This window comes from Plectropomus leopardus, chromosome 22 (genome assembly GCF_026936395.1).
Source record: "Plectropomus leopardus strain MGB_pleo_1.0 chromosome 22, ASM2693639v1, whole genome shotgun sequence".
Taxonomy (NCBI): domain Eukaryota; kingdom Metazoa; phylum Chordata; class Actinopteri; order Perciformes; family Serranidae; genus Plectropomus; species Plectropomus leopardus.
The window spans coordinates 13555123-14015045 of record NC_142197.1 but is presented as its reverse complement, the minus strand read 5'-3'; the positions used below and the strand labels follow the sequence as shown (position 1 = coordinate 14015045).

Here is a 459923-nt window from a genome sequence, read left to right as displayed (position 1 = left end):
TTGCCTTACTATAGCCTTGCTTTTTCGGTCATTTTTTTCACATGCCAAATTATGGTGTTTTTGGCCCTTTTTGAAACTTTCTTTGCTATGGCATGTCTTGGAAGGCTATTTAAACTAGTTTAATGTGGTTTTCAGCTGTTTTTGGGACATGTCATTTTTTGACATTTTTGCCTTACTATAGCCTTGCTTTTTCGGTCATTTTTTTTCATATGCCAAATTATGCTGTTTTTGTCCCTTTGTGCGTCTTTCTATGCTATAGCTTGTCTTGAAAGGCTTTTAAAACTAGTTTAATGTGGTTTTCAGCTGTTTTTGGGACATGTCATATTTTGATATTTTTGCCTTACTATAGCCTTGCTTTTACTGTCATTTTTTCCACATGCCAAATTATGGTGTTTTTGTCCCTTTTTGCATCTTTCTTTGCTATGGCATGTGTTTTGAAGGCTATTTAAAGTGTTTTAATGTGGTTTCCCCTGTTTTTGGGACATGTCATATTTTGACATTTTTGCCTTACTATAGCCTTGCTTTTTCCGTCATTTTTTTCACATGCCAAATTATGATGTTTTTGGTCCTTTTTGAACCTTTCTATGCTATAGCTTGTCTTGAAAGGCTATTTAAAGTTGTTTAATGTGGTTTTCAGCTGTTTTTGGGACATGTCATATTTTGATATTTTTGCCTTACTATAGCCTTGCTTTTTCTGTCATTTTTTCCACATGCCAAATTATGGTGTTTTTTTCCCTTTTTGCATCTTTCTTTGCTATGACATGTCTTGGAAGGCTATTTAAAGTGCTTTAATGTGGTTTTCCCCTGTTTCTGGGACATGTAATTTTTTGATATTTTTGCCTTACTATAGCCTTGCTTTTTTGGTCATTTTTTCCATATGCCAAATTATGGTGTTTTTGGTCCTTTTTGAACCTTTCTATGCTATAGCTTGTCTTGAAAGGCTATTTAAACTAGTTTAATGTGGTTTTCAGCTGTTTTTGGGACATGTCATATTTTGACATTTTTGCCTTACTATAGCCTTGCTTTTTCAGTCATTTTTTCCACATGCCAAATGATGGTGTTTTTGGCCCTTTTTGCATCTTTCTATGCTATAGCTTGTCTTGAAAGGCTATTTAAACTAGTTTAATGTGGTTTTCAGCTGTTTTTGGGACATGTCATATTTTGACATTTTTGCCTTACTATAGCCTTGCTTTTTCGGTCATTTTTTTCACATGCCAAATTATGATGTTTTTGGTTCTTTTTGAACCTTTCTATGCTATAGCTTGTCTTGAAAGGCTATTTAAACTAGTTTAATGTGCTTTTCAGCTGGTTTTGGGACATGTCATATTTTGACATTTTTGCCTTACTATAGCCTTGCTTTTTCGGTCATTTTTTTTCACATGCCAAATTATGATGTTTTTGGTCCTTTTTGAACCTTTCTTTGCTATGGCATGTCTTGAAAGGCTATTTAAAGTTGTTTAATGTGGTTTTCAGCTGTTTTTGGGACATGTCATATTTTGACATTTTTGCCTTACTATAGCCTTGCTTTTTCGGTCATTTTTTCCACATGCCAATTTATGCTGTTTTTGTCCCTTTGTGCGTCTTTCTATGCTATAGCTTGTCTTGAAAGACTTTTAAAACTAGTTTAATGTGGTTTTCAGCTGTTTTTGGGACATGTCATATTTTGACATTTTTGCCTTACTATAGCCTTGCTTTTTCGGTCATTTTTTACACATGCCAAATTATGGTGTTTTTGTCCCTTTTTGCATCTTTCTTTGCTATGGCATGTCTTTTGAAGGCTATTTAAAGTGTTTTAATGTGGTTTCCCCTGTTTTTGGGACATGTCATATTTTGACATTTTTGCCTTACTATAGCCTTGCTTTTTCAGTCATTTTTTCCACATGCCAAATGATGGTGTTTTTGTCCCTTTTTGCATCTTTCTATGCTATAGCTTGTCTTGAAAGGCTATTTAAACTACTTTAATGTGTTCTTCCCCTGGTTTTGGGACATGTCATATTTTGACATTTTTGCCTTACTATAGCCTTGCTTTATCGGTCATTTTTTTCACATGCCAAATTATGATGTTTTTGGTTCTTTTTGAACCTTTCTATGCTATAGCTTGTCTTGAAAGGCTATTTAAACTATTTTAATGTGGTTTTCAGCTGTTTTTGGGATATGTCATATTTTGACATATTTGCCTTACTATAGCCTTGCTTTTTCTGTCATTTTTTTCACATGCCAAATGATGGGGTTTTTTGGCCGTTTTTGCGTCTTTGTATGCTATAGCTCGTCTTGAAAGGCTTTTAAAACTAGTTTAATGTGGTTTTCCCCTGTTTTTGGGACAGGTCATATTTTGACACTTTTGTCTTACTATAGCCTTGCTTTTTCGGTCATTTGTTACACATGCTAAATTATGGTGTTTTTGTCCCTTTTTGCATCTTTCTATGCTATAGCTTGTCTTGAAAGGCTATTTAAAGTGCTTTAATGTGGTTTTCCCCTGTTTTTGGGACATGTCATATTTTGACATTTTTGCCTTACTATAGCCTTCCATGTCTGGTCATTTTTTTCCACATGCCAAATTATGGTGTTTTTGCCCTCATTGCAACTTTCTATGCTATGGTATGTCTTAGTGAGCTAATTTTCCTACATATCATATCGTGTCATTTTTTTCCCATTGCAAAATTAGGGCATTTTTAGCCCTTTTGCATTTTGCTATGCTATGGCATGTCTTAGAAGGCTATTTAAAGTTGTTTAATTTGCTTTTGAGCTGTTTTTGGGTCATGTCATTTTCTGGCGTTTTTGCCATCCTATATAGCCTTGTCTTTTCTGTCATCTTTTGACATGCCAAATTATGGTGCCTTTGGCCCTCTTTGCAACTTTCTATGCTATAGCGTGTCTTGGAGGCCTATTCAAATTGGTTCAATGTAGTTTTTGGCTGTTATTGGACATGTCATTTTATGACATGTTTGGTCTACTATAGCCTTGCATTTTTTGTCATTTTCATTTTTTTTTCAATTTTTCAGTTTTTCAGACTGCTACAGTATGAAGTTTCATCAACATACTGTATGTGACACTTTTTAATTTTTTAAAGACATGATATGTTGGCATTTTATTTCAAAGTGTTATACTATGCTTTTTTGAAATTGTATTAACCCCTTTTCATTTTTTCAATTCTTCTCAATTCTTTCAATTCTTGCTTTGACATGCTATACAATAACTTTCATTGTTTCATTTTTCAATTCATCATTCACTATGACACCTTTTCATTTTTGACATGCTATACTCTGTCTTAAAATTATTTTTTCAAATACTTTTACTTTTTTAAAACTACAAAATTGCAGAATTTCCATGGAAAAGATTACCAAAAAATTAATGCAGTTGCGGCAGCACATTTAATAAAGTGATAAAACAGAAAAAGGGGGTTTAACTGAGTTAATCTTTTTCAGACAACAAGACATAGCTCATACACTAAAAAGTATAAGCTGAGTGTAACAAAGAAGATCACATTCAGTCACATATTTATATTGGAAAACACAGTATTATGAGAATTTGGGAGGTTACCATGTTTAGATAAGGTGTTCAGTGTTTCCCCTAGAATTTTTTTTCAGGTCTGGTGGTAAAACTGAATATGTATGTTATGTATATGTATATTAAAAACTTAAAACAACGTAACATAGAGAGGATGTCTGAGTAAGCTGCATTTATTTTAAAATAGTTGTACATCATGAGCAATGTGCACATGATTCACTGCAAGACCACAGCATAATTCTCCTTTCCCATCTCTAATTTTGCTCCTTAGCTCAGATGAGAACAAAATGAATTGTGTGTTGGGATTTTTTTCTTTTTGACTGGCGGTACTATGGTCATTTAGCTAACCAGTGACCTTTGTTTTTTCCCCACTGCATTAATTTAAACCTGCAATCCTCCATTCTGGCAGTGAGAGTAAAAAAAACAAACTGTCGACTTGTGCATACCTCCATACAGCTCGCTGTAAGTGACTAAGTAAAGCAAAATAGTATGCATAGGATGTTATATTTTGAAAATTAACAGGATTGGCTGCTGGTGTGTCTGTGACTTCCTGCATTATTTGCTTTGCAGCCTGAAGCAGTGAGGCTCTTCAGTCTGATTGCCATATGGTGGATTAATTGTTTTTAGCATCACACAACCAATGCAAAATGCCCCAATTAGCTAGCAGAGTTTAATCCACGCACTTTAGAAAGTCTAGAAAATAGTTGTGATTGTTGATGATCGTTGGCCTGATCTGAAACATTGTAGGGGAAACACTGGTGTTTGTCTCCTTTCTCACATACAAATTAAACAAACCAAGTTGGTAAGGTGAACCTAACATACACTAATCCATTAGCTTACTCCAAGTCAGTTCATACACACACACACACACACACACACACACACACACACACACATATATATATACACACATGAACTGACAAATAGAGAATTAGTATTAGCTGATTTTGTAGAACATGCAGCTGTAGGGAGCAAATCTTGAGTGTCTGTTATTAGGTTTTGGGTTTTTTCCAGTTAAAAAAGCCGTCTAGTGTGTGATTGACTTGTCAGTGGCTCTGACAATGAGATGAAGAAACAGTCCCCTAATGATTTCCAGTTTCCAAAAATTGAGTGAAATAAGTCCATCATCCATGTGCCTGTCACCTCATTCATTTTTAGTTCCTTGAAGAGTGTTTCTAATTTGGTAAGGGCCTCTGTGAATGTTCGCACTGGTGATGTGCATTAAGAGTTGCTGAACATTATGCAAGCATCACCTTTATCAGCTAAGATCATGTCTAATACTACAAACAAACACATTTTGCCAAAGACCCATTAAGTGCTATAGAAGTGCAAAATGATCTGGAGGCACCTGTTCACATAGTCTCCCAAGCAAAGCAGCTCTCATTGGTGTGTCTGCTTGCCACTTGCGTCATAAGTTTTTACCACACATTGTTTATGGCCATAGCAGGATCTGATGATGTACGTGTTCTGTTTGATGAGTCTCTGTGTGTCAGTAAAGAGATAGTCATGTGTGACTGTGATATGAAACACTATGATTACTAAAAGGAGGAAAAAGAAGAATAAAGAGCACCTGAGGCCACCCCGTCCAACCATCCAGAATGGATGACAGGGTCTGGGGGATGCGGGTTCCATCGCTGATCCCTCGTTGGTGACACAGTTGTCTACTGCCGTCACTTAGGTGGTAGTTTGACACGCTACTTGTAGGAGGAGGGTGCTGTTTCACCTCTTGTTTGTTATCTTGTGTTGTTGTTGTCTTCGGACAGTATGCCAATACTGTCACCCTCAACTTCTCTTCCTGGCAGTCCGTGTTGGTCACCGTAGGAGCAGCAATCCACCTACACTCCTGAAGAGTCCTTAATCCATTGTAATGACTTGAATTGGCTCTGGGCGTTAGCCGACCTCTTTTGCAGGTGAGTGGAGAGCCCCACGAGTTTGGAATGGCTGATATGGACCCAAGTAGACTTTTTCTGTGACTTTTACAGCTGTTTCGGTGGATAGCAGCACCTGGATTGGACCGTGGTACCATCTCTGCTTTGAGTGACACCCCTGGTAGTCTTTAATGAGCACCGGATTGCCTGGCTTCAGGTTATAAAGCACTGCTGTGGCTGCTCAGGGCAGGGCTCCTTCACCTGAGATGCAATGTTGATAGTGTATCAGACAGGTTAACACGATATCACAGCATTTTATCAACACATGAGGTTGTGGTTTGAATAGGATGTCTAATTTGACCTATTTCACTTTGGGGCAGTATCCTGAAAGGAATAATACATTTTGTCTCTATTATGACTTTTTTTGACATGCCATACTATCACATTTATTCGATACACAACACTGTTTTTCTTCTAATAATAATCCGATTTTTTGCTTTTTTTCCCCAGCATACTATATAATTAAATGCAAAAAAAAATCGGCAATCTGTAACATGACTTTTTGCAGTTTTTCCATGTAGTATACTTCTACTGTGTACAGGTGAAATTCTATATTGTGGTAGATTTATATATGTCAAAAAAGCATCAGCATGTAGTGATGACTACTGCAAATCATTTTAAAAAACATCAACAGTTTGGCCTCTCTTCAGTCAAAACAGAAACAAGCACCAAATGCTTGCAATCTGCCTGGACTCCGCTCAGTGCCACATGCAGCTTTACTTAAAGTTTAAATTATAATTCAAGATATAACCTTAAAGAAAAAAAAAACTCACAGGATAAGAACAGGGTGAAGACCTGAACACAAGCTGTATTCAAAGATAAACAAAGCTTCTTCCTGCAATAGAAACGTACACAGTTAAAACAACCAAAGACATAATAGAACATTTGTCAAAAATGAAGCCTATTAATTGTTACAAAAAGTAAAAAAAAAAAAAAAAAATCATAACACAGCCAGAGAATCACATAGTAACTTCCAAAAAATTTTATGAAAACTCATATCTGATGGAATATTTACAGGAAATAATATGCTAAAAAACTCCTCCATATTGCTTATTTTACACAAACTTGTTGCAATTGTTGTTTTTTATTTGATAAACCTGGCAGTTTATCAGTTTTTCTGTATTGCTGTTGTTATTAATAAATATAAGAATATCCATTAAATAGTTTACTCACTGATAGAAATGGGGTCCCCTCAGGAAAAAGGTTTGAACCACTGCTGGAACATAACAGCCATCAAACAAAAACGTTTTAGCCTTGCTAAATTAAACAGCAATTTCGAAAGACATAACATCATTAAATTCGGTACAACATGTTTAAATGAAGCGGTGGATAGTAATGAAGTACATTGACTTAGGTACTGCATTTAATTATTTTTTTTCTTTTCTAAAATTCAGAAGTCCATAACTGTACTCATGCAGCCACAATGTGCCAGTAACCTATCTGACCATTTATTTATAATCAAATACTAATTAATTAATTAATTAGGGTTGTATAACTTATGAATTTAATCTGTATGCATTTTCCCCTGGCCGTCCTTCACACCCTGTAATTTATATACCGCTTTATATTCCTCATAAACTCCACCAGCAGCGTTTGCTCAGCTGCTTAAAAATCGGCGCTCTTATTTTCCCTCTTTCTGACTCATTTGATCGATTTTTCGTCCATCCATTCATCTGGGCTTCTAACGCATCCCGAGCGTGTGCACGAAACGAGGCCATGCAAGCCTGTCTCGAGTCAGCATTGATTATAGTCAGATAGTTTAAAATGGGCATTTTCAGATGAGCTTTGCTCTCTTAATCTACGTTGATGGGAAAAAAAACCCAGTGAGTGATAATATGACTCAGCAACTTCTTACTTGTAGTTGAGTAATATTTGACCAGGAGCATCTATACTTTGACTCAGAAAGACCTAATAGTGTTGGTACTCTGTTTGCGTTTTCATCTTAATGAGCACGGAGCTTGTGTTGTCGCTTTATGCCACTAGATGTCGCTGTCCTCCATCAGTGCGGAGCTGCAGCGGTATGCAGCAGCAGCAGCAGCAGCGGCAGCAGCAGCCCGGTCAGAGGCAGCAGAGTGTCGGGAACTCCAGCAGCTCCGCTCCGTATATTTCCACTGACCCTCCGTTTTAGGGATTCATTCATCCAAGTCAGAGCTGCTCGGTCTGTCCGGACGAGATCTGTCCATCCATCCACCCGTCTGTCCATACAGCTGCATACACAGCTCTCCTTTCATCCAGCTGCTCCCGCATCTGCGAAGGTCAGACGCGTCATTTTTGATCAGCGGACCTGACAACTTTTTGTTTTATTCCTCTCTTCCTGATCGGCGTTTCATCACCGGGGGATTATTACTGCATTCAGCTGTCATTGGTGAGTCTTCCTTGGTGTTTTCATGTGAGGTGCGTCCCCTCCGGACACAGCACTGCAACATCGAGGTGTGATCAAACCTGTGGTCAGGCCAGGAGGTTTCATCTTTACTGACAGAATTAGACCTTTAGGGAAGGTCATGTACGCAGTGTGTCTTTCTCTCATGACACAAAATAGTATTTCTGATATCTGGCGAACACGCTTTGGTATTCATACCACTTTAAATGGGAATAATCTTGCTTTATATTTCAATATGTTGTATGTCTCAGATTACAGTGCTCTGTCATCTAAAAAGTTGGACAGATCTTTCCAGTCAGTCATTTCAGCTGTTAATTGGTACAGATCCAGTTTTCTGTAATACAGTCACGTGGATCTTCACTTCAATCTTCATGAATATGCAGGGTTTATTTCTTACTCTGCTGCTTGATCTTCTCTTATTGAGTTCGAGGACGTAATTGGCATTCAGGAGCAGCTCTGAGTGTTACATAATAGCTCACATCTCAATGGGATTTAGGGTCAGTCGACACATCCGACACGGCTGCCTGCCAAACCGGGGTCCAGGGGGACTCCCAGCAGGGGTCCTGACGGAGGTTGTGGGTGGGATGCCAGCAGAAGTGAGGATGGAGAGAATGACGAGTAGAGAAGATTGCAGAAACTTTAACAGCCTCTGAAACAACAAGTTACAGCGACTCACAGCTGACATGCACATATCAAGATTGAGTGCATCTAGTATAGTGTGTGAAATGACGTGCAATGCTAATGACTCAGTAGTGGGATGTAATCTAGTACATTTGCTGCAATTAAGTGGCATGAAAACGAGCCTATCTGAGAATTGTAATTACAACTTCACTTTACTTTGTACGATTTTACATACAAAATTTATGTTCATCATAATGCATATGATGTTTTCAATGGATTTAGAAATACAATATCATATTTACAATAATACAACATGTCTGAAAGGGCCTTTCTGCCTTAATAATACTTTTACTTTTAATACTTTAACAAAACCTTGTGAAGTTTTGACTGCTGGTAGTGCTATGGCGTATGATGCACAGATTAAATGTGACTACCCTCCCTCGTTGGTATCAGAAATGCTAGTCAGTTAAAGTTGTTATTAAAATTTTATAAGATTGATTGCGTTCACCTAATAAAAACTGGTTTGTAAAAATCAGTTTTATTTTAAATTTGATTTGTGTATAGAAAAAATACTGACAATTTTTAATCTTATATTTTTTCATACATTTTTTAACTGAAGATGAAATTGTTCACAGTATTGACTGTTTTCTTACTTTTGGATTAGTCTTAGTTTAAAAGGCAGGTATGTTGGTTAGGAAAATTCCTATTTTAGTAAGAACAAAAGAGAGTAATCATAACTTTTGTTGGTTATAAAAAGCTCCACTGAGCACTTTTAACTACATGTTGTTTCAAATACTTCTGTTATTTAATTGTATTTAAATGTTGAATACATACGTTTTATAGGTTACTGAGTATATTTTATGCTGGGGTATTTCTACTGTCATTTAAACAAACAGTGTGTAGGATTTAGTGGTAGCTAGTGGTGAGGATTACAAATTGCAACCAGCTAAAACTTCGCCTGTGTGCTGTATGGTTAGGATTCCTTCATTATTCGGGAGTCTTTTACTTTAAGTCGAATTAGGTGCAGATGTCTCCTCATCTCCAAATCAAACAAAATGAACAAAAAAATAAAATCAATTTTATGTTAAAAATCAGTGTTTCTTAGATGCTGCTCTGCACATCTCAGATGAGCTAAGCACCTGCTCATGAGTGCTCTCCTTTCTCATCTGATAACTTAAGATAGAGATGTTCAAGAGGTGTTTACTGGGAGCCTGAATTATCTGCAAAAGTCTCCTCCTCTCCAAAACAAACGGACCCCATAATTTAAACTGATAAAAACACTAAATAAAGCCGTTTTATGTTAATAAAATCTGTGTTTTTCTGACACTGCTTGTTGGATTGGGGCTGCTAACTATGGTGGCCAACGCCAAAGCATAAATAGCCCTATCGAGAGCCAGTATTTGGTTCATCTGGTTTGGTATTGGCTACCATAGCAAAATGGCAGTTTGATTTTGAGGACCCTATGGACAATTTGTAAATAGCTCATATTTTTTCATACATTTTATGTCTGCCTATAAAGACATAAACGGCTCATTCCAAGGTTAACAAAAACACGGCGATTCTTATATACAGATGATTCTACACTAAACAAAGCATTCTTGTTATGTTGTATTTCTGCCAATATATCCTCCTAAATCCCACATACTTGATGTTTATTTAAAATATTTAAATACTTCCATCTCCAGTAAGATGGATAAAATAGCTGGTTTTCTTCCCTCTATCAGTAGAGAAAGACCGAATCTTGTCAGGGCAGGAGTGCCTGAAAAAGTTTGATCAAACAGGAGCAAACTAGTTTCAAAGTGTGCCAGTGCGAGGGCGGTTTTGACAGACACCTGTCACCTCTGAATGAAAAAGCAGCAGTGAGTAGCACACTGGAGCATTCTTCTCCACACTGGTTTCCCTCCAGAGGCAGAGCACCAGTTCACTGTATGCATTTAGATGACAGGCTTGTGGTTTGCAGGCTTTCTATAGCCTGTGGTGCAGCAGGTCTCCTCCCAAGGTTTGGAGCTCAGAGGTCTGTAATCTCCCCGAACCACAGCACCACCACCCAGATTCATTTCTCAGGGTAAAAATGACACAAAAGCCAGCTGGGCACAGAGCGAAAAAAAAATATACACGTGCCCAGTTTGACAGTTTGGATGGGCTCCCTGCAGAGCAGAGGTCTGTGGGTGGAAAAAAGAAGAATTGTGGGTACTAGACAAAGGGCGTTGGGTTTATTATAGATACAGTCAGTTTTTAGACTTAGTTAGGGAGTGGGTGAGAGTTAAGTTGGCCGGGGTAAAAAGCCATTTTTTTAAGACACACCGCTGCATTTAGTAAACTTACCATTACTGTATATCAGTACTCTACAGCCATTAATGCTATAATGTAATAGACTAGCATGTTTTAGTCAATTCCATGAATGTTTAGAGGCAGTATAACAGCGCCAACGTTGCTTCATGCCATTAGGGATTTGCATCCTCAAGAACTATCAGTCTTTAGAGGCTCCCAACTCTTAACCAGTGGCTAAACAATCCAACACTGGATAAAACTTAAGATCCTTTTTGTTTCACTACAAACAGCTGAGATCCCCATCGCCTAACCCACCAGACTCTATTAAAATGAACTGTAATTTATAAAATAGGGGCCAAGTTGAAAAATACCCTCTAACTCTTGATTTTTTTTTAACTTTATTTGACATACAGGATGCTTTGTTTACCCCTCAGTGTAAAAGGATATGACATTGTATAGCCGTCCCCATAAATACTGACTGTATCTATTAGCTCATGCTCTGGAATTACTACTATTAATCTCATGTATTTTAGGATGAAAGGTAAATTTTTTAGCTTTTATTGGTACACATGACCGTTTTACTCCCAGAAACACTAAAGCCATGCAGAAATTATAGTTACAACATGATGAAAACAGATCTGTAGTGTACTGCCAAGTTGGCTTCAGCATGAAAAACTACTTTTTCTTTGCCCGAGTTCTTTTTGTATACATTTCTCTTGTAGTTCCCTCTCAGCACTGCAATATGTCCTCATTCAACAATTTCTATGATATCTTTGAAAAATGCACTACATTTATTTGTATGATATGTAACAAATAAGCCCACCACACATGGTGACGTCATGTGACATACTTAAAATAAAGTTACATAGGTTAGGTTTAGGAAATCAAAGTTATGAAGGTTAGGTATAGAAATGTAAAGCTTCATATTAAACATAACATGATAACATACCTTGTGATTGCAGCCTTTAAGATTACCTGGGTAATACACCAATTTATGGCTCATTATTACGCAGATTATACATTTCTGTGCATTGCCTTTTGATCGATATGTTGATTCTTGCAATGTAGTTTGTATTGTTTGTTTTGAATGTGTTTTCATGGTGGTATGTGTAGGTGGACATACACATTGTTTCATAGACCAGACTGGGTGTCTTGAATTTTTGCAAAAGTCTGATAGAGAGAGAGAGACAAGTAGTCTGGGATAATGATGCGTCACTATGTTAAGTTTAGCAACTGCTTTATCCTCACTGAAGCTGTTTATCTTGTGATTACGCGACGGAGGTGTGCATGCATGTGTGTGTGTGTGTCTGCATAAGAGAGTCAGGATGGTGGGTGGGTGGAGTGGGTGGAGGCCATAAATGGCAAAAATGTGAAGAAGAAGGACTGTGCTGGTGGGGAGACACTCCTGTGATGTGCCTCTTCCTCCTCTCTTACTGGTGTTTCCCCGCTGCTCTGTGGGAGAGCCAGGATACACCGCAGTGCTGTGTGTGTGTGTGTCTATGTGTGTGTATGTGTCCAGTATTATGTGTGAGATGTAAAACAGATAGAAAGCAAGAACATGAAAGCAAGATACAAAGGAGGAATACAGCTGAAAAAGTCTGCTGTAATAAAAAAAGAGCTGTACAAGCTGTTTTTGTGGGTTGCTTCTATTACATTCATATTTGAATTATAATATATACACTGTATTTTCAAAAAATAACTTAAGACATATCCTCCACACTTTTCCTTTTTCCACAAAATTAAGTGCAATGCTAATGACTAATCAATATGTAACAGCTATAGGTTACTACAGTGTTTAGGAGTTTATAGGCTCCATCTCATCAGCAGCAAATTGGCAAAACTTTATGCATGGGTAATGAGAATTGCATAAGATGTGGGTGTGATTTAGGCAGGAACAGATTTAGTTTTGAACCTGTTCACAGTGAAACGGTTATTTCATGTTTTCATTTTGAAAGGACTGGTTGGAAAGGAAAATGTGCTTGTGCCCTTTCTTGCTGAGTGTTACATGAGAATATAAATATGGTTTCATGTCTGTATGCTAGATGTGAAGCTACAACCACATACTATATAATATAATGAACATAGCCAATGCGACATTACCCCTGTGAGGATTTGAGTGAGGCATTTTGGCTGTTGCCATCTTGAATTTTTGGAGCTAAAGTAATTTGGATGAGAGGGTGGAGCCAATCCTAACACTAGCTGATAGCTTGGTTAGCACAGTATAGTTACAGCTATGGTTAACTGTGATAATACTAATAATAATTTTTAATAACAAAAAAAACTGTATTAAAACCTTTAAAACAAAATATACAGCTGAAAAAACATCAAACTTCCTAGAGGATATTTTGGCATAAGCAAATGCTGAACAAGACTTTTACAGACAACCAAAACTTTACTATTAACTTCCATGAACTGAAAACACACTGAAATAGCAACAGCTGCAGCTGCTTTGTGAATCTGGAGTTATGTCATGGTTATGCGGTTATTTCACCATAATAGTGACTTGTCAACATAAATGGATGACACCCACCTGTTACTCCATGCCCTTAATTAGGCTTAACTTTAAGCCTTAATAACTTGGTGAGTTATACAAAAATCAACTCTCTCTATAGTTTTCATGAATGGGGACATTAGCTTCTGAAACCAAAACCGTTTTAAGGCTGTAAACATGTTTATATCTACTGTAAAGTTGGGCATTTTAACATGGGGGTCTCTGGGGATTGACTCGTTCTTGGAGCCAGCCTCAAGGGGCTATTTGAGGAACTGCAGTTTTTTGGCACTTTTGCATTGGCTTAATCGTTTGGCCCAGGAGGCTGCAGCTTGGGTTAGGTTTAGACAAAAAAGCAACCTTGTTAGCGTTGGGAAAAGGTTAAGTTTGGGTTCTAATTACGACTTTAGTATATTAGGAGACCTTATTTGTTATAGTCACAAGAACAGCTATACAGTACATGTATATGTGTGTGTGTTCAAGGCAGTTGGTGAAATGACTGATTCTGTGGTTTTCCTTAGGAGAAAAGTCTTTAAATGTATATGGCACAGTTATTGCTCCTAACTTTTTGACGGCTATTATCAAAGTGGTCCCGGAGAACTTAAAAATTACAGCTTACCAAGCTTTATTTGTGGCCTACACTTTCAAGTTCAACAATTGACACATCTCAGGTGGATAAGACTGCATCACCATCTCATAAATGCCCAAAACACTTTCAACTTAACTGGAGAACAGAACAAAATGTTACTGTTGTCACTGTTAATGCCATTACAACATTACCACAACAAAACGTACTGTTTTGACAGTGCTGTCTGGTTGGTGGAAATGTGGCGTTCACATTAATCATGATAAAAACAATAATATTTAAAGACGCTGACGGCTGCCATGATGGCCCTTGCTGAAAGAGAGAGTGAGACAGAGATGGATGATCGACCTCCACTTGAGCCACACCAAGCGGCACAGAGCCACACCATATATGGGCATGTGTGTGTTGGTATAAAAGGCAAAAGGTTAAACCCTGAGTGTGATTGCTGCAGTGGATGTGGAAGCAAAGCGCTGGAAGTTTGCCACTTCATAACTTCAGCCAGTGTGAAACTGGCGAACATGTCCCTGGCACTGACACACACACACATACACACACACAAAGACATTTTTCAGCTTTTGTTTAAGCACACAGGGTGCACTGAACGTCTGTTTTCAATTTTTTCCAAATTTTCTTGCTACAGATGGTTTAATTCATGACAGCCGCTGATGATAGATCTTTTCTCAAACAGGGCTGGCACTTCAGCACACTATATCTATCTCTCCCTCTCTCTATATATATATATTTACATATATATATATATATATATATATATATATATATATAAAGGTTCTCACAAATGCCAGATATGTTTGAAAGCCAGTTTTCTGTCACCTTTGATCACACTATGAGTGTTTCATTGTTGTGTGCGGTAACACAGTTAAGAATTTTGGATTTACTGTAGCTTTGCATAACCAGCTATCAATCTGTCCCCGCTGATCGAATCAGATTTTTTTTTGTTGTAATGGGTAGTACTTTGACAACAGAAACCAAAACATTAAATGTTAAGACAGTCTGAGCCAATAAAAATCTGGATTCTTAACTTTCTCTCAGAGCCGCTCTGTATCCTGCCAAAACAAGAGCGTGAAAATGTCTCGACTCCACAATGTGAGGTGAAAAGCATTCACCTTGACCACCATCCAATTTTCATTTTATCCAAGTTGGCTTTTAACTTTAAATCCACAAAGACTTCTCTCAACCCACAGACAAGTATAACACTCTACACTTCAGCTGAACCATTAGCACAATGTTTTCATCCAACAACAACAGCACTTCATTGTCTGTTCACCTGCTCTTTGATGCGTTGCGTGCAAAATCTAAGAAAGAGAGGCACATGTGGCACTCTGATGGATGCAGAGTCTGACAGGTTCTCAGGGTTAGTGCTGACAGATTTTGGGGACACTGTATAACATGCTACCTGACAGACTAAAGCTGTAACAAACTCACAGGGAGGTTTCTGTCACAATCTGAAAGTATTCCTCTTTTCTACATCTAGAGTCTTAAAAGATCAGGATGTATAGACTCCTACAGATGTGATTCCTCTCAGCCATCACTTTTAGGGACACAGTGCAAATAAAAAACAACAAGATATACGGCCGCACACCAGTCAAGTTGCAGTTAAAGTTTATATCCATGTCTATGAAAACTTGGATGCTTCTCACACATCTTCCCGTCAGCAGCACAGGAGATCTGTACAATCAGCAGTGTCAAAGTGGACACTCGAGATTAGTGTCATGGCCAGAAAAGTGTTTTTGCAGAACATTATGGTGTCAGAGTTGACCTTTGACCTCTTAAATAAAATATCGTAAAATATCAGTGCTTCATCATTTCACCAATGAGGCATTTGTGTAAAATTGGAGCACATGAATGCATAGATTATCTTATACTCCTTCAGATGCAAGGTAGCTGTGACCTTGACCTTTAAACACCAAATTCTAATCAGCTCATAATTGTGTCCAAGTGGATGTTTGTGTAAAATTTGAAAAGAAAAAAAAAAACAAAAAACCCTCAAGGCGTTCATGAGATATTGTGTGCACGATAATGGCTGGACAACCACTTTCGCTTTCACTAGTGATACTTTTAACAAACCGTAACTCAAAATTCCTGCACAGTATCCCTTTAAGACCTGGTCAAAGCAGAAGATGGCACAATAATATTCATTTGCGCATCTTTGCAAAATATGTGATTCTAGAAGCTTAGAGACGTAGAAGGGACTTGCAGGGCCAGTTAATGAACAACTGTAGCTGGCAATACACCACATAGAGACTGTGCCCAGCCAGGAATTAGTCTGTCACACAGAACTACTTTTACTCTTTGGTTTTTGTATGGATTAAACATGCAAGATTTAAACAACGTATTTAGTAAGCTTTAGACAAGATGGTTGGAGGATTTTAGTACCTTTGGGTCAGAGCCAGGTTCGATGTAAAAAGCTGCAAAACGCATGACAGAATCAAGTGTGTTTTTGTTGAATTCTAGATAATAGTCAATTGACATGGTGCTTTGACTCGTGGTTTGCACTGTTTCAGCTGCGTTTTGAGTCAGGTTGACAGAGGTGATTCTAGTCAGAGTTTTCTGTTGTGAGACTGCAGCACAGTACAGCTCCTGAGGAGATTTTTCTTCTGTAGTATCACAGCAGCATCAGTTCAAATCCATGACAATCTAGCTCCAAACACACTTCCCTATCAGGCTGCTGCCACCACTGAATAAACATTATAAAAACAAGCCAAAGCCTGGTGTGTTTGTTGTTGTATTGTCTCAGTTAGGATTACTGCTAATTGCCAATATTTCAATTGGAAATTAAAGTTGTTGTTTGATTGTTTTTCATTACATTTTGGAAGAGCAGCCAAAAGAAAAACAGTGTTTGAGGCAGCAGTTTAGAATCAAATATCTTTTGAGATAACTTCATAGTGGGTTGCTTTCTCATTAAACAGACCTGTGCTTGGTTGTTTTAACGGGCTGCAGTTGTGTTTTCCTTTTGAATGAGTTCGGCTCTATGCGTGCGTTATTCTACGCTCCCCTGCTCTTTCTGTCTTCTTTTCTCTATCTCCCTGTCACATCTCTCACACAGCTGCATGAAAAAACACAGCGAGGAGGTCAACAACTCAAAAAACAGACTGACACGGCTGTCTCTGTACTACATAGTCAAAGTCAAATCATTTTTTTTCTGTGGCTTTCACACACCACGCTGGTTTCTCTTCCCCACATAAAGGTTCATCTGTTCCACATTACTGTGCACATGTAAATATGCCCAAACATTAATTCATGAACTTGTTTCTCAAGAATATCACCAGAAAAAAAAATAAAAATAAAACATGCTTAGCAGCTGCACATGTTATTTTAGGACTAAAATATAAAAAACATTAGTAAGAATATACTTTTCTCTCATTTCATATAACCACGTATAAGCTATTCAGTACTCTATATTAAAGTATGACAAAACAAAATCGATTAAAATGATGTTCAGGGCAGAGGACTATATATATTACAGAAACATAAATGTAAAAACTACATTTTCTAAGTTTACAAATTGCAGTTTGCTTGAAACTGTTAATTTAAGTAAGTTTATTTTGTTTTAGAACTACTATGCAAAAAATCCTTTACTTGTGTTTACTGAGCTGAGAATCAAACTTAAAGCTGCAATTGGTAGAAATAATCTTGTAATTATTGCTGAAACTGTCACTATATCCCACGCCCAACGCTCAAATAATGACTCCAGTTTAAGGTTTTAAGTTACACCGGGATGTTTTTTTCTAAACATAACCATGGTTATTTGTCTCCTAAACCTACCAAAGTAGGTAACTGAAGTTTATTTTGAAAGACACAATGCAGGTAATGGGTGTAAAGCGACATGCTGCCCCTGAGAGTCCAAAACTGATGCTAGAGGGGTACCTACTGCGTCATAGTTTGACTTTAGGGCCACTGACCAAGCTCTGGTATTGACAAGTTTAGCGTGAAAATGCGCTGTGCATTCAGATGTTTATATAAATTGACAAATTATGTTGTTTGTTATGAACAAGCAGATTGACATGATTGACAGCTGCGTTAGAGACTCATTGGCTATGATTGGTTGTGTTTGTTCAGCCACTGTGGATTCTAGTAAATATCATTAGAAGCACTACAAGGAGAAAAGAAACATCATCATATATGACAAAACGTTAAAAAAGTTACAAACTACAGCTTTAAAAAAGGGGACATCATTTAAGTATACTTTCAATTCTACATATTCAATGCAATGGGAAAACTGTTGAAAAAACTATTTTGCAGGGTTGCTCTGTCCTGATGTAACTGACTGTAAGCCTCGGTCCAGTCACTCATAGCCCGACTTTTCTGTTGATGTGTCCTGCAGCGTGCTGAAGGACACAAAGGAATCACTGTATGACCCACAAATGATGGGAGCTAAAAGTAGAAATACCAGCAGAAAGAAAAATACAGTGTTCAAAATCATACGTCAGTTAAACAATCAAGTTGTTGGCATTAAAGTGTATTTTAGCATGGAAACTACAAGTGCATTGTAACATACACTTGTCTTCTGTGTTTCTATCAGATGCTGTGATGATAAATGGCTGACCTCAGCACCCACTGACTGATTCGCTGATTTTCGCTGGCTGCAGCTGCTGTCATGGCGAAAAGCCCGGAGGTGAAGCTGGCTGTCTTCGGCAGAGCGGGGGTGGGCAAGTCAGGTAATCTGCTTGGTATTTAAAGTATTTAAATAACTTTGGGTGGGCCATAATTAAGTACTTTCATTTATTTCTTTTTTTTTTTTTTACTGTTCATTCAGCCCATATAAATGCCTTTTCAAACAACATTTAAAATGCTTAAATTTGCAGGTTTAATGGTGTTTCACCTCTTTCTGCCTCATTTATGTTGCCGCTGTGCGTCTCAGCGTGACCTCTGCTTTCTAATGTTTTCCTCCAACGTCCTGTCAGTATTTTTACACCCGCCATAATTTCTCCTCGCTCTCAGTTTGTTTATGTTGTCAGCATTATAGTAGGAGGTTGTTTTTGGTCTAGCTTGAATACCTTCACTCCCACAGATAAGCCGGCTGAGTCATTATCATTTGGATTCGGCATTCCTTTGTAAGCTGCGGCAGCACGGCCTCAGCTGGGGCCCTGTATGTTTTCTCCAGTAGCTAACAGAATAACACAGACCATATGTTTCCTGCCGGCAGCAATTCAAGACTGATTGCTTCTGTGTAGCAATCAGCTGTTGGAAAACATGCCTTTGGATCTGCTCCATGCTGAAGGAGGCCATTAAAATGCCTGAGGAGGTCAGCTGAACTACTGTACTGAAAAGTATAATGACTGCAGAGTTCATAACCTTCAGATCAGAGAAGTGTGGTGGTAAAACAAGGCAGTGAGACTGACGGTGACATGCATGTCTCAAACCTTGTTCAGGAAACTGAGACATTGAAGCTCAAATCTATAACTTTCCTTGAAGTAAGAAGTTTCCAAGGCTGCAGACTAACTATTTACAGTAGTGGCACTATTACGCTTAGCTTTTTAAAATTTGGATGCACCCAAAATTTCTTGCCATTTGGCCCGGCATTTATACATGTTTAAGCGTTACCTTTTTTGTCAGTTTCCATACACACTGGTCATTTCTGAACCAGCGTGTGAAGAAACACAGAAGTCACAGTTCAGTGCAAGTTCAGTACAGCAGAAAAAAACAAATGCATGAGGATCTATTTGCTTTCATTTGTTTTAAACAGACAGTAGTGCAGGTGTCAAAGATAGACAAAATCCTCTTTCTGGGGACTGAGGCAGCATTTTTGCTTTTTTTTCACTTGGGTAAATTATTTTCATGATCAAATTAAGGAACATTTCACACATGTCTTTGTTACAGTGTGTCCACACTGAACAAACACTTTCCCAAAAGACGCAACAGGCTGTAAAACTGAAAAAACATATCTTTTGCTATGAAATTGAAAATACTAAATAAAAAGAGTAAAAGATAAAACAGGAGAAAAAGGAGGAGTGTTTCAATTAGCTGGCTATATGTAAAGGTCAGTTGATTCAGTAATTTTTTTTCCATTTCATTCTGCTTTTGTGTCTGAAGGCTGTTTTAAAGCAGTGGCGATAAGGAGGGGGCTCCAGTTTGTTTTTTCCTCGTCCTACCGATTGGCACATCTGGGTGATGTCATCCAAAAAGTGTTTTTTTGATGTGTTTCAATTCATATGGTCTACAATGGTGGAACAAGCCAGTTCACCATCCTCATCTAATAAACAACTATCTCTCTGTTGCTGTTGTAGCTGACTGGGAACCTGCAGGCAGGTCTTCCAGCTCCGGCTTTCATTTACGTTTGCCATAGTGTGACTGACTCGCACTCTAGCCAGCTTGTTGCTGAAAAGGCCAATTCATAATTTCCACGTCTACAAGGGTCCACTTTGGTCTGTGTGACATAAATGTCCACAACCGTGTGGACTGTATGTATACAAAAGAGCGGCAACTGCACATGATCTAATCTCTTGCTTCAGTCCAGTCCAAAACACAGCTGTCAAGGCATTCACTCCAAACCCAGCAGCGGCTTCTAGTTTTACTTTCACCTGATGTCGGCAGTTGGAGGATGTGAACTCCATCCCAGCCCTCCCATACACTGCTGGGGGGTAACGCTGCCCGTCACTTGGACAATGAATAGAATCAAATCCTTGGGACCACAGCTGCCCGCAGATGTTCAGTGCAAAAAGTATGTCTGAGCCTTAAGGCATTACAGCTGCTGTTTCTCACTTGTTGTGCTAACCTCAGCAAATGTGGCTGACGCCACAGGCCTACGGCTAAACATTTCAGTGCAAAATTCCCACCTGTGAACTTTGTTCTGCATTAAATGCATCATTGAAATCAATGTCAAGAGCACCTCAACCAATGAAAATGTTTAGTCACACTTGACCGATTTTAGGTTGCATGTCTGTCTTCACTTAATGAAGGTGGACCTCCCTGACACCTGTCAATCATCTTGACCAGTTGTCACCTGCCCTGATTCTTCACTGCTGCTGTCATTTATTCTTCTCTCCTCAGTTTTTACTGTGACTTTCTGCCCTGTGGCTACAAACGTATGCTCCATTTAGAAAACTGAACTGGTCGATTCGGTTTTTGTTCAAGCTTCGAGCATTGCTGAATATAATCTTCTTTTCAAATAGCACTAAGTGATCGTTATTACATTTAAACGCTTGCAAGAACATTTTTGTCTCGCTGCAAAATATCTTCTATACCCTTTTCACATGGACATGTTTCTCAAGTGGATGGTGCATTCATGCAGCTCTACAGTTGCATGATCCTCTTCATCTAATGGCACACTCTTTAATGCACATAAACGGACATGGTGCAGGTTCTTAGTCATCATTGTCATGCCTGACGTTACATGTAGCCCTGGTGATCCCTTCAACAATAAACAGCTCTTATCCAAACATAGTCTTTCAGTGGAAGCCCACGGATGCTAATGAATCAGCCTTCTCCTCAACATCAGGACTGTGGCTGCACACTCCCACTTCATGCACAAAATGAAAGATAGGAAAAATGTTCTTTGAAGCTTGTGGGGGGTTTCAGTGAGCGCTCTTTTGTGGTTCATAAATTTCTATTTTCAGCACTCCCACTCAAGATTTTGTATGCCTAGTATCTTCACCTTTAGAGAGACTATACTTTAAATAGAGGACCACAGTATAACTTTCCACCTTCCTATCCAGCAGAAGTGTCCTTGAGCAAGATACTTAATTCATGCTAGTTCTTGATCTGACCTTTGCGTGTAGGTGGTGTTAAATATTCCTACTGCAATAAGTAAAGTTTTTTATGACATTTTATAAAAACTGAGCTGGATAATGCCAACCAGTGGTGAAAATCAATTAAATGATTGCTGCCTCTGGTCTTTCAAGCATGGGAATTGGTTGATTTTCTCAGTTTTGTCAGATTATTTTTGGGTCTTGGACTGCTTTTTATAGACTTAAGAATAATTAAAACAAGACAAATGCTTTCAGTTCAGAGTGCTACCCCAAATCTGCTTTTGTTTCTTTTGTTGGTCAAACCAAACGTGTATCCAGCTTGATTTTAGAAAGTCTGGACAAAGAAAAAACAACATGGAATGTGATTTTTGGAAATTGGATCCAAACCACATTTAGGCAGATTAATGATATCAGATTCTAATCAGGTTTACAGACAAATCTCAGTCTGGATGCTCTGGTCGCTCTGACTGGATTTCAAAGTATCTTCTATGCATTACGCAACAATGACATTAAATCCAAAGTAACATAAGTGCTGGGCAGAAGTTCTGCACTGTGATGTGATGTAAATAAAGTAGGTTTTATTAAATTTAGGATTCTGGTGATGTGACTGATGTTTTTTTTTTACAGCTATGAGTCAAACTGTGTATTTCCATGGAAACAGAGATAACAGTGAGAAAAAGCTTTTTGGCTTCAGAGCTAATTGCCCCTCTACATTAATAAATTTTGATTCTATATTTTATTTTGTTGGTGAGAGTAGTATAATTGCAATATTACACTTGAGGGTGTGCTTAAACATAATTTGTGGCAGGACAGTGATGCAGTCAGGACAGAGGTCCGTAAGCATCACTGTAATGTTACCTAATTGGTAACTCCATCCCGATCCATGGTGGTTGGAGGGCGTTGCTGCAGAAACATTGTACCTACCCTCCAGGCTTCCCCAGTGAGTTAGAGGCCTAATTTCAAACAGCCTTCAAAAACCCTTTAGCACTGAAACTATAGTCTTAGTGTTAGGTCTGTTAGCTGGTTCATCACAGCTAACTTAGTAGTGCTAATAGTAGTTAACAATGCTTAAGGGGATTTGTGGCTCAAAATTAAGGCGCTTTCCAACTGTGAAGGAGCCCGGAGGATTGCCACAATGTTACCGTTAAACAGCAGCATCATCCAACAGTGGTGATCGCCTACCTCCCACCCGGAGGGTACAGTGTAGAGTGGCTAACTAACTAATGGAAAGTGTGGGTGGTCAGTGGGCACTATGGAACTTCTGGATCTTCTGTAAAAGTGCTCTGGCAACATGTTTTTGTTGTTTGTTTGTTTGTTTTTGGATTTGTTTTTATTTTGTTGTTTGTTTGAATTTGAAAAAAAAATGGACTTGAATGGAATGCTCTGATGACATCACTGCACTTTATGATGAAAGCGTAGAAGCCAGTGACATCATGATCACTTTGTGATGTAAAGTTCTACAATTCTCAGAGCTTATAAATTCAGGCGAGGTTTTTGGTTCTTCATTTCGATATCGTCAGACTTCGAGAGCACACACAGAGTGGAATTCAGATTTTGCAAAATTTAAGCAAAGATGTTTGTTGTAAACCCTAACATCAACTTGTGGACCACCATGCAGCAAGCTTCCAATAAAAGGAAGTGGGAGGATGTAAATCCAGCCGGGATCAGAAGGGCAGACAACCACAGCCCAGATGAAAAAAGGAGCAGACTGGTCAAGAAATATCCCAAGAGGAGAACCCTTGGTGCACGTCTTCCAAGGGTTCTGAAAGGAAAACCAGCCAAAGTCAAGAGGGTACTGCACAAGATTGTACATCAGGGTCCAGAGAAAATGGATACCTCTCCAAGTATTGCAGTGTCACCAAAACGTTCCACCAGAGTGACTCTACCAGTGAAGGCTGCACGTGCTCGGTCCACCAGAGCAAAGTGGGCTTCGCTGATTAAGGCTGCACTTGAGCCTCCTGAGAAGATGGATACATCCCCGAGCATTCCCATCCCATCTAAATGCTCTGTGGTAGGGGCCAACGTTGCATGGACTGTGCCGATGACAACGCCACCAGCTGCTCCGGAGAGAATGGATACCTCCCCAAGTGTTCCAGTGTCACCAAAACGCTCTATGGCATGGTCCACCAGAGTAACTCTACCAGTGAAGGCTGCACGTGCTCGGTCCACCAGAGCAAAGTGGGTTTCACTGATAAAGGCTGCATCAGAGGCTCCTGAGAAGATGGATACATCCCCGAGCATTCCCATCCCATCTAAATGCTCTGTGGTAGGGGCCAACGTTACCACGGCCATGGCCTCCTTGGACGTCCAGATGAGAAATCTTTCCATCTAAGATTTCCACGCAGAAGACTTCCCCAAAAAAACCCCATACACACGCGCATTAGTTCTTGCACATATGTGAGGACCAATTACATTTTTGGTCCTCACATATAAGCAATTTCTAATGCGCGCCCACACAAACACAAACACAAACACAGATACAAAAACCTGCACACACACCCAGCCGTCCGTGGAGAGGGGACCTCTCTTTGAATTGCCTTTCCCGAGGTTTCTTCCCATGTCCATCGCCTTGTTCTGATGTTCATGGGGAGTTTTTCCTCGTCTTCTTAGAGAGCTCGGGCTGGGCACCTGTTGCTGATCTGGGTCTATCAGGCCCAGTGAAACATCTACAGCAACAATTTCCCCCTAAATTCGACATCTCCAAAAACAAAAAATAAATTCCCTAAAATGATTTCATGTTTATATGTCTGTTACTGAAAAGATACACTTATGTCATGTGTAATATTGAATTTATTTATTCATTTATTTTATTAACAAATCAGGGGACAAGCACTGATGAGTATATTTTGGTTTAAATTTTGCTATTTTGTCTAGAGCTACAGTATATTTTGGTCTTTCAGAGAAAATAATGATGTTTCTATTTTTTATACAGTGCAAAAGGCAGAATGTCTGCAGAGAAAATATGAATGAAAGGGGAGAGAAAGAAAATTTTTTTAAATTGTTTAACGGGATAAACAGGTTATGGTACTGTCAGAAATGTACAAAAAACTCAATTTAAGAAATGGAATCAGGTGGCATCAGCTTCAAATCTGATTCACTTGGTGAAAGGCAATCATCAGCTGACTTTTTGCTTCAAATAATAATCAATATATTGCAATGATTTAAATTAAGTATGTCAATTTTGGTTAGTATTGCTTTTGAAAGTGTAATATTCAATAACTAGCGAGTTATTTTTAGGAAGATAACACATAAGTCAGAAGTGGTGAAATTTAAATGTTTTGGGTGTAAATGTCTTGCCTTTTTTTGTTTTCTGTTGGCTTTGCTGTCAGAGAGACAGCCAGCTAGCCATGTTAGCATGTGGAAACATAGTGACCACTGACCACCCACGGTCTCCATTAATTAGTCTCCACTCTAAGCTGTACCCACTGGTGGATGGTGCTGCTGTGTAACAGAAACATGGTGGCAGCCCTCAAGACTTCTCCAAGGTTGGGAAGGGCCTTAATTTTGAGTCGCAAATCCTCTTAAGCATTGTTAACTACTGTTAGCACTACTAAGTTAGCTGTGGTGACCCAGCTAATGGTGCTAACAGACCTAACACTAAGACTATAGTTTCAGTGCTAAAGGGTTTTTGAATGCTGTTCAAAATTAGGCCTCTAACTCACTGGGGAAGCCTGGGGGTACAATGTTTCTGCAGCAACGCCCTCCCACCGCCATGGATCGGGATGGAGTTACCAATTAAGCAACATTACAGTGATGCTTTTGGACCTCTGTCCTGACTGCATCACTGTCCTGCCACAAATGACGTTTAAGCACACCCTCAAGTATAATATTGCAATTATACTACTCTCACCAACAAAATAGAATATATAATCAAAATATATTCATGTAGAGGAGCAATTAGCTCTGAAGTCAAAAAGCTTTTTCTCACTGTTATCTCCGTTTCCATGGAAATACACAGTCTGACTCATAACTGTAAAAAAACATCAGTCACATTACCAGAATCTTAAATTTTATGAAACCTACTTTACAACTTCAGCAAGCAGGTCTATCTTGAGTAACCACCGAGCAACAAACACATTTTCTAGTTCCTGTTGAGTCTGCCAGCCAATATGTGCAAATGCTTTCTAGATGTTGTTGAGTTTCACAAGCTACATAAATAACCCAGATATAAGCACAAAAATGCTTAGCCTGCTCAGTCTTGTTACGACTGAGAAAGTGAAAGAAAGAAAAGTCATTTTTCCCTAAACAGATGACGCTGCTAGATTCACAAACTCTACCTGAATTTTTAAGCCAAGTTTCAAGTTACATGTATCTTTGTTTGAATGAAAAATTCTAACCATATATCAGATCATTTCTGAGTAAGTTTTACACATAAGTCCTGAAACCCAGAAATGAGTTAGCGTTTTAGCACTCACAATCCCCCTCGTCTTAAAGTCAATAGGTTTTTGGTTAGAAGCCTGAAATAAAAAAAAACAAAACAAACAAACAAACAAACAGAACAGTTACGCTCTATGGAGAACAATTTGTGTCTAAATGTATGCCAACTTTGTCTAATGTACTGTGGAAACACCTTTTCACCTTTCAAACATTTTATTTACAATGGCATAACCTGACTGTGTCATATGGCAGAAAGAGAAAAACAGACCAGAAGGTGAGTCCGTCTCCCCAAAGCGTTTAGACAACCTCACACTGCAGAGTCAGACCATGCCAAATGAATAACTAGTGCTATAGACTGTTAATCACTTGGGATATCCGGCCACACATGCGTACACAGTAAGTCATAGAGAAAACAGAATTAAAGCATAGTGTCAAAATTCTTGAGTCCCACTACAGTGTTTATTCATGTGTGCATTTTAGTCTGTTGTGCCCGTTCTGACAACAAAAAGCTGCAGTTCAGGAGTTATCAGTCTTATGTTTGAGCATTAGACTACACTGACACTCACATTATTTATCTTTTCTTATCGACTGTGCACCAGTATGTGAGTGTCTTAACTGTTACAGTAGAATTATGGCCAATGAGCCACTGCTGTTGCTTTGTGCAGTGACATTTCGTCATTGTGAAGGGCTGATTAGATGCAATGTCCAGTTTTCAGTTTACTTTAGTTTACAATGATCTGAAATTTTTCGTTTTCTCTGGTCTTTCTCTTCTCTTAACCTCTTGCTTTTTTCTCCCTTTTCCTTCACTGTGCAATTCTGTGCCATCAAAACATGTTACCTGTCTAAAGTGTAAGAGCATCTTGTCAAGTTTTGATGCAAAAAAAAAAAAAAAAATCATCGTTGAGTTTTGGTAATAGAGTTACACGAGGAGTTGTTTCAGTCCCAATGAACACGCGTACCAACATGTGATTAGCAACACTTGGACAAAAAAATGTGCTAAGTATGCATGCATACAAGTTAGTTTTCATGTGATGTGAATGTTTTTTATTTTAGTTGAGACTATTTGTGCTTTAGTTTTGATCATTCACATCCAGAAGTTGTTTGTTCCCCTGCTGGGTGGAAAGAATGTGTCCTAACGAGCAGCAGCAGACCTGCTGGATGTTTTGGCATCAGTGGGAATTTGCTGGGCCCTTTGTGATGGTCTGACCTGGACTCCTACAGAGCCATCAGGCCTTAATAAAGAGAGAGGGTATTAACTCAAGATGGTTGTGCAGGCAGTTTGCAGCTTTTTAGTTTATTGACTCAGAGGAGGGAAATAAGATCAATTTGTCCAATTACAGTACCTCCAACTTGGTCCCTGTTAAACACACACACATGTACACACACATATACACATGTTCACACACACAATGAGTTGATCCTTGTATTTACCCCTCAGAGGCCTTTTTCAGTGACTACTTTATTAGCAGTCACTGAAAAAGGCCTCTGAGGAGTAAATACTTGAGTCCATGAGTTTGAGGGGGAGAGCGAGAGAGCATGGGCGGCGGGCAACATGAAAATGCAGCCTGTGGTTCGAGCAAAAGCCCAAGAGCCAGCAAAACTCTACTGAATGACATGTTTTGTGTCATCCAGTTCATTTAAGCATACTACCCACATACAAAAGTGGTTGAAAAACAGTAAAGTTGTTACAGTCTGCTCTGCCTCTCTGCTGCTGCTGTGGGAACCGGCCCTAATTACCTGCAACCTGGTGATACTCCCCTTTGCTCCATTCAATCTACCAAAAGATTAATAATGGTCATCACCAACTACTCACCTGCACTGTTGTGCACACCACCATTACAAAAGTATCCCTTTAAGGCAAGTTTAAGCTAAAAACAAAGCGTAGTTCGTGGAAAGGTAAAACCAGATTGGGGGAGTCTTTTCCACTTTCTGCTAATTTATTAAAGCACAAACAAATAATTACTAATAAAAACTAGCAAATAGAAGATGTTAGTCACTATCTGGCTTCCATCACATGATATGAATCTGTTTCTCGCTGTGAAAACACTGGCGCACATACAGTGAATAGTGTGTTTAGAAAGATGGTTGAATGTTGTTCTTTTGGGAAATTAACTTTATAGAGTGCGACGCGCCGGCTCGTAAAACATCTCGTCGCTCCTCAAACATTCCACCTCCTCCCCTCAGCCTGTCTGACGGCCAGAGAGCAGAACGATAATAAAGTAGCGAGCCAACATGGGTCTGCCTCAGAAATACTACTGTTTACCACCTCGAATGCCAGCGAGGGACCATGACTCAGCCTGATGTACGTGTCAGACTCAAGCATGATGTAAACATCACGTCATTCGGGGGGCAGGCAGGCGAAGCGAAGCCACAAAAACAAACACAACGCTGGACAGGCTGACAGACTACTTTGTTAGACTGAGAAGTAAAAAATCCTAAAAGTCACGTGTCTTTTATCGTTTATGTTGACCATTACTGCAGTTCCTCTGCATTCCATTTATTCCTGATAAATTAAACAAACTGTATAAGAGTCATTCCATGAAAATGGCACAATTTGAGTCCCTCTCACCTCTTCTGGTGTATTTCATCTATTGGGTCACCAAACTTTATATTTCAACAGCTTTACATATACATTGAAATGCATCCTTTAATACAGTGTAAAAAAACTGAACTAAATTTTATCTTTTTATGAGAAATACTACAGTTTTTTCATTTGACACCACCGACTTTGTCATGTCCCTCATGGCCTTGATGAAAGTTTATTTTGAAAATACCAAATAAAACTATTTAAAAAGTCAATAAATTTTGACATCAACCTAAACATCTATTTGTGCTCTTTTGCTGGTAATGTTTATTTTTTTCAAATTTAATTGTTAATTATTCATTAAAATCACAATTATTTCTGTACCTGAGTAACCCCTCAACCCCGTTACACGAATGATCCCACCCCCATAAATACAATGGTGTGATCCAGAATTCCATATACATCAGGAAGTGACATCACTGAAGTCTTTTGGACAACAGGACCACAGAGAAAGGCAAGTTGCTCCCATCTTTTCCTTTATTTTAGTCGTTTATCTTGTGATATTGTGGTCGTCAAACTCAATGACTCAACACCGTAACATGAAAAAAAGATAGAAAACTATTACTTATGAAAAAGTTTTTTGTTATTTCATGAATATATGGTGATTTTGAATTTCATGCATGCCATGTGCTCTCTGTCTGGTATTCACTACATTGAGCAGCGGCCATTTTGTGCAAAAATCTCAACCCCGTCACACTCAACCCCGTTATGTGTTTGATTGTAACGGGGTTGTGAGATTGTGATGGGGTTGAGATTTTAATACTTTGGTTGTTAAGTTATCAAATTATTTAAATTAATTATTATTATATTCAATCAACATTCTTATACTGCATGCATGCTGAATGTGATTTATGTTCCATGTTAAAGATGCGAGTAAGATGGCACCAACAACAGCAGCAGAGAGGCAGAGGAAGTATCGGGAACGCCTTAAAGCTGATCCTGAAAGAAGGGAGAGATACCTGCAGAGTGAGCGTGAGAGATGGAGAAAGAGTGTAGAGGCAGGGAAGCAGAAAGCAATTAATGAACTGAGTAAAAGAGAACAGCGTAAGAAAAGAAAAATGTGGACTCAAGAGCTTGAGCACTCCTCCACAGAGTCCAGATCAGGGAGATCACCCAGAGCAGCCTTCACAGCCAAGATCTTCAAGGTTAGGGCAATGGGTAGTTAACAGTGTTATAGTGAAAATGTCATTTTATGTCATTTTTCACAATGTCATTTTAGAAACAGGGAGGGCAGGAGGAAAAAGGCATAACTTTCCACACCCAAATCAACTTTTATTGTTTTGTTTTGTAGGCAACGTCTGGTGGCTCGGAAAAAGTACAGAAGAGAATATAATAAGCTCAAGAGGCAAATAGCGGAACTCCAGGAAAAACTTGAAAAAGAAAGAAAAATCAATCAATGACCACAGGAACCAAACAAACACTCACAAAGAACAAATTAAAAATGCAGAAGAGGTTCCTGATGGACACGATAGAAAATATCCACAGAAGATTTTTGGCAGAAAACCCAGACCAGATGATATCCTATTCCCTTTTCTGTCAACTTCGCCCCTTTTGGGTTGTGAATCCAACGCTCTCTGAACGTGACACATGCATGTGTAAGTTGCATGAAAATCTCAGCTTTCTGGCAGTGAAGCTCCGTCAGTTGAAACTCATTGAGACTGCCAACACTGAAGAGTTGATAAAGAAGGTTTGCTGCAACTCATCCAGCAAGAGTTGCATGTATGGAGAGTGTGTTCATTGCAAGGACAAAACTGTCCACATCATAAGTGCATACAACAGCACCGCAAACACATCATTTACCCAGTGGGTAACAAAGGAGAAGGAGATAGACAAAAAGGGAGAAAAGGCAACTGTCAAGGTGACAGTCAAGAAATCTGTGGAGGACACACAAGAGGACCTCATTGAGCTCTTCCACAGCTATGTAAAGAAATTTAAAATGCATCACTTTAATATCAAGCAGCAGTATGCCTTCTGCCGTGAGCTGAAGAACAACATGTCAGAAAACTACAGCTGTAAATACAGTTCTCAAGTTCAGGCGGCCCACTTTGGGGCTTCACATCAGTGGGCCACCCTTCATACGGGTGTGTTGTATGTTGGTGGACTCTCAGAGCCTGTGTGCTTTAGCACCATCTGCCCCAGTAGACATAAAGGCCCTCCAGCAATATGGCAGCACCTAAATCCTGTGCTAGATTACCTTCAAGGCCAACATCCACAAGTGTCTGTGCTGCACTTTTTAAGCGACGGACCCTGTACGCAATACAAACAACGAGGAAACTTCTACCTTTTCACTACAGAACTGGACAGAAGAGGATTCAAGGCTGGTTCTCGGAATTTTTTCGAGGCTAGTCATGGAAAAGGAGCACCAGATGGTGTCTGGGGAGCCTTAAAAAGAGCAGCTGACATGATGGTAGCAAAGGGGCATGACATCCCAGATGCAGAAGAGTTATTCAGGGCCTTGTCTGAAACAAACACAAGTGTGAAACTGTTCTTTGTGAAAAGTGAAGATGTTGAGGAAGCGATGGAGAAAATGCCAAAGCAGATACCAGCTGTTCCTGGAACCATGAGAATTCACCAGGTCATTACTGTAGCTCCAGGAGAACTGACGGTTCGTGATGTAAGCTGCATGTGCACAACACGGAAGCAGTTTAACTGCAAGTGCTTCAACACCCATTGTTTCAGTTTTGGCCAGAAGATAGAAACGGCTGTGGGGGGAATCCAGAAAAAGAAATCCAGTGGGAAAGTCCAGAGCTGATTGGTAAATGGTGTATTCTCAGATATGACAATGATTTGTATCCAGGCATCATTCTAAACATACAAACAACACATGTCCAGGTCAAATGCATGCATCGTGTTGGGTCAAACCGATTCTTCTGGTCGCGTCAGGATGATATCCTCTGGTACCTGTTTGATGATGTCCTTGAACTCATTCCACCCCCACAGAATGTAACAAAGCGCCACGTGGAAGTCTTGAAAGAGGTGTGGAACCGACTCACAAGATGAATTCATGACACAAAAGGCACATTCATGCATATATACAGACACACACACTGATGCAGGCACACACATGCAAAAACACCCTGACATGGACACAGACACAGGCGCTGATACAGACAGACACACTGAAATCGTTAACTGTTTGATTATTATTGTTATTAGTTCAACCAGTTCATCAAGTTTAATTGTATGTTATCGGAGCAAGGATGAGGTGACTTACACCTCATGAGGCTCTCTTATGCCTAGACACACACACACCCACCCACCCTCACATACACACACACACACACACACACACACGATGTTACATTTGAGCAATTCACTTTACAATGTTAGTTGTTAATATGCCGTTGTGGTTGTTTTTACTTTAGATTAATAAAACTTAATTCTACTGCAATTTGTATCTGGTGTCCTTCCTGTGGTTACACAATGAGATATAATGCTAATGGAAAGTCCTATACATTGAATTTGAGAGTAAACAACTGTTTATATGTAAAGCTGTAATTGTCCCTTCAACCCCGTTACAATCTTCAACCCTGTTATGCTAGTCTCAACCCCGTCACACCTACATTTTCATAAATTATTTTCTTAAAATGTTGAAAAAATAGTTTAATGTTTGTTGATTTGTGTCTAAAATATTGAGCGCTATCATATGATCATTAATTTTGATTACAATTCTTAGTTAAACTAAATTTTTGATGAAAAATGACAAGATTGCTTTCACTTTTTCAGGATTTAAGAGAGTAAAAATGTGTGATTTTATGACATTTTTCTATTTAAAATTATTAAATTAGTATGGGGGACATCTGATTAATGTGAAAATATTGATTTCTTTAGAAATACATTTTATGATAATATTCAGAGAGCCTCCAAAGTGTCCATAACGGGGTTGAAGAATTACAGTCACCACATCTTGAAATAATGATCAATAATAAAAGAAAACTAATGCCTGAGATGGGAAAATGCATTTTTCTGATAGTTAAATATATCCTTAATGATGTGGGATATACATACAAATAATACATTTTGGTAAAAAATGTGAAAATATCCAAGTCCAATTTTAACCATTCTCATGGAATGACTCATAAGCTGATGTCTCCCTGAAATTAAATCTGAAATAAAGACTGTTTTCATAGTAGACACAAATAAAGATCATAATCCTTCACCATGAAAGCAATCGAAGCACCAGATGAATCTGATATTTTTCCCCTGTTCATCACATTAAAGGTACCAGTCATGTCTCCTGTCTAATCCTTTGCTGCAGGGAAACACATTATGTTCACTTTGACTCTGTGCGACGTATTTGCATTTTTCCTGCTGATGAGTCACTGTCGTGTCACAGCATTTAGAAAGGAACAAGGCATATATAAATATGAAAATAGCTTGCATTAGATTAGTCGAAAGAGTTTCTGGCTGAGGAGCTTACGGTATGTGAGCTAACATACCAATGAAGTTGAGTTTTCTTTATTTCTAAATGCTTTATTTATAATTTACATTTTGTTTAAATACAATCCCTTCTTCTCCTCCACTTACCACCACACTGTGCCGAGACAAATCTGCAAGGCTCTTTAGAGCGGTGTACAGTATGAATGAAAAAGACAAAGCAGCACAGTTGCCAAAGGAAAAATGTTTTTTTAGTGACCTCTTGCTGTATTTCTGCCATGAAAAGCTGTTTTGGTTTTTTTTGCACATTGTTGTATTTCCTACCAAAATATTCCCACGGAAAGCGGTTGTTTTTGAACGTGACGTCATCACATTTCCTGTCAAAATAGTGCCACAAAAAGCAACTTTTTTTAACCCAGATATTGCATTTCCTGCTGGAATATTTCCATGATAAAGCAGCTGTTTTATACAAACATTGCTGTATTTCCTTACGGGACATCTGAGTGTTTTTTTGTATATATATTTCATTTTGCTGCATTTTCTGCTGGGATAATGCCATGAAAAGTTGTTGTTTTTTGGCATGACATGGTTGCGTTTTTTGCCTGGTCAGTGCACAAAAACTGAATGTTTTATATTGCAACATCGCTTTGCTTCCAGCCGGAATAGTGCCACAAAAAAGCGGATGTTTTTTTGCCAAAACATGGCTGCCTTTCCAACCGGGAGCATTAAAACCGGGTATTTTAAGCCAGGTCCAAGTGGCTTTTGTGTCTAAACCTACCCACACTTTAACTGCAGCATTGTTTAAACGTAAAATTTCAAGTTATCTGCTACGTAATAATATACAAATGAAGCATATTTGTGGTTTGCAGAAACATGGGTTGAACAAAAGGAACATCTCAATTATGTAAGGTTAATCATGTAACTATCAATTATTTTCATTCCTAATTAATTTGTCAATTATTTTCTCGATTAATGTATAATTTGTTTGGTCCACTAAATTTCAGAAAATTATGAAAAAAAATGTTGATCACTGTTTCCAAAAGCCCAAGATGATGTCCTAAAATGTCTTGCTTTGTCAACAACCAAATTCTATTCAACTTAATGTTATAAAATAGTAATGAGACCCCAAAATATACTCTGGAATCTGAGAATTTTGACTTTTTGCCTAAAAAATTATTCATACGAGTCAACTGATTTTCAAATTAGTCGGGGATTAATTTCAAATTTGACAACTAATCAAATTATCAATGCCGTTCTCTATGAGATATATCCCTACAGTCACCTCGTTCAGTGTTAGACCTTCACCAAATACCACAAACCACACTCAGGACAGGATATTTCCTCAGGGGGGACAGATCTTTTACAAAGTCAACTAACAGTGACCAAGTCGAGCAGAATTTTTTTTTTTTACCTAATTCTAAATGATATTTTAAATTGTATAATTTTAATATTATACAGACTGTGAAGAAGACAATGTACAAGATAACAGCAGGTCTCTAAATTGTTTTGGCAATATTACATCTTGAGCTCATGTTAATGACTTTGAAAAGGGCCTCCTGCTGAAAGATGGCCCAGCCAATCTTTTACACTCAAATCACTGTTGCAGTGATCATGCTGTTTCCAAAATCAACTTCCTGTGATGCCTGCTGGAGGAAATGAAAGTCCTGGAAGGTAATCAAATAACATCCATCAGGCTCTCCGTACATAGCTCCTCGCTCTGCACCACCACAGCATTAATGGATGCAGCCGCTCAGGGACAGACGCCCATCCTGCTGCACATCTCTGGCCTTTGACAGCAGAGAGAGTCCACAGCTGTGAAGTTGGCTGGCTGTTTGTCTCCGCTGATTACATTCTGCGTGTCGGACACAGTGAGCAGCTGTAAGCTATGACTCATCAAATGCATTATGCTGCGGCACAAGTGCTCTAATCAGCATATCAGAGGTAGATTTTACTCTTTTAGATAAGAGATTCGAAAAGGTTTGAGAGTGGCTTTCAGAGTGAATGCAGTGATGTGAGTATGCAGATCAACAAGTGACTTTTTTGTACTTGAGCATGTTACATAAGACTTTACCTCACTTTAAGGCTTTGTTCTTTTTAATTTTGGTTTTATGTTTAGTTTGTGCTGAGTTCAGACTCAGAGGTCATGGCATCTTGCTTCTGTGTGGGTGAATTCAAGTAGACCTGAGCAACCCAGTCACCAGAATTAATGTTTGTCATTGTTTGTTTCTGCAAACCACGTTAAATTTCTACATTCTTATGTAGTGGATGTGATTTAAACTTTGCTGTTCGAGCAGCAGTGTGGTAGTTAGGTTTAGGCACAAAAATATATAAGATATTTTGGTTTAAAATACCTGCTTTTAGCGCACTATCCTGGCAGTGATGTCTTATTAAGAGAAAATGACTTTTTGCAACACTATCGCCAGTGGAAAAACAGCGACAAATTGCTAAAAAACATACATGTTTGATGGCTGAAAAGACACTAGAAACAGAGCAATGAGTAATTAAAAAATAACCAGTTTTATCATTTGTTAGTCTTTAACAGTGGTTTCAGCTTGACAGCCATTTCTCTGCAATCCACAAATACTTGATGTTTGTTCATATTGTTTCTACCACATTGTTTCACTGTGGTTAACTTGTGGTTAAGTTTTGACTTGGTTGTGGTTAAGAAAAGATCACGATTTGGCTTAAAATATCTTTTTTGTGGTACTATCCTAGTAGGAAATGCGTTGATGTCTCAGTAAGAGATAAATGATGTGTCTGTTTTGTAAAATAAGTAGGTTCAGAGCGATTTCTTATTGCTTAGGATGTTAGTAATCTTTTCGACAGATAGAGAAAAGGAACTGCTTTGGTACAGTATTTTCAGGATGGGGTAGGAAGGAGATTTGTTGGGATTAGGAAAGAGAGGAACCTCCTGAAGCAAGACACAGAAGCTGTAAGTTTTTAATTCCTCACTCAAGTGTTCAGAGTTTTATCCGAGCTGTCTGCAATACAGAAAACTGGAACAGTGAAAGAAACGTCAAGATCATCAACCTCAGACCACAAAGTTTTTGTGCCTTGTTTAGTTTTGCTGTGTTTGAAAGAGATAGTTTTTTGGGGTGTTTTTCAAAACACTTATTTTCTTCTTAGGTGTAAAACTGGGGGACAAAAATTGCTGAATCCCAAATATTTTTTGTCATCTAACACCAGCCTTACACCAAATCGATTTCACTGTCGCAGACTACTTTCCATTGTCGGAATAAAATCATGACTTACAATCACCCTCAGTTAATGCACACTCCCCTGGACTCTACTGTTTGGTTAAACGTGTTCATAAAACTCTGTCTTAACTTGTTCTCGATATTCTAACAAAATCAAATCTTTAATAATAATAATAATGATAATAATAGGTGGATTTATGAACCACCTTTCACGAGACCCATGGATGCTCTATATAGTAGAGTAAACAACATTATCATAAGTTGACGATAATGTTATAGTAAGTGTTCAGTCTTGGCTCATGCAATTACTGAAGTTGTCCAGCAGTAAACTGGGTAGACAGTAAACATGGTGTGTGGCGCTAAAACATGAACAAGTCCCGGTTCTCTTGTACTGTGGAAAAGTAGAGCAACTTAACATAGTTGTAGAGTTAACAAGACTAAGTGTTTAATTCAGAATGTATTTGATCCACCAGCTGCTCTCTATTTTAGTGAGAAATCCTATGAAATTGTTGGTCTCTCTTAACTGCTGTCTTCTCCTACTTAAGTAACTCAACTCACCAGCAGAGGCTGGCAGCAGGTTCAGACAACAAAATCCAAGATGTAACCTTTGTATGCAAATTTAGTTTCCCTTTATTGATTATATTGATGTTGAAATGATCTGAATACTGTAAATAAGTAACAACTTCAGTCTTGTGTTTCTAGAGCTATGCATTATTGTGGCCATGTAAGAAATTCTTAAGATGCCATATTTCGTCAAAAGGCAGTTTGATTTAATATTTTTAACCAGGAGAACGGCGGAAAATAATCTCACAAGGAATCCAGTTGTAGTTTTGCAAATAGTGACCCTGCAAGATCTCCAGTCTTTGCAAAAACGTAGGCTCTTTATCTAAAAACTCACATTGTCTTTAGAGGTGAGAGGGTGTCAGACTTAAGTCTTTAAAAGCGATTTTCAAAGTCCTAAAGTGTGTATGGTTCACATGAGTAATAAAAATAAAGCAATAACAAAAAAAAACACTTATCACACTAAAGCTGCAAAAAACCCAATAATTTTATATTAACAATGACCTGTAATGTGAAAGGGCTTGCTAGTAATGACAAACCCACAGATGTCCAGCTTCCATTGCCCTCATCTCTACTAAGCGTTATTGCACCTTTTGTTTTTTTTGGCTCACAACTTTAATATTTTGTGTAGTCTCACTGCTCTCATTCACTCTGCCTCCAGCCTCAGCAGGCAGCTTTTTGGTGTTTACACCAGCAATTTTTTTGTGAACGTGTTCTTTATATTGACATTTTAAGTTCGGATTTTTGAAAGGTATTCCATAAAATATGTTCAACCCTGTTTTATACTTAAACAGCTGCAGCTACTCAGGACCGGCATAACAGGGGAGCAGTGTCATTTCTTTTATAGTCACCAGTGCATAAAAGAGGAGCTTTGATTTTCCTAATGAAATGTAATCTAAAATGACAGCATCAAGCCTGTTTAAGATAAATAAATATCAGCATGACAAACTGGCAAATGGATGATGAAGCTGATCGGGTTATGTTAAGAGAATTGATTAAATCCCTAATGATACAACTGCATTAGTAATGGATGCTCTCATGTCGCTCAGGTGTATCAGATTATCAGATGTATCACCTCATTTGAATGCTTACAGGCAGCATCTTCCACGTGTTCATTTAGCCGTGAAAATGAGCAGGGAAATAAGAAATCAGGAAATTGCAGTTCTAACATTTTACTCACGCAGCTGAGACAGGTGAGGTAAAGCTGCAGTTTTATGTACAAACACACCTGTATAAATAAGAAATTCATCACAACAACAAATATTTCTGAATTTGCTAAAAGATATTGTTTGCTGCTCACAGGAACTGTTTAAAGAAGTCACAGCGACTGTATTTTTCTATTCCTCCACATTGGTATCAGCCCAAAAAATCCAGTATGAGTTGGTGAAAACGCCTTGATTGGCTCAAATTTAAGTGCACGTATTGTAACAAAACCTGTTCTGTGTTAGTGGAAAAGAGGTGACTCAATTCAGAATTCAATTAGATCTTTGTGTTTCACAGAAATAGAGCAAGTATGACTAGTAAACAAATGCCTAAATGCAATATGTATTTTTCAGCTTCAGTAACAAGCATATTCTCACTATGGAGCAGCACTTTTTGAATGGCAGGTAGACAACATGAGTCCCTCTGTTACTGCAGCCTAACAGCTCTGAGACTTCATTAAACTGCCAGAGGACCTGAATTCCCTCTGCGTGCCCACACTCTGCTCGTCTTTCTCCATCCTCCTCCACTTCCTCCTCTCCTGAACACATCATCCGCTGCCCAGAGCTTCCCTTTGTCCTAAGAAAAGAACAGGGTGTCTCTGCCATTCACCTTATCTGTTTGAGCTCTCTAAAGGCCATCTGCCTGTTTCAGTTTCCAAACCTCCCCCAGTGTTTCTATTCACCTGGCACACACAGGCTTAACTAAAGAAAGGATGTATTTCTGGAGTAGAGTTCCTGGTAGCCAATGTTCTATGCCACTAGTCAGAATAAATATCAGCAAATTAATCAGACCTCCCTTGACACACAAAGATACAGCGGACCCATAAAGGGAAATGACTGTGCCACAGGAAGGTGGGCTACTCAAGTGGTCCTGTTTCTGTCGAATTATTTTTAGTCCAAACCTCCAACTCTTTTCAGCCTCTACTCATTGTCCGTTCTCCATCCGTGTTCTCCGCCACTATCCTCGTCCAGTGTGTGAGTCACCGCTGGTTATTTTCCTCCTAGCTTTTAACAACCTTACTCTCTGGAGATTAGCAGCGCTTTTAAAGTTTCATAATAGATCCATTAAGTATTTCCTTTTTTTTTTTTGCTTCTGAGTGCGTGTTATCAGTAAAGGTTCAGGTTAATGTTTAATATTCAGGGCCACTTTCAGTGATATTTGATTTATTCAACAACGTTCCCTCCCAACTCAAACCCTTCTTTTTCTCCTTAGATCAGTGATGTAACTTTCTACTTTCCTGTTAATCATCTGCAAACTTTAATTTAAAAGTTCTATTCTGCACACATTTATTCACATCTTCTGGGATGTTTAAGATAATTATTTAAGATTCCCTTAAAAACCATTTTGGCATCAGTGAGATATGATTAGACATATAGTCCAGACCTAGTGGCCAATAGGCCATTATTGTAAAAAAAAATGGTTAAAAAAGTGATTTTCTAAGCAATTATGTGGAAATAAAAAAAAAAACGAAGGTAGCATTAGCAGTCTCCAATGATGATGTACAAGTTTTCAGGGTTAACTGTGGCCACAGTGTGAATGAGGCCATGGTATAAAAGCTATAAAACCCTGATTGACAGTCTTCATGGCGAAAAAATGTGCCTCATTTTTCCCAGCTACTTTTTGTACACAGAGCTTCACCTTCGTGTGTGTAATCACAGAGAGGATCTCTCTAAGGTGTGGTTGCCACAGCATCTCCACCCTCATCTGCCGCACAGATGGCTCTCGATGAATAGCGCTGTGGTGCTATTGTTAGAGACTAAATTAAAGGGATGAATGCGGTGTTAGAATCCTCACGCCCTTCCCGCTCTAACCCCACAACTGTGTGCTTCTGCCCTTTTGAATCCTCAGAGATGTGAAATCAAAATCTCTCTAGTGTCCCATTTTATGGAGCCGCAGGGCCCCGAAGAGAAGCACCATCTCTCTCTCTCTGCCATTGTGTGCTCATGGAGCTCGTCCAAAGTGGAGCGCAGGGGAGCTGGTCTGACCTTTACTGTCATTCAAAGTAAACTTGATACACACAGGGACTTGAGTTCAGACAAAAAGACACCCATCTTCATAATGTGAAGGCAGAGTGTATTCAAGCTGAGGTGTATTGAAAAGTTGCAGCATTACATAAGAATGCCTCTCAGAGGGTGAACAAACAACTTTGAGCTTGAAGTGAGTCAGCAATGCAAGAACTGGTTGCATGACAATTATAAGTATTTGGCAAGCTCTGGTGTTTGCTGCTCTCGTGGTTAGCTTCAACTTGTGCTTGGTTTTTGTGTTGTCTTCAGTGTAATTTGTCTGGCATAATTAGCGGTGATCTCCTGGACTGTTCCTCTCCATGGACTATTTACACATAGGGAAGAAATGATCTGGTGTTTCTGTAGCTCTGTAAAAAGCCGAATATTGGTTTTAAATTTCAAAGTGCTGACAGCTAAGCCTCCTGACAAAGCTAATCTATTCTTGTGAGAGAATCTGTCACTATGATTACATTACAAGAGAATTTGATCTTTTTCCATGATGTGTTTAAATTATGTTGTCCTGTGGTCAAAAAGCCATTTCCCAGAAATGAAGCTGCTTGGAAGATAGAAATAATTTCATTAGTTGAGTCAAATCTCAGTGGACATCAGTGTAGTCACTATTGAATAAATGTGAGGACTCGCAATACTGGACTCTGATTAGCTGACAGCAGAGGGTCATCTAAATCAAATGAGCTGAAATCTCAGATGCAGAAAACTAATTTGATTAGACTAATTCAAATAATTTCTTTTGTGTGAAGGCCAGTCATGGACACGGTACAGATGTGATGTACTTCTATGGACTTATGATGGATAGTTTTAAAAAAAAATCAAAGTTGTTGTTGTTGTCTTTTGTATTTCATACATACTTCATCTTTCTTTAATTCTGGCACCCACATTACCAACACTGAGATTCAGTGTGTCGAGCTAGTAGACGTGTGTAGTAGTTGTGTTTGGTAAACTTACTTTTTCCAGATTCCACAATCCCCACTTTTTTTTTTTTTTTTTACCAAATTCCAGGTTTCTCCTTTCTCCTCATTACCAAATTATTTGGTTCTCGAGCAGCTAAATGCCCGACTTTGTTCACCAGCTAGTTGCCAACTTTGTGAATCTGATGTTTGGTGCTGAGCAGGTAGTGCACAATATGTTTATTAGAGCTTTTTTTTTACTAGAACAGAGTCAAAGAAGTGAGACAGTGAGCTAGGCAGCAAATTACGAGCTTTAAAAGCAAAACAATAAGCTGAAATATGCTACAATGCTGCGTAAAGCTGAGAGGAACTGTAGAGTGATTATTTTCTGTGGATCACCTCTATGATAGACGCCTTTCACATTTCATTAAGTAATTATAAATCATAGTTAATATGATTATTTATGATAATAAATAGTGTTTTTAATTACATGTGTGATTAGAAGGCGCTCTGAACTCCTATAACAAGGCTCTGATTATTTTCTACCTCAATCTGTCAACACAATGCAAACATTCTTTCTCTGTATTACCAACACTGCCAGCAGATCTAATTGCATCGCTCACGATTGCAGCAAATCCCTCAGCATTAGAGATTTATAAAGGAAATGATTTAATAGCTCAGGAGAGTAAAACACTGCGCCTGATGGCTTAATTGCAGTTTGATTTATTATGAGAAGGTGGCTCATGGCAGCAAAACCCATCTAGCAGCCAAAATGCCATCTTGTGACGCAGGGAATGTGCTTATTGCACAAGAAATTTGAATGGTACACTGTATGTTAGCCACAGACTGGGGGCTGCTCAATATTCAGAGAGACTGATTCATTTTCTCTGCTAATCACAGCAGCTCTAGTGGTAATTTATTTGGCATATTTTGGACAAGTTGGGATATCAGATAGCAAGTGCTGGATTAAAAGGGGTTCATAGAAAATGAAAGCTGCAAGCAGCGATGAAAGGGTCCTTGCACCCACACGAATGGAGGGGTACTGGTGAACTCCAGCTAAAGTGGTCGTTCATTTCTGTGAAAGTCAGATAATGCATGCAGTGAGTTTGGACCTTGGAGTGAGATATTTCACATGATGTAGTACTTCCAGTGCCCACTAGTCTGAAGGTTTAGCTCAGTTGTTTAGAGGGCTTGCCTGCAGACTATGAGATCATTGGCTTGAACCTCAACAAGGACAGGTGAATTTTACAAGCAAACTATTTTCAGTGTTCTTTTTCCCTCTGTGGTTTGAACAGTTAAGTGTCAGTTGGATTAGCTCTAAAAGTGTTTCAGGATGTGAGATTGACCTTTATCCATGGCAGGTGAGTTTTAAAGACTGCTGTCCAAACAAGAGTATGAAAGACCTTGAAAACAGTTAGCGTCAGGAGGTTTGGCTCAGTGGGTTAGACAGCCAGTAAGTGTCTGGAAAGGTGTGGGGTGGAGCTTTATTTGGGACAGGTGACTTTTAAAGGTTGTTGTCAAAATTTGAAAGGTTAAAGGGAGCTTCAAAAATGGTATATATAACTGAAGTGAGGGGGCCGGTTGGAGTTTCCTAGGTTGGCAGTTAAAGCCTCACAAATGAAGCAGTTATGCAGTAGTACAAAATCAATGGCTGAAATTTAACAGATTATGCCTGAATTGGCAAAAACTATAGATATATAAGACAAGGAAATAAGGAGACTATTGTGTCAAACAAACAAACAAAATACCATACACTTGAATATTAAAACATGTTTGGACTCTCTAATGGCCAAAGCATGTTATAACATCACAGTTTTTAAATTACCTCAGATTTTACTTCTTTTACTGACATTCCTTGATTTTGACACTCGCATCTGCCAGTACTGGTTTTACCTGTTTGGGGACAGCTTCACCTGATTTATCTGCCAAAGCAACATATCGCTCAACTTTACGTGCCTTAATTTTTTCTGCAATATCACAATCAGTGTCTAAACTGTATGAATCTACAGCCAAATTATATTTTATTTATTGGTCGAAAACTCAATCATCCAGGCCAATAATCGACTAAGTTCTTGGAAGGGAAAATTCACTAAATAAAGTCAGAAAAAAATCATCTTAAAATATATATATAACTTTGTCAATAAGAAGCAAGAAACTTCAATAGAAAAGTGCAAGACGTCTCTACTGATAATGATTTTTCTATTCCAAGAAAATATCTGCTCATTCATTGACCTGACCAAAGTATCACTCGTGTTTTTTGACAGACGTCTCTGCCAATACGGAACATTTCCTACCAAGAACATAATCATTTATCAGCCTGGATTGGCTCTGAGGGTTAAGGCGCTTGCTTCATGACTGGCAGGTTGTGAGATCACATCTTGCTTGGCACAGGTGTACTTTGAATACTATTGTCCTAAGCACAGAGCCAAAAGAAAATTCGAAAAGAGCTGAAATGCCAAGAGGTTTGACTCTGAGGGTTAAGGTGCTTGCTTCATAACTCAGAGGTCATGAGATCGAATCTTGCTTGGCACAGGTGTACTTTGAATGCTATTGTTCTAAGTACAGAGGCAAAAGAAAATTCGAAAAGAGCTGAAATGGCAAGAGGACTGGCTCTGAGGGTTAAGGCGCTTGCTTCGTGACTCGAAGGTTGTGAGTTCAAATCTTGCTTGGCACAGGTGTATTTTGAATGTTATTGTTCTAAGTACAGAGGCAAAAGAAAATTCGAAAAGAGCTGAAATGCCGAGAGGATTGGCTCTGAGGGTTAAGGCGCTTGCTTTGTGACTCAGAAGTTGTGAGATCGAATCTTGCTTGGCACAGGTGTACTTTGAATACTATTGTCCTAAGCAGAGAGACAAAAGAAACTTTGAAAAGTGCTTAAGTGCCAGGAGGATTAGCTCTGAGAGTTAAGGCGCTTGCTTCATAACTCGAAGGTCGTGTGATCAAATCTTGCTTGGCACAGGTGTATTTTGAATGCTATTGTTCTAAGTACAGAGGCAAAAGAAAATTCGAAAAGAGCTGAAATGCCAAGAGGACTGGCTCTGAGGGTTAAGGCGCTTGCTTCGTGACTCGAAGGTTGTGAGTTCAAATCTTGCTTGGCACAGGTGTATTTTGAATGCTATTGTTCTAAGTACAGAGGCAAAAGAAAATTCGAAAAGAGCTGAAATGCCAAGAGGTTTGACTCTGAGGATTAAGGTGCTTGCTTCATAACTCAGAGGTCATGAGATCGAATCTTGCTTGGCACAGGTGTACTTTGACTGCTATTGTTCTAAGTACAGAGGCAAAAGAAAATTCGAAAAGAGCTGAAATGGCAAGAGGACTGGCTCTGAGGGTTAAGGCGCTTGCTTCGTGACTCGAAGGTTGTGAGTTCAAATCTTGCTTGGCACAGGTGTATTTTGAATGCTATTGTTCTAAGTACAGAGGCAAAAGAAAATTCGAAAAGAGCTGAAATGCCGAGAGGACTGGCTCTGAGGGTTAAGGCGCTTGCTTCGTGACTTGAAGGTTGTGAGTTCAAATCTTGCTTGGCACAGGTGTACTTTGAATGCTATTGTTCTAAGTACAGAGGCAAAAGAAAATTCGAAAAGAGCTGAAATGCTGAGAGGACTGGCTCTGAGGGTTAAGGCGCTTGCTTCATAACTCGAAGGTCGTGTGATCAAATCTTGCTTGGCACAGGTGTATTTTGAATGCTATTGTTCTAAGTACAGAGGCAAAAGAAAATTCGAAAAGAGCTGAAATGCCAAGAGGACTGGCTCTGAGGGTTAAGGCGCTTGCTTCGTGACTCGAAGGTTGTGAGTTCAAATCTTGCTTGGCACAGGTGTATTTTGAATGCTATTGTTCTAAGTACAGAGGCAAAAGAAAATTCGAAAAGAGCTGAAATGCCGAGAGGACTGGCTCTGAGGGTTAAGGCGCTTGCTTCGTGACTCGAAGGTTGTGAGTTCAAATCTTGCTTGGCACAGGTGTATTTTGAATGCTATTGTTCTAAGTACAGAGGCAAAAGAAAATTCGAAAAGAGCTGAAATGCCAAGAGGACTGGCTCTGAGGGTTAAGGCGCTTGCTTCGTGACTCGAAAGTTGTGAGTTCAAATCTTGCTTGGCACAGGTGTATTTTGAATGCTATTGTTCTAAGTACAGAGGCAAAAGAAAATTCGAAAAGAGCTGAAATGCTGAGAGGACTGGCTCTGAGGGTTAAGGCGCTTGCTTCGTGACTCAGAGGTTGTGAGATCAAATCTTGCTTGGCAGAGGTGTACTTTGAATGCTATTGTCCTAAGCAGAGAGACAAAAGAAACTTTGAAAAGAGCTTAAGTGCCAGGAGGATTAGCTCTGAGAGTTAAGGTGCTTGCTTCATAACTCGAAGGTCATGTGATCAAATCTTACAACCTGTACCAGCTGATATATCCGTCCACTCTGCTGATAGCAGGGTCATGTGGTGTTGAAAAGGAAAATTCAGTATCAGTCAAAAACTTGACCGATATGTGATACTGCAGACATTGGTTTTACCTGTTTCAGGACCACTTCACTTGATTTATTGTCCAAAACAATATTACTCAACTTTAAATGCCTTAATTTGTTCCGCAATATCAAAATCAGTGTCTGTACTGTATGAATCTACAGCCAAATTATTTTTTATGGCAATAATAAAATAAAATATCTGCAGAAAGTTGACAGACGTCGCTGCAAATACTGGTTTTACCTGTATTTATTTATCACCTGATTTATCACCCAAAACAATATAACTCAACTTTACATGCCTTAATTTGTTATACAATATCACAATCAGTGTCTAAACTGTAATAAACTACAGACAAGTGATATTTTATGCAATAAATAAAATAAAAAATATCGGCTTATATATATCTGTCTAAAATCGACAGACGTCGCTGCCGATACTGGTTTTACCTGTTTTGGGACAACTTCACCTGATTTATTACCCAAAACAATATAACTCAACTTTACATGCCTTAATTTGTTCTACAATATCACAATCAGTGTCTAAACTGTAATAAACTACAGACAAGTGATATTTTCTGCAATAAATAAAATAAAAAATATCGGCTTATATATATCTGTCTAAAATCAACAGACGTCGCTGCCGATACTGGTTTTACCTGTTTTGCGACAACTTCGCCTGATTTATCACCCAAAACGATATAACTCAACTTTACATGCCTTAATTTGTTCTACAATATCACAATCAGTGTCTAAACTGTATTAAACTACAGCCAAATCGTTTTAGGACTGCTACCTTTTGTTCAAGACCCAAGGGATGTATCAGACCCTTCTTTTATCTTTCTAGACTCGTGCTAGGCTGGGTTGTACAATGTTCTTGTCTTTCCTACTTTACTACTCTGCCACTTTCCTGACTTTCCTATTCCAGCCCCTTACTTTGTACTTTCTGACCCTTCTACTTAACCTGCTGTGATTCCTGATTCCTATTTTCACCTCTAATACTCTCATCCTCTACCTCCATTTTCTGCCTTCACTCAACTTCCTGTCTCTCAACTTAACTTGTTGTAACTTGACTAACCTTCCTGTCTCTCAACCCAACTTCCTGTTTCTCACCTCAGCTTCCTGTCTCTTGAATGTCCTTTCTGTCTCACAACCCAACTGCCTGTAACTTGACTGACTTTCCTGTCTCTTTACCTAACTTCTTGTCTTTCCCCCAACTTACTGTCTCTTGACTGTCCTTCCTGTCTCTCAACCCAACTCCAAAATTGACCTGTGTCAGATAAGACTTGAACTACCAACCTCAAGGACACTAACTGCCTGCTTAACCAATGGAGCTAAACCTCCAGACACTTTGCATTTTTTCGACGTTCCCTTTAGCTCTGTGCTAAGACAGCAGTCTTCAAAAGTCACTGGTCCTAGATAAGACTTGAACCACCAACCTCAGGCACATTAACCACATGCTTTACCCACTGAGCCAAACTTCTGCACACTTTGTGTGTTTTCGACGTTCCCTTTAGTGCTGAGCTAAGACAGCAGTCTTTAAAAGTCACTAGTCGCAGATAAGACTTGAACCACCAACCTCAAGGACACTAACTGTCTGCTTAACCCACGGAGCTAAACCTCCAGACCCTTTGCACTTTTTCGACGTTCCCTTTAGCTCTGTGCTAAGACAGCAGTCTTCAAAAGTCACTGGTCCTAGATAAGACTTGAACCACCAACCTCAGGCACATTAACCACATGCTTTACCCACTGAGCCAAACTTCTGCACACTTTATGTGTTTTCGACGTTCCCTTTAGCACTGAGCTAAGACAGCAGTCTTTAAAAGTCACTAGTCGCAGATAAGACTTGAACCACCAACCTCAAGGACACTAACTGTCTGCTTAACCCACGGAGCTAAACCTCCAGACACTTTGCATTTTTTCGACGTTCCCTTTAGCTCTGTGCTAAGACAGCAGTCTTCAAAAGTCACTGGTCCTAGATAAGGCTTGAACCACCAACCTCAGGCACATTAACCACCTGCTTTACCCACTGAGCCAAACTTCTGCACACTTTGTGTGTTTTCGACGTTCCCTTTAGCACTGAGCTAAGACAGCAGTCTTTAAAAGTCACTAGTCGCAGATAAGACTTGAACCACCAACCTCAAGGGCACTAACTGCCTGCTAAACCCACTGAGCTAAACCTCCAGACACATTCATTTATTTTTACGTCCCCTTTAGCTCTGTGCTAAAACAGCAGCCTCCAAAAGTCACTGGTCCTAGATAAGACTTGAACTACCAACCCCAAGTATACTAACCACCTGCTTTACCCACTGAGCCAAACCTCTGCACACTTTGCATGTTTTTGACGTTCCCTTTAGCTCTGTATTGGCAGTGTCTGTTGAAAACTTAACTGACATATGAGTCAGGCTGATAATCAAGTTCTTGGCAGGAAAAATTCAGTATTCAGTATATGAAAATTCAAGAGATAATTGTGTCTTTTAAGTGTTCATTTCGAGATACATCATATATGACTTATATCAGCAGAGCACACAGATATATTAGCCAATATTTTATTTCATTCATGCCATAAACTTCAAATGTCACTTGTCCCAGATAAGACTTGAACCACCAACCTCAATTACATTAACCGTCTCATTTAACCACTGAGCCAAAACTCCTCACATCCCATTTAGACCTCCAAAAATCAGATTAATTCGGCAGAAAAATAATAAATCCTTGCATTCCAAGAGGGTCCTCGCATGGTTCGTGCTCTGTGTTGTTCATTTAAAACATGTCATTTATTGTTTATGAATGTAGGCCTAATTATTTATTATCCCACAGCTAATGACTCGTCAAGCATGGCTTAAAACTGAAAGCTGGTCTATTATTCTCAGAGAAACAGTTGTGCTGATTATGCCCCACATCTAATTTAGTTAAATGGTGTATAATAACCAGGAATCTGCAAACCTTAGTCACTAATGAGTTTACAGGCATACAGCAGAAAAGCGATGAGTCATAATTACTGGCCAGTTGTAATATGATTTGGACAACAAGCCAGATGATAGATTTCTTTAAGTATTACTTTGGGAAAAGATATTGTTCCTCGAGGATGCATGTAACTGAAATATTTTCTGATCAGTGGGAAACGATGCATTAAGTTGCATTTTTTTCAATTACCATCTGGGTTGCAAAGATAATCGAAATCCTGAAGCGTAACTGAGCAGTGTGGAAAGCAATCACTCTCAACAAAGGACAGCAAAGCAGGTAGCTGATGGCTCAATTGATCATTTGCTAAGCCCCTTCCCCTGTAGTCACTGTTGCTATGGATGTAGCAATTCTCACATGGCTCTAATAGGATTTATGATTGTAACGGAGGCAAATGCACTACTCACAATTAGTATTTTCTGAAAAAAATAGATCATTTATTTCAGACAGAGGTGGACAACAGCAGGTCTCTCATTTCTAATAGGTACAGATTTTGCCAACTGAGATGAGAACAGTTGTTGGCAGACTTTGTCAGCTGTAGCTAGCCAACTAATGAATGCTAACATTAGCTCTGTGAGTTGGTGGCTGACTTTTAATGCTTATGGCTGATTGAAAGGATAATCTTGTAAAAAGGGTCTTGATAGCTACATATATAACATGATGCTAAAATACTGGCAGTGCAAACTTATCAGGGGTTAAAAAAATGACAAAGATACCAACCCTCTTGGGGGGTCATGCATTTTGGTTTTGGAGGGGTAACAAAACAAACTGTGCTCTGTTCGTGTTGCTAAACTATGATTAAATAATCTCTGGGAGGTTGGGGATCAGCAAACGCTCAGTTTATTCAAAATCTACAAGGACATGCTGCTCAAAAAAATGTTCTTCTGTGTTTTCTAATACCTTAAAATAGCTTGTTACGTGTTTGTTTTTGTCAAAATTTTGTCTGCTGCATCTTACTGTTCAGAACCACAGTTTGGCTCTATAGATAGATTCCCCTGAACTCCAGCTCACACAGAGTGAAATATTTGTTCCTGATTGGTTCAGACAGTGACGCCATGACTCGAGTTAGATGACATGTTTACTGCTGCCTTGTGTGTTATTGTTGCTGCGCTCACTTTAGCCTTCCCACATCCCTTCTTAAAGAGTGCTGATTAGATTTCAGAATAAATATGAATGGAGCCTGATTGGCGAGCTGTAATCTGATCTGGATGGGGCAGAGATGATAACATGTCAGACTTGATCTCATTTATATTTGGCAATAGACAAATGGCACTGTGGGGACTCCCAGAAGTCCCTGTTCTCCAGACATACATACATTTCTATATAGTGAGAAATTCAGTTTATGTCTATCCAGCAGTTCCAGAGAGGCTTGGTGTTGGTGTTTAGGGATGCAGACGGACCCCTGGGAAAAACTGGTGGTGAAAGGAACTCTGGGAAAGCTCTGAGACTGGAAACAGTGACCTGACCTCCTGTTCAGGAAGTGGTTTGGTTGCTTTTGTAGCTAATCTGTTTGCCTGTTTCTAGCATTAGGGCTGTCACTTCTGTGTGTGTGTGTGTGCGTGCGTGCGTGCGTGCGTGCGTGCGTGCGTGCGTGCGTGCGTATGTGAGAACACTCCCATGCAACATTAAAATGCATGTAAATCATGTTTTTCCAATTATCCTTAAGTGACAGTGATTAAATCCAGTAGTACTACATATATATATATGTATATATATATATATATATATATATATATATATATATATGCTGAAGCTCTACAGATGCTCAGGATTAATATTTGAGCTTTGACAAAACTGGCTCAGCAAAGCCGCAGGACCAAAGTGTCCTCATTCTCTCAGTTTCCTTTGAACTGCTGAGTGAATTTGCAGAAAATCATAAATCAATGATCAGTGCACAAAGCCGTGCAATCTCCTCTCAGTATCTCTGGTAGTAAGTGGTGAGGGTATTGATTAGAGAAAAGGGCTGCATACAAAAGTAGTATTTTCACAGTCATTTAAGGTAGTAATGATAAGCCTTAAAATCCCAAATTACTAGACATGCTTTTTTATTCCAAAGGATAAAATGTTGGGCATATTCATGGCATAAATGTAAAGGGGCTCTATGCAAAATTTCAGAGTGTATGAGCTGTCTTGACATGGTTCTAAATATGCTGGTGGCTGTGCCAGCAGCTAGCAGGTAACGGTTATAAATCCATAAACAGCACCAAACAACGATAATAAGGCCTGTCAAACAGACTGACAGTGGACTGTTGGTTAATATTGGGCCTTTGGTGAGGGCCTGTCGGTTTGGTTTTTAAGTGTGTCCTGCACCGTTGGCACTAGTCGGACCTTGTCTGCATAAGTGATGACTATAATGACAAATACAGACTACTGCTGCCTGCTGGTGTGAGTTCTCTAGGTGCAGAACATATGTGCTAGCTGGCCATTGGCAGTAGTCTTCGTGGTGTGTTCAAGTGCAACTTTTTGCTTAAGACAAATGCAACATGAGCTGATGCAACTGTTGGCCTTCGTCAACTCTTGTTCTTTGATGGCCAGCCAGCAGTAACTGCCGTATGAGATGGTGCAAAGTGATGCTGTTGAGCGAGCAAATGCACACATGCACGAACATTCATGCACGGCCAGACCGGCTTACTACAGCAAACCACACAAAAGCTCAGATTACAACACACACACAGGGAGTGTAGCTTAATTCTCTGCTCAGATCACTATTACTCCACTATAACTTCATATAGCAAATCATAATTTGCAGCTTTATTACGGCTCAATATGTCACATACAGAACCTTTAATGATGGAAGATTCTGGTTGAAAAAGGGATAGTTATAACCTTTTTTCCCTCAAGGAAGATTCTGGTTAACATCATATTTCAAAAGTCCTTTACAAGCATCTGGGGGCCATATTAAGTCCAAATTGTAGCTTCTTGTCTGCCAAGATAACAGAGAGCAGCGAGTGTCTGCACTTCTTCTGACAGAAATGCAATAAAACCCCAGAAACAACTCATCTGGTTAATGATTTACCCCTCCTCTGCTCACATAAAACAAGAGAAAAACAGTGTTTTTCTGCCAGCTGAAGAGCAAACTTACAACAAGTCCGGGAACATCATCCAGCAGAGCCGAAAATTACAATCAGTCTAAATCAGAAGCAAGATGGAACTCCATGTACACTTGAAATTGTTCTTCTTGATTATTTTCTGGAGGTCGCTGAGGGTTTTATGTCACCGATGAAATATTCAAATGTCTGGCATTCTTAATATTTCTGAGTTCTCATCAGCATAATAGAGATGAAGTTATTCTTGAATCACTGAGAACATTCAGTCCATATACAGCGCAAACATGGAAAAAAGCATTAAATGTATGTGCGCTAAAATAAACGGGGTGCTTTCCATCAATACTGCCCTAACAAGGGAAAGAGCAGGAACTGCAGACGCAGTGAAGCTGAAACTTTTGGGCCTGGCTGCAAAATTAACCCACAGAAAGGTGTAATATGTGCCTTTTTCTGCTGATTATTTTACACAAAAACCTAAGAACCTAAATCCAGTAATATCTAAAAATGCAGAGACTAGACTCTACAATTGAATACTCCTGGAATGCAAGCACGAAAACACTGTATCCAAAATCAAAATGTTTTTTGTGTATCTCAAGTATGTATCGGAAACAAATGGCACACACTGCAGCATTAATAATCTGAGCTAATTTGCGATGGCTATTTCTTGATGTACCTGTCTCATTAGTTATGTTATTAAAGGGTTTGGCTTTTTGTAGCTATCTCACAGCTGGCTGTTGCATGATTCAGTAATCTTGCAGTAGTTCTCTAGTTTTCTGTCTCCCTGGCTGTTTTAAAGTGCAGTTTCTGCAGCCACAGATACAGACTGCAACAACATTAGGGTAACTGCAGCTTGGCTTGGATTTTCGTTTACTTTACTACAGGATTACTACACTTTCTACAATACTTTTAGTACAGTGAAGAATTTATTTAGAATACATATTGAGTCGCTACTTTTTGCTTGTGTGGTTTTGAATGTTTTTTCCCCTGGATTAAGCACTGGCACTTTTCTGGTTCTGCTGTGTGATTTTTCAGTCAGACCCAGTCTAACCATTTCACATCCAGTCTCATCTGGAGCGCTGGTCAGAATGACATGACCCGCCGTGACGTGAACACAATAGGTACAAAACTTGACTGCGGCTGCACAGCGCTGGGAGAGCTCTACTTGCCAGTAAAGAGGTGTTTTTGTGGCCGAAGCGAACCAAAGAGCTGTGGGTGTCCGTCTGATGGCCGTGGGGAATCAATAGAGACTGTTCAATGAGTAACACAGCGCCGGCTCAGAGCAGGGCCATGGGCGCCGCTAATTGCTCTCGCTTTGTTTGCAATTAGTCCAACATTCTGCTATTAATGTGATTAGGTCACTTTGGACAAAGCTGCTTTTGGCAAACACCTCCCATGGATGATGTGTTTGACGCAAATCTGAAAACTCGGCACTCCTCCATCCATCCACTCACAGAGCCCCTGTGAAGTCTGGCCTGGAGAATTATATAAAATCAGACCAGTTTTTCTCAACTCACAGTTCAGCTGTGGTATTTGTTGAGAAAAATCAAGTTTTTAGGAATGTAAGAGACACAGCAGCCCAGCTCCAGAAGGCAACAGTGTATGGATTTTGTCAGCATGCCAGATAACAGATATTATATGGCAAAAGTCAACATGACAGGAATCCTCTCTATAGGGACTAAGGCAGCATTTTTCCTCCTGGCAACATCAGTAAACTATCTTCATTACTCATGTACAGAACATTTAAACACTTCTAAATTACATTATACTGACATTAAAGCAACAGGTCTCTTTAGATTATAAAACTAAAAAGGCATCTCTCATGCTATGAAAATGAAAATACTAAAATACACTGAATAATAAAATTGAAACTTGTGCATCAGGAGGAGTGTTTAAATTAGTTCCGATCTGGCTATATTTTAACATTCAAGGCAACCAAACACTAATCACCATCAGCCCATCTGTGCGATGCCACTGAATGTGCATTATCGTGTTCAATGTGTTTCCATTCACATAACCTGCTACAATGGAGCAACGCCAGCATTCTGTCCTTGTTGGAGATTAAATTGCCAAATACTAAATGTCTTTACAGAGAAACAGTGCTGGGAGCTGGCACAATCCCTAACATAAAAAAAGGACACGTATCATCAGCAAATGTTGCTCACAGCTAAAGTTTCTGGGTGTGGCTCGCACTTATGAACTTTCATTTCTTATTTCATGCATCTATCCACATACCGTGTATTCTTACAAACCGTTACATCCCTACCTTCAATTAAATGGAGCAGAACTGGTGCTATGAGATTTCCACAGCAGTGGTATGTATATCTGCGACAGGTGCAAAGAGGTTTCTTTTTCCAGCGCTGTTATCAGCTTTCCTCTCACTGCACACAGTCAGTGAATCGCCTGCCTTTGTGATCTGCTCAGCTTGGTGATATGGAGCACATTATTCCCTCTGCAAACCTGTAGTGATCCTGGGCCACAATGTCTATACTGACGCACGTTAACAAAGGCTCCTCTCTTCCATGTGTACATTTCTACCAGTGGCGATGAAAAGCAGGATATACAGTTACCTCTAATGAGGAAAGGACTTCACACCCCATTGGTCGTTCTGTCCACCTGGAATCCAGGCCAGTGCAGCCGAAACAACATGGAATAATGTCAGTGGGAAATTCAGTCAGCAACAAGAGGAGAAAATGTGCCTGGAGAAGAGACGTTCATGTCAGTTCGCCTTCTCAGCAGCATGACAAATTATCTGCTGCTGTTCTGCTTTAAGCGCATTCAGGAAATAATTTAAAGGTACATGATGTACTCTTCCTTCACCTGAAGAACTGAAGAACACATTAAGTGTTTTCCGAAAGAGGAAGAAAATCAAAACAGGCTTTTTCAAAGGAGGAAAAAAGAAATAATGTTACTGCCCGTCTCTCTGTACATGGTGAATTCAGCGGACTAATGCTAATGAAAAGACAATCTGATGTAATATTGTGAAGTAAAAGACATGTTCTGGGTAATAAAAAGACACTAAGGTGAAGCTTTCTATAGCTACTCCCTATGTGCCAATGACAAATTGTACCGTTTGAGCACCAGGCTCTCACACTGCCCCGAGCTCAAAGGCTGGACTTGAGTCCTTTGGGAGCGTAATGAAACGTGGCAGCGACACTCTGGCCGACATAATAGGTTTTCTTCCCGTTCGTTGTCGTGGCTAATTATGAGCGGAAAAAAGGCCCGGCTAAGATGGATGTTTTTTTTCCCCCCAAGTTCAAAGGCAGAGCTGTTTCCCCATTGTCTCTTTGCCCCGAGCAGCAGCTCAGCCAACTTGTCTGAGAACACAGATACACGCCTTGACTCAAGTGGACCACTCAGGCCCATAGGGAGTCACTCAGGCACATGACAGCTCCCGCAGAGAAATGGATCGAAAGCGTGAACACTTGCTTGTTGGTGTGTTTTAGCAAACAACAAAAAGCAAACAAAAAGGGTGCCTTTACTGGTCTGCAAACGTTTTCCCTTTGAGTGAAGCTGTTCAAAACACCGAATAATGAAATACAGTGCTAACAGAACAAGTAAAGACGAGCACAAGCAACACAGAGAGAGTGACGGTGGCTGTAAACAGAGCAAACAGGTGACGAGACGAGACAGAGGACAAATTAGCAGTTGAGTGGTAGTAAATGTACAGTGTGGGTTTGACTTTGTCCATGAACAACCCATCGTAACAAAATGAGCTCCAGTAGCACATCAGGAGAGGACAGAGAATCTCACATTTATTTTTTGGTTCTTTTCAAAAAGGAGATACACATACTTCCATTTAAAAATATGGTTTTCAAGTCTTAATTATGGTGATAAAACATTGGTTCAACCAAAACTAGCCGTTGGATTTTCTTTCCTTTAAGAGTCACTCTGACTGATAAAAATAATTCTGTAATACAGTGATACCATAAAACTGCAATATTTTGAAAGACAGTTATCGCACCAAGAATATCTCATACTGTTGCAACTCTACAGGAGGCGCAGCTCATGCAGGTGATGGAGACAGGACATAGGTATGTCATGTATAGTTCTTTCATGCACTCACATAAGCGCAATGCGAAACCAAAGCTAGCCAGATCAAATATTGGCGAGACGATGTAACAAAATGCGGACCTCGGTTTAGACTTTAAGGTGTGAAAAGGCCCTGTGAAATCTAAGTGTACTTCCCAACAATGTAAAAGGATTCTTTAAGCTTTTTATCACATGCACACAAAATGTATTTTCTCTGGGAAACACGTGAATAAATAGCTACATACTATATGCATGTTTGCTTATTCCTATACGCAAAAAGTGAGTCACTGGCCTGCCATATAGAGTCTCATTGGCATCATGCCTGCCCATTAACCTCACTAAAGGGAGAGACGTAGTATTTATATAAACTGCAACATAAGTGAGGCATACATCTCCTGCAGTGACTTCCAGGGAGGTGTATGCGAGCGCGAGGCTTGGTGTCGTAATAAGATTACACCGTAGTGCTCAGTTGGAAGGTACCAGGGAATGGTAATAGCATAATAAGCAGCAGAGAGGGCTGGGGGTTTGTGTGGTCCCATTGATACCACAAATCAAATGGAAGAGTGGATCCTGGCTTCTAGATGAAACTGCTGCTGGGAAAGACAGCCAAGTACAAAATCATGTATCACAGAGCTGTCACATTTTGATCCGCCCGTGAATATTTTTATGCAGTTCCTACACTTTCCTCAAATGAGTCCATCTTTCAAAAGAGTGTTTACAGGTGCTTTGACTCCGGCAAACAGCAGTTAGTCGCTCCGTGTGTTACAGAGGTAATGGCCTCCTGGTTCTGTCTAAATTAAGGAGAGCAACATTTCCGTGCGGTAGATTACATATTGATGGTAAATCATTAAGAAAGTGAGTCACTGGCCTGCTGGGGATGTTGTTTTGTTTATTTGTGATGACGGCTGATGCTCTAAAGAGCAGGGTAACTATCCCATATAAAAAAAGCAGCTCTTGATGAACATCAAGAGCCGATACGTCATCCTGAAGGTTGTTAAAGCACTGCTTTAATGATCCGAAACTGTTCAAATAGGTATTAGCATTTAGATGAGAAGTGTGTTAAAGTGGTTAGGATGTGTGGCCTCGTGGTGGTTATCCACAGCTGATTAGCTGTTTGAGAAGACACACTGTGAGTGGATTTGGATATTAGCAGGAGCATCTGATATATAATCAGCAACGTTAATAAGGGACGGTCATGCACTTCCAGTCGATTTTTCGTGTAGTGAAATCCACACTCAGTCGATAGAGTAATTGGCCTGGCCGATAACTGGGGCTGATATTTGGCATTTTGTCAATTATCTGTATCAGCATTTTATTTTAATGATCGCTGATAAAATTAATTAATTAATTAATTAAAAAGTGTAAAGAAAAGTCAGCATGGGAGGAACTTTTACTGTATAAAACCTCAGGGAGCTATTTTAATTTATTCATTTTTTATTTAAAATTTCACTTGATTTTCTAAAAAAAGAAGAAAAAAAGATGCTAGGAACTTATTGTATACAATGTGGAGCATTTCAGTTTTGACTAAAAATTTGCTAAAGGCGTTTAAACAAAGTTTTGCATTGGAGTTTGCTTTATACCAAATTCCAAATATTGACAAAAATATTTTTGTTTTATTGTAAATATCTGTTCCAAATATCGTTCTCATTAACTAATAATAATCCATATGGGTATATGCCCTAAAACAACAACTGACTTTTTATTGTGCTGTTTTCATATTTTGATCATATTATTTGTTTTTCTTTGCAGCTTTGGTGGTGAGATTTCTGACTAGACGCTTCATCTGGGAATATGACCCAACACTCGGTAAGACCAGATATTTGTTTCTATTACTATTATTACTTTTACTGCTGGTACTACCATTACAACTTTTGCTTTCCTTTTTTCTGCGACTAAAAAAAAATCCATATCAGTTGAAGATAGCCCTTTATGGAAAAAGAAGCTGTTATCTTAAAGCCACCAGCCTCCATAGACAAAAACAGTAATTTTATGTCACAGAACACTGGAGTTGCTGGTCTGACGCTGCCTCAGTCAGTTAATGTGTAAGTTGAAAATACTCCAATTATACGGTGCACTTAAACTGATTTTGACTTTTTTAGGTGACTACAATAGATTTTGTTGGGGCACCCATCCACAACAGTACATTATTTCATCTGGGCCGTTAGAATTAATTAAACAAAGATTGGTCAGTTACCTCTGAAATTGACAAAGGAATTAAACAAGTTTGCCACTTATCTCAGGATTTATATAACCAAAATAGATTGTTGTAGTTAGTGCGACATTGGTCAATTCTCTAATGAGTTTTTGCTATACCAATAGGTGAAAAATAAGCATTAGGATAAAAAGAAATATTTGTGAGCAATTAAATCATTAACAATGTTGTGAATTCAATGCATTTTGTTCATTCCAAAAGCACAAGTCAAAGTGATGCATTTAGGTTGAATGCAGACGAGGTTTTTGTCTGCCCTCATGACAGCACAATTAAATTGACCTTTTTATATACCGATGCAGATTGAGCCAGTTCCCTACACTGTAATTATGGGGCAGACAAGACATCACATCTCCTCTGTAATATGCTTTTCATTTCCTGGCTGTATACAACAGGTCAGAGTCTCTGGGCTGCTCACATGGTTGCTCTCTTCAATACCATCTCTATTTTTAGTGATGTAAGGTGCGGCATCTCAGCAGAGTGCAATTACCATACTCGCGAGCACATTCTCTCTTTTTTTTTTTTTTAAATCAATCACCTCTTCATGTAACGACATAATGATTGCAGTCTCATAGCCATTACACTCTCTGCCTCACAACATATGGCTGGCAGGTTGTTCAGATAGCTCCAAGGACAACAAAACGGGAACACTTATTTTCAGGTACTGAATGACTTGTTTTTGTTCACAACAGATGTAACTTTAGGGTATGACAGAGGTACACAGCTATTAGAAAGAAAGAATCATTTTCTTTCCTCAGAATATAGCTCAGCAGCAGCACTCTAGAAAGCTCTTATTGTAATGTAGTGTATTATTATTGTGTGTACCAAAATCATACAGCACGTGTGCTCTGTTAACTTTGAATAGTTCACATGGTTTAGCATAAAAAAGAAGCGGAGAGCAGAAAAAAGCGATAACTGCCTCGGTTACCACAAGAGCTGGCTTCATGAACAAGAACGCACAGCTTGATGTGCATAATGGGAATAAAAGCACTGTTGGAGGGTGTCTGCAACCAATCAGACTGCCTGGCTGAAATTACCCATGAGGTGTTCAACACATTATTAAAGCGCAATTATGGGCACAGCACACAGGTGGGGTGGATGCGTGCAGAGTGCTGGTCTGAGAAACTCAAGATTACTGCCAAAATGTGGGCTGCACTTCATCTATTTCAATCAGGCTTCCAGCGTCTACAGCTTACCATTCATCTGCATTTATTATCTGCCCATATATTTTGATCATGAGCAAGCTCAGAGGTTCTTCTTTATAATGAGGACCCACCACAGTCCTCAGGCATGCTGGGAAATGTGGCTCTTTCAATGCAGGTTGAGGCAATCATGTGCCATGGATGCTTTTGTAGACACTCATCCCACCCAAAGACCACATCAGGTTTAGCTGATTAGCACGTCTTTATCTGCACTTTGCACACAACTGCCCATCTTTGCTCCAGCATGTCCTGGCTCTGCCGGAGCAGAGGTTGTCTACACCTCTAAATACGAGCACCCACAACACATCAGCTGGCTCAAGCAAAGTGCCGTCTAGACAGCTGAGCCTCTTATTGGAAAACAAAAAAAAACTTGGACATTTATATTGAGGATGACTCTAGTTCAATTTCCGGACCGCCAAGAAGATCCTGAACTCAAAAATGGTGCAAAAATTGTTGAAAAACAGTTGGGCGGCTGACTCAACTGTGTGTAAGTGACCCAAAACAACTCTCCACTCTCCCAAAAATCTCTGACTGTACTGAGTCTACTCGATGTGTGTCTTGGTGTAAACTTTAAAAATGATACTACATAAATAAAGTTCTGTTTTGGATTGCTTGACTGACAAATTGGCATTTCAGACTCTAGTGGCAGGATGAGAGCTTGTCTACATCCAAACACAACCGCAGGCGTGAAATGTTCTGTCAGACACCTGCAGATGACTCCACCGGCCAATACGTCAGCTCTGTGATTCGGGTTGTTTGTTGGACTCATTTCTGGCATGTATCATCAAATTGGCGTTCTGTTTTCCTGCATCATAAAAAAATGTTGCAAAAAGACATGACTATATGCACAACTTTGTTACAAGATGACCACTTGGCTCTTATTTGCTGACATGAGAAACAGTAGCGACTTAAAAGGCAGATGGCCACGATATATTGCATTAGTCATTTGTGTCTCTGTACTTCATCCACTCACAGAATCTAATCTCCTTTGGCACAAAGAAACTAACTTTGCTACTTCTACTGCGGTTTGGCGTCACAATCGCAGCAGTTCTTAATACTGTATCACTTAGTCCGGAGGGAATTTCTGGTATGACCATTTGCAAATAACATACTGTAAAGCATGTGTAAGAGCCAAAGATTTGGGAGCTGTATCAACAAAGTGGATTCTGTTTCCAGTTTTGACACTTAGAGTCTGGCGTGACACTTTCTCTTTCCACCCTCTGCCAAAACAGCCCTCAGGCAGTCAGGGGTTTTGAATTATGAAGGAAGAATTGCTTGCTGCCAAGAAAATTACTGCTTTTGTTTCCCTCCGAGACATTTAGGTGGGATGATGAGGCTGGTTAAATCATCCCGACCCTGCCCCCTGTCACTGTCTTCGGTGACAAATACACAGAGGGGTGGACGTGGACAGATTAGGTGCTGTTTGCAGCTGATGGAGTGATGACTCCTGAAATAGTCTGTCCCAGGGGTCGCCGTGTGAGACTCTGGTTTTTCTCCTTGCAGATGCTCCTCGTGCCTCCAGCTAAAAAGCTATAAATCACCACTCTTCCGCCTCTGGCTCTCTGTGAAATTTCATTTACGTCACAGGATGTAGTTTATCCCCCGGAGAGGTGAGCACACCTGAGACACAGCAAGCTGAGCGTGCTGAGACAGAGGCAACAACAATTCCTGAATCTATTTTAAACTCTTTTTTGATGGAGATCTGACGACATTTGACAGGTTTTTAGTACCACTGGTGGTTTTGAGTTTTTGAAATCAGCACTTGAAAGAATGTTTATACTATTTTTTCATGTTTAACTTGCGCGTTCAAAGGCATCCTCACGTTGTGAACGTAACAGAGTACAATAAGAAATCAAATTGTAGCCTACGTTCTTGACAAGGCAATATTTATCTGCATTCCTTATTTACATGAACACTACGAGTGGTCAGAGGCAGGTGTAGATTTTGTTAGTATCTACTTAAACATCAGAGCCACTAACATATTGATAAGTGACAGAATACTCGTAGATTTACTTCTACAAACCCTGCTCACTGCTCGCATTTCATGAGTGAGACCCTATGTGTTCAATTATTTTTTACCACAGAGTTTCTATCTAGTAGCCCAACATGGCATTTTACATGCTTCAGTCCTTACAGTTGAATCTTTACAAGTTTTTTTAATGTATAATAAGATGTCTTATGCCTTTTTCTCAGTCTGCATACAGTCTACAGATTTGAAAACATGAGCTCAGTTAACTATTAGCTTGCTATACAGCTTTATATTTTTGCAAGGATAATAAAGCACATTGTCTGCTGGTAAAACAGATCAGGCACATTTCTCCAGCAAAGAGAGTGCAGGGCACACAAACATGATATCAAGTGGAAGTAAAACAGAGTGTGCACCAAATGTTTCTTATGTTTTGGAACAAAAACAAGCAATATGATGCCTGAAATACCATGACCAACATGCCAGGTGACAGACAGTTGGAGCACATTGAAACTTTCCTGGTTAAATCATGTGTGTAAAAGATGAACTGCATCAGACGACATCTCTTTCTTTCATTAAAGAAGGTAAAAGTTAGGAGGGGGAGAAAAGTATAATCATTTTCTTAAAGTAAACATGAAAGTCTGCTGTTTTTTTTCTAATATTGATTTCTCCTCTTGTAAAGCTTTCTGATGTTCTCCCTTCACAAAAGAACCCATACAACAAGACATACCAGTGCAGGCAGGTCATAAGTCACAAGCTGAAAGCTATTGTAAGACTTGATTCATAAAGTCAGAAAGCTTTGAGAAAGCGCTGGCTTTCGCCCTCTGGTTCAGATGACGGCAAAATCCGTCAGAATCTCTCTCTTTGCAAGGAGGGTTTCAGAGGCTTCAGTGCACTCTGCTGCAGGTGTTTACACAGATGGGACTTTTACAAGCGGGCAATTTAGGCAGATAACGCCTGTGCTGTTCAAGGTAGAACGAAAGGTCACAGCCACAGTTCAAACTATGCTCCTGCGCCAGGAATAAGGAGCTCTTGTCCTGCTTTTCAAACCATCAGAGGTGAAGCTCAGGTCGACTCTGGCCACTGCAGGAGTCAGCCTTCATAAAGCAACCAGGAAGGTCCAAAGGCCTGCTGAGAAAAACAAAACTGAAGCCTTTGGCTCCAAAATGCAAGATAATGATTTAATGGAAAAGGAACCGAGGAAAATGGTAATGCGATGTCCTTTCTGGACAATGCAGTGTCTGTCTGAGCCAGACAGAAGCATATTTCTCCTTGTTTTGACCTCTATCAGTCAAGAACAACATGGACATATATGACACACAGGTCTCTCAAGGGACATTTTAAAGCCAGATACATTAAGTCTGGCTTTGTCGAGCACAGCAGCAGTACTTGCTGGAAGGAAAAGACAAGAAGGTATTGAGGGCAAAGTTTATATAAATAACGTGAGTGTGCTGTGACCTGGAGGGACTGGGAAGATTAAAACCACTTAACGCCTGACATACATCAATTTAGCAAATTTAGCACTTCATTTACTCAGACACATATCATATCATAAAATATCATTTTAGAAAAATGAAAAAAAGGAGGCGGAATTACATTTGGCATCTAAGTAGTGATGACTTATTGTCTACTCATTCAGAAATCTGCCGTCCTACACAGTGATGTGTAATTTAGTTACTCAAGTGCATAATAATGACTTTGACATTATTCCACACAATGTTAGGAGACTACTTTCAATGGATGAGTCACATTGTATTGAATTTTTCCAAAACTCTTTTTGTGTTTCATTTTACAGAGTCAACATATCGTCACCAAGCCAACATTGACGATGAGGTCGTCACCATGGAGATCCTGGACACTGCAGGACAGGTGAGATAAATGATCTCTGTGTCAAAAATTGCATTTGAAGTCTCAAACCGAAAACACAGAGGACGGAGTTACGATCAACATCTTCAACTCATCTCTGCTCATCATGTACCAAAGGATCATGGCTGCGTACTTCTTGTCAAATACTGTTACTCTACTTTAAGTGCATGACACCATTTAGGCACAAAAAATCATTTTCAGTCATATTTCCAACATCATTCATTAAAGATGTGGGACTTCGTGTGGCAATTGAGCTTGTCTCATTAAGTTATTTGGTGAGTATTCGTTGTTGTTTTTTTATATACTTCTCTAGACTTCGAATTAACATATTTAGGAGTAAAATGTTGAAAAATGTGTACATCCAACAGCAGCAAAATAAAAGGAATACCTAAAATCTTTCCTGATAAATGAGCTCTTTTTCCTCGTTCTTTTCCAGTTTATCTCCAACTAACTGCCTGCTTCATTGTCAGCAAAGTATTTTGTGGTTCACAGTCAAAAGTGAGATTGTTTCGCTTTTTTTCTACTTTGTTTCTAATGCAAATCAGCCTCAGGTATCTCGCTGCCCTTGCTTACAAATTTGAACACTCATTTTGGAAATTGGAAATTGAAACCGTCTGAGTAATTGTGATAGTGGATATGAGACTGAATGGCACTTTAAGATGGTCATTTCCTGCCGTCTGGTAGAAGCATCGCAGGGTCCAGACCATGAGGGAGAGCTTGCGTAAGTCCTCAGGCTGAAGATAAATATGCTGCAGAGCTGCGTAGGTGTTCTGCTGGCGGCTGATTTCCCCTGCGACACTTCAGCCAAGTCATCTCTCTCTCATTATATTGTAGTCTATTTTCAGCTGACATTAGGATGAGGTCTGAATGTTCCCAGACACGGCCTCTCCTGACTCTGTTGTATCAAAGCATTGTGGGAAGCCTTTTAATGATTTGTGGAGGTGGATTCTTCTCGGGAGCTCGTAAATTCCAGGTTCAAAAGTCGGTCAGGTATACAAACGTCAAACTTTGTCGTCTGTCCTCAGGAGGGATGTGGTATTATTTAAGCTTCCGCTGACAATAATTATGAGATCAGGATCTTTGTGCCTCCCTCCAGTCAGGTTACGATTAAAAGTCTGCCACACGACCACTTAAGTCCTGTTATAATAACCGGAGAAACTGTCTCTGCTTCAACCTGATCAAATTACAAGCACATGCCTGAATGTTTACGATCCTCAGACGGCCGCAGAATTTCATTTCTGCGTTAGACAGGTGTGGGAGAGAGCAGAGAGGAACTGGAGACAAATGCTTCTCCATAAAGAAACTAGATGGGCTGCATACGTAAACATGGCTTTAAATTGCCAGAAATGAATATAATGAGTATGTGATGATTTAAATGGACCAGCTGATGGTGATTAAACAAAGATATGCGATATGCTAAACTCTTCTATGGTAAATATGAAGCTACAGCAGCAGCAGCCAGTAAGCTTAGCTGAGCACAAAGACATGAAACAAGGAAACCAGTGAGTTTTAGAGGCACTGGTGGACAGATTTTATTACCTTCAGACAGAGCAAGGCTTTTCAGTCTTGGCTGGCTGCTGGCTTCAGCTTCACACTTAGCATACAGATATGAGAGCTGTATTGATCTTATCATATATTTATCTGCAAGTGAATTTACCAAAATATTGCACCACTCCTTTGAGAATCTTCAAAATTGGAGTTTCAGTTACAGGTTGTAACCAAATTTTTGTTTTTCTTCTCAGGAGGACATCCAGCAGAAAGAGGGCCACATGCGTTGGGGTGACGGATTTGTCATTGTGTACGACATCACAGACCGAGGAAGCTTTGAGGAGGTGGCACCGCTCCGAAGTCTCCTAGAGGAGGTGAAGAAGCCCAAAAATGTGCCTCTGGTCCTTGTGGGCAACAAGTCTGATCTGGACCACGTCCGGCAGGTCGGCACAGAGGAAGGCGAGCGTCTGGCAGCTGAAATGGCGTGCGCCTTCTATGAATGTTCAGCGTGTGCCAACGAGGGGGGCACTGTGGCCGAGGCTTTCCACGAGCTGTGCCGCGAGGTGAGGCGCCGCAAGGCCGTGCAGGGCAAGGCCAGACGCCGAAGCTCCACCACACACGTCAAACAGGCCATAAACAAGATGCTGACCAAGATCAGCAGCTAGGAACGAGCCACGCTGCCGTCTGACGACACAAGAAATGTACATTTTTCTCATGTAAATGTTTGAAGCAATTATTGGCTCTGAAATGGAGGAAATGTGACTGATTTAATGTGGAATGTGTTCTTTGCTTACTTTATGCTCATTTTCCAGCTAAAAGCGCGATATCTCTTATCTCTGGAAGAGGTAAATCATGTTGTCACTTCAGCATGGGAGCCTAAACGGATGATTTCGTCCAAACTTTTAAGCTCATTTGGATCAAAATAATCCTGGATACAAGATGCTTTATGGTGATACATAAATATGGTGATGTTCTCAACTTTTTTATACTCTCCTCCAACTTTTAAAATCAATAAATAAGCCACAGGGCAGATGAAAATGATGCATGCATGCTGTCTTATTTAGCATGCAAAGGCTCCGAGGATTTATCGACGTTGTTCAAATGTAAGATTCATAGTTTCCTCTCTGTGTCGTCTGTAGGGGGATATCGTGACGCCAGCCTGTGTGTCACTGTAATGTTACCAGTTATCAAAGACAAATAAGATCAGAGAAAAACTATTATATAAAATATGTCCACTGTCCATGTCAACCCTTCAAACACCCCCGGAGTTGTCAAACAAACCTTGTAATAAAGTCCACTATGTTCTGTTGACATTAAATGTGCTGCAGTGGACTTCCTGTGTTTGTCCACAAAATATGTACTCAAGGTCTTCTCCTTAAGGAACTAAAGCACAGGTTCACAATGTCGGGCTCTTGAGAGAACATTTTTTTCTCTGAATCTACAGAGGGAAGCAGTCTTCATCCATCCAAACATGTCACTTTCCAGGGACGTTCTTCGTGGCTGTAATTTTAATACTGTAAACTACAATATGTATGATATGGTACAGTATATTGCCTTAAGCAATGCTGTGTCTTAAGTGTGTACAGAACCCAAAGGCATATACAGTGTAACATACTGTAACTGTTGACATGTAATGTTTTTTTTCTTTATGTATGTTAATTGTATGATCAAAACAAAAAATGTGCACTTGTAATTAAAGACTGATATATATATATATATATATACAGTTATATCCCACCAGTTCCTTAAGTGTCAAATCATTTCCATTGTGATCAGTCTGGGTGCCTATGGCCAGACCATCAAATGTCACATTAACATAGTGACAGACTCCACACAGGCGGAGCAGACTGTTCAACATACATCTTCTTAGTGAACCAACAAAAAAAGAGGACAGCAACATAAACTGCGAAGATTTTCAGCCAGTTTCAGGCCACGTTTCTACTAAAAACGGAAAAGTCTTTCCCTTGCATTTTAAAAAAAAATCCATGTGATAACATTGTGAAAACAATCCTTGTGTATACTGATCCACAAAAACAACTGAAAATGCTGTAGTATGTGTGCCAGGCCAGTAGCTAGCAGTTCAACTGTAGTTGCCGTTCTTCTAGAGAGCAATGAGTGCACACAGACAATAAGACGACGGCGAACGTGTGCACGAGACATGACAATCACAATCACTTTGCTGGAGGAGCGTTAAAAAACTCAGTCAAGTCAGCAGCACAAACACAACGCGGTAGTCCGCCATTGTTGTTATTTTCGTCCTCCTACTCGGGCTGTTTGCCTGAAACAAAATGCGTTTAGTGCAGCGGTGACGTCACCATTCTCATAGGATCTGCACATTGCCAGTTTACACAATGACAGAGGGGATTTTTTTTTTTTAATTACACTCTGGAACCCAGTTTCAAAAGTTAGCATTTTCAGGCCCCCAAAGTGCCATTTTTGTGTGAACTAAAAGCCAAACTGCAACAAAAGTTTAACGTTTCATTCAAGAACCATTGCTGTGTAAACGGCCCTTCAGCTGTCATCAGGCACACGAGCGCTGACAATAGTGAAAAGTGTTACTGCTTCATTTAATGGTGCTCTATCAGAGAAAAAATTAAATTTGATGTTTGTTTTTTTTCTGAATTTTTATGTAAGCTGGCGACATACATCACGGCAGACGAGAGACGTAGTTCACAAAGCTGTTTGACAGAAAACCAAATAGTTTTATGACAAACTGCAATTTTCTTGACTAGCAAAATCATCTTTTAAATTGAAAAACATGTTTAATCCATGACACAACTCACATAGGATCCAAAACTTATGTGTCCCTAGCCATTCACTACAATACTTTTTTTTTTTTTTTCCCAAAAATAATGTCCCTCGGGGGACAGCGGAAGCAGGAGGGACTTTGCCTGTCTATTTAAAGTTATGAAACTTAAGACCTCAGTCCTGGTTTGTTAAGCTGGAGGCTACAGCAAGTGCGCTTTAAAAGGTAAACTAAGCAGGATTTTTCTTAAAAACAACATGCAGACTCATACAGAAGTAATCCTTCTCAATCTAGACGTGAGCGTTATTGTCCTCTTATTTTTCTGTTTTTGGTGCATTCGAGGACACAGTGCACATGTGAGGTCTGACTTTATTAAAAAGTAACAACCAGGTCCCAGAGTGTAAGCAGCATGCATCCAAGAGGAAACTACAGTGCGAGTAAAACAAAAACATAATGAGGCAAAGCGTCCTTTCACTTAAGCTGGTGATACTGAATGTAGATAAATGGTTGTTACAAAAATGTACTAAAAATAATATACATAACATAAAAAACTGGGTTTCATTCTCAGAAAATCTTAGGTATTATAACCTCATTTGAAAGTAACTAAAATTATTTCTTACAAGGATTTGACCTTCAAATACTACTTATAGAACTACAGTATTTCCAGCTCCCTTTAATCTTTCCTTTTGTCAAGAAAGTAATAAAATATCTGTTGCAAGTTTGTGCACATGCTGACACACACACACACTCTCTCTCTCTCTCACTCTCTCACACACACACACAAAACTCATCAAAAGTTTCCTTATCACATTACAGTCAATGACAATACTGGGTGGATTCTCGTTAGTGTCGCAGCTCAATATTTCATCAGTCCAGCTGAGCAATATGGATTTCAAAAAATACACCTCCTTTCAATTTTTCAGTTTTGTTACCCTGAGGCCTGAAATTAAAGCCTATTCAATCTAACGTTCTCTCACTTTCCCATTTAGTAGTCAGGAAAATTAAAATCTTTACCCACTTCTGTCACAGCACAGCATTAAAAAAAGGAAACGTCTCGCCAAAGACACACTTTAAATAGACTGCTGACTCAGAGGGAGGACACAGCAGCAGCTTTCTTTAGTTGGGGTGAAGCAGAAAGGAGTGGCCGAGCTATCTGACAGATAATTACAAGACGCAAAAATTCCATAATGACCAGGGAGAGGAGCCACAGTGCTCCTCCTCCTCCTCCTCCTCCTCCTCCTCCTCCTGACCAGTGCAAGACTGTACTGGTCAATTTCATGTTTTTTCCCCCCGATCACTGCAATATGACAATATGAATTCTGATTGTTTAAAGATGCTTTAAAACCAGCTGTGCTCCCCTTCAGCTTAAAAAATCACAGAAACAACATAAAGAAGAGCGGATGTGGTGAGATTGTTGTAGTTTTGCTTCTGACGCTGAGCAGACTGGAGGGCAGCGCGATCAGCTGTAATTACCCTCCAGCTGTTCTGAGTTTTGACCCCTTCGCTCTACCAGTCAAAGGATCACGCTCCAGATTTGATGCAGCAGGTGGCCAATAGTCTCTGCAGAAATCTCTGTGTGTGTGTGTGTGTGTGTGTATGTGTGTGTGTGTGTGTGTGTGTGTGTGCAACTAGGTGGCTGAAGGTCTAGGACACACAATTCTTCACAGCATTAAAGGAAATAACTAGACATAACATTTGTTGAAAACATTTGAGAAAACTAGAATTATCGCCTCACGGTGGTTGCCACGGCCAACCAGTCAAATTACAGTTTACATCCATGTCCGTCATATGTACCAACGGCAGTAGACAATGCTTCACAGATGGATGTTGCTCTAGATATGCTCTACTGAACTTCCTGTCATGCTGTGATGCTCTGAAAGTTGGTGCTAAGAGGGGTCGAGAGTCGGAGGCACTCTTGGAGGCCCACTCATCAACCTCCGTCATGCTGAAGAAAGACAAAAACGTGGCAGCTTTGTGGAAAGGGCAGTGCGATGAGTAAGGGGAATGACGGGGAGACACACAGAGGAATAATCACATGCTGTAGCTCTTCCTGTCAGCAGGACCTCTAGGGGTCACCAAAGCTTAATGGGGGGTCTCGAGGCCTTTAAAGTACAAGTTTTACAAGTTTAATACGAGTAAAAGTATAAGTATACAATTATGATTACAATTACAACAAATACCAGTACAATAAGCGAGTATGAATACAAAGACGGATACAAAGACGAATTAAGACAACGACGAACTACAACAAATACGAGTACAACGAGCGCTCGTGGTCAGCCCAGGCAGAGACAAGACTAAACGCGGACTAACTGACACGAAACATAGAAAGCTGGCTGACACAGTATTTATACTATGCTGTGACGTAGATGGTACGTTTAAATTACTAACATGTCAGGTAGCTGAGTCCTTTTAAGGAATGAGGCATGTGTTTGTGTTGCTAAATTTGCTGGCATTGGTCAAAAGTATTTATGGAGGATGCATGATCATAAAAATTCATATCAACTCTCCACTCTGCTAAAAAACCTCCTCCTGCATTTAAAAAAACTACAGTTAAAACAACCAGAGAGCTAACTGAATAATGGCCAAGAGTTAAAAAGAAGAAAACACTGAATTTGTTAAAAAAAAAAGCAAAGAAGAAGTCAAGTAAATATGTATATTGGTTAAAAATGTAGAATTACATTAAAGATTTGTGTAAAAAGTTCACAAGAAATAATCTGCTCAAATTCATCAAATCCTTCTTTGTACATAAAGCTCCTGTAGTTATTGCATTTGTATGCAGTTAATCTGCTGTTGTTATTTTTACATATTGAATATAAGATGAAATATCCCAAAAATATTTAACTTAGTCAGGGGTTGTCATGTTACTCCATGGTGGAAAAAATGGGTCACCTTTAAGAAAAAAAAATTGGAACCAATAGTTTTGTATTTGTGCAGGGAGCATTTAAAAACATCAAATACAGCTGAGTCACCGACTGCCTCCTGGCTGATTATTTACTCCTAAACAGACATAAACAGCAGCCGTGGATGTGGATGCATTATAAAAACTTTAGGTGCATATACACACAGGGCACCATCACTTACATTTATTGCTTTTTAACACCTTTTCAAGATAAATTGTAACCAAATTTGAGACCGATTTTTGGACAATACACCTTTTTTTTGTTCAAGCATTGCAGGTGAGTATATAGATCTATTGTTTATATGTGGACCTGTGCAGAGGTCGGTTTTAGGGAGGAATACTGTTTTTAGAGCATGTTAGTTAAAGCTACATTTTTCCAACAGGTAAGTGCAAGCATAAAGTAATTGATTTTAAGATTTTAAGATATTTTAGGACTTTTTTTAAAAGGACCTGCAGACACCCTGATATATTTATAGATATGTTCACAGATGTTTGTCGGTGTGTACAATACCAAAAAAATGCATAGTGCTTCCTATGCAAACATTAAAGAGAGAAAAAAAATAAACAAAGCTAAAGACTATTTTTCACTGTTAGCCAGCAATGGGCTTGGGACATCACTACAGCATACTACCGTGATATTTTATGTCACAATACTGTATAGGTACACTCATGCAAAGTATTGATTTTTCATCATTTACTACAAATACAAATCAAACTTTTGGTTGCCTGCTAGAATAATAAAATCAATTGTTTTTGCAGTTCACCTAATACAAGATACTGCAACAAAAACGACTAAAATTAAGATGAACAGACTGATAAATTTATCTTATTAGAAAGAAACAGCTGTTGACAAAGTTTTTTATAAGGTAATTAATCGCAATATATGTTATTGTGATACTCAGCATATCGCAAAACATTTAAAATTGCAATAATATTGTATCACGACTTAAGTGTCATGTTAATATCGTTTCAGGGGGCCTGTGGTGTTTCTATCCAGCAGTTTATCTTCAAGGGTATCTCACAGATATGTACTGTCTGCCGTACGTTTTTACAAACATTTACTGTAATATTTGGAAACACAGCATACAGCCGCTGTGTTAGCTAGCACAACAGGAAAAAAGAAAGATCATAGTGTGTGGCATTTACCTGAATCTTCATGTAAGGCATCCTGTTTGTACTCACAGTTTGGTAAATCACAAAGCTGTCAAACTCATGGATGCATGAGGAAACCCCTCCAGCGGTGCACGGTGCAGAGGAGAAAGACGTCATGACGCTCCGTCACGTTCACGTACAGCGTGGCTCTGCTACTGCAGCCGTTTGTTAGCAGCACCCCGAGCAAACTATTAACAACAAACATCAATATGTTTTTATTTCTAATGGCAAATGTCCACATGAGTTCAATTCATCCAAAGTGATCACACTTACACAGAAACTCGGAGCGAAATGCGTTTTCCGCGTCGTCTCTTCTCGTCCAAGCTAACATTAGTGAGGAAGCAACATCCACGCGCCAAAAGACGCGCATTTACGGATGGAAAATAGCTCCATGTAAGGTTTACCTTCCCGTTTTACCTGGTAACTGAAGAAGCAACTTCTGGTTTTTAAATAAAGTGGCGTTTAATAAGTTAGCACACCCCACCAAACATCTGGTCACTCTGTTTTTAATCTGACGTTAGTCCCGCCCATCACGGAAGTAGTAAATTCAAATAAATCGTGATAGATTCAAGGACTACTCTGAACGGAGGACATTTCTATTACCTCATTTTTCTCACTAAAAAAACGAGAGAAAAAACAAACAAAAGACAATGAAAACAAACAAACAGATATTATTAATAATTTATGCTCATGCCTAAGCATATACACTTGTTTAAAAAAAAAAACTTTTTTCTAGTTTTCTTTCCTGCTTGTTGTCAAATATATTTTATCAAATTGTTCAAGTTGGTTCTTTTGCAGTGCTGGTTGTTTTTCATGTGATAACTGTTGTGTTAGGAGACACGATACCATTGTGAAATATTGACCTTTTCCCAGTTGAGTAGTATTGTTTTCTTGGCAATATAATTATTAACAATAAAAACAAAGACATTATTTATCAGGTCCATGTTCTAAAATGTACAATTGTAAACTACATGCAAACAAAGATAAAACAATTAAGACAACAAAATTAGAGCATTGTTCTACATCTGTAAGTTTTGTTGCTGTTTCCTACCTGTTACTGATTTTTTTTCCTCCCCCTTTCTCCCGAAAATCTGCTAAGATATGCAAACTGTCCTCATAAAAGTTTTCTTCCACATAGAAGTGGACTAATAGATCATGGATGGATTTCTGAATAGGCCTTCTCAGCACAGACACAGGGGGCCCAATGTGTCAAGATATATATAATATAATATATATAAGATGTATATATACATAAAGAGACACAAAATGACCAACTAAGAGTTCATCACAAAGTTTGTGTATCTTGCTGCTGTACAAGAGAGGTAATGTGGGTTTTGCAGATTTTTTCACAATGTCCTTTTGTCTCATAATCCACCCATGTCACCAATCTTAAATCTTTTCTTCATTTCAAGTTTGAATGTTCATTTTTGACTTCGGAAAACATAAAATAATGTAATTTTAATGTCCACTCAGTGGCTGTTCGGGTCACATGATCATCAGCAGCAGTATTTCATAGCATCATGGATTTGAAGGTGTTCAGTTTTCAAAAAAAAAAATAAACTGAGCATGTACGTTGTCTTCTGAACAATGCTGGCATAAAAGTTGAGTTTTGGAGTTCATTCTTGACCACAGAAACATATGTTGACAAAATAATTCTCCCTCATCTGCTGGTTAATGACGAGTTTAAAAGCTCCAGAAGAACCTTGAATGCACCTTAAAGTGAGATGTCAAGAATATATACGAGTTCTGGAAGTGTCTTTTTTCTTCAAACCATTATCCTTTACTGCACATTTAAATAACTCAGCTGTCCTCAAACTGAGAAGTGGCACAATTATAACCCTTCATCTGACTTCCAGTCTCGTGCAGCATCGTGCTGAGCAAGAGGAAAATTTTCTGTAAACACTCTTGGAGAGCTCGTAACTCTCCCTCTGGTGCTGCTATTAACATCTCTGGAGGGAAAGCGATGTCTCTAGAGCGAAAATAATTCCCATATCCTTGCAGAGGCTGATATCCCCATACATCCTGTTTAGATTTGCAATCATGGGGAAAATTAGCTCCAGTGATTTTGACACACTCTGAGTTTGACTGAGTTTATTGTCAGCAAACATAGATGAATCAATCCCAGAAAGTCAATAAAAGTGATTTTAGATGTTTGCATTAACCTTTTCTGTTTTTTTCTGAACTTATCTGGTGGCAGAAACATTGTTGAGACCCTCTTGGTGAAATTTTCCATCATGAGGCAGAGCAGGGGGAAAACAGAGAGGGCAGAGTTTCATAGCAGAGGAAATGAAAGACCTACAGAGAGGGGTAACGTTCCCTCTGTAAACAGGCCGACTCTCCGAGGCTTTTCCCTTCTCTTCAGCTCGATCTCTTACAAACAACATAGCTCTTCCGTGAGTGCGCTGAAGATACAATGACCAGCTGTTTAAATTGAACTTGGAGAGTTTATTTCCAAAGCGCTATATGATATAAGGTATATCCGCTTTAGAGGAGAAAAACATCATCTAAAGTTCATCGTTCAGCGTCTTTTAAATGTTATGTGCCCATATATGAAAGTGACTTCATCTACTTCAGACTATAAAAGCTGGATATTTCACGATATAAAATGCTTTTTGTGAATATTTTCACACAAAGTGACCACTATTTTGGTCAGACAAAAAAATTCAATAAAATATGGCACTTTTCATTTACAAGACAAGATTAAAAAAAAAAACTTTTTGGCACATTATTTTTCTTTTTCCATATTTATGCATTAACATGTTTAACACTTTATTCTTGAGAGAAACATCTAAATTATCATTACCAATGTGCCAATTAATTTACCATCATTATTCATGATCCCCAGAGGATGATTCGGACACTATTTTTATTTATAGATCTGAATTTTTCCAAACAATTTATTAATACTTACCTGGAAAAACTATGAGATTTGAAAAAAGTGTTACTGATGAATCTAAAATCCCCCTAAATACTAACGATGACTCTAGAGCCGGTTAGCCTAGCTTTCAGTATTTATGCTAAGCCAACAATATCCTGGCCAGTGTTGGGGAGTAATGAGTTACACGTAATCAAATTACAGAATGAATGCAATTGTAATCTGCTACACTTATTAAGAACTGATAAGCTGGTCAACAATAAAATGCTTTTTTGCCCAGTTTGTTTGAAAAGTAATCAATAGCAATAAGTCACATTACTTTGATTGGGTATTAAAGTGATTACATTATTTATTACTTTTTTATAATTTGTTAGTTATTACTCTGAAAGTAACCTTCCCAACACTTCTGGGAGTGGTTTTGATCTTCTCATCTAACTCTCAGAAAGACAGAGAAAATGTTTTCTCAAAATGTGGCACTATTCCTTTAACAAACCAATTATTCTATTTTGTACTGGCAGGTTTTATTTAAAGATACTGAATGGTGGCTTCAACTGATTTTCCCACCAACATGAATACTTACTGCTGTGGGATTAATGTAAAGTGCTGTACTGAAGTATACAAACCATTTATGGTTTGAAATGCCAAATATTTCAGTGTACAAGCTGTTCAGCAGCATGGGAAATCTCCAGAATCTAGTATATGCAGAGAGTTGTGTTCTTTAAGAAACCTTTTTTGCTTTTCCCATGGCAGCATCTTGAGATATCTACTAAGAACTGAGTAACATGGAGATGGATGAAATTCACTGACTTTCCCGACACAGTCACAATAAAAGGTGTTAACAGTGAGGATTTCTGGATTATCCCTTTCCATAAAAAAACATACAACTGTTGAGGTTTCATTTCAGACACAACAAATGCATTCATTCCTCTATTGTGTGTAAAAGTTTCCTGTACCACTACAAATATAGCCAAACCAAAGCTTTAATGACAGTTGGGCCATCGGTTGCGGCCGTCGGAGTGAACGAGAGTCAAATAGTTGAGTAATGTAGATCATCGTTTACAACGTGATTTTTCAGTCTTAACGTCTCTATGTGGACATAAACATGGAAACACTGCAGCAGCACAAACACAATAAACTGTGGAAACCAGAGTAGAGGATTTCCATCTCTCTATTTCTCGTCTCAATCCTGTGCTCTATGAAGCATCACAGTTGCCATGACAACCAAGGCCTTTCCTTGTTTTAAAGATACTCACTATGGTGACCAAGGCATTGTTGTACAGTAGGCAGGTCTTGGAGGGTTTCTCTCAAACACACACACACACTCATAACTGTGCTTGTACGGTACACAAGGTAGATCCACATAAACCCACCCACACATTGTGCGAGCGCGCACACACACACACACACACACACACACACACACACACACAGTGGGTAAATGATGTGATAAAACTGCTGGTGCATGCTGAGACCTTCAGGGTCTGATATATAAATTGAGCTGAATACAATAGAGTAAAGGTTAAATATAGAAGTGCCACTCCAGCCATTGAAATCAATGCTGCCTTTCTGAGGGCACACACTCACACACACACACCTATACCTGCAGCACAAAACATCAGCTCTCCTTAGAAAATATGATTCATAGCAATCAGAGGAAACTACAACACTGTATAACAATGACAAAAGCTTTCATCGAAACAAAAAATCTGTAACTTCTGTAGAACTACATTACCCACAATCCTCCCAGCGGAATTGTTTCTGACCTTCAGACAGCACCTTTGACAGGTGCACCACAACAGGGCCAGTGTCTCACAGTGAAGTACATTTTGTTTATTTCTCGCTGTTCAACTTAGAAAAAATGTTCCTTGTTGCTAAGCAACACCTTGTTGTTTCCCTCCTGTTCACATCTACCTGAACAAGTTCAAGACACTCGAAATTCAGATCGTCAGTTGTCTTGATACAGTTCTCAATACTGAAGTGGCTGTTACATAAACAACAGCTAACAATGGTGACAATGCTGACAGGTGCTAGAGGAGCTAGAGCGCTACACTTCAGCAGCGGCGCCGTCCTGATATCAGGGCGCAGTGCAAATAGGCGACACTGAGATAGGCAGTGGGATTCACACCAAGAATCTGAAATTACTTCTATATTCAAGAACTTGGAAATAATAATAATTCTAATAATAATATTAAGTGTAATTGTGTAATTTATTATCATCAAGAGAGAAAACAGCAAGATTTCTTTTGCTGCCATCAGTGTTACAGATTAAATGCTGCACTGGAGAACCGTCTCTCAATCCTCTTTTTTCATTCATAGCTTACCCGGTTAATAGGAACCTACACAGCAGAGGTTAACACCTGACGCCAAGCTGTTCAACAGCCGCAACAAACTCACACAGATCCTCAAACTGCTTGACTCTGTCGCTAAACCCGTAAATAACCGTTGGGTAACGTTAGCCATGTGATGCAAACAGTTGGCCCTGTCGCTTTGAGGCAGACTTTCACTAACTGTTCCCCGTTGTGGAGGTAACACTCCTATCCTACTCCTGTCCATGTAGCCACAACGTATGAGTGAAATCTTTCAGTAATTTTTACATTATTAGTAAAAAAAATATATATATATTGATTTGTGCAACTTTAATATTTGTGTAGCATTCATAATATTTAGGGATGCTCGTCTTGTGTTATGCAAATGCAGTTTTTGTCTTAACTGTCTGATAAGAGTGCATAAACTCTGTAGAACCTAAACAGTAGGACTGCGCTGATATAATATAATGTTTGCTGAATCTATCATCCTGTTTATTCTGTAGGTAAATCAATTTTCTTGTAAAACAACTAACAGCTGACTTCTTGACAGATTTCTGTAACAGATCAGCTGCAGACATCTTTTCCACTGAACTGTGCGCAGATAGTCACAGATATGTTTTTGCTGAAAACATAACAAGGACAAGAGATTAAAGATCATGTCCACAGTCAGGAGGCAGACAGAGGACGAATATGAGGAAGGTTTTGTTTGGGAGGACAACGCCCTCTTCTGGTTCATTAAATTAATTATAGAAGTGCGTAAATACCCTGTATACTTGAGATTTTTTACCAAAACAGAGCTTACAGGTAGGAAGTGAAGAGTAAAGACACAAATTAATATTTTCAGAGTAAATATACACAGAATAAAACAATGTTGTTAGATGGAGAGCGGTGAGCCTGTGTGTTTACAGCGTGCAGGCAGGCAGGGACCTGCGGCAAATCAGAGATTTGACATTCCACCTTAAGAATGCAAGAAATCGTGCTGGCAGCAGATTACCATCGGGCTGCCAGTGGCCTGGTATGCAACACGTGTCTCAGATTGGGAAACAAATGTGAAGCACAGGACAAACTGTGAAGAAGTGTCAGGGGGTTGTAGAGGGTCAGAGGTCTATTGATTTGAACAACGACAAACCTGACAACATACAGGAGGAGAGCTTAATCCATTTTTTAAGGATAACTGAAAGCTGCATGCAGTGAATTCCTAGTGAGCAGGGTAGTAAAGTACAAAGGACTGATATACGGAAAACTGAGGATAAAATTCTGACACAGAAGACATATAATGTAATGTTATGTAATCTGTATTTCATCTCAAAATGAACTGCTGTTGAAAGTAGTCAAGGTGGTCTGCAGTCGGCAACCTTCAGAGACTTTACTCTGCAGGTCGTGACGCTTTTCATCTTAACAACACACTCTTTATTAAACTTGTCATCACTTTGTTTCCTTAGTAAGATTTCTTAGAGAGCAGCTGGAAAAACAAACGCTGTCATAATGAGGCAAACATGGAGGAGAAGATTTAAAGCTGGGGTAGGCAGAAACCTGGAAAAGAACCTGAAAGTACGCTCTCTTGTAAATTTATAGTTTTTATCCTTGCACTATTGTTTTATTAATCTTAGACTATTATTTTACGTCACTGTATTTTTTTGTTGATTCTGCTGCTTTTACATTTTAGTGTCCTATTTTATTGTTGCTTACCAAAACCTCAGTATTTAGTTTTGTTCCCTTTCGCGAACCTCATGTTTTGGGATGACAATAAACCTTTTTGAATCTTGAATCTCTGTCCAAAGTCTCTCCCACCAGACGACCACGGACATATGCACGCTCTTCATACATTAACCCACTGTTTCCCGTATATAGATTTATTTAATCTTATTTCATTGTAGAGTTGCACGTTGTGTACTCATTGTGTATTCACTCAGCCTCTCTTTGCCCTTCTCTCTCTCTGTGTTTAGCAGACCATAAATTAGACAAGAATTAGCTGGCTGGTGGCCAGCAGCTGTGATGAGTCTAACCTGTGTTACAGCAGCAACAGAAAGTTATTTGATCCGGCGGCGAGTCAGGGCTATCCGCTTCTCCGGTGCTGGGGTTTCGTACTAGCTGGATTCGAGTTGCTGCTGCTGACTGCAGATCATCCTCCCAGCTGCTACCTGCTCTCCTCCTGCTGAAGCGGTCTGTAGGTTCAGGCACAAAAACCACTTGGTTATGGTAAAGATCTGCTTAAAATACCCGCTTTTGGTGACACAATCACAGCTGGAGAGCCACTGATATCTTGAAAAAAAACAAAAAAACGCTTTTTGTGAGAGTAAAAAACACTCACATTTGTTGGTTTTCAAGCTGCTGGAAACACAGAAGTGACTTGTTAAACCACATATTTTGTTGTTTGTTCTCAAACAGCGGTCTGCAGCTTGGCAGGGGTCTCATCCCGCAGTACACTACCTGCTCAGCACCAAACAAAGGACAAACATATTTAGTGATCAGCTTAGCTGGTGAACACAGTGAAGTATTTCGCAGCTAAAGAGCCAGAAATTTCCCTCAGGAATTGGACCAAACTAAAAGATTAAATATTGGTCTTATAGTCAACAGGTGGCCCGAAAAATGACTCCAGATAAATGCAGACCTTACTCCATAACTGCTGGATGTTTTTTTTCTTCCCCAAAATGCTAAAAAATAATAAATAAATGAATGCAACTATAAACTTAATGCTGATGAGTCAATGTTGTGAAGCTTGTTCTGTTGCCTGCAAGTACACAAAAACTTCAAACAATTCAGAATTAAAAAAGATTTTAAATAACTATGCTTACTGATAATGACAGAAGGAAAAACACTCCATTAATTCAGTTTTAAACTTCAAGTAACTTTAGCCTTAAAGTGGTGTAAAGTATTTCAAAAAATACAAACATTTTCAGGCACATCCAGACATGAAGTAGTCTCAGAAATATCTGCGTGATGATGCCATATTTTGAAAAGTAATAATGTGTGTGTGCAGTGACATATTCATGACTGAATGTGTTTCATATTACCTCTGGAACATTAGCACCAAACACAATTCATTTAAAAGCTTGACAAGAAGTGGGCAGCAGATGAAAGGCAGCGCTGGCGTCCAGCAGGTTTCTCGCTCTGTGGCCTCGTGTTGCCAGTCGGCTTTTAACACCCCGAGCCTCATGCCAAGAGGAGTAAAATATGGTAGTAATCCAACATGAAGGGATTTTGAGATTATCACCACATATTCTGAAAGTTGCGTGTTTGAGAGACGACTTTTAAAAAGTAGAGTAAGAGCCAGGACTTCTGCTACAATGACCATAAAAGGAGAAAAAACAGTGAAATCCTCTCATGTGGAGCGCAGCGGAGGACTGACAGAAATTGGAACGCACCCCAGGTGTAATAAAAGTTGTTACCTTTAATAACAGAAATCTTGCTTTTCAGACAAAAGAACAAAAATACAGAAAATAATCTTAATACTCATAAATTACAGAAACACATGAGATGCATCACACGTCTCACAAATAAGCAGCCAGACGTAAAGGTCACGTAACTACCAGATTTACACACCTGAGGCACACAAGAGGGGTCGGTTTTCATGCCACATTTACACCAATATACAGCACGTTAATACATTTAAAATACCATACGATACCACCCACCATTCAGCAGAGAGGAAGGGACACAGTGGACTGAAAGATCGGCAAATAAACCCGTGCAATGACTTTATGTCTCATTTACAGACGCCACGTTTAAAGTGGACTTGCAGTATTAGCTGTTCTTTATGGCAAGTCTCTGTGGCTGCATATTCAATTCAGTGTTATGTATCAGTTCAACACACCTAAAGTTGAGCTCCTGACTCAACCATGTCACGGCTGAAAGAAAACGGGATGTTAAACATAGCAGAGTATTGCCTTTTGTCCAAATTATCTGTCATGTTTAAATAAATTGGTGAGAGGAAAGAGAAGATGGGGTGAAGTGATGCACGCACAGGATTTTGTGAAACGAGCACAAAGTCTACACACATTGTTAAAAGACATGGACGCGGCATCTGTGACATCAACAACATGTGGAAGGAAAGTTTTCATTGACGAATTCTGAGTTTTCCCAACTTCAGTCTCAAAAAAGAAAAAAATCCTATCCACACAAGTACTGTCTATCTCTGTCCAAATAAAAACACAAAAACACATTTAAAGCCAAACCAACAGGTGGCGAAATTATACTAAGGCTAAAGCCGCTCAAAGAAGAAAACGTTGGCTAATCAGAAACCTCAAATAAAATTCTTACCGCAACGCTACCTGAAGCATGGACATCCAAAGCGCATTCTGACGCCTCTGTTCCCGATGTAGTGGAAAAATAAATGTACATTTATGTGTAAACATGTAGAAAGTCCTGTTAGCGAGGTTAGAGCCAACACTATTTTAGCTGCATCCGCTATTGCAAGAACTTTTGTTTCATTTGTGATCTCACAACAGCAGTTTACTCTGACATAGTCTTCCCTATCTAACATCAAAACTGAAATCAGACTCTGAGTTTCTCAAAAGATCCATTCTCAGTGACCTTAACTGCAGTTTGCATGTAGACAAAAGGCCAAAACGCAGACCTAACCGCGACCATTCAACAACAGCAACCATGTGTTACAACTGTGTGTCTACATGATATACTAAAGGGCGCCCTGTGCATCACTATCAGCCGCCACAGCAAAACAAAGTGTCGGTATTTGACGACCTGAGAATAAAAACGAGTTGACTAGTTTTATGCATTCTATTGAATTACAGCTCCAATAAGGGGACAGTAAGACCTAAAAGAAGAGGATATATTTGGGGAGAGATTAAGTAACCAAGAAACTCTTACACTGTGCCAGTTGTTATATGGAAAGGATTTATAGTCTCCAGCCGCCTGCCTATATTTAGATGTTGCAGAAACTCCGATCCTCCTCAGGTTGATGTCACAAACACACTGTTGTTTTTCTACAGTCCATGTATCAAACTAATCCTTTCCGGCAGATGGGGCAATTTCTAATCCCCCTTTTCTTGCACTAAAGTGGATTTCTCATTTCACAAAATCCTTTCCAGTACTACAACTCTAGAGTCAGTTTCTGCAGAGCACTGCTGAACTTGAGGTAGTTACTAGTGAACTTCGCAACTCAGTTCGAATCGAGTCAAAGTATCAAATTTGTTACGAAATAAGAGCTGAATAAGAGACTTTATCTGGCAATAAATCAAAAAAAAGCAAATATAAACTAGTGTCAAACTAAAATCACCTGACATCTTGTTATCGATTAGGATCTGACCCAACGAATGGGTACATGTATGGCATCCTAAACTGCATTTTTAAATTGTGGTAAAACTCAGAGAAGTGACATCAATGTTTATCTTTATCCTGACAGAAGTAGCATATAAATGAACTGTGTGGTATCATTTCTCCTCTGAAAATCAAAAACAGTTACTGCCTTTGCAGGAAAGGACAAGCCTCTGAATGTCTCAAAAGTTAACGGACACAGTGATTTAAGTTAACTTGTCAGTTTATCAGTGACGTCACAGCCATTATTGCGCGGCATGTAAGGGATGGTAAATCCTCATAGTTAGGTTATGGCTTATCACACTGCAGTATTACATACTAAGTGGTAGGCATCTTTACATTAAAGACAAAACAATATGATTTAAGCCTCCAAGTGGACTCATAATGAAATGGTAATTTGGTCCATTTTAACACAGTGCCAAAGGCGATGAAACGCTTACAAAAGTGCTCAACGACAAAATATTTAGAGATAAAGCTGACTGCAGATCAGAGTTTTGCTTTTACAAACAATCCTTAGAGAGAGTGGTTGGAGGGAGCTTAAGTATTACAGTGTTATGATGCAATACAATATGGTATATTAATATTCAGATGGCAATAAAGGACAATATCATCTAGCACAGACTTCCTGATGTTTGACAAGGAAACTATAAAAGAAGGGCAGGACATAAAGTCAGTGACAGCATTTGATTTTTTCTTTGGAGCCAGACTTCAAAATATAATCCATCACCTCTTTGTTGTTTCAACTTTGATTTAAAAAATCCCTCCACCAGATTAGAAAACACACATTACATGATGCTGAATGACATTTTAATGTAAATCAGTGCGTGTTTTCCTTGTTATTGGTCTCCTAACAGATTATGGCCCTTTTGACTCTGGTAGAAATGGCATGAAACTTTGTTTTGCAAAATTCAAACACTCTCGCTGACGAAAATAAAGTGACGCTTATTAGTTATGTAAAAGCTGAAATTTTGAAGCAACAAAATAAGGAAATGTTTCATCAGCAGTAACTTAACAGACTCCCATGAGGCCGAAAGCGAAGATGAAACATAAAACAAAGTAGATATCATAAGTGAAGAGAAACTGAACTCCAACTACAGAGATTCAGTAAGAAGCTACAAAAGTACCGTACGTTGAGGCGGTAAGGCGCACTGTGGGCCTGACCCCAGACTCTAATTTTGGGCACACCTGATGTGTTTAAACTGATAACGTAAACACTGATAAGCATGGTTTGACTCTGCTTGGTCAAAATTGTCAACTGGCGGCAAATTGTCAATCAGCTTAACAGCTGTGATTCTGTGGCTCCACCTACTGATGACGATTGCAACCAATCAGATTATTTTCCCTCCAGCTGTCTGTAGAAGTAAAACTGGTATCCCTATCATTGCTTTGTACGGTTGTTGGTACACTGTAGTGTGTATTTTGTCAAGCTGACACAAGTTGAGCTTTTAAAGACAAACAATGCTAGTTTTTCATGTTTCTGCCAGTGAGACTGACAAAGCACCAAATTAGAGCTGAATAAATAAATAAATAAATAAATAAATAAATAAATAAATAAATAAATAAATAAATAATCGCTTCTCCTAAAGTGGCAAGCTTCATCAAAAATAAAAATGTCGCAAAACTTATAATCAACATAATCATTGCAAAAATGGGCATTTCTTTTTTGTGGTAGTATCATTATTATTCAGAATCAGAAATTCACAACTTGAAAACACGCTCACACACACCACTATAAATTTTATACAGCTCCATGCATTTGAATACAATTTAAAATAAAATGGGGGCATTATTGTTGTTATTATTATTATTATTGTTATTACTATTATTATTGGCATAATTATTTTATTATTACTAATATATTTATTATTATGATCTTTATCATTATGAAAGAAACAATACAAACTTTGGAATCATGACAGGTCCATTTTAACTACTGCACATCACTCACAGATACTCAGATGTCCTATTACTGAATTTTAGTTTCGGGCATTTGGACCAAAAAAAAAAAAAAAAAGCCAGGAATATGGATTACAATTTTCATCATCCAAATGAGATAAAAACATATCTAGACTTACTGAGTATGTGTAACTCAGATAGGTTCTAGTATAAAGAGTAATTTACACATAACTAAATTGTGATTGTGCTCCGCATGGAAAGCCAAATATACTGTAAGCCTAATGTGACAAACTGTAGAATTATTTTAAAAAAAAAATAAAAAAATAAGACTGCAAATAATTTTTTTTGTTTTTTTTTTTGGTGGGGGCGGGGGGGTAGATAAATATCTAAAAATTTAAATTTGATTTTTGTCCACTTTTCAGTCCTTAATTTTAAGTGACCATGATTAAACAATTCATTTTCTTTCAAGGCTTCCATCTATTGTACGCACATTTTCTAAAACTCAACCGGCTTAACATTCTGGATGCTGATGCCATTAGTAAACACAGTCTACTGTTTTAATTTGCATCAAATTACAATGTCTTTTTAGGAAGATTCCTAAGAAATTATTAAGAAATAGCAGTCCCCATGAAATAACGTGATGACAATGTTTTTCCCGTCTCCATAGAATAATTGAGATCACAATCTTGTGTTTGTTTTCTGGACTCTACTCACGACATTTACTTAACATTTACATGCAGTTCCAAAGCAGGATGGAAGAGGATGTCTGTTTTGGCTGCTACCACTGCAGATATTGCATCCACACCATTTGACCAAAAACAAAAAATATATGATAAATTATTTTTAGCTGTAGAGAATAAAGAATAAAGATATAAGATGCAATGTTACACCACCAGATCTTTTTCTGTCTCAGTGGAAATTTAAGTACATCAAAATATCACATCCTCACTGTTCGCCTTAAAACACACAGCGGTCGTAGTTATGATACAGATCCCCCACAGAAAATACTATATAGTGCTATTCACAAAGCACAAAACATTAAAAAAAAAAAAAAGAAAGACCTGCAGGGGAAGATCCGGGCTGTGATGGAAGACGACGGCTCTAAGCCAGTACAGCATTTGCACCTTGCTGAAATCACAAGCTCAAAGGTTTGATCGCTGTGTGACTGTTTTCGTGACCCAGTGCAGGGGGGATTATTTTTCATGTTTTTAGTAAAAAGCACTTTGGTAATGTTAGGTAGAGGACGTAAGCCAATATGTGTCTACAGCACATGGACGTCTGAGAAATGCAGCTGCTGGCAAGATGTTTAAAATCGCTGGTGAACCGTGAGGATTCAGTACATTTCTCATGAGGAACAGATTTAGGTACACATATTGCTGTAGACGTCTGCAAACAGTTCGGAAGCTGCGAGTCAAATAAAGTGATTAAAATAAATCTAATTTCATAAATAGATGTATATATAAACGAACCGGACATGACCCAATAATGAACAGTTTCACTGGCTGGACAAACAAATGCAGAATAACGACTATATACCGAGCAGTACGAGATAGATTATGATTATTTACTGTCATTATTTACCACTAGAAAGGCCAAGCTGCCATCAGCCGACTACTGTCCAAAATTCTGTGGGGCGTTTAGGTTTTTATTGATGCTTTTCAATCTTATTCAACTTTAACCAAATAAAATTGCAGCATTGAGATGCCTGAAAATGACCCTGTCCTCTGACATGATCACTGCAGTGCTGTTCTTTAAAAACATAAAGGATTATGGGTATAAGAAGGGTAAAGATTGCCGAAAACAGCTAAATCAATGCTTATATAGACCTATTTCTACATCTGTTCTTAACTGGCAAAGGAAACAGCATAATCATCAAGTTGATTAAAAGTTGTAAAAATCTGAATGGGATTTGGTTTGATTCTGCATCTGCGCTGACACCTCTTCAAAATCTCCTGTAAGGAAGGCAAATATGTCAGCTTTCATAGTTTGACATCTTCACCTCTACACCTTGGCCTTCATCCTAACACCCTAAAATCTGGTCTTGGCCTTTCTAGTGATAGATGAATCATTGATCTAAGGACAGCGGGTTGCACCAGGTGTTCACATACAGTGAGAAGGAAAGAGAAGGAACAGGAAGCTGAGGCTCTGAGGAGGAGAGAGACTCCAGAACAGATTAACCAGTCAGGTTTTTTTCTTTTTTTTTTCCAAACCTGACAACTGACAGACGTAGGAAGCTTCTGGCGAGGCTTTTAGTCGGAGAAGAGGCTGGCGAAGGACTGTCGCAGGCTGCGGATGGTCTCAGCTTTGGCCTCATCGTCGGTCAGGCTTCCTCGTAACGTCTCTGTGAAGGTGTTGGTCAGCGACTGGGATTTGCTGTGCAGTAAAGAGAACAGTAGCTAACAGGAGTCAAACATTTGATGGTTAAAATAGTGAAGTGAAATTCAGGACAACTCACGATTGAAATATTTTTAATTTTGCCACGTGAATGTTTGGGCAAGACACCCCTTCTTCAGCGTGTATATTGGCAATTTAGCAAATTTCAAGCAAGTTTGATTTCTTTCAAAAACACGGGCAGAAGGAAATGAGCAATTAGAGAAGAAATGACCCAAAAATTAGCAAGAAATCAGGAAAAATAAAAGGAAACTTATTTTTTTAAAAAAGGAAATGAACTTGGGAAAGGATGTTCTAAAATTAAAATAATTTTGTAACATAATATGAAGTTGCTCAAACAAATTTTCTCAGCGTTCAAAGGTTTAAATAATTATGAAAGGCGTCTGAAAGCAGCACAAGGGAAAGTGATGTTGCTTCAGGTTTCAAAGGGTTGAAAAAAAAACAACCACCGAAGCTACAACTACTCCTAATGAGGATATTTCATTTGCGTTTTGTTTATGAAGTGAATACGTGTTGTTAAATGTTGTGGTGCTCTTATCTGTAAGATTCTGCGCATTGAAAAGTTTTGGCTCCCCCTGCTGAGATGTTGTGATGGTAGTTGTTACTTATAATTAACACTATTGTGTACTTTGTTTCTAATACTGCCTGCATGCTTGCCGAAACGTCCATGTGGCAAAATTAAAAACTTAAATCAGAGTGCCGTCCAGATCTTTACTTTGTTACTACTTACACTGAGGATCCAGCACCCAGTTTTAAAAAATGGATAATCGTGAGTGAGCATGTTGTGTCTAATGTTATACTTAAAAATGTAAAATCAAACTCATGGTGTCATATTGGTGTGCTATTAGTGGGACCCCAGTGTGGACGTACTTGAGCTGCGGTGACTGTTTCTGGGCTCCAGGCCCGGAGGTGGCAGGGATGGGTCCAGGTTGGAAGGCCTGGCTGGGTGAGGTGGTGGCGGATCGGGCTCGCTGGGGTGAACCGTGTGCCGACTGGGAAGGAGAGGCGGAAGCAGAACGGTGTCCCCCTGCCACAGGTATGCACAATTTTGACAGAAATGAGCTGTTATACTCCATACCATAACACTGCTGTAGCTGGTACGCAGTAATAAACAAACAACACAATAACAAAGTCTCCTACCTCGTCTGGGCTGCGCGGTCTGTGGACGAAAAATGATACAGGGATGTCAGCAAAGTGAATGAGGTTTCAAATGTTTTGCATGTGGCATTCGATGATCCGAAAACAGGTGGACAGCTGAGACACATCCCTGTTTACACCTGTGTCGATCAAGCGTCTCCACTTGTGTTTCATTACTGTTTACATCACTTATGCCAGCTGGTCAAAGGACCCTGCGCAAAGTTACTGGGACACTGGCACTTTTCTTAATAAGGCCATTTTACATGAACTGCGTCCTTATTCATGTTTTCTCTACTGACTCCTAAAAATGTCAGTAGTTGCAACCTTTACTGTCTTTGGTGAAAGTCCTTTTTAAATTTTTTGCTCCCTCATCTCGGTGTCAGCTGCAGTCTGTGAGTATTCTGTGATTTTTAAAAAATTTTTTTTTCCTTTTTGTTATTTTGAGATTTAACAATGCAATATCACAAAAAATGATTATAAAATCATACCTTGTGTATCTTAGCATTTTTAAGACTTGTAAAAAATTGATTTAAGATGTTTTAAGACCAACTAAGGCCTTATTTTTAGATTGATTATTTCAGTGCTTTTAAAGTTGTTTTCAGGATCCGTGGGGACCATAATTTAAGTCTTTTGTTTGTGTTTATCTGTAAAAATCTCAATGCTGCTTGTTCTGAACTTTTTGCTGTTGTGTTTTTGGTCTGTTGTTCTCTTATATGACATCCATCTTGCTGCTGTCTTGGCCACGACACCCTTGAAAATGAGTGTTTGAATCTCAGTGGAACTAATCCTAAATAAAGGTTAAATAAAAATACAATAAATAAATTACATCTACACTCTCACTAGCTGCTTGCTGGCATGCTCACTAGTTACGTTAACAGTTGTGTCAGTACAGCTTGATATATCGCTGTCAGCAGACTTTAATGTTACTTTCTGTAGGGCAACACTTCATCCAACTTGTCGTAAAATAGTCGAGTTATAGAGCATTGGCACGCTGTCATCAAAACAGCCACTTCCTCCTGCATTGATGACGTAGTCCTTGATGGGAATGTATTTGGAAACATTATTGTTTAAACTACAAAATATATGTGGTCAAATGCCTCTGAGACCACGTCAACAGTGATTTAACTGATTAGATCACATCGCATCTTGGTGGTCTTTTAAACTTGTATTTAGCGCTGTCCGCTTTTGATCGGATCACCCAAGATGTATGTTAATACCAGCTGTAAAAAGGGACACAGATATTTGACTTTTTAGCTTATTGGGCTAACATTGGGCCATTAAATGGTTGTTATCAGAGGTGATAAGCGCCATAGATTTACCTTGACAGTGGAAGGCTGAGGTGTGGTAACTCCCAGCAGCACCTGGGCCATCTTGTTGATGACGAGCTCTGTGATCAGCTGTTTATCTTCCTCCACGTGCTCACCAATCAGAGGCATGGAGCTGTCCATCACCTGCAGAGACAGAAAACACCATGAGGACCACAGAACTGAAATGTTACATTGTATCCACTAGATGGCAGCAATTGACCTCTTATCATGAATATCAGCGATAATGCACTCTGTGGTGCTCTGCCAGCAATGATGAGTCATTTCAGAAAGATCACATACACAAAAATGTTCCCCACAGTAGTTGTCATTGTTGAGTTCAAGCAATAAACACTGCTAGCTTTTAACACAATTTATGGCCGGATGCACTGAGCATGACTTTTCTGTTTGTTCCCATGAATAATCATACTTGTCCTGGATCTGTCATTGTACACCCTCCAATAGGGCTGCAACAACCACTGTTAATTCAGCAGTTTTCAATCAGGGGTTGTAAGACCTGCAGGGGTGTAAAATTGATTAAATGAGAGTCGGATCAGAAAAAAGGGTTTTCTATAAGCTTGCTCCCAATCTGTCAGCCCCTCAGCCCTCTCTGATAATAAATCACATGAACTAAAGTAAAAAGAGAAACTTGATATATAGCTTCATTTTAAGGGCAAAAATGTTAAGTGCTCCATTTAATCAATAAGTAAAGTGAAAAGGTACATCTGAACACACAAATCTAATCTTTCAACTGACTGCTATTTCTCTATGCCACCCTCTGTTGGACAAAAATGATCCAAAATTAGAATTTCCAGTAAGCAGCAGATAAAATGTGACTCTGTCTGTAAATATTATGTTGCCCCGGGTATGACTTGGAAGGGCACAGACCGCATCCATTGCCACACACAAATTATTAACCTCAAAGGAAAAAAAAACAAAAAAACAAACTTTCCCACCACTTGAGCTCACATGTACACACACGTGTACCACTGAACCACAGAGCACACCGAGCTCAGAGACCCGTCATCCTCCTCCCCGAAGACCAAAACAAACAGGAGCAGAGGAGTGTGGCTGCTGGCACTGCTGGCTTGGATGCAGATGCCCGGTGTGGTAGATGAAACTGCTGCACCGCGCCCCGGCCACAGGCTGTAAACACAGCGACGGGCATGCACTCATGTGCTGATCCTCTTGTACACATTGTACACCAGGCAGAGCCAGACCATGTGCTGCAGAGAACGTGCAGGGATCCACTTCCAAACAAACACCGCAGCAGCTTATTTCACTGAAAGGGCTTCCCCTTTTTTCTGTTGATGCTATTTCTATTGGTGGCTTCAGGTAAAATAAATTAAAATAATTACTCAGTGAAGAGCAATTCCAGGCAAGATGGCTTGGAAATAAAACACAGTAATCATGGGGTGATGTTTTGTTGGATTGGATTGACTTTTGATTGGACACTACTTATGAAACCTAAAATATCAAGCCAAGATTAGTGTCACCAATTCAGTGTTTGACCAAATTTCTCCCCTTCTGTTCCTGAGATGTGACACCATATGGCCAGAAAGGTGTTTTTGCAAAACATTATACTGTCATCTTTTTATCCTATTAGACATGTGAAATTCAAGTGAAGTTCAAGAGAATGAGATGGCTGTAAGGTCACAGTGACCTTTAACTTGTGACCACCAAGTTCTAATCACCTCATGGTTGTCTCCAACAGGACATCTGTGCCAAATTTGAAGAAATTTCCTCAAGGCATTTTTGAGATATTGCCATCACAAGAATGGGATAGATAAAGGGACAACCCAAAACACAATGACTCAGGCCTTGGCTATTGCTGGCACAAAAACAAGGACTTAACAGAGCCAAGGACCTGTTGTTACTAATGTTACATGCTTAAAAAGCCCATGTATCAAAAAATGCTGCAGTGTTTCCCACCAAAATGAGAGTATATGTGAGGCACATAGTGGTAGCTGACAGTCAGCCTGAATAAACAATGACAAATTTCATGCACAGTTGCATGTATGAGCAAAAAATACAGAAGATCTACAATGCAGTTGAGAAAATGTAGCTCAAAAGGAAAGGGATTTCTGATAGCAAGGTTTGTTGCTGCACACATACACAGCAGACCATTGCACTGCTCCTACACCAGTATTCCTGCCTGCTTCTCCAAACTGGGAGCTTACCAACTGTCATCTATAATAAGTATCATGATACGTTCCTCATACAACCCCACTTAAAAAAAATCTGAACTATCCCTTTGAAGATCTAATGAAATTCGATAATGTTTTGTTCTCCTTTTTATTGTTGCACTCTGGATGAAATTCTCACTCCTTTTGCTACAGTATGTCAAAGGTGTTCATATACTCCACAGTATATGTAGAGTATGTAAAACTTCCATCCAATAAAACATGACACAGATTTTGGTAAGACCCGGCCAAACCATACTTGACCATGTTCAGGTCCTTTTAGTTAAGCCCTTTCTGATGTTAAATCTTTGCCCAACATCCTGTTTCATGTGGAAACACAACAAACCACAAAATGAAATTAAAATCTTTTACATGACCAGATTGTTTCAAGCATTCTTGATCGTAACGAATCCAGAGCAAAATCCAAATTGTGAACTTTTGTGCCAGGATTTTTTCCTGTTTTTGTTTTTTTTTTAGAGAAATTTGAGATCAAACCATTTGGGATCATACTGTTCTACACAGAACCACTACCCATACCAAAAAACTCTTTAAAGCTCTTCCTTTTCTGAGTGTACCCAGCGTCTTGGCTGGGATTTGGCAGTGAGTTGGGGCGGGGCACAGTGTTTTGGCCAGTTGAGTCATTACCACAGGGGACTGAGCAGAGGCCTGGCAAGCGACCGCCAGGCTCCACTTCAAACGGCGTGCGGTGGCAAGCAGAGCCGGGATCCACCCTGCTGATTTATTAGGATACAGAGTCATCGAGCAGAAGACTGGAGCTGCCACTGGCCTTTTCAGCACTGGAACACAGAGGTGTTATTCTGCACTTTTATTGAGCTGCACAGTGTTCTGTCTGGACAATGTACCCCGCTGCATGGGAAAGTTCACAGCACACAACATGTGAAATGTGCTCATTGAAAATTATGGTGCAGTTGCGGTACAGGGATGGGCGCAGGGTGATGTTTTTCTGGAAAAACAGTTTTAGCTTTAAGATAGCAAGGTTTGTATTCTTCTCTCTTGCGAGCCATAGAAATATAATGACAGTTGAATGGACAATCCTATTCAAACCAACACAGCAGGATGGTCAGAGCTGCGGCCAATTTTATGTGTACTGATTTTAACCTAGGATGGCGAAGTCATGACTCACCCTACTGGTGCTTTGATAAGCAAATTCCAAGAAACTTATTTTAAGCACCGTTTACAGGAAATTTCCTTGGATATTTTTGTTTGTTGTTGAGTTTGAGTTTTTTCAAAATATAATTTCCAGGTAATTGTCTTTTTTTTTTGCAAATGTTTGGGCCATTTCCTGTTTTTTGTTAATTGCCTTTCTCCAATGTTTTTTTGAAAGAAATCAAGCCAATTTGCTCAAGTTTCAAAGGGTTGAAAACTGACTTCTGGCAAGTTGCAAACTCACTGAGGTGCGGTTCTGCAGAAATGTCCAAATGAGCAGTAGTAAGCAGCTGTAGAGGTATATTTTGTGCACTATCTTCATTGTGTTGCTGCTAAAGAGGGGTTGAGGATTGCTGGATTTAGTGCTACCTACTGAGCTGAGTGCCAAAGAAATACCAAAAAAATGTACCTCAGTGCAGCAATAAGTGTGTTATTCTTCAGAAGAATTGGAGAGATTTAAAGGTTGACCTGATGATAGCACTATATGGAAAGTGAAGAAACCCCTAGAGTGATTACAAACCACCCTAAGTACCATAATTATGTTGCATCATGTAATTTTATAGCCTGGGAACCAGATGAATCTGCGAGATCATGTTTTATTTGCTCTGGCAGATACGTCTGGTCCCCTGCTGTTCAGACAGATTTAACCAGCTGACCGGGCCCTCTCTGAGCCAATCACAACCATATATCTGATAGAGGACAGGTTGAGATGATATCTCATCTCTCATCACACAATAGGGAGCCTAAACCTATGTTGGAGTGCTTTTTTCAAATTTGGAAAGTCCAACACTCACACACAAACATACTGATGCTCCAATATCAACTCTTATCTCTGCACGCTTTAGTCTGTTTACATTTGTCTGTCGCTCAGTGCTACACCACATTTTTCGTCATTCGGATTGCTAATAGGTCCACCCCATTGTCTCTTGAGGCATTTTGGTCTTCAGCCATTGAAAGGCCTCTTGGAAATCAAAAATGACTAACTCATTTGCAATTTGGTCTGGCAATGTTAAGCTAGTCATTTTATGTCATGTCAATTTTTTCATTGTCATGTTACATTTCATCTTGTCATGATGTAGAATTATTGTCATGTCATTTGGCATTAAGCTCTGCTCTGTCATGGCATGATGTTGTGGGATATCATGTCTTGTCACAGCCTCCTCTCATTGTCTGTAAACATTTTCAGTTATCCGACACAAAGTTTGCATCATTTTAAAACCAGCTGTTGTAAAGTGTTAATGAAGTTCCTCTGAGCAGCTCATTACTTTTCATTAGGGAGAGGTGTCATGGCTGATGTCTTTGTCTGGAACAAAAAACAGATTTCCACTGCGATGTACGGGCAGATCTTCCCTGTCACGGTTAATTAAATTTCATCATGCTGAAGGGTTCGAGAGAGACAGCTAGATAGGGCAGAGGAGGAGGAAGTGTTGCTCGTCACTGAACATTGTTACTCGACTGTGTCACCAGTTTCTCTGTCCAGACAGACCAGCTCTAAGAAACGCATCTCTGGGGAGCTGGTGGATATTTCCTGAGATTGTGCTTTTAAAAAAAGAGGCTTATTTTTTCACTGCTGACTTCACCCACTGTACAGATAGAGAGAGGTGTGATGTCATGGCCTCCAGCTAAAAATGGGCCCATCAGACGTCCCAGACCGGCCTGTTTCCTCAGATTTCAATACATAGGAGACCGCTTTTAAAAACAAAACTGATTACAGATGATACAACTATTTCTCTTCTCTCCTGGGTTCACTCCTTAAAGGAAAATTCCCTCAACATATCATCCTCTCACGTACTATATCGGCTATTTATGTGTGAGGAATTTTGAAGGCAGTCAGTATGTTTACATGTTAAAAAAGGTTTAATTATTGTGTTAGTCCAACTAAAACTAGACTTTTAAAATTAAACACGTTAGTCAGACTGGAATTGTACTAAGCTGAATTTTATGAAGTCAGACCAACACACCCAGATAATGCTGTTGGGGGTCCATTTTCTCTTTCATGTATATGCCTCTATAGGACTTGAACTGGTCCAGGCATCCTGTGCATGCTCCTAGTCGCCACGCCAGGCTTTGACCCACAAGTCAAACAGCAGAAATTCAAAGAAAAACCATTCGATATGCAACCTGTTTGCCACTTGCCAACATGTTTGATATGTGGCGTAATAAGTCAACCGGAAGAAGGTCGCCCTGGTTCTCTCGTCAATTGAAATTTGAGTCATTGCAGACAATAAGCTCTGTTACCATACTTACACGTTTGTTCAGCAAGATAATCTTCACAAATGAACACCACTTTCAGGACTTTTGAAGCCTAGATGTAATCGCCAGAAGTAAAAAGCTAACCTTAGGCTACTAAGAACTACACTACAGTCATGTTGCCACCACTACAAGGCTATAAAGCCTTGTTTTGGTAGCTTGATGTAATGACATTATGTAGTCTTATTTAGCCACTTGTTAGTAACCAACTTTTTAAAGACACATTAAAGCTTCAAAGTTTGCAAGAGGCGTATTTACTGACATACAGTATTTTATGCCATAGAACAAAATGTGAACCACAAACCTTATTTTAGGCTTCTAACCAAAAAATCCTTAAAAAAAAACAACCACTGTAATTAAGACAAGGGAACGTGGTGCTGAAATGCTTACTCATTTCCTGCTTTTAGGACTAATTACCGGGGTTCTCTATAGCAACTAGCTGAAAGGGGGTATACCTCCACCTACCATGACGCCGTCGGACATACTTTCGTTGACCGATTCTCCAGTGCTTGTATACTGGGACAAGGACAGTAGTCCAATTAAATGTCCAATCAAATGGCCTTAATTGTGGCTTAACTGTGTGTGTAGACGTACTGAGTGCAACGATTCCGCTCTCTACTGTTGTCTCAACTTACCTCACCTTTTTCCACTTCAGCTACTCATTTCCTATTTTGCAATGACCCCCCTGTATAAAAAGACTGAACCTGCCAGAGCATTTTAACAGTTCTTTAAGTGCCAGTGGAGAAAATGACAACAATACTGAAAGCAGACTGAGATCCATTTGAGAGAAAGCAAGTCATGCCCCTTAAGAATTTCAAATCTACACCATCTTACTGCTGAATTGTGTTCTCATCTGTTTGCAGGTCTTGCAAAGGTACAAATTGGTCTCTTTGCCTCTTTTGTGATGTTTTTCTTAGATAGTCCATCAATTTTGCCAGAGGATACTTACGTAAGTGGAGACACATAGTTTTTTTTTTTAATGCAGTGGCCAATTTTAAGATATGGCTATTATTTTTTTCTTTTTAACATATCTTCTTTTAGACAACACAGTTAGGAGTTTATTTGAGTTTAGATTTCTGTTCTTGAGATGCATACAAAAAGGGCATATTTATTAAGATAACGCCTTATTTGCGTTTTCAAACATAAATTATTGGTCTGGTGTGTTTCAGTGCATTCTGGTAGTAATTGGTAGGTATTATACCTCTTGAGCAAAAGCCAATGCTGCGGCCTTTTTTCCTTGTTTTCTCTGGCCATGTAGCACCAGTTCAAAAGTAGTTTTGTCCTCCTACTGTATAGACATACCAGTTTTATGAAAAAGACCATCTTTTCAGCAGTGAAGTACTTCTTTTATATAAAAATATCGATTAGAGTAACCTAACATAATATTATGTGATGTGTTATCATAGACCTCTGACTGCAGTCATTTTTAGCATAGGTGTTCCCAGTCAGAGGCGAAACCCCAATCTTGAAGTTACTCTTTGAGGAAAACCTCCACCAAATCTGCTATTTCAGGCCATGCAATAGCCATTTTATTTTCGTACAAACTGGAAACTGCACATGCAGTAGAACACCAAACTTAAAATAGTCAGGCTGTGTTGGTCGTGAGTCAACCACTGACTCCTGATGTTTCCTTTCTCCTGCCTCTGTTTGGTCTACAAACTAATCATTCTTTCAAGGCTCGGATGATCGTGTGCCATCAAGTCTGGCTACACCCTTCCCTGTTGACATTCACCACGATATGAGACATTTTATCAGCAGGGAAGGAGACTGAATTCGAGGTAACTTTTTACACTGGATCGGCATTTTAGCATATGATGCCACTGAAAGCTGGTGAGAGCACGGATGACTGGTGGAGGCTGAATGCTGGTAAACTGCCACAAACATTGCAAATATTTGGAATGGGACATGTTGTCCCTCTAAACTCACCATATATAGCCTCTGTAATAAAAGTAATTTAAAATGAAAATTAAAAATCTAGTAAAGATAGACTCCCTAAAAAAGAAAAATATTAGGTATGTCCTCTTGGTAGCTAATTTCAGCACTATTTTTTCTTTAAAAGGCATTTTAACAAACTGACCTCGATGATATAGTCGTTGCCATCTTTTCCGTGGACGGCCTTCACTGCACAGATGTCTAGGCCGCCAAACATCTCAGCACAGGAGTCCACCCACAGCCGATATCTGGAACACAGTGACACGAATAACTGATAAACAAATAACTGAAGACCCAATAATCTTTGGAAATATCACAAAGGGCAGGCACAACTTTATAGGGCTCACAGTTTTAAATAATTTTGAACTCTTATACTATAAAAACAATACAAAACTTTAGAATTTTAGTCGCATTGTCAGTATTTCTACATAAAAGCTGTCTCATTATGTGTCAGCGCAAAAGGTAGTAAATAGTCTAAACAAATAATCATTTTCCCGCCATGTCTCTGAGTCAGCTCACCTGTCTGTCATTGCAATCTGTTCCAACATGGCAGAGCCTGTGTTAGCCTTCCAGTTCCCAGAGATAGACGTCCTCCTGCAAATCAAAGAAAAACATCAAACAATGAATCAACCAGCCGCCGGTTAACATGCTCCACCAACACTTAGTCACTCACAACTCTTGCTCATGTAGCTGAATAGAAACAAAACTCATGGGAGAAGCTATCGCCAGCCCATCAGTGTTGATGATCGCCGTCCACACCTACATTATGTTTGTGTCAGAACCATTAAAGACGTGCTTTCATGGTGAGGCGAGAGGAAAACAAGATGAGATAAGGCTTGGCTACTCAGTTCCTCTGCTTTTGGTCAGGTCATTGTTTAGATACAGAGACTCAAAAGTTAAGAGGGTGTTGACTCATGTTCTTTCTTGCTACACGCTCAGCTGAATTTACAGAACAAGGTCTCTTGTTCCCACATGGGTGTATGCTTGAAGGAGGAACGAGACCGTAACTTTGCAAGAGTGCAGACATCTCAGAATCAGAGTATTTTCATAGTGTGGTATTAGTGCTTTTAATAAAGTAATACTTCTTCCACCGCTGATTGAATTGCAAAATCATTTATGCTCTTTGACCTTGTTGGCCCCTGCTGTCAAATGTGCGATGCTGGTAGTGTAAAACATCTTACATGTAAGCCTTGTAGTTGTTGCCGATCTTCTGGATGCGGATGTCGTACTTGGACTGGACGTATGGCTCGGTGGTGGCGTAGGTCCCAGCCAGAGCCACCACGCTGGTGATGTCCTGGAAGTCCTGTTGGTTTTCCACTTTGATCTGTGGGAGAGACGCCACTTGTTAGTGAGCGGCTAATTAAAACGTGTGCCGTCAAAGCTGGCAGTGGACCCTGAGATTCCCACAGGGATTTCACACTTGTACACTGGCGGGATAATGAAGGGTCTCTGGGTGGAAACATTGCCATAGGTGGCTTTGAACTACGTCAGCTCACTCCCATCAAGTGATTAGACTGCAGACTGTACACACAGACGGAGAGGAAATGACGCAGTGGGAACCCGTCGACACAGAACATGGCTCTTATGTAAAACTGAACAAGGGATTTTTTACTATAACTTTTAGATAATTAGGTAACAATGAGGTGTTACATAGAAACAGGAAGGAAATAACTAATCGCCACTTAGTGGTAGCTCTGTGAAACTCTCATGTATTTCTATATACACTCTATCTTGTATACAGAAGCTCTCACTGGCCTTATTTTTCCTTGGATTTTTGTGGATAATATTTCTGTAGGATTCATGAGGTGTATTCCAGCAGGTCATGGGAAATGGGGCAACTTCACAGACTAGAATCAGCTCTAATGTATGGAAAACTGTCAGAGCTTAGTGTCCAACATGAAAAAATGATTTAGTCCAGAGCTTCCAATCACTCATCACCACATCTCTCACTGGTATCATCCCAGCTTGACACAGTGGAAGTAGTGAGAACGGATCATGAAAAACAACAAAAACAGATAGAGGAACTAGAAAGCCCTTTTTTTTCCCCCCTGGGGTTTCAACTCATCACTCTGTTCTGTTCTTCTGAGGCTGAGTTTAAGGTCCCATCATCTCTTTTTCATTTTGAAACAAAAACTATCTCCATTTTTAAGTTTTTAAGCAACATTTCAGAAATAATCTCTGGCCATACCATCACGCCATTTAGGTATACTGGGTGTGCATGCAAGTGTATGCACACCCAGCAATTGGAAAGGAGTGTTGTCGTTTTAAAGGGTTGCAACATGCCAGAGTAGTGTGGGCATTGTAGGTGTAAACGTAGCAATAGTTTGAGAATAAAATGGTACCAGTTTGGATGCAGGTCAAGTGAATCTAGTGGGTATGAAGGTCATCAACTCACTCTAAAATTGTATGAACATGTGATTGTAGTTTTCTGTTACTCCACACTAGGCTTCTTTACTTTCTAAGGGTGTACAGCGTGCAATAGCTTTGCCTCAGATGCTAATATACAGAAACTTATGTCAAAAGTAGCATGTAAATTGCATGATTAAAGGTCTGATTTAGTAAAACAATGAATGAAGTACTGTCTCACTGTTCGAGTCAATATGGGGTATAAAATGGAAAATAAAAACTTTCATCTACATGTGATGATTTGTGAGGTCTTAGAAAGCAATTTAATGATGTGTTTACAAGGGTTTAAGTTAAGTGCACTTTCACACACAAACACAGCTGAAAAAGAAATACAAATTGTCTGGGTGGAACAAAGAACTCCTAAAGTGCTTTTAAAAGTGACGCAACCCTCGCCAAAAATTGAACACAAGTGGGAACAGTGGGAAAAAATATAAAACTAGAAAATGCATTTCCTGTGTAACATGCATGTGGATGCTTAAATCAGTTTAAAGCCATGGCTGAAAATGCAGAAATATATTACAAATTGCCAGAAATATCTGAAAAACTGGCAGAAATGAAAGCTGAACTGCTGTAAACTGAAGAGCCTGAAAGATGAACTGGAAGACTGTCAAAGGAAGAAGTTGATCTTAACTGAAAAGGTTAAAAAAATAAATGTTTAATATGAGGCATAAAATGTAGAAAAAAATTGAGAGGCATAAATGTCCTTCAAGAGCATAACATTTCGACATTCAAATGGTTTTTGTAGCTGAAAGTATGCAGAAGTTGCTGTTGACAAAAAAAGGACAGGAGAAATACTACTAATATTAATAATAGCAGTAGTATTCGTAGACATTGAAGTATAAGAAATAGCAGTACAGCTATCACTATTAAGAGTCGTAATAGTATTAGCAGTAGTAGCAGTAGTAGTAGTGATTGCATTAGTAGTAGTACTGGAAGTAGGTGTATTAATAGTAACAATAGTTCCAGTACACAACTACTAGTATTAGCAGTAATGGTAGCAGTAACAGTGGTAGTAGGTGAAGTGGTAGTAGTATTCGCAGTAGAAGGAGAAAAATTTGTTAATAATAAAGATTTGAAGAACAATAGTGCTTTGAAGCATCCACACAAACAAAAACTCAGAGTGACAATGGTACCAAAACAATAAAAGTTGCTTTAAGAGTTTAAAAGAAGGACTGACAGCTTTGATGGTTACTGTGGTCCAGTAAACAGTGTTGTCACTTTGATGGGTGATAAAATGAAAACGCTGGTTGGAAACCACATTAAAAGATGTTCTGCGGCTATTAAACCCATTAGCTTCTCAAATGAGCTCAGAGGGCAGAGTAGCAAGTATCCTTAATTTTCCAAGCTGACAAATTACATGTCGGATAATAGAATTTAAATCAAGAGCCAGTTCTCTAGGAGTCGAAGCCAAGAGTACAGCAGTTAGGCCGACTGATCACACAGCCAGCATCTAATATTTGAGTTTTTACACTTTGATAAATGTGCCTTAAAGTGGCCTTGTACACACAGTTTGTAAATTGTAAATGAACTCATGTTGAGGCTGGATCACAGGGATGTATTTTGATGCTGGGAACCTGTTGTGTTAATGTATTATATATATATATATATCTATATTTTCATGGTTTAGGTTGTAGTAGACAATGTTTTTTCTTATGGAAACAATGAAAAGCATGACTAAAAAAATGAATGGACGTCACCAGTGGGAATACCATCAGGCGGCCAGTTGAGTGGAGAAGTGTGTCCCCTAGCATTCCTGCCAGATCTGGTGGAAATCTAACTTCTGGGATGCTTCTGAAATGCCTTGCATGCGTCTGCTTGGCTGCTTGGTGAACACGTGAACTCTACTCTACTCTACTGATGTAAATATGTGCATTCAGCTGCTAACAGAGTAACTAAAGCACTGCGGCTGATCACTGAACCGTGCTCGTTTACAGCGAGCAGGCAGAAGTTTAAATGACAAAGTGGACTGAATAAAGGGAAGTGACTCACAGATCACATCATGGCTCCAGAGGTAAAACCTGATATCTGGTGGCAGGTCCAGCTCTGAGCTGTAAGCACGCAAATCCATCCAGAGAATTACGCAATTCCTTTGGGAAACTAAACAAACTGCAATGATGCAAACACAAAGTAAAAAGGTGAGCCAGAGAAGGTGAAACACTGGCACAGAGAGGAGGAATAGCGCCTGGTGGAAAAAGTCAGGTCATACTGGTCAGTGTCCAGACTGAATGACATACCAACTAACACACGGAGGCCGACTGGTCTGAAAACACGTAATGGGAAAACTGGGTAAAAAGCTTTGCTCTGCTACTGTTTTGTCAATATTTTTGTGAAATGAAAAAAGGTTGAATGAGTAGCTACATTTAATATGTGCGGCCTATTAATGTGTAATGTGATGTGAGTAAATATTATTCTGTGATCTGGTCATGTTGCTTTGCTTAAAGCAGCCTTAAAAGAAAAAAGAAAAAAAAAATCAAAACATTACTTTAAATTAAAGGAGACCTATTATACAAATTTAAGGTTCATACTTGCATGTTAGATTTCTACTAAAACAAGTTTACATGATAAAATAAATGTTGAAAAAACACTTCATACTGTTTGTGCTGTGTGCTGTGTGTCAATGTATTCACCCTTTGTCTAAAATAATCAGTTTTATCGCATGTCTATTTAAGCTTTCCTCCTGAAAAAGCCCGGTCTGCTCTGATTGGACACTGATTCTGGGTCTTCTTGGCATTTCGAAGCCTTCATGGCAGTCAGGTGAATGACTGTAATGGAGCATAGCGACAACCCCTAACTGGAGCTATATCAATTATATCTCATTGCTGCAAAGACTGTTGTAGACCTATTAGATTGTTTTAGATTGTTTGCCTTTTAGATCTTTGGCATATATGAGTACATTAGCCTCTAACCTTACTGTTGCTTCTCTGACTACTGTCTACATTTTCTACCAGCTGTTCTTTTATTGCGTCCTGTATGAAGGTCGCAAACTTAATTCTGTTGTACAATGACAAAAAAGATATCTATCTAAATTAGTGTTGTAATAATGTGCTTTATGTTGCAATTTAAATTAGAGTTAATGTATTTTGATATAGGAGGTGTTTGGGTGACTAGATGTGGTATCAGAAAGCCAGAAATGCTAATTCATTTTCTTTGATCCACTTACAAAAGCATGACAAGTTTCTGTGAAGAGCAAACAGCAGCAACGACCTAAATCCCACATGTTTCTGTGCGTTCTCATAACTCTGTGAGGTCTGAGGGGTTAAACAAGGTCCCGCTCTACAAGGACCTGCCAAGTTCCCTTTAAGCCTTATGGGAAATTCTATAGCATGTCTGGCTCCTGAACAGGAAACCAAGCCCATCCAGACAGACGGGGGCAAAAGACGTACTTTATAGGAAGTGTCTCCCCCTGTGACAACTGGTGGGAGAGCGAGAGAGTCAAAGAGTCAAAGAGAAGAATAAGTGTGTGAATTTTCTTAATTTTATGGTGTTCGAATTTGTGTAACTCCACACGTTAGTTGGACAGATTGTTGTATACAATAAAAACATCAAAAGCAAAACTACCGACCTTATCAGTGATGTGTCTGTCTGTGTGCTCTACTATCAGATATCCGCTCAGTGAAAGTAAACCAGGAACACACTCCACATCCTGATTATAACTGTGTTTTGGCCACCATGACTGATTTTACAGATCAGCATCAGTCTGTACAAACTAGAACAAACGGGGGGGGGTTAGGTCTGCGATCTCTTGGCTGATCTTTGAACCGCAGACAAGTTTCAAGGATCTCACCTTTCCCATGCCAGCGTGGGCGTGTCCCATCTTGACCACCACAGGGTATGTCGGGGTTGAAACCTGCAGACAAGAACAACATGAGATTATCAGAAGGGTGCTATAATGTTGGCTTTTCCATAAGAGGGTGTGGGGGTGATGGAGGTTGAATAGAAAGTGGGTTACAGTGAGTATCTACTGTAAATACAAAATGCACTTTTTTAAATTTGTGAAGGGGGCTTGTTCAAGCCAAAATGGGTGATAAAAATTTCTTTAGACATGCACAGTGGCATCATCCATTGGCCCAGCCCTAGTATGTACAACAAAGTTGTAAGGCAAAAAAAAAAAAAAAAGAGCTGAAAGATCCTTAAACGTTCAGTAGTTCTTACAGGAACTGCAGATTTAAAAGAAAAGTTGGAAGCTCAGAGATTGTTTTGTCAACCGTTTGGAAAAGGACGTCACACTAAGTAGGGACATTCATAACACTTGGTGTTCTAAATATACAGTAAGACAGATGTGGTGAACGCCACACTGACAGACGACCAACAGCAGAAAACTTTTTCCTTTGCAACTGGATATGGATGTGTACATGAAGTGTCCAGAACCGTGGCCTTGTAAAGAAACACGTTGGCCCTCATGCCATCCTGTTGAATTCAAAGCAGCTCAGTTTAGGAGGCATGAGGTGGAGTCGGAAGAATGTCAGTTTATTACACAAAAGAACGAGGTTCTGGGAAGCTGGGTGGAAGGCACCACAGCTCATTGGGATGGGTTTGGACAAACCCAACAGACCGCAAACATGCTTTTTCTCATCGTTTGCAGAACTGAAGTGGATGAAACATCAACAGATTACTTCAAACCTCCCTGTGGCTTTAACGCCCCCTGATAAATCCACTGATATGACTGTAAATGGGATGTAATCTAAGAGGGACTTTTCCGAATTTTTAAAGCACTTTACTTGTGTCTAATAGCTGTCAGGTTATGTAAGGGGGTCTTGGCTCGGGTTTGCAGTAATTATGATGAGGAATAACTAGTTCTTTCTAAATAACTTTAAATAAACACAGTAACTGAAGATTTTCAGGCACAAGGCCACATTATGTATGGAGATACCCTGTAAGCTCGGACCTGCGAGGAAGAAGGGAACGCCTAAACAGCTGCTATCACTTCATCCAAACTCTCCCCGCCAGTTGACAGGACAGTACATCCTAATGTTGCTGTCAGCTTGTTTTGCGCCGAGACTTGAACAGACATCGAGCTGCTTGAGGGCGTGAGCGGCGCTTCTGTTGACAGGTTTTGACAACACAGGCCTGGCCGACACGCTGCCAAGATAAATTGTACTCTAATTGTGTCCATTATCACTTCACAAGTGCCAGGATACAGGAGGAAGCTGAGACTGTATCAAGAGGTACACTTGGTAAACCACTCTCAAGCGCTGTGTGAAGCTTTTAGTAAAGTGTGGAAAATGCCAGCTGGAAGAATATAGCACATTTTAATGAATTCAGATCTTACATCTGACACAAAGCAAACCCTTTTAAAGATACTGGCAGTCATAGTGACATTTTGTTTTTCTTTTTTCTCTTGCACACTGGATTGAAATAAACAATGAGCAGTTTAAACCCTCTTCTCAGCAAAAGTAACTTACTGCATTTGCATTCAGTAAATGACCTTTGTATATAGTTTAATCATTTTTATGTATTTGGGTGTCAAGCCTTTGATCCATTCCACAAGGGATTTTAAGGCATCATCTTTTTTTTATCATCTTTAAGTCAATTCAAAGCAGAATTTGTGAACAAGTAAAAGTAAAGAAACACAAACGCACTATAAATACAAACAGTAAAACAAAAAAAACCCCAATATTTTAAATTGATAAAATAAAAATAGCAATAACTAGCGGCGGAGTCAACCATTATTACACATGATTTAGATTGCCTTCACTTGTACAGAGAGCTGAAATTTTAAGGATTACAACTTTAAAGGAATTCTTCATCCCCACATCACTTGTATGTATATTACTCACCCTTCGCTCTGTTCAATTTGGAAACATAACTTTGTTTTATTCCCCAATTCATGACTGATGACATTAATATTTAAATACTGTGGCATAGACAATCTCATGCATGAAGGAGTAATGCACCTGCGCTGTTAATGCAAAAGTTATATAAATAGTAAGTTTTAGTGAAAATGCATGTGTTGGTACTGAAAATACCACTTGATAAATGAGACTAGGATTATACTGCATGCGTTGAGTGACAGATGGTAAACAGATGTTTTGATATAGTTGTGCTGTTGTTAAATGTGGGCCCCTGCAACAAGTCAACAAGAATTTTGGATTCTCTGTGGTTGATCTCAGAGATGCACTCACATCTCCCATCAAATGCAGTAATGCTATAACACTAGAAATGAAAGCGATCACACAAGGGTCAGGGGCCACTGATACAAAGCAAAACAACAATGTTTCTAAAGACAAGCATTAAGATATTCTAGACTGGCACAGTCGGTAACCTGGCTACAATCAAAGTGATCACGTTTTTCACTGCTGAAGGCGATACGCAGTGCCTGCTGATGTTTCTGGGTGACTGACTTCAAACAGTCTTTGACTGAAAAGTATTTGCAACTAAATATTAAAAGAATGTTGTAACAATTAAGTATTGCGCCTGGTACTATGACAAACAACTGTACACAGCTTCTTCTGTTAATGTGACTCAAAATTAACTCCATATAAATTTGTCTAAACTTTTATAAATCGAAAGGATTAAGTTGGTTTAATGGTTTACAACAAAATGCCATTTTAATGTCTGTTTATGCTTTACAAACTCTAAACTATATGACTCCAGTCGGAAGTTAAACACTTCACCAGCAGTTACGTGCGTGCATCACATGATGCACGATAAGATGCCTGCGGTTTAGCGAGTATCTGAGAAGAGCACAGTGTGGATGCCTGTTTGAGTGTGGAAGGGGCTGAATCCACCCACTCTGTCTGGACATGTTCCTCACAGTCATTCCCAGCAGTGTGGCAATGACGGCAGACGCTGAACATGTTGGGGAGAGACGACCACATCCTCTGCTTCTGATGAAACGGGAGCATCAGACGGAGACATGTGTTCACTGTTTTTTTTTTTGATGAACTCACAGAACAGGAGTTGCCTCAATACAAGAACATTTGCATTAGTTTTATCACATGTATGCCATAACGTAATCCCTGATACTTTGACACCATGTGAGTCAGACTGTCTGCAGGTTCTTTCTGGCTGTTCCAGGGTCTGCATTTTGGCTGTTTTACAGCCTGGTCACACTTGAAAGTGGCTAAATTTATCATTGAGAAACATTGGGGTCTAGGAGCTTGGTGGCATTGGTACTACTTGCCGGGCAAATTGGTAAATTACTGCATCAAGCGAGCTAACAGCAAACACACTAGCTAGCCATAAACAACAACAACTCTTGATAATTTCCATAATTTCATTCATTAATGGGACACTGAAGGGGTATAAAAGCACTCTGGGTAAGCAAACTTACTAGCTGTTGGTTAGCATGCTGGTTAGCTTGCACCAAGGAGACAATACAGTACATTTATAGTTTATTCAGAGGACGAAGTTGTACTGTAACACTGAACAAAACTAAACCAATTTCTCCTTTATGTAACAGTTCATAATCATGCAGAAGAGGTTTGAATACGTAAACAAGCTAAACTAACAAGATAGTGAATCCACTGATGCCATGTGACTGATTTCACTGTAAAATTTTGAGTCTGAACATGTTGATGGGAATAGGCTTTCCTTTGCAGAAAAGTTCACACAAGCTGTTAATAAATACACTGTCATGTCTTTAACTTACTAAAACATTTAATGATAAAAAAAAGTGACTTATTACTTGTTGTCATGGACTGTGGGTGTCTTTCCAGTCTAATCACTGGTTATGTGCATGCAGCGTGATGGAATTCAACTTTTTGCTCTTTTCTCTTTGGCCTCCTAATTAGATATTTATACAACCTAAGTTTGTTGGTCAGAAAAATCTGTATGATGTTTTAAATTTTTGACTTTTTTAAAATTTATTTTTAATGTAATGTGTTTGATCACTATTTGAGACCTGTATTGTATGACTCTTGCCTTGGTTTTATACTGTAGGTACATTTACAGAATAAATAGGTATTTTTACATTCTTTGTAGATCAGTAAGTGTTATTTGGATACATTAATATTTTTCCTTCAGTTTTTACATTTCTCTATTGGATATTCCAGATATAAAACGAAGAAAAGATCCTGTGTCACTGATGTGAACTGTGACTGAAACCTTTCTATCAGACTTGATGGAAGCTACTTTATGGGAAGAGTCTTTATTTTACAGTGATTGATATTCTTTACGAGATTGTTCAACAAAACAAATTTCCATCCTTAAAAAAACCTTGGTGGCCATTAGTGCGCGTGAGCTTTCAGATGTGGAAAATTGGGTTTCAAACTCTTGCTGTTTCATCCCAGCTGCACGTGTGCCACTCTGCCTTTTGTTCCCAGCAGAAATCTGCAAAAGGCATCCAGTGTGGTAAAGACGTTAAGGAGTCACATGCAAAAAAAGCTAATTATATGGTGGGTGATTTCACCAGTCTAGGTTTCATTTCGTAACACACAGACTCCCTTCATTTACAGTAAATGTGCCAGACGACCAGGCCTGGCACATGATGGAAATACTTCAGGGAAGCCCGTCTGCCCCCACACGTGTCCCCTCCCTCCGGCTGTAAAGCTTGTTGTAAGTGCGTCACATGGGACTGTCGCTCAGGTCAGTGTCTGAGGTAAATCATGCTTCCCTAACTACCAAACACCTCCATGTGACATTCCAATCCCAAAAACACTCATTCGTAGTGGAGCGGAAGTTTGCAGATCCCACAGTGCACATTTAAAATCTAAAGGGCTTCACAAATTCTAACATGGATTTAAAGTTGTTTAAGTGCCAAAACAAAGCATTATCCTAATCCTTACAACAGTTAGGCTGTCACACATGCTATATGTGTGTTTCTTGAGACATATTGCAAATAACCAAAAGCCAAACATAGGCCAGCTATGAATATTTACATTGTATGTTTCTGCAAATCCCAGATTAAGTACATGTGTATGTTGTTATGTGTCAGATATTTTGAATCTTTACGTTTTAACAATTCTGGGTTGCTCAAAATACCCAAGTTCGGGGCAACAAATGGCAATGGGAACGGCATGTGCCGCAAAAAAATTAACACCTACTTTCTGTGGCACTAACACCACTTAAACAGTTGGGTCGCCAAAAAAGCACAAAATGCAGTGGAGAGCAGTGACTGGGCACTAACAAACACCCATGTTTGGCGTCACACTTTGCGATGGAAATTCTGCAATGTGCCGCTAGAAAACTTGCAAAAAATCGCCCATGTTGTTTGCCCAAATGCCGCTGAAAACGCTGTGATTGCTCACTAACCAGTGTCCTTGTTTGTTGGTATGGAACAGTCGTTTCCAGCTTGGCAGCCCTCTCGCCAAGGTGACACACCATCAACCATCCCACCAAGTCCCAATAACAAAGCTCATACACTACAACATATAAGAAACGTTGATCGAACTGATCTGTGCATCCTCAAAAGAATTACAAATATTAACTTTTTAACCAGTACGAATTGCAAAAACACTGACCAAACTAACTTCTTCTGCAATACGCTGACTTACTACAGCTTGACTTAAATATATTTACACTGTCACAAATCAGGGCGGAAACCCATGAAACGTGTGTATTTCAAAAGCAGAGTACCAGCCTTACATTTGATCAGCAACACTGATAGTCCCTTCAAATTAAAGTAATGTTGAGCTACATGGGGTGATAAAAACGGTACTATTTCCAATTAAATTTGCATCTTAAAGAAAAATAATATAAAACTCCAGTGGAGTATTAAACACGATGCCAAGCAAAAATAGGTCACACGCATCTTATCCCATGAAAAGTATAAGAGAGAAGTCCTCCAGTGGCTGAACACTTGAATCATTCTTTGGGGGCACATGCATTATCCAACAAAACACATGGTGCATCCATCCTGGATTTATGTTCTCTTAATTTTTATTATGGCCACTCAAACCTGCCACATCAAGGAGGAGACATGAAGCGCAATGGTTTGGGCAGACACTGAGAGCAGGGGACCCCGACCCGAAATCCTTTTCAAGAGTCTGACCGCAGCAGGACCAAAGACAGCCCGCCCACATCAAACCCTGCCTGCAGATTAAGTGAGCCTCAAGGGACCAATAATGTTTATCATGTAAGTCCCAGCTAAGTTACTCATTGAATTCATACACCTGACAGAAATGGACTCAGTCCTCTTTGAAAGGCTTGCATGTAAAAGCTTCAGTCCTTTTGAATGAGGCCGGAATGTAAGCTTTCACTTTGAACCAAAACACACCGGATAGGTGGGGACACATGTATAATGTGCAGATGAGCTTTCTGAACACATTAAACGGAGGTGTTTGAATCGTTTGAACATTTACGGAGCAATAAAACTGGAGAATCAAGGGTCGGTACTCATATCATGGTTACAAGCATCAGTTATTGTCATCTGTAGACTGTGTGATTGGAGGAAAGAACTTTTATTATTTCAGAGATAGAATCTATTAGATTTCTGCCAACTCCACCAAAAAGTTGCAATAAACATGCATGTCTCACTTTATTACTCTGTGTGTACATCCACAATGATAAGAGGATAAAGAGGCACCTCAGTACTATCAAATGATTAACAGCATCTTTCATCATAATTAAGTTATACTGCATGCCATACATACATGCACATATACAAATCAGTGTTTTCTCTATGATTTTACAGGCATTGCAGGCCTCCAGGGTAACAGGAACCCACACCAGGCCAAAAGATCTTTCTTTTAGAGGCAAATTTCCAAAAATGGTAAACTATTTCCTTAATCAGAGGTTATTTCAATGAACCAACAATCTCCCACATTCCTCATAATACAGGTCGATGTGATGCCTTTAATGAGCAAGATTATCTTGTATGCAATGTTTTAGTATTTTCTTCCAATCAAAAATTACAGATGCTGAGGTGATGATCCTATTTTGTATATAAGATGAACTCGAATGGCTTTTAAGAGACCAAAACACGTGCAGACCGGATTCTTCAGACTTCAAACCTTCACAACAAATTGTACACATGTTCCCAAACCAAGGGTGACATAGGCATGACACATACAGTAGTTCCCGGATACGCCTCCACAACAGACTTTTTACGAGTTGTCATGGTAACCCCGTGGGCTAACATCTGCCCAAACTAGCAGAAGATGCTCATTGTGTTAAAGAGTATACAGTAAAGTCCTTCTAATGGGGCGCAGTAATTATTGTTGTGGAATTTACGCTCATCTGGCTTCCATTAGGGTCCATCCTGGTGTATTTCCATGAGGAAGACAGCTGTCTGGAAAACACAACTTATTCCCGAGGATGAAAGTTTCCAGGGTGGATGCTTCCTGACAAAACTGACGTGCTGATGGAGAAGCGACGGAGACGGTTGGTGGCGTCTTGTGGTGGTCGAACCACCTGCTTCGTCATCACAACTTGCAAAGTGATTGGGAGAGGACGAAATGTGCAGTACTGCACCGCATGTTATCCTCACAGAAGAAAACCTCCACTTTACTCAAGCCAGTCATTACTATACAACAAATATTATACAGTACTATTTCAGTCTATAGCCAGTCACTAAAACTTTATGGCTTAAATGTTTTTATACTATAAAAGGATCTCTGCTTTCTTGGAAAATTAACCAGCAACAATTTGTTTGCATTTCACTCAGATTCAGGTGAAAAAAAACATCTGTACAAAGTATGTTCCCTGTTATAAGTTGAGTCAATGTCAGATCACCATAGCAATAGCTGCAGATCACTAACAATCAGTGTCCAACATGAACGTTTTGATTCACCAGTCAACTATTATTTGAAGGGGGATGTCGTATGCTATAAATCGCTCTTTATGCTGTCTTATTCTGACAAATAATACTCTTATGAGAGAGTTGCTTGTAATATCTCAGTGATCTCACGGGTGGTTAATATTACAGATGGTTAACCAATATCATTTAATAACAGAACACAGCCACTACTTGAGTCCAGTCCATTCACTTTAAATAAACAGAGATCTGTTTGAAAGTCAGTGTTAAGTACATGTCCAGACTGCACTAAAGCAGAGTTATTTCAGTCCAGCTTCTCTGCGGTCGTGCTGTAATAGGGACCTGGACAGGCCTTATTAGTGCTAATCAATTCACTAACCTACATTCCTGCATCAGAAGAAAAGGGACAGACGGGCCTCGGGCGAGCCAATCCTGCAAAAACCATCAACGCTGTGCCACATTCCTCTGAGTCTAAAAGGAAAAGTGATGTTTCTTTCCCATTTTCCAAGGGTTTCTGCAGTATTAGGTCTCGGAAAAGGCTGAGCAGCAATGAGGTGACTGTGTGCCGTTTTGGGTTCCCTGTCCCACGATCCAAGGACTGAATGGAATCATTCACTGAATCCTTTCAGCTTAGTAATGTTGGCAAAAACAATCATGGATCCAAATGTGCATCTGTGAGCAACGTGACTGATCAAAATGTACGCAAACAGGAAAACAGTGGACTTACGAAGTCAAATTTAATTTTTCTGATGCGTCTCATTCTCTCCAACCCATGTCTGTATACATATTCAGACACAGGGAGATCAGAGGTCAGGGTCACACATTGCTGACAGTTCTTGCTCAGTGGCAGTACAACAACTCAGTCGGACTTCTGTTGATACGTGGCTTTCAAGAAAACATCAACTCAACCTTTCCTTGAATAACTCCTTCCTAACTAAATATCCTGTTAGACTCAGTGCTCTAAACATGCAGCGTCATTGTAACACTCACAAAAAGGCAGATGTTATACTCTGGATTTGTTGCTTTACATAACATAACACCATCAAATGCCAGAGTGGTAAGCTGACTGTTCAAACGGATCAACAGAAATGTTGCAATATGGAACCGAAGGTTAAAATCATTTATTCTTTCCAGCGTTTAAATTTTCAATACCAAAGCCATAGTGTAACATTCGTATTATATCCAAATACCTACGCTTGGTCAGTAGCACTCAATGTCAAACTACCCCTCCAGGATCACTTTCGGATGCTCGGGGACAGCTTGTCAATATACACTACATGGGTTGCATCGTTTCAATATGAATTTCTATTTTCACAGGAAATGTACAATTTCAGCTCTTTAAATGCCTACTGTCTCTTTTAAAAACAAATTTAGAATGTAGGTGACATGATTTTAGGTCTACTTCCTTTGGTTTAGGTAACAAAAGCACATGGTTAGGTTTAGAGAAAAAACATGGTTTGAAGTAAATTAATTATGTTTGTTACTCAAGTAATGTCATGTCAAGTGAAAAATGTCTTTACTGTAGAATGTTACACATGCTAGTAAACTACACTGTTATTAAAATAACTCCATTTACTTTTAGTCTAATGTGGGACATGAACATCGGTCTCCCAGGTGAAAGTCCAGAGTTTGTTTGACCCATCCACCTCTGCTCTCACTCACCCAATGCAGTCTTTCTTATTCTTTATACTATGGCAGTTGGCTGAAGCATAAAAAAAGAGAGGAAAAAAGGTCTCACACCGCCACTAAAGGGTGCGATTGTGTGTCAGTATCTGACATCAAGGGCCACAGACCAAACCTCAGGATTTGATGACTTGCGAATGAGACTGGGTTGTTTTATATGTTAAAAAAAGACTTCAAACTGTGGCACACCTCCCCAGGGGCACGAAAGAGAGTTTAAGGGTGTGTGTGAAGAGAGATACATCATGTGAGGCAAAGACACTGCGTGAGCTAAAGGCATGGATGTATTACGGTACTCAAAGACTCATTTTGCTTCCAAAGTCACAGTCATCCCCAGAGTCAAAACTTAGTCCAATCTAAGAACACAGACTTAATACTCATATTTTTAGACTCCCTGTTACCTACGCTTCCCGAGGACATCATTATCTCAGATGTCCGTCTCGAGTAAAAATGTATGAATGTGCCGAGAAATCATGCAAAAAGGATGCTTCTTATAACTCAAGAACTTGACCAGGAATCATGGCGTTTTTTTAATGTTCAGTATCAAAGTAATCAAATGATAATTTAGTGTTTATCAATAGGTACACTGCAAACAGAAACTGCTAATAGCTAATTCAGCATGAGAATATAGAATGTCTTTATTGTCATTGCACAAGTACAACGAAACTGAAATGCAATCCTCACAGTGCAAGAGGATGTCATAAAACTACAAAAGGGTAAAAAGACTATGACATAAATAACTAAAAAAAACTATGATATAAATAATTATAAAGATACATTATACACACACACACACACACACACACACACACATTCACATTCTGCAGGTATTGCACAATCCATATCAGTGTTTGAATTTTGCATTGTTTAGTGCAGTTTTGGCTCTGGCATAAAAAGTGTTCTTGAACCTGTTTGTCCGTGCTTTCAAAGTCCTGTAGCGTCTGCCCGAGGGCAGCAGTTCAAAAAGAGAGTGTTGAGGGTGAGATGGGTCCCTATTAATGGTGCCAAATAAAAATTAAGCCAGAAACTGCAACAGGTGCAAACACAGAAACTGCATTCTAGATTTTGTTTTTAAGCTAAACAGGCATGGCTAAAATAGATAAAATGTGACACACTCAAATGCCACAACATGACAACAACTTTAGGAACATATTAGGAAATGGTTCAAGGTCTCTGTTACTGATAAGACGTGGTGGATGAGGGCATACATGAGGCAAGAGAAGCCAGCAACTTTTTTTTGACAGCAGAGGAAGGAAAGGCGGGCTTCTGCAGATTGAGTGCATACCAGGGCTCAGCCCAAATGTCAGCACTGCCACTGTTTTCAATTAAGACATGGTACATAGGGAGGAGAGCAAAGAAACATCAAGGAGGAAGATGTTTTGGAACAGCTGGATGTGGCAGACCTAGTCTGTATTTAAACCGGCTGTGCAAGCAGCAGGGATGGGTGGTACTCTGTAATATACAACAGCGATATTAAAGCAATCACTGTGGTACACTTATCATAAATAAATAGAAGGGCAATAAGGCTGCACAATCCCCTAAATATATTTCAATAAGAGAAAATCTTCAGGAATTTAGAATCTTCATCTGGATTTGCATCTAAAAACACACGGTGGTAATCATGCTGATTAGCTGATGACAGCCACAATCTGCTGAAACTAATACAAGAACTTTAAACAGACTGTGGCTGCCAAAAGCCATGCTTACATAGATCTTTAAACACATTACACATTTCTTTTTTATTTAATGACTTTTCAATTACTGTTATTGTTGTTGTAGTCGTACATATATTCTGATATTAATTTGCCATCTTTTATGTTGTCATTTCAATTTTTCTGTTTATGTTTGTCCATCAGCTTGGGAACCACTACAGAAACGCAGACAGTACGTCAGTCAGTATGTCACACCAAAAGGCACTGTGCTTGAGATCAAACAGATTTTGGGGGGTATTTGCATTAGTTCAACAAAAGTATCTATTTCTAAAAGAAATGAATGACTCCAGGAGAAGCAAAGGAACAAACACAGTATAGGACTGAGTGTTTGTGATATGACTCGGATAACGGGAGGAGATCCCCTCTGCGAGTTTAACTAAGACGCTGTTATTGTAAGCCATCTAAACACCATTATACATTTTTTAACAGCTAGAAAAATAATTGCATCATGTGACTGTGTTTCCATGCTGTGCATAAATGTTTGTGTAGAGTCTCCTGTCTGGTTAATGGGGGATTCCAGTCATAAAAATAAATGTGGGATGACTTACCTCCTGCTGTGGTTTGTCCAGCAAATCATAGTCAACGATGGTCAACAAAGCCCACACCCTCTGGTCTCAGCCAGAGGAAGGTTTCTGTCTACCACAGACACGCTGAGCCATCCAGAAAAAGAACTTAAAGGGAAAACTTCCAACAACAGTATAAAAAATATAGCTAAAAACAAGTATTGGCAAAGTATGTGGGATCTCTCAATTGAGATCTGAATGGGTTTTTTTTTTGTTTTTTTGTTTTTTTGTTTTTTTGTTTTTTCTTAGCAAATCCGGACACATGATGTCATGTCCAGATATTTATTTAGTATAAAATGTTTTTGTGGTTTCTGGAGCAGAGGTTCCTGGGGAATTAAATTCCTCAAAGGTCCCACAATAAATCAAAGGGGTCACAAGATAATTAACAGAATTAGAAAGAAACAGATTTGCCTATCCAATTTTGCCATGTCACACTACAACTGACAAGCAAGAGGCTCCGGCTGGGCTTATAATTTTGTCAGTGCTCCAAAACCGAGATCAAGTGTCAATCATGCTTTTTTATTATTATTATTTTAGCTGAAGACTGACAGGAAATGTGGGAGAGAGAAAAAAACTAAAGTAACTAAAAAGTAAAAAAATAAAAATTACACCACCAGTACAAATACCAGTATCCTTAAAGTGTTACTGATACAAACAGATTACTTCATTCAATAGTCATAATGTGAATCTAGTGTAGTGAGGTAGAAAATTGACCTGCCAACCCCGTCAAATATACCGCTCTCGACTTGACTCCACTACACAGACTGAATGGGTCGTAACTGCTGCTGCAGGAGTGTGAGCTCCGCCCCAGAGACGGCTGTGAGAATCCACACAGCCCGACACACACAGTGACAGAGCTAACTGTTAGCATCACACAGCTTACTTCTTTATCAGTGTGTTGTTTAAACGCCCTTAGCAACAGCATAATAACACATTTTCTTTTTAGGGTCCATGTTGTTTCCACATGACAACTCATGAACACACTGAAGTCAGAAAAACAACCATTAAAGAAGTGTGTAAATACACCATGGTCTTGCCTGGCAGAGGTCTTGACTTAAGTCTGATTCAGCCGTTTGTCGTTCACTCACTATGAAAAGCAACCTCAGCAGTTCTCTGCAACAACGGCACATACAGGACAGTAAGACTCCCTCAAAAAGATTTCTTTATTCATATTTTCCAAAAACTACTGAAAATAATCACCTGTAGAGCAGAAAGACAGAACCAAAGCGGTAAAAACCGTGGTCCGTAAAACCAAAACAACAAGCTTAAAGATCCTAAAATGCTTAGTGGAACTAAAAGGAAACAGTGTTGAGTGATGATTCTCTGTGTATTTGTTATTATGAATGACACATTTCACTTTAGTCATGGTCTTTTGACACATTGATGATGTAAAACAGTATTAATTAGTGCAGCTTTAAAATATCAATATATTCTGTGGACGAGAAAGGAGGTCTGATTCTGTTTACAGTCCATGCTGCACATAAAGTAGACAAAATAGACCATAATGCAATGCAACAAGGCTAGGTGAGCATTGTGGCATTACTGCAATCATCACTGACTGCTGGATAAATGTATTTTAAAGAGCTTAAATAGAATATGACTTGACAAATATTGCTTGAATAAATCGATAATTTACAGGTCGTGCAGGATTCTTTCAGTTTTTGTGGAAATGTTAAATCCTACACAGTCATTTCTGTGGCATTTTCCACTTCCTGCAGAGACAAAATACTATTCTTAAAATAATAGCTCTTCTTTAAGCATAGGTCAGATGACTCATTCCCAAAACAGTAACTCATTAATTGCCTCCTTCCTGTCAAACATCATGGGTAGATAACACAACTCCCAAATGGTTTGGGAATGCAACTCTACATATGCTGAGACAAGAGGAAACAACTGACAGGGATGACAGCGTGATGTAAATTCTAAATTTAGTCCCTCCACCCTCTCAATGTGTGACGTCAGCACCCTGTGGACCCTGCTGACACCCTTGACCTCTGACCTGCTGGTGAATCACTGGTTCTCCTTCAACCATCTTCCCTAAATTAACTTTCTCTCCCTTCCTCCCACGCACACCTTCCCTCCGCTGCTCAGGTTTCTGGGAAACACTGGTGTTTTACAGTTTTCTGAGCAGAAGATACGCTGGTATGAGTTACTGTGTCTTCCAGATGAACTCTACTCGTAGCAAATTAATGGGGCACGCTGTGACACTCGAAAGGAATAACACACTGGTTTATAGAGGAGCAGTATGGGTAAACACACTTCTCTGCTTGTACTCCTTTTTCAAAACAGTGTAAGTGGTTATCTGAGAGACATGTTTTGCTTTCAGTCTCAAGCCTTCTAGACGACAGTCACTTTGCCAATGATCACCAGTTGATCGAACAGCGTGAACAATAATGTAAACGTCAGATTGCTTTGGTGATTCTGCCTGAGCCCTGAGGAACAGCGCTGGGCTTTGAAGCTATTTCAAATGTTAGGCAAACCATGGAATTACTATTTCTGGGTCCGTTGATGATGCCACGTAGTATTAATTTATCTATTTATTCATTTATTTCCATGCTGTTACAAATTAAGCAATACAATTGGTTTGCTAAAGCTTTTCACTGAAATCAGCTGCATGCTTTTCTGAAAAATAGGCTGACGTGAACAACTGAAATAAGCCAAAACAATAAAGCAATCAACAATAAACAATAAACTTAAGAGTCTAATGACCATTTCAACATCTCTCACATTACTCAAAGTCATTAAACCCATTACTAGACAAATAGATTTTGATAAGAGCAGATTTAAGTCCTCTAAATTATGGTTTATATATATTTTACTGACCTACTTTGCAGGAAAAAAGCTTTAAAAGACTGAAGCGAACAGCAATTTTGTTTTTACTGTGCTCAGCATCGGACCCAATTTAGGCATTCCCTCAACCTTAAGGAATTCCTCAAAGCTATTTCCATGCTGTCACATGTCCGTGTTTATGGGCAGGCCTGGTGTCTCATGCTGTAATACAACATAGTCATTTTGTAGGGTTTCCTGACCGCACGCACACCAAATATGTACAGTAGAATACAACAGGGGACCCTGCGTCTGAGCAGTGAGCGCTGTGGTTGCATTTGGCCCGCCTGAGTAGGAAGTTACTGACAGTTCATCATATTTTATTGCAGGGGGAGTCCCATTGTGAGTGGGATCATGGGTCAGGGACATGTTTGTGTTTCCCTCTCTGATGTTTTAACTCCACATCAGATGACAGATGTGCTGGGGTTGGAAATGTGTGAGCATCTGCTGAAATGTTCAGTGGAGTGAACAGACCGAGCAGCTAATGAAAGTGCCACTAGGTCTTCATAACACTTCCTATTCAACTGAGAGGGTACAGACGAGGACACCACTCAAACAACCGATATCTCAGTGTACCGACAGTTTGTCTGATACTGAGCTTTGAGCTCATTTCCAACAATTCAGCCTCCATTGTCCAGATAAAAGCAACAACGAAAGCTAGGGGTATAAAACAGGCATGTCACGATACCAGAAATCTAGTCCAATACCAGTACCAGTGAATTCCCATAATTCTCCATATCGAATTTGATTCCACAATAAAACCCATGTACTTTAGCATACAGTCTTTTATTTAAAAGATTTTAATGAAATTTAATTAAAATGTTATTATAAATCCCTGACTATTCAACATTTTTTTTGGGCAAGGAAATATATAACAATACAAAGCCTATAGCCGAACAGGCCGAAAACTGCTGCCATGACTTGGGCTTGGGTTGAGTTTTGACAAAAACTGCGTGGGTTCACGTAAGGTCAACCCTGTTGTTTTGGGCCCTATCAAAATTCTATATTCTGCCTGTCAGGTCCAGAAGAAGTGCATTCCCAGTACCTTTGTTAGTGGAGAAAAACTAGTACGGTCACAATTTCAGAATTTAGGCATCGACCTCAGACCAAAGTATTGAATCTCGTAACATCTATCTAATGTCACATTACTTCAAACCAAATAGTACAGGATCATATTATGTAATGTCTCCCTCCTATCCATGATCACATTAAAAAGCACAATGTGAGATATAGATAGTCCGTATTCTATTCATCAGACAACAGGTGTTTCCTCTCTGTCAAATCAGCCACCCAAGAAGTTGGAGAAAGATCTATCGCCAAACCACGAGATCCCAAATCCTCCTCCACCACTCTTTGCAATTACAGTTTTCTTCTGTGAAACGACTTCCACTACCCGTCCTCACAGCACAGAGCTGCAGAGCAAGGGTCATCCTGTCTGTCCCACTTAACTGGAATGGCATGTGGGCTGTGCAACAGGGCTGAGTGAGTAAGGGCTGGACGCTGTCTCTCGGTGACCGCCGCTCCCAGCGGAGCTATCTTTTCAAGTTTCGCCTCTTCCTGTGTCTCTTTAGCGGCTTGTCAGTCGGATGAAAGGTATTTCCTCTGAGTCACCACTCTGTTCTCTTTTGTCAACCCAGATCCACACAGGCCTTAAAGACCTCCACTACACAATGCAGTTGTCTGCTCCCCCGGCGGCAGGCCAGCTTCAAAACATGCCTTTTTCTGTAATTGGACTTTTTCAGGCGAAATGCACTTTGCTCTGCGTTATGCTTACAGTATGTTGGCCTAGTTCAGCGACATCATTTCCAGAGGGTCCTGTTGCATGGATTGTGTCAAAGTTACAAGCTGTGAGGGACACACATAAGCAGAATATTCTGGTGACTCTCTTTCGTTTTATCTTGTCCCATTTCTGACAGTAAAGTTAAACTAGAGCATGCACTTTTGCATAGACGTGGCCCACAATTTTATTGGTGAAGCTACAATTTTCAAACACAGTGACCTTGTTGTTGGGCTGAGACACAGAGGACGGCCTTCAGCTATGTTATTGTGGTCTGAAGTGTCATGTGAGGACAGCTGCAAGGCAAGATTGATCCCACACACATATGGTGAGCAGCTCTGACTATTCAACTGTACACTCTTAAAAAAAAATCACCTTTCTATACTCGCACACGTGATAAATCATTTTTTGATTTTTTTCTGCTCTCCAAGAAATTCCTTGTGATAACAGTTTGCACTTTAGTTTGTTTTTATTTTGAAGCCACTTTCCAACAACCTGCCTCATAAACTTCTGCTTCAGTTTGTAACTTCTAACATTTTCAAGAAAGCCTGTTGACAGAAAGCAGAGATGAGGTCAAACATGTTGCTTTCTGTCCAGATTACAGAGAGCATAAACAAACAGATTGTGGTGCAAGTTCAAGTTCATTTATAGCTCTTTATCAAAGGTGAGTCTACAGATGAATCCAAAAGAGCTCAACTTGTAACCAACAATCAATCCCACAACAAAAACATAACTTACATGTAACTCCTTTGGCTGTGGCCTACTTTCTGCTCTTGTGGATTTATAATGTCATGATGGATTTTTCCCTGTACGGCAGTTAAGCACTGGTGAAAAAAGACAGCTCCAAAAAGATACCATTTATCTTTGATTCCAAGGAACTGATACTAAGATTTGCTGTTTAAGGTGTTAATGTTTAACAGTATGACTGGCTGCTAGACTACACCTACTGAACATCTGGACAGACTTTGTATATTGTAGTCCTGCCAAGAGTTAGATGAGAACATTGATACGACTCTGAAGTCAGTACTGTACATATGAATCTACCGCCAGCAGTTAGTTAGCTCAGACTGACAACAATCACAGAGACAACAGGACTTCAGGAATTCACTTAGAGTTGGGTCTATTTAAGTGCGTATTTAATGGATTCAGTGTGGATGAAGAGCTCTGGTGTTGTGCAATTCTACATGATAGACACTCAGTTTCTGTTGGGACACTGTTATTATGTCCCACTTAGGATTGCCTGCTGACACAAGTGGGACACCTGGTAAAATTCGGTAAAATGGTCCAGTCCGGTGTTTGGCTCGATATCAAACCAGTTTGAACATTTTCACATCAGCCCAACCCCATTCACTGCCAAAGCACAGTCAACCACATAACTCCATCCTCCACATCCTGACTGTAGGGTTAACATTAGCAAGTCAGCTAAGAACACAAAATATGCAAATATGCCTTTTTCAGTTTACAAAATATCAGCCCAATTATAGCCCGACCTAGCTGACTTACAATGTTTTCTCCAATTGAGAACAATAATGGGTATCAGCCTCATAAATCCATCGTTTTATTCCGTGTAGTGCATGCTTGACATTAGATAAAATGCAGTTTTAAGGTACTTCCACACTGGCATCACTTTTCAGATGGGAGATGGAGATAGCCTCTTAAATGTGTCATAGTACACAACAACTGACAACACATCTGGGATGCCTCAGAACATCCCAACAAGGAGACTAGCATGTACTAACATTTTTGCCCTCCATGATCTATTCCCTGTAACTCTGACAAGTAGGAGCACAAAGTGATCGTCAACTTTAAACATGGTGTAGTGAAATTATGTGGAAAATAAAGATGTTGATACTGCAAGTGGAACAGTGAAACAGAAAAAAAGTTTTTTTTGTTTTTCTTCTTCTTTTTAGGCTTTTTAAAACACAAAAAAACTGCATCATACATAAACCTATTTGTTTCCATTGTTGTTCCTGGAAGTTGATGCCCAGCACCCCCTTCCCAATGGTATCACGTGTGTCCTGAAAGTCAGCCAGCCGTGACTGGTTGAGGGCCAATGCATCGTCTGACGTTTTTTGACCAAGTAACGACAAGGTTTAATGACTCTATAATCCCCTAATCTTAAACAATGGCCATCATTACAGAGCAAAATACCATGTAGTCTAAACACAGCATGAGACAACTTTGGAGTAACCAGGAGTCGCATTTCTTCGCTGCAATAAGGAAACACTTAGCTGCAGACCAGTCTGTCAACTGAAAATACAAAAACAAAACTGATATCAACTTTCCATAAAACCCCTGGTCAAACACGCAAACAACCAAATTATTAAAGCAGCAGAGCATTACTGGGCCTAAGTAAACTAATTTCAAATGTACTTCAGTAATGATGACTGCTAACAGGTGGAACTTTCCTTTAAAGCTATTGATACAATAATGTAATCCTTATTAAGTCTGTTTCCGTCTCTTTGCCTGATTCAACTTGTTATCTTTGGGATAGAAGTTAGGAATGCAGGGCTGTTTTACCTCTTTATGTATGACTGAAGTCATATTCCATAAGTGAATCACTCCTTCCTCGCGGCATCCTGTGAGCCTGAGCCCTCCTGTTTCATCGCCTCATTTGGGCAAAGAAAAAATAAATCCACCTGTCATGCATGCCAATCCAGTGTCTAACTAAACTAAAGGAATGTCACAAATCTGTTGGTTCAGACTTCAGGTTGGCGGCTGAAAAAATATCTGACCGTGCATTATCAATGTTTAACAGCAGCCAAGTGCTGCTCTGGCCCTCAGATGAGACGGTACCCCTGATAAAACTTCCACATTTTTGATGTTGAGTTTCCACAGATGGCAGACATCCTGCTGTTCCTAACTGCTGGACTGAAACCAGAAATATGTTGACGTACTGTACCTGAACGCACCTTTAAATTCATAAATTTAAAGTGCAAGCTTATCAATGCCATTATAAAAAAATAAAGTCTATCTCTGGCCATGCAGGTTCTTCAGCCTGTTAATGAAGGCACATTAAGGGTCAGAGTTCCCTGACCTGATAATTCCTGGCTTGGTTATAAAACCTTGAGTGGCGTCAACCTCTCAACATAGCTCCCTCAGTCTCTGCAGATAAGCCTCTGCAGCGCTAACACAACTCCACTCAGGTCTAAGAACACAGTCAGGAGGGAGAGAAAAGACGGTTTAATTGGCTGATTTGACTGATCGTGCTCTGAAGGTAACATGAGTGAATCCCTTTCAGAATAAAATCTGACTAAGTGGGGCTGTGATTGCTGCCTCCAAGACAACGTAAGCAACCACAGGCAACATATCCTCATACAACAGTTTGTATGACACCTAATGAATAAACACCCCATGAATGCTGTCATCGTGTTAGGTATGCTATGTTATGTAGATTAGGTTTAGGTAAGGAGAGTTACTACATTGCTTTTAATGTAAAGTGACATGGGATAAATTTAGGAAAAGAAACATGGTTGGGCATTGTCACGTTATGCCCTTAATGTAAAGTTCCGTAGGTTAGGTTCAGGAAAAAAACCATCATGATGACATACCTAACAATAACTCAGAGTTCACTTGGTTTCACACAGGACATAAACATCAGTCTCCTGGGAGAAAGTCCTGTCTTTGTTTGACCAATCCACTACTCTAACCTGCCTCCTTAAGCTGACTTTTACCCTTTATACTACTTTTTTCTTTACTCTTGTCAGCACATTGGTCATGTAATCAAAGCCTTTATGATTATGTGGGTTATATATGAAATGCTGTCTCATGATTAAATTCAAATTCTGGTGCATTACTTTTCAAAGGTACATGTACAAACAGTACATGAGAACATGCCACAGTGTTGAAGTTTCCTCAGTATCTTTGATAATTAACTAAAAATTTAAACCAAAATCTGCTTCAACACAATGGCACAAAGTGTATCAACTCAAACTGGAGCCTGCCTCCACAGCTATTGTTTCTAACTCTTTAGAGATAAACAGTCATCTGGTTGCCTCTGCAGACTGAAGAAATCTGGCTGCACTCTGCATTTAATAAACTGTAAGAATTACTAATTAAGGGGGCGTCAGGGGGTGGGCAGGATGACTAAGTGAGACTCTGGGTAAGAAGTGAGCAAAAAGAAAATGCTTTTAACAAAATAAAGGAATAAAGCAGCCAATCTTTTACTTTGGTTTTACCAAGAAAAAAAAATGCATGTCTGGGTTTCAAAGTGTATTAGAGCTGACAAGAACTGTCAATTAATTGATCACCAGTGACATCCTGGTACTCCTTTAGAGTCCCTCACACCTAAGTGTACAAGATTAGCCTTTCTGTTCCCCTACAGAGTAAGTTTCTAATGAGAGTAGACTAGTGCAAAGGTGATTCATTCAGCTATAAACTGTCTTTTTCCAAAAGACTTCTCCATTGCCTTCTCACTTGCCTCCCTCAGTGGCCTGAACTGTAAGATACTAGATGAAAACACTTTAGGTAACGACAGCTCCTTTCTAAAACAGTCACAGTTGTTACAGTTGCTGGAAATTGTTAAAGCTGCACTTTTGCTACTGGCTAAATGTCAAATTTCTGAGTCTGGACCAACCAAAAAGAGCCTTTGTCTATGGACCTGGCATAGCTGCACACTCAAGAGTGGCTATGTGATTCTTTAAAGTACCCCTTTACCATTTTTACCATTAAAAATGTATTCAGAGAAACTTTTACCTTAACCAGCCCAGTCACCAGGAGAAGGTATTGGCATTATATGTTTCTGCAAACCACAAATACATTAGATTTGCATGTTTCATACTATCATATCAATGTTTCTAAAGTGATGTAATCTATAAGCTGACTTTGTCATTTGGAGGTGGAGGAAATGGTTGATGGCGTGTAGGCGAGACAGCTGCCAAGCTGCAGACAAGCAACAACAAAACCAGTTGTGTTTAAGCGAGTCATTGCTGTGTGTCCATCAGAGTTTTAGGCTCCAAACGTGGGTGTCTTGTAGAGACCCATCAGTGGGAATACTGCCATGAAAAGAAGTTGTTTTTTACAGACACATCGCTGCTTTTCCGGATGGGATTGTGCCCACCAACCCAAGTCATATTTAAGCCAAAACATGATCTTATCCTAACAATTACCAAGTGATTTTTGTGCCTAAACATAACCACTTTAACCAGTGCATTGTTAAATTTTGAAAAGTTTCAACATACCTTCTACACAATATTGTGAAAATGTTATAAAACAGTAATATCAATTAGGTATAATTAGTAATATTAATCAGGTGTTATAAAATCCAGTAATGCAGAATTAATCGGACACATTATTTCCTTCCCTTGAGACATTTTCCTATAGCCGTTTTACTCACAACCTCCTTGGATGGACATCCCTCACCAGATCACCTCCTTTACTGCCTCATAACTAGTTTGATTATCGATTAATTATTTAAGTCACTAATTTTTTCTTTTTTAAAAAAGCCTACTTATTGGCTGTAAGTCCTCAATTGAGATATCTAAGATAAAGGTCAATTTTACAAAAACTTCTTGCCGGTCATGTGAAACTGTGTGTAACCTATTTTTTACATTCATCGCTTCAATATAAAATGTAATCTTTATCTATGTATTTTTAAGTTCATACAAAAGGTGTATTATGTCCATAGTTAAGAATAATCACATGGAGGCTGGGAGGTAAAGAAAAAAAAAAACAACTGAATTTAAGAGATTAAAACCCTGATATTGTCTGAGATTATTATGTCATTAATTAATAAGAAAAACACATTTTCTGTGATTGAAGTCACTATTTTACATGAAAAAAACTTAACTTTAATGGATCAACGTCATCATACCATACAATCACTTATAATGGTTCTAATAAGCCATTTTAGGTTTACGCTGTTTATATGACATAAGTAAAAATCCTGTTTTCTTAGCACTGCATACATATATAAATATATGTATTACTGTTTTCAGCCAACTTTATTTCTATTTTTCAGTACATCTTTTAGGGTTGTTGTAGCCATAACCATCTCAAAACTATTCTCAAACCTATTTATTTATATTTCTGTTTTTGAAACATAGTGTATCTGTACCTTTTTTTTTTTGGACAGTCTGGGAAAATAAGACGAAGCGGAGTAAAGTTCCAGTATGTCATCGTGTCTGGTGTCTGTAATTCCTAATGGCATCACCGGCCGCTGATTGGCCGCCCCGCCCGCGAGCTGCAGAGGTGGAAAGGGGCGTGAACGGCTCTCCGGCGCGCTATATGTAAGGCTGTGCGCCTCTCCGGGAGTCAGGGGGAAACGCTCAAGCGAGGCGAGAAGCAACAACAAGCAGTGCAGAGAGACTTGGACATTACACACAGACTGCTACTAACAGAGGATCCGGCCGGACTCCATACACTTTAAATCCAGCAGCAGCAGAGGAGTGGGAAAAAAAAGTTTGGAGAAATGCAGTCAGTGTACCAGCACCTGATCAGCCTGCTGTTTGTCTTCAGCAGCCTGCAGGTTAACCAGCTGACGGAGGGCTGCTCGTGCGCTCTGACGCACCCGCAAGACGCCTTCTGCAACTCCGACATAGGTAAGTAACGGATTATATCGCCCTATTTACTGCTGTAAACCAGCCTTTCTTTTCATGTCAACTCCGACACTGAGAGCAGATGTTGAGCTGTCAGTCAGTACAGGAGAAATGACTGATCTGCGATCAGTTCAGCGGATGCGCGTCAGCTAAATTTCTCTTCTGTGAACAGTTAACTTAAGCTGCCGTTTAGATAAACATTTTTCATTCACTACTTTTTGACTCTCCTCAGCACAACTAAGTGTTTTTTTACGATTTCATTGAAATATATTGCATTTTTTGACAGAAATATGTGGTTTTTGGTCAGCAAAGGACATCAGCTTCCTAAAGTAATGGCTGTTACACTAAGTCGGGGCTTCCCTAACATTTCATCTCCCACAGTGATTAAGTTGTGATTTTATCACATCTTTTTGCATGTTTTTTTGGCTCAATTGTTAAGTATGAGTGGTGTGAATTAACACCAGTTGATGAAAGGATCCATGGTCAGCTTAGATGTTTCCAATCCTGCTTATTTATCCACACACTGTGGTATTTCTCTGTCAGGCGGTTGTAACTCAGATATGCCCGGCCTCTGGTACACAAACAGTAGACGAGGGGGGTTTGCATTGCTTGTTTTACTGCCTGGTTATGCTTTCTCTGACTCCCTTGAATAATTTGAACTTGGGATGTGGCTTAGCCTGGAGCACCAGTTCAACCTGACCTCTGTTTTTAGATAACATTGGTAAAGACTCTGGGATTATTTGCTCTGCCCTGTAGTATGAGGGTGCTTTGGGGTCGTTTTGGAGGGTGAAAAGTGTCAGATGGGACAGGAGAATAGCAGATTGCTAGTGGAGACGTACTTTTATCGACTTACAACCTGTCACTTAAAGCCACACATTTGCAAAGGCAAATTCTGGCAGTGTTTTTCAGAGCAGCTGATATTTTGCCTCAATATCATTTGACCCAAAACTGTGAAATCGTCATGTGGCTCTCTACAACCCTGACACATAATCAAACAATAATCTCTCAGTCTAAACTGAGCAAACACACGCGCGCACACTCACACAGACACAGAGACACTGCAGCTATGTGTGTAGCCCAATGTGTTCACCTAGTGTTAACACGCTAAAAGGGAAGTCCTAGTTTCTGCAGCAACGCCCCAACACACACACACACACACACACACACACACACACACACACACACACACACACACTCAGATGTCACTTTTCATGATGCTGCACTTACTATTAGTCACCAGTAGAGGTAAGAATGTTCGACTGGGAATCAATATCACAGGGAAAGGAAATAGACTTTTTATGTTAGATAGACCTACATAATACATAAAAAAAATATATTTTATTTTATTCTGAAATTTCATTCATTATCCACTGAGGTACTTTTGCATCCTCTAAAAGATAAACTAAATCGCCAGAATAAATGTTGGCATTGTACATTTCTGCAAACCACGGATACAATACTTAACATTTGTATATTATTATGCAGCGGATATTTTGTGGATAACTTTACATTTCAGCAACGCACAAAAAACACTTGATAATGGTTAGGAAAAGATCTGGAAATGCAGCAATGTCTCTGTAAAAGAAGATTTTTGTGGCACTATCCCAAGTGGAAACACAGCTATGGCTCACTAAAACCACCCATATTTAATGGCTAAAAGCTGCTGGAAATGCTGTGATGTGAAAAACAACCGGTTTTGTTGTTTGTTGGTCTTAAACAGTGATCTGCAGCTTGGCAAGTGACTCACCGAGGTGCAACGCCAACCACCATCCACTCCACCTCACAATATTAAAGTTAGTTAGTATACAACGAAACATCAGAAAATATACTTATTTGCTTTCGCTGGTTAGAGTGAATTAATACCACTATCATATCTGTAAAGTAAAAATTAAGTTCGAGCTAAACTAGGCTAAAATAATCTAGCTTTTACACTTTAGTTTTAGTACAAATTAAACAGATGAGATATAACATGACAACCGATGAGCTTTGGAGGTGCTGGATTTTTTTTTTTTTTTTTAACTTTGCGGCAGAGCCAGGCTAGCTGTTTCCTTTTGTTTCAAGTCATTATGCTTAGCTAAGCTAACTGGCTGTAACTTCAAAATCAACATATGATCATGGCAAGAAAAAATAACCATTTCCCCAAACTATTAAACTACTCCTTTAATTATGACCTCATATTGTATTAATAGATGAAGATATAAATCCTTAATAACCACAAAAATATATAAAATATACCTCACCCCACTTAACTGATCTTGTATTGGTTTATACCACAGCAATAAGAAATACATCACATTAAAGACATAACATGCCTTTAAAATGCTGTTTCATTAGCCGTGTCCTAGTTAATCAAAACTGTAAATCATCACCGCACTACAAGGCTTTCCTCCTCCAACGGTTCCTCCACATGCAGCCAAGAAAATCAGGCTTCTTTGCCCAAATTCAGAGGAAACAAGCAGTGTATTTTATGTAGGCGTAAGTCACTTCTTTTAGTACTGACGTGGGCGGGAACTCACAATGATGCTTTGGTGAATCCTCAGTAGTCTTAAAGGGAAAGAGGTGCAGGTTTAGCCTAGTAGCCTTTGGAGGACCTATCCTTTATAAAACAATCCCGATTGTATCTTTTAGACCCAAAACGTTCACTCTATGTCTTTTGCTCTTTGGTAACCCTGGTTTGCAGGAGCGTCTTCAGCCAAGTGACCCGGTTGGAGCGAGTGAAAATGCCGCCTCCACAAACACTCATGCAATGCCTTTCACAGTCCTTCAGATCTCCAGATAGCTCATGGTGTTGGCACCCACTGAGTGCAGAATCTGGGACTGACTTCAATGGGCGCAGTGATCAGTTGTGAGCCCCGCAAATCCCATTTCCAAGGTCCCGGCTTTGCCCGAGGTGTGCTTTGAATGCTTGCAGCGCCCTCTTGCACCTAGTTCCTCGGAGAGAAACACTTCTGAAACACCATTTGGATGCAGAGGTCACAGCTTGTAATATTCCTTAATCTGGGTCAGATTTACTTTTTCCTGCATTTCCTTAATTGGAAAGAACAAGGTCCAGACCGTGCCTGAATGGCTTTAAGTGATCCACCTTGGCTTCTATTGTCATTTTTTCCATGTATGGCTCAAAATATACATCCAGGCTTATGTTGAAGCAAAGTATCAGTTCAAAGGTATAATGTTAGCACTGTTAGCATAATGTCAGCATAATGTATAAACAAATACAATGTGATCCTCCAATTTTGATTTATTTTGAATTTAACATCTACTTCTATCGCCTAAAGCTAAAACCTGTACTTCTGCTTGCGTCACCAGTCCCCGTTTAAACACAGAGATGTGGAAAACAAATAGTATGAGGTTGAAATGCTAATGCGGTGAGGGAGAAACCCTGTAATTCTCACCAACAACATCAAAGGCGACAGGCCCGAATCTTCCCAAATTAAGGCCTGTAGTTGAGTTCAAAGCTCTTGTTTTCTTGGCCTCTACCCATAATCACCCGCAGGCAATCCACTGGATGAATCACAATTAGGTTAAAGGGTTGGAAATTGGGTTATTGGAGTCTGTCTCTCTTTATTTGACATATTTGACATACTGAAATATTTCAGCACATGAAGGTGCTCCAAGGGCTCTTTTCCTTCATTTTTGATTAAATGGACCTGGAATGCTCTTGAAGTCTTTTCTTGGCTACCATTTGAGTCGTTTTGTATATTCAGGGAACTTTACAACAATGCGTTTTGTCAGTTTTCCCAGCTAACATACCTAGGCACCAGGCAATGACTGCTGGCTGCTTTCTTGTGCAGAGACCTAGTTGGCTGCTATTAGGCAGCTGGTTTAAAGCACCCCTTTCACAAGGCGAAATGAGCAGCGCTTGTTTTTCCAAAACCCTCTGAAAGCAAGATTAGAGGCCCGCAGTAAACTCTGACCCTGAGATTTAATATCACTCCGTAAGGACGCTAGTTCCCAAGCACCGGGGTGACAGAGCAAACCTTTACATGCTTGCATGGCGAACCAGGTCAGTTGCTGAGGATTAGCGTGATATGTGTTTATGCTCGGTTTGGGGTTGAGGATCAGGCCATTGAGGGAAACGGATCCCGCCCTGCTTTGGGTATTTTGTGCAGCATAGAGCAGCTTTGTGCTGCGTAGCATGTTTAGAGTGATGCATGGCCTGGGGCTTTGTGACGGTGCTCTCCTGGTACCAATACAACTTCCTCCTCCCACTACTAATGAGTAGTTAAATCACTACTCCCTCTGTCCTCATCATGCAGGTCAACAGGTGACAGAGATAACCTGAGCAAAGCCAGGACTCCTGTTATGAGTTGCATTATGTAAGCCTGGATCAGATATCCGTAGTTTTCCCCAAAGTGATCTAAAATACGATGAGATGTCAGAGGTTCTGGATTCCACACAAGCTTGGGATGTTCGTCCCATGAGCCAGGGGTATCAAATGTCCAGTGTGCCCCTCCCTTCTCTGGTGTCCATACAGCCGCTCAGAAGTCCACTGTTTTAAACAGGAGGCCTGCACAGGGGCGATGGACATCGGCCCAGCACACACTCATAATACAGTGAGTGTTGCACCACAAAACAATGATTTATTCTCCTCCAGTTATACTTTTTGTAGAGGGAACATTGAGCAATTTGTCCTTTACTGACCTTGCAACAATTGTAACATATTATTTGTCACCACCTCTATCCATGGTGGCCTGTAACTGTCAAAAAATGACTTTTACAAGCAAGAGCAGAAAGATCCAAAAAGAGAGCAAACTCATTTAGCATCACTGACATTTAAACATCTCACCAGCAAGTCCAAAAGGAAAAGGTGAGAGGCAGACAAGAGAAAGAGACACAGCAAATGAGTGCAAAGATAAAAAGAGAGAGATATGAAAAATAGGCACCAAGGTAGCAACCATGCCCGGATAACAGCAGGCCAAATGACAAGACTTCAGGTGTTGGCTGTGACTATTTTCCAGTGCACTCAATGATACTCACTCGTGGAGATAGGGAGGATGCAATTCACAAGCATGATTGACAGCTGCTCTCTTTTAAAAAATAACTTGTGATTGGCCAAAGTCTCCTGTCACAAGCTAGATATTCTAAAGCCCGAAACAGAGCCAAGCACAGGTGCAGAAGTCTAGTGTTCTCTCAGACCACTTGAATTACAAAACGCTAAGTTTATTATGGGATTTTTGCCAAATGACGCCAAAATTAAACTGCCTACTCCAGCTTTAAGACACCAGTTTGGACTGCTATTATTTTTGAGGTCAGCTAGTGTCACAATTAGATTTAAATGACTAGCTGCCACAGGATTCCCATAGTTTAATCCAAAAGAAATATTTATCACATTGTTGAAAACTAGCAGTCATCAGGTATAAGAGGTAGCGATAAAAAGTCATAGTTCATAGGGTGCCTTTCTATTTGCCAACCACTGAGCACACGTTGCAGGCTTTATGCTCCAGCGTTTCAGTGGATTCAGTTTCAGTGTTTATTTTTGAGCGTGGTAGTGTGTCGTCTTGAGAATTCCTCTTCCTCCCACTCGCCTCCTCAAACTTGGACCACTTTCTGCATACTAAAATCACTGTCACCCGCCCTGTGCCTCGCTTTCTTTCTCTCCCTCTCTCTCTCTCTCACACACACCAGAATGAGTAACCTAACCTTCTTGTCATGCCTGCAGTTTGCCACATTGTACGTAGGCTGAAATAAATGTTTAACTAAATTACATGCTCACCTTAAGATTTAGCATTTGCATACACGCTTGTGTAATCCCCTGCTTTAGGCAAGAGATACTGAGTGAGAAATGGATTCACTTCTTCTTTTTTTCTCAGACCCTTGTTACCTCTCTTATCACGAAAAGCCTCCCACTCTTGAAAATGTATGTCAGATCCTCTGCAGAAGATGAATATTGGTGCGTCACAGCACTGGCCTGTAATTCCTCGTGTTTAGAAAAGTAAGGAGAAGAGACTCTTACATTAAAGTATAGAGAAGCTGATAAGATATTTCAACTATATTAACTACTGGATTACTAACCTTAAATATCTTTATTACACGAATAAAAGGAAGTATTTAACTTTTGGTTTAATTCTAACATTCAGAGTATCTGAATAAGTTCAGGCACAGAAACCACCATATTAACCATTACTAGTATAAAATATGGCTGGGACTATATGCTTATCTCCTAATTTGATAAATATTAGGATTTTAAAATATTGCAATTCAGTGCTACATTTAATTGTGACTGTTGTACTAGACCATAGGAAAAAAAAGTTGTATCATACATTTCTGACTGTAGAGACACAGTATTTCCTAAAACAATTAACACCAAGGCTCAAAGTGGGATGGGTCTCATCTGTGTAAAGGCAGCAACAGAAAGTTTGCCTATCCTTTGGGGAGTTTACACTGGGCTGGTTGAATTCAAGTTGCTATTCAAGTAGCTAAAGGACTGTCTGCCATTTCCTGCTTTCTGCTTTGGCTTATACTTCCAGAAACGTAAACGTCGAGGTATGGGTATGAAAAAAAAAAAGACTAATTGGAAAAAACGGCACCAGTGTAAAAAGTAAGATTATATCCTTATGAGGTACTGTTAACTGACTTATGTACATATAGTTTATGGTGCGTAAAAATAAGAGTTTAAAAGTAGAAACTTTTATCTTCACAGTGTGTCTATAGTTTCAAGTTGAAACAAGGTGATGTGAGATCACATTATGGAACTGGGTTAAATAAACTCGTTGACGTGAGAAGGCAGCCCTGTGGTTGTATGTAAATATAACTGTTGAATTGAGAGGAGGTGAAGGGGTCACTGCAGGGGAATGACACAAATCCTCTGTCTGTGGAGCAGCTGAGGCCCTTCACACATTCCTCTGGGTGATGGCACCATCACTGGCCAATTAGTGGCTGCCGTCCAACAAGAGGGGACCTATATGGATGTACTTGGGTAAAATCAGCTGACCTGTGGCCCTTAAAAGTGAACACTTTTTTTCTCCTGAGGGTTGGTTTTGAGGTCAGAGCAGAGGAGGTAACTAGGTTTTGGGGTGACACTTGAAAATAACGGCAGCAGTGTGTTTGACAGAGGCAAAAGTGCCCTGTTATATCTGCACATTCCTCTGTAATTGTGCACCGCTTCCTTGCTGCAATTCCTTAATTGCAGCGGCAAACGTCTGTCAAACTGCATTTGGGTACATTTAGCAGAGCTCCATCAGGCAGTAGCGCTGTTGGTTCATATTAAAAGAGTTGACAGATTAATGGATCAAATGTTCTGCAGCGAGTTATTGTGAAAGGTCAGACAGCGGAGGGCAGGTGGGGGGGAGTCAGTGAGTGCTAACACAATGCCAACAGGTGAACAATCAGCTATATGCTCTGCTGAACAGACCGTGCTGCCTCACATGCAGTTTGATTTTTCCATTTTACAGTTTTGTAGCACTGAATTTTTAATGTATAGTGTATATTGTAAAGCACCTTTTGCCATTTTAAGCCTAAAATATCTCAACTCACCACCAATGCCAACATTTTTTCTGCCGATTGGGTTTATATATCAACAACTATTTGATGGACTGCCATATTTTATAAAGACATTCGTGGTCTCATGAAAATAAATTGTGGTTACTTTAATCTAGCGCCAGCATCAGGTCAAAATTTCACTCTGCTCAATACTCAGCCTAAGCTGAGTTTTGTGCTAATACCCTAAACTACCATGGTGACCAGAGTAAAGATTGCCTGCTAAACATCAGCCTGCTATAGCATTGCCATTTTAAGTATGTTAACATGCTCACATTAACATTTAGCTCAAAGTACCATCTCATCTGATTATCAGACCTCAACTGACCCCTGCTTGTCCTTTTGCTATAAACACACCTCAAATTCAAATTTGCCAAATTAAATTAAAATTAACCGAATGCAGGACACTACTTCTATCAGTGAGCTGCCGGACAGCCACATTCCTTTGATTTGTCCATACAAGCTCAAAATAAAGTTTTTGAGGTTGTTTAAAAAAACCCTTGGTTCAAACTGGGGTCTTCATGTTCATAATAAGTTTGTGGTCGCCACTTTTGGGTGGCCATGCTGTAACTGCTTCCTGTTTGAGTTTCATTTTTATGCCTATTCCCATTGGCCTGGAAGTAGGACAGCTAGACAAATACAGACCAAACAGAACATGCCACATGCCTCATTTCTCTCCTCAGAAAAAGAAAAAGAAAAGAGAAAGAAAAAGAAATGAAAGGCTTCTCATTTTTTCCCTTTCTGGGGAATGTGAGCCCCCAAAGAATGTGTTAAGGAAATTCCACCGGGAGAAGATAACAAACATGGCCTGTGTTAGTTGTGTCTGCGGCCGGTCGGCTGTGGGCAGCAGGTGAACTTCACAGAGGATTGACTGCTTATGCAGGGCCCACAGCTCTGGTTAGACTCTATTCACCGGCTCAAATTATCACTCATTTCTGCACTCCCAGCTCCCAGGCCTTCCACAATAAGCCCCCTTACTCCAACACGAGCAAAAGCAAACAAATCAAAGTCACCACTGAGCGTTTTCACCTCACAGACGTACACATGAGGGTCCTGCACACAGATAAGATCTTTTTTAAGCCCCAATCCCAATATAGAAGGAAACAGAGGAGACACACAGTGCACCACTTTTCCCTCGTATGACTGGTGTTTTTAACCAGCGAGACTAACCCAATTACAAAATCAAAGTTCAAAAAGTTTCCCGTGATTGCTACTAGTTCAACATTCATATACCAGCAGTCATCCAATAACACCAGTAGCGAGAATGAAGCCTTGGATAAGGCCTCTTTTCCTGCAGTTTCTGTATCAAAAGTCCCTCTAGTTTTTTTTCCCATTGGCCTTCCTTGGCAAACAGCAACAATGCAGAAAATCGGATAAACAGATTAACTGTTGGTGCCAACCAGTGGTAAAATGGTATTCATAATGGGTTTGCAAATGCCTCCTACTGGCCAAGACAGAGTATTGTTTGATGGATTGGACAGGGAAGCTCATGTGTTTAAGGAATGTTACAGTTTTTCAGATGATTTCAAAGTCATTGGCCTGTCTCTCCCTTTCTTCACAGTGATTCGCGCTAAAGTCGTGGGCAAGAAGCTTCTGAGGGATGGACCTTTTGGAACGATGCGCTACACGGTCAAGCAGATGAAGGTGAGGGCATCAATATTCTGTATGCGACATTCAGAGCATTAATATAACAGAAAAACACTATTTGCAGTGTAAAGATAAAGTGGAGTAATGGCCTCCTGAGCAGAGAATGAAGTCATGTTACCTCTATGTGTGTTGCAATCTGAGCTTCTCTGTAGTTTGTTGCGGTAAGCTTGTCCGATGGCGTGTGCATGTCAGAGCATGTATGTATATTCACTGGCTCACATTCACTAGCTCATCGCTGCCACTCTGCATGGAGCTCATATGGTGTTTATACAGAGGTTATTGCTGATATAAGCACAGCTCTGTTGTAGAAGCATAGCGCCCACCCTCTGGTTCCCCCCAGTTAACACTCTTAGTTTTGTCAGCTCTATTACTGATGATTAGCTTGTTTATGAAAATCCTACCACCATGTCTCAAGCTCTTAAGCAGACATGTACAAATAAGATAATTAATAGGCGAAGTCTAGCTCGATGTTTCTCCCTGCTTTCAGTTTCTATGATAAGCTTCAGCTGAGCTAACTACAAACAACACCCTTTTAGCTTAGTGGTTTCACATTTTATTCGAAAAAACACAACTTGTAGACAGTACATTTCTGTTTGTGTATAGAATAAACAAGTAGGTGTGTTTTTTTTTTAACTTTGGACAAAGCTAGGCAAACTCAAAGTGAGTAAGTGTAAATATTTCCCAAAAACCTTGAACTATTCTTTTTGGTGTAATACAAAGAAGGGAGGAATAAACATGCTTCTCTAAATAGCCGAATGCTAAGGGGGCTCTATACAAAATTCAAAGCATACGAGTTGTCTGGACACAGTTCGAAACAAGAAGGTTTCGGAGCTGACGGCTAGAAAACTTAATAAACAGTTCTAAACAATGGCAACAGTGCTGGCAGAGCTGTTTATAAGGACTGAACCAGAGGGTGGGTGTTACGCTCCTGTGCCGCTGCTGTGACGATATCAGCTTCAGCAGTACAAAGTGGTGGGGATGAGCTAGCCAGTAAGATTTACACATGCAATAACATGCATGTGCAGCCGGACTGGCTTACCACAACAAACCAGAAAGAAACTTGCATTACAACACGTTTGTTGCTATATTGTTACTCTGAATTCTGCTGACAGAACCTTTAATAGATGATCTATCTTATAGTAAGTGAACATATATCAGAAGTGTCAGATAGAGTTGGACAAATAATGCTCAATGAACCCACATAACTTTCTTTGCTATGTATATAACCCTTGGTTCTGATTTTCACCCCAAGGCCATTGCAATGAAAGTGTTAATAACATGAAAAACAAACCTGTTTTTCTTTCATTTAAGAATACTCTTTGATCTCCTATTTAAAAGCACAGGCACAAAAATGCCATACACTGGATATGGCAGGATCTCTGTCGTTACAAGGCTGTCTCTCCGCCCCCTCAACCGCTGTGTGATAGCTGAAAAGCAGTTCAGGATGCTTAGCCTGAAAGCCCGCTCTTCACTTCCTCTATATTCTTACATAACGCTGCATATTTCTGACAGATGCTGACATCGGCCTGCTGCTCTGACAGGAGCCAGGCTGGAGGATTAGCGGGCTTACAGGCATTACAGCTCAACCAAACTCCTTGCTCCAAGTGTAAACATTTCAACACAGTCATGCACTGCATCAGTACAATCCCAGTTTGTACAAAAGCATTAAGTGGCCTCTTGTTGGTGAAGCACACCAATCATCACTGTAAGGATTATCCTCAGGAATTAAATCTGACCTTTGCACCTCTTGGGTTATTTATTTGTATTACAGTCTGCTGGTTTATACTGCAAACAGTGGTTTTCCTTGTGGGCTTTAATAGAATGCGATTCCTTCCAAATTTCGACAAATCCTATGAGACAAATGCCTTTGGCTTTCCCAAACCTCCACAGTTTCAGGCTTAAATCACAGTTTGTTCTGCTTTTCTGGGAGCGACGCGTCTAAACAGGGATTTCCTGTTGTTCCCAGACAAATAAATTACACTGAAGAAAACACAACAGTTCTCAGGGCAAACACTGACTGTTGGCTCTGCATACCCAGGATGAATAGAAGGAGCTGAGGTCCACGGTTTAGCAGTGCCCTTGCCAAAACAGCATCAAAGTCGAAGGACATTACACTGCGTAATCATGTTATCTATGATTTAGTTAAGGGCAGAGCCTAATACTCCTTACCCCGAGAGGCATTCCTTAAGGAATGTCATCTGATAAAGCTGGCGTACTGTTTTCATTCCTGATTATTTATGTGAAGACGTGGAGTCAGGGGTGTACTTCTGTGCCAAGGTGAACGGTACAACATTATACTTTCTGTTCAGGTTTGGACCCTAATGTTATTTCTTGTCTCTTGCAGATGTACAAAGGATTCGACAAAGTCCAGCACGTGCAACACATTTACACAGATGCCTCAGAGAGTTTGTGCGGCGTGAAGTTTGACATTAACAAGTACCAGTACCTGATCACAGGTAGGCTGACTGGCTGACAACGGTCATATCTTAACCTATTCTGCTTTTTTTTCACCTTTGTTTTTTCAATCTGTCTTTTGCAAACCCCCCAATTATATGGAGCCACTATACTAAATAACCCGAGAGCCTAGAGATGTGCCTACTACTGTCCATGAGATGGATATAGGTGACAGCTCCAGGCAAAGTTCAAAAAGTGCATCTTAAGTTTTAAATATTTTACAACGTGTTGCCAGAGTGAAAAATGAATCTCTAAAGCCACATTTAGTACGGTATAGTACCCTTAGAACCGATATGTAGCCCGTACAGACAGACTCGACATCTCTTATGTGTTTCCATCACAGACTACTCTTAAATGTAGGTAAGTTACTCACTGCTTTGTCCAGCTCTTTCTGTATTTCTTTTTCACGGATGACATAGAGGCACATCTGCACCTTGTTGATCATCAACAGTACGGGTTGCACATCGACATTTTCAAACCAAAAAAGAACAGCCTGGGATGCTTAGTTATATTTTTAAATATTGGGTTTGTGCTAGGCCTGTACTGGACTCATACTGATGCCAGTCAGATCAGATTTGACTGTTCAATACAAATATTCAACCATTTTTTTTTTTGTTTTCCATAAAAATCTTAAAGTTTGAATGTGACTCAGCACTGTGACAGCCGCATCCACGCAATATAGTAAACAAGCTAACCGCACTTACGATGGATCACAAATGCGCAATGTTTTTTTGTCAACACTACATATCAACAAAAGACAGACTGTGTCATATTGACTTGCTGTAGGCAGTAAATGCACCACTTCTTCACGTTATGATGCGGTCTCTCTCCCTCTGTGCCGCTGACTGTATATCTGCAGCTGCAAAGAGTAACGCAAAAGTGAAGATCACTCACTCCGCAGCAATATCTGGAGACGAAAATGTCCCCAGAACCTCTCAACCGACATCAGTGTTTCTAGCTGGACCTTTTACTAACTAACTACTAAACAAATATTTTAAAAAAAATCTTTTATTTATTTATCTGATATTTCAGATCTTTGTTTCAATTCAAATATACTATTTAACACCAAGTGTGTGACATAACATAAGCCACAAACCAAAATCTATTTTTAACCAGACCCTCGTTCCTTCTCAGAGACCTTTCAGAGTTTTTGCCCACACCATTACGAGTTTGTTTGGCCTAATGTACTCCCTCACTCCTCTCCTCCCCAAGGACTTCTTCATTTGTCCTGTGACACAAACTTTCCCACTATTTATAACTTTCTACTTGCCACTGTGCAAGCAGGCAAAGCAGGGGGCCCAAAAATGTTGCACTCATTTCCCTCAACTTCTCAGGCCAGAAACAGCAGAAAGCAGTTTTCTCTCTCACACAACTTGTAATTAACAGCTCGCAGGAAGCGACTGGTGTTTTCCAGCAGAAGCTTTTATGAGTTGCTATTTCCAACAGAGGTGCAGTTTACTTTGGACCCTGCAGTGCTTGGCGTATATAACTGTCGCTAAGTCCCGACCTGTAAATACTGTAACTGCATCCCACAGTGCAAGTGAACAAGCCAGGGTTGCCAGGCAGCGGTGGCTATGTTTACCCAGTCCAGATGCGAGTGACATCACCGACGTCTTTCGCTGCTCTCAGGGCATCTATAATAGGTTTCTGCATATGATCAGGACTGCATTACGGGCAATTTAAAGGCACTAGGCTTGGCTCTCCTTTGATCGAGCTTTGAGTGGTCCAGCACTGATTAGTATTTGAGGAGCATGTCACACACTCAACACCATGTAATAAGCCTGCCAGTGACTCCAGTAATCCCAGTACGGGGATGCAGACCGAGCGGGAGGTTCAGGGGGGTCGGAGAAGCACATATTTGTGAGCTGTCAAATTCCTGTGTGGTGACAACATGGTGAAGGAGACATATGGTGACAAATCATGATGTTCCTGAACGCTCGCGGGCCGTCGCGGTGCACCTGTCTCAGGAGTCGGTAAGCCGCAAACGAGCCCGGTTCTAAAAATAGAACGTCTGCTGACCTTCTGATATTCAGAAATAGGGGTGTTAGTTTAATATGGGCTTACTGTGTGAGATTGTCTTACCATAGGTAAACAAGTTGGATTGCTTGAGTGGTATGTTTATATTATCCTATATTACATGCAGAGTATTAGGAAATTAGATAAATGACAAAATGAAATACCAGCAATATGATGCCAACTCTGATTTAGTGACTGCCAATGAGACATGAGACTAGTACAGCTGTTAGCTTTCTTAAAGCTTTGGAATACACCAGAAATCTGGTTGGTGCAATGTCAGTTGATCAGTTCAGCACTTTGGTCCAAATAGAAATATTGCTGATAAATACTATTGGATGGATTGGCACAAATCTACACCTGTACCTGCAAAAACTATGAATCCTATTTACACTACCTGATAAGCAGGAATCAGTTACTGAATGGAAAATTAAGAATTAATTATAAAGTGGCACTTTAAAAAGTTTAAAAAGAAAAGAAAAGAAGCAATTAACCAAGTCAATGCGACATTTTGCTAACAACAACAATCATTTCTGGGAAACTGGCAGTTGATGTGAATTGCAGAAATATGTGAAATTAGCAAATTTGTTTATTTCTGTTGTCATTTTCAGCTGTAACTATAACATTTAAAGATATATACTTGAATACAGTGGTCTCACCTATCGACTTAAATCGTTTCTGTTGTGCTTCTTTTATGTACTACATTATCGTTTCATTTCATGTACGTGATTTTGTCAACGAACATGATTTGGTCTATAGATATAACTTGTGCTACATCATATGAACTAATTCTCTCCACACTTTTTCTTCCCCAGGTCGTGTGTACGATGGCAAAGTCTACACAGGGCTGTGCAACTTCAACGAGCGGTGGGAGCGCCTCTCATTGGCCCAGAAGAAAGGCATCAACCATCGCTACCAGCTGGGCTGCAACTGCAGGGTGAGTGGAAACCAGCAACCTCCATCCACAAAGGGCAAGAAAGATGAGGGAAGAGGAGGCAGGAGGACGAACAAGAGAAGGGGGAGCTAGAGCTAACTGCTCCTCCATTTTACAACCAAAATTAATCATAAAACTGCTGCAAAGGGTTGACTACTTATATAAAGTCTATTAGAGTGCTCATTAATGATTACAGGAGGAAGGAATTACTGCTACAGAAGTACCTATGTATGTGCAGGGTCAAACCAATTCAGTCTCATTAATGCTGCTGTTCCACTTACAAAAATCATTTACTTTCAACAACCTTCACGGTTACATGGCTGTTGTTATTGAGGCTGAATTATGAGCCACTATTAAACATTGTGGATATTCAGAAATAGAGAGAAAACAAGTTTTACTACTATCACTGGCAGTTATTAAATAACAGCTCTGGATCCAGCTCAAGTCCTCATTCCCAGTTTTTATGTGACTCAAGCATGTAGCCTGCCGCTGTGCAGCTGCTGCTGCCTAGTAAACGTCCTACTGTACAGCAGCGTCCTGGACATCTGCTAACACCATCGACCCCTATCAGTATAAGTGGATTAGCAGAGAGGCCTATTTGTTCCCAGTGCGGGCCAGCGCCTGTAAACTGTGTTCAGTGCGTACATGGCAGCAGCCCAGAGGCATCCAGTGAAGCCCATCGATCAACTGAGACTTCAGTTTGAGAGTCAGTAAGCACAGGCAGGCGTAAACATCATCACACTTATTAAACAGCACTCCACCGTCCTCTGCATTCCTCCACAAGTGATGATTTAATGCACTGGAAAGCAGGAAGCGTGGCGTACCGGTTAGAAAATTATTCTTCACACAACATTAAAACCACTCAAACCAGGAAGTTATATCAAACATCTCTGAACCGTGGAGGACACACTCTCTAGGCTTGAATAACAAAAACACCCAAAATGGGAAGCGTGCCCTCTAACTTGCTAATTGAATTTGCTGGCTCATTCAGATCCAGATAAGTGCAGCTCCATGCAGCTGATGACTCCGTTTTGCCGTCACTAAGCACAGCGTTTCCGTTCATCACCTCTCTGAGGAGTTATATGAATCTTCCTGTCAATTCACTCTGATATATTCATCTGTAAAGCTGCGTTTTGTGCAAACACCTGGAGGTGTGACGCACGAAAGGAGCATGGTAAAACCTAATTCAATCATTGCAGAACTACAAAATCACCACTGCTTCATTTAACATTTCACAGCACAAAGCGTACAAATGCTAGGATACGCTGACTGGGTTTGCACTTAAAGAGCTGCCGCTTTACACCTCATCTACTAATCTGCTGCAGTAAATGGATGAAAGCAGGAGTTAACAAAGCTGTAGAGTAAAAATGAGATCCATGTTTTAGATGTTTCACCAAGCACGTGTTTAACGCTTTTATATCTGAGCCAAATTATATACTCACTTCCTTTCTTCCAAGCTTATTTCTCTTGAGATTTTTTTCATATGTTAATGAACCATTAATTTTACTTTGGACTTTTCACAAACTTCTAGAGAGTAGAGTCACTGTTGTTGAAGATGCATGCTAATTACAGTTAGCTTCAACAAGAAAATTAGCCCAGTGCGTCTTAAAGCAACATGTATACTTATCCACTTTCTTGGCATGATTTAGATGAATGGATTAATGCCATTGTCGCATCTGTATGCTAAGCTAACACAGCTTACAGTGGCCTGTAAGCCTGGGAAAAAAAAGTCTGTTGGCTTTATTAAAAAGACACCCTCACAAGATAACTACCCACTGGCTCTAGCTTCAAATTTAGTGTACAAACATGAGAATGGTGTCAATCTTCTAAACAAATAATCGCATTTCCCAAAATCGCAAACTATTCTTTTAAAGTGGACCTATTTTTAAAGTTTTGGTATGTAGTTCATCAAATTTCAGACAGATCAAGAAAAAAATGAGCAAAGAAAGGGTGGCAATGACTTTCAAAATATATTATATATACTGTAATGGTGTATTATTATAGTGAGTGGGTAAATAAGTTAGACAACTATTTAACTGAAAAAGAAAAAAACAGTGAGTCTACAGAAGTTGTTGCCTGTATACAGTTTCAAGCGTCATGGCAACATCTTTAGTTTTGTTTCTGTCTCTGTAGATTAAGCCATGCCACTACCTTCCCTGCTTCGTGACCTCAAAGAATGAGTGCTTATGGACGGACATGCTGTCCCACTTCGGCTATCCCGGCTACCAGTCCCGGCACTACGCCTGCATCCAGCAGAAGGAAGGCTACTGCAGCTGGTACCGGGGCATGACCGCACGCGACAAAACCACCATCAACGCCACCGACCCCTGAACCCCAAAACATTCTGTCCGGAAATCTACTGCCACCTCCCTGACTCCGTCCCATCCCGATCACTTCTAGAGTATTACAGGACTCTTAAAGCTCACTGGCCTGGGTGACAGCCTCTTTAAAGGGGCAAAAAAGAGAAAAGAACAAATCCATTACAGTGCCTGTTTCGTAGCACTTCTGATAGAAAACAATACCTTTTTTATTGTGCAGATCATCCTGTTGAGCTGAATCATTTTCCCAAACCATTAATCAAACAGTCCTTGCACCAAACCGTCTCTTTGGGGTTCAGTGGTGTTAAAAAGTGACAGATATTTGAAGAACAACAAGAAGTATAAGACCTCAGTCATCCTCTATTTGAATTGAACTAATCTCCAAGAAAAGCAGTGACCTGTACACAATCAGAAGTATCATGAAATTGGTGATAGATAGCGACCATGTTAATTAGCCTACTGCTAACCTAGCATTATGGTCATTTTGTGCATTTAGACAGTTTATTTTTTAAAAAGCAAGGACTCTCAAAACTAAAAGTCAAGTATCAGATGAAAATCAATCACTGAAAAAAGTACCGCCATTAATTAATATGTAAATTAAAGATGTAAAGATGTTACATTGTTGCTCCTGAACTGCACTTGTTAGCATTACACTCTTGCAGTTCTAGACATCAACAAATCAGATCGAATGCCAATCTGAGGTATGATCTCTTACAGGCCTCTTTTTTTTTTTTTTTTTTTTGGAAAATGGTATTGTTTTACAGTGAAGTATACATTGATTATGTTCACAGTTTTTACTGTAACATGTGTCTTTATGGATGGTAGTATCTCTTCTTACCTGAATGTTTGCAATGTAACTCATTTTGCAGTTATGTCACAAACAACACCCTTTCTGTTGAGCACTGTCAAGAAATGCTAAAAATGTCTGTGTTACAGTGCCAACATTGGGGAGGGCTCACTTTTTGCAGAGATGGTGATATTTTATTTTTTGCTGTATATAACATAAGCTACAGAAATGAACTCAGCTGAAACCTCTGTAATACATTTATTTATATGTTTATTGAATACGCATTAACTATGTGGTATTATCTGCAAAAAAAGAAAAGAAGAAAAAAAAAAAAACAGGTCAAAGCTACATTGTGACAACCATCGCAGCCTGCGCAACCATCCAGAATGAAGGACCAGCGTCTCTAGTGGTATGGTACTTGTGGTACTTTTGCTTGTTAGCTTGATCATAGTTCCCCCGACTGGTACTCTTTACCAATCCAATGAAAGTCAAATATAAGCAGAGGTTTCAGACAATGAGATATTTTGAAATGTATATTCAATCTTTTTGTATTTAACTATTTCAAATGGACATTATATATATATATATATATATATCTATATATATAGAAATGAAAGTAACAATATTGTCACTAAATTCATTCTTCTTCACCTGTTCCCCATCTAGCTCTTTTCCCAGTGCCGTACCTTCAGTCCATTCCATTAACAGACACAGATTTGCTTCAAAGGGAGTAACAGCCACTTCGTCACTAACGCTAAAAAAACACTGCATTGCTAATGCACTGTGGTTTTCACCAAGTTGGTTGGGTTTTTTTTAAATTGCTTTCTTGCTTTTAGAGTTCGATGAGAAGATTGATACCACTGTTATATGCTAATTAAGCAGCTGGTTGGCTGTTTACAGCCTTTATGCTAAGCTAAGCTAATCATTTCATGGCTATAGCTTCACATTTAACACACAGATATGAAAAGGGTACCGAAATTCTCATCAATCTGCAAGAAAGCAAATATGAGACCGTTGGCTAATGTTAGTGTTGTTGCCTGTAAGCAACTAGCTTCGCTCTATCCAGCTTTTTAAAACTGGATAGCTTTTTAACGCTTAAAACAAACAAGATATGACCTGTCAGTTATTCATTTAGACCTGCTAAATTTGAATTTTTGTAAACTTTGGAAATACCTATCTTTATGCGAGCTAGGCTAATTGCCTGGTAGCTCTGGTTCAAATTTAGTGTACTGAAATGAAAGTGGTGTCAATCTTTTTATGCATAATTCTCATCTATCAGCAAGAGAGCAAATTTCTTTAAATTCATTCATTTCCATTCCGAAATGACAAAATGTGGTGTTTTCCGCTAATTTTGAAACAGTGTTTAGATAGCCTCTGGACACTAAAGATAAAGTCAGATCATATCAGCAATGGTTTGTATCTGATTCTCACCAAAAGGACAATACTGGTCTGATAAGTTTATCTAAATTACAATAAAAGTATTTTCACTGACATTAATAAATTGGCCTACTTTCAACAAAACACCCTTCAATCCATTTATTACTTTCAGCTTGCTAAAGAGTTAGCTTTTTTTAAGTGAACTTCTGAATAGTCCTAAACCTGTCAGCCTCCTCTTAAATAATGAATCTTTGGTTTGAGTTTGCTACATACAAAGAATCATGATAATTTTGTTATTAAGAGGTTACAAGAAAACATTTACTGACCTTCTAGGGTAAACACATGTTAGAGATTTCTTTTTGTACAAAACGTCCTTTCTGTCTTTATACGTGTTGATGAGGCTTTTTCTCCAGCTGTGGCGTTTCTGTGTCACTATTTCTGTGGTTCATGTTTGTGTAAATATACTGTCTGCTTAACACAGAAACACGTGGTCAAGTTTGAACCTTAAAAAACAAAAAATCCAATCAAGGAAGCTGTGTACAGTCTGTGTGTAAACACTGATTCCTGAAGTGTGTGTGGGGGGATTTCCTTGTAGGGGTTATAGAAATGTTTGACTTAATTTCTGTGTTTTATATTTTTATAATAAAGATTTAATGAAAAACGGTCCTCAAGAGGTCTATGGTGACTTTTTTTGTGTGCATCTGTTCTCTGTATTTTGTTAATAAAGAATAATATCTGCAAGGCACTCACCATTTGCATGTGGTTGGGATAGAAGGTTTGTTCATTCAGGGGAAATTTCTCAGGACCGAGGGAGTGGTAGAGCTTAATCATCTGAGAAAACTGCAAGCAGAAATGAACAAGACAGCCATATATCATCATTTAAGCAACGGAGGACATAAGAGGCTAGACAGAAATTTCACCTGTGTTCATAACACATTATTCGTAGTGGCCCCTGCTTATAAAATGTGACCCAGTACATTAGTTAAAACTCTGGACACCTTTTGCTCTTACAGGAAAAAATCTATTTTCTGATTCTCTTACAATTTTCCTTTCTGGTGGACCTATGAGTACTTCTTCTTACCTGTCTTACCTACTTCAGTTAATGGGTTTGAACTTGTTGCATCCAGCTGTGCGTCAACGTAACACTTTTCTGCTACACTAGGTATAGAAAAGTTTCTCTACTATTACTTTTTTTCAGTGTGTGAGTACAGAATGTATACAGAATGGTGCAAAATTACATATACTGTCATATCGCCCAACCCTATATAGTGTATTTTATTATATTTATTGTTTATTTCGGATATTCAGAATATGTTGCTGTAATTTTGCAAAGAACCTGAAGATATTTATTTTGATATAATACATATTTAAAAGTTTGGGAACCAAGGAAAAGACTGATGTGTAAACAGTAAATTACCATTCTATAAGTAATCAATTGTCCATTACCTAATTTACAGGTTTTCACTGAGCATCAAACTAAAAAGAAAAATTGTGGCTAAACACATACGGTATGCTGTGTACAATAAGTACCTAAAATATGTGGGTAGTGCTAAATGAGCTACAACATAGAGAATTCCTTGCATTCTTTGCTCCTTTAAACTTACTCTGTTAGTGACAAGACTACAATTTTGAACCCATGCAGAGCCAAGCACTCACACTGTTTTTAAGGCAGTGTTGTATCTTTTTTTCTCTGAGTACAGAGTGAGTTATAATGTGTGGTAGTGGCTCCGCTGACTCCAGAGACAGGTGTTACAGCTCCCTTTAATAGCCCAAATAAATCAGTCGGGGGCCGCCGCCGAGGGAGGGACTCATGGCACCTTTGTGAGGGTTAAAGTAGAGCAAAGAAAGCCGTTAAAGACAGCTTACCACCCAAGGTTTACTGCAGAAGTTGTAGATGGAGAAGAGAGAGTTGCTGCTCGGGACGCCGCCGAAATGCAGGCCGATCACAAGGTTCCTGAAATCCTCACCAGGGATCATGCTGTAGGCGTGCTGGCGAATCAGGACAAAGTCTGGTTTGAAGGACCTGCAACAATACAGACGTGGAAATGAGTTTAGCACGGTTTGGATTTCCAATCTGCAAAGTTTTGTGAGTGAAAACTGACTTTTATGGTCTTCTATGGTAAAATGAAAGATGGTTAAAGTTGAGCAAATTGGCTTGATTTCTTTCAAAAACCGGGGAAAATAAGAAATGACCCCAAAATTAGCAAAAAGAAATTGTAAAAAGTACAAGAAAACTGCCTTAAAAAAAAAAGTAAAAAAAAAAAACAAGGCAATGACCTTAAAACGAATGATAATTCTGTAACATAAATTTGCATATTTAATTATGATAATTATAAAAATATTCATAGGCCGATATATGTGGTGGTAAATTTCCCTTTTTCTAGAGAGGGTGTTTTAAAATCATAGTTTAAGAAGGATCAACTCTCTGATGATAACTCTGACCTGACTGTGTTCAGCTCACGCATCTCTACCAGCTCAACCTGGGCCGACAGCTCTGTCAGCACATTCACACACTGGATCTGGGCCCTTGTGTTTACAGTCGAGGGCTGCATTATTCAGCGACTATGTTGGGCTGAAGGGGTGAGGAAATGCTCCTCGGTGCACCTAATCTTTTTGGACCATCTATCCAATTAACACAGCCTAATCCTTCCTTTACAAACTGTGCTAGGAACAGAGCCAAGCGACCCATCAAGCACCTGGATTCCTCGTTTAAAGAAGCCCATATTTTACATTAATAAAGGTAGTTCACTTTGACTGCAGTTATGTTTTGCCTATTAATTTTTTCAGCTTTCATTCAGGCATTGCGCAACTGCATGTTTCATACTGCTGTCATTTATTGCACATGTTTCATGCTACTAAGTGTCACTGTAACATGCTATAAAGAGGCGGCACGGCCATGCAGAGGTCAACACTGCACATTTTCATGCATACCAATATATCCCCTGTTATTCCAAACATAACAATATTCTGAAATTGAAATGAGTTATTTAAATAGCATATTCCGTTTAAAATTAGGCTTTTTTTTCTGGAATTTAGCATTTTCTGTTTAAGACGTGGGAAATGCTATATTATTCAGGTCTTTAATACATTCAGAATATGCGTCTTCACTGAGGTTTTAATTGTTGTTGAGGACACATGGCCACGTTTGTTTACGGCTGGCTCTTTGTGTTGTCATTATGCGTCTACATTATGAAGGACTTGAATATCAACAGGTTTTAGGATGTGCAAATATCGAAACGCCGACCTTTTCACTAAGGTGGTTGAAGAAAGAAAAGAGGAAGGCTGAGTTTGCATGGTCCAACAAGTCTGCCACCAGTGAATTAAATCCTGAATTAAATCCTATTTTGGTGCAAAGAACCAAAATGACAAACAGCTCCAGCGGTTTTACCTTTCTATATTTTGACATAATAAAGAACACATCATTGGCGTATGCACGACAGCATGTAAAAGTGAGTATAAGTAGAATATTAATTTTCATTAGTTATGTAAACAGCTTTGTGGAAATATTGTCCTTTTCAGAATAAAGGCACAATCTGGGCTATTTTGTGTATGTAAACATACTTTTGCAGGAAGTGGGTTCTGGGTTTGAACCTGTCGGATGGCTGGGGCAGTTCTGTGTGCAGTTTGCATGTTCATGCGGATTTTCTCCATGCTCTCCAGCTTCCTTCCTACCACAACTTCCATCCCCCGCAACCCTTAACAGGGTAAGCTGTTACAGACGATGAAGGAATAAATATTTACAGACTACTGTAGGCAATGTAAGGGATGAGGGTACTAAGTAACCCCCAGCAGGTACTGCAAAAATAAAAGCAGACAGAGATCCGTTATGGAAAGTAGCAAACAAATGACTTGCCCATATCAACTGTCAGTTAAACAGTTAAACTAAGCGGCCGTCATTCAGAAGTAACTGAAGTCCAGCAAACGTGATTCATATTTCTTTCAGGTGAAGGAGGTGGATATTATTCATGCTATTGTTTTCAGTTCATTCTAAGACATTTGCACGTCATACATGCACAATAGAAATATGTATACACACACACACACACACACACACACACACACACACAAACAAACAAACAAACAGGATGTTCTCCGCTACAGGTTGGAGGGGTGAAATTACAGCCAGGCTCTCAAACAGGCTCTGGGTCCTCAAGTGTTGCTTATGTTAGAGAGCACGAACAGGACTGGGAGAACGACTGAGGAGTGATCTGGTCTCGGCGACAGAGCGACTACAGCTGTTCCTCCCTGCTGCTGCACTCAGCCACAGTGGCAGCAGACCAAAGACTCGGCTATTTATACTGGATGAAGCTGTTTATTGAGGCTCCAGAACCAAACCAGACTCAACAGTTCATGTGAAACACAAGTTTCTGATAAATACAGTACATTGGCCGATTTTTGTGTTACGTGCTGTTCCTAGCAAACACGCACAGTCAAAGAGAACAACATTGGGGTTCAGAGGGTGCATGGGAAGTTTAACGATGCACGAGCCAAGGCGGCGACTTAAAGTAATTTATCTTGAGTATTTTCATTCAAATAAAAGTCTATTAAGTCACTATCTTTCACCAAATGAGCCTAAGTCAATATTTATACATTCGAAGCATTGTGAACTGAGTGTAATATTTGCAGAAAAAATGTTGTGATAAGTTACTGCTGATGCAAACTGAACATTTCCTACTGCTGTAGCTTTTTCACATTTAAAACTGTGAAACACGACTTCTAATATAAGGTGGTCACTGAAAAGCGCCATTTTTTTTAACTGAGATTAGCACTTAAGATAAAACCATATGAAAGTTTCATATCAGGGTTATAGTCACCAAAATGAGCAGGGTTATCAGTATTAAATGGGTATTGTTAGATTTGCTGAAAATGCTCCAAAAGTATTAAAATCATTTCACCAAGTCATATTGAAAACCACAAATAATATTCACATCCATTTACATTTTGTTTGCATGAGCATTAAAACAATAACATAGGAATTACCTTATGTGAAATATGAAAAGAAAAAATATCACTTTGAAATTTTGCAGGAAGTCATGGAACACGAAGGAGCAGCCAAACGTATCACTCAGAGTCATCCCGTGTGCAACCTAAAATCAGATTGCGGTTGCTCACATAAATGGAAAAAGGCGAATCATTGCCTGACTTCTTTATTAAATTAACAACAATTGTTAATTATTACCAAATAAATTTTGTTTTAATGCCCCTTGAAATCATTGATCTGTAGCATTAAACTAGCATTTGCTGTAAACACCAGTAACTACAGCTGTCGGCCAGTTGACTAAAATCTTTGAGATTTTGCCACCTTAAAATACAGAGCAGCCTAAAACAAATTCATTGCTGCATCCAAGAGGAGAAATCCACCATCAAAAAGCCCTCCAATATAGATCAGCTGGGTTGAAGGCAAGATATTTCATTTCATTACAGTTAAAAAATGTATTTTCTCATTAAATTGTTTGTTCTATAAAATGACACAGTATAGTAAAAAAAAAAAGATTCAAAGGTGACATCCTTTCTGCTTGTTTGCTTTGTGCAGATGTACACTGGTTAAGACAACCTCTTATCCATCGTATCTATAATGGTCTGTTCACTATCATGAGCTGTACTGTTAGACAGCACAGGAAAACTGTTTTCTCTAACGATGCTAAGCACATACATGCACAAAACCATAGAGACTACACCTTTGTGCTACCTCATTACCGCAGAAAGGCCAGATGCAGAAGACATTCGGTTCGGTGGGATGGCTTTCACCGCGCTACGGTTAATGGAGCCTGTGCCCTATAGCAGCAGAGCATTACTGAGGTTTGTCACCCATTAACTTTGTTTTTCTGTCTCTTTACTCGAATTCGTTCTGCCGAATCAGGGCTCCCTACGGGTCGTGGATTACACTAAAGCGGCACATTTATGCTTTACGATCCGAAACACTCGGGCCCCACAGTCATCACTTCTCGGGCGATATGCTAATGCGCCCTTTGAATGGGTTATCGGTGGGCCAATAAAGGCTGATAACAGGCACTGATAGGGGAATAGCAGGGTTATAGATTAGGACATGAGGAGGGAATGGATCCATGTGGAATCATAAGCCCACTCATAACGCTTCAATAGTATATTGAGCAAGACAGGTACAGACATGCCGGAAAAAATATCCATCTTAACAAGTCATTCTTGAAGTCAAGTCAAATAAACCTGTGAAAAGGCTAACATCATCGAACCTCTTCATTTGGATTCTTGAAAGGACTACTGAGTAATTTTCAACCTGGACCCTTTTTACCTTGTTTTTTGTGTCCAATACTGAGCAAGGCAAAGAAGGCAGGTGCGTAGTCTTAGAAGCAACAGTGCACTGTCAATGTAAATCCTATAAAAATGCTTGTTTTCGCAACTGACAAGATCATTGTTGTTTTAAGTGTCTGACAACATCATGTTAAGGATCCCTATCCTGTCTGTTAGTTATTGTCTTTCTGCAACAATTTAGTGAGACTAGATAAGATAAGATAAGATAAATGCTTTATTTCTTTGTCAGACACCCAAAATATAACACTCTGAGCCTGCCATTGGCAGAACGAGCACTTTCAGTGAACACACATGACAGTGCATGTCCAATCTGCCCCAGATTTCCCATGCTCGATACGAGTCCCGGCCTGAAGACATCTACATGGCAAAATTGAGTTGTAGTCATAGCGCCACCATCTCAAAGACATAGCACTTTTTATGATCTTTCAGCTCATTGTTTTGGATTTAACAACCTGCAACTTTAATTTTTTGGTTGAATCTAACATCTCTCACTGCCGTCATATCCAGATGCATTAGCCTGTTGTATTCTGTAAAAAAAAAAAAAAAAAAAGCTGTGATAAACACAGTGTATGCAATGTGTATACTGTATACTATGCAACAGTGCCAACAGGGTGTTTTCATCAGAATTCCAAGAGCAGAAAACTATTCAAATCCAAGACAATATGCTGCCACTTTGTTCCCCAGATATATTTATCATACAGAATCTCTGACCTTCTAATTGGCTCCACAGGGATGTCTGAATTGCAGGGAACATTTGTCTTTATACCGGCCCTGTGCCTGGCTCAAAGGCTGGTAAGGGCCTTATCATTCTCCCATCAGTCTGTCTCTCAATGATAAGGATAATCGGGGTAGAACTTGGCGGGAATGCCACAAATGTCAAACAGTACATACCGAGGATCAGCGCAGCACTCATACACAATGGTGCATTGTGCCAAACTGGCTCTCCGTCATCGGAGGGAAATGCACCTTGGAGAGAAAAATCTGTGCTTTCCTGTGACGAGGACAGACTCTAAAAAACTCTACAAAAAAAACTCTACATAGTATCACTAAATTATGTGAATTATACACAAAAAATGTACTCTTTTTGCTATGTAAAAAAAAAAAAAAAAAAAAGTTCAACATTTTGGGAAATAAGCTTTTGTGAGAGGGCTATTAATCTTATATAATACAAAAATAATTTAAAAAAAAAAAAGTATAATTCCCAAATGTTGAACTTTAAAGCTTACTTTAGAGATGACAGTTTTAAAAGTATTTCAACGGTCAAAACTGATAGCACAACTTCTATAAACTGCCACAGAGACTGGACTTTAACTCTCACTCAGTTCTCTCTATTGTAACTTTCCTTCATCTTTCAGGCCAACAAAGGTACAGTATTATTATGTTAAAATTTTGCCTGGTGAAATATAATAACATAATAACTGTTGCAAATCCAAAGCAATTAAACTGATCATTTACATATGAGAAGGATTACCTTCTGGCCGCAGTGTAGCAGAGATCTCTCACTTTCAAGTAAGAAAATGTTTCATCCCGTCAAACATTAAACAAAGACATTACCTTTGGGGTTTCCTTTAATACTTAGTTTGGCGCTCTGCTAATGAAAACGTTGTATGCTTTTGTTAAATGATAAACATCATCAATCAGAAACGACTGGAGGGTTTCCAAACCCTCGTCACTTAATTCAATATAGTGAAAATCAACATTTTTGTTTATTTTAATTGGTGGATTGAGATCCACTTGGCTGACGGTGGGGAACAAATTAAAATGTTCAGAAAAGTTTGATCAAAGGTGAACTGAGTGGTTTTTGGAAAAGCACTCTTCGGCTGAAAAAGAGAGACTCTCATCCCTGAAAAATGCCACCATGGGTTGTTTGTACAAGGAGCTTATTACAACCCATTTTTAAGTTTAGTGTAGGCGGCAGCGACCTCTGGTTGTAATGAGGTCATGGCTAGGTGGTAGGTCGAGATTTGCAAAACTCTTGCAATATGCTTCAAAATATTCTTGTCTCACTGTTTAATGATGTGAAGTTAGAAAGAGTGACAAAGTCCCTTTACGGAGGCAGTTGGGGCAGCAGATAGGTGAAAAAAAACACAGGACTTTCACCCTAGAGACTGCTGTTAGTCCCTTGTTTGAAATACAAAGTCAACATTCAGTTACAAACATACATAATATCGTGACATTGTGTCGTGTCATGTCGTGTCGTGTCGTGTCATACGATGCATGGTTTATGCTGGCCATAATGTCTCAGGCACAATCGTCACGGGACAGAAAATTATGTAATCATTCCTTTTGTGAAGTCTCAAAAAATTTGTGGCACATGGTAATCAACTTGTGAATTTTTGTAACAGGGCCCCCCCCATGCACGCTGTGCCTTCAAGGTCAAAGGCTGTTAATTACAAATAAACGGACAATTTTTTTTTTTAATGAAATAAAAGAATTGCATTATTATGAATGTCAATGTGATTTTAAGCATACATGCTGTCGATGAACTGTTGAACGTTGATGTTCACTTCAGTTGCCAGGCACCCTACTTTGCAGGTAACATTCTTCCGATAGCACTTAGTGACTTCTTGGGCATTTCAGAGCATACTGCAACGAAAAACACATTGAGCATGAAAGCCTCTGTACATGCTTATAGCTTGCTTGTGATCTAATGAGGCCCACGCCATGGTGACAAAGCGATATTATGATGTTTAAAGAATTCTTTCACTTTTTGAAGGTTATGAAGTTTTACACACGAAAAAGGTCCAGAAAACAGTTCTCTGATTGCAATGTCCAAAGAACCCTGACGAACTCTTCCTCCTGTGTGTACAGTGACTCCTTGTAGCCTAGCATCATGCTGTGGTCCCCTGGCCTGGATCTAGGACTCCCTGTGGTTGTGGCTGTGGCTGTAGGACCCGTGGCTCCAGAGCGAGCTGGCAGTGGCTCAGATCCTGGGCGGTGGCCCGGTCAGGACTGCCAAAGCTCTGGATCGCCTCCAGTTGCAAATGTGCTCCAAGGTTCATCTCCACACCAAGACAGAACACAACAAAGGTCATGTCCAAAACAAAGAACGCACGCCAATGACCAAAACACCTCTAAATGGGAGAGGGTGTATCTTAGGCACATCTACTAGTAAAACAATTAGAGAATGTTTAGCTGTTCAACAACGTTTTTGTTGAGGATTTGGAGAAGAGTCCCATGGGAAGCAGATGGAATGAGGAAAGGAGCTGCAAGAGCGATAGAGCACCAAGTGACCTCTGGCAGGAGGGGAAATGAGTGTTGTTAGGAGTTTGAGTGAATTAGCGGGATCATTTGTATTCATGGCTATATTACAAAAGCAGGGATGGTGGAGTGGGCCTCTGTATGCTTTCATTACAGTCACAGCGCTCCTAAAGGAAACCACCCTCAGGCCTCTTAAAGCCATGTCTGAACTCAGTGTGTCTGTGAGTGGGATTTATTTGCTTGGTAACAAGATGAACCTGTCTGAGGTATTAGGTGTTGAGGCCGCTCCAGGCAGACAGTTTCTTTACTGATTAAAATGGACTTTCACACGGGTCAAGGGAAGGGGGGGTTAAGGCTTTTAAATGTGTGTGTGTGTGTGTGTGTGTGTGTGTATCGTCTTTGTGTGGTCTAAGCAGTAAATCGTCACCTCAGATAACCAAAGGAGGGGAGTCTTGTAGGGATTGGAAAGGAAAGCAACAAGGCCCCGTCTGGTAGCTTTCGGGACAGAAAATTAAATAGAAGGAGAGAGAAGAGAAAGAAATCAGACAGGGATCTGCTAATGTAATCTGGCTGTATCCCCCCTTCCACCTGTGGGGCAGAAAGTAGTGAGGAATGTGACGCCGATACGGCAGGCTGGGAACCACACACACAGCAAAAAATGCCCATCTGGGCAGGTATTTCACTAACTTGTTGAAGCCGATGACTGAATATAAAAGACGGACTCCACATTCTCCAACTGTACAAAAATAAAGCCAAGCTAGCCTGTACACAGGCGCTGTCATCTTCCATTGGTGATGGTTTTTGGAGACAGTCTGTGCAGTAGCAGCCACCACATTATGAAGTTCTCTCACCAGCCGACCAATCGCAAGTAGTGCCATTGATCGTTTGCATACTATTTGCACACACACTTGTCAATGATGATATTAAACTCCCTTTTTATAGCATCAAGTAACTAATTAGAACCAAAATTTATAAGAAAAAAGAACACTCAAAAATATATAAACACGTTAAGAACTACCTAAAATGACACTATCTTTGGTAAAAATGTATTTTTTGAGGTTTTAGGATGTTTCTAGGATTTCAGGACATTTGTGGGATTTTAAGACGTTCCTAGGATTTTAAAATGTTTCCAAGATTTTAGGACATTTCTAAGATTTAGGACGTTTCTAAGATTTCAGGGTGTTTCTAGGATTTAAGGACATTTTTTAGGATTTTAAAACATTTCTAGGGCTTGTGGACATTTCTAGGATTTTAGGACATTTGGGAATCAGCCAGGAATCAGCCAGTCAGAATGAAGACAGAATGAAAACCCTATGATTATTTTACACACGTGTTTCATTACAAGTGTTGTTAAATTAATGATTGATTACCTTCTTAATCTTTGATGATGCTTAGAGATATCACTGCTAATGGCACATACTTATAATTGTGATGAATTAACAGTAATTCCAGGCCTAAAGACATAAATATTGATACTCACAGAGATTATTGATGGTGTGTCTACATACATTTATGGCTAACTGCGCGAGTGGAAATCAGGCCTGTGCACTGTCCCCAGTTTCACAGAGACTGATATTTATACAACACAACCATGTGTAAGCACAGCTAATAAATCAGATTTTAAAAAACATGCATACATAATGGGTGTTTGGCTTTTTGCACACACAGATTTTCATTGTGACCGTGTGCAAAGTTGTATGTATCTGACTTGAATTTTACTACTTCATATTACTCCCTAACTTTCCCCGCACATTTGTCTTGATAAGCTGAAGAGCCAAAACAACTACTGTAAATACATAGTTGCAAAAGAGCCTGGATGCTGGTTCCTGGTTCCAGGGCATAAAATAAAACGTGGAGTTTACAAGAGATTTTGCTACCACTACTGTATCTGCAACATGCAACGTGGCACGCACTGGACAGCCTACAGTACAGCAGAGTGACACGCCACAAGGTGCAGTAGTTATGGCGTGTTGATCGCTGCAATGCTGTAGTCAGCCCTTTGGCTTCTCTGCTCTCCGCTGCCAAAACCTCCACCAAGCTGCTCAGCTCCAAGTGGGAACACTGGTCTGGCTGAAAGACGGATCCCAGCAGCCAGCTTATGATAAGCCACAGAGCAATGTCTCTCTCGTCCATCATCCTTGCAGAGCTCCCAGTGTGATTAATAAAACCCGCTGATTAATTAGTGGTGATTAACGTTGGGGAGTTGGTGCGTTAACGGCCGGTGATTGAGGAGTTTACTGAGCTTGTTTTACTGTTGCATTAACTGGAGGTAGTTTTGGGTGGCAGCGAGATGGCTAAAATGTGGATGTAAAGTATATGTGAGGTGGAGGTTTTCCATCATGAAACACTGAACTTTCAGCAAAACAAACTTGGGAATTCAATAAAAAGCAATTATTGCTCTTAGAGGGCCTAATTAACACAAGCTGCTGAAATTATTGTACCTGTGAGGACACTGATACTGACACGAACATGGAATTTAAATGAAACAAGCTCAATTCAAGCCAAGCAAGTGGCTGGTTTCTTAAAGGGACAGTTCACCCCAAAATACATCTTACATGTAATGCTACTCATCTGTCTAGATTGTTTTGGTGTGAACTGCCAATATTGGAGATAACGGCTGCAGAGATGTCTGCCTTCTCTTGAATATAACAAAATAAGATGGCGCTCAGCCTGTAGTGCTCAAAGTGCCAAAAAATATGTTTAAAAAAATATGCATGCTTCTTTCTGTCCTGTTACACTGTTGGCGAATGTATTTAGGTAGACAGAAAATAGCTCCTTGAAAAACTGGGTCATGATTTCTGGAAAGAGGCATTTCTTTTTAGTTGTTTCAAATGTATTTTTTTGATGCATTGAGCACCAAAAGCCAAGTGCCATATAGTTCTATTAAACTGGAGAGAAGACAGAAATCTCTATGGCCCATATCTCCAACACTCACACTAAAACTATCTTGACTGCTAAATAATACTACAAGTAAGAGAAAAAAAATGTATTTCGATTTATGGGTGAGCTGTCCCCTTAAGTCACCATGTGACATCTATTGTCTCAATTCCATTATCTTTACCCATACAGGAGATTTATATTTGTAATGCACAAGTGAGAGAAACCTTACCACACAAACAACCCTGAAACCACAGAAGTGTGAGAAAGTGTGCTGCTGCAGAGGAGATGTGATCAGAGAGCATGCCTGTGGACAGAGGTTAGAGGTCAGAGCGACGAGAACATACACACCAACCATGACGTGGAAAAGCAGAGACCAGCTTTAAATATTCAGTACAGTGTGAAAGTGTGGGTGTGCATGTGAGCAACCCTGCTGTGATCACACACACGGGTAAATGTAATCAGACAGTGCATTTAGTTTCTATTACAACATTCTTCTAGCTGCGAATAAAATACACTGCTGTCTAGAAATAATTAGCTTTCACTGGCTATAGTCTAAGACGAAGATTTTAATTAGTTCACACCAGGGGGTTTTAAGTTGATCTTTTATCCAGAAAAACTTGCGGTGTCTAACCGCTATGCTTTATTAGTCATCAACCAATAAGACTGCGAGCTAGAAACAACCATTATACGACTTGCAGGCAAGTTCAGAGTCACAAGCAACAAGCTAAACCACAACAGTTTGGCAGTGAATATCTGCGTTTGTGAACGAGGCAGCAGTCAGACCATCTGCAGCCAATTTGGCCTCTCTATCATTACAGCAATATCACCAAAAAAATACTCGACCCACACAATAACCTCTGTGTCCGTTCTGACGACAGGTTGCATTGTGACATCAGCAGTACCACAGCTCCTTCTCTGTGACTACTCTCGCTTGATTTCACACTGCGTTGCACCGTGAGGCCGTTTCCAGGACAAATGCTACTTTCAACACTGATAAAGAAGTTATTTTGCAAAAACTGTGTGGAGTCGAGGCCAAAACACAGATTAGCTGATTATTCCCCAAGAAGGCTGGAATGAGGGCTGGTGGGCTGACACTGGATGGCATGTGCTCAGAGCTGATCTAATGGACCAATCAGGACACAGAAGACTGAAGAATAAGAAGCAGGGGACTGTTGAGAGTTTGCAGATATGCGGTATATTATCACTCTTAGCAGTGACAGTTGATGGCATGCTAGGTGTTGAGGGCAGAGCTACAATACAAGAACCAGATGAGAAAATAGACAGCTGAAAAAAAACGGTTGAACTGTAGACCTAATTAAATAAATATGTAAACGTACTAACTACGTGCTAACTGAAGGCTAGTTACTTCACTGGTTTCTGGGTGGGGAGACTATGGTCAGGTTTTCAAGCATTTTTATTGAGAACAGCTGATGAGAGCTTTGTGAGAGACCCAAAGCAGTAAAGTTGCCGCCCAGAAAACCAAAACAATGAGCTGAAAGGTGCTAAAACCTTATGTAGTGCTGAGGGGAAACAGTCGGTAAATAATTACTCTGGCTTTTTCTGTAAGAGCAAAACCTTTCAAATTACATGTAGTCATGTGACCCATTGTTGATGCAAAAATTTTGATCGCAGCTGCTTTAATGTTGTGATTTCTGATTTGTTTTGTAAGTAGAAATGGGTTTTTTTATGGCATTTATAATTTAGATTGATGCCAAAGCACTAAGTCATCTTTTCCATCCAGATCAGCTGATCATCAGTGATCTCCTTGAGTGCCAACTTCACATAACAGGGCAGTCTATTTAAACACTCAGCTCCACGTGTCTCACTGCTGCTGCTGCTGCTGCTGCTACAGGAGCTGCTTACTGGCCAGAGGCCACCTCTGCCACTGCAAGATGATTTTTTTTCAGATCCATCTAAATGACCCAATGCCCAAAAATAGAAGAGAAACGACTTCGGTTTTCTGTTAAAATGAGACAACTTAGTCTTTGTTGTGATGACTGGCATCAAGGCAATGCATAAAGTCAGCCCAGTCTCCAGAATAAACTGTTGGCCTTGTACATTTCTGCAAACCACAGATACTTCACATTTGTATGTTTCATAAATATTGAATATTTCGAAAGTGATGTAGTATATGGGCTGACTTTGTCATCAGGAAGCGGAGGGGATGATAGATGACATGTCACCAAGATGAGATGCTTGCCAAACTGCAGACCACTGTTTGAAGCCTAAAAACAACAAAAGCAGTTCATTTTAGCAAATCATTGCTGCATTTCCAGCAGCTTTTTGGCCAGAAAATGTGGGTGTTTTTATAGTTACCCGTTGCTGTGTTTTCACCTGGGAAAGTGCCAAGAAAAGCATTTTTCTTTAACTGAGACATTACTGGGTTTTATAGCCCTGATTGTGCCACCAAAAGCAGGTGTTTTAAGCCAAAACACAATCTTTTCCTAACTATAATGAAGATACTTTTGCGGCTATATAGAACTGTATAGATTCAATGCATCTACTAAAAAATAACATATAAATGTAACATATCTGTGGTTTGCAGAACCGTACAATGCCAAAATTTATTGGGTTGATAAAGTGCAAGCCATTGGCACCATGGTCAGCCCACAAAAGCTGTAATGAAAAGTTTTAACACTCAAAAACAATCTGATTTCTGCACAGTATCTGTGAACAGACAGGCCTGAATAGCTTCCTGGTTCCCAGAAGAGCTGGCATCGCTGCCAGTGACCTAATGTGAATTATTAGTCCTGTCAGAGCGCTGATCAGATTGCTTAACTAAAGCTCCTGGCTCCACATAACATGCATACTGAACATGCATTTTGCAGTATGGAGTAACATTATCATGATATAGTTAACTTCTGCTAAATCAGTCCACAAAAGCACATAAAATCAGTGGATTCGGTGACAAGATTAAATTATTTAGATTTTTCATTTCTAACAGTATCACACAAAGTTTCCCACCTGGGTTAAAGTGGGGTAAGATGTATTTTTTCTTTTTTTTCCATGGCGTAATCACATTACAGCCTTGATTTCTCTGAGTGCAAGCAATGTTATATATACACAGTCATGCACAATGCCACCGAGAGAAAAGAACAGGAGTCTTTGTGCAGGCTCACTGAGGCAGATTACAGATTGCGTGGGCAAGTGCGTCAAAGGACTGGAGCTCTCTTTCGTCCTCGAGCGTCTTACCTGACCACTCTGGTGCCACCTTTGTTGACCTGCATGTCCACCATACATCCAGAGTTGACGTAGGAGGCCAAGTTAATCTCTGAGAACTCTGCCTGGGGAGCACAAAGAAAAAATACAAGATTATATGGCACATCCCACAATAGCATACTGTATAAGGTCAAGTTTGTCTACAGTCATTGAACTCCCTGACTGAGTGCTCGGACGCACAAAAGGTCTTTCCGACGTTGATGTGTTCATTTTAAAAAGAGTAAGTGAAAATGTTCGCTTATGTCTTCATAGCTCTCAGGAAAAGTACCTCTGACCCTCAATACTGTACACAAAAATGATTCTTTCAGGTTGACTTCATTTTACATTTCTGCATTTGTGCAGCAGAGAGAAAACGAGAAAAAGACAAGAGTCAGAGAGTTGGTGAGAGGAGGCAAATTGAGTTTTCCCCGGTCTGCAGCCTCCCGGACAGTGAGAGCCTTGTGAAAGGCTGTAGCCTGGCTACCTAATGACTCAGTCAAACTCCCAGAGATACTCCAAAGGAGGGGCGACAGTGGACTTCTGGGAATGGACTTTCTAGATGGACAAGGACCAGACAGGGACAATTTAATTTTACTGCTAATGATTGTCAATGAAGCCCCAAAAATATATTGATGTTAAAGCTCCTGACCAGATTTAGCTTTCCTGAAATTAACTCTTATTTTGTAACAATAATGATGGTATTTTCACACAAGTTTTCTATCTCAATAGTAACAGTACCAGTAGTGGTAAACGGCATAGGTTTGTTTTTTTTTCTATCCAACTGATTTTCATTCTAGCCTTTTTGTGATGTACAATATATTTACATATTTCTCCTCCATTGTTTTTGTTCAGTACTTTTACATGTAAAATGTAACAGTTTGTCTTTTTGGTAGGCTAGGCTGTCCGGCCCCCCTTTCACTGTGATTGGATCGCTGGGTAAAAAGTAACAGTGAAGACCTGACTGTTACAGTGGAACATTTTTAACTCTCAGCGATTACACAGAAATACAAAATATGTAGCACTAAGTGCAGAAAAGATGCTTAGCAGCTTGTAATGCAGCTGGTGCTTGTAGCATTGTGTAAATAATGAAAAAGGTCAAAATACGCTTTCCTTTTTGACTTATTGCCACCTTCCACATATTGTTCTTCCATTTTGGCAGGTTTTCTTCTTCTTTCTCTGGCATTTAACAGCAGGCTAGAAAACCTGTAAGCATATATGCTGCCCTGTCAAGTCTGTAAGTATTCGAGTACTGTCACATTTTCAGTTTTCTAATGAAATCTCTACAATGCAGACACATCCAAAGTCTGGCCTAGGGGCCAATTGATTTCCTCCCTCATACAGTTTGTTGACATGCATCAAGTAGGAACTATGCAGGTAGAAATTATGTGTTTTCATAAATTCACGATAAACAAGCAAACTGAACAGTTACCTAACAGCAGACATTTGCTGCTATGTACCAGACATGGCCACAGCAAAGAGGCGTAAAGTCGATAGTGAGGACAACATGTTTTCACTGAATGATGAAACACTTGAATTTGTTTCATTTGTATGGGATTTTTTTTTTTTTTAAAACACTCAATGCGAGAAGTAGCTAGCCAAAGGCATTTTTCACATTATCTAATCTGGCTCCTGTTCAAAAAATTTGGACCCCTGCTACAACGTATAGCACAGTCATGGCTATTGGCTACATGTCCATAGTTTTTGCTACTAATATAACAATATCTTAATATATCTAAATGCTTAAGAAGCTGTTCTTGACTATGGTCTGGTTTACAGAGAATGGTTCAGGTCAAATTAACACATTGTTGTTGGATTACATCCCATATTCTCTGGCAGGGTCCACCTCGATACTGCATCATACTAAACTCCAGGTACAGGAAGCCCTGAAGGGAGGCGAAACAGCAGCCAGTTGACCTCAGACATGAAACACTGCCATTTGTTAGTCTTTACATCACCTTTATGTATGAGGAGTGACATTACTGTAGTGGATTTAATGGGCCCCAAACAAGCCGCCTGCTGATTCTTTGTGGAAAAACAAAAATTCAATTTGACACAACATGGTCGACTACCAAAGACAACACTACAAAAAGGACATGGCTGCACTTTGTCTGTGAGGACTCTGAACCTGATTCAGTCACTAACTCCCTCTGGACACTGCAGTGAAATATTACTCAAAGAAAAAAGGCATAATCAACTGCAAATGCCATCCACAGATGTGCCAAACTCAGACCAGGAGTTCAGCTTTGAACACAGAAACACACAAACACAATGCGTGGACAATCTGCTCCAAAAATTCTTGTAAATGCATCAATGTGTATCATAATAAGACATTATTACCGTATCAAATCTTAGCCTCTACAGCTTGGCTACAGTTATTCATGCTTTAGAAGGGATGACATGAAGTAGATAAGTTTGTTTTATTTACGGTGAAGAATAAAAAAAATAAAAATAATTTCCCACGGAAAAAATAATAATTTCCCACGGAAAAAATAATAATTTCCCACGGACACTCAGAGAACAATTTCACTTTTCAAAAGGATATACTGCATTTTGGAGCGAAGCCCTACACACATGTACAGCACACGGCCGATAGCATGTGGCTGTCAGCTAATCAAAGAAATATTTTTATGTCTGGAGGGCTAAAGGATTAAATCCTGGATTGACAAGGTAAATAAAGAAGAGAAAGCCTGATCGCACAGCATAAAATCCTTAGTAGATGGTTTGCTTTTCCAATTTTACAGCGACCAATATTGAAAAAACACACACAAAAAAAAACAACAAAAAAAATCAACACTTTTTTAACTTAAGGTTAACGACAATTTTGCCTGAATGTCCACTCCAGTATAATGGTTAGAACTGGTTAGAAGTGGAGAAACACCTGGCTTTTGTTGGCGAGTTTCTTTGTGAGTTTTATTTTTATTTCTTTTGAAATTTATTTCTTTTTACCGTTTATTTTGAGATATTACAGTACAACTTTAAAAAAGGACATGTCTAAGCATTTGTAAGATTTTTAAAATACTGATTTAAGACATTTTAATACCAATTAAGGCCTTATTTTTATATTAATGAATTCAATGCCTTTTAAGACTTTTTAAGGACCCATGGGAACCCTGGTGTATGTGTGTTAAAGATGTGTTATAGGGTGATTGGAAGTGCTTTGAGTGGTTGCATAGACCAGAAAAGTGCTGTTTAAATACAGTCTATTTACCAGCATATGAATCATACAAATTTGTGATTTGCAAAAACATCAACAGACAGGCGGTGTAACACGTCTCATAGGGATCAGCCATGAATAACGCCAACATGGATGGGAATGGAAGCAAATCCTTCAGCTGACCCTCTACTCAACTCAGCTCCTGCTAATTTGCATAGCAAGTTAAGTCACTTGTTATCTGCACATTCTCATACAGTGATCATCGTTTGAGACTTTAAGCCTGCTTTACATGGGCTTTCATCTACATAAAAAGGAAATATTATCAGGAATATTCTCTCGGAGATAAATTCCCCTTTCATCCAGCACTGTGGCCCGTGTAAACTCTGTATGGGGGAGTGAGTCGGTTTTGAAAAGAATGTGCCAACGTAACGAAACTGGGGGGGGGTTTGCCAAGCGAGAGAGAAAAAAAACACCCACCTCTTTTATTTATTGTGTTGCACTCTCAGAGGAGGAGCAGGGGGCGAGTAAATGCCGTAATCTTATTTAGGGGACAACGAGGCGCCACTCACACTTAATGTGCCTCAAGGACATGCACTTGGCTCCTGTCCTTTTCTCGGCTCTTCTCTTCTGATAGCTGCCTCTGAAAGAAACATCTGTGTGCTCAGCAGCACATGCCTCGCTCAAAAAGACTGCATATGCACGCGAACGTCTCCTGAAAACAAATCCCAAACACAGGGGCCTACGTTGACTTTTGCTGCAACCTGATAAAACCAGAGAGTGGGCAACATTTTGGCGAGGGCCGAGCATTACACGTCATCTCTGATTGGCTGTTTCTGGGTAAGAGGAGTGCTAACAACTGCTGTCATTGGGCAGTAATGGATGAAGTGGCTGGTGCGGGGCACAGGCCCAGAAGCCAGGACAGGAGGCTTTTCACAGCGCCATGGTTACCATCACGGTAACACATTCAGACACTTGTCTTGGAGCAGCCCTTGCCCTGGGAAAGGAAAACAGGAAGTGATACATGGCGCAACTGCGTCCAGAGCTCCATTTGTTGACCTGCATTCAGGCTGAATTAAGAAAAGTTTTCAGCTAATCTGTTAGGAAGAACAGAATTACGGGGGACTGTTTGGTTGCAATTAGGTTCAACCAAAGCTGAATTTTCCTCAGGCCTCTTCTGCGGTTTAAGTTTCTGCCAGCCAAAGTCACTCCCACTGCTCACTGATAGCTATTTGTTATTTATCATTTGTTTATTTACAACAGTGATACACAACTTTCGGGCCGCAGGCCAAATCTGGCCACCCAAACATTGTCTAACTCACAAATGATTCACAATGGGAATTCTTTGCTACCTCTAGTACACATACAGTGTGACAGAGTTTATAAAACAAAATCAAATTAGAGCTTGTTTTTTTTTTAAAAAAAGTCCCCCACCCCTCCAACAAAGGTCCTGGCTAAGCCCCTAATGTCCTAAAATGCTAGAAATGTACTAAATCCTAGAAATGTTCTAAAATTCTGAGAAACATCCTTAAAATCCTGGAATCGTCCTTAATATCCTGGAATTGTCTAAAATATTTGAAACATTCTGAAATCCTTGAAACGTCTTAAAACCCTAGACATGTCCTAAAATCCTGGAAACGTGCTAAAATCCTACACATCCTGAATTGCTAGAAACACATATGGGTCTACTGCGGCTGGCCCTTGGCCTCCTGTCATTTTGCAAAAGTGGGCCCCAAGCCAAGCAAGTTGGGCATCCCTGATGTACACTCATATCACCAAACTATAAATGTAAAACACATTTCTTTATTCCTCACCACCACAGGAGAACAGCTAATAAAAAAGAACTTAAATGAACACAATCCTTTCCTTGAAATAAAAATATCTCATACCTTACAAAAAAGGACTAAGGCACTGGTTACGCTTAGCCACAGCAATTTACAAGCAAGACTCTTTTATCCCTGCAGTGCTGTGTGCACTTTGTCCTGACTGCCAAGCCATGTGAACCTGTGGACAGTACAGTAAACACCACTTGACGGCAGCTCATTTGCAATCTTTGAGAGTATTTTTGGATTCGAGCTAACCAATGTCACTGAGGTTCAGGTGGTTAAGGTGCCTTTTGTTTAGTCACAAGTAAAATAGTGAACCACGATCTTTTGTCCTTTAGTAAAAAAAAAAAAAAAAAAGAGCGACTTCGAAGATCATGCTGCAATTCCAATTACAACCTGCAATGTTTTGTGGGAAGCACAACTAGAAAAAGTGAAATACTCTAAAGAAAGTGTTGTTGCTTACTGGTGCTGAAAATTGCATGTGTAAAAACTGTAAACAAGTCAAAATATGAATGATTTAAATGTGAAGTATAAAGAGTTGAAGTTTTCAAGCAAACCCTTTGAAACCTGAGCAAATTGGCTTTCTTTCAAAAACATGGGAAAAATTGGCAATAAGCAACAAGAAATTAGCAAGAAATTAATAGTTTGAGAAATTTCCCGAAAATGAACAAAAAGAAAGAAAAGTTAAAAAAAAAAAAAAGATGCGAAAATTACCTGAAAATTATAAATAAATACAAAATTCTGTGACATAATTTTAAAAATAGAATGATGAATATTGTTTTCTGGACATATTCACCCTTTTTTTTAGATAATATCTAATAATCTCTCAATAGCTAATTTTCAAGTCATTTTCTTGTCACCTTCTACTAATTTTCTTTTGCATTTTCCCAGACATTTCTTGCCATGTTGCTCATTGCCTTTTATCCACATTTTTCAAAAGAGTTCAAACCAATTTTCCAAAGTCCCAGAGGTTTAAATGCTTGTAAAAGGTGTCTGATCTAAGCAACATAACTGATGTCAATCCAGGTTCTAAAGGGTTAAAGCACTGAAATAGTTAGTTTTCAGGTGAAGTGTAAGCATTTGAAGAAGTTAGGTCTTAAGGCCTTTGCAAACCAAGTCAGTACAGGCTTTGAGTGAAAAGACCTTGACAGCTGATAGTAGCTGAGATCAGTGATGTAGTGGCAGAAAAGCCTTCAAGAAATTTCAGTTTCACATATAGCTTATGAACAGTTTGTGGATAAAAGCTAAAAGCAGTTGGCATATCATCAAAAAAGAAAACAGATGGAATGCTGGTTAATGTCTAAGCCATTAAAGCCAATTAAATGTTGACGTGAGTACTGAAAGACCTTTAAGTGTAAGTTTAATTTGAGATAAAAGGTTAAATTTCAGTTGAACTGTAAAATGTGAGAGCTAAATGTCAGTCAGTGTCTAATCCATTAAAGATATAAAATGATAGGTATAGAAAGTACTGAAATCAGTTGAACTGTTATTTGAGGAGTAAGAGATGCTTACAACTGAACTAACAAGAAACGAGATTAGATAGAAATATGCCACTGTAGAAATGGTATACTATAGACATTTTATACATGTAGAAAACACTAGAACTAGCCAATAAAGTCTGAGTACTTAAAATAAAGCATACTTAATTATGGTTATGATGTGTATGGAAAAGAGCCCAGTGTATTTCTAAAAATAGACGCAGGTATTATGATGAGCCAATGAATGCAACATGAGAAAACAGATAGCTGTTCACAGAACAGAACAAAGCCATAATTGACCCTACTGAGCTTTAATTTTCCTCCCGAAAAATGCCTATTACTAACACTCACCTTGTTCTACTAATACTTTTTTTTATTTTTTGTTCCCCAGTGGAAGGCCAAAGTGGGAAAGCTGTTAATAAAATCGTTGTAGCCCAGATGGAGCCTCTTATTGTGTGGTTTCCTTTCATCTGGAAATAGATATTTTTCTGTGACACAAAGTGCTTCTTTCATTGCTTCACCTCTTTACTTTCAACAGGGAAAACACTGACCAACCAAGACCTGGATGATCTACAACTTTAAATAAAAAAAGCTACATAGAAGTAGTTGTTACATGACTCCCACATTATATGATTAAGGCCTTTATGCACAAGGGGCATCGCTAATGAATGCCACAAGATGTGAAGTACTCGCCTGCAAATATTTCATGTGGAACCTATTTATACTGGGCTGACTTGCGAATGGGCTACAGTTGCAACACTTAAAAAAAGTTTTGAACTGATCCTGGAGAAAATCTCTGCTCTTCCATAACACATTTTCTATCGTCTCCGGGACAACCGTACGCCGCTAGTCTCGAGCCCTGGAGCCAGCATCAGCTGCAGTCTAACTCTCAAGAGAGAAGATACACAGGCAATATTTGGAAGCCACAAGCTGTGTTCAAAACCACTCACTCACTCACTATTCTCTAAATGTATTAAATAGTGAGCTATATAGGGAATAATCACACGAGATTTCGGACACTGCGCTGGAATTTTCTGTACGTGACTGCGTCAATAAATGCTACTTCTACTCAAATTTGCTGCAAATTGTGGGTATTTTTGTATTGCACTATTTAGTGCACTATTTCTGCGATAGGGAACAGTTCAAACACAGCTACAGAGTAATTTTTTGTGGTAAGGGACCATCAGGCTATGCTTTCCACCCTGCGTTATGAGTTCAATGTTTTTTTTTAACATTTTCCTGTCCAGAAAAAAACGGTCTACATCAGATTCAGGCAGAATTGTTTGCACCTGTGCTCTTGTAATGATGAATGCCATTGTTCTTTTAAGTTGACAAGGTGCCATATGATTCTAACTGGCATAGGTGTGTGTCCTTTGTCAAAAAATATACTACCATGTGAACTAATAGCATGAAAAAATGACCCCAGTGTGTAAAAGCCTTTACTCGGGGAATAACAATGTGCAAAGATTATTTGGCTGGTGGTAAATTGTCATGTTGAAGTTATATGAGGTGAAACTATTCAGTGTTGTGTATGAATGTTCGGAGAGAACAGACTGTACTGATTGGATTTGTGGCTGCAGGTCAGATATTTTTTTTGTTGACCTCTGAATTTGAGAAACTCTTGATAAGCTCAGTTGAATCACATACTGGTGCAATTGAGAGGCCTGAAGTACAGTGGACCATTCATGTGTACCGCGGACAAGTACTTGCTGTTAATCACTTCCACCTTGTATAACAGTGAAATAATTCATCGAGGCACTAAATGTCGAAATTCAAGACAGATGCTAAATGCAGCAGAGCAGCAGAAGGCATGAGGGCAGCTGGATCAGTTAAAACGTTTGCAGCAAACCAAATCATCTGCCTTCAGCAAGTTCTACCCAGATGCCCTATGTCATGTGCAAATACCAGCCAAAAAAGGGTACGGATAACGTACAGCCAACCGCCTGTGAGCTGCCATGACTGCAGCAGAAAGGAGCGTGGACAGCGCTGAGGTCATGTGCCTGCTGAGCAGATGTTGCCCTGCCCGACCCAAACCACACATGGTCCGGCAACCCTGAAGAACCGCCCCTTGTTCTTTCACAAACAACAGACCCCTTCAAATTTAACTGCCTAATTTGTCCAATTGTGTAAATTGCAGTGTTTATGACATTGCAGGGATTGTGGGTAGCAAACAGGCAGTGTGTTTGGCAGACTTTTGCCGGGTGTCATTACGTCTGTGATCAATTTTGACTGCAGCCGGGGAACATTTGTTCACAATGGACTGTCATCATTTTTAACATCACAAGCAGCATGACAACTTTCAGTGCTTGAGATCTCAGCTCCAGTTTGGCACTGCGACCTACACACATGCAAGATACTTCAAAGGCACACATAAGGTGCTGTTGGTGATACCTAATCCCCTGAGCTGCAAATATCTCTGGAAAGCACCACTTTTCTGACTAAATAGTGGTGCCTTTCAGAGATGTCTGTATCCACGTGAAAGCATACGTGTCCAGATAACAAATCAGTTGAGTCAGTGGGCCTAATTATCTTCAGCCACCTACTGTGAGATAAAACTCTCTGTGGAAATAAAGAACACAACACACAAGTGGGTCAGACACAGGGGTCAACCTTTAAAGTGAGAGAAAAACTTTTGAAAAGAAAAACAAGAACATTTTCCTCCTACAATAGACTTGAATACCCAACAAGATTTGCAATCCTGAGGTAAAAGACTTTACACATCATCGGCTTAACCCTTTAACACATTAATCAACATCAGTTTTCTTGTGTTTCATTTAGAAACCTTTCACAAGCATCCAAACCTCTGAAACCTGAGAAAATTGTTTTGATTTCTTTCATAAGCACAGACTAAAAACATAATGAGCAACTTGGAAAGACTACAAAACAAGGAAAAGTTGACACAGAAATCGCTCTCAATTGACTTAATATTGCACAACAGTAACTCCATGTCATTAATGTCTGATAGCAAATGACATAAAAATACCTAAAAACTGATTTGTGTTGCGATGCTTTACTAAAAGGATGAAGAATGCATGACTTTGTTTTCACGAGCCGTCAAACAGAAAAGGTTCACTTTTAAGCAGTAAAGTGTGAGGCATCAGCAGGAAGATATGGGAAAACTGTGACATCCTGACACTCAGTATGCAGAAATACAGCAAACATTTTAATAATTTATCCAGACAAACTGTAGAAATTGCAGCTAACTGAGCTATGTGATGCTTGGTTTGGATCTTTGTTACCTTAAGCGATGATCATACCTGGCGATTCCATCAAATAAGTGCAAATATCGATTTCACTCCTGACCATCCAGTGTAATCATTTCTCACAGATAAGACAGATTTGTTAATGTAACTTGTCCTCTCTGGGAGACATATGGTGCAGAGTTCCAGGCTCCAGTTTGTATTGTGGCGCCGACAGGTGTCCCTCTCCTCCCAGTGGGTGTGTTTTTTAAGAGTATGACACATTGCGCTCTGTCTATACTGGAAGCTAGCCTCTCGGCCAGAAGAAGTCTCTATTGCACCTGCTCTACGAGTTTAAGAAAGAAGAAGATCTGGATATTTTTATAGCCGGAAAGTTTAATTTTTTGGCTTCACCTCTGAGCGCTTTTCATAGAAATGGGCAGGGCCCACCTCCACTGCTGTATCCACTTCTCTTTATACATCCATGTTGTAAAGGCGGATTATGACAAAATGGAAAAAAACAAAGTGGTACATACCAGAGAAAAGAACTATTTGACAGTAATTTTTTTCTGTATTTTCACAATTTTCTGGATCGCATGTTTTAAGTGAGTCACAGGCTCCTGATTTGTGAGCACTGACCTGATGTAACTTCACATAACTCTCCTTTTAAACCCCAAGGGATTAACCGACAGAGTGAGAAAAGTTAATAAACAATTCCCAACTCTCTTCATGTTAAGAGTGATAGAGACATTTATGTATTTGGCTCAGGAGCCACATGCAGCGAGGCCCCTCTCTCTTTGTATTTCTGGCACTGTTTTTTATTTGGAATAATAAAAAGGAAGGTATGCTGTTTTACTAACCTGACTGTGAGGATAACTTGGCATGTTTCTGGCATCAAGAACTACTACTGAAAACATTTCATCATTTGGCAAAAAAAAAAAAAAAGCGATGGCTTAGAGCCTGTTTTTATTAGTCAGTTAGGAGCACAAAGCACCCCCCACTGGCGCTCCCATAAGCATCTGCTCAGTTGATAAAAAAGTGATACCCGGTGGACACAAGACTTCAGACGGCTGCCAAATGTAACTTCAAAGTGGGTCATGTAAATGAGAGGGAACAATCCACAACAATAGGCTCACAGATTTGCTGGGGGGCAGTGGCTGGGGAAGATACAGGTGGCAGAGCCGCGTTAATGAGAAATGTTACATGGAAGAATCAAAGCTACTCTCTCTTTCTCTCTCACACAGATTGGCATCAGGCCTCCCCACTGCAGCATCACATGCTGCGCCGAGTCTGTGCTGGAGTCTAAAGATGGTACCTTATATGGCAGCAAGTAAGCCAGGGAAGAGTTATGTTGGTTTGGAGCATGTGAGCGCTGGTTCAGAGAGCTTCAACAGCATGAATATGATAGATGACAGCTAGCATATGTTGGGCAAGGTAAATGTCCATCCAACTAAGATAAAAATGATAATGATATGATAGAACATTACGGAAGTTATATCATATTCAAATCTAAATGTTTACAAGAGCGATAGTTGTATCACAGGACATGCAGTGTAAGAAAAAAACAATTGAACTTAAAAAAGTCATGCTATAACTTTTCAGCTGCTTGATACAAAAGGAAAACTCGCACAGTTCTCATTTCCTATGATTAATGTAACCAGCCAAGCCTTCCCCTTTATGACAGGCTACATGTGTGTACAACATAGTCTTGCAGCTATTATGGCAAGTGACACTTTCCTCTGTGTGTGTGTGTGTGTGTGTGTGTGTGTGTGTGTGTGTGTGTGTGTGTGTGTGTGTGTGTGTGTGTAGAGAAGTACCATAACCAAGCCGGCAAGTGCTGCAGACGCAGAGAGGTGCGTGCCTACCTGAAGCCACAGTATTTGGCACAAAGTGTTTATATAAGCCCAGTCATTCAGTATAACAACTGCAAAAAGGCCTGTGCTTTGTATTTGCTGCACAGTAGAAATCTGTTTAATGCAACATGATCACAGTGTCACCTGACCATTTTTTTTACTGCAGAGTTGCTGGCAGACTGTAAAGGCTATTTACCAGCTATGAACCAGGCTACAGCTAATTATGCTGGGGAAACACAGTACCATTTGAGCCTGTTTCTCACTTGAAATGGCCCGACGACTCATTTGAGAGTTGGACCAAGTTTCGTTGGGTGTCGTTTGCTGTGCAACGTCACAACCCAATCAGCTACTCCCAACTCGCCAGGAGATGTTTTGAATTTCTGACATGTCAGAAGTTTTGGTCAGGCTCTTTCACAGTTGAAACAGAGCATCAAGTCGTTTCCCCGAGGTAAGTGCTTTTTTTTCAAACATACAGTGTAGCTGATATCCAGCTACTTTGTTTGTGCTGTTAACTTTCTAACTCGTGTGTGTCTGAGGGAGACCGAGAGAGAGGTGGAATCCAAACTCTGACTGACCCTTTTTTTGCAGAAATTGACTTTCAAGCTCTTCTTTGGATATCTGTCATTATTATGAACCGTACCTCCGCTAGCAAACAAACTTCTACCTTCCCACATCCCCAGAGCTTTCAAACAAATTTTCGATGACAATTGTCAATAGCCAAAGCCATGCTCTGGAGTCAAGGGACCACCTTATTGTCATCAGGAGCACTCAGGTCACGGCTTGATGATCTGACCACACAGTGTGAGCACATAAATGGTGAGCTTTGGCTTAACTTCGCAGACTGTTTACTCAGAGTAGGAATTAAACAACATTTCTAAAAGGCGCTCAAACCTTACAGTGTATGCCCAGCTCAAAGAAACCAGAGGTCTCCCAGCTACGGTTTGGATCCATGAGGCTGGAAAGGTAGCGATAACACTTACGTTAATCTACAAGAGAAGTCGGTCTGATAAACAACCACAGCGAGCTCCACTGGTAGTCGACCACAACCTAAAAATGAGCGAGAGGAGCACCTAAAGAGAGCGCCCTTCTTTCGCAGTAAGCAGCACGCATTATTAATATGACACTTTACCCTGGACTGATTGAAGAGTATTGTAATGGTGTCATTGTGAGTCAACTAGTGTATTAAACTACCTAATTTCACCCTCTGAAAAGTCATATATCAGCTTTTATCAAAATTATTTTACTTTCTATGCAGATGCACTACCCTACAAAATCACACCAATAATTCTAAAACGATTAATTATTTATAAATAGAGCTTTTCTAGTCATTAGTTGAAAATTCCTGCTCTTTGTCATAACATAATATAAACTGCAGAAAAATATTGCAGAGTCAGAGAGTCAGAGAGTCAGAGTTTTTTCCAATGTTATGCAGCCCGAATATTTGCATTTGAAAATGCATACATTTTAAATTCTAAGACTATTTGGTGCAAATAGTGTTTCAGTGCTGGCCATTAAAATAGTCTATTTGATGTCAAATGTTTGCTGGGGAGAGACAGCCAACAAGAGAGAGGGATTAAAGAAAAAGGAAAAAAGTTCAGTGGCTCTCTCTGCTTTTATTGTCATCTCCTGAAAGGGTTCATCTCAGCATGTCGCTAACTTTTCACACAGAGATTGTGTTTCCATCGTCCTGAGGCTCTCAGCAAGAGCCTATGAAGAGTCTGGCTGCTGAAGGCAATTAGCCACTGACTTGTTATAGTCAGTGTGGAGGGGCTTCTGGGAAACAGTGAAGGGTCCAACAAGATGTAAGTAGGTCACAGTTGGAGCTATAGCTAAGCTTTGGAGGGGATCATATGGTCCCCCTCAATATCAACTTAAGGGGCCCAATTAACTTCACCATATTTTTATTGGGGTTCAATATCAGTGACACCACTTTCTTTTTCTTTTTTTTTTAAATCCAAGTTTGCATTTTACAGAAAAATCTTGACTCATATTCCAGCTCGACTCCTCCCCAGAAAAAAAGATGTGACCACAACAGTCGAGAGTTGAGCAAACAGGCTATAAAATCACCGGTCCAGCTTTATGTGGTCCCCTTTTTCCTTCTCATAAAAACCCACCACTCCATTTCAAAGACGGCTCCAGGCTCAACAATGGCTTGCAGATGTAAAACTGAAGTTATTTGAGGTAAATTAGATGTTATCTGCTCTCTGTAAATACTGTATGTCTAGACACATATTTCTGGGCACACTGTATATAATATTGGTACAATCGTGTTGAATTAAAATCAGCTACTTGGGCCAAAATTTTGGGAAATATGCTTTGCTTCCTTGAGAAGATTGATAGGTTGTATGATGAGTATGGTGCTAGAGCTATGAAGTGAAAAGCTAAGCCCAGTTATGCATAAAGATTGCAAGCAGAGCTTTACAGCTGTATTGTCTTATACACTTTAGTTTGAGATATAATGTGTTAATTAATGCCCTTTTAAAGGTGCTAGATGGTAAAATGTAATACTTCAGTTTTAGCCAGCTAGCCGTTTCCCCCTGCTTCCAGTCTTTATGCTTAACTAGGGTAATCTGGCAAAGCAAGCTTTTAACTCAGAGACATGCAAGTGGTATCAATAATCTCATTTTAATTTTGGCAAGAGGGTCAGTAAGCATATTTCCCAAAAAGATTAAACTATTCATTTAAGTAATGTCAGTAAAATTTGACTGGATGACCCTATTTCAAGGGAATTGGATATGAAAGGTCAGGGTGGCCATATTTAGAATTCCCAACTATCTTAAAATTTTAGGGGGTGTATAATAGATTTCATGAGGCTTTTTTATATTGTTAAGAAAAAAAAAATAATGGTATAAGAGTTACAATGTACTGTGAGAAGTTACCTCCAAGAAAAATCATGCACCCACGTGAAGGAAGAAGGCTCTATGCAGACACAAACACTGCTAAATAAAGGCAACAGTGCTGACAGAGATAACAGTGTTAACCAAGGAAGAACGGGATGGTTGGTACTAAGCTTCCCTGATTATGCTGTACCAATATCAGTGGTAACCACTGTATAAGCGCAGTGTAAAGCGACGGAGATGAGCAAGCCAGTGTGATACACACATGAACTAACATTCACAAACTGTCTTACCACAAAAAAAACACAGAGAAGCTGGTATCACAACACACACAGACACAGCGTGACTTCATTCTCTGCCCAAGATGCCATTACGCCACTATATCTTCATATAACAAACAGTGGTTTGCTGCTATATTAATGCTCTGAATGTCGCATACAGAACCTGTAAATGTAATAGCTTTGAAACGATGCATTTCAATATCTAAAAAGATAGAATTTATGTTAAATCCACCATACCTGCTCCACCCGAATCTCGTACTCTCCGTTTAGCTTCTTTCCTCGAAAATACTTCGCCCTGCAAAGAAACAGGAGACAAATTCTTCAGGAATCAACAAAAACTATGATGTTTTATATACAATCAGAGCATGTTATTCAACTAATATCCAGCAGATTTCACAATTCTACAATGGATACCAGTTGAGTGATTTATACAGATGACAAATCAATTGAATTGTCTTTCTTTAGGTTATTTGTGTTCTTCAACATGTGGATCCTCTCCTGCAGCAACAGTACACTGTATGTACTTCAAACATTTCTTAAAATCAAAACAACCTTAAAATATCCCTGTTTATTTGATTGTAGGAGAGCTGAAATTTCAACAGAACTTCCAAAATACCTTGTGAGCGGGCAAAATAATGACTCATATTTTCCATAATTACAGAATCTGACCTTGTGGGGCTTCGAGTAAACAGACTCTCTTGGCAAAGTCTAAATAGAGAAATAAAGTGCTTTTGATAAAGAGAAAACAATAAAAAAAAGACAGTCTTTATGTGCATGATTTCAAAAAAAAATTAGTGGCTGCATTTAATTGACATTTTTTGTTACTGTCATTACAGAAACACAGCATTCTTTGTAGTTTAAGTGAGCTCTTACACAGCTGTGATATTAGGTAGACATCTGAGATCACATGGAAAAGTACAGGAATCATTTAGCAGTGATACACTTGTTTTCTTGCGGTCTGAAGCTGTGAACTTGCAGTTACTGGAAGAGTTATCTCACTGACCATCAGACCTGCAGTATTTAGATTGACCGAGAGACAGATGTGGATTCACTGTGCTATTCAAAGCTGGTTCGTATACAGAAAAACCACAGTGGAAAGTTGACATTGTTGCATTTTTACTTTTGGTTCATTTAAATGCACGTTGCACAATAAAACTTGTTTGTTGGTTTATTGGAGTTCTGCTGACATGTCATCCCACCAGAGCTCGGTCAAAACCACTCAGATTCCTGTAACTTAAGCTGTGTATGTTTTTCTTTTCTGATGTTAATACAATTAAATGAATAACCCTGCAATTTATTTTTGCACTTTCATAAAGTCTGGGGACTTGCAAGTGGCCGAGCTTTCAAACAACCTCAATATATCCAGGCTTATCCCCAATGAGCTAAGCTCCAAAAATATAAAATCCTACATTTCCCATGATACAGATAAAGTGCATCTTCTGTGAATGTGTTTCCGATTGTTGTGGCTGTGTTGTTAGAGTGATGGAGAAAGATACAGTGCACAGAGACCATGCCGAGATCCTGGAGTAGCCCTGTCTCCAACACATTACTTTTATATTTAGTATTTAATTTTACTTTATATATTTAAATATAAATTAACCTGAGCTTTATATCTCTTCCACTAACTATATCTTCGCCCTAAAACACGCTTAAGAAACACCTGGAAAAAAACAGCTCTGTACTCAGTACTTTCTAGGAAGTGGGCTAAGATATGGTGCTGGTTATGGTCGCTTAGCAACCTCAGATGCAACCTGCTTCTGCTCTCTTGAAAGTCGGCACAGAGTGGACACAAGAGTAGCACCCAGCACCCAACTTTGCGTTTTCAGGGTGGTATAAGACATGGCGTGTTCACGGCCCCTTACCATGCAGCAATCAAACAGGGTTTTTTGGAAAATAAGGTGGTATTTTCAAGAAGTGCCACAATTAAACAATATATACTTGCTCTTTGTTGACTTGCCTGTTATTTCAACAGTGACATAAAAACAAAGAGCCCTTTTTGCTTATGGATTGTCAATCATTTAAAGCTTGTTTTTGATCATCTTATTTTTTATAGCCATGTTGTTACCCAGTGCGCTTTGGGTCTCAGCCTTGAACTCTCACCCCTTGCAGGCGTGGGACATTCTAGCAATCTGTTGAGGCTTCAGGCTGGAGCTGAGTGTAGCTGAAGATCTAGGCTACACGCTAGAGGCCTTTGGTTACTGGGACAGGCTGTTTGGGACTTACAGTGCCTCTCTACCTACTCACACCAAAACGCATTTTCCTTTTGCAGCACATACAAATGTCCTTTCCTTCTCCATGTGCCCCCTCCATGTCCGCATTTTTGTTTTTCATCTCCATGCATCTGTCCTTTCAAGTACGTTCATTAACATTCACTGAGGGAGATCTTGTTCTTAACATCTCCCAGCTGCTTTGGGTCTCTTGCGGACTCATTCTCTGTAATTTTGGAAGCCGTGAATCTTCAGCATGACTGACCCACATACTAAGACAGGCAATGCCCCCTGTCACCCTGGACCACTACCCCTATGGAGCATGAGGTGGGACCCCTCAGGCTCACCAGCTAAAAATGACTGGTATGCGTTTCAAAGTATTGCAAAACATGTCGTCACTCCAAGTGATCAATTTAATTTACAGGCTGCTTGGTTCTTTGGTTTGAACAACCGCTTTACATGTGTCCAAATGTAAACATTGAGCTCTGCAAAGAGGTCTGGGCTTTCCCTCTCCCAGTCGTGCACACACCCACTATATAAACACCATGGAGCTGAATTCCTTTTTTACCATGAGAATATGCTCCTTTTTTTGTGTACTTCTAATAGGAAGCGTATGAGTCATGTATGTGGACAAGACCCATTGCCCCTCCAGGTTTTTTTTCATAGTTATCCCTGCCTCTATTTGTGTTCACTCTGCTAAACTTGATGTTGTACTAATACTGCTGTTTAAAAAAGAGATTTTCTATGCTGGACACATATTTTTACATGGTGACTGAACTCCACGTGTGTCAGTTTAGCTGATGTTTTCTCCTATGAAGAACACAAGGTTCCCAGTAACAGCAAAATGATCACGTTTCATTGTGATCAGACAGGGAATATTTTTGCTTGTCGAGGCCTTAAACAGTCAATAAATGATTTTTTGGTTATTTAAGGCTGATTTGTTGTGTGTGGGCTTTTATACTTGTGTGGCAGTGTGACTGCTTCGCTCTGCAATTACACCTCAAAAATGCTAGTTGGCTGTGGGGTTTCTATGCTACTGTGCTGAGTTTCCAGCCCGTTCTCTTCCTGAAATCGTAAAGAAGCGCCATTTTTTCAGTGCTTTTGGCGTAAGAGCAAGGCGCCTAAAGGCACCTTTCACACATGAAACACTGCCGAATGGCGGGAAGTGAGGACATAGCTTCATAGAACCAGATGTGGTTTTACCATACACTTGCAGATGACCAAACAGCAGTTTTGTTCATGTTTGTAAAATATGTATGAGTATTATCGATGTGTTTTCACTTGTCTCTTGCACTGATTAGGCAATCGTAAATAATGGATTTTTGTCATTCTATCTCGTTATAAATCACCTCTTAAAACCTATATTTATAGACTTGCTTTTAAGTGATTTCATCTTTTTATTTATTTGTATTCATTTTACCTGTTTTATGTATGTTGTTTTAATTTCCGATTATATGTGGTTCTATAGTGTTTGGTCTTCTTTTTTGGGGGGGATTATTTTATACTGACATTTTGCATCCTGAAACTTGCATTATTTGTCCACTTATCTATATCCATATCTATAAAAATGTGTTTGTAAGCTTCTGTAACTTAATGGCAATCTTAGGTGCTGCAAAGACGTTCAAAATGACTAACATACCTGTCGCCTGTGTGTATAGTTCATGCATTTTGTAAACTCAGCCAGAACACAGTGTTCCCCTGTCTCCTCTTACACATGCAATATGTGAACAAGGGAAGTACCAGCACTTAGTTTTTACGCTCAAACCTCTGACACCAATCAGTGTATTTTATTAAAAATGAAACACCTGCATCAATATTTAAAGAGGTTTGGAGAGACATTAACTTGATTGTTAGCTAATAGCCTCTTCCTACGACTCAGGGCAACCGTCTCATAGTACTTTGCGAAGTACATGAAGTAACCACTTTGCCAGAGAGGGGCTCAATTGAGCAATCACATGCCCATATCATTCAGAACAGCGCAAACAGACTGACAGCTTCTTGGCAAAGCGTCTTACATGACAGCCTGAGAGAGAGAGGGTGTGAGACATAGGGACAGAAATGGAGGGATTGTCGGTGGTGTGGAGATGCTTCTTTGCTTCAGTTCTGTGTACTGCTATTGTGCATCAGTCATTGCCAGAGGCCAAAACTGTCAGGACAGAGCAGCGTTTCCCCAGAGACCTCAGCCTCTCTGCTGGAATGCCCAGGAGGAAATTCAGCTCCAAGGCAGGGAGCGATGGGTGGACGAACAACCTCGTCTTCCCCTGTGATGCCTTCCAGTCATCCACATTGTATTCATATAGTACAATGAACATTTTTCCAAGAAGCTGATGTTATATTTAGATACACTTTAAGTGCCATGTTTGTGCTATTACTGATAGAGCCACTGATTATCTGCTGAAACACTATCCAAGTGTGATAGAAGGATTTCCCTGTAGTTGTACAGCACACACTGAAATAGACCTATGATAACATAAGAAAATCACAAAATGGGTTTCATGTAATGGAGTGCCACAAGAATGCCGTTTTTCTGTAGGCCAGTGCAGAAGTAAGCGTCGCCCCCCGTTACCTTGTCAGAAGGCCGACAGGAATTTTCCATTGAATTCTAGGTTATTGCAGGGCATAATCTCCGTGGAAAACAAACATTTACAATACTTACACTCTTTGTTCATCAGGATAATCTTCACAAATGAACTAAACCATGTTGGGGTATAAGCAAACTTCACCATTACTTAATATTGCAATCATAAGGAGGCTATAAAGCCACATATGGTGTGATGACGTTCTGTAGTCTCTCTTTCAAATTCAATGATTTACTCTATAATATTCACAAAATTAGAGATTTATTACAAAGTACATTAAATTGTACACATTTGTAGTTTAGTGTATTATTGTGCAGCATTCAAAAATTACTTTTTTCATTAGATTTCTCAGAGAGACTGAGCAGGCCAAGCATTTTTGTCTTTATATCCGAGTTATTTATTTAGCTTGGGAAACCCCACAATGTCCAGAAAGCATATGCACAAATTGGCCGGCAGATTCAAAAGAAACTACAAAACTTCTTTCTCAAGTTCTACCTGCTTGCTGAAGTTGTAAAGTAGCTTTCATTAAATTTAGGATTTTGGTGATGTGACTGATTGGTTTTTTTACAATTATGAGTCAGACTGTGTATTTCCATGGAAACGGAGATAACACTGACAAAAAGCTTTTTGATTTCAGAGGTATACATTTTGATTATATATTCTATTTTGTTGGTAAGAGTAGTATAATTGCAATATTACACTTGAGGGTGTGCTTAAACTTCATTTGTGGCAGGACAGTGATGCAGTCAGGACAGAGGTCCAAAAGCATCACTGTAATGTTGCTTAATTGGTAACTCCATCCCGATCCATGGCGGTGGGAGGGCGTTGCTGCAGAAACATTGTACCCCCAGGCTTCCCCAGTGAGTTAGAGGCCTAATTCTGAACAGCATTCAAAAACCCTTTAGCACTGAAACTATAGTCTTAGTGTTAGGTCTGTTAGCACCATTAGCTGGGTCACCACAGCTAACTTAGTAGTGCTAACAGTAGTTAACAATGCTTAAGAGGATTTGCGACTCAAAATTAAGGCCCTTCCCAACCTTGGAGGAGTCTTGAGGGCTGCCACCATGTTTCTGTTACACAGCAGCACCATCCACCAGTGGGTACAGCGTAGAGTGGTGAGCCATGTTTCCACATGCTAACATGGCTAGCAAGCTGTCTGTGTGACAGCAAAGCCAACAGAAAACAAAATAAAAGGCAAGACATTTGCACCCAAAACATTAAAATTTCACCATTTCTGACTTATGTGTTATTTTCATAAAAAATAACTTGCTAGTTATTGGATGTTGACTTTCACCAATTGAATCAGGTTTGAAGCTGATGCCACTTGAAGCCATTTCTTAAATTGATTTTTTTGTACATTTCTGATAGTACAATAACCTATTTATCATGTTAAATTTTTTTCTGATTTTTCTCTCTGTCCTTTCACTCATATTTTCTCTGCAGACATTCTGCCTTTTGCACTCTAAAAAAAAATAGAAACATCATTATTTTCTCTGGAAGACCAAAATATAGCTTTAGACAAAATAGCAACATTTAAACCAAAATATACTCATCAGTGCTTGTCCCCTGATTTGTTAATAAAATAAATGAATAAATAAATTCAATATTACACATGACGTAAGTGTATCTTTTCAGTAACAGACATATAAACATGAAATCATTTTAGGGAATTTATTTTGTGTTTTTGGAGGAGATGTCGAATTTAGGGGGAAATTGTTGCTGTAGATGTTTCACTGGGCCTGATAGACCCAGATCAGCAACAGGTGCCCAGCCCGAGCTCTCTAAGAAGACGAGGAAAAACTCCCCATGAACATCAGAACAAGGCGATGGACATGGGAAGAAACCTCGGGAAAGGCAATTCAAAGAGAGGTCCCCTCTCCACGGACGGCTGGGTGTGTGTGCAGGTTTTTGTATCTGTGTTTGTGTTTGTGTTTGTGTGGGCGCGCATTAGAAATTGCTTATATGTGAGGACCAAAAATGTAATTGGTCCTCACATATGTGCAAGAACTAATGCGCGTGTGTATGGGGTTTTTTTGGGGAAGTCTTCTGCGTGGAAATCTTAGATGGAAAGATTTCTCATCTGGACGTCCAAGGAGGCCATGGCCGTGGTAACGTTGGCCCCTACCACAGAGCATTTAGATGGGATGGGAATGCTCGGGGATGTATCCATCTTCTCAGGAGCCTCAGGTGCAGCCTTTATCAGTGAAACCCACTTTGCTCTGGTGGACCGAGCACGTGCAGCCTTCACTGGTAGAGTTACTCTGGTGGACCATGCCATAGAGCGTTTTGGTGACACTGGAACACTTGGGGAGGTATCCATTCTCTCCGGAGCAGCTGGTGGCGTTGTCATCGGCACAGTCCACGCAACGTTGGCCCCTACCACAGAGCATTTAGATGGGATGGGAATGCTCGGGGATGTATCCATCTTCTCAGGAGGCTCAAGTGCAGCCTTAATCAGCGAAGCCCACTTTGCTCTGGTGGACCGAGCACGTGCAGCCTTCACTGGTAGAGTCACTCTGGTGGAACGTTTTGGTGACACTGCAATACTTGGAGAGGTATCCATTTTCTCTGGACCCTGATGTACAATCTTGTGCAGTACCCTCTTGACTTTGGCTGGTTTTCCTTTCAGAACCCTTGGAAGACGTGCACCAAGGGTTCTCCTCTTGGGATATTTCTTGACCAGTCTGCTCCTTTTTTCATCTGGGCTGTGGTTGTCTGCCCTTCTGATCCCGGCTGGATTTACATCCTCCCACTTCCTTTTATTGGAAGCTTGCTGCATGGTGGTCCACAAGTTGATGTTAGGGTTTACAACAAACATCTTTGCTTAAATTTTGCAAAATCTGAATTCCACTCTGTGTCTGCTCTCGAAGTCTGACGATATCGAAATGAAGAACCAAAAACCTCGCCTGAATTTATAAGCTCTGAGAATTCTAGAACTTTACATCACAAAGTGATCATGATGTCACTGGCTTCTACGCTTTCATCATAAAGTGCAGTGATTGAAGTGCAGAATTTGAAAAAAAAAAATGGACTTGAATGGAATGCTCTGATGACATCACTGTCAGTGCAGTGATTGAAGTGCAGAATTTGAAAAAAAAAAATGGACTTGAATGGAATGCTCTGATGACATCACTGCACTTTATGATGAAAGCGTAGAAGCCAGTGACATCATGATCACTTTGTGATGTAAAGTTCTAGAATTCTCAGAGCTTATAAATTCAGGCGAGGTTTTTGGTTCTTCATTTCGATATCGTCAGACTTCGAGAGCAGACACAGAGTGGAATTCAGATTTTGCAAAATTTAAGCAAAGATGTTTGTTGTAAACCCTAACATCAACTTGTGGACCACCATGCAGCAAGCTTCCAATAAAAGGAAGTGGGAGGATGTAAATCCAGCCGGGATCAGAAGGGCAGACAACCACAGCCCAGATGAAAAAAAGGAGCAGACTGGTCAAGAAATATTCCTGAAGAGGAGAACCCTTGGTGCACGCCTTCCAAGGGTTCTGAAAGGAAACCAGCCAAAGTCAAGAGGGTACTGCACAAGATTGTACATCAGGGTCCAGAGAAAATGGATACCTCTCCAAGTATTGCAGTGTCACCAAAACGTTCCACCAGAGTGACTCTACCAGTGAAGGCTGCACGTGCTCGGTCCACCAGAGCAAAGTGGGCTTCGCTGATTAAGGCTGCACTTGAGCCTCCTGAGAAGATGGATACATCCCCGAGCATTCCCATCCCATCTAAATGCTCTGTGGTAGGGGCCAACGCTATGGATCAGCCGGCGACAACGCCACCAGCTGCTCCGGAGAGAATGGATACCTCCCAAGTGTTCCAGTGTCACCAAAACGCTTCATGGCATGGTCCACCAGAGTAACTCTACCAGTGAAGGCTGCACGTGCTCGGGTCCACCAGAGCAAAGTGGGTTTCACTGATAAAGGCTGCACCTGGAGGCTCCTGAGAAGATGGATACATCCCCGGCATTCCCATCCCATCTAAATGCTCTGTGGTAGGGGCCAACGTTACTACGGCCATGGCCTCCTTGACGCCCAGATGAGAAATCTTTCCATCTAAGATTTCACGCAGAAGACTTCCTAAAAAACCTGAGACACACGGCCAAGATGTTTCAGCACATATGTGAGGACCAATTACATTTTGGTCCTCACATATAAGCAATTTCTAATGCCACTTCACACAAACACAAACACAAACACAGATACAAAAACCTGCACACACACCCAGCCGTCCGTGGAGAGGGGACCTCTTGAATTGCCTTTCCGAGGTTTCTTCCCATGTCCATCGCCTTGTTCTGATGTTCATGGGGAGTTTTTCCTCGCCTTCTTAGAGAGCTCGGCTGGGCACCTGTTGCTGATCTGGGCCCTATCAGGCCCAGTGAAACATCTACAGCAACAATTTCCCTAAATTCGAGCATCTCCTCCAAAAAACACAAAATAAATTCCCTAAAATGATTTCATGTTTATATGTCTGTTACTGAAAAGATACACTTACGCCATGTGTAATATTGAATTTATTTATTCATTTATTTTATTAACAAATCAGGGACAAGCATTGATGAGTATATTTTGGTTTAAATGTTGCTATTTTGTCTAAAGCTATATTTTGGTCTTCCAGAGAAAATAATGATGTTTCTATTTTTTTTTAGAGTGCAAAAGGCAGAATGTCTGCAGAGAAAATATGAGTGAAAGGACAGAGAGAAAAATCAGAAAAAAATTTAACATGATAAATAGGTTATTGTACTATCAGAAATGTACAAAAAAATCAATTTAAGAAATGGCTTCAAGTGGCATCAGCTCCAACCTGATTCAATTGGTGAAAGTCAACATCCAATAACTAGCAAGTTATTTTTTATGAAAATAACACATAAGTCAGAAATGGTGAAATTTTAATGTTTTGGGTGCAAATGTCTTGCCTTTTATTTTGTTTTCTGTTGGCTTTGCTGTCACACAGACAGCTTGCTAGCCATGTTAGCATGTGGAAACATGGCTCACCACTCTACGCTGTACCCACTGGTGGATGGTGCTGCTGTGTAACAGAAACATGGTGGCAGCCCTCAAGACTCCTCCAAGGTTGGGAAGGGCCTTAATTTTGAGTCGCAAATCCTCTTAAGCATTGTTAACTACTGTTAGCACTACTAAGTTAGCTGTGGTGACCCAGCTAATGGTGCTAACAGACCTAACACTAAGACTATAGTTTCAGTGCTAAAGGGTTTTTGAATGCTGTTCAGAATTAGGCCTCTAACTCACTGGGGAAGCCTGGGTACAATGTTTCTGCAGCAACGCCTCCCACCGCCATGGATCGGGATGGAGTTACTAATTGTTAGAACATTACAGTGATGCTTTTGGACCTCTGTCCTGACTGCATCACTGTCCTGCCACAAATGACGTTTAAGCACACCCTCAAGTGTAATGTTGCAATTATACTACTCTCACCAACAAAATAGAATATATAATCAAAATGTATTCATGTAAAGGGGTAATTACCTCTGAAATCAAAAAGCTTTTTGTCAGTGTTATCTCCGTTTCCATGGAAATACACAGTCTGACTCATAATTGTAAAAAAAAACATCAGTCACATCACCAGAATCCTAAATTTAACAAAACCTACTTTACAACCTCAGCAAGCAGGTCAAACTTGAGTAACCACCCAGCAACAAACACATTTTCTAGTTTCTGTTGAGTCTGCTGGCCAATAATATGCAAATGCTTTTTAGATATTGTGGGGTTTCTAAAGCTAAATAAATAACCCAGATATAAGCACAAAAATGCTTAGCCTGCTCAGTCTTGAAAAAACAGAAAAACTCTGAAAAACAGATTAAGCTTTACATTACTTGAATTTTTAAGCAAAGTTTCAAGTTACATATATATTTGTTTGAATGAAAAATTTTAACCATATATCACATCATTTCTTACTAAGTTTTACAAATAGGGAAGAATGAGTCCTAGAACCCAAAAATGAGTTAGCGTTTTAGCACTCACGGTTCCCTCATCTTAAAGTCAATAGGTTTTTGGTTTGAAGTCTGAAATTAAAAAAAACAAAAACAAACAAACAAACAACAAAAACATGTTACCAAAGCAGTTTACAGAAGATCCATAAGTTACATTATTTAATACACAGGTGTCACATATGCAGGTTCTATGTTATACTGACGTCGTTCATTCTTTGACTGTGTACAATAACACATAACTAATTGTGTACAATTTAAAGTAATAAATCTCTAATTTTGCGAATATTATAAAGCAAATCACTGAGTTTGACAGTGAGTTATAACCAACAATCACTCTGCAGTAGACAACTGGCAATTTATTTGAATAGTGGAAATATGTAGGCAAACTTACCTGTTTTGTTGTTATTTACAGCCATAACTGGAAAGTTCCTCGTCGGAAATTGCAGGCAAGGTAAAACGATGACTTTTGAGAGAATTTTCTTTTATACTTTTACATTGTTTATATTTTTCTAAATATGGTATGTCTGAAAACAAAATATTAAGTCTGCACATTAGCAACACTGTGGGTATAGTGCTGTGGCTGCCTTGGATAAGAGAGTAGATAGTAGTAGTTGGTAAAAAGTTATTGTGATAACTAATCTGTTGGAAATTTACCAACACAATTAAGTTGTGCTGTTGTTTTCACTGTCATTGTTTTTTCTTCCATATAAAACATTTTTCTTGGCTGCTGTGGCCCGAGTGAAACTAGTGACCAAAGATGGGATATGATCAATGTTGATTTATGGAAATTAATGAAAAACACAACACATCTGTTTAGAGGGTGACTGCTAGAAGACTCGAGGGACACCACATGGTGGCTTAAGTAATAAAAACAAGATTACATCTGGAATCACCAAAGGCCTGTCAAGCAAATTAGACATCTGGCCAGCGTTGTTGAAACTTTTATCTTGACATTTTTTCAGCCTCACAGTACAGAGATTTGAACTGCAAAGCAGCATACGGTATGCCTATTTCCTCATCAACAACTGGACTCCTGAAAGCAGGTTTAATTAAAGATTTACAAAGAAGAAGCCAACATAATGACACAGACAGGTTGTCAAAGCAGCAGCCAAATATTTGGTCATTTATATGAGTTGCACTCGCATCAGGGGGTTGAGTTTTAACTGTTACCTGTGGATTGATGCTCTACCTGCACCTTTGGAAGTGGCCTCTGAGACTTAACAACATTTCTATGCAACAATTAAAGTGTCAGAAAAAGGAAAAAAGGTTTTTTCAATGATTTTGAGGCAAACATCAAGACTACAGTGTTTACTTGTTAGTACAACTAACCATGCCAACACTGCCAACTGTGCTAACAGAGCTACCAAAAGGTAACAGGGTTTAACTATGCTGAAGGGGGTTTGCAGCTCATAATTGAGCCACTTATTCAACAAGGTTACCTAAGCGATAATGAGCGATTCCTCTAGCTAGCTCCCACCCGACCAGAGGTTGGGTACAATGTTTCCACAGGTAACCTTTAACAGCCCTACTCTGGATTTGCAATATGCAAATATTATTTCTTTTTAATCATATCGTTTAACAAAGTCAACACTGACATAACATATCAAATCAAAATAGACTGTGCATGCTGGTCCAACCTCAAATCTAACCAGAATACTAGCACTGGCACCATTAAAGGTATGAATAATTAAATATTAGCAGTTATGTAAGCATTGTACCCATTAATAAACACACAGCTATCACTGGAGCATTTTGATACTGAAATGAACTTAAAAACACAACAATTATCTGCCAAGTTCTTGACCATAATTCTTATCTATGATTTCCAAGCAGATTTATGGACATTTATTCACAATGGACATCAAGCAAGAATGACATCCTCAGAAAGTGCAAGTCAAACTGAATCCAAAAATACTTGTATCAAGTCAGTGTGATTTTACTAAATTATAGTGTGATTTTTGGCAAAAATTGCAGCAGTTGGGTAAAGACTGCCTCCATGATTTGTGTGTCTGAGCCACTTCAGTAACTGTTGATCATGTTGGTGAGCGAACCAAACTAAATTACAAACTTTCATTTGTTTTTAGAAAACTGGCATGTGCCTATTTCTTTCAGCTCGCGCAGTATTATTGCCTCACATCCCTACCTACGTGCCATCCTTTCAGCTCTCCCACATCTCACCAGGGGGCATGAATCTCTGGTCTTAAGAGTTCAGAATAGCAATGATAAACCTAGGATCTGATGTCAGAGTCAACATCCATCCTAAAAACCTCTTACTGCAGCTCAACATACATTTATATTGCAATCCATTTCAGTGTGGAGTAGAGTATTTCAGTCTGTGTTAGTGGCGAAGACTCTGCTCCGACTGAAAAGAGCTGCTGTTGATTACAGAACATCTGTGAGCTCAAACTCTGCCAGTGCTGATTGTTAGAGCAGCAGAGGCCTGTTTCATGTGAACTTCAGAGGCTATCACACATCACCATCTGCTGGCGGAAGCCCTTCACTTCTACACAAAAACATCAACGCATGAGGAGAAGTGAGAAGCATTTCTCTGTAAAGCTGAAATTGAACTACAGTGCCACTGAGTGGCCGGTGAAGGAAAAGGCTGAGTCATGAATGAATCCAATAACATCTTTTTTTTTGTTATTATTACTAAAAATGTGAGGAGCAAACAAAAAAAAAAATCAAAAATTCATACTTTTTCCTCTTGCCTGCAGTGATGTTCATCAATCTAGATTGTTTTGGGGTGAGTTGCTACAGATATCAATTGTAGGGAAGTCTGCCTTCTCAAATATAATGGAACTAGACGGCTCTTGACTTGGTTCTCAAAGTGCAAAAAAATGAATAAATAAATAAAAACAATAAAAATTGAGAAAAAAGATCATGACCCAGTTATTCAAAATAACCCACAGACTTTGTAGCAAGCTGTTTTATGTAGGGACTATTTTCTTTCTGAACTACGCCCACGCAGAAGGATGTGCACATCTACTCACGGACTGGAAAAATAATACTGGAAAAAAGGCAGACGTCTCTACAGCCGATATCTCCGACACTCTGAAACAGTCTAGGTGGATAAGAGGCACTACAGGTTAGATGAAAAATATGTATTTTTGATTTGGGGGGTCCCTTAAATCCACTTACAGGGATGACAGTACTTTGCTTTGTGGGAACGACCAGTACTACAAGCACTGCAAAAACTTCACTCACTTCTCCTGTCTCTTATGCTGCATCAGTGTCACAAAACTTTCAAATGCCCACTTCACCGATTTTAAGCACAGTTAACTTGCCAAGGCGAGCGCTATTCAACCTGATTAAACAGTGTTATTAAGTTGTCTGGAGAGTGTGCTACAAAGTCTAATAATACTATAGTTATTTTTCTTTTATCATCTTGGCTTGAGCCGCGGAAAGCATGGCTTACAACTTTTAGATTCACAAATGAACTTAGAAAAATACATCCTAAAATGCTGCACAAAATCTATCCAACAAACATGTACTCTGCCTTACTCTGCCTCTAATTGGCTTACCCTGACATTACACATTCGCCATCCTAACGTGCGCAAATTTGCCAACTATAGGGGGGTGACATTTTTTACAACCCCCCCCTTTTACATTTTTTTAAGGCTTTCTTAAGTTATGCGGACTGCTTTGAGACACAGGCTTATTGCCGATAGTGTCCTAGGCTTCTTAGTCCACAGCCAGCCCTTGCCCCAATATGGTAACATCTGGCTCCAAATAAACACAGTAACAGCCTTAATGCCAAACTGGGTCTAACAAAAGACAAAACCCAGTTGCACTTTGGGGAATGTCCAGTGTTTTTGAAACCTGACGCATACTGGGGACTAAAAATCAGGATATCTTGGACTTATAGTCAGTCAGTCAGTCATTTTCTGTAACCGCTTGTCCTCGTAAGGGTCGCGGGGGGGCTGGAGCCAATCCCAGCTGTCATCGGGCGGAAGGCGGGGTACACCCTGGACAGTTCGCCAGACTATCGCAGGGCCGACACATATAGACGAACAACCATACACACTCACAGTCACACCTAAGGGCAATTTAGAGTCATCAATTAACCTGAGCTGCATGTCTTTGGACTGTGGGAGGAAGCCGGAGACCCCGGAGAGAACCCACGCGGTCTTGGACTTATACCTACCTAAATAAATGTTAAATGAACATGTGGTGCAAAATATATTGTTTAATACAAAATGTTCAGAATATATTGTAAATTAAAGGCTCTGCCTAAATGGCACAGTTAGAATTACAGTATAATACCATCACACACACTACCACAAAGTCTGGCCTTGGATATGACCAAAAAATCAAATCAAAACCTTTATCTCAACAAAAAAGTGATCATTAAAAAAATCACATAATTGCAGGGCCCTTGCAGTGGATTTCATTATATCAAACAGGTGCTGCTGTTGCGGCCTCAACTTTATATAAAACCTGAGTCCTTCACAAAAACGGCTTTTCTTTCTGGTGCTGAAGAAGCAGCAAACCACTTATCAAAGCCTCCATTATTCTCTCTTTATATAAGTAACTGCGTTCGTTTAGGTGAATAAAAACCCCTGCTGTTCTCTCAAGAGTGAGGACGGTCCCTCAGAGAGTCTGAATGAGTTTGGACGCCTCAGAGTGGGGATGATCCTCTGTTGACTCATTTCAGAGGGTTGTGAGGAGGAACGGGCCCTTTTGGGATTTCAGCCAGATGGATTAGAGGAAAGAGGCCGCCCGCCTTTTCAGGATATTGAGAGCAATCTTGGTGCTTTTGACAAGGCTGTCAGCGGGGTGCTTTAATTTAGTGATCATTTTTAGCCCTCGGCCTGATCTCCCGGCAGAGCCCCTGATACAGATGCCTCAGTACGTAATGATCCCGGCTAATTGTGTAGATAGATTCAAAGGGCTTGGAAAAAGCTAATAACAGCTTCACTGAGGTTGATTTACCGCCAAATGTCAGGCGACAGAATAACTATTCATGAAATGGAAGAGTGGTTTATTGATTCCAGAAGACCAACATGATAAACTGGGCTGCTGCAGGTCTCAACTGCAGCTCTGGAAATCAATTCCTCCACAGCGTTCAGCAGAATACAGCCAATATCAGCCTCTAACATGCATGTGTGAGCTGTCGCTGAAAGATGAGCCCATCTCTTCTCATTAAAGTCCATTTATTTTTCTGTCAACTCCAGAGGAAAGGACCTTCCTCTCGTTACCATGACAATTTTTGTGCCAGCATGGAGGGCGACATCATGAGCCGGCAAAAGCCGAGAACATACGAGTCTATTGTAAACAATAAGATGTCTTGCTCCTTTTAAAACTGAACCTGGACATGTTCTTGATTCAGCAGGAGCTAAAAAACAAAAAGCTAATGCAAAGTAGCGTGAAAATGTAATTTTTTTACACCTCAACCACCATTTTCCATATAATGCCTGAGATGTCTACTCAAGTCACATGGCTTGGACTTAAGTCAGACCTAAGTCACAAATTTAATAAACTAAGACTCAACTTGACGAAATTAAAAAAGACTTGCAACTCAACATGAACTGTAACACCAGTGACTCATGATGTCTCTTGGACTTGAGCGTTTTGACTTGAAAATAATTGAAACCTTCCCCCAAAGATTTAAAAGTATGTTATTTAAAAATGGACAGACAGAGGGACAGACAGAGGGCTGGACAACCCAAAAACATGATGCCTCTGGCCACGGCTATCGCCTGTGCAGAGGCATAAAAAGGATACTAAAGATTTAATTCACATACAAAAACTTACATGGTGGTCAAAAAAAAAGAATTGCAGTATACAAAACCTGTGGCTCGAAAACAGCTTCTAACTAAATGGTTTGAATGTAATACATTTTTACTGTTTTTAAAATGGCATTACATTTGGTGAAGAGCACTTTAGACGTCTACGTCATGACTTGGGAATTGCAAAACAATGACTTAGTCCCACCTCTGCATTACACCAATAGACTTTGATGGGTAATTAGTGTAACACTGATAAGTTGACTCTGAAGCAGCGTGTTAAGGGAATACTAAATTTTGAGAAATGACTTGCTTTCCTTTAAGACTTTAAAAAACAAAATATGGCTGGATACTGCATGTAAAGACTGCACACAGGCTGAGCTAAATAAAGCCCATCGATACAGAATATCACGACTTCAGTTAAAACATCCTTACCTTTGAAAATAAAAGGTCAAACTGTCATCTTCTGTTTTTCAGATACGACTCTGCCTCGTGTAGCAGAACTACTGTGATGTTACTTCCAGTCAGTTAAGATAGCGAGTGAACTGAGACGCTTGTTGGTTTTTGGGATCTATTGTGGATTTTTCAAGGGAGATAAACTTTAAATCAACTGGAACAATTTTGTCACTCGAGCACGCGAACACAAATAACTCACAGTTCAATTCATTATCTGCTGAACAAATCAATCGAGACAATTTAACGCAAAAATTTGAATGATTTCTCTTTCAAACATGAGCAGAGGAATCCAGAAAACATGCAGCAAAACGTGGAAATATGTTTTTTAACTTCCTTCACACATGAAACGTCCACTCACCAGTCTGTGTGCTGATCATCGATGACCAGCAGGATCTTGGGCTTGCGTATGACAGGTTTCGGTGGCTGACTGCTTCCTGTTGAGGCTCCCTCAGCTGCTGTTGCTGCGGATTTGGCATGTGCAGCGGCAGCGACATTCTGGGCCATCTGAGCACTCTTCACAACGCTGGAGAAGGAGCTGAGGAAGCTCCCCGTTCCTGAAGTCGAGCCCGGGCCCGAGGCTGGGTTGGGGGCCGGAGTCGGGATGCTCGGGGGCTGCCGCCTCTCTGTTGCCGGGGAAGCGGGGGAGGAAGTGGATGAACCTGGAGGGGTCGGCCTCTGCAGATCCATCATGTAGCCATTGGGGAGGTTGGCCACAAAGCTGCTGTCTGACAGGCGCCGGCGGAGGTAGTTCATGGTGATGGGCTGGTGGGTCCGTCAGGCCAGAGGAGGTGAGGGGGAAGAATGCTGAAATCCTGCAGAGGGGATAGAGGAAGGGAAAGGACTGATTCATAATCAGTTTGACAATGCTATTCATATTTGATTATTTGTCCCACTATTTATCCTCTTTAAATGTCATAATAAACAAAGGAGAAAAAAAGACTACTTGTAATGGGCAACATGTCACGTGTAATGATGATTTAACCGAGAATAATCACCCATATCTGCAGTTTCAACTCAAGTTTTAAAGAAAACATGGTGATGGTTGGGAACAAAAAATATTTTGGCTTCCAATTCCCAGTTTTGGTGGCACAATCATGGCTGGACATGCAGCTATGTCTCTGTAAAAAAATTAAGATTTGGCACTATCCCCACTTGGATAAAAACACCAATGACTTGCTAAAAAAACAACCAGATTTGTTGTTGGTTTACCTCAAAAAGTAGTCTGCAGTGATCTGCAGCTTGGGAACCGTCTCACCAAGGTGTCACACCATCCACCATCCACTCTACCTCCCCATGATAAAGTCAGCTCATATATCATGTCACATTAGAAATGTTGATATGATACATACAACTATCAGAATCAGACAAGGGTTTTTTTGGCAAGTAGGTTTTCTCTTAGAAAGAACTGGCTTTGGTTTTTGGTGCATACAATAGAAATATTGAGAGGGATAAAAGTAATAATAGTAATAAGTACTGCTACATTCAAGAACTTAAATAAAGCCTGGAAAAATCTACAATAAAAATATGGAAGAGATATTTTAAAAAGCACAAACACATGACAAATATGTACAAAGTAGCTGTTCCAGAATAAGAAAGCTGAAGAGTTTTTGCAGAAATCTGTAAAAGTTCACATATAACGTAATTATGGTTGGCAGAAACTTAAAGCGATTATGCATATTTTGGGTCATGGTTATGATTTTACGGTCTCATTGCTCTCAGCAACGTTATTTCCAGCTGCAGTGGGCAGCTGTTTTCAACTAAAAGCTCTGAAATACCCACTATACACAGCCTGCCCAGCATCAAACCACAGATAGAAAAAGTTGCAAACTAGCTCATGAACATATTAAGCAGCTAGAGAGCCTGATATTTGAGTTAAAATTTTTTACTCAGCAGCCTGACAGAGAAATGATTAAAAAACTGTTTGATCATCACACTTAAGACTTCCTTTCAATCTGTTTGTGGTCAGATCAATCAGATCAATGGATTAGAGAAACAGCTACTGTAGAGGTGAGAGAAAGCAAACTTTCAGTTGCTGCCATTTCACAGGTTAGACCCAATGCTGGACTCCATGGGATCGCAGTTAGCGCTACTAAAATAGTTTAGAAAAACAATAAACATGATAAAGAGATCACTGTTGCTCTAAGAAATAAGGTGTTCTATTATTAGAAATAACGAAAGGCTAAGTTTCACTTCGTGAACAAGATATATAAACAGAGAGAGCGAGCCTGAGAGGGGTCGCAGCAACAAAAATGGCAAAAATAAAAATCTTAAGTTGCGACAGATGCTGATTTGTGGCGGTCCGCTACAAATAAATGACAGTCACCATATGGAGAATCTCCCATCCCAAATGATTGAATAATGGCCTCCCTATTTTTACCAAACTAGTGTTATAATAGACCATGTTGTTATGGATAATACTATTCTGTCTTATCCCCCTTTTTTTTCTTTCTTTTATCCCCTTTTATTGTATTATCGCACTTAACTTTATTAGTTACATTTTTATGTCAATTGTTAGGTGCAAATTTATTTTATAGTCTGTTAATTCATATTTTAATTAGTCAAAATGTAAATGGGTGATTCTGTACTGTCAATTTTTGACAAAATAAAACATACCAAAAAATTACTGTTTGGGAAACCTTGCATCAGTCTCCTGTCCACCTTAACTGAAAATCTACGCGTGCAGGTAGCTCTCATAATGATGTTTAAATCTGGCTTTTAGTTTCTTGAGTGAGTTAAGTAAAATTAACATATTATGGCAATAAATAAAGATTTCATCTTGAGCTTTTAAGGAGCTTCAGTACATGTCGGCATCCTCCAGGATTAGATTTTGTGGCATATCTAAATTTAACTCAGATGGAAATTGTTGACGCGTTTCTGTTTTCTGAAGTTCACACTAATTAGCAAATACAGATCGGAGGTGAGGAGTCAGACCTGGAAAAAAGCGTCAAGCTCAGAAATAAATGCAAAACAAAAGCTGAAATACTGTTGCATTGACAGGGTGTATAAGGTGATGGGTTTTTTTGTTTTTTTTCACAGCCATGAATCTGCTAAACCTGATTTGCATACGATTAAGTTAACCACGCAGGGTGGGATGGAAACCGCTGGCAATTAATTCAGTGACACAGCAGTGATGATGCAAAGTTGGAGCGGTGATTCACAGCTCATTTCTTTGTGAAAGAGATGAAGCCGCTGGAGGAGAGGAAACAGTTATGTAACACATGGAACCCAGCGTGGCAGAGAGGAGACATTCAAACAGATTAGCTATCAAACTGCAACGAAGTGCGCATGCTAGCGGAGAGGGGAAAAGAAATCCGAAAACCTGATTAAAACTAGGGCGCTCTCGTAGTAAATTGAGCTTAGAGGAGATGAAAGTGCATTTCTTATGGAGGTGTCGGATGTGCCCGGTGTTTGCGGCAGTGTTTTTGTAGTTTAAGGGGAAGGAGGGTCTAACAAGCCCTCAGCAAGAGGAAAAGGATGTGGGTCAAATGTTTCATCTTGACAAGTTAATGCAGTCAGACGATCACCATCAGGAAGTCTTTATGCAGAGAGAGAGAGAGTCATAGCTTCTGTCTGAGCATCTGTAGGCAAGAATATCTCCTGATCATAGCTGTTGTAGCAGTGGTAAAATAATGTCTCTTTTCCCAATACTGCTCTGATTCCCAAAGGAGGAAATTAGTTTTCTTCTTGCCTACTTTCAGAGAGAGGTCACAGGTCAGCAGGAACATGACAGATGCCATATATACCCCATTTATATTAAAAAAGGTAGATAAAATAGAAAAACCAGTATTTCAGTATAACCCAATACAATTCAAGAGCAGCACAAGCCTCCAAAATGACCACTATCATCTTCATAAAGATACGATTTATTGATGCACCCTTCTTTCAGACTGCAATAGATTTAGCTAGGCAAAATATATTTTCAAAAAGTAAAAAATAAAACTTTCACCTTCACTTCATCTCATTTTAAAGAAGTCATATTGGACGAGTTTCGACGCTTATGTTTATCAATTTTGGATTTGCTACTGAAACCATGACAACCCGACTACGACAATTGAGTAAGTTACCATTGACAGAGCACGTTAATGATAATGATGGAATATGTCCCTCGGTGCAATGATGTGGCTCATTAATGGGTTATTGAACAAAGACGGCACAAAGGAATAAGATATATCAGCTTTGGCTGCACAAACAGTACTTTATAGTGAGATCAGTGAACTAGCGGTTTGAATCTTTCAATGGTATTTATTGAAAATAACAAAAAGACAGTATATCATCAGACTAATCCTGTAATACTTGAGTTTGGGGATTCAGTGTTTTGCCTACGGGCATTTCAGCACTGCAGATGCTCGTTGTCACGAGGAATAACAGAATGGGAGATGTAATATGCCTTACAGCGGCTGAACAGCCTATCCAATCACAAAGTGAGGGGGCTTCCCCCTGGGAATTATGCGCATGTGTCAACCACCACAAGACTATTACAGAGCAAACTGGCAGGGCTCGAGTCAAATGATAGAAAAATTGCAACAACAAGCAGTGGCAATTACAGTCACGGGGCCGCTGATTGCCAGCTCAGCCCTCTTTGTAACTACTTGATCCCATTGGACAGATAAGGAGCAGTCTGCTGAGATGCTGAAAATCACTATCTTTACACCACTGCCACATTCCCCGCTTTCTAAACACCCAGTAAGCTGCTTTCTCTCTGTGGTGGAGCACAACTGAAGCTTTTAAATCCTTAAAGGCTTTGCATCTTAGGTCTCTCTGCAGCGTATTCACGCTGGGAGGAAACCACAGGAACCTCATGCTCCGTTAGTACTGAGCTGGTCGCAAACATTACTGATAAGAGTTTGTTAGAAAAGAGGCACACAAGCAGAAAAGGGCTCCGTAGGTTATCCACGTATTCATGGTCTTTCAATAATACTTGATCCTTGTGTGGTAAGTCTGTTGGGGTTAACTATAAAAAGCTATAGAAATAATGTAGTAGCTACAATATGACATATGACATTTGATTCTCACTATTCACAGACTGCACTTCACCCCAGCAGACACCTATAACAGAAAGCTGATGAATGGTGAGGTAAGCAGTGTATGTAGGCAATATTAGAAAAGTCCTTAGTCCTTCTCCTCACGTTTTTTAAAGTATAGCCTACCTATAATAATACTAATATCAGTATGGTTTTCCCATATAATAATAAGCACTGAAAAGAGGCTGGAAGCAGATTTCTTTCTCCATTTTTGAGAAATATTTTTGAAAAATATGTTTCCCGTATAAGACTGCAATTGGCTTTTGTATGAGCCATACACCTACAGGGTTCCTACAGCTTAAGGCAAGATAAATTAAAGATTTTTTAATGCCACTCAGAATTAAGTTTAATACCAGTTTTCAAATAACCAAAATTGAAGAAGGACAATTTTATTTTGCCCAAATGTTTACTGTAAAATAAAAGGGTTTTTTTGGTCCAATTGAAAAACATCATTTATATACATCAAATGTAGTAAAAACAACCCTTTTTAGAGTGAAACATATGGGGCAAAATGAACATAGTATATTATCATAAAAATATCTATTGAGTTTTCAACATAAGTGGGAAATATCTGGCATTTCTGGGTGGTTTTCTGGGTGGTTTGGTGCTTCTCAATCTGCATCTGAGATTCCAGCTCTTGGATTACCATCATAATGATTTTAAGGAAAGAAATTTAATAAATTATTTAACAACAAAAAAAAATTGATGCTATCCATTATTTTGAGATGCTACAATATAAAATCAGAAAGAAATGATTCACAAAATCCTACTTTCCATGTCTGAGCATTTTAAAGACTTTAGAAAGATTATTTTAAGTCAGTTTAATACCAATTAAGGTCTTAGTTTTAGATTAATGAATTCAATGCCTTTTAGGACTTTCAAAGGATCTGTGGAAACCCTGTCTCTGATCTGTCTTGCCCGGCAAACATTTGACTCTCAGATTTTAGGAAGTTCACTGACATCTCCCTCCTCAGTAAAGGAATGTAAAAAACACCTCTCAAATGACAAACTTTGCACAGATACATGTCAAGATCAGACATGTTAAGGGACAAAAACAGAACAATTTTTTGTGTAGAGTGGGACTTAAAACATCAAAACGGACGGCTCAGCGTTCTTTAATGATGGGAAGAGCAGGATAAAGCCACACCAGACTCTGGGATCCCTGCTGGTGTACAGTGTGTGCTGTTACTTATTCTATATTTAAAAATCTTGTTTTTGATGAAGACACAGCCTAAAGGAGACAGCAGTTACTTTCTATTTTTTCAGTTTTGCATCTTTACTGTGATTCTGCTGAATGTCTCACATATTCTGATGGCTGTGCTGTGAATTTACACAGCAAAGCCTGTTGGAGCTGTTGACGAATTAGATAAAGACATGCAGTGCTGTCATTCCATCTTCTGTTTCTCACTTGACATGTCCAAATTATGCAATAATGACGAATGAGCATTTTCAAATGTAACCACAAACACACCAAATAGTTAATTGTCTTCATGAGATAAATGATGTGAGGTGCACTATAGGGTTACTTCTGAATGAAAGATGTGCTCCTCAATATTTTTTTTTAAGTACCAGCCTCTTGTAAATACCATTTCACAGCTTAAATAAAATCGTGGACAGCATCTATTTTTGGATTTGTGGAAAATTGATGTTGATTTACTGCTGATCTGCGGACATCTGGCCTCCCACATGTAACTGACTGACTGATGCAATGAGCAGTGTTAAATGTGTACACCTGGGCCCTACACTATGCCAAATGCCTCATTTTCCAAAGGAGGGGTTTGGGGAGAGAGTCATTTGTTTGTACTTTATGCAGCTAATTCATTTATATATTTTTTAATGTTTTTAATATTAACTTAGAAGCTAACTGTCTATTATTTACTTTGGAGTTAATACATCTAATTTGTTCCTCCTCTTGTCTTTAGTTAGGTCAGTTTACTGTAAGTGAAAGGGACGCAATACTTCCGGACCTGACAGGGCAACATATCTAGTCCAATTTTAAATGCTAAAGGAAGATGAAAAATGTGTATCACGTAAGAACAAAAGCATGTGGAAAACAACAAGTGCAGCTGCAGCATCAGCTCAGCCTCTACTTGCAGAAAACAAGAGCTTTTTTTTCTGAGGACAGCGTATTTTGTGAATTCTTTGGAATGAAGCGCCGTGTATTCACACAATAAACAGCAGCAGCGTGGCAAAGTGCCGAACATAAAATGTGCGCTGAGCGCTGCAGATTTGATGTTTCTTGTGTTCGTTGAGAGTTTTAAAAATGATTAACTTAGAGTAAAATGCTGCGGTCATCACTGTCTCTTATTACCGAGCTGCCCAATTACAGTGGAGGAGGAGCAGGCCGAACAGCCTACCCAAAAGATCTAACATCCTGCAACAACTGAGGTGAAACAATACAAAACGACACATTATATACATTTAAGGCAGATCATCAAGATTTATATTAACATTTAAATTAAACTAAAAACAAATAATAAATCAAGAAAATAGTCAATTCAACAATAAAGTATTTCTACACACAAGTACCCTTTAAAAACCCTCATCTCTTATTATGTTTATGCTACTTAATACCATTTACTATGACGTGTTTAGCATGTTTAATGACTTTTATATGCGCTTAAATGGTAATCTAAAATGATAACTGCCTCTAGCATCCTCATCCAGGCTCTCACAAAACCCTCCTCACACCAAGACGCTAACACACAGTCATTGTCCAACACTGGTAAACTGTAACGAGCTTAAAGGGATCAGTGTGTGCAGCCCTGCTGTGCAGCAGTCAAACATGGCTTTTATTATTCATGACAGTCTGAGCTGGGGGGCTGGAAGTGTAACCAGTAAGAGCAGAGGGTCACTGGACTCTCGCTGAATTAAATTGAATGGAGGTGGAATAGCAGAGGGACCAAATCTTGGGATGGGAGGTGGCGTTTAACCTGTCCCAAGGCATCCTGGGGGATTATAAATATCTGCGGGGGACTTGCTGCCAGATGGATGTTCATGGCAGTTACTATCCTTGAGTTTGACAGTAAAGATTCCTTAGAGTCAGAGCTGTTGCCATGGTTACCATGAATTGCCCACCTGTCCGTCCATATGTTGAACTCTTTAAGGTTCAGAGCAAGAAATCTCAGCAGCTACGGACCACTTAGAAAAGACGTTTGACACAATTATTTATGGTCTCCAGGACGGCTGGGTATCGCTTTGTTTTTTTCCCAACACTGCTGCTAAAACAATGTTTTTAAAGAGCTACTGGTGCCTAAACGGTGTCTGAATCAACACTTTCAAACAAATAAAGGACAAAACGGTTAACAACACTAAAGCGCAGCTTTTTTTACTTGCAAAGGCAAATTAACATTGAAATTATTACAGTATACTTAACAGTTTAAGGTACACTTAAATTTATAAATATGGAAAAATTAAAATCATTATTGATAAACTGATAAACACTGAAAACTGATAGCACCGTGTAACAGGACTACTAATTAACACATTTTGATTTGGGATCTGTAATTGCCTCACTAACTCAAGAGAGACTCAGCACACAGACATTTCTCTATTATCTGATTAGGAGTAGATGTCACTGCAAACAGAACAGTTGGTCCACCTTAACAGTCCACCTTAAGGGAGCCAGGGTTAGGCTAACTTAGCTCACTAACTCTAGTGTTAACACCCTTTACTTTCATCAGCAGGTGACAAGCAAGATATGGGAGCTTGAGGAGTTGACACATTTATTCACTGACAAACTGCCTAAACTGTTCATACACTGAAAAACCTCATAATTTCATAATCTCTGCTTCACACACACACACACACACACACACACACACACACACTCGCTCCCTCTATCTTTCTCTCTCACACAACCTGGCACCAAAATCTGCGTTATGATTGGTTTCAGTACCTCAGCCTACTCCCCATCTAGAGATTTTAGTGACTTCTTGTCCTTTCCTTTATCACCAACGTCAGGCTGAAATTCCACCTTAACCAGCTCTTACTGGTCTGTGGAGGTTATCACAAAAAACAATTTTGAAATTAAATCTGCTAAATTCGTCAGAGGATGAACCCTAATGTTTTTTGTAGCCACATTATCGTTCTTTTTTAAACATAAGAAGTGGAAGAAGAAAATCTCCACAGGAAACAGAAAATATCTAAATATATATAAACATAATGAGTAGAGTGCCACAGAATCTAATCTTATTCTCTTCAGATCCTCCCAAATTTATTTTTTTGACCTCTTTCTAATTCCATCTTGGCTCCAGGCTCTGAGAATAATGAAATCATGGTTTTGTTTTTGTTTCTGTCCATTGCCTTCCTCTGCCCTTAGCTGGATGAATTGGGTTTATAAATTATGTTTCAGTTAAAATGAGACTGTGAGGCTGCATATTAGCTGCCTTCTGCTTCTGAGTTTTAACTTTAGAATGATTTGTCCCTACAGCATTTCAGATTATTTGTATTTTTTGTTTATTAATCAGTCAGTAAGCTTATTTTTTTAACTATGACAATGAGCTAAATGATTGAATTCTTTAATGTACTTTTTCTGTACTTTGTCCACACTAGTGTTGGCCATGGTAGTGTCTCGATGGATGTTACTGTCAGTCTGTCAGTCCATCACTTCGGCCCAGACAGAAATATCTCAATTATTGAGAACAAAATCCAGTCACACATGTGCAAGTCACATGCAAGTCTCAAGTCTCCAGCTAGTGCAGCCTGCTTACCCCTATTTATACCCCTTATTGATAATTAACATTTTGTGGCGATCATGAAATTCCTGTATGACCAACAATGCAGAGTGGGGCTCTGAAGTTTAGCCTAAACTTGAAATGTCAAGTTTCATTGCTAATACTTTACCAGCCAATAAGCTAATAAGTTAGCTGAATAGACAAATTCATTTCTGTTGGTTCTGTAGCGACAGATGAGGTTGGATGTTGTGGTGGTCATGTCACATGTTTTTTGGCTGCAGATGTTTGCATACTGCTGTTCTTTTTTTTACTACCGCCAACATAATTCTTGGATTTATATTAGATCATTTTTGGACTAGCCTTCTCCTTGACAGCTGTCTCAAGCATCGGTCTCTGACGCTGCATTACATCAGAAATCTCCCCACTATGTTTAAAAAACAAAACGTAATATCTCAAAATTTAGAAATGCAAATTAAGTAATTTCAGGTCTAAGTCAAGTCTCAAGTCATAAATAGCAAGCCAAAGTCAAATTGAGTTTTTAATCAATATTAGTCAAGCAAGTCTGAAGTCCTAAAATTTGCAACTACTCAGGTCAAGTCATGTGACCCAAATATACTCCATCAGGTCCCCTAGTAATACTGTGTGAATAGGGCTTTGGTCTTAGTTACTTCTACACAGTTTTGCACAGTATTTAACTCAATTAATGCAATATTTATGAAGCTAAAACTACAGTTAGCTTCTGTTTAGCTTATCACTGTCTCGTGCGCTGTTCCTTGCTCGTGTTGTTTAAATTTCATAGGAGCCAGCGTATTCATTCTACAGACTGTACCAGCAAAACAATCCGTTTTAAAGCATCAGATGAGCTACAGTGTTTATACTGTTGCTTGGCAACCCGCCCCTTATTTTAATGATGATCCTACATGTGTTGTCGAGGCCCAACTAAAAAACGGTCTGCTCCACTTCTCAGGGAGCACTGACGGTGGCATTATGACTCATCATTGTGTGTCTAGCACTCTGCCACCATCTTAATGTTGATACTAAGAGGCTAAATATGACAAGAAAACAACTTCAGAGGAGCTTTGCTGTGACAAACTGTCATGTATATTAACAATCTCAACATTAAGGCTCCAATCTTGAATACATCAAGCACTTATGGATCTTAAACCTCTAATGTAAGTGCACCGTGTAAGCTGGCATCTGAATACTGCATTTTGTTCCCGGCATCATGAAACCAAAAGAGGTGTGATGGGTGTGATGTTTAACACAACAGAGTCTGCTTCTGGTGTGACATACAACATATTGAATTGAATTGAATTGATTTATTTGATAGGGATGATGCAGTTAAACATAGTTTCATACAAAGCATGAAGCTGATGTGCTGCACAGAGAGTTTATAGTTACTGCTAATGTCCAACTTTTATTCCTATATATGCGTCGGCATCATTTTCTAAACAGTAATACTGGCATTAACATGGCAATAGCAGTTATTCACCTTCTGCACGGAGGGTAAGGAGCTCTTAAACCTCATTGTTTTCCCAATCTGTGGACATTTATGCCGCTGCTCTTGCTATTTGAGTTAGCTGTGAACTGCTACTTGCTGCTTTTTAAATCTCTTCGGGTGGGTCACACACATAACACGTTATCAAAACGTCACACCCATCCTGCCACTGTCCTGTGTATTCAGACACAAGGCTCGTTCAAGATGACCTGCGCCTCGCCTGAAAAATGGACAAGAGCAGGCGATCGCAGCAGGACCCAGTGACAAAAAGCTGCGGTCATGTTGGACAGTTTTCTGACTTTTCTAACAGCCTTCAGACTGTGATGGGAGTCACAGGAACACTCTCATCCTGTTAGATCTGATTCTGTTTTATTAAAATGTTTTCAGACTCTTTAAACTGTTTCTTTGCAGTCTCCTTTTGTGACCCTGTAACCTATTAAATTGCTTTACAGGCAATCTGTAATTTCTTTTTGTGCATCAACCATCATTTCCAATGAATTCTCATGTAAATCAGCATCATAGCATATCTTTGCTGCTATATACAAATCAGCTAAGCACACCTGTCACCCCAAAAACTACATCAGTAAATGAAAACATCAGCCTGATAGTCAGAGGACAGAAATACAAGACAACAGCTTTAAAACAGATACAGTCTGGGCTTCCCATCTGTACTGAAGTCTTTGTGTTGCTAAATACTTCAATAATTAAAACTATTCAGTGTTAATATTTAATAGACTACGTATAGTTTATGATCTGTGATATAAATAGTCTATATTTAGACTCTGACTGCACAGTGTCACCATCACACTGCAACATGAGTCTGTCTACAGAATAAACCTTTAAATCAGACAGATAAAAGCAAAATCTCTCAAATTCAACAAAAACAGAAACTTTGTACAAAGCGTTACATTTTTTCAGGCAACATCTAAACCACTGAGCTTTTCAAAGCCAGGCACTTCCCATCATTCCCTGGGTCTTGCAGTCAGTGAGAGCAACTGCAGCGCCAGTCTCTAAAAAGCTGCAGCCACCTTGATCTCTTGAGATTATCGTCATTCACTTTTGCATGACGTCAGAGCATGTCAGGATGAAGCCAGACACGAATCTAAACTACACCGCTGTCACTACGACTCCTGACACCTTACAGGCAAGACGACTCTGTCGCCCCATTCTGTGATTGTAATATACAGGACGGCGAGGCGGCATATTGGCGCAATATTCCTGTAGCATGCTCACATAACATTAGTTCAGTGCCGTTCTTTTTTCCAGTTCTCGCTATAAGGGTGACATAAGCCAGTATTCAGCATCTTTAAATCTAACCAATTTAATGAAAAATCACAGTAATATTCAGTAGTTTCTCATAAACTTAATCCTTTGCACATTTCAGCGTATCATGACACACTATAAGGAATCACTGAATCCCACCTTAATTAAATCTTTTAAGGGTGGGAAACTTTGAAAGGCTGATTAACACAACAGAACTGCTCTATGTTCAGCGAAGTAGGGGACACAATACAATAAGCGATTCCACAATTATGACCCACAAGAAACATCCCTCACATCAGAAGTGGATGATACTCACAAAACAACATCTTAAACTTCATTAATAGGGTTCATTTAGAACACATCCAGCATGTTGTCGCCTCTGCTGTGGCGAGACGTCTACAGAGAAGATGGTGTTGAGTTGTTGTGGGAGGCTGTGTGGAGGCCTGCTGCTTATTTTAATCAGCCATTGCAAAACTTGTAAAACGGCAGCTTGTGAAGACACTATTAGGCTTAGGCCGCTGATTTCAGTGCTGTGAAACGCTTTCAGTACACTGGATCTATTTTGCACACACTTTAGAGGCTTTTTTCAAATGTAAGTGCAACCAGACAAGACATTATAGGAGAATGGGGACATTAATGACAATACAATACCACACACAGGCTATAAAATAAAAACACGGGTATATCTGAAAATGTTGCTTTTTCGTCGTGGCCATCCGTCCACATGCAAAGTGCATTTTAGGTCACTGAAAATGGATCTTTTGTAAAATTTGTTCAGGGTTAAGATTTTCGTCTTTGTCAGTGCGGACAAGGAGAACTGAATTTGGGCTCGTACCATCAGATAATGGGCTGTTTTCTTTATCGAGGCATCAAAAATGAGGCAACATTTCGCGCAATGGAGGACATAATCAAAAAAAGGGCTGTCTCTAACCTCGGTAACAGGAGTTCTTATGTGTAAATACATAAAGGTACTGTATTTTTTCTTTTTTTACTATATCAAGGAAGAGATGCAAAAAAAATGTGCTGCAGAGGTCACTGCCCCAGTTAACTTTTTCCAGGCTTCAAGTTCTGACTGGCCAACAACATCTTATTTTTCATCGCATGGCTTTAGGATTACGGTTATATCGTTGCCTGCATGCTCTTGACATGCACTTTAATTAAATTTTTTAATTTTCATCTGATGATTTTTTGTTTTCGTAACAGTGCTTGTGTGGATGGAAATTCTTTGAGAATGAAAGAGGGGAAAACAAAACCCGTGTCTGCGAGGACTAAGCCTATGAATCTTGCAGCTTTCTGCAAAACTACCCAGCAGGAATGAGAAAGTCACCCTTCGACTGTGAACCTTGACGGGTGCAGTGACAGAATGTGCCCGGCAACACAACAGTCCCAGCTCGCTGTGAGAGTGTGTGCAGCAGCAGCAGCAGCGAGGAGCTGGTGAGGCGAGGAGTCACAGCCGAGTCACCACGCAGTGACCTCACTGCACTTTTCACTGCAGACACCTCATTAGTATCCACACACAGACAATGAAGCAGGAGGCAGCACCAACCTCAGACCCTATACATACGGGACTGTTCCAGAGATTTTCGGTTAAAAGCAACAATTTATCTGAGCTCAGTGGAAAAAAACACTAGTGGAACAAACCAGAGCATACATTTTTGCATTTAAAGGCAGAAATGGAAGACACTGAACAACAAAATATTGGCTTTTAGCACTTCAAAGCAAAGCTTTACCCCAACTCAATACAGTACACCATCCACTCTATTCATATCTAAGTTATGACTAACAGGCTGTTGATGAATCATTTTCATATAAACAGCATCAGCAGCATATTGATTCAAAGCTCCATTCACAACAAACCAGCCCCCACATTACTACAACTTGTTTCTGCGTCAAAGTCTCCTCCCATCACAAAGTGGACACTTTTCTCCACAAGGTCTGGTGCACACAGAGAAGCATCCAACCAGCTGATGAAGGACTGAAAGGTCACTGCTACTTTGTAATTTATCATTTCACCAGTAGAAAAGGGGATCATTAGTGGCTGCAGCCAGCCTTTCATGCTGAGGACTATCTGTTGGGAGACAAAATAGATAACTGGTTATGGAGGGAACACTTGTGCCTGCCTCCTCATTGCCTGATTAATATTTCATAGTGTTTATTTTACATTATGGCGTCATTATCACCAGGATTCAGGGCTGAGCTGAAACACTGCATCCACTGGTAGAAAAATTGTGTGTTCATGCAGACCCCATTACGTACAGAAAGAAGCTGGAAACAGGTTCTGAGAACATTTAAGTGACCATTGTACTCGTCTTGTAAAAAAACCATAAGAGGCCAAGATTTGTATTTTTTTTGTATGTTAACAACATTGTATGGCAGCTGGGTTTGACGGGGGGGAAAATACTAACTTTACCCTCCCAGCACCAAGCATAGGAGATAGCATAGCAGAGTAAGCAGCTAGCAAATAATCAGCATAGCACCAAAGCTAAAAAGATAAAATATAATAGATAAATATAAAATATTTCCTTTGAGGGGTGGAAGAGAACAAACATGGTTCATTAGGGCTAGTTAAGACCTTAAGACAGCTCTTTTGTCTTAAAGCATTTATAAGACCATTGTACACTACCTGCCTGGCAACAAAGCTAGTTAGCAGCTAGCTAGTGAATATAGTGGACTGTTAACCCTGCTGAAAAAAAACAGCTAAAAAGTTATGCTAGCAGCTGGTTCTAGTTGGTTTTAACTGATCTAAGATGGTCTTAGATGATCCTGGGTCCATCTGAGACCATCTTTGACCAGTTAAAACCAACCAACCAACCAGTTCTTGCTGGTCTTTGAGGGTTTAGTGACCAGCCTATCAAGCTGCACACATCTGTCTTTATGCATACCCCATGACACTGTTATTTCTGTATACTCAAGGACACTGGTTTCAGGTTTACAGGAACTTACATAAATAAACGAGCTACACTGACTATTGCAAAATGGTATGACCAGCTACGCCATCAAAAATGATGTAGTAACATACCTTAAACTGGCCAGAACTACAAAGCTAATTAGCAACTAGTGACTGAATATAGTGGAGCATTTAGCCACCAAAGAAGCAGATGTGTCCCTCAAGACTTGATAAAGACAAAACAAGAGCTAAATATTTCTTTCCAGGGTTGGTAGAAAACTATAAAGGGTTTCAGGGAGCTGTTTTGTCCTAATAAAACTAATAAAACCACGTAAGACTAACTTACCTGCCCATCACCAAAGCTAGTTAGTGGCTAGCTAGTGAACACAGTGGAGCATTACCCATAAAAGAAGCAGATTTTGACCTCAAGATTTGGTGAAGACCAAACACAAGAAAAATATTTGGTAGAGAACAGTAAAAGAGCTGCTTTGTCTGAAAAAAAACAATAAAACCACTGTACACTACCGGCTGAGTGCTAAACAGCTAGTTAGCAACTAACATTAGCTAGTGAACACAGTGGAGCTTTAGTTACTAGTAGAGCTAAATATATCCTTCCTGGGTTGGTAGAGAATAAATAAAGGTTTTAAGGAGCTGTTTTATACTGAAAACCAATAATATACACTACCAGCACTTAACAGCTAGTTTTCGGTCAACGTTAGCTAGTGAGAATAAAGGCGCATTTAGCCATGAAAGAAGCAGATGTTTCCCTCAAGAGTTGGTGAAAACCAAACAAGAGCTAAATATTTTCCTCCAGGGTTGGTAGAGAATAAATAGGGGTTTCAGGAAGCTGTTTTGTCCTAAAAATATTGATATTAAAATTACTGTACAACTACCCACCCAGCGCCAAACAGCAAGGTAGCAGCTAACGTTAGCTAGTGAACATAGAGGAGCATTAGCTGCAAGAGAAGCAGGTGTTTCCCTCAAGAGTTGGTGAAAACCAAACAAGAGCTAAATATTTATTTCAAGGGTTGGTAGAGAATAAATAGGGGGTTCAGGTAGCTGTTTTGTCCTAAAAATATATATACCTAAATCACTGAATACTACCAGCACTACACAGCTAGTTTTCGGTTAGGTTTAGCTAGTGAGTACTGAGGTGCATTTATCCATGAAAGAATAAAATCACTACCTGCCCAACACCAAACAGCTAGTTAGCCGCTAACATTAGCTGGTGAACATAGTGGAGGAGATGTTACCCTCAGGATTTGGTTAAATTACAGCTAAAAGGCCTTAAACACAGCTAAAAAAAAAATGCTAAATCAGTTTTGTATCCACCAACATTTAATGTGTAAGTCAGCTATTAAATATTTGCTAACAAGTTCAAATAATAAACTTAAAATATGACACTTGTGCTCTGAGGTATTGTGTCTAAAGCATGTTTTTACTATTAATGGAGTATTTCATAAGGGTGGTTTTCTTTGGGCATAGTTAGTAAAAGAAAAGGGGGTAAATGCTGTACAGTTTAGAGAAACTATCAGCTTCATTAGAGCTCAAAGGCTGCAGCTGCGTCAGTTTCACATCTCTAAATAGGATGCGCGGTGTTAAAGATTGACCTCTAAATGTGAGTAAAGTGACTTTATAATCCGCCTCTCCTTTGTGATCCCCGGTCACAATCATGAAATGGATACCCCCCCCCCAAACCTCCCTCCCCTAATGAAACGCTGAGCGGAGGAGTGACAGCACTGGAGGCTGCAGAGACATGGCTGAGGGAATCCCTGCACAAACCCACTGAGGTACATCACCGAGCTGCCATTCAAACCAGCCTGACACAGCAAAAACACTGCAGCTTATCCGAGGAATTATGACAACAACAAAAAAAAAAACATTAGCTTTATTGTGTGAAGCGGCTAGTTTTTCCTAAAAGCACAGCCCGCAGCGGGAATCACACACGCCGACTAATGTTTTGTGTCTTCACAAAAAAAGGATAGAGGAAATAAATGCGCGAAATGATTTACCTGAGCGGCTGTCAGTGATGAGGAAGTGTCGGATGATGACCCTTCTTCTTCTTCTTCTTCTGATTCTGCTGCTGCTTCTTCTTCTTCTGCGCTCAGGTCCACGGTCCTCCTCAGCCTCCAAGTCAAGCCTCCTCTCTCTCTCTCTCTCTTTCTCTCTTTCTCTCTCTCCCTGCTCTCTCCACAATGCATGCCGGGAACGTGAGGGGTGTAGTGAATTCATTACTGCAGTCGCTCCATGAAGCTCATTGGCCGACAGGAAAATTGTGGGCGCATCTCTCACTGTAAGGGGGGTCAAATGTGAAGCAGGGGGGGAAAAAAGGGCGAAAATGCATCAGTTTTTAAATATACCGGTATGTTGTTTTATTTTCCACACACCCCTGAAATGTATCTAATTTTTTTTATTTTTTTCTGTCAGACACCTAAACCTTGGAACCTTGAGCAAATTGATGCAGTTTCTTTTAAAGCATGGAAAACTGTTCAAGAAATTGCAAGAAATCAATAAATTTAGAAAAAAAAATGTTTTAAGATAGGGCAAAACTATGAGGAAAAAAGAAAAAACGACTACATTTAAAATTATCATGAGTACACAATCAAAATAATGTTAATTATGTTAAATTGCGTATAATTTTAAGAATCATAAAGGTAATTTTCTTGATTTTTTATCGATAATTTTGTTGGGTTTTTTTGTTTGTATTTTTTACTGATTGTCAGGTAATTTCTTTTACTTTTTTATAAATTTCTAGCAGAGTTTTGGATCATTTTTTTTCTGTTGTTCCTCATTGCCTTCTTATCATGTTTTTTTTTTTGTTTGTTTTTTTTAGAGCCAATTTGCTCAAATAAAAATATGTTTCATGAAAAGAACATAGAGTTTTTATAGACTGTGGTATTTTTCTCTTTTAGGTCGTCATGGGACAGTTCAACTCAAGCTGTGGTCAGCTAAAAAATACTGATAAATCCACTGTAAGCAGTCTTCTCAAGCACCGAACAGCTGAAGCATTTTGCAGCTGAGGAGAAAGGTATTTTTTCTCAGGACTTTGTTAGACCATGCAAGACAATTTAAGACATTTTAAGATTTTTACGGACCCTGTTTGCCACATCAGCTTTATGAGATGATAAGCATATATCTGTCAGTGTTTACAAATTGTGATATCAAGTCAAAAACATTTTTAAAAATGCTATTTAATTGGCATGTTGCTTTAAGGCAATTTCTCACGTGAGATAAGAAAGATCTCATTCCTACAGATAATATTTAGCCTGTTTACACCTGGTATTAACATGCATGTCAGTGACGCTGTTCTGACAGTGCTACAGGAGATATCGCTTTTAACCGATGTCACCACATATAGGGCAAAACCACTACATCCTGCAATGATGGCGTTGTTTCTTCTACATGCTTGTTAGGGAAGCATCCAGATGCATTAGCATTTTCACTGCAAAAGACATGTTCAGATGCATCCCAGACCACTTAGACCAGTTATTTGAGTGACTGGATCTAATGCATCTTGATGCTTGTTTACACTTGGATTAGCGCTTTCCACTCATGATGAGATTACCAGAGATGCATGTTAATACCAGGTATAAACAGGCTCATTATGTACAGATTTGGTGCAGTTGGAGAATGCAACACATATGGTGCTATTCTGCTGCCGGATTTCTGATATGTCAGTTTTGTGCTAATAAGTTGGTATAAAACCACTGTGGCATAAAATGGCTATTTAGTGACCAGCTGGTGGATCGAGACACTAAAGAACCAGGTATCTTTCTCATTAGTTGTTCGAGACCAAAACAGGCGACATTCGTCAAGTGACCAGAAATACAACTTTAAATGATTGCTAATGTTGCAACCTGTCTGCTGCTGTGTAAAAAGGCAACTGTTTGCTAAAATGTTTGCTATGAAAAACAACATATTGAAGAGTTATGAGCGGCAGAACAGAGAGGGAAATGAGCACATGATACATATGTGATATGCTATAAGATAGGTAGGTTTCTTTTGACAGTGTGCCTTTGTTTTCTGTATTGATGTGTTTGTTCTGTGATGTGTGTGTGTGTGTGTGTGTGTGTAACACATTTGTTAATTTAGATTGATATGCTCTTGTTTTATCTCAATTCCTGTTTGATTAAATGGAGGTGTGTATGGTGAATATGTACAGTACATGTGTATGTAGGTGTATATATGTATGTATATGTATTTATGTATGACCTAAAATACTTATGTTTGTTTGCAGAAAATGTCCGGTGGCTATTATGATGTTCTTTTCTTGTTTCTGTGTTATTTTGTTGTCTTATTGTATTTGCCAATAAAGATCCAACTAACTAAGCTATGACAAACATCAACGTCGCCCCCAGCAACCCTTCACCAGAGTGTCCCACAACTCAATTCATGCTGTTTTAAGGTGCTGTCTGTCCTTTTACACGACCAACTAGTACAAAACATTTGATGTTCAAAACATTACTGGAAAGTTAATGACGGAGATATCTGTCAGGCTGATATCAGCAGGGGTAAATATTTCATGACGGCACTCAGGAACAGAAGAACATGTCGACCCACAGCTGTCACTGATGTAACGGAGTGTAATAACAACATCATTAATCTCGTTTAACCCACACAGCAGCCATGACGCCACTGAGTATCTCCTGTCTGTTTGTTCTGGAGTTTGCCGCCTAAGAAGATTGTTCTCTGTGTGGTCAGAGGCCCATTTCTTTATATTGAAGGATGAAATGTATAGTCTGTCTTGTGGGTAATTTTTTTAAAAAAAGTTTGATATCAAACCAATCGTATGTAATAATATCTTAATGATAATGAGAACATCCAGAGTCTAATTATGACTCCGCAGTTTGCAGCCAACACATTACACAACGCGGTCATAAAACTGGATTAAGAAAACTTTTTTAATTAATTCATGGATAACTGTGTGAATGTGTACAAATCCTGGGATTGCGTTTTATGATTACACTTTAATGAGAAGCTGTGGTCCAGCTTCCAGCCTTTTGGAGGCACACAGCGCATTCACAGATGCTGCAACAGCAACTCATTAATTCCATGTTTAATGTTACTCTGCAGTGTAATCTTTCAGCAACATTAAGTTGTATATTTAAAGGCAAATACATGAATCTGAGCCCAAATCTGAAGGTATGTTTCATCCTCGAGCATAACTTATTCCTCGCCATGAATTTATTTACTGCCCCCGCTCTCTCTTGAATCAGTGAAACAGATGTTGACAAGAACAGAGAAACATGCTGCGCCCCAAAGTGCAGCACAAATGTTTTCATCCAATTGTGGCAAGACACATCTGCATACAGCAGCTGCACAAAAATAGAAGATGAGGGTACAGCCTTGGAGGATTGGTAGTCTCTTTTTCACAGTTTTGTTGTTCACGTTACTTAAACACCACATTATGTCCTTTCCTTTGTCTCGGAACTCAGTAGAGAGTATTTTACTTAAACAGTACATTGCTAAATATTCAAAAGAAAGAAAAAAACGCAAAAATTCACTCTGCGTTTGGTGTGAACACGCCTTTAGTCCCATTCGTGGCACTGCCAGCACCCAGATGCTCACTGGATCGACGGATTGTCAATTGGGAATCGACTGTTTCATGTCATTGATGCCAACAAATCGGTCAATTTGATGAAGTGGTAAGATTATAAGGTCTGGACAATAAACTGTATATAAACATTTTACCCCCGCTTCCCCCCGCCATGCCTAAGTGAGGCTAAAATACAATTTAATAACTCAAAACTGAAAACCGAAGTTATCCTAAAATCAAACACTTGAACACACTCAGGGTGATGAAAACTACCTTCATTGTCAGAAACCGTCTTTGGGAAAAATGTATTTAGCGTTTACTTTGAGTTTTTTGTTTGGCCTATGTCCTATTCACTAACACGGAGGGGCGGACTTTATGACCTTTATTGCAGGCAGACACCAGGGGGCGACTGAGATTCAAAAGTTACACTCTGGAGGAGCCGTCATGTTGTCCATATTTATATACAGTCCATGGTCTGAACTCTGGCAAGAAAATCTAATGTCAATCCATCAAAGATATTCAAGTCTGGACTAAAGTGGTGGACTCACAGACCAACTTATTATTACCATTATCAACCCCCTGGGCTAAAAATACATTTCAAAAGAAGAAAAAAGCTCGCAAAAAAGACATTTACAAACCCCACATCCTTAGCAAGACACACAGATGGTATGTTATCGAACATCTGACTCCAGATTTGTGCCATAAAGTAATCCAGCAAATCTTTCTCCTTTAGCCCTTTTCAAAATGTATGCACCATACACCTTTATGTTTGGCTGATTAACAGGTGCGTTATTGATCCACTGAGGCTGCATGGTAAATCTGCTAGTCGCAGCTGTTATCGAAATCACCACAAACATTTCAGAAACTCGACAAAAAACTTCCCCTGCTATCAGCCAAACAAAGATCTGACTCACTTCTGCTCACCCTGCTGCTGTAGCATTCTTCCATCAGCTGGAACAAAACGACCATGACTCAGCAGAAACATAAACACCTCAAACACCAGGGGTGCACGCAAACAAAGGGAGTCATATTTAATTCATAAGCTCTTGTAGTGCAGGAAAACCAGATTTTCCGATACGCCGAGGCCTGGAAGCTGCTCGCAGTTGGCTCTGGAGGATCTGCTCTGTCTACCAACAAACGACAGACAGGCCAAGACACAGACAGGAAGTAGCTTCTTAGGCTGGGTAATGTCAGTGGATATTTACTGTCACTGGGTGGGCTGTTGCATCCTGCAGGGCACAGCTGCATTTCCCACAGGACAGCTCCATTAATGGGCAGCAAACGCATAATGAAGCACGGTTGGCGGAGAAATGGATGCAGTGGTAGTGACAGCCGAATCCGTTTTCACCCTGGGAATTGTCTCTTTGTAATCTACTGTACCGTCAGAGCTGTTTGTCTTTTCTACAAAAAAAATAAAAATAAAAGGATGTATGTTTTCAACCAAAGGGGAATAATGTTCTCCATTAGTGCTCTTATTACACTTAAAGGGACAGTTTGGCCCAAAATCAAAAATACATGCTTTTTTTTTTTTAATTCATCAAACTAGTCTATTTTGGTGTGAGTGGCCAAGTGTTAAGATATCATTCGTAGAGATGTCTGCTTTCTCTCCAACAGAATGAAACTAGACAGCCTGTTCTCATTCAAATACTGACACTTTGTCACAGCCCTCGGCGGCAACGCAGAGAGCTTCCTTGAGCATATTATTGTGATGCACAGCTGAAACACATTGTATATAGTTGTTAATGCTGTAAAAAGGTCATGATTATTTTGGCTTAAAATAAGTACATTTATCATGTAATGTAACATGACATATAAATAAGTGTGCGCTGACAGTGATTTCACACAGGATATTAAAATGTGATCCTCTGGATAAAAGCCCAGTTTTGTTTCACCCATTCATCTGGACTTTCTCACTCTATATACTACATCAGCTGCTCTGAGTGTCACGTATTGCCCTAATAGGTTTATATTGGAGTTGGTAGAAAGCCAACTCCGATATAACTCTCTAGCATCGCTATTAAACACTGAGGAGCATGACAAAGCATTGCTATTAGACGCCCTGAGAATGAGAACGGGCAAAACGTGGCACTTGGTTTGTGGTGCTCAAAACACCAAAAAACTACATCAAACTTAAACACGGATCTGTACAGTATCTGTGTTATAGTACGCCTCACAAATGTTTTGACAAATAAATACTAATGCTGCTGATGGAAACATTTTAAAACCCGATTCGAGCTGGTTTCATAAATTGTTCTCAGTTTCTATAATACTGTGTCTTTTCAAAACAAAATTGTTTTTGATTGAACAAACTTACGTAATAAGGGGGAATCGTAAGCACTCGTGGATATTTGGAGCTTGGTGTTGGAGGACTTTTCCCAAAGGACCCATGCTATAAATGTTTAAAGGGCCAGTTCACCTCAGAATCAAAATTACATATTTTTTCCTCTTACCTGTAGTGTTATTTATCAATCAAAATTGTAGAGAGAAGGCAGACATCTGTAATTAATTACAGATTAATTAATTTGTCAAAATGCCACCGAGGTGTAATATAACTCAGATACTGTACAAGTTAGTATTCAGCTTCATTGAAAAGTGATGCTTTTCTAGCATGTGGAGTGATTCAGTGAAAAAGTCAGGGTGCACAACTGAAGTGAAATCTCATCTTAACATGCAAACATATTCACATTCACACTGCAGCCTGTCAGGAAACACAACAGGAGGTGGGTCTTTGTGTGTGTGTGTGTGTGTGTGTGTGTGTGTGTGTGTGTGTGTGTGTGTGTGTGTGTGTGTGTTTTAAGGGGAGGGGGGTGATTTGCAGGCCTAATGTCTAATGTCACAGGAAGCAGCAGCAGCCATATTGATCATTTTTCATGCCCTGCCTCATTTTACTAAGAGGCTCAGCCCGACTGCCGGTGGCATTTTCAATTCACTTATGAGACAAACGGAGAAAGAACAGTAACTCCAACAGTACCAGACAAGGTTTTGTAATGCAAATTTGAAAATTAAACAATGTGACGGTGAACATTTAACATGAATTTAACATTTATTTAGTGATTTAGTGCCCCAAAATCAACACTGTTCAAAAACAGTACAACGCTCAGAAGAACAACAATTTTCAGTTGCAGCGGAATCATAAAGTTGGGCAAATAAAACACACAAATCAATTTTAACACATCTTAAACATGCTGTTAAACAGCTTGCATACACACTACAAAACCTAATTTACCCTTCGTGAAGTTATTAGTTTAATGGCTTATTTTAAGGGATTTTGTCGCCCTCTACTGATTGGGGAGCTTTGCAGCAGCATCTCAAACTGCACTTGTAGTTAAATGTGACGCAGTGAATGGGAGAATATGAATACTTCAATAGAAATGTGATATATACAATTGTTTAAAATTAATTTCACATTTTTATGTTAACATATGCCATAAAGTGTGCTTCCTTCCACCTGTTGTTATGCGCATGAAAAAACCTGAGTGAGAACGCCGGGAAGAAGTCAAAATGCTGCAAAAAAGTTTGAATGAATGGTTGAGGTGGAAAAGTCGATGTATTGATAAAAGCAAAACATGCAACAAAAACAGACTACAAAATAATGTTGATATCATGCATGCGTTAAGCTTCCCCTCGACGACTTTATGATAATCTTGATGAAGCGCTCCTCATTTTTGCATAACAGCAATGGATGGAAATGTGTATTTTCACTTGCATTTACTTCTGCACATTTTCTGGGAATAAAATTTTGTTACATTTGGATGGCTGCTGTGAATCTGGTAGCTTTTTTATTAATCTATTTCCTGTTCACTGTAGTTTTTTATACTTCAGTCAGTCAGTCAGTCATTTTCTGTAACCGCTTGTCCTCGTAAGGGTTGCAGGGGGGCTGGAGCCAATCCCAGCTGTCATTGGGCGGAAGGCAGGGTACACCCTGGACAGTTCGCCAGATCCATCGCAGGGCCAGTTTTTTATACTTCAACGTTTTTTTATTTGTGTGATTTTAGTGTTATTTTGTCTTCCACATAAATCGGCACTACAACTAAAAAGCCAGCAAGTCATTTCACTCTTCATTTTACACATTAAAGCTGGGATAGGCTGTTTAAATTTGGCGTCATTGAGCATTATGTTTAGTAATCTAAGAAAATACTATATTTCCGCACCTCCACTTGGCTCTGTTTTCAGGCTTTAGAATATCTTGCCTGTGACCAGAGATTTTGACCAATCACAGGCCATTTCAAAGAGAGAGCGTTCCTATTAGCGGTTGTAAAAATGCAGATGCGCGTGCATGTCCTCTATGTGAAAGTTTGATTCAATAGCAGTTAATCCTGCAGAGAAAGTTGCTACTCCAGCATTGGCAACAAATGGCAACACTGCAAAGCAACCCTATAAAAGGAAGACAGACTATCGAGAAAAAAAAAGAAAAAAAGAGTCTAATAGAGTCTGACAAATAACATAAATTGTGTCAATATTGGCGACGTGTTTCAGAAAATGTTGCAAATAGTTTAGCCTTCTGCTAACAGGAGGTTCACTGCTGCAGCTTTAAGGTTATTTTTATGTTGCTAACATCAGCTAGCGCCTCAAATCACAGTGCATCCTCCACCTCACTCCCCGCCGCTACAGACCACCTGGGAGGAGAGGGAGCAGCAGCTCTGGAGATGAACCCCCACCTGAATCCAGCCAGCACAAACCCCAGCTCTGTGAGCAGGATAGCCCAAACTCCCTACTGGATCAGCAAACTTTCTGTTGCTGCTGTTTACACGTTAGACTCAGCCAAACGTTACGCCCTGTGCTAGCTCAATCCGAGTCACTACAGCCTCCGATCAAAGACCCGTCTTCCTGAGCTGTAGTCCGCTCTCCTCCCAGCTTAGCAGTCCACGGCGGTAAGGGGCAAAGTGGAGGAACGGTGGGGTGGCTAGCAACTGATTCTTATCTCATAGGTGGTCTGATAAACAGAGAGAGAGGGGCTATAAGGGGCTGAATGAATGAACTGTGTGCAACTCTACAATGAAATAACTTTAAATAAACCAGCTTGGGAAACGCTGCGTTACTGTATGAAGCTCGCGCTTGTGCCCGTGGTTGTCTAGTGGGAGGGGCTTAGGATAGAGATGGGGGAACTGCAGGAGGGAACTGCTGTATTTCCGTTAAAAAACACCTGCAGTCACCTCACCTTTGTCTCTAAGCAATGACACAAGTATCAGCATTTTTCTTTGGTGTCGGGCTTGATGGAAGAGATGTTGGAGGGGATGGTGTAACTCTTCTGCTGGGTTGGTAATGGTAAGAGGCCGTGCTGGAGTTAAAAAGAGATGAGCTGGGTTGGGAGGAGGGTGTGTTACGTTGGTAAAGAAACGTGCTAGACTGGTACGAGGCTGTGCGGGGCTGAGCCAATGTGCTGTGTTGAGCAACTGATACGCTCGGTTTGGGAGCAAGTCTCGGTGTCGGTACTGGTTTGGGTGCCGGAACTGGTTTGGGTGCCGGAACTGGTGTGCGTGTTGGTGTGGACGTGGCACCATATAGATCCGTGACCGAGTGCTTGGTCTTGTACTGCAGCAGGTACTCGGGGTAGATCTGTTGCTTCTCAAACACAACATAGATAGATGGATTTATAATGTCGTCTACGCAGCTGTCAAATAACTTTATGTTCCCTCCGTCCTTGCCGGGGGGTCGTCGGTAGTCGGAGGATCCTCTGGTGTAGTCTCCCACCAGCACCCGTGAGATGAACATGGATTTGACAGCGGAGTCACCAGTGTAGCTGTGGGAGTATTTTGCATCCCGAGCAAAATAACTACCTGGGTTTGGACGGAGAGATGTCTGGATTATTGTAATGTCAATATACTGTTTATGGAAAGATTTTAGGGGCTGCAATTATTTTCATTCTCCATTAATCTGCAAGTTATTTTCTTGGATAAACAATTACATATTTTTTTGTTCTTCAAATGGTGAATGAATGAAAATGGCAAATGAAATGGCAAATTTCATACACATTTCAGAAAAAAAAAATTCAGAAAATTATAAGCATAATTTCCCAGCACCCAAGGTGTCCAACCAACACAAAAATTGCAAATGTTTTGCATTTTTTCTTTGTAACTGACTTACATTGATCTTCTGTCAATCAACTTATTTAGTTTATTTTGTTCTGGTAAAGGTTTTGAGTAGCTTCTGGAGACAGTGGAGACGGAATTGAAAACTTAAACATCTTGCTTTGATATTAATAAGTTGATGTTCAATTTAAATAAAACCAAATTCATTATATCTGATTATCGAAAAATTAATAATCCAGCCCAAATTATGACGCTGAAAAAGAGAATTTTTGAGAATACATTTTTGGGAGATGTAAGAGATCACAAACTATGCTGGAAACCACACCTATATCACATAATGACAAAAATGTCACTTTTTCATTATTACATGAAACAAAACACATCTTCAATTCAAATTCCAAACATATATTGCATCATTCTTTTATTTTTCCATACATTACCCACAGTGTGGAGGTCTGGGGTAATAAAAACATTCACAAATCTAATTTGCATGCTACAGAAGAGACCTTTAATTTTTGTAGACTGAACTGATTATCATGAACCAGCCAGCTAAATATTTATATGCTCACATGCTCTAAAATGTAGAGATTTGGTGGATTATAAAACTGTGCAATTAATATATAAAGTAAAAAACAAGATGCTTCGTGACGGTGTCCAGAAGTCGTTCAAAATGAGAGTCAGTATGAACTAAGTGGAACTTGTATATTTACAAAAACAAAGATTATAACAAGTGCAAAACAAAGATTTATTGCAGACAAATTAATTAATATGTGGAATAGTTTTGAAAAGGAAAGGATTTTAACAAATATTAAAAAATAAGATGACGAAAAAATATATTAATATTTCTTTCACTCACCTTGGCCATAAACAGTCCCGTTTAATCCACAGACTCTCCAGTCAAAGTTGGTGGCGCAGATGGCCTCAACGTATTTAGAGTCAGTGCCATGAAAAAGTTTTTTTTCTCTCGGAAAGTGCCCATTGTTGACATCCTTCATCTGATTTTTCTTCCTTCATTCATGAAAAAAAAAAAATCAGTCATATCTATCACTACGTAACTTTTGCTGAACAGCAGCCACTGTGGCAATTACAAGATAATGGTAAATACTTATATGTGGCACAACAGTAGAGCAAGAAAAGAAGGCGATATTCAACACGCAACCCCACAGATGGATAATAGGTGTCCGGACAAAACACATGAAAATCATATACGTACAACTGAAAGGACTCCCAAAGAGCTTTGTTCTGAATCCTCTCAATTTTGACGATGTCAAAGCTGCTCATAGTTTTACAGAAAAGAGCATTAATCTCCTTAAACTCATCTGAGGATGGCTGGAGGGAGACTCGCTGGAAAACACACAAAGAGAACATGCAACATGAGTTCATGCTGTATGCAGTAATGATAGAACAAAGTAAAAATAAACTAAAAATATTTTCAAGGCTCTAGTCATAATTGAACTTAGTGGACTTTTTTTTTCCTTTTTCTGTGAAATAACCAAGTAAACTAATTAAATGTCTGTTAGAGACTGCTCTCAAATCCACTTTGTGTAGCATTGTCAAAAAAGTACAGAACACTATAAAGAATAATATAATCACAATTGTACTTCAAATTTGTGTTACTGCTAAACTTTAACATTCCCAGTCACAACAAATCAATCACAATTCCTACAGCAACTTTATAGGAAAACTAGTTCACTAAAAATGAACAACCAACCACTTTAAGTGGTGTAGCAGCTTAAATTGAACATGAAATAAATCATTCTTTTTTTACTGGAGTATCAGCATTACAATAAGTAATTAACAATAATTTCTGACACCTGCATGACAGTAGGCATAAACAAATAATCAGGCGGGGCACAAGTTCAAAATAAGTGATTCTCGATCAATTAAAAAAATGCGTTGATCGGGCCTCATACCATTTCTTCTGACCGGGACATCCCTAAAGAAAGTACTGCAATATCATGAATTGGATGCAGTATTATGAAATGGGTGTCTGTGGCAAAAAATGCTGTAAAACCAAGTAAACAAATCATCTTTCTTATAATGTCTGCCTGAATATACCTGTATTCACCCTATGTCTGCTCCGTTTTAGTGACTGTCTCTTTCTGTACCCTTTAAAAAATAATAAAAAATTCTTCACCATCATTGGAGCCGTGGAGTGACTGACGGCACTGCAGCGGCAGATTCTACCCTTATTTATTAGAGTTGTGACATCACAACTTCATGAAAGTCCTAACAGTCTGTTTGAAGACACTGCTCCTATTTAGACTGTGATCATTCCCCTGTGGATTTAGTGTTCTGATACTTTCACATTATTTATGTAGGACCTACACCTGCTTTAGGAGAAAAAGTACAAAACGTGACTTTTTACAATAAAGGACCATAAAGTTACAATGGCCGTGCAGTTTGAAGGTGTGGTGTGTTCACAGTACCGCGTATCCTGTCTGAGGAAGCTGTGACTTGTCCCAGTGGTCGGGCATAGTGGACATAGGCCTCCTGTGGTCAGAAGGCAAAATAGGATTCATTTTGAGGTTGTTTGCATAAAATGTTTCATAAAAGACTGAAAAAATAAGTGGGACCAACAGTATATTTGGGATGTCGTACCTCACTTTCTTTGTTCTGACATCCTCCGCAGAGACAAACCGCGGCCGTCTTTTCACAAGCCTCTTTGTGCCGTAATTCTTGTTTGATTGTATCATGTCTGAGGAAAAGAAATAAAATATATATTTTAATACCGTGCAAACTGTAAATACAGAGATCCACTGTGTAATATGTGTTTACCTTGGAAACTGAGTGAGTATGTCTGTGAACCAGCGGAGAACTCCACAACGTCTTTGTTATTGTCCAGAAACCTCCGCTCCAGTTTAGAGCTGTCCATGTCTGCTGCTTTGTGTCCACCAGCCTGCAACACAGGACAGATAAGTCTGTTTTTACCCACAATATAAAACTGGAATCATAGATGACCAGCTAGGAGCCAAAAAAAGACTACTGCAAACAGAAACTAAAATAAATTTAAATGCATATGTTTGAAAATAAATACATTTAATTGTCAGTAAAGTTAATGTTAACTGCAAACACAGCTGACTTCAGCGCAGAGGTTAGGGAAACGCAAGTGAAATAAACAGTGCCACATTTTGGGAAGTACATCTATTTGCTTTCCTTGCTAACTAGAGGAGGAAAACACTTTTGTGTCTAACATATACTGTAGTATAAGTAAGCGAATCATTCACTGACTGCATCAGCACACTGCAGCGATACCACCGTACTGGAGGGGGCAAGTCTTTCCTGTGAACAAATGCAAGTAATCAGAGGAGCAGCATTTTTTCGGGTAAAGCGCTACTCTGCATTTCTCAACTGATGTCAATAAGTCACGAGACATTCTACGAGACAAATGAGGTCACAACCACCATGACCTTTTACCTATGACCCCAAAATCTAATTTCAAAAATTAAAATCATTTCTGAGTCCAAGTGGACATTTGTGCCAAATTTAAAGAAGGCGTTCATGAGGTATTGTGTTTATGAGAGCAAGACGGACGGCAAAAAGATTCATCTTCGGTTAGTTAGAATCTCAATGGTTAGGCTATAATCACTGCTGGATGCTCAAGAGAGGAGCCCAAATTGAGAATGATCTGTTGCAATTTAAGAAACTTAAAATTCAGTGATAAAATAGGTCTATTGTTGTATACAGTTCAATCTCTTCAATAATGAGCATTTCTAACATATTTTAGCCCCTTTTATGTCTCATATCATCACAGAATTTGAACTTAGAGTACTGAATTCAATTTTAAATCAACTGGGCAAATGTACCAAATTTAAAAATGTTCCTTCATATTCAGAACTTTAATTAACTTGAGTAAAACGCAACGAAAAATTTAAATGTGCAGGATTAGATTTTCATCAGATTTTGGTGGAGAACCGAGATTTTTGCCAAACAATTTTTTTGTATTCATAATTTTATTCCTATGCTTGTTCAAATGCTCTTGAAAACTTTAAAATCTGTAATTTTGTATAATGTGCTTTTTGGAACAAAAGACGAACTGTCAGGACGGTCTCAGCTTTGAAGGGTTTGAGAGTTGACCTGCTATATCTGCGTGAGCTAAAGCAAAGGCCTTTAAAATTTCATTTTGTAATTCAACAGTCCAATATGAGCATGACAAACTCAAATTTATGCAATCTGGCTACAATCTCTGCTGCTGCTCATCTCTTTCCTCGGGGATGCTGCCACACAGTCTCAGCTGTGTGCTCAGGCAGTGTGGCATCATCTCTGCCTCCTTTGATTTTTTCGAGTGTGTGTGTGGATGTGGATTTATAATAAATAAGATTAAAACTTAAATGATGTGCATGGGTAGCAGCTTAAGCTAGGGAAAAAAGAAATGTCTACTGTAAACAAAAAACAGATAAAAGAGAGTATGAAGTGTTGCAGGGTTATGTAAACACATGTAGTCGTCAGTTCAGTGCAGGTTTAGTAGACCACGAGTGGGAAGGATGAAGTGGGAAGTTGAGTCCTGGCGGGACTGGAGTTTTTAAATTTAAGTCCCTTTAAAAGGCTGAATCCGTGACCGCTCCACTGTGCCCCTTCTACCACGACTGTTACAGAGCACATAGACAACATTCAGTGTAGCTCAGATCGCTGAAGGACTGCATTAGAGGCCTAATATCACATCATAAATTCCACTTCAGAGAAAGATAGGACCTTCTTATCATTAACATTTTTGGAGTGAGTTTGGAGTGATTTTGCTGCAGTGAGACACTACAGCAGCATGTAGGGGTTGTGTTACGCCTGCAAAATGTCACTGGCATCGAGGTAAAAAGGCCATTTTTAGCCCAAATCAGATCCACTAGCTTTGCTTGCCGAGGCATGTTGTCAGTGTGCATATCTTCAATGAGACTGTTGGCCGCTGCTGCTATAATTTCATGCTGCTTCACAGTTTGCTCAGTCACACTGTTATCTATGTGGAACTGTTTGCACTGTCTGTATGACGTGGCGTTACTGGAGAGTTATGGCTTCAACCTTTGATCAGCCTAATAATTGTCAGATAATACGTATAATGACATCCCTGTTTCAGAGTACTTCCAAAATAGCTGAAAGCTGATGAGCAGCTTCAGTGGAATATGGGAAAACTTCCCTCATTTCTGCTTTTTTATCACCACTGAATGTAACTCAAAATAACTCCAGTTACTCACAGCTGAAGCGTACATGTTCCACTTTCCGAACTCATCCTCCCAGTACCAAACCCACTCGGTGGTGTGGATGAAGTCTGGCTCCAGCAAAGAGTTTATGGTAGAGAGTCGTCGTACTTTGTCCGATCCACGAGTCATTGTGTCAAAACACACAGGTGGGCTGCTGCTACTAAAGACAGCAAAGTAGATATCAATGAGTTTGTATCATGCACACTTTCCGGTTTGTTTTTTCACTTAAGTTAAGTGTCTTTTTAACATAAAGAAAGTAGTACCTGTATGTGTTTGTAGGGTCACAGTAGTCTTTCTCAATCTTCTCATTATCAGACAAGGCGGTCCACTGATCATTCTGCCAAACCTCCCATCGGTACGGCATCTTGTCGTGAGCTTTGAAACATTGATCTGAGAACACATTGACCATAAAAACAAATATAAATACGATTAGTGAATAAACGCACAAACTAAATGGACGGTCACTTTGTGTAAAACTGTGTGGGCAAACTGCCCAACAGTTTGAGAACAAAGTTTTTCAACACATAATTGCAAAGAATTTAGGGATTTTTTCCATCTATAATCCATAACATCATCAAAAGACTTGCTGTATTGAAAATCCAACATAATTGTAAAAAGAATATTAATAGATGAGCTTCGGAACAAAAATACGACAGCAGAGACTCTGGACTGTCGAGCAAATGAGGTCGACTATCAAGCAAGAATAGGGAAGAATTTCACTTTCAAAACAAATGAGCGTCCTCACTTCCAAACGCTTGAGTGCTGTTAAAGAAACACATACGGAAACATGCCAGCCCAACAGGTTGCAGGCATTAAATTCAGAATTACTGTAATTTTACAGGAAAAACAATTATGTCTATCAGACTGAACATCAAATATCTTGTCTTTGTCCTGGTCAGAAAGAATCTGTAAATTGTTGGGTTCTGGTTTTTTTTTTTTTTTATACGTTTTACACGGTCCCAACTTTTTTTGGAATTGAGTTTACATCATTGATTACTCACCCTCATGTCTACAGTGTCCTTTGATGAAGTACATGCATATCTCAGTTTTATCTAAAGGAAACAAAAAAGTAAACTTTACACAAGTGTTTTTTTTGTGTGTTTTTTACATTTTACAATTATTTCAGATGACATCTTAATGAAAGCTTTTGCAGTTGGCGTAGTTTACCTCTGACAGGCCTCTGCCTTTGTCTTCTGTTTGGTCCATCCTCTCTGCTTGCAGCGTCGTTGGCAGCACCAAGGACATCACTGGAACGGGTGCGTGGCAGCTGGTTTCCCCTGTTGCCCCAGAGTCCTCCCCTCCCTCTGACATCTGCTGAAGTTTTATTTTGTTTTCTGTCCTGACCAGCGTCGCTGCTCGCGTCACTGTCGTTGGCAGCGGCAGAGATGTCCCTGGTGGAAAAGTTGAATTGCTCCTCTTCGTTCATTCCATCTTCGCTGTACAGATCTAAGCCATCAATGTCAACAAGGATGTCATTAGTGGAGCTGGGTCGTCGCTGCTCTTGATAGTGGCTCTGGTTTCCTCTGCCCCTGTTGCCTCTGGAGCCCCTGTTGCCCCTGTTGCCCCTGTTGCCTCTGTTGCCTCTGTTGCCTCTGTTGCCCCTGAAACCGCCTCTCCCTCTCCCTCTCTGCCACGACCTTTGTTGACCATCGTCGCTGCTTGCATCAGAGTTTGGTTGACGGTTGCCCAAATTGCCCTGTCTGTCATGGTACTTCAAAGCCAATATGTTTGCATAAACAGACTTCAAGGAGAGAAAGAGGTCATCGGTCACGCCTCTATTGCACAGGATCTTGTTCGGCTGTGGAGCAGTAAAATCATGATTCTTGGAGCAGCTGCAGTCACGGTTCAGGTACTTCTCACATATATGCAGTCTCTCACAATCAAAACCTCTCTTACACAGGCCAAACTCCCCATCACCGTTGTTGTAGTCGTGACATATCTGGTACAGGGAGAAAAGATGGTTACAACCAAGCAAAGCAGAAAGCAAGGGAAAGAGAAAAACAAACAGGGAAATGCTATTGTGATATTGAAAACATTTAAGATGATAAATACAGATGTTTACCAACTAAATCTGAGTGTGGATGAAGTCGACGGGAGCTCTTACGAACTCATATTTTCAGGACCTGCGTTCCCTCTCATACACTGAGGGAATAGTTTTTCAGCTCTGATACTCTGTGTCAAAGTCAAACTTACGTCAGGTAGGATAAACCTGTCGCTCTGCAGCAGCAGCGTGCACAGCTCCGTCCTGCTCAGACTCTCCAGCCCGTGGACGCTCAGGATCCCTAAATTGTGCTGAGAGTCCAGCGCATGAGAGAATCTGCATCCTGTCCTGTCATCAAAGAACACAACATGCATCGTACAGTGAGTTTGACTTTAAATATACAGTTGCTTAGTAAAAAAAAGAAAGTGCTTTTAAGGACATTTCTAGGATTTCAGAACGTTTTCTGAGATTTTAGTACATTAAGGGCTTAGTTAGGACTTCTGTCGGGGGTGCTTCCACTGGCACTTTTTTGATAAACAAGCTCTATTCTACTGCTGTTTTATGCACTCTGGCACAGTATGTATACTATTGTAATATTAAAGTACAAAAACAACTCCCAATGTGAATCACTTTACTTTTATTGTGAATCAGAAAATGGCTGGGGGGCATCCGACACCCTATGGGGGGCCAAATTTGACCCGTAGGTGGCAAGTTGAGTATCACTGGCAAACTGCATAAGAAGGCACAACACTGAGCTTGTTGATCAAAAAGCTTTGGAAAAAAAACATTAAACAGTTCAGCATATGCGTCTTAAGAATAATATCTCTTACTGGCCCCTCCCCCTCAAAGCAGCCTAAAACCAGGCCTGCCCCAGCCACCGTGATCCCTGATAAATACTGTACAGTCCCTAGGTGAGCTGAATTAGCCTGTAAAGCTACACGGCGTCTATGTTTGCCAGAAAACAATTTATGTACCAAATTTGGGAAAAAGATCAAAGTTTATGTTAAAATTAATGGATTTCTGCCAAAACGAAATGAAGACAAACTTGCGAGACAACCGTCCCTGAACGCAGCACGTGTGTCAAGGCCTTTAAATGCAACCATCGACCATCATATTTAACTACAAAGCCAAAACAAACCTGCGACGGTGTCATTTTCACTGAATAGCATTAATTTCGCATTAAATGACGATGATCTGAATACTTCCCCTATACATCTTCCTGTAAAAACAACTGGGACAGGCTATCTGTCCTGCCCAGCACTCACATGACTCACCTCCGGCCTCATACTTCCAGCAAACATATTTACCTCGTCTGAGTGAACGGACAGGATCCGGTGAAGAGGAACTTCTTGCACAGGTGCAGGCCGCTGCAGGATCCCGCACACTCTCTGTCTTTGCACAGCCTCAGTCTGGTCCTGGCCACCACCTTGGGCTGGCCGTAGGGACAACACAAAGCAAACTTCTCTCGGTTATTTATGATCTCATTAATTGAATCGCCTGATCCCAGATTAAACATCAAAAAATCAGTGTTAACTGCTCCTTGATTTGCGCAGATAAACTTCAATATTTCCGACTCCATCATTGGGACGCTCTTCTTGTGTTTCCGTCCAACAAAACAACACCGCGACTGCTGTGTGTCTGCTGGGTTCAGTGAAGTAGGAAACTCCGGTATCATTTCAGATGATTAGAAACCGAAACCTAACTATTTTTAGCAGGAGGACATGCTGTAACGCTGCTCTCCTCCGCTTGGGGGCGTCACCGCGCCGTATGACATCATGCAGTCCTGTATTTCGGGAAGCCAAAGGAGATTGCCCTTAAATATGATGTGGACCGAGGTCATGACTTCATCTTAAATCTTCTCAGTTTATATGTTAAAGTTTTCATCCATAAATGCAAACAGACTGAAAGGAAACCCAATATCCATCACTTCAATCATGGTCTGAAACTTTACTTTGAAACACTAAAAGGACTAAAAAATCAGAAAGCCATAAGGACTATGGTCATTTACAGTGCCTTAGAAAACTCTTTAAAATGTAATTTTGGATGTACCCTTTTGTTGCTCTTTGCACATTTTGGCTTGTAATAAGAGGATGTTTTTTGTTGCTGTTGTTATTTTATGTTTTTATTGATTTGCTTATTGTCAAATTTTTCATGTAAAGTATGTTGTAAACTTCTTCCAATATATTATTATTATTCTATTATTATTATTATTATTGTTATTATTATTATATGGTTACTGAATAAAACATGTAGAAAAAAACAAATACAAAGGAGATTTGTATTTTAAACAGTAAAGATATTGAAAAGACATGACATGAAAACAAATAAATAATCTTAAATATAATACTACTAATACTAATACTAATACTAATACTAATACTAATACTAATAATATATTTTATATCATATATTTATTATGGTTTATTTGGGAGAAACCTACATTTCCTGAAAATAAAAAAATACAAATAAAATAATAATAATCAAATTGAATTAAATCAAATCAATAACAGAAATTTAACTGCCAAAAAATATTTACAGTCATATTAATTAACTGAATTATTTTGGTCAAGTGAGAATAGACAGTATCTCCGTCAAGTTAAGTTGTTGCAGTAGTTTCTGAATTAAAATAAAAAACAAAAAGGTGGCTTTATCATAAATGCATTGGTTTCAGAAAATAATGCTTCACATTTAAAAGTGCATTTAATGTTTCTGACCAGCAGCAATCATTTTTCACTTGTTTTTCTTAGAAAGTGTCTTTATGGTGTTTTTACAGTAGGTGTGCAAAATTACATTTGCCACTTTTGAAAAATCCGATTACTGTAATCCCATTAACGTAATCTGTCATTCTCACCAGCCATAAAACCTGCATGTCTCCCCTGTGGTTCCTTGGATTTTTCAAACACTTAAATTCAATTCATCACAGGCCTATTTTATTCTCACAGTAGCCTATTATAATGTTTATCATTGCAAAGGCAAAAATTCACTGTGGTGTTTTGATTTTGTTCTTAATTTTGATTGACTTGTGTAGGTGGTTAAATGTAAGAAATAAATAAATGAAATAACATAAAGCATGCAAGTCAAATTATTTACAAGGGCTGTCTTCTGCATCAGGAGATGAACGTTTATCATCCCTCAGCTCGCAGCACATTTCCCATCAGCCTCATTGCTTCCTGTCCCCCTCCCTCTCCCTTATGAGAACACACAGTACATTTTGGAAGTGATTTCTCCATGATCTTTAACACCATCTGCTGCCACCAGAAACTATAAAGCTTAATGTTTCATCAACCTGGAAGAACAAGAACTTTCTTTTTCTGTTTGCAAACTAAAAACAAATTCAAGAGGAATCCTTGTGAGACTGAGGACATTTTCCACATGTCAGATGCTTCTATACAGGGCACTAATCATCTTTAGTCACCAGATCTCAACTGAGTCAAACACCTGTGGGAGATTTTAGAGATTATTTTCCCTCCATCATCATTAAAAACACTAAATAAGGGAATCTCTTTTTGAAGAATAGACTGTTCCTCCAGTGCAGTTTTACAGATTTAGAGATAACGTGCTACAGAGTACTGAAGATGTTCTGGAGTCTCATGGTGAGCTGACACATAACAAAGACATTTTTATTGTTTTCCCTTTAATTTGTTACTCATAATTTAGCACTGTGCACCATCTGTGAGGGGAGACCTGTGCCAGTAAAGTTGTTTCTATGGAAATGACTTATTGTGCAGCAGTTAAATCTATTTAAAGCAGTGTTAAAATATTTTTGGCCACTTGGGGGCAATAGAACAGACTGTATCTGCATATTATCAACAACTACAGTTGTAAACTTTATAAGTCGTACCAACTGGATGTGCTTACCTACACCTGTAGAGCAGTCATTTGGAGTGGCATGACTATCTGCTTGATGAATGTTAGTCTGGTATTAACTCTTCTTTTAGCTCTGTTTTTGTATGAGCACCTCCAGTTACACAACCAGGGGTGATTCTAGGATTTAATGACTTCAGGGGCTGAGCTCAGTACAATAAATGAATTGCCTCCTTTCAACCTTTTAATGATTGCTGTCCTCAATTAGTTGCAGCACGCCTGCACAGGTCAGGTGTGTCCACCAGTGGCACTTTCTATTTATTGTTTTTATCTGTCTTTCATAAAAATGCTCTATTATGGCAATTTGGCACCTTTTTTACATTCAAGGTGCAAAAAAACAAAACAAAATCCCAGTGTAAATCAATTTATTTTCATTGTGAATTAAAAAATGGTCGGCGGGCCAACAGGCAGACTATGGCAGGCAAGATTTTGCCCACAGGCCATAAATTGAGTATCAATGCTGTTTAAAATTAATTTCCTTTTTTCATACAAGGAAACTATAAAAGAAAGGAAGCATATAACACCAGTGACTACATTCAAATTTGGCACTGGAGCCACAGTTTGGTGCCACTTCAATTGCTGGTAAAGGGGTGGGCAAATATGGTATAACCAATCATATCCTTACCATAACAATAACAAGGTAAAAGTACCAAATTTAGATCAAAAATGTCAACTGCTGCCTGCGGCTCTTTGCAGCAAGTCATCTCCTCTTTCTCCCGCTTTCACACTCAATCTGATAAAATAAAGGAAAAGCCAAAAAAGGACTTGAACCAAAAGGTGCATTCAGGGACAGTTGGCTTACAAGTTCACAGTCAACAGTTCAAACCTGAAGTTTTAACCTAAACAACAACCTTCTTCCTAAACTGGACCCAGAAATTGTTGTCTTGCAAACATAGACACTGTGTAGCTTTGCAGGCTATTTTAGATTATCCTGTAGTTATATATATATATATATATATATATATATATATATATATATATATATATATATATATATATATATATATGTATATTTAATGTAAACACACGCAGACGAAAGAAGTTTTCACACCAACAGCTGTGCTATGGAGCTAGTCAGCAGATAAACAAGAAAAAGCAGCCTATATGCAAAAACATCTTCTTGCCCATACATACAGTATATATATATATATATATATATATATATATATACATGGCACCAAACAAAGCTCTAATCTAAAATCACTTCTGCATGATCTTTCTTTCTCTTATTGTTTCCTTGTTTTCATGTAGTATTCCTTTAGAGGCCTATGCTTTTTTGTATGATAGAGGTTTTGTATTATATTTCCAGAGTGAAAGTCAATGATTGACTTTGGAGTTGGTAAATAATAGGCGTTATGCAATATTTAATATCATGATCATTAGATGTGCAGGCTGTAATTACTAAGAAATGTGTTTCATATGAAGCTCTTGTATCATGCAGGCTGATATGTCTTTATCTTATCTTTTAGCTACACTTTTGGTGTTGCTTTTTGCTCTGCATGCTTTGTAATTAATGCATGGCGGTTTAGCCTGTTGTATAACCACATTTGCATGAAGCTTTGATTAAAAAAAAAGAGAGAGAGACAGAGAGAAAGAAATAGAAAAAGCAGATTGTCTGTCAGTATGTCTCTCGGCCTCTGCAAACTGCGACCTGCTGCTGCGATTTCCTGCTTCGGGTTTCCCTTTAAAAGGGGGCAAGGCTCAATGCTGGGAATTCACGTCATTTCGCCGTTTTACACACATCCAGATCAATGAGAGAGAGAGAGAGAGAGAGAGAGAGAGAGAGACAGAGAGAGAGAGAGAGAGAGAGAGAGAGAGAGAGAGAGACTTGCTCTTCCAGGAAGGGATTATTAACCAGCACGCTGCCGACCTATGAAGGGAAAACACACGCAGACAAAAGAAGTTTTCACACCGACAGCCGCGCTATGGAGCCGGCCAGCAGATAAACAAGAAAAAGCAGCCTATATGCAAAAAAACAACTTCTCGCACAACAACAAGCCGAGCAGTCAGACTGCTGCTGCTGCTGTGTGGGTTTCCAGAGGAAAAGGAAGGAGATAAAGAAGAGGGCACAACGGAAAAGTGGAAGGAGAGGGAGAGAAGTTGACGGGAGATAATGTCTGAATCCTCCTCCGCTGCGAACAAGGTAACACAGTCTTCTTTGTTTGCCTTTTCTATGTAATCCCTCATAGTGTGCCCATGGTAGGATACTCTCTGCAGGGATTTATATCTCCCCTAAAAACAGAGCTCGCGAGCCGTAGCGCCATTCAGCTCGTTTGTTTTGCTAGTCATCTGTTGCTCGCGGCTCCACGCTTTCAGTTCGCCTCCACTCTGCTGATGGGAAGAAGTCGTGACTGTGTGTGACACGCTTAAACAAACAGAAAAAGACCGTTTCATTTACCGCCTGAAAAAGTGACCGAAGCCGGTGGGCGAGCGAGCACGTTGTTACCCGCGAATAACACGTTTATAAGCGCGAGCGCTGGCTGGAGCATCCGCGAGAAAGCGTTTAAGAGGATTCTCGTGCAGTCACAACAAAACAGTGGGGGTCATAAAGAGGAGCTGTTAAACTCACTGTTGAACAGGCCTGTTATTAACAATACACATACCGTAATGGGATAGGAGGCCTACCATTGACTCAGTTTGCTGCAATTTAAGTGACCGTTTATAAAAATACATAAATGCTCAAATTGTTGTGTTAGAACTTAGCGTATTAGTGGTGGACAGAAAATGAATGGTCAACTTTTTGATAATCGGTTACTGAGGGGAAAAAAGTCTAACTTTTGCAAAATCTAGCGTATGACGATTTGCTTCTATTTATTTATATAATAATATAATAATATTTTGGGGTTTGGGTCTGTAGAGAATTGTAATTTTTTATATTACAGGCGGGGGGATCAATAAAGCTTAGTATCGCGATATTATAGCAGGTCAGGAATCGAATTTTTTATTAGCTTGTAAAAGTTATTAATATTGCAAATACAAATCAAACTTTAGGGGTCTAGAAAAATAAAATCAACTTATATATATATATAGGGTGTGGAAAGAATAGTTACGACATATTTTTGCGACATTTTGCAATAATCTATTAATAAACACAGTCAAGTAACAATTTTTTAATTAGCCTATATAAATTAATTGCTTACGAGAATAAAGTAATAATTGGTTTTTCAGTCTAATAGATACATACTCCAGTAAAAATGAAAATTTAATCCTATTACATAAAATAGATGCTGACAAACCTTTGAAGAAGAAAAGTAGTAAATAATATATAATAATAGCTCAGTATTTTTGTGTTATATGCTATCTCAATACACAGCATTTAGCAAAATTTTTTAAATCGCAGTGATGTTCTACAGTAACTTAAGTTTTGTGATAATATTGTATTGCAACTTAAGTATCGTGATTATTTTATATCCTATCTTAAGGGATATGATAATGTTGTATAGTAGCTTAAGTATTGTGATAAAATCATATTGTAACTTAAGTATTGTGATAATTTTGTATTGTGGGGCTTCTGGTGATTTCCACCTGTAATTTTTAACATGTTATAGACTAAATGTTCAGTTGATTAACACAAAAGAACAATATATTCATCTATAAGAAAAATATGCACTTATTGCAGCCTTGATTTTTTTCAAAGAAACAATCATTGTTAAGTGGATATTTTGGCTTTTGTGGCTGAAGATCACACTGTGTAAACAATCTGAAGACACTTTGTGCTCATGATGTGTCATAATGTTTGACATGTTAAGAATGTTCATTAATCAGTAATGAAAATAATCTATAGTTGCAGCCCCAGGAAGAAAAAGATTGTGAGAGATTAAAGAGGTAATCATCGACAGCACAGACTTGACCCGAGTCCCAAAAGGAACTAGAGCAGCAAGATATGCAAAAAAAATCATATTATCTTGATTTTGATAGACATTGAGATTGCATCACTGTTTTGGCGGGAATGGTCATTTTTGCATTTAATTTTCATGGTTTGAGTTTTGCTGTCTGTAACAAAAAGCAGGTCCTCTCATGTGGAATATGATTTGTAGGCCGGCCATATCTGTAGCGCCGCAAAGCTTTATTAATACTGATATGTTGCGACACATTTACCTTTATCAAAAACATTTCAGTTCCTGCTTTTTGTGTATTGCACTTGGCCACATTGCAATTAAGTAATATTTCAATTAATTGTGCACCTCTAAACAAGAACAAGAGCTGAAAAATTAGACAATTAATCAGCAACAATTTTTCTAACTGACACATTGTTTTCATCGTGCCATGATGCCAAACAGACAAACATTCAATTGCTCTGGTTTGTCAAATGTCAGGATTTGTTGTTTTGTGTTTTCAGTTCGAAACATTTGGGTTTTGGACTTTTACTCAGACAAACAGCTGGAGGTGTCACTTTGGGCTCTCAGAACTTGCAATTATTTTTTTTTGACCTTTGGTAAATCAAACAATTGTTCGACAGGTTTATTGTTTATATAATTGTTAGTTTAAACCCTAATAGGATCATTATACAAATATTATTTGAAAGTCAAGGTCAACCTGCAAGCTGTTCAATGACAGTGTATTATAGTGTAATGAGGGATGTCTTCTCATTGCTTAGTCTGATGTCACTGTTAGATTGCGTGCTGGAGAGTGATCAGCACTCCACTCTGAGAAGTTTTCCACCATAGGCTCCGGTCGACACGACTCCCCTTCACCTTCATACTGCAGCACAGCTCTGTCACCAATGCACCATCTCGATCATATCTGTCCAAACTGCCCTGTCCCTTTTCCACTAACACGACCTTTTTCTAAACAAGTGCATTTTAAGAAAGTGGACAGGGGAGAAGCTTTCGCCTCTAGGAGGAGGAAATAGAAGACTGAAAGATTATTGCTTGGCTTCCACAGGAAATTCCTGGTGCATACGGTTGGTGTGCAGGTCTCAGAGTGGCTGGGTGGTGACAGCAGGCTGAAACTGGAGGGAGAAGCAGCAAAAACTGAGCTTCATTTCCCCAAGAAACTAAAGAAGCTTCATGCTCTGCCCTCATTTTCAGGATAGGAAACCAGTCAACAGAGAAGGACCACAAAGTGGAAAACCTCATACCTTAACCTAGATTCAAGAAGAGTACAATAGCAGAGCGAGAGAACCTAAAATGTCAGAGTATTCAGGAGAGGGCTGCAACTAACAACTGCTTTTCTTGTGGAAAAATAAGCAGATTATTTCTCTGAATCATTATTTGTTTATTCTTATAACAGTGGTCTAAACACAGTGAAAAATGCCTGTCACAATGTCCCAGAGCCCAACTGACATATCCAAATTGATAGTCTTCTCCGACTGACAGTCAGACTATGAAAGAAATCTCATTTAGAACCATATAAAACTGAAATATGCTGCAACGTTCACATTTAGTAAACTGAAATCAGTGAATATTCGCCCCTTTTCAAAGGAAATGACTGAAACTTTTTTTCAATTCTAAAAAAAATCTGATGTGATTTTAAGTTTTGGATTTATGTTCTTAACAACATTTAAATACTCACCTGAATATCCACAGTCCAGACATGGACGGCTGCTCACGTTTGTGCTCTTTGGTTTGTGCCTTGGGGTAACAGGTGTCTCTGTGGCAAAGAAAATTGGGAAGAAATAATAAAGAGATACAATTACTTTTGGTTATTGTTTTTTTACCACACTTGGCCTGTATGGGCTCATTAAGAAAATGGGATTGCATTTGTCCTGTTGTTTTTGCTTCAAGGAACCAAAATACAGACACGCTGCAGTATCTATTTGCCACCCTGAAATGAAACATCTGGATAAAACACCTTCTAAAATATTCACTTTTAAATTCAGATGATCCTGGATCTTAAAATAAACCGTTTTCCATGACAAGATTAAAAATAATCCCTATTTTGTAATTACTACTCAGGGTCACTTTGACACACCTGTAGCTTTATTCAAGAGCTGCAAAGACTCACTGATTAGTTGTCGACCCCTAAATAAATCACCAACTAATTTGATCATCGATAAATTGTTTTAAATACTTTATTTGAGAAACAAAAGTCCAAATTCTGTGATTTTAGCTTCTTATGTGTGGTTGGGTTTCTTTACTTCTCTATGAAATTTTTGGACATTTTATAGACCAAACAACTAATAAATCAATTGAGAAAATAATCAACTGATTAATCGACAATGTAAATAATTGTTATTTGCAGCTCTTTTATCAATTAATTGTTGAGGCCATAAAATGTCAGAGAAAAGTAAAAAATGCCCATGAGGGTGATGTCATGAAATTTTATTTAATTTTTTTGTTAAATACCTGTCAAACAGTCCTATACCTAATAATCTTTAGTTTAATGTAAGATAAATAAAGTGGCAAATTCTCATAACTGAGAAGTTGGAACCAGCAAGTGTTTGACGTTTGTTCATGGAAAACAATATGAATAAAATGGATATCAAAGTAACTGCTAAAGCAGCACAATATATCAATATTATATTAATACTGTGATGTGAGACCAATTATTGTTTTAGATTTTGGATATCAAAATATTTGAAATGTTGTCTTTTCCAGGTTTTTAAGGCTGCAATACAGTAAAATTATTTAATTTACTTTACCTACCGCACTGCTCCATTATTTATACAATTCATTATATCCGTATGAGTGATGATTATTTATCCAAAATCTCTTAAAATTATTTTCTGAACGTATAAATAGTCTTCCCACAATATTGTTGCAATATCAAGATTGAGTTATTTGGTAAAAAACATTGTGATATTTGATTTTCTCCATATTGCTCAGCCCTAGTAATTTCGGAAGGATTTTCTGTCAAATAGTTTCAGCTCTAGATAAAATGAAAATAATGACAACATTTTGGTTAATCAAGTCATAATGAAAAACAAAAATGAAACAAAAATGTGAGCATTTGCTGTGTCTCTTTGTCATTATGTTGTAGGTGTAACATTCAGAGGGGCTGGACTGTGGACAAACGCTGGGAGATTATATGACATTATTCACTTCACCTATTTTATTCAAACAAAAGATACGAAATCTGTCATTTAAAGTTAAAGTGAAAGGTAATAAGTTGTTACTAGGACTCAGCGATGTGGGTAAAATATCTTTGACCAAATACAGCAATATCAATATTGCGACAAAACTGTAAGGTTGACTTTTGGTGCTTTTACAAAATATTTAAACAATTCAGTTTTTGATAAATAATCATCAGTAATGTTGATCTTATAACTAAGTGGGTAAAAGCCAATGATAGAGTACCTAGAACAGTCTGGTAAGTTCAGAAAAAATGCTATCACTGTATAACACTTACGATATCGAGAATGTAAGTCGATATGTTCTCATATCACGATTACAATCGATATCGATATATTGCCCACCACAGCTGTAGACTGTGTATTAGGCAAAAACATCAAACAATAACAGGCCCCTGTGCTCTTCGAAACTGTGATGGAAATGCTTTACGATTTTCTGACATTTTATAGAGAAAATGATTGATGATGAAAATCCAGCTGTGCTGTTTCGGAGCAGCATCTTCATGCATCTTGAAGATGCTGATCTCAACAAAAATAGCTTTGGTTGGTTTAGGACTTAACTAAACTGCAAAGCAACACGTGCTGAAGCATGTGTGGCATTTTGGATATGTGCGTCTCCAGAATGTGCGTGCACAGCCTGACAGTTTATCAGAAGGACATACTCCTCTGTGTGCAGAGATGAGGCCAAGGCTAGCCGATGTTGTGGGTGCACGGTGAGGTGAGGCGAGTTGGCGTGGGGCTGTTTGGGTTCAGGGCCGGTGCGTTGTGGAGCTTTGTGAGCCATGCTTTGTGTCTCTGTGTCTATTCATAGCAGGAGAGGAGCTCTTTCAGTCCTTCCGCGAACCCGCTGCCAAACTCCACTTCCTCCCCCGTCCATGCTCCCGCCGCGAGGCCAGCCAGCCGAATGGAGGACAAGCCTGCCAGGCTGCCTGCGCACCTGCGTGAGTCACACACACTCTCTGTCTCACACACACACACACACACACACAGATGAGCAGTGACTCCTACACGCATTGATCAGTCGGTCATTTGAACAGAAGACATTGATTTTTGTTGTGTTTTTAGCATCTGTAAATGTTTGTTTGGTTGTGTTAATCTGGGAAGTCGAGTTTATTCGTCTCATCCCACCTGTCAATCAAACCGTGTGGGCAGGGACTGTAACATCTTCGGATTTTCTGTCGATTCAGTTTCTGCAAGTGATGATATAAGAGAGTTTAGACAACAGGCATCATGCATGAATACAAACGTAGTGGGTGATCATTTTAAACCTTTGAAACCTTGAGCGACATCACTTTTCTTGTGCTGCTTTCAGATGCCTTTCACAAGTAGTTCAACCTTTATGTAGTAAGTAAGTAAAAACTTTATGTATAATCTAACTACTAACTAATTACTAACTAAAGATTTTAAATTATATTACATAACTATTGTAATTTTTAAGTGTTTTTTTTCCTGTCATTTCTTAAAATATTTATTTCTTTATTTATTCTACAAAATTTATTATACAAAATTTTAACTCATTTTCTTGTATGTTTTACAACTTTCTTGCAAACTTCTTGTTTTATTGCTCATCGCTTTCTTGTCATATTTTTGAAAGAAATACAGCCAATTTGCTCGGTTTTCAAGGGGTTAAAAGTCAAAACCACGTCACACCCTATTATGACGACACACACACACACACACACACACACACACACACACACACACACACACACACACACACACATTATTATCACTGCTTGAGTGCTGGACCTCTCAGCTGGGAGGTGTTGAAGCAGATCCGGGGTCAAACACCTGAACCGTACACGCTTCCACTGGACCAGAACTGACAGACCTGCTGCACTGGAACAACCAGCAGTCACACAGCAGATAATGTGGCGCGGGGAACACACAGGGGAATCATAGGAGGAGAACACACTGATAGGTTGAAGAAGTGGGCTAAGGTACAGGGGCCAAGACACCTGAACGTTTTATTAGGGTTAAGAACATAATCCCAACCACTTAGAGACAAAACCCTCAAAAGTGTGGGACATAGATGAAGCTGGTCATGGTTAGAAAGCCAAACAGAGCAGAATTATGTTTGGCCCGATGCTTAAATGAATCTATTTATGCATGTTTTCTTCTTCAAGGATTATGTTTTCAATAAACCCATTTATTAAACAAGACATTTACTTTACATTTCTTTTGACCATTGAATGAGACGTCCTTGAGCCTCCTTAAACCCATCAGCACGGTGAATTTGTCCTTACTTGCGAATGCACTATGAATAATTGATTGATGGGGAAAATAAAGGCAGTGAAATTTTTCGCATTTTGGAAAAGATTTAGGTCTGCATTGTTTCCCACACTCTCAGATTTTGTTAGGTTAGGTTTTGAGTGAAGGCCGTTCCCCAGTTGAAAAGCAAGTGAGCCAATCAGAGTGTGCTAGGCTGGATTAAATCATCGTCCTGTGCCAGAGACTGAAAAATAGTGATAAACAGCGTTCCTGCAGGTCATTAAAAATTCTTCATAGGCACTGAATTAATTTATCAAAAAATAAAGCCTTAAGAAGTATCAAAATATCTTAAATCAAACTTTCAAAAAGTCTTAAAAATGCAAAGACATTGGAGATAGGACTTTAATAATCTTATTTCTGACATTGCATTGTAAAAACTCAAAATCACTGGTAACATCAGTTCCTTTTTTCAATTATGCTTTACTGAATACCTTTTGCAATAACAGCTCTAAAAAAAATAATCATGTTTTATGTTACAATAAGTATTTAGCAAAATTGTCCCTATCCCGAAATGGTTGATGTCAGCTGTTTTTTCTTCAGTTTTGGTTACTTTAAAATTAGTTGTAAATTTAATTTCGTAAAAATATTGAAAAGATTAAAATGCAGAACAATGGACAGAACAATGAGCTCTTGGTGCAACTGTGCAGGTTTTTAAAATTGGCTTACAGAAATAACTATAAAGTGGGACTACGTAACTTTTGAATGTAGAAATAACTTATTCTCTCTCCTGTAATGGAAAAGTTAAATTTACACAGATAAACTTTTTGATAACCTTGTTATCAAAAATGACTGATATCAGATAATGTTAGAAAACTTCAGGTTGATATTGTTGACATTATGTACTCATTTGGCTGACATGATGATTTTTTTTCTCTTGAGCTATTGTTGCACCAATGCATTTACACTTCTTTCACAACAGTTCAGCAAAAGTTGCAGAGTCATGCTTTAAAACAAGCCAACGAATTGGGGAGGGGGATAGTCTGCAAAATTCCTTTTTTTGTGTGTGATTTTTGTTTTTATAATTGTGTCCCCTCTCTGAATTCTTGCGTGCCTGCGAGTGTGCGAACGCACCACAGGCAGAAATCTTGAGTTCTTTCCCCCCCAGTAGCTGTTAATTGTTGTTTCGATGATGTGTTGTTGTTTCCTGATCAGATCAGGTCTGGCCGCAACACACTGCTAAAACTGTAACAACTGACGACCCGACATTGACCGAGTTTTGAGAGAAGTAACCACTGTAAAGACTTCACAGACCTCCATCTATGCTGCTTTCTGCTGCACAGACAAAACACACACACACACATACACACACACACACACAAAAGGCACACTCGGCTGCTGCAGAGCTGTGTCAAGCTCTGCTCTACTTGCAATGTAAGAGCAGTCTGTAGCCTATTTTTAGACTGTATGCACTAATTTTGGTGGGAAAGGGCCGGGGTATATGCAATTGCATGGTTTTAGTTGTGTTAATTGTCATCATTTCCTGTTTTGTTGAGCTGTAGCCTACAGATAAAGTTAATACAGTTCAAAGTCCATATATAAATGACATAGATCGAAGATTTCTCCCTGTGTTTTAGCAATAAAAAACACATTCATCCTCACAATTATTTTGTATCTATATTTCATATACAGTGCCTGATTGCAGGAAAATTCCTGCTGTTATAATCAACGTGCTACGGCTTCTCAAAGATAGAGGCACATATATTTTGTAGCTTCTGGGACACTAATGTAACACACTGCAGCGCATCTGCTGGAATTAAGAATTGTATCGAGTGGCAGTGATCAGCTCGGGTGACCACGCTCTGCTGAGCGAGCTGGCTGCTTTGACTCAGAACAAACTAAAAATGTAATGGTATTAAGACTAGGACAACTTTTCCACTTTTCCTCAGACCATATAATTGAGAGAGGCAGTTATAGGTGCTAGATTTAACTGGTCAGCGTTTGACACTACCTGAACTTTCCGGTGTTAATTGAACTAAGAGAGAAGACGGAGTGAAAAGCAAACAGTCTGCAGGTGCTTAACCAATCATTGAGCAGGCGGGGTTGGAGACGTGCCAACAGATAGGCTCAATGTTCAAAGAGTAACCCTGAGCTGCTTTGTCCACGCGTCTGTCAATATTTAACCAGTTTATTTATTTTTTTCTCGCAAGTGTGAAGTTCAGGGGTTTTGTGGGGGCGCTTGGCTGGGCGGTTGCACTGAGGCTGGATGAGATGCACAGGAAACTCCCTCAGCCCACTTCCTCTTTTGCATTGTTGCAGAAAAAGGAAGAACGCTCAACAGGTCCGCGTTGAGTTTCCTGTCGAGTAAACCGATGGGTCAGTTCACATCCGCAGACATGTGGAAGTCCTACTTTGTTTTAATCAGATTTCAAACACAGTTCCTCACACGGACATGACTCGCGCACATCTGCAGATCAGGAAAATGTCGCTTTTTTTTCTCTCGCCTGTGTTTAGTTTATGGCAGCTGCTAGTCGGCATCGACTCTCAGACAGACAGCGACATGTCTTTGTCACGGAGCACGCAGTCTTAAACACCTCTGCCCGTCCTTTCTCCTCCTGCCTATCTAAACACACGTGCTGGAAAACAAGCCGTCCATTAACCCCCACACTCAGAGGGAGTTCTGTCCTGAGGGGGGAGAGGGGAGGAAGAGAGCAGGAGGAGGAGGAGGAGGAGGAGGAGGAGGGAGGAGGAGAGGGGAAAAAAAGACAGAAAGAAAAAAAAATGAGGGAGGAAATTGCAGTGTGGGCAGAAATCCGCCTTCTCCATTTCCTGGGGAGGAAGTGGATTAGATCGGGGAGAGTTGCAGCCTGCTCCTCACACTAAAGAATGCTACCAGGCTCGATATTAACCCTTTCAGCCAGACATGACACTACAAACCCTAACCACGTAAAAATATGGAATTAAACATCTTTTTCTGTTGTCTATCACTTGCTTCTTCTAAATGTTTAGATCTGGGCGTTCATATCTTAAGTATTTTTTGTTTTGTTTTCTCATATTTTCCTCTCCACTGTGGTTTCCGTCTGTGAAGCAGTGAATCTTAAGTGAAATAACTGAAATGATTCTTTCCTTTCATTCACTGAAAAAAAGCATTTAATGTAAACTGACTTTGTGCAGTTAAATGTCACCAAATGTAGTATAGTAACATGCATTTGAGATAAAATGTATATTGTTATGAAGCAAGTTTTTGTTCCCAAGATGCTTAATATCCAAGGTAAAACAAATTCATACATACTGTAAAAACACATTATACTTACATAAAAAAACAAACTGTAGACATGTGCTAAAGCACATTAAATAAAGTTAAATTAGAAAAAAGAGAAGGTGCTAAGCCAAGGGCCTGTTACATTGTCTCAAATGACAGGCAATATAAATTTGCTGTACAAAAAAGTGCTTTTATGTTACTAAGGGAAAAAAAAGCTAAAAAATGAGCATGGAAATACTTAAATTACTGAAAATAAAAAATGAAAATCTTACTGTATGGACTATATAAAGGGTGGCATCACACTGTAAAAAGAAATATATTTTGCATGCATTTGTATTTTGTTTATAAAGTCAACAACACATGAAGAGCTGAACTGCACTGATGTGATGCTGAGTCAAGATGTGGAGGCGCTATATACAAAAAGGGCCATTCAAAACTGTACATCAATAGGATGACATTTAATGACCTAAATTTGAATAATGAATAATATTTTAGAATATTTGAGAAGCATCTACACCATGGATAAGAAAACTGATGCAATCTCATATCTATTTGTTTATTACAACTCTACAGCAGGTTTGCTTAAGACTGCAAAGAGGAGGAAACAGGTAGCATGTAACGGCTCTGTCCAAAGACAACAAAATCTGTCTGCCAACAGCGCAATAAACAACATGCTATTGCTGCCTTCATGTGAAACTTGCAAGCTCTTGGTTACACAATGGAAAGTACACAATATGTTTGGCATTCAAGTTGTTAGGTCGCTGCAGTGCAACAGCAACATGTACAGTACTGCTGGTGGCTAGAAGTCATCAAGACTAAGAATTTAGCAAGTTACCGCAATGCAGGAAACGTTAAGGCATATTGATGAAGGAAAAAGATGAAGCAGTTGGAATTACGTTTTATTATAATATATTAACTACCAAAAATGAACCCCCATGGACTCTACCATTTCTGAAAAACGTAAGCAAACATGTAATAACCCGCAACCTATGATCTATTCAGAAAATGTCTGCTTCCAAGGTCGTGCATACCACGAGAGGGGTCATTCATACCGTCTCTTCTTGTGAACACTGTAAAGGCAACTTCTTCTGAAGGTGGCACATATCTGGATTATTTTAGTGACTTCCTGAAGTCTGCGCTGGTTTCCTGGTAACCTCACGATGATACTCACTGTGCCCAACTAAGAAATTGTCGAGCACATAATGCCCCATATAAATTACATAAACAAGATGTTGTGTTTATTAGCGCTTTATAGGTGCTGGTTGGCTGACTTTTTTACTTCCGAACAGAGCCAGGTGAGCTGTTTTCCACTGTTTCTAGTCTTTATGCTAAGCTTAGCTAACTGACGGCTGGCAGTAATGACATAATTAGGGTATACACATGAGGTATCAATCCCATAAATCTAACTCTTTGCAAAAAAGAGAATATTTCCCAAAATGTGGAAGTATTTCTTTACTAAACTTGATGTGTTTATTGTGTTGTTGTCACGTTTCATTTTGTGTTTTTGAAGAAGAAAAAAAACTAATAAGTTTTATTTTGCAATTATTAACTATAGGCCCGGACTCTTAAGCTTAAAAGGACCCTACTGTTGTCATTTTATTGTCTTTTATAAAAAAAAAAACCAACACAGTATGCATGTCATGAAAGGAATAATCCAGCAAGATTAGTCTGTGAGTAGACAAACGTACAGTTTTAAACAGCAGGCGGAGGATTGTTGTCAACCACCCGTAATGTTTTATTTGTTCGTCTGTGTCAAAAATGACACAAATGCTAAAAGGCCTGGGAGGGATTTTTTTGCCACCACTCACAATGAAGCAGTGCTGGCGTTAAACGATGAAGTGGATTTGTCGGATTTTAATTCAATCGCAATCCAGGCAACATCGTTCAACATGGCTCCCACGTAGTCGGCGCATGACGCAACCGAGAGCGAGTCAGCGGGAAGACACTGAATTATTTAAAGGTCTAAAACACAAGGCGTTCAACGTTATTTTACAATAAACATTCATGAACTACAACAGAAGAGTGGCTGCAAGAGCAGAAATATCCAACTGGATGATTTAAAAAAATCCATGTCCATGGAAACAAGACTGGCTGGTTTCCTTAGTGTGTGTCTTTGTCTCTGTGTGTGTGTGTGTGTGTGTCTTTGTCTCTGTGTGTGTGTGTGTGTGTGTGTGTGTGTGTGTGTGTGTGTGTGTGTGTGTGTGTGTGTGTGCAGGCTCACAGCTGGGTTTGCACTATGAATGCTTGTGTGAGTGGGTGGATGAGTGTGAGTGAATCTTGTGTCTCTGTGCAAAGCTCGCCAGAGGTAGTGTAGGTGTACATTGTATGCGTGTGTGTGTGTATATGAGTAAGTTTGTGTGTGTTACCGTACATGACTGCAACACCCCCCCCCCCAAGCTTCCTTTGGTGTGTCTCTCTTTGTGGTATATTACCCGTTTTACCGTGTGGGAGAATTGGTGTTATAAAGATTGTGTGTGTTTTTTTATGTTGTGTGTTTGGTCTTTCTGAGGGGAAATTTCCTGCCCCTGGAAGCAGCTCTTGTCCTCAGGAATTTCCTGAGTGGGCAGACGGCGCTTCCTGAATAAATGTTGTTGTTGTTGTTGTGTGTCAGCATGTGTGTGTGTGTGTGTGTGTGTGTGTGTGTGTGTGTGTTTGAACTCGCTCTCTTTTCTCTTCTGAAAGGGAAACTGTTCTCACATGCCAGCGAGTGAGCTGAGCGCAGCCCCCTTCTCTTCCTGTTAGCGACACACTCCACATGGCGTTTCTGACAGGGGGGGTTTGCTTTGCTCGAAACGTCACAGTGAACACACACTCGTATTACTGACTCACTGCGTGACGATGTCAGGCTTCATTAGGAAAAGTCACAAAAGCACAACTGCTTTTCTTCTTGATAAATATCCAGTTAATGAAATATTTTCCGCGATATTAATAGCTTTTATATCTCTGACATGTTTGGAAAAAGAAAAGGAAGAATAGATGTGGGGTGTTTGGCATGAGCAGTAAACAGACCACCTACAGAAACTTCATCGTCATGCAAACAGCAGAAAACAGTTTTATATTGCACTTTTAGAAAGTTTGTTGATGTGCAAAAGACTGATCAAAAACAAAATCCCCAAAATGACAGCAGTAAGATATAGATATCCTGACCTCTAGGGATGCACCCATTAATCAACCGGGCATCGCTGTTGAATGATATTAGCCTCGCTGAATAAGATGACATTCGAAGCAATATGAAACAGATATTAGAGAGGATATTATGATATTTTACATTTACTAAAAAAGGTCTTTGAAACAGTTATTTCAAAAAACACTTCCTGTGAAAGGTTATATTAAAGGTTGTTTGATAAATATGCAGGATTGAATTTGTGCTCATTTAAAGATCAAACAAACAAACAAAAAAAACCAAAACAGCTGGACTGCCAGAGTAACATTCACCGATAGGCTACACAGATTCAGTATGCTGAATTGGCCGAAAAAAAAAGCTAACAAGGGCCAACACACTGCTAAAACTGTAAAAACTGACGACCATTTTCTGATGGTTGACCGTTGGCTTGGCATGTTGAGGAAACAAAACTCTGACACAAAACAGACCGCAACAAGTGAAAGTTACAGAAAAACACATCATTTCTCTGTCGGGTCCTTTCTGTTAAGTTGTCTGACACTCAAATCTGAGCCTGTCAGCAACAAAAAAGGCCCTTTTAATGGACGTAAAACGACGATGCAAACATGCCCAGAGTGGTTACATCGCAGCCTGTTTCTTGGTTGCTGCTGCTGCTGCTGAGCTCTTTCTCAACACTGGACCAATTTCCAAAGTTGTTGTTCCCTAAAGTCACTTCGACACAAAGACATGGTAAAAAAAGGCTCCATGTTAAAAAAAAACTGGAGTTCCCCTTCAAGATACAAAGCTTGTGAAACACTGTCGAGCAGTAGAAGTGATCACCTAACGCTGCTCAAAATGCTGAATGAACTTTCTCCACATGGATAGAGGAAAAAAAAGAGTGTAGTATAAGGGTGTGTGTGTGTCTTTCAGACAAGCAGGAGCCTTTTGATTGAGTGAACAAATGTCTTTGAAGCTTCTGCATTTTCCAAAAAAAAAAAGGGAGAAAAAATTGGCTCCTGAACAAAAGGAAGAGTGGCAGTTGACGCTGGATTCAGGAACTAACCTACAAGAGCCGGCTTGCTCCAGCGCTCAACAACAAGCTATCAAAAACAGGTCGCGCTACTTCCTGGCCATAAAAGTTCTGTGTGATTGATGATCTGTTTTATGTTTGTTTTGACTGGATGAAGTCCAGATTTGCTGGACGGGGACAGGCACGTGCATGCCTCTGGAGGAAGTGGAGGATGAATATGAGAGAAAGGCGGGGGGGATTTCTCCTGAGTGAAAAGTAAAAGTGTTTGTGTGTGTGTAGGTGGATTTTCCCCTGCCGCACCCACCTGACAGCGAATCAATGTACAGAAACACACAAATTGAGGGGATTTGAGTATTAACTGTGGAGATGTGTAGCTCTCATACTCACAAGTCTGTGATTCAAGGTGTCAGAAGGTCACGGTCAGCCCTCCTCCTCCTTCTTCCTCCTTCCTTCTTCCTCCTCCTCCTCCTCCTTCTCTGTCTGGAGAAAGAAAAACCTTTTCATTATTGAGATAGCAAGACCAATATCCGCCTACTTCTGCTTCGAGAGAATAGGCAAACATTTACTGAAGAACTGAGTGACTAAGGAGCTCTGAGTTTGGAGAGCAAAGTCCCAGCCTTATTGATGCAGCGCTGCATTTTTTTCTTTTTTTGTTTATTTAGTTATACTTCATGCAGGTCAGGCGAAGCTGAAATCCTCTGTCTTAGAATTTTTCTATGTGCAGCCGTTCGTCTGACTTCGTGTATATTTGGAGTGTTGAGAGTTTATCAAAAAAACAATAGCTGAGACTTTCCGATTCCAGTATGACTCAAAAGAGTACTTGTATGCAGTTTAGTTCCAGGTTTACAAATAAAGAGAAAGGCTCTGAAATGTGTGACGCACTAAAAAAAATAAATAAAAATGCTGAAGCTGTTTCGCAATGATTCAAAATACTCATGACCTTTGGTAAACATTACTTGTTATGCTAAGAATAGATACAGGAAATAAAAAATTTAATTAACATTTCCCCCTTTTAATGCTTTGTTTTGAATCTCTTAGATCCTGGTGATTTATTTTCTGATTAAATGTGCCTGACACTGAGAGTCTGGCCTTCACATGTAGAGACTTTTGTCTTTTATCATGAACCAGTGCTACTGAAAACTTCTCCTTAAATTGCTCAAATCTGCCAACCAAGCTAAAAACAAAATGCTGGTGAAAACAGCCTGTTGTGTGTCCACAGGCAAAGCATACAGGCTGCTGGTTTACTGCCAAAATACCTTAAATTAGATAAATCTTAAGAAGAGCACAGTCAGCACAGTTAACCCTTTAACACCTGGGCATTGTCTGTAACATAATTCTAAAAATATGTAAGAATAGTTTTCTGGACATTTTATAATATCCAGAATCTTGACAGTAAACAAGCCCCCCACTAATTTTCAGGCCATTTCCTTGTCACCTTTTACTACTTTTTTGCAATTTGACATTTCTTTTTGCCTTTTTTCTTATGTTTTAGAAATGAATCAAACCAATTTGCTCAATGTCCAAAGGTTTTAATACTAGTGAAAGGTGTCTGAATGCAACACAAGAAGAGCGATGTTGATCCAGGTTTCAAAGGTTTAACCTTGGTTAAAAAGGTTTAAACTAGCAAAACTTGGTATTGTAATACCAGCTTCTACAGGTAGGAGTCACCAGAGGCCCCTTGATATGATATTATCATGATACTTGCATCATGATACATTATTATTGCGATTTTAAACATTTTTGTCATGTGTTGCGATTTATTAACTTTTTTCTAACAGTTAGGAAAACTTTGTCAGCATCTGTTTTCAGCAGGTTCATCTCACAGCAGTCATTTGCAGTGAAGCAACTTGCATCTAATGAACTGAAAAAGCAATTGATTTTATTATTCTAGTTAACTACCAACAGTTGAATTTGTATTTTCAATATTAATGATTTATATACGTGAATGCAAAATCAATACTTGGTGTCCATTTATCGATACAATATTGTCAAGCAAAATATTGCGATACTATGCTGTGTCGATCTTTTTCCCCAAACCCTACTAGCTTTTCTTAAGTGGCATCCTACTTTTATATTTAAATACTGAGCTATATGGTTAAAGCGACAGTTCTGCTCTTACCTGTAGCTACTTATCAGTCCAGATTGTTTTGGTGTGAGCTGCCGAGTTTTGGAGATATTGGCCATAGAGATGTCTGCCTTTTTGCAGATATAATGGAACTACACGGCACTAGACTTGTGGTGCTCAGAGTAGAGATGCTTTAAAACTATTTTTTTCCCTCTGGATACTGATTCTGATACCTGAACTTTTTTATCGGATGATACCAACTACAACTTTGTAAAACATGCACTAAAATATACAGATAACCAATCGAATAGAAATGGCCAAATTGCAGATAACATAACACTATGTACGGGAAATTAATAATTCTTTACTGGCCAAAAAATTTTTGATTTTAAAGGTAATAATGCAGCCAAGTTAAATTTAAAATATTTTTTGTGTAAAATGTAGCATTTAGTCTCATACACATATGAAATATTTGAATTGATTAAATTGATGGGGACAATGTAATTGATGAGACTGATGTATTGCACAAAGAGTGTATAACTATAGCTAAGTTTCAACTCTTGACTCTAGTTGGCCTTTTACATACAGACCTACAGTGTTATTAAATAATGAGTTTCAAACATTACAGTACACTCTAAACATGTAAAAAACAATAAAATTATAATGCAGTATTTTGCATGGAGAAAGTATGTAATTTAAAAACACACTTACAAACAGCAGTGGTTCAAGGCTTTTTCAAAAACAAATTAGAAAGGTAACTTGACCAGATTCAAAACTATTGGCACCACAGCGATAGTTTCGGCTCACTAGGAAGCTGACCGAGCTCAATGGCCTGCTTCCCAGCACTTGTGCTTCCTGTTTGAACCTGGCATTCTCACTCAGGTGCACACTCATGTACTGAAATTTGGTGTAGAGTTTGGTGCCCAACCCTACTGTTGGCACAATGTTTTTCCAAAAAAATATGGCCCTTTAAAATGGGACATGATAGCCAGTTTTGATCATGGTGGACCCCACTGGACTGGACTTGGCTTGACCTACATGGGAACTGACCACAGCATATTCTAACAATATGAATGTAACCGTACCAGTGTGGTGGTATTTGTGTTTTGTTTTGTGAAACCGACTTGTTTTGTGTTTATCGTGTTTTGTTTGTCTTATCTGTGCTGTGTGTGTGTGAGATATAACTCCTGCTGTCTGTTCGTGTTCAGTTAAGGTCATCTAAAGTTATGACAAAAATGGTTCTGTACACACCATGGGAATGTGAATATGTAAAATTGCTAGCAGAGCCTCAAAAAATAAATTATTTTTTTTAAAAAAAAGGACATTATGACAGCATTTCTTTGTCAGTCAAGTATCGAAGCAGTTGTTGCAGCTTTCGGTTCGGTGAGAGAAACATACGTGGCAGTGTCAGTGTTAGACGTGCGGAGTGAAACTGTGAGTCTGGACAGGACCTCTAAGCTCCACAGCGGGACGGACCTCATTAACTCGTCTGGCTGCGAGGGGGAAGTTGAGGGCTTCTGTACCGCAACAACGAAACAAGATACCAGTGATCTCATCCTCCTCTTCCCTTCATTCATCCCAAGCGCTTATGAGTTGCCTTGGCAACTTGTGCGCTCTGTGTGTGTATGTGTGTCAGTATGCATGAGCGGGGGCCTGAGAAACCACAGAGTGAAAATTATGTGTCATCAGAGAGGATTAGGAGCCCACGGTTTAGTCAAGGGCTTGGGATCCTGCTGCTGTCGTGCTTGAGGGTTTTATTCAATGTAAACACACACACATACTCCTAAACACGCACACACGTATTCACTCTCATGAACGCTGTGAATCTGAGATGCATTCAACAAAGGCAGACTGATGACAAGGAAGACTGGAATTGATTTTCTTCCTGTAACCTGCAACAAATCTGTAACTCGTTCTCCGACAGAAAACAACCAGAGAGGACAAATTTATCAGCTCGGGAAAGTGTGTGAATGTGCTGAGGGAACTGAGTATCAGGGTCCAAGGTGCTCTCTCTGTTCTCCTCTCACTCCAGGTCCATGCCATCCATTTTCCTTTCCTCCTCCAAGTAAACAAAGGATGTTTGTGTCTCACTGCAACAGAAAGGCTTCAATCTTTTCTAGAATCAGTTCCTGTCTGCGTTGCGTGGATGTGAGATACAAAACCCGATCCTTAAACTCACAACTTGAGTGTGACTCAGGTTTTACAGCTGAAATCAGATGCTATCAGCCTCGACACGACTGCAAATAAATCTTTGTGATTCACTTACAACTGTCAGCGTTGGCAGCCTGCTGCGCAATGTTAGCACAGAGGACAAAGACACACGTCAATAGGGAGAAAAAAAGTGACTTTTTGTCGCTCACTGTAGTATAATAAATGGGTACAGAGTTAGATATTATTGGAAAACATTTAATCTGATTCTGAGGTTGATCCTGCTGCCAATGAACACAGTGCCATTAAGTTTTACACTACACTGCTGTAAATACTTAAGCACTCTGTCCACACTAGAAAGCAAAAATGACGAGGGCATATCCTTACATTACCTTTTTTAGAATAAACAAGAGATCTCATCACTGTTATTTCCCCTCAGTATGAGGAAGAAACAGCTCACTCAGTGACACAAGTGATGCTTTAACTTCTGCTCCTCATCAACAATAATCCCACTCTAGAGGGCCTGATGGTCCAAAACTGACAATAAACGGTGGACGCTGAGGTGGACCACTGGTCAAAGCAGAAACCATATTTCTTCTGTGTAGTGAAGCCAAAATAGTGAGTATACGTGTAAAGTAGTCAATAGACCAAATAGCACCAACAAAGCATAAAGAAACCGTTAGTTTGCCAATTTTGTGTTGTTTTTGTCGCATGCTCATTATCAGATGAGTATACCATGTGAGTGCTGTTTGACTGCCTGAACTAGCTCACAGTCTTCACTCTTATATTGGTTACATCCTTGAATAGGAAACAGTCACAAGAATTAGATATGAGCAAGCTGAGCATGATGTCCAACTGTGTGAACTGGCCAAGTATCTGTTTCCCTTCCTGTTTGACTTTCCTTCCTCTTTTTGCAAATTTGTTTGCCTCATCTACCATATTTTTTTCCCCTGCCCTCACACACTATGCGCTCCCGCTCTCATCACTTTTGCCTTTCCGTTTCCACTCTTCCTTTTCTCGTCTTACCGCTGTCTGTTAATAAACCTCCCGGCGTCGCTCTCTAACCCTACCGCAGGAAGTTTCCTGTGCTGAAACAGAGCCCACGCTGGATTGCTTCCTGCCAAAGTACGTTGTGGGACACGTTTGTTTGGGCCCCCTTCCTCCTCCTCCTCCTCCCTTCTGCTCCCCTTGTTGCTTCCTCCTTTGGGCTCTGTGCAGATGGCGGAGGCAGGCAGACCGGATCTCGGAGGGGTTTTGGCAGAGCAGCACCTCTCTCCGGCTCTAGAGAGAGCATACCGCAGCCATGACCCCGCGACCCCGGGCTGCACGGCTGCCCGCCCCGGCCTCACTGCGCTCACAAGTCAGCCGCAAGAGACGAACGTACAGCTGGTGCATGCGTTGCAGATGGCAGCTTGATTCAATATTGATAGAAAGTCAGTGATGTCGTCAGTCAGAAGTATTCCAGTGCATCCTAGATCTGTCTGCGTTATATAGTCCAGCTAAATTTAAAGTCATTTGAAGAAGCGACAAAAGGGACATCAAATTTAAGCAGTCAAAATCCGGGAATATTTGTTCTCTTACTGCTGATGTATTAAGTTGCCCTCTGCTTTATTCATACATTTGAAAGCAGGGATTTAAATTAATATATACATACATCATATTTAACATGCTAGAGATAATGTAGCCATGCTATGATTTCTACTAAGGATCCTGTAAAAACACAATGAAATATAGTTCCTTATCTGGCCACCACTAGCTCCTGTGGTTGTAAAACACCTGTATCCCACTACCTGACACTTTCTGAGGATGTCTGTTGACAAGCTGAGGGTCAGAGCTTGACAGGCTGTAAGCTGTGCTCCAGATAACTGAGGCCTTCCCGCGCTTATCGGCAGGGCTCGCGTCGCCTATCTGAATATGGAGGACTAGAAGTGAAGAAAAGAAATGGGAATCTGACTATCTAGACAGGGTTTCATTTTATATTGATTGCTCTCTGTGAAAACTTCCTCTGTTTGACGGGTCAGGGGATCTGAGGCGGGGGGGAGGCTGAAAGCGAGCACAAGGTTCCTATTACTTGTGTGACAGTGACATTGGCGGCCAAAGATAACAGCTGTCCGACTCCCAGAGGAAGTGTTTGAGGCCTGGTGATAAGTGAGATGTAAGAAATGAGTAGTTATGCTCTGTGTGGGTGTCATCTGTGTTCTGATCGTTCTGCTGCAAGTCTGTGTGTTTGTGTATATGCATTAACGAGAAAGAAAGGGAGGTAAGTCATACTGTAAATCGTTGGTATACACCAAGAGTGTAAAATGATTCAATGAGGTAGCAGTATCTGTGTTAACAGGGCTAAATAACGGTCAAAAAACATGAATGTGTAACACTAAAAATATACTTCCTGTTATGTCAGACAATATCAAGAATATCAGAGTTAGAAAACAGACAATCAGCTGTTGAAAAATAAACCTCATCTGTCTAGATATAATTTGATTACAGCTCCATAAAATGACATTAGCCAACGGAGGAGGATGCTAGTATAGTCAAATAAAGCGAAGTGCTCTGGTGTTAGCTATAAGGGAAAAAAATCATGTCTTTCTTCGTTATTTAGGTTCCTGTAACTAGTTAATTTGACCAAAAATCTTATCTCTTGGTTGAAAAAAAAAAGATTGTATGTAATTAGTTGCCTTTAGGGGAGTTGTATTTGTGCACTCCCACTGTAGCAATGTGGAAACAGCAGCCACAACACAACAGCACAACAGCTCAGGCTATTTTAGCTTGAGCTGTTGTGGTGATGATGGTAGCCATAACGCTACTATTGCTTTCTTTATGAGCGTACTTGTTAATCTTCAAAAGTCATTAATAACATAAGTATTGCTGTTTGTGCTTTTATTTAGAATAAGATGGTTTCTTTGCCATTAAGATAACTAGCTTGTGCACCAGTGTTTGTAGCGCAGGCACCACAAACCAAATACTTGTACAAATACTCCAGAATTATTGTATTTCAAGGCAAAAATAATCAAATGTATTTCAATTGTGTAAAAACTGTGTAAAAATAATGGATGTAGCCACACTGACGTCATCCATTGGTTTGCGGGCTACCATTTCGAAGCCTTGAGTTTGGCATTTTGGTTGGCGCCAACTTGTTTTTGGAGCCGAAAGTGACCGTATTTGGATAAGAGGGTGGAGCTAAGACTAACGCTAGCTGCTAGCTTGGTTAGCACTGTGCATTTTCAGCTATGGTTAGGTGCGATAATGATAATTACCATTAAAACAGTATATCCTTAACAGAAAAACTGAATTTCCAACTCCTTAGAGGGTCTTTTAGTAAAGCCAAATGCTGAAGAAGACTTTTTTAGGCGGCCAAATCTCTGACAATTAACTGTCATGAAGTGAAAAGCACTAATATGGCTACGCCTTTACCCTGCAAACGTGTGATTATGACATAAGCCATATTTGCACGGGACTACTAATACGTGGGTGAAGTGCGGAAGGCTAATTTGTAAGAATTTGACCAAGTTGCCACTATCTTCAATGCAGAAGAAAAACATTTCTATTTAGCTCTACCAATAACAATATTCCTGCATTCACAGCAGACCTGAGAAATGTCTTTTTTTTCAACAGAATTACACAACACATTTTCACAGTCCGTCTATTCTTTCCCTGTTGCCTGTAAATGCTTGTCGGTCACCAGTGCAGATGTTTTACACTCCTGTTCCCACGACAGTGAAAGAAACATTTTAGAGTGCGAGGGAGAAAAAAAAAAAAAAAAAGAAAAGAAAGAAAAGAGAAAAAAAGACAACGTCATTGCTGTTTCCCCAGCTCTCTTTCCCTCCATGTCCGTTTATACTAATACATCCATGGTTTATACACAAACTAACAAACTGTCTGTCCTCTGATGTGCCTGTCTGCAGTTCAGAAAAGAGCAGCACAGATCATAACAGATCAAATAAAATAACAGTCGGACAGTTTTTCTCATATCCCTCACCCTTTTTTATCTTTGTGACTCATTCTGTATTCTTCCCCTTAACCTATCATCTTCTAATCTTTTATTCTAACCTCCTCTCCCTTTCTGACTCTGTCTCCTCCTTCATCTTTTTTTCTTTATCTCTGCTGCCGTTCCCGTAATCACTCCCTCCTTTTGGCTTTTATCTCCACTTCCTCAATATCCTTTTTACTGCCTCTGCCTCCTTCCTTCCTCTCCCCTCCCCCTTTCCTCCCTCCCCCTCACTCCCCTCCTTCCTGCCTTTCCTTCTTTTCTTCCTTCCTCGCCCCCAACCCCCCGTCCTTCTGCCTCTTCTTCTCTGAGCTCATCCTTCCTTTCTTCCTTCCTTTCCCCACATCACCTCCACTTTGTTGCTTCTTTACCAGAACCCTGCTCTGTCTTTTCTCCCCTCCAGGTTTGCAGCCAGTCTTTTGGAGCAGGGAGGACGTGGCCCAGTGGCTGCGATGGGCCGAGAATGAATTTGCTCTGCGGCCGATCACCAGCGGCTCTTTCCAAATGAACGGCAAAGCCCTGCTGCTGCTCACCAAGGAGGACTTCCGCTACCGATCCCCCCACTCCGGTACTTGTCTTTTTCCACCTCTTCATGAATTTTTTGAGATATTAGAAGTGTATTCCAGCATGGGAAAACTGGAGACAAGTTTTTCAAATGACTCACTTTCATTGATTTCATTAGTTGGTTCCTTTAGTCCAACTGGAGCAGGACCCAGAATGGAAAACAGGATTTAGTAACTAGGACAAAATAGCAGTTTTAGATCATGGAAACACTCATACTAGTTGCAGAAAAATCATGGAACATTGTTGCAATTATAAGTAAATTCCCTTCTCGCAAGGAAAAAATGACACCTGCTGTCACAAAATGACTGATAGGACCAAATAAAATTATACATGCACAGTTTGGGGCCCTCACAGATGGGTGAAACTTGCGATTAATGAACATCCATGACCATAATTTATCTCGAAATCCCCCTCAACCAGCTGTTTCTCTTTTTGGTTTAGACCAATACAACAGTATTTGTCCATGAAAACCTGCACCGATGTAGCTTTAAAATCAATGTGTTTACAGCAAAACTGCACCCTTTATAAGATCAATAAAGTGCTGAGGAGGGGTGGAGGCGGTATCAGGCGACAGTGGAGAGGCAGCTGTTACAGCAAGGCTGCTGGGGGAGGAAGTAGGGGACGGTTGATCAGGAAGTACGAACCAACTTCAGCTGTCGCCCTGGCAACGCTAGCGGCCATGTATTTTTACAGTGCAAAAAAAGAAAAGTTAACGGATTTCTGTTTTTGAAATGAAACAGGATTCGATATCTGTTTGTGACCTGGATATTTTACAGGTCACGACGTCAGGCAGTGCTGTGTGGGTCAGGATGACGGTCATGGGAGCGGGATGAAATGAGTTGTCAGTGTTGTGAAATACAAAGATAAAGCACAGAATAAACCCTACACAGCCTGGAAAAAATGACAAAATTTGAGGTCATTTAAAGTGCAGATAAGTGTTGGAGATGTATGGAGGACTAAAAATGCTGAAATAAGAACTGAAAAAAATGAATTGATGAAGAAAAGAACAAAAGTATAAAAGCTAATCCACACCGATAAATAATTCAATGAATAAATTAATCATTGTTGCTAATTAATCAGGGAATTAATTATTTAAAATACATTTCATCTATGTGTTTCCTTAACTTTTTGATTTTAGGTCAATAATGTAAGTGTAATGAACTTCATTGTAAAACATGATTGATCACAGAATCAATTCACTTTTTTCCTCACTTCTGGTTTGTAAAGCTAAGCTTTATGCGGCTACTGGTGTTAGCTAGCTGTATAGCTGCAACTAATAATCATTTAATTGATTAGTTGTAAATTAATCAACTAATTTGAGTACATTTTTTAAGGGAAAAACATGTCAATATTCTCTCATTCCAGCTTCAAAAATGTGAGTATTTTCTTGTGTCTTAAATCCATTATGATGGTTAACTCGATATTTTTGGGTTATGAACAAAACAAGACATTTGAAGGCGTCATATTGGGCTTTGGGATATACTGACATTTTCCACTATTTTGGATATTGCATTTGGCCATAATATGATTTTGATTATATTTCAATTAACTGTGTTTTTATTTGTTTCATTTATGTATTTAATTTCGCTTCTATTTATCTGTTATTTTTTCTAACGCATAAACGATTAATTTATTTGAACATTTATTTATGGATTTAAAAATTTAATTGAATAAGTCATTTTTGATCCCCTTAACAATTAAACAGAAAGCAGATAAGGGTTTGGGCTTTGCTGAGTTCAGTATTTATTTCCGATAATCAGAGACCCCAATGTGCCCCTTTAAATTTTATTACACGTTGTGAGGAATAATCTGGAGTCGCAGAGAGACGTGGCCCAGCTGACAGCTGTTGTCAAGCTTGTTTTCACATCCTGTTAAGAAATTGAGGTCGGGGGAATTTTTTGTTTGGAAAATGTGATTCATCATCGTAGGTTTTATTAGTTGTCTCCACTCGTCTCTGTGTGACACTGACATCATTTTGTTGTAAATGGTTTCTTGCATCAGCAACTGTAGACGTTTGATCACATTTTTTTTCCCAAAAAACATAGGGTGTGGAGAGATAAAGCTGACAGCGATTGATTACATTTTAATAAAGGTGGTTTTGGCCCAGTTGTCAGTGACATCAGTGAAAACTTCATTTTAGGGAACAGAGCAAACGTTCTGGCTTGTGATGTGTCTGTTTCCTCCTTTAGGGGACTTTAAGGGTGCAGTTCCCATCAGTCCCTGCTGTGTGCCATATTTTCCTTTTAGAAGCTCTAAGAATAATACTTTTTTTCCTGGAATGTCTTAACCTCACATCCCACAATAAGCTGCACAGTTTGTAGAGCTACTTTTCAGCTACATGTTTAGACTTGAAAATGTAGAATGGGAAAATGTAAAGCCTGAAAAGTTGTGTTTCAAATATCAGCTATGACTAACTCTAAGATGACACTTTCTCCTTTTTCTTTGATTTCCCAGTAACTGTGCTTTATAATGCTGCACATATTCCTTTTGGTGCAAAATGTGTTTAAAACTAGTATTTAAAATCTGGAATCAGTGCTTTAAAGAATCAGTAAGCGGGAATTTTCCCCACACTGCAAGTCAATGCCACAGGACCAGAAAGTGAGAACTGAAAGGGGTGTGTGTGTGTGTGTGTTTGTTTGTTTGTGTGCGCATGTTCACCATCACTTCCTTTATGAGAATCATTTCCTTGTTATGGTAAGCCTTCTAAAAACATCTTTGAGGTAATGTTGTTAAAAATCACTGTCACCGTACTCAATATTAAGTTGTTCACCATGTAAATGTTTAGTTACGCTGGGAGAGGAGCCGATGTTGTCGGGTGTTGAAGCAAAACAAACAGCTGTTAATCATTCAGTGAACTTCCTGCTCAGGCTTTGTGTGTGGGTCGCCACTACTGTATAACCACTTAGAGGAGAATACCAGGGTCATATAGAGCTACGGCCCATTTACTTATGTCAACAGTTCGTGTTGTCCACAGTGTAGCCTAAAATGCCTCCTGAAGCACATATTCTTAAAGGGACAGTTTACGCCAAAATTAAGTACATATTTTTCCTCTTACCTGTAGTGCTATTTAATAATCTAGATTGTTTTGGTGTGAGTTGAGCCACAGCAATGTCTGCTTTCTCTCCAGTACAATGGAACTAGATGGCATTCGGGTTGTGGTGCTTAAAGCGCCAAAAATAATTAATTTGAAAAACTCAACAGAGATGTCTCTCTCTAGAAATTATGACCTAGTTACTCCACAGAACTTGTGAACACTTTCATGAAGGAATTAGAAATGGGCATTTTAAGGTATTTCCATATAAAGTATTTGCCTAAAAACTTTAGTGTTGATATGCAAGTTTAACATTACAGAGTTTGCAATGTACATTCATACTGTTCATGTTAAATTACCACCAAACATCACTCTTATGCCTGCTGGTCATTCTGCTTGTAACTGCAGGTGGAGTGATGTCTGACTCACAACAATAAATGTTGCGTGCAGCTCGATCAGATCGATCATTTTTCTGGTATATGGATCTGTGCAGAAATTCAAAGATAGGGGTTACATCACTGCATCTTGTTCAAAAAATGTAAACTTTGATACAATACAGTCAGTTCACATTTATATTGATTATACATATGTATGGTTTCTTTTAGAAAGCAAAAAAACACTCAGCACCTTGCATGAATACTGATGTCCAAATCAAGTACTTGAGCACTCCCTCCCCCTGTCTTCCTTGACTAAACTGTAACATTAGCTAGCTCAGTGGTGCTAGGGGAACCCACAGTAGCTGCACGTTTCCTCCTGCAAGGTGACATGGTGTGGTTGGTAGAGAGAAAATAGTTCCTACATACATTGGCTCTTTGAGCACCGCAAGCCGAGTGCCACCTAGTTCCATTATATTCAAGAGAATGCAGACATCTCTACGGCCGATATCTCCAACATTTGACAACGCACATCGAAACAATCTTGATAAATAGCACTACAGCCAAGAGGAAAAGTATGTTTTCTTTGTTTTGGGGGTGAACTCCTGTGCATTCACTGAGTCATTAGACTAGGTGTTGAATTTCTAGGAAATGGTTTTCTAATAACAAAACATGTCCAGAGTTGCTGTGACGAGCTTTCATGACACAGTCTCTCTAATGTGGTGTCTAACTCCTCACAAACTCTTCCATTATTGCTTAAGCTCCCCACTGCCTGGAAAGAAAAGGGAAGAAGAAGGAGAAACTGATTCTGCGGATGACGCAAACACTAATTTCCCATTTTATGCAGGCGTGGAATGCTTTGTGTGGTAACCTCTGACCTCTTACATTTCTGCAGGTGACGTGCTGTATGAGCTGCTGCAGCACATCCTGAAGCAGAGGAAGCCCCACGTGTTTTACCCGTCTACCTACTTCCCTGGAAACTCCTTTCACTCGCTGCCTGAAAGTGCTGTGCAGCACCTGAAGCTTGAAGGTCAGTCCAATGAACTGATTTTCTTCTTTAATACATGCATTTCATATATTTTCATCTAGATACATTTTAACAGGCCTTCACTTGATCTTATGTTATTGGGATTTACTTCTGTAAGGATATCTATTTGTCATATTTGCTGAAACTGTCACTATATCCAAACAGTAGTGAATGAGACTCTGTAAAAAACAAAAAGTCAAGTTTCTCCTCCTCATAATGCTTCTAATGGCATTTGCCAGATTCCCACACCGCTGTACAAAAACAACCAATCGGAGCTGAGGATTCTCTGACGCAGGTGTTAGTCAATGCTGCACTGCGGTCAAACTGTAATTACATGCACCAAATTTAAAATTGTAAAAAAAACGTAATATGGCTGCTAATTGCAACTGAGGTATAGTGTAAACCTGCCAGGAATAACTAATAAGGCTGAACCATTTCTAGAAATAATAACCAAAGAAATGTATATGAGCCATTTTTGAACCACATATGAAAGTCAGGGTAAAACAACAAAAACATTGTTTGCAAGAGGTAAATAAAACATTCAAATTAGGGTGTGGGGGTTGAAATACCTAAGAGTGTTTTCTGTTTTCTCATCTAAGGAGTAGCCTTACATGTTGGCAGTAAAACCTGCTCCACAAGGAAATGTTGCTGTATTTAAACAAGCTGCAGAACACCACAAACTGCTCCATTGCAGGTTTACTGGTATCTGTCACCACTGTCTTCCTGGTTTTCAGTGCCACTTTGTAGATGTTTTTTTCCAGTTCTTGTAAATAAAAGAATTCAGAGCAAAGTTCTCACCGCTTTTAACACAAACTAGATAACTTTTACTAAAACTCTTAAAAAAAACCCCTCACTTTTCTAAGGCTAACAGAAGGATATTAGTGACACCTAGTGGTCTTTCTTGTGTGAAGCCAGAATCTAACAGCATCTTTTAATTCACTGGCAGTGATGACAAATTACTGCACAAGTCGGATGGTGAAATGATAAACTACAATACACCACTTCATTTTATGCTTTGTTACTCACTTATTAAGTAACATTATTATTTTTTGGCTTCTCTGCTACTTTGGACAGGTGCAGGTAGAGATGGGCTTGGTACAACTTGAAATGTTTGTGCAATGAGTGGACAAAATAATGTGGCTGCAGGTCCTTAAAAAGTCTTCAAATGTATTAAACCTATAGAACTGAGACCAACTTCATCAGTGTATAGTACTTTTTTAAGAACAGAGTTTGTCACAGTCTTTTCTCACTCTGCTATTGACAGCCAATATGTGTTTACTGTTGGCACACCTGTATTGCAAACACAGAAAATTGTGTACGAGTAAAACACACCCATCGTGGTTTTTGAGCGCTGAGGGTGATGTCTTCAAATTGCGTTTTTGTTGCACAAAATCCAAAGATAAGGATAAGGAAAAGTAAGGATTTGAGTTGGATATGTTTGGAAAAAAAGAGAAAAAATGTTGGAAAAAAAGTGTCTCCAGACTACTGTCCCTATTTTGTCTTATAATAATATAATATAATATAAAATATAATATAAAATTCAGAAATTTAATTAATAAATTAAAAAAGACATTAACCATACAAGTGTTTTTCTTAGTGCTAGGAGCAGGTAGCCAAAATTTTAACTGTGTGAGAGAGTTTGGGCCAGCGCAAGCTTGATATCATTGAAAGCAGAGCAAGAAGTATAGAGTGCTACTAACCGCACATTCATACACAGAGCTGCTTTACACCTAAACATCACTGCAGAACAGCTTTGCTGATTTCATGCTGTACAAATTAAATTAGTAAAGATTTTTTAAAATTCATTTTCAGTTCTTGTTTATGTAAATGGAAAAAAATCAAGAGGAAACAATAATATACTTTTATGTGTTAAATATGTTGATGGAAAATGATATGAATAGCACTGATTATTATGATTCTATTTTTTTTGGGCAGAGGTGTTTGACAGCGTAACATCGTCCAACCATCTGCATAGAAATGTGGTCTGAACAGCTAGAATGTGTAGAAGCAAGTTTTCCAAGGGCTGCCTTTTTGTCCTTTGATGTCAAATATGGTCTGAAAATCTATGAGAAGTCTTGAAATTTGAGTCTGGAAAAGTATGGAAATGGAAATTGTTTGGGAATCCTCGATATAAGACATGTTTATGTTGACCTTTGTTGTCCTTGTTTTAATTGTATGTCTGTTTCTGTGTAAGCACATCAAGAGAACAACTAAATTGAGTCAGATTACATGTATGTGTACTCACTAACTTGGCCATTAAAGTGGATTCTGACAAGACAAAGCAAAACGGCAAATTTTCGTATTTGGGAAGCTGGAACCATCAAATGTTGAAATTTCTGCTTGAAAATTAAATGACTGCTTCAGCTCTATTTTTACATAATATTGTGTACCTTTGCTGTCAATATTTATCACATACTGTATCTTTCATAATCCCAGAAACGGTACGGCGGGCACCACGTGGTACAGAGCCACTCCCCCAGCATCCACCAACTATCGAGCTGCGGCACCGCTCCCGCTCCCCGCACCATCCGACCACCAGACGATCCCCTCCGGAGCCGAACCATTCCCGCACAGCCACTGATGACCACCTTCAAACCTTCTCCCAGCTGCCAGACAGCAACCACCACATGCCAGAGGAAATGTACCCTCTGTCCGTGTCCCCAGCTGCACCCAACGGCCGCTGCACCACGCCGCGAGAACCCCCCTGCCCGGGTAGCCCTGGGGGCCAGGAGGCGGGCCCTCCTCACGTAATCCAGCTCATGCCCAGCCCCATAATGAACCCCCTGCTCCTCAGCCCCAGCAGGAGCAGCGGGGGTGCTGCCATGGACTTCAGGCACAGCCGAGGTGGACCCTCGTCTCAGGCGACGCTCGAGAACGGGCGTGAGGGGAAAGTTCAGGGCCACCACCATCAGATACCACTATCCCAGCAGCAGCAGCATTTACTGCAACAGCAGCAGGAGGAGGCGCTCTACAGAAACCACGTCATCATGCCTGTGTCTCCTCCAGAGGAGCAACAAATACCCATCGGACGGATAGCAGGTAAAATTTAGCCTCCACATCTGGCTCTTTAGACACAGTGTGAGCAGATACTAACAGGGCATTGGTGACTTATGATTGTTTGGTATTCTCTGACACACCAAAACACATAGAAAAAAATCCTTACCTCTCATGCAGTCTCTCTCTGTGTCTCCCCATCATGTCCCTGCAGACTGCAGGCTGCTGTGGGACTATGTCTACCAGCTCCTGTCAGACAGCAGGTACGAGAACTACATTCGCTGGGAGGATACAGAGGCCAAAGTCTTCCGCATCATGGACCCCAACGGCCTGGCCAGACTCTGGGGCAATCACAAGGTAAACACACTCAACGGGCTCCAGGTGTGCAGATGGTGTTGTCTGTGATGAGACTGCAGGCGGTTCAGAGTCAGTGAGCAGGGACATCCAGATCTAGACATGAGAAAAGACTCTCATTGTTATTCCTATAAAAGTTGCACTAATCAACATTTTCATATCAACAGCTGATTCATTTACTATGTAAAATGAATGGTGTTGCACATAGTAATAACTAACATCAAACTCTGCAGTTCTCCGCAGAGCTTTTAAGCCACTTTTAACTCATTATTTTTGGTTTCATGGTCCACAAACTCTGTTTGCTGGATGTCTAAATAGACACTTGTTTGCTAACATGTTTTTACAACTTTATGACCAAACCCTTAACTGGTGCAGTTTTAAATTAGGAATGGGTATGATCAGTAATTTCCATAAATATAAAGTAAAAATAGGGTCTGACATGAACACCCATTTGAAAATTTTAGTTAGAATTAGCTTTAACCTTCTTTTCTGTGCTGTGAAGACTGCAGAGATTAGCTATGATACAATAAATACCTTGCACTGCACATTCATATTAATTTACTTGAAAGCATCACTCTTATGCCTGGTTGCTATACTGCCTGTAACATAATGTTAATATCTGAGGGAAAATGCTTAACCTTATCTGTGCAGATTTATCATTTTTGTTATATGGACCTGTCCAGATATTCATAGACAGCAGTTACATTACTGGTTCTAGTCCAAAAACTCTGAACATTTAATACAGAAAGGGGGGGCAATTTACATTTATATTTGTCATTTTAAAAAGCAATTACTCTGTACGTTGAACAAATACATTGGAATTGAGTACTCAAGTACTCATTCCCACTTAAAATGGCAGAGAGCATCTGAAGATGTTTAAAACATCACTCTTATGCCCAGTTGCCATAGTGCCTTCAATGTTAGATGTGATGTCTTTTTGCATATCAGTAACATCACTTTATTTTTATTATCATTAATGTGCTTTTATTTTTTACAGAACCGGACCAATATGACGTACGAAAAGATGTCGCGAGCACTGAGACACTACTACAAATTGAACATTATCAGGAAAGAGCCTGGACAAAGACTTCTATTCAGGTAAATTGAACTTGAAGGAGCAGTGTGCAGGATTGAGTGACATCTAGTGGCGAGGCTGCAGACTGCCAACTGAATGCCACTCCTCCTGACTCTCCCTTTTCCAAGTAGAACCTAAAGTGGCCTTCAGGTAACATAAAAACATGAAAATCCCTCTCTAGTGGCTGGTTTGTCCGTTCAGGGCTACTGTAGAACAACAAGGTGATACAACATTGTAGGAAGAGGACCCATTCTGCATGTAGATATAAACAGCTAATTCCAGTTATTATACATGAAAGAAAACATAATTATGAATATCATATTCAATTTCTGCTAATATATACCTCTAAATCCTACACACTGGACTTTTAAACACACCTTTTTTCCCCACCAGGTTCATGAAAACTCCTGATGAGATAATGAACGGACAGACGGACCGACTGGAGCACCTGGAGTCTGACACATACGAACAAACCTACATCAAAGAAGAATCCTGAGGAACTCTGGGAAAACGAGTCCATGAACTACTTACTACTACTACAGCCGCTGATGCCTTTCAGAAGCAGCCTGAACAATCGTCGTTGAAATCTGGGGCGCGGGGACACTCGCTCGTAGCGGCCCCGCACAGACATGAAATCTCTCTTAAGATTGCCTTAGGATGACATTTTCCTAAAGTGAAAAGAAAAAAACAGCATCAGTTGTTGTGATTTTTCCCGATGGACAGAGCTGAAAAGACTTTGTGAGTGTTCCCTTTTATTTCTGAATGAACTGCAAAAGCCAATCACTTCGTGCTTATGTCACTTTGATGATTTTATTGTCTCCTCACATGCATTATACTACAGAATTTTGCTGTTTGTAAAAAGAAAATTGGGTGTGTGTGTGTGTGTGTGTGACAGGAATGTTTTCACCATGGAATAAATGTTTTTGATCAAAGTGTTTTCTCTTATTATGGAGTATACTTAAAGTTCCCAGAAGTTAGAATTAATTAAGCATGGGTATATAAAGACAACTATTAAGTTTGAGGCTGTGTTTATTCCTATGAAAGCTGCTCATTTAGATTTTCCATATGTTGTCAGACTGACTGGATCAAATCCCAAAAGTGAAACGAGTCATTTTCGCGGGGGTTGTTACACTCAAAAAAATGTATCCACTGATTTACAGACGTCTCTTTCACAATGCAGGTCTATGTTGGGCCTCATGGTATTGCATGACCGACCCGAAGTTGTAGTTACATGGTTGGTCACCATGTCAAGCTTTAAATCCCAGCATGCCCCCTGGTTGCCTGGTCCTTAGCTTCCATACTGTGAGTTATTACCCAGTGAAACTAAATATTTGAGCATTGTGCAGTTAAAAGAAGGATTTAAATCAACTCCTTCACATTAGATTTGACTGCTAAAAAGTGGGCGGACTTAAAGTTAAACAGACTTCAAAGCTACAACTGAGCTCGCTGCTGAGAAGACTTGGCTCCACACACACACCTCCCTCACCGTTACATAAAGAGGAGGAGGAGGAGGAGGAGGAGAATAAGGAGATGAATAACGTAGAATTCAGCTACATTGTTGTGGAAATGAAATCAAAGTTTTTTTCCCAGTGATATTCAGACACATCTCTTCTTATCTCTCCATATTGCTCTGTTAGCTAATACAAACCAAAAACGACTAGTCACCCTTAGTCATGTTAGATGATAGAATGAACTTTTTTAAACGCCCCTGAGTTCAGGACGATTCATCAAACATTTGAAACCCTGATAGAGTGCTTCAGGAGTGATGTTTTTCTGTAGGCCGATGTAGAAGTTGGCATTACCCTGGTTCCCTTGTCAAAAAGCCAATGGGATTTTTCCACTGGATTTTAGATTATTGCAGAAAACTCTGCAGCAAACAAACGTTTATGATACTTACCAGTTTTGTTCAGTTAGATAATCTTCACCATTGAACACAACTCTTATCCTATCTGAAGCCTAAAAGCAATCAGTCAATGTAAAAAGCTAAAGTTAGGCTATAAATGAACTACACCACGGCGGTGGCACGTCGATGCGACCGTAAAGGGATGATGACGTTTTGTAGTCTCACCGCCTTTTTTTAACAGACATAAAAGCTTCAAACTTCACAAGTGGGATACTTAGTGACACATTTTATGTCGCAGAACAAAATGTGCAAGTCTCTTAAACTTGTGTTAATCAAAGACCTTATTTCAGACATCTGACTTAAAAAACGAATTTAAAAAACCCAATGACTTTGAGACGAGGAAACCAGGAGTGCAAAATGATGCTAACTAAGTTTTGGGTTTTAGGACTCACTTCTGCCGCACTCTATACAGAAAGACAAAAGACAGGGATTTTGGTGTTAAAATATAATTTTTTGACATATATTTGTCATAAAACAAGAGATTCATTGTCAGTAAACAGAGACACGGACAAAACTCAGAGAATTTATTTTTCATTCCACTGGGTCTCAGATATTTACCTGAATACTGGTCACTCTTTGCGCCAGTTCTGCTTTTTTGGTGTAATTCATCTAATATCCGCATGATGGCAGTACTGAGCCATTTTTGATGAGAGAGGAGCGGCAGTGGATGCTGTCCACAGTTCAACAGTTCATCAAACACGCGTCTCATTTAAAGGGTCATTTAAAGGATTAAATGTGGCGCCAGTTCATTATATTGTTGAAAGATTAAAAAAAAAACTGTCATATTTAGGTTTTTTTTGTGAATTTATTGCTTTTGGTGGAATTGATGATGTCTCAAGGGGAAATGATCACTTTTGAGCTCATTAATCACACGCGGTTTATTACTTATTAATTGCCATTTCCGTGTAGTTATTCATTAATTGCGCCCTATAGCAGGGAAACTTTGTTACATTCTTCTTATTATTATTTTGTTTTACATTCCTAAATTAGTAATTGTGTCTTTAATCTTCTGGCAGAATCTAAATAATTCTGTTTTGCGAATCACTATTTTAAAAAAAGGCAAAAGGAGCCTTAAAGTATAATGATCATGTAGTTCGTTAGAGCATATCATAACATTGGTTTCCATGATTAAATTATAATTATCACATCGAGGTACATTTGAAGGTGATAACAGAAGCTCCGGATCAGTCATGTGACGCTCAGATTAACAGATCACATCTATATACGACACAAAATCCGCGAAAGTAATCAGAGTACTGTACCGCGTTACCACGGGAGGTAAATCGGTGGTGCGCCGTGCGCTCCGGAGTCTCCATAAAAGTTAGTGCGCGCAGAGCTGAGCTGTCAGACTGGGGAGAGACGCGGCGGAGCAGAGACTGCAGACTCAAGTGATTGATCAGGATCGATCTCACGTTGATAAATCAATATATGCATTTGGAGTGTGTGGTCTGATCCTCTGGGTGACCGTCAGACACCAAAGGCGCGCCAACAGGACGCAATTAAAGCTGATTATCCGCCTGAGTCTTTAACAGGCTGCTGGTTGTTTCTGGACTATAACGGAATTAAAAGAGGGGAGGTTTGGATGCGGGAGGATCTCGGCTGTGCGGCGGATGAGATGCCCACGCTGCCGCACGACAAGGTGAATAATCGTGTCTGATTCTGAGGCTCTTTGATTTCATCCGGAACAAAAAGAAGAAGCACCACTCCCGTTTTTTTCTCTCTCTCTCGCCAATCCAAATGTCTCCACATCACAGATACTCTACTGGATTGTAGCAGCAGCCCCACCGATGGTTTGAGAGGGCGTCAAGGTGCGGGAAGGGAGTGGGACAATTACAGGTAAGAGCCATTCACGAGACCCCGCCGGTCATTTTGTGCCCTCTTTCGGGGGCCGTTTGGAGTTTCTCCGTCGATCAGTGCGCACAGAAACCCTCGCAGTCACTGCAAGGGTTTAATTTTCGGATCATCAGCACGCATCAATGTCCAATCAGGACAGAAACAATTACCGCAAAACAAGTATCAGGCCCGTCAGTCACTCCCTATGGTCACTCCCTATTCTCTTGGGTGAAGCTCAATTTCATATATTTTTTATTTTCATTCAGACATTTATCTAACTGCTCCCTAAAACATATTTATTACAACAAAGGAACCAATTAATCTCACTTTCTATCATGGGATGCATTGCAAGTGTTTTATTGCAGTCATTTTTGGACATGCTCACAGTGCAGTGATGCCTCACACCTTTCCAGTATGCTTGCTTATTTATTTATTCATTTATTTGAAAACTTGATTTGGGGAGATTTTTATAGCCTAGTAATTATTATATTTAGTATATTTTATTTTTTTTTATTGTAGAAAATTTGATTTGGGGAGAATTATTTTATAGCCTATAAATTATATTTATTATTATATTTATATTTGTTATTATTATAATAAAAACATATTATTACAGAATTTGTAAAATTGCCAATTTTTTTTCCACCGATGCTCAATGAAACATAACCTCATAAACCAAACTCCTGAGTAAAAACACAAGTATTGTAGTTGAATTCAGATTTGGGCTTTACAGGTGCATTTTCACAGCTGTTAGTCCCCCTCACAAAGCTTTCCATGCAGTCCATAGTTTATGTACAATCAGGTCGGGTTGACAGAAATCAGACTTTTATTGAGCTAAGAGGTAAACAAAGTCAACACTGGAGGCTGAAACAGATGACGACATGTCAACAAAAGTGTTTTGTATATGTGTGTTTTGCTTATAGTCTTTAGTAAATGCCTGTAGAGCTAATACTGCATGTAGAAATGCGTGTCGTGGTTTGGTATTATTTGTAGGTGTCACCACACTGCTGTCAGGAAGTCAACTCATTTTAATAGCGATGTATTGATTTAACCTCCTGCACTGAGACTAACGTCAGCTCACCTGAAGCAAAACGAGCGAGTCCTCTGATGATGAAATACAGTGACACAGCGGCAGCAGGTGGAGGCGGGCTGGTCCGGACACTTCCCCTCTTCCACCTGCAGACGCAGACCCCATGTTTTTAATTAGGAACAAAAGGAATTGGACATGATGTCAGTTTACCAGACAGGGATGATTCAGTGGGACTAGGCTGTAGACGAAAATAAAATACTCACCAGAAAGTACAGAGTGGAGCAGCCGGGTGAGTGTGCAGATTATAATGCGATTCAGTATTCATATTCTCAGTGGTGGAGCTGCTAAAAGAACACATTTTTACAGCGTTAATTAAAGGAAAACCTAAATGGTTGAGAATAAACTTTATGTAGCTGTATGGACATAACAAGAGTCTTCATAATATTAGCTTCCTCCTCTCTTACATTTCCCCTGACCTTTAGTTTAACATCACAGACAGAAAAACTGCAGCTCCACAGTTAGACCAATTAAGTCACAACATTTCTGCTTAAAAAAACTCTGAATTTAACAAATGTTGGTAAAAGTCCCATTGCTCTTTCTGTTTCTAATTCAGCTGCTCTTCACACTCCCTGGTAACATTAATAATAAAAAAACAACTTGAAAAAGTATTAAAGAAATGTAATTAAAGTACTTTTATCCCCTTAGTGGTAACTTTGTACATTTACTCAGTCTGTATACTAAAGTACTTTACTTGAGTATTTCTATATTATCCTTTTATTCCACTACACTTAAGAGGGAAATAATGTACTTTTTATTGCACTAAATTCATTATTTGGCAGCTATAATTATTAGCTACTAACTAGCTCAGATTAAGGCCTCAAAATTAAGATTTTACATATAAATATAGATTTAATGAGTTTTTAATATGCATTACTTGCTGGTCAGGTTGTTTGCAGTTCCAACAAAGAAACATTTTCCCTCTAAACTTCTCACATTGTTTGATTTTAATAAAAGGTTAAAAGAGGGAAAATTATACAACATTAGAAGGAACAAAAGCAAGATTTAGGCAAATGTTAAGTCACTGTGTGAACAGTGACAACAACAGTAGGTATGTCATATAGTACAGGTTGGAAAGTTGAGATCTTGCTACCACTGCTTATTTCAGTTATGCATCGTGCAATGCCCCCCACTGATGACACATCCTTGATTACAATAGCTCTGAAATACATCGAAATGCAGGCCAAATTCGCTAGCAAATTCGATAGCACCAAGCCTCCAAGAGTCCTGAACAGGACTGGTTCAAGAACCAGAGCTAATTTGGTGAAAAAGGTTCAACAGACTCCGAAGTAAACCATCAGTCTGGAAGAGTATCAACTGCCTGAGAGGTCTTCAGCTGAACACATATGTGTATAAATCAACCAAAAATGAAGCATAAAAGAATCAAGCACAAGTGGGATTGGTAGAAAAAGAGGTAAAAATGAAAAAAAAAACGGTAATAATAAGTTGATGAATGAATAAATACGTTGAATCGCATGTTTGTGCCTGTGTGTGTGTTTCCACTTGTGTGTCTGCCGCTAAATACTATATATGTTTGCAATGGATGCATGTGTGCGGTCATATTTGTGTTTGTGTGCATATGTAAATATCATGAATGTTGTTTTTTTGAGTTCGTTGTGACATTAACTCACTCAAAGAGATTTTTCAATACTTTTCATGAATCATTCCAGCTGCAGTATATTCAGAAAGTATTTAGACACCTTCACTTAGCCTGATTTTAACAGCATAAATCCACACTAAATTTGCGCAAATGACAAGGTGAAAACTGAATTTTTGCAAAAGTATCAATTAGGAAAATCTATCTCTTTATCTCGCGATCTATCTATTATGTAAGATAATAGTTCAGATCAGCTGAATGTATTGATTATGAGAGTGATTATGCTGAAGTATAACATGAACAATTATTCTGCGCAATTACTACCTTTAATAATTAAAGTACTTGTTGCTGCTGATACTTCAGTCAAATTCTGAATACTTTTACTAAAAACTTATTTGTACATGAATGACTTTGGACTCATATTTGAATAAAGGATGTGGATGCCACTGCCTCAGCACAGAGCAGAGGGATGTAGCAAGTATGACGTCATCTGGCACCTTCTAGCAACTTTCTAGCAGCCAGCAGCTACTTCCTCAGAGCTGGCAGCCCAGGCAGTCCCCGGTTAGCGGGGAGCATTAAGCAGCAGCAGCTCAGGTTTAAAGCTCTGGGCTGCTCGGCTCAGGTCAGACTGGTTCCCCCTCCAGCTGGGCGACCTGGTGCCGACTGTCTGGCCAGCACTGGCGGATCAGCCAATGTCACCTTTTTTTCCGGTGGGTCACATGACCTCGTCCTCGCGCTGCCTCGCCATTGATCCAAAGTGATGACACCGAGGCTTCACGGTCCGCTGCTCCTCGCTAACCAGGCCGAGGTAAAACTGAACAGCTGTGACATGCAACACACCAGCAGTGGAGGGGGTTTGTGAATTAGTCTGTCTTTGTGGGTGATTATTTATAAAATTAATTTTTTTAGGCCTACATTTATAAATAAGTCTATGACACTGTCACAGAAGAAAATTAAGGGACACCTGGATGTAAGATATGTCATTAAAATCACACACAAAATCATGTGAGGGTCAGAGCATCTTTAGACAAATCTGGGGGAGTACCAGAAGTAAATAAGTGGCCATTATTGCAGTGGTGTCGTAAAATGAATAAATGCAAGAGGTTACGTTTCTTTAGACAACATCAGGAAGAAGGTTGCGACATAATGAGATTTTCACGCTACGATTCCCCTCTCAGAAAATATTGTGGTTTCACGGTATAACAATATTAAAAGAGAAGGTTTTTCATATGGTTGGACAAACATTTTATTACGATAATTGAAAGTTTTTAACAGAATGTGTAAAAAGTCTCACTTTTTAAAAAATAATTGACAAAAAGATGAGATTCTCTGTCCAGTTGCTTTTCTTTCACTAACGCAGATAAGCAAATGTACACAAATTTTAACGGCCGATTTCATACCACGGCATACCATGAAGCTGGTATACCGCTGCAACCCTAAGGTTCTGTAAGAACCAAAAGTTAACACTACTTATGTAATGTAGCTAGTGTTAGTGGTGTAAAGTTACTGTCATCTAAGGTCATTACGAAATAAATTAAATCTATACAATGTTGGTTGTCTGAACTATGGCAATGGCCACAATGGTCACACCTACAGCAATTTGGAGTCCCTAATTTATCTAACCTGCATGTCTTTGGAATATGTGAGGAAGCTGGAGAACCCATGCTAACACCGCAAGAACACGCAAACTCTTGACTCGGACCCCAAACCCTCTTGCAACACCATTTGAATTTTACTTTCAATTTAAATTTTAAATACATACTCACCTGGTCTATCAGTGCAAACCACGTACTGAAGTTACTACAATCGACCACAGATGCATTCAGCTGAAAGCCACCAGTTAACAAAGTCTTAAACTGACACACTGGCAGCCTTCTGTTTAGTCAGAGTAAAGTGTTTTCTTTTTTAATAACCATGGAAAAGTTTTTTTGCCTAAATTTTTCATTAATTAGCTGCGATAATTTAGATAATCCTCAACATTTGCTGCTGCCACTGTCAGCAGACTTGCCACGACAGAAATGGCGCTGCCGCAGGATGGCAGAACACACAGCGCAGATGCCAGATTTGTGTAAAATCTGTCAGTCTCTTTTTAGACACAAAAATAAAACAAAAAAACTCCGAAGTAAAGATGTACACTAATTATTTTGACATGCCTAAGTAGGAGAATCATCGGTGTAAAGAAATAAATGAATGATGGCTGAATTCCATTTATCTGTTGTAGTTTCGGGGTCCTTGTATCGAGCACGCTGGCTCAGTGTCGCACTGTGACTTACTGGAGCACTTGAACAGAACAGAGATACTTTAACATTATTAGTAACACTGATGCTTTTCTTACTATGATAAGTCCAAATGTCTACTGTGGAATAGGCCTGCTGGTGCGCGTTAGAGGTGCTGGTAGGTGGATTTTGTTACCTGCGAATTGAGCCCGTGGTGCAGAGGTTAGCACTGTCGCGTCACGATAAGAAGACTGTTGTTTTTCTCTCTGTGTGGAGTTTGCATGTTCACCCTCTGTCTGCGTCGGTCTCCTACAGTTGAAAGACAGGCAGATTAACTGAGTATTGAGTCTTGTAGGTGTGAATGTAGGCGTGCCAATCCCATGATTTGCAACCCATTCTTATTAGCAGGTCGCCAAATACTAGCATTTTCTCATGCTCGTTTGCATGTGATGTTGATGCCAAAGGCACCCTTTAGGATCTTTATTAGACACACCAAGCCTTTTACAAACTCCTATGTAAACCCATCTGCGGCAATACTTGACGCTGAGACAAAAACGTCATATAAAGATCGATAAAGTCTGCATAGAGCAGGGTGAGGGAGGTGGACAGGTAAAACAAAACAAAAGCCACATTATGTAATGTTATGTAATTAACGTGCCGTCATCGCTCACTGATATCGCTCACGTGACGTATTTGCAACATGTTATGTTTTTGTTATGTAACAAACAATTTTAACCCAAATAATCATTATTATTATATTTTTCAGATTCAGATTTCGTTTGATTTATTCTATCCAAATCTCTTTATCTTAGAAAAAGCACATCACTTGTTTCAAGAAAATGCCTTCAACTGGTGAAACTGCAGTTAAATCAGTGAAATAATGACATCACCACCGGCAGGTTTTTGCCTCATTGTTCTAAAAAAAACTGTGTTGGAGATGAGACTGGACGTGTTTGATGACGTGTTAGCAACGATGCCCTGGGAATTATTCATCATCGCTCCAAATGAAAGCAGAGAGGAGGTCGGGTGCTTGGTTGCAGCACCTTGATAGGCAACTTTGTGCTACTCTTCTCCCAAAACTATTGAAAACTATTGGAATTTGTGTAAAATATCATCGGCTGATTGGCACCCACTGTGCGGTTGTTTAATGTAAGTAGGAAGCGAGGGCTTTTTCTTGCTCGCCACTCTCTTTCACATTCTATTTGATCTGCGGCTCGCTCTGCTCTCCCTCTGTTTCATTTGTAGTAAAAAAAAATCACCAGCCGCTGAATAAACAGCAGCTCGGCAGTAAAGATAGAATAATAACAAAAAGTTCCCATACATTTTTCACTTTGACCTCTGTCTTCTTCTCCTGACTCGGCCTCTTCTTCTTCTGATGAGATTTTTGTCTCACTTGCCTGCCTGACAAGTGTTCTTGTCTTCGTTTTGACTGCTCCTTTCACTATTTTTCACACTGGCTGCCGTGGACGTGTTTGTGATAAATGTGCCTTTTTTATTTTGCTGCTGCTGTAAACTCTGGATATTCAGACTGTGACCTGCAGGCTGTTCTTATCTGCTTTCTCCTTTTTTTTTTTACTCATTTAAAAAAATTATGCTTTGTTTATGCAGTTAATAATTTGTAGACTAGAAAATGGGCTCGTTGGCAGAATATGATGGTTGAGGTCCATCTTGAGCAGCCATTATTGATAAAAGAATAACAGAACATTTGAAAACCAAAACAGTTCAAATGAGCAGAGATTTTCTCTCTTTTTTAAAAAATAGTTGTGCCGGCCTTCAGAAAATGTATCTACAACTGACACTGAGGAGCAAGAATGAGCGAAAATACACTTTTTTGTAACCTTGATCAAATCTTTGTAATTCTGACCCTCTGTAATCTTTTATAGCTTTTATTCACAACTATGTATTTTAGGGATTTTTGCTTTTGCTTAGAGGTGTCAGGAAAAGATGAATCTGGACTGTTGTGATTACATGATACATGTCTTAAATCTGCACCAGGATACCATTTTGACCATGATTTCACTCCTCCACATGACAACAATTCCAACATTTAGTCATGTTAACTTAAACACTACCAAATGAAAAAAGGATAGAAATTATTCTCAAATAGTCTGTTGTAAACATCAATTACATTTTGCAGCACACAATCATGTAGTTGCAAGCAGCTAGAAGCATTAGTTTAAGTATTTAAAATTTAAAATAAAATGAAATGTAATAGAAAATTGTTATCCATGATGAAACATGAACCATGGTCTCCTCTATGAAAGCTGCACCCCATCCACTGCCCACACCCTTACAGAAATATATTTAAAGTATCAGTATGTGTATGGTCATGGAGCAAATTAAGGTGCAAAGGGGTTGCATTTGTCCTTAATAAATCAGTGGTGTTTTTGGGCGCAACATGACTTCTACCAATCAGTGTCATGTCCTATTCCTTTAAAAGCCAGGTGTGCATGCACCTGGTGCACTGCTGTTTACATGACGAATTCAGCAAATTTGAAAAGCGAGCAAATTTCTGCTGAGGGTAATACAGTAAGAGCAGTTACGTCGTTGCAGCAAATATTGTAGTACATTTAAGCAGCAAAAGCAAAGACTGTACTTATACACTTGAAAGAGGAAACAGATCAGCTTTTAGCTTCGGAAATCATCAGTTAAATTACGCTGCTCCTCATGTGTAAATGCGCACTGCCTCTCCTTTACTGGAGAGTTGGAGAGCAGCTCTGCAGCTCTGCTCTGCTCTCTGCTATGTTAAAGAGAATGTAATTAATATTTTCAACAGTATTGATGTTTTATTTCCCCCACCCGCATTCATCTGCATGTCACTGTTTATGTAACAAGCAGAGTGTACACGTATTGTAAACGCGCCTATGTGAGGTGCATTTTACTATCTGACTAATTTGCCCTTTAAATAACAGGAAAACACTGTGTCATTCTGACATGAGAGCACTTTTTTTAGTGGCACAGTCATTTTCTGTTGCTTCAAAACAGCAATATGGTAAATGGACTTGCACTTGCATAGCGCTTTTCCAGTCATCTGACCACTCAAAGCACTTTTACACCACTTGTCACACACGCATACACAGTCATCATAAACTGATGGCTGAGGTAACCATACAAGGTGCCACTTGCTACTCAGTTTTCCAGCATTCATACTGATGGAACAGCCATCGCCCATGCCCATACTTTGACATGAAGACTTGTGGATCCAGGGGTTTAACTTTGGACCTTCCAAATTAGTGGACGACCCGCTGTAGCGCCTCAGCAACAGCCACTCTCAACAATGCCAACAAAGCACCTCACCACCACGTTTACTTCATTTTCAGACTTACATGTGCATGGGCACACAGATGGGCACAAATACATTTGCCGCTTACACAACGTGTCTTCTGGCCGTGAAAATGACAACTGTATCAGCCTGACACCAGCAATGACAATTGCACTATACTGTGTGCTGCATTGTGCCAGGAGTAAAATCAAAACACAGAGGGCACACTGCCTCCTACACTGGCACTGAATGCTGGCTCTACATGAATTATTTTGTAGAATTGTCCAACATATATTTAATTCCCTAGGGAAACTGAGCTGCTAGCTTTGCCTATTTGAATCATTTGTTAAGCTGTGGTTAATGGCGTCCCCATTGCTCCAGATCACTGCAATGAAAGTGGTAAGTAAAATGTTATAGTAAACAATTACAATGACAACTCCCAAAAGAGGATCCAGGCTGAAAATACTGAATATTCTTTTAATGCGTTAAAGAGATGAAATGACTTGAAACTGCTCTAACAGAACTTAAATATCACGTTTTGCAGTTGTGAGGACATCGGGAAGTTATTATAGAGTACAGTTTTCCTGTCTTCAGAAATGAAGGCTTTTTAAATGGACTTCTGCTTTCTGTGCACATGCTGCGACAGCATGTCTCGTCGTCTAGTGCCGTCCCAGAATCCTCCTCTGCTGGGACAACCCTGGTCTTTGTAGTTAGTGATCACGCTTTCCTCCCACTCATCCAACAGTCCTACTCCAGTTAGCTGTGATCCTATTTCATGCAGCAGGAGAGGGAAAAGGATGAAGAAGAGGGAGAGTAACTGAAAAAGACAGTGAGAGAAAACGGAGATCCGCTGGTCTGTGTCCAGGCTTCTTCCCCCCGCGTGGACGTTTTATCTCTTCAGCAGCGTCTTAGTGTTGCTCTGTGTGTGGCCCAGCAGCTCATAAACATGTGCCGGTCACGCAGGATAAACCAGGCCCCCAAACAAACACACCAACGCACATTTTGGGCAGCAGGAACATCTTTCTTCCCCACATCCCCCCTCTCTCTTCTCTCCCACGCATCCCCTTCCCTCCATTTCATTTCGATGGCTGATGGTTTGTGCAGAGCTGTGGGCCTACAGTACTTTCATGATGTGAGCCAAACCCATCTGGGACTCAATATCCTGTTTACCAGCTCTCAGCACTCTGAAAACCACAACAATACTGAGCTGAGGCAGAAGTTCAGAACTCATTACAGTTTGTTCAGGTCACGGCCAAGGTCGAAGTCTTCTCCTTCTCCGTTACTCTGCCCTGCCGCCTTCAGAGAGCAGACTCTGTTACTGCTGCTTTTTTTTCTCCCCTTTCCAATCTACACATGTTGCCATGTCATGCTTTGTGAGCAAACCTCCCAGAAACCGCATCTGAAGCCGTTATGGTGGTCCAATACATAGCCGAACCAAGCTCAAGAAAAACTGAGCGATTTGGGCAAAATATTTGTCGAAAAATAAAAGCACCTGATGTGGGATATTTCTTTAAAAATGTAGTTTACTGTGACCTAGTTAACTTACATTTTACATTTCCTGTGTTTCACTGAAGGTCTCTTAATGGTACTCTCTTATTTTGTTCTACTTTTTTTTTCTTCCATTTGTTCTTTCTCATTGTTCAGGCTATTGTTGGCTGCTGTGTTTGTTCGTCATGAGGGGGATGTGATCTGTCTGCTTCATTACAATCAAATGAGTGAGGAGATGCAGTGACAGAATATACAACAACAGAAAGGAAAAGACTATTGTGGTTCCTTTGACACTGAACATGTTACAAAAACTTGAGCAGAGTCAACTTATAGCTCTTCTACACCAATTACCACGAACAGACTGGACCAATTCAAACCCAACCAGGTTATTCTCCAGTCATAGCAATTAATATACAAGCTGGGTCACAACCCGGGTGTGACCCACATATATTAACTTCTGTGCTGGTAATGCATGAGGGTTTACACGTCATATATAAAGCAAGCATATTTGTATTATCTTGTATTTTTTCCCGATCCTTTGCCTAGTCTTAAGAACCCTTACACTTTTTCTCACCCACCGTATGCGACGTGGTTTGATCAATTAGAGCTGATCACATCAGATTTATCAAATCATCTGATTAGAGGAGCAGCTGCTGTTGAAGCAAGTGAAAGCCAACTTTTATACCAAGTTGTGGATCGCAGGTTGCCAATGACAAGTCATCTGATTTCTTCTAACGTAATTTGGAAAACGATAGTCAACACTAAAATTAGAGCGCTGTTGTTCTAAGAAATGGATATTTACATGATTATTGTGGCCAAAGAGTTCACGATAACTAGGTTATCATCACATCTATAGAAAAGCAAACAATAAATCAATAATGAATCAAATTCATCTTTAATTAATTTAGTTTTGTCTCCTTGTTTGGCATTTGAATTACAGTATAAACACAAGTGTAGGGAGGTAGAGAGAAAGTCTATCACCATAACTGTACAAAAGTTAACAATTTACTTGATATTATCATGTGTGTTTAATTATCATATATGTGTGTTGATATAAATATTTATTTTTAAATATCGCTGTTATCTTCAATACTTGTATATCGTGAGATTTAGTAAAAAAGGCTGCGGATGCTACATTTTCCCATTCCATGAAGGGAAATTTTAAAGGGGCACGTAAAAACAAAAACGACACCAGATTCACTATTACACTTCAGAACACTTCATATCATGTAAAAAGTGCCCAAAGAAGCAAACTGCAGGGTAGGTGTAACTATGCAGCTACCAGCAGCAGTGATTAGTTTTACTGCAACATTAAAGCAAGCTCTTCCTATGTATTTCATCCCTGAATACAGTGTGTTGAGATGGTATTGCACCTGTCTGCCTGCAGAAATCAGAGATGGAAACAGGCTTTGATGTACAGACATGAAATACTTCACAGAGAATTTGTTTCGTTCATTAGACATGGAGATATAATATGAATATATTATATTCTATCTGTGCACGGCCACTTATATCCACCCACATGTGAACACAGAGAGATATTCTCTCTATTTATACCTGTATTTTTTGATGATGGTTAAATATTAACTGTGGTGTATATTGGTAATGTGGAAAACATACAGAGTGCCCTGTGTGTGTGTACTTCTCTCTGGCAGGGTTTCAGCCCCACCACACACTCACACTGAGCTGTGCGCCTCACTTGGCTCACTCTGCACCCCCGGGCTATTTAACCCGGGGGCTGTAACCTAAAGACCTGATACTGGCAGCCTGTGGCTTTCAATCTGACCGCTCTCCCCCACTTATCTGGCAAATAAGCTGTTTTAATTGCTTACACACAGAGCCCTATCAGGCCATGTAGTGAGCATGGAGATAAGGGTTACACAGACTCAGGCATTAGTAACAGGATGAGAGGACCGCAGAAAAACAGAGCTGCGGGGTCCCAAGAGGACGAAGAGTCAGGAAATAGCTGTGGCCATCCTATTAATTTCAAACTCACAGAACCGTTCCTCCAGCTCACTGGAGGGCTCAGGAGGCTGTTGTTCCTCCGAAATCAAAGCTAATTTGAATTTTCTCTTAAAGATGATGGTGTGCAGTGTACTGACATTATCAATGAGCAGACAGGGAGTAACTAATGTGTAAACTTACTCAGGTTATTGTGCGAAACGACCTTGACAGTTTCAGCTTTTTCTCATGTAGATGAAAAGAAAAGAAAAATGTGGAGCATTTGCTGCTAATTCAGAATTTTAATTAGTCCAGCTGCCAGGAATTCGTCATGCTGACAACTTACAGATGCTGACAGTAAACACGACACAGCAAGGACATAAAAACTTCACGGGTGGCGATGCTTCATTGTTTTCTTCACTTTAAATATAGACAGGAATGTGTCGCTATTTTTTTTTTTCATTTTAAAGATTTATTTTGGTATTTTAGTGTTTTTTATTTAACATTCAGTCATTTCCCAGACTCCTGCGACCTTCCTTTCCAAAGAGATTTGGATGGTTGAGATTTCACTGTGTATTGTTTTGACCCATGTGGCCCGCATGAAGAGCTAGTCAACACAGCGGCTGGGTAAATGTCAGCTACACTAGGCTTCTAATGAGACCAGAGACTAAGGAGAGGGCTGACACATCATAGGCTCTGTGCTGAGAGGCTCATTTACATTCTACCAGACGACAGCTGGAGATATGAGGGGAGAGCGGGAGAGATGGAAACAGAGAGGGAGGGAGAGAGAGAGCTAGAGAAACCAAGAGGCGGCAGGAGAAAACATGTTAGTTTTTGGTTTGCAAACATTTCTCAGGAGAAGGAATGATCTCATTGGTTGAGTTAAACCTCAGAGGGTGGAGCTGGGATTGATTTGTTTTCTGATTAAAGGTGAACAAACTGATATTTTCATGTTAAAACCAGAAATGAACAATGCTGTAGTCACCCTCAGCACTATGCGGCGCTTTGGCATCTTTCAGCAGATTGTTTCGGTTTCCACATCCTTAACTTTGTTTTGGTTCAGTTCCACAGCTCTAATCACAGACAGAGTATGCAACTATCTGATGTGCACTGTAGAGCACTGAGCCGCTACAGCAGGATGTTTCCTTCAGGAATTGGTGGAGACTAAATAAAGCTGATAGGAGAGGGAATATTACATGTGCATTCTCCAAATGAATTCTGAATGATGTTGCTTCCGGTCTGTTAGACACGTAAACCGACAAACTGTTTTCTAGCTGTCCGTATCATTAAGTGGTAATTTGTCAGTTCTGTCTTTAGTGCTTGTTGCATTGTCTTCAAATTATCAACAAGACTTTAGACTGAGCTAGGCAATACCACACACTTGAATTTTTATCCCCATTCAAGTTGGCAAGGGTTCACATGCTCAACGCTGGGTTCATAGTGGACGCGGAATCGTTAATTGCATTGTTAATGCTGTACAACTGCCCGTCAGCAGTCGCCTGGCCGTTCACACCAGAAGCGTGGTTGTCAGCACCGGTCACTAGCGATTCTCCTTCTCTGCTCCTTTCTAATCACACAGAGAGCTCTGTCGTGTCTCTGTCTGTGCCTTGTTTGGGTATCTCTGGCTGTGTGTCTAAGTGTGTATGTGCGTCTTTGTGTGTCTGCGTGCCCCCTCCCTCTGTGTTTAGACATAGCTGACAAGTAATGTGGAAGCGCTGGATGCATATTTTATAATTTATCATTGTCATGTCATTTATATTACATGTAATATGTCCTTTATATTGTTCATAATAGTGTGTTATTCTGCCCAATTCACTCATAGCTCGTGAAAAAAATAGACCAGATGCCGAAACTATTGCTATACATCGTCAGCCTGCCAAGGAGCGCCAGGCCTGACTGCTCAATGCCGGTGCTGATAGCGAGCAGCAGGAGCTCCATGGAAAATCGGCGTGCTTTGTGGCCGTTCCGCCTCCATTGTGGACCTAGCATAAACTAGAAGCTAGCTGCTCGGTCGCAGTGTGTCTCTTAGTGTGCTTGCTCTCTGGGCCCCACGATCCGAAAGATGCAAGCAATTTCATACAGTGGAAATTTAGCTTTTTTGGCTTAATGCACAAATAGGCAACTTTTATAGGAATGAACAGGCCTCCTTCTCTAACGCTGTATCCAAGTCTCTTTAAACATCTATGGGTTTTACAGAGAAAAGCCATGGATTCTGATGTTAAAAAAAACAACCTCTAGAGATAAATGATCAATTACCACAGGGACGCAGGATTAAAACTGGGAAAATGTTTTTTTCATTTCACTTTGTCTTTATAAACCTTATGTTCTATTATATAGGGGAAGTCAGTGTATCATGATTAACGATGCAACTTCCCAATACACTTTCCAAAACATCTAAATGATTTGCCAAACATTAAACATTTTGTGAAATACATTTATTCACTTTCTATAGAGAGAGTTACGCGAGAAGTGCGATACCAGTCATGTCTGTACGCTAAATATGAAGCTACAGCCAGAGGCTACGGAGCCTGATCGAACATCATAAGATAACAACACAAAGTTTTCTTTCTGAGACAGTCCCCTGGATTTTTTTTAATGAAATAAAAATTGGTACAACAGAGTAGGGAGAGAGATCAATTTTAGTATCAGCCCAATCAATGCTCAAAACAACACTTAGTATTGATAGTATTGATGCTTCAGGTATTGATCCACACAACCTTAGAGTGAAGCTCAAGAAAAGGCACGACATACGTGAGCAGAGAGTTAATATGATGAAGCCTCGAGCTCTGCTGCTGAACACAGCAGACCTATCAAGTTCAGGCCAGCCATATTAGCCCACAGCAACCCAAGTAATCCAGTTTGCTAGCTTGGTGACCTTTCAGCAACATGAATGCCGTGATAGTCAATGAATAATGAAAGAAGTCACTGTATTTTCATATATTAACTTTGCCTCTATTTTATGATCTAAACAGGTTTCTAATTGTGAGACGTTTGTGTAAAATTAAAACTAGTTTGTGCACACTCTGCTCTCGTGTCTATCTGTCTGCAGCGTTTAATCAAATGTCAGGCAGAATGTGAATTGAAGTGTGATCCTGTGGTCTTACATCAGCTGCCATTCTCTCAATCTGACAGAAAACTGAATTTCTGATGGAGAATAAGGAGCAGTGGAGGCGGTGTTGAATGTACTCTACATCACGTCTTTGCCTGTGAAGCTCCCTATCCACTCTGGCTCAACGTCAGGCTACTATACACTTGTGGAAGAGAGAGAGAGAGAAAGAAGAAATGCAATCACATTGGCTTGCAAGTACAGTAAAATGCCAGAAATGAGCAACAGCAAGCCTCCAGACAGCAGAAAGCACTGAGCTGCAGTCTCAAGGCTCTGTTGATTTGTTGATGTACACGCCAGATGTTTCAGGTGCCACTTGGGATGGTTGCCAATCTGTTTTAGTTGCTGCAAAGACTCATGTTCAAATTATTCAATTAGCAATGCATTTTGGCCCCCGGATATTATCGCAGAATGACTGAGAGGGTTTTCATCATTTTTTGGTTGGACCAGAGTGTGAACTAGAGACAGTCTGAACTTAAAACTCAACTGCAACTATCAGACCCAGTACCTTAGGCAACAGCCTTATTCAAGGTAATTATTACAGGTTTGCTTGATGTGTTAAAACCATAGACTGTGATAAAAAATTATGGATCCCATATTAAAATGTGGACTCCAGTTTTGAAGCTTTGAGTGTGACATTTTGCCGGTTGTCATCTTGGGTTTTTGGAGCCAGAAGTGACCATATTTGGATGACAGGGTGAAGCTGTGGAGGAGCGAGGAGTGGGTCTGACTCATAGACTAAGGAGATGCTCACAGACAGCCTGTCACTTAAAGAGGTGGCACTCTTAATTATGTGTAACTTTAAGCTTTAATAACACTTAAACAGGTGAGTTATATAAAAATATAGAGTTGTCACTGATGTTGAAATTAGCTATAGAAACCAAACTAAACATGTTCATTTCTGCTATAAAGTTGGGCATTTTAACATGGGAGTCTGTGGGAACTGATTTACTTCTGGAGCCAGCCTCAAGTGGCCATTTGAAGAATTGCTGTTTATTGCACATTCGTTTCATTTTTTAGCTTTGGAGGTTGCCACCTGTTGTCAGCTATGTTAATCCCCTTATGTTCTGTAAAGAAACATTATTGTTTATGTTATCTGGCTTTTATGATAATGTTTATTTCTGCTGTAAAGTTGTGTGTTTTAACAATGGCAGGATTTGGCAACCTTTATTATCAAAACAACAATTTTTAGCCTGTCTGGAGTCTAAAGTAGCTAATTAACATTACTAATATGTCTACATCTACATGGACTCCACAGCTTTGCAAAAGTACTAAATAATCATTATACTCTATTTTCCTTTTTTGGATTTGGAATCCATAGCTACCCTAGCTAGACTCAAGACTTGCCATCGCCACTGAAGTTCAGCAAAATTTAGAGGAAAAGGTGCAAGTAGATGTATGATGCACATTTATTCATTTTAAATTATTTGATGTATATGCTACATGTTTTTATAATTCACTTTAAATCACTTTAGGCCTACAACAGTGATATATGAAAGGTGGAGGTGGGGCCCGTTCATCTAAGTTGCTCAGTGGTGCATAAGGCCAAAAATTTCAACTACCGTGTGGGAAATTACCCAGATAATCAGCAACGCTTTTGTACTGTGTGGCTCATAGAGACTTCTGCTTGCTGAGTCGACTACTTCCAGTTTGGATCTGTGCAAACTTGAATAGGGATAAAATGACCTAATTGTTTGGCTCTTTCAGACTTTCAAAATGTTATCAGAAGAAATGGATCAAGTCCTCGGATAGATACTCTGTAAATCATCCCCAGCACAAAATGACATGTAAACAGTGGCAACTAGCTATTGAAAAAAGTGGAGTACTAATGAGCCAGATATATTTTCTTAGATGTTGGTGGAGACTGAACAGAGCTGAAAGAAGAGAATATTGGACTCCCCCATTGGTTTCCTATCATTCCTATGAGTCTTAATAACCAGACATTCATGCTTAAGTTGCAACATGTAGCACCTTTAATCTAGACATAGTTGGTATTAAATGTAAAGACTTTCATGACAGCTTTTTACTAATTAAATTTCTTACATCAGTGTCCAACAGCAGAAGTCTGGATTTATAACAGGATTCTCTGATCTCAATTCAGTCCTGTTTCAGTATTGTTTTGGATGGTTCATTTATTTAGTACAGCAGATGTTATCTGTGGACCGGCTGTGGTGAAAACCAAAAATGAGTAATATATTGCGCTGATGGGGGGGGGTCATATTTGCAAATGATAGATAAAAAGAAGTGCCCCACAATGTCCTGTAACCACTAACAACTGCATCTGACTCAGCTGTGTTCTTCTACACCGCCTGTGCATATTGGTGGAGGGCTGGTTTGCTCCTAAAAAACTAAATGTTTCCTTTTCAGTAACTCTGAAGGACAGTGCAAATCAAGTTCTCAAATAGTCAACTTTAATGAGTTTAAAGCAGCACAGGAACCAATTACATCGTCAAGCTCAAGGTGCTGACAGCTAATTACAAAACCCGAAGTGAAGAAACCCTTTCATAGAGCAATCTCTCTTCCTCAGACGGCACACCTGATTGCTGAGAGACATCATATTCATACTGTATATGAAAATACACCTCTCTAATCATCCTCAGGAGGAGACAACCCCAACCTGATCCAGTGGGAACATGGATATATAGATAAAACTGGATACAGCATTGAAGGTCGGGCACTGCAATTGATCGCAGTGATCAATTTAACCAGCTAGCAGTTACTAAGAACATTGTAAGGACTTTAACCACAAATATTTTACACATAGCGTTTAAATAACTGATCACAAAGGAGCGGTGTGTAAGATTTGGAGGATTTAGTGGCATAAAATGGTAAGGACTGCAGATTGCAACCATCTAGAACTTCTCCTGGTTAAGATTCCTTAAGTATACATAGCTCAGGAGGTTTTTACCAGGAGCCAAAATATCTGCAGAGGTCTCTTCCTCTCCAAAAACAAATGGACCAAGTAATTAAAACCGGTAAAAACACTGAAAAAAGCAGTTTCACATTACAAACAGGTGTTTCCCTCTACCATGTTTGGCACGACGCAGACAGCCCAACACCTGAAAATGCGTGCTCACCTTTTTTCTGTGATAACTTAATATATACTCACCTTGTTATTGATCCAGGTGTTCAAGAGGTTTTAGCCTGGAGCCAAATTGTTGGTCGAGGTTTCTTTGTCAGCAAAAGAAAACATGTCTGGTGATTTAGATCTGTAAAAGACACAGAACAAGGCAGTTCCAGATTTTAAAAATCTGTGTTTTTCCATCGCTCTCATAGCAGAGGGGCTGCTTACTCAGGTGGCTGACCAGAAAATACAAAAACATGAATGGCCTTATCTAAAGCCAGTGTTTGGTTCATCTGTTCTGGGCTACTGTAGAAACATGACAATCTCTATGGACAAGGACCCATTCCCAATGTAGATATAAACGGCTCATTTTAAAGTTACACAAACATAACAATTCACATTTTCAGGTGATCATAAACTAAAGACAAAATACTTATAATATTATACTCCATTTCTGCTAGTATATCCCCCTAAAATCTACATCCTGAACCTTTAAGTTAGGTACAAACTAACAAAAAAATAAAAACAGTATATAGTTGATTTTGATGCTTGTATTCTTGGAATACTAAATATATGCTAAAGAAGTACCTCTTTAAGTTGATCAGGACAACTCTTGAGTATTCTTGGTATTACACTAAACTTGTGATACTATTACACTTTACGGGCAGATTGGGATTCAATTATGAAAAGATGTGATATGAAAACAGATTTGAAAACTAAAAGGTTTAATAAAATGTAAATGTTCTCTTAATATCCACTTCATGAAGGCACTCAGGGTATCAGCACACCACAGGAATTTGCAGTTGCTTCCTGACGAGCCTTTTTTGAAAGGTATATGATCTGATACATGCTGAGGAGCATCTGCTCAGCACTGCACTTCTGTATTTGTAATTAGACTGAAAAAGGTGTGTGTGAGTGTGCACATGAAGGTATCAGAGCCTTGTTAAAGCTGAGGTAGGCAAGAATCTGGAAAAGGCAAAAAAAAAAAGAGTTTTCCATACACTGATATATTTAATCTTCTTTCATTGCAAAGTTGCACACAGCTCATTTGCGCAGCCCCTCCTCGCCTCGCTCTCTCTCTCTGGTTATTAGATCACAAAGAGGCAGCTCTGGATTTAACCTGTGTAACGGCAGCAACAGAAAGTTTGCTGATCTGGCTGGGAGCAGGTTCGAGCTGGAGTTGTACTGGCTGAATTCAGGCTGGTGTCGGTGCTGGAATAATAACTTTCTCTGCAGGACTCTCCACCATTGAATCAAGCTTTTATTTAAGGGACCAGCACATGCATCCGCATTAACAGCCAATAGGAACACCCTCTCTCTGCAATGACCTGCAATTAGCTAAAGTCTCTCATCACAGGCAAAATTTTCTTAAGCGTGAAACCAGAGCAAAGAGCAGGATCAGAAGTCTAGTTTTCTTTCAGACCACTTGAATTACAATATGCTCAAAGTTTATTTTGGTATTTGTGCCCAATGACGCAAAAATAAAACTGCCTACTCCACCTTAAATAAGAACACGCTGCAATCCAAAGCTAAAAGAAACTCATTGGTACTAACAAAAACAGCTGAGCCAACTATGGAAAAATGTCTATTATTTTATGTCGATTTGAATTTGACATAATTATTTCTGGCATGTAAGTGAACCTAATATCAAACACTGCTGAAGTTGTTTGCTCTCTTGAAGCTGTCAGATAATTTCATTCATTCATCAGTCATCTGGTTTATTAGATATAAAGCAGCAACAATCAGCTACAGTAACTTTCTCATCTAAAATGGAGCAACTCTTTTTTGAAAATGTACGTGAATTTATTGGTAACCAGCTCCACGATTGCAAATTGAGCACTGTTAGCCGTGCTTTGAGGGAATTAAATCTGTGACCACTAAGACTGTATTCTGTTATTACTCAACCACAAAGTCTGATTGCTTACTTATGTCATGTTGTTAGTCAGTCCCCTCCAGTCGTCTGTCTGGAGAAGAGACAGTTGACTTGTAAATGTGATGGACTGCTCTCTGAACAGAGGCTCAGTGTCTATTCGAGATCTTAATGATGCCTCCCGGTCACAGCGTTGCGTATAGAAATCAGTTATCACAAATTCATGACTCAATAGCATGAAATGATTCTAGAAGTTGTTTTAGGGGTGTTAAGTAATTATCACTTTTATTGACTGCCATAGGCACCAGTAGGAGCTGCAAGAACTTTATCTCTTCCAACAAAAGTTTGTGGAACAGTAAACCGCGACCAGAGTCTTCTCTCACTCTCTTTAGCTGCGGTAGCTTGGCAGAAAAGTCCCTTTTTTAACCCAGTAAAAGGTAGTCAGAGCAAAATCACAGAAATACCTGTCCATGCAAGTTGAAACGTTTTATCTTTAGGGAAAAAATTGTGTCTGTGAGCATCCAGAGCTCTACAGCTCAATGTCAGTACTGTACAGAGACAGAACAAAAAAAGAGGATTTGGAAAAAGTGAACACAACAAGAGTACTATGTAGCCGTATGAGCAAGTAATGCCAGTCAAAAATTTGCTCTACGTTTGGTTCTAAACTCACTTTAAGAGTGTTTGTGCATTAGTGTACATTATCGGACCTACTGTGACAAAATACTCTAAACGTGAAAGTCTGCATTCTGGCTCACAGGCTAATGAATGCAGCTGATGTAGAAAGCTTGTAAAACCATTATTGTTAAAAGTCCAAAGTCATTTTAATTTGGCTGCACTGAGACCAAATAATGCAGCTACTTTATTCATTTGAATGAGTGCCATGCAGAAAGCTCTGGCATAAAAGTGAAGTGTCTTTTGCAAAAACATGGCTCAGCTTTTGCTGCAAACTGACGTCATTTAGCAAGACTACAATGAAGAATGCTCTGACAAGAATCAATTAGGAATGAACCTCCATGACAGTGGTGCAGGGATGCCTTTTTCTGTGGGCCAACCCAACACCAGAAGCTGATGTTGTCATGGTTCCCTTGACAAAAAGCCAATTGGATTTCTTCATTGGATTCTGGATTACTGCAGAAACTCTGTGGAAAACAAAAGTTTATGATACTTGCACATCTTATTCAGCAAGATTATCTTCAGGAATGACACCACTACTATGATTTTTGAAGTGCAAATGCCATCATCAGCAGTAAAGCGCTCGTATAAGCCAATGATCAAATTACACTACAGTTGCATGACTTTAACATCAGCACCACAACTTGACCGTAAAGCCCTGTTCGGCATGATGACGCTCTGTAGTTTCATTTAGCCTCTTGTTACCAAATGGCTTTTTTAAGACACATAAAAGCTTTAAAGTTTGCGAGTGGGGTATTTACTGACATATTTTATGTTGTTAAAGCCTCTTAAGCTTGTGTTAACCTCAGACTTTATTTCAGGCATCTAATCAAAAAAACCATTTAAAAAATCCATTGACTTTGAGATGAGGGGAATGGAAATGCAAAAGTACTAATTTCCAGCTTTTTCAGACTTGCCACTGTGTAGGTAGAATACCTTGTAGTGTGTTGCTTGTAGCATTTAATTTCCCGAGTTAAATCACAAGCATTGAGATAGAGAACAAATCTGCCTTATTATGGAGTATAATGAAAAAACATGCAGTCTCTTGATGTCTGAGAACTGTTTAAACTGGACTCTCTGGTTTATATTTTCTCAGTGCCAACAAAACAACACCAACGCAGACCCTCGCAGTGATTTGCTGAGGGCTATATTCAGTCTGAATAGCCCTGGTGGGTGGCGTTTTGGTTGGTCAGTTAGTCAGAAGGGTAATTGCAACATCCTGCTTCCTTCGTGGCAATTCTTTCTGTCTTTCTATTCTTCTGTCAAAAACTACCTTTGACTTCTTGATAAAGCATGACATAATGAGCAAGAAAAGTATTAAGGCTTGAGTTTTAAACCGAAACTGAACATATTGTTGGCTCAATGAAGCTTTTTAACAACCGTGATATCTATAACAAACATTTTTTGGGCGATAAGACAGTCCTGGTTTAAAGCTGTGATCACCAGCTAATGCAGATAACAGGATTGACTGAACTTAACCATTTGCTTGTATTTGCATGCAGTTGAACCTGTATGTCGAAACCTGACACTTTCCAGGCTGACGACATGCTGAGCGCAATCATTTACCCGTCCAAACAGCACATCAACAACTCGCAGAGTGACAGCCCCTTTAATGTCAGCCTTTCAAGAGATTTCAGTCGTGGGTTTACCAAATACGTCGAGTCATGTGGCTGTGGAAGTTTTTAAGGGGAACTTCTGAGTGATAGTAATGAGCTCGAGGAGACAGCAGCGCTGCGGTTGTAGCCGGCACGGCGCCCAATTATCTGCCGGCACCTGTCGAAGTCGGTCGTGGCTGTACGGAGTGGCGCCTTCAGACGGCATGCATGCAGTCCCACACCTCTGCTTTCTACTGTATGTCCCCTACTCTCTTATAATGAGAGAGGAGGGGGGAGGAGGGGGATTGCTATGGCACAAGCACACTGAATTGTATATTTCAAAGAAAGGGATTCACTTTTCCCTGAATTGTTCATTTTAATTTGTAGTTTCATCAGATTCGGACTTTGGTCCTGGAATCAGATTGTAGCCTTTAAGATTTAACTCAGCACCTTTGCCTAATTAGTCAGCTGCTGAGCAGCACCCATATGCATCGAATGAGCTTTTTACATGCATGTTTGTGAAAGAAGTGATATGCAGGTTTCAGTGTGTTTTTATATTGAACATACTTCTATAAGAGGACTGCATTGGGATTGAGGTTCCAAAAATGTTGCAGGAGAGGGCGGTTTTAATTTGTTGGAATACAACTAAATTAGGAGCAATACTCCTAAACAGTACTAAAGTCTGTCTCTTTATCTCTGTTTATTTACCATCTCTGTTGCTGACTAATTTCAAACAATGTTGGACAGAGACAAAGTATTTTGTGGAGGCATGTCATTGCTTGATTTTGATCACTGCCACTGACTTGGTGCCAATACATACTTGTGACTACTTCGGACTACACTTATCCAAGGAGTGAATGCTGATTGTAGCTTTTCCTATTAAATACAGAAGCCAGATGTTTGCGTGTTAGTGGGTTTTTTGTATGGTGGAAAAAGAGCTCTTGTCTGGCAATGATTATTTTATATCTTCTGAAGAAATGTGATTTAGTTATTTGTTCAGATAAACTGAAATGGCCTGTTTAGATCACAAGAAACATGATGCTGTCATGGTACAGAAAAAAGTCAATGGACGAGGTCAGGGTGGATTGATGGACAAGAGTACAAAGTGTTTGACACTCTGGAGATTTGAGTTTGCATCTGGTATCAAATCACAAATATGAGCTTTCTCTAACATAAACAGGAAGTTTTAGGTGCCTGAACTAAAGTTGTTTTTGAAATGCATGTGTGCGTTTGAGACAAATGGCCTACTTTGTCGTTACGACATAACGTATTTAATCCTGGAATAAATCATTTTTAAAACATGGCAAAATAAATTTGCCCTCTGACTTTGAATGGCTTCATGTCAAATTTGTAACCCTGTAATTTGGATTAAGTTTCATTGATGTGTCAGGCAAACACACACACACCCACAACTACACTCACACACACAGAGCCCTCTGCTTCCCGTATTTTGTTGATAAATGATGTAATAACTTGGTGAAAATGCAATAAATTGTCTTTGCATGGCTAAAAAAAGCAATAAAGTTTGTCAAGGCAATCAACTTTCAGATAACATAACATCACAGTATTACATTACCTGCTATCATAATTTTAAACGATGAGCCAATAACATTAACAACATTAAGGGCCACTAGTGTGATGAAATTCTTCCTTTTCTTACAACTTGTCGCACTTCATGCAGTATTATTATTGCACCACTAGCTGAAAACATGCTACCACACTTAATTAGCACTATCAATCAGTCCAGTTTCATTTTTGTATCAACGTACAGGAAATCTAACTTGTGTATACTTTAACTTGCTGAAATGAATCATGTCAATCTTAATGAAACAAAACCTTCTGTGATGACTATTAATTTCACCTATGATTAGTCTTGAAATAAAAATTCTGCCAATTGGGTGAGATAATTCTTTAACACTGGAAGCAAGTGTCTTTAAACAGGGTTATATGAGGTTAATCACTGCCATGGCATCAAGAAACTAGAATTACCACCTTGCAGTTGTGCTCCTCCATGCACCAGTCAAGTTACACTTACATTTTACATCCATGTCTGTGAAACAAGGATGCCTCAAACACATCTCTTTGTTCCATTATGTTATTTAATTACATATGAATTCTTGCATTATGGCTAAAAACATGATTTGTGAGGTAACAGTGATGGAAACCTTTGGCCACCAAATTCTCATCAATTCATTCTTGAGTCTAAGAGAACATTTGTGCCAAAGTTGAGGAAACTCCCTTAAGGCCTTTTTGAGATGTTGCATTCATGAGAATGAGATGGACACAAGATCTGGCTGACTTGACCTTCGACCACCAAATTCTTGTCAGTTCATTGTTGAATCCAAGCAGACATTTGTGCCAAATTTGAAGAAATTCACCCAATGTGTTATTGAGATATTGTATTCACAAGACTGAGACAGACAAGGTCACAGTGTTATTGATCTTTGACCTATGACCACCAAAATCTAATCAGTTCTTTGTTGAGTCCAAGTGGAAGTATGTGCAAAATTTGTATTGTATTTGTATTTGTATTTGTAATTTGTAATTCCTTCAAGACATTCTTGAGATATCGCGATCACGAGAATGGGATGGACAGATGAACAGACAACCTGAAAACATACAGCCTCCTGCTACAACTTTCGGTGGCGCAAAGGCATAATAATATGTAATATATGAAAGGAAGTTGGGAAAACTTCTCTAAAAGAAAACTAGATGAGCCCAAAGAGTTCAAACTTGATCATAACTATTATCTGAGTCAGTGTGCAGACTTCTGCTTTCCCTCACACCATGCCCTCTGCATCCCTGTCATATATATGCATTCACAGAGCATACAATTTCCTAATCTTGGACGTGAACTGTACCCTAAATTCTCTGCAATGGCGATGGATTCTTTAAATGTGGAATTTCATATTTTAGCATTCATTGTCATACATTACATTTTCTCCGACAAAAGAAGAACCGGGGGCCACCATGTTCTTAATCACTTAAATCCACATGCAATCTGGCTCAGCCATCTTAGCCAGGGCCGCGGATCCATTAGTCCCTTCTCATTTCAGGGGGAGAGCTGCCAACCCATTAGTTCTGCTATGCTCTGCTAGATTTCCATATCCTTCCATTTCAGCATTTTCTGCAAGAAAATGGGAAGAGTTGCGGATTAATTCGAACTAATCCTCCATTTTTCTATTGCCTTTAATTACTTGTTCCGGCCTCTGACACTCTGAATGGTCATCAGCAGTAAGTTGACTTAGCACGGGTCCCATCTTATTGTTAAAGAAAACGGTCTTGTGTCTGTGTTTAAGGGTATATCTTGAGGCTTTAGGCATTAACGGCCCCTCACACACTCACAGACTTTGATTTCTTCATGGAGAGATCTTAAACTGAATGTTTTGTCTCACTTTTAAGCCACCACCAGAGTCGCCTCTTGTCCCTTTTGATGGATTTCCACCCCTGTAGAAAACCTATTTTCTCATTTCATGGACCTTTAGTTCAATTTAACTCTCATCGCTCATTATAAACAGACTAAATTCAGACCGCGATTAGTTTGAACAGTCCACTGATCTCGGCTGGTTGGAAGTTTCCCGCCACACTGCTCCGATTTTCCTACATTCGGCTCAATCCTTCTTGCTTGTTCTCTATCTGCAGTGAGAAGATTGAACACGACTCAGGAAATATGGCCTCTGAGAGCCGCTGTAACCCCCCCATCCCTCCTCCTCTGTTCCCGCTTCCACCCCCAGCAGTCACACAGCATACAAGTCAATGTGACCGCTGAGGCAGAGCAGCCTTTTCATACCGCTAACGTTCAAAGCAGGCCCAAACGACCCGATGAAAGCAATCTAATACCACAAATTAGCCTGTCACTTAGCCTGGATTATAAGCCTCACGAGGGCCACGGCTAAAATAACTTGAGCCTCGTTGTTCCGTGATGTAAAACAGCGGAGAGGAGTGTAACCAGAGAAAAAAAAAACAAACAAAAAAAAAAAAACAGGTGCAATTTAATTTTAAAGCCTGTGTGCTCTGCTCAATCGCCTTGTGTAATTAAATTGATTTCCCCCCTCTCCCCGTCTTCTGGCCACTTTGTCCCAGCAGCACCTCGCCAGACGTCGGACAGCGGAGGCGCTATTCAGGGGCTGCTCGCCGCTATGCCTCTGCTCTGACACTCAAGAGAGGTCAACACACAAGAACAGCAGATAACAGGATGCGAGGAGCTGTTGATTTATGGCTCATGTCGGTGGAGCTCGTCGCTTGCGGCGCATTCATGACCGCCGTTGGTGTTGTAATACACAGACGGGCAGAATGTAAATTCAACCAGTGCAGAAGTGCGAGGATCAGTTATGATAAGCTGGCAGGGCTGCCCTCTCGCCTCAATTTCTTTTTCTTCCTGTCAGGCTCTCTTTTTCTCACACACACACACACACACACACACACACACACACACACACACACACACACACACATATTCATATACTACAATTACAAAGCATTTTATTGGCCTTGCACCACTTCACTTCATTGCCCTCTCTGGTTTCCAGGCTGTTTGACCTCTAATAGTGATGGGTGAAAATGAACGTTGTGAATGACTCTTTTTAGCGTCCAGTAAGTATCATGTCAGCCCGTTGAACGTCTGATTGCTCATGAATCCCAGACTCTTCTCATTAGCTCATGTGTTGTTATTGTAATGTACTGCTCATGCTGCCCAAAATGATGAGTGAACAAGGAGAACCTGAATCGGACTTAAAGCGAGACCTCCTCCAGCCAAGACCAATGCTGCATTGACATGTTCCTCTGATGGTTGTTCTTCAAGCAAAAGTGCTTTTCTCCGTAAATATAGAGGAATACTTCACCCACAAAATGACCATGTGTATATCACTGAGTCATGCTGTGTTACCTTGGATTTAAAAATTGACATTCTGTGGTTGAAGTATTTCTTTAACATTATGGAATTGGTACGGGTTGGAAAAATACAATACATGAATAAGTAACCTTAATTATGGGACCTTGTGGTAGACATATTTCATTTTCATCAATTTTATATACTATGAATGATTTAATCAACAATGAAAATAGTTATTAGTTGCAGCCCTGAATATAAGGGCCAAGCTAGAATATACTGGAATTATCCACTAAATGCTGTCCAGCATTTATATTTTTATTTACTTTGAGTTGCACCTGTAGTCCATTCTCCTCAGCCTGCGTCTCCATCTTGATTGTGACTTCCTAAATTTCCCATAAATTGCTTTCCGAAATCATGGTGCTGTTGTTGCAATCAGCTGCAGTTTTAACACAGTAGGAGAGAAAGACAGTAATGGTGAGAGATGTCCCAACTGACCCGACTCAAAACCCAACCTGTCTTTGTTGCTGCATGGTGGGCCAGTCGTTTTCATCTTCTGTGGGTGTATAAATTGGCCTCTGTGGTCCTTCTACGATGGATTTCTACCTGTGTTTAGTCAGACTCACTGGATGTAGACTGTTGCTATAAGTCTGCCATTGTTCAGCTATTTAGGCTGGCTTTCTCCTCCCTTTTGCTATCTGCTTGTTACCATCACCTTCTCTATGGGAAACAACAACAACAACAACAACAACCTTCGATCTAACAACCTGCACACTAAAGATGGGAAGTTTCAACTAAGATTTGGATCGTGCAATAAGGCACGCCTGCTTTGTTCTTTTGCTGAATTGTTGTAAAGATCTAAATCAAATAAATCAACTTGTGAATCCACCTTGGACAAACACAGGCTCCGTCTCAGGATTCTCGTGCCTAACATTGATCTGTTTTCTGGCGTGGCCAGTCAGAGTTGATTTGCAACATCTTTTTACCCTGACGGTGCCAGTGAGAATTATACATTTACAATCAGGGGAGTCAATCTTTTCTCCTGGTAGTAAAGGGAACCTGGTACAGTGCAAGTTCGTGCTTCGGTAAACCAAAGTCTTACGGTCCCCACAATAAAATGTCTGCAGTCTATAGATGATAATAAATCAAATCCATCACACCAGCTCATGGGGTGAATAACTTTTGCAGTCAGGGGTCACCAACAAAGTATTCTGGAGCAAAACTGCCAACAAGTCAGACCCATACTCAGTGGCAGATCAACATTTCTGTTCAAACACAGACCCAAAAAATGCTGTACCAGAACCAAAGACACTATCAACATGCCAAGGCATAGGCAGATGTGCTACTAACATACAGCATCTGGGCCTGTACCTGGCAAACATTAAAGGTATAAACTAACCAATATTTTGCTTTTTTCAAGCTGTTCTCTTACTTTGAAAATAATCTACTATAAAAGAAAAAAAAGGGGTTCCACATAATTCACATGTGAGCATGTGAAAAGGTTTCACAGGTTTTTCTGTAAGGGCAACTAGTCTTAACTAAGCGTGTTTCTAACTGCTCAGTCGGGTTTTGTTAAGACCAGTCTTTAGAACAGACTTTCTGTCAGTTGCACCAACCAAATTTAAGCCTAGTCTTAAGCCCAATTTTAATGTTGTGCATTTATGTGAATGCCGAGCGACTACGGCTGTTGCTTAGCAGTGCATGTGTTGCTAGGATACATTAACGCTCCTCTGCTGTCTTACTAATGTAAATCTTATCATTTATAATTCGCAGCAACGTTATTATGGAGGATCAGAGAAAAAGGAAAGACAATTTCACTGACATCGAGATACAAAGATTAACAGAGCTATACAGGAGAGATGTTTCTGTGTTTGACTGACAGCAGCTGGCGTGTGGAGCTCCACAGGTAACATAAAAGAAGAGCAAAAGTGAACAAAGATGGCTTAAAACTCATGAACGGACAGTGTCATGTGTTAGCAGTTGTTTTAAAAGGTAAGGACCACACTAATGTCTGAACAGACTGAAATGACATTTGCCAGTGAGTTTATCTGCTGCTGCTGACCAGCTAATTATCTACGTTTCTTGCTTGATAACAGACGTTAGCAGTGCACTTTTACCTGTGACTCTTTGTCACTTGTTCAACAAGCTGAGGTGAAGCACAAAAAGTCTGGTTCTCAGGAAGCTGATATACAGAAACAGTTGAGATTCTGAATTTACGCTGACTTCCAAAGATTTACGACTTGCCATAGTGAGAATAATTTTAGAATATTTGAATAATAATGTTAACTTCCAGATCTTTCTCTTGCACTGACACAGCACTGTGGTGTTAGGTCGGGTTACACAAGATTACGTTGTGTTAAACATCCGTGGAAAAAGGTGGCTGTAGAGAGATGTCCTTGGTTTTGACAGTTGATGTTTTAGATCACAGAATTTTTTTTTTGCTTCAACCCCTGTAGTTTCTGAAAATGTCTGGACGGGCTGTCACACTGTCTATGTTGCTCAGGTAACACCCTCACATAGATGTCCACATGTATGTTGACAGTGACAGCTGTGGGACAGCAGATGAAGATTCTGAAAGTGCTGTTCACTTTCTGTCCCTGGTTCAGTGGGTGAAGATGTCACTTTGTCATGTAATCTCCACATGAAAAGTCCTGCACACATAGGTAGTATGACATAAATTAATCCACATTTCCATGGCTCTTTGGCATAAACCTGGGTGGAAGGCATCACACTTGACGTCCAGTGATGATAACTGGCTAACAGATACACCAGAGCTCGGGAGCTAATTAAAGAGTATCATAATCGCCTGTCAACTTCTCTCCTGTCGTCGGTGCGCCGCCGAAAACTTTCATTAGACGCCTAAAAATAGATTTCCCCCGTGCTCCGACACCTCACTCCTCACCTTTTCTTCTCATCAAAGCGTGCAAGAGCCGACTCTATTCATGTTCCCCCCACGCTTATTGGCTGCAACTAATCCGAGGTGGGAATTTTTTGGTTTCCGATCACACAGACAGAGGAAGGTGCACCGGGTTGAGCGCGCTGAGCCTGTCACCGCAGAAAGCATTTATAGTCATAAGTGAGACGGAGTTGCAAAGGGAAAAAAAACAAAAAAAAAAGGGAAAATTGCTCTTAAACATGGCTAGACAACTTGAGAGCTCACGATCACTGCTTTTTATATCACCCTGTCTGCTCTGTTCTTCACAGCTGTGCGGCTCACATCTGAATTTAGACACAAATTCTCTCCTTGTTCATATCTGCTCACTTTATTTTCCTATTTAGCTTTACAAAGAGCGAGGCGGCACAAGCCTTGACAGCTATTTCACACAAAGCGTGCGAATATCACAATGTTTTGATTGACACTCTCCTCTTTTGCGGCTTTGTTTCTAAGTGTTTATATACTTTCCATTTTCCTTCAGCTCCAAGTTGAACCTGAATAAAATCTCCCTTTAAAAACACAGCAAGGATTTAAAGCCAATTATATCAGTTTAGAGAAGAGAAATCCTTCTTTTACTCATAATGTGGCCTTTTATTATTTCACAGAGCGTAACAAAACTTGCAAAAAGCTCCTCTAGGTGCTTTAACTTGTCAGGGACGAAAGGTACGAAGCGGCAGAGGGAGGGAAAGTATCCAGAGAGCATTACACATTGACACGTACAGGCCCAGAACTCAGGCTCTGGCTATTTGTTTAATAATGATGATAAATGGCAAGCTACCTCAGAGTGTAATGTATTTCTTTTCTCCTATGTCATTTCTTAAACAGCTTTTCTTCCGTATTTTTAAAGGGAAGTCGACCCCGCTGTGAATTTAAAATGAACTGCAGTTGTGTTACAGAGATCAGTCCCTCCACACTGCAGTCAAAATTTAGCTGTAATATGATTGTGTTTGGCTTGTTTATGCGCACAGAAAAATGACACGAACCAAATTGTCAAGCTGCCCCTAAACACAACTAATCTCATCAGTTTCTCATTTGTTCTACAAAAAGTACATTTTCTCGGGGGAAAGGTACAAAACTCTTGACACAAACACATAATGAGCAAAGTTAAACATGTTGTTTTAGAGTCAAAGTAAAAATGCATTTCTCATGCAGCTCTTTAAGTGATGGGGTTCTTACATGAACAATTAATAATCTGCCAAATAGTTTTAGGGCATTTTCACATTAGACACGATTGATTCAAACCATGGCCAAGTACGATTGCCCCTGTCTCCGCTCCCCCGCCGCTCAGCTTTCACATTACGCTGTTCCACACCCAAGTGCATTTATGTCATCATCATCTACATGACTTTTTTTTTTTTTTTTGGGCTACAGTGTAGCCGCGAGGCAAAGCTCAGTTTCTGGCTGGAGGAGCAGCCGCTGCTGTTGGGCACAGAGCTGTAGGGCACTGCAACTGCAGGTCAAAGGCAGCAGAGAAGGCGATCTGGGTCGGTCCGCAGCACGCAGGCTGCACTGCCATCTGATATAGAGGCATCAGTTTTAAACACTGTTTCATAACCAGTTAAGAACTCCTTGTAATCGCATAGAATAGCAGCCAATTTCCGTGTTTTGGTACAGTTGGCGATCACACCCTGTGTTAACCGCACTGGCGTACACATCAACTGCACAGGATGTACAGAACGTACAGATCGTCGTAATATGCCAGGGTACGGTTCACAGTGTTCACACTAATCAAATAACTAGACACTGGGGTCAAGTGTACACGGATCTGGTCCCAGGTTTCTGATGTAAAAGCCCCAAATTTTTTGTTTTAAAATATGTAGGGCTTATTTGGAAAAAAAGGTGAAACTGGATTTCCAGGGAATACACACCTAAACTTTTTTCCTGTTTCAGGAAAACGGGAAAAACTAGTTACATTCTAAGTATAAACCAATTAGGCTGATTTTTGGAAAATATATGTATTACTACAAAAACAGGTAAGTTCTTCATGTAAGTCCTCATGCGTTGATGCAATTTCTGAGAGTCGGAAGGGATTCAAAACTCAGCAGACAACAATAAGTTCCTTTTAGCACACCAAATGTATCTATTATAGGTTTGGTTAATCAACCACTGGAGGTGGACTATTGCACACAATGTGTCTGTAAGATTTTAATTCACTCAGAGCACTGCCTTGTCACTTTTAACCTGTGATACTTCTTTTGCCTTAATAATTATTAATAACACCAAATAATACACTAAAGCAGTCAATAAGTCAATGCAAATGCTTTGGGTCAGTGCAACCACCGACTCTAAGTATTAGTATTTGATGTTGTGGAAATGAGACTCAATAATCGAGTACCTTTCTCCAGAAACACAGACAGCACCTTTGATGTTATGCAGAACTATTTCAGATCCATGTTTGTAGGTGTTGTAAAAGCGTTAAATAATACTGCTGTTAAACCCCGTTAAACAACCGACTATATATTATTGCAGACACGAGGGCTGATTTAATAATGTTTCTACTGTTCATTAAATGTAAACATCGCTGATGTTAATTGTTTATGTTACAAAAGGTTTTCAAGCAATATAGTTTAATTTGTGGGTTGATCTGTGCAGAAATCAGTGAATGGTTTCTAAAGACTGTGTGTCAAATAAATAGGGTGACACATTATAGTCACAAGGGTGACCCACTATAATGTAAGCAAATATAAGCATTTAATTATGTATGTGTCAACAACTAATAACTCATCCTGTGGGCACTCAGACATGCATGTTGTTGCATAAACATAATGAATGACAAGATAATGAAAAACGGGTGTGATGATATCAAATATATATTACTAGAAAGTTCTAAATGTAAAATACTACATTTATAACAGCAAACTACATTATGGTGCGTTGTAAACCATATATGAAATGTTTATATAGTGCTTATAAATGCTAAATAGGGAAGTTAAAGTATAGTATTCATTAATACAAAATTAATCTCAAAAATATAGATAAAACCTTAAAAAAACAATAAAACGCATTATATTTAACATGAAAACCACAGTCCTCCTACCCGCTGTCTGATACAGGATGCAATTTCTCTACTGTTATCAAACTGGGACAAAAGAAAAATGGCATTTAATATTCTGATACATGTAATATCAAAACGCCTGTGATTCAGCTTATCACATAACTGACAGCCGAGCCAAGGGACAGCGAAAAAAGACTCAAACCCAGGTTGCCATGTCCTGTTTTCCCCCCTTTTTATCCCGAGGAACGATTTCGATAACCGCCACAAACGAATTAATAATAATTTTCTTTGAGGTGTTAGTGAGACAGCAGAGAGACAATAAGCACTGCGGCCGATCAAACATCCCAACGCATTAGAAACTGCAACAGCATGAAATAGTGACCCACAAAACTGAAATCAAATCAGACTCAGAGCGTCCTGCTGACTCCCACACACCTGACTGGCTGTCAGGGATAAATATAATTTTTCATACATCATTTATTTATCATCCTCCATGTTGTTCTGCAGTCATCAAGCTGACACACTCATCCACAGCTATACACGGCGGTAGTGAGGAGTTCTCGCACAAGGACACCGGCCTGTCATAGGGATCAGACTTGCGTCCTTCCAGTTACAGGACGGACCTGCGAGGACACACTGACACAACAATGTGACACTGATGTATTTTTTAAAAGCGCTGACAAAAATGTCACTCGGTGATTTAACCCACTTTGGACCTTGATGCACTTTTGACAGTGTGACTTTATTTCCTGCATGTCCTTCATGAAACTGTTTGGGTTGGTGAAATTGGACACTTACTCTGTGTTTTGTGAACGTTGTGCTCGGAGTAATTCTACAATTTTTTTAATTTACTTTAGCACTGAAGCTTCTGATAACTGACACTTTTTGTTGAAGGCAGTTTGTTTCTATTGTGTTAGGGAAGATTAAAAAAGTGGGTATTTCTTCTTCTAGATTGAAGTTCAAAATAAGCCTCTGAAACACATTCATATTATTGTAGTTTACAGTGTTGCTTAACGATCATACTTTTTTTTTTCTTTTTCTTATGACACATTAAGAAAACACTCACTGGCCTTTCAATCTGCAAAGACAATGCATTTTCACTGCTGCTTATTCTAATTTTTTAATTGCAGTGTGTTTGTGCATGACATTTTAAGTTTGCAGAATCTTAGGAAGAAATATGAATACCACAGTGTTTGACACCTCTAGCTCACCTGGTTGAGTGTGCGCCCCATTTGGGCTGAGGCTTTTGCAGCTGCCCTGGTCCAATTCTGGCCTGCTGCATGTGGTTTTCTTTCTCTGTCCCAGGCTTTCTGTCTATGGCTGTCCTGTCAATTAAAAAGACAAAAGGGTGTTCAAAAAGTAACTTTATATATATATATATATATATATAGACATAGACATAATCTTTTTGTAGACCATTTACTTTTATTTAAGAATGTCATCGTCCAAGTTTAAGGTCAAAAGTCTTCCCATCAGTTGTCTATTTTTTGGTTTTGTTTTGATGGCAGATATATTTTAATAATTTAATTTAATTTAATTCTTCATGCAACTAGAAGTATCTGTAAAACACTGTAGAAATACTCTAATACACGCAATATTCTAGGGGTGTACATTTTTGTTAGGGGCGGGAGTTATGCCTCTTCACTTTTTCAGAGGTTAGTACTGGATCCCTCCACTTTTTATAGTAACAAAAAAAACTAATGTTATCTGGACAGGTATGGAAGTTTGAATGGTGTTTGCATCTAGGTTGTAAGAAATTACGCAGGATATGAATAGAGAGATTAGACATGCCAAAAATAACAGCTAGGAAATTAAAGGTATGGTAACATTATCTATTATAGTGAAGTTTGGAGTCAATAGTGAAAGTTTGTATGTACTTTGTTACATATTAACATAAAAAGTGAATTTTAATCCTCACATAACGTTTTGCTTAATTCCACCACCTTTACTGTTTTTGTCCAAAGTTTCCTAATCGGTGTGGTTGGCCTGAACAATGCCAGCATAATATTATACTGTATATTACCTCAAGTAAAAGTTAGATTTCCTTTAAAAAGGTGTCATGACAATACATCACATTCTGCAAACTTAACCATGATATATACCATGACTTTTTGTATAAAAACTGTCAATCTGAAATGTAATCATAGCTGTGAAAAGGAAGAGATGTAAGGCATTATTCTCAGAAATCTCTCCAGTTTTTCTGCTCCCTAAACAGGCACAAATTTGCTTATTTTTTAACTAAAATGTCTAACCTGTGCTCATTGATAATTTAAAGAGCCTCAGCTAAGAGAGCAATTACAGGGATGCAAACAGCAGGCTGATTTGTTATGAGATCTAAACTAAAAAAAGAAAGCAGAGGAGACGTTGGTTTTAGAGAGGTACACTGTGATCTGTATGAACTCTGCATCGTGCTGATGGTGCCAGGCAATATCTGAAGGTGGGGTTGGACTGAAATAGCACACTGGATCATGAGACGGTGATGCATAGACACTTTGATCAAAGGAAAACTAAGGTTGAGACCATTTGGCTGTTGCGGTTTTGATGAGCGCGGCCTCTCAGATAGCATCTCGACGTGTCGTTACGGAAGGTCGTTTTGGTGGTTAACTCTCTGAAAGGGCACTCAGCATCAGTGTCGGGTAACAGCACTGATATTTGCTCTGCCTCGGCCTCTTCTATGGTGAAATTTGAAATCGAGGCCTTCCCTTACTCCGTTCAAGCTGCAGCCGGACATGTCCCAATCAGCTTTTCTCAGTATTTCCGCATTCCATTCTATGCTTCTTTATTTTTTCACTCCAATGAATATAGTAGTTTCTCTAATTTACAGTTTTCTATCCCCTTCATTTTCAGTGAAAACTTTTTACCTCCAGTATTTCTATATGTGTTGATTGTCAATTTTTGTAATAAACTCAAATAAGAGACGGCGAGCAAGACGAGACACAGAAACTTAAAAACGGCCAAAAACAAGATGCAAAGCTACTGCAAAGAGACTCAACAACTATGAGTAGAGGAAAAGCAACCACAAAGAGATACAAAAAGACTACATAGAGACACAAAATGTCTACAAAGAGACGCATAATGTCCAAGAATAGACATAAAATGTCTAACGAAGAGACATGTGACTCAGAGATTAAATTTAATAATCAGCAAAAAGCTTTGAAAAATCATTATTTTGCAGTTTTTATCAGAACCAGATGATTTTTGTTTGCTCAAATCCAAAGAAGATCTCACAAAGTCATCATTTCTAAGAAACATTAGCATGCAAGTCAGCTAGAACTAAAAGCAACTGAAAAAATGTGAGGCTTGATTGGTGATTGAAAGAGAAAAATACAGGAAAAATGCGCGACTGAAATCTGTTAAACAAGTTGGTGAAGCTAAGATGTATTTATTGCATGTGAACATTTCAAAGCGCTGTCAGGTCCTCGGTTTCTGATATGGATTACATCCTAGAATTGAAATGAACAGCCATCCAAAAATAATCAGATATGAGCAGCAAATCAGAAGTGAGCATGAAGGCCTGAGGAGCGAGCCGAGTCACTTACAGTCTCTTCTGACAGAATGTGAATTGTGAATCACACAGCGGAGTAGCTCGGTGCCGCTGCAGGCGGCTTTATAATGATTTGATTAGCAAGTCGTCAGGACAATGTGCTAAAGTAAGGCTCCTTTTATAGTCCTAAGTTCATACATCAACACGGCCCTGACAGCTGTCTTGTCTTGTTTATGAAGTGAACTGAGCAGGATTTGTGACGGATGCTTCACAGAGCGCGTGACAAAGAGTGGGCAAACTCCCTTGTTTGGCGTGACAGGGTTGAGAGCTTCCCTCCTCAACTGTCAGGAGGGAACATCTGTGTTTTGGCGAATGAGCGATGTTTGTTCTGCGACTGAGCAATCGGCTCCCTGCAGCCGTCCGAGGTGACAGTCTCTGTCACGGTCCAAGTAAAGAGTGAGATAGAGATGGAGGGGAAGGGGAGGGGGGGGGTAATCCCTGTATCGAATCCAGCTGCAGAAACAGAGAGGGAAAGTCCAGCTTTTTACGGTTTAGTAACACTCCCTCCGCCTGCCCTGCAATCTCTGTGATACTGTGGATTACACACTTGCCTTGTGCATTTCAAGGCAGCATCTTCATACAAATGAGGGAAACTGAAAATTGAATCTTTTAAAAATGATTACTGGCACGAAAGTAAAACACATTATGGTTTACTACTAAAGCTGCTTTGCAGGCAGGATATTTATGGCAAATGCGCCAGAGTTAGAAGCCTTTAAGTGTCTAAAGCGAGAAGAACCTTCCTCTTAAAGTTTGTCTCCAATCAAAAATGTGTTTCTCTTTTTGTTACTAATCTGGATGTTTGACCTTCACTGTCTAGAATCATGTTTGTGCAGAGTTTGATACGTAGAGCGGCTTATCTGTGCTCACCTTAAACCTAAGTGTAAAAGCCCAGGCCGACTGTCACATCACCTGTGTCTTAGCCAAAATGCTGCACATGGTCGCACCACAAAGACGACAGCCTTCAGCCAACGAGCACATACATTCTGCAGGTGGCGTTGGTCTGTATTCATCATCCACAGAGAGAGACCCAAAGACCATTAGGATGAATGCAAGACTCTACTTAACCAGTTAGCACATTAACAACACAATGAACAATCAACAATGTTGAAAAAACAAAGAATATTTACCATAATCTATCCTAATATAAAAGTTTGTTTTTATCTCACGTCCTCTTGACTTTAGCTCTTTGTTTGCTTTCCTCACTTCAATTTTTCTTCTTGTGCACTGAGATGAACTACTATTGAGAGTGATTTCTCTCACTAACGCCGATGCAACATGCAGAATTGGCTGGAAGGCCGAAAAGAGCTGACTGCAGTTGATTTCCAGTTTAAAAGCTTAAACTGGTTTGATTTTATGCAATCCAGCAGAACCAGCAATTGTCATCATGACACATTCGGGCAAATTAAAAAGTAGCCTACATGAGCAACCTGTGCCGAAAGCGTCACAGTGCTAAATCAATCAACAGACGCAACATGACAATGTAATTAACATAATATTTTGTTAATAAAGTGACTAACAGAGCCACTAGTGTCTGACAGACTGCGTTCAATTTCCTGAAGAGCGCAGGATGATGTCGGCGAAATGAACAAAATCAAATTTCAGTAGCGGTGGAAGGGAACGAGCGGCACACGCTGTGTTTGTTTATTAAAGTTAATATGTTTTTGGGGGTGACTAGAGGAGACACAGTAGATTTCGTGTCTCAAGAAAAATTAAAACTGTGCCAAATTCACAACATTTTGGATCTGTAGCTTTAAAAAAAACAGATGTCAAAACTGTCTACAAGCGCAGTTTTGAGCTAAACAGCCCAACACTGACTGATGGCTGACTGTTGGCCTGGTGTGTCAGGGCCCTAACACTTGCACAATATATGACATCGCAACTAGTTTCTAAGATAACTGTGGTCCAGTATAAAACTTACATAAGTGAGTTGTGGAAATTTAAAGCCTCCAGTGCCAAAAATCAAAGATTTTATCAGTAATGCAGGGAACATGTTGTGTCCAGCAGCATGTCTGGCAAACATGTCTGGAAGGGATCTTTAACTTTGGATTTGTCCCTTCTTGTACTCGACCAACAGGGTTATTCCTCAGAAAATTGATTGAATGACAGTGTGAAAGAGCACACTGAACTCACCACCTCCAACCACAACACACGAAAAAAAATGAAATTTAGTTCACTGATGTTACTGCACTCCCGGATAATGAAGTCGTCCAAATGAGGAACACAAAGTCAAGACTTTCATGCAGAGAGTGGACTAAAACGTCCCTTATGTATAGTGTTATTTATATCAAAATATCTTGTACTTTGTTAGTTAGTAAATACACTTTCTTGCACACCACAGTGCACATGAATACATAAACTTTTATATCCAAATGAGTTACAGTTCACCAGTTTTTTTTTTAACTGATTAAACATTCAGACTGCCTCATTCTGAAAATCTAAAAAGGACATCTGTCACCTACTGTGTTTGCATATCACCAGATGTAAATTATTCATAAATCAACTTGGGGAAATAAGATAAAAACAGTCAAATTCAATGTGCAACATTTAGTAGAGCCTTTGAGTATCAATGGTCTCTTAGAAAAATACATCATTTTACATATAAAATGGCTTTAAAAATGATAAATACAAAGTTAACATTCTGTAGAGTTGATTTGGATTTCAGTCACAACCTTAAAAACTCGTCATCCCGCAGAAAGCAGGTGAAGGATAAATTCCCCGGCTTTTTTTTCTCCTCTGCAAACATTTATTATTAGTAGGCCAAGGACGATGGAGTCCTTTCCTTGCTAATGAAAAGTATTGTGGCTTTGTGTAAGCCCATCAAAGTAGGAAAATAAGTGACACAAATGGGACAACAATGAGAAAAGAGGTCAGAACCAGGATCTACTTGCAGATACTTGAGAGACTTATCTTTTCCTTTTGATGTTTTACAAATTGCAGGTGTTTGATGCATTCAATTTGTTTCTTTCAGGTTGAATTTTCACTGAAAAATCTTAGCTATTAGGCGGAGAAATATCCTTTTATGTACTGTCTGTTGGTGCCAGTGTTCAGGCTTCAGCTCTTGTCAAATAGAATACAGTAGTCAGTCTAAATCTTTGTTAAGCTGTCACCTGCCTGTGCATACAAACACAGAATTTGTAGAGACATCAGAAATCTGCCACCAGCCAAGTCTCTCTGTCATGGAAAATCAGTGTAGAAATGGCTATAAGTTAATTATATCTGACAACTGAAACGAAGAGTTAGCTTGTCGTGTTTCTGTGCTGAACATTGACTGCTGAGCAAGGTATGGTAACTTTATTTTCAAAATGTAGGTTACTATATCAAAGTCACCATCCTCATTTTAATATAAATTATGCACGAGTTTCCTAAAAAAAAACCAAAGTTAATACTCATAGAGAAGCAATCCCTCTAAATCATTGCTTTTGACCCCTTATAAGTGTGTGGCAGTGTATTTTTCGACCCCTGCTTATATTTTCTTGTTTTTTGTGTTTGTGATGTTTGTGGGCATTTACCCCCACAGTGCTCAGGGGACACTTTACTAAAAGGTGGCAACAATACAAATAATAACCAACAATCCTGTGTCGTATATCTTTAAACTTGAGATCAGTAATAACCTGCGCTACCTGACCAACAGGCTGACTTAGCAGTACAAAAAAACGCCTAATGCTGATGTTTATCTACCTGGACTAAGTGCTTGCTAAGTAAACAGCCTAATTAACTGCAATTGTAGTAAAAATTCATTTTTTAATGTAATTTTGATGCTTTAGTCAACAATTTCAGCGCATTTCTGCAACTGTTACACTGGAACATTGTGTTACTTTATGTTTCAGCAGAGCTGTGGTTAATGTGATTATGTTTAGCCACAAAAAAACACTAGTGCGTCTCTGGAGTAGAAAGCTACAAATACTTTTAAAATTGGTTCTACATGATGACAGAGAACACAGAAAAATGACCCTTTAGCTGAAGAGTTAGAAAACCTTCAACTACCAAAATGCAATGTGCCGCAGCAGACTAATAAACGCTCCAGCGAGTGGACAACATAATGTGCCATTGTTCAATTGAAACAATAGTGACCGGCCAACAGGAAACAATCTCATGTTACAGTTAAACAGTAAAGTGGTTTAATGGGGGAATATTTACCCAGTTCATTCGCAAACACTACACATATTGTTTTGAAACAGAGCTGGTGTGTAAAACTGTGACAGACTTGTTAGTTAGCACGCTAATGAGATGTTAAAAGAAGAAAACCCCAATATGAACGCTGGGAGCAAAAGAAGGGAACATAACAGAAGGGAACATAACCTGAAACTTTTTTGATGTATTGCTCCGTCTCACTGTCAGTACAGGAGGAAAAAAATATTGGGCAACGTGTCAAGCTCAGGGGTTGTTCACTGTGTCTCTAGGCAACAGTAAACCATATGTTATTATTTCTCTATCGATAGCAATAAAGTGAAAGTAGACTCTGGGCAGTGCTGCACTTTGCCCTGTCAAAACTTTTCCATCCATTTTTTCTTTTTTCTTTTTGGCAGTTGAAAAACCTTCAGTGAAAAGTAGAACTGTCTAATAATGTTATTTTAACGTATACACAGTTAAAGAAATGTAGTGTACTATTAAAAGAAAACCACTAGGAATGATATCTAATTTGCTTTATTCATAATTTATCATTGTATGGGTGTGTTGCGGTGGTTGAAGAGCAGAAAAAAAGGTTGGCAGCATTACCAATACAACTATTTCTTTTGATTTAATTGAGTTGGAGATTTGCTGTGCTTGTTACAGTAAGGTGTTTTCATCTTTGTGAGTGTAGGAGTCTTTTAAAAGCCAGTCAATGTGTCCGCTCACCAAGGTCAAGCCTCAAGTGGAGTTTTTTTTTTAAATCAGGCTCATTGGTCTGCTGCTATTCAGTTTTTGTTGGTTTTTTTTCACAGAGAGGAAGGGAGTGGGAGGGCAAGACGAAACGACTGAGACGATCAGAGTTTTTGGTCAGAGATGGGGATTTCTTGCTTCATTCAGTTTTAAACAAATTCACTTTGTACTCTTGAAAGGAAATCCGATGATCTACAGCGCCGGCTTAGACGCCACACAACAGAGCCAACTCATAACAAAGGGATAAAAGTCCAATCTCTGGATAAATTTGAGCACACAAATCCAGGAGAACTACTGAGGTGGCACCAGTGAAAAGAATATGCATTATTCCTCGCTAAAGGTGTTCATTTGCATTTGAAAGTGTCCTCAAGAGCAGAGCAATATACTGCAGATAGGAAAACGCTCTGTCTCTGCTGGCAAGAGGAGAAGATATAAAGCACTGCAGACAATCAGAGGATAATTACACATTTCATTTAAGCTTCAGTTTATTAGTATTTGTTTTTCATCTGCTATCCGCCAAATCTCAGCATGCAGCTATGTTTCATGCTTATGGCCATCATCTGCATGCATTATGTTTTTCACTTTAGGGCTCAGTTTGTGACTAAATGTATACATTATACATGAAATATTGTGAAACTAAAATCAGCAATTAAAACTTTTAACCACTCCAGACTGTTTCTTCAGTTTGTTTCCTTCCAAGACACCCATTTGGATCTAAAACCTGCAATATAACATCTCCAGTGGCAATAAAAGCCACTACTCAAACGTATAGAATAAACAAATAAAACCTTTACTTCAACAGTAATTTTTACCAAGAGGATTATCTTTACTGTTCTGCCCTGATGGTATTCCAGGGAATATTCACAGCTAATTACACTTAAAGGAATAATTTAAAATTGTGGGGAAACAAACTAAAATACTTTCTGTTTATACTTTGAGGAGATCAATATTAATCTCATGTCAACTGGTTATAAACATTGTTGGCCTAGCTTATTGTAAGGATTAGAGGTAGGGGAAAACTTCTCATTTTAAAAGTTGTACTTTATTTGTTCAAGCTAGAGATCCACTTATTTTGTTGATTGGCTGATTAACCGGAGCTGACAGAATATTTGACTAACAATTGTTATAGATGGAACTTGTTTCCGATAGTGGCCAAATAGTGCGTAGCTTTCACCAGTCACGTAGCCTACATCACCAAGAGGAGCTGAGGAGGGAAGGGTTTTTTTAGATCAAGAGAAGAAGCTGATCAGTGGCTACACCTTCACAGAAAGCAGATCCCTTCTGCTGTGTCAGTGTCTATGTGTCTTTGTGTTTTTGTTTGTTTTTACTTGCATTTACATGAAGTTTTTGGCTGGACAGCAACGGCAGGTCCAGGGCTGCTGGGCACTGTAATGCCTATTCCTACTGCACAAAAAACCTGCTAACATCTGGCTTTTTGATGCAATGAGGATGCATTTGATTGTTATTCACACAATTGACTCTGTAGCAGACATGGGTTTTTTTCACCTCTGGCTCTGATGGCATTGACGGGAATACAACACCAGGGTGAACATGGTAATTTCAGCCCCTCAACTAGAGAGATGCAATGATGCACTGTCACTAATTACCCTATGTCTCCTCCTAAGTCGTGCTAAAACACCGATCCAAATAAATCTGCACCACGTTTGAAAGAGAGGTCAGAGATATAGACCTCTGTTCCTGCTGCTGTCTGTTTACCTGTTCTGCAGCCTGTCAGTGATCTCAGGGAGGCAAACCCTTGTGCTCCAGCGGTGTGTTCACTGGCAATGGGAATGCAATCAATCCCCTGTATTAAATAGGTTTACCCGTGCTCACTCTAATTTTGGGGAAAGAGGTATTAGAGTGTAAGTCTGTTAGACCTTAACTGAGTAAATGCCACCACTTCCTGCCTCTCTAACGTTTCATGTGGTCTGGCCATATACTAAGTTTTGATTTAGTCTTGTTCGTACAATAATTTATAAATCAATGAGGAAGTATTTTGAAAATACAAAATTACTCCACTTTAAGGTATCTTGTTTAGAAATTACAATTACTTTTAGAAAAAAACAATAGTTTAGAAAACAAAATTGACTCCAACCCTAATTTCAATCATGGCAGATTAATTGGCCATCCGCTTTTTCCTGCTCCAAACTATCATCATTGTACTGGCCTTAAAAAATCCACTATCAGTTGACCTCTAATTTAACTTCTGTATAAATGTGATTTTGGGAGGAGTTATATGTTTTAGCTATGTTTTCAAGCCTTTCGTCGATACATTTGCAGCATTAAATTAATATTCTCATTAATCTAAGTGGTACTTATTGACTTAATTTGACAATCTTTTTATACAGATCAGGTAAACAAATAATTACCTAATTACAAATCCAGCAGACACAGGGCAACATTAGCATTTACTTTGGTCGAAGGTTCAGGGGTGGAGTGGGGGTGCTTCTTGGGCTCCAGCCTTGAAGGTTTTGTCAAAAGCTCCGAATCTTTGCTGTTCCCTAAAGAAATATAATACAACTGAGAAAATGTTCTCCTGTCAGTCCACATTTACTTGGCATTGTTGAGGTTCCTTAAAATGCAGCCAGAGAAGCCCATTTTTTATGGCATGGATTCAAGTGCAGCAGATTTGTTAACTAAAAATTCACTCTGCGAACACTGTGAAATCTAAAAACCTATTTTAGTTATAATACACTGGAGTATAACAAAAATAGGCTTCAGGATTTGCAATCCTTTTACAGCAAATTCCCTTTGCTATGCAACTTAAAAATAGTAACATCAGACAATTTTCGTCTCGTTTTGGGTGGAGTGAAAATTAGTCATCCTCAACAGTTGCTGTGTTTTGGTTTCAGATTGATGAATAAAATTAAATACGAAATAGTACGTTGACTGATTATTTCTTATTTTTGGCAAGTATTATATTTTTCCCAAATTCTGTTAAGATTTTAAGGCATGCTATCATCTCAAATGGTTTGGAAAAGTGCATATTCCTGCTGTAGTAGGAATAGTTTAATATATATATATATAATTCTAATTTAATTCTGTTACATAATTTTAAATAATTAGGAGAAGTTTAAATATAGCTATAGTATTAATGTAGTTAGTATGGACGCCCCACAAGCTAAATTTCAGATTATTGTTGTTGGACATTTCTTATTATGTTTTTTTCTCATAATTTTTAAAGAAATCAAACCATTTTCCTCAGGTTTACGGGTTTAAAAATGAGAAAAAGGTGTCAGAATGAACCTGAAAAACAAAAGCACGATTATAGTTTCTGTGACCCAGGTTGGTTTCTTTCAAACATGATAAACTATAAGACTCCCTAACCAAACCAAATGCATTTAAGTGGCAGATCAGGAAAATGTCACATGAATTATTTTCATTATATGACTCATACTGTTTTAACAGTTTAGGAAAACATTTCTCCTGTGCAGCAGAACTGCAGGCTGGAGCACCTTGTTGTGCAGAGAGCAGCTAAACAGAAATTTACTGATGTCAAAATATGGTGATAACTTTAACAGCAGGTAGTTTGAATTCACACAGCAGTTGTTGTATTTCTCCAAAGTTGCTAAAGACCTCCAATTCAAGGTCGAGATCTAAAATGGCCTCAAACTGTAACAAATCTTCAGCGACTCGCTCTGCCAAGCACACCAATGACAACACAGCACATTCAGGGACAATGAGATGTCATTTATAGAATTGCACCCTTAGACGGCACCCAACAAATGATGCTGTAGTGCTCTGCCCTGCACTCTGTCACCAATGACCCTTCTCTCTCTCTCTCTCTCTCTCTCTCTCTCACACACACACACACACACACACACACACTGAATTGCACAAGAACATCTTCTGGCCACCATTTCAGTCCAGCCTCTAATTCTTCGGCTCACCAGCAGCTATAAATCTGTCGCCATGAAGGTTAACATTAGCACCCGCTGCTCTAATACAAGTATCTAAGTGTACAATTTCAGGTCCATTTGAGCAAATATATAAACCTCACCATTACGCCCATATCAAACTTAACCATCGAGTGAGTCTCCTTCCACATGTCTCTCTAGCTACCTTTGGATTCCTTAAGTGTAGTGAAGCTGACAATCTGTCCTCTGTAGAGGTTTTTACGTGATGGTGATGGAAAAATCCACCATGAAATGTATAATCTCACTAATAAAACAGGTGTGACGGTTAAGGAATAATTACAAAAAGGTGTGAGGGAAAACTACCCTTAAATGTACTGCAATTCTCTCTTTAAAGATTAGGTCTTGATGCAGAACAGTCAATAACTGGAAATTTAAAAACCACTTCCTGACATTATGATCAGCTGTAACAATTTTATATGATCAGGCGTTGTGATTCCGACGGCTGGACAAATTGGATGGTGAAACGTACGTAAACATGTGCAGCGTGTTCATGTTCTAAAATGGGCTAGGTGTCTAATTGTTACTATTGTATTAATAAAAGAAAGATCACAGAAATAAATTCATCCCATTGTTCTAACTATGGATCATTACAAATGCACTTTTAAAAGTAGCAAGTGAACAACTGAAATGTGTCAGTTTTTGTGAGTTTTTCAAACCTCCTCTTCTTTTGTTCTACCACAGCTTATTCTGTTATGTTGTGTTATGTTATTGTAAATGGACAAACTAAAACCTGCACTGAACAATTACATCACTTGACAACTTTACTGCTAATTTATCCTCTGCACCAATCACCAACACCTATCTGCTGTGAGCGCAGCCACTGTCACTTTTTTTCATCACCACACACACACACACTGAGGCACTACACTATTATTACCACCCAAGGAAAGCCTGCTAAAACTTCCTCTAGTGGTCCAAAAGTCCAAACCATCCTGAAAATGTTTTCACTCCAGAAACAAATTGAACTGAACAATGGTTCAGACTGATCCGAACAGAGATGGCCTCTTTTTGTCAGTCCAAGGTTGCACTGTTTAGCCAAACCATGCCCTGGGGGTGGGGTTTATACACAGAATTTTAGTTGGGAAGTAAAAAGTCCAAAAGTTCAGAGCAAATGGGGTAGGTGTGAAGAGGATGATTTTACAGGAGTAAAGAGGATAAATGGAAAGCTTCGCCAACAATCACCTGAAGCTTAATATCAGCAACTCAACCAATGACTTGTGTTGAACTCCCAGAGGAAGAGGAGGCCCCTTGTCCTGGCTGTCATCAAAGGAAAGGACGCAAAGTTAGTTGACTTTTGACCTTTTGGATAAAAAATGTCATCACATAATCATTTTATCCTATTGGACATTTGTGTGAAAATGTCTTTTGTGAGCTCTCAGTGACCTTTACGCTGCCAAATTCTAATCAGATCATCCTTCAGTCCAAGTGGACGCTTGTAACAGTGAGGTCACAGTGGAGTCCTGTTCCTGCTGATTTCAAGACCCACTCCCAAACCAGAACCACAATCTACAAAACTGCACTCACTCTGCCACCCGCACATACAACCAATTAGTAACAGAACACGACCTGACCTGGTCTGGTGAAACAAGATCTGCAGCCCGACCCAAAGCCGCAGGTCCACAGATCGTTTTGAGACATTTCATACATACAGCTAAGCTAATACATCATAAAATGAAGGCTAATCAGGAACTCAAATAATATGATATTCAGCAGCATATTTGCCATGCCTGTAATGCATACTCAAGCTGGTGCAGGAAACAGCCGCCACACAAAGACAGCAGTCAAAGGAATAAATAACTATTTAATTTAATATATTTTTTATTTATCATCCAGCATCTGTGATCTTACCTGCAGGTTCTTTGTTTAACCCAGAACTGAACCTGAAAATAAAATTAAAACAAAATACCACCTGCGAATCGGGTACGACCCAGTGCAGGACTCTGAGTCACAGTGACCTTTGACCACCAAAATCTAATAAGCTCATCTTTGTGTTTACATGGATGTGCCAAATTTGAGGAAATTCCCTCAAGATATTCCTGAGATATCAAATTCACCAGACTGGGATGTATGGATGCACATAAAGACAACCTGAAACATAATGCTTTGGGACACTGCTGTCACCGGCAAGGAGACATAAAAACATTCAAAAGTGAATTCATGCCTCAGAGACAAAAATCACACCAGCACAAATCAGTTTAGGTCTTTCTTAACCTAATTCTCTCTTTTTTTACATTATTTTCTTCACATTATTTTCACACTAATTCTGCCTTTCTCACATTATTTCATAAAATACACCAGGACTTATTGTTTGTCTGGTGCTTTTCTATATGCGTAGAGTCAGTATGAGAAATCCCTCCCCTGTGTTTATGTTATTATTGCCTGCATGTCTTGATGATAGACATATTGTTCCTCATTTTAGACACGCGAGTCCTATCTGCTCTATTTTGACGCATCACTCGATTCTAATTCCTGTGTGACGCTGTGAAAATCTGGACAAAAGGTCACGCTCGCCTTGCCAAAATAAACTTAATTACACATATAATCTGAGAACCCCAACGAGGTTTAGCCAATCTATACGTCAATGAGGCAGGCAGATAAGAGGCGATAAATAAGGTGTAAACGCAGCTTGTAACATTGTCCGCTCACGCCATACGATACCATGCCTCTTCCAGTAATAACCGTACCGCTCCTGCATCTCCGTTTGAAATCTGATCGGTGTCTGTCAATGATAACACACTGTGCCAGATGGTGTTTGCAGTGTGGCCTCAGCTCCACCACACTTCATTAGGGAGAGGGAGTGCAGAGGAAAGGGTACTGTGGAGGGGTGGATTAGCTACTGCGGCCTGCTCGCTCTCCTCCATTCTGCTGTAGAGCCGACAGAGGCTTATTGAAGCCTGTTGGGGCAGCAGAGGGTCTTCACCTTCTGTTCATGTTCCTGGTGTAAGAGCCTTGTGTGGGAAGAGAGAGGGGAGGAGGTGCAGGGGAAGAAAGAGAGGATTTGGAGACAGCAATCTAGGGCGCATCCGCAGCTGTACTTTGTTTTTGGAAAGCAAGAAGGATAAAAACCTGTATTTCTTCTCAATAAGAGCAAATATGCAGTCAGACAAGCTGAGCTATTGTGAAGTTAAACTGTGAGCTACTTGAGAAGCACCCACTTCCTGTTCTAGTTTACCCAGCCTTGAGTACTCATGGTCACTTCTCTTTCTTTTTCCCAGGATGAGTGAGCGATACACACAGATCGGAAGTAAAGGGGCTCTACTCTTAATGGTGCTTGTGATCAGTGTCTGGGAGATGACTGTACCGACAGAAGGAGCTACAGGTGAGCACATTAACCTCTTCTACGTCCCCACTTCTTCTACGCTGATAATGTTGGTATTCAAATACCAACATTAACAGCTCCTCTATCTTGTCTTTTTTCTGCTTCTGGGATGCACAATATTTGATCCACAAAAGCCAGGTGTCAACCGCCAGAAGTTCAACATGATGAACTCTGCACGGCAAAGCAAAATCTGCACGTGTTCATGCAGGTGGCAACCGTTTCATGCCTCTACCGCCGTATTCAAACCCTACCCTTTGCCTCCTTCTCCTCATTAAAATTCCTGGATGTGGCAAATGAATTTGCTGTGTTGTGAAAGCCTCTTTATTGTCAGTATACACAGACAATAAGCCATACAAACTCTGAATTCCCGAGGTCTCTAGTTTGTGTCAGTAAGGTTTTATGAGGCTGTGATTATCCAAGAGGTCACAATGGGCCATTTTATATAGTGAGGTCAAGTTTCAAAGTTTCTCACTTCAATGAAATGGCTACTTGTGGTCTAACATCATCACACATGAATAGAATTGGGCTCATTGTATCCACAAATCTTAACTTTCGACTCATATCCAATTTTAATATTCCAAGACTCTTATGGGACTCCAATATGCAGAAATATTCAAAGACTTATGATAGGCAAAAATAAATATTTTTACTTCATAAAAAAGGCATGGTTTTCCCCCAGACTGGATTAACTACCATATATTGGTGTGTCTGTAAAGGGGAAACTTGTGAGTACCCAGAAAACCCATTTTCATTCATATATTTTTGATGTGAGAGTTCAAGGGACCTCTGTGAAAATGGCCATGTTAGCTTTTCCCTCGCCAAAATTCTGCCAAGTCTGGAGCGTTATTTAACCAAGTTCCTAACAAGCATGCATGAAATGGTTGGTACCAATGGATTGCTTAAGGTTGCATATCATACCAGTATCTTGATTTCTTAAGACTCAGCCCACTACAGCCTCTGAGAGACAATAATGTCGGCCGAGGATGCTGACATACCAGCAGAGTGGAAGAGGTTAAAACTAAATATACACCTGGATTTATCTTGCTCTTTAAGTGTCTTTCTTCATGCTCATTTCTCTAACTTCTTAAGTATTGCACTTGCCCTCCATATGCATATTTAATTAAACACTTGGTTCTTGTGGGAACAAATGCACCTTTCAATGAGCCAACTGAACAAAAGGTTAAAACTGTCACCACCTGCTCCTTTCTTTGTGCTATTTGTGCACATTCCCAAATCATCTTGTGGCATTAGAACTTAAATATCTTCATGATACCACTTAAGAAGTTTCCAAAGCTGCTGTAACAACTTGCTGGTTGAGAAACATTATTAGCATATTGGCTGACAGACTACCTTGATCCTGCTGCCTTATTGCTTAATGAAAGTTTGAGCAGCTCGGTTTATGTGTTGGCAGTGGGAACGATAAAGCTACTGGTAGTCAGTAATTTTATCATAGCGAATACACATAAAAAATATAGATATTGCTACTGTGAAAGGCAAACAATGGATTCCAGTACTGCTATGGCAGCACAAACTGTGTCGTCACAGCAGAGTATGCGTCATAGTAATGCTTTCTCCTGTTTTTTGTTTTCCTTGTCTGGTAAATGCTGACGTCTGTCAAACTCCAGTTGCAATTTCTAACAAAGGGTTACTATGCCATTAACAATATATTCTCGGAGCCAAGCCTGAAATATCCCTCATGACATCATCAAGTGTTATTTTCTAAGAATTGACAAAGCTCCTCCAGAGCCAGAAAGATAAACAAGTGTTTGCACAGGCTGAGTCATACTCTTTATGAGTAAACTGATACTGATGTGTAAAATTGGAGTTCCCTTTTGAGATGTTTATTCCAGTGGATATATGAAGCTGGGAAGCTTTGGATAGCGGGGATCACACCAGGTGAACTGCTGTTCATAAAAGCAGAAAAACAAAGAAGTTGCAGAACTCTGAGGACAGCAAAAGACAACTGAAAATTCATCTGTAGACTTTGTTATCATATATCATTCAACAAAGGGTTCAAAAAGTAAGACCAATGCTCTTGCTCTTCTGTTCAATACACAAGAGATAGATATTTTGGGCTCTTAATGCTAAATTCCAGTATTTTCCGTGATCCAATATTTTCTACCACAATCATGTTTAAAGTGATCCATATCTGACATCAACGTGAATGGATCTCTGCCCTGAAATGCCTCTCATGCAACCAATTATGTCAAAAATGTTACATTTATGAGGGACAGGCATCCGGGTAAAAATTGAATGACACAGTCAGCGTTACAAGCTTCACCCCCTGAATGGTTTGCTGCAGAGGTTGGAAAAGAGGGGACTTCCTTTCCGACTGCTGTTTCTCTGATGGCTCTCTCCAAAACAAAGGCACATGGCTAATTATTCTGCAGAATAACATCATCAGATCATCAGCATCATCATTCCTTATAATAATTAGCCATGTGCTCCTGTTTGGAAGAGTGTGTAGTTATTTCTGTGGCAATATGCATTTGTTTTTGGGGATATCGGGATGTCATACAGATTGTCTTTTGCTCTGATAGGAGATTTTTTTTTGTGTTGGAACAATGGCACAAGGGTGAGAAGATGAAAAAAACAAAAACAAACATAAGCTGCTAGTGCTAGTACTTCTGTAGAGAGAGAGATGTGGGTGTGTCCTGCAGAGGATTAGGAACAATTCCTCCAAACTTTAGGATCCATGGCTATGTCCCAATGTCTCTGTCGGTGAAAGGAGAAAGAAGCGTGGAGGAGTGCTACCAAGGTGGCTTCAGCTTTGTCATGTGAGGTGTTTGAAAGGACTTTCTCTCCATGCAGCATCACAGATAAAATGTCACAGCAGTAAATGGGGGAGTAATTGGACTGAAACCGCTATTTTGGAGATATGAGCCCAACTCATCTCCCTCTGCCTCATTAAAAGTGTTGTCGAGTCGTCACTAGTAAACCCAAGGAGATCAATTATGGCAACTCAGCAACATTACAAGTAGAGGCCAACCCACATGTTTCATCACTGGATGTCCCACTGACAATACACAGCCTCAGGTAATTGGTGGTGTACAGGCAGCACTGCAGCTGGACAGGATGTCTATTTGTGAGCATGAAGTCGCGCATACCTCTCTCCTCTTTGTTGACCAATTAGATGGGAGCACGGCACTTTGATGTGCGTGGCTTTGATTGGCAGCGATCCCTACTCAAGGCGCTCATCATTTCAGCAGGAAGTGGATCAGAATAATCTCACACACATTCAATTTCTCTCTGATAGCCACCGCAGCCCCCTAATTTCCCCTGGGTGTTATTTCTGTTGCTGTAAACCTGTTATAATTCAAGGGATGAAATGAACATCCAAAAGTGGAGAAAATGTATTTCTTCCCAAAGAACAGAGGAAGAAGAAAACTAAGCCTACTCTGACAAGCAGGCCAAATTGAACTCATTTCAATAAGGAGACAAGCTGATATTCTAATGCACATTTACGCTTTCACTTCTTTAAATAACCAGTTTGTGTCAGCATAGACGGGATCATATTTACACATATCAAACATACTTTTCTACTCTCTGACAGTTATGTAAATTCAGTTTATTTTTCTCTCTGATATTTGAAAAAAGACACTTTGTGCTCTCTGGTCAGACAACGATCCTTTGCTACTGTGGATGTTTACAAAACAAACTTAAAAAATATCAATGGCCATTCTGTTCATCCTTTATTGATCAGAAGGCAGGCACAGAGGCAGAAAGGATTCAGTCCCAGGGTGACTTGCCTCACACATTGTGGGGACATCTGATTTGTTTTCATTAGCATCTTTTCTAATAGATCCATTGAGTTAGCTGCTTTCCTGTGCTTACATGAAACCTTCCAAGTTCTTCCTTTCCTTGTTTTTTGAGCCTTCTTACCCTTTCAAAGGTAAATTTAGGCTGCAATGGTGGCACAGTCATTGTCAAGTACACATCAGGACCATAGACTGTATAAAAAGATGGATGACACGTCTCCACTTCCGCCCACTGTATGCAAATGAAGCCAAATTATCCCAGATACAGCCACTGCCATCTTATGCTGGTGAGGTCTTTTGGAACCAGAGTGGTATCAAGTTGTCACCTGTACATGCGTCCAACCATTCACAAGCATTGCCATTGAACGCGAGCACACCAACTGGCACACACAGCTGTCAATCATGATGTCACACTGCATTTTATAGCATCAAACAAATTAAAAGCTACACTTGAACAAACATCAGGATAAACAACATTCATGAGTTGCTAATTCGTATAATATCATATGATATGTTATGTATGCATTTCTGTAGGATATTACATGATTCACTCAATGACAGTATGTTGACCTAGTGAATCATGTTTTGAAGTGGATGGACATTGACAACGCGTCGGTATTCGATGAGTTGAGATGACCACCTCGGTAAGTGGTTTGACTGATTGGATCGTAAAAACTCCTGGTGGTCGTTTGTATTTAGCACTGTCCACTTGTGACTGGATTGCCCAAGTTACAATCTGTGAATTAACCGAACCAAAAGATGAAGTTTTCTAGAGGATAAAAGTGGATACAGAAGTGAAGGATCGGCTGAGAGAATGGGGGGAAACTGTACAGGGGGAAACTGTTGGCATTTCAGCCCTTATTTGCGATGTGTAAATGCAAAGACAACTGTAATCAGGAAAAAGGCAGGGACACATCTCAGCACAGCATGTCTCTAGACACAGTACCTTCAGATCTGATGATTATCCAAATGGGTGTCGAGAGTTCAAGGTCAACTCAGACCTTTGGATTTTCTTGTGTGATCTCTGCAGAGACATTACAGCCTTGGACTTCAATGTCCACAATGGGAAGCCACTTAGCAAGAATCAAAGCATGCAGGTTGCTAAGGGGAACTTGAACCCAAGTGGAATGAAATATATTTGATGCTTCAAAATCAAACTCAGTTTGTAGTAGAGTTTCTTCCTTTACTGTTGTAAATGTTGCACTGACCTCCATGTCTGACTTACTGTGCGTCCTGTGTTATATGCATCAAAAATTGTTGCTTGCTCTGCACCTTAGACTTTCTGCACTTTGTAATAAAAGTGACTTATATGATGCATAAGAAGCATCTTGCCAAGAAAGGAAAACGCTGCTTGCACCCTTGAGAGAGCAGTAACTAACAGTCAGAGACACTACAGGATCCCCATGGTAAACATAACAATCAATCCAATGCTCAGTAATTTACATTGAGTTTGGCTCCCTGAGTCTGATTTGTAACTGTGGCTGAAAGATGGATCCTCATCCGTCACTCCTCTAAACTGCTACTAACAAAGTAACAAACAGTTTGAGGGGAAATCATCACTATTAACATAAGGGTTCTACACCTCATTATGCAGGTTTGTACAGAGGGAATTACACTCAGTGAGCTCATCGTCAACGATCATTTCTCTGCATAAGAGCAGGTATTTTTGGCAACACAACACTGTGTATAAAGCAAAGCAATGATTACATTATCATTCTCGACAGCTTCATGAATGATACAAAGTATGCATCATTTGCAGTTGCTTCTCTGTCTCCAGAGACCAACGTATAAAAGCTTCTCAAGCAGAGTAATTTCAGTACTGCAAAGAGAAAAATGGCCCATCACTTCTCGCTGAAAGCAACTTTGGTTCAAAGGATTCACTGAAAGGAACAAAAGCCTGGTAAAAACAATACTGTCTGACAATCAGCAATAAGTGTTGAGAGTTCATGTTGGAATTTGCTCTCAAGATCTGATCGGAATATAATTCGAGCTTAATTTTTACAACATATTTTGGTTTTTTGGTTTTTTTTGGTTCTGGTGTTTCTCAAGGGGGCACTGAGGGAACGTCGGGGGCACTAAAAGCAGTAGTTTTGAAAGGGGCTTGGGGTGTTTTTCAGGGCTTTTTATTGTCAGTTTACACCTTCACCTTCTTCTCCCTGCTCTTCCTGCTCTTTGTAAGATTTAGTTTTCGTTTACCAACCCCCGACAAAGAGCAGAGCACAGCCGCTTTTCTCAACTTTGTCTCATCCAGAGAAAGGTTTTAGTGGAGCTCTGTGTCTGTCGGACAGTTTGACAGTCTGTTTTCCTTTACATGAATTAACACTTTCCACCACAAGCTGGAGAATGAAAATTCACCATAATACAGAAAAATTAAGTGTTTATGCTTAAAATGTCCTGTAAGATGCTTATTGTTTAGCACTGGTGCCATATTACAAATTTCTGATTGGCTGTGGTTTGTGATCAAGACTGGAACATAATTGAAATTGAATGTCAAATTTCTAACAGTTGCATATTTGCGATAACACTCATAAATATAATTTTTATTCACATGGCTTTTTGTGCTCCCTGGGAAATAATGATAATGATATTCCATCTTCCCAGTTTAATAAAATCTGTTATTTGGCATTCAATGGTGTTTTTTTTTAATGAATACTAATCAATTTTAATATTCAGGGTAGACAATTAGCCTTCATTTTAACTGATGGTGGGCAATAAGGGACGTGGATAATGGATACGGGGGCACTGGCCAAATAATGGTTTAGAACTACTGGTCTGGACTATTCCTTGGCTGGAACCAGTAACTTTATGATGTCTCTGCTGGATGCCTCCACTGAGTGATGTGTTGTTTTTATTTTTTTGGTTCTTGTACACATTAAACAAACAAGATAATGTCCTTCCACAGGGGAGAACATCATTTATGAAGGAGAGGAGGACAACAGACTTTCAGCTCCCATCTTTTATAATGTTCTGTAGTACATGTATCTTGAAAGTGGGATTTTATCTAAAAACAGCGTTTTGGACAGAGCCACTTTACTTAGCACCTTGACAATAAATCATTGGTATTGACTGTCAACTAACAGCAAGTAGTCACACAGTCACACTCACTAACGACAAAACAGGTAGAAAATGGACAAAACATTATTATGGTGATTAGACATTTAAAAGGCTACAAACTTGTTTATGGATGGAGTCTAAAAGGAACCCACAAAAGTAAGAGTTTAGACTGTTTTGTCTGAGATAGTTATATATAACGGTTATAGTGTTTAATATTGGACTTTATTTTGTATTGCACTTAGAGCAATTTACGATTTGTTAAATTATCATGTAATTGCTATAACCATTTAATTATTGTTTGTTTGTTTTGAGACTGGGCTGCATGGCCAATTAGACCTTGGGCGATAGTGTCAGCTGGCTTTGACCACAGTACATTGAGTCATAGTAAGTATTTACCAGTTGCAGGAAGAAAATGCATTGTTCATTACATGTTGTTACATGTGCAAGTTTTATATCATATTATCATATTATACAAATATTATCATATCAACATTTCAAAAGTGACGTAGTATATGAGCAGCCTTTATTCATCGGGAGGTGGAGTGGTCTAAGCTGATAAACAGCATCTTCTAAATCTCCATGTTAACTTTAAAGGTTAATATAATCAAAGTTAAAAGCTTTGAACTGAGACCTTAAAGTTCTGGTGATTGAGTTAGTTAATAAGTTAAGGTCACTTTGTCCTAAAAACCATCACTGAAATTGACTTAATGCTGACTCCAACATGTTTTTTAATGCTTTAACACTGCAATAGGCTCTCATTAAAAAGACAGCCTTATACTAGACAGGTTCTGCATTTTGACTCACTGGATGAGTGTTTCTGACAGCTCACACATCTGACGCAAACAGTGTTTTCATATTTCAAACACAATCTGTTGATGTCATCAATACAGATACGCCAGACCTTTCAACTCAGGGGAACTTTTACAAAAGGATTACTTGAGTTGCAGCAGGCTCGTGTGGAGGGGATCCAGGGGAATAGCGTCAGCCTCCACACGATGCTCTGACTATAAGAAGTGTTGCGAGCATGTGAAGCACCTGGCTGCTCACTCTGTCTATAAGATATTAAGTCTACCTGTTGTCTCCAGCAGGTTTGACCCTGAGGGTAGACAATTAAGCTGTCTTTACATCCTGTGATATTGTAAACGTATCCAGTATTTGTATTGGCAAAGGGTGTTATGATACTCTCTGTATGTGTGAAACAAACGGCACAGGAAACAATAGGCTGTGCACACAATGAAACAATAATTAAAAGAGACTGTTTTTTTCTTTTATGTCCTTGTTATTCTCTAGAAGTACCTCTTTACTCTAGTTTTGCCTGCAGGTAAAGCGATGTAACAAGCCTGAGGACTTTTGTTTGTAACTAGCTGCATTAAATTCTCTTCAGATGAAAATTTCTTTTTTCCTCCTTAAACTGTAAAATCAAGTCAAAACAAAACTGTAGTAAATCATCAATTAGGGTCAGGTTCTGTTTTTCAAACATCCTTGATGCATTTTTTCTTTCCTTTTGACAAATATTTAATCTGGAAATGTTCAATAAATCCATGTTACTGAATGTGGATTTTAGTTTCTTTCATAATCTGAAACATCAATTAAAATGACTTATTGTGACCTCCAGGATAATCAGAGCATCATAAAACTTTACAGCCACAAACTAGAGACCTCTGCAATTCAGGGGATATATGGCTTTGGTGTATTGAAAATAAGAGGGTTTATTTGCAGTTTCCATAAGGGAAGTGCACGTCATCCAGTCACTTAAAAACTTAACTCTTACAGAAATTTCCAAATGTCAGTGTTTTGACTTTGATACCAAATTACAGCATTCTGTGGTGTTTCTCAATGATTAATGACCACTTTTTATTAATCTTGAGTGTTGAAAAATGCTTACATTTAGCACTCCATGCAATCTAAACCTGAATAGTTGAAGTCTGATTGGGCCCCTAATGAAAACAGTGTTTATTAAATATTAATGACTAGAAAAACTCAACACATGGTGCTAAGATGCACCTCAAATAAATCTGCCAGTTCCCAGCTTTCAGAAAATGGATACTACATCTATGTGGTGTATACTGTTGACCTGCCACCTTCCCCTAAAGATTCCCCGTCCTCCCTAAAAAGACACAAATTGAGTCTAAAGAGTGTCTCAGAGGCTTAAATATTACTGTAATTTGATTTATAGTTGAAGAAATATGACAAAAGCAAGCATTTGCTGGCCATTTACAAAGTGGTTCACTGTAGGCAACTAAATTAATAAAAATAACGGTTAGCGTTTGTTCCATACAATTTCCGGTTGCAGGTAATGCATTTCTAACATTTTTCAAGAATGGATACTTTTATTTATTTATGGTGTATTCACGTTTTTTTTTTGGATAAAAACAGTTGAGTCACATGGGAAACATGGAGAGAAAAGGAAACAATATGCAACAAAGGTCACCTGCCAGAATCAGGCTCGGGAAGTTGCAGTTATATTGTGTATTTCTTATCCACCAGGCCACCCGGATGTCCTTGAATCCTGTTATTTAAATTTCATGGCATCATCCTTGTCTTATGAAACTTTGAAAGACGCAAATCTACAAAACACAACCACAGCAGCGGCATGTCCAGGGCCAGAGGGATCTCCTCTGTCACAGCGGCAGCGCAGCAGGTTTAAAGCTGGTTTGCAGGACAGAGTGATTCCCGAGTGAAATGCTTTTCTCCGTATCTGCTGGCAGAGGAAGCTGAGTAGGCATCCAAGTAGAACTCCAAATCCAGTCAGAAAAACCTCAGCCTCTCAGTGTGAAACATGTCCTTTAGAGAGAGATACTGGCAGCACTTCTCTTACATCTAAAGCAGCTCTGCTTGCTGCGTGTTTGTCTTTCATATCTTTTCGTGTTCGGGCCGGAGCATGAGTAAGCATCCCGCTACTTTTGGGCGACTACCTGAATTATTTTTGATGTATGGGGACAGACGGGGGGTGAGGGGGGGGGGTTGTTAGAGTAGACATGCTATCAAAAGTTGAGTGCATAATCAAAGTAGAACTTCCCTTTCCTGTCTCCCTGACTTTTTGCTTTTAAATTTGACTTTGTCCTTTTCTGCCTGCTGTCCGCTTATATATTCTAGCAGCAGCCATCAGTGAAATGTTTGATGCTATGGAATCACAGACAGCAGGTAACTGAAACAGCGTAGAAGGAGGGAAACATATGGTGTGAGGAATATTACACTCCCACTTAATTTTTAATGTAAAAGCAGTGTTTTCTGAGTTCTAAATAAAAAAAAAGGTAACAGGTAAATCTCTGAGGTATAGTGATGCTCAACAGTTGCAGAGCATCTTTGTCAGATTTAATATCATTCAGGCTCAGCAGAGCAGCTGACTCCATCACTGTTAGTCTCAGTAGTTGCTTGTTACAGCAGCTGGAAAGTGCTGCTGTCCGCCGATATAACACGCTGAAGTGAAAACGTAATTAACTGGGTTTGGTCGAGGCGCGACAGTATAGACAGTTAGGTCCAGTTTCACGCAATCATTTCAGAATTACTGTTTACTGCAGCAGCAGTGAGTATCTCAGCAGAAGGACACCTCAAGAAAATGTCACATGCAATTAAAAGAGAATGGAGCAGCTCGGGCTCTAAATAATTCAGACAATGGAGCGTGATCTGGAAATTGGCTCCAAATACTGCAGCGCTGCACTTTCCTCTTCACATATCTGAATTTTTTTTTTTTTAAAGACTGCTGCCTGTTGTGGGAAATGTGGAACAGTATCAGTTCCAATCATTACCATCCCATACGTGAGTTATTATTTATTTAAAGGTACCTTTAATTCTTCAATTACATGGATGAGGATGAAAATAATGTTCTTAATGATGTTTGCAATGCCAGATCCTGATTGGTTACCGCAACTACACCACTTAAAGCTCCTGTTAAAAGGATTAAATGGACTTAAAGGGACAATCCATCAATTTCACGTAAGGATAGGCTTACTCGCCACAGAGAGTACTACTCTGCATGTGAAAACAGTTGTACAGTGTCTTTGGTGGCTTTGCAGGGAGCTCTCTAAAGTCTGAGAAAATAACCCTGATGATGTCATCAGGAGCTTAAAGTTGCCCAGCTTAGTTTTCTTTTAAACAAACAAAAGTTATATTTACATCTGTGCCTGAATAAGAACAAAAAAAGGCGCCAGTACCCTAATTCAGCCGCTGCATGACACCATCATCATATGTGTCATGGATATATTTTTGTTTGCATTTCATGACATACAACATGTTTTACCTATTTCTAAATCTTTTGTAAGATTTAGGAGGATTTAGTGGCACAAGAGCCAAATTATCAACAGAGGTCTCTATTTCTCCAAAACAAATGGTGATTTAAACCAGTACAAACACAGAATAAAGCAGGTTAACATGAAAATTCTGTGTTTTTCTGATGCGGTCTGGCCGAAAAACCTTGTACCTGCTAATGTGTGCTCACCTTCTTATCAAATAACTTCAGATCCAGATGTTCAGGAGGTTGATAACAGGAGTTGAATTATCTGTCGAGGTCTCTTCTTCTCCAAAACAAACAGACCAGGCGATTAAAACCTGTAAAAACAGAGAATAAAGCAGTTAAAGATTAAAAAAGGGTTATTCCAACACTGCTCTTCCCAGAAGGACTGCTAATGCGAAACTGTCAAAATGCCTATCGCCAAAAGGGGAAATGTTATATGGACAGACAGTCACTGACAATCCTAATGTATGGCTACAACTGTTAAGTTGTTATCTTGGTTATACAAACAATAATGCATTTGTCACAGGCCTCTTGATGCTGTACAAATACAGATAATGACACTGTCTGCTTGAATGCAGTGAAACAAATAAAAACTTATATGCATATGGCCCTTTGTAGAGACAGTATTTGATTTGTCTGGTCTGAGCTACTGCAGAAACATGGCAGTGCAACATGGCACGCCACTGATCTTTCAGTTTACAAGGCACGTGTACTACTACTCAGCCTGTGAAAACACTTGCATGTTTTGTTTAATAAGTCAAAGAAGTCGAACAATGATGCCTGATGTCATCATGCTCAGAGTACAAAAACTGAGTTACACAGTCGAAACGTATCAATGAAACCAGCATCTACCTTCAAAATCTTTAGGCCACTCAAACAAAATGATGAAGTGAAAAGTGAAAATTGAACCCTCTGTAAAAAAAAGGGCCCTTTTTCAAAAATAGGTAGACTCTCACTGGTATTTTTTTCATTATTGAGACAGATAAGACTGATGCAGAAGACAATAGAGACCAAAGAGAGATAATCTTTAGGGACTCAGTCAAAGACCGCCACTGTGGGTGTGTAGCTAAGAACTGTTGAACTGAATCGTCACTGATTATTCCTTCCTTCCTGTTGTTTTTTCCAGCAGTGCACCATGTCCGAACAGGCACCTGTGAGGTTGTGGCATTGCATCGCTGCTGCAACAAGAACAAAATTGAGGAGCGCTCACAAACTGTGAAGTGCTCCTGCTTTCCCGGGCAAGTGGCCGGCACCACCAGAGCTGCCCCGTCCTGTGTAGATGGTATGCTCCGGCTGAATATTTCATGGGCCATCTTCTTTTCTTTCTTTTTTTTGCTGATATGCCTTTCCACAAATCTTGGGAATTAGTTTTGCTGAGATCATCGATAAGTGTTCCAGCACACACTAACTCACTTATATTTAATTTCTTCTACAAGATGCTGTCAGGGGGGATATATAGATTAAAATAATCTGTTTGAGATCATTTATAAATGTCACACTGTTGTTTTAGCAGATTACAACTGCGGGGGAAATTTGGTAAATACATAATTACAGATTGGATTTAATCCAGATAGGGACATTTCATGATGAACACTCCAGACACAAAGATCTTTTCACGCTGTATGAGGAGGGGACTGGTGAAAACTGCATATGATAATTTCACCACTTATATTCAATTTTATAAATTCAAGTAACATTTAAAAAATCCTTTACATCCTTTGATGTGGCTTTTTAATTAACCTGTTGAATTTTTTCTTCATTGTTTGGTCTACAAATTGTCAGATGCACGAAAGTATTCAACCCTCACCTGTCCTAACCCTTTGAAACCTGACTAAATTCTTTGATTTCTTTGAAAAAATATGGGAACTTTTACTTTAAGAGACATGACTCAAAAATGATCTGGAAATTAGTGAAGAGTTTAAAAAATTAAAAAACAAAAAATACAAAAAACAACTAAAAAAAAACAAGACTGTGAGTGATGCTTTTAATACATATATACATACAAACATAATTATAATAATTATAAATATTATTTTTTGAATATTTTTCTACTAAATAAATTTCTCATAATCCTCCCCCCTTTGTAAAACCAAATTTTTAGGTCATTTTCTTGTCACATTTTACTAATTTCTCACAATTTGTGGGATATTTCTTGCCAAGTTGGTAACTGCCCTTTTCCCTCCATGCTTTTTTGAAAAATCAAACCAGTTCACTCAGGTTTCAAAGGGTTAAATGCTCTGCAAAAGTAGGTGCTGGAAGTGCAATGAAAAATGCTTTCTTTCTGTTATAGAGCAAGAACACTTAGATGTGTATAGCACATTTATCAAATTTATCGTTAGTGAAAAACATTTCTGTATCCCCGACTCAAGATCATACTCAAGGGTACTGTAGTCCCATTTCATGGGACATTTAATACAATACTCTATAAACAATGTTGCTATAAACACACTATTGCACCTCACAACAGTAAAACATATAGAAAGTTTGAGTTTAACAAATTAAACTCATCATTCAAGCCCAAACGTTCAAGTGCCTCAAGTCAATTGATCCTTAACATTTTTCTAACCTAACTTTTGGTCCAGATCTCCTCTATGCTGCTTATATAGTCAATATCCTGGAATCTGAGCAAAGAGACAGGATGTGGATACTCATTAAAATGACTTTAGATAAGACAATTAAACTGTTTAACCTTACATTAGTCTTTATGTTCACCAAGTCTCTGTTCCAGGGGAATTTTAATAAATAATAGTAATTTTGCAATCAATTATATAAAACCAAGCCTGTCTTTTTCTATTTCTCCCTTGAAAGGTTTCATTTGCCAAACATAATTTTGTGTATGATAATGTACATGTATGAACTAGAGTATGAGTAGTATCAGTGGTAATACTGATTCAAGTAATACTGCAGTGGAATAGGAAATACTCCAGCAGTGATAAAAGTATTTGTAGAGACAGTTTTAGTACTTTTGGCTACCATTATCCTGTTTAATGCTGTGACATAACAGACTGATGTCACTTTGTAATGTTTAACCGTAGTCGTAGTATTAACAGTGAATACAGTCTGGTAAATCCAGGTCATAACAAAAAGGCGCTGAGGTTTTTTTGTGTTTTATTAAATCACCTATAAAAAGAGGGGGAAACTACCTACTGCCTGACAGTAAAGCCAGTGCCCCAGAGGGCTTCTTAGCATGCTAATGTGTCAGACCGCCGACTCAGCTCAAGTGGCTGCTTCACTTTGGTCTGAAAAGCGCGGGTTTCTGGCTAAACTCTGGACCCAATCGTGTTTGACCTATTCCTTGACATTTTAGTATTGACATTTTCTGCAAATTAGAGCTGTGAGCCACTGGCCTCAGTTTAAAGCTCCACGGGTGATCCCACAAAAAAAAAAAAATGTTCAGCACTTAACCTTTTAATTATTCTTTCTTCTACAACCAGGGATTACCTTTAGCTCCACTCTGTGTGAGACAATCTCCTCTTTATACGAAGACAAATGAACCTCCGGACAACTAAGGAGACGAATAGATTTGAATGTGTAATTCAGAGAGGTACAGGAGCCAAAAAAAACAAAAAAACCTGCAAAAGTCACTCAATTCAGTTTCTCAAAACGTGTCTTGATTGCAAGGTAGTAACGCCAACCTGAGAAAATACTCTGTTGCATCGAAAATGCAGGACTAAATACTAAATACTAAAGTAAAAGTAACTAAGTATAATCAGAAAAATGTACTTAAGTATTAAAAGTACTTAATTCAGAAATATATATATATATAAAAACATTTACAATTATTAAGGTCTGTGCATAATGTTTGTTTTTGTTTATTTTTAATCCTGTTAATCACAGATTCGTGTCTTTCAGAGGCAGTAAGCTGTGTTTTAAAGCTAAATTGATGATACTGGTATCGTATGAAATTAGAAGACAGACATATCATACTTACATCTCAGTAATGGTAAATTTTGGCAATGAGAAAACAGCATGCCAATTTCACAGGGTCCCCCTGACCTCTGAACTCAGGTTATCTGTATACAATTTTTTTTTTTTTTTTTTTTGGGGGGGGGCATGAGTCTCCCCTTTACAGACATTCCCACTTTATGCTCATCCCATGTAGTTTTTTGCTGTCGTTTGATTCTTGATCAATACGATCTGATAAGAATTGCTTTACCTTGTCACTATGGACTTCAAAACAGTTTTGACATGAAAATAATGGAACTGTAAACATGTGATTAAATATTAGGATTAATTGCAATTAAAATAATCATTTCACAGCCCACGTTCAAACTGTTTTATACGTAACCTGATTTGCTGCTGATGACAAAAACTACAATTATATCACCAATCTGTGTGAGGTACAACAGGGTTAAAGACAAAGAAGGAATTTACCCTGAGCATCAGTAAAATCTTTGTTAGGTCACATGTCGACAGTCAATCAGAGCTGCAAGTTTGGTTTCCAAATATGCACTTAACAGCAGAATTACGACTCGTTATCTGCTATAGTTTGAGCTAACTGATGTCAGAACTATACATTGGCCACACTCCAGAGACACTCAGCCACAGCACTGTAATCTTCAATCCTGGCACATGATTGCAATTAAGACATTTTAACTTCTGATTATAAGAAAACGCCTTGATTATTCAACATGTTTTTGTAAAACATATAAAAGATAATATAGCGATGTGTGAAGCTCAGCCCTTACTGATCATAAATGGATATGAGCTCAAGGTCAAAGCAAAAATTTGTAGGCATATTTAACAGCTACACTAAGGAAAATGACATAAATAAAAGCATAAATCTAATTTCTGCTCCCAGATGTTTTCAGCCTGAGCTGCTCTCTTGTTTTTAAAGCATCATTAACTGTTAAGTGAAACGTATCCCATGCACTATGTGTATGTTTTGTTATCAATACTCCCATTTCATTTCATGAGAAACCTTTGTGGCTTTTTAATAGCTGCTGCTACACAACCACCATCTGCTTGCAGTTGACCTGATGCACGTTTTACACCGCACTGCTGCTATAACCATGGCTGTGTGGTGCAAATTGATTCCCTCACGTCATAAAGTATCCATTCTATGCAATTTACTCTAGTGAGGCTCCGGTGTTATGGGTGGATTATAATAACAGTCCTCTTCATTAGGAAAAAACACTAATGCTGGTGGAGGGGGATGTGGAACGTAGATAATGACCTCTGTAATACGCCAAATTTAAATTATGTCTTGTACAATGGAGTAGCAGAAGCTTAATGCTCTCTTTTATGGAGGCATCTCAGTGAAGCTGGATGTTTTCCCGTCAGATGATCTCTTTCCAGTTCCCCATCTTCAACACATGGATATGACAAGGCTCCCAACACCTTGTGTGCTTGAATACTCAAAATAGATTTAGCGAGTGTTGCTAGTCAAAAAGCAAAGCTTACATCATTTACCTGAGACAGCTGTCAAAATTTGACAGCATTGTTGAGACACATCTATGAAGATTTATTTGGTATTTCAGGAACCGCTTCGTTTCAGGCTCATAATGTTATAGATGTGAGCTTAAAACACAAATTACCTCCTAAAGTTAAGAAAAAATGAAAAATACCTAATTTTGATTTCACGAAGGAAGCAACAAAACAGTGGGGAAAAATAAGATGTGTGCAAATATTATCATCATAAATGCGAGGATAATATTTAAAGTAATGTTTATCTAATGGAAGATTTACACAGTTGACAACATGCGGCAACCTCCTACACCGGTGACACTCAATTTACAGCCCAAATCTGGCCCCCATTTCCTAATTCACAATACTACTGAAGTGATTAACACTGGGAATCATTTTTGTGCTTTTAGTATACATAAGGTGCCAGAGTGTATAAAGCAACATCTAAATAGAGCTTGTTTATCAAAAAAAGTGCCAGTAGAGGGTCCCCCACATCCCCCAATAAAGGTCCTAGCTACATCCCTAATATCCGAAAATCTAAGCAATGTCTTAGAATCTGAGAAATGTCCTAAAAAACTTTAAAAAATCCTAAAATTACAGAATATCCTAAAATTACAAATTACAGATTACTAGTTACCCTGTTAAAATGTAGGTAATGTAACATTTTATCACTTTTTTAAATTACTAAACCATAAAAAAATGTTTTAAACAGGGCAATAAAGCTTAAAAAAAAATCAAATTTTCAGTGGGGATGGGTGCATGCTTTACAAGTTTTGTAAACTGAATTTAGTCCATAAATGTGTTATTGTGACAGCAATTGTCGTACAAATTCATCAGAAATTTTTAGTTTAATATAAATATTAGTTTAATATAAAATACAACTTTTTAATTTATTGTTTTAATTTATTTTCGTTTTAATATTGTTTTTACATGGGGGAAAATGTCACCTTTTTTTTAAAAACACTGGTATGACATTTAAAAAACATATATTTTTGACTGCTGTTTGACTTCTACATTTGCTTACAGCCTCGATAGTGGAGCAGAAGTGGTGGTGTCAGATGCATCCGTGCCTTGATGGGGAGGAATGCAAAGTTCTTCCTGATCTGAAGGGCTGGAGCTGTGCTACAGGGAACAAGATCAAAACTACTAAGGTACATTTAAATAAAAACAGATGTTAATAACTTTTTCAATGCTATAATTTAAGTTACTTTAACAGTTTATTGTTGTGCACTTCGCAACATTTTATGTATTATATTAAATATTTGTTAATGTTTAATATTTGGCTTGGAAACTGTAACATTATTAAGATGGTGATTATAAAATTGCAACTGATGATTATAATAACTCAAATTGTTAATAAATGGTATGTAGTGCATCTTTAAATATTACAACTTTATAATGGCCACCAAGTCAATATGACAGATGCACAACAGTGTTTATTAACCATTTAACATTATTACAAAACAAAATACATTATATTATTACTTAGAATTAGTAAATACTGTTAATTATCATGTAGTTGTTTGTAAACAGTAAAATAACTATTTAATAAGCCTAACTATCAACTAAGCATGTATTAATAACAGTTATTATAAAGTGTCACCAAAAAAAAAAAAGGGACATTCGTGATACCATGTTCAAACCTGTTGAATCTGACCTCGCACACCTTCAACTCCTCAAAGTCAACCGGCTGTGGCTTCTGTAACAATCTTCCTCCCTGCCTTTACCTAAAAACAGCTAATGTTTGTAGTCGCTGCTCGGGTCCCCGGGGGCCTGTAATCAATGAGCTGCCATGTCTCCTTAGCACTTTCAGCCCACTTTGAGCACCCAAACTGGCCAATTACTCACTCCAATTACCTGCTTTTAACGTTGTAACATGATGCGTGTATCCTTCACTGTGTTATGACGACCCGTAGACTTCAGTTCTGCCTCTCTCCATGTACTTAATTATTTAAACTGGCCGCACCACACCTGCCTGGAGCCGGGAGCCTGGAGCCTGGGGCTATTGATTCGGGGACTTGTCGGGACCTCAAAGTGGGATATATATATATATATATATATATATATATATATATATATATATATATATATATATATATATATATATATATATATATATATATATTTTTTCTTTTCTTTGACTGGTCTGACCAAGTTTAGAGAAAAGATTTTGGTAATTTTGACAACTATTGGATATTGATAAGTATTTTAAAGTATGAAAATTAACGTATTTTTTCTTGCTGTCTTCTTTAACGTGGATGCCTGGAAAGATTTCCGCTGACAGAGACCAGCTCTGGTAACGTCAGATGCTTCACAGTGCAGTCCAGGTAATAAATCTGTTTTTCTATTTGAAGGCTTCACGTCCAAATAAAAAAATACAGAGAAATTCCCAACAGGGATCATTAATGTGTCTCATTATTACTTCATAGCACAGAAAGAACGTACGCATGTAATTTACTACAAAGTGTCACTCCTCATTGTCATTAAAACAGACAAGGCAAATTGTATTATTAACCACATTTCCCAGAAGTGTAACTCCACCAGAGAGGAGAGCAAGAGGAGGTGTATGATCCACAAAGACGACAACAACCTGTTCAAAGCATCAGCATTACCCAGCGGATTTATCTCACGCACCTTTGAACTCAGCGAGAGAAACAAGTTTCTTAAGTTTCAAATCTTCCTGCAGGCCGCTTGAAGCAACGGGGGGTCGGGCTTTCTTGTTCAGCTCTGCAGAGCGTTTGGGAAAACAGCTACAACATAAACACTGTACCTCCAGCTATACTGACCTCTATTGCTCTGTATCATAAATGCATTCATACACACTGGAGACACCTTGAGAATTCACACTGTAAACAAAGCAGTGACTGGCTACTACAAATCCCACGACTCAGCAGGGAATACAGTGTGTCAGCGCGGAGGAAATCTCAGAGTGATGAACAGCGTCTGACAGGTAGAGATGTTGAGCTGTTAAAATCTGTGCATTTACAGTCGCTCTTTAAACTGGGAATTTTGGAATGTAAACAGTGAGGATGTAATCATGTGGGAAAATAATCCAATCACTGTTTTTAAGACTGTTTTTGCTATTTTTTAAAGTTCCTCATTACTTGTATTATTCATGACTTTACACAACTCAGTCCTTGACGAGACATTTGTAAATTTATCTTGGAGATTTCTCTGTCACACATATTTGATGAACGATCTCTATCCAGTCATCAGTCAAGGGAAGATTTTCTGCAATTACAGGTTGCAGTATTTTATTTTTATTGATTTATTTATTTTGCATGCTGACAGCAGGATTTCCATAAAGGTTCTATCTTCAGAGTTCGTCACTAGCTAGACATTAAATAAGTAAAGAGCATTAAATCTAACAGTATGAGGTGTTGAATATCTCTTGTAAAGTCTGGTGTGAACTCTTCCAACAAGTGATCAAAAAAAAAAGGGCCAGCAAATATGCTGAAGATTTGCATTATTCATCTGACATTGCCTCTAACAATCAGAATTATAGTAGCAGTTCTGTGAAGCCTCCGCAAAGCTCACAAAAAGTGTTATCTCTCTCTGCCACACAAGGTGCAAAGTTTCCTATAGTGTAACTTTACTGTGAATATTCAGTGACTGAAAATACGCTTTGCCCGGAGGGTGTTTAAAGCAGATTCAGGTTTTCATGTCATAGAAACAGGTGAAAATAAGATACTTTATGTTTTCTGCCACTACTATCTTATGTTCTCCTTCATGTTAATGACGAGCCCCGCGGCATTTTGCCTACAAAGTTCCCTTAAAAACAGTCAAAGTAACACTGTACAAGTGAGATACCTGAGGTGAAACATAGTTTTTTTACGCACTGATCACCAGTTTGCCTTCACAACATTTCTTCTTTCAGACCCATGAAAAGAAAACATCCAAAAGGCCCATTTTAGTGTTTATTTTTAATCAGCTTCTGTTCTGGAAATTAATGCAATAAACTAACTAACATAATGCCTGATTTGCAACATTACAATTAAGAAAACTTCTAACACAAAATATAATTATCGTAATATAAATAATCAGCTAAGGAAGTTTCATGATGATATCTATTAGTTAAAATGTTTACTCTATTCATTCTTTTTATTTTTGGTCTAAAAATTAAAGGAATTTTATTTTTTTTCTCATTCTCCACTCCACAGAAACCTCCACTTCAGTAACACTTACAGACAACAAGTCAGAATGAATTATCTGGACACTATTAACACTTCAAGGCCGCAATTCAGCGTAACTGGACTGTTGTTGAGAGAAAACTCTTAATGAAAGGTCCAGTGTGTACGATTTAGTATATTTACAGAAATAGAATATGATATAATGAGTATATTTTCTTTCCTGTTAAATCACCTAAAAAATAAGAATTGTTGTGTTTTCGTTACCTAAGAATGAGCCGTTTGTATCTATATAGGGGGCAGGTTCTCATCTACGAGACTGCCATGGCACTTACAGAAACCCAAAATGAACAAAGCAAACGCTGGCTCTAGGGCCAATGTAGTGGGAAGTCCTTCTGAAACGAGAGCATCAGGCAAACCTTTTTTTTTAACCACGGGACTGCTTTATTCTGTGTTTTGATATGTAGTGCATCTATCACTACATATCACAACTTTATAATAGCCGCCGGTTGAAATCACCAGGTTTGTTTGTTTTGGGAAGGAAGAGACCTCTGCTGAAAATTAGATTCTCAGTACAACCTCCTGAACATCTGGACTTTAAGTTATCGGAAAAAGAAAAGGTGAGCACACATTAGCATGTGCTAGGCTAGTGCCCGTCTCCAACATGCCTAAAATCATTGGAAAAAACACTGATTTTAATGTGAAACTTCTTTATTCAGTGTTTTTACCTATTTTAATCACCTGGTCAGTTTGTTTTGGAGAGAAAGAGACCTCTGCAGACAGTTTGGTTCCTGGCAAAAACCTCCTGAACAATGAACACTTGAAATATTCTGAGAGAAATTTCAGCTGGTTGCAATCTGCAATCCTCAGCAAAAGATACCAATAAATCCCCCGATATCTCCTCAGCTCTTACCAACGGGCCTTTGATGGCCTCTTAATTGTAGAGTATGGCCACACGCAAGAAGCCATTAGTAAGTGCTTTACAGTGACAATATTCAGCTAATATTCATGCTGAGAAACAAGCAATAGTGTATCGTGTACCAATATAAAGTGTTACCATAGTCACTATAGGTTTTGATTTGTGGAGGTCGTTACCCAGTGGGCCTGACAGTGACACTTAATTTGTGTAAAGGTGAATCTGCAGTGTCTCTGCTTTCTGTTTTTGCTGATTTTACAGGCCGATTCTCACATAAAAATCCTGCCTAATGCAGCTTTAAAATTGCCATACTATGAAAATCCCAGCCTCACTAGTCACAACACAAAACATATTGCTGAGAAGGACACTGCGGTGTGCCAATTACACGGCTGAATTACACAAACACAAGCCCATGCACCTGCTGTGTTAAATCTTTCAGCCAACCTTACTTCAGGCACTAAATGGAAATGAATCCTTTGCCAGTTAAATTAGCACTTGTCAGCCACCAATTAAACGAACGCAACACCCACTGAAGACTTAGTTTTCCTCTCAGTATTTTTAGCATTGTTGGAGACAGTCACTCAAATACTGTTAATGATTTCCCCCCTCCTGAAGTGAGGCGCGGAGTATAGATCCATCTCTGAAGACATTTTCTCTTCTGACAAGAAGCAGCGCTGCTCTTTGTCTTTTCGGCGTGGAATTATTCTCAAATTAGTACCACATTAATCACAGTGACAGCTGAGAATGTAAATGACTCTGTAAAGGGAAGAATTTATTACAGCCGGTACGGAGAACGGCAAAGTGCTGCCACAACCTAAATTTATGGAAACTCTTTACCCTGTGTTTGATATGATTATGCAGGTTTTCTTGTCAAGTGATGGCCTGATGGTTTTTGGATTGTTTTGCTTTTCTGCATAATTGAGGATGATTTATATGACACTGTGCAGTGCGGCGCTGCTGGTCCACTGTGTTCTGTGTCAAACAACTCATTTGTGAATTAATCTAACCAGGCTGTCAGCACTGTGTGCTTCCTATCAAAAGTTCAGCATCGATAATGGAGCCTTACAAGTTCGACGACGGCTTCCCTCAGTCCATCAAACCTACGTGGCAGCTGCCAGACGGTTGAAATCGATAGCGGACATCGTTATGAAGGTTGTTATGTTATGTTCCTCGAGAGTCTTTTCCAGAATGTACTTTTGGAGGAGCAGAGGAGCTGCCAGTCAGCCACTGGGCCTCATGACAGGCAATTTAATCTCAAGGAGAATGGAGGTCTTCAGAGTATCTGACAGCATCGAACTAGGGGAGAGAAAACCTCAGTGCGGAGCACAAACCCAACTCACCAGCATCAGTCATCCTGAATACTGCCCACCACTCTAATGGAGAGATCGATGTACTGATACATGAGGCCAATATGAGTCTTTTATGAGGTACTGCGGTGATACTGAATCTGAAAGAATTCCACAACTTGACCTTTACACTTGACTGTTGTCTTTCACACTGTCAGAAGGACAACACCACACAGACTGGGTACAGGTGGTGCTAGAGGTCGAACCGATTTATCGGTTTGGTCAATAAACTGCTGTGTGATAGTCAGTGGTGGAATGCTACTCAGAAAATTTACTCAAGTACTGCACTTAAATACAAATTTGAGATACTTGGTTTACGCTTAAGCATTTTCTTTTCGTGTCACCTTACACTTTTAACTCACTAGACTTCATGAGGAAATACTGTTCTTTTAACTTCACTACATTTGTCTGAATGCTTTAGTTACTTTACAGATGAAACTTTTTTGCAAAAAAAAGGAAGTTAATAAAATATTAAGTTTTGGATGAATTTAATTACTACCAAGTACAGCTGCTATGACGAGTTGATTAATCCATCAGTCGATTGACAGAAAATTAACAATTTTGATAAACACTTAAATCTTTGTCTATTTTAGAGTATTTCTTCTCCATTGTTTGGGGGGATTATTTTCTTCTTTTTTAAAAAAAAAAAAAAAGTTTATTGGGGTGTTTTTTAGTTCTTCTTAAAATCATGTTTAGGTTTTTTTATTTTTTAAATAATTTTTAGTTTTTCAAATGTTTTTCTATTTCTGGTAAATCCTCCAAGAATTTGGGGTGTTTTTCCCCCTTTTGTGAGTTTTTAAGATTTTTTTTCTTTTTTAAAATTTTTAGTTCTTTGGGTGTTTTGTTTGTTTTTTTTTATTTTCTGCATTTGATGCTTTTACTTCATTCTTACTTACTATTACTTCAGTAAAATTTTAAATGCAGGACTTTAGCTTGTAAATAAAATACAGGGTGGTATTAGTGATTTTACTTAAGTAAAAAATCTACATACTTCTTCCATCACTGGTGATATTGTGATAAGTTTTCATTTTAACATATATTTACATGATTTTTTTTGGCTGGCCAGCACTATAAAGGCTACTTTTTACTCACTTTACATATGAAAAAAAGATACATGAATTTCAAGCAAACAGGCTTGTTAGACATGATTTTATTGATATTCTTTTTCACCTGTTTTGGGATAGCTAAGATTATGTTTTCCCCTGCTAGCATCATGCACTCATCATGTCAGATCAACTTTACACACAAGATCTTTAATAGAGAGATTGTCATATTTGCAAAGCATTCCTGCTCCCAATGAGATAGACACCTCTGATTTTAGCTACCCCGTGGCCTTAACTGTAGCACCACTGCATGATAAACGGCTGCTTAGCCTCTACAAAAGAAAAACTGTGAGCATGTAGTTTGTTTCATCCAACTCATCTACAGTATAAAGCCTCTTAAGGCCTCTAGCAGGGGTTTAAGAACTTTAGCCTTATTTTTCATATGAATATAATGAGCTTTCTCACATTGGAAACATTAAAAATAAACTGCAAGACTAAAAAGAGTCTTCAGTGTTGAATAATGCATCTGATATTGTAGCTGTTATGCCAACAGCTTTAACATGTCAATCAGTGTGGGCAGGAGTCTAATGTCTTTTTCCTCGGATCTTCTGTTGACAAAGTTGAGCTTTATTACCGTAGGTCGTGCCCTTTTCTTTCCCTGCTCAGTCGTGTTATCAGTCTCTGTTTATGTCAAGTGCTCTGCTTCTTTGTGTTACATCACTCTGATAGAGAGAAGCAGGCATTTATGTACAATTTAGATGAAAACGATGTGAAGTACCATTCAAACACACAAATATATTCAGTGATGCTTGTGGAGGTGACTTTCTTAGATGGAATTTTGATGTTAGCACTTCTCTGATGGCTCTGATTTCATTTTAACACATTTTCTTTCTGTCCCAGGTGAACCAACAGCTCTGGTCTTTGTCGGATCATCAAAAGAGATGTAGTGCAAAAGGACCTTTCTGTAAATAAAGACTTCCTTTCATCTGGACTGCAATTAATCTTTTGGAAAACTCTGAATGCTTCTTCTTGAACTCTATGGACATCAAGCTCTGAACATTCAGCACTTCTTTTTGGAGGACTCCTTATGATTAGCCTTACCGGACAACAGGATTTATTCTCTGACATTGTACTGCTTGTAGTGGAATACAACGGTGAACTGTGTGTTAATTTCTAGAGTAATATGTCCTTTTCAAGGGATCTGCATCACAAGTCGACCGGAGTGAATGGCAGGCCAGTGTGTTGTAAGCATTGCAAATATTCAATACAAAATGTGACTTTGTTTTATCAGTCCATTGTGGCTTTCTTCTCTGACAACGTGTAGTTTCAAAGGTATTGATAAAGATGAAAATATGTGGCTGAGCAGCAGATATTCAGGGTGATTTTCAAAGAAATACACAGCCACATTCATCATACACACTGTGTGCCATAACACAGAAGAGGAAGATAAACTTTTAAACTCAACATAAACCTACTTCACAATATGAGGACGCTGAACTAAACCGGTGCTGTAAAAGGTATAAACTGATCAAACCTACCAGCTGTTAACAGGCAGAAAGTTGGATCCAGTCATGGTTTATTTTTCCTTTGAAAATCACTCTGCCATTTTTCTGCCACCTCTGCCAGATTTTGTTTTTGTATCACAGCTCTGGAGTTCAGATTATAGACAACAGCAGTGTAAATTAAACACACAGCATCTGGTCACTGGCTGTGTGATGACAACAATGTTCCCAAAACTGTTTTTGAGTAGTTACTCGAGTATGATTTGCTGGTCACCTTTCAGTAGGTATCGCTGACACTTCCTTTGTCTGTGTAAGTGATGACATCAGTAATAAACTATGGTTGTGTAACTTAAGACTTGTGGTTTTTAAGCATCCCTGTGCTAACAATGACTAATATTGAGCCATGTTAGCAGCATGGCTAAAGGGATGGCAGTGAGGGTCTGTTTGTTGGTCCAACACTTTGGTCTATCACCTATTAATGGGGACACACTGATTTATTAGCTGATATTCGCTTTGTTGACTGCCAGCAAATAACATGGCATTCAGCAGCCAATGTTTTTCTGTTGTGTCACATCAACTTTGAGCAGGCTAAAACAGCAGGGCTTGAGACGAATGGTGTCCTGTCGTCCAGGGGACAATAGAAAACGTGTTTGGTATGAACAGAGATCTTAAGGAACGTCTTTGGGACGACAGAACACATTAAACTCGCAACACATTCTCATCCTAACGTCACATATTACTGCCTTGTCAGTGGACTTGACATGGCATGTGGTTACGTATAGGCAACAACAGCACAAGGCAGCCAATGTCGGCGAGTTCACAAAAAAAATACATGAATGGACGTTGTTTGTGGGAACCATCCATCACCTCTTCCACCCACCCTTTAGGGGCCCTCCCGCTTCTTGTATCATGTCGTTACTGGTAGCGTTTCATGTGCACGCGACAGGTTCCATCCGGCCGGGTTGTCAATTGACAACTCACCCGTGTCCGTAGCATGTGGACGTGGCAGGTGCTGTCCAGCCATTCGCAGGAGTATAATGACAATGCGACCAGGTCTGTCCACGTTCTCAGCCATTCAGTGACATTTCATGCACAGGTGACTGGTGCCTTAAACCAATAGCACTGACAAAGCAGCACTATTTTACATGTTCTGAATGAAAACAGGCTGGAACTCAAGATCAGCGTGTCAGAGACGTACCCTATTTTATATCTGATAATGCTACAATGTGAAAAACAAATCTGTGTTTACATCAGCTGGAGGAGAGAGCAAGGTATTGTTAGTTCTGCAGCCAGTGGCTGGAGCTAACAGCTAATGGTGGTTACACTGAGTTACATTTTGAAGTACTATTGTGCAAGTATATCAAAAAGTCAAAAATTTTACAATTTCTGACACCTAAGCAAAGTCATTCTGCCAAAGAGAGTGTAGTTGAAAGGTCCTTTTTTTTGTAAATAAATAAATAAATAAATAAATTTCTAAAAGCCATTTCTAGCCAATGCAATGCAAAAATGCAGTAGGGTAAAATCTGTATGCAAGTTTCCTCATGACAACCATGTCGACCGCTTCTGGTGCGAATTATCAGTGTTGATGTGTTCATTAAAAAAAAAAGTGAATGTTGCCCAATGTTTCCTCCTAAATATTGCCTGTGTCCACTCCACAACAACAACTCAACCTATCCAGACAGAGAATGTCAGAGGCTAACATTAACTACACTACCAAATTTGATGCTAACGCTAGCTGTTGTGGTTCGTCCATTTCTGTGACCAACATATAATGATTATTTAATTAACAGGATACTTGGTGACCTCAAGCCATAAACTGTCCTGTATCTAGCTTTTGAGGAAGTCATTGCCGTGTCTGTTGTACAATATTGGGTATTCTTTGTCATTTTGCTGAGCTGTTGATTGTGTATGTTGTGTTTGATTAGCTGATGCCATCTCTTGACATCTGTAAATAATTTCTCATATTAAGTGCTCACAGAAAAATAAAATAGACCTGTTGGTGAATGGAAATGTCGCTTTAGAGAAAATACCAATTAAGAATTTTCAGCCCCCCGACAGCTGCAGCAAAAATTTTAAGTGGCCTGATAACAGAATGTGAGTTCAGTCAAGTTCAATCAGCTGCCTGCGTGTCATTTCTAATTCTACCGTAACATCAAGGGTCCTTTACAAACTCGTCACCTCAGAGGGGATGCTCAAGTTATCAAATCAAAAGCCAAAGTTGCTTTTCAGCAACTCTGAAAAAAGCCTGTCATGACTTGTGTTATCACAGTGGGTGAAATCTCGCTGTGTGAAGGGAAGCGTTTTGATGTAAATCAGCAGGCAAAATGGTCACTTTATTTTGAAATGCACAGCTCTGCAACAGATTTATCCCTGCTTTGTAGTTTCTCGTTGAATTGTTTCAAAATGATTGTCTTTTTTATTTCACTCTGCCTTCCACAACGAGAGCGCCATCTGTTATCCTCATGTTGACCCATTCTGAGTCCAATCTTCTTTTTTCTTCTTTTTTTTAAATGAAACAATCCTGTTTATCCTTTGAGAAAAAGTGTTAAAACTTGCTCCTCCTGAAAATGCTCCAAAATTACAAGGTGGTGCTTCATCACAGAAACATACAACAATTGTCTAACTAGATAGACAACAGCACATTGAGCTGCAAGTAGAGTCAAAATCTGTGCTCTCTGCTTGCAATAATTACTCAGATCTGACAGACAATATAGTTTTCTTAAGATTCTGCCTGACTTGCAATTCCTTTAGCTATCGCCATCTGTGATGGCGAATACATGTCCATAAATCCACTTATTTATCATGAAAAAGATTCTTCTTTAAACTTGTCTACAGAACACACTGTCTAAATTTTGCAATATATTTAGGCTACAAACATTTCCCAGCTCTCCCTCTGCCTTGTCAATGCAGCTGCTGCCCTACATCGGTCACCTCCACCGTAGCATCCACCTGCAGGCTCCGAATCATCACTCCTCAATATCTCATGTGAAGGTATGCACGGGGAGTGAGGAGGACAAAGATGCCAAACTCTTTGCTTTGCTGTAATAAACTTTTCAAAAGTGAGCTGTCTGACTGAGCTACTATAAACTGTCAACTGCTGCAACAAAAACAATCACAATCACGTCCATCTTTGTTCAGCGCGCCTGTCTTCTAGCCCTTGCATACCATCAAATTAATACAGCACGACTGTTGTGACCAAAAAGATTTCACAAAAACAATATTATCGTGATATCTAAAGAAAATTTGAAAAAAAACAAACAACTATCATTCAAATTAATCTTAAACTTTGTTTATTGTGCATTTTTTCTCTTTTTTGCCAAATAAATTACACCAAAATTTGAGAGCCAGGAGAGAGTCTGAAACCATAACTATACAAAAGCTACAAAAAGAGCAATTACACTTTATGGGTAGTGAAAAGGCAACCAGATGGTGTTGGAGGAGGGAGACAAAGTGAGAACGTAAACAAGCAGAAATTATCTAACAGGCGCTGGATTATTTCCATGATATCATCATAAGTGTATTATTTACATGATTTCAATATTTGATTTCTAAATACCACCGCTGTCGTCAATACAACTATATAGTGATCATCCCCTAGCCTCCACTAAAAAAGTTTCACGTTGGTCAGAGGGTAATTAGCATATATATTATTTCAAAGGGGGTACATTATTAAAAAAAAAACTTTGAGAAACATTGCATTACATGACCTTACAACCTGCTGCCCCTAAGTCCTGTATGGACACAAAACCTCCCATAAATTACAACATGGTTCATAAAATTATCCCACCTACAAATTTTCCAATATTACATATAACTCTGTTGTCTAGATGAGAGCTTCTTAAATGATTTTAGCTGAGGACCCCAGTGAGATATTTGCCTCCCTTGCTCTGGGAAACAGGCTTATTAAAAAATTTCATATCATCGTCATAAAGGGACCCACCAGCAACAAGCCTGTAAGTCGATTTGGATCTCAACCCACAGCTCAAAAAGTGCTGCTCCAGACTACTGTGAAGGATTTTCCATGCTTTTTTTTAATGCATTGCTGACACATCTCAATTTCTAAATGCTTCTCTTTCAGGAAATTACAAGAAAAAAAAATAATGTTTCCACACTGGAGGCAGTAGTGTAATCAAGAGGCTATCCACCTGACAGATAGAGAAATAAGATGATTTGGAAAACAGATATCACTCTTGTTTCTTTGTTTCTTTAATGGACCTTGGTTTTCCCTTTGTAATGTACTTTGCTTGCTGTAAACACTGCTGGTTGTCAGCGTCTGTCAAACATAGTTGCACTGAATGACTCTGTTATGCAGCCAGCTATCCTTTTCTAAACACCGAGTCTGTGAAATGTGTTGCACCGAGAACAGAGAGATGAGTGCCGCCTAAAGCGTCTTTCTCATGTTTCACAAGGAGCGTGAGTTTCCTTCAAACAACAAGCCTCGTTCTTTTTTACCAACGGCGTCCTCTGGCAAAACGACAAACATTCTCTGCGTATCAAAAAGGCTGTGACACCGCTGGCCCCAGCGTGTCCAAACAGTTTGACATTTCCAGGGTCAATGCCAGAATCCTGGTTGGTATCTGAGTCACTTCAGAGGAGTTGCAGGAGTGGCCGGAGGTGGGGGAGCAGCAAAATACAGAAAACCTCACTTTCAAAGCTTTGATTTCTTTCAAGAGATTCAAATGAAGTAAAGGCAGGCAATTCTCTCTCTTCTTTTTTCTTTTTTTTTGCTGCAGTCATTACAAGAGCACATCAAAGGAATCTCCTCCTCTCACCATATGTTGTATAGTTTCATAATCTAATGAGGGTTTTGTAATTACACAGTGCACCAGGGGAATGGAGCTCATTGATTCTCTGGGAGAAGATATTTCATTTAATTTCATTTCATTTAATCGTTTTACATAACAAAAGGACTTGTCAGAATTACATGTTGGGGAGAGAATTACAGATGTGAATGTAAATCACTCCGATATGAAGTCTTCCAAAACTTGAAACGTAGAGAATGTCGTTTGCAAAAGGTACCAACATACAGGATATTTTTCATCTGATCATGTAATTTGTTTTCCCGATGCAACGCAGTAGTCTGTATGACATTTCAATACAGGCATGATATACAGCTAATGAATGCTGTTTTTTTTATGGATGCGCCTCGCACCCAGCAATAGGAAATCCTCTGATGCATTCATCAAGCCATCAAATGACGAATGAGACACTGGCTGTGCTGGAATTATTTATATGTTTCTGCGGGTGTAATAAAGGCTGGAGCTGTGAGAAGTGTTGATTCACAGTAGCCTTCTCACTGCTGTGTGTTGAAATCCTTTTAAGCCAAGCCTGGGAACTCCAGTCTGAAACTTTACTTTGTCTCAGCTGTGAAACCTCCATCTTCTCCAGTCGTGACCAGAATGCAAACAAACAGCGGCTTACGGAAACAATTGCCTGAAGTCTTTATTTTATCTATCCAGCTATCCATCTCAATAATAGTACTGAACATCACAATATCATTCTAATTTTTATAAACATCTGTGTAACTGTTTGCATGTGTATCAGTCATCAAGGATCAAAAGTGGCGGGTCACGTTCAAAGTTTAACTCAAAGCAGTTTTACTCAACCAGTTCCTTTACAGTTTACATCCATGTCTGTCCAGACTCATGTCGCCATGACAGTAGACAAAGCTACAACTTCTAACACATGGATGCCTAATGCATCAGGCAGCACAGAGGATCTATACAATTAGCACAGTTTCATCTGACAAAATGTCTTATGAAACTGAATAATGGCCAGAAAAGTATTTTTGCAGAACATCATGATGTCACAGTAAAGCTGACCCTTGACCTTTTGGATATAAAATATCATTACTTCATCATTTTATCCTATCCGATATTTGCGTGAAATTTTCCCTTAATTAGCCAGCCCATTCTCATTCCCAGGCTGTTGAATGCTGGCACACCCTTGTGTGTGTAAGAACAACGCCAAAGAACACTTTGGTGTGTAAATGAGAGCCATCACCCCTCGATTCCACCGGCAGTATGACAATGGCATTACATCTGCAGCGCTGTTTTGCTACGTCCTCCACATGGCTCTATGTCCCACCGAAAGCGTCTGTGAGTGTTTCAGAAGCAGAGCGTCCTGCCAGCTCATACTGCAGACTTGTGCCTTTTTTGTCATTTTTCCTTAATTTTATGGTCATTTTCCTTGATTTTTGTGATTCTAACATGGCACTTGTTACGTACGTGCTGCAGCCTACAGTCCAGCCAGAAACAAAGTAGATCAAAGAATTTTGGCCTTGCAACAGTCAAAAAAATCATCTTGATAATTATACAGATCCGTCTACAAATAAATTCAGTCCAACATGGAACAGATAAAAGATTTGTGGCTGTGTTTTAATTAAAAACATATCAATCTTAATAATTATACAGATGAATAATTTAATTATAAACGAAATAGATACATAGAGGTTTCTAATTGTGTTTTTGTTAAAAATACAGTGCTGCTGTTAATTATGACCTACTTCTGTCTATTTCATACACAGTGAATGTTAGCAGGAGCATTAATTCTCCTACTGGACAGAATACAAAGGGCTGGTGGAAGGAGAAGTAGCTTATATTGTCGAAGTTATGTTTCAGTTAAGTTAAACATGATCCTGAGTCCGTGCAGGGCGTTTTATTTTGAAAACTGGTTGGATGCAACGCTGCTTGACTTCCTGCCTGGTACTATCTGCTCGGTGCGGCTTGACGCATCTGCTGTCTGTGTCCAGCAAAAATAGACTCACCACGTATTTTATGCGGAGCAGAGTTGCCAGCCGCTTCTGGGATGCTGCTGAGACGCTCTGAGGCACGCCCGGTAGACTAATGAGCATTGTCTAGAATGTCCACAATCATCTCAGGAGGCATTGCCGTGGCCGTAACTTGCCGTTGATGGATCCAGTGGAATTTAGGGGTCAGGCTTTCAACTAACTCCAGTGAAACCCCATCTGCAGCAGTATTTGATGCTCAAAGCAAGTAATGTATAAAGAGTGAGAAAGCCTGCGTGGGCTGGCCAGGAGGGTGGAAAGATGGGTCAAACAAACGGATAACCCGGATGGACAAACGGACAACCCGAAAAAATAAAGCCTCAGGCCACAGCTGGTGGGGAGGCATAAAAAACAGCTGCCTGCTGCTTCTGGAAACACGGCTGATGAGAGCTGTGAGAATGAACCAAAACACCAAAGGTGCAGGTCCTAAAAGTAAAACAATGAGCATAAAGCTCAGAAGAGCTCAGCGGTACAGCATAATTCTCTGTATGTTTTCACTATAAGTTATTCCAGTCAAATTTCACATAATCATTTGATATTTTTAAGGGTTAGGGTTAGGGTTAGGGTTAACAATTTATTCGTGCAGCTTTAACCTATACATTTGTATATTTAAGATTTCCAGCTGCCAGAACATGGCAATGAAAACTGAACTTATTTGCCCATATCCACTGCAATTATTTGCATCACGTCTTCTTGCTTCCTCCTTAAACATTTTCAGACTATCCCATAATATCTTAAATCACCCCTCTAACACTTTGTATTTGAGTAGTGCAAATGAATATGATATAAATGTCTGCTTTCATTATGTACTTTTAATATAAAACAAATGATTATATTATATTACAGATTTGGTCATGCATTTTTAATATAATACATCATCCATCTGGCAAATTAGCACTCTCAAATTAGTGCACTCACTTTGTATATTGTAATTACAGTTCTTCTGACAGGTGCAGTGGATTTATGTTGGCCTGAACATCTGATTTTTACTACTGAGTTTTTCAACGGATTAACTGAAGTTTGAGCTTTTACATCTGATTTCTTTAACCCTTTGAAACTTGAATTTTTTGTGGTGCATTCAGATACCTTTCACAAGCTATTTGACACTTTGAAACCTGAGCAAATTCGTTAGATACTTCCAAAAAAACTGGGAAAAAAGGAAATGACCGACTTAGCAAGCAATGTCCCACAAATTGCAAGAAATTAGCTAAACTGGACAAGAATATTACCTTAAAATTGGTTTTAAAAAAGAGAGGAGGATTATTGGAAAATTAGCCAAAGGAACTATGGAAAAATGTCAAGAGAACTACATTTATAATTATAATTTCAATAATTTTATATTTAAAATAGCTGTGGCTATAATATATATATATATATATATATATATATATATATATATATATATATATATATATATATATTTAGAGAGAGAGAGAGAGAGACAGAGAGAGAGAGAGAGATACACTTTTTTCAGGTAATTTTCCTGTAACTTTTTTACTTTTTTATTGCAAATTTTTCGGGCCTCGTCTTTTTAAGTTACTCATTGCCCTATCCCCATGTTTGAAAGAAATAAAACCAATTTGATTTAATTTTTTGTGTCAAGCACTCTTTTGTGTCAAGCACTTATTACTATTCATTAATTTCTTTAACTGTGTGGGTGGACATTTGATGGGTTTCCTGAATCTTTTTCTTCGTTTGTAAATATATATATATATATAAATATATAAATATATGATTTAAAAGGGAAAAGATCATAGTTGGAAATAGAAAAATGTATAAGTACTTTAAATTAATCTGTAATCCAAGGTTTACAAGCCAGTTAAGTCTCGCTGTATCTGTGAAAAACTGGAACAGAGATTAAAATGTTCAGAATAAATATATAACGCATTACCCTATTTAATCAACAGGTGCTGTAGTTTCACCTGAGCAATTTAATTGGTCAAAGATGTGTTCACCATACTGATGATTTCCACACCCAACATTATAAAGAAAACTTTTAATTCAGACCACATGCATTGGTAACTGCTGCATAAATGCTGCAGCCTCCCCTGTGGATATTCTTTACTGTTATTATGGGTGTTACGGTGATGCATTCCAGTTGTACCCATTACTGTCATTAAGACTGCCCTCAGGAGTGTTATTGCTATATTTAGTTATCTGATATTTGATGAGGAATAGATCCCTGAGCACATATGCCGGCCAGAGCTGAAGTTATGAACAGTATCCGGTATTTTTCATGCCAATAAAATTGAGACATCTCTAATTAGCACCAAGATGGATCGCGCCTGTTTGCCGCGTTCCCCCGAGCTCTACGAAGCGTCCCTCACAGTGTTGGATTACATGTGGATAAGACAAAGGAAGCAGGGGATTCATCCTGTTTCTACACAACACCTTACTTACTGCGTCTCTGTGTCAAAGTATGTACATCCCCAACTAGGGCTGGGCAATATAAAGATATCATATCATATCAAGATATGAGACTATATATCGTCTTATATACTGGATATTGTTATATCGTTACGTGGAGTAAATTTGTGGGGTTTTTTTCCAAATTTTAAAGGTTGCATTACAGTAAAGAGATGTACTTTTCTCAATTTAATACTTGCCTTTACCGACTTGGTCATTATATATACACATTAGGAATGATTACTGATAAAAAATGGAATTGTGTTAATATTTTTTCAAAGTACCAATAGTGATAGCTATTGATATTTAGGGATGATATTCACACTCATAAGTTACCATACAGTAGTTTGCACTGTAAGTCACGCTGTCCACCATACATGTGCTGGATTCAAATAGTTTGCATAAACACAAGGGTTTAGCAAAATAAAGCTTGCCAAACTGAATGAAATTAAGTTGACAAGAGCAAGTGCATGCTTATATTGCACCCGATGAGTGCACATACATGTATTTTCTAAATATATTTGTATCTGTACAAGCTGCAGTAGTTTATAGGTGACTGATCATAAGATAATCAATCAATCATTTATATGTCACATGAAATCATGCGTCTTTAACTTGTGCACTGCAATTAGTCTTTATTTGCCTGTTCTTACATTATAGGCTGCTGCTTTATAATTGGCCTTGTTTTCAGATGGTTCTGGTAATTCATGGTTGAGCGAATGATCTAATTCTAGTTATAAACACACTTGCTTCTGTTATTTTACTAAATAAATCCTCCACAGACTCAGGGTACTCCTTGATATCACTGGATACTTCAACTGTCTCTGAAAGTGCTCCAGACACTGATTGGCTCCATCTCTTACTTGACTTGGGGCATGCGTCGAAGTTTGTTTACACATGCTGACCTCGACCTGAACAAGTGCAGCGACTCTGCTCTGCAGCTGCCTCTGAACAGCTCACATCACAGATCAAGAGCGTTTATTCCCCCTGTAGTGCACGGCAAGCAGGATTGGGACAGCACCTCACATTCGCCCTGTCACGCCAGTCACTCTTCACGATAAAGCAAACTCCTCCACTTCTCTCACAAGAATCCTCTGCTATTTCATGGTATCCCACAGGAAACTAGTACCAGCACAGAGGCTGTCCCGTTCATCATCCAACGCCTGTACAGTGGCTAGAGAGATGCTAGTTTGTCTGGTGCTCAGCTTATTTTCCTCCATGTTTACTGACATTTGAAAACATTTAAAAACCTCGACTTAGCTAACTAGCAGAAGTCGGCAGGAGAAGAGTATAAAGCGCAATGAGCTGATTTCCTCACCCCGATTAGTGATTGCCAGCTATACGCCACCACCATCTAACGGCAATTACAAAAAGAACCACCAATACTTGCAAAATAGACTTAAGAGTATAAATCTAGCATTTCCTCTGCCAGTGATTCACAGAGACGTCAATTTGAGGTGAACTTTGGGATGCGTATGATTCAGATGTTTTCAGTGTTACCACCAGCTGACCTTGAACAGCAACTACACTTTTGATGAATAAATCACAAAATTTCAAGCAATCAACCGACATTAAGGCAAAAACTAGGAGGTTGCAGCACCATCTAAGTTAATTTTATACCACAATGACGAGTATCAGCACCAGTTTTGTGGGAGAAAAAAAAGCTGTCAGAGCTTCTGGAGAAGTGAGCAGCTTCGCATTATGCTCCAGCGAGGTTTAGCAACCAAATTAAAGAGGCACAGATACAATGAACACCGAGGCATCTGGCGCTGCATAATGTCTGTAGAAATCAGTTTTCCTCAAAGCTGTCTCTTCATTGTCTGCCCGCTGACACAAATTTCTGACTCTATTGTGGAGCTAAAAATTGGTTGAAAACTGGTAAAAAGCAAGAGCAAATGAGATGCTGCTGAGAATTACATCAACTACAACAAAGCAGACAAATGGATGGCATTGATGATTTGAGTGAGCCATCAGTGTCATCAAACTTACCTGTATGCAGCGTAGAAAAGGCAGACAGCCACTAGATAAAGCATAGACATTTGCTTTGCCATTGTGTCTCCTACCACTATGACAATGTTATTATCTGGGCAGCCCGGGATGAATTTGCTATCATAAAACCGGCCCTGCAACAACAAAAGTGCGAGGAGATTGACAATAACCGAATAACACGTGAGTGAGAAAACACAGGCTTTTCATGAAAGCAAGTCATTTCAATAACTGTCAGATGTCTGGTGGCAAATCAGAACTGAACGAATGTGTCTTTTGTCAGTTTTGTCAGTGTCTTTGTTTCCTGACAGTGTCTTTATCTGACTGATCCAAACATGTCGTCTAGGTGTGCCTCTGTATTCATCAAGGCCCGGCTGAGATATTTTCTCCGAGTGTGAGTGTGCTATATATGCCGCGCAAGCTACAAAATCATAATAGAGTTTCTCTCTCAATTCCCTTGTGGTGGCTTTTCTTATTTTACTCATTCAATTATAAAGACTAAAATATGGGATTAGATATTTTCGGGGCTCTTTTTCCTCAGCGCACAATCCATTTTATTCCTTGCAATTTCACGCTTTGTGGAATTTTCCAGTCACAAGTTAATTAATCAGGTAGAGATGGTGGGGTTACTTCATCTCAAGACTAAATGACCCATATTTAGCACAAAGAAAAACTTCGCTGAGGTATGTGAAGAACAAAAAGCAGCTCTGGAAGCCAGGCCCTTAGTGTTTGGCGGCAATGGTCCCCGTTTCATCTCAGGGCCGCTCTTAACGAGATAAACCCTCTCCTGACAGTGACCTGAGATGAAAGTAGGAGGCACAAAGCCCGCAAGAGTTCAGGGAAAGTTCGTCAATGCCGCACCTACCCGCCCACTCACCCCGCCTAAACCTGTCTCAACCCCAGGCTTGGTGCTGCTGGGGAGGGAAGTGGGTGGGGCGGCGGAGTGCGGTGGTGCACTAGAAAAGTTCCTTCGCCTCGATAACAACTTTGTGGTTGATCCCACAAGGAGGCCTCGCTAGGTGCTAAAGATGCCGGGATTGACGGCTCTAATCTTGCCGACTCTCTCCGTCTCCCTCGAACTTGGCCTCTTCTTTTGTTCTTTAAGCCCCGGATTCTCTTGTTTCTACAACTCTATTTGGACGCAGCGCTGGTTTCTGGAGAAGGGAGGGCGGGGAGGATGCTGCTGAAGGAGCCACAGAAGCGGAACAGAGGATGCTGCCACGGTTGAGGCAGTAGAGGTTCGACGTCCTCTAAAGGGACAAACTGGTGTGTGTCAACCTGCTGACCCATGTGAATGACTGGGATTTTGATCAGTTGTTTTCTCCTGACGTACAAAATGAAAATAAAACACAAATACGATAAATGGAAACACTCTACCATCAGATAAGTGGTAATTTAGTGGTTCTCGGTCTGGCTGCTTTTCATTCCCGCTGTCTAATCAGGGAATATTTTACACCTGGGATACAAGTTGAATGCAATTAACTACCTGCAGAGGCAGAATAAAAAGGCAGCACTACTCTGGGATCTGGTGCATTAATATCTACGGGCCGGATAAAAACTAATTTGTTTTGGCTGACACAGGAACATTTTGTTAACAGCAAATTGTTTTATTGAAAGGGTTGTGTAAAGGTGCATCCAAGAAGTGATTCTGAAGATAACAAGTCATTGTCAGTGTTTTCATCCTTTTCCTTTATGTCAGGGCAGAGAGGTATAAATGGACTGCATTTATATAGTGATTTTCAAGTCTTAAGGGAGAAATTTGCCATGTTTTAAGAGGATATCCTGTTAGTGTTGATGGTACATGCATTTCACTGAAGCAACACATTCTCCAGTGTGTGCTATATTGACAAACAACCTGATTTTTTTCTTCTTGCACAGCCCTTTTTACAGTTCCTACATATACATGGTTGCATTGCACATGAGCTCCTGATGCTCAACCCCCAAATACTCCCCAAACCTGCCAAGCATGTGGAGGAAAGGAAAAGAAAAGGCGTCTAACATAACGTACTCCACAGTGCGACTGGAACACCAGGAAACACGTCATTAATCTAATAGCTATAGTGTTAGAACCAACAAACATCACTCAATGTTTTTTTTTATATTCTGACCATAGTCTCCAGCACACCCTAAGAGAGGATCAAAACTTTCACACACAGTATACACAACTGAATCAGCTACTACACTGTAAAAAATATCCTGGTAAAATCCTCTGTCTGCACCCTAAATAAAAGATGCTATTCTCACTGGTGGACACCCAGCTAGACAAGAAGGAAGATTTGTTTTTGGATGCATGTAGAGCACACCCCCTGAATACCCAGAGGTAGAGACTAGAAACATCAGCTGAAATAGCTTGAAGTTCTTCCATGTAGCACTGACTTCACCAGTTCATGGAAGTACAGCAGGTTTTGAAGTACCCCCAAACTCGAAGTTTCGAAGTTAATGCAGAAAAAAGGCAAAGCTCTCTTTTTGAGCCCGATTAGAACAGGTACTAGCATGCATTTTGGTGATCTGAAATGCAAGTGCACGGCCAAGATGCATGGTTTTTCACACCTGTGCCTATCATGCATCTTCAGTTGAGCAATTGTTTTTCAGATTTCGTTACTGCCCCGTGCACAGTTATTATGTCAACTAGCTGCTCTTCAGAATGCTTGCTATTTAAGTTAGCAGTTGTGTCTGTACAGCTGAAGATATCACTGTCAGCAGAATTCAACGCGTCTCTTTCTGTAGAGCAAAACGAAGGACAGTCACACACTTTGTCCAACTTGAATTGGGTAAGTGACTGCACATCACTGCACTGTCACCAAAACAACCACCATGTCCTGCACTGATGATGTAGTCCTTTTTGGAGACTATGATAAGACGATGAGTGATTTAGTTTCTAACTTACTAGAAGTAACTGAGCCTCTGGGGTTGACATGACACCCTCATTTAGGAGAGAACTTACACATAACTGATGGAACCAAGTGCTTGTCATTTATCAATGGAACATTTTCATTTATGTTGTTTTTTTGTTAGCCAGATTTTTTACTTTCCCATAACTTTAACGTGGAACTTGTTTCACATTTAAGTCCTGTCTTGTCTTTGTCCTATGTAAAGCACTTTTTAATTGCCTTGTTGTTGATAGAGGTGCTGTACAAAAAACTTGCCTTGCCTAAAAAAAAGTTCATGTGATTCTTCTCATTAAGCCTTAAATCTGGCAGTATTTCAAATCTGACAGATTAAACCTCAGTCCACTAAATGCATACATACACAACCATGTCATTTTCCTGAATTAGACAATTAATCTGAAGAGCTGCACCGATGTCAGCATGAATATGCACTCCAGTGAAGTCATGTTTGCCATTAGTTGTACTGTACAACACGGCAGCACCTCATTAACAGTGTTTGAGGAGTTGGATAACAGGGTTGCTAATGAATACGTCCCCTGCTGCTCGAATCAACATATGGGAAAATGACAGTAAATCTCAACCCCCTCCAAACACTAACCCTTTGTTCACTATCTATTCATGAGAATGTGAAGCCATGGGATTTATTAGAGGCACAGCTCTCCTGCTCTGATCCCCTCTCTCCAGCAGACAGACAGTTTGTTTTGCAGGCAGAAACCTTGGCGAGCTGCAGTGCTCAAGTGGACACCCGGCTGCTACTGTGATACATTAATGACCGCTCATTTCCGTGCCGCGCCGACTCTCTCATGGAGAGCGCTGCATGGTAAGCACCTGTAAGCATCAGCCAAATGACAGGATATCACCTCATCCTCACAAATACCAACACACACAATGGACAGACAGAGAACCAAACTGAGCCACTGAAAATGCCCTGAATGGTTTACCCTCTCCATGTTGCCAAAGGCAAGCTTGCTAAGGTATGTCCTACGGATCACAATAATGACCCAGCCCATGAAAAATACAAATATTCTCCAGTATTCTCCTTCATGTTTTGGATCTGCACCCAACTGCATGCAGTCTTGGACCAAAGTACATATAAGGACTATTAAGCACAAGCCATCGCTGCTTATTTCTGGTAAACCCGGCCGTGCCTGTTGATCAAATAACATGTAAACGGTTGCAGCAAACTGGAAGGGCCCAGGTGACATTGACATGATAGACAAATGAGGGATATTAGTTTTAATAAAGCTGGTAGATAAAACACTTTTCGCAGTTCAGTCATAGATTTAGTTACAGATTTCATTCATGACTTAATTTAATAATTAGGGACAGTTAGGGGTGATCTATATTACTGCTTTGCTTGTTGCTGTGTTTTTCATGAAGAATGGGTAAAAAAATAGTTTTTCAGTCATGCTGTGGTCCAGGGATGGCAATGTTGGCCTGTCGGCCCACCACTTTTATCCTGGCTGAAATATTTCAATACTAACTGGATTGCCATGAAATTTGGCACAGACATTCATGTTCCCTCAAGGATGGATTGTAATAGCTTTTGTGATCCCTTCACTTTTCATTTAGTACCATAAAAATCTGAAGAAATTGCCCAGTATTGTAACTTATTGACTTACTCTTTTTTTTTTAAAAGAAACAGCAGGATGGAAACTGATAACTCTCTTAAGCAGCACTTTACTGTTCTCTACACTCAGCTTCATAACATGGATGTAAGGAGGGAAAGGAAAACAAGCTTGGAGTTGGGAATTAGAAGATGTTAGCATGCTAACATACTAAACCACATTGACTGAAACTGGATACAAATCATTTTCATTGTGAGCATGTTAGCATGCTGATGTTAGCATTCAGCTACCTATGCATCCAATTATTTTAGAGTATTCGAGTATGGGTGCGAGTCCAACCCTGGAGTCTCAGTCTCTAACTGATGATTCAAATCTCCAACTTTCAGGGGGCAACCCTAACATTGGCCATTAACAGACAACAAATTCAATTTGAAACTCACCTATTGAGCAACTAGGCTCCAATTAGTCTAAAAAACCACACATTCCAAGTTAACGGAGGAAAAATCTGCTTCATGTCACTGCAGTAAAATATGTTAGACGCAGCACTGAAGGACAGTCTTCGAAATCCAGTTCTGTTCTCCTTGCGGTGAGTTCAACATCTGACTGATTAGCAAGAGCCTACACAGCAGTGACGGCTTACATCTGACACTGAGCCGTTTAACAGTTGAAACAAAAACTCATACCGACTCTGTCATTGAACCAGTCAATAACATTCAGCTGTTTGATGCAAACAATTTGTTGACTCTCACCAATTGTTCCCCAGTACGGAGCTCAGACTTCTGCAGCAGGTATCGCATGATAAACAGAGACAAAGTGACAGAGGGGCAGGGAGGTGCTGAGCGAAGCAATACACTGCACAAAGCTCTAAGATGACATAAGATTTTACCCATATTAAATAAAGGAGAAAAAGAGAGGATTCTAGCACACTGTCCAATTTCTTTCACAAAAACTTAAGCTTAAAGCTTAAAGATTTTTGCACGCAACTGGAGAGTGTGCGGGGATTCTCTCTTTTTCTCATCAATGGACATTTTCCTCCTATGCACCTGTCCACAAATTTTTGGAAGGTGTGCATGAGCCTCAATATTCAAGTTTTTAGCCTTTGAAATAGAACCAATTCCAGCACTTGAGTGCTCATGCCTATCCCTGTAACTGATTTGTATGTATTAAGTAAGTAATGGTTATTCATGTGCCATCACATCAGACTGAGAATTAATCAGAAATAGTTTCTAAGAAAGTGGTCAATATGCAGATTCACTGACATCTAAAAACTAATCACTAGCCATTGGCTGATTATCATATTGGGTAGCCTGTTAGTAGAGAGTTCCTGAATGTCTGCGAATCAGTAGATAATAACTACGAATTCATCAATTTGCAGTTAGTTCCTGACTTGATCACTGACGAATTCAGCGTTTTACAAGCGAGGCAGAACTGCTTTCAGTAATCACCAGTTAAATTCAGAGTTGAGGTCTTAATGAATGGCTCTATGGTATCCAAACTTCCTGGACCTTTCCACGACAAAAAAAAAAAACAGGATTGCTCTATTGGCTTGCACGCTGAAGCTGGATGATGCTGTCTGATGCAGCAGATGCCACGGTAAATTGAGAGCCTCTCTCATCTCGGCAGCGCTCTCAGTTAAAACCAGAAGGCATGCTCGGTCTTCCCTTCCTCAGCACTCGGGAGGGAGGAAGGAAGGGAGCCGGTTGTTGGCTGGAGATGACTGTCGGATCACTACTGGAAGTGTCGCTGCAGCGGTGCCGTGTGTGTCATCTGTGTGATTGTGCCAGGCAACAGAAACTGTCTGGCCAAAGTCACAGATGGCGTTCGAAGCCATTGGCACTTTGCAGTCGCAGAGGCTCAAGAAGCTCTCAACTCTCACGCTGTCTTTATAGTGATTAAAAGTAGAGGCAGACAGAAGTAGTCTGACACAAACTATTACACAACAATGGTCACATACTTCAAAACAGCTTTTAATCTGGTTTTTTTTTGCAGCTTTTTATGCTGCCGTCATGGCCAGGTCTCCTTGCAAGAGGTTTCCAACCTCTGCGAGACTAAGAGCTCAATTATGATCACCATTAAATACGAAGACAGAGACGGACAGAGCCTTCATTACGTACTCTTCATTAATTTCTTCCATATTTCTGCACATTTTCTGAGAGCTTACAGATACAGACTTACATTGGGAAAGAGCCTCTTAACTATACCTTAACTATTTGTTTTGTTTTGTTTTTATGCTGTTTGTGTTGATTGGTGAGGGGACTTAATTTCTTATCTGTCGAAGCCCAACATTTTGTTTTCTCCCTTCTACAATAACATCTCACTACTTCCTTTTTTGCTCCCAAAGGACAAGACTGCCTGAGGGCTTTGTCACTTGGAAATCACTTTTGGGAATTCACTTTAACGAGTGATGCTGCCCTTTTTCTTTGGAGGAATAATTTCTATCATTCAGATATTATGAAAGAAGATTTAAATGGAAATAGGTACTTGGAAGTACAATTTTAACAATTTTACTCTAAAGGGAGTTCTTGTCTGTTATTCAGTTTGTTTATATGATTTGCATTAAATTTAAAATATTGTCATGTTCAGAATAATTGGGGAATTTTGGTGTGCACGTAACCATAGCCAGCATCTTTAGTCTTTCTCTTGGTGGCTTCCCCTTCTCTCTTGTCTCCATGCTCTATTCTTGTCTTTTCCTTGCTGACTGAGAAATGCAACCAGAATGGCGACCTAAAGATAACATCTTGATCTAATGGCAATGGGACGTAATGACAAGTGGTCCATCATGCTTGCATGCCCTCAGCTTTACATTGTTGAAATCTGTCTGTACATGCCTGTGAGAGTGTGCAACAACAGGGGGGGGGGCATGGATGTATTAAGACAATCTGGATACAGGACAGAGGCAGGGCCCCGTTCATTCCTTAGAGAGATGCTCAGTGTTGCATGAAGCAAAAAACGCTCTATTTCAACTGTATGAAAGTACCCAGGTTTAGGCCCATAGAGCATGCGCACCAGAGTAATTTCACAAAAATGTATCCACTGATTTACAGATGTCTCTTTCCCAATGTAAGTCAATGGGGGAAAAGTCTTTCTTGGCCCCATACCATCATATGACAGACCCTGGTGGTTTTATACCACTTTTGGTCACTATGTAAATTTTTCTTCAAAGCCAAGCACACTTTCTGAGGGCTTGAGAAGGGGCTCATAGCCTTGTAAAGAGAGAGAGCACCAGGTGTGTTGCCCTGTGCGCAAGTCAGTCAGTCAATCTGAAACAGCGTTTCAGCCAGTCCTCCTGCAGTACCTAGTGGTGCAGACATTGACTGAAATTTATCAAACATTGCAAGTGTTTGCAGGAGTTTCCTACATAATATGTGCTAGATTTGCAAGAATCTATGAAATTATGTGCAATACCCACATTGAAATTCATGCCTGGTCATTAGGTATAATTCTGTCTTTTATTTGTAAGTCTGGAAAATATAATGAAAATTGGTCAAAAGGGCCCTGTCAGATTTTCTTCCTTCAGGGCCCCTTCTGACTCTACAATCTCCTCTGCTGTCTGCTCAAAAGGAAGCCATGTGAATGCATGTTCCTAAAACAGATGATAGGTACGAAAGAAAATCCAAATGCTTGTAATTTCATGAATGTTGGAGAAAGAACGGCTTCTTCGTCCTCTCGCAGTCGTCATGATCTCTGTGTCTCCAGGGGTTTTTCTTGTCGCTTTATCATACCAGTGCTAGGGACAGGAAGTCAAGAAGGTTCAATAGGGATGGTGGCACTTCATGGAAACCAATTATACACGGACTCCGAAGCCTTCATTTCTGTGCCGGAGCTTTCAATGGTTTTGATATTCCATGATGAATTACCACAACCAAATGAGAAGGAGAGAGACGGGGGGGGAGCAAGAAAGCGAGAGAGCAAGAGGCTGAAAGAGAAAATCCAGGAGGAATTCTTTGCCTTAACTCCCTCGGGGCATTCAGTGTGTTGGTGGAGTACTGTACGTTTCTCTGGCAAGCCTATCTCCTCTCTTCCACCCACGCGAGTCTCTCAAACCGAATGAAGTCCCAGCGGAGGAGTTCCTTCATCCAGCCACAGTGTGCGTGCTCTTGTGTTGCACACCTCCTCTTAATTAAACAATGGCAAGCACTGAAAATGTTGTTTGACAGAGACTGTGGAAATTAACTTTGTCTGAGAGAAGGAAAATATGAAAAAGTCAAAGCTAATCTCACAGGATGTAAGTTCATTAAGCAGGAAAAGAAAGCTGGACTGAGCTCACTGTATTTTTTATGTTGCCTCTCTCATTGGTTCAAGTGTTGCTTTGACTATATTTCAAGTGAAACTGGACATAATTTCAACACGGTGCCTTTTCTTTAGCTTTCATGTATTCCAGGATCCGTGCGTCTGTGTACTGTATACCCCAGCTAATATGAAGCAGCAAGTGCATCATTACTCAAACAATGCGTAGACAGCTGTACACAAAGTCCTCCAGAGAGGAACCATCCGAACCACTGCCAGCAAGAATTCTTTTCATCTGAATAATCTCAGAAAACTCAGGTTCAGCTGCATTTTTCTTTGGAGCAACACTGAGTACATGTACATGCGCACATACTGTACATCTGGATCACTGCTCAAGGCAATGTTTTGTTTACTGTGCTCGAACACTGCACAGTTCAAAGTGATTTGATTTTTCTAATGAATCACTTAATAAAATGAGGTTATAATCCATCTCCACAGCACAGTGTCATGGGGTAAGTCTGATTTCCTTTATCTAGTAATGACACACAGTTCAGAGAAGCCAGCAAAGACATTTATGTTACAAAAGTGGAAAGACGATAGACATAGAATGAGAGTAGAATAGACATTCCTATTCAAATCAGTGTAGCAGGATGGTCAGAGCGCCGGCCATATTTAGATGAACTGTTGCCATTGCAACCATTGTAGCGGGTTTTTTTCTGTACTTAACTCCATACAAAGAAACACTGAAGTCACTGAGGTGAGGTTTTCTAGTAATGACTTAACAAGCAGTTGAGTAGTACATTTTCACTCAAGCAGTCCATTCGATAAAAAAATAAAATGAATGTTTGTGTGGTTGTCTCAGAACAGCAAATGAGAGATGCTGCTTAGCAGTTTATTTCGGCCAAACCAGAGTAAGTGATCGCTGGAACAATGGAAATACTCAAAGTACTTTTGTTTCTGTCAAATCTGACAGACACATCTGTGTGTTTAACAATGAAGCCTGTTTCGCACAGCATGCGTCAGCAGTGCTGTGTGATATATCCACTAAAAATATTTCATAATTTTAGTGGAGCTAAAATGTATAAAAAGGCAAACAGATAACGGGATGTACTTTTTATCTGTTCACTGATTGGGAGTCAGAATTAACACCTTTGTACAGCAAGTCTGTTCATTTTTTTAATGCATCATCCGATGACAATAGTTATGCACAGATGGTAGCCTTATTTATTGAAGCGTAATTAACTTTTGAAACAGAGGACACTTTTTTCTTAACTATTTGGCATGTTTTTTTGAGGCAGTTTCACTGTGTAGTAATACAGCTAAAAGCTATGTTACTGGAATAAACAGTGAAAATGCTTTTAGATAAAATGTATACAGGTCTATTGTGAATGTGTGGATCTGGGCCTGACTCATTATCCCAGTCTGGTCCTGCTGGTCCTTGTTATCCACCCTTACTGAGGAGACAAATTCAGTAATGACTTATTTTAGTTTAGTCAATTATGAGTGTATAAAAACACACTCAGTGACACTTCTACTTTGTTTCGTTTGATGTGGACTTTCCTATTAACTGCAGTGCAGGTAGAGTGCTGTAAACGGTGTGGGCTGGTAGAAAAGTCTCTCTGATAAAGGTTTAAGTTCAAACACTGTTAAAACTCAGAGAGTTTGGCTGTAACGAGGTGGAGTGCTTCACAGATTCTGGCCGACATCTTTGCAAATGTGATTTATGCTTACGGCGCAGCGAGGAGCTCAAATCTTTAATTACCGTGCAAATTACTGGCCACTGTAATTCATCAGTACACAACCACCAGAACCTCATTTCCACACTAATTTAATGAATAATTGCCTTCTTGGAAAACCTGCCTCTTCTAGTATAATGGCAAAGGCCTTGGAGGATACGGCCACTAATGTGGAGCCGAGTTCACACATTCAACTGGAGCTCTACCTGTTTTTAATGAAACTCATGACGCCGCTGTGAGGAAGAACTGGCTTTAATTGCATTGACGTGCACATCTTCATGCTGCAGGGAATTCGGCTATTGTAAAACCGCTTGTCTGGGATCTCTGGCGCTTTTATTTTCTGACTCAGACAGTAGAGGATGGAGGAGGCTCATTGACCGTCTGCCTTAATTCCTTCTCAGCCCGAGAGAGACCACTGACCACAAACTCTCATCAGTATTTGAAAGATAAAGCCAAGCACACGCATTACCAAAGCTCATGAGACTGAGGTCTATTCTGTGTGTGACATTTTTTTTAAAAACCCTCGAGTCTTTCTACAATCACAGACATCATTATCTGTTGCATATTGCATTGGAATATTTCAGAGCTGCACAAGATTTTGATTTTAAAGTATTTTCTTTGAACATAATGCTTCAATCTGTGTAACTATTGCACATTGCTGGTGAAATACATGTTTCTTTCAGTCAGAAAACTTACTGAGGTCTTAATCTTACTCTGCAGAAATGTTCTTCTTAACAGAAAGTCTATTGTTTTACCCAACAGAGAGACCCCAAAACATAAATCCAATCCCTTCTCTATTGATTCAATGTGCCATGTTAACTCTACTTCCTTCAATAGAAAGAGAGAAATCCGAAGGAAAGCTGGTACAAACGCGCTGACCTTCACTCCCTCCAAAAACACAAGATCCTGGAACTGCGGACTCGTATCCAATCAATTACTCGGTGGCTTAATTGATTTGCAAAGGTAATCACTGGGCACGCGTCCACCAGGGCAGAGTATTTGATGTTTTAATAAATGGTTTTACAGCAGAACTGGATGACTGGATCGATTCAGCCTCTGCAACCTTGATTATAGCACAAGTTGGGGGAAAAACAGCAGTGTAGCAGCGGGACGAGCCAAACGATGCGATTGGTTGGGCTTACCTTTATTGTGGATGCTGAAGTGTTGTAGAGCAGCGTGGTAAAGATCAAAGCTGACCGCATTACTCAATTTTCTCTTACAGGAAGGAAACTGAGACCAGGCGCTTACTGTAGATCTGGTAGCACTGCAGAAAATGCTGTAAAATGTAAAAATAAATATGAATCAGAATCAGTCCTTTAAGAGTCACCTTTAACTGACATTTATCATGATGGTAACAGAACGTACAACACTGGTAGCTCTTAAGTGCAACTGAATTTCTTTAATACTAGAAAAGCTGAGTCACTGTCACTGATCATTGCAGAATAATCTCTGAGTTTCTTAGGACATTCAAAATCCTTTGTGGTTTTCCCCTCTAAAAGGCATTATTGTGACTTTACACCACTAATTCTCTGACATAGAAACTTGATAGTTTAGTATTGGGAGGGGAGTAGGGCTGTGACGGTAACCACAATACCGCGGTTATGAGATGGCGACCATGGGATTAAGCTCATTTCCGTCATGATCGTTTTTTTTTGTTGGTGAAAGTTTCAGGAATGCATTCAATGTGATATGAAATATAAACATAGTAATCATTACATAGTTATGTACGGCTTTTAACGGCTTTTAAGTCATCAAAGGTGGGTGTTCATTAGCAACCCATTTCTGTTATTCCACTGGGAAGGGTGCAACGAAAAGTGCTTTTTCACAAAGACATAACTGCATTTCCAGCAAGACTTGTGCACCAAAACTGTAAACTGGTATTTCAAGCCAAAACATGATCTTTTCTGTGTGCCTAAACCGAACCACATGTTGATCACAGCATACCCCCTACATAATAGCGTACAAATACAATGTATAAATGGTTTGCAGAGATGTACAATGCCAACATTTATTCTGACCTGCATGCATTTGGAAGCACGTGAGACACCTCATTAATTCCTGACAAAGTGATGCCATCACTCACTGAGTTTAACAACTTTTAAAATGTATTTGATGATGTTCCAATGTCAAATTGGAGCACAAAGCTCTAAATATGGTAAGGATTCACATTTCAGTTCCTTTGATAACCATCTATGCAGTAAAAACATAAAATTTACATGTAGTCAAAGAAATAAAAAGTGTGCATTCTGGTTATAATTCAGTCGTAAAATCTTAGTGGAGTGTCCCTCCTCTGTGGCTGCTGACAGCGCTGTCAGCTGAAGTGTGTATCACACTGGACTGCAGTGGAAGAAGCGGCGGCAGCATCTGGTTAAAAACTAGTTCAACTGACTTCTCTAGCATTCAGCACACAGAGCAGGGGGCATCGGAGCAGCGAACAGAAACAAGTCACGCTGTTCTGCGTCGCTCTGGATTCTATTTCCATCTCAGTTATTTTCGTAGTTAAGCAGTACAGGACTCAGTTTGTAAAAGTTCATAGCCTGCCGTGCTGTTATCCGGCATTGCTCTGTGGATAATGAAACCAGTTAAAAAAATAAAATGGTGATTCAACAGAGAAAACTAGTTTCTACTCGGGGGCTTCTCGAGTCATTATTTGAATCATCTGTGTTTACAGGGCAGCAAACTGTGTCCCCATACACATAAACCTTTTCTAAGAGGAAAAAGTTAAAAGTCCATCTTCAGTGCTGCGTGACGATGAACGGTTCAGGTTCACTTAAACACATAAAACTGAGTTTACATATGAAGACATTTGTTGTTGGTGCTCTTGGGTGGAATGGCAATAGCAATTGGTTGGCCAAAGTCTAATATGTAGACTGCCATGTCTCTCAGCCAAGTGACCTCCAAAAATGTATGTCTCCATAACTATCTAATCTGACATACAGATCATCTCAAAAGACAAAATTGTGCAGTCTGATCTTGGCACAAGACTCTAAGATGATTCACTTCAAATAAGATAAATGCAGGTTCATCCTTTGAATTTACTCCTTGTTCCTGTGTTGATAATTTGTGCAAAAATTCAAAGGAGTGTTTGTTCTGCTGTTTGGTGAAATAAACATTTGATGACCGAAAGTTTCTAAAGAGATTGTAATGCTTAAATGCAATAAACTTTGCATTCCCACAGCACTCCTCGCATGGTTTACAGTCTCTTAGACACACATTAAATGAAGTCTGATCAAAGTGCAAAACACAACACAAAGTCCCTACCTGTCATAATTAATTGCAGGTGTAGTATTTATTTGTTTATTTCTAAGGGCCAGGGAACATTAATCAAATCTGACATTCTCAAAAACAATGTAAATGTGCCAGGGTTAAGTAAAACAACTCAATTGTAGCTATTGCAACAACAGGCAGCTTTTATATACAAATTATCTATGAGTGAAATTATATTCTAACACCGAAAATAAAGAACAAAAAAGAGTCAAATGCACTGCCTCCAAAATAACACACAATTACAAAAAAACTTTAATGAGCTTTCATGCTGATTGTCTGTCATAATCGACAAGTCAGAAAAAATACACAATGTCATGTATAGATTACTTTTCAAGGGTTGCGAGAACATCAGTATATGCACTAACTTTAAAGTATAAAGCCTCAAAACTGAGCAAAAGCTGTCACATTACAATAAAAAGTTTGGCCGATCAGTTTAAGATTTAGACGTCCACCTCATCACTATACGGAGGTATAACCAAACTACCACAAACCAGTAAAATCAACACCAAAGAAAATGCCTGTCACATACAGTACGCACATGTGCAGATTACATTTGATGTTTTTTCAATCAGCAACAAATAATGCAATAAAGTTATGCAATCAACCATTAAGAATATTTGATTCAAAAACTCCAATATAGCCATTTTGAAAGCTGAGGTAGGCAGAACATTGGCAAAGGCAAAAAACAGAAGAAAAATCTGCAAATTGAAAATACATTACAATACCTCCTGCAGCTCATCCCTCTCTGTCCTAAAACCCCTCCCACCAAACGACCACCGGCACTTATTTTCCGCGTTCATACAGTAACCCAGTGTTTCCCATACACTGTTTTTTTTAATCACATTTCATGTACAGTTGCATGCAGTGTATCTGCTTAGCCCCTCCTTGCACTGCTCTCACTTTCTGTGTTTGTTAGACAGCAAATTAGACAAGAATTAGCTAGCTAGCCGCCCCACCGTCCCTGAACTCCCTCCCTGCTGCCGTGAATTGCTTCCCCAGTAGGAGAGTGCAGACAGAGTTTTGGTATGCCGTTGGAGCAGCTCAAATTAGCCAGCGCAAACGCCCCAGCACCAGGTGTCACAGCGAGCTGGTGTTATCCCAACCTGTGCAGTGGTACCAACGAAAAGTCTGAATATGTAGCAGTGAGTCGGGGCTGTGCAGTCCCCAAGAACTGTCCCCAAGGTGGTCAGTAACTGCGGGAAGTGAGGTGGAGGACACACTGATTCAAGGCTCACACTAACGTAACCTTCATAAAATTGAACTTGAAGGCGCAGCTGTGAGCTGTTCGTTCCAGTTAACAGAAGGCTAAAGTACAAGCAACATTTTATTTATCGTCTGACTCTCTTTTTTGGTTGCTTTGCAATGCAGGCTGCTTATTCTGGAGTAGAAACTTTCTCAGCAGGATCCTCCTCCATTAAATCAGGTTTTTACCAAAGGGCCATGCATGTGCGTCTGCATTTGTAGAACAGCCAATAGGAACTCCCTCTCTCTGAAATGACCCGTGTTTGGCCAGAGTCTTTCATCACAGGCTAGATTTTCTAAAGCCTGAAACAGAGCCAAGAGGAGGTGCAGAAGTCTATTTTTCTCTCAGACCACTTAAATTACAACATTCTCAGTTTTTTTTTAAATCAAAATAAAACTACCTACCCCCTGGCTTTAAGGGCTCGGTTAACCAAAGATGTCAACTGATTGCTGTTGATGGTTGCTGGTCGCTGCTATTCCATAAAAGAAGGCAAGCAAACAACAAAATGAATAAAATAAACTTTAAATAACTTTCTTTAACCTTTACTTGGATAGACAGACTACATGTGACTTTACTTTGGACTCATGTCAGCTTGTAGGTCTCATTTAACACAGTCTAATGGAAAAGTCTTACAAGATAGTTTGTTCTCACTAAGTTTGCGGTGAAACTTTGTTCCCACGAGTTTCATATGAAAGTCTTTTTGGATCTTTTTCAGATAGCTTGAATAAAAACTATGATCATTTAAATGAGGACAAATACTCTGAAGTTAATCTTAACGCCTTCACGGCTCATCAGAGGATCTTCCTGCCTCTTTGTACACAGCTCCCCACCTTCACAGTCTGCTCATTGTGGAGGAAACGGTGCCTCTGGGAGGCATTTCTGAAGTTTAACATTTCCGTGGGTTTACTAGTTGAAAGGCTGCCCACCAGCCAGTTTTAATTGCCTTAGGGGGCCATTAGGACAGGTCATCCGTCACTCAGGGCTGCGTCTGTGCACCTCGCTGTGGGATCAAACCATCTGATCTGAACCACAGCAGGGCCCCCCAACAAGAGGAAGACAGTTAAGTGACAAACTGGGATTTCCTGTTTTTAAGAAAGATACGCTCACACCTGAAATTGGATTTTTTTTCCCTCTCTGGTGCTCACACAAGTTCAGAACAACTAGCCTAAAATGACCAGATGTCATCTTGTGCTCTTCAGTTTTTCGAAACATGAACAACAGCATCTCAGTGCTGTTTGTTGTTCACAGGGCACGGTCCTTGAATTCAGATTAATTTCTCCAGCTAAAGCATTGGAAAACACAAGGTTTGGCTTTAGTCCAAAAAACACAGTTTTGGGTCAGTTCTTATAATAATACCAAGGTTGCAATAATCTGATTAAACCCAGACTGAGAGTTTGAGATAATGCCTTAACTGTGGAAGCATCTGATTACGTTCCACACTGTTACCTTTTAGATTCACACAATATGATTTTCAACAAAACATAGCAACAACCCATTATTATTATAGTCTTATTTTATTAAATCTCCTCTAATCCACATTTTTGTTCCTGTCGCTTATTCCTACGCATTGTTTGCTTAATTTAATCAAGTATGCCTCTGCAAAAGTTCTTCTGTGTACTCTGGTTCATAAAAGTATCCTCGTTTCCAAACTGAGACTTCGTTGTCGCTGTCATTATGGCTCTTTTTTTAATGTTCTTGTATTTGCTGTGTTGTCCATAAACTTCTGAAAGTTTGACACCAACAGTTGATCAGTGTAATACAGTGCACAGCACGGTTGCACTTATGCATAAGAATACAGAAGTTGGGGCGTCAAGTAGCTCACCTGGTAGAGCGGGCGTCCCGTGTACAAAGGCTATGTACTTGCCGCAGAGGCTGCAGGTTTGATTACAACCTGTGGCCCTTTACTGCATGTCATCGCTTCTCTCTCTCTCCCCCTTCACACTGTAACTGTCCTATGCACAGACTTTAATCACATCGCGATTAACACATGACAACCCTACTAAGAACATTATACAACCTCGCTCCAAAAGATCCGAACTATCCCTTTAAGTACAAATCATACCCATTTAATTTAATCATATACTTCTACTCCACTACATCTGAAAGGCAAATATTATACTGCACTGTTTTGGTTCAGACTCCTTGCTCTTATTCGGGGTGTTTCCATGTGCAGCAAGCAGTTGTTTTCAGCAAAAAGCTAAAAAAAAAAAACCCACTGCGAACTACCTGCTCAGCACCTAACTGCAGACATACAAAGCTGTGACTCGCTGGTGAACACAGAGTGAAGCATTTAGCAGATGTAGAGACAGGTATTTCCCTTAAGAGTTGGTAGAGACTGGAAACAGAGCTTGTTTTTAACAATGATGATATATCATCTTATATTGTCTTTTTAATTCAAGTTTACGTATGTAAATGCCGTTGTGTTGCATTTTATGCATGACCTTTGCTCTAGAAAAAAAGTTTATTCTAATTATTATTATCAGTCATTTAAATTGGAAGCAAATACATACACATTAAGACAAATATATAAGACTTACATATGTCTGGCATGCAGATGTGCAGCTTAAATGAATGGTAATGATGCTCCATGTCTGCTGGATGTGCAAATGAGCAACCGCTTTTTACCATAACAAGGACCATTTCCAGTTCTCTAACAAGTCTTAAACCAATCCTCTCTAAGCACCTTAGGTTTTAAAAATAATTAGATTATAAAGATTTTTAACAACAGAGAGACGAATCTGAGAATCAGATAAGGCCGATGATGGAATTCACCACAAATGTTTAAAGGTGACAAATTCAGATACAGATAAATACAATTAGCCATCGTATGTAATTTTTATGCATTTTCAGCAATGCAAAATATATTATCTTAAACACTAAACCTGAGATTTACACTTGCAAAGGTCACAGACTGTGATGTAAGAGATGATTTATAGGAATAATCAAATTGGGTAAGAGCAAACAAGTAATAAGGCGAGTCAGTGCTAAATCAAGACAGGCATAAAAGCAAATAAACAAAAAAAGCTGAACTGTGAGGGAGCTAATGAGAGCTGACTGAAGGTAAAAAAGTCATTTCTAAGGAGAAAGTGATGTATTGTTGCATGGCTGTGCCGGCTGCTGCGCCTGTGGCTGCAGTGGGCCCTCAGAGAGCCGCAGTCCACCCTCACCTGATTATTTTTCACCTTGTTTACAGCGGCACTCCTTCATGGCACTGCCTCCATCTCCCTCCCCTGCATGGACCTGTCTCATTACGTCCATCTCAACAAGTCAGTCAGCCGAGAGAGAAGGAGGGAGGGAGCGCGCAAGAGAGGAGGAAAGCGGGAGAGATGGGTGGGGGACAGGTAATACAAGGACAGGTGAGGAAAGACGATTAGAAAGAAATGAATATAGTCAGAGGAACATTGTCTAAATCCGTCCTGACAAGAGACGAGAAAGTGTTTAGTGTGGAAATCACTCTGAGCGTGTAAATTCATCTGAGGCAGGACGGGCAGGGAAGGACAAAGTAGCACCTTACATCAAGTGTGGCTCTGCTTTATATCAGGAATAACGTCTCAGAAAGGAGTAAACAGTTATAACAGCACACATCCACAAGCAGAGTCCTGCAGCACTTTCTGCATCTCATTAGTCTTTCTTCATACGCTGTCACTCACAGCAAAGGTATGAGCTCACATGTTTTTTGGGAAAATGTATTTTCCAGAGAAATTATCATGTTTTGGAGGCAGCATGCACAGACTCTCAAACAGGATCAAACCAGAGAGTGCCAGGAAAAAAAATGAACATTTTATTCCCACCAATACATTTACAAGTTCAGTATACCAGGAAATAGCCATAGCCACTGAGTTCAAAGGCTACTTATAGTGTTCTGTATTACAATCCTGCACTAAGTGGAATTGGGAGCAATTTCTGAAGACATTTTGTCCTGGTAAATACAAGTATTGGATCGGGACTTGGTATCAGCAGATACTCAATATCAAATGACTCGGATCAGGATCAGAGAAAAAATACTTGATTGGGACATTCCTAAATAAAATATCAGACAGCTAGTAACTCATGATACAGCACAACCTAAAAACAAAACCAGCATGACAAAAGTCCTCAAAGCTACTGGCAGACCTGCACAGTGACTGAAAAACAAGAAATGCATTAAGTAGAAAATTAAAAGTTATTAAATGCTCTTCAGGCTCTGTCCTGTCCCCTCACTATTTGAGTAAACACCAGCAGCCGCATAACAGCTAGTGCACAAGCAAACCAGCAGATAATATGACCTCCAAGACATAAACCACGGCACAGCAAGAGGTTCAATACTCACAAACACATTAAACATTAGAAACATAGCTAACGTTAGCAAAGACACAGACAGACAGAGGGTTTAACTGGCTCACCTTACCTGAAGTCTAAGCCCATTCTGCTGATTTTTTCTGGAGGTGAAGTTTCCAGTATCCGTGTCTTTTGAAGTCCAGACGCTCTCACTGTAACGATAATTTAATGTTAGTTCAGCTAGCCACACAGAAGCTAACGTTAGCATTACTAGAAAACAAGCTAACGTTTACAATACTAAAATACAAGCTAACTTTACCTTGCCCACTTTTTCCATTGAAAATTTACCGTTAAATTTCCTTTTGGTGCGTAAAGCCAGAGCACTACTAACACAATTCACGTTAACAATAAAATAAAATACAATGACTCTTTCCAGAGTGCCCTCTATTAAGCATTGATTTTTTAATTAGCCTCACCTGCCATCTCTTTGGTAAAGTCTCATCAGCCTGCTTTGTGCATGTGCCAATTTTGGAAAAGTAACAGGAGGCCAGCGGGCTGTTAACTGAAATTAATAATAACTTTTTTCAGTATATATATACTACATTAATAACCTTTCGAAGTCCAATGTCCTCACTCATCCTTCTCAAGATGTAAATTCAATAGCAGCAGGCCAGCACAGGTGAGGAGTAGGCAGGGGCGTTTCTAAGATTTGTGGACAGTCGGGGCTCAGCCCAGACCCCGCGGGACCCAGAGCACCCTCCTCCCAAACCTTTTTTTGAAAAAAAAAAGATCTATTTTGGTGCTTTTTAATGCACTTTTCTTTTTTACATTTAAAGTAGCCTACAGGTGTGAACCAATTTATATTCATTGTGAAGCAGAAAATAGTCACTCAGCACCCAGATGAGTGTCACTGCTTTGCGTGTTTGCATTGAATTTTAACGCTTTGAAAACTTAGCAAATTGGTTTGATTTCTTTGAAACACATGAACAAAGGAAATGACAAAAAATAGCAAGAAATTGGTTAAAGGTTACAAGAAAATTACCTGAAATTAGAAAAAATATGAAAAAAAAAGTAAATTACCTTGAAAAAGTGATCAAAAACAGCACAAAAAAATAATAATTATGTTAATAATATATACATTTTCTAAAAGTAATATAGTTGTTACATCTTAATCTGTCATTGGATGTAAATGCAGGTTAAAATGTCCGAACTGACAAACTGTCCTCCAGGTTGTGTGTCTCGCATGCTTCATGTTGACATTGTGTTGGATGAAGCCGTGCATCTCCTGCTGTCGCCGAGCCCGCGGATCATCGATCTGTCCCTCCAGTCCCTCAGAGGCCTTAGCTCGCCGCCGCTACGACTGCGATTAGCTTGTCACTCTCCACATTTCTGGAGCAGAACTAATCAGGCTGGAGAAGAGACTTGCCCCTCTGCTATCCATGCATGACTTGTCCTACCAATGTATGCAAGCGACGAACAGAAGCACAGCAGAATTGGATTTTATTTGCAGAATCTCTCTGGCGTGCTGATGGGAAGCCGATCTGTTTCGCTGTTAGAGACACGTGGAGTTCATCTGTCTTCTGTGTAATTGATCAGCAAGAGTGATTGAGTGTATCAAGAGGTGATTATAGTAATTAACAGGTTTAGACTGATATATCAGTCTATTAGATACTGACTGTCAGCCAGTCATGTTGTTTGATATGATGGGGGGAAATGGCCTGGACTCTTTCCTGTTATTTTCTGTTAATTGTTTATGTTTTGTTTGTTTGTTTTGCTAAGAAATCAGTATAAGGCTACAGTAAATCCTTAGTTTTAGTTGCAAATTTTGTACTTATTTGGCCATAATTGCAATAACCAAAAAAAAAGATTTTGAAGTTAAATGTATTTTTCAGCTGTAATAACACCCCCTATCATGCACGGTGGTTTTTTGTACCAATGTCTGTGCTTGTAATTAGACTGGTGCAAAATCTGTGTTACTATAAATAGTACAAAATGTCACTTCAATGGCAACGGCCATGCAAGATATTAAAAGGCTAGGGGTTCAACACTCTGTGAATACAGAGGTCAGTCACTCAGGTTCTGATATGAAAGTATTGGAACTGCTCGTTGCATACGCCAAAAGTTTTTAACTTCCAGGTTAACTTCTGGGGTTTGCATCCCACTGAATATACGCTGTGGTGTATAGTTCCCGCTAAGCTCATAGACTTTACATTGGGATGATGTCACTGATTTTTAGATCACTTTTCTCAGCTCGAGGAAAGTTTTTTAAGTAGAAAAGCTAAATGGGTCAAAAATGCATGATAGTAAGAACCATAATTGACCGTATTTGCAGTGCGAGGTGTCCTGTCACCAGTTTTACAGGTGTCTCTTTTACCGTGGTGGTCTATGGAGAAAATGATTTATGCCCACAGGGGATTTTTTTTACTGTAATACTGCCAGAGGCTGTAAATTGGCAGCATGGTTGAGCTGCTTTCCTGGGGGCATAGTGTTCATGCATTAACCCAAAATGGTAACTTCCACTGCTACACTTATATACAGATAAACTAAATGACATACAAAGTATTAGCATCTATACACTGGGAGTGCTTGCTAACAAGTGAAAACAGATCAAAACAAATTATGTATAACCCTTTTTAAAGAAGCTGAAACCTTTGTATTTGTTAATATTAGACTTTATTTCAATGTAACCAACAGCTGATTTAAGGAGGGGACATCATCCCTCGTTAGAGTAATGACCAAAATGCATGTTGCATGTTAACCTGCAACCCAATCACCAGAATAAATGTTAGCATATGCGACGGCAGGGTGGGACCTGTTTGGGCTACAGCCCTATCAGAAAGAGCTGTAGCCCCACGTTATCCCTACCATTAAACAACCCAAAAAGTACCATATCAACTCTTTTAACTTTATTTTTCATCTTTGTTTACCTGTACACTGTGCTCTCCCGGTGACAACGGTCCAACAGCGCCTCTGTTCCGCATCCTAACAGCATATTGCAGTGTGGTGCAGTGATGGCGACAGCCTCACACATAAAACTGATCCCAGTTCAGGAGTAGAATCGCCCTTCCTTTATTAAATTCACTGGTTGGTCATCAACGTAAGGATATTACTGACTTGAGATCAGATTTCACGATCAGCTAGAAAGCTCGAACACGCTGCGTCACTGACGTCACTCGCGTGCGCCTTTACCAGTTAACGTTTACCGCTCATGTTACCGCTCACCGCCCGTAATACATCCATGTTACCGCCGCCAAAACTAGCTAGCAGCTAAACCGAATTTAAGTTGGGAAATTGAAATGTCAAAATGGACCGTTTCATTTTTTAAACGCCCATGGACAGAAAATTTGCGGGCATGTTGGATAATTTTTCATACACACCTGAGGAGGGACAGGACAGGGAGGAGCCCGCTTCCTCCACCTGCCAGACCGAGTGAGTTTAAATGTTTAAATTTCTTCATAAATGTCTGTCTTTCTTTCATTGTGTGTGTTTATATGTGTATAAAGTGTGACATATAATTTAAAATGCGCAATGTTTAGGTTCCGGTGTGTGAGTAATTGCCTGCGGAGAGCATTGCGGTGTGGCGTTCAGTGTAATCGGTATTACTTATATTGAAATTTTGACATTGATTTGAGCCCCATCTTTATATAGCCAAACAAAAAAAAAAAAAAAAAATGTGTCTGCTGTCGCCACTGAGTGTTGGCATTGTGCATTTCAGCAAACCACAGATAGGATACTTTACATTTGTTATTATGTTATATGATATGTGGACCATCACTTTGGTTTAAGTGTGGCTATGTTTAGGTACAAAACAACTGGTTCGGAAAAGGTAATGTTTTGGCTTAAAAGGCTGGTTCTGGCAGCACCATCCCGGCTGGATGGGCGATGTTTTTGTAAAGAACACCCGTTTTTGGTGGTACTATCTCCGGTTGAAATGCAGCAACAAGTCATTAAAACACACCCAGGTGAGATCACTGATTCCCAATTTCAGTTTCTGTCTCTTTTTCCCCACTCCCCTTCTTTAAAATGTTATAAGGTTTTAACAATATGAACTGATTATGACAACATTAACATTGGGAATTAGTCCAAACATTAGGAAGCTAAATTAGCTGTATTTTCACCTTTTTGAGTGGAGTGGCGAACAAGCAACAAGTGTCAACTCCCAACATGTCAAAAAATGAAGATTTTATCCTCATTTCATCTTTTGAACAGCTCATTGCAGTGGTGGAATATTGTGTCAAAAAAAATCCAAAATTCAAGTCTCTTCATAACAATCAAAGACACATCATAAGAGTTTGTGCAGTATGAAATGTTTTGATTTTACATGGCAATAGGTACCTACAATGACCTTATAAATCAATGTAATGAGCCCTTCACAAGATGAAATAAGCACAATACACCTGAAGTATCCAAAGAGCGCCTGTATGTAATCACCTCAAAGACCCAACAGCACTTCTGTTCCATTGTGGTCAAGGTTTTATCCTCTTTTGAAAGAAAAAAAATGGATATTTCACACACACTGGAGATGTTTGACCTCCTGAACTGAACTGGATCATTGTTGTGTTATATGCGGCAACTGGCAGTAAGATGAGAAGAGTACACATCACACAGGAGAAAACATTGATTTCTACTTAAAGTGAGTGCATTTTAAAGGCTTTGTAAAAAATGACCTGATCTGAAGTGGAGAGAAGAAAATAAAAGTTATTCCACAGAGGTATCCAGGTGAGAACATGTGTGGTAACACCACCTGTTTTTCCCATGAGTCACACTGACACCGAGGCACATGGGAGCAACAAAGGGTGCAGGCTCGGCATGGACAAATTAAAAATTCAGTTCTGGGATAAAAGTTTCTCACTTACATGCTTGGCCCCAAAAGCTCTTTATTCTGTGCAAACATTTCTCTTTTGAAATTAATTCAGTGCTGCATATTTGGCCGCATAAAATATTAACAGTATTTTAATATTTTAGTGCAAATAATGAGGGCTCTTGACCTCTGTATTTAAATTTAATCATTACATGCAGAATTTATAAGCTGCATTTTCCCTTGTCTGTCCTGGAAATTTTTCCAGTAATTTTCCCATGAAGTGCAGATTGATGAGGAGCCTGTCTCCACATAATAGATGAACACAATTGAAAAATCATCAGGCAAAAATTGTCATGAAGTACCCATTTTCTGAGAGAATGCAATCTATCCACTAAATGAGCAAAAAGCCTCAGAATGTGATCATTTAATCAAACCAAATATTTTGTCTTTGGACTCGTTAGTTATAAAGGTTGAGCGGTGTGACTGTGATAAGGTAAAAAGGGGCCAAGCATGAAGCGTGTGACAGCTCCATCACAAAGCACCATCGTTTACAAAAGCTGAAGGTCAGCTGCAACGTAATTGCTGCGTGCCGTCCCCATTTGTCTAAACTGGGGCGTTTGTGTTAAGAAATCAGCTGCAGGTGAAAAGGCATTTGGCTGCCTGTCATCCTCAGTCACCTTCATCCCAGCTGATATCAGCACAGAGCTGTGACAGGCGGCCATAGGTGGAGCTGCAGCTCTTATCATCAGCCAGTGACACATCCCATTCTGTATATTTACATCTTGGATACACTGAGTGAAACTACAAACATGCACATACACACAATGTAAATTATATCTTTGTGATGCAACACAAAAGCTAATATAGCTGCCTTTAAAAGAAAAACGTGCATTGTTTTCTGATTGTGCATGAATGACAGAACAGTTTGGCTTGTTGCAAACAAATGAGGCGATTGTATCACGTATAATATCTGTTTCCTCTATGTATTATACATCCTCTACACACTATATAAATCCATGGACATACCAACAGTAATATATAGGAGATAATGCATGTTCCACCAAAGGACTCTATTCACAGTGAGGTCTTTTGTACTCTTATTATCTTGGGTAGCAAGAGCACTGTTCTTGAAAAATGAAGATAATAGTTCTAGTCATATCTAGTAACTGGGTGAACTGACCCTTTAATCCCTGCTTTAAAAAGCACGAACAACATATAGCACACCTTTTATGCTTTCCGTCCGTTTTGCCTTCAGCTCACAAAGTGTGTGCAATATTGGCCATGAAAATCAACGTGGTGAAAGAATCCATAGTTGATTTGCCAACACACACAAACACACACACACCAAAAAAAATGTATGTAAGACTGTTTATATATATACATAAGCTATATCCAACAACCTCAAGGATTTTTACAGCACTGGGTGGGGGGCACTAGTTTTATGATATTTGGCACTGAGAAAAAAAGAGAAATCCAGAACACATTTATCATTAAGTAAACAATTTTTAGGTCATCAGACCTTCACCAAGTCAGCCTAACCTGTCAGCAAAGCTTCAGTCGTCAGACCTTTGTCGGGTCAACCTGATGAAGGTCTGATGACTGAAATGTTGTTTACTTCATAATAAAGGTTTTTGCGAGTAATAGGACAGTGTGCAGGAATTCTCTCTTTTTCTCATATATGGACAATTTCCTCCCATGCACCTGTCCACAAGTTTTTTGAAGGAATGCATGAGCTTAATGATATTCGGTACTGAATATTGTGTATATATAGGTCTATTGTTAATCAGACCTCATATGAAGGGAGTGGTCTGCCGCTCCACAGACAGATCCTCAGTTAACGGCTGTAGCAATTCTGATTCGGCCATCACAGGAGGTTGTTGTTTTGTGTCTCTTTGTTTGTTTTATCCTTTGCATCTCTCTGTGTTATTTTCTGTCTTATTGTGTTCATTTTGCGTCTTGAGGCCCCTATCACTTTGGGCTCCTGGGCCTCTGCCGTGTAGGCCCGTTCAGTAGTCCATCCATTCTCCTAGCTCCACCACATAGTTAGGCTATAGGAGAGCATTCACAAAATGTTCAATTGTTGACATAAAGTTTTGTGGGAAAACAAAACATAACACAGAAAAGATGATATTCACTTTTCATTGCAACAAGATCGACATGTTCTTTCCTGTTCAGAAAAAGAAAAACACAAATTAACACACTGACAGACATGGCAGCTCTATTTTCTATGATTTACACAAATCAAATAATGAGACAGAGCTGAGAGATACAGCATGGGATTCTTTTTCTGGAAGCGTACATTATGTATTTTGCTTCCAAGTAATTGCCACAGAGATGGTGTATATATATGTCATGATTGTGGTAAAGTTGAAGGTATGTTATTTCTCAGAGGCTTTAAATTCAGATGAGAAAAAGGAAATTACATGAGGAAGGATGTAGATTTCTGCTGAGGTTGAGGTCAAATTCCTCTGGAGCTGTGTTGAATCACCTTGGTGTACAAGTGCCCACGAACGTCCTGCATCATATTGTATTCCTCTACTATTTGCTGCTAAGTAGTATATTTTGAGTTTTTCAAACAAAATGCTGCCACTATAGTCTCATCTGCTCTGCTTTATTGTGACAGCTGAGTGATTAGCAACAGCTGCAGACCCATTTTTCTGTCAGTAAATTAGCTAAACAACATCAGACTCTAATAAACTTGCAAAAGTGAGAATGCAAACAAGTGAAAACACGAGGAACAAGTAAATTACCCAAACACGGTTTGTGTTGAGGATAATATCACTGTGGTTTTTTGGCAGGATACAGTCTCTGGATTCTGCACGCAGTCAGCATTGTCGGTGATACTGTGAACTTGTGTAGGAGCTCTTGTTTTCCTCCTTCAGAAGAAGCTGCTGTTAAAACACTTGTTCAACGTGAAAAACAACTCTAACAGAACGAGATAATCCATCATGGTAAACATGCTGAAAGTCTGTTTTATTCATATTTTCACTGAGCTAACTTCAGTGTTTTCGCATCAGTGCTGCATAATGTTCCTCTCTGCTTTGTATCAGTCACCTGACACCCACATAAAGAAACAGAAGCAGGTAATTTTAAGCAGGGTTTGAAATCTAATTGCATATACTGCAAACTGCTCGAGGGGATGTAAAGTATTCATAAACAGAGATAGCTTATTTTCTCATAATCTATTTATTTAAAGTGTCTCTCTCTGAAGGACTCTGTAACTAGTATTTTGAAAAGTCTTATATAATTGAGAAGTTATTATTATAAATGGAGTAAATCCAAGCCCTGAAGACTCCTCTAATAAAAGATCAAGCTCCAATTTTGTCTCTTATCAAAAAAAAAGTGTCTTGTGTACCTTGCCTTGAAGAGCTTTAAACATCTCACACATCACAAAAACATCTCTGCACCAAAATGCAATACAAAGCCACAATCTACACATACTGTATACAAGGCCGAGTTCAGGAGCAGCAATACTTTGCTTCGCCCCGTGGAATTGAACGCATACCTGATGCAAGGTTACATGACACACAATAGAAACATGTTCTTCATAAAAATGCCACGTCTCCTCTTCACAGTGGGAGATACGCTGTCAGCAAGTGACAGCAAAGTCACCCACTTCTGTTTTGTTCACATCAGGACTTGCACAGCTTTTCTTTAGAGGTACCTCAAACTCACTGAAGTTGTACGTCACCAAAAGTAGACAATTTACATTATAAGAAATAAACTAATTCCGCTCAGTTCTTTAGAAGTAAATTTGAGGTAAAGTCATTTTGATGAAGCGTCGGCTTCCTGTAACATTAATATCCTGACATCAGTCAGCTTCACCGCAGTGACTACATGCCAGCTAATGATTTTCAGTAATTAGATTTAATTACTGGTGGATTGTTTCAGCCATAAAAGTATTTCTGGAGGCAGAAATTAGTTATAACACAGTGGGTGGACCCAAGACGCCACTTTTTATTAAACATAAGTTCCTTCTTGAATTGAATATAATAACAGTCTCAACTCAAGGTCCGCTTGATCGCTTGCTTTATCACATTATCTACTACACTTTAAATCCCAGCGAGTGACATTGAGTTTTTTACAAACTACATTTTTCCATAGTCAAGAGTAATCTTTTAAGCCAACAAGAAAATCTATTTTTATATACCGTTTAAATATTATTAATATTATATATATTATATTATATATATTAATATGATATTAATTATTAAAGCATAACCCTTTGAAACTTGGAGCAACATCAGTGTTCTATTGCTACTTTCAAATTGGTGCAATGTCTGTCATAAACATGGGGAAAAAGGTAATGAGCAACTTGGTAATGCATGTTTTCACGCCACAAATAGCAAGAAATTAGTAAGTTTAGAAAACTATTTTTAAAAAGCTAGGGGGGAAACGTTTAGGAAAAAGAAAAAAAGCGAGTGGAAAACTAATATTGATAAAAATTACATGTTTAGAATTGTGTCACATAATTATCATAATTATTAAGCACTTTTTCATTTTGTTTTTTAAAAATAATTTTATTGTACTATTTAGTAATTTTTTTAAAGTGTTTGGGTCATTTCTTCTTTCGCTGCTCATTGCCTTTTTCTTGTGTTTTTGATAGAAATCAAGCCAAATTGTTCAGGTTTTAAAGGGTTAAAGGTAAGCATAATCAGGGTCGTGGCTGCTTAGATTGACAGGTGGATGCCGTCTGATAACAAATTGCTATCATGGACTACAGTCAGTGCTGGGTAGGTAAATCCATAGAGTATAGTTGTCAAGATTCCCTTGTGTTTTCAGTGGATGGAAGTTAACGGTAATTTTGCACTAAAGACCCTCTCAGAAGTTGGATGTTTAGTTATTCTGGAAAGTCATGTGATATTTCGTTTTAATGTTTTTGACCGTCAGTAATATATTTTTTCAATCATAATTGACCAGATTTCCTTCTGTTAGTTGAATTGCAGTCTGTGGCTGAGTTTGGTTACGGGACAGTAATACAGAGCAGGAGCAGAGTCAGAATCAGATGAACAGAATAAATTGAAAACAGGACAAAATATAACCAAATGAAAAAAAAAGTGAGATATGAGTGAGCAGATAGGAACATATGGGTGTCTGAGCCAGGACAAAGAACACCCCTAAGACCTTAATTCCACAAGAAAAGATGGATAGGGGATATTGATTCCTATGCGTCTTTCACCTGCAATCAGATACTGTACAAATTGCCTTTTGTCGATTTGTAATTATATAGGTGAATGATTTCCGAGCAAAGCCCAGCAAGTGATAAAATGTGCTTTTTTGCTGATGCCTGGGTAAGTCATGCGAGGTGGAGAGAAAGTACAGCGGAGGCTTAAATCTAAATAACTGATGGAGGGGAGGGGGCTTTGTATCCCAGAAGTGTGAATATTGTCTTAATAACAAATCTCGGCCTGTTCAACAGAACAGCTTTATGCTTGTCATAAACACATTTCCATCTCAGTCAACATGACCTCGGGTCTGTGACTTTATCCACAGCTTGGGAATGTAAAAATAAATTTGTTGTGGTACAAGTTCATGCTCCGACTACTGTCAGCGACACAGGCGTGGATATCTATTAGAGAGACGGATAGGGAGTGAATCTTCGTACTGCGGAAGATCTGGAGTCAAACAGCCGCCAACATTACATCACAAACATAGCTCAGCGTTGTTGGTTTATGTAAGACTGCACCTGATTGATGCATTCTGGTCCTGAAAGGTGAAAAACATTTCTCTGCTCCCTCTGTGGCTTGTCTGAAATCCTAACACCGCCCTGCTTTGGGCCTCTGCTCCTTAAATTCATTTTTTGCTGCAAGCCTGTAATGACTGAATCAGCAGATGATGGTGCAGGAGAGAAAGAAAAATGGCAAAGGCGATAGTTCTCGCCTCATCTGCTCCGCTCGCGGCCACCTCTGTCTCGTGTGAATTGGGTGAGATTTACTTATTGTCATGGCAACGCTGAAATATTCCAATATGAGTGTTCAACCACTCAAATGCAGGTGGTATGCCACAAGATCCTTTAAGGATCTTAAGAAGTTAGAAGGACCTCTATGCGCTGTGGACTTTGTCTCCAGGTACATTTTTGGGGTTTACTGTGATTAGAATACACTTTGAGCTGCAGTTCTGCAAGAGCTTAAACCCCCACTGATGTTTATTAACAATTTATCAAATGACCATATTTGATGTGAAAGGTGTTTCCCAAAAGTGCAGCTTTCACCAGCTTTCACTTGCATCATCTACCTCATTGTTTTTTTTTGTGTATGTGTGTGTGTGTGTGTGTGTGTGTGTGTGTCATACAACTTTTGTCTTTAGTTCAGTCTCAATACTCCAATCAAACTTTTAAGTGTTTGGTTGTGTGTGAGTGCATATGTTAAGTGAGTATTTGTAACCATCTAATCTCTCAAAGTACTGAATGAATCAGCCTGAGTGTGCACATTTATGACTGTATGCTCAAGGGTGTCTTGTGGTTACATTGATACATAATTGTTGAAAAAGTTGTTTTATTGACTGTTTTATACTCATTCACTGCTGATTCCTCGCTTCTCTCAATTGTTCCAGAAGTTCCAGAAATCAGCTCAGCAAGAAAAACAAGCCTTACCATCTGTTGGAGGCCACATTTTAGCCATTGTGGCTCAAAAACTGACATTCATTAAAAAAAAAAAAAAAATTGGTTTTACTTTGAACCAGAGCATCTACAGATCAATACCGTACCCGTTTTGTTGTGATCCGCTAAAGTCAGGCACAATATGGGATTAATAAATTACCATCTTTGTTATTCTTGCTACGATCTGGAGTGTAAAGGAGCCAGAGGGACGTCCTCTGCTCAGCGTCGTACTACACTGGGAGTGTATATTTTGCCTGCCCGACTTTGTAGACTAGTACATTTTATTGATTTGGACAATTTTCCTTTATATTTACACTTCCACCCTAACTGAGAAGACTAAGTAGTTAAATGTTCTCTTTTTTGTCTTTATTAATTGTGTTGTTATGATTTCCTATTTTCTAAGTTAACACTGTTAAAAGTCCAGTTAAGAATGACTTGAATGACTTGATCAATCAAAAATAGATGCAGTGCATATTTTTATAGTTTCTGGGATGCTTCTAAAAAATCCTGAGCTGTGTCTGCTGGGATTACAAGAGTTATCTAGAGTGGCGTCGATCAGTTGAGGCAGCTGAAATGTAACAGTCTGGTAGAGATCTTTGATGTGTATTGGCAACTGTGTGCTAACAATTTGCTGCGGTAATCACAATAATATCTGACAAAAATGATGATGGCAAAATCCTACGTAATAAAATCCAAGCTGTAACAGACCAGAGATATTCTTTAATGATGAAGAAACAGTTAACAAAGCCGGTATTTGACTGGTATTTGGGGATACAGAATAGAAAGAAAATGGATGTGACACATTTTTGCCGTGATTTCTCATGTGAATCTTTCTCACATTGTTCAGTGCGTACTGGCATACTGGTTTCCTCCCAGAATAGATATGCAGAGTCTGAATGAAAGCTTAGAGAGCGCTGCATCAGCCTCCTAAAACCCCTGCCTGGCTATCTCCTCACCGTCCCACACCAGAGGTTTGACAGAAACATGTGCAAATTTTAAAAAGCAGTCTGGATTTCCGGATGAGCAACTTCATTCATCTCTGTGTGAGAAGAAGAGAGAGATATTGTCTACCTACCCTGCAGCCAAAATAAAAACCCATGGGGGATTGCAAGTCAAGACACTTTACATGCAAATTACTTTGCATGTGAAGTGCAATTACTGTCAGGAGCACTTTGTAGTATAATGAAAGAAAATAGCAGAATTAAGAAATACATTTTTTAGCTGGACTGCCGGATGATTTTGTGCACCATTTAATGTATAGCTGTGTCTTCCTTGCTTGCGCTTCAGTTTCATTTTCCGAGGGTGAAATGAGGCCGGAGATAAAACTGCAGGAATTGTGTCTCTGCTGTCTCACATTTTCCCATCGCAGTGAGACTGACCCCAAGCTTCACCACAGCAGACACATCTTCAGATATTAAAAGATTATGCCGGTCAGAGGTTACAAACACCCTGACAAGTAACTGAGACATCAACAACAATCTGAGCAGAGATACAGGTATATCTCATATTAGTTTCCTGTTGCGTCTCCTTTATCTCATTCCTGTTGGAGAACACGTTTGTAAGCATCAGTCAGGGTTCAGCAAGTCTATTTTAGTAAGTGTGTGTTGGTTTTAGCAGCTCGCTCAGGCTGTGTTCACAGCCAGGATGTTGTCTGAACTCTGCAGTGTTTCTTACTTGAGTTTTTCCACCTGAGAATGCTGCGATTTCCAGCAAATGACAACACAGAGAGCCCTGAAAATGAGGGTTTGTCTCAGAAGCAAGCTGTGGTGTGGTTCATTAGGAATGAACGTACTCCCAACAGACTAAAATAAATTGCCCAAAAAATGTAAGGAAGTTTGTCTAGCAGGAAGTTTGAGGAGCAGTCATAATGTTTTAATTTGTCTAGAAAATGAGCAAAATGAGACCTCTTTCGTATTTTGAAATTGACTTTTACTTGACACATTTTGTTGACTTTTACATGACATCACATGACTATGGACAAGGCAGGCTGACAAAAGACGGAAAACTCATGCATTTACTTGGTCAAACACTCATTTCTAACAGCTAAATGTCAGTTGGAACAAGTAAAGAAAACACAACTGTTGCCTTGTTTGTGCAAATATCTTGCATGTAAGTAGATCAAATAGCCACGTTTGGCTAAATTATTTTGTTCACTTGCACCATTCTTGACCACAGCTCCATTTCCTGACATAACAGGTAGCTGTTCTTAGCCAAGAAAACTTCTAAACCCATTGCACATTACTACTAGTACCGAAAAACAGGCAGACAAAGAAGCTGGTACTGTTGCATCTAGCTGGTGAACAAAGAAGAGCATTTAGTTGAAAAAGAGGTAAATATTTTTTCGTGGGAGTTGGTTAAGATTAGAACTATGCCAAAAAAATGAATAAAGTCATTTTCAAAAGCCCAAAAACATGACTCCAAATATTTACTAATGTTCCTACTACTGTTGTCCATCTGCCGGATGTGTAAATAGGCAACTATTGACCACAGCAACATTATATGCCAATGTTGTGTTCACAGCTTCTTTTGCTAACCCAAAAAGTAAATTATAACAGCTTTCATTTGACTTCAAGTATCAACCCAGCTGCCAGAGGAAAATGTTGATTTTGTATGTTTCTGGAAACCATCAACACGTTACTTTATGTTTCATATTTGTCACATCTTAAAAACTGCAAACCACTGCAAGCCACTTTTCTGTACCAAAAAATATCAAAACTGGTGGTGTTTTGGCAACCCTAGTTTTGTGGGGCTTTTGTGGATCGTTAGGCACCAAACATATGTGTTTTCTAGTGATTTGTCGAGGCAACTGTCAAAGTGTCAGTATTGGACAAGTTGGGAGTTGGATTAGATAGGATGGTGCCACCAAAACTGTTTAGTGCCAAAACATGATCTTTTCCTCACCAACCAAGTGTTTTTTTGGCCTAAATTTAAAAACACATTAACAACAGGTGAAACATACAGAAACATACATTTTAAACATGAAATGTATCTGTGGTTTGCAGAAACGTACAATAGCTTTTTTTTTACGGGTGGATGAGTTGCAAGTATACCATCTGTCACTGAATGGACAGGAATTACAAAAGAAACTGCTTGAAATTAAGAAACAAATCACACTAAACAGGGGAGAACAAACAGAACTACAAATACTGTCATGATACTAAATAGACTGGATTCGTAAAAGTGGACACATGGAAACTTGCAGAGGCATGTATCACTCTGATTTTATGCTGCTGAGTAAATGAGTGTTTGGCACAGAAAACAGCATTTGCATTTTTAATTTGCTACAGATTCATCAATCCACGGTGCCCAGAGACACAACTGTGTTTAAGAGTCTTCACTCTGGAGTAACATGGAGGCCTTGAGGCCTGCAATTCAATTCGCGAGAGATCCTGCAGCACAAAATGTGTGGGCAAAACAAGAAAAACAGCCTTCCAAATGGTAATACGTGATATGACGGTGGTTTAAAGTGAGAAGAAATTAAAAGAAAGATAAAACACAGCTAAATAAATAAATAAATAAAAGCTATCAAACTCTTTTTTAAAAGAGAAATACCAACCACAACAGCATGCCAAGAAAATAACCAAACCCAAATCAGGCTAAACAAAACAAAGGATCTGTGCTGAAATGACACCCAGCAGGTAACTAGAGCTTCATAAAAGCACAGAAACTTGATTTGTTAAAGTTTACTGTCACTTCAGGAGTTAATTAGCTTTTTCTGTCAGGATTCGTGTCTTGGCAGGATCTCATCACTCTGCAGCAGCCAAAAGAAAGCAATACAGTTTCTGAGACAGAAATCTGATCAGTAGTAAAAAGTCCTACTTCTCAGCCTCTCTGAGTCTAAAATTACACAATATGCAAATGTAAGAATTAATGTCAAGTTTATTTAATTAAAATACAGCCCATCTGTCACCAAAAGTGTCCAATAATGAACTGGAGTCATGTTGCTCCCAAACTCTTCTTGTAACTCATCAGTGTCAAACTAAATGACACATTAAAACAAAAATACACGGAAGTGAACTTTTCTGGTCAGGTCTGGGTGAAGTAAATGAACAGCAGGTGTGATTGCACTCTCGCTGCTCAGACGGGAAATGGCTCCTGCTGTGGTGCATCCTGCTCGGCGCGGTTCACATGGCAACAAGACCCTCCAACCTCAAGAGGTCGGCCACACGGGAATCCTGGGAAGCTGGCCTGTCAGATCCGGCAGCCACTCAGGCGTGTATATGAGGCAGCGGGGGAAAAGACACACACACACAGACAGACACGTACACATGTGTTCACTCAAATTCCCAAAATCCATCAGCGATACTCCCCATCCTGCATTACTGTCACACCACTCTGCGCTTGATTCCAGAGCTCCTTTTCTGCTCCCTGGCAGCCATCTCGGTGTTTTACCCGGGTTAAACTGATACTCTCAGGGGCCGGATAGGTGGCGAGGGCCCAAGCTGGCAGGTGGGAGCCAGGGTTTCAAGGGATGCAATTAATCTCGATCAAAATTCCCCTTTTAGGTGTGATTAGAAACGAGCTGGGCTAAGGAGAGAGGCAAAGCTTTCCAGCAGCGGGACAGCCGCACACTGAGAGCGGGGATAATTTGTCTCGCTAACGAGGATGTAATATTGATCAGGATGCAGGCTGAGATCATACAGCATCTCAGCAACATTTTCTCCTCCATATTGATTTCAAATATTCGACCAGGTCACAGCTTCAAATAGTATCGGATTTGGTTTAGGACAGCTTTAGGTGCATGAGCCCCCAGCAGTCAATATTAAATAAATATTTTTAAAAAAAGAAAGTTTTATCATATATACATTTATATTTTTTAACCAATTTGCAAATAAGTGCAACTAAAACATTATTGTTTATTATTTATTTTTCTTTTTATTGGTATTCATTTTTATTTGACCATATATTTTTTTTGCCCAAGTTTCCATTTACAAAAGTCTGTTTTTACTTCCTTATTTTCCCTAATGATACTTTTTATTTTTTAATGCCACTTCATTTGTGATATTGGAGTTGTCATGAGTCACCACCAGGTGAAAGGTGCCTTTTGGCATCAGTATCTTACGCTGAAATCACTGGCAAAGCAGCAGTATATGATGACTTCGGAATAAGAAAAGGCTGAAAAATGTATGATTATAATTTATTTAGTGATTTAGATTTTCTGTGCATTTTTTTTTTTTTAATTTGATATTATTTAGGGGTGTAACAACCCATCGATCTATATCAATATATCGATTAAATGAGCAACAATCATGTAACATTGATGCATATTGTGAACATCGATCCATATCATCCTCTTTCAGATGCGCCTTTATTTTGAAGTTCTGTATCACCATCACACAGCGTCAGGCAGATGATGGCGAGCAGACAAGAGAAGACGATGAGGACTGAAAATCATCTGTGCTGTTCGGAGATGCAGGGACTTAAACCAGTGGTGAGTAAGAGAAAGTATCAGTAATTGGTTCATTATGAGTAGAGGAAAAGTCACTAAGCTAATTTATGCAATGTAAAATGCCATAGGCTTATGCTCATAACGTTAGCATGTTGTATATTGGGGTAAAACATGATTTACAAAAGACAATTAGTTTAGTCTATGACCTCAGTAGTTAATATTGAGCTGAGTTTTATACTTTTGTTTAAAGATCTTGTTGTTAATCCACGTTTTGAGGATGCTTGGTTTGTCTTCAAGTCAGAGAGCCTTGAAGTTTTAGGAAAAAAGATCATGGTTTGAATTAAAATAAAAACATTTTTTTCCAAAAAGCGTTTTCAAACAGAATGAACCAGTTTTAATCATTTCCAATTTTATATATATGTTGTTTTTATCTTTTCTGGCTAAAATCTAAAGAAAGGGTTCGCAGCTTCTTCTGTAATTGACTGTGTCAAATGAGCGATAATATCGGCTCATACTGATCACAGGTCCCTAAATCAAATCGAATCGAAATCGTATCATGACAGACTGTGATATCGGCAAATATCGTATCGTTGTTCAAAGTATCGATATGATATTGTATCATGATGAAACCAGTCATTTACACCGCTAATAAATAATTTGTCGGTATTACTTCCATAATGCCGTTTAATTTATTTGATATTGAACCATTTGGGGCTCCATATATAGTTGTACCTGTCTGTTTAAAATTAATTCTCAAGAAGAAAATATTTTTTTTCTTCTCGCGAAAATTTAATAATGTTACATTTATAACCCAACAACTGCTTGTATTCTGTTTCATTGCTTATTTCTTGCATTTGTTGTGTATATCAGTGGTACTTTTGTGTTCATGTTCTAGTAGTCTTTCTCTTCGTGCTGAATAGTATGACTGTTGTCGCTGCAGCATCCCAATTCCCCCAGGGGGATCAATACTTTTTTATTGGATCTCATGCTGTGTTTGGATATTTGATTCGAAACCAAACACTGAGCAGAACCAGGGAGGAGAAGCTCAGTCTGTGGCGCATTCATTGCTTTGAATTCAGAGGCTTCCTCTGTGATAAAGACCCTTGATCCTTCTGAGCCTAACCTTCAGCGTCGACTCACACTGAAGTCGTGCCATCAGTGCTCGGCTTTGATCACCATGTCAACAGATATATCTCTCGCCCGCAAAAGCCAAAGGTAGGAAGGAAGAGCGACACGGGGATCCGAAGCCGGCGTTTTCGGCAATTAATAGGGCGTTCTACATCATTAGTCTGGGTGAGCGTTAATAAAGCGGAGTGTTTGAGTGGGCCACGGGAGGTTATTTAAATGCAAAAGAGTCCAAGAGCCCTTAGCAATCCATCTCCTAAACCTGACTGTGGACTAAATGTTTGATTCATAATCTCCTAGTAATGACTTTGCTGTCAGGATAGGTGTCAGAGTCAGATTTCATCCTAACCTTGTTTGCATAATGCTGCAGGGCCCTTAAGGTGAAATGCAATGACAAAACCCCATAAAGAGCCATTATGCTTCTAATGGCAAGATTCACTCTGAAATCACATTATATTAAGGAATGACTTATGGTGCATCACAACCAGCAGGTTCTGAGCTGTTTACTTGAATCCTATTGTGATTCCACGTGTGGTTGTGTTCGTGTGGATGACAACAGCTGACATTTAAACTCCAGATGCAGCAACAAGGAACGCTGAAAAAGCAGGAATTAGTGGCTCCAGTATGCACATGTAGTCTCCCATTCACTTCACTGTTTTCAATATTTTCACAAACATTTACCCAGGCTTCTCAGAGTGATTTAAGCATTCATTATCCATTATTCGGTCGGGTTGGTCAGTCAGGCACTTTGGTTCAGACTGAAATATCTCGACAACAATTGGATCAGATCAAATTTAATACAGACGTAATCTTAATGACTTCAGGGATCCCCTGACATTTCTGTCGTGTCTTCACGAGGTTGACATTTGTGTTATTCACTGAAATGTCTCAACAACCAGTGGATGGATTGTCATGACATTTGCAGCATACGTTCATGTCCCCATTAGGATGAACTATGATAACATTAGTGATCTTTTAACTGGTTATCGAACGCCATCACCAGGTCAGTTTGTCCAATAATTTGGGTTATTGAAGGGACATTTCAAACCATGACTTAAAAAATACACATTTTTCCTCTTACCCGTAGTGCTATTTATCAGTCGAGATTGTTTTGGTGAGAGTTGTCGATTGTTGAAAATATCAATCATAGAGATCCATTATGTTCTCTTGCATATAATGGAACCAGATGGCACTCAGCTCGAGCTGCTCAAAGAGGCAAAGTAAAAATATATTTTAAAACATCACAACAATGTCACTTCCCAGAAATCATGACCCGGTTACCTGAGTTAATTTACAGACCTTGTGCAGTTTTATGGGGGAACAATTTTTTTTCTACCAAACCACATCCACTAACAACATCACTCCACAGAAGGAAGCATGACTCTAAATATGGATAAGAGGTTTGTGTTCGTGACAGCGCGAGATTTAAACGTTAATGCCATTCTGCTCAAATGAGTAAGCGTCAGGAGATGCATGCTTCCTACTGTGCATTAATATTGTTTGCGGGTGTAGTTCGGTGGAAAGAAAATAGTTCCTACACAAAACTGCTCACAAAAAGGTCTGTGGATTATCATGAGCAACTGGGTCATGATCTTTGCAGAGAGACATAAACAGGAATGTAAGACACAGCTGTTAGTAGTTAAAGTAGGTATGGGTAGTGGAGACAAACACAGTCAATTAAAGCTATGCCAATGCATGTGCCTGCAGCAACTTTATATCACCAGTCTGGACACACCACTGTCCACCAAACTGGACCTCAAAATACAAGCTGGCTGCTATGCCCATCAATAGTTGTGAAACTGTAGTGTATACTCCTGTGTTATTAGTGTCTCTTTAAAATAGTTGCTAAAATGTTTGTGTGCGTGAAAGGCAGCGTAATGCTTTTATTTACTGGTATTGCTAAGAATTGCTATATCGCTAGAACTGGTGTTGATAACTATATCTTACGTCACCTCGAGTGTGACGTAATGCCCAGATCCGACCACCAACCTCCGAGTTAAATGGAGCACAGCACAAACACTTCTCTATCCACAGCAGTGCAGGGACTCCGCATACGACTGCTATTAGCATCACTGTCATAGCACAAAATGTTGTCAGAGTGAGTTACTCGGCTGTGAGTGTCTGCTGATGGAGGAATTTGAGGAGAGAATTAGGAGTGATGCTTCACTTCACACAGCTCCTTCTGTGTGTAATTGGTAGGACAGCGAACAGTATTTAGGTTTAAGGACATTACAGAGCACCTTTGTCGTGTTGAAAGATCTAATGAAACAGAGAATAAGTTTTAGGAGCTTCTTGAAGTGGAAACTCCTTAACTTATGAATGCTACATGTAGCTCCACAAACCCTGTAACACCCAATTTCTAGATGGGATGCTAGAGGTGTTCATTTGCAGTAAAAACAAAGATTGATAGTTATACTGTCACAATAACGCTTCATACATTTTACGAGGTTTTGCAGGTGCTGTAAACCATAAGAGATATTCACAGGAATGAAATGTCGCACTGCTGACTGATGTGAGTTGATGCAGAGAGCTAAAATGGCATCCCACATAGATGTTGTCAGTGCTTTTAAAACACACCGTGGCATTTGAGTGCAGGAAGTATGAAGCTACTAATGTCATTAGTTTCTACATTCATACTCCGAATCCCTCACAGCAGCGCAATTACTGCCATGCTTGACAAAAAGCAGGAGGAGGAGAGAAACAGTAACTGCTGCTCACGGATTTATTTGCCGAAAAATGAGCTTTGTGTTCAATGATTTAAAAGCAGCACCCATGTGATCTCCATCTACCACATGATGCGAGGCTCCGTCTGAAGCGCCAGCCTGGTGCGGGACTATCCAGTGCAGGTGATATGGAGATCAAATGGCCTGCCAGCCAGCCGAGGCGACCTGTGGCAGCCAGCGCCACCCCCAGCCGCCTGTTGAAAGGAGACACAATCCCAATAAATGTATTCCTGTCAACATTGCTGCGATGCCTTTTTAATACAGCCCCTGGAGGATTCAGGGCAAGAACAGCCTGAGTCAAACTCCATTTCTCCGGGCTGAAAGAGAGATGTGACAAGAGCCTCGTGCAGGTCAGGGACAGTCTGGTAGCGAGCAGCCGTGGAGGACGGATAAAGGCTGTTAAAGCTTTTTGTTTTTATTTTTTTATTTTGTTTTAACACGGCTGAGTAAACCCAAACCAGCCCGAACGGAGCAGAGCGACACCTTTCAAGCTCAAACTCCATCAGTTAAGAGAAGAATAAAGCGAGCCGTGGTTTTTCAGGAACAGGCCGGCACAAGTGTGGAAAGAGCAATTTAGGCTGCAGTCACACTTCCAGCACAGTTAGGCAACTTCAGTCTGAGTCACAGTAGAAAAGTTGGCTTTGTTGCATTCTGGGTCACACTGCAAATGTCACGCACATAGCTGGAAAGTCCTGCAAAACCTGCAGTCAGAATCCAGGCTGCAGACATTGATCACAAGCAGTTATGATAACCCTTCATCCTGCTGATTTAAGATTAAAAAACAACAGCATTGTTGTTCTGCATGATTCTTACAGGAGTGACTGCAGATTTTACCTTCTGTTTCTTAGCCTTGTTTCTGGTGGTTGGGAATACACTCTTTGCAGACATTTATGGCTGAAACAGACTGCAAACAAAATGTCAACAAAAGATTGTCAAACACTAAGTGACATCCATTTATGAATACAAAACAACAGCTCTTATTTGGCATTTTTGTATCTGGTCATGCATAGCTTTTTACCCTCTTGGCCTTTTGCATTTGGTGGAGTCTGGTGACGCATTGCACATCTTTATGACTCAACGTATTCATTACAATCACTTGTAATACAGACTGTGCTTATTTATTGAATTAGACATATATAACCTTAACTTGGCTCCCAAATAGTACCTGTAACATCATGGTTTGAAGCATTGGGTCATTTACCAAGGTGCTTTTTTGACCAGTTGGGAGTGAGAATGTGCTGAAAATATATGTAAAAAATCTTTGATTATGTCTTGTTCTCTACATCTCCCAGCTCAACACAACATCACACAACCCCAGAACTGAACAACACCCTTTTATCCAGACATTAAAACAGGAATCAGCTCTCAGTTGTTTTGGATGCATCTTTTTAAATACATGACTGGAGCGAGTTGAAGCTAAAATAAGGCCTTGAATTCTGCTTTAATTAAACCTCTTGGATCACGCTGACAGTGAACAAAGACAGTGAACTACATGCTCCATACTCTGAGCTGCTTTATCATCCTTTAACACTGTGCTCTAGTTTAAAAACACCTCCATCCTTCAGGAGGCCTTCAGAGGGTCCTTCACCCGGTGGCGGATGATCGAATGTTCTCTGTGTCATGCCCTGACATTACAGTAGCACAGCTTTCATGATGGGCCATCCATTGATTTTATGTCATGGACAAGACAATGAGGAATTGATTATAAAAGCCCCTTAGACTTTTTTTAAGTTCAGCTAATCGTATAAGTTGCTTTATAGGGTTATAAGCCAGTTTAAAGTGACTGGTCAGCTGTAGTACATAAGGTGAAAGGTTCGTTAAGTTTTGTGAGGGTTAACGGTGCAAGCAGCAGACAGAACATAAGGTGGCTCACAACTTTTGGGTCAAGTGCGGGTCAGCTGTATCCCTCTCTGCTCTCTGTCCTGATCTAGCAGCCCTCAACATTTATCGACATCTAAAAGGTTACATTTGAGCGCTGAATATTGAGCCTTGTAGACACAGTAAAAAAAGCATAGCAACAAGGTTGGAAGAAGAAAGGAAGCAAGCCTGCCAGCAGGCAAAACTTGCCTTCATGTTTATTTGTCTGGGTGAGAAAGTTACGCCTTTTTTTGCCCAGTTGCTCCAACACAGAATGACAGAAAATATAAAGCATGTGCTCATAATATTCTGCAGTAGATAAATATAGCTGAATTGGAACAGGCAAAAAAAAAACTGCATTGTGTAAATTAATTATTGATTTAAAACGTATTGATTGTATTGCTTTTGTGGGCCCTTGATCATGATAAAAATACTGTAAATAGAGGGGCTGCCCAAAGTTGACCCAAAGTTCTACAGACCCGTTTCTCCAAAAAATGTCCCACTGGACTGAAAGCCCATTTTTCTGACAGCTTGTTATCCCAAAAAAACAAACACCCATTGCTCCAAAGCCTAGTTTCTCCAAAAACATACATGCACTGCAGTTAGACAACCTTATTGCCAGAAAAAATGTTTGCAGTGCTCATTTCTGTAAACCAAGGACACATTAAATTTGTCAACAATGCAGTGGTAAATGTGTGGTTCACCATATCACTTAGTTATGATTAGGAGAAGACCATTTTTTGGCTTTTGGTGATACAAAGTTGTTAGAAAAGCAGGGACAGGTCGATGAAAAACACATGCTTCAAACGTGGCTGGGAAACACCACAAAGGGTCACTAAAAACACCCAGGATTGCTGCCTAAAACACAGCTTGGAAACGCTGATGGTAAATTTTGGAAAGGGTCGCCAAGGACACCCAGGAATCAATGGCTTAAATGCTGCTGAGACATGCCGCAAAGGGTTGCTAAAACATCCGGGACTGAAAGGTCCATTGCCGCTGAGAAACACCTTGACCTATAGGATAAAATGACTGGGATATGTAGCTCAAACACGGCTGAGAAACACCCCAAAGGGTCAACGAAAGCTCCCAAGATTGTTGGGAAAACTGAAACTAACTGCAGGGATTATGTATTTTTCGAGAAACAGGACTTCAGAGCAATGGTCTTTTTTTTTTGAGGGGATAACAAGCTGTTTGGTCTGTTGGGAATGGTTCTTCCGATTTCTGGGGCCATCAGGACAACAGCATGACAGAGTAAATAGAATAATTTCGATAAGTCCTAATGGAAAGTGTACCATGATGATTTCAGTTAGATATTCATATTGATATTGATTCTGCAGAGGCTTATTACTTCAACTTTTAGCCATAAAATGGTCCAATTGTTTCTTTCTCTTTTTTTAATCTTTCATGTCTCTTTTGTCACTGATTTATTTAATTTAATGGAGCTCTTTCTATCTGTATTTAATGCTTTGTATTTTCCACATCAATTGTTTTTCTCCTCAGTCATCCTCTGTGATGATGTGTTTCCTTTAGGTGCCTTGAAGCCACTTCTCTGTCTGATGGTACTGTAAGGGATTATTATAGTGAGAGCCATTCCAGATATGAGCTATTGTACGCAGTTTGTCTGAAAATGTCTTCAAAAAGACATTAGCTGAACTCTCACATGCACACATGAGATCCACAACTTTTGCATTAGTTGCTCTCCGGAGTGTCTCAGTCTGAGATCAGAGAGGGCTGAAGGTGCAGCTGCAGAGTCAGTGCAGATTACAGCCGACTGCCAGGTTTGGTTCGCTGCCAGCGGGCTACTTTGCAGTGGCAGTTTGCTGTTGGATGTCTTTTCTTTATTGTAACTTGCTGACAGTCCATATCAATGGTCACACCCATCAGATTTCTGAGAAAAAACTTTAGTATATCCCTTCAATTATTCTGTACATACACCCTTCACTGCACATCTGCACATGCTGCAGTGAAGTCCACTGTGAAACACAAAGCGACATTAAAAAGGGAAAGTCACCCAGCACAGTGTTAGATTCTTTCATAGAGGATGTCGATGTCAAATACCTGTCCTCATTCCAAACTCATAAAATGGCACCACCTTGTCAGTGCTTTTAGTGTAAATGCCAAATGGACCCCTTTTTGTGTGCGTTAAATGCCGCTAGATGGTGTCAGATGAGAACACAGACAGACAGAACTGGGCGATTTGTTATTTTACACCCGTACCCGGCCAGATGGCACCTGATACACCATCAGGTTGAAATGCTGCCAGTTTTGACTTTATAATTCAAGCACAATGGCGCCTATAGGTTGGGCAGGAGGGGTACTGGATGGGCCCCATTATTGTAGGATATAATACAAACCGTTCTATGAGGAAACTTTGCACGCTTTGCGGCGGTATATTTGTTAAGAGTGAGAAAGTCCTTAGAGGAACAGTGGTAGGAATGGTGGATGCGTCAAACAAACTCCAGACTTTCTTCCTCCAGGTTGCTGTTTGTTTCCAGTGCGAAGTGAAAGTAAAGCCACTATGTTTTTTTCTAAACCTAATAAAGTGCTAAGGTTTTTTTAACCTACATCGTAAGTTTATTTAGAGAAGACTTTATGCATGTAATAAGGAGAAATTGTACGTTTGCTGTGAAAACGAAAGTATTTTGAACACAATGCATGTAACAAGCATATCTTGGGACACACTGTCTTTAAACCCCCCCAAAAAAAGACGTGCAAGACTACTTAGCGCCTCATGTTTTGATGTGTAGTTCGACTGACAAAGTGGTGGTATTTGACTGGATGAGAATGTGTTGGTTGTTATTACACATCTATTGTTTTCCTTGGTTTGAGGTTTGATTGGCACTCTTTTAATTCAGTGTTGCCAGCCATGCAGTTGCAGAAATCACACTTGCGTTACATAATGAGGTGCATGTCTGAAAGGATTTAGATGTCAAAATATTTTTGGGGAGTTTGTCAAAAAAAGTGGTTGGATTATATTTTTTGTGAACCACCTCCACCTGCATGTTCACCTTTTATTTCCCTTTCAACACTTTCGCACAATAAGCACACATTCAGCACGCTTTTGACTATTCATACCAGACCCTGAGTCATGGACAAACAGTCGGCACTGCCTTTTCACATAAGAGAAGAGTCCACAACTGTCACCACTAAACCATAGAGTCCCCTTCACTGTGCTCTCCTAGAAAAAAACAAACTTTAAAAATCAGGCTTTTTGTATTTGAATTTTTCCTGCATTTTTACATGATGGATGAAACAGACAAGTGTTATTTTTATAGAATCTCTTTCCCCATTTTGTCACATTATGAAAAGTGTTCTACAATTACAGTTAAGCACCTTTACGATTGACAACGGAGCAGTTCTGCCAACTAAGTGAAGCCCATTTTCTTTTTAGCAGAGTTAATGTGCTTTAGGGATCTAAGTGCTTTATGTACTGTACGCTGTATATAAGCGTTTTTCATAATACAGTTCATAGGTATAAAATATCAGCAATGTCAACCGAAGTACACTTTATTATTTTTAGATGTAGTAGTGCAGCGCCCTTTAGTGCTGCAGTGCTTGTTTATTCAACGTTTATTTATATTGAACATGTCCAAAGTGAACCACATTTTCAAGTGAAAGCCCTTGGGTATCCAGCAACACATCTACAAAGTATGAAGTAGATTGCATGAACGATTCTCGAGATTTGTGAGGGAAGTACATACATATGAAACAGACGGACAGACAGACAGAGATTTCTTGCTTTCTAGTAAAATGTACCATCACAAGAAAGAAAAGGATTGTAATATTCTGAATCTGATATCTCAAGTTTGATTACCTCCTTTGAAACTTGAGTTAGTTGGCCCGATTTCTTCCAAAAACATAAGAAGGCAGCAATGAGTAACTGCACAAGAAATGACCCAAAATATTGGCAAGGAATTATAAAGTTTTGAGAAAATAACCTGAAAAAAAAGAAAGCTGAAAAACAAAAACAAAGAAATGACTTGAAAATTGTGCTGGGATTTTTATAATAATTTCATAATTTTAAATACATCATTAAAATAATTATACATGCTGTTTTCTGGATTTTTTCCCCTTAGTTTTATTTGTTTATTTTCTAATATATTTGTCCTCTCTTATCTTTTTCAGGTAATTTTTCTTGTCACCTGTGACTAATTTTTTGCATTTTGCAGGACATTTCATGCCAAGTTGCTCATTGCCTTTTTTATTTAATTCATTTCATTTAAATAAATCAAACTAATTTGCTCTGGTTTAAAAGATGTAAATGCTTGCTTAAGGTGTCTGAAGACAACACAAGAAAACTAATCTTAATCGAGTTTTCAAAGAGGTCACACAGAATATTATAATCCACTATGTGCTTGTGCTCAATCAGAAATTATATTTTCAGAGGTAGTGAGAAAAAAATGTAGGTGTTATTTGCAGGTGGGTTTTGCTAATTTAATAACTATATAGGTGAAAACACAACTGCAAACGACCTTGAATTGTTTTTATCTTTTATCGCGCTGTTGCAGCTTTGACAGCTTTGTTTTTTCTGTTTTGAAATTCTAAACCAACTTCTGAGGAACTCACTTTCTCTCATAAACTCTTGATTGCCAACAGCAGTGGGGCTGCCACAAGTTATAGTTGAGATTGCTAATGATTAGCTCGCTATAATCACAGCCTCTTGGGACCCTTTATGTTGTAAACCAGGAATAATGCCATACAAGATTGCTTTATCATGGATAGAAATGAGTGTTCAAACAATAAATAAATATTTCTTAATTATTAGTATGTACAAATAAATGTCCATTTAGCTACTGACTTCTTCTATACAGATATTATAATAAAGGGGAGAGTCAGATGATTTGAGCCCTTTTTTTTTTTTAAACTTTAATGAGTTATCTATAATCCTCTACTAGACCAACCAAAAACCTTTACTTACCAATGTATTGTACGTCTAGAGGACAGTGCTCTTTAAAATACTGTGCAGTCAAATTATGGAACATGAACTTGAACTTTTTCTATGTCTTTTTCCCAAAACAAAAAGAAACTTTAAAAAAAACGCAGAAGTTGTTTGGTGCTGTATAGATCCAAACTGCAGATTTATTTATTGATACTTATTGACACTTGATAACTGTTACTTTGCATCATGTTGTATCTTTTATTTCTTTCTTTTGTATTGTTTTCTTTAGGTGAGATCCTCAGAAAAGCCCATTTTGGGTTTCTACCTCACCTGCACATTTAAACTGTTTTATACCAGTTTTCGCTGTTTTTTTTTTTGTTTTTTTATATATCTAAATGTGCAAAAAAACTTAAACTTAAGATTTAATAAGATTTGCCCCAATGCTGCTGAACTTGCCCTCTCTCAAGGCTAAACCTTCCTTTCATCAGGGGCAAGGTGAACCAAGTGACCACATTTTTGGGACAATCATGTTTTGAAAAGTGTTTATTTAAGTGATTGTTCCCAGGGACCACATCCTGAAATAAAAGGAGACATTACTGTCATGGCCTCACTTTAAGGACACATCAAGTAAGAACGGACTCAACTCATCCAGCTCTCCCCAAACATTTTTCGGACTGTTTTTACATTTGTCATTCCGTTATTCCCGTCAAGGCATTTTCCTATTACCAGACCGTCTCCACAGGTAAACACTGTGAGAATAAAAATGAACCCATTCTGTTTCAAGTCAAAGAAGAAATCAGCACAGAAATCTCACTTTTCCTCCCCTGAAAAACCATGTTCCAACTTAAAGAAAATTGGACTTATTCTCTGGAGTTCAACCATCCGAGTTGTAATCAACATCCCTCCAAACCAAACATCCCACATCTCATTTCAGCAAATGATGTGCTGACAAATAATACACAGGGTACAAATGCATTTACATATAAATTAAACCCTAAACCCAGAGACGGTTGCACAGAAATGCTGCGTTATGAGTCAATAATTTAGACTAATGACTGCAATAATAGCTAGGTTACTGTAAAACAATGTGAGTGGGATATCATTTGCCTATAGCATGTGTTCCCAACGTCCTGACAGACACCAGCATCAGTCTTGTGTGTTTATTTTTAAAACAGCTTAAAGAATAATGTGCGACAGACAAGATGAGAGCTGACTGCAGAGCGCTTCTTATTTTTTAAGGGCATTATTGATCCAACTTTGCAAAGCTTTATATGTGAACAAAAATAAAATAAAAAAGGTTCAGTGATGCGTCTTTATTTATATCTTGTCAGAAAGTGTATAAATGCGGCCTCTTTGACTTATGCTTACATATGCCTACAAGAGTCGGTTAACAGCTTTAAGGGTGTTTTCGCTAATATGAGTTTTAAACTGTTACTGTCGTGTCTCTCGCTTAAACTACACTCCACTCCCCTTGTGATTTTCTGTGATACTGCTTCATTTGGTCCGTCAGCTTTCAGAAAACGTATTGTTAAAAGTCCCCACAAAGACTCAGGGTGAATAAATCCAACACGTCTGCCTAGAAAGGCTCTACCTCCCTCAGGTGCAATCATTTGGTTAATTAGAGGTTATACATGTTGCCTTCCTCCCTTTGATTGACCTTTGTACTGCAGACATCATGTGCCTGTGTGTGTCATGTAAGTTCATCTTCTTTCATACTTTACCTTATTATTGCACTGTCGATTCTTTGGTTTATTATTAATACATTTGTTTTAGCCTCACAGATATAATAACACACACACACACACACACACACACACACACACACACACACACACACACACACACACACTAAATGCCTTGGCTTTTAAATGCTCTGCTGTTAATGGAACCTGCTGCCTTCTCTTCGTTTCTCCCCAACATGTAAACAAATAGGGACAGAGGACTCCATCTGCATATTTGTATCTAACTTTGAACGCAAATGAGCCTTATGCCATGTTCACACTGGATTTGGAAATGTCCTGATAAGTTAATTGTCGCACAGCTGCCTGGCTGTTCATACCAAAGGCACATTTCTCCACACTGGTCAGCAAGCGATTCTGCTTCTTTGCCTTTTTCTAATAACACAGAGCTCTGTCTCTGTCTGATTGTGTTTGTGTGTGTGCGTGTGTTTGCGTCTGCTCGTCCCTCTTTCTCTGTTTTAACAGAACTGACAAATATGTGGAAGCATGAGATGCATATTTTATCATTTATCACAATAATATCATTTATATCATATCTAATAATCCTTTTCCTGCCAGATCTGCTCGCAGCTTGAGGAAAGACTAGACCAGATGCCAAAACTACTACAGATTGTGAGCTGAGACCGCAGCACGTCCTGTGTTAACAGCCCAAATGGGCTTAGACACGTTTCTTGTCCAGCTTGAACCTGGCATTAAGGGGGTCAAACATGAGGTTTTTTTGGCTCTGGCAAGCATATTAACAGCTTGACATCACACAGAGTGATAAGTGACTGTCTTCACTGCACTGAAACCAGACAGTATTTGAGGTTCAGTTGTGTAAGTGAGAAGCAAAAGTATGTTTTGTCAGCTAAACAGGAGGTGATTTAGTGGTGTGAGGTTCACAGTCCATTGGGTCACTGGGAAGCTTTTCTGCTGCTCCTCTAATGAAACTGTAAACTGATCCCGGGGGGATCTCCTGCCACGTCCATTGATTGCAATTTTACCTCCCTGCAACTGTAGGCTGATGTAGATTGCCCCCACTGTGGATATGCTTGACTATGAAAAGGTTCACTGTGACCGAAAAACACAAAACCTGTTGGCATCATGTCAGTGTTTGGGCTGAATTGCAAAACTGCAAAATCTGAATGCACCTCCACTGCTTCCACTTGGCCCTCACAGCTGTGCCTTCACTTCCTTTTCACTGCAAAAAGGTTAATGTGTTTGCATAATGCAGCCACGTGCTGGGATGTTTCTCAAACTTTTCGCACAAAGTTGTCTGACAGCAAATCAGATCTTGCTTTTCTATGTGGACCATATGCTGCAACATATGTTTCACAGGCTTCTTGATAATTCTTTTGTTTTGAGGCTGTCATTTCATCAGCCAACCTTTTATTCTCAGAGAAATTATCGGTGACAAGTGTGTTGCAATGTTTGGAGCAAAATCAATCCTGGCTCTGGATCGAATACTTTTTGAACGAGATGTTTTTCACTGGAAAATACAGCATTACCTTTTGCAAACTCCTGTACCGCAGAGTGAATATAATAATGGAAGTAGAGACTGCGACATCACCATGGATGTATAAAAAGACCTGAATACAGCATTTAAGGCTGCCATGAAGTTGCTCAGTGGTGCATAAAGCCAAAATGAATTAACTGATGTGTATATAATCACCCAGACGATCTGTGCTGCTGGCGCACTAGACTTCAACTGCTAGCTACTTCCAGTTTGATGCTCCACTAACTTAAATAGGGATAAAATGTTTTCATAGTGCAGCTCCTCAAGACTTTCAAAATGTTATTGGACCAAGCAGATTAAATTCAGATTGTAGAAAAAGTCGTTTTGTGAGGGTTGTGACACTCAAAAAATGTATCCCCTGATTTACAGTATCTTTTGCCATGTAAGTCTATGGGAAAAAGTATTTTTTAGCTGCAGCATTTGGGGGGGGGGCGTTAAAATTTAGACAAAAGAGTTTAGCTGTTGAGGAGAAACTGGTCTGTCTAAGCCCAGCTGGAATTTAGGTTGAGACATCAGATGAATGTCAAGACAGCATCTAGTGCCAACGTCAGTCTTGCGTAGAATACTGACGACAGATGATGTTGATATTTAATGGTTTAGGTTTTGGTTCTACCAAAAGTCCATGCCAACATCATCTTGATGTAAAGTAATATTTAGTCACAAGGTTTGGAGCACAAAAAGTCTTCAAAAAGTTATTATGTGGACCTCCACAAAACTTGAAATTCATTAGACGTTTCCACATTTTTTTCCCGAAAAAATTTCTCATCTGTTTGACCTAAGAGCCCGACGTCTTTCTTGTCATATTGTCATCCAGTGCCAGCTGCGAAAGTCTGGGGACACTATCTGCAGACAGCCTGTTACTCAAATCTGCCACGCCCTGAATTATGAGTGACCAAAAGCCTTAGTAAAATACAAACAGGTATGTTATATCAAAATTCACCCCTGAGCAGTTGTTGTAAACTGAAAAATGAGCTTTAAATACCAAAATGTTTACATATATAAAAACCAACAACATTCTGCTGTACAGTCAGGCATTTCATCATGGGGGTCTATGGGGATGGACTCACTCTTGGAGTTAGCCTCAAGTGGCCATTTGAGGAACTGCAGTTTTTGACTTTTGCATAAGTTTTCCGTCCTGATAATTGCAACCTGATCTTTACATTTTATTTTCAAAGCTCAGATTTGGTCATACAGACACTTCTACCAGCCTTGCACCAAACAGCAGACTGACACAACCAGCTGGTGAACACAGTGAAGCATTTAGCACCTGAAGAAGTCAGTATTTCCGTGACAGGTTGGGGGAAACTAAACAGAGCTAAAAGCAGAGTGAATATTGGACTAACATTTGTCAAGTGACCATATAAAAAACTCATAGATGAATGCTATTGTTGCTCCCTGTCTGCTGGATGTGTGAACAGCTACTGCGGTGATAAATTCCCTCCTCTTCCTCTCATCAACAGCTGTCCTTTAATCCACTAAACTCACTATCAAACTGCTCTCTTCAAAGTGCCATACAAGCATCTGTATCAGATAGATTTTTTTTGGAAGGAAGATGCTGCTTCAGGAAATCATTTGTTTCCTTTTTGCAATCTACCCCTCCGCAGGACCTTCACATGCCCAGCAAAGGCAATCGTTAAGAGCTTCTTTTTTCTGCTGCCATTAAGGTCTAATATATCAGTTGTGCAGTCAATTGTACTTGACAGGCAGCTTCTTGAACTTGAACTGGGTCATCTGGTGACAGATAACATGGCCTGTTTGTTCAATTTCCTCCTCTGCAATGGCATCGCTCTGAAGTGAGTTATTATAAATCACTGTGGATGCGTTCATCATGTATCTTGTCAGTGTTGGGGAGAGTGGTGCAGCGCTTTTGTGTGTGTGTGTGTGTGTGCATCAAAGAGCGATTGTACACTATGTGGAAAGGAAAAATGAGAGAGGACAAATAGGACAGGTAACAACTTGAGCATGCGTGCAATTTATTTCAGTTTATGTGTGTGTGTGTTCACAGTCAGTGTTCCTGAGTCCATTTATTCTGTGTATTTACATCTGAGTGGGCGTGAGGGTGTTTACTGTGCAGCTGGTGAAACCACACAGCCCAGGTCACCCCAGGGGCCTCGGACAGGCTCCGGTATATGAGCTTTAATGTGACACGGAGATAATGAAGATCTAACCCCCCCGCCTACCTAGGAGAGAGGTTATCGTCTGAAGTGGACGGCAGATACTGGGGGAGGATGGCAGATTACTTGGCAACGCTGTCCTCATTCGTCAGCCACACTGCAGGGGACACTTTCTTCCCCTCCAATATTACAAGTAATATCACAGTGAGAGTGTGTGCTGCTTTGATCTAAAAGTAATAATCACTGGCATTTTTATACCAAAAAAATTGTTTACTAGTCTGTATTACTGGTTCTAACACAGTGAGCCTGTTTATACCTCATATTAACATGCGTTTCAGTGATCTTAACACAAGTGGACAGCCAAGACACGTTGGCTGTCACATCTGTGTCTGTCCAACATGTTCTCATTCCGAACTCATCAAATAGCGCCGCTCTGTCAGTGCTTCCGGCGTATGTGTGTGATGCCAAAAACTACCTTCGGCGTGCAATACATGAGACCTGGTTAGAACCGGTGGCGTTATTATTGTACGCAGGTGGATAGCCGTAAGGCACCTGGTGTGTTCACATGCAACAGGCATGGATGGCATCACCTGAGAATGTGGTTGGTTGGAAACGGTGGCGTTGTTGTCATATTCTGGTGGACATAGTACACGTCCACATTCAATGCACATGGGCGATTTCACTTGATAACATGGCCGGAAGGAACCAGTTGCATGTGCATGACACGCTGTGGGACAGCGTCAGGTAATAACGCTGCCAGTAACCACGGAATATAAGGAGCGCGAATGGGCTCATAGGGCAGGCGGGTGGAGAGGTGGATGGGTCCCACACACAACTGACTTTTGTGCAGAAGTTTTTGAGTTTCGCTTGTGTGGATGTATGTCTGTGTTTTTTCTACACATGTGCCTCTTTCCCTAAACCTAACCATCCGTGACTTTGTTGCCTAATCCTTACCATCGTGACAGTTGTTTTGGTTGCACCTTGTCTAATTCTGGTGAATGCCATTAGCAGCAGAAGAAGAAGGAGGACGACATTTTTTTCGCAGACTATCTGTCTTATGTACTTCTTTCAGAATCTGTTGACAGTTTCAGCAAATTTAACTGTAGCTTTAATCTATTTATCATTACATAAAAATGTAAGAAAAAAGTGAGAAATTAAGCTGAATTCTCGACTAATTGTTAAAACTCATCTCATATGCTGTTTATGAGTTTTGTACATAAAAAAAAAGATTTAAAGAAAATAGTAATTATAGGTGGCAGATAATTCTAGTGCTGTAAAATGCAAAATATTTTTCAGTGCTTCTCCAGTGGTGTAAAACCAGTGCCCCAAATTTGTCTTTGAGTACAGGTGGAGCAAATAACATAAACGATAGATGCTGCTCCTCGCAGCAGTGCAGTAATTACTTATGTGATCAGTTGCAAAAAGATTAGTTCAACTTATGCTTTACTCAGTGTTTTACATCCCTGAAAACAGTGAATTTGTGTGTGTTTAAGAAGCTTTTTGACCATCTTTCAGCTTGAAGTCCGGCTGTTGAAAGGCCAGCATTTGGTCTTAAGTATAATGAATACCAAACTGTAACATGAACTACTGTGACTTTTCCTCTTCTTAGTTCTGGTATTTAGGGATTCGTTTGTCAGGCTCGCTGTCAGCTGCTCCCGAGGACACAAGTCCGATGCAAACTGCCCACAGTGTTTGATGCAATTGAAATGGTCACACTGGAGAGCTTCCTTCAAGGCTAACAGTGGATGAAGGATGTGGCACAGAGCTTATGGGAAAAGAGAAAATCAGTTACAAAAAAAGCTCCACTGCGCTCCTCTGAAGATACAGAGTATCCCTTTAGCCTTATTGAAAGGAGCAGTGTGTAGAATTTAGTGGCATCTAACAGTGAGGATAGCAGATTGCAACAGATTAAAACTTCTCCCATGTGTCAAACTCGAACTCCTTCTTAGAATTTCTACAGTGTTTATTGTTCAGAAGGTTTTCACCGTGAGTCTAATTATCTGCAGAGGTCTCGTCCTCTTCAGAGCAAATGAACGCAGAGATTAAAACCAGTAAAAACACTGAATGAAGCAGTTTCATGTTACAAATTGGTGTTTTTCAAAGCTGTTTGGCATGTCGGAGACAGGGCATTAGCCCGCCGCCTGCTAATGTGTGCTCATCTTTGTTCTCTGAAAAATTAAGATCTGGGGGCGCCTGGTGGCTCAGTGGATAGAGCGGCACCCCACGTGCAGAGGCTGTGTCCTTGCCGCAGCGGCCGGGGGTTTAAATCCAGCCTCGGCCCTTTGCTGCATTTCTCCCCCTCTCTTTCGCTCCCCCTTTCACGCTTACACTGTCCTGTCAATTAAAGGCAATAAAAGCACCAAAAATGATCTTGCCAAAAATATGCGATACATTGCTTTTCTACTTTGCTATTTTATTCCTTGTATATTGCATGCTTTGCATCTGCACTCCTCTAAGTTTGTATTACATCTGCTGCACAACAGTTTACCTCAAGATAAATACATTTCTATCTTATCTGTCCCTCACAATAAAAAACCAAAAGTTGCAGAGGACTTCAATTTTGACTAAATTAAATACATTTACACCATAAATTAATGCAAAAAGGCACACATTGGTGCATATAAATTAACCAGAATGCAGTAAATTAAGTATTTGAAGCTGTAAATTTTCTGAGGACTCCAAAACTTCATTGAGTGTTTGTATCAGGTGATGAAAAGAACTGCGCTGAACAACCTTGTAGCACATGAATAGATTCCACTTATGCTGAGTTCAAGCTCAAGGTCTGCACACCTGATTCTCATTTATTAATCAGCTAAATGAGCCTCCAGAGGCTGATCAGTAAACACGAGTTCAAACATACAAAAAGCAAAGCATTTAAATTAAATACAACAGAAATGACAGTAAAATTGGATCACAGTTAAACAAAAAAAAGGAAATTAATGGATATCAACATCAAAGCTCACATTTTGTAGTTATTCATCATAGTCAAACGATCTGATTTGGACTATTTTATCAAAATGCAACTTATTTAGAGGATTTTAACAAACCAGTTTTCACAAATCAGGTTTGCACTGACTTGTGGAGGAGTAATAAGGAACAGAAACTGCCATATTTCATGTCATGTGGCATTTAATCATGTGTAAGCCAAAAAGATTTGAAACCTGAGTCAGCCTTGCTACACAGTGTGTTCCCAAATAACCCTTGAGACTGAATGTGGCTTTTCATTAACCAGTAACAATGCAAGGACATCCCCAATGTTCAGTGTTGTTTTGTTGATTTAATGATCAGAACAGAATGAAACACTCACGCCATCAAAGCTGTCTGTTTTCTTCGAAAAACATTTTCTGAGGCCAACAAGAACTTTTTTTTTTCATAGAGGAGAAACAACACCCGGCAGATTGCGTGAGAGGCCGACTAAAACATCTCACTTCAAAAGACAAAATCAAACCAAAAACACGGTAAACCAAAGGATGCAAAAACATATGAACACAAACCCTGAGCTGCTTGGGAAATCAAAGCAACCCTCGTTTCTTCTCATTAGCTTCTCAGATTCCTCAGCTACCTGTACATCGCAGAATGAGTGAGACGCCAATTTGTCTTGACATGTTAAGTTGTGACTCGATCGGATTACAAGAAGCAGCACCATTAATGGACGAGCTGAGCGTTTGTCTTTCCACATTGAAGACTGCACCAGATTTAGTTACCAGCAGGAGCCTGTGACCTTGCCTGCGTCCATCACGCAGGAACTTATTGACAACATCATTGCCAGATTTCAATCAAACATCAGTTGAGAATTTACTGAGGAATCAACGAATCTTACTCTCCATGTCTTCTGTCACAGGGGACTACTGTGTTACGAGACCAGTTGGAAATTTCCTACACTGCAAAACTGTCCTTTCAAATTTAAGTGAAAACATTTTAGATATGAACATTGTTTTACCTGAAACATTCACATTCAGCTGACAGTACAGTAAATGATTTTCACGTGGCAAGATATCTTTCAATACAATATATCATGCTACCAGAGATTTTGAAAGATTTGAAAGATTTTAGTGAAAGAAACAAATCAGACTAAATTTTTAAATATAATTCTTACAGTTATAAATATATCGTTTGTGGTGTAAACTTTGGATCTTAAATGAAGCAATGTTAATCTAATACAAACATCCCTTAGGCTTGGTCCTATATATAAACTACTTGAAAGCAACCCAATTTGAACTAATATTTGGCAAAATTGAGTAAAATATACTTTGACTTCTTTAGTTTCAGTATATTTTTAAAAGCTCTGTTTGCTCATTGGTTGTGGGTTTTCTCTGGCTGCATTTTGCTGCTGAAAGTTAAACTATCCCTGTCATTTAGTTTGGTTGCACTTCAACACAGAATCAAACAGCCGCAGTTCTGAGCAGCAACAGCATTTTTCATAGACGCTGCATGAAAGCAAGCCACATTTGCCACTGCTTTGTGTTTTTCAGCATAATGATGTCCTAGGGAATAAAGTCACACTCCTTGTGTGTGTTTTAATCCGAGCTTCTCTGTTCTTTGTTGTGGTAGCTGGTCCAGCTACATTATCGACATTTTCCTCAAGCATATTATTAAATTAAGAAGAAAAACTTAATGGGACTTAAGTTAAAATATATATTTTCTTGCCATCTACTGACAAAAGAACTTCCATCATCTCCGCCATTTCTCAGAATCAACATCAACATCAACATACACACCATAACTTGTATTTAACATAATTTTGTTGTTTTCATATGGACTCTACTCATGAACCCGGTAAACATGATCTTATTTGAAGGCAGCATGTATCCCACTGGCTTGCTAATCGCTGCCAGTCTGCATTGCGCTCATACAGTAATTAAAGCTCATAATTCCCTCCCAACCTATGGTGCTGTAACAATGTCATCCAAGAAGGGAGACACACCCTCAGCTTGCCGTCCAGGGATACACCGTTAGCTCTGTCAGCATTGTTACTGTTGTCAGCACTGTTTACGCTGTTAGCACCATTAGCTGTTTGCACCATTAGCTGTTAGTCACTGGCTCAACCACTTCCATTTTGAGAGCCGTGTGTAGACAATCACAGCTCAGACTCCCGAGTCATAGATATGCTCTGAATAAGAATATTCGCTATTTTGGAAAAATTACAAAACATGTTTTTGTCACTCATGGTTCAAATGCTGTGGCATTTAACACACTCTTGCTCGTAGTGTGAACATTTCTCTCTTTGATAAATAAAGACAGAATTAGAAATTACAGTTAACATGTTTTTGACTCCTTTTCCGAGTTGCTGTTGGGGTTGACCCACCTGCCTAATGTATGCATTTAATGTGTTACGGCCAGCTGTCCATTTACACCAGGCGTTCAGCCACCCTGTGATAGTGCTTCCCTCAGTGCCCCGTTCCAGTTGTGAGGAAATCTGTCGCCTGAGGCTCGTCAAGGGCATTACTGCTGCCTGCCAACCAGCTCCACATTCCTCTTTGTATCAGGGATAAAGAGTTTCACACGTTAGAAATACAAACTTTACCAGCAAAATAAATGTAACTATGTTTTATAAATGAAAAGCGGCTGATCTGTGAGGGACTCAAGTTTGAATCCCTCAAACAGCACAAAAACAGCGCGGGCGCAAGGATGAGATATTTCCAATGATGAGGTAAAATTTTATTACAAACAGTCGGAACAAAACTAATTACAATGATTGCATGAATATGTCACCTTGTTTATCTGATTGCTTTGCAGGCCCTTCAGTGAAATCAATTTTCATGGTCTAAATTGAATCCCTTAATTAAGAGAGGTTCTTTCCGTATTTCAGCTCCCGTTGCATTGCATTGATTGATGTCTGGTTTAGCGATCACCGCAGGGAAATAGCAGCGAGGCGGCTAATACTGCATGAAAAATGTAGACCAGAGCAGACAAAGCGAAACTCGAAATGAAGTTCTGCCAGGGGTTATGTTATTAAATGATGTCTCTGTTGTACGAGTGTGTGTGCGCACCTGTGTGTGATTGTGTTTGTGCAAACCCACAACGTGTTCGGTTATAATGATGTTGGCGTGGCATCTGGTTCTTTTACGGCACAATATCATTCCATCAAGACCAGAAACACCGCAGCAAGGGAAATGTGAAAAACACAAGGAATGGAGATTGTGTGGGTACATGAGACTCTGAGAAAGAGGAGAAATCACTTCATCATCAGCTCGTCCGGGAGCTTTGCCTGAATGATGGTCGCTTCAAGGCTTATTTAAGACGAGTCTGGCACTGTTTTACAGGCTGCTGTCAATCGATGGGCCTAATTATTGTTGGTAAATGTTAAAAGCAGTTGAGTCTACAGTTTGTTACAATATGTCTTGCAGCCAAGGGTGAAGGTTTCGTTTCAACATTTGAAACAGCGGGTTTCATGGTCCTCTGGCAGAAAATTTCAAGCATCACATGCATTGAATTTTTATGCATTGATCATCATTTTCCTTGCATCAGTGTATGGTGTAAATGTAAATATTGAGGTGGTTCCCTGCTCTGACTTGAAATCTATGCCTAGGGTGACAATGAAAATGAGCAAGTTAGCTTAAAGCCTCTGTGACTGTGAAATTTGACCAATCTTACAAGTTTAATGCAAACTACACTGTGCGTCATGGATCTATTAATCTCAGATTTGATGTTTGCAGGTTGTGCAATGACATACATCCATCGACGTTAATACAACAAAACTTCATCAGTGTAGTGGTATAGGAAAAATGTAAACAAACATGAATCAAGCCTTTGCTATAGTGGCTTTTATGTGTGTCAAATGAAGTCTGAAGAAAAAGAAGAGAATGTAGATACTGTCATGGCTGGGGAAAAAAGGCCAACTTGGCCTGCCAATTTTGCAACGAGAAGTATTTATTAGCATCTATAACCGTTCAGAATTCACTAGCATTTAACGTTAGCGTTCAGCGCCAGTGTCACGCTGATCCGTGTCATCTCATGCTACATTTCTATAAGTTGCTGAGTAGACATGGGTCATAATAGCAGTCACACAGTGAGATGCTCATCCCAAATTTCTCACACTGTCAGATTTTATTCCAGGCTGTCTTTGATTGCAAGAGTGTGACAACGGCTATCCTTGAACCTCTCTCACTGTGCGGGATCACAGGAGGCCTGTCGATCAAGTCATCTTATTGGGCTATGGGAAAAAAACGCCAGTGATGTCAGAGGCTTTTCTGCTCTGAGTTGAATTTTTTTTTCAACTTCGGTATGCTCAAAATATAAGCAGTGCAAAAGCAGCTAACACAAGGTTTCACCCTCATTGAAAACAATTCCAAAAAGCCACACCAGGCTGCACATATGTGCTCTGTCTGATCACGGCTTAAGATGTCAATGTGGTGAAAATAACCTGCAAAAAAAATCATTTTGCACGCTGATGTTAGCATGAAGCAGAAAGCACCTCTGTGTGGAAGTACAGCCTTTGTGCTGTTGTAAATTTAATAAAGGCATCTGTGTATCTACAGGAATTGTAATGTATCTGTAAGAATTATTGAAATGTGTAAGTAATATAATAGACAATTACCTGTCTCTATTAGTTTAAAAGTAACCCCGTTGTGTGGCACTCACTAACAGAGAAAAACACAAAAAGGAATATATTAAATCTCATTTGTTTGTGGTATGAAGTAATCCATCTGCTGATACTTACAGAAGTGTGGACGCATGTTAAGTTCATCCAGATTCAAATCTTGCTCAAACAGCAGCACAACAGCATGAATCAGCTCTGAAAGATGATTTATTGCACAGCTGCACAACAGTTATATGTCGGAAACAAAGCAGTTGCCCCTAAATTATTCATGAGATATAATAAGAGGACAGTTGCCGTGTGGGGTGAGGATCGGACTTGGGGAAGATGGAGCTGAGAGGAGGGAGCTCTGGTGTGCAAAGTGAACATCTTTCAGTGAGATGGAAATAGGCAGTTAGAGAGTGAGGAACGTGCATTTACTGTGTTGCACACGGAGCTAAAGCCTTTCAGAACAGAAAAAGATTTTCTGAGACCTCTGCTTCGGCTTGCTTCAGGGAACCTGTTTGTAGTGTAATGTTATTCTGGCCCGTGGACACATCGAGTTCTGCCACAACAAAAGGAGACTCATTCGAGGGAAGGAGAGAGACGGCTTTCAAACAGCATATATTAAATGTCTTCTTTTGCTGCTCTCACCTTCTGTGTTGCCGGTCCTTTGAGTTTCTCTCACGTCCGCGGGCTACGGCACTAACAAGGCTCCCCGCTACGGTCTCTGGTCACACTGTATTTACCTCACTGTCGCTGCAGCTGTACGCGGCCAGCACACAGTGTAAATACACTGGTTACAATAGCAGCACATTCTAACTCGCTGCCTAAACTTTAAGCCACTGAGTCACGGTTTTTCGGAGATGTACAGCAGATATTTCCGAATAATCTCTGAAGAACTTCAGCACCAAACAAAGCTGTTTGGACAGTTGTATCCAGAGGAAAATGGATCAAACTTTGCACCAACACACAGGAATTCCTTGTCAACAGTTCAGTCTGAACCAGCTGTTTATTCTACAAGCTCAAATAATTTAACAGTGAATGTGTTGTTTAAGTCAAATATCGCACTGTTATGGAGTCGTGACTGTAGTTTTTCTTGGGCCAGTCAGAGCTATTTTTAGTGAGATCAGGCTGGTTTCCAGGAGTTGCGCGGGTCTTTGAAGCCAATTTTTATAGTGGCCAAACAACGTAATATGAACACACACAAAAGAGAAATGCATGCAGTGCCATAGCTATTTTAATGCTAACATTAGCAGTGTTACAACCAAATTTCACCTTGTAATATTTGCATTTCGTATGCAGTATGTGGTGAAAATCACTTCACATAACTCCATTAAACTTTAATTAGAGGTACTGATAGGTTGCAACTGACACAGCGTTTTAGTCAGACTATTTTTAAATGTTGTAAGCGTTACCTTTACACCCGAACTTCCGATCTAACATGTATCCAGCTGGTGCAACACACTGCAGGTAAATATAAAGTTTGTGTTTTTCCCACCTGCACTAAGCTCCACAGTTGGCCTTTCTGAACCGAGTAGAGTGTGAGCCGGTCTGCAGGGAGGCCTTGATACCATCAGGCGAGCTAATGGCTGAGGAGAAGCACATCAGATCCATAAAAGGCAAAGAGGTTCAAGGAAAGAGTTGGTCCTCTTCCCAGGGAGTAAATTTGAGGAGGGGAAGTCATCGATGCTACCTGACCTCGTGAAGTTGCACTGCGCTCACTCTGCCATTAGGAACCTCGTCGCTGCAGGAGCTGGTAGATTCAGTGCAGCTGCAGAGGAAGCGCCCTATCTGCAAAGTAATTTGGGGAACACACTGAAAGTGATTCATTTTTATGCTCTATTGTTCTTTATATAATGAGCAAAGAGGTGTTCATTATAGCAGAAACAGCTTCTACTTCTGCCAATTAGGGGAAGATGATTAGCAAAGAGATATGCTGAAATTGCAAATCCAATTCTCTTTGAGACAGGAAGTGTATTGATAATACTGCTTCACTATATGAGTCCCATGCCAACGTTTGTCCTTGATGTCGTTTTTCCCAGAGGTGAAGTTTTCCCTAAAGCTTTAGCTGTGCTGATATTTCTCCAATCTGGACTGCCACCTGTCCTGGACACCAAGCCCAGCACAGTATCCTTACAAATTACGCTCATATTGAACAACTCCACACCTCATGATTTCTGTCCAGTGCTGAGATTTCATGCCATTGCAGGAGGTAATGATCCCTTTATGTAAAGTGGTGAGAAGAAAGCATGTGGAGATCCATGCGGGAGGCTGTAGCTCAGCACTGGGTATCACCTGCTGTGTGTAAGTTCAAGCACGACCGAGTTGTTTGGACATAATTTCGTCATCATCATCATAATCATCATCATCATCATCATCAAACCACTCGTTAATTCTGGGAAAATTGACTTAGTATTAAGCTCTTTTACGTCAATGCCCTGGATTCATGGCAGTGGGCTAAAATGATATATAGCATATGATAGCTATGGAAAATTTGATAAATTCCATAAAACCAAATTACTGGCAGATTAACTGTCAAAAAACAACAGTAAAAAAAAAGATGAAAAAGTTAAGTAGCAAACAGAAAAAAGCGACAGAAAAAAAACAACCCAATAATATAGGATTGATGATTATATTTTTCCTTCTTCATACTACCCATATGGTGTGGAGTGTTTTTTGTTTACTGTTACTGTTCCTGTTTGTGTTTGTGAAAAAGCATTAAATATAGCTTTGATTTTTTTCCCCCCAAAAACTCAAGAATTTTTTTTTCCATGTTTATCAAAGTAATCAAGCAAATTTGCTCGGGATTCAAAGGGTTAAAGTGATTGTGTGTAGGCATAGGCCACTTACATAGGCCCTGCGTAGAGCTGATCACAGCTATAAATCCACCTTAAGTAAGAACAGCTTTGGTTATTTCACAAGACTTTTTTGATGTTTTCATTGGGTTTAACCAAACAAGTAAGCAGACTTTTTAAGAGTACGATCTGAATAAAATGTGTCAACATCAGTACTTAGGATAAAGGAAAATTGTTATTTGTGTAGCTGTGTTCAATCTCTTACTCTTATGATCAAAAATGATCTGAAGCTCAATCCCGAGGCTGCTCTGTAAATAGTTTTATGATATAAAGTAATAGCAACTTCTGTCAATTTAGTGAATAATTTAGTGAGTTAAACTTATAAAGATACAGTGTCAGATAATTTCGTGCTCACTTATCCCTTCCAATGTGCTACACTTTTAAATAATACCCAATGTCTATTGTTTTCAAAAACTTTACATTTTGCGTATTTTGTTGTGAATTTAAAGGGTAATAAAGAAAAACATTAGATTTGGAACTGCATTTTCAGGCGCTGTAAGACATGCAGTACTTCCTGTAGTTGATATGAAATATAGTGTGCAGATATCTTTCACTACAACAAAAACAAAGAAAACATGCAATGAATTACAAACTCAGAGGTCTATTAGTATCTGGTGCAGTTCTACTACACTGTTTGTTCATCCACAGTCTGACTTGGTGCCCAGACAGGTGACCTTTTTACCTCACGTCTTGGCATGAAAGATGCAACCTGCTGCTGTATGAATTCTGTGTAACCTTGCCCCGTGGACAGGACATGCCTAAGTATAGCCACCGGCAGTGTGATAGGTCAGGAGTCAGCCTGCGTGTCAGAAAAAAAAAGCCTCTGTGATTAAAGCATCCTGCTCAAACCTGTGTTTGCATTTCAAGATGGAAGAGCATCTCAAATTCAAGCATAGAGCGTGCGGTCAGGAATCACTATATGATGATGTGATGTGACGTTAAGTGAAACTGGATGGGTTTTAGCAAGCTGAGAGGTGGAAAGAAGCGATATGGAAAAAGGGCTAGAGACGTGCTGGCACCTGAGCCTGAAGTGAACTCTTCCTGCACATTCAAACTTCCCGTAGTGACACTCCTGCTGATCCACTATCATTACATGATCAGAATTCAGCTCAGGCCTCTGCATGCTTCAGTGATCAATATATGTACATCTATATTCCTAATTAATATTTTAAATCATTACATAAAGGACACAAACTCAGTCAAGTTTTCTGCAGGATGTTGGAATCACGGTTCCTTTCTGTGGTTACGTAAAACAGTTGAGTAATAAATTATAGCAGAAACAGACATTGCAAGGTGCTTTTGCTGCTGGTGAGATAGAGATGAGAGGCGTCAGAGAAACTGCTGTGACTTGCAGCATATTAGTTTGGATGTCAGCACTTTGATTGTAATTAAATACCAAAAACCGGTGCCCTACTTTTGCCCAACTTTGGCAGCCGAGCACATAATCTCCACACCGCCAGGTTGAAGGACATGATTAATGACATCAGCGTGGAGACAAAACTCTGTGTCATCTATTGTTTTTGTTTGTTTGTTTTTTCCCCCTCCTCTGTGTGTGAGGCGGGTGGTATGTTGTTTTTTTTTTTTTAACGCCCTCCGTCTCAGCTGTGATTTATCTCCCAGTTGTGTGTCTTTGGCACAATGGTCTAAAATTAATTTCAGGGATGGGAATATTTTTAAAGATGGAAATACTTGAGTAACACAAACTGGTAAATGGGGATTTTAAGGATACTTGTTACTTTATTTCATGCATTTTTTCAACACAGTTAACCCTTTTCCACTGGCCTGGCTACCATTATCATTAAGATATTCTACATAAAGGGATAATTTGCCATTTTTCAACCAGCCTTGTATCATAACAATGTGGGTAGTATGTGTCAGTGAACTGTGGTAACCTTTCTTCCGTCTTACCAGCATCCAGATCCACCTGCTCATCTACCAGCACTTGAGCAGCTGATTGCAGTTCCACATTTTCTTATACCCACCACCACTGACAAAGAGTGTAGCAGCTGATCAAGAGAGAGCTACCCCCTGTATTCTCCCTCTCAAATTCAGACCAAACAAAGTGCTGATCAACTATAAACCAATACTCTGTCCTTGTATTGCCTATTTATTGTCTAAAATGTTTTCATCAACATTTTTCAGTGTACTGTTTGTATTTCGATAATTTGTGGACAGGAAGTGGGCACCACGCCGTGTCCTTGATTTGTATTCGTCACTACAAAATCCCACCCCACCCGCTGGCATTTACTGCTCACTGCTTTAGGTGTGTTCAGGGTCTGAAATTAACACCCCACAAGCGTCACATGCGAGTATATTTTTGTTTGGCAAGTAAATCTTGGAAGGCTATCATGAAATAGGATTGTGCAAAATGATGAGATATATCACCTGAAGATAAAAAGTAAAGTCTATCGTGTTATATAGCATTACTATTATAGCAAAGCATAATATACGTACGATATTATGCTATATCGTACACAATGCATGGCACCAAGAAAAAAGACAGGTAAGGCTTTGTGTTTTTCTTTATGCATAGCTTCGTTTGCGAGTATTTAGTCATATTTTGTGACCCTGGAGCACCAGTGCAACTTAGAAATCTTATGAACTGGAGAGCAGTTAGTTTGTTTCCAGCTCGCAATGGATGAATCCTCATATCAATCCAATTGTAGTTTAACTTTCTGCTAATGCCAATAACCAACTGTTAACCAGAAGCTTCAAAAATAATCAAAAACATTACCACTTCCTGCCAGAGACAAGCCAGGTCCTTCAAAAATAAAAGTACTATGGGTTCTGCTTTGATTTATTTAATTATGACAACACTTTCAGACCATATTTTCAGCAGTGAAAACCTTCTTTTGTCTCATCAGGCTAAATAAAAGTTGAGTAAAGTTAACTCTGTGATTTATTATCAGTGGAAATGAATTTCCACCGCCAAATGTGCAGACATTGTTTTGTTTCCTGATGCTCTGATGTCAGCAGATACTGCAGTTTTATGCTTAATGGTGTGTTTGTGGCGTCCTTGTTGTTTATGCTGTTTGCTCTCTGCAGTTCCTGGTGTGTGCCCTGCCAGCTTTTTACCTGTCCTACTTTACTTGACTTGTTTCACTATATTGTCAGAAAGTCCTATTATCTCCCTGAATTTTTTGTTGACATTTTTAAGATTATCTTTTGGTCTTTTTTGCCTTTATTTAATAGGACAAGTTTAAGAGTGAAAGGGAGAGAGAGGGGATGACATGCAGCAAAGGACCATGGGCTGGAGTCGAAACCTGCGGCCACTACTTTAAGGACACAGCCTTTGTACATGGGGCGCCCACTCTACCACGTGAGTTACTGGGCATCTCTTTTGCTGAAATTTTGACATGCCATTATTACGAGTAGCAATTAATTAAAATTGCAATACAGTACAAGTTCCTCCAAATTGTTCATTAGTACAATATTTGAGTGCTTGGTGACTTTGCACCGCTGTCAAAAATGAAATGTTTGGAGTAAAAAAAGCTCCTTGTTGAAGAAAACCATGAAGAACATTTAATCTAACAACAAAGAAAAACAACTTTGTTTGTTTCTGCATAATTACCTGAGATCAAACTCATTTGTAATCTTAATTTCTCACAACACAAAACAAACAGTCACTTTAAGAGAAACATGTGCCGTCTGCTTGTTAGTTATTAAAGTCTGTAATTTCCTTCTGAAGCAGAAAAACAACACACACGGAGGACAAAACAAGGACACACTGCCAAGGAAAGGCATTTTTTGGGAGCCATAAATTTTGGCATTTCACTCGTACAGTAGAGGCTGCCAGACTTCTTGCCGATGGCCTTGTTTGTTTGTGGTTCTGTGCTGGTGTCTCTTTTATTATTTATTGATGCTGAATTGCATCAGAAACCATGGACAACCAACTCTTTCCTAAATTGATAAGCCCAACTAGCTTGATAAATATTGTAAACAATGATTGGGAAACCTGCTCCAGACAACCACTCTAACAATGATTGATTCCAAAGAGTTGATTTGCTTGTTTTTGGGCTTTTATGCCCGAGGCTTATTTCATAGTCAGGCAGACAGTTGTGCAGCACAGAATCTGCTCATAAACCAAAAAAACGTCCCGCTCAGCATTGACAAGTGTCCACAAATTCGGCCTCCCACTCACTGTCAATAAAGCCACAGGGAGTTAAATGTGATGACAGCACATTTTGGAGCCTCTTCTTCTGAATCACACTGTCCAAAATCACATGAGAATCCTCCTCTAGGGTGGCTTTGAAAACCAGTGCTGTCGTTGCAACAGAGACATTTCAGACCTCTTATCAAATTTAGCATTTAGCATTGTATAATCTTCTTTCCCTAAATGATAGAGATTAGCAAATGCGGAGGCGCCTGTAAAGTTGAAGACAAAAGACACCGAGCTGTCCTTTCTGTCTCACACAAAAGCAAAATCACCTCAATAAAACTTGCACTCTCCTCCTTTGAAGCCAGCCTCTATAAATAACTTCCCAGTGGTATTACATGGTGGGACTGCAGAGAAAACCGAGCTAAGAGTGCCCTCTACGTGCAGGCTGAAGCTTTGTGCTTGCAAATGTGGAACACAGTCGTGCTAAAATGCTCAAGATATGAATATACAGACACGGATATATAACTGCAGCTGCTTCTGCACAGGATAATTGGTAAAACAATTTTCCTTCTACCTGCCTCTCAGGCAGCTGCATTTTTTTTCCATATGGGCTCAATATTAAGAGCGTTTAAGGTGAAAGTCAGAAGGAAAGCTTCACGCTCCTGGTGCCCTCTCTAAGTGCAGTGTCATCAGAAGTTAAGTGGGAAGGCAGGCCAGATCAAAGCAGCAAAGCAGATCTTCACTGTCTGACTTCATCTTTGCTAAAGCCTGAGAAACCCTGTCACAACCTCAGATGCTCAAAAAAACGATTTTCCTTCTGGACTCATTATTCCCTCCAGCACCGGATGATGCTACACACAGCAGTCACGCTTGTGTAACCCAAATCAAAGCGCTCCGTTTGAAGACTTGTTTGGTTAATAAGTCCATTACAGAGCTATAAAAACAGCAATTAGATGGAAAATCTGGAGTCAGTGTCGAAATCCCAGCTGATTTTCTAAAGTCAGATTATGCAGAGACAAGGTTTGTCACCTGTAGTAACTCGTACTGATGCAGTGAATGAATTAACAGTGATAACATGCTACATAGCTTCATTTACATACACACAGGCATGTGCTGTATTTAAATAAGCATGTATGGGACCATAGGATAGGCTCAGATGATGCATGTTTAAAGGGAGACTTCATCCCCAAAATTATCCTTTCTGTATCAGTTATTTACCATGATTTACGTTAAATTTGGAGCGGAACTGCAACTGTTTCATGTTGTTAAGGTCAGGTTTAAAACTGTGACTGGCAGGGCGGTATTTATGTTGTTTTGGGGATGGTCATTTGACTATTTAATTGTTTAGAAATGAGAGAGAGTGTTGTTATTTTATATTATAATTATAATTTTGAATTTTATAATCAAGAATGAGTTGCATTATACTGTGCACATTATGTGAAAGTTTGTATAAGGATGTTTTCATACAGTTTTGGGATGACTTCAATTTATCAGACATTGCTAAATTTTTGGATTTTTAACCAACTGAGGCATGCAAGAATAACACATACCAGTACGGACATATCCTATATATATATATATATATATATATATATATATATAATTAAAAAATAAATACCCTGCCTACTTTACAGTATTTACAATATTTTATACATTTGTACAACAAATAAATTAAGGTCATAAAAAAAGAATCATTGCTTTACACAAAACAGAAATGACAGAAGAGCAGCAACCACAAAACAGAAAAACTCATCAGAGGATTTTTTTAAAAGCACAGAGAAGAAAAGGAAGGCCAAATTCTTTCAGAGCCATAAAACAGGAAACATGTTGTCAAGATCTTTGTAGAGCGAGTGTGAATAGAAGTTTTAAGGGCATTTAAAAAATTGTCAATTAATGTGGCGTCCCTGACATTTCACAACCTGACGAAGTGTGCATGAATGTAGCACTCATGTAAAAAGCAACAGCAATAACTGAGACACACCGTGAGTCAGAAATGTCTTGTCAAGTGAAATATCTAAACGCCTACTTCAAAGTACTAAGAGATTAAAACAAAAAATACAGGGTTCTCTCATGTAAAATAACAAATGTTCTTAATTTAGTACAATAAAGTGTTCATGTAGGACCCTTTTGATATAAAATTAAATAAAGGTTTTACTGCCTTTAAATACTGTTACATGCTGAATAAGTAATCATTGTGTCTTACCTTGCAGAATGTTCCATATAGTCTCAGACATCTTTCCATCTTTATCCAAATAGTTAAAAATATATAATTTGAGTGTTCAGTCTATCTTTTTTTTTTGCTGTCAAATCTGAAAAGTTTTACACAAACTCAAGCTGCACTAACCATTTTTTATTTATCAGTTGATCAAATGACTGAAGTGTGTTTTCTGCAGAAGATGACAAACCCAAATAGAGTTATCACCTAATTAGGAGGTTTTACCATTTTAGTGTTTTTCAGCTCATGGTTTTGGTTGCACGGCCTTTATTTACTTTCACTGTTGTCACCAGCATCATTTGTTGCAGCAGGTTGCCGTATTCATCAGAAAAGCCCTGATAAACCCACTTTTTACCCAAAGAACTGCTTAGTGTATTTCCCTCAGCAGTTGGTGGAGACCAAAAACAGTTAAAACAAGAGGGAATGTTGCACTCAAGTTCCCCAACACAACTTTAAATTAATACTAATGTGTCTGCTGGATCTGCAAATAGGCGACTGTTGCTAACGTGTTGTTTTTGTGTTTACAGCTTGTTGTAAAATCGATTAGAAAAGTGCTCCCAGGAGAGAAAGGATGCCTGCCAGGTGACTTGGCGGCTGCCCTGGCTGATCACAGCAACTCGAGATAATTCTTGTAATTCCAGCAGACATAGGGCAGCACGTTTCAGAAGTGTCTGAAGCTAAGGAAACTACGCACCTTATTTATCTTTGACAGATCTGCACAGAGCAGATTGAGTTTTCCTGCTAGCAGACTCTATATGTAAAAAATGATTGTATTTTTAAAAACTGAAACACAGCAACAAATCTTTGATCCATGTCATTTATAACTGGACTTTAAACAGTATTAACTTTGTCAGTATGCTACAACATAGTAGGATATAAGAACAATAAATACGATTTAAAAAGATTTGATACAGTTTGGCCTGCAACAAACAGTAAAGCCTTTTGTTTTTATAGCCGAGCCGATTTCCGGAAACTAGTGGCCCCTACCAGCAAGTTAAGAGCAGTGAGGAGTCAGCAGTCAGTGACAGTATAAAATACTCAATTTAATTTTAGGCATTTATCACAATTATATAATCACAGCAACCACAAGAGTTCCTTGAGCATATAGTCATAAATGTGCACACAAAATATGAGGCTGATGGGCCCAATAGTTTGCGAGATTAGCTATGGACAGACACATGCTCAGACATGACCAAACATATGAGCTTCTCCAGGCGTATGCCTCAGGCGATAATTATTGCAGGTCTAAGTATATTTTTTAATGCCAAAACAGACACATTTTGGGGGGAATGTCTGCTTTAGCTCATTTTTTTTCAAAATTTCAACATTAAGCTGGGCCTTTGTCTAAAAAATTTCCAATAAAAATCGGATGATCACCCCTTCAAGATCAGGATTATATCTGTTTAAAGTGTCTTCCTGACACTGAGCTGCAGCGAGATCCAGTCAGTAAGTGGCAGAACACTCGCAGGAGAACGAGCAGCCAGTTCTTCACTCCACAACCTGGCGCTGGAGCAGACAGATGTGCTGATATGCCATCTATAGCCGCAGGCCTTTTCTGACTTCTAAAGGCTTCCGCTGTCAAAGTGGGGCGCCTGGGAGTGCATGACACAAAAGTTAAATGAAGGTTAAATGGAAGCACTTCAAAGTGGGAGATCTCCACAGAAAAATAACGCAGTAAAGGTTAATGTGTGTCTTGTTGAGACACCAGAGCAGCTTGTAGCTTTTGGGCATGACGGTTTGAGGTCCAGTTCGGGTCAGAACGCCTTGGGGCCGCCGTTTATTGGTTTCATTCACAGAGTCGATGTGTGCAGCACGATAACAGGGTTTTAAACTGATGCTTGGGGAGCATTTTTCTTCCAGGTCAGATTTTCCTCTGTTATAGCTTCAGTACATATTCTGTAATACTAGAGGCAGACAATATTGGCTTTGTACCTGTTGGATATGAGCCAGTTGGAATCATATTTGCTGATACAAAGAAACAGGCTGGAAATGCTGCAGAAAAGCCTCATATTCACAATTTCTTTTTTTCTTTCTTTCTTTCTTTCTTTCTTTCTTTCTTTCTTAGCTGTTTCCAACTGCCGCTGGCCATAGCCTCCTATTCAACAGATAGATGTCACAGGGGTACCAATCTTCTCCATCCTACACCCTGCAAGAAGAGGTCAAAGGTAAAACTCTGCTCAAACTGTATATTTTTCAATGTGCAGCTGGGCAAAAATACATTAAATTTAGGCACTGATATGCTGTTGGAACAATAACTAAATGTAACTAAGATTTCTAAAACAAACCAGCACTATTCAACCAAATTAAAGGTAAGAGAAAGTTTGAAAAGTGTTGTCCAACCACATCTACAGTCAGTGTTGTGTATAGCTGTTCAGAATGGCTTATAAGGGTTTTGATTAACAGTGATTCAGACAAGACATCTGTTTTAGTGCTTTAAGATCTTAATACTGTAATTTACATAGACTGGGTTGGTTTTCCGGCAAAAGAGGCAGGGATCATTTTGTCGCTATTAGGAATTACATGCCCCTGACCTGTGATGTCCCTCAAAGGTCAATTCGTGGCCCACTTATATATAAAAAATATTCACATTCTCTGTACAGTTGAAATGAACAAGAAAATTTGCTACAGAGACCAAAACAGGCTGGTGTAACAGGCTGTAAACATGTTTATTTCTGCTGTAAAGTTGGGCACTTTAACATGGGGGTCAATGGAAATTCACTAGCTTTTGCAGCCAAACTCAAGTGGTCATTTGAGGAACTGCAGTTTGTGACACTTGCAGATTGGCTTCATTTTTCAGCCCCAGATTTTACAGTTTAAAAAAAGTTAACTGTATTAGTTCGCAGAGATGAGAGGATCGGGGTTGCTGTTAATCTCAAGGACAATTGAGGCAGTAAAAACAAAGAAGTTTTGACTTTTATGTAAAAGCAATAACAAAATCAGGGGCACCCACTAGCTCTCCTGGTACAGTGGGTGCCCCATGTACAAAGGCTAAGTCCTTGCCACAGTAACTGCAGGTTTAATTCTACCGTCAGCCCTTTGCTGCATGCCATCTTCTCTCTCACTCTCTCTCTCCCTTTCAGTCTTAGCTTTCCCGTCCAATAAAGTCAGGCAAAAAAGCCCTGAACAATAACAAAATCAGCATTTTATCATCATCAAAAACATAGCCAAAATCAAGGACCGCATTTCAAAACAAGATTTGAAAAAATGGTCCATGCTTCAACTCCAGATCTCCGACAGGACATCCTAACAAAACCATGAGGCATTGGCAACTTATTCAAAATTCAGCTGCAAGACCTATTACCAAAACTAAAAGTCCACATCACCCCAGTTCCTAAATCTCTACACTAGTTGTGAGTAAGCCAGAGAATTGATTTAAGTCTTATTACTTATTTATAAATCTCTTCTTGGAGTTGGCCCTAAATATGACTGACATGCTCAAGCAATATAATCCTGCAAGACCTCGAAGATCACTGGGGAGTGGACTAGTGGTGCCCCGGGGCAAAATCTAAACAAGGAGAAGCGGATTGTAGTCGTTATGCAGTACAGCGATGGACAGCCTGATGGTCTTAGGAATTACAACCATTACAGTTTTTAAATCTAAATCAAAAACCACAGAAGTCCTGAAATGTGATTTTTTTTTATCTTGTGCACACTAAATAATTAACTAGTTTCACTCCTTTTTAACTGTGTTGTTCCAACTTTGAATGACATTGTTGTTTTGTATTTTGTTTCAATTTCGCACCTTGAAGCGACCTCTGTGTGAGAATTTTCTTCAATGTAATTAATGCAATGTAACGTAGGGTGAGTAAGTGATATACAAATAGTCATTTGGAGGGTGAATTATTCTTTTAAGCTTCCAGACCTGCAATATGTATAGCCCCATTTCATGTTTATGCAGCCCAAGGATATCAGAGGAAAAACTATTGGAGGCAGGTAGATGTAAAACAATGAGCAGCAAAACGCTGCATCAAAAGAATAGTAACATCTCCTCTGGGCCGCCTGCATTCCTTCAGTATTTAACCTGTTATCACAACACTGTTAGGGAAGTGCAGTTGGCCTGTATGCCAATGCGACAGCTAATTGCCAACTGCCAGGACTCAAAGGCAGCCGACCTGAAACTCCGCGGCATTACAGGGAATAGAGTTTGACACTGTTTTGAAGGTCAACTTCCTCTGCATTCAAACCCCAACAGATCCCCCACCCACCCCCTTGGGGTGCCGGGTCCTGCTGAAACGTCTATCACAGGAAGCTGGAGAGGCTTATTGTTCTCTCCTCTCCTGTTGACCCTTACCGCCCCATTAAAATCTAGCCTGAAACTCTGCCTGAGGGTCTCCAGCCATCATCGGCACGTGTAGCCTCGCCAAAGCATTGCATACTAATGAGATGAAGGGGAGGGGGTGCAGAGTGGTTGTGGGCTTCGGGTTTGCATCTTTAAAGTGCGGGCTGGGATTGGTTACTGGGCAGAATTAATGAGAGGCTCGTGCCTGGTTATTAGTGGGTTGGAAGCAGGAAGAGAGCAGGAGGAGCTGCACTTTGAGCGTAATGAGAGCCGCTGGTCCCAGCCAGGTGATCTTGTGTGCTGACTGTTAATGTAAATACACACAGAGATATGATTGTGCTGACATGCTAAAAGATTATTGCCTCTATCATGGTGGTTTTGTTTTCAGCTGGTGGTTTGTGTGTTTGCCTCTGTCAGGAGGATTTCTAAAGAATGTGAAAAGAGTTTGTCACAGCGTGTTGTATTATATTACTTAGTATAATTATTAGCTTGAATAGAGATGTACAGTATTCTGTGAGACCATAAAGTCGCTATTTGTTTTTTGTTTTTTTTTAAATCATAACTTAATGTTAGCTGGTTTTAGCACATTTAATGTCTAGGCCAGTTTTGGAGGCACAATCCCAGCAGGAAAAACAGCAGTGTCTTGGTAAAAAATCAAACCCTTTTTTGTGCCACTATCCCAGCGAGAAACTCAGTGATGTCCTTGCAGGAAACACAGTGATGTCGCTGTAATTTAACAACCACTTTTCGTGGCACTGTCCCAGCTGGAATTGCAGCAACGTCTTGGTAAAAAAAAAAAAGCAAAAAACAAAAAAACAACCCTTTTAGTTGTTTGTTGGCCTCAAACTTGCTCAGACTGCTTTGCAGTGGTCTGCAGCCTGGCAAGTGTGTTGCCTAGGTGACACACCTGCCACCTGCCATCATAGTATATAAGTCAGCTTATATACTATGTCAATTTAGAAACATTGATATGATAAGTTTGAGAATGCAAAATAGCAACTTTTTCTTTTGGCAACTGGGCTGGCACCTAAACGACATTTTAAGCATCTTAGCAAAGGGTATGAGCACTTGTGTCAATATGATCTTTCAGTTTTTTATTTTGATTTGGCTTTGTTATTATTTGGTACGGTATTAATTTGATATGAACATATACAAGGTAGCTGATATTCAGAATCCAGATGGATATATGTTTTAACATGCTAAAGTCTGGCATAAAAGATATTTTGTGTTGAAGTAAAATAACTAGGAATTACCGATGTATGGGGTCCATGCTGTCCTTTAATCAGATATAAAGGATTGATTTAGCACGTGGTAAACATAGTAACTGTTTCGCTGTGACCAAAAAAAAGTAGGAAAAATTACATTTGATTTGTTTTTCTTTTGGCATTTCATTTCCCACTGTTTGTAATCTAGCCAATATTGAGCTGTTAATAAAACCAGCTTGATAAAACATCAAAACCATAAAATCATGAACAGACTCAAAGGCTCATTTGGTTATATACTTTATTTATTCAGCTACAGTGATAGGTGATAACATTCTATTAGAATTACAAAAACATAAATCGGTTTTCTATACCCGTGTGGTACTTATCCTCACTCTGACATTGACGGCTGCAGAGGTAGTGGAAAGACTGACACAATCTCCTAAAAAGGTTAAATGCCATACAGTATGGCTGCCCTGATGAGAAAGCACACAATACGTCTGCTACTGGAAGGACATAACGGACTGAGTTCACTGCTGAGACAGACTACAGTACTGATGTCCAAACATGTGAACACAGCTGTCCTAAACGTGTTCATACACAGAAATATTTGCATCTTAGAAACACAAAATATAGCAAGTATTATCAAAGAAAATAAGTTATAAATATTTAGACTATATCTGGTGTTACAGCTTTTTGCTTACATGTGATAATCTGGTGTGAACGAGACAATTTTAGAAGAGTGGCTACATAAGTTGATTATTTACATAAAATTAAAGACTGTAAACATTCAGTCAGTAGGACACATTTTAACCTAAATCGCATAGTTTTAGCATCAAAATAACATTAACATTAACAGTGTTCACAAAAAGCTGTTTATGACCAGTACAGCACAATAAGGCACAGAGATGTTATAGACAGTCCTTCAGCCTTCCAGTAGCAAACCACCTTGTACACAATCCACACCAACACATGCTGATCCTTCTTATCGCAAAAACGCAGGAAAAAAATGGAAGTTTGTTCAAGATTTAGTTTTCACAGATTGGAATTTCAATAAGTCATAAAACACTTAATGGAGACAGAAATGATCAAATTGGCTTTGGGTGGACAGAGATGAGCTCAACTGAAAGAATAAAAATACAAATAAAAAAACAGGGTTTACTAAGTGGAGCTCTGAATGTGAAAATCGTGAATTCAAATCAGAACTGAAATTCTGATGAACATAAAAACAGAACGTTCAGGTCGAAAACAAACAATGCAGAGTAAAGAAGGAAAAAAGAAATTCAGAACTCATAACTAAAAATAATTTCACTAGTGGCAAGACACCACACCACACCCTGTAATGAAAAAATCTCTGCCACACGTTGGAGAAACTCCAACGAATGAAACTCAAATCTGCTGTCATTTCTATCAACTAAACACTGTTAGCTGACAAACTGCATGTAATCCAGGAGGAACCTAAATGACATCTCCTCCAGTCTCTCACAAACTTTGAAGAGACAGTTCACCTCCTCTTACCTGTTGTGCTATTTGTCAGTCTCGATCGTTTTTGTGTGACTCGCCGTAGAGATGTCTGCCTTCTCTTCAGTATAATAGAACTAGATGGCATTTGGCTTGTGGTGCTCAAAGCACCAAAATAGAGACAAAAAAACTCAACAGCAATGTCTCTTTTACAGAAATCATGACCAAGTTACTCAGGTAATCCACAGACCTTGTTGTAAGAAGTTTTACTATAGGAAGTACTTTCTCTCTACATGCCATCTAGTTTCATTATATTGGAGAGACATGTCCTCAGCAAGTGATACCAAACCAATCTAGATTGATAAATAGCCCTACAGATAAAAGGGAAAATATTTATTTTTAATTTTATTTGGGGGTGAACTGTCCCATTAAAACCTTTACATTCTGCTTATTGCTTCCACACATCAGAAAAAAACTATACAGTATTTGCTAAAACAGTTTTCAGTCAGAGCATTTCCTAAAGTGAAGACATAAACATTCCCTTTTTTACACAACACTTATGTGCACGTACAGACATCCAAGAGGGGTGAAAATATTTCATATTCATTTTAATTCTCTAAATTTGGTCTTAAGCAAACCTCAAAATAAACCTCTGTCCCTAAATATACCGTACACTTCAAAGAAAGAAAATAAATATAAGAGATGCTATGCAATATAATTGATAAGGCTATTGGTGCATGTCAAATTCAATCAGTCATCTCTATTTAGATTAAATAATTAATTTCCTTTTGTTCTTAGAAATAACATTATGAACCAAAACACATACAAAACGTATAGCTTAACTCTGAACAAATAATGTCAAGTACAGTAAGGAGGATACCATAAAATTTCAAACATGACCAGCACCCCAATTAGCAGAGAGTAATGTTATGGAGCTCTAAACCAGCAACCTTTTTGGCATATGTCGTTTTAAAACGAAACACTATCTACTTGTGAGCCCTTCTCACAGATAATAGTATCACAGGATACAACTATCATGCATGTCACAAAAACATAAATTGTAGAAAATTCTGAAAAAAATAAATACAATTTTGGGACACATCATATTTTTGATTCCTCCACATCATCGTAGGTACTGCTGCTCTAGAGATGCTTCTGCATGCTTCTTGACCGCTGCATTTATTTCTGCTCCATCTACAAGAAAAATAACCTGCTCTGTGGAGTGAGTTCTTATTACTGATTAAAGTGAAAGACATGGAGTATCATTTACATGGAAAGAAAGAAGAAACAAACAAACAAAAAAATGAAATTCGATGATATTCCCCTTAGTTCCAACAAACCAAGACAAGGTTTTGTCCTATTTGTATACTTCAACATATAAATACCAAAAAAATTATTTAACTTAACCCAACCAAAAAAGGATTGATGCACTTACATTACCCATGAAACTGAAACTCTGTTACAAAAATAAATATGTGAATGAGTGTGTTTTGATGAAGGGAAGCTCGGCTCTCTCTACATTTTGGTCTAGGTGTTTTGAAACCAGCAGGGGGCAGTGTTATTTGGTAGAAAGTGATTGTACAGCAGTCTATCTCCCTCGTTGAGAGTCATCATATACACTGAGCATTGTGACTTCTGTTTTCAGTAAATGAAAATCGTCCCTTTTTCCACTAATTAGTGCAAGCAGGAGAAGTTAACATTCACAATAAAACAACTCATGTTTTTATTAACTAAAGCTGTGAGGACAGCACAGACATGACAATATAAAAATACTGTCTAATATCGGCATGAAATGCTGGTGAACTAAGTGAGACTGAATCTGAAAAGCAGAACTAACAGACAAACTCTTAACACTAGATGTGTGTTGAAGCTGCAGTTTGAAACTTTTTGTCATATTTACTGAAACTGTCTCCACACAGTAGTAAATGAGACAGATGACCTGTGAAAAAATCAGGTTCCTTCTTCTTGTAGTGCTTCTAATGAGACGAGAAGTCTCTAATGCAGCTGTAAGTCATGTCAATCACTGCTCATGATCTGGGATTAAATTGTCAAACAGGCAAAGCCCCACTGATCAATTATGAATTTAAGATTGTGTTATTGCATTGCCTATTTCTCGCCTCAAATGTTACATAGAAGTAACGTATTTTTGTTCAGTGCTTAGCTGTAAGGGCCTCGACACACCAAGCTGTCAGTAGGCTGTCGGTTGATATCCTTGAGCGTCTGTCGTTTTTTTTGATGTCCCGCACCATTGGCACTAGTTGGCCCTTGTTGGCCCTTCTCTGTTCAGCGTCGGATATGGCCGTGCCTGTCGGTGAGTTGAACCACTCCTATTTGGCAATTCAGCTCAGCACACAAGAAGAGAGACAGAGCTGAGGAAAGCAAACAACTACAGTCAAGAGGGCGTGACAATGAAATAAACTTGTAATATTAAGTAAGATCTTTTTTTTAGCCATTTATCTCTTCAGCAGAAATGGTTGGTCATTTTTTGTGTTATTGTTCACTGGCATACAGTAAATATAATTTGTTGTGTCAGCATCAGGTTGTGTTAATGTGCTAACTGGCTAATTAGCACCTTGAATCTGTCCTGTCAGTCTTCTGGTTTTCCTTTTTGAATGTAGACTATCACTGCCTGCTGGTATGAATAGTTATTTCCTCTCACATAGGCGCAAAACAGGTGCTAATTGGCTGTAGTTTTTGGGAAGTGTTCAAGTACAACTTGGATAACACAACAGTTTGCTCTGGCCAGTGATATGCTTTGGTTTCCAACATGGTGGCTGGGTCACAAACTTTCTTGTTTTACAGCTAAACAGTACATTAAAAAATGTTTCTCAAAACATTCGAGGTGAGAAAAAGGCAATGCAGCAACAGAATTTTAATTCATATTTGATCAGCACTGCCCAGTTTGACAGTTTGACCAGAGTTCATACGTAGTGATCAAAATAATTGACAGCTGCTGTAGTGACATTTTTAAGTATTTTTGGAAAAGTAACCAACTACAGCTTGAAGTGATGACAGCCTGTCTACATGTTGCTTGAGCCACGTTCAAAACCAAGACTAGCTCGTTTCAGAATAGAAAAATAAGTGAGACCAAGTCCAGTTCCAGAAGGAAGCTCATAAGAAGTCAAGTGCTTTGTTAAAGTGAGAAAAAAGGTGTGCAATTCTTTCAAAATTATCTTATTTACAATAAATGGCGCAGCAGATATTCTCCACGATGTTCCCCTGATACCCTCAGAATTCATTTAGCCAAACAAAAGAGCACAGTCTCAGGTGAAGACACACGGTTGAGAGCTGCCGCTACACAGCTGGACATCCATTTTCATGATTCTGAACACACATTTGACTATTCAAAGCACAAAAAAGGACAATAACATTGCTTCTTTTTGTTCACAATTGCTTTGAAAAATAACATTTGTTGGCTTTGTTAGGACATTTGAGACAGGACACCATTTGGTCAGCGCTCGAGACCGAAGCTGATGAAAAATGATCAACAGCACAGCAGGATGACATTTACAAAACACATGGAATGGGTAGAATATCGAACAATATTGACATTCACTTAAATTGCGACGTGATATGTTCATCCAATTGCACACAATACGATTGAAAATACTGGTATACTTCATTAGCATTCATCGATTAGCAGCGTCAGTGTTTTTTCCTTCAAATGTGTTAACATACTGGTATGGACATGGTTAGTGAATGAGTTACAGAACAACATTACGTCATCTTATAGCTTTAACATTTATACACGTGTAAAGAGACAAATGGACACTGATTTCTTGTGAGTTTTAAAGCTAATCACAGCAAAGGAAGTGGGTCACATTTTACACAAAGGTTTATCAGCTTCTTATAATACTATCAAGTATTCACTGTACAACTCCCCTGCATTCATTACATTAAAGGCAATGTATCACAGAATGGACTGTCACGCTGACCACAAAAAATACATTTCCCTGTATAGCTGCATTAAAATATGAGAAATGATATTGCTCATGGGCTCTATGTGTAGGACAACCACTATTATGCAGATGGTTTTTGGTCATTAATACCTTGTTAAGGCCCACAGAGGAAATTACATTCAACCATAATTAAATTAATTTCATTGCAGCAGTTTTATAAAGATGTTTGGGGTGAAGTATGGCCATTTCTCTTTCAGTTCAGCATACTGTAGTGCAATATGGAACACTAGTCGACTTACAGGAAGCATTTTATGACTTGATCGAAAGTATTAAAGTGGGACATTTGTGCAGGTTTTATTGCACAATGTTACAGTGCTCAGGCGGGCAGCATAATACATGGGCACCACCGTCACCAGCTGTGAACACATCTGTTCTTTATTTATAGATGTGGGAATTTTACGGCACCCGGTTGCCATGTTAAAACACAGTGCAATTAGAATTTTGAGTTCTTGCTTCACACATTTCACCAGATGGGCCAACCGTTTCCGGTGCACTTGGATTGCTAATGCTGCATTTACACTGCGAGCAATGCAATCAACAAGTCATCAGGAGGTTTTCCTTCCTACAGAGCAGACCAATCAGTGAAAATTTGCCAAACTTTTTCAGCTCATCAGCTGCCACTATCAAGGCAGGTCCTCTTTTGGTCTCTGTTGATATGATTTCACAAACATTCTCCTAAACTAGGGAACATTTGCCTTTCAAAGCAGTTTTCATAGCTCTGATGTTAGAGCATCCTAAAGACCGATGCTTGGAGAATGGGTGTATTCATCATAACAGCAAATAATAATATCCAATATTGTTGTATCTGTTAGTTTTCTATGCTAACAAATTAGCACCTGTGATTGTAGCTGGTCTGATCTGACTGTACAGTTGGTAAATTTAGAGCCTCGATCAGGCCACAGTTTATCAAAAGTGCACATTGATCACATTACTTGCAGTGCGAACACGCAGTTAGGGATCAGTTTTGCTCAAAACTGAACGGATACTGGCTGTTGTTAACAGAGAAATGAGCTTGGTGCTTCAGTGCTTCAGTGCCATGCCATTGTTCCAACAGCCTAAAATTCAATGTCTTATTAGTCAAAAAAATGTCCCATTGGACCAAAAGACAATTTATTTGACAGCTCATTATCCTCAAAACAAACGCCCATTGCACCAAAGTCCCGTTTCTCCAGAAATACACGCCCCCTGCAGTTAGTTTCAGTTTCCCAGCAGCATTTGAGCCACCAAACCTGGGTGTTTTTCACCAACCTGAATTGTCCAACTGCAGAGACTGTATTTTCCAAAAAACAGAACTTGGGTGCAATGGGAAATTGCTGTCGGGATAATGGGCTGTCAAAGGAATGGGCTTTTGGTCCAGTGGGAAATATTTTGTACTAACAGAGATTTGGAATTTTGAGCTGTCAGAACAATGGGCCGTCCCCACTGTTTCCTCTTGTTATTTAACCTTTACATGTTTGCCAAGACTTCAGTGTGTCGTGAAGAGATTTAATTTTGAACATAAATTCAGTTTGCTGGTGCTGTCTAAACAGTGGCAACATGCTGATGCTGCATTCACATCATATCGGAAGACACAATAGGAAGAAAGGAATGATGCTTGTTGCTACAGCTTGGAATATTGGAATTTAGCAGGTAGTACTTTTCTTAAGCATAGTTGATTGTCTTTGAATTTAACTCATTTTCTAATTTTCTGTCAACATCTGTGGGTTTTGCTGCTAATGCTAGCTCTGAGTTGACACAATTTTGGAGTTCCTCTAGAAATATAATCCTACATCCTGATTGTAGCAAGGTTATTGTACTTTCCCCCTGCTGTTGTAGTCTTGTATTTACATTAAATCCGATATGAGGTGAACGTGGCAACAAAAAAATAGTTAGTATTACACTGTTTTCCATTCCATTTTCTGAATTTTAGTCTCCTTATATGTATACAGTATCTTACACTTTTCTCAGTGGTTATTATTTCTGTTAAAGTCACAGCTGATGCTCTTTGACAAACAGATACTATGCCTCACAGCCTTTTACAACACAGTTGTTGCTTTGGCAGTTAGTTTTAGACAAGTGCAGAGGACCCCAAATAGAGCCTGGTGGAACACTGACAGGCACCTCTTGGCTTGGAGCTCAGTTTGATCGTGATGAAGGGTGTTGCGAGGCTGACGCGGAGGTGAAGGTGACCTATTGGCAGAGCAGAAGGATCTAGATGTTGGTTTCCCGCTGCATAGGTTCATCACCCTTTTCAGTTTTGTCGACCAGCTCCTCCGACGCTTGGGCTTCCCCATCAGCCTCCTTCTTATCCTGAACGTGATCTGGATCTTCCGTCTCAGTCCGTTTGTACATCTCTGCTTGCTTGCGCTCGCGCTCCAAGAGTCTGTAGTTAATGAAGTTTCCAATGAAGAGCCAAATACTGGCCAAAATCACGACAGCTCCACAGCAAAAATACATGTACTTGTAGTTTTTTGTGAGATCGACCAGTTTGCCTGAAAGACAGCACAAAGTTTTTAAAATACTTAAGTATCTGCACAGTTTTAGAATTTTAATTATTGTGAATTAGAATGTAATATATGTAATATGTGATTTACAGAAAACATATCTAAATGTAAATAATTATTAGTTCTACCCATATAAATAAAGGCCAGGTCATATCAGCATGGAGTTGCCATAATCAAAATTGCTTGCATCTAAGTAAATCCATGCTATTCCTTTGCAGCAACTTTTATGAACTTTGATGTACAATCTTAACAATGGTGGCCATTAAGGAAGCAAAGAGCTAATATATCTTATTATCTGTATTGTGGTACTCCACTCATGTAATTTCTTCAGCATGAACTCCTCCATGGCATATTTTGTAGCATGTTATGAGACAAAAGTCAGTAGAGGAACAATTTCTGTGAACATTATATTCACAAAATGAGTTAGCTTGTCTTGCAACCAAGCTTAATCATTCTACCATTAGCTACTGTCCTCAGCTACTAGCATATTCCCAGCCGGCTATGAAGTTAGCAATAAGCCAACCAATTACAGTAGTTTGGCAACTGCCAAGCTTTTGACACTACTCATTTTTCTGGTGTGACTGAGCCCTAATTATATTGTAAGTTTAACTAACTGACACCAATAGCCAGAAATGCTAAGAACAATGAAAAATGCTCTCAGAGAGATCGTACCTGCTAGAGGTGGCCCAATGAGAACCGGGCAGCATTCCACAATGGTGGTGAGTCCAACAGCACTGGAGAACCTCTGAGCCCCAACCAGGTCCATGAGTGTTTCAAACAGCACTGAGCTGACCATGCCGAAGGCAAAGCCAAAGAACATTGCATACACCACCAGACCAGTGTAGCCTTCCGCCAGTGGGCAAAGGATGTGGCACACCCCATTGTACAGCACTGCAAAGCTAAAGAAGTACTGGATCTTGGGGCGGATCCACCGTGAGTTGGCCAGTAGCCCCATGGAGGGCCTGGCAATCATGTCGACGAATGCCAGAATTGAGAGCAGGAAGGCAGCTGAGTACTCATCCACACCAGTGTCTTTGGCGTAGGCTGCAAGGAAGACAATAGGTGCAAAGAAGCCCAGGAACATGATCACATTACCTGACAGGTATATGAGGAAGCCGCGATGCTTGAAGAGTGTCAAGTCCAAGTACTTGTTGAGTGTTTGCCAGGCAGTGCGCTTCTCTTTTGTTGTGGTGGCAACAGCGGCTAACTCTTCGTCCTTCTTTAGCTTGCTGGGTGGTGGTCCCAGAGGCCTCATAAGGGAACCAGCCACACAGCAATTCAGCAGCAGGCCACCCAGTATAAGGAAGCTGCCTCTCCATCCAAACTGGTTGAAGAGGTACTGGTTAAGAGGAGCCAGGGAGCTGAGAAACACTGGACTGCCTGCCATTGCCAAGCCGTTGGCAATGGGTCGCTTCTTGTAGAAGTATTTGCCTATCATAGTCAGCGCTGGCTGCAGGTTGAAGGCTAGTCCAAGTCCTATGAGGAAAGATGAAAGCAGCTGTTATTGTACCAATCCTAAAGAACACTTTGGAAGTTGTCCATTCTACTCACCTAAAAAAGAAATCAATTTTTAAAATTATGCTTTCTTAGAAGTAACTGAAAACCTCGAGGCTACTTGCTTTAAGAACAAGCTAGAAAAATGAGTGATACTTTAGAGTGTTTAGAAGCTTTTCTATTTTTAGCATTGCTCTGACCATGGCTGGGTATTATCCAATATTTTTATGACCCAGTATCTGCAAAACAAATGACATTCCCATTAGCCTCAGTGGTAATCTGTGTTTGACGCTGATTGGAAATTATTGTGATTATTAGATGGTAGATTCATGTGATGTCATTTGGATTTAAATTGACTATGGATTGACAGTTATACTGTGTCAACATTAGATCTCCGAAATATGCCTGAAAGATCTGATGAAGTCCAGTAAGGCAACATTACAGCTTTTTATCTCATAATGATTCATGATAAAATCAGTGTAAGAACCAAAATAGATTGAATAGGCGATAAAAATTCTCTTCCTGCAACAACAGTGTTATTTTTAACCTGCTACTTAGAAGTAGAGGCTCATCAAATTAACCTTAAGTGGATTTAGATGGACTTACCACCGATAACTCCTATGCAGAGGTAAAGCTGCACCACGCTGGTACAGAAGGAGGCTAAGATCATGCCAGTGGCACAAAGGCAGCCCCCCATCATGACAATGGGCCTGCAGCCATACGTGTTGACCAGTATACTGCTGATGGGACCTGAAACAAAAGAAAAACATAAAATCAACACACACATGTCGTATGTTTACAGTATTGAGGATCATGCAAAGTGAGTGCATAATGATTTAATCTGGTTAGAGCTGCACGCCAACAAGAGCCCAGCCTCTATTAATAGCAGCAACTGAGCTGTTTTCGTTTTAACACGGCACTCCTGTCGTCTCGTGCCAAATCAATTAAAGAGAAGGAGCTGACAGTGTGTAGAGTAAGAAAAGACTTCCAGGGCATCACTGACTATTCTGCACAATGTTTTAATATGTAGTTCAGAAGCATTAAGTAATGTTTTATTCTTTATCCTGTGTTTTCAGCTACATAATCTGCACAGGAGCAGCATTGCAATTTTGCATGTATTTCACTCACAAGACAAAAAAAACACTAAAAATAAACTACTTTCTATTTCTCTACTTGCTGAGTTTGCTATGTTTTTATTTGGGCAACTACAAAGTTGTGCCAGTGATCTCTCTGTCATAGAGAGCAGACAGAAAAACACTTGATTGAGATTTACTTGGTTGTAACCAAATCCCTTGTTAAACCATATTATCTAAATGAGATAATTAGAAGTGAAAACAAAGATCAACCATAATAGTGTTACCTAAACTGCCCGCAGTGAATGTCTGTTTCGTCTTGCACAGCCATGTCCTGGTCCAGCTTTTAAAGACTGTACTTGCAGTTGCATATGCAGGCACTTTTACTATGTTGTGAACCGTAACTGTTGAACTGTATGCTATAAATTGCATGGACATTATTGTTAATTAATTGTTCTATTGCAGAAAAATTAGTTTTAAGTAATGTTTGAATGAAGTAATGTTTGTTTGCAAGCAATCAACCTATTTCTGAATCATTGTATAAACCTGCAGTTGATCTAAGTCCAATATTTACTCTCCTTTTAGCTCTGGTTTGGTCTCCGCCAACTCTGGAGGGTAAAATCTGGCTCTTCAGAGGCTCAATGCAACACCAGGTAGGTTGCTAACTTTTTCAGTATGGCGTCTCACAGCTCGTCAATGTCACACTTTGCCCAGGCAGCCAATCAAATCAGCAAGATGCCGGTTTTACTACTGTTTTGATGCTCATAGGAACAGCTGCATAATGGCAGATGCAGTAAAAAATAACGGTCGACCCCTTTTTTTTAAATATTATTCTACAACACATGCACAGAGTTACTTGCGCAGCCAGCTGAATCTCTTTGGTGAATACAGTAGCGTTTACTATGCTGATAAATAGGCTAGCTGACTAGTAGTTGTACTGTAAAAGAGCTATGGAGTATGTGCGAGGGAATTAATATCTCATGTCGTGACAGCTTCGTGTGGGCTGCTGTCTTTGAGAGTGACAGAAAGAGACCGTATGTATGGCAAGGTGTAGGGAGATTACAGTGTGTGCTTTTCTGTTCATCACATTTGATTGCCTAGTTGCTGTCCCGTTTCACAGGTGTACCACACTGTTTGGCCTGATGTGCTTTGCTAAGGTGTTCTTGTAGCGACCGCTCTGTAGCAATGTGTCTGTGTGGGCCTCCTCCCAAAAGCATTAAGTAGCTTACTGGTGTGTTCCATTTGCGTGGTTTTTTTATTGTATTGTGATTGTATTTTATTAGGTATTACAATTTCTTTGACGTGTAAATAAATGATGATGATGATGATGATGATGATCAGGGCCTTAGGTGATAATTCTTTGTTGATTCATTACTACAGGGAACATCTTTGACATGACACACAGTCATTTAATCCACGGTTAATATAAATGTATTAATAAATGCAGCTCTAAAATGATAGCTTGACTGGTAGGGATGATAGCTAGACACTTAAAAATCAGTTGTGCCAGCCACCGAACATGCAATGGACAGAAAGAGCATTCTGAAATCCCAAATGACAATGATGAGTCAGGTTTCCTCTGCAATAATGAGTCAGCATCTGGATTCTCAGTTATCTGTAAATGTCGTTCAGTCTTTTAATGAGGTGAATCATGACTATGACTTCAGAAAAGCTGAGACATTTCTGGGGTGAGGATGGTTGTTTTGCTCAGTTTGTTTTGGATTTTTGAATTCTGTCTCTGCTCACTGAATTTCTGATTGAAGACTCAACATTTTATTATACATTTGTGTTGTGTTACTTTTTGTTCTATTGTTTACATTTTTCCACTTGAGGTATATGAAAACATTTGATCAGTTTTATATTTTTTGGTACATCACATTCTTTGAATAATGTGGCTGCTCAAAGCACTTTTTAGGAATCTGCATCAAATAATTGACACCATCTTCCATGCCTTTGCTGAATTTTAAGCACAGGAGGTGTAAATTGAATAGGGAGAGAGAAAAGTAATGAAAGATGTATTTTCTTTTTTTTTTTGAAATAATACTCTCATTACCAGCCAGAAGATGTATCATATTTCTGCCAGGCCCAGTGCAATTTAAAAAGCCACAACGGGCGAAGAGTCATCTGACTTAATTTGCTCTGCATGAATCTTTTTTTCGACCTTGAGGAAAGTTCCCCTCATTTCCATCCACAGCAGTGATCAGTATTCTCGGGGGCTCGACGGGACCCGAATCGACCGAGATGAGGAAGCCCCTGAGCCTGCACATTACCTCCCTTGAAAAAGGCTTATCATCTCCTGGCCAGACGCGGCATGGACTTCATTACACAGTGGACAAAACCCCAAACTAAATATAACCACCTAGATCCCAAAAGGGAATGACACATATAGAAATGTGTCTGCCATTTTCTCCACAACCCTTTAATGTGAGCTGCAGCAAAGAGGCTGCCACGGCTCACGATGATGTGAGGATGCTGGCTATCCGTCACCCTTCAAATGGGATAAAGTCAACAGAAATGGAAGCAAACAACTTTTAAAAATTGTTCTGCTGCAAGAGGACACAGACATGGTTTTTTGAAGTGACTGTGTGTCTGGCTGCCGACCCATTACACAGACATTTCACAGGGACATGATGAAGGGTAAACCGCCCTAAACCCTGTTTATTTGTGTGATAAACATCTATCCACATTTTTGGGTTGATGTGAGGCTTTGAGATGAAGTTAAGAGCTGTGTAACAGTGGGCAGCAACACACTTGATGATGTTAACATTGTGGCCTAATGGATAGAGAAGGGGGCGAGTGACAGGAAGATTGCTAGTTTGATATCACAAACACTGGTTTGATAAATCTAGATAGGGAAATCTTTTAACCACTCAGTGGAGCTGCTTAGTGGCTATCAGATCAGACTGTGGTTGTACTGAAAATTGCTGCCTGCTGTGGCCAAAAATGATGCTAATCAGAGCAGTGATGGCTAAACAAGACATTAGTTTTACACTTTACTAAAAGACACGAAAAACACCCTTGGACAGCTTTCACTTAGGGTTGCACAATAGATTGTTTCAGCATTGACATTGCGAAGTGTGTATGTTCAATAGGCTCAGGTTCCAGTGTGGTAAATGTAACAACATAAGAAAGCAGCCTTTTTCATCGAAAGCAGCAGGAATTATTCATATGACTTTAGTGTGGATTGATAGAGGAGTATTATTTGAATACATTGGTGTCATGGTGAGTCAACTAGTGTATTAAACTACCTTATTTGACCCTCAGAAAAGTCTTGAGAGTAAAAAGTCATTTTTCAGCTTTTATTAATTTTATTTTCTATGAAGACTCCTCTACAAAATCACACCAATAATTCTACTATGATTTTTTTTTGCCTAATAGATCTATTCAAGTCATTTGGTGAATATTTCTCTTTTTTGTCATATGGCAATACATTGCCATTGCAGAAAAAAAGAAAATATATGTGGAAATATAAAAAATATTGCACCGTATTTTTTCCCCAATAGCATGCAGCTCTAATATATGTAGTCATTTAATAATAAATATTGATTATAGCAGTTTAACTTTTTTTTTCCCAGGAACAATCTCCCCATTATTTCAGACAATTCACCGACAATATTTGAATGACTTTTTACTTAAGAAATATGAAAACTGATAATCAAAGCACGCTGCATTGATTATCGAATCTACAGTTATATGACTGCAGAGGCTGCATACTCAGTCAGTTACACATGCAGGCAACCTCATTAAAGTCCCCTTAAAATGGAAAAGACTTCATGTTCGAGAAAATGTTTTTCAGGGACTCTTAGACAGAGCAAAGAGAAAAACATTTAAAAGCCTTTATTTAGTGGAGCAAAATGACTTGAAGCTGACTGGATCTTTTTTAAGGTGAAAATAAAAACAAATTAATGGCACCTGGCATAATAGACAAACTTAAAAATACATGTTCTTTGATGAAAATATAAAGGGATGACTTCAAAGCTTGCTGAAACTAAAGCTGCTGTTTCATTTTGCCTCATGGCAAACAAGTTTGCTCTATTATTTATTTGGCACATTGATATCTACCTGTGATTATGACTGACAGTGACGTGCGTGCACTGTTTCCACTCTGCCTCGCCCAAGGTCAAGTCTCTCTCTCTCTGTTGTCTGGATTAGCGACACTGATCCAACACTGACACACAGCTTAAACACGTCATCACAGAGCGACACTCGCTGTGCTGAGGCAGTGAGAGGTGGTTGCTTCACAGCTGTCTGATGTAATGCCATGAAGGATTGCACCGGAGAGCTGAAACATGCCCAGCCCTGTTTTTTTTCCCCACACAACAGACAGTGGCGGTAAATTACTGATACCATCTGGAGTTTACAGCTTTGACCTCACCTGCTTTCACTTAACTTATTCAGGATAAAGGGCCGTTGCTTCAGTACACTATTGCATTACTTTTGTGGATTACTGAAGTTCTCTTTATGCCTAAAAAAGATGATGTGTTGGAAAAGATATTTGCCAACTGATTTGCATGTTCGTTCAGGCAACGGACTATGCAAATCTTCAGAATTGGCAACATCAGGTCGACACTTCTTACCGACCTTAATCCAACCCTCCATTATAACTTGCATGAGTTGTACGTGCAATTTCATACGTCTGCCATCTCTTACAGCCATCTTAAAGCATTGATTTTTTTCCTTTTTAGTCATTGGCTTTAGCATTTAGCATGCTTTGCTTGTTAACATTTTGTTAAGTTTAACAGAGCCGAGCTGTAGTGATGCACTTATTTATCAAATCGGTATTGGCCCATATTTGCCTCGTTGACTGCCGTTGGCCTTTCAGCAAATACGATGACAATCACTGATGCCAGCGGTTAAGTTTTTTTTGTTGTGTCACATCAATTTTGTGCAGGCTAAAAAGCAGGGCTCTAGAATAATGGTATCCCTTCATCTCAGGGACAATAGAAAACATTTTACTTGAAGATCTCTATTTTTCCTTAAGGTCAAATAAAGCTCTTCCCTGGGTTGCCTTAGGGACGGAAGGACATAGTAAACTCACTGTTGTCGTGCCAGAGGATAAATATATTGTGAACAACAAATACGGGTTAAAATCGGCAGGAGGAGAGCTAAATAATGTTGACTGTTAACATTGTGATGCATTCAAGCTCTATTTAGTACAAATGAGACATAGGTAAGGGTAAACTATAACATTATCATTATGTGTTCAATGTAATCTTATAAAATGTAGTTTTTCAGGAGAAACTTTAACAAATACTGATGTTTGAAGAAGAAATTTGTTGCTTGTAGAGAATACACTTTAGAGAGGGAATTGTGATGAATAAGAATTAGGAAATAAGAAAATGTGATTTTTTTTAAAGGTTATATTAAAAGTTGTTCCATGTTTATCTATGGTTGAATTTCTGCTTATTCAGAGGTTGTGATATGAGTGACTGAATGACTAAAACTGTTACTTATAGTGCAGATTTCTTTGTTTCCCTGGCACAAGGTGCCAAATTGTTATTTTAAACATCAGTATTGGCCCAGAATGTCACAACTAGTCCCTACAAAGTAAGCTTACAGGAAACAGCTTTTCTAAAAGATGAATTTTGATTTCTCATATGATATCAAGGAAATAAGGCAAACCAGTGATCCATTTTCAGCCTAGACGACTAAACACATTATTCATGATTTGTTGCCAAGTTTATTTTTTGTGACAGGTAATTTATTTATGTAGGTTGAGAATGCAGTCAGACAGGGACAGACAGGGATATCGTAGTGGCTTAGAGTGACAGACCTGTCATTCTAGGTGTCACCCTCTTCCGCAAATTCTTATTTAATACTTCTCCGCTCCGCTCGAAACTCTTTAAATTTTATTATCTCTTGCGTTATTCCAAGCATGTGAGAAGGTAGTGTATGCATTATAGTGGGGTCAACATGAAAATGCGAGACAAAACGTGTCCTGAGTACAGCTGAAGTACAGCTGAGAGTGATGGTAATGTCATTCGATTTGCAGGTAATTGCTGATGAGTTTTGGAAAAAATGATTGTTCAGTCTGGGATTTGATTGCTTAGTTGATGGACAGAAAATAATAACTTATTGTTGACATCAAAAACTGTATTTTTTCTCATGTAAAGATTTTTTTAAATAGCTTGTTTAGTTATAATCTTGCATCTCTGTTTGTCATGGACACTCCTTTATGGATTTGTCCTTTTATTGGCTTATGTAATTGTCTGTTAATCTAAAACAAGCTTAATTTTTTATTTTGGGTTTGTGAGCAGTTGGTAGGTTGTAATTACAAGGTTTGTACTGGACAGTAGTGGGAAGAGAGGAAAGGTCCTATCTGCAATTCAGAATGATTGGACTAATATTTCTGGCTGTCTGAGGCTGTAGCTCATTATCAGGCAGCTTTACAGTAATGACTGAGCTGTGTAAACACCAACACACACACACAAGCAAACACACACAGCAGTGGGGAATTAGAGAGGTGTTAAACATTCAAACAGTGATTGCTTCATCAGCGTAAGAGGCAGAACAAGAGAGCAGATGTTAAATGAATAGCTGACAAGTGCGATCAATATGAATGAAAGAGTAACAAGAGACGTTCGCTTAGTAACCGCACATATCGACTGCGTCACCAAATGATAATGACATACAGGCACTGTAAAGCTAAGGCGGCACTTGGCCATCAGTACAAAAACTGTGACATGGTTGATGTGTTGATCTCTCCATGAGGTCAGAGGGTAGCCAAGATACTTTTTCCATTTCCAAAACACAACCTTTTGTCCCATACATAAATATTTTTTAAGTAATATTCAGTTAAATAATTTCCCTTCTTATTGTCAGTGCTGTTTTTTTGAGTAGAAGCAAATGTTGCGAACCACAAAAAAGAGAGAGTGAAATATCTTTAACTTACTTAAAGGGAAACACCACCTAAATTACTAATTCCAATGTGTTGACCCTATTAAACAATCAATAGTGCATGGTCTGTAGTTTATAGCGTAGATACATTAAGTCCACTCCACTTATGCTAATTAAACAGTGCATTATCTGGGCGCAAAGTATGGCTCAAAGGGCAACGGGTTTGTATTAAATCCCTTAATTAATCGTAGGTTTATTTTGGGCAAAACATATACTCAGCCACAGAGTGTCATCTCCCATTCCCTTTAAAAGTCAGGTTTGTCTACTTTTTACACAACAGATTCAGCAAATTGGAGAAAAGGGCAGTTTTTTGAGAGTATAGCAGTAAGAATAGTAATGTTACTGCAACAAATATTTTGGGGACATTTAAGTAGAAAAACAGACAGAGGAGAAGTTGACAAAGGAGACAGAAATAAACTTTTAGCTTCTGAAATAATCAGTTAAGTTACGCTGCTCTTTATGCTTCTCTCTTAATGGGGAGTTAGACAGCAGCTCTGCAGCTCTGCAGCTCTGCTCTGCTCTCTGCTGAATTCACATTTTAGAAAATGTCATTAGTATTTTCCTAATTAATGATGTATTATTTAAACCACTCGCAATCTATAGGTGCATGTCCCCATGTAAGTAAAAAGTGTATACAGATGGATGCAAGATACTTGTACAACGCGTACGCTGGCCATGAAAGTGTATGGATCTGAAACTAGCAATGACAATCGCGCTGCACTGTGAACTGCTTTTTCTGGGTGTAAGATAGCACCCATTATTTCCATGGCCTTTAGAGTTCAATCAGTATTTTGTGAACATGAGCTAATAAAGTAGGTTTTAAATATGTGACGTCATCAAATATAATGTCTGGAGCCACTCTGTATGTTTTTTTAAATCTGATCATTAGCATAACAGATGCCAAATTTCTATATAAGTCCATGTTGTTTTAATAATATATAAATGGACCTAAAAAATAATTTACAGCAATGTCAACACTGTGTCACTGTAGAGCTGCACTGCACTGTACATTTCTTGTTACTTATCAGCTGACAAATAAGCTAATACAAATATATCTTCAAAAAGCTAATACTGTCCGGGGAGATTTATTAGTGTGATTTAATGAGATTTAATCTTATTTACTAGCATTTGCTGCTGTTGTTGGCTTTTTAAAAAAATGTCCAAAATACAAAATATTCTTAGCATTATTTAAAGTCTTTGCAATAAAATGTACACTACTCGCAGTTAATAGAAGAGCTGAATGAAGCATTTTCTTAAATTCTTTTGCTGCTCGTGGTGGAAGCCTCACTATAATAATAATACATAGGAAATGAGCTTTCCAGGCCTGCTGTTGACTGGTGCAGATGGTGACAACAGCAGTACATCGAGTGACAGGAGGATTACAGTGTGGACAGATGGCAGCCGTGGGGCTGAAGCCAAAGTGGGAAATACAGCAGGTGATCAGAGCAATATGGTGGAAAAAATGACCTGCAGAAATCACATTCTGAGCCTTCAAAGTTTCATTATTCAAGAAACAATGCAAGACCAGCTGTAGCATTGTGATTTGCAATAACATATAAAATTAAATTATACAAAGCACTGTTTTTTTCTGTGCTGAAAGCTTTTAAAATGAATGCTAACTTTTCCATTTTATCCACAACTTGCTCTTATTGTGGTTCCACAAGTCTGGGTTTGTCATTTCCTAAAATCATCATGTAGATTATACATCTGTAATTGATTATAAAATGAACTCTTATTTGTTGCTCAACCTTTGCAGAACATGGTGGTTTTTGTCTTTGTCCAGAGGCTCAGCATGTGACGCTGTGCCTGCGTCCTGTGATGCTTTGGTTTTAAATCCAGGTCATGATCTAATGACACAACCTACTTCCATCTCTATTGCAGCTAATTCCTGCTGTAATTTAGGCAGGAAAACCAAACAAAATACAAATAGTTCGAGTCCACAAAGAGCTCCACAAGACCAAATACTGAAGAAGAAATCACCACAAAATGAATCCATAGTGAACAATACACAATGCTTCGGTGTTTGTTTATACATCAGTCTGTCCTTTTGCCAAATTAAGATCAGTGTGTTGCTAATTAAGAAGGATTATTATGTGATGTTTTTCAAGGCCATAACGGTTTGGTGTTTTTTTATGGGTGTGTGGTGCTCCTATAATTATATTTCTAATTTTTGTGTGAACTTCTTGAGCAGAGCAGTCTGAGGATGCAAAATAAATTTCAGTGTAAACAGACAATCAATTTGTATCGTACTGTAAATGTGGTAATTGGCCAACATTTCACAAGTTTGAAATGTGTATGGTCCCATCCCTTTTGATACATAGGCAGCATGGAGGCACCACTGAGGTTGAGAAGTGTCCAAATTTCTAAACTCCACTTTTTGATCATTATGAATGCACCATCTGGGTAGTCATAGTGTACCGCACTTTGCCATATGTCTCTGTGTGATCGCACTTAGTTTATTAAAATAGCAAGTATGATTACACAAGTATCCAATATAATATGCAGCATAGGTAGCCCTGAGTTTCCCACACATTAATTTATTTATGGTGGCCTGCCATAATAACAACATCTACTGCCACAAATTGATTTGATATTTTTTGCCGCTGGACTGTTCATTACGAGCACGCCTAGAATATACATGCCCTTCAGTTATTAATTGCAGCAAGCAAGAGTGCAGGAGTGCAATGTGGGAGCAGATGGAGCAGTAAAACACCAAGCACACTGAAAGTGAAACTTAACCATTCATTGTCCTGGGTCTAAAAGTTTGCATTTATTTGCCTCTGCAGCAGCTTCTCCTCCCATCCATCAATTATCCACACTTCAAATGAAACTTCACAAACAACTGCTGAGGAAAAAAAGAACCCATGAAGAGCTACACCTGCACTGTATTCATGGACTCACGAAAACCTCTGATTTAGAGTCAGTAGCACACTTTTGTAAGTCGCTGCAGTGACTCCTAGCATCACCAGATGCCAGATTTCAGTGTTTCCACAAGAATTAAGCATTAAGCAATTTAACTAAATAGCTGCAGTATGATTATATCTTACACATAAAGAGCAGAAAATCAAAATGTCAGTGACTTAACGTTTAGATAAAGGTGAAACCACCCAATGACTCACCTGCAGCGTACATGACCGCAAGCATGATGGAGGAGATCCATGCGATCTGACTGTAGGAGGCATCGAAGATGACCTGGATGTCTTTGAAGAAGACTGTGATGGCCTTGGGGAAAGCGTACGAGAAGCCTATGGAGATGAAAGATGCCAACACCACAGCCCACCCCCAACCGCCGTCTGGTGGGGGCACGGCGGGGGAATTCGTGGCTGGGGGCGGCATCACTGGCCCACCTCAACACTGACTATTCACTGCAATGACAGAAAGGAAAGAAGAGAGGAAATTAATATTACCACCAACTCTCTGTGGCCTTTTTTTCCTCCTTGTAGTTTAGTTCTTAATGTGTGAATCTGAGAAGTTTTTTAAGGAAAATGCCACAGATCATTACTGACAATCCACAGATAAATCAGATCATCTGCTACAGCTCGTGTTGACAGCAAGCATACAGACGACTGTGGGATTATAAAGAAGGTGAAAACTTTGTCCTCTGTCATTTACATGAATAACTGCCAGCAGTAATATGACACGGGACGAACAAGGACATACTAAAGGTCTGTATCCTGGAGAAGGTGTGCAAACACACGCACAAGCTACTAATTATCCATTCTAAAGGGCATACACCCACTCTACCTGAGAGACCAGACCTGCCCCGCCCAATACTCACCTTGAGCCTGCCACCCCCACCCAGCGCCCAGCCCCCACCCCCACCCCCAGCCCTCACACACTAATGGAAACAGGGTGGAGGCTGCCAACTCATAGAAGTGTTTAAAACCAGGTGCTGCTGTGTACAAAGCAAACACGCCCTAATTACATGCAAAACCAAAAGCTGCAACTGTCCGCAGCCACATGGCACTGTGTGGATTTTTTTTTACACATTGACACACAAACACAAACCATAGTCCAAAATGAGCAGCCGTTATGTTTTAGCTCTTTCTAATCTCATCGGCTTCACCTTTCTCATCAGACAGGAATAACTTACAGCTGTGTAATTAGGTTATCATGCACACTGAGGCGAGTTTGTTTTCACATAAATCACCAGCCAGTGGAAGAATCAACATGTTTCGTCGTGTTTGCACTGCAGCATCACAGCAAGCAATTATTTAACAGAGCTAGATGTGGTTCGCCAAATATGGCTGCTATTAATTGCACCAGTGATTACAACAGCTACCTGTAGCAGAACAGAGACAAGTTAAAGGGCCGCTCCACTGATTTTACACATTAGGGACAATCTATCTAACTCATGGTTGTACATCTCACCATAAAAAAAGTTGTAGAATATAAACAGTTTAATAAGCTTGTTGAGATGAACTGTGCCTTGCCTAGAAAAAAAACCAAAATCAGGCGTCTGCAACAAAAAGAGCAAAGATGCTCTATTTCCAGCAGCCTTCAAAGACTGTAAAAGCAGAGCCAGAAATAATTAAATCCTGTTAGATCTATCTGTAGGCTACCTGTAGCAAATACTCTACCAGCCTGTAGTTTGCAGACCATGTATTACTATTTTTATTAACCAGACGAGATATGTTTGTTTATAGATTAAACCTTCATTGCACAACACTGGAATAAAAGCCTATAATCCAGCATTACATATTATAATTACATAGAAACATTTGGATTTTGTACAAAAACATGTCGTGTTTGTATTTGAAACTAAGAGCAAATAAGCTTTTTGATCATAAGTCGTAAAAGCAGGTTGAATTTTCTGAAAGCAAAGCGAAAGTTGCTTTAGTCCTTATGTTGCTGACAAATAGGAACTAACACTACACTCTTTTTACAGCAGCAAGGTTCATTTACGAACACCAAAGCCTTACAGGGGAAATGAACACTTCAGTCTTCAGAGTGTCTGTAAATGACCCGTGAACATCAGCTAACAGCATCAATAAATTATGTCATTCTCTTTCCTTGTTGGCACCCTAGCCAGATCAGGTTGCGTTACAGACTCACACATACTGAGATCTACACTAAGTGTCAACAGGAGGCTATTAGTGGGATGACTCACACACTGGCCAAGTTTTTAAATACATAAATTTGTCACTAGAGAGTTACAGGTTGAAGAAATTCGGAAAATATACTGCAGCTGCTGGGCTTTATGGAGGCTGCAGAGTGCCACCAAAATAATAATAAACCTCTTCAGGGCTTTGAATCAGTAACTGTTAAAACATTTATAAAATAATTAAGCAAGTCCTCACTGATGATTTAGAGTCTGATCACCTTTTAATAGTTATATACAGATCTTTTTATTTTTGCATGTAAATTCTAAGTTGTACATCTATGTAGTTTTAGTTTTATTGATGAATATAGATTCTGAATAATTAAAACATTTTTATTACTTTTTTACTGCAATATTGATACACCAGAACCTGCTGCGCTCTCACTCTCTCTTATTGTTTACGTTTACTACAGTAATTGTGCTGTTCTTTGCTACTAACCAAGAAAAAAAGTCGTCTTGTTATATTTACCTTTTCAAAAAAATCTTAAATGTAATGCCCTCAATGTCAATTTTCTCTATGGTATCAAAATAATACTGAAAATCTTTTTTTTTCAAGGTATACTAACTCCATTATAGTTATGTTGGCAAATTCTAACTTCCATTGAAATGATCTTAAAAAAGGCAAATTTGACATTTTACGTAGCTTTGAGGAACGATTACTCTGATCTTTCATCCAGTCTTAAATGGGGACATCAATGAAGGAAGCACTGTTCATATTTGTGTCCAATTAGTCCACACCCAAATCTTCCAAGCATGACTCGTTTCCAATGACTATAAATAACCTTACTCAGAGCCTTTACACAATAACAAAGCTACAAATGTATTGCAATGTCGATGCAATACTTATAAAACTGTACCAATTTCTCCAAAATGATGGGCAGCAACATTATAGAACTGCTTTTTTTATGGCAAAGGTGAATTTGATCTTGAAATTGAACAATATAGTAACAATTTCAATATATTAACAGTTTAGAGTATACTTGCATATATGAATAAATACAAAAAACTATTATCAAATTCACATAAGAAACAGAACTTAACCCAACGATTAAATCTCAACAGCTGAGATTGAGAATCGTTGGTCCACATTAACAGTCTTGTCTCTCTACCAAGTCTTGTCTTGAGTCATGAGGAGTCGTAGAATTTATTCACTGACACAGTATAATTTGCTACATTTAACTTCATACTCTCTGCTATGGCGACCACGGCCTCACTGTCACTTATCATCTTCATACAAGGTTATAAGCATACATACTCACTACAAAAACAATTAAGCACCAAAATCTGAATTGTGATTCGGTCCGGTGGAACCGGTGCTGTGTTAGTACTAGGTTTTGGCACCAACCCTATACATTAAACGTTTTTACTTTGTCTGTCTGCTGTTTAGTGCTGGGCAGGTAATGTAAAGTGATTATATTATATTTCTTGCAAAATAACATGTCTGCTGCAAAAAGCACAGTGAAAGTAGCCATTAAACATCAAAGTTTTGGGCCAAAAACCAAAACGGCCTGAAGACTTTAAGCCTCAGATGCAAGATTTGGGTGATGATTTTCTGCTCATTCGTCACTATAAGTGGCTCCCTTTAACATCACAGTCATTTAATCCATTAGTAACATACAAATATTAAGCAGTGCAGCTTTAATTTACTGCTAATCTTTTACACTTTGTGCTGAATCCTTTTCTCAATTATCAGATTTAAAAGCAAACAAAAATGGAAAAAATACTTTTTTGCATGTTTATTTGCATAAAAATTAATTTAAAATGAGTCTAAATCTATAATTTAATGAGCAAATAGACAGAACAGAAATGGGACAAAATGTGTTCCAAAATGAGAAAACATTTTTTTAAAAATTAATACAATAATTAATAAAATTGGACTGATTGAGGTTGTGAATTTTGGGAATTAATTCCTTTTAACTAATGCAAATTTTGACCAAAAAGGGAACTTGTAGTCATTTTGCAAACACTAAATTTGTCTTTCAGTTTGTAATTATGGTGGCCGACACATTGAAGGTACTGTCGCATTGAAACATTTGGGTTGGTAATTATATCTGGATTTAACTGTGTGGATGACTGAATACTAACAAAGCATCTCTAACTTGTGCTAAAACTGTCCTGGTGAATGGAAATAATCCTCTGTGTATATCCCTTGTATTGCCCCTTTAATCAAAGTTAGAGATTATGCCTTTCCATAGAGTGGGTCTAATCCACGCTAATCAGATTACAGACTGTCCGCAGCAGCACTCAGTGAAGATACTGGTTTTGATTGATTGAACGTGACGACAATGCACGGACAAACCTCAGAACTCATAAGCAGCTTAAGTTGATGGGTTCGAATATGAAGCTCCAAACAGATTGACCATAAAAGAGCAGCTAAGGAGAAGGGACAAGGCACACTTCCAGACAAGCTAGAAGAATTTGGTTTATGATCAACCATATAAGTATATAAGAAGTCAAACAAAGCAAAGTCACTGTTCAGTTACTACAATGTCAACACTTCCTCTTTACTTCAGGAGCCCGGATCCTCATAATGTGCCGTCTCCGCTGTGTCCTTCACCTGACAACACCAACTAAAAGAGAAGCTGACAGAGGAGTGACTGACAGGCAGCAATCACAGCTGGAGTGCTCTGAAAGGTGCATTAAAACACAGGTAAGGACTAAGTCAAATGAAACTCTGGTGACTGTACGGTGCCTGTAAATATCTATAATCTCCGGTTTGATTTGTTGGTAGCCACACCTCCATCCACACCCACTGGAATGAGCTCAGTTTCACTTGAGAGACAAATTAGGCAGATTATGTTTCAAATCTGCAACCAACAGAACATGATAGTTGAGGTATCCGGTAATAACTTTGTCAGTCCTTTTAGGGAAATTGTTTTCATTCTCAACCACATAAAAACGTCCTAAGTCATCACAAGCAGCAGCATCGGATGTTAAAAAATGAAGCTGCATGGAAGTGCTAAAAATAGAGGTTCCTTGAATGACCTCTTGAGGCTGGATCCAAGAGCGAGTCATCCCCCTTAGATCCTTATGTTTAAATGGCCAACTTAACAGCATGTTTACAGCCTGGTTCAAAAAATGGTTTTGGTCTTTATAGATAATTTCTGCATTCATGACAACTCTACAGTGGTGAATTTTTATATAACTCAGTCTTTCTCATGTTATTACGGGTTAAATTTAAGCATAATTAAGGAAGGGGACACTTTCAGTGACAGGTGTGTGCCATCCATTAACAAGTCGACACCTTTAGTTAGGTAATGTAACCATGACTAAACCCCAGATTCACAGAGGAAAGGTGAAGCCATCACTGGTTCAGTGTTCTTAGTTCATGAATGTTAATTTTAATGTTTTTGTCACCTAAAACATGATTGTTCAGTGTTTGGTTTTACAGAAAAAAAGGAGTTGGATATTCAGTTTTTCCTCTAAACACATTTTACATAGTAGCTACGTCCATTATTTTATACCGTATATTGTCCTCCTTTAGTGTCTACACTGAATGCCTCAAGGAACAGAGTGTAGGTCACAGGCTTTTCAGCAGAGGTCTCAGAGCCCAACGCACAATCAGTGTAGAACAGACTTTGATGCTGACATGTTCACAAAAACAATGTTAACATGCTGATTTCAGCAGATATCTTGTTTACCATGTTCAATGTCTTATATTAGTCTGTTAGCATAATAGCATTTGCTGATTTGCATTAAACACAAAGTACAGCTGAGGATGATTTATTGAAGTTGAAAGTTTGACATGATGGCGTAAGATGAAAAGTTAAGGGATCACCAATTAATGGATACAAATTTAATCATAATCTAATCATAATCATTTTTTTTTTATCTACTCAAGATAAAAAATGTCAACCACATGGTGGCACTAGAAGGAAAGTCTGGGAACCACTTAGGTCCGCAGGCTTCATGCTCTGCCGACAATACATTTTTTGCACAAAATTTTATGGCAATCCACTCAATAATTGTTGAGATATTTTAGTCAGGAAACAAAGTGGTGAACTAACAAACAGACATTACCATCCCTACAGCCAAATCACAATCATGGCTCAAAACAAAGGATTACAGTCACTGATTTATCTATCTATCTATTTTAGTGTCAAAATCTATTACCAGAATTCATCACAAGCAGCAAGGATACAGTTGTGTGCTAAAATGGTTTGTTTGACCAACAAGAATTCACTTAATGGAGAAAATTCTCCCATTTTAGAAGCTGGGCAGGACCGTCAGGTACAAAGACCCACCGTTAAAAGCACACAAACCATGGAGACGCACACATTAAGGCTTGTCCTTGTGTGTTGCTGGGCCAAGCATGCAGTGTGTTTTGCTCCATTGTCCCCCTCATGTACTTGAATTGGCTTCATTGGCGAGCCTATTTAAACAACAGAGCGGAGTGTGTGAGCAGCAAGGAGACAGAGGGAGTCCAGGAACCAAAATAGTGTCTCTATAATCAAATCATCCAACTGGCACAAGCTCATCAGGCTGTGTTGTACGTTGCTACTCTATGAGAGTGCAACTCTGTATGTGTTTGTCTCCTCTAAGGACATCACCTAGTGTCTTGGCTGAGAGCCTAAAGGGCCTCATTCCTTGTAGCATGGAGAGACACAGGATCTCTCAAGCAAAGACCCCAGTGTTGTATTTCAGGTGAGTTTCAGTAAAGGAAGTGTGTATGGATGTAGCTAAAGGGAAATGGCTTGAGGCAACCACAGCTCATATACTAAGACATGTTAAGTTGCTGACTTATCCAAAGCCACAAATCCAAATTTGGTAAAATAGGGAAGGGTCTGAGGAGGGATAAGTAACCATTACAGGAAAAAACAAAGCAGTGTTTCCCCTATAATGGTGCAGGCCTGGTGGGCTGCCAGGCCAACAGGAACCCAGCCAGGCCAAAAAAAATCATTTTTAATGCCAAAAATAACACGAAGTAGCCATTCCCCTTGATTCATTCTGTAGTAGTGCACTACAGTGATTGAGACAAGTGTCTGTGAATAGTTTGCATGTCTGTAGAAAGAGCAGGACAGTCAAGTGTCTGCTATTTAAACTGCTAAATTCAGCTGAACAGGTGAAGTGAAGATAACATTGTCGGTAGGCTACCAGTAACAAACAGGCTCGTAAGTGCTAATGTGGTGACGGATTTGGTTTTTGTATTTGTAGCTGCGCTAGTCCAGTGAATATTTGATTAAAACAGATCGATTGGCCTTGTGATTTATTTTTTTAATCATAGTTGTGATGGATACAATTGATAAAAATACGTCAAAACACCCATGCCTATTGTTTTCATATAGGCCCACACACTCAAGATATGTGCTATTGGGTTTAACTGAGCCTTCTTTGACTTAAACAGCTGCCTGTTTCTAGAAGTTTAGCTAATGAGAGCCACGAGACTGAGCAAAGCTGTGGGACGCAAAATAAAAAAAAATATTTGAAAGACGCTGAAAAAAGCTCTATAAAGCTGAGAGGGATTGCAAATTATCAGTGGCCTTTTAATGACAACAGACTATTCACATTACACAGTCATTTGATTCATTGCCAAAATAAAAATATTGACTAGTGCAGCATTAAACCTTATAAATCTTTTAACTGAGGCAGTAACTCTCAAACACCACCGAGATACAACAAGGTTTGTCAAATTATTACTTTCATGTGAAGGTTTATTATAATTTTCTGGGGCGAATGGAACTAACTTTGTATTTTGAGAGTAATTGGGACATCGAATTCAATGCAGTTCGACTTTTTGAAGTCAGACTTTAGTGGCAATTAAAGTAGAAAGAAAAGAACAGCAGAGGTACCATTCAGAGGAAGAAGAATTCCTCCCTTTCATTTTCTACACTGATTAAAGCTTTTGACTTCTTATTTGCTAAATGGAGTTTTCTACTTTCACTGATAGTCAAAGGTCAGGCAGTGAATTAAGAGAATACTCAATAATGGTTCCTTAATGTGGGCTTTTGTGAAGCCTTGTTGGACTTGAACTGTAGTGAAGGGCAACTGAAGGTTAGCCAACAGGTGGTAGGCTGGAAACTTCACTGAATCAGAGTTAGGGGGCAAGAAGACATTTCTATTTAACCTGTCTATCTATTTTAATTTTTTCTGGTATATATCTTTGAAAAAACACGCTCCGTCTCCAAAGCTTTGAGACCTAGAACAGCAGAAGTATTTAATAATTCCAGTTAAACGTCATTTAGATAACCAGGTGCTGTAAGCCCTGTCAGACTCTACAAAAGGAAACTTGACCTCTAAAGTCAGCAGCTGCCAGCATGACCCTCACTACACCTGCCCACCCCCAACCCAAGTCTCATGGGACTTAAAGTTATGGCAACGCAAGCTTAGCTCTAAGGTAACCTTCGAGTAACACTGCCCACTTTGTTTTAGTTCATAATAGTTCATCATTAACCCAATCGGAAAGACTCTGAATGTTGACTGAACCACACGTTTCATTCCTCTTATCAGCATCTGATCCAGTAAACACACTTGTCCTTGATCTTGAGCACCAACAAAACAGGAGAAATACCACAGAAACAATGGCTCCTTCTGAAAGCTGCTTTCTGATCAAGGAAAAGGCCACCAGGCAGGGGGTCTTCCCATAAAATATACTAAGACTATAATACCCTTTCTACTCAATTGTCAGCCTCTACACTTTGAAGTGCTAATTCCTGGAGACGGAACCTTGATTAAAAAACTTTTAAGTGGTCCAATAAATTTCCGTCAGCACACCTCTGACCACAAGCCTCTGCCAACACAGAATAATTCTCCCAACCTCTGATTTACTGACAGAAAAGGCACATTTATGCAGCGCTCCTTGACAGTTTGACATCAAGACATCTCATTTGTTAAAAAACAGCCCCCTTTTCATCACCTACATACAACATCACAATAGCATACTAGGAAGTCCATCCATTTCACTTTTTCCATGTGGGTCTGCCAACACCCACATTCAACATCCAATCCAGAGCTCCCATTTCACTTCACACCTCTGAACACATCATGAAGGTCAGAGACATTGATCTCTGTTACATCTTTTGTTTTTTCAGCTTTTATGACTTGAGACAAAAGCATGGATATTTGCTTGTATGGTAATAGAGTATCTTTAGACTGTGGAGATTAAACTGATGTGCTGGTCACCACATACACACACACATCCAGCTGCAGACATGCTTTAAATTCAGTATATGCAGTCCAAAGTTTGAAGTTAGGCACAGGAAAGCAGATCAGCCTTGCTTCCATTTTTTTCCTGGTATTTTTTATTCTGGGGTGAACTGTCCTTTTATATTTACCCACACAGTTTGATTGACATAATATCATGGTGGTAAAGTGCCAAATTAAAACCCTAACAATCACTTATTAGCCACTTTTTACTGCTTTAAAGCTAGGATTTGATTTACAGTTATTACATTAAACCTTATAAATATATCTATATATCATATATTGATTTAGTAACTTTTTTACTATCATACATACATATTGAGTGGGACATTCTCCAAGTGAAAAATCAACCTGAAACCAATAAATAACAGAGGACAAACTTCAAGTTTTTATTTCCTCAGTGGAAATCCTATACATGCTGGTAGATTTACAGATGCTCTGATGTGTAGCATCTTTATTCCCAAAAATAATCACACTACTTATTCAAATGCACGAATAAGAATTATTATAAAAAATAAAAATAGAGGTGAGAGTCTGTCAGCTTCTATCAGTCTCGGTATTTCCTTATTCTGTTTTATCTAATATTCTTGTTAGACATGGGGTCAGATTTGGCATGAAATCTATTGGAGGCATCTTTACACAACAGAAGGAAGGTAATGTTCTTCCAGAGCAAACACAGCTAAAAATTAAAGTTTGTACTCCAGTATTTATGGGCTTACTGAAGTTTCCCAAAGTATTAAAACCTTTAATTAATTTGAATGTTTAGGTTTTTAGTTTTTAGATCATTAAGTGTTTAATATTAACTTATGTTCCCAATGTGGAGTACAATGCCTTGTTCTGTATCAGGTGGTGTTGTTTGCACACAGCACGTTTGTATCCACAATAAACTTCACTCAGGGAACATGGAAAGAGGTCCTGATCTTGAAACCTGATCCAAACACCAAAAAAACTATACATATCCACAAGGTGCAATGAAGCGCAACCCTGTCCGTCAGCTGTCAGTGGTATACAGTGTATCTGAATTACCTCAGCAATAAGGTAATTTAAGTATGACAAAAATGTCGACCTTTAAAACAGTGAATCACAGTCATTCAAAAAAGAGTTTGCCACCAATGTTCCTGCCCACATAATCTGAGGCGCTGCTGCTTTTGTGGGAAACAAAGAGTGTGGACAATGACAACCAAAGAATGTTTAGGTTACCTGCACACAGAAACTACATGCAGGACAACATAAATAGCAAGAAAAACAAGGCCAGAACAAAGAAGAAAAAAATGCAAACCATCTCACCTTTTAGAAAAGGGGCAGGAACTAGAAAAACTGGACGTCAACAGGAGCAACCTTAACTTTAAAAGAATCAGTGACACCCCCATCCATCAATGTATTTTTATAGTCACTAATCACAGTTTCCTTTGTAGTTCCAAAGGAGCCTTCTCCAATACTAACAGCATCATGTCAAATAATGTATCTTCCAAAATGATCTCAACAACCTGAAAACTAACTTTCATGTCAATAGAAAGCTGGTGCAAACTGTGTTGTTCTGACAAACTACAGAAATGTTTTAAAAGAGCTGTTTACAACATTTAGAGCAGGGGAGTGGGATTGTCTGCAACATAGAGGTGGTTTAGCCAGCAACAGTGACAACGCTGTCCTGCTACCATGGGTTACTTCTGATTGCCAGGTACTGTGACTTTAAAGGAACAATTTGACATATGCGTATGGTAAATATAAGCTACCACCAGCAGGTTAGCTTAGCTCCAGGAAGTGACTGCACCTGGCCAAGAAATAGTCCATCTCATACCTCCATAAAACCACAAAGTGTCATTATTACAGTTCAGTTTGTGTACAGATTAAACAAAGTACATAGAAGGTGTTAATTAGTGAGTTTAGATGCAAGGATATGGATTGTGTTACATTTGGACAGAGTTTACAGTCTTTGTGCTAAGCTAAGCTAACCAGCTACATTTTGAGCAAGACTGTGTAATGTTTGAGAGACTAAATAACATTATTCTTACAAATGAAAATAAAACGATCGTTTTGATCCAGCCTCAACCATTAGTTTAAGTTAGCAAAGTTAAGGCCCAAAAAAAGGCCCACCTAACGTGGTGGAGTCGGACATACTTCTGTCTGACTATCAATTTAAATGCACGCTGTAATTAGAATATTTTCACTGCTTTACCTTGCCATAAGGCAGCCCTTACCGACAAGCATTTGAAGCCGTTGTATCAAAAACACCAGACTCCACTGAGAAAAACGCCACCATATAGAGGAGTCACTGGTCTACTGCTGCCTCAATCAGCTGTTGTGTAAGGCAAAAACCGACCAAATATTCAGATATAGTCTACACTTAAACTGATGTTGATTTTTTTTTTTTTTTTGTTTTAGGTGGCTAAAACATGCTCTGCTGCGGCCCCATCCACAACATTATAATATTTGTTACCCCTACCTAAACCTGGCCCAAATCCTCTAAGGGACTGTACTAACTTTATCAGAGGAAGGAGGTGACTTTTTAATATTTAAAACAAATACAAAATAGTTCTATTTAAAGTTGAATGTCCCTCACCAAAGCCAAAATTCCCTCCTCAATACTTTTTTTTTTTTATTTGCCTTACCCATTTTGCATAAGTAACAGACAAACCTGGCGCAGCGACTAGGAGCATGCACAGAACACCTAGGCCCAGTTCAGGTCCAGTTGAGGCGTTTAAATGAAAGAGTAGCTCGATTCGCAACCGAATTATCTATATGTGTCAGTCCACATTTGAGAAATTTGATTTAGTATGATTTCAGTAGAACTAACATGTTTTCGTGGATTTTAAAAGTACATTTTTAGTTGCTCAAATACAATAATTTGACTTTTTCTAACACCATCTGAACATACTGCATGGGTTAGCATTTAGCTGAGTCCGACTTCTTATAATTGTTACTTTTGGCCACAGTGGCTGCTGTTTTGTAAAAAGGACATTCACTTTAAATTATCGAGGCTCTTCTATAACAATCTAGTTGAAAGAGAGGCTAATAAAAACTGATGTTTATTTCAATTTTAACATCTGACTGGCCTGATTAGAGGCCTGTTTAGGGGTGAACTGGTCTGTCTAAACAAACAGAGCAGTGATACATTTTCCAGGGGAAACTAGTGACGTGAAGTTATTTTTACAGCTCATCAGCTGACCTGGAGTAAAACCTCCTCATCTTGTGCCAAAACCTACAGAGGGGAAAAACTCCTCATCCCATTCTGGGATAATAATAGACTCACTGTCATCTGTCAGTCTGAGAAATCCTGCAAAAGTTGCACCCCTCCATCTGTAAAACTAGGTCTGCCAAGATGCAGAGTGATTCCTCAGCACTGCAGCTTCATCATATGATGCTGCTGATGTAAGGATAGGGACCGGATGAAGCCAGTTTAAATGCCAGCCGGGGCCTACATGGACTTAACCGGGCGCTCACAGTCAAAGTAGCTTTAAAAATAAGATTGTATGCAAATAATTTCTTCCAGGAATTGACCGCAGCATTGGCAGCGCGGATGAGCATTTGTACCTCTCTCCAAAGGCTCCTGAACGCATCACGAAATGCACTCAAACATCCCCTCGCGCAGCATTAAGCCCTTTCTCCTGGTACATTTCTCATTCATCGCAGCACATGCTCATCTCTGCATACCGCGGCGTCACGAAAACGCCGAAAAGCCCGGTTAATCCTCCCGATCACCGGCAGCTCGTCTTTCAGCGCCGTCAGCGACAAACAGGCATTAAATGTTACTTTACCTGTGGGGGGAATGGAGGTGTGTGTGTGTCCTGTGCAGGCTGCCGTGAAGGCGCGGTGACCTTGGAGCAGAGAGATGCGTGTGTCTGTGTTGTGGACGGCTCTGTGTTTGAATTTCCTGAGTGAGCCGCTGCCTGACGTGAAAGTGCCGCGGGCTGTGGAGGGCGGCGCTGCCTGCCTCCGTTTCTATTTTAGACCAGAGCAGCTCCGGAGGATTGACTCAGTCATACTCAGCAGTCGTTACTCGTTACATCCACAGATCCTTACCCCCTCCTCCTTGGTGCTGTGCCTTTTCTTTCTGCTGTGTCCCGTGTAGATAGTGAAAATGGCGGTGCGAGACAAACGCTGGGACTAAATATTTCCATTCACAATTAACAGATGGCTTATAAAATGACAGAAAATTTGGGGGTTTTTTTTAGAACCCAAGATTTTTCCCATGCACTTGATTTGCAATCACACAGGACCATACAAGGCAGCAAGTAGGATAATTAGGGGAGACCAGGGTTGGTTGGGACACTTTTCACTCTGCTGTATTTCTCTGGCATAATTTATGTTAGAATATTCTAACTAGCAGTTAATGAAAGGTTAAGGTCCAGTTGAAATATATTATAATGTACAAAAATATTTTATAAAATGAGTGATATGTTATTAAAATTGTTTTGTGCCAACCAGCTCTAGACATCTAGAGGTTGATTCAGACAATTAATCCCAACAGGGGCAGTTTTTTTCTAAACAGCTTGCTGTGCACAAACACTTTAACATACAGTAACATGTAGAAACATAAATAAATGACTAATGAATAAAAGTATGCCAATGAGTAGAGCTGAATAAAGGAATTCATAAATAGAAAAAAGTTGGTTGTTAAAATGCTGTAGTTATCCAAAAAACAAACAAACAAAAAATGTAGAAACCAATCGAAACAATTTGAACATTCTGCCCAAGTTTAAACCAGTTATACGAAATTTATTTATCAGTAGGAACGTCTATTTACTTTTACCATCGACCACGCATAATAAACATTGTTTTTAATAAGTCCACAGATCACTTTTTAAGTTTTAA

The 459923-nt window shown here is 39.4% G+C and overlaps 8 protein-coding genes and 3 long non-coding RNA genes across 15 annotated transcripts; 4 read left to right on the top strand and 7 right to left on the bottom strand.

Moving 5' to 3' along the window:
• Positions 1-2232: 2232 nt before the first annotated feature.
• On the bottom strand, positions 2233-7318 carry LOC148185883 (uncharacterized). The gene is made up of 3 exons (XR_015775557.1): positions 6609-7318; positions 6209-6270; positions 2233-5636 (listed from the first exon to the last, which is right to left on the bottom strand). It is a non-coding gene; the product is annotated as an uncharacterized LOC148185883 (long non-coding RNA).
• A 179-nt stretch (positions 7319-7497) lies between these two features.
• rerg (RAS-like, estrogen-regulated, growth inhibitor) lies at positions 7498-65641 on the top strand. Its single transcript, XM_042511487.2, has 5 exons — positions 7498-7800; positions 18322-18457; positions 56923-56979; positions 62346-62419; positions 64159-65641. The coding sequence occupies exons 2-5, from the start codon at positions 18397-18399 to the stop codon at positions 64567-64569; spliced, it is 603 nt and encodes a 200-aa protein (XP_042367421.1). The 5' UTR covers positions 7498-7800; positions 18322-18396; the 3' UTR covers positions 64570-65641.
• A 13617-nt stretch (positions 65642-79258) lies between these two features.
• On the bottom strand, positions 79259-208177 carry syn3 (synapsin III). The gene is made up of 14 exons (XM_042511037.2): positions 208016-208177; positions 191017-191470; positions 173970-174027; positions 159122-159213; positions 145427-145583; positions 144311-144400; positions 101610-101672; positions 96601-96743; positions 95939-96013; positions 95565-95667; positions 87903-88034; positions 86587-86605; positions 86317-86473; positions 79259-85428 (listed from the first exon to the last, which is right to left on the bottom strand). The coding sequence occupies exons 2-14, from the start codon at positions 191409-191411 to the stop codon at positions 85305-85307; spliced, it is 1608 nt and encodes a 535-aa protein (XP_042366971.1). The 5' UTR covers positions 191412-191470; positions 208016-208177; the 3' UTR covers positions 79259-85304.
• On the top strand, positions 124265-144226 carry LOC121961160 (metalloproteinase inhibitor 3). Its single transcript, XM_042511038.2, has 5 exons — positions 124265-124557; positions 133592-133674; positions 136022-136133; positions 138960-139081; positions 141212-144226. Exons 1-5 carry the CDS (start codon positions 124428-124430, stop codon positions 141407-141409), a joined length of 645 nt encoding a protein of 214 aa, XP_042366972.1. The 5' UTR covers positions 124265-124427; the 3' UTR covers positions 141410-144226.
• Positions 208178-214563: 6386 nt separating the features above from the next.
• LOC121961358 (protein mono-ADP-ribosyltransferase PARP12) lies at positions 214564-226446 on the bottom strand. Its single transcript, XM_042511311.2, has 12 exons — positions 226046-226446; positions 224951-225086; positions 223925-224696; positions 223759-223809; positions 223021-223147; positions 222752-222917; positions 220347-220467; positions 220170-220266; positions 219998-220061; positions 218782-218912; positions 218425-218576; positions 214564-217316 (listed from the first exon to the last, which is right to left on the bottom strand). The coding sequence occupies exons 1-12, from the start codon at positions 226411-226413 to the stop codon at positions 216706-216708; spliced, it is 2796 nt and encodes a 931-aa protein (XP_042367245.2). The 5' UTR covers positions 226414-226446; the 3' UTR covers positions 214564-216705.
• Positions 226447-230419: 3973 nt separating this feature from the next.
• On the top strand, positions 230420-263763 carry etv6 (ETS variant transcription factor 6). Of its 3 annotated transcripts, none has more exons than XM_088072453.1 (8): positions 230420-230745; positions 236429-236555; positions 253816-253980; positions 258277-258411; positions 260845-261447; positions 261617-261759; positions 262754-262854; positions 263225-263763. In XM_088072453.1, exons 1-8 carry the CDS (start codon positions 230716-230718, stop codon positions 263325-263327), a joined length of 1407 nt encoding a protein of 468 aa, XP_087928579.1. In that variant the 5' UTR covers positions 230420-230715; the 3' UTR covers positions 263328-263763. The 3 variants fall into 3 exon arrangements, with proteins under 3 accessions (XP_087928579.1, XP_042366985.1, XP_087928580.1); XM_042511051.2 differs by having other exon boundaries at positions 236426-236555; XM_088072454.1 differs by lacking the exon at positions 230420-230745 and adding an exon at positions 236927-236962 and having other exon boundaries at positions 236436-236555.
• Positions 232068-236439, bottom strand: LOC148185882 (uncharacterized). Its single transcript, XM_088072455.1, has 3 exons — positions 236277-236439; positions 234117-234194; positions 232068-233553 (listed from the first exon to the last, which is right to left on the bottom strand). Exons 1-3 carry the CDS (start codon positions 236396-236398, stop codon positions 233340-233342), a joined length of 414 nt encoding a protein of 137 aa, XP_087928581.1. The 5' UTR covers positions 236399-236439; the 3' UTR covers positions 232068-233339.
• Positions 236441-246354, bottom strand: LOC148185881 (uncharacterized). Its single transcript, XR_015775469.1, has 3 exons — positions 245602-246354; positions 236743-236804; positions 236441-236573 (listed from the first exon to the last, which is right to left on the bottom strand). It is a non-coding gene; the product is annotated as an uncharacterized LOC148185881 (long non-coding RNA).
• Positions 263764-266010: 2247 nt separating the features above from the next.
• Positions 266011-340602, top strand: LOC121961613 (chemokine-like protein TAFA-2). 3 transcript variants are annotated; one of them, XM_088072844.1, is made up of 7 exons: positions 266014-266373; positions 266489-266570; positions 314760-314863; positions 327036-327191; positions 332342-332466; positions 333586-333642; positions 339648-340602. In XM_088072844.1, the coding sequence occupies exons 3-6, from the start codon at positions 314761-314763 to the stop codon at positions 333613-333615; spliced, it is 414 nt and encodes a 137-aa protein (XP_087928970.1). In that variant the 5' UTR covers positions 266014-266373; positions 266489-266570; position 314760; the 3' UTR covers positions 333616-333642; positions 339648-340602. The 3 variants fall into 3 exon arrangements, with proteins under 3 accessions (XP_087928971.1, XP_087928970.1, XP_087928969.1); XM_088072845.1 differs by having other exon boundaries at positions 266011-266570; positions 327039-327191; XM_088072843.1 differs by having other exon boundaries at positions 266015-266570.
• Positions 271699-373667, bottom strand: LOC148185880 (uncharacterized). Its single transcript, XR_015775553.1, has 7 exons — positions 373542-373667; positions 370740-370826; positions 362990-363123; positions 326114-326223; positions 300435-300548; positions 284374-284473; positions 271699-271776 (listed from the first exon to the last, which is right to left on the bottom strand). It is a non-coding gene; the product is annotated as an uncharacterized LOC148185880 (long non-coding RNA).
• Positions 373668-425786: 52119 nt separating this feature from the next.
• Positions 425787-459146, bottom strand: LOC121961381 (monocarboxylate transporter 2). The gene is made up of 5 exons (XM_042511352.2): positions 458867-459146; positions 445990-446235; positions 435507-435650; positions 434079-434882; positions 425787-433394 (listed from the first exon to the last, which is right to left on the bottom strand). Exons 2-5 carry the CDS (start codon positions 446204-446206, stop codon positions 433114-433116), a joined length of 1446 nt encoding a protein of 481 aa, XP_042367286.1. The 5' UTR covers positions 446207-446235; positions 458867-459146; the 3' UTR covers positions 425787-433113.
• Positions 459147-459923: the final 777 nt, after the last annotated feature.

Coding starts and splice junctions, on each gene's coding strand:
- rerg (XM_042511487.2), top strand. CDS start 18,397: ATGGCGAAAAGCCCGGAGGTGAAGCTGGCTGTCTTCGGCAGAGCGGGG. Junction 18,458..56,922: donor AGCGGGGGTGGGCAAGTCAG/GTAATCTGCTTG, acceptor TTTTCTTTGCAG/CTTTGGTGGTGAGATTTCTG. Junction 56,980..62,345: donor GGAATATGACCCAACACTCG/GTAAGACCAGAT, acceptor TTCATTTTACAG/AGTCAACATATCGTCACCAA.
- LOC121961160 (XM_042511038.2), top strand. CDS start 124,428: ATGCAGTCAGTGTACCAGCACCTGATCAGCCTGCTGTTTGTCTTCAGC. Junction 124,558..133,591: donor CTTCTGCAACTCCGACATAG/GTAAGTAACGGA, acceptor CTTTCTTCACAG/TGATTCGCGCTAAAGTCGTG. Junction 136,134..138,959: donor GTACCAGTACCTGATCACAG/GTAGGCTGACTG, acceptor TTTCTTCCCCAG/GTCGTGTGTACGATGGCAAA.
- syn3 (XM_042511037.2), bottom strand. CDS start 191,411: ATGAACTACCTCCGCCGGCGCCTGTCAGACAGCAGCTTTGTGGCCAAC. Junction 159,214..173,969: donor ACGAGATTCGGGTGGAGCAG/GTATGGTGGATT, acceptor TGTGCTCCCCAG/GCAGAGTTCTCAGAGATTAA. Junction 101,673..144,310: donor ATCCCAACCACATGCAAATG/GTGAGTGCCTTG, acceptor TCTTGTCTGCAG/GTTTCAACCCCGACATACCC.
- LOC121961358 (XM_042511311.2), bottom strand. CDS start 226,413: ATGATACCGGAGTTTCCTACTTCACTGAACCCAGCAGACACACAGCAG. Junction 224,697..224,950: donor ACAGGTTTATCCTACCTGAC/GTAAGTTTGACT, acceptor TCCCTGTACCAG/ATATGTCACGACTACAACAA. Junction 220,468..222,751: donor GGAACATGTACGCTTCAGCT/GTGAGTAACTGG, acceptor CCTGTGTTGCAG/GCTGGTGGACACAAAGCAGC.
- etv6 (XM_042511051.2), top strand. CDS start 230,716: ATGTCTGAATCCTCCTCCGCTGCGAACAAG. Junction 236,556..253,815: donor CAGGCTGCCTGCGCACCTGC/GTGAGTCACACA, acceptor TCTCCCCTCCAG/GTTTGCAGCCAGTCTTTTGG. Junction 253,981..258,276: donor CTACCGATCCCCCCACTCCG/GTACTTGTCTTT, acceptor ACATTTCTGCAG/GTGACGTGCTGTATGAGCTG.
- LOC148185882 (XM_088072455.1), bottom strand. CDS start 236,398: ATGGCTCACAAAGCTCCACAACGCACCGGCCCTGAACCCAAACAGCCC. Junction 234,195..236,276: donor TCATCTCTGCACACAGAGGA/GTATGTCCTTCT, acceptor TCTTTGCCACAG/AGACACCTGTTACCCCAAGG. Junction 233,554..234,116: donor TCTGGACTGTGGATATTCAG/GTGAGTATTTAA, acceptor TTCTCCCTCCAG/TTTCAGCCTGCTGTCACCAC.
- LOC121961613 (XM_088072844.1), top strand. CDS start 314,761: ATGAGTGAGCGATACACACAGATCGGAAGTAAAGGGGCTCTACTCTTA. Junction 314,864..327,035: donor ACCGACAGAAGGAGCTACAG/GTGAGCACATTA, acceptor TGTTTTTTCCAG/CAGTGCACCATGTCCGAACA. Junction 332,467..333,585: donor ACAAGATCAAAACTACTAAG/GTACATTTAAAT, acceptor ATGCCTGGAAAG/ATTTCCGCTGACAGAGACCA.
- LOC121961381 (XM_042511352.2), bottom strand. CDS start 446,206: ATGCCGCCCCCAGCCACGAATTCCCCCGCCGTGCCCCCACCAGACGGC. Junction 435,651..445,989: donor TGCGGTCATGTACGCTGCAG/GTGAGTCATTGG, acceptor CTTTTGTTTCAG/GTCCCATCAGCAGTATACTG. Junction 434,883..435,506: donor CTGCATAGGAGTTATCGGTG/GTAAGTCCATCT, acceptor CTTTCCTCATAG/GACTTGGACTAGCCTTCAAC.